Source organism: Saccopteryx leptura, chromosome 4, assembly GCF_036850995.1.
Source record: "Saccopteryx leptura isolate mSacLep1 chromosome 4, mSacLep1_pri_phased_curated, whole genome shotgun sequence".
Taxonomy (NCBI): Eukaryota; Metazoa; Chordata; class Mammalia; order Chiroptera; family Emballonuridae; genus Saccopteryx; species Saccopteryx leptura.
This window is the reverse complement of record NC_089506.1, coordinates 126,653,019-127,229,734: the sequence shown is the minus strand read 5'-3', so window position 1 is coordinate 127,229,734 and position 576,716 is coordinate 126,653,019. Positions and strand designations below refer to the sequence as shown.

The 576,716-nt window shown below is 46.8% G+C and overlaps 5 protein-coding genes, 1 non-coding gene and 2 pseudogenes across 19 annotated transcripts; 3 read left to right on the top strand and 5 right to left on the bottom strand.

Moving 5' to 3' along the window:
- Positions 1-68,771: 68,771 nt before the first annotated feature.
- On the bottom strand, positions 68,772-112,264 carry METRNL (meteorin like, glial cell differentiation regulator). Of its 5 annotated transcripts, none has more exons than XM_066381661.1 (6): positions 111,867-112,264; positions 106,230-106,615; positions 98,666-98,725; positions 97,647-97,823; positions 77,062-77,261; positions 68,772-69,372 (listed from the first exon to the last, which is right to left on the bottom strand). In XM_066381661.1, the coding sequence occupies exons 1-5, from the start codon at positions 112,082-112,084 to the stop codon at positions 77,104-77,106; spliced, it is 999 nt and encodes a 332-aa protein (XP_066237758.1). In that variant the 5' UTR covers positions 112,085-112,264; the 3' UTR covers positions 68,772-69,372; positions 77,062-77,103. The 5 variants fall into 5 exon arrangements, 4 of the variants coding, with proteins under 4 accessions (XP_066237758.1, XP_066237761.1, XP_066237760.1 ...); XR_010751115.1 differs by lacking the exon at positions 68,772-69,372 and adding an exon at positions 85,906-86,003 and having other exon boundaries at positions 77,173-77,261; XM_066381664.1 differs by lacking the exons at positions 68,772-69,372; positions 77,062-77,261 and adding an exon at positions 84,040-86,003.
- Positions 112,265-124,970: 12,706 nt separating this feature from the next.
- Positions 124,971-177,891, top strand: B3GNTL1 (UDP-GlcNAc:betaGal beta-1,3-N-acetylglucosaminyltransferase like 1). Of its 3 annotated transcripts, none has more exons than XM_066381677.1 (13): positions 124,971-125,024; positions 126,190-126,306; positions 126,406-126,505; positions 137,594-137,658; positions 140,802-140,867; positions 146,623-146,718; positions 155,760-155,855; positions 161,837-161,961; positions 168,230-168,365; positions 168,457-168,525; positions 168,959-169,033; positions 175,052-175,198; positions 176,915-177,891. In XM_066381677.1, the coding sequence occupies exons 1-12, from the start codon at positions 125,010-125,012 to the stop codon at positions 175,130-175,132; spliced, it is 1,041 nt and encodes a 346-aa protein (XP_066237774.1). In that variant the 5' UTR covers positions 124,971-125,009; the 3' UTR covers positions 175,133-175,198; positions 176,915-177,891. The 3 variants fall into 3 exon arrangements, with proteins under 3 accessions (XP_066237774.1, XP_066237773.1, XP_066237775.1); XM_066381676.1 differs by having other exon boundaries at positions 161,837-162,000; XM_066381678.1 differs by lacking the exon at positions 168,959-169,033 and having other exon boundaries at positions 161,837-162,000.
- A 145-nt stretch (positions 177,892-178,036) lies between these two features.
- TBCD (tubulin folding cofactor D) lies at positions 178,037-372,156 on the bottom strand. 4 transcript variants are annotated; one of them, XM_066381665.1, is made up of 40 exons: positions 371,854-372,156; positions 369,529-369,579; positions 362,805-362,902; positions 361,352-361,453; positions 359,229-359,375; positions 354,999-355,054; positions 344,781-344,913; positions 330,847-330,892; positions 328,897-329,029; positions 323,265-323,401; positions 321,780-321,840; positions 320,241-320,315; positions 316,743-316,837; positions 273,311-273,415; positions 261,621-261,777; positions 247,915-247,972; positions 242,385-242,414; positions 240,084-240,169; positions 232,679-232,759; positions 230,053-230,126; positions 227,859-227,976; positions 225,605-225,665; positions 224,239-224,261; positions 216,805-216,836; positions 210,382-210,444; positions 209,424-209,500; positions 206,715-206,796; positions 203,191-203,309; positions 201,398-201,489; positions 200,215-200,355; positions 198,279-198,362; positions 197,580-197,729; positions 197,372-197,510; positions 195,509-195,630; positions 192,910-192,987; positions 185,065-185,154; positions 184,645-184,732; positions 183,583-183,692; positions 180,960-181,044; positions 178,037-178,300 (listed from the first exon to the last, which is right to left on the bottom strand). In XM_066381665.1, exons 1-40 carry the CDS (start codon positions 372,056-372,058, stop codon positions 178,286-178,288), a joined length of 3,699 nt encoding a protein of 1,232 aa, XP_066237762.1. In that variant the 5' UTR covers positions 372,059-372,156; the 3' UTR covers positions 178,037-178,285. The 4 variants fall into 4 exon arrangements, with proteins under 4 accessions (XP_066237762.1, XP_066237763.1, XP_066237764.1 ...); XM_066381666.1 differs by lacking the exon at positions 273,311-273,415; XM_066381667.1 differs by lacking the exon at positions 359,229-359,375.
- ZNF750 (zinc finger protein 750) lies at positions 299,894-317,872 on the top strand. Of its 3 annotated transcripts, none has more exons than XM_066381671.1 (4): positions 299,894-300,237; positions 306,169-307,800; positions 307,944-308,598; positions 317,628-317,872. In XM_066381671.1, the coding sequence occupies exons 2-4, from the start codon at positions 306,362-306,364 to the stop codon at positions 317,739-317,741; spliced, it is 2,208 nt and encodes a 735-aa protein (XP_066237768.1). In that variant the 5' UTR covers positions 299,894-300,237; positions 306,169-306,361; the 3' UTR covers positions 317,742-317,872. The 3 variants fall into 3 exon arrangements, with proteins under 3 accessions (XP_066237768.1, XP_066237766.1, XP_066237769.1); XM_066381669.1 differs by lacking the exon at positions 317,628-317,872 and adding an exon at positions 317,409-317,576; XM_066381672.1 differs by lacking the exons at positions 306,169-307,800; positions 317,628-317,872 and adding an exon at positions 317,409-317,576.
- A 75,154-nt stretch (positions 372,157-447,310) lies between the features above and the next one.
- On the bottom strand, positions 447,311-460,633 carry LOC136403160 (ketosamine-3-kinase). Of its 3 annotated transcripts, none has more exons than XM_066381659.1 (7): positions 460,417-460,633; positions 456,126-456,277; positions 455,642-455,733; positions 450,771-450,853; positions 448,965-449,087; positions 448,338-448,672; positions 447,311-447,581 (listed from the first exon to the last, which is right to left on the bottom strand). In XM_066381659.1, exons 1-7 carry the CDS (start codon positions 460,555-460,557, stop codon positions 447,545-447,547), a joined length of 963 nt encoding a protein of 320 aa, XP_066237756.1. In that variant the 5' UTR covers positions 460,558-460,633; the 3' UTR covers positions 447,311-447,544. The 3 variants fall into 3 exon arrangements, with proteins under 3 accessions (XP_066237756.1, XP_066237755.1, XP_066237757.1); XM_066381658.1 differs by having other exon boundaries at positions 447,312-447,513; XM_066381660.1 differs by lacking the exon at positions 447,311-447,581 and having other exon boundaries at positions 447,669-448,672; positions 460,417-460,632.
- A 2,100-nt stretch (positions 460,634-462,733) lies between these two features.
- On the top strand, positions 462,734-575,918 carry LOC136403316 (c-Myc-binding protein pseudogene; annotated as a pseudogene).
- On the bottom strand, positions 478,934-479,014 carry LOC136404549 (U2 spliceosomal RNA; annotated as a pseudogene).
- Positions 548,843-548,918, bottom strand: TRNAA-GGC (transfer RNA alanine (anticodon GGC)). Its single transcript has one exon. It is a non-coding gene; the product is annotated as a tRNA-Ala (tRNA).
- Positions 575,919-576,716: the final 798 nt, after the last annotated feature.

Below are 576,716 nucleotides of genomic sequence, written 5' to 3'. Positions count from 1 at the left end.
GAGTTTTAGACAAAGTTTTATGGCCAAGAGAAAAAGAAAAAAAAAAAAAAAAAAAAAAACCTGCGCAGGGGTGAGCTCAGGTGGCAGTCATCAGAGTCACACTGAGCGCCTACAGTCTAGGGGTTTTTATAGCATAGCAAGCAAGCGGTTCATACAGAAGCTGATGTGGCTGTTAGTCATTGGCTAGGGAGGTCGTGCGCAGTTACGGGGGGAGGGGTATTACTCAGTGGAGAATTTCAAACATAAACTTCTGATAAGGGTCTCTGACTCAATGCAGGATGTTGCTGAACTCTTTGTTCTCAGCATCACAGGGACCTTGTACACTCTTGGCAGCCTCAGCATGTCAGTACTCCCTGAATCTAACATTCCCCCATCTCTTTTGGGCATAAATCAAATCCTTGATTCTTCATCAGTGGGGAGAATGGTATAAGGCTGGGGTTCATGAGAATTTTCTACTTTAGCTGTAGCTATAAGCTAATTAGGTCAGGGGTCCTCCCTAGTATGTGCTGGCATGCTGATAGTGTGCCCTTAGTACTACAAGCTTTACAGACTAATTTCTTTCTGCCTTGCATTTTTCTTCTCTGTACTAACTTCTTACAACTTGCACAAACCTTCTGCAACTTACACTAACCTTCTGCAACTTACACAAACTTTCAACTTTTATGCACTTTGTTATCCAGGAATAACTGGCCTTCATAACAACTTGCTTTTTCTTTTCTTTTCAAAAGTACCTCTATACCTTATACCTTCTATTATCAAAACCATACAATTCCTTTCTAATTTATCAGAATTCTTAATTCCTAAAAACCTTAACCTTCAGCAAAGACTAAGTTAGTACTAAGTAATCCTCTTTTAAAGATTGCTTTTGGAGGTGTCCTTTTCATAAGTAGCCTATTGGACATATGACCAATATTCACAGATTATTCTATAGTGGTAGCTATGAGCACATACATAATTTTCATTTACCTTATAGCTTCTCTCTCAGCCAAGGGACTTACATCCCCTTTCTGTATGACTCATAGTAGTACATGCATCAAACCTTAAGATGACTTGCTTGGCTTTCCTTTACCTTAGTTTCCCTCCCTCCCCAAGGTCTCCATGCGTGGACCAGTTAACTTCTGGTTTGTGGCTGAAGCAGGGCATGCGGTCCTTCTCAGGGTCAGCTTACAAGGGTTGGCAGGGTCAGTCTTCGCTGTCCACAAAGGTGTCTCTGCTGGGACTGCAAGCTTCAGCCGGCTGCGGTGGACCCAGGCGGGTATGCCTTCTACCTTGGCAGTAGTGGGAGTTGTCAGGATCATGGTGTCTGGACCCGTCTAGGTGGGAGTCAGTCCTTGGGTGGTGTACTGCTAGAAGTGCCTCTTGGACAGTCTTTGAACAGTTTGCTGAGTAACCTATAAAACCTGTAAGTACTTAGGGAAAGGGTGTTACATTTCTACACTTTGCAGTTAGAGTTTAAGTCCTACTGACCACTGCTTCTAGCTGGAATTAGCAGCAGGTCCCAGCCTATAATAGGCATGGGGCATTGAGATAAGAGAAATAAAGGAGATACTAAACATTAAATAAAACCAGACTGTCAATACCCACAGTAGAGATCTTTGAGGGATAAATAAAACTTAAATATTCAAGCAAGGCATAGTAGATGCCCCTTGTGTTATTAGCTTATCTGCTACTTGGAAGAAATACCTTAGGCTCGTGAACGATGTTCTTAGGCCTTCAGTGGCAATTCCCAGCACGCTGGGCAAGGTCAGGTCACAGGTAGCTGGAGCAGGGCTAGAAGAGACTGAACCCTCCCTCCATGGAGCAAGGGGGCAGCTTACCTTCTCATGTCCCTCTTTCCACAGCACAGACATGTCAACCGGTGGGGCCCGGAAGCCTGGCAGACTTCAGTTCAATGACCTTTCTTTCCACTCTGGAGCAGGGCCTTGATGAAATGCTATGAAGCAAGCCCCTTAGGGCACTGGAGCCAAAAGTTGGTATTTCCTGACTTCCTTTGGGCCTTATTTGCCTTTTCTGTTACTTCCTTGGTCATTATAGACCTTAAAAGCCATGCTCAGAAGATCTCACTGAGGGGCTTGACTAAGAGAACAAAATTGGGAATCTCTAGAGTTCTCCTTTCTACCTATTATGTTAAGAATTCTTCTATTAAGCCAATCAATAGTAATATTTATTACTCTGGGTTTTGTGACCTAACTTTGAACAATTAACAATTACTGAATTATTATATATCCCCTAATATTTAAACTAAAATTTTAACATCACAGGCTATGAAATAGCAAATGAAAAGGAGAATTGACAAAAGACTGTTGAAATAACATACACATTTCTAACATAGAAAATGTTTTTTACAACAACAGATCCTTAGTACAAAAAGGAAGTCTTTGTATTTGACAGACTATACAATTCTATTATGGCTAAAGCAGTGGTTTTAGAAGGGGCCGTATTCCCTAAATCTTCTCCTTGGGTCTAGCTCCAGATAGGAGGCGGGGATTCCCCGGAGCCAAAGCAGAGGAGGGCAGGGGCTGTAGCAAAGTGATGATAACCTCTAGCTTACTGTACTGTTATCTTTTGCCTGACTAAGCAGTGGCACAGCCCTTGAGCCGGTGCCCAAGGGGGAGGGGCAAGTGCCTGAAACTGTGAGGGGAGCCTGCCACTTCTCCTGCAGCCAGCTGCAGCCTGGCTGCCTTTTCTTTCTCTACCTCTGCTGCTATACTGGGCTGCATACTGACTGTGCCACCTGCCTGCAGGTGGGTGCTGGTGATAGTACGCTAGACTCTCTATGTTTTCTAATAGTTCACTCCTATTCTTTCCCTCAAATCCTTCTATTTTCTGGAGCTTCTTTCTAATGTATGGGGCTGCCTGAGTGACAAAGGTTATGTTTATTAGCCTCCAATTTTCCTCTGCCTCAGGATCAATAGGGGTATAAACCCGGTAGGCCTCCATTAGCCGCTCTAAATATGCAGCAGGGGACTCATCCCTACCCTGAATTACCTCACCTACTTTACTAAAGTTGGTTGGTTTCTTAGAAGCTGCCTTTATTCCCCTTAATAGAGCCCGGCGATATTGGGTAAGCGATTCCCTATCCCTGATATTGTTTGGATCCCAACTGGGGGGGCTCCTGGGGAGCATCCTCTCTAGTTCCCTTTCAGTGCCCCCATCTTCCTTAAATACTTTTTCAGCTTCTTGGCCAATGCGGGTTCTTTCTTCCGTTGTGAACAGAGTGTGCAAAAGCTGCTGACAATCATCCCAAGTTGGTTGATGGGTCCTGAAAACAGTCTCAAGCAAAGAAATTAACCCCTGGGGTTTCTCTGAAAACGATGGGGTCTGCTGTTTCCAATTATAAAGGTCACTAGTAGAGAAAGGAATATAAATCATTTGGGACGGTGCATGTGGTCCTTCATCTAGTGGGGGCAGCACCTCCCTAAGAGGTAACATTGGGGCACTTCCAGCAAAGGGAGGTTGAGCATAAGGGGTTCCCCCCGAGTGTGGGGAGGACTCTGGACATTCTCGGGCACAGTTGAATCCGGCTTCCTGGGCTTCTGATAAGGAGGAGGATAATTTACAGGGTCTACTATATCCTCAGTAATGTCAGGAAGGACCGGATATGATTTGGGAGGCTCTTTTTCAGGTGCAGGTGGAGCGGAGGGAGGGCGAGGCTTAATGTCTGCTGCGCTCACACAAATAGCTCTCTTAACCTTTTGATTAGCTTTTATGCACCTCTTAATGTACCCAGGTTTTTCTGTAGCTATATCTATCCAAATATCTATATACACATATTGATCTGGATGAGGCACCTGATATATAATGGCTCTTACTGCAAAAACTATGGGCAGATCAAAGGTTCCTTCAGATGGCCATCCAACCTTAAGAGATGGCCACTCCACTTGGCTTAAGGTCCGGAGAGTTTCTCGATCAGGTGGAGGTCCCCCATAACCCTGAGCTCTCTTCTGAAAATCAGAGAAGTTACTTAAAATGCAATCAAGAGGGGATTTAAGTGTAGATTCTTGCTGTCCCATCTCGCGGTACTTGTTCTTCTTAGCCAGGTATGCTTCTAGTCCTACAAAGACAACACACAGGATTCCCCACCCTATAAGCAGGGTGATCCAGATAGATGAACATTGATCACACTGTACTGGCAAACAAATTAACACCAAACACAACAGTGCAGCAAATCCCAGGAGGGCAATACACAAAATTTCCCACACAGTCATTCAGGCTAAACAAACAACCAGACAGCAGCGCGGCGCGGCGCGAGTGAGCTCACTACTTCAAAACGATCGATCAATTTCAGACAGAAACAGAAACCTCGGCCGGCAGCATCCTGCCCTTGGCCCGAGTGTCTGGGTGGGTCACTGGCAGCGTCCTGTCTGCCACCACAGACTGCAAATGCTCCAAAGCCAGATTACAGAAACAAGGAATTCCACAACAAAATACTCACCAGCTCGAGCTGTTCCGCCTGTCCCCAGCCAAAATTCCCGTAATGGGAATCCCGGACGAGCCCCCATAAATGTTGCACTCGCCGGGTAAAACAAACACTGGAGACGTTTGGAGAGTTTTAGACAAAGTTTTATGGCCAAGAGAAAAAGAAAAAGAAAAAAAAAATAACAAACCTGCGCAGGGGTGAGCTCAGGTGGCAGTCACCAGAGTCACACCGAGCGCGTACAGTCTAGGGGTTTTTATAGCGTAGCAAGCAAGTGGTTCATACAGAAGCTGATGTGGCTGTTAGTCATTGGCTAGGGAGGTCGTGCGCAGTTACGGGGGTGGGGTATTACTCAGTGGAGAATTTCAAACATAAACTTCTGATAAGGGTCTCTGACTCAATGCAGGATGTTGCTGAACTCTTTGTTCTCAGCATCACAGGGACCTTGTACAGTCTTGGCAGCCTCAGCATGTCAGTACTCCCTGAATCTAATATGGATTTTTCTTGATTTTGAGAGGTTAACTTCTTCCTTTTTCTTTTCTCTCCCTCTTCCTGGTCGGTGACTCTGTACCCCAGACTCTGCCCCTGTGTCACACTTAGGTAGGGATTTGTAGTTGATGGGATTCTATGGCAAAGTCATATAATTGGCTTTAGTCTCGCTGGTAGTCAAGGCTTGTTGGCGTTTGCAGGGTCCAACAATGAGAGAGTTTGCTTTCCTGGAGTCTCTCTCCTAGTCTCCCCTTCCTGAATTAGCAGCCTGGTGATCCAGCTATGAGGCTGCCACTGCTTCTGTCTGGGGAGTAAGAGGCTCAAAGAGCTGGGAAATCCCCACTCTATCCCCACTCAGCGCAAGGCTCTGGGTAAGGCTCTGGCAGTCAGAGCCTCCAGCGTAATCAGGCGGAGCTGGGAGTCAATTGTTGTCAAGGTGACTATTCAGTGCCTAGCATTCAGTTGGACCACTCAACCCAGGCTTTCCACACTTTGTAGCCTGTTTTGGCTGGGAAGAAGAGGCACTAGTCGCTGCTTGCTGTATAGATCTTAATATATGCCAAGTCCCTCTTGTTAGCGTATATCCCTGAATATGGAGGCTCTGTTAATCAGAAGTTGCCCCCGCCCCTTTAGCGAGAGGCACTAAAAAATATCACGCTTCTTGTCTTGGATCACTGAACTGAGAGAGATCTTATCAATTAGAGCCCTGTGGGTGCACAGATTTCGTGGGTTAAGCTAATTTCAGTGATTGGATCCACAGCTGTGCTCCAGAAAGTATTTCAGGCTGCCCGCGCGCCCCTCCCCCAATGCTTGATTGTTACCTTGAATGGCTGGGTGAGGTGCCCCGCCCACGGAGAGAATCTCCCAAGTAGGGAAGACAGCCTTGGCGCCCCTCCCGCTCGCCTTGCCGCTGGCGGCTGGGGTGCACTGGGCGTGCGGGAGAATGGGGCACCCTGGGTGTGCGGGCAAGTAGGGTGCTCTGGGCATGTGGGCGAGCAAATGGGGTGCTCTGGGCATCAGTGGCTGGGGACTCTCACTCGCAGTGCGCGGGCCACTGGGGACGCTGGCGGTGCAAGGGAGCTCGCTCTGCGACTGGACTGCATCACGGGGCACTCGCGCAGTTTCTCACAGCACACCTGCGGCTGCTCGCAGCGCCCAGGTTGCCGCTCCCCGAGTGTGGGCAGGCAGTTGCACACGTGGGTTGACTCACCACAGGCGTACTCCCTCCTCAGCTTGAATGAACGTCCGTGTGGTAGTTAGCTTCCTCCACACCATCAGCTCTGATCCGTCTCTCAGATTCAAGTGATAACAGTCCTTTCACTTTCAGTGTGTGTGGAACTAACTCCAGAAAGCTCCGAGGATAAATTTTTCTGTTTCTAGTTGATAAATTTGTTGAGATTTTGAAGAGATCTATCAGATGCGCTGCTCACGGCTCCATTTCCGTCGACATGTGAAACTTCAGAGGATTGAAATGATATCAAGTATATCTACTGCTTTTAGTACAGTTAACGTTGAAACAAGTAGCAAACAGTAACTAGAAATTCCTTATATTTACAAATTATAAAAGTATCTTTTAAATAGTCTTGGTTTCAACATGGGTCGATAACCCAGAGTACCCAACTTTTCTATTTTTCCAGGTGAACTGATCTGAGCTGTTATTCCCAAGGTGCACACAAGGTGGCAGCAGGGAAGCGCACTTGGAAAACATTGTTCTTCAAGCAAGTTTCAACTACCTTTAACCTTTGAAATGATATAAAGCATGTTTCTTGTTGTCATTACACTTACTCTAGAAATCAGAAATAAAAACTTACAAAAACCCTTCCTTTTTTAAGTTAAGAAATTCACTCCTAAATAACCCCCACTCAAAATCAAAATTCAAGTTACAAAATACTTTAAGTTTAATGGAAATAAAAACTACATAAGAAAACCTATGGAAAAAATGTGATGAATGCATTTTAGTGGGAAAAAAAAAACCTTAAAATACACAGCCTTTGCAATGATACTATGAAACAGGATACTAGACAAAGTCCAGAGAAAGTAAAAGAAAAAAATTTTCACACACTGAGCAGGCGGTGGCGCAGTGGATAGAGTATTTGACTGGAATGCGGAGGACCCAGGTTTGAGATCCCAAGGTCACCAGCTTGAGCGTGGGCTTATCTGGTTTTAGCAAAGCTCACCAGCTTTAGCCCAATGGGCTCACGGGCTCAAGCAAGGGGTCACTCGGTCAGCTATAGTTTCCTGGTCAAGGCACAATGGGAGAGCAGTCAATGAACAACTAAGGTGTCCCAACGAAAAACTGATCATTGATCTGTGACCTGGCACATAATAAAAAATTCTCTCCATTCCTGTCTGTCTGTCCCTATCTATCCCTCTCTCTATGTCTCTGTAAAAAAGAAAGAAAAAGAAAGAAAGAAATGTTCACGGAGACATTTGGAGGTTCTATCCATATTTTACTATGAATAAATAAAACTCATCATTTTGAAAAATGTGGGGTTTGAAAACTGGGTGCGTCTTATACAGTGGTTGTTGTAATTTTACTTGCATTTCCTGTTTATTCGCATTTGTTATCATTTTCCCAAATTTTGTGCCCCAATATTACGGTGCTTCTTATACAGGGAGGTTACTTATACATGGGGAAATTTGGTACTTTACAACCATACCACTTATTTCCTCTTGGGGTGAGATTTTGAAAAAAATAATTCGTTCCTCTAAGCAATTTAAGCTGCAAAAAGTACAAAAGAAAGCCATTGTCATTTTTATTTTATTTAGTTATTAATGTTAGAGGGAGGAAGAGAAAGAAAACAGACAGACAGATAGTCAGAAACATCAATGTGTTTCTGTATGTGCCTAGACCCAAGACCAAACCTATGACATTAGTGTATGGGTGTGATGCTCTATCTACTGAGCTCTCTGGTGAAAGCAAGCCATTGTCTTTAGGGGCAAAAAAATTACTAGAGAAATACTGAGGTTATTAAAAATTAAAACAATAATCTAGTCTGCTATGATGACAACACCAGAAGACTTTTCTTGCTCTTGAGAGTCAGGGGCATAAACAATATTTCTGATTGTTTACCACGATGTGACCACTTTCCAAACATGCACTTTTTTCTTGTGCTGTTGCAGCAGTCCAGACTGAGAGACCTCCTAAGCTTTGGACATCAGAATTTATCTGAGCCAGGGTCACCACTAACAAGCTAGGTTCTTTTGGTCACAGAACACCTCCCAGGGTCTTTGTTTCAGCACTTGAGAATTTTCTCAGTTTTATAGCTGAGAACACGCATTGCTGATGAACTGAGACTTATGACTCAGCTCTGCCTATCGAGAAACTGATATACCGAATGTTGCCATGACCAATAAAAACTGGGAAAAACACATTGCATTACCATATCCAGTGCTTGTCATAACATAATTATTTTATTTATGTATATTTTTTCTTCCACTGTCTACAGCATGACAGTGTATTAATATTGACATAAAGTGAGTCTGTCTCTTTCACTCTAGGCAACCAGTGTCAAGCACAGTGCCTGGCACATAATAGAATTACAATAAGTGTTTAACGAATGAAAGAGTAAATACTAATTTGCATACATACACAGGTATCCACACACAATAGACAATGTGGACACAGAGAGATATGCTCATGTGCAATGCACATCTATGCACACAGATGTATGCACCCGAATGTACCTTAATACATATAGATATGCCAGGGTCCAGCCCCGGGGGGGAATCCAGGGGTCCCACAGGAGGAGACAACGTTGGCAAAATCGAGTGAGAGAGCCGAATTCTTTTCTTTCTCTTTATTCTCTAGTTAGCATTTACTGCCAGGCATCTCTGCCAAATGCTAGTATAGCTCCCTTTTTATACACACACACTGAGTTACAATTACATAGTGTTAATTATTGCTTTTGTTTCACTATGTTTACATGTTTCCGGATAACAGTTAATTTATATCTATAAATCACAAACCAGGTAGCAAATCATTCAAAATACAAAATAACTTGAATAGCGATAACAACATTGGTAAAAGCTTTTAAGGTATTAGTACTAATAGTTAACTAACTTTACTGCTGTTGTGAGTCAAGGGGCAGAGAGAGATTAGCAGACAAAATCATTAAGGACTAACAATGGACCACCGCTTGCTCAGGTAAATGGCTTTGAGTTTATGCAGTGTCCTACTTTTTCTCACAAGATTCTAAAAGGCTTGCCTATAAAGAAATTGACATAACATTAAGAATAGCTTTCACCCAAATATATACAGAGTGCACTTGCAAGATAGCCTAGTAGCAATATAATTTCAGAAGACATTAACTGTTATTACTTCTATGGATTCCCCTACATTTCTCTCATTATCAAAGAATCTTGGAAAGTATGTAAATCTCATGAGAATATCTCATTGAGAAAGCCTAGCAATTGCCTTTAGTTAAAAGACAATTCTCTTAGTAAAACATTCTTTTCTTGCTGACTGTGCTCTCATCCTAGGCCACACAATGGACCATTCTACTATACCTTACATAAGATACTATTGTCTAGTCAAATATTACTTATTTATTATATTTAAACACTAGTTAAGTTCTAATTCTATTCTTCTCAGAGTGTACCACTATCTGCAGATCAAATAAGCAAGAAGAAAGGAATGTTTCTCTACTCTATCACATGAAAAGGCTAGGGAGGAAAAATGTTGAATTAAGTGAAGGCCGAAAGGTGCTCTGTGCACAGCCACTGCTTCCTACCCATTCACAAGTCACAATCTATTCTTTCTTACATGATTAAGAAGAAATTCTCCTACAAACTTAACCCTTTACGAGGGATATCATAGCCAGCCTTTTATGTCTATGAGCCCAGCTCAAAGGGCTTACAGGCTTTTCTGTGGAACTCACATCCTCTGTCTCATTTCCAAAGGAATTACTACGAATCTACAGGGAAAGCACGGTACTATTATCCCTGTGCCATAAATAATAGCACACACCCAGAAAAGGGGGGATATAAGGCCAGATTAATTCAAAAAGTCAAAGGGGGAAGTATCGTTGTGTCTCTCCTTTGGGTGACTTCGTCAACCCGCAGCCATTGGTCTTCTCTGCTGTGACTTTGTCAATCAGCGGTTGTGGGTCTTCTCCTGCTGTGACCTTGTCAGCCAGCAGTTGTGGGTCTTCTTCTGCTGTGACCATGTCAGCCAGCAGTTGTGGGTCTTCTCCTGATGTGACCTTGTCAGCCAGCAGTTGTTGATTGGCTCCTGACATAGATAGAGAAATATAATAGGTACACTAAGAATATGGAAAGATAATGTCATAATATTAACTGTAGTTATCTCTGTATGAAAATTTGTTGTTTTGTTTTCTTATCATATTTTCTTGCACTTCTGCAATAAGAATACAGTTTTTATAATAAAAAAGCAGTTAAATTCAACATACTTGTCAAATCAAAGGACATCCTATTTTACAATACTTTAAGAAGATTTAAATAAAGGAGTTCAAAACACAGAAGTAAAAATAGTAGATTCAAAAAACTTTGAGTGCAGCAACTACTGATGCAGATCCTAGCACTGTGCCTGGTACATGATGGGAACACTCAAAGGCTTTATGAAAGCATTGCTGGAAAAAAAACCAGAAAAAGAAAATGAACAGGTAGATTCCCAGAAATCAAATTACTAAGAATACACAAAAACTTTACAGAAACGGCAAATTGGAATCAACGTTTGTAGACAATTCTCTCTACCATTCCTTTCCTTTGGATCTGTACTGAGGATGATTCCCAAAATGCACACGAGGTGGCAGCAGAGAAGCACATGTAACAGAGACATTTGCTATGCAGCAAGTTTCAGCAAACTTCAGAGGATTGAAATGAAATCAAGTACGTCTACTGCTTTCACTACAGTTAACGTTGAAACAAGTAGCAAACAGTAACTAGACTTTCCTTATATTTACAAGTTATAAAAGTATCTTCTAAATAGTCTTGGTTTCAACATTGGTCGATAACGCACAGCACCCAACTTTTCTATTTTTCCAGGTGAACTGCTCTGAGCTGTTATTCCCAAGCTGCACACGAGGTGGCAGCAGAGAAGCGCACTTGGAAAACATTTTCTACAGACAATCCTGTATTTTCTTTCAAGCAAGTTTCAACTACCTCAAACCATTGAAATGATATAAAGCATGTTTCTTGTTGTCATTACACTTACTCTAGAAATCAGTAATAAAAACTAACTAAAAAACACTTCCTTTTTTAAGTTAAGAAATTCACTCCTAAATAACCCCACTCAAAATCAAAATTCAAGTTACAAAATACTTTAAATTTCATGGAAATAAAAACTATATAAAAAATCCTATGTAAAATGTTGTGATGAATACATTTTAGTGGGAAAAAAAACCTTAAAATGCACAGCCTTTCCAATCATACTATGAAACAAGATACTAGACAAAGTCCAGAGAAAGTAAAAAAAAAAAAATTTCTCTGACTCAACAGGCTGTGGTGCAGTGGATAGAGCATTTGACTGGAATGCGGAGGACCCAGGTTTGAGATCCCAAGGTCACCAGCTTGAGCATGGGCTTATCTGGTTTTAGCAAAGCTCACCAGCTTTAGCCCAATGGGCTCACTGGCTCAAGCAAGGGGTCACTCGGTCAGCTGTAGTTTCCTGGTCAAGGCACAATGAGAGAGCAGTCAATGAACAACTAAGGTGTCACAACAAAAAACTGATGATTGATCTGTGACCTGGCACATAATAAAAAAAAAATCTTTACATTCTTGTCTGTGTGTTTCTATCTATCCCTCTGTCTGACTCTCTCCCTGTCTCTGTTAAAACAAAAGAAATGAAGAGAAATAAATAAATAAAAGGTTCAGAGACATTCGTCGGGTGTATACCATATTTCCCCTCATTTAAGACTCATCTTTTTTGAAAAATGTGGGGTTTGAAAACTGGGTGCATCTTGTACAGTGGTTGTAGTATTTTTTTACTTGCATTTCCTGTTTCTTCACATTTGTTATCATTTTCTCAAATTTTGTGCCCAAAAATGAAAGTGCGTCTTCTACAGGGAGGCATATTATGCATGGGGAAATATGGTACTTTACAACCTTCCTACCTAGTTCCTCTTGTAATGAGATTTTGAAAAACATAATTCATTCCTCAATGCAATTTAAGCTGCAAAAACAACAAAAAAATAGCCATTGTCATTTTTTCTTTTATTTAATTATTAATGTTAGAGGGAGGAAGTGGGGGGGGAAAGACAGACAGATAGTCAGAAACATCAATCTTTTTCTGCATGTACCTTGAACCAGGACCAAATCTATGACATTACTGTAGAGGAGTGACGCTCTAACTACTGAGCTCTCTGGTGTAAGCAAGCCATTGTCTCTTGGGGAACAAAATTACTAGAGAAAACCTGAGGCAATTAAAAAATGAAATAATAATCTAGTCCGCAGTGGTGACAACACCAGAAGAATTTTCTAAGCTCTTGACAGTCAGGGGCACAAACAGTATTTCTGATTGTTGAGCAGGAATTGACACCTTTTCTAACATGCACTTTTTCTTGTGTTGTGACAGCAGTCCAGACTGAGAAACCTCCTAAGTTTTGCTTTTCAGATTTTATCTGAGCCTGGGTCAGCACTTACAAGTTAGGTTCTTTTGGTCACAGAACACCTCCCAGGTTCTTTGTTTCATCACTTGTAAGTTTTCTGAGTTTTATAGCTGAGATCACGCATTACTGAAGAACCGAGACTCTGCCTTCTGAGAAAGTGATATACTTAACCTTGCCACGATCAATCACAACTGGGACCAAAGATATTGCACTACCAAATCCAGTGTTTGTCACAACTTATAATTTTTTATGTATACTTTTCTTCCTCTGTCTACTCCATGACAGTGTAATATCCATAAAGACAGAAAGTGAGTCTGTCACATTCAATATAGGCAACCAGTGTTGAGCGTAGCGCCTGGCATCATATAATAAAAATACAATAAGTTTTTACTGAAAGGGTGAATAAATAGTCATTTGCATACATACACATATATCCACAAATGACAGACTATTGAAACAGAGAGGTATGCTCATATGCAATGCACATCTATGCACACAGATGTACATCACCCAATGTACCTGAGTACATATACATAGAGAGATATAATTGGTACACAAAGAATATGGAAAGAAAATGGCATAAATTAACATTTGATATCTATGTATGAAAATTTGTTGTTTTCTTTCTCTTATTTTTTTTGCACTTCTGCAATAAGAATACCATTTTTATAATAAAAGGGCTGTTAAAATTCAATATACTTGTCAAATCACTGCACATCATATTTTATAATACATTAAGTAGATTTAAATGAAAGAAGTTCCATAGACAGATGTAAAAATAGTAGAATGGGAAGTGACTGAGTGCAGGGACATGAGTTCTTAGCACAGTGCCTGGTATATGATGGGCACTTTCAAAGGCTTTCTGGAAGAATGGCTGTAAGGAAAGAAGAAAAACAAGATGAAGCGAGAGATTCCCAGAAAACACACCACTAAGGATACACAAAATCTTCACAAAATCAGCTAATTGGAATCAATGGTGGTAGACAATCTTATCTACCAAACCTTTCCTTTGGACCTGTACTGAAGCGTGATTCCCAAGATGCACACGAGGTGGCAGCAGAGAAGCACATGTAACAGAGACCATTATTCTATGTGCTAAGGAGCAAGTTCTAGCGAGCTTCAGAGGATTGAAATGATATCAAGTATATCTCTTGCTTACACAAGAGTTAATGTTGAAACAGGTAGCAAACTGTAAGTAGAACATCCTTATATTTACAAGTTATAAAAGTATCTGCTAGATAATGTGGGATTCAACATTGATAGATAACACCCAACAGCCAACTGCTGGATTTTTCCAGGTGAACTGCTCTGAGCTGGTATTCCCAAGGTGCACACGAGGTGGCAGCAGAGCAGCGCACTTGGAAAACATTTACCACACACATTCCTGTATGCTCATTCAGGCAAGTTTCAACTACCTCAAACCTTTGAAATCATATAAAGCATGTTTCTTGTTTATACTTAATCTAGTAATCATTCATAGAAACTAACTAAGAAGCCCTTTCTTTTTTAAGTTAAGAAATTCACTCCTAAATAACCCCCCTCTAACTCACAATTCAAGTTACGAAATACTTTTAAATTAATGAAAATAAAGATTACATAAAAATATCTATAGAAACATGTTGTGATGAATACAATTCAGGAGAAAAACTTTAAAATACACAGCCTTTCCACCCATACTATGAACCAGGATACTAAATAAAATCCAGAAAATGTAAAAGAAAAACCATGTTCACAGACTGACAAGGCAGTGGCACAGTGGGTAGAGCATTTGACTGGAATGCACAGTACCCAAATTTGAGATCCCAAGGTCACGAGCTTGAGTGTGGGCTCATTTTGTTTTAGCAAAGCTCATCAGCTTGAGCCCAAGGTCGCTGGCTTGAGCAAGGGGTCACTTGGTCAGCTGTAGCCCCCTGCACAAGGCACATATGAGAGAGCAGACAATGAACAACTAAGGTGTCCCAACGAAAAACTGATGATTGATCTGTGACCTGGAACATAATAAAAAATTCTCTCCATTCCTGTCTGTCTGTCCCTATCTATCCCTCTCTCTATGTCTCTGTAAAAAAGAAAAAAAAAAGAAAGAAAGAAATGTTCACAGAGACATTTGGAGGTTCTATCCATATTTTCCTATGAATAAATAAAACATCATTTTGAAAAATGTGGGGTTTGAAAACTGGGTGCGTCTTATACAGTGGTTGTTGTAATTTTACTTGCATTTCCTGTTTATTTGCATTTGTTATCATTTTCCCAAATTTTGTGCCCCAATATTATGGTGCTTCTTATACAGGGAGACTACTTATACATGGGGAAATTTGGTACTTTACAACCATACCACTTATTTCCTCTTGGGGTGAGATTTTGAAAAAAATAATTCGTTCCTCTAAGCAATTTAAGCTGCAAAAAGAACAAAAGAAAGCCATTGTCATTTTTCTTTTATTTAGTTATTAATGTTAGAGTGAGGAAGAGAAAGAAAACAGACAGACAGATAGTCAGAAACATCAATGTGTTTCTGTATGTGCCTAGACCCAAGACCAAACCTATGACATTAGTGTATGGGTGTGATGCTCTATCTACTTAGCTCTCTGGTGAGAGAAAGCCATTGATTTTAGGGGCAAAAAAATTACTAGAGAAAAACTGAGGTTTTTAAAAATTAAAACAATAATCTAGTCTGCTGTGGTGACAACACCAAAAGACTTTTCTTTGCTCTTGAGAGTCAGGGGCATATACAATATTTCTGATTGTTTACCACGATGTGACCCTTTTCCTAACATGCACTTTTTTCTTATGCTGTTGCAGCAGTCCAGACTGAGAGACCTCCTAAGTTTTGGACATCAGAATTTTTCTGAGCCAGGGTCACCACTAACAAGCTAGGTTCTTTTGGTCACAGAACACCTCCCAGGGTCTTTGTTTCAGCACTTGAGAATTTTCTCAGTTTTATAGGTGAGAACACGCATTGCTGGTGAACTGAGACCTATGACTCAGCTCTGCCTATCGAGAAACTGATATATTGAACGTCGCCACGACCAATAAAAACTGGGAAAAACACATTGCACTACCATATCCTGTGCTTGTCATAACATAATTATTTTATTTATGTATATTTTTTCTTCTTTCTACAGCATGACAGTGTATTATTCATAAAGACAGAAGGTGAGTCTGTCTCTTTCACTGTAGGCAACCAGTGTCAAGCACAGTGCCTGGCACATAATAGAATTACAATAAGTGTTTAACGAATGAATGAATAAATACTAATTTGCATACATACACAGGTATCCACACATGATAGACAATGTGGACACAGAGAGATATGTTCATGTGCAATGCACATCTATGCACACAGATGTATGCACACCCAATGTACCTTAATACATATAGATAGAGAAATATAATAGGTACACTAAGAATATGGAAAGATAATGTCATAATATTAACAGTAGTTATCTCTGTATGAAAATTTGTTGTTTTGTTTTCTTATCATATTTTCTTGCACTTCTTCAATAAGAATACAATTTTTATAATAAGAAAGCAGTTAAATTCAACATACTTGTCAGATCAAAGGACATCCTATTTTACAATACTTTAAGAAGATTTAAATAAAGGAGTTCAAAACACAGAAGTAAAAATAGTAGATTCGGAAAACTTTGATGCAGCAACTACTCATGCAGTTCCTAGCACAGTGCCTGGTACATGATGGGAACATTCAGAGGCTTTATGAAAGCATTGCTGAAAAAAAAGAAGAATAACAAGATGAACCGGTAGATTCCCAGAAATCAAATCACTAAGAATACACAAAAACTTTACAGAAATGGCAAATTGGAATCAATGTTTGTAGACAATCCTCTCTACCATTCCTTTCCTTTGTATCTGTACTGAGGTGGGATTCCCAAGATGCACACAAGGTAGCAGCAGAGAAGCACATGTAACAGAGACATATGCTTTGCAGCAAGTTTCAGCAAACTTCAGAGGATGGAAATGATATCAAGTATGTCTACTGCTTTCACTACAGTTAACGTTGAAGCAAGTAGTAAACAGTAACTAGAAATTCCTTATATTTACAAGTTATAAAAGTATCTTTTAAATAGTCTTGGTTTCAACATTGGTCGATAACGCACAGCACCCAACTTTTCTATTATTCCTGGTGAACTGCTCTGAGCTGTTATTCCCAAGGTGCACAAGAGGTGGCAGCAGAGAAGCACACTTGGAAAACATTTCCCACAGAAAATCCTGTATTTTCTTGCAAGCAAGTTTCAACTACCTCAGACCATTGAAATGATATGTTTCTTGTTGTCATTACACTTACTCTAGAAATCAGTAATAAAAACTAACTAAAAAACCTTTCCTTTTTTAAGTTAAGACATTCACTCCTAAATAACCCCCACTCAAAATCAAAATTCAAGTTACAAAATACTTTAAATTTAATGGAAATAAAAACTACATAAGAAAACCTACGGGAAAATGTTGTGATGAATACATTTTAGTGGAAAAACAACCTTAAAATACACAGCCTTTCCAATCATATTATGAAACAGGATACTAGACAAAGTCCAGAGAATGTAAAAGAAAAAAATTTTCACAGACTGAGCAGGTGGTGGCGCAGTGGATAGAGCATTTGACTGGAATGTAGAGGACCCAAGTTTGAGATCCCAAGGTCACCGGCTTGAGCGTAGCCTTATCTGGTTTTAGCAATGCTCACCAGCTTTAGCCCAATGGGCTCACTGGCTGAAGCAAGGGGTCAGTCGGTCAGCTGTAGTTTCCTGGTCAAGGCACAATGGGAGAGCAGTCAATGAACAACTAAGGTGTCAGAACAAAAAACTGATGATTGATCTGTGATCTGGCACATAATAAAAAAAAATATTTACATTCCTGTCTGTGTGTCCGTATCTATTCCTCTGTCTGACTCTCTCCCTGTCTCTGTTAAAACAAAAGAAAAGAAGAGAAAGAAATAAATATAAGGTTCACAGAGACATTCGGTGGGTGCATACCATATTGCCCCTCGTTTAAGACTCATCTTTTTTGAAAAATGAGGGGTTTGAAAACTGGGTGAGTCTTATACAGTGGTTGTAGTATTTTTTACTTGCATTTCATATTTCTTCACATTTGTTATCATTTTCTCAAATTTTGTGCCTGAAATTGAAGGTGCGTTTTCTACACGGAGGTATATTATGCATGGGGAAATATGGTACTTTACAACCTTCCTACCTATATCCTCTTGTATTGAGATTTTGAAAAATATAATTCATTCCTCTATGAAATTTAAGCTGCAAAATCAATAAAAAATAGCCATTGTCATTTTTTTCTTTTATTTAATTATTAATGTTAGAGGTAGGAAGTGGGGGGAAAAAGACAGACAGATAGTCAGAAACATCAATCTTTTTCTGCAAGTGCCTTGAACCAGGACCAAACCTTTGACTTTAGTGTATGGGTGTGATGATCTATCTACTGAGCTCTCTGGTGAGAGCAAGCCATTGTCTCTTAGGGAACAAAATTACTAGAGAAAACCTGAGGCAATTAAAAAATAAAATAATAATCTAGTCCACAGTGGTGACAGCACCAACAACACCAGAAGACTTTTCTATGCTCTTGACAGTCAGGGGCACAAACAGTATTTCTGATTGTTGAGCAGGAATTGACACCTTTCCTAACATGCACTTTTTCTTGTGTCGTGGCAGCAGTCCAGACTGAGAAACCTCCTAAGCTTTGCTTTTCAGATTTTATCTGAGCCTGGGTCAGCACTTACAAGTTAGGTTCTTTCGGTCACAGAACACCTCCCAGGTTCTTTGTTTTATCACATGTAAATTTTCTCAGTTTTATAGCTGAGATCACACATTGCTGAAGAACCGAGACTTATGTCTCAGCTCTGCCTTCTGAGAAACTGATATACTTAACCTTACCACAATCAATCACAACTGGGACCAAAGATATTGCACTACCAAATCCAGTGTTTGTCATAACTTATGATTTTTATGTATATTTTTCCTTCCTCTATCTACTCCATGACAGTGTAATATCCATAAACACAGAAAGTGAGTCTGTCTCATTCAATATAGGCAACCAGTGTCGAGCATAGTGCCTGGCATCATATATTAAAAATACAATAAGTTTTTACTGAATGAGTGAATAAATTGTCATTTGCATACATACACATATATCCACAAATGACAGACACTATTGAAACAGAGAGGTATGCTCATGTGCAGTGCACATCTATGCACACAGATGTACATGCACCCAATGTACCTGAGTACATATACATAGAGATATATAATTGGTACACAAAGAATATGGAAAGAAAATGGCATAAATTAATAGTTGATATCTATGTATGAAAATTTGTTGTTTTCTTTCTCTTATCATTTTTTTGCACTCTGCAATAAGAATACCGTTTTTATAATAAAAGGGCTGTTAAAATTCAATATACTGCCTGACCAGGTGGTGGCGCAGTGGATAGAGTGTCGGACTGGGATGCAGAGGACCCAGGTTCGAGACCCCAAGGTCGCCAGCCTGAGCGCGGGCTCATCTGGTGTGAACAAAAGCTCACCAGCTTGAACCTAAGGTCGCTGGCTCCAGCAAGGGGTTACTCGGTCTGCTGAAGGCCCGCGGTCAAGGCACATATGAAAAAGCAATCAATGAACAACTAAGGTTTTGCAACGCGCAATGAAAAACTAATGATTGATTCTTCTCATCTCTCTTCGTTCCTGTCTGTCTGTCCCTATCTATCCCTCTCTCTGATTCACTCTCTGTCTCTGTAAAAAATGAATAAATAAAATTTAAAAAAAATTCAATATACTTGTCAAATCAATGCACATTATATTTTATAATACATTAAGTAGATTTAAATGAAAGAAGTTCCAAAGACAGATGTTAAAATAGTAGAATGGGAAGTGACTGAGTGCAGGGACATAAGTTCTTAGCACAGTGCCTGGTATATGATGGGCACTTTCAAAGGCTTTATGAAAGCATGGCTGTAAGGAAAGAAGAAAAACAAGATGAAATGATAGATTCCCAGAAAACACACCACTAAGGATACACAATATCTTCACAGAACCAGCTAATTGGAATCAACGGTGGTAGACAATCTTATCTACCAAACCTTTCCTTTGGACCTGTACTGAAGCGTGATTCCCAAGATACACACGAGGTGGCAGCAGAGAAGCACATGTAACAGAGACCATTATTCTATGTGCTGTGGAGCAAGTTCCAGCAAACTTCAGATGATTGAAATGATATCAAGTATATCTCTTGCTTAAACTAGAGTTCATGTTAAAACAGGTAGCAAACTCTAAGTAGAACATCCGTATATTTACAAGTTATAAAAGTATCTTCTAGATAGCCTGGGATTCAACATTGATAGATAACGCCCAACAGCCAACTGCTGGATTTTTCCAGGTGAACTGCTCTGAGCTGGTATTTCCAAAGTGCACACGAGGTGGCAGCAGAGACGCGCACTTGGAAAACATTTACCACACACATTCCTGTATGCTCACTCAGGCAAGTTTCAACTACCTCAAACCTTTGAAATCATATAAAGCATGTTTCTTGTTGTCATTATACTTACTCTAGTAATCATTCATAGAAACTAAGAAGCCCTTTCTTTTTTAAGTTAAGAAATTCACTCCTAAATAACCCCCCCTCAAACTCACAATTCAAGTTACAAAATACTTTAAAATTAATGAAAATAAATATTACATAAAAAAAATTTATGGAAACAAGTTGTGATGAATACATTTTAGGAGAAAAACCTTAAAATACACAGCCTTTCCACCCATACTATGAACCAGGATACTAAATAAAATCCAGAGAATGTAAAAGAAAAACAATGTTCACAGACTGACAAGGCAGTGGCACAGTGGGTAGAGCATTTGACTGGAATGCACAGTACCCAAATTTGAGATCCCAAGGTCACGAGCTTGAGTGTGGGCTCATTTTGTTTTAGCAAAGCTCATCAGCTTGAGCCCAAGGTCGCTGGCTTGAGCAAGGGGTCACTTGGTCAGCTGTAGCCCCCTGCACAAGGCACATATGAGAGAGCTGTCAATGAACAACTAAGGTGTCCCAACGAAAAAGGCACATATGAGAGAGCTGTCAATGAACAACTAAGGTGTCCCAACGAAAAACTGATCATTGATCTGTGACCTGGCACATAATAAAAAATTCTCTCCATTCTTGTCTGTCCCTATCTATCCCTCTCTCTGACTCTCTCTATGTCTCTCTAAAAAAGAAAGAAAAAGAAAGAAAGAAATGTTCACAGAGACATTTGGAGGTTCTATCCATATTTTCCTATGAATAAATAAAACTCATCATTTTGAAAAATGTGGGGTTTGAAAACTGGGTGCGTCTTATAGAGTGGTTGTTGTAATTTTACTTGCATTTCTGGTTTATTCGTATTTGTTATCATTTTCCCAAATTTTGTGCCCCAAAATTACAGTGCTTCTTATACAGGGAGGCTACTTTTACATGGGGAAATGTGGTACTTTATAACCGTACCACTTATTTCCTCTTGGGGTGAGATTTTGAAAAAAATAATTCGTTCCCCTAAGCAATTTCAACTGCAAAAAGAACAAAAGAAAGCCATTGTCATTTTTCTTTTATTTAGTCATTAATGTTAGAGGGAGGAAGAGAAAGAAAACAGACAGACAGATAGTCAGAAACATCAATGTGTTTCTGTATGTGCCCAGACCCAAGACCAAACCTATGACATTAGTGTATGGGTGTGATGCTCTATCTACTGAGCTCTCTGGTGATAGAAGCCATTGTCTTTAGGGGAAAAAAATTACTAGAGAAAATCTGAGGTAATTAAAAAGTAAAACAATAATCTAGTCTGCTGACGGCTTGAATTGGAATGAATGCTGGAGATGAGGGTTGACCTCTCTCAAGAGCTGCAGTGTGAGACCTAGGCTGAGCACCAAAGGTGCCTGGAACTGGGCTGTTCCCTACGAGTGCACATGCTGAGCTGCCTCCCCACTCCTTCACACCACCAAGCACACCAGCTGCCCAGGAGCAGGGTCCTGTCACTCCCCTTTATCACTGGGCGCTGGGTATGCAACTAACTCCAGACTCCTCTGCAAACCAGTCCTTGCAGCGTGACCATGGCAACCCAGCAGGGAGAGAAGGATGTCCCGCATTGTAGAGAGCACACCTTCACCTGAGGCCTGGACATCTCTTCCGTCCCCACGTGGTGTTGGGACTCCCAGCACCATGCTTAGGCCACTCGTTACCAGGCAAGTGAAGGAGTTCTGGGAACACACCCCTACACAGCTGTCCAGGCAGCTGACACTGGCCCTCATCATCCCAGCCCCAGCCCTCCCCCGACCACACTTCTGCAAGTCACTGTGCCACTGAGACCCTTGACCCTCACTCCAGTTCCCACCGTCTGGGTGGGTGGGCACACCTTCGGCCCCGGGAATAATGACAAGGCAGGAGGAGGTTCTCTTGGCAGCCCACAGAAAACAGCAGCGGCGGAATAAAATAGATGGCAGAGGAGCTTGTGGGAGTGCGCCCAGGCACCTAGGGTGCAAAGCAGTGAGACCTGAAGGCCAGGCGTTTCTTGGGCCACCGGAGATGGCTGTCAGGTCTCTACAGCCATACCACCCTGAACGTGCCGGATGTCATCTGATCTTGGAAGCATAGCAGGATCAGGGACTGGATAGTACCTGGATGGGAGACCACCTGGGAATACCAGGTGCTGTAGGCTTTTGCCTCCCCCCACCCCCCCTCTTTTTTTCTGCTTGGCCACAGGGTTGCGTACCCCACACACGCCTGGCGCACAGCACTTCGAGGCGGCCCTGGCCACTCCGCGGAGCCTGGCAGTGCACTCAGGTGTTTGCTGGTCGCCCCCCACCCCCCGAGCGCCGGGCCTGAGCTCCTTCCTCCCCATCGTGCACACTAGCCGCCCAGGAGCCGGGTCCTGCCAATGCCCTCTCTCCCTGTGCAGCTAACTCTAGGCTCCTCTTCAAACCAGTCCAGTCCCTGAGGTGGCAACCTCAGCCGCTCAAGGGAAGCTGGGGCAGAGGGAAGAAACCAGTGCCATGCAGAGCTTGTGCAAGTGCGAACGACACAGGTGGCCTAGACATGCCCAATCACATGAGGTGCAGAGCAGTGAGGAGACCTGGAGGCCAGGTGTTTCTTCTTGGGCCACTGGGAGGCAGCTGTCAGGGGTCTGCGGTCATACCGCCCTGAACACGCCTGATCTAGCATGATTTCGTGAAGGTACTCAGGGGTGGGCCCCGTTAGTGCCTGGACGGGAGACCTCCTGGGAATATGGGGCATTGTGGGCTTTTGCCTCCACCCATCTTTTCTTTCTTTCTGGTTTTTTTTTTGGGGGGGGGTTGCCTTGGTCACAGGGTCGCACATGGAGAGAGCCACTGCATCCACATGCATCCAGCCTACCTGCAGCTGAGAACCAAGGAGGGGGAGTGCCAGGTCACTTACTGAAACAACTGAAAGGCTGTTCCTGGCATTGACCCCAAAAGCAGGGTCAGCATGGACACAGCAGATAGAGCAGGGGTCGAGAACTTATGGCTTGTGAGCCAGATGTGGCTCTTTTGATGGCTACATCTGGCTCGTAGAAAAATCTTTAATAAAAAAATAACATTAAAAATATAAAACATTCTCATGTATTACAATCCATTCATTTCCTACCACTCATGTTCATGGCTGCAGGTGGCTGGAGCCAATCACAGCTGTCCTCCTGGACAACACCAAATTTTTATTGGATAATGCATAATGTACATGGGTCGTTGTATGGCTCTCATGAAATTACATTTTAAAATATGTGGCGTTCATGGCTCTCTTAGCCAAAAAGTTTCCCGACCCCTGCTATAGATAAACATTGTAAGAAAGTTTGTTTCACTGCTTTGTTTTACTGCTATGTTTTCTCCCCTCCCCATTCTTCAATCAGTATGTAATTCTCCCTATAAAACCTAACCCCAAACTGTGTTCAGCGCCACATTGATTTGAATGACTTAGGTTTCAATGCAGTCCACATAGCCGGCTAATTAAAGACTTCTAATTTCTTAATTTGGCTAATTGATTGATTGTGTGGCAAGATGTCTTATCATGTTATCTTGCTATTCTATCATAACACTGTTAGTGCTGCGCTCCTTGACCCTCTGTCTCACTCCCTCCCATTCCTCACCTAGCGGCATCCTAGTCACTTCCTTCTCTTGAGGTTCTCAGTTGGATAGGAATATTGCCACACCCTCCCTTCATCCTTCCTTTCAAGACCTTCTGGCCTGGACCCTGTCCAGAATGACACCCCTACCAACTGCCTCAGTACACCACTGCCATGTTGGATTTATCCACACTGTGCTTGTCAAGCTCCTGCACTGGGAAGGAAAAAGAGGAGATAGGTGGGCAAAAGGTAAGGAGAGGCTGTGATCTGAGAAGTGCCTCTGGCCCTGGCCAGCTGGTGGTGACTTCAAGGCCACAGTGAGGCCTGAGCTGAGCAGCTATGCTAGTTAAGGGCTGCCTGGAAGCAACATGGCAGAACTTCACCCAGCTTAAGTGTACTCTTTATGCCAAAAATCCCCACTACCTCTCACACGTTGTCTGGACTGAGATGAAGTCACTTCCAGGTCTTTCCTTGTCCTTGACCTTAGGATGCTCTCTGCCCATCACATACTTGCTGAACCCAGGAAGAAAAAATTGGCCCCAGGTTTCTCCTCACCTGTGTCTGGAGGCACCAACTGCCCACAAGATGCTGAGCTGGGGTCAGGAGAGACAATTCGCCTCTGGGTTTCTCCTGACCCCTTCCTGAAGAAACCCTTTTTACCTATTGTGCAGGCTAAACCAGGGATGGAAAACTCAGCTCCAGACACCCTTTTCACTGCACAAGCTGCTAGAGCTGGGATGCAGAATCCTGTTCAAGATCTTTCCTGGCCAGTGAACCAAAGATCCACTGTGCTTTTCACACCCTGGCTCAGGCAAGGAGGGAGAATTTCCCTGCAGATCTCTCCTTGCCCATTTTCCCATGACACCCTCCAAAAGCTGCATGGAGAGGGGATAAATAATTTGTTTCCAGGTCTCTCCTCACTCTTTGCCAGGGTCCTGCCCCAGGGTGGATCCAGGGGTCCCACAGGAATGGACAGCATTGGCACAAAGTGAGTGAGAGAGCCGAATTCTTTTTAGCTCATCTCCAGGCATCTCTGCCAAGGACTAGTATAGCTTTATTTTTATACATTAAGTTACAATCACATGGTATGCAGAATACATTGATTAATAATTATTTTTGCTTCAATATGGGTAAATATTTCAGGCAACAGTTAGTACATTTCTATAAGCTATAAATCAGGTGGTAAGCCATTCCAAGTACAGTTATACAATAACTTGAACAGCAACAATATTGACATAAGCTTCTAAAAGGTCAGTATTAATTAATAACTCTACCTTACCTTATGGGCTATTAAAATACAGTCTAGTAAAACTGTATTTGTCTACTATATTCATATACTAGTTAAGTTCTAACTTCATTTTTCTTAGAGTCTTTCACTACCTGAAGGTCAGGTATGTAAGAGGAACAGAAAGTTTTTCTATTCTTCTATAATATGAAAAGACTAGGGAGGTAAAGTAATGGATTAGGTGAAGGCTGAAAGGTGCTTTTGTGTATAGCTACTGTTTCCTACCTATTCATAAGTCACAATCTATTTTTTCCTAATATGATTTATAGGAGGGAGTTTTTCCACAGACTTAGCCCCTTTCGGGGATATCATAGCCAGCCTCCTATGTCTATGGGCCTAGGCAAGGGGGTTTATAGGCTTTTCTGTGGAATTCATACCTTCTGTCTCATTTCCAGAGAAATTATTGCGAATCTTCAGGGAAAGCACAGTGCTATTACCCCTGTGCCATAAATGATAGCACACACACCCAGATGGGGGCGGGGGAGGGGGAAGAAAATTCAAATAAATCCAAGAAATTAGGGGGAAAGTGTCGTTGCGCCTCTTCTTCATTACTGTGACTGTGTCAACCAGCAAGCCTTTTCTTCTTTGCTGTCTGTGTCAACCAGCAACTGTTGATTTTCTTTGCTTTGACTATGTCAACCAGCAGCTATTGATCAGCTTCTGACATTTCCTTAGCTGGAAAGACCAAAGAGGCCACTTACCGATCGAAGTTTCAGGAGTGGGTGGACACGATATATGAGAGTTTCCTACGAGATATCCAGGTGCTGAGTCTGCTGTGGAAGCAGCTGGAGCTGAAAGGAGGGCTTTGTGTGAGGACAGCACCAAGTCTGGGGGGAGAGAGCACCCAAGGAGTGAGCCTGGGGGCACCCCAACATCCATAGTGGGGCTGTAGGTACCATCAGCATTGGGGACTGAGGAAGTCTTGTGACCACACAAAAAAGTGTTGACAGGCTAGTCCTGGGCCATTCAGCTCAAGTCACAGAGATTTGTTAGTTCTTCCTCCTCTGATCTGCCCCTGACCACCCGATGTCCCTGCCCCCAACAGCTTCCCCAAATGGTACTACCTTGGGTCTCCTGTTTCCCTTCTCCCTCTTTCCCTGTCTGGCATATTGGGTTTCCAGCTTTCTCCTGGGGCGCCCAAACATGACAAACTGGGAAAACTGGCCTGGTCCTGAGAACATGGTGCAGCTTTGCTTCTGGGCCTTGAGAAGGGGTTTTAAAGGCCATCCTCTGGGGGGATTTTTCTATGGAAGGGTACAGTTTCAGCTGTGGCCTCCAGGAAACTGTCCCCCACCATTATCTGACAGCCTCTGTCTACCATGGCAGAGACACCTGGTGGGGCTCAGCCTCCTCCTGGAACACGCTCCTCTCAGGCTACCTGTGGAAAGATTCAAGCAGGGACAAATTATTTGCGTTGTTTGGATTTTTTTTAAAAGAAAGAAGATAGATAAAGCATAGTACTCATCACTTTTAAAAACAGGCAGATGGGAAGTAAGTGTGTACTACAATGTCACAAACGTTACCCACAGTGCTGTTCTGGGCTCAGAACAGAGTGGGACTTAGGCCAGAGTCTGTGGTGGAAGAGAAAAGGGAGGTGGACAGAGAATGCAAGTTGGTAGCTCATACCTCCCAGAAGAGCAGAGCGGAGACCAGTGGGAGGAACAGTGAGAGAGTAAGAAACAGGGCTGAGTACAGGGAAATGACAGCAGAGGCACAGATGGAGAAGACACAGCTCTTCCTGAGAGTTAAAGTCTCGGACTCTGGGTTGGTCCCTGGTGTTGGATGCATCCTTGCCCTGTCTGAACCTGCAATTTATTACCTATAAAATGGGCCATTGTGAGGATGGCAAAGACTATCCCAGACCAAAAACTAGTTGGCTCCTTTGAGCCCTCTTCTCAACTATCCCTCATCCTTGGCCTTCTGAGCCCAATTTTGAAAAAAAAAAAAATCCCATCTTGATACCAGGTCACTCTTGGCCATTTTTCATTCTCAGACTCTCAAACCTGCCAGGGGCTGTAGTCCCTGCTCTTCCCTGCTGCACTGGGAGCTGAATTCAGTCTCTCTCCACCATCACAGTAGTTTTTAATGAAGTCTTTCTTGCACTTTATAACAAGTGTCTGCTGAATTATTTCTCCTTCAGGGGTAGTCAGTCTTTCTATAAAAAGCGCCCACTGCCTGACCAGGCGGTGGCGCAGTGGATAGAGCATCAGACTGGGATGTGGAAGACCCAGGTTCGAGACCCTGAGGTCGCCAGCTTGAGCATGGGCTCATCTGGTTTGAGCAAAAGCTCACCAGCTTGAGCCCAAGGTCATTGGCTCCAGCAACGGGTTAGTCTGCTGAAGGCCCGTGGTCAAGGCACCTATGAGAAAGCAATCAATGAACAATTAAGGCGTTGCAATGCACAACGAAAAACTAATGATTGATTTTTCTCATTTCTCCATTCCTGTCTGTCTGTCTCTGTCTATCCCTCTCTCTGACTCTCTCTGTCTCTGTAAAAAAAGGAAAACAAAAAAGAAAGAAAAACCGCCCACTTTTGCAGTGCTGGTCAACCTGATCCCTACCGTCCACTAGTGGGCGTTCCAGCTTTCATGGTGGGCCAATCACGGCGCCATTGGTTGCTCTGCTACTGCCCACCATGGAAAGCTGAAACGCCCACTAGTGGGTGGTAGGGACCAGGTTGACCAGCACTACAAAAGTGGGCAGTTTTTATAAAAAGTTTGACTACCCCTGCTTGTTCTGAGAGACAATGCCTGTGAGTGCCCAGGAGTGGCCTGGTGAGAACAAGTGTGGGGCCTCTTGGCTCTATAGCTAACTTGTGCTCCCTTCAGAGCATGAGTCCCTTCACTTCAGTGATGCCGGGCTCTAGCTGTTTGGCCTAGAGAGGGCCACAAATACATGGATGAATCTGGAAACAAAGGGCCTACACTGGCGGTGACACCTTTGGGAGAACATCAGTGACAAATGTCTGTAGGGCTACAGCAGTGAAGACTCTGGATGCTAGGTGTGTTGTTTGGAGATGTTTTTAGATTTTTTTTTTTTGTAAAGTTAGAAGTGGGGAGGCAGTCAGACAGACTCCTGATGCACCCAACCGGGATCCACCCCGCATGCCCACCAGGGGGACGATGCTCTGCCCAGCTGGGGTGTTGCTCCATTGCTGCTGGAGCCATTCTAGTGCCTGAGAGGCCATGGAGCCATCCTCAGAGCCCAGGCCAACTTTGCTCCAATGGAGCCTTGGCTGTGGAAGGGGAAGAGAGAGACAGAGAGAAAGTAGAGGGGAAAGGTTGGAGAAGCAGATGGGTGCTTCTCCTGTGTGCCCTGACCGGGAATTGAACCTGGTACTTCCACATGCCGACCAACGCTCTACCGCTGAGCCAACCAGCCAGGGCTAGGTGTGTTTTTTTTATAATTCACAAATGTGGAAATATCACCTCTCCATTCAAGTCTTGTGGACCAGGAAAAATTAAATGGAAAGTCTTTTATAGAAATAAGAAGCTCTTGGAAACGAAGGAGTGGTAAGGAAAAACACTGCTCTCCTCTTGAGGCCTGCTTAGCGTCAAGAAGAGAGCAGTGTTTTGTTAGGTTTCATTCTGAACGTCCCAAGCCACTCATCTCTGGCCCTGCAGCCTGCACCCCAATCATGGCCTGAGTTTATCCAGGGTCTAATGGCGGCTCTGGCCTGGCGTCGGTGCGCACGGGGGCTCTGTGCAGCCAGCAGGCGGCGCTGCAGGAACGCTTGTGATGCCGCAGCCTCGGCTTTCCGCAGTGAGACCCCTGCTCTCTGCAGCAGCCCTCGCTGCTGCCCTCACCGGCTGTGGGTGAGCCGAGCCGGGGTTAATGTGTGAACAGGGAGGGCGTGCGGTGGGTGGTGTCCGCAGGCAGAGCCCTGCACCTCTTCCCCAGGCTCTCTTTTCCTCCGTGCGCAGCCCGTGGTTCCACTTAAGCAACTGTATTTGCCCTGGACACCTGTTTCGTGGAAGAAAATGGAGAGGCTGGGGCGGGGCCGGCTCGGAGGACCCTGTACAAGGGGCTCCTCCATTTCCTCACCCATCTTGTGGCTCTCGATCCCCAGCCTGTCCAGCGCACGAAAGGTGTGAGTAGGGCAAGGGTGTGTCAATGTGTGTGGGTGAACACAGGTGCAAGATATGGATGCATTATCTCTGTGCGCGTGTGTGTATGATGTGGGTGTGAGTGCGTGTGTGGTGTGTCGGAGTGTGTCTCCGGGCACCGTATGCTGGTGCAGAGCATGCATGTCTGACATCTGAGTGTGTGTATGGTTTCTGTGTCAGTCCGAGTCTGTAAGCTTCATCTCTTTCTCATTCTAAGATATTCACCCAAGTTGTCATACAAATGTGTTCCCCTCCTCATGAGGAGCACCAGTGTCTGCAGACACTTCTCACTCTAAGACCCTTGATTCCATCCCGCTGACCCTGGAGGTGCCTGAGTGATGGTGACCATTCTTGAAAGCGGATGCTCTGTGAAACTTATCAACTCCCCTTTGCTCATTATCCAGTGCTGACTTTGCTCACATTCAGCAGAAAGACCAGGTTGGCTCAGTTTGGAGGTCATGTGGCCAGGTTTCTTGGAGCCACAGTGTGACAGCTCCAGAAGGCTCCAGGGTGTACCCCACCCACTCATGGTACCCAAAGGCCAGCCACATTGCTCCTCTGCCCATGCTGCAGGCATGCCCAGACCAGCTCATGGTTCTGTTCCCTGGCTGCCTTGCCCAACCTCCTTGAGACACCACATCACCCACTACCCCTGCCAGGGTGCCCCGAGCACCTCATAGCCATGACGGACATCCATCCCATAGAGGAAACCTTTGGTGAACTCACTCTTCACATCCTAAATTCTATTCCCCATGTGCATTAGCAGTGGGAACAGAAATAGCCAGAAATGTGTTAATCTACCTGGTGAAGGTTCTGAACCTTAAATTATGAATTTGGGGGCTTAGATTCACACAGAAGCCCTGGAAAATAGTAAGCGGTCAACCTGGTATGGGCAGTCGTGGGTAGATGGCAAGGGAGGAGAGTAGTGTGGACAGGCTGGGTGGAGGATCAGTACCTTGGCTAAGTTTGTCACCAAAACCTCAGAATGAAAGCCAGGACCATGCCCAGCTCTCTCTTGTGGCTGCATAGCCTGGAGTCTGATTTTATCAATCACAGCTTTGTTGCATGAAGACCCTCTTCCAGCAGTACGAGGGACAGGGGTCTGAGCTGCAGGGAACCGGCCATGTGGGGTCAAGATTCAGGCCCACAGAGCCATCCTGACCAGAGCGCTGGCCTCTGGATGAAGTAGGAGCTGGAAGCTGAAAACCGGGGAAGCATTTTACAGTTGGTATCTGTGCTTAGATGCTGAACTTTGCCCTTTAAACTTTCTTTAAAAAGTTAACCTTTCAGCCCTGGCCGGTTGGCTCAGCGGTAGAGCGTCGGCCTAGCGTGCGGAGGACCCGGGTTAGATTCCCGGACAGGGCACATAGGAGAAGCGCTCATTTGCTTCTCCACCCCTCCGCCGCGCCTTCCTCTCTGTCTCTCTCTTCCCCTCCCGCAGCCAGGCTCCATTGGAGCAAAGATGGCCCGGGCGCTGGGGATGGCTCTGTGGCCTCTGCCCCAGGCGCTAGAGTGGCTCTGGTCGCAACATGGCGACGCCCAGGATGGTCGCAACATGGCGACGCCCAGGATGGTCGCAACATGGCGACACCCAGGATGGGCAGAGCATCGCCCCCTGGTGGGCAGAGCGTCGCCCCATGGTGGGCGTGCCGGGTGGATCCCGGTCGGGCGCATGCGGGAGTCTGTCTGGCTGTCTCTCCCTGTTTCCAGCTTCAGAAAAGAAAATGAAAAAAAAAAAAAAAAAAGTTAACCTTTCAACTACTTACTATATGGTGAAGTCAATGGCCAGAAAGGACAGCAGGGACAAGCAAGGACTGGGCCTGCGAGATGGAGAGATGGAGGGCTGGGCAGCACTGTGAGGCACCCAGGCAGGACTGCACAATGCTCACACACTTCAATCTGTAAAGCTCCACATGCACTCCCCACATGATGAGACCTGAGAAGAATGAGGCCTTTTGTTAATGAGCTCAAACACATGTTCCCACTGCAGGTCAGGGAGGGCAGGGCAGGCTCTTGCCTGAGACCAGGCACAGGAAGGGCCATACAGGTGAGAATGGGGAGGGCTGACCAGGAGCAGATTCCAGCACCTGCCCTGCCTGACACCATTCAACATGAGGGATGGGAGGAGAAGTCAGTGGCTCTGTAGCCAGCTACAGACGCAAAGGGGCCCCAGCGCCATACAAACACTGGCCAACCAGGGCACTGCCCTCAGTTGGCCAAACCCTGTGTGTGTGTACCCCATAGCTCTTCCTCACCCACAATCTCGGCCTAGATCCAGGTACCTGGACTTGGAGTATTTAAGGGTAGTCGCATCCCTGAAAATGACCTCTATGACTGGCAGCCAGGCACAGATGCCCTCCCCAAAGTTCAGACCATTCACGATGTTTGGATTCAGAAGCCTGGGGGAGAGTAAGGAAGGCAAGGGCAAGAAACTAAGCATCCACATCCAATCCAGTGAATGTATCAACAACCGTAGTAGGGAAAGCACCTTGCAGCACAAGGAATAATAGACCAGAAACCCAGTCCTGGCCTGGAGACAAGGTAGAGGAGGGTCTGATTTAATCAAAAGCAGGTGCTTGCTGAAGGACACACCCAGCCTGTATGGTGACTCTGAACTATGCAGAGGACAGGGAGGGGCAGGTGGGGTGGAACAGGTGACAGGACCAAGGGGACACGAAGAACACAGGTCTGCTCCTCCCTGGGATACACAGCTAAACCTCCACATCCTGGGAACTCTCTGAATCTCAGCTGCCCACTTGGTTCATGAGAGTGCCTGGCATAGCCAAGGCAGGCTACAGCCCTCTGAGCCCACCCCTCCAAGCCCACCCCTCCAGCCCAGCTATTGAGAACCACTGTCTCTAGGCCTGTGGCACACAGGTCTCAGTGCCTGCCCCTCTGTCTTGCACTCACCCATGTGGCCAATAGCCAGTGAGTACCTGTTGAGTCTCAGGAGAGGTGAGGGGGTTAGAGACATAGAGAAGAACAAGACCTTCCCCTGGCTTCCTGATACCACACATGTGCATGTATGCATGCATCCATGTGCACATGTGTGCAATAGGTAGATGTGTATCTTTACCTACATCCATGTGCCCACCCATAGATGTGCACAAGAGTGTGCACTTATGAGAAGATATGTACATGGGTGTGTGAGCACATGGGTATGTGTGTGCATATGCACACATTCATGAGCATCAGTGTGCTCATATGTGAATGTGTGTACACGTGTGTTTGTGATGAGGGCAGGGGCTGGACTCCTGTTTCTCCTACTCCAGTTTCAAGCTGGCCAAGAGAACCAGGGCAGGCTGTCCTCTCCCTCTGAAGGCCTCTCACCAGGAGGGCAGGGCTGGAACCTCCTGGATTTAGCCATCATACCCTGCAGGTCACAGCACAGGGTCTGCAAGTTTTTAAGAACCTATGAAATACTTTTTTTAGCTCCAAAATATGAAAAGAAACTGCTTTTAAACTTCTGAGCTACTCTTTAGGGACACCCTACAGGTGTCTGTTTTGGGGATTTCCTGGGAGGGACATGTTTCCAAACATGCCTCTTCCCCAGCCAAGCTTCCTCTGCCCCCTGACCTTCAGAGGGCCCCACCAGACAGCAGATGACATCCCTGATTGAGGCGGGGCCCAGGCTGGCCCAGATGTGTGGGGGACCAAACTTGGGATGTCCTGGACTTCACCCACCTCCACAGCCAGTGCCCAGGAGGGGCCCATGAGAAGCCCCGTCCTTCAAGTTCAAGCTCAGGAAGGAGGTCCCACCCAGCACAGGCTCCATGGGAAATGTTTCAACCCTGGGAATGGCAGTGGCCAACCTGGTTCACATGTCCCCTTGGGGAACTTCCAGTAACCTCTCGCTTCACATCAACACTGACTTAAACTCACAAGGAGATGATTTGCCACCAGGTCTGCAGCTAACTGGCTAGTGTTGGTCGCCCTCCCCTCCACCCACCACTCCATCAGTGGGAGACTGTGGCCAGTGAGTGTCAAGTGTCCTCAAGCTCATATTGTGGAAACACTTACCAGACCTCATCCCCCAAAGTGACCTGAGGTCCCTGGTCCCCTTCTTGTAACCTGTGTCAGAGCCAGAGCCTTTCTCTCTGAAGACTGTGTGACAGCTAAAGGCCATGCTCATGGCTGCTAGGCTCTGGGGCTCATGGCCTCACTCCTCTCCTGATGGAAGAACCATAGCAGCTACTGTCGATGAAGCTAGGCTTTGAGGGTGCGTCATCGTCAGCCATGCTGACACCCAGGGCCTCCGGTGACTGTATAGAGTGGGTGTGACATTTTTGTTATTGTCTGTGTGAGCACATAGTTCTTATTCATCACAAGTAAACCAGAGGCCTTGTTGTAACCAGGCACTTGGGGCAATGACCAATGCCTCCCTACCAGAGTGAAGGCATGGGTGGCCCACCAGGCCAACCAAGCTGAAAAACCACCAGCTGTACTCTGACCTGGAACAAGTGTCCCTGGGCCAGGATGACCAGGGATGTCCTTGCCTGTGTACATGAGGCCAGCTCCTGTGGTTGGGAAGAAGGTCTGAACCAGGAAACAAACACCCAGCAAGTAGCTCCAGAGTCCAAGGTTTCACTTCTGAGAGATGAGGTCAGAGGGACCGGCCTGACCTGAGCCCTGGGGAGGAGCCAGAAGACTGTGGACACTGTTTCCACCTTCCTGTTAGTGGATTGAGCCTGATCCATGTGTTTTCTATGACAGCCACGACATCATCATATCCACTCTGAGAACTATTTTTAACTAATTTATGTATTTTTATATGAGGAAGACATTCACTTCTGTTTTAATCTGTCTTACAGGAAAGTATTGGAACAATGCTCAGCTCAGCAACATTAATTACCCTTCTCAGCTCCAAAGTCCCACAAAAATTAATAAAGAGAAATGGGAGGCAGGTTTGGGTGGCACTCATGTTGAAGAGAAGGAAATGCAGTTATGCATTATCTCCTTCTGTAGAATTCCACACGCTGGTTGGAGAAAGAATGTGCTTGTCTTTGCATTCTTGCTGCACATTCCCGGGATCTCCACAGCTGTTGCTGACCTCCCAGCGCCGGCCACCTCAGGTGGTTCCTGCTCCAGTCCTTCCACCGTGAGGACACACAGGGTTTCCAGGGGACCTACGGGGCACTCACCTGCAGCATCCAACCTGAAAAGGAGTGCCTTAAGGACACTATTGGTGGCCAGCACATCCCCTCCTCTGCGGGAGGCACCCGTGGCTGCTGCCCCCTGACCGAGTCCGATGCCCTTGGTGGTTGACCTGGTAACTCCATGGGTTGAAGTGACCAGGAGGGTCCAGACTCAGTCCCCACAGCTCACCACCCACAGCTCCCACTCACATGTTCCTTAACCTCTCCCCTTACACGTTGACCCAGATGAGCAGCCGGGGTCCCTGATCGTCATCCTTAAGCGAGCACCAGGTTGAGAGTGGCTGTTGAATGGCAGAGGATGCAGCAGAAAGAAGAGGGGTCACACACCCAGGGGCTACGTGCAGGGTCAGGGTTGGGGGACGGCCTGAAGCAGCCCCAACAGGCCAAAGTGAGGGGTAGAAGGAAGGAAGGGTCAGGCTAGACTGAGATGGAATTCCTCAGGAGGACATGCTTTCAGCCGCCAAGGCCCAGCCCCTAGAGCCCAGCCCCCAGAGCTCTCCACTGGCCTGTGGGGAAGGTCTCCCTTTCAGCACAGGCAGTTGGTACCTGTCCACCTTTCACAGGTGAAATGCTGAAACCCCCAGACATGGGTCCAAACCACCTGAGAATCCCTGCCTCTGACCCCAGATCTGAGCTCCCTCCTCAGCTGAAGCACAACCTGAGGTCTACTTCTAGCTTTTGGGGTGGCTCTGGGTTTATCTAGCCTGGCTGGGCATGACCTCATGCAGCTGTTTCCTCCTCAGAAGCCTCAGTAGCCTGGTGAAGTCATCGCTGTCCCGAGGTCTCCAGGGTGAGGAGGACCTTGCCAAGCACAAGTATTAGTCTCACTCTAGCCAAGTCACCTGGAGGCTGTGGAGTTCCCTCTCCTCCCATCCCTACCCTCACACCGTCTTCTAGGAGAAGCAGGAAGAGGTGAAGGCCTCAGCGTCTGGGAATTGCTTGGAGGCTGAGAGAACCCAGTACTTGCACAGGCTCTGTCAGACCATCAGGTTCACTCTCGTGCACTTCACACAGTGGTGCTCATTTAATCCATACAAGACCCTTTTGGAGAAGAAGAAACTGAGGCTTGTGTAGGCTCAGCAATTGGCCAGCACCCAGTCATGAAAGGCAGGGCCTGGATGAAGCCCAGGAAGCCAGGCTCCAGAGCCTGTGCTCCAAGCCCCTATGCTATAATTTGTGTCCTCTGGGGCTCGTGATAGCTAAGATTTGATGTGGGAAAACGGTTCCACTCTGTCTCACCCCACACCCCAAAATAAACCCAAATAGATTAAAGACAGAAGCATAATTATGAAAGCACTGAGGGAACAACAAGAGCATATGTGCACACCCTCCGGCAGACAGACAGGATGCAGATTCAAAGCCTTAAAGAAGACAGTTGACAACTTTGGTTACATAAAATTTCAGGGCTTCTGTGTGAACGCTATTAGAAAGGTAAAATGTTTATCAACATCTTGGAAACCAGCCCTTGCAAGGTAAACAAACACAAGCATGGTTATTCATGACATAAAAAGAACCCCCACAGTTCAGTAAGAATAAAACCGACAACCCCATAGAAAGTGGCAAAGGAGAACAGAAAAATAAATGTTTCAGCACCTTACTGAACGCAACAGAACATTCGATCTCTATATTATTCATAGAACTGAGAAGTTGAAAATATTTGCTCACACAATCCAGTGCTGGTTAGAACAGTGTTTTGGGAGGTGATTGATGTGTGAGTGGGCATGCCCTGAGACCCAGCCTTCTGGAACAATGTCTGTACCAGGAACAGCAAAGCCTTGAGAACAGCCCCTTAGGTCCCACTACTTGAGCTTTCATTTGTTAGGGGAAACCACGTCATGGAGAACTTAGACCTAAGGGCCACCAGGTTCAAGTCCCTGGAGGGGAGGCCAGTGGGTGGACCTGGAGGCAGGGAAGCTGTTTCTACCTGCAGACCTTGTGTCAGGCTGCCCTGGTTCCCCACTGTCTCCTCTCTCCAGACTTCTAGTGGTCAAAGCCCAGGTCACTGTGTGTCCCCTGTCCCCAGTGTCCTGGACCTTCCTAGAGAGCTGTCTTCCCCTCACAGTCCCAGCTGGGGCTTCCGGGCAGTCTCTGCTGGGTTCTCACAAGGAACCAAGGGAGAAATGGGGGCCTGAAGATGATGACAGACTCACGGAGGTCACAGCCATGCCTGCTTGGCCACAAGGACAGCATACACTTAGGGGCTGGCTCAGAGGTGCTCTGCAGGAGGTCCCCATCCTAACATACTCTGGCCCCTTTGAGGTGTGCCAGCCCCTCTGCCCACTCCCCTCCAGGGCAGGGCTGTGTGTGAGTGGCTCTGGCCCTTCCCTCTTGGAGACGTTGAGTCTCAGGGAGCCACAGCCCTGCTGTGTGCATCACTCTGGAATGAGTGAGTGCTGATGACTGCCTTCCAGAGCAGTCGGTCTCTGATTTACAGGCACTATCAGCCCATTATTTGATCCAGATGCCTGTGAAGTGCTCTTTGCAGTGGAAACATCCTGCATGGGGCAGGCAGGGTTCCCAGCTCATAAATCAGGGAGTAGGGTCTGAGGAGGGCACAACCCCTTTCCCAGAAAACACAGGACATGTTCCAGGTGCTTTTCCCACCCCTGCAGCACCACACAGGGCCCCAGAGGGAGCAAGGTTGGGGGACGGATGGGGTGCAGTGGGAGCTGAGGGCACAGGAGTAAGGACACCTCTCTAGTCTTCCTTTTGAACCCAAAAACACAGGTTCCTCACCTGTAAATGAAGGAACACCCATCCTTCCTCCCTCACCTGAGGACCAGCATAACTGACCAGCCCACAGGGATGGCAAGGCCGAGTGTTCTGTGGTGGCCCAATGTAGGGTGGCCCAATACAGGGTGGCCCTGGAGGCACTTGGGGACTTGGTCACCTCTGACCCTTGAGCTCCCCTGTAGTGTAACATGATTCAGTGAGAACAAATTCCACTCCTGGTCCTCTGTCCATCTTCAACCTGGACCTCAGGACATTTCCAGAAGTCGCCCCTTCCCATGACCCTAACCTGCATCTCTCTCCTGGCTGCTGCCCCCCAAGTCTTCTCTATGGAGCAGCCATAGAACAGGGATGCAGGGTACACTGGCCAGGTGGCATCTCCTCTGCTGGTTACCTCACTTAGAGTTTTGCCATAATCCCCATGGCACAGGGACCTGCAGGACTCCCCCTCCCCCATGGCCTACACTATTGCTGGTCTACACTGGCAGGGCCTGGCCTTCACTGCACAGCTGGGTTCACTGCAGACTATTTGCTCAGATTGTCCCAGAGGCTGACCCCAAACACCATGGGGGCACTACTGGTTAGTGGGTTGAGGACACTCAACCTGCACTCACTGGCTAGTGTGTGTGGATCATCCTTGGGGGCCAGGGAGTCAGGAAGGGACACCAAATGGTGAGGACATGGGGAGTATTTGTCACCCATACCCCACCCTGGCCCTACCCAACAGAGGGCACATTCCTCCAGGGTGACTCTGGGTCCCAGTCCTTTGGCCAACCAGCCAGGGTGAGGAGGTGCCCTTAAGTCAGGTCACCCAGGTTACCTCACTCAGATGTTCTCAAGATGAGCCCAAGTTTCAGAATTACCAAAGGCAGACAGTATTTGGCTTGGCTTCAAATTTGACTCTGGAATTTTAGGAACAAAACACTAGTTAGGTTAACATGGACCAGAGCCCATTTCCCACCCCAGACCAAGGTCTAGTGGGACCTGGGATCTCTCATCCTCACTAGGGTGTGTCTGCAAAGAATACAACAAACTGGTGTCATGTTCAAAAGGCCAGGACCCCAGTTTCCTCCAGTTAGAGACTGTAGGACCTGGGGGAGGTCTTCGGTTGATGTTAGGGGCACACCCCAACAGGGGGCCAAGGATAGGGTGCAGCAGGGGCTCTGGGGAAACCAGGGAGGGTCCTGTTGGGAGCAAAGTGAAGTCTAGGTCTCTGAGGACCCCAGAGGCAAGATCCCACCCCCCAGCTCCAAGCAGGCTTCCTTCCTCAGGGCTCTAGGTGGGTGTGGAGCTTAGGCCAGCTCTGCACTGCAGAAGGAGCCACACTTGCACCCCTGCCTGGCCAGGCAATGGTGTGGCTGACACTAGACCATGGTCCTGAATTCCATCAAAGAACAACACACTGACATCCAAACCAGCTGAATCCAAACCAGCCTGAGTTCCACCCTGCAACCCATATCACATTCCCTGTGGAAGAATGGAAGGTGGAAGGTACCCACTTTCTCCAGGCCTAAGTGAGACCTCTGCCCCAAGGCCACACCCTGCCTCTACCCAGGCTCCCTCTGCCCCTCTCATCCTCCTCACTATCCTCCAGGCTGCAGGACCCACAACCCAGCAAGTTCCTGAGTAACCCTAATACAGCTTAAAATGGGGCTAGGGTCCCAAACTGCCATACCCAGCCTAGGAAGAAGGTCATACCCTCACTCACCATTCTTCTGTACCTTGCTCCTCATGCCCAAGGTGAGTAACTCCCACAATTCTTAGAGTGTTTCTGGGTCCTGACCCCAGCAGGTCAAACTCCCTCCCACCCTGACCTGAACCCCACTAATCTCTGCATCTCCTGCCCCACCCCAGCAGGCCTGCTTCCCCCAGTCAGATCCTCTGCCCTCATCAATGGTGCTTTCCCTTGTAAGATGCTCAGGCTCAGAAGAGGACAGGCTCTTGGGTAGTGTCCACCCAGGACGCTCTAGGACTGTTGATGCCTTCATGCTTGTCACTGAGTTGAGTGAGGGCAGATGGTAGGCTTGGCCAACATTGGCAACAGGCTGTGTGGCTCCTCTACTATGTAATCATCCTTCCTCATGGTCTAGATGGGACATGGGGCCCCCAGGATCTCCTCCTGAGCTGTGCAAGGACAGGCCTACCCAGGGCCCAGGGACAGTAGTGATGCCAGAATAGGTGTCCTTCCTCACATGGCAGCCCTGTAAAGTGTGGAGACTGAGAATTCATGAGAACCAGGCAGAGCCAGTTCTCCACCCCCACCCCCACCTCATAACTTCAGCCCTGTCTCATAGTCTGTGGACTCTGTTCTACATGGGCCACTCATGTCCACCCTTCATCGGCTCCTGGGCCCCCTGAAAGTCTCTGTGCAGCCCCAGCCTCCTTAGCCTCTGCTCTATCCTGGACTCTGAAGATCCCAGCTTCCTCCTAGGTCCTTTTCCAGGCAGAAACTTATGCTACCAAGAAATTTTAGGATGGTTTTAGGACATGCACAGGCTGAGCTCACATGGGCACAAAGCAAGACCTGCCTGACTCCCAAGAACTGGCTGGGAGAGAATGCTGATTTCGGCCACTAGAAGAGTGTCCACCTCAGGACTTCCCTGGAGCAATGAGGGCTTCTGTTGAAACGCTTCAACCTTTGACTTGCACAGTGCCAGGTCCCCTGGATCCTAGAGTACCCCCTGCAGAGGTCCAGAGAAGGACTGGGAGGAAGGGGTAAGCCTGGGGGCCTGAGCATGTCATAGGAAAGACTTCACCTCAAAGCGGGATGACAGCCTGGCCGGGCGGTAGCGCAGTGGATAGAGCGTCGGACAGGGATGCGGAGGACCCAGGTTCGATATCCCGAGGCCGCCAGCTTGAGCGTGGGTTCATCTGGTTTGAGCAGAGCTCACCAGCTTGGACCCAAGGTCCCTGGCTCGAGCAAGGGGTTCCTCGGTCTGCTGAAGGCCCGTGGTCAAGGCATGTATGAAAAAGCAATCAATGAACAACTAAGGTTTTGCAACGAAAAACTAATAATTGATGCTTCTCATCTCTCTGTGTTCCTGTCTGTCTATCCCTATCTATCCCTCTCTCTCTGACTCTCTCTCTCTGTCTCTGTAAAAAAAAGAAAAAATTAGCGGGATGACAAAGGATGGAGGTGTCCATCCTTGGTCTGTGGACACATCCCTGTGCAGGGACTGCTGGGGGAAGACAGGACCCCAAGGCCAGGGAAGTATCCCACATCTCCAGGACAAGAAGCAGGGAGAGGGTTTTGATCCTAACAAACCTGCTCAGTCTCATGGGGAGTTAAGTATTTTATTTCAGGATATTCACATGTGTTAAAACAGGAAATAAAGTATGTGAGAAAGAGCACCCCCCATATACTGCTGCCCCCATACACTCCTGGGGCAGCAGGCTCTTCCTGCACGTCAGAGCCACCCACCCCACACACAGTCCCAGCAGGGACCCCAGCACAGCCCAGGTCCCCTCCAACCCATGTGCTCCTGGACTGCTTTTTCTTTGAAGCATTTTATTATATGCACATCCACACATATGCACACACACGTGCACACATGCACAGGGTTGGGCTCACTGGCACTGTGCATACTCATGAAGCACATGGTCCAAGGAGGCATTTGGAGTCTAGTTCTGATGGATTCTGACCACAGCATGTACACAGAGCATCAAATCATCCCAAGCAGGAACCTCACACAGCAATCCCATCCCAATGTACAGACAGGGCCCGAAGTCTGCCCAGGGCCCCACCTGGCATGGGGACCATGTTCCAGAAGGTTCCAGCTCCCATAGATCCATTCAGCCTTGGACATGACTGTATAATCAAGGTTGGTCACAAATGATTGAAAGTTGATGTCATCCTGCTCCTGTGGAGTTGACACTGTTAGTCTCACCTCCCCTTCTGCTTGGAAACTTCATCAGGAGTTCCAGGTGCCCCATTCTAGGGTCATGGTCTCAAAATGGCATTGACCATGGCATCCATCCCAAGGAGGAGCCTGACCTCTCCCTGACAGCCCGAAGAGCCAATGACCTGGTGGGCTGCGGTCCTACAGACCCCAGAAGGAAATGCTTAGGCCTCCCATTCCAATTGCAGCTGGAACATCCTGTAAGTTCTGCTGCCTTTGCCCCTTCCTACAGGCTCCTGACCATCCTATCTGTGGTAGGGTTGCCCAGGCCATGCATTGGTACCACAACACGATCTTCACTCAGCCATTGCAGGCCTCTGGTACGCAGCTTTTGTGGACTCGGCTCCCTGCCAGGCCCCAGGAGGGGAAGCCAATGTCCCCCAACACCTGTTTTACCCCCACTGCACACAGCCCTGGCCCTATGAAAGTGCCCCACAGCTGGCTTACAGCCCAGCGATGGCCTGCCCAGGGCCAGTCCCTGTGTCTCCCCCCAACCTGTGCCTCAGTGCCTGGATATCTACATCCCTCGGCAGGATAGGAGTGTAAGAAGAGTGGACCAGAAAGGGGACATTCCTCAGCTGCCTGGCTCCCTGCCTGCACTCTAAGCCCACTTCTGAGGGCTTTGCAGAGAGACACGCTTTGTGGGCAGCTGTCAGCGTAGGCTGGAGTAAGGAAGAGGGGTAGGGGAACTCCACCAGACCAGAAACTCATCTAAAGGCCAGAACATCAAAAGAAATTACTTTACTTTTGCTCTGCACCAGAAAAGTGAAGGTACCTTCTTTCCAGGAATGAGGCTGACTTCAGGTGTTTATTATAACCTAAAGATGGGACTAAAGCCATGTGTCTATGTTTTAATTCATCTAAAGGAGCCACCCACCCATCGCCATCCTCAGCAATCCCGTCTCCACCCGGACTCTCGGCCAGGATCCAGGACCTGGAACATGGCCTACATGTTCATCCTGAAAGGTCTAGCCCAGCCAGGCTGACGGAATTCCCTCCCAGCCTCGTCCCTTAGTGTGGGCATAAAATGAGAAGTGACGGGTCTCCTCGCTTCAGTGACTGTAACTCTGCTTCCCTGCTGATGGACATCCACCTCTAGCGGGGTTGCAGAGGGGTTGCTCAGGTTGGTACATTTTACATGGCTTAGAGTTGATGATCTTTTTGATGTTAAAAGGTAGGAAATAGGAACCTAGGCGAAGTTCTTTCACAGGGAGACCCTAATTCTGTTGGTAGGCAGCAGGGCCAGCAGGGAAGGAACACCATCCTGAGAGCTGGCAGGGAGCTCTTCCCAGGGCAGCAAGACAGGGGCAGGTGCAGCCAAGGTGTGTGCTGGAGCAAATACAGGGGCGAGTGAGGCTTGGGGCCAGGCAGATGCAATACATGCAAGGACTAAAGGGTGTTTGTGTTCATCTCTCGTTGGGTAGATAAGTGAATAGATAGATGATGGACTGGCTGGCTGGCTGCTGGCTGGAAGATAGATAGATGATGATAGATAGATAGATAGATAGATAGATAGATAGATAGATAGATAGATAGATAGATAGATAGATAGATATTGTGCATAGATAGACAAATGGAGACACAGAAGGACAGATGGGTAGTAGAGACAGATGTGTGTGGGTATGTGCTATGTGTGTTAGGACTCCAGAAGCTCAAAGAAGGCAGTATCCATACTGATTGAAAAAAATGGGTTTTGAAACCCACGAGACCTGAGTTAAAGTGTCAAGCCTACCAGTTATGGGATATATTACTATGAACATTCATCCAGACTTAGTTTCCTTATTTCCAAAGTGACCATCTGTGTAGTGTATATGTGTATTTGTATAATACTATGGCCATGTATAGAGGGGCATAGTGAGCATGGGACAACCTATGTGGTGCACAGTGAGAGGCTACGATCTGTTATCTGGCTTCTTACCGTTATCTGACTGGGGGCCGGATATTGTTTGGAGGCTTGGGACAAACCCATAAGAAATGGGCACAGACCCCTGCCCAGAAAGTTCCCTATAAGCAAAAAAGCACAGAGAGCAACATGGTCAAAAAGCTGTTTACAGGTATGGGTGATGAATTTGAAACATGTGGCCTCACAGAGAAAGGACTTGACTGAGAAACGTGTCCTGGTTCCCACCAGGGAAAGGGTGGCTTCAGAGGACAAGCACACGGGCCAGAAGGCACAGGGTCAAGACGTTCATCAAGACCAGGAACGATGTCTCCCCAAGTGGCTGAGATTCACGTTTCTACCATCCCAAGAAAATGCGACTCCAAGTTGGCCTTAGCTTGATTAAAAAAAAAACAGAAAGCTGTGACCATGTGCCTGCTGGAGATGTGCAGAGTCCTGGGGGACAGGGGCTTCGTTCTGAAGGGAGAGCACAAACATACACATGCCTGTCCTACACAGGACAACAGGAGCAGAGTCACTGAGGGTTCCCCAAAACTCATGTTTTTCTGGGTTCTGCTGATGTGTCTCAGAAGGGCTGAACCACACACCTAGTGGCTGACGGGTGTTGCCCCACTTGAAGCACAGTATGAAATATTCATCACGAACACTTTTAAAAACAATGCAATGGCAACTTCCATGGGCTGTGACCAAAGCCATTCCAAACTTATTTTCCACAAGCACCAACAGATGCTTAAAACTGGGGCAGAGTCTCTAAGACAGATGCTCCTCAATCAGGGGCCCTGGAGCACATCCAGGGGGCTCATACCTAGGCCCCTACTGTGCTGGGCTCTCCTTTGCTCAGCAAGAATGTCACAGCTGCCCTCAGTGCCAGAGCCCCAGGGCAGACAGCCCTCTCCAGCAGCACACAGGCTCTGTGTTTGTCTCATTTAAAACAAATTAGTGGGTGCTGTCATATTTCTCCAATCAAGCTGCATTTGTGAGCGTTACTGTTCTGGACTGCGGGGGAGGCATGAGATCCTGAGCCTGCTCAGCACATTATGCAAGTGAAAGAGAGACCGTTGTTTCCTGTTTCACTAAGAAGGTTGAGGCAATCAGGAAAGAACTTCCCTGTCACTGCAGCCTACCTGCCCAGCACTCCTGCCCCAGTGTACTCTGTCCTGCCAAGGTCACGGCCCCAGAATTCTCCCAGACCTAGTTTCAAGGACTGTTCCCTTTGACTAGGTCAGGTCCAACAGGACTCAAGCTGCCCCACCCCTGCAGGCCCAGGGCAAACTGGCTGCTGCTGGGCTGCTGCCATCTTTCTGCTGTTTTTCTCTGCTGAAAAGAAACGGAAGCGCCTTGTGTTGAAACCCATGGTACACCAGGCAAGAACCACCTCTGTCTCTGGTGGCCTCAGGCCCAGGCTGATCTCTGGGCTCCCTGCCGGGCCTTTGCACTTCTGCCAAGGTCCCTCTCAGTGACCAGACAGGTGAGGACTTGGTGTCCCTGGCCAGAAGCAGAGCTGCTGGGGAGGCCCAGCCTCCAGATAAATGTGCGGAGGAGAGAATTCTAATCAACTCTGCACCAAGGAGTTCCCAGCATGGGCACTCCATAGCAAGGCGCAGTGTGGAGCACGCTTCCTCTGCAGTTCTGCAGTGATTCCAGCTCCTTCACGACAGGCGGACTTCCAGCCCCTCTCTCAGAGAGCTTCACTTTGATCTGTTGCTTCAGTCCAAGCACAGGCACTGGAAGAAGGCTGGGTTCTGCTTCACCACTTGGCCAGTGCCCCAGGCAAATTATCTAAACTCTGGACCTCCATTTCTCCATCTGTAAAATGGGCATCAAATGTCTACCACAAAGGTATTTATAGGATTAATAAAATGGCATATCAGTGTCCTGTGGCGGCCATACCAAATCACCACAAACTGGAGGCTTAAGAAAATAGAAATTTCTTCTCTTAAAGTCTGGAAGCCAGAAGTCCAAGATCAAGGTCTTGGCATAGGCTGCAAGATCTTGATGGCTCTCAAGGAGGGACATTCCTACCTCTTACAGCTCTGGGGGTTCCAGGCATCCCTGGCTTATAGCTACAGCCCTCCACCTCTGCCTCTATCTCAACATGGCTTCACCTCTGTGTCTGCGTCTTCTCTCGTCTGAAATCTCCTCCTGCCTTCCTCTTACAAGGATACTTGTCATTGGATTTAGGGTCTGCCAGATAATCCATGATGATCTCACCTTGACACCTGAGATAACATCTGCAAAGACCATTTTCTAAAGGAGGTTTCATTTACAGGCTGTGGGAATTAGGACACAAACATGATTTGGGACCATAATCAGCCTTTTGCAGACAGTGTGTCCAACATGAAGCCACATGAAGCCAGGGTGGTAACGGTGGCCCAGGAGTTGTCACGAATGTTGTGGGACTGTTCTAGACCCTTCAAGCTCTGCGGGCAGGGACATCTCATCGTCTGCCATCACTGAGATCCTCATCCTGATCTGACTGAAGATGGCGAGGGAGGCTTCTCTATGCTCAAGATTTAGTCCAGTTCTCTGTGATTGGGTGCCTTAGGCCTCAGCCTGTACCTGCTCCTCTGCTGCCCACATCCAGCTTCTCCCTTGAGATGTGAGCTTCACGATAGGGAACCACACTGGACTTGGTGCCTCTCTGGCAGTTCAGACAGAAGGAAGACAAAGCCTTAAGAAGTATGTCTGTCATCATATCTCACAAAGCAGGAATTTTGCAGACAGATACTGTTTGTCTCCAAGCAGAGCCCTCACCACACTTCACAGCAGGAAGAGCTGCAATTTGGGGATGCTGGGGAGTGGCCTGCTGGGTCACTCTGTAAGGACTCGAAGGTGGCAGCGCCAGGCTGGCCTAGCCCTGAGCTCCCACCTCACAGCAGCGGATCTGGACAGGAGGTAGCTTGGAGCCCATGTCTCTGCAAAAGCTTGTCTTGTGTTAACTTTGCCTAAATCCTTTCACCAATCCTGTGGCTGATAGCTCCCAATTCTTCCTTCCTTCCCTGCCCTGGTGCTATAGCTTGGCATGTGACTTGCTATGACCAGCAGAATGTTGGCTGAAGGGACAGTGGGACAGTTCTGAGCAGAAGTCTCAGAGGCATGACAGGAAAAAAATACCCAGGAGCTGCTGCCTCGCTCACATGGGTCCTGGAGTGAGAGGACAGGCTGACCAGAACCCCTGCAGCCTAAGAAGTGCCTATGTCTGACACCACAAACTGCTGAGGGAGCGATAACAAACAGTGGTGTCCCTGAACCACTGGAACTGATGGGGTCATTTGTTATGCAGTATTGTTGTAGCAAATGCTGACACAGAGAGTCTGGTGCCAAAAGTAGTGTGTTGTTGTCATGAAACCTAAAATACATGCCAGTGCCCGAGAGACTGGGTGGTGGTGAAACTGTTGTAGAAAGTTGGGAAACGGGGAGAGACAAGATGGCGCTGGAGTAGGCAGACGTACCAACATCTACCTCCCAGAACCGAAGTGGATTACAAACTAATTTTAAGAACTATCATCTGAAAAAACCAACTTTGGACTAAACTAAGAGGACTCTTCAACCAAGAAATACTGAAGAAGCCACACCGAGACTGGTAGGAAAAGTGGAAACGCGGAGAGGGCTGCCCAGTTCCCCTGAGCAAACGGCAGCAGGGAGAGACTCGCGTGGCAGGAAGTGAGTTTAGCAGAGGGGGAAGGGTCCTGAGCCCCAGGAACAAAGCCCCAGCCTGCAGCCCCAGGGCCCAGAAGAGGCGTAAGAACAGTATTTAGCTGGAAACAAGTCAGGATACTGTTTGTGAGAAAGAGTCTGATTTCTCAGACCCAGGATCCTTCTTAAAGGGACCACACAGAACATCTCTCTCACAACCACTCACCCGGGGCTCCTGGGGACGGGGAGAGAGGAGAGGACCAGAGTAACAGGAAGAGAGTGTAATCTAGGAGGCACAGGGAGAAACATTTTGGGAGATAGCCACCCTAAACCCCAGGACGAGTCACTCCCCAAAGCTGAAGTGAATATTTCCCCCGGAAACAGCAATACCAGCAAAGGGAAGCAGGAGAGCAGCCAAACAAGCTCCCCCGCGGCACTCAGAGCAGAGTTGCATAGAAGGAGGGAGCTTTTGGGTCTACAGTAGTGAGTCTTAGGGTCCGAGCTGTGGTACCCGCACCCACGCGGCTGAGGGTTCGCCGGAGGGTGGGCAGCAGCGGGAGACAAAAGCGCAGTTCTGCTGGCAGGGGCGGAAGCCAGCTGGCCACCACTGGGCTCAGGTGTGAGCTCAATCTTGCCCGGCTGGGGAGAAGGGGGCGTGCAAAAGCAGTCAAGCTCAGTTGCCAGCAGCCTGTAATCCAGCCTGCAGGAGAAGGGTGGGAACCCTGGAAAGGGTGGAGACCAGCCCCTGAGCAAGGGCACAGGAGCACAGCCTTGCCCCGCCCATGCAACCCAGGCTTGCGGTCTGACTTGGTAGCCGGCTCCTCCCACGGGGGTGGAGCCAAAAGCCCAGAAGAGGCGGAGTTCCACTACTGAGCTGAGCTTGGGCGCGCAGTCCTGCCTGGCGGTAGAGCCAAGGCTAGCAGCCGTTCCTCGAGTGGGCTCCTCCTGCAAGGGCCGGAAACAGGCAGAGACCCACAGCTGAGCAAAGGTGCTCGCCAGTGCCCTCAGGACCGAGCATAGCGTCACACACGGGGACAGGGCAAAGGCTAAGGCCACCAACGCTTGTGCACCAGAGCGCGTGATCACAGCCACTCCCGTGAAGAGAAAATGCGGAGGCAGAGAAATACAACACAAATAAACCAAGAGAAATCCCCAGAAAAGGACCTAAGTGAATCAGATATAACCAAATTACCAGATGCAGAGTTTATAATAACAATTGTCAGGATGCTCAAAGACATTAGAACAACCATAGATGGCCATTACGAAAACCTAAATAAAGAGATAACAAATATAAAAAAGGACATTGAAATAATAAAAAAAGAATCAGTCAGAAATGACAATTACAATATCTGAAATAAAGAATACAATGGAAGGAATTAAAAGCAGGATGGATGAAGCAGAGAATAGAATCAGCGAGTTAGAGGACACGATAAATAAAGGCACGGAAGCAGGGAAGAAAAAAGAAAAGAGACTCAAAAAGTCTGAGGAAACTCTAAGAGAGCTCTGTGATAACATGAAGAGAAATAACATCCGCATCATAGGGGTTCCTGAAGAAGAAGAGAAAGAACAAGGGATAGAGACTTTGTTCAAACATATTATAGCAGAAAACTTCCCCCAATTAAGGCAGGAAAACATTTCACATGTTCAGGAAGCACAGAGAACTCCATTAAGGAGAAACCCAAAGAAACCAACACCAAGACACATCACAATTAAAATACCAAAGCTAAATGATAAAGAGAAAATATTAAAAGCTGCTAGAGAAAAAAAGACTATCACCTACAAAGGAGCCCCCATAAGGATGACTTCTGACTTCTCAACAGAAACACTTGAGGCCAGAAGGGAATGGCAAGAAATATTCAAAGTAATGCAGAACAAGAACCTACAACCAAGACTACTTTATCCAGCAAGGCTATCATTTAAAATTGAAGGAGAAATAAAAAGCTTTACAGACAAAAAAAACCCTCAAGGAATTCACTGCAACCAAACCAAGGCTGCAAGAAATGCTAAGGGACCTGTTGTGAACAGATCAAAGGTAAATAAGAATATAGCAAAAGAGGAATACAGTTTTAAAGAAAAAAATGGCAATAAACAATTACATATCAGTAATAACCTTAAATGTTAATGGATTAAATGATCCGATCAAGAGACATAGGGTAACTGCGTGGATAAGAAAACAGGACCCATACATATGCTGTCTACAAGAGACACACCTTAAATCAAAAGATGCACACAGACTGAAGATAAAAGGATGGAAAAAAATATTTCACGCAAATGGAAATAAAAAAAAGCTGGGGTAGCAATACTTATATCAGACAAAATGGACTTTAAAACAAAGACCATAGTTAGAGATAAAGAAGGTCACTACATAATGATAAAAGGAGCAATCCAAAAGGAAGATATAACTATTATAAATATCTACACACCTAATATAGGAGCACCTAAATATATAAAGCAGACTTTGATGGACTTAAAGGGCGAGATCAACAGCAATACTATAATAGTAGGGGATTTCAATACCCCATTAACATCATTAGATAGATCCTCAAGAAAGAAAATTAACAAAGAAACAGCAGACTTAAAGGACATATTAGATCAACTCGATTTAATAGATATCTTCAGAACCTTTCACCCTAAAACAGCAGAATATACATTCTTTTCAAGCGCTCATGGTACATTCTCTTTTATTTTTTTACTTTATTTTTTTATTTATTCATTTTAGAGAGGAGAGGGAGAGACAGAGAGAGAGAGAGAGAGAAGAGACAGAGAGAGAGAAGGGGGGAGGAGCTGGAAGCATCAACTCCCATATGTGCCTTGACCAGGCAAGCCCAGGGTTTCGAACCGGCGACCTCAGTTGGTACATTCTCTAGAATAGACCACATGTTAGGGCACAAAAGCGGTCTCAACAAATTTAAGAAGATTGAAATCATATCGAGCACTTTCTCTGATCACAATGGCATTAAACTAGAAATCAACCAAAATAGAAAAATTGAAAAACACTCAAACACTTGGAAACTAAATAGCATGTTATTAAATAATGAATGGGTTAACATTGAGATCAAAGAAGAAATTAAAAAATTCCTAGAAACAAATGATAATGAGCATACATCAACTCAAAATTTATGGGACATAGCAAAAGCAGTCCTGAGAGGAAAGTTTATGGCTCTACAGGCATACCTCAAGAAGCTAGAAAAAGCTCTAATAAACAACTTAACCCTGCATCTAAAAGAACTAGAAAAAGAAGAGCAAGTAAAGCCCAGAGCTAGTAGAAGAAAGGAAATAATAAAGATCAGAGCAGAAATAAATGACATAGAGGCTAAAGAAACAATACAGAAGATCAATGAAACCAGGAGCTGGTTCTTTGAAAAGGTAAACAAGATTGATGAACCTTTAACGAGACTCACCAAGAAAAAAAGAGGGAAGACTCAAATAAATAAAATTAGAAACGAGAGTGGAGAAATAACAACTGACAAACAGAAATACAAAATATTGTAAGAAAATACTATGAAGAACTGTACACCAAAAAACTAGACAACCTAGATGAAATGGACAAATTCCTTGAATCATATAATCTTCCAAAAATCAATCTGGAAGAATCAGAAAACCTAAACAGACCAATTACAACAAATGAGATTGAAACAGCTATCAAAAAACTCCCAAAAAAGAAAAGTCTTGGGCCTGATGGCTTCACAAGTGAATTCTACCAAATATTCAAAGAAGAACTAACTCCTATCCTTCTTGAGCTATTTCAAAAAATTCAAGAGGAAGGAAGACTTCCAAACTCCTTTTATGAGGCGAGCATAATTCTGATTCCAAAACCAGGCAAAGACAACACAAAAAAAGAAAATTATAGCCCAGTATCCCTGATGAACTTAGATGCAAAAATCCTCAACAAAATATTAGCAAACCAGATCCAGCAATATATGAAAAAAATCATACACCATGATCAGGTGGGATTTATTCTGGGGAGGCAAGGCTGGTACAATATTCACAAATCAATCAATGTGATTCATCACATAAACAAAAGAAAGGAGAAAAACCACATGATAATTTCAATAGATGCAGAAAAAGCATTTGATAAAATCCAGCACCCATTCATGATCAAAACTCTCAGCAAAGTGAGAATACAGGGAACATACCTCAACATGATAAAGGCAATCTATGACAAACCCACAGCCAACATCATACTCAATGGGCAAAAATTAAAAGCAATCCCCTTAAGATCAGGAACAAGGCAGGAGTGCCCCCTTTCACCACTCTTATTCAACATAGTTCTGGAAGTCCTAGCCACTGCAATCAGACAAGAAAAAGAAATAAAAGGCATCCAAATTGGAAAAGAAGAAGTAAAACTATCATTATTTGCAGATGATAAGATATTGTATATAGAAAACCCTAAAGTCTCAATCAAAAAACTACTAGACCTGATAAATGAATTCGGCAAGGTGGCACGATATAAAATCAATAGTCAGAAATCAGAGGCATTTTTATACACTAATAATGAACTGTCAGAAAGAGGAATCAAGGAATCGATCCCTTTTACCATTGCAACCAAAAAAATAAAGTACCTAGGAATAAATCTAACCAAGGAGATTAAAGACTTGTACTCAGAAAATTATAAAACATTGATAAAAGAAATCAGGGAAGATACGAGTAAGTGGAAGCATATACCATGCTCATGGTTAGAAAGAATAAACATCATTAAAATGTCTATATTACCCAAAGCAATTTATAAATTCAATGCAATACCAATTAAAATACCAATGACTTACTTCAAAGATATAGAACACATATTCCAAAAATTTATATGGAACCAAAAGAGAACACGAATAGCCTCAGCAATCTTGAAAAGGAAGAATAAAGCGGGAGGGATCACACTTCCGGATATCAAGTTATATTATAAGGCCATTGTACTCAAAACAGCATGGTACTGGCATAAGAACAGGCATATAGATCAATGGAACAGAACAGACAACCCAGAAATAAACCCCCAGCTCTATGGACAACTGATATTTGACAAAGGAGGTAAGGAAATACAATAGAGTAAAGACAGCCTCTTCAACAAATGGTGTTGGGAAAATTGGACAGCTACCTGCAAAAAAATTAAACTAGACCACCAACTTACACCACTCACAAAAATAAACTCAAAATGGATAAAAGACTTAAATGTAAGCCGTGAAACCATAAGCATCTTAGAAGAAAACATAGGCAGTAAGCTCTCTGACATCTATCGCAGCAATATATTTGCTGATTTATCTCCACAGGCAAGTGAAATAAAAGACAGGATAAACAAATGGGACTTTATCAAACTAAAAAGCTTCTGCACAGCTAAAGACAATAATAACAGAATAAAAAGACAAACTACACAATGGGAGAACATATTTGACAATACGTCTGATAAGGGGTTAATAACCAAAATTTATAAAGAACTTGTAAAACTTAATACCAGGAAGACAAACAATCCAATCCAAAAATGGGCAAAAGAAATGAATAGACACTTCTCCAAAGAGGACACACAGATGGCCAATAGGCATATGAAAAAATGTTCAACATCACTAATGATTAGAGAAATGCAAATTAAAACCACAATGAGATATCACCTCACACCAGTCAGAATGGTGCTCATCAATAAAACAACACAGAATAAGTGCTGGCGAGGATGTGGAGAAAAGGGAACCCTCCTGCACTGCTGGTGGGAATGCAGACTGGTGCAGCCACTGTGGAAAACAGTATGGAGATTCCTCAAGAAATTAAACATCGAACTGCCTTTTGACCCAGCTATACCACTGTTAGGAATATACCCCAAGAACACCATAGCACTGTTTGAAAAGAAGAAATGCACCTCCATGTTTATGGCAGCATTGTTCACAATAGCAAAGATATGGAAACAGCCCAAGTGTCCATCAGAGGACGAGTGGATTAAAAAGCTTTGGTATATACATACTATGGAATACTACTCAGCCATAAGAAATGATGACATGGGATCTTTTACAACAACATGGATGGGCCTTGATAACATTATACTGAGCGAAAGAAGTAAATCAGAAAAAACTAAGAACTATATGATTCCATACATAGGTGGGACATAAAGATGAGACTCAGAGACATGGACAACAGTGTCGGGGTTACAGGGTGGGGGGAGGAGAAGGAGGGGGTTGAGGGAGGGGAGGGGCACAAAGATCATGGCTTTTCAGCATTTGCCATATTCCCCCTTTAATGTATAGACAGACAGCAAATATTTACTTATGGTGTTTCCACTATAAAGACTGCTGTCTTAGGGACAAATGCTGATTTACTATTTCAGCAGTTCCTCCTTCTTCAAAGACTTATATGTCAACATAGAGCTCCATGTTTCATAGGACATACTCAAGCTCACTCCATGCTTCCTGGAGCTTTAGCACAAGGGAATGCCCTTTTTTTTCTTTTCTTTTCTTTTTTTTTTCCCTGTTTTCTTTTCTTTCTTTTTTGTTGTTGTTGTTGTTGTTGTTGTATTTTTCCTTTTATTTATTTATTTTTTGTATTTTTCTGAAGATGGAAATGGGGAGGCAGTCAGACAGACTCCCACATGCGCCTGACCGGGATCCACCTGGCATGCCTACCAGGGGGGAATGCTCTGCCCATCTGGGGTGTTGCTCTGTTACAACCAGAGCCATTCTAGCGACTGAGGCAGAGGCCATGGGGCCATCCTTAGTGCCCGGGGTGGCTTTGCTCCAGTGGAGCCTTGGCTGCGGGAGGGGAAGAGAGAGACAGAGAGGAAGGAGAGGGGGAGGGGTGGAGAAGTAGATGAGCACTTCTTCTGTGTGCTCTGACTGGGAATCGAACCTGGGAATCCTGCACACCAGGCCAATGCTCTACCACTGAGCCAACCGGCCAGGGCCTAGGAATGCCCTTGTTGATCAAACTACCCAAAAGAAAATTATATGGAGCAACCATGACAGACTGAGCAAGTCAGCCTCATACTATTCATCACCAGAACGCTGCAGCCCGGTGTAAACAGTTTCAACTTTCTCGGGAAGCAGCACGGCAGATTGGGAAATCCTGTCCAAGGGGTCCTATACTGCCCCTTCATTTAGAGTTAACCCTCAAGAACCCCTACCAGGACAACTTTGGCAGATGGATGTTACTCATATACCTTCATTTGGCAAACAGTTGTATGTCCACATTACAGTGGATACATATTCCGGATCTATAGTAACCTCTGTCAGAACAGGAGAGGCTGCTAAGCATGTTATAGTTCATTGTCTGTATGCATTGTTCTATTACTGGATTTCCTAAACTGGCTAAACTGAAAATCCTCCTGCATATGGACCAAAAGCATTTACTGTATTTTGTCATGTTTACAATCTTTAAAGTTAAGGTATTATTAAAGTGTACTCAGCAAACATTTTAAGGTCAATTTAAAAAAAAAAAATTTTTAAAGGGGGTAGTCATATCCTGGAACTCCTACAGGTCTACCATATCATGCTTTTTACTTAAAAAAAATTTACATCTCTTTTGAATGCTGATGAACAGGAGACACCAAATCTTTTTCGCCTGCATACTACTACCCTCTTTATTAGATCCAGCTAATAACACTGTTTTGTCTTTTTCCAAATAGCTCCAGATATATGGAAAAGATTTATATAGGTGGATGGGGATCCTCAAACCCCTCAGCGAGATCTTCTGAGCATGGCTTTTAAGATACCTAGAGGCAGAAAAAGCCCAATAGAGATCAGGGGAACTACCAGCTTTTAGGATACGCCCTTAAAGGCTCCAACGCCCCGAAGGGGTCTCATAGGATGCCATCTGGGTCTTGCTTCAATAGTGGAAAGGAAGGTCATTGAGCTAAAGCCTGCCAGGCTTACATGCCTCTGCTGTGAGGAAACAGGGACACTGGAAGGTAGGCTTCCCCCTCGCTCCTCTAAGGGAGGGTTCAGTCTCTTCCAACCCTGCTCCAGCCACCTATGACCTAACCTTGCCCAGAAAGCTGGGGTTTGCCACTGAAGGCTTGAAGGTGCCCAGGGCCGTCAGCCCCATCTACGACACTGTGGACGAGCCTAGAGTATTTCTTCCAAGGAGCAGGTAAACTGATCTCATTTGCACAAGGGCCACTTAACTATGTTTTGCCTGAATAGTCAGGTTTTTTATTCTTCCCTCAAAGATCTCTGTTGTGGATGTTGATAGTCCTATTTTTTGCTGCTTTGTTTAATATACAGTGTTTCCTTTATTCCTCCTACCTCAATGCCCCACTCATATTTCAGGCTGGGACCTACTCCTAAATTAGAGCTCTCTTTCCCCCTTTTGCCAACTTCTATTATGAATCTACCTTTGCCACCCAGCTTAGTGTATCCCAAGGTTCTCTTTACCATGCCACAGTCGCAGAGCTCCAGGGAAAAGCAACCTGGTCTCATCTCGCCAGGCAGAGGAGAACAGAAGCTCCATATCCATGCATGCTGCAAATGACTTTTCCAGTCTACCTGAATCATTACCAGCTAGAAGCAGCGGTCATTGGGACTTGGACATGAGCTGCAAAGTATAGAATGGTGACAACAATTCCAGTGCCATGCAGACTTTTCCTGGATGTGGACTTTTCCTGGACTCCTGCTCCCTGTGACAGCTCCTAACAGACTGAACTGTGGTTGGGTTGCATTTTTCAGGGATTTGGCATGGTGATGGGGCCAACTTGGACTTGGTGAACATGTTAAGGGCACTACTCTTTTATGGATTCTTGCTGTATTGGCCAAGAGTTTGCTTATAGGCTTTTAATCACTGTAAAAAAAAATAGAAGACTGGATAAAGAAGACAGGGGACATATACACCATGGTATACTATTCAGCTAGAAGAAATGATGACATCAGATCACTTATAGCAGAATGGTGGAACCTTGATAACATTATGCAGAGTGAAATAAGTGAATCAGAAAAAAAAAACAAGAACTGCAGGATTCCATACATTGGTGGGACATAAAAGCGAGATTAAGAGACATGGACAGGAGTGTGGTGGTTATGGGGGGGTGGGGGGAGGGAAGGAGGGAGAGGGGGAGGGGGAGGGGGAGGGGTACAAAGAAAACTGGATAGAGGGTGACGGAGGTCGATCTCTCTTTGGGTGATGGGTATGCAATAGAACTAAATGACAAGATAACCTGGAAATGTTTTCTTTGAATATATGTACCCTGATTTATTGATGTCACCCCATTAAAATAAAATTTTATTTAAAAAAAAAAGTTGGGAAATGGCAAGTTGTGTTACATAATGGGGAAAAAAAATAACTAAAATGGGTTCCTGCAGTAACCTAGGAAACAGGAAACAGAACTACTGTGATCTGGCTTGGGTGAAAAGCTTTCCAAGCAAAATATCACTGGAGTGAATGAGCAGTTCCCTGCATTGATAACACCCCTTGAGAAAAAAGATAAGCTCAGAGCAGAATCAAGAGGGATGCAGAAAGCCCAGAAATACTAGCACCTACAAGACAGAAAACTGAGACTGTTTGCTCAACCAATAATGAGTACAATTGAGGACAGCCTTGAGAATCAGTCTGCTCGGGATGGCATTTCTGAATGACTGCTGGTTGCCACCATGGTGATTAAAAACAGGGAGACACAGCTCTTAAGGATGTGGACGCTCCCAGAGGTGGGTGCCTCTTTGAAGACTCAGGATTTCTGTCGTCAGTGTGCTGTCTGTGTTTTCAGAAACTGAAACAGCGTTCAACAGCCGCAGTGTCTGTCATCCTGTTATGAAGGAAACATGCTGAGGGAAAAGGAGTGTGAGCTCACGCAAAGACAATAAACAGCAGTGTGCCAGCAGGAAGCACACCATGCAGGGAGGTGAAAGCTGGTGCCCGCAGACACCAGCCTCTCTGCCCTGAGCTCACCCTCACCTGTCTCTGCTCTCTGCCAACGGGTTATTTCAAACTCGCCCTTGTCAGGTTGGAGGGTGGGACACAGGGTCCTTTGCCCTATACTCTTGTATGGAGGCCTTCCTTGGCCTCAGCCCCTAGACTTGTGCCAGGACCTTGATGTTGCCCACATTTGCCTGACCTGCCCGTGAACAGGGCTCATCCTGGGGAGGGAGGCACTTTTGGAAGCTGTGGTCCTGCCTTTAGCCTGAGAACAGCTGCATGGCTATTAGAAGAAAGTCTGGGGTTTGGAGTGAATACGGTTCACTGGCTCTTTCACTTCATAGCTGTGTGGCCCTGAGCAACTTACCTAACCTCTCTGAGTCTCGGTGTCCACATACATGAACCAGAGCTACTGCCATGGCTAATCTCAAAATGCTATGGCAGGAGTGGAGAAAGTGTGTGCCTGTGCTCTAGGCTATGCCTGAGCAACAGTAGTTTGAGAAAAGCCTCACTGGTGGGACCAGAGGCGAATTAAGTTCAGTTGAGGGCCCGGCGCAAAAGAAAAAATTGGGCCCCTTAAAAGAAAAGAGAGAGTCAGGGAAAATAAAAATACATGTTAACCATATTTTTAAATAAATAAAAAATATTATGTACTATTAATGACACCAAACTTGGTGTCATTAGAAAAAAGTGTAAAGTTGGGGTTTTGCGGGTCCCTTCAGAAGTCGGGGCCCAGGGCGCGTGCCCAGTGCGCCCACAATTAAATCCACCTCTGAGTTAGAGGGTGGAAGCAGAGAAGGAGACTGACAGTGAAGACATAACAGAACCTCTGCTCTGTCAACCTCCATGACACCGTGGCTGGAAGTACATCGCCCTAGGTCAGTGTTCTGGGAAGTCCTGACACACAACTTTGGTGTTTTCGCAGAGATGTATTGTGCTAGAAAAAAGCGGACACCTTGGAAACTGGTGATACCTTGGCTGGACCCAAGGTCAAAGCCAAGCAAGGGGTGAACCAGGACTACTTGGGACCAAATAGGAGAAGAGGCCTAAGGTCAACTGCATTGTCAGCAATTGTCTGTAGGAAAAGACATGAAACTTTTTCTGAGCATCACTGTGGTCATGGTAGAGCCAACAGCTTTCTTTGTTTGAAAAACCAAAAAATCAGTTTTGATGTCAGCAATGCAAACTATTTTATCACTTATATTTTGTGTAGCAATTCTATGCCTCTGCTTCTCATAGTCAAAGCAAAAGAAACTCCTTTCCAATATTTCGCAAATCCCAGTGGAAGCAGATAGGATTTATAATTAGATTTTTCTTTTCCCGGGGTTCTCATCTCCAAATGGTGAGTGAATGCTGCTCACCCCACCCTCCTGTGCCTTCCCTCTGGGCTCACACCCCCAGAGATGCATCAGGTGTTAAGCACACCCCACAGGAACAGAAAGCCAGGCCCATTCTCTCACCCAGGATAAACTTTCTCAGCACTGGCTAGCTCCTGAAGTATCTGTTTGTCTTCAAAGGCCTCTGCAGAGTAAGTGGCCTCTGCCGTTGGAATGCCTAGAAACTCTTTCTAGAAGGTTAGCTTGTCCGGGATGGAGAGGCCCCACTGCCTGGGATGGTGGGAGCCTGAGTGGGTGTGTATCTCCCCTGTGGGGCAGGCCACACCTGGACCTACGGAGATGGATACTTGGCATCTTGGCTGGGGAGTCTGGGCAAAGCCCACAAACCTCAGTGTGACAAGGGAGGAGAGAGGACATGTGACATGATAGAAGTCCCACAGCTGTCAAGACAAGACCAGGGGACTCCCCAAGCTTTAGGATATGCACTGGCCCAGTTCCCCTGTTCAGAGCTCTGGCTGTGTTGAGTTGCATCCAGTCCTCCCAGGCTTGAGATGGTGGGTCCTGCCTTCCCCAACCCCTAACCCTAACCCTAACCCAATGTCACCTTGTTTGCTATGGTCCTGGGCGGGGTGGAGGCTCTGATTTGCCTAGAATTCCTTTGCCTGCCTGGTCATGGTGCCAGGTGCTCAGGGTCAGGGCTGTGACCTTCCAACCATCACAGCTGCTCAGCACAGGTTTGGAAGACACAAGTTCACTTTACACTTGACCACAGAGAAGCACAGGGCAGGTTTGTCATAATCCTTTCCTCTGAGGTGTTGCCTACAGTGGGTTTTGGACACTCAGGTCCCATGACCATCAAACATAGGACCTTTGTCACCTCAGCTCTATCTGAATGTCTCTTGGCCAGCAGGAACATGCTTTTGCCGAGAGGACAGGCTGGACCGGGTTGGCAGGGACACTTGGAAAGCATCTCTGAGGACAAGACCCACTCTGCTCCTCTGGCTAACTGGAGTATAAGTGACTCAGAAACACGTGGATTTCATTGCTTGGAGGCACGTGAGTTCACATGGGGCTGGGAAGGTGAAAAGGATTTTGGCCAAAGGAATCGGCCGAAGAAACTTGGGTTTGGCCTGAGTCACAAATGTGAGAGAGGTATAGAGACAAATTTTCTAAGCATATTCAGGCCTGTGCACGACTGATGAGCAAGAACACCTGCCTGGGTAGGGCTACTGCAAGGGGGATGTGGGGTGTCTCTGCTGCATAAACCACGGTGGGCGGTTTCACAAAAGGACTTTGCAGCATCGTCTCTTTTAGTCCAAAGCAGCTCTGCGAGTTCAGCTTCTGGGGACAAGACTTACTCAACATCTCTGGGAGCCTCAGTGAAGTTGGGGGCACCAGGGTCTCCAGGCCCACTTTCCTGACCTCTTCCCAGCCTTTCTTTCTGTGCTCTGGGTGCGGTAGCTCTGAGAGATGTTGTCCAGAGGTGACATCGTGCCTGTGTGTTATGCAGGGACCTGTCAATGCCTGTCATAGGCTGGTGTCCAGTAGGTGCTCAGCTGCCTGTCCAACAGCTGTGTAGACCTTGTGAGCTCCTCAGGCCTTGAAAGCCAAAAGCCATTCTCCTTCTTTGTCCCTCAGGATCTGGTGTAGGAGTAGGTCCTGCCTTGGTCGCTATGGGTGGCACCGTCAGAGGCACCGTGGAACCAGCCAGACAGGTGGAGCATTGATTGACCCACAGGCACAGCGAATCTGCCCACAGGTCCAGGCTGATTTGTGGTGCAGATATTGAGTCTGCCACTCCACCTGTTCATGCCTCTCAGAAATTGGTGGGATTCCATGAGTAGATGTAACACGCTCATGTGGCACCTGGTGCACAGTAAGTCATCTGTATCAATATTTCCTGTAACCATATTTCACCGGTGCTTCCAGATGGGATTATGTCTGGAATGACGGGATGGAATGGGGGCCTGGACTGGTGCCTGGTTCTCAGTAACACTCCTGTGGCTAGTCACCCCAACAACATTCATAGCCTCAGGCTCCCCCAGGCCATAGATTATGACCACCTATAACCCAATCACAGCAGAAGATAGGGAGGACCCAACCCATGATTCAGCATCGGCCTTTTCTTTGCAGTATCATAGCTTCTTGTCCAGCAGGCAGGTGGACAGCACCAGAGAAGGCCAAGGAGTACTGTCAGTCCTCAGGGCTGAGGCTGTGCTGCCCAGCTCCAGACTTTCTGGTGGGGAAGGCTGGGAGGGTGCAGGCTTGGAGCTGGGAGCTATGCAGAGGCTGCAGGACGCCCACCTCTCAGCTGTGTGCTGTCCTCGAGATGGAGCTCCCTGCCAGACACGCTCATGCCACACAGGCTGCCGGGTTTTATTCCTAGTTCCCTTGTCTCTCACTGTTCTCGACATGAATGAGGATAAATGAGGTTGAGTTTTCCTAACTTCCTCTTGGTGCATCTCTTCTCTTTCTTGGAAGATGTTTTATTTATTTATTATTATTATTATTATTATTGTTATTATTATTATTATTATCAGGCTGGCAAACATGCCACACAAGCTATGTCTGGCACCTGTGCTGGCCTGGTCCTGCTGTCCATGAGGGCTCTCCAGCTTTCTCATATGCGTCTTGACCTGAGGGCTCCAGTTGAGCCAGGGACCTCTTGCTCAAGCCAGTGACCTTGGGCTCAAGCTGGTGACCTTTGGGTTTAAGCCAACAACCATGGGGTCATGTCTATAATCTCACATTCAAGCTGGTGAACCTACGCTCAAGCCAGCGACTTCAGGGTTTTGAAACTGGGTCCTCAGTGTCCCAGGCCGATGCTCTATCCACTGCACCACCACCTGGTCAAGCTGGCTTTTTTTCTTTCTGATTGTACACAATACTATGAGAACTTATTGGTAATAAATACTTGTGTGCTTTGGTTTTCTTGGGGATGGCTTATCAAGAATAGAAAGAACAGGTCCAAAGGCAGCACTTTCTCAAGGACTCTGTCTGATTTCTTCCCAGAAAGTGGTGTCATGTCCACCAACACAAGGAATACAGACAAGGAACTTCTTCTGCTTTGCATTTCTTTGATTACTGGTGAGACAATTTTTTTTCATATATCTATTAGTCTTTTAAATTTTCATAGCTCTGAACTACCCACTTGTAACCTTTTCCCACTTACTTATTGGGGAAATATTGTGCTCTAGGGGAAGGTACCTGCAGTCCTCTGGAAAGGAGGTTCTTCTGGGGTTGTACCCTCCAAAAGCAGAGCAATGTCACCTGCTAAACCAGCTCCAGACCAGCACGGGCTTCCTGCATCTTTCCCAATGCCTCTGAATAGCTCCCCAGTTTAATGCTGAGGTAACATCACATGGCTCTATGTCTCAGGGACCAACCACAGAGAATATTTTTACTACAGTGGAGACCTTGAGCACAAAGCAGAGACTTATACAAACTTGCTGTCAGTATGATGGTGCAATCCTGAGAGCCTCACTTGTTTTTAAACTGCAAGTCCAAAATTTGGATGCTAGAACTGGCTCCCACTTGTAAGCTGACCACTGTCAGGTGGAAACTGCTGGATGATGGACTATCAGCAGCTAAAAAGACAGACCCTCACAGCGCACAGAGTTGCCAATCAATTGCAGAATCTACATGTTTAATAAACAGACAATGAGTCAGGATGTGGACAGAAAGAAGGAGCAGGGAGGACCTCATGGAGCTGGCGACAGTGGCAGACACCGGACACCCGCAGGCTCCATCCAGCACTGCACCAACCCACCCACCCCTGACCAAAGCCGCACTGTGGGCAGCGGATGGTTTTGCCCTCCCACATTCCCCTTTCTCTGCCCCTGAGCCCAAGACGACATTAGAGTAGATCCCTCTGGGCATGGCACGCAGTGGCTCTTACTGATGTTAGCACACAGGATGGGGTCGAGAGCATTGGGGCCAGAACCGGAGGCTGGAACCTGGGTGCCATCCTCAGGAACCCCCCCCCCAGTGGATCCTCCTAGGCCCCAGGGCTCTGTGTCCAGGGTAGGGTAGCATGTCCCTGGGTGAGTAAGGATGCACAGAGGAGGGAGAGGCCACAGGGAAGGTGACCAGAGCTGCCGGTGAGCACCAGGACAAGGGAACGGAGGGGTCACAGCCATCTAACTGTGGGAGAAAACTGAGAGCTGGGGATGAGGGTACCTCTGCTGTGGGGATGGGGCTCTGGACAGGGATAAGGGGAGGGTGACTGAGAGTGCAAATATACCTGCAGGAGTCTAGATCAGTGGTCGGCAAACTCATTAGTCAGCAGAGCCAAATATCAACAGTACAACGATTGAAATTTCTTTTGAGAGCCAAAATTTTTAAACTTAAACTATTATATAGGTAGGTACATTCTTACTGAGGTAGCACCCGCACGTGGTATTTTGTGGAACAGCCACACTCAAGGGGCCAAAGAGCCGCATGTGGCTCATGAGCCGCAGTTTGCCTAGATGAAATGCTGAGAAGAGAAATACCTTTTTGTTGCTCTGTTACAACCATTCCATTTAAATTGTGCCTCCACCCCCATTACTCTCAATTCCCCTTGTTCTCTATCCCATATAACCCTGTGTCACCAGGTCTACAGTTCCTTACTCCCCCTATCCAATCCCTACAAACCCATTGGAATGTAGGCTTAAGGAAGGCAGATGCCTTATGGATGACAGGTCCTAGAACCAGGATACTTCTTGACCATTTTATCCTCACCATAGAAGGTGCACAGTAAACACTTGTGAGTGAGTGAGGAACAGAAAGACTCCCTTGACACCAAGGGATGAAGTGGGTGCTATTGGCCAACATGGACAGCAGGAAGCCCTGGAACATGGCAGAGCTGAAAAGCAGACCGATACTCAGTTGGAGGGAGCTGGTTCTGCTTATGAAAAAGTGAAATCAGATTCCTATCCTAAACCAAACACACAATGATTGCTTCCAGATGGGTAGACACTGGTATGTGAAAAGCACTTGATAGGAAAAGCTAAGGGAGAGTAACATTAGCACTCAGGGCTGAGAAGGGTTTGCTAAGATATAAAAGTGGAAAGGCTGACAAATCTCACCATGCCCAAATTAAGAAATTCTTCAAAATACAAATGATTGAGTGAAAATGCCAGTCAGAGAAAGCACAGGGCTGTAGGTTGGGACAAAAAGACAGCAGTCCTTAAAGGTGGTTGAAGCATGGACATAGGGTGCTTGTGTGGCCAGCAACCTATAAGAGATGACAGTTTCATTAGAAATCAGGGAAATGCCAAATAAACCCCAGTGAGAGACCATTTTATCCTCACCAGGAGCAGTGCCACCAAAGGCTCTGAAGGATATGGAGGGGCATGATGGCCCTGGTCATGCTGCCATGCAGCCTTCCCTCACCACTCCAGTCATCTTTAAATTCTACATATGTGTTTGAATATTCTATTTTTTCTTATTTGACAACATTTTATGTAAATAGAAAATTCCATCCTCCTGATTAGAGGAAAATGCTTTTAAAATAGTGTTCAGATCTTCAATCTCTAGATTTTAGGAATTATATGACCTTTTGCTTTTCCTTAAAGATGAAGTTTTAGATTGTTTTGTTTTGTTTTGTTTTCAAGAAAGAGAGAGGAACAGACAAACAGGAAGAAAGAGAGATGAGAATCATCAATTCATTGTTGCGGCTCCTTAGTTGCTCATTGATTGCTTTCTCATGTGTGCCTTGACCTGGGGGCTCCAGTCGAGCCAGTGACCCCTTGCTCAAGCCAGCAACCTTGAGCTCAAGCCAGCGACAATGTGGTCATGTCTGTGAGTCCACACATAAGCTGGCAACCTCAGGGTTTCAAACCTGGGTCCTCAGTGTCCCAGGCTGATGCTCTACCTACTGTGCCACTGCCTGGTCAGGCTGAAGATTATGTCTTATTTAGACTTTTATTCTCAGTACTTGCCACATATTAGGTGCTAAATAAACAATGAGAAGCACTAAAAAGAATGAAGAGTAGTTCCCAAAGGCTGAGTCCCCAGGACCCTGCAACTCTTTAAGGTGTGGGTGAGTTGAAGAGACATAGATGAGGGTTGAATGAGGGTATGATTGAGTGGGTAAAAATTAGTACAACAATGATCATCTATGCATAGATATTCTTTTTTAAAAGCTTCCAATACAAATCATCTTCTACTACAAAGGTTTCTTGTTAGTTATACTTAATTATTTAAAGGAAGAATTTATAGAACTAGTTTATATATCTATAATATCTTAATATCTATAAGAAACACGGTTAGTCTGACCAGGCGGTGGCGCAGTGGATAGAGCATCGGACTGGGATGCGGAGGATCCAGGTTCGAGACCCCGAGGTCACCAGCTTGAGCGTGGGCTCATCTGGTTTGAGCAAAAGCTCATCAGCTTAGACCCAAGGTCACTGGCTCAAGCAAGGGGTTACTCGGTCTACTGAAGGCCCGCGGTCAAGGCACATATGAGAAGGCAATCAATGAACAACTAAGGTGTCACAATGAGCAATGAAAAACTAATGATTGATGCTTCTCATCTCTCCGTTCCTGTCTGTCTGTCCCTGTCTATCCCTCACTCTGACTCTGTAAAAAAATAAAATAAATAAATAAATAAATAAATAAATAAATAAATAAATAAATAAAACATGGTTATCTGAAATCTCAGGTAAGACCCACCCAGGACCCCTAGGGCCCCCAGGGCTGAACTTGGGCCTGAGCTGAGGCAAAGCCGAGTGTCAAAAATAGATCTGGCCTAAAACAGGGGCCACTTACCAAAAATCACTCAGAGGGTGGGACATACCCCTGAGGGGGCCACAGCCTGCGTGGACTAGAGGCAGGGACCCAACAGTCATTCGGGTTCTGGAGGCCTCTAACACAAGGGCAATCTGGGCACCTGGACCCTTGTAATATGGACGCTTCTGGGGGTTATGGGGATTCTGCAGGGACAGAACTGTTTTGTTTTGTGTTTTTCTTTTTAAGATGGAGGGTTAAGTGGGGAGATAACAGAACCACAGGGACAGGCCAGCAAGGTGAAAAACCTGGATTCCTCCTTGCAGATCAAGGAGGGGAGAAGGGAGATGTTCAAACCCACCCCACCCCCACAGTGCAGAAGGCATCATGACCCATGGTATCCAATGTTCTCGTTGCTCCCAGCAGAGGGACAGAAGCCAGGGACTTTAGTCAGTGATTCCTGAGGAGTCGGGAATGGGCCCCAAAGTCCCCTTCCTGCTTCCAAAATCCTGGATTCCCAACAAAAAGGGTGCACAAGACCCATTCCCACCCTGCTGCATCTGCCTCTCCCACTTTGGGGAGCAAAGGCAGACATAGCCAGCAAAGCATGCCATTCATTGAAGACCCACTAAGGGGTACACAGACTCTCTTAGTCTACACTGGAGGAAGGCAGTGCTGGGCCATGATTGCAAGACCGATAGGGGCACCCAGGCAGGAGACTGACAGCACCAGCATTTCAGCTTTGCTTCCCATGAGCATGACCTTGCTCTGGGCCCAGCGGGCAGTAGCCCCGATAGCCACAAACCTGTCTGGGTGAGATGACCAGGGAAGCAGGCTGGACAAGCAAGGGAGCCTCTATGCCATGGGGAGGGCTGAGGGTGTCAAACAGACAACATGCCTCCCCCACCTCACTGCCCACTGAGCTTCCACAAGATGCACCTGCTGATAGGTGAAGGGCTGTGACCTCAGAGTCCCTCATATCTTCCCTCTCACCAGAGGGGTGAGGACAGGAGTGCAGGTCTCCCCCAATAACTTCCCTGCAGGCGTCACCCAGGCACCAAGGGCCAGCAGCTCTCACACATACTTTTGAAATGAGGTATTTAATAATTTAAAAATGTGCCTGGGAGGACACAGTCAAATCAAGGGCATGACGAGGGGGTAAAAGAAAGAAGCAAGCCCCAACTTAACAAGAAGTGGTGAGGAGCCTGACCAGGCGGTGGCGCAGTGGCTAGAGAATCAAACTGGAACACAGAGGACCCAGGTTCAAAACCCTAAAGTTGCCGGCTTGAGCACAGGCTCATCAGGCTTGAGCGCAGAGTTGCTGGCTTGAGCAAGGGGTCACTCACTCTGCTGGAGCTCCCCAATCAAGGCACATATGAGAAAGCAATCAATGAATTGATGCTACATATGAGAAAGCAATCAGTGAATTGATGCTTCTCATCTCTCCCCCTTCCTGTCTGTCTGTCCCTTTCTCTGTCTCTGTCTCTCTCTCTCTGTCTCTGTCACACACAAAAATAAAATGAAATACGCAACAGAGAAACTGGGAGTGGCCCAGACACTCATGTTTCCAATCAGCCCACTGTGGCAACACTTTTGGGAAAGTGATGGTGATGAGTGTGATTTGGCTGGAAAGGACCCAGCAGGGTCCCAGCAAAGTGTGTCTTATAAATACAGTGATTTGTTTAAAACATTTTTTAAAAATCTCTTCTTTTAAGTCACAATTGGGAAAAAGTCTCTTTGATAGTATCCAGTGTGATGGTGTTGGGGGACATGAGGACAGAGCTCTCCCAGGCCTGTTGAGTGATGGTGGTAGTGGGGGGACTCCCCAGGGTGAAGCCCTTGGCTCTAGGTTGACATCCTAGAGGCCAGCAGCGGGGCCTCACATGCTGGTTGACCAAGTTCTGAGCTGACTTCCTGGTCACTGCCTCTTAGCACACGGTTCCCGTGGTAGGAAGTGAAGCTGTCCAAGTTGAGGCTTTCCTTGCCAGATGCTGAGTGTCTCCTCATTTGGCTGTCAGCCTTTGCCCCATACTCAGCCCATAGGTGCCTCCCTCACCTTGACCTGATCCCCTGCTGTGGCTAGGGCCACACTCCCCACCTGGAGCCCCAGGAACACTGGCTCACTTCCCAAGTTGGAGCCAAACCTGACAGAGAAAGAAAGTTTCTTGGGTTCTGACCCCTCCCTATCTGGGGTTGAGTCCTGCCCTGAACTCTGCGCCTCCATCAGCCCCTCTCTGCTATGTGCAGGTGGGTCTCCTCTCCCTTTCTGGCCAGAGTCTGCTCTTTAGTAACCTGCCATGAATCTCAGCAACCTATAAAAACTGTGCAGATGACTAGGTCAGACATTGGGGTGCAGGAAAACCCAGCAGCACCACAGCATGGACCACCTCCATATTCTCACCTGTAGCCTCTCATCCTGCAAACAGTGCCCCAGCATGCTGGCCCCTCTCACTCACACCTTCCCCTCAGGCCCTCCATCTGAGACCTCTTTACTCAACAACACTGAAGACCAGCACAAAGTGTGTCCCTATCCCCAGACCAGAAGGACATGGGACCAGCTGAGCTTACCAAGTCCTGAACCTCCTGCATCCCCAGTTTGTGCCCATGAGTAGGGGACAGTGAACTGATGCCTTGGGATGTCCACAGTAAAAAGCTGTGGACAGGTCTGTCAGCCCTCCAGGTCACCCTGCCAACACCTCCCCTTGACCCTCCAATGCCCAGCCCAGCATGGGTGGCGGGGTGCCATCGTCTCCAAGGTCAATGTAAGTCTCTCCACTCTGCTGTAGGAAGTCCCCATGTTTCCCCATCAAAGACTGCTGGTGGCTGCATCCACAGTGGGGGAGAGTGTTTGAACTTCATGTTGGTCTCTGCTCCACAGTTCTTAACAATTTAAAGAATGTTGGAGGTCTGGGCTCAGAATGTAAATAAGGCATCTCAGAATCAGAAGGACAATGACCTCACCATGAACTGTAGGATATCCCTGACACTTTGGATGACCATTTGTGTCTGGTCTCATGATAACACAACCTCTCAACTCTCACAAACGCAGAGTCTGAGTCTTGAGACAATAGCTTTTAAGCCCTAGAAAAATTGCCTCATTATTTTTCTCTTATCTTTTCTCATCTTAGGCATACAGCTTGGTGAGCAGCCTGACAGGGACCATTTCAGCTCTGTAACCTTAGTAGTGACTTCCTTCCCTGCTTGCCTGGACCACTGTCTGCCCCAGAGAGAGCTACGCTGGGTGACCTTGGCCCCAGAGGCAGGAAGAGACGATGTGAAGGGGGCCTCAGGAGCCCAGCGATGAAAAGGCATTGTAATGTCAGGGGCGGATAAAGAAGCAGGTTTGTAGGGAGTCATTTCCCAGGAAGAAAGTGGGGATTGTTTGAGATCTGAAGATTCTGCTACAGAAAACAGAAACTCTGATAGAAAAATATATACATGAGGACGTGTGGATGCCACACTGAGGATGGTGACAGGGCAGAACTTTCAAATGATCAAGCTTCTATGTTCTTAGCACGATGATCTATCTGTTCATAGGAAAAAGTAACACATAAAGGCAGCAATGTGTGCAGGAAGGACAGAGACTGTGTGAAAGTGGGGACGTGATAGGGCAGTTTGTCACCTCTGCAGATGGTGACACTGGGTGGAGACACAGTGCCACCTCAGACATCTCCACACCTCAGACCCTGAGGCCTCCAGAGCAGCAGTGTCCACACCACCTTTTTGGGGGTCAGGGGCTCAGCTGTGGCAACCAATCTCCCAGGCAATATTTGGGTGACCCAGCCTTCTTTCCTGTCCACCCCTCTCCTGCTGAAGGCATAGGAGGCTTTCACAGCCATGGCCCAGGTTCACTTTCCTGTCCCACCATGCTGATCCCAAATCCAGCCACTGCTAGGGACCCTCTCCTCTACCAAGTGTCCAGCAAACTTCCTGGAGCTTCTCATAGTACCTGGGGTTTATTTCAAGCCCAGGGCTGTCTTGGGTAACCATGTCAGCTGATTTGAGTGGACAGGCCACGACTTAAATCGCTATTGTCTCAAAACTCAAGGCATTGGCCTTGGGACCCTCAGTGAGAAGGGAGTGAAGTTCTCAGTCATCAGAGGAAGGATAAGAGAATGATTCCCATGTAAGCTTCATGGGGTTGCCTAGGGCAAGGCACATAGGACGCTTTTTTACTCACAGACTGATCTCTCTCATTTGTCTGGATCTGACTCAGACATTCTCAGGGTAAAACACCCACAGAGCATCCTTTGCCCAGGAAATTCATCCTTGTTCAAGTGTAACATCCACCCTCCAACTTCCCTTTAATTCCCTGACATTTCAACATAGAAATAACAGAAAGGGAAGTGAGAGTGAGGGACGGGCACAGGGTGGGGCTTCCTGCTGTGGTTCGAGCAACCCTGGGCAGACCCTGCCCTCCCTCCACCAAGGACAAGTGCCCACTCTGTTGTCATGACCAAAACCCCACAAGCACAGATAGAAACTTCCGGAACTTATGCTTGTTTTGTTTTGTTTTTTATGTAATTTTTTATCAGTTGCTACACCATGTGGAATGGCATTTTGACATTTAACTCCTTAATAAGGCAAACAATAAGACAAAAGCAGTTGTCTTATTAAAGCAAGTAACACTGCAGCTTGTGTTAGGCCTCAGGTCCCAGCTGCCTTGCACTTTGTGTCTTCTCAAAGCCCCTGTGAAACCACACATGGATGTGCCATTCTGGTAGATCACAAGGCGACCCTCTAACTGCTTATTAAGCATGTGTTCCATGGGAATGACCATGTTTCTGGAGAGAGCCTGTCTCCACACTGCATGTGAGAACTACCACTTGTGCTGGGATATGGCGCCATCCAGGCTCTGCAGCCCATGGACTCCATTCTGTGCCTTAGCTTAGAAATCCACAGAGTTTCTCCTGAGGGCTTTTGGGATGGGTCAATGAGGATGGCCTTCGTGAAGTAACAGGCTTACTCTCACTGGCTTGGAGGACCCAGGCCCCCAGCATCTTCAGTAGACCTTCACAGTCCCAAACACCATGGGCAAACTGCACATAGCAGGGGGGTAGTTTGTCTGGGCTGTGGCTTGAGGATAGCATGCTTGTGGCCATCATGGGACCCCGGAGTATGCAGGGGCATGGGCTTGCTCTGCCCCATCTGCATCTTCTTCATCAGAGCAGTCTGAGTTGGGAGGTGGAGGTGCCAACACTGCGTACCCCATAACTCCTTCCTAACATGAGGAAGAAAGAAGAAACACTCTTAGCTCTAAGTCACTGACACAGCTGAGGGATTAACTGACCATGAGATGGGGAAAGGGGAGAAAGGAGACTCTGAGAGGTACGAGGGAGAAAAAGAGGGACTTTGGAGAAGATAGCCAGCTTCACCTGGACAGGCCCTTGTGAGCAGGGTGTGGGAGAATAGGGACATGAGAGTTTATGTGACAGAAGCCATAGTCTGTGACCAGCACACCTTTGACAGGCACATAAGTCAGACTCACAGAGAAACAAAATCAGGTACTGGGGACACGATGCCACCATTGCCTGATTTAGAAATTAAATGAAGTTGTACACGCTTACCACTTATCCCGAACCAAAATGAATATTGGAAATTCAGGAGTTATTCTAAAATCCACGTGGCCCTTGATTCATTTGCGCAGCCCTGGGACCCTGGGACCCTGCGAAGCAAACCCAGACCTGCCTTCCAGGTGGCAGAGCTCGGTTGGGCAGAAAAGGACTCGCAGATGCTTCCTCGCAGTCAGTGACAGCCACTGGAGGAGGCAGAGTGGTTAGGATGATCTCATACAGAATGACCCCTAAGCAGGTAATATGTACTCTGGAGCTGCGGTGGAGTGTGAGGAAGAATCAGGAGACGGTCCCAACCTGAACTTCATCCTCAGGTCAAAGAGGGACCTGTGAAAACCCTAACAGAAAATGTGTTTCTCTCCAAGATAAGTATAGCAACTAGTCGTATCACATGGTACCCCTGAGAGCCCCAGATAAGCTGGTAGCTTTTAAGACCAGAGCACACAGATAAATAACTCAGACATTTTGTCTTCTAGTCATTCCTGTGTCACTTATCCAGTTGAAAAAGAAACAGATGCGGGAGGAGTTGTGGGCTGAGCTCTCAGCCTCGGGACCTTGGGGAAGAGCGGACCCTGTGCAGCGATGTTCCAGCTACAGAATGGAGATGTCAAAGGACCTACATCCCGGGACACGTTGAGCCAGACTGACAGGCAGAGTGTAGTCCAGAAAACAGTTGGATACACACAGGATCATGGTGTGTAGGAAAAGGGGCGCCTCAATGCCATTGTGGAAAGTCAGACTTTTCATTGGTGATACTCAAGCAGCTAGAAATCACCTTAAACTAAATATACACCTCTTACCTGACACCAACATAATTCTAGAAGAGTCAGAAGTATAAGTATTAGGAGTAAAACCCTAATAGCTGCTAGGAGAAAATATAGGAAAAGTCTTTTATAACCTAACTATCCAGAAGCCATAAAAAAGATGAAAAAATTTTTTTTCTTTTTACTTAGAGACAGAGAGGTAGAGAGACAGATTTCCACATGCACTCCAACCAGGATCCACCAGGCAAGCCCAACTACTGGGCGATGCTCTGACCATCTGGGGTCACTGCTCCATTGCTCAGAAACTGAGCTACTTCAGTGCCAGAGGTGAGGCCATGGAGCCAACCTCGGCGCCGGGGCCAACTTGCTTGAATTGAACCATGGCTGTGGGAGAAGAAGAGAGAGAGAAAATAAAAGAGAGAGGGGAGAGGGGTGGAGAAGCAGATGGTCACTTCTCCTTTGTGCCCTGACCAGAAATCAAACCTGGGACTTCCACACATCGGGCCAACATTATTGCTGAGCCAACCCATAAGGCCCCAAAATTTTTATTTAAAATTATTTTTCCTGGTCAAAACAACTATAGTACAGGCCCTGGCTGGCGGCTCAGTGGATAAACTGTCGGCCCAGAATATGGATATTCTGGGTTTGATCCCTGATCAGGGCACATAGGAGAAGCGACCATCTGCTTCTTTCCCTCCCTCTCCCCTTTCTCTTCCTCTTCCCCTCCCACAGCCAGTGGCTTTATTGGTTTGAGCTCTGGGCACTGAGGATAACTTGGTACTCAAGCATCGGGCCCAGATGAGGTTGCTAGTTGGATCCCAGTCAGGGCACATGCGGGACTGTGTCTCACTATCTTCCCTCTTCTCACTTAAAAAACAATAAAACAAACAAACAAAAAAAGCTATAGTAAAGTTGAAAAGACAAACAACACACAAACTATTCATATAACAGATAAAGGGCTAATCTTTCCATAAAAGAGTGGTTACAGACTGATCAACAAATAGTTCAGCAAAAAAATAAATACAAAAGGCACTAAACATGTGAGATGCTCAAATTTATTCCTATTATGAGCATAAATGTCAAAACTATACTGAGAAAGCATTTTTTATAGATCCAATTAGCAAAAGCCAGGAGTTTGACAATACACTGGTGGGCAGAACCATGCACTCTCAAATGCTGCTGGTGGATATATAAAATGGAACTAAAAATGTACAAAATCCATGTAAAAAAGAGTGTATAAAAATATGTATGTTCAATGTTATTTCTATCCTAACTGCATATTGAGGGAAAAAACTGGTCAAATTAATTATGGCAAGTACACACAATGGAATATTATGCAGGTATGGAAAGAGAGTACAAAGCTCTTTGTATCAATATGAAAAAAACCCTGAAAAACAACATTAAATTAAAACGTGTACACCCCTAAGTTAGACTGTGCGTGGTGAGTTCCTCCCCAAGAGAACAGGATGGAAGAGGGGCAAGCATCGCTCTGCAGGGGAGACCTGGCTTCCACTTGCTGAGGACCCTGCTTCTGAGCAGAGGCCTGTGGGGATTTGCTCTATCCAGGGGGCTTCAGAGGGCCCAGCAGTCATCTGAAATGCTAGTAGCCCCATGCTACTGCTCCAATTCCTTTCAATGACCAGGTGCCAGAGCCCAGCATGTGGTGAGCCGGGTCAGGAAGCCGGACACGAGTAGCTGAGTGGAATGGAGGGCAATAGGCACAACACACAGTCACAATGTGCACAGATCCAGAAAACCCACAGCCAACAGCACAGGGACTTGTGGCCATGTCCCACCTGCTGAGAAGGACCCACAACAGCTCTCTGGCTTCCAGTCCAGGCCCAGGAATATGTCAGTGAAAAGACAATTTCAAATCTAAATGACTACAGTCAGACAATTCACTGGCAGATTAATCCCCTGGCCCTTGATGCATCACTCCTAAAAGACTTTCCTGCCACACCCCTGTGTTCTGGCAAGGCCAGGCCCTTGGAGAACTGAGATTCTAGTTCTACCTCCGTGCCTCTGGAGGCATTAGCTAGAAATTTGCTGAGAGAATAAATTGCAACATAAGGAGAGAGATGGGCTGTGTGTGCATATTTTCACCATGTGCTTGGTGCTGTGCAGGCATCGGATTAAAGCAGAAATGTGCTGGCATCAGCAGGAAACATCTGCTGGGGCAGGTGGCCGAGGCCACCAGGAAGGACACGCCCACACTGCACCAGTAGACATGTTTGCGTGATCCTCAAATCTATGTAGCAGGTGGAGCCTAGCCTGACTCCAGCTCTAAAGGAGCAGGGGACACTGGTGACCTGCCCAAGTCCCATCATTCAAGTTAGGCTCCTGCAGAAAGTTGCGTGTCTCTGGAAGTACAGGAAGCGGGGATACATTGTACCCTGTGGGTAACTGAACAAGGCACTTCTAGGTCTTCTATGATTGTATCACTCACTCACTCATTTATTCACACAAAAAGCACTCTGTGTGTACGGCTCCATGCCCCAGGCTCTAGTGGGAGCCGCTGGAGACCAAGGCAGCTCTAGACAGTGGCTGTGCTGGGCAGTCAGGCTTGGGCAGTGCAGCCAAGGCAGGGCTGCCTCTCACAACAGCCCCTTGACCCCACTTCACAAAAAAGGAAACCGAGGGTGAGATGCAGGAGTGACTGATGTGGCTGGGGCCACTCAGGGTTCCATGGGTCAGCTAAACTTGAACCTGTATCTGACCCCAGGTTCCTAGGAATCGAATGGCTGTCTAACTTCATGGATGTCCCCTTTATCCATAACCCTTGCTGTAGACAGTCACTGAGAACTTATGTCACCTCCAGGAGCTCAGAGCAGGTGGCACAGTATGGGGTCAGAGGTCAAGACCAGACATAATTGTAACCTACCCTACACCAGCTGGCTTGGGTTTGGTTGTTCACATGAAGGAAGAGGCTCATCCCAGTTCATCACCAGGGCAAGTCACAGTGAGATTTACCATTTAGGGTGTTTGTAAAGAAAGTAGAGAGTCTGGTCTCTTGGTGGGGGGGGTAGCCAGCTTCCTTTATGTAACACTGCCCTGTACATTCTGATAAATGCCTGGGCATCTATTTCTATGGCATAGCCTGTTGTTTCTGGTTTTCAAATATTTATATTGTTGGTTTATAAAGTTGGTCTGCTTCTCAGGTACACAATGAGTTCCACTCCTTGAGGGAGACAGCTTCAACCAGAAATCCAGCTCTTTGGCTCCGAATTTCATGGTCCAGTTAGGTATCCCCTGAACTCTCAGGACTGATTTAAGGTTTTTCTTCCCACCTCCAGAAAATTAAAAATAAAATAAGCAACTGCAAACATCACCACTGTCCTCACTTCTGAAAAGTGGACAGAATGAGAGAGGAGGAAGTCTCAGAATAAAGGGTGCTGTTCACTGAGACAGCACCCAATGGCACAGACACTCAGGACGCTGATCACTTCCCTGGCCAGGCTTCCAGTGTGTGTGGCTCGCCCAGGGCCTATTCAGTGCATAGCCCACTACTGGCCTCAAGGCCCCTTTCAGACTCTGTGACCTCAGGGTGCTGAAGGGCCTAAGGAAAGAACTCTGCACTCCAAGAGATGATCTTTGCCCTTCCTGAGAAGCCATGTGCCCGCTCTCTCCCAGGCAGGAGTATGGTCACTCCTGTCACTTGTCACTCTCTTTGATGCCTACTCAGGAGCCTTCTCCCCAAAGCTGCTCTGTGGCATGCCATGGCCTGTCCACTCTCCTGTGGGATGTGTGGGAGTTTGGCCTCTCTCTTTGGTAGAGAAGCTCCCATTCCTGCAAGGTAAAGTCACAAAGGCCCCTGCCCTTCTCTCAGAGGGAGATCCTTCCCCCTGAAGCCCATGTGGGGCAGTGGTTGGCCTGGTAACTCCTAAGTGTGGCCCCATACTCAGCCCCTCCAGGGTGACAGAACTACTTTGTGAAACATGCTCTTTTAACCCATTTTTGTTGAGTTCTTACTCTTACTGCTAAGACAACAACAAAAAAAACCCAAGACCATGCTGACTGAACATGTGGATATGGAACTGAACCACCCAACGACCAGCTTCAGTGTTTGCTGTTTAAATCTCTGCCAAGATCACGACTCCTCTTGTTAACCTATCATTGCCATTGAGCAAGGCCATCAAGGCTTTCTGATTCCACAACAACCTCTGAGCTGCACTGCCTTTATTTACTGACTGTTGGAAAGAGCTCTGGCCTATCCTCCATGCTTGGCCATCTTTCCATCCCTCCCAGCAAAGCAAGCAGCACCAGGTTAAGGCAGGCCACCTGCCTTAACTTAACAGTATAGCCTACTGCTATACTGTTTATGTCGAGTGTTCCTGTTTCAATTGCCATCCACCTCTTCTGCTTCCCCCAACACCTGCCTCTCTCTCTCCTTTGTCAAACAGCTTCATTGAGAACAAACTTACACAACATAAAATCACCCATTTAAGAGCATGAATCACAGTGTTTAGTGCATTCACAGGCTGTGCAATCATCACTTAATTTACAATTACACTGAAAGGGTCACTCCCCAGCCCCTCCATCCTTGGAACCACTGACATACTCTTCGTCTCTGTGGACATTTCATATAAATGGAATCTTACCATACGTGGTCTTCTGTGACTTATTCTTCACAAAGAATTATATTTTTAGGGCTCACCAGCGTCGTAGCTGTGTCAGCACTTCATTCCTTGTGTGGTTAGACCACATTCAACAGTGAAGTAATATTTGGCTATTGTGACTAATGGCATGTACAGCTCCTTCTGCACATACAAAGATTTCAGGCAACGGGGGCTCCTTTTATCATCTGGCCCTGGCCCTGCCCACACGAAACCTCATCTCCAGCCCCAATGGGATAAACCTTCAATTCTTCTCAGGGTGACATCTCAGAATCAACTCTCAGGGATGGCTGTGATGACCAGAGAGAGTGGCCATGACACTGTCCTGCCTGAAACATGATGAATGGTGGGATTTGATGCTGGTGGGAGGGGATACAGGCCTTCCTCCCAGGAAGGCCATTTGGCGCTGGTGTGGGACCCTCCAGGTTACAGAGCAGACAGTGCCCACCCCAGAGTGCCATTTTTGGCCAATTCTCTCCCTTTGGGTGTGGGAAGCCCCCTCCAAGGGCCAGCTGGAAGCTGGGTCAGTGCTCTAGCAGTGCTTGCCCTTCTTAGGCATTTCTCAGTCTGGACGCCACCTTTTCTCAGTTTGGTAAACAACCCTCTGCTCCCAGCCCAATTTTCTCATGTTTGCCCACTGGGACTGTTGTCAGCTGCCAGAGGACCAACAAAGTCGTGAAACCACAATTGTCCAGGGCCCTGGCTGGCGCCCACACCACATAGTCATTTTTCACCCGCCTTAATTTACTTCTGACACAGGGAGTCTAAAGTCTCCGGTCACTACACCCTGTGGGTCCAGCTTCACAGCAACCCCAAATAGGTCCCTCAGACTAATGAAAACTCTGGAGTGGCCTCAGGAGGGCAAGAGCCGTGGAGACAGCCTACGTTGCCCAGTTACCACGGCACCAGCAGAGTCCTGGCAGTGGCAGCAGGAGGTTTGCCTCATCTAGGAATAGTCCACTTGTCACAGTAGGTCTTGTTCACAAAGAAGCTCTGAACTGAGCCCCTTACCTGTCGCTACAGCCACCAAGGCCTCCAGGGCCAGCTTCCATACAGCCCCACCAGATAACCCCTGAGCAACCCATTGGACTCAGCTGTGTCTAGTCTCTCCCCAGTTTATTGCTGAGCCAGAACAGAGCATGGGAGCCATGCCAGGGTGTTTTCACCCCTGAACTTCTAGCAAGTCCATAACACAGCTCGTGATCCTGCAAGCTGTCCTCACCATTGGAAAGAATAGAATTTCCAAAGCTGAAAAAAATTTCTCCACTATTTTCAAACAGCTTATGACTTTTAATATTGCTACACACAAAATGGACATGGTTCTCACTAGGCTTTGAATTAGCAAGCTCAGAAAAAAGGTTCAGACTCTTCCTGGGTGTCTGGCCTGCTGCTGGGCCTGGCTGTGTGGCTCAAACAGCCAGGGCTTCCAAAGGTAAGGACCATGTGGTAAACCATCCCCTACAAGGAAGCTCTTTGCCTCAACTCCCAAAGGAAAACTGTTCCCTTTGGTTTGTAAGGTAGCTGGGGCCTTTCATGCCCTGAGTTATCCCTGGGTTTGAAGTAACTTAGCTCCACATGGTCCTCTCCCCTTTCCAAGCCTGACTACATTCCCCACTCCTTGAAAGACTTTGGCTGCAGCCTGGTCCACCTCACCCTCCCAAGAATCCCATCCTACACCCTTGAGATTTAATCATGTCCCAAAAGGTACACCGTCTGAATTATTCGTTGGACTGCCACTTAACTCATAGCACTTTCAGTTCTGCATGGGCCTTGCACAACCAGGCAGCCTGGGATGAGATACAGCACTGGCAGGGGAAGTGAATGCGTATGAATGAACATGCTTTAGTTATTCTTAAATGCAGCTATTTATGACAATAGCACAACATAAGCCTTTAGAAATAAAACACATCACCTTAAACCTAGTAAATTTTACAAAAAGGCACTAATCACCACTCCATACCTGTTTCACTGTCTTGGCTCTTCTTTTCTGGCTCCACTTTCTTTAACATTGGCTCCACCTCCTCTCAAGAACCCAGTATTGAAGGGTCAGTACCAGAGGGAAGGGGCAGTTCCGATGTGACACCGACATCTGCCTTCTCTCAAGTGTCCAGGACACAAAGGGGAGATATGCAGCCCTCGGGGGCTTTGGGGTTCTGGCCTCTGCAAACAGATTTTTCTTTGTTAGGTAAAATCCACACATAAAATGAACTACTTTAACCATTCTAAAGTGTACAATTCAGTGACATTTAGTTTATTCACAACATTATGCAACCATCACCTTCGTTTTGTTTCAAAATAGCATCATCACTCCTCAGGAAAGCCTGTGCCTATTAGCAGGCACTCCTAGTCCCCCTGCTCCTGGCTCCAGCACTGCCTGCTCTGGTCACTTCACATCAACAGGATCATGTGCTGTGTGGCCTTCTGTGTCTGGCTTCTTTCGCTGAGTATCTTTTCTCCAGGCTCATTGTGCTCTGGCTGGTGCTGGTGCCCATTCCATCGTAGGGCCCAGCAGCGGTCCATTGTATAGAAGTACTGTGTTTTGTTTTGTTTATGGGAGCAGCTGGTTTCACCTCAGACGTGGACATGGCCCACCTGCTCAGCTCTGGCCAGTAAACTGCCCCAAAAGGAGTGTCTGGAGGGGTCCACGTGAGCCGGAGCAGGCATTAGTGATTGGACCTGGGAGGCACGTGATTCATCTCGAGAAAGTAGAGCTGGTGCTGGTTCTCACGCCCGATGTCATGGAAATCATTCATGCTCAGGAGAATGGATAAGACTCGCCTTTGCTCAGTTCTTGGTCCACTAATAGATGAACTGGCAGAAATCGTACATTTAGTTTGTCTACACAGGAAAAAAAATCAGAGCAAACCCGTCCTACAATAAGCACAGAAGCACTAACACTTTCAGGAAAAAACAAGGCCCTTCTAGACAGGCTGGGGGTTTCTAAATGTGATTGTGTTTCACAGGCAAATGGGAAGAGGGGGGCATGGACACACACGAGGTCACACTCCTTCCTGGTGCCCAGCTGGATGGCCCATGCAGGGAGACGTCACCTCCTCCCTGAAAGCCCCCAGAGTCTCCTGGGCCTTACGGGATGAACGCCAGCCTGGACCAGCCCCTCTGGAGAAGCAGAGGCTGCTCCTCATAAAGAATGAATGTCCAGTTTTGTTGTGTTTTTTTCTGAAATGAGAAGCAGGGAGGAAGAGACAGACTCCTACATGCGCCTGACCTGGATCCACCCAGCAAGCCTGCTAGGAGGCGATGCTCTGCCTGTCTGGGCTGTTGCTCTCGTTGCAACCGGAGCCATTCTAGTGCCTGAGGTGGAGGCCATGGAGCCATCCTCAGTGCCTGGGCCAACTTTGCTCCAATGGAGCCTTGGTTGAGGGAGGGGAAAAGAGAGATAGAGAGAGAGGAAAGGGGGAAGGATGGAGAAACAGATGGGCACTTCTCCTGTGTGCCCTGGCCAGGAATCAAACCTGGGACTTCCACACGCCAGGCTGATGCTCTACCACTGAGCCAACTGGCCAGGGATTTGAATATCCATTTGTTTAACCTCAACCAGCCTCTTCCTCCACGCCAAACTTGGATTTAGCAGGCAGCCTTGGGGAGGGGGGAAGGAGTGAGGGGAAGACATGCCACCCACATGGGGGGGTTGCATTTGAAGTTTCCTTGATCCACATGAATAAGCTTTTTATGGTCTCCCTACACTGGGCTCAGCCAGAATGTCAAATGGTAATTAGTAGCAGATCTGCTCTGTCCCTGACGATATTATCATCAGACTTCTTGAGTTTCAAAGTGAGCAGCCGACATGAAACAGTGGACAGACTGGCCTCCAAGTTAGGCCTGGTGGGGCCCAGGATGCCCAGGACCACGGAAGCAGGAGGGGGCCACCCCTCAGTGTGGAGCGGGCTGGGCTGAGGATCTGGATGGACAGTGGCCAGTGACTGTCATCAAGGGGGCTGGAACCTGGGCCCTGGGCCTGGTTATTACCACAGCCCTCACCCCACACCCCTGGGTTCCTGTCACACAGCCCCCCACCTCAGTTTTCAACCCTGAAGTCACAAAGATCACTCATTATGGCCTCAGGTTAGCCAATGAGGTAGGACCTGTGTATATTCCATGATTTTAGTTTTCTTTGTATTAAGATTGAGGTATTGGGGGCAGGGAATAGGCTTGTGTCCATAATAACACCAACGTCATGGTCATGACATGTACAGGCCTTTGGCAGAGGGCTGAGCTTATGTGGGAGGTGAGAGGACATGTGACTGCGGTCACATCCTCACCCCGTCCCCTCATGTCCCTTCCACGGACTAGGAGATGGTTTTGCTTCTGAGATGCTGCCAAGCTGCCAGGTGGAATCTACCATAGCAACAAGTTCCTGTCTGTGTCCCTCTCACTTGGGCACCGGTGTCTGCCTCTCTAAACCCTGAGTCAGCCTTTCCGGGAAAGGTGCTCACTGGGCATTATTTACTATTGCAGGAGAAACTGTATTCAGAGTGCATCCTAGGTAACCATTAGCCTTCATTCATGGTCATGGAAATCTGTCTGCATGCCCTTAAGTTTTAAAATTCAAGCCAGAAAATAGTAGATCTAACATAATCCCAATTTTGAAAAGCCTGAAAACATACCCTTATCTAGGTAAGTGGAGAAATGATTTACACAGATTAGACAGATCCTCCCGGGTCGCAAACAATGGGGACTTTCACTTTTATTTTTACAAGAGGAGAACAATAGTCAGTTTGTGATTTTAAAAAATAAGTTCTTCAAAATTTGTTCTCAAAAGTGTGTTAAGAAGGAGTCCCACATTCCCTAGTTCTGGGTGCGCCATGGCACACATCCTGGAGAATCAGCATTATCACTACAGGAGAGTCATACGCCTGCTCCTGGCCTGCACACGTATGCACACACCCACTCATACTTGCACACATGCACACAGTTGCACAAGTCTATTTACGCATGCTCACATGCACATGCCCAAACACGCCCACATGTCTGCTCATGCCTGCACATGCCTGAACACACATGCACACACCTATGATGCTAGAACCAGGTTGTATAGCATCTCAAAGGGTTAGGGAGAGGATCCTCTCTGAGGGTCCACACAGGCTCTTCCAGGGCACCTCTCCGGTGGCTCTCAGGATGTTGGGCCCTGTGCAAGGCTCTAGACTCCAGGATCCTCCTCCCCTAGTCGTATCAAGTACCACCCCAGGTGCAGACCCCCTGGACCTCTCCTCAAAGCCCCTCCTGCCAACTATCTCCTGTCCAGCTCCTTAGCACCTGTACTTTCTCCAGTGAGTTAGACTTTGGGAACTTTTGTTGCTGCCTGGCTATGACCACTTCAAAGTTCTGCCTGGTCACAGTCCTTTCAATAAGAAAAGACACTGGAGAAACAAAAGTGGAGCATGTGGACAAGCCACCAGGAGGCTCCTCCTAGGAGTCAGGGTCAGGAATCCTGCCCTTCTTGTCCCCAAGGTCTCAGCACAACACCAAGCCTTCCCGTCTTCTTGTCCAACAGAGACGTCAGAGGAGGAGAGAAAAACCCCAGGACCCCTCACTCCGTTATATGTGTCTTAGGCAGAGAGTACATGAGGGCAGAGATGGCCTCCTTCCCCCCGAGGGGCCGGGTTTGCAAGCCCAGACAGCCCTCTGCCTTGTGAGAGAGCAGCACCCTGAGAGAGAGCACTGATTTGCTCACTTGTTTGTTGTGGGAAAAGAGAACTGGACTTGCTGGACTTGGGATGAGGAGGCTAGAGAGACCCGGCCCAGCCCAGGCTAGAAGCATGCTCCAGCTCCAAATCCCCAAGTCCACGGTCCATTCTGGAAGAGTGTAAATGTGTGTTGTTTTTGTAATAGGCAGTTAAGACATGAGCAGAATAGGAACCATAGGCCAGGTGCAGAGGGTCATCAAGGCAGAGAGCCTCAGATGCCTAGCACCAGGCAAAACTACAAGCGCTTGCATGTCCACACCCTTAAGCATTTAGCCCTGGAAGATGACATCTAGACTTCAGCTGTGATTCAGATCCAGGCCCAGAGAAGCGGCAAAATCAGACAAATGATGACATGGCTGACATCAGGACCAGCTACACTGACTAATGATCCCTGGCGCTGATCAATCAGTGCAGACCATGACCCTGAGGAGACTCACTGGGAAAGCTGATGATCTATTAAGATTTCCCCGCCCCAGGCCTTCAGATAAAAGCCCTCAGGACATAGGACCCTGCACAGCTCTCTCCACAGAGTAGCCATGCCTTTCCCCACCCCCTTTCTTCCCCAGGGTGTGCTCACTCTGGTGAGATCTCTCTCCCTCTCCCTACCCCCTTTTCCAGAGCACACCCATGCCTCTCCTCCCTCTTCTGTCCCTCAAGGCAGGTATCTCACTCTCCTTTTTTTCCCCTATACTCCAAGGGCCTTTCTACTACCTCTCTAACTCTCTAAATAAACTTTCCCTTATGCTTTGAGCTCCTTCGCTCTGAACTCTTTTGTGCCTAACTTAAGTACTGAGGTTGCTGAACTGAGGTCGGGATTCACTCGCCATTAGTGCCTGGTGCTGGTTTTTTTGCCACTAACATTTTGTTTTGAACAGTATTTGCATAGCCTGTTCATGGCAGCATTACTCACAATCACCAAAATGTAGAAATAGCCCAAGAGTCCATGGACAGACAAACGGATAAATAAATGTGGTCCATCTACATGAAGGAATGTTATGCAGACTTAAAAACGAAGAAAATTCTGAGATGTCACAATATGGACAAAACTTGAGGACATTATGCTGAGTAAAAGAAGCCAGACACAAAAGGACAAATATTACTTTTGTGGGGTCCTAGCATAGGAAAAATTATAGAGATAGATAAAAGGAGGTGGTTGCCAGGGGCTGAACTGGGGGTCAGTTCATGTTTAGTGGGGACAGAGTTTCAGTTGAGGGCAATGAAAAGGGTTCTGGAATGCTGGTGTCAAGGGTTTCACAACAATGTGGATATCCTAATGCCACCGAGTTGTGCACCTAAGCACAAGTAAGATGGTACATTTTGTTATGTATACTTTACCATATACAAAAACTGTAATGTATACATGCCCCAGTTGTGTGAGTGCACACACATGAGCACATAATCAGAAACACATCTTAAGCAATCCTGAAAGAAATTCTCCAAAAGGTTAATGAGTTAGCTGTGGTGGTGAGTTCATGCTGTTTTCTGTGCTTGGTGCTGGGATGTGATTTCCAAGTTTTCTAAAAGGGGCAGGCACCACTTTCACAGCAATCAGAAGTTATGAAACTGGCCGGCTCTGCTGGCCTCTTGCTCCACACAATGGGCTCATTCAGATCTTCTGCCCACATCTACACACAAGCAGGCGCTGGGTCTACCCCCACACACCAACCCAGGCTGAGTGCCACCCGCACCCGTGGCCTCCCAGCTATAGCAGCTTCCACAGCTCACCCACACCCATGCATCCTCCCCCTCACCACCCACACCTAGTTCCCTGGAAGATGGTGGTGGGCACCAGCCAGTCTCTGTCGCCTGAAGGGAGAGCTGCTCTCCCCGCTATGGCACTTTGCTGTTGCCTCAGGTCTCAGTAAAATAAGCAGAACTGGTGGCATCCACCCGGTTTATTACATGCATTCCCCAAATGCATAATTATCTTTCTACGAGGCATATTCTTGGTACACCGCCATGCCTCAGTGCCAGGACCCCAGACTGTCTTCCTGCATTCCTGGGCTGTGACGCCACCATGCCGTGGCCTGCTGTGCTCAGCCAGAGGTGTGCAGAGCTGCCCAAGGCGCCTGGCCCAGCTTAGGATAGGACAGACACTGTAGGCAGGAACTGAGGCTTAGGGGCAAGGGGCTGTCCAAGTGCACCACCCATCAGAGGTCCCAGAGTATGGCCTTGACATTTCCAGCTTGTAGCAGGACCCAGCCCCATGATGGTCATTGTCCCCACAGTCCTGTTTTCTGTTCTGCAGAGGAGAGGCCCTGCTGGGTCTGAGGTCCTATGGCAGCCAGCAGGACTGAGGAGGACCCTTCCTCGTGACCCAGTGTGAGTGGTCTGCTCCAGTTTATAAGTCAGAGACCTTGGCGCCAAGAGGCTGTCGGGACCAGCTAGAAAGGAATGACTTAACCTGACAAGCACATGGGGGGCCAGCCAGCCACGACAGCCCCACCCAGGAGGATGGTCATCACCCCAGGATGCCCCTGGAATAGCCCATCCCTAGGGCCTGGTGGGCTAAAGCCATTTTCCTCTGAGCAGCCAAGGAACATGGGAGAGGAAAGGCTTCTCACCCTAAATTCGCTGAGGGGCCATAGAATGATCATTAAAGGTCCAGGATCCACCACATCCATTACGCATAGTTGTTCCAAATGCTGGGTGAGAACTCTCAGCTACAACCTCAACTGTGTGGCCTTGGACAAGTGGCTTACCCTCTCTGTGCTGTGGCTGCTTCACTTTGAAAATGAGGATAACCTCATTGGGTGATTGTGCTACCCATAAAATGCGGGTCACCAGTTCATGCTAGGCACTAGGCATTTCAGTCCTCATAGAAATCTGTTTGCACAAATGATGTTCTGGGGTTGAGGGATCCGTTCTGTCTGTCAGGGCAGGCGGGGACTGCAGCCCTCCAAGCCCCTGCTTCTTGGGACATGCAGCCCAGGCTGGCATCCCCCACCAGCTCTCATTCATCTTCCATCTTCCAGCAGCTTGGTCATTTGGCTCCCTGTCCAGAGCCATCCAATGAAGTGAGAGAGGGTCCCATCACCTGGTGCCCAACAGGGTGCAACCAGGTACAGCTCCAACATCCTCAGGGTTGACCTCGCTGATGCAATGATAGCTCATTTTTCTTTCTTTTTATTTTTTACTTTTCTGACCTTTCTGACTTTACTTTCACAACAGACATTTCATGTTTGTTTGAGATTATAAAGCCCTACTGTTAAAAAAAAAAAAAAAAAAAAGCCTTCTTCTCTGCTCTGGTCAGCCAGCCCAGAACCCCCCCACCCTGGTTCAGACCACCGCAGCTCAATGAGAAAGTAGCTACCATCCAGCCCTCCGACCTGTCGCCTGATTCTCCCCAGCCACTTCTCCTTCCATCTGGGGGCATCCCCTGCACAGCTAAGCCTACCTGAAACATTCCTCATTCTCCCCGGAACTCCCTGGAGAAACAACAGGTGACAATAAAGGAAGAGAACTAGGGCTGGTGAGAAATTCCATTCCATACTCCTTTGGCCTCCCCTTCTCCATGACTTGGAAGTCCTGTATCACCAGTTACTGGGGCCTGAGTCCTCTACCGAGCACCCAGGAGGAGCCCCAGAGGAGCCCCCCAGGCTGGGCAAGAGATTGGAGGGTGGGGCATCTGATGAGCACTTGTGTCCCGACAGACCAGGTGCCCCCATGAGGGGAGAAGCAGACAGAAGGGGGGGGGGTGTCTTCTACCTCCTCCTTCTGTGTGGATCCCTCTCAGTGTCTCCACACACACATACTCACACTGTCCCCAGACCTCACCAGGCCATGTCCTTGCTCCCTGGTCCTGAACAGACAGAAACACTGTGGTGGCCCCTTGACCATACCCTGCACATGTTTGGGGCTAACCTTGGCCTCTCAAAGTTGTACTGAAGTCTCAGTTGCCACCAAGGCTGTGGGAAGCAGCAGGTTCACTGTCGACCCTCCCACAGACCCCTGGTCTGGACTGGACTGACCAGCACAGAGATATGGAATGTGAGATGTCTGGCCCACCTCCTGAGGTACCCTCACCTCTCAGTGAACAGGCCTCAGCCGTAACTGTCCCCAGTCCACTGTGACCCCCCTCTCCCTGACCCTGTCCATTTGAGGGGATACGGATGCTCGGGACCTTCCTGGTTCTTCCACAGCCATGTTTGCACAGGCTTCTCAACCCTGCAGCCCCAGCACAGACTGTCTTCATCCTCTGCCCCGTGGGGCTTGGGGACGCCCACAATTGTAGATGGTACTCAGCTCAGGGACTCTGGACAGTAACCAGACCCCACTGTCACATGTCCCCATGTCCACACCCTTTGGACGGCCCACAACCAGACCACCTACAGTGGCCCAGTGGCCACTATTTGTTTCCCCAAAGGATTCAGGAATTTTGTTTCAATCGCTCTGATTTTCTTTTTATTTTCTTGATGAGGTCATTTAAATTCCAAAGACCACCTGACAAAGGCCAAGAAAGGGCATCCTGACAGGAGATGCTTGGCGTCCCCAAGCCAGAGGGGTTGAGAAGGACCAAGTAACTAGAACTCAGTCCTCACATCTGACGACAAGGACCCATTGTTTTGAACCTGAAAGGCCACAAAGGCTTCTGTCGTCTGTAACTGAGCCACATCCCCTGGTGTTACCTGGGAGACACATGTTAGGAAGCTGTTTCCATCTATCCACAGTCAGAGCTCAGACTAGGTGGCCTCATGGCCAGGGATGTACTAGGAGCTGACCTCCAGACAGGTGGGGTGGGCAGTGAGGCAGGGCTCCAGCCCAAGGACCACTAACTGCACTATGACTCCACAGACAGAGTGAGAAAAGGCAGAGGAGGTGGCCACCAAGACCCCACCTGGCTCCCTAGTGAAGGACTCATCCTTCAGCCATTTGAGTTTTGGCCAACTTTCCTAGGACACCGCTCCCCCCATGGAAGCCATCACTCATGCTCTTGCCCTGTGCAGTTTGTCAGGTGCCCCCACAAGGGCAATGTGTCCTGTGCCTTGTCCCCAAAGTGTCTCATGCTTGGTCTCGGGTGTCACCACTCAGATGAGGGACAGGGAGGCCATGCCTCCTGCTGGCCAGCAGACCTGGGGCATATGGGGACTCACCCTTACCTCCTCTGCCCCATCTGCCTGGACTGTCTGCTCCCCATGACCTGCAGCCAGCACATGTGGAGGCCCCTTGAGGGCAGAGAGCAGTTGTCAGCATCAAGCTGCCAAGAACAAGAAAGACAGTGTGTTCAGTCCCTAGCTCTCCTAGACCTTCCTGAGATGGCTGGCATGCTCATGTCAGACAGGAAGCAGCACATCTGAGAGCTGGACCTGCTCATGTGTCTCACTTCAACATGCCTGCGATCTCATCAGGAAACACCACGATTAGCCTTCTCTACGTGAGGAGAAGCAGAAGCGCATCTCCCCAAGCCCTGGGTAGAAGTGCTTCCACCTGTGGACTCAGGAGGTGGCGCAGGAGAGGTACCCACCCGCCTCCGCTCAGATGCTGATGGTTTGCACATGTGTAGCCAGCCTGCATCCTGCCTTTTCCCTTTGATTTGGGATCAAATGCTGGTGTAGGTGGGCATTTGATGGCTGTAAGTGGGGGCTGGTGAGGGACAGTGATTTTCTCACACCTATGGGGGTAGAGGGGCAGAGACCACATTGCTTACATAAAGCCTTTGTGTGGGCACTGGGGCAGTGGAGGGGGTCACTTGGACCTCTCCATGTTTTCTTTCACAAAAGGCTGCCCTCCTAGCACCCTTAGTCCTTGGAGCCTCAGAGACTTGTAGGTAGGCCACTGTAGGGTGGGCAGGTCTGGGTCCAGAACTTGTGGAGCCTAGACCAGCCTCTGGATTTGGCTCCCAGCCCTCGAGAAACCCCCAAACAGGCTGTAGGCACCACATACACCCCCACCTCTCTGAACCTGAGCTGCAGTGACCAGCACACATCTACATTGAAAAGAGGAGGGATATAGCTATCAGGATGGGGGGATTTCATCAGCCCCCCATGGAGCCACAGCTGCTGTGCACATATCCCCTTAGCACCCCGGCCCTCTGTGGCCTGAATGGTGTAGCTATGGAGTAGGCCCAAAGCCACACGCCTGGTACTTCCTTAGTCATATCAGAAGTGGGTCCCCCCTAGGGTTGGTCCTGACTTGTGCTGCTGCCCCAATCCACCCACACACCCCCACTGCTACCCAGTATTTCGGGCAAAGGCCATGTCACATGACTGTCATCTTGGGCGCCAGCTCAGGGGCTGCAGCCGTCATTGTACAAGCAAGAACTGTCATATTACTGGGCCACTGTCCATTTATCCAGTCCCAAAGCTCCCTTCTATTTTGCTCTGGCTGCCCTGCTGGGTAAACATCCACCGTCCACTGTTTGGAGTCCCTGAGCTAGCCTGGAGTGAAGGCTGGACCTGAACCTGTGATCACATGAGAGAACCTTAACAGAAATCCAGCAGGAAGGATTTCTCCTGAGGTCACACTAGCAGAAGAGATACATAGACATGAAGAATGCTTCCCACCCCTGCCCAAAGCAGACACATGGGTCTTTCCTCACTGCAGTTTTTTACTGGGTGGTGGTGACAGTGTCTGCCGGCAGGAGAGAAAGACTCTCAAAGAACCAGCCACCCTGTGCCCCCCCCCATGGGTTTGCTGTTCAACTCACTGTTACTCACATGCAGATGTGGGTGTCTATGAGAATTTAATTGTGCAGAGGTGGTTCTCATGGCCTCCTGAGGGAGTGGAGTCATCTGTGCTGTGGGGTTTCGCTTGCTCCCTGCATTGTTGGGCCCTGGCCTATATTGGCAGGACTAGCCCATCATGTGCTTCAGTGACATCAGCATCCTAATTGGAGCCTGGAGGTTGCACCAGCACTATCTCAACCTTTTGGCCTTCCCACAGGGTCACAGGGCCAGGCTCTGGGTGAGACACATAACAGGATGGGAGAGGGATGCGGGGGTGCTACCCGAAGCTTCTGTCTAGACCTCTTGTGAGCACAACTCCGCTTCATGAGTCTTAGCTCCTTGGGTCCTGCACATGTACACACACACACAGTACACACAAACACACATACACACACATACAGACTCAGATAGTCTCACATTTCCACACATACACACGGACTCCCATACACATTCACATATACATATACAGAGACACACACTCACACTGACAAACATACTTTCACACAACTCACATATACACACCATGCCACAACTTGGGTCAGTCTTCTTCCCACAGACCCCTGTGGGCCATAGACATTGTTGCAGTGACCAGGCAGAGCAGCAGGAACAGGGTGCCACATGGCCTTGGTTGGGCCCACCAACTTGTGGCCAGACAGTGATCACCTAGGATCAAGAATATTCCCAGACTATTTTTTATGCTACCTGCATTTTCTTTAGTTCCCTCCATTTTTAGTAGAGCTCCTTGTTGGTCATTTTGGTCCAGTCAGCAGTGCTAAAAGAAAGGTCAGGGTGTCTGCTTTTTCTGGGCTGGACCCAGGCAGAGGGCCCTGTGCTCTGTGCCAGGTAGGGTGGGACATGGGGGCCACCACATCCTCCTGCCCCAGTGTTCCAGCCTGATCTATAAGCCACTGAGGTTGGGGGAGGGGGGACTGTAAGAGGGCACAGGCCTCCCCAACTCTGCTACTCCAGGGGTTGGCTTGGAGCCTGGAGGCCCCTGTGGGTTCAGGTATGGGAGGCAACACCCTTCACACAGAGATACAGTGGTTCCCTGATGTCCACCCACCTCCTTGGCACAGATCAGATCTTGTTTCTCTGCTCTCCCCTCCCACCGCCTTGCATGAAGTCCTAAGGGGTTTTGTTCTTTGTTTCTTTAGCATTTTTTTCTTCTTGCCCTTGATCAGCTGAACACTAGAAAGTACATGGCTTGTAAGCAAAAGTTTTCTAAAGATGAAATTCCAAAGCCCTGGTCAGTTGTGGCGACCTTGCCACATGCAAAACACACCAAACTTCAGACTCCACCGCACATGACTCCTGCATGGGTGCAATTCCTGAGGCCATGTCACAAACCAGTGACACACAGACCCTGTCTGCTCCCCCGCCTGGGCCCTTGGGGAAAACACACCTGCAATTGAACATGAGAGGACAGGACAGACCCCAGGTAGCTATAGACTCAGGGATGCTGATGACTGCCCAGGGGCTCCTCAGGAGAAGAGCTGCCCTGGGAACCAAGGGCAACTCTCCTCCAAAGCTCAGGCCTCCCTGGGGGACGCAGACCAGTCTATAGGGCTGACATCCTGGGGGGAAGGTGCCTGAGGGAAGGGAGGACTGGGGGAGCAGGGGTGTTGTTCGAAGTGCTCAGGACTTTGACGTGTGTCCCTCCTGGGGGCTCTTCAGCACCCCTCAGTGCTACTGCTCTTGACCTCTGCAAAGTTGAAGCCCCTCCCCATCTACTGTTCTTCACAGCTGTCTTGAGGGCAATCTCTTGGATGTACCCGCACACAGTAGATCAGTTCACAGCTCACTGGGGCCTCACCAACTACTGCCACAAGAAGCAGCTATAAGAAGGGGCCCTGGGAGAGGGCAGGCGATGTGACTGGTCTCACAGATGACCAGTGATTACCAGAACCACTGCCTATGTGGGAAGCTGCCCCAGTTCTCTACAGAGGAAAGGAAAGAGCCTGGCCAGCCAGTTCCCAGCACATAGGCCTGAACTGAACAGTTTAATCAGTTAGTGAGATGGACACCTCAGTGGTCATGCAGCGCTAATGAGGAGCTCCTGCCCCCACCTGTGGAACATGCTGGCCTCCTCCTGGGACCCCATCCTCCCCAGGATGGCACAGCCCCAGGACTGAGAACCTTGTCCTGCAGTCCCAGTCAGATGCTGAGCCACGTGGTGTCAGGTCCTCCTTGCAGCCAACTTTCCTGCCAGGACCCAGTGGCAGAGCCAGGAAGGACTGAGGGCTGACACAACTGTCTCCATTTGTGGACAAGGACACTGGAGGAAAGGGAGTTGGAGGGACTGAGGTTGCAGGGACCATGGATAGGTGAGCCAAGACCCGATCCTTCCCCAGTATCTCTCAGCTTTGTACATGCATTCATACCCACAGATATACACACACATGGACAAACATATAACTTCATGCACAGACACCCACACTGCAATTTCTCTCTAGATGGGGGCCCATTCATTCCCAAAGCACTGGCATGGGTGGCATGGCCAGGGTCAAGGACCGTCCTGTAGAGACTCAGATCTAGAACCTCTTCCTACTCTAAGGGGAGGCCCAAGGTCAGGGTCAGTATGAGTGCATGTGTGCCTGTGTATGTACATGTGTGTGAGTACATGTGCATTGTGAACATATATGTACAAATGTACATGCACGTGCATGCGAGCACATTTGTATGAGCGCTGTGTACATGTGTATGCATGCACATGTGTGAGCACACACGCCTGTGAGTACATGCAAATACATGTACATATGAGCATACATGTACGTGTGTTGGCACAAAGTGCATGTGTGTGTACATGTGTCCATCTGTAGGTGCATGTGTGAACACTGATGTGTGTGCATGTATGTGTACATGCATGCATTTCTATTTCCGCCTCCCATTACCTCTCTGTTTCACAATGTGAGTGACCAGCTTCCCTGCTGCCATATCTAAGTGGGTTTGGGCACTGACCACACTAGCTGTATATGTCCTCTGACCATCATCACAGCCAACACTTCCCAGCGTACTTGAAGATAAATGCCCTTCTTCACAGCATGAGGAGAGCCACCCCTTGTGACAGTTAGAAAGTTGCTCAGCCTGACTTGTGGTGGTACAGTGGATAAAATGTCAACCTGGAACACTGAGGTCACCAATTTGAAACCCTGGTGTTTGCCCAATCAAAGCATATACAGGAAGTAACTACTATGAGTTGATGCTTCCTGCTTCTACCCCCCCTTTCTCTCTCTCCCTCTCTCTAAAAATCAATAAATAAAATCTAAATAAATAAATAAAAATAAAATATTAGAAAGTTGCTCAATTATTACCCTGGCCAAATAGGTCAGTTGGTTAGACAATTGTTCTGAAGCACCGAGGTTATCAGTTCAATCCCCAGTCAAGACACATACAGAAACGGATTGATGTTCCTGTCTCTCTCTCCTTCTTCCTCTCTCTCTAAAATTAAAAAATAAAAACTTTTAAAAAAGAAAAGAAAGTTGCTCACTTACTGACAACCAGAAGGCTGAGCATCTCGAAGCCTGGCTTTGTAGCAAACTTTAGCCCAGGTCAATGACCCCTGACCTCCTTTCTGAAAAGGAGACTGCAGGCCACTGGTCTTGCACACTGACCCCATAGTAATCTGATATAAAATTACTCCAGCACTGACCTGTTCTGGAATGAAAATCTGCCAATGGGCCATGAGCATGGCATCAAAGCATTGAGCTCATTCATAAGCACCAACATCCCCTGACCCAGCAGGGAGATCTACACCATGACCCATGGCCACCAGGCCACCAGACCCTGGGATGCAAGGGAGCCAGTTCTGGAAAAGGCCACATAAGCAGAATAAGCTTCACTCCCTGAGGGGCTGAGACAGAAGGACACGAAAATTAGGGACTCAGGTGACACTGTAGGCGCCACTCTCTCCAGGACGTCCCATCTCCACACACTGCTCTTAATCTATGAAGGTGCTGCCTGCTCAGGTGGGTGGTGGTCCCAATCGGGGGTCTGCCCTCAGAAGTGCTGAGGGCCATGGGGCCAGGCTGCAGAGAGAGCTTCACCCCTCCTGGGTGAGCACAGCAGATGGTGGGCTAGTCTCAGTGCAGGGAATCATTTCCTTCTTCTAATGGGAGCAGGGAACGAAGGGCTGAGGGCCTCCTAGGAGGGCCTTGGTTTTGGAAAAGTCTCAGCAGCATATGGAGCATGTTGATGGGTCTCTTGGGAGGGTGAGAAAATGCTTTGTTTGGTGGGGAAAGTCCCAGGCTGAGCTCCATCTCAATGTGGGGCCACCCCAGGGGCAAAGCTGGCTGAGATCACAGCAAAAACTATCCTTTGTGAGTGGGACCCTCAGTGAGTCCAGGCTGGTCAGGTCCCTGCCCCCACCCTCTCCTGCCATGTCTGTATCAAGTGTGCAGATGAGTGGAGTCTCCAGCAGGCTGGGTGTGGCCAAAACACAAGGCTGGGACACCTCCAGGTGACAGATAAGACCTTGATATCCATAAAAGAAGTGGTGCTGGGGTAATGGGGCCACAGACTTAAAAGGAGTCTTGGGAACAAGAGAGACTGACGGAGAAGACTAAGGAGTGCTTTACCACATGCAGGACCCATGAGGGGCTGCCCACGAGGAAAAAGGTCCAGGGCACAGGGCAGAGAGGGACCCACAGTTGGGTCTAGTGAGGGGGTCGCTGATGTGGGTGGGCATTTACTAGACGGGTGAATGCCAGAGGAGTTCCCTCCCACCTGATGTTGAGTCAGGACAGGTAAGCCCAGGTGTGGGCGGTGTCTCACCCAGCAGTTCCAAAAACCACACCTGGAAGGAGGTGGCTGCAGTGAGCTCAAAGGCAGCAGGTTACAATATAACTTCGGTCAGCACAGAAAAGAGGGAAATGTATGGTGGGGGCGGGGAACACAAAGAGGGACACAGAAAGAGACAGAGGGAGGGACAGAGGCAGGTAGGGAGAGACACAGAGGTAGGTGAGGAGAGAGCTCAATTCCTTATAAATCGATGAGAAAAGCCACACTCGCCCTGTAGTCCCCACCTATATAAATGGAGTCATGTTCCTGTAAGATTCTGATAAAAGTTATGAGCCTCTTTCTAAAAATGCACATATACATATAACAGCATTTTACCTACCTTAGGGGAATTCACCAGCACCCAGTGCCTCCCAAGGACCCTGCTGAACCCCTCGACACCAGGTAAGTAGGTAAATGGTGTGTTATTTCCCACAGACTCACTGTGGCTGAAACAGCAGTTGGTTGTATGAGGCTCTCCAGGTCTGAAGTCTGACAGTCACACTGGCCTGAAACCAAGGTGCTCCAGGGCCCTTCCCTCTGGAGGCTCCTAGAGAAACTGCTTCCTGTCTTTTCAGCTCCTGGAGGCCAGGACCCTTGGCTCAGGACCCCTCCCTCTACCAGCACAGCAAGTAGCCTCAGTCCAAGTCCTTCTCAGCTGCCCCTCTCTGGTTCTCCCTGTCCTGCCTCCTGCTTTTATTTCTAAGGACCCCTGTGATGACATTAGGCCACCAGATGATTCAGAAAAATCTCCCCATCGATTAGCAACTTTCATTTCCCTCTGCCATGTGAGGTGATGTCACAGATTCCCGGGTCAGGACAAAGACATCTCTGGGGCCATTGTGTCATTCATGGTGGACACAGGATGGTATCAGATGACAGATACGGACCACATATATGGAAACATAACCCACTGAGCAAGAATCACAGAAATGCAGGTTATCAACAGGAGAGCCTGTCCCTCAGTACCTCGGCCATGGGCCTGGCAATTGTCTCAGTGCTGATAGGAGCAGCCAGAGAGAGCCAGGCTGATTCTGCACGTTTCCCTGGCCCTCCATGCCTCCCCTCAGGCCTGGAAGGCATGTCTGCTCCTCCCAGAAACCAGTCCTGAGCTCGTCCTCAAGGCTCAGATCACACCTTCCACCCAACCACACTCTCCACCCGGGCCCACCTCCACCGGGGTGATTCATACCTGTGGGTTCACATGCTCACGGGGCCCAGCTCCCCAAGAGTCCAGGGCTGGGGCTGGAGGATGATCCCATGAGAGTCTGACTCAAGGCCCCACTTTTCCCCAGCAAATAAGTAGGGCTCCCAGCTGAAAGGGTGCCCATTGGGGGGTGGGCCTGGCCTGGGCCTGATGGGAGACCTCTCCTAGGGACCACCTCGCTACCAGAGACCAGTACAGGGATACCCACACAGTCTTGAGGTTCCTCTGGGTCCCATTAGACATGTGTTCATCTGGGCACAGGCCCCAGCCAGACCCAATCTGAGCATGTGTACCCCACAACTGTGGTCTGTTCCACCCCAGCTCCTCCAGGCAGGAACCACGATGCTATGCCAGAAACAAGGCCCATGGATGAGGAGATGCCCCCAGCTAGAGGCCACAGGGTGAGCCTGACCCCTCAGGTGGTCAGGCCAGGGTGAGGGGGTTGGGAGGAGAGGTGGTTGCCCCTGAGCATCATGGTGCAGGGGCCTGAGCTCTTGGGGCACCCAGACCAGCAAGAGAAAGCCAAGGCCCCTCCCCACATTTCCACAGGGGGAGCAGAGAGTGGAAAATAAGAGAGAGCACCCAGGCTGCACTCCTCCCAGCTCAGGAGAGCAGTCATTAAACAGGAGGGGGCTGCCCATGGGTGTCACAGGCTCATAATGAAGAAGGAAGAAACAAGAAGAATGCAAGAGAAAGGAGCCTGCAGGGGCAACTGAGTCAGCCAGTTACAGATTAACTGCTTCCTGTAGTTCTCTGAAAGGATGGCTGGGGCCACTTGCTGCACAGAGCAAAGAAGACAGAACTTATCGGAAAACCCTTTCCCCTTTTCTTTTCTCAAAAGCTTTTACGAAACAATGTTTACCTACCTTAATTAAAAATTTCCAACACTTATCCTCTGAACCCACCTGAACTCACCCTCCCATCCTGAAGTCATGAGAATGATGTATACCTCTAGACAAAGGTTCCATGAGCCTATTGCATGAAAATCTGTATTCTGTAAAGGTCTATAAGATGTAAGAAATCTAACTACAAGGAGCACACGTTTGGTTCCCTCTTTTGGGGTCACGCTGCTCTGCTGGCTAAATAAATCCTACTTCCTTCATCAAGTTGTCTGGGCGTTTTTGTCCTCCTTTGATTCCTGCAAGAATAAAGTGTGTTTTCCCTAATTTTTATGTCATTAGACAGGCTCAAACTGAGGCTCTTCCCACCAGCATGTTAGGAACAGGGTCTCCAGTGCCAATGAGGCCAGGAGAATAAGGACATCCCTTAGAACTTACCAGATGGAGGGGTGTCAGGGATTGTACTGGGCCTTGCCCCACCCCATGCCATGTGTGGGACCAGCAGTGAGCTGGGCAAACACACAGAGATGAGATCAGTGAGGTCTCACTCCCCACAAGTCTAGCAATGAAGAAGCAGGGAAACTGCCCTGCTGGAGAGGGCTGGGCTTGTTGCTCACAGCAGGAGGGACACAAGGAGGTGGGGGGAGGGATAGGACCATGGGGGTGTAGCTGGGCAGGAGAAGGTGGGATCGGGACCACACTGGCCAGGATTTGGGGGCTCCTACACACATCCCCTTCAACCTCTGGACAGAGCCACAGAAGGGTCCATTCTGAACAGTGACTGAGCTGGCCAGAAACAAGCCTGCAAAGCAGAGCCATTGGCCAGCAGAAGGACCGCCTGGAGACCCAGGTCCTTGAGGGCTCCATAGCATTTGGGCTTCCTCAAGGATGGTCATGGGAGGGCTAGGGTGTGCAGTGGTCTCAGATGCCCACATGAGGCTCTGGGCATCAGGAGAACATGGGCATAAGGGTAAGAGCTCTATGTTTCCTCAGAAATAGGGACCCTGCCAGCCCTGCCCCAAACTGAGCAGCCTCGGGCCACACGGATTCAGGGTGGTGGTGGTGGTGTTGTGCTAGGTACTAAGCTCACAGGCCATGGGAAACAATACTCCTGTGTGCCAGCATCCACCTGCAGGGCTGGACCTCAGTGCTAAGTCCTACCCTCCCCCTAGCCCAGGAAAAGGCAGACACTTCCTCAGCTGTCTCCCTGCAGACTGTTTCCCATGGAGTGAATGCTGCTGTCCCCTTGACATTAGTCACCCCAGTTTCTCCTGGGCAGATCCCAGTGGTCCCTGCACTCATGTCAGGTGGAACACCAGCCTGAAATCAAAACCCAACATCCTAGTTCTGCAGCTTCTGCTGCCCTGCAGGCCTCTGGTGTCAAGAGTCAGTGGGGGGAAGGGGATGATAGGATGGTATAAACCTGAAAGGAAGTGGGGAGGGCGCTGTAGGGAGGGGGGCAAGAGAGATGTTGAGGGGAATAGGGGGGAGGGGGGATGCATTCAGGGTGACCTAGAATCTACGTAAACACAATTAATTAAATTTAAAAAAAAAGAGTCAGTGGGGTAGAGCCAGCGCAGAACACCTCAGGACACGGCCCAGGAGCAGGCCAGGCCAGGCACACCTGCTGCCTGCTGCTGTCACACTCCTCCCAGCATGACCCATCAGTTACTAGCCACAGAAGGACAGGTTCCTATCACCTACCAGTTGCTTCATGTCATCGCCCTGCTTCTTGTGATACAGGTGCCAAGCACTTGCTTCTTGTTATGACCCACAGGAGCTCACAGACCTGTGCCAGCACACACCCAAGCCAGGGCACACCTGTGTGGTTCACACCTGACCAGGGCACACCTGTAAGGACACATGTGAGCCAATGCACAACTGTGTTGGCTCACATCTGAGCCAGCACACCAGAGCTGGCACCCAACACTGGCCTGTGGCCACTTGGTATGCCTGCGTCTTCCGTGAAGCTGACATAATGCTCAGCGACCATTGTGGCCTCTCCCAGGTTGTCCTTCGGTCTCAGCAGCTGCTGAGAAATCACCTGAATCATAGCTAAGGGTGCAGGCTTAGGTCTGATTATTGACACCTCAGTCACCCTGGACTGGGGCTAACAGTGTCCCTCAAATTTCATGTCTATCCAGAAACTGAATATGAATTTATCTGGAAATGGAGTTTAGCAGATGTAACCAAGTTGAGGTCACTGGGGTAGACCCTTAGCCAATGACTGCTGTCCTTCTAAGAGGAAGAAAATTTGGACATAGGACACAGAGGAGAAAAGGACCTATGACAATGGAGGCAAGTTTGGAAAGATGTGTCCACAGCCCAAGGAACACCAAGGGTTGCTGGCTGTCATTAGGAGCTGGAAGAGACAGGTAGACTCCTCCGCTAGAGCCTCTAGAAGGAAGGAGGGAGGGCGGGCCTCCGTGGTATCAGAGAACGGCTTGTTGAAGACCCCAGGGTTGTAGGATATGAGGTCACTGATCCCAGTGCTGACCAGACCCTGAGCATCCAGAGACTTGTTGTGGGCTCAGGCCTTTGGGGGAAATTGAGATCAAATGGCAGGATCTAGGTTAAAAGGAAGGAGGAAGGGGCATCTGGCTAAGGCCAGAGGGTCTCCTAGAGTGTAGGGGCAACAGGGCACTTAGAGGGCCTGTTTGAAGCCCTGATTCCAGGGCTATGGGCAACCTGCACCCCAGGAGAGGCCCCGTGGTGCCCAGACCAGCAGGGCGCACACCGCAGGGCACAGACACCTTATCATCCCATCAGGTGCTGCTCTCTACTCCCTGGAAGGAGGCGGCCTCCAGCCCCAAACAAGCAGTGTGGGCAAAGCACATCCTTTAAAAAGCGAACAGCAAAACAAAACAAAAAAGCAGGTATTTGGCTCCATAAATCTCCATCACGAGAAACAACTTCGAATGGTACCCAAGCTTTGCACAAAGCTTGGTGTTGGGGGTTTACTGTGGGTAATGACCAGTGTCACACCCAAACACCAGCCAAATGCAACGACTTCTAGTGTTTTCAAAAAACAGCATGAAATGGCACAGAAAAGCATGGGAGCTTGCTTCCTAAGGACATTTCTTTTTTTAAAAAAATATAATAACTTAGTTTGCATTTTACAGCAATGCCAATCAATCAGATTGGGAACTTCTCCACTGGGACCTCTTGCACCAGACTGTGTGAACACTGCATGTCCAATCTGATTTGGTCACCCCATGGTCACTCTATGTCCATCTCGCATGGGTTCAGCCCCCTCTCCTCAGCGTCCCTGTACATCCTCTGGAAGTCCTCAAGGCGCGGGGCGCAGCCAAGCCGGGCCTCCCCAAAGTGCATGTGTCCGGTGAAGAGGAACTCACCGCGCCCAGGCCTCACACCACACTCTAGCAGGGTGGTGATGCGCCCCCACCAGCCACCCTCAGGAGCTGGCCAGAAGACCCTGCTCTTCTGCCGGTAGATCCAGCTCACATGCAGGTGTATGACTGACTCTTGCCGCTTGGGTTCGTGGGTAACATCCTGAATGGCACCTCGGACCACTGTAGAGGGAAGGAGACAGATCAGCAAGGTCAGCAGGAATGCCCACTGAACAAACCACACGTGTCCGCTGGCAGTGAACAGGGGTTGGAAAGGGAGCTAACCCTGATCTCTGCATTCCATAAATTCTCATTAAAAAGTACAATTAAAAAAAAAAGTACAATTCATGTGCAAGAGGCTGCCTAGGATGTGAGGGAGGGGGAGAGTCCTGCTACTCTCGGGCTTTGTGAAGGGTCAGCCACACAAGTGGCGAACAGAGAAGAAATAAACCATTTTGTGCATCAGCTTTTCAAGTTAGGGCAAGAAAAGTAACCACAGTTAATATACAAGATCTGTATCAAGATCAGAGACCTGGTGCAGCTCAGGGGAGGAAGGTGATAAGAAAGACAGGGCAGAGCAGAGGTGCTTAAACAGGGTCCACCCTCATGGGCCCAGAGAGAAGCATGCACTTCCACACAACTGCCCTCAGAGCTCAGGGCATCCAGTTGTGACAGCTGCCATCCTTTGCTCAAGCCTGACCTCAGCCAGGGGCGCTCTAGGATCCAGAACTCCCACTGTGGCACCTATGGGGGACTCTGCAGAGGATGAGGCTTCCAGAGCCATGACCTCATATGCAAAGTGGGATAATGCTCAGAGATCACCTTCCATAGCAATTCCCACCCTGGACAGGAATTCCCAGCTCTCTCCCTGCTGTGAGCTCAGGTCCCTTGTCTGGAACTGGAGTCGTGCTGATGCAGCCCTATGACCACTGGAGAGGGGCACCAAGCCCAGTGTCTTCAGAGCCTCCTCGCCGCAGGGGTCAGTGCCAGCACCATAAGGTTCTCCGGGTCAATGTGGCACTCACCAAAGTCGCTGGTGCAGACTGCCAAGAGCACCTCTGTGTCACTGCAGGGGCGGCATGGGGCTGCAGGATAGAACAGGGAGGGGCAGCGTCAGGCAGGGCCGTGATGTGCACAGACACAGACTTGCCCCACGGTGTGGGCACCTTCACATTGAACAACACCCTGTAGGTACTCTGACTTCTAGCAGCAGGTGTCTGCCCTGAACCTCTGCGAACCAGCACTAGTGAGACAACATGACCTCGGTGTGTGGGATGGGAGCTAACTGCAGGGGTCCCCAGGCCACTGCACAGTACAGAACGGGCCTGTGTCCCCTAGCTCATCAGTGCAGCTGTGCCCCGTGAGCAGCTACTGGACTCATGTGAAATTGCTCTTCCTTGCCCATCACCAACGTAAACCAGCCCGAGCTGAGTGAAGCCCCATCCCTTATACCAGCCCAGCCCAGACCAGAGCCATCGTCACTCCATCTCCACATCCATACCCCAATATGTCAGGGTTGCCCATTCACAAACTGCCTGCTTCCTTGGGTCCCACCTGCCACCTCGATTCCACAGGGGGTCAAGGCTTTGCCTAGAAGGACCCACAAGGCCACAACTCTGAAAGCATCGGTGACTAACAAGGGGTGCATTCACCTGCTGTGGCCCTGAGTCCCTCCTAAGCCCCTGCCCCAGACTCCACCTGTCCTTGGGACCAGGTAACTGCCTCTAAAACACATCCAAATGCCTTTCAGAGCAATCCCAGTTATAGAATCCCCTCTGAGACCCCTTAACCTGGGTGGGGCTGACTTTCTCCTGCCAGGCTAGACTCACAAAAAGCCCTGCTCCCTTAGCCCTTCTCCCTCCTGTGCAGGTGGGCACAAGGGCCCAAAAAAGGGGGGAGCAGAAACCTGGGGTTCTGGCAATTCCCCCATGAACCATCCATTCCTTTACTAGGCAGTGAATTTGGGAAAATACAATGTATTATGTGACTCTTATATTGCACATTTCAAGGCCTCTCCCTCACCTATTTCAAGTTTCTAAGTTTTGTCGAAAGTTCTCCTAACTCCATAGAAACTTTACATATGAAATTTTACAGGGACAAGGCTCCCCTTGACCCTTTCATGTTCTAAAGGCCCTGGAACGTCCCTGGCCTTGGCATTCACATGTCCTGGATGAAGCTCGTCCTGGATGAAGCTCATCCTGTCCATATGCCTGGCTAGCTTCTCCCAAAGCCCCTGAACTGAGCTGAGCAGTCACCTGCCCAAAGGCTGCCAGACCCCTACAGGAGCAGCAGTGACTTGTGGGCCTGGCAGGGGGCTGCCAAGCACAAACAAGTAGCAACACAGATAGGCCTCCAGGATCTGCAGTGTGTGTGGACCATGCGGCCCAGCACACAGGGTCTCTGCGGTGATGCCTGGAGGTGGACGTGAGTAACTGGAGCACTGGTGTCTTCATCCTGCCCCTAGACAGGGTGGATATGGCACCCCAGTCCAGCTCAGTGAGACCTGACTCACTGGCCCACTCACCACTTGGGCTCCTATTAAACTATCAGGAGAAGCAGCAGCTGCAGAACAAGACAGCCTGTTGGGCCCATTGGAAGCCCAGTCCATCCCATCTACAGAGCAGGCACTGTCTTACCCAGCTCCAAGTCCCAAGTCCTCTGCCCACCTGTGGCCTCCGTTTACACAGGTGGAGCCCTATCTAGTCTCAAGGCCTCTCTTTAAAAAAGAGGATAGCCAACTGGGAGTCTGCCATCCTTCTCACCCACTGGGGCTCGGCTGTGGACAGCAGAAATGAGGACAAAGGGGAGCACGGCACTGCCGGCATCCGAGGGGCTCATGTTCCACTGATTTATTCTGGCCTCTGAGCATGCAACGCAGAGCAGAGGCGACTGCGTGTCCTGGCCAGCACACCCAGTGCCCATAGGATCAGAGGGCCCAGCCAGGAGTCTCTATGCCCACGGCCAGGGTGGCCATGGCAGCTGTCCCCTCAAGAAGGCAGGTCAGTGAGCCAAGCGCATGATGACCACAGCCCACCTTCAGGCTTCCCTCAGGGCCAGGTATGCAGTGCACCGAGTACAGGTGGGCGGGGTGAGAGAGGGTCTGCACAATCTCTCCAGAAGCATGTCTCCAGTTCCAAGCCAGCTGAGATAGGACAGGGCACCTCCAAAGGCAGTAAGCAGTCAGGGGCTAACAGGCCCAGGCACACACTGAAATCAGACCCCAAGCTTAGGGGTGTGTGACCCAGCCTAGGGCCATGTCCTCTCCAAGGGTCATGGATCCTGGGACCTCAGCTGATGGCTGAGAACAGAGGTAGACACCAGCTGTCATAGGCATCCACCCTGGCCCACTCCTAGCCCCACTGCAGAAGGGATAGGGACAGGAGGTGGATTAAGGTCAGTTGAGGCCCCAGGCGCAGAAGAAAATATTGGGCCCCTTAAAAAAAGACAGGAAAAATAAAAATACATGTTAACCATATTTTTTAAATAAATAAAAAATATTATGCACTATTAATGTTAAAATTGCACCTATTAAACCAGACATGTGTCATTAGAGAAAAGTGTAAAGTTGGGGTTTTGCGGGGCTCTCGGAAGTCAGGTCCCAGGGCACGCGTCTGGTGTGCCTGCCATTAAATCCACCTCTGATGGGGACCTGGGTAGCCCTGGGGGAAGGCAGTCAGCAGCCTGCAGACCCTCCTAACAGAAGCTTCAATGAGCTGATACCATCGACAGCTGAGCTAATAAAGCGCCACCCTGGAGACTCCGCTCTATACTTCTGAGCTTTACAAAGCGTAGGTCGCCTTTGTGGAAAATTTAGTCTGTGGACACCAAGAGAAGCAATCTGGAAACAATTATTAATTGGAGTTGGGTTTATAAAGGATATGGAATGCGCCGGATTCAGACGTATCCAATCTCGTTTTCTTACAGAGAGACGGGAGGAGCGGCCAACCTGCTGGTTAGAATTCTGACCCATGTCTTGTGGAAAGGGGAGGGCTGGGGTGTGGATGTCCCAGGAAGATTCCTCTGGAATGTGCATTAAATGAACTGAATGAAGAAGAAAAGAACATGGAGGGAGAAGGGCCAGGGGCCACATGGGGACCCAGGTGAGGTCGGCAGGTACAGGCAGGTGGGAGAACAGAACCTCGGCACCCAAGTGCTTTGTAGATGGTCAGACAGATCTGATCCCAACTGCCCACATAGGGACAACCATTTCTGAAGAGAAAGCCATGTGTGAGGACACCCACCAGGTTAGCAGGTAACTGGTAGTAGATGCAGAGTTTTAACACGGAGTGAAGAGAAGGAAGAAACCAGAATGTTGTGAGCATGGCTGGAATGTGGCCAGTGTTAGCTGAGACCTAGCTGGAGCCACCAGTGAAGGCTCTGGAGCTGCTTCCAATGACCACAACCACCTCCGCACTCACGCAGACTCCAGGCTGCAGATGACCCTGCCTGGACCTGTCCCGCTGGTCACCAGCTTCTCCTCCTGTCCTGCTGCCCTCTCAACCTCTTTCTCACCAGGAAGGCCACACCCAAAATGGGTAAGGCAAAAAAATAATTATACTATAATTACAGAGGCCAGAGAAGCCGCTGCAAATGATCCCTGTAAAAAAAAATAAAGTTCTCACTTTTTTTGTTTCCAAGAAAGAATGAGGTTTCATTTCACTGCTTCTGACTTGCTGCTCACACCACATGGCCATCAAGGCCCCTCAGTGAGGAGCTCTGCACCCACAGGGCCCACCCTGGGGATCATTTGCCCTCACCTCATTAAGCGGAATGAATTTATTAAAGGGGATGGGCGACGAAGGCCATCAGACATGTGGGATAGAGACTGCCTACCACCTCAGGTGCCCCTCAAGCCTGTGATGGGAGTGATTTCTGTGTGTTTGTAGCCAGCACAAGGACCATGTCCTTCTGGGTGCCCCCTCCACCTTCAGCCATGAATCTAAACTTTGGCTATCTTCTCCCCTTGCCTGCTCACAGGGGTGTGCTATAGGTGAGCACTGCATGGAGCCCACAGTGTGGATGTGCCCAAGCCGGTGAGTCCCTGCTACTTGGCCCCCAAGTACTAAAAGAACAAACTGGAACCGAACCCAACTGAGCTGCCCCAAGCAAAATGAGGACGCAGAGTCCGTCTCTGCACCCCAGGCCCAGACAGAGCAACCCCCAAATGTCCACCAGCCCACTGGGTGATGGGGGACCTGGTGATACTCGTTTCCCTGAGTGTGCTGGGACCCCGGGGAGGACAGCTCCCAAAAGCCAGGCCAAGCTCCACCATGGGACCCCAGCACTTGTGCCAGGTGTGGCCTGGAGCTTCTCCCATTACCGAAATGCATTTGGCTGCTCACCCCTTCCATGTCCTGCCAGATTTCGTCTCAGTGCCATGGAGGAGCAGCATGCTATTTACGTGCCCTGGTGAGACCCACAGAGGAGACAGGAGGACGTAGGGAGTAGGTCCTGCCCTTTTTGCTGTGTGGCAGCCAAATCCCAGCCTCTGTGAGCAGGGGTCACCTCCACCACCCGCCTGCCCTGCAGTCTGTGCCTATCAAGGAGCTGCAGCCTCTCCATTCTTGACTATTGTGCATCTCAGTTTATCAAGGCAGCTGATTACGCAACCCAAGTGGACATGAGGCCAACACGCTTGTGCAGCTCCCACTCACCTCCTACCAGGACTCCAGCCAGGGAGCCTCTTTCTCTCAAGTCAGAACAAATGAGCACTTGTGAGTCGCCAGTGGGGCAAAGATGGGTGCGCACCTCCAAGTCACAACAGTGGGCTCCAGCTTACTGAGGCCTCTGGCAGTGGCAGCCAGGGCCCGAACAAGAGAGAGCCAGAACTACTCTGTCTTCTGAGAGCCAGCCTGGCCCAGGGACATCACAGCCATGATGGCTAGCGCCAACATTCCACATTTTGCACCCATTTCTCTGGCATTAAAAGCTTAGGGGCCCACACCCTGATGAAAGGCAAACTCCCCAGGAGGCGGGATGCACTGACCTTCCCAGATCCCACTGTCCCTCATCACCCTCAGGATGGGGAGGTGGTGGGCCCTTTCTGGTCCTAGCTCTCCAAGCCCTTTGTGCCTCTGGGTCCCTGTCCCAGATCCTGGCCAATGGGTAGATAGATGTTTGCCCCTCCCCAATCTGTGGGATGCAGCTAGATTTAAGCTGACAGCCCAAGGTCAGATGGGCTGATGTCTGGTGACAAGGGAGGCCCAACACTTCCCTTAACAGAAAGCCAGCCAGTTCGATGTCCAGCCTCAGCTCCTCGGCCAGTGTGGGAGGTGCAGGGGCAGCAAGCACAGGTGGTGTGACTGCATCACCCACCTGTCACTTGGGCCCTCCTCCCTGGAACCCCACAGGAACCCAGGGCACCTCAGTCACCAACCCCACAGGCCTCCCCCAAGCTCACTCACTGTCCTGGCCTGGAAACATGAACCAGGGCCCTGGGGGACACAAGCTCTGTCCCCAAGAAGGAGAAGACAACCTGAGCACTGACCCTGGGCTTGGAGTCATCCCAGGTTGTGACCAGAAATGCCAGCCTGTGCAAAAAGAGGCAGCAGTTAAACCCCCACCCACAGGAATCACAGCATGAAGGCAGAACAAGGCTCCAGCCAACAGAGAATATGTGACCAGCAGCCAAAAACCTTTAAGACCAATCACCATTTAGTCAATAAAGGGAATGTTAACAAGTTCCTAACATCTGTTCAAGTCAGCAGGCTACCACCACAGTCAGAAACGTCAAATTTGGAGACAGGATTTTTCCAGATTTTGTTTCCATTTAGATTTTACCTCTAGGGCCCCCAGAGCAACGCTGGGGTCCCCTCCACACTTTCCCACCAACATCCACACTGTGATCAAGACAAAGGCTTGTGGTAGTGGAAGTCTGACTCGGGCCCTGGACTTCACAGCTGCTTTCAGGACCCCATTCCCACCTTGGCAGTCAGGCTCTCCACCACTTGTTCCCACTGAAGCTCCGTGACAGAGCAGTTTGGTTTGAGAGAGCTTTAAAATAATGAAAATTGATCACAGCCAAGAACACAGTACAATAAAATGTGGATTCCCATTCAGGAGGAGACTATGCATTCAAATTCTAGCAGGTCTGGTTTTCCCCAACCAAATCTAAAATGAGGAAATTACACTATTCTTGGAGATGGCCCAATCCTCAAACCAGGTGTTTCCACTGGGCCTGGCAAACACTTCGAGCCAAGCCATTACTGTGCAGGGTATCCTGCGCTAATACTTGGGACCATGTTACCCCCCCCTTTGGGGGCATCTATCACTATGGAGTGTTAACAGTATCCCTGCAGGGCCCCCACCCAGCAATGCCGCAGCACCCCACCTGATCATCATCCCAGCTGGCCACCAGGACAACAGCCCTCAGGTAGCTGCTCCTAGGACAACCCACGCTCCTATGCCCAACCCCAGAAAGCATCTCGCTCCCCATGAGCTTCAGAAATGACACAGATGGTGTACTAGAGGCCAGGTTGCCCACCGCACACAGTGGCCCTGCACATTCAGACACTGTTGTCACTAGTGCCTTGGCTCAAGTGCGAGAGCGGGGCTGGGCCTAGGGAGACCCTGGGCTCGCTCAGAGCAGAAAGGGTGAGACCTGCCCTATGTGAACACTTAGAGCCACGGGCTCGTCCTCAGCCTCTGCCCACGAAACCTGCCAAGGGCAACTCTGCCTCCACCCCAGGCCCTGAGAAGCTGTCTGCTTTCCTCCAAGGAGGAATGGAAATCGAAAGCCAGCTCACCACCTTCATATGTGCAAACACAGCCTCGGCTGCACACAGACCCCTCCAGATCCCTCCCCCACACTCCCAGATTATCATAGCAGGGTATCCTCCCTTCCCAGGAGGACCCAGCAGCAGGAGAGCTGCTGCCCTGCCTGGTGCCCACTGCAGTCCCTCTTCTGACACACTGAGGAATCTCCATGCCAGAGGAGGACTTACTGACACCACTCCCAAAATGTCTCCAGAACGTGGACCGGCCCCAGATTCAAGACATTATGGCTTTGCACCTGGGATGTGGATCAGCCTTAGTTCCCACCTAAAACTCGTCATTCCCAGGGCTGCAGCCAGTGCCAGAAACACTCAGCCAGTTCATGTGTCAGAAGAAATGCTGGGACAGATTGAATGGTAACAACCCCCACTTCAAATTAGTCATAACTAGTCCGTGGAGGATGAACGCATCAGGGAGGGAGCACCTGCTATGGGTCGGACTTATGGCCATTCTCAGGGATGCTTGTTACCCTCCACAAATTCACTTCTAGGGGATGAATGTTTTGTAAAGTCCAAACAAGAGCTTTCCAGGACGTTAACAATACACCTTACATCCAACACCCGCTATGCCACACCGCCGTGTCCCTAGGAGGGCCTGTCTGCTGGCACCATGGTCCCCTTCAGCCACCCATAGGCACAACCTGGACAGTCCCACCAGGTCTGAAGCACATACCTGAGGAGCTTTCACAGAGACTGCACTGAGGAGGGTGGGAGGAAATCAAAGAAGTCTGGAGAATGAGTAGGACCAGGGCTGCAGAACAGGAGCAGCCAGAGCAACCAGGGAGCCCCCCACCCTCCATCCCTGAGCACCACTCACCCGACAGAGCCTGCAGTTCAGACCCGGCGGGCCTGCTGCTCAGCTCATAATGGAAGCCCGTAGTCCTTCTGCTGATGTCCTGCTGGGGCGTCGCCTCCACGAACAGGCCAACCTGCTCGAAACCAAAGCAGCGCACCTGGCCAGGCCCGTAGTCCCCATCCCGCAACAGCAGTTTCAGTGCTCCAGTTTTTTCCAAATAAATATTGGCCCCGGAGGAGTCCCTGAGAGGCTTGATGCACAGAGTCAGGTGTTGGGAGGGCGAGAAGGTGTTGGGCCGCAGGTTGACACTGAGAGCCCCAGTCGGGTACATCCACTCCACAGTGCCCGCGGAGCAGCGCAGGTACACCTGCTCCACCTCCTTCCTGTGGGCCTCGTGTGTCAGTCCGCTGTGGAGGGGAGACAGTGTCAGCCAGGACCCCACTCACTAATGGAGGGGGGGTGCAGGCCAGCACCACCTCCGCCCTGCAGCACTGGCTGCTCCCAGGAAGGGGCAGCCAGCGCTCTGATAAGTTCAGCTCACATTTGGCTCCCAGACCCTCCCCACACCTGGAAGCTCAGTGTCTGCTGGCCTGCAAAGCTGCAGCAGCAGGTATCCAAGTCTCAGATTTCCCTCATTGGGGAGGTGATGGGTACAGTAGAGGTGAGAACTAAGGAAAGGATGGATCTTCCAAAATACAATCAAGGAAACACCAGGAGGACTTTGGCACCACCCAAAGTTCCAGATGACCAAGCGAGGGCTGGGAGATGATTGTGGTTCCCACTGAGTGTGAATGACAGGAACAGGCTCGGATGACAGGAGGTACCAGGGACACATATGCATAAGTAACTTGCAGAGTATATATCCTATGAACCAATGAGGAATGTTAACGATTTGGAAGCTGGAGGCTGTAGCTGAGTTTTCTTTTAACGCCTCACTGTTGGGCATAAGTGTTTATATTTTCCTTATGGTGATGATTTGACTGCTTCTTCATTCATTTGTAAACCTGAAGACCCTCCATTGATCATCATATTGTTTTACGTAAACTCAAATGTCATCAAAGATATGAAAGTAAGGTAAAGGTTTTCCCCAGGAGACAAGACACAGGAGGGAAAGTGCAGAGAAGCCAAATGTTAGCAGACACCTCGTCTTCTCAGTGGAAATTTCATTCCTAATAACCACTAAATAGGAAAAATAAAATGTGCTGCACTTTCAGTGAGCCAGGTCTTGAGCAAAGTCATTACATTATGTTTTCAAGAAACTGAAACCATCAAAAATGTTCAAGTTTCTTTCCCTATTCCAAATTTTAATGTCAATGTCAGCTTGCGCAAAAGGTTATGTCATAACCACCAGCCTTGGAAGTCAATCAATGACTTCAACTAAGAGTTTTATTACATGAAATTTGGTTCCGATCAGATCTCAGACAGGTTCAACAACATTCTTAGGAGTTTTACATGGAATAAACAAACCCACTCTCAGAGCCCTGGCCTGGGTGTGTCACCAGAAACCCTTTCTGCAGAGGAGAAAATAGAAAACATATGATTTGCATTTACTGTTGGTGACTCATGCTCTAGGTCCCCCAAAAACCTCACTTTTCATACAACAACCAGCTGCAGGCTGGGACTGCACAGTCATCCTGAAGACCACATCAGACAGAGGTGTCAAGAGATGAACCCCTCCTAACCTAGCTCTCCACCCCACATGCCCTGGGTCATGAGCAACCAGACTGGCCTCAGATGCTTACCAGGGTTGCACATCCAGAACAGACTTACAAATTATAGTCAAGTGAAACACACAAGCTCATCTGACACATATGTGGGTATAGGCATAATTATAGTGCTGTGTGAAAAATTAGACTAGATGGTGAGTGGTTGCCATAGATGGTTATAATCAGCTCTGCTCTTATGCAGCCAAAACAAACTTTTTCATGGTGGCCTTCCTTTCCAGTCTTCAGCATCAAGGAGCAGTTGGACACTTGCCCCATGCCCAGGCACCAATCCTCAATTCTCTCTCCCACAAAAACCATTCTGTCCAAGGCTTCACTTCTCTCTCAGTGGGGCAGGGAGGACCCTGGGAGTCAAGGGAGTGATGAACCCACACCAGAGGTTTTGGACCTCTCAATAAATCACCTTAATCTGAACAGTGGAGGGGGAAATGGGTAGGCCCACCCTCTACCTACATCTCAGGCAGGAGCAGAGGAAACCCTCGTGGGGCTGGCTGCTCAGGGAGAAGTGGATCTGAGTCTGGAGGCTGCTGTGGTGCATTTTATGTGGTACACTTAGCTCTAGTTATTCATAAGTCACTCAACTAAAAGAGAACTAGAAACAAAATGAAGGTACATACAAGAAATAAGGGTCCCCATTATTTCACCCTTTAATTAACATCCTCACTGGTCCACAGAAGGGGGTCTGTGCCTACTGCTGGACATGCAGGGCTCTGTCCCGCTTCCTAAAGCATCAAGATCACCAGGAATCCAAGAGGCACTCAATGCAGAGTGTTTACACCAATGTCAGTCAACGTGGCACACAAGACCCCACAAGGACAAACACCTACTCAGTCCACTGGTCTCTCAGCCTGGGACCTGCTGGCCCTTTGAAAGAGGTTGAGGATTCCTGGCCTGTCTGGTTCCACATCACTCACCTTTGTGCAAAATGGCTGGAGGTGCAAAAATGCATCATGTCTGGTCACTGATGGTGGCATGTTACAATATTCACATAACATGTAAGTGACATGATAACCAGGCCAAAAAGTAAACTAATAAAAGCAACGGTTTTCTGATGTGATGAAGTTGCAGGATGCAGAGAAAACTGGTTCTGTTCCACCTTAGGGAATGAGAAGACTAGTTTGATCTTAGATCATTTAACTACCATATTTCCCCATGTATAAGACGCTCCCATGTAAAAGACGTACCATAATTTTGGGGCTGGAAATTTGGAAAAAAAAATGTATGATATAAAGTTATTGAACTCAACTTTTATTCATCATAAAATTCATACAACTCCTCATCACTATCAAAACTTCCACCCATTAGCTTGTCCTCATCTGTGTCTGATGATGAATCACTGTCTTCATATATTGCCTCATCCTCAGTTCCATCTATGCCATTTTTCATAGTTCCATCTATATAAGATAGAACATGTATAAACCACAACCACTACATAAGATGCATCCAGTTTTTAGACCCCAAATTTTTCGGGAAAAGTTGCATCTTATATATGGGGAAATATGGTAAGCTAATGAATTTTTCTTTTTTTAAAAAAAAGGGTGGCAAGTGTCATTGCCCAGATGGACATACCTGTGGACCACTTTTATGGAAAAGACAGTAGGTCCCAAGTTGACACGGGACTTTCCAACTTTCCAAAGGGGGTCAGTCTGTGTGGTGGCAGCACTCACCACCACAGCCTGGCTCAAACCCTGAGTCACCACAAGGAAATTACAGTCTCTTGTTTACTTAAGTCAGGAGGAGCATCAGAACAAGCCTAAAGCAGAAGAGACAGCCCAGGTGTGAGGTACCTGCAGTGCCCTGCCCTGAGCAGTGGTCCATCTTTATGACCACTGCCCAATAAAGATGGTGCGATGTCCTGCCCATGAACAAGGACAATGGACTTCAAAACCGCCTACTTAGCTGTTTGGAAACACCCAGAAACACATTTCAGCCTGTCAACTGTGAGTGGCCAGAGTCATAAAGAGCAACTCCCTCTTTGTCAGGAGATCAGAATCCACCTGCCTATCAGGTGCACCACCTGTAAAAGTCATAAAGGCTACAATCAGCAGGCAAACCAGCACACCCAGGCTACACATCAAGTAGCATATTGATCACCAGGGTTAGCAATCACAGCTCTACAGGGGGTTATACTTCAGGAATGCAGCCTAGCCAGCTCCTCTCCAGATCCTCCCAATGGCTCTTTGGGGTCTCTGCTTAGTGGAGGAACTGGGAGAAGTCAGTAACAGGCCACATTAGCAATGATAGAGGGAAAAGGGCTGCAGGGAAGTGCCCTGCTTCTGCTGACAGAGATAGGAAGATGCACAGGGATGGGAAGGTGAAGGGACTCCACCTCCCACTGCAAACACCTGCTGGGTCCAGGAGCTGATTAGCTCTTGATCAGCTCTTAATCACAGCCACCCCTGGGTTCAGTCCCCTCCAGGCATACAGTCTTCTGAGAACCTAGAAATGGTGTTAGATTCTCCTCTGAAAACACAGGCTCACATATGGGACTGCATTACAGCTTTTGACCTGCTGAAGCAGGACACTCCAAGGACTCAGTCTGGGGGTGCACTGATTCATTCAGCAGAGGTTGCAAAGCAGGGGGTTTAATTACTAGCACGGGAAAAAGGGCAGCCCCAGAAGAGGGTGTCAGAGTCAGAGGCTCCCAGCCAGTCCTGTGCTGGCACCAGCATTCTCCAGACCAATCCTCCCCCAAAGCGCCGACCTACCCCTCCGCTCTGGTTCAGGCCCAGCTCCTCCAACCCTTCTCTGCTGTGAGGGCGCGTGCAGGACCCGAACCTCGGAGCCCAGGACCTTCACTCTAGAAGGGGTGCGAAGAGGGGGGAAAGGAGCTGGGCAGTTGCCAGTGTCCACAGAGAAACGGTCTGTAAGCTCCAGGGTGACCAGCGGCTACCCTGCTGACGCAGAGCCCAGCGCACCCGCACAGCTCCAACCTTCTCGGAAAACCATCTTCACTCAAAATAATCGTGTGACGTTCCCGCCCCCCACCACAAGCTGTCTGCAACGAGGTCTTCCCAACAGACAAGGCCAGGGCTTGTCTGGGGACCCTGCTCCCGGACACCCCGACACCCGAATCCAGGGCTGCCCAGCCGACAGCGTGTTGAGAGGAGACGCACATTTTCCGGAGCAAACTCTTGAATCGGCAACTTCCGCGGCGCAGGGCGGGTTTCACCAACCGTGGGCTGCCAGCGCGGCCGAGAGCGCCTGAGGACGGTAGTTTCTAATCCTGAATAACTGTGCCCTCAGGCACCCCGCCCGCGCTCACTTGTGACTTGCACTCCTTTCTGCTGTCACACTTCAGTTTTTTTAAAAGTCCTCGGCTGCCACAGCGGAGGGGCGTGAAGGGGGGGTCGCCCAACCCAGCGCGCGCCCTGCCAAGGGCGGCCTGACCTTCACCGGGCGAGGGCGGGGGGCTAGAACAGGTCCGCACTAGGCCCAGCGCACAGGTCTCCGCCCGCACAGACGTAGTCAGCGCTGCCGTCAGCGCCAGGGACCCGCTGCGTCCACCCGAGCCGCCACCTCCTCCCGCGGACCCGGCCGTCCCTTCCCGCTCTCCATGAGCTCAGGCCCAGATGCTCCGGGCCCGCGGTACGCACCTTATCGCGTTGGGCAGGGGCAGGAAAGGTCCAGAGGACCGATCCCCACCCGCAGGGTCTGCGGTCAAGGCCTCGGGACCCAAATGGGGACCTGCGCGACCGGGTGCTAGGCGAGCGGGCTGCCTGGCTGGGAAGAACCCGCAGGGCAGCAGACGCGCCTTCCCCGGGCGTCCTTCGAGCTGGGGAACCGGGACGCCACGGGCTCTTTTGTTCTAGTACCGGGGGCGGAGGCGGTGGGGACGGAGCTCGGCCTGGAAAGAGGACCCCCGAGCCTCCGCAGGAGGGGAGATGGGGAAAGGGCATGGACCCAGGGCCAGGGTCGCGCCGCGCGGGCTCACCTCCCTTTCCAGCTGCACAGGTCGCTTGAGTACTGCGCGCCCGCGCAGCCCAGCAAAACTACCAGCAGCACGGCAAACAGCAGCAGCGGCAGCGGTGGAGAACCAGGGCCCGGGAAGGGGGGCTGTGGCCACAGCCGCGCTGCGCGCTCCCCGGCCGCCCGCGCCGCGCCCCACATGCTCTGGCTCCCGCTCGGCGCCGGCTCTGCGTTGACGCCCATAGAGCAGATCCTCGACCGGCGCGGCCGGGCTTCGAGTGCAGGCGGGTCACGTCGCTCGCTCCCCGCGCAGCCGGCGCGGACGCCCGCCCATCCCGGCCGCCGGAGCCGCCAGAATCTCTGGAGCAGCGTGCAGTACTGTAACCGCCACCGCCGCCGGAGCTCTGAAGTCCGCGCGTCAGCAGCCCCGGTCTGGCTAGCTGGGGGGCGGTGCCCGCCGGGCCGCTCCGCCCCGCCTGCGGTCCAGCGCCGGAACCCCGCCCCGCGAGCCGCTGGTTGCTCGGTGTCCAGGGCCCGGCCCAGTGCGCTTCGGACGGGCGCGGCGGAAAGCGGATGGGATACGCATCGGGGGTATCCAGCGCCGGGGGCTTGTAGACCCTGGTGGGACCATTTGGGGCACCACAGAGAGCAGGGGCACGCGGGATGGAAGAAGGGTCCGAGAGAGAAAACCCGAGCTGCAAAACATTCCGAGCGAGAGGACGGGGCGGCGGCGCGTTGGTGAACTGTGCGAAGCGGGGGCGGGGTAGAAATCCGAGACCCCAAGTGTGTGCAGACCGCCGTCCAGCTCCTAGCCCGCGGTGGTCACGCATTGGCGGTGCCACGACCCTATCGTGCATACTGAGCCCAGAATGGCCGCTGGGCTATGGTAGGGGCTCTTGGTCGTGGCATAAAAGCTACCAGCCTGTGCCTATCAGGGGTGTTCCTGGCACCTGAACCCTCCGCATTACTTTAGTGTACTTTGTAGAGGTTCAGACTCCATCCCATTCTGGGGCCCATGGGGAAGGGTGGCTGTAGCATGCCACTACTGAGTTGAGCATGCCTGCTGAGCATGCGGTGGGCTCTGGAGCACCCACTCCACAGAAAGTCTCTGGGTTTGCTGGCCCCGAGGCCACAGCTCCTGTGCGTCACAGAGGTGCACTGTCCTCTGGCCACCACTGTCTCCACTCATTGGTAAGGTACCTGCTTCACAAAACTCCCACGTGATTCTTGGGGGGGGGGGGGGGTAGCTCCTGTGCATTGTAGGGTTTTGCAGCGTTTTGGCTCCTATACGATAGATCAGCGATTTTCATCCTTTTTCATGGCACACATAAACTAATTAATAAAATTCTGCAGCAAACCAAAAATGCGTTTTTTGCTGATCTGACCAAAAAAAAAAAAAAAAGTATAATTTTGATTCATTAACACTGGATGGCTATTGTGTTGGCTACTGTCACTTTTTTATTTGCCAATCTAAGGGAGAAGAGGTCAGTGTCTCTAACTAACTAGTCAGGTATTGCATGTTTTATAAATTCTTATGGCACACGGGTTGAAATTTTCTGCTGTAAATGTCAGTAGCAGTCCCCAGCACCACCACCCCAGGTTTGGAAAAACGCAAGGCTGTCTCCAGATATTGTCAAATCTCCCCACCACCCCCGTGCAAAGTCTCCCACTGAGAACTCTGTTCTAGAAGGACCCAGCATGGTAAGTACAGCATGATGAGAACAGATTCCTTCCCCAGGCAGTCACTGGGGCCACCATATGCCTGACATCTAGAGGGAAAGACAGCAGGACACAGCAAACCCAGCGCTTACAGGAAGGCTGATGCCAGGAAGCTGGGCTGTCCTGGGTGTGGACCTCCATGGCCTCTGGAAGGATAATGAGGGTCTACCAGGCAAAGGGAGGGAGCCTGGCCCTCCAGGCAACCATCCCTGTGTTCTGAAAAACAGGCTTTTCTGCTTCCTCAGCCTCTCTGGTGTTAATCTGGGCTCCAGAGCCTCCAGCAGCATCAAATGGTGGAGAAACCTGACCTTGTTTTAGCATTTCTTTTCCAGTCAAGATACATTTCAGGAGGAATTTCACTGGGGGGTGCAGGGCAGGGGTGACTTCCTGTCCCTGATGATTTGCAAAGCTCACCTTTGTCCTGTGGTTAGGGGTTTGAAGTCTGAGTGGGTTGGAGTGATCAGACTGGAAAGACTTGAGTCTGCAGGCCCAAACAGCTGGGACAGGGAGACAGCACTCTCAGGAGAGCTACAACAAGGGGGAAGGGCCATCCTCAAAGGTGGTTACACGTAAAGGATTGGTTTGGAGCAGCCCTGGAACTGAGCAGGTCAGCCCACCCAGCTAAAGCCTGAGATGACACTGCCCAATCACAAACAGTGATGTCTGCCTGAGACCCAAGGTCAGTTTTGAGGCTGGGCTCAGGGGTCCGCTGTACCCCTCGCTGTACCCATGTGGGATGTGGGCTCCCTGCTCCCATTAGTGCAGGTGCCAGAGTGCAGAAGTGCTTCAAAAAAGGGACACAGTAAGACCACCACCCAGGCCACTGAGGAAAGGAGTCTGCTGGCTGAGACTGGGACCTGCAGCTACCTCTGTGCCCCAAAACAGTGTCAGCTTAGCACAGCAGTGCTTCTGGACCTGCACACCATCTCCCTCACAAGCAGCACCCCAGGCCAGGCTGCTCTGAGGGCCTGTGGCTTCACACAGAGAAAGGGGTGGAGGCAGCTTTAGGAATCCCCCTTCCATGTTACACATGCAGAGACTGAGTGCTACTGGCCTAAGTGACCTGCTCAGGATTCCAGCAACCTGGATAGCTCTTGGGGGTATTATGCTAACTAAAGTGCAAAAACCTTATGACTGCACTCTTATGTGGAATATAAAACAAAAAAGTAACAAACTAATAAAACATACTCATAGACACAGACAACAAACAGGATGGTGGTTACCAGAGGGGAAGGGGGTGAATTGGGTGAAGTGTCAAAATAATATGGTGACAGGAGGAAACTAGATGGTGGTGAGCATGCAGTAAATACACAGATGTTGAGTTATGATGTTGCACACCTGAAATCTATATAATGTTATGAACCAATGTTACCTCAATAAGTTTAATTTTTAAAAACACCCAGAGACTGAGGGACCAAAGGGGACTGTGGGGTGACACAGAACTGGTTCCCATCAGAGGCTCAGGACTGTGTGACCAAACCATCTGTGCCCAAGTCCCTAAAGCTAGGACAGCATAATGGTGCTGTAGCACGAGCATTTGTCACAACCCATGGAACGTACCACACAAGAATGAACCTACAGCCTTTGGTTAATAATGGATCAATATTTGCTCACTGACTATAATAAAGATCTTAGTATGGAGAGTCTGGGCAGGAGAAGAGGAAGGGTATAAGGAAACTCTTGTATGCTGCTCAGTCTTTCTGTAAGCCCAAAAATTAAGTCTAGAAAGCTAGCCCTGGTCGGCAAACTGCGGCTCACGAGCCACATGTGGCTCTTTGGCCCCTTGAGTGTGGCTGTTCCACAAAATACCACGTGCGGGCGCTACCTCAATAAGGAATGTACCTACCTATATAGTGTAAGTTTAAAATATTTGGCTCTCTCAAGGCTCCATTGGAGCAAAGATGGCCCGGGCGCTGGGGATGGCTCCTTGGCCTCTGCCCCAGGCGCTAGAGTGGCTCTGGTCGCAGCAGAGCGACGCCCCGGAGGGGCAGAGCATCGCCCCCTGGTGGGCAGAGCATCGCCCCTGGTGGGCGGGCCGGGTGGATCCCGGTCGGTCGGGCGCATGTGGGAGTCTGTCTGACTGTCTCTCCCCGTTTCCAGCTTCAGAAAAAAAAAAAAATTGGCTCTCAAAAGAAATTTCAATCGTTGTACTGTTGATATTTGGCTCTGTTGACTAATGAATTTGCCAACCACCTTATTAAGGTAACCTGTTTGTCTGGCAGTATTCTTGGCAGAACTCAGTAGGATCTTAGGAGAGGGCTTGGCCTTGCTGCTCTCAGCCATAAGTCTGCCATGGCCCTCCCTTCTGGGGACACAGTCTCCTCTGGACTCCTGGAGGGTCCTGAAGCAGGAATTTCCAGATTACCCTCCACTTGACAAGCTGCCTACTGCAGGGTTGTGGCAACAGCAGTAGAACTGGTTCCACTAGTGTCACTCAGCTCCTGGAGAGGCCTCTCTGCATCTGCTGTGGGCCACCTGTGCTCCCACAAGGTGGGGGCTGCCGACCCGCTCCTGGCCCTGTAAAGCCACCTGCAGGATGAAATGGTCGTGGTTGTCTGAGGCTGCCTGGAGACCATCTGCCCCCCCCCCCCTTAGGGCCTGTGCAGGAACAAAGAGACCCTGCAGGATCCATTAGAAACTGAAAGGGCCCTTACCAGATAGAGCTGGGGTCTTCCCAGGTGTTAAGAGAAGCTGGGGTGTGTTCAGGAATAGAGGGGGCTGGAGGTGGGGTGGGTCTTCCCAGTGTGACTTTCTCCTGGTTAAACTAGGAAGGGCACTGCCCTCACCCCCACCTGTGGGGGTACCCTTGCCCAGTCCTCGGCATGCTCCCCACAGTGTGAGTTCTTTGAGCCACTGACCACAGCCCAACCACTGTTAACACTGGTATTTTATGCCCCATCTTGAGATTTTCAAATGTGTAATGATGGTCATTATGTTGTTCAATGGCCAGTCACCTGAACCTAATGGTTGAAGAATCAGCTTCCTCCCCTAGAACCTAGACACTTTCCCAAAAAGTGTTAAAGGTTTTTCCTAAACATGTCCAGAAAATTTTCTGTTTTAACATTTGAAAAACACTTCAGGACACTTGCCAATCATTTCTGCTTTGCTTCCCTGTCACTGACATGGAAATACCCCCGCCGCCCAGGACTGGTCCCACTAACCCCCAACCTCCCAGTTCATTTCTGCCTCACATATTCCCCTCTGAGGTCATTTTTGTTGACTTTCTCATAGGGACATAATTATCGTAATTGTGGCCCAATGACGTATCACAAGCAAACACTTGTAATTGAACATTTAGCAACTACAGGCAGCGGCATATAATTATGTGGTTGACAGCACAGGGTGCTGGCGGCCTCATCCAGACACCCTTCACCTAAGTGCGGCCAAACCTAATTTGCTGGAGAGTTTGGTTGTCTGTGCCCCAGAGAAAAATGGGCAGCCAGCTGGGGTGGGTGCTAAGGGGCTCCGGCCAATTGGCCAGGGGGCCACGTGCTGGGCATGGGCTTTGAGCACAGACCGACTGGCCCAGTGTTTGCCCTGGGTGGTGCCCATTGGGGGCTCAGAGTGAAGCACAGCTCCTGTGGTAGATGGTAAGATTACCTCTGCACTATTGTCACTGTTGTTGGCAACAGCTGCCTTGGCCTTGGCAGCATCTCACTCTGCTTGGCTGTGAACAGGCCACGGGCCCCAGGGTGGTGAGCTGTAACATCTGGGCACTTGGTTCACTGGGGGCAGCGCCCCATAAGGAAGCAGGCCCCCAGCCTGAGGGAGTACCTGACCGGGAAGCAGAGCCTGACTCAGTCAGATCTGGGTGCCCCTGCTACTGTCCTCTAGTAGCTGACAGACCCTGGGGCTGCAACTAGAACCAGAAACTGGATTCTTCACTGGGCCAAGAGAAGGTATGGAGAAGGAGTAGCCAAGCACAGGCTGAAACTGAGGAGCTAGGACGTGCCCAACCCTCCCACAGACACAGGGCCCCAGAGAAGCGGGGTCATCCCAGTGTGCCCTGCAGGGACCTGGATGATGACTTGGGTCTGATGGCTCCTGGCTCTGCCTTGAAGGAGGGTGGCATTCAGGGCCCCCCAGCCCACCTGCATACTTCAGCTCAGCCTTCTGTACCCCAGGCTATATCTTCTGAGCCACAGACAGATCCAGGCCTGAGCAGAAGGCCACCTCCTTCTCCAGGATGCTGGTGTCCCCCTCCTTGGTAAGCCTGATCCCAGGTAGGAAGACAGGAGGGACAGTCCTGGACAATCCCATACCACAAACCCCCCCCCATCACATATTCGGGGAGTGAATGCTGCCAACAGCTTAACACCCCTCCCTCACCAGGCTCTAACCTCACAACTCTTTCCCTGGGCCCCCAATAGGTGCAAGTTTCTGCCATCCTGCAGCTGCACACAGCCTGTCACCAAGGCTCTCCACGCTGGGCTGGAATAATCCTCAGGCTCAGAGGCTCTAGGGTGGTGACAATGGGAAGACAGTCGTGGCTGCCAGGGGCCAGGCCCAGAGACCCGACTTCTGTGGAAAGGTGCAAGTCTCACCTTCCACACCCTCATCCTCCACCAGGCTCACTGCTCCCAGGCCTGCTTCCCAGACGATGTAGGGCACCATCATGGTACCATCAGCATAGTGTGAACCCTCCCAGAGATACCAGATCCCTCAATACAGTGAAGTTCATATTTGTATTTTCTCAGTTGTCCCCAAATGTCTCATATAAACAACATGGTCCCCACTGGAGCTGGGCCTAATGGGAGCCTTTTTGGGCCCTAACCTGGCCCAGGTCTCTGGGCACTCACTGCTAAGCACAGCACTGGAGCTCACCATCCTGGTTAGATGGCCCTGGGGATGCTGAGCTGCCTGCCCCATTAACACATTAATTACCAGCCAGACCTGCTGGCTGCTGGATACCATGTGAAGGGGACCTGTCTGGCCTGCTGTGTCCAAACACAGAGGCCCATCAACATCAGTTTGTCCAAGAATCTGGGTATCTAGAGTAAAAACAGAGACAAGAGGATTTCTGGGCCTTGAAGTGAACAAGGTGTGAAATCCCTTCCCCACCCCTTGCCCCCAACTAAAGGGGAAGGCAGGTCCTATTCAGGCTCTGGGGGCTGAGTGGCTAAGCCCCAGGCTGCCTGAGCTCTCCCCTCCCAGGCCCCAAGGGAAGCTGCATACGCCATGGATGTGGGTGGGGATAAAGTGGACAGTGCAGTTGCTTCCTGGGAACAGCCCAGCTGGTAAGATCGTCCCTGCAAGGCCCCAGCTATGAGCCCCAGAAACACTCAGGCCCTCCCTGGGTCAATTTTGACCATGCTTCAGTGACTCAGCCAAGGCAGCAGGCAGAGTGGCTATAAAACAACCTGGTCCAGAGCCTGTCAGGTGGGGCCTGGTCCCTCCCATGCAGTTAGCTTTCTGTCTGCCTGGTCCAACCCCAGGAAAAGGCCACATTGGATGGGGGCAAGGCTGTCCCCTGCTGGACGGGCTGAGAATAGGCCTGTGAGCCTGGAGTGTGGCAAGTGAGGTGATACCAGGAGACCATGGAGAAGGCCAGAAGTCATCGCTGCTGCCAAAGGCCATCATCCACTTACCCTGAAGATTCCATTGGATGGAGAAGTGGGCTGTGGAGCATGGGTGGGAGGCCACCTTCTCCATGAAGGTGGGAAATCTGGTGAGCTGAGAAGGTCTTAGCTTCCCCAGACACAGGGCTCAGGGAAGGGTGCTTATAGGTGGGAACCCCACACAGGCTGGCTGTGGAGTGGGGCCTGGGGAGGATCCAGAGGGGTGATCACAGGTGCTTGGCAAACCATGGAAGCAGTGTTGATGGGACACAGGCAGGGGTCAGGGAAGAGATAGGTGTTGGAACTCTATGTGAGGGTGCAGTGGTGGGATTCAGCCAGTTCGCAACGGTTCAGCAGAACCGATACCTAATTTTTTGTTGAGTTCGGTGGACCAGTTGTTAAAATGACATTTGTAAATTAGGGTTCTCTCTAAGGTGGGTGCTTGGGTAGCCACCCAATATGGAAATCACAAATTTATATTCCTTAATCTTTTTTAACATTCATCTGTGCAACCGTGTATTCTAAGAGCCCGTAGTAATGTTTACTCCGTCCCCAAACAGTGAAACCAATAGGAAGCCAGGATAAAAACGAAGAAAATTGCAATCAAGAAGCAATATGGAAATATCTTAAATGACAATTTTATTGGTTTTTGTCAGGTATTATTTAATATTTTTTCATTAGTATTTTAAAACTCTTTCTTATAACATAATCTCATTTTGTGTACCTCTTTTATTGTTCTTACTTAAGTATTAAATGCATGAAATAATAAACTAACTTTCGGTGTATGGTTATTTTATACTTAAAATAGTCATTAGGACAGGTTGTTAAAGTAGTCATTAGGACTGGTTGTTAAATTATTTGAATCCCAACACTGGTGGGCGGATAGTGTAAGGAGGGGGAGAATCAGGTTTCCAGTGTAACATCAGGACATTGACACCTCAGGTCACTAACTTGGATAAATGAAAGGTCAATTACCCAAGGGACTCTATGTCATCACAAACTCCTTCTTCTAGCCTGAGAAGTCAGTGTGATATGTGTTCCCCTTAAATAAGTTAGAGGAAACATTTATTCCAGAAACCGGAGATGGGCAGGGAGAGCAAGGCCAGAGTGATGACTTTGCTTCAAGTGAATGAGAAGCTATGAGTGGGAAGACCCAGTGTCCACAGCTCTACCCCTCCCCATCTGAGGAGTAGCCAGGCATTGACTGAAGAATGGCTCCTCTGATCTGGAGCAGCTGCCAAGTAAGACCAGACTGAGTCTCCTCACGACCCTCAGGTAATGCCAACTCTCCAGCCCTGTGTCATAATTTAGTCCGCAGACATCTTGATCACTATTCTTCCACGATATATCACACCAGTCCCCTAAATACACAGATGCATCTTATGGAATGAAAATGCTGAGTAGTAACACAACTGTTCTGAGCTCACTGGTGACATTTGCATCTCATAGGGTGGTAAACAAATACAATTACAGTGTACGTACCTGTAAGACTAAGGGGGGCTTTCACCTGACCAGGTGATAGCACAGTAGATAGAACATCGCCCCAGGACACTGAGGACTTAGGTTCAAAACCTCGAGGTCAAAACCCTGAGGGCACCAGCTTGAGGGCAGGATCATAGACATGACCCCATGGTCATTGGCTTGAGCCCAAGGTTTCTGGCTTGAGCAAGAGGTTGCTGGCTCAGCTGGAGCCCCCACTTCCCGTCATATGAGAAAGAAATCAATGAAAAACTGAGGTGCTGCAACTACGAGTTGATGCTTCTCATCTCTCTTCCTTCCTGTCTGTCTGTGTCTCTCTCTAAAATTAAAAAACAAACAAACAAACAAAAAAACTAAGGGGCTTCCTACGTCTGTGAAACTCCCAGGGGTCCAGTGATTCATCCCTCTTTTTGGGTGTACTATTTCAACCCATTTACTCAGTGATCTGAAGAGCCGCTGGTTTTGAGTGTGGTCCAGACAGGGGAAGCTGGACAGCAGGTGCAGGCTGTATGTGTGTGGGCTGCTCTGCCTCATGGTCACGGGATCCCACAGATTCAATGCTGCTTGAACATTCATTACAGCACTACACCTGCACTACAGCAATGGTTTTCAACCATCAGTCCATGGACTAGTGCTAGGGAGTCTCTTCATACAACATCAGGGTGGTTTTATAATCTTCATACAACAGCAGGGTGGTTACCTCTTTCATAGACCAGTACCAGTCTGCAGACAAGTGGTTTAAAACCACTGCTCTATAGAACTTGAAGTCCTTAAAGGGTTCTGGTTCCATCAGTTTAGGTGAAGGCCCCCATGTGATTAGAGATGTCCTCGGGAACAGCATGTGTATAGCGTCCCCTTGGCCATGGGTGTTTGCTCATCACGGTCCACGCTTGAGCCATGTGGGACCACATTCTGCAGACTATCCATCCCCCCATTCTATGCACAGTCTCCCTGGAGCATCAACCCAGTCACCAGACCCATATGGCCCAACTTCCTGTCTTGAAGCAGAAGCAAGAAGCATAGCAGGTGAACAAGGGCCAGGAGGCGAGAGAGAGAGAATGAAGCTCATCCAGCCTGGTTCTGGTCAGAGCCCCAGGGCAAATGCCAGTTTTACAGGAGGGATGGAAGCACAGTCCACGCAGTGTCCAGCACCTTCTGAGGAAGGACCTGCTCTTTTGTCCCTGCTGCAGAGCTGCAGATGGCTGGTGGGCAGGGCCAGCTCACAACTCACTTCCAAGTTCCCAGCCCCGCCCTTGGGCAGCCCCAGGAACCCCCAGGATTGGTGGTATACAGAACTGCTCTCTTATTTTGTTTTGTTTTCCATTTTCTTGCTCACAAATGTGATTTCCATGGATCCGAAGCACCTCAGCGAGTAGTTTTCAATCTTTTTACACTTGGTGATCTGTGAAAATAGGAGAATTATTTCAGGGGCCACTAAGGCAGAAACCATCCGGAGTATAGGCAAATTCAATTAAGATCATTGAGTGTGTAATCTTCAAAGAACATCAGGGTGGTTAACTCTTTTGCATACCGGCACAAAATTTCTAGCGGACTGGCACTTGACCTTGGACCTGCATTTAAAAAACACTGCCATAGATCATTTCCTGGAAAACCCCCATTTTGGAGAACTGCAAGCATCTTTTCCTTCTGAAAAGGTGATGTTGGGGAGGATCATCGAGCTTTCTAGCAAGGCGGCAGTGCCTGCCAGGTCCAGGCTTTAGCTCTCCATCACCCACGTGAAAAGTGCCCTCATGCCAGGTGGAAAGGGAGCTTTCAGAGGCACTTTCCTTTAGTTAAACCCACATGCATTTCTTGTACTTCCAAAAGCATCTGATCAGGAAGTACTAAACCTCAAAAAGCAAAAATAACTGCGTCTTTCCCCAAATGACCCTCTCTTTCAGCCACAGAGCACGTCTTTGACACCCACACCTGTAGGTTCTGGGTTACCACCAGCTGCCCTAACCTAACCCCACCTTGTTCCCAGAAGGACTAAAGTTATGCTTTTCTTGGCTAAGAGGCCTTTTATCTGTGGCTTGTCTCTCTGAGTGGATTTGAAGGATCGACCTGAAGACCTTCTGGGCAACCAGACCAAATGCAACTTGAAATTAGTGGATCCCTGGTCTGTGTGCAGTGAAGTGGGGGCTTTGAGCAAGCCCCCTCACCTTTACAAACCTGAGACTGAGAGTGACTGGAAGTCAGGACACTTAGTACCTGACCAGTGCTCACAGGGTCCATGGGGTGGGATGGGATGGGCAGAGGATGCTGAGTGAGTCCTGACCTGGGTATTCTCAGGTGCGCCCTGTGTCAAGAGTAACAGACACTTCCTGCCAACCTGCATTATGACTTTTGTTGTCACATTTCTTCATTTTAGTGGCTGATTGGAAGCCACGGCAACATTCTGTGAGGCATAACAGGTGAACAGGCCAGAACTCAGTCAGTCACCCTTTCCTGGCAGCCCACGGGTTTATGTGCCTCCACCCTCACCTCCATTCACAGTCAAGAAGCAGGCTCTGCAAGTTTCAGTCACTTGGGGCAGGTGAGCAAAAGTCCCACCAGTGAGAGACTGTGCGTGCAAACTCTTCACCTGTCCATAGCTCCATGGTTCGTGTCCCACTCGGCTCCATAGGGTCTCATGCTGCTTCCTCCACTCTGCGGATGACGTGACTCTGCAGCTAACACGTAGACCTTGTGACCAGGAACCTGAACGTCCCAGAGCACCTGCATGAAGCTTATCACCAACACCTCTAATTTCAATTAACAGATCCATAATTTATAGATCTCTGCAAATTTGTAAATATTCTCAGCTAGTCTGCTGTGGGCAGGCATGGAACAGAAAAAAATCTCGACAACTGATCCAACCTTGTGCTTTGTTGAATGTCTGCATGGGGCCCAAATCCAGACAGCAATGGGCCGGCCAGAGCCTCTTTAGGGGCAAACCCAGTAATGTCCAGTGTTGCCATTATTAGTTCTTATTTTTCTGTATCCTTAGTTAAGGAAGCACAGCAGTCATGTCAACAGGCGTGATGGACAGTGGTAGAAATACCAGACTTGTCCTCAAAGGTAAGAGTATTTTAGAACATTTCTTTTGACATGTTTGCAAAAAGCAGATCTAACCAAATTTTTATTAAGGAGAACATAGTGTAAAGAAAATTTCTAGGAAAAAAAGAAAAGCAGATATATAGGAAGCCAGACACAGGCAGCCAAGCCCAAGTCCGATGCATGTGATGTGGGGGTCCTGGACACCATCCCTCTGTGTTTTCCTCCCACTGATAACTGGGCCCTAGTTCTGAAGCCAACCCCATATTTTGGTAGCTACAATGTGACTTTTCACCAAGTCCTTTAAAATGAAACTATTCCTAATCCTGGAGAACATTAGGTACTGGAAACAAATTTTCAAATAGCTGTGTTTTACTGTAGATAAAAGGCTGTTCACCTAAGAGTTTCAACTTGTACAACAGGCTTCAAAAATAGTGATGCAGTTTGAGGAAAAATTACATTTAAAGGGATGGATGCCTAAAACAGAAGTTTTGGCTTTGTTATAATTGTTCATTTGTAGAATGATTTGGATTGAATCTTATTTTGGAGCAGTAAAGGATTTGTCCTGGCAGCGATGGCTATAAACTTGCTTATTAATTTAGATGAGTTGGGACAAACCCTGAGTATGTGCTGGCACCACAGTGCTTGTCACAGCAGGTCACATTTATCTCACTTCTACATATGCTGGCACTAGACCACCTGGCTTATGCCCAGAGCCCTGTCCACTGTGAGAGGCATAAGTTGATCACGAGGCCTCCAAGACCCGGAGCACAGGACAGTAGGTGGGTCACGGGTGTTGGGTCCCTGCTGAGCAGAGAGAGAAGGTGTTTTAACAGAGAGCACTGCGTCCATGCCACCCAAGGCGCCTTCCTGGGTCCTACCTCCCCAACACCCTTACTGGGTCAAACAGGTGCCCTCCCTTGGGTCAGATAGTGCAGATGGCATGTCACCTGCCTCCTTTACACATACAACCTTTTTCAAAAAGCTACCACCCCCAATTCCTTGAAGGTTTAGATTTTAGGTCGTACCCATGCGCACACGTGGCACCCTCCCCACCACCCATGTGCTTTTGTGACACTAGACTTTAAGAAATTTGGAATTGATGAACTCTCTCAGGTGAGGGCTTCCGGAGGCCAACGAGAGGACAAGAGATGACACCCGGAACATAGAGGCCCTAACGTCGAGAGCCAACGCCGCGGCTGCGCTCTGGGTGTGTGGTTCGCAGTCATTCCTGCGGCTTTCGCCTCCGCTGGATCGACGTCTCTCTGCGCCAATCGGAAACGGCCTGGCCGCCCCGCCTCCCGCGCAAGCTCTTTGGGTCAAGGTGGGCGGGGCGGTCGTGGTTCGGAGGGCGGAGCGTCCGGAGGAGCGTGGCCATGCGGACCCAAGTGGTAGGTGGGCGGCTAAGGGCCGCGACCCCAAGTCCCCATCCCCATGCCCTTCCCCTCCCCTTCTGTGCCCTCGCCCCTGCCTCTGCCCTCTGGGTCTGCATTCCCGCCTCTGGGCTCGCCTAGGAGAGTCGCCGCCGGAAGCCACCGGAGCCGGCCCAAGTGCGGACAGGGATGAATCTAGGCCCATCTGTGACAAACACGTATCGTAGATCTTGAGTAGACATATTTCTCCTTTTTCTTTAAAAAGTAATTCCAAAGTGAAGTGGGCAGAACTACTCTGGTGACACGCGGTGGGCCGGAGCCTCGGGGAGAACATGACAGGAATGTGTTTTGTAGTTGTGGCTTTCTCAGCTCCGCATAGGCGGTTCCGCACAGAGGAATTTTTCATGTAGCACAGCTGTACATGTGTGCGTATTTGCAGGTGTCTGCACCTCGTGCGCGTGCACACTCCTGGCGACCTGCACGGCCAGCACGTGCATTCCTGGGCGGTCTGTATTGTTTAACGGGCGACGTGCACAATTAGCCAACCATTCCCGCAGTCGATTGTTTTGTGGGCAGTCAGGTTTCACTGGTTTACTCCGTACACTTCATGAATTCTTGTTTTACCTGGGCAGTCGGAGAAAAGGACACGACAAACTACTGAACTGCAGTCCCAGCACCCGTCCCCAATAAAGCCTGTGGACAGGGTTCTTAAAAGGGTTTCTTTGTTGTGGTTTCTCCAACTTCGTGGTTTACTGAAAATGCGTAACCCACCAAGGAAAAGACCAATCAGTTATCTTCATGACTAGGTTTGAAGATGGACAGATATGTGTTTCAACCCGAATGATGGTGTTTCTGACCGTTGATTGAAAAACATGAATTTGCCCCTGAATTGGGAACATTTTTTATACCTTTCAAATTGGTTTCCTTTTCAAAGTATCCCAAAGACTAATTCAGGGAAATGTTAACACATACTAAATCTTCTGGAGCCAAAGACAGTAAAGAGCTTGGGGAGAAGGCATAATACAAGTTGTGTTTTTGCACATACTTTCCCTGGAAGCCTGATTCTGGGTTATCCAGTAACTCAGGCCTGGCCCTGTGGGAAATGAGCATGTGCCATGGCAGAGAGCAGTGGAGGTTGAGAATTCAGTCTTCACACTGTATTTAACATTTCTTTGAATTCCAGTCTGTGATCCTTCCCATCCACAATGCTGAACCCTGGTTGGAGGAGTGCTTGAAGTCTGTTTTGCAGCAGGACTTTGAAGGTTCCATGGAGCTCTCTGTTTTTAATGATGCCAGTAAGGTACTTATGAACTTCTTGTTGGTGATTTCACCCATGTAAGTCACGTTTGACTGCTCTGAAGGGAGCTTCCTGACCTGCCAATGCCCCTCTTGCTTTCAGGACAAGTCTATGGCTATCGTTGAAAAATGGAAAATGAAGCTAGAAGGTTCTGGTATACCAGTGGTCATTGGAGGACACAATTCTCCTTCTCCCCGAGGAGGTCAGTTACCATGCTTAGCTTATTCAGCTATAATGAACAATTTTTATCAACTTGTGTACTTATGTAGTTTCATGTTGTTCAAATCCTGGTGAAAAGCATCCTGAGTAACACTTGAGTTGGCCACTTACAAAGGACCTCTCAGACCTGAATTTCTCACTCTTTAGTAAGGTGCATATAATACTATTATGGTTCTTATTCTTTACTTAGCCTAACAAAAAGCCTTGGGTGTTTTTAATTCTGGTGCAATTGATTATTATTGGCCACCTCTACTTCTTAAAATTCTTTTCTTGTGATATTAGATGTAGTTTTGTCCAATTTTAAAGAATCTTCTTAAAGAATGGACTTTTGGTCATATTGATATTCTGTATTGCCTATCTTTTCTGTATTGTCTGTTTTCAGTTTCCACTCTAGTATTATTTTTTTTTTTCTGTTTGCTTTGGGTTTAATTTGTTTTTTTTTCCATTCTTAAGGTGGAAACTGAGGTTGTTAATTTGATACCTTTCTTCTTTTCTAATACAGGTATTTAGTGACATAAATTCCCATTTAACTATTGCTGTTGCAACATCCCACAAATTACGATGTTTTTATTTTTGTTCAGTTTCCAAATACCCTCTAATTTCCTTTATGATTTCTTTGATTTATAGGTTATTTAGAAGTATGTTATTTAGTTTCCAAATGTTTGAGGGATTTTCAGGATATCTTTCTATTATTGACTCTAATTTAATTCCTTTGTAGTAACAGAACATACTTTGTTTGCCTTGAATCTTTTAAATTGAGTAAGATTTACTTCATGGCCCAGGATATGACCTTTCCTGGCAGATGTTCTATGTGCACTTGAGGAGGCTGTATATCTGCTGGTGTTGGGTATTGCCTTCTGTGAATGTGAATCAGATTGAGTTAAGGACCTTTTCAAAATCAATATCCTTGTTGATTCTGGATCTACATGGCCTGTCAATTACTGAGAGAGGTATTGTCATCTCTGACTCTAGATTTGTCTATTCCTCCATCTAGTTGTCAGTTTTTGCTTCTTGTGTTTTGAAACTCTGTTAACTTTAAGATTCTTAAGAAGAATTGACACCTTCATCATTATGAAATAACCCTCTTAATCTCTGGTTATATTTTTCTCTGAAATCTTTGTTTCATGTTAATATAACTGCTTGGGCTTTAGTATAGTATATCTTTTAGCTTAGTGTATCTTTTCCATGTTTTTTAGTTTTAGTCCATTTGTATCTTCATATTTAAAGGGTAACCCCTCCATTGTAGATTCTTATAGACAACATATGGATCTTGCTCTCTTATCTAATCTGATAATCTCTGCCTTTTATTTTATTTTATTTATTTTTTTTTTTTTTTCTGAAGCTGGAAACGGGGAGAGACAGTCAGACAGACTCCCGCATGCGCCCGACCGGGATCCACCCGGCACGCCCACCAGGGGCGACGCTCTGCCCACCAGGGGGCGATGCTCTGCCCCTCCGGGGCGTCGCTCTGCCGCGACCAGAGCCACTCTAGCGCCTGGGGCAGAGGCCAAGGAGCCATCCCCAGCGCCCAGGCCATCCTTGCTCCAATGGAGCCCCGGCTGCTGGAGGGGAAGAGAGAGACAGAGAGGAAGGGGGGGGGGAGTGGAGAAGCAAATGGGTGCCTCTCCTATGTGCCCTGGCCGGGAATCGAACCCGGGTCCCCCGCACGCCAGGCCGACACTCCACCGCTGAGCCAACCGGCCAGGGCCAATCTCTGCCTTTTAATTGGAATGTTTACACTGGTTACATTTAATGTAATTTTTTTAAATTTTATTTTATTTTTTGTGTGTGACAGGGACAGAGAGAGGGACAGATAGGGACAGACAGACTGGAAGGGAGAGAGATGAGAAGCATCAATTCTTAAGCGGCACCTTAGTTGTTCATTGATTGCTTTCTCATATGTACCTTGACTGGGGGGCTACAGCAGACCAAGTGACACCTTGCTCAAGTTAGCGACCTTGGGTGCAAGTTGGTGAGCCTTGCTCAAACCAGATGAGCCCACACTCATGCTGGCGACCTCGAGGTTTAGAACCTGGGTCCTCCTTATCCCAGTCTGACGCTCCATCCACAATGCCACCTCCTAGTCAGGCTAATGTGATTACTGATATGTTTAGGTTTGTGTCCATCTTCTTGGTATCAGTTTTATATCAGTTGTTTTGTTCTTTATTTCATTTTCCTCTTTATGTCCTTTTTTTTGGATTAATCAAATATTTTTATGGCAGCTTTATTGAGATATAATTTACTTACCATACAGTTCACCCATTATAGTACACAGTAGAGTGGTTTTTAGTATATTCATAGATGGATGCAGCCTCTACCACAGTCAATTTTAGAAATTTTTATCAACTCAGAAAGGAACTCTGGATTCATATAACTGTCCATGCCCCATGACCCCCCGCCGTACACAACCATATATCAATATTTGCTGTAACAGTAGCATTAAAAACATTATATGAAATAAAAAAAGCCAGTCATAAAAGAGCATATATTATATGATTCCATTTATATAAAATATCTTCCAAAATAGGCAAATCTACAGGCAGAAGTGGTTTCATACTGTGGTTTTGATTTGCATTTCCCTGCTGACTGATGGTATTGAGCCTCTTTTCCCGTACTTATTGGCCATTTATAGATTTTCTTTGGAGAAATGTCTATTCATGTTCTTTGTCCTTTATGTGTGTGTGTGTGTGTGTGTTTGTGTATTTTTCTGAAGTGAGAAGCGAGGAGGCAGAGAGACAGACTCCTGCATGCGCCCTACTGGGATCCACCCAGCATGCCCACTAGGGGGTGATACTGTACCCATCTGGGGCTTTGCTCCGTTGCAACCAGAGTCATTCTAGTGCCTGAGGCAGAGGCCATGGAGGCATCCTCAGCACCCAGGCCAACTTTTGCTCCAATGGAGCCTTGGCTGTGGGAGGGAAGAGAGAGATAGAAAGTAGAGGGAGAAGGGTGGAGAAGCAGATGGGTGCTTCTCCTGTGTACCTTGGCCGGGAATCAAACATGGGACTTCCACACATCAGGTCCACGCTCTACTGCTGAGCTAGTTGGCCAGGGTTGTTCTTTTTTTTTTTTAATTTAATGAGAAGAGGGGAGGCAGAGACAGACTTCCCACATGCGCCCCAACTGGGATCCACCAGCAAGCCCACTAGGGAGTGATGCTCTGTCCACCTGGGACCCTTGCTCAGTTGCAACCAGAGCCATTTTCTAGTGACTGAGGTGGATGCCATTGAGCCATTCTCAGTGCCTGGGGCCAACTTGCTCTAATCAAGCCATGGCAGCAGGAGGGGAGGAGGGGAGAGAGAGAGAGAAATGAGTGGGGGAGGGATGGAGAAGCAGATGGGTGCTTCTCCTGTCTGTCCTGACTGGGAATCAAACCTAGGACTTCCACACACCGGGCTAACATTCTACCACTGAGCTAACCGGCCAGGGCTGTCCATTTTTTAATTGGGTTGTTTGTTCTTTTTGTTATTGATTTGTAGGAGCTTTTTATACATTCTGGATGCTACACCCTTGTCAGATACATGATTTGCAAATAATTTCTACCAATCTGTGTATTGTCTCTTCACTGTATAAATTATAATTTTGATGAAATCCAATTTACTTTTTCTTTTGTTGCATGTCCTTTTGGTGTCACATCTAAGAAACTTTTTCCAAATCAAGGTCATGAAGATTTTTAACAAAATTTTTAAAAATTTATTTATTTATTTATTTGTTTGTTTATATACTTTTTACAGAGACAGAGAGTGAGTCAGAGGGATAGACAGGGACAGACAGACAGGAACAGAGAGAGATGAGAAGCATCAATCATTAGTTTTTCGTTGCGACACCTTAGTTGTTCATTGATTGCTTTCTAATATGTGCCTTGACCGCAGGCCTTCAGCAGACTGAATAACCCCTTGTTGGACCCAGAGACCTTGGGTTCAAGCTGGTAGGCTTTTGCTCAAACCAGATGAGCCCGCGCTGAAGCTGGCGACCTCGGGGTGTCGAACCTGGGTCCTCTGCATCCCAGTCTGACGCTCTATCCATTGTGCCACGGCCTGGTCAGGCAAGGTCATGAATATTTAACCTTATGTTTTCTTCTAAGAGTCTTGCTGTTTGAGCTCTTATATTTAGATCTCTGATCCATTTTGAGTTACTTTTTGTATACATTGTCCCAAAACCTTTTGTTTAAGATTCTGTTTTTTTTCTCATTGATAGTCTTGGTACCCTTATTGAAAATTATTGATTGTCAGTGTGTAGTCTCATTTCTATAATTTTTTTCTTATGCCAGTACCACACTGTTCTGATTACTGTATCTATTCCTTGTGTTAAGTTTTAATATTGGGAAATGTGATTCTTCCAACTTTTTTTTTTCAAGATTCTTTTTTTAGCAGTTTAGAGTCCTTTGCAATTTCATATGAATTTTAGAATCAGCTTTTCCTTTTTTTTTTTTTTTTCTGAAGCTGGAAACAGGGAGGCAGTCAGACAGACTCCTGCATGCACCCGACCAGGATCCACCCGGCATGCCCACCAGGGGGTGATGCTCTGTTGCAACCAGAGCCATTCTAACGCCTGAGGCAGAGGCCACAGAGCCATCCTCAGCACCCGGGCCAACTTTGCTCCAATGGAGCCTTGGCTGCAGGAGGGGAAGAGAGAGACAGAGAGGAAGGAGAGGGGGAGGGGTGGAAAAGCAGATGGGCGCTTCTCCTGTGTGCCCTGGCCGGGAATCAAACCCGGGACTCCCGCACGCCAGGCCGACGCTCTACCACTGAGCCAACCGGCCAGGGCCTCAGTTTTTCCATTTTTGCAAGAAGACCGTTGGGATTTTGATAGGGGTTTCGTGGAACCTGTAGATCAATTTGAGGAGTATTGTTATTTTAATGATACTAAGTTTTCGAATCCATGAAAACAGAATGTCTTTCCATTGACTTAGGTCTTTAATTTCTTTCATCAATGTTTTATAATTTAAAAAGTTTCTTATGCCTGACCAGGCAGTGGTGTAGTGGATAGAGCATTGGACTGGGACGTGGAGAACGCAGGTTTGAAACCCCAAGGTTGCTGCTTGAGTGCAAACTCTCTAGCTTGAGCACGGGGTTGCTGGCTTGAACGTGGATCATAGACATGACCCCGTGGTTGCTGGCTTGAGCCCAACGGTTGCTGGCTTGAACCCAAGGTTGCTGGCTTGAGCAAGGAGTCACTTGCTCTACTGCAGCCCCTGGTCAAGGCACATATGAGAAAGCAATCAATGAACAACTAAGGAGCTGCAACGAAGAATTGATGCTCCTCCTCTCTCCCTTCCTGTCTGTGTGTCCCTATCTGTCCCTCTCTCTGTCTCTCTATGTCTCTCTATCTCTGTCTCTGTCACACACAAAAAAATTTATAACCAGTTACTGTAAAATATCTATATTAAGTTGCTTCCAAAATGTATATAAACAGATTGTGGTTTTTAAAAACGAGTATGAGCATTGTTAAAATATTCTTTAATTAAGATGTTTTGCACCTTCCATAGTTGAATGAAAATACGAGGGTATTTTGATGACTGTTGTGATTGATGTCTAATCTCCATTTTAAAAATAACTTTTGTCTTTCATAGAATACTTTTTATGGATTAGCTATAACTTGAGCCATATCACACGTGTATGTGTTCTATTAATAACAAAAAGCGGTTGTAATATTGTGAGGAAATGGAGTCATCCTGCTGCCTTTTTGAAGTTGGGTAAGGTAGATTCATGGGACTCCTGTATCATACACTAATAAAATGGAATTAATTTGATTATATCTGAAAGGACATGTTCCTATAACAATATATTCTTAAATAGGAAATGTTGGATAATAGAGATCCAAAGTATCATTTTCAGGAGTGCTGGGTTATTTCAGTTGGATTAAGATTCATTTAGTATTATGATTTCCTATCATCATAGAGCAAAAGATTTCTTAATAATATGGTCACTTCACAAAATCAAAATAAAAAAACACAATCTCATCCTCTCCTCTCCAGGAGTGAGGAATGTTGATGCTGCACTGTGGCCTGAGTTTTTATTGCTGTGACCATGACAACCAGCTGCTCTTCACAAAGGGTTGGGCCTCCCCAAACATCAAGCCCTGGCACAAACATTTGACTTTCTTAAAGGCAATAATATTAAAGCAAATTCCTTGTCTTTGCCAAATAGAAGATTCATTGTGGGAAACTTTTAGCTTCCTTAGTGAGCAACATTTTCCTTCATTACCCAAATTCTTGAGTTCAATATTTCCCTAACACCCCACTCTAATAAACAATTTTTTAAACATTTAAACTAATTTAAATGTGATTATGAAAAATCTCTTCCTATTTTTCATTTTCAACGTGCTGCTCTTTGGTTGTTGTTTTTTTTTTAATTTATTATGTTTACATAGATTCTAGTATCCAAATGCATCCTCTCCTCCCCCATGTTCCCCACAACATCGCCCTTTCCCCACTCCCCGCAACACCCTCCACCATTCCCTCCAGGATTTGCTTTTCTGCTCTCTATATATAACGTTGTGTTATGTGTGTATAATTTCACCAATCTCTTTCCCTTCTCTGATCCCTTCCTATCATCACATTTCCCTCTGACCACTTTCCTTCTGGACCCTTTGATCCCTCCTCTGTCTATTTCGTTCCTCAGTTCATATTGTTCATTGGATTCCTCAAATGAGTGAGGTCATATGATATTTTTCTTTCTCTGTCTGGCTTATTTCACTTAACATAATAGTTTCCAGGTCCATCCCTGTTGTCGCAAAAGGTAAGATTTCCTTCTTTTTCATGGCCCCCTAGTATTCCACTGTGTATATGTACCACTGCTTTTTAATCCACTCGTCCACTGACGGGCACTTGGGCTGTTTCCAGATTTGGCTATTGTAAACAATGCTGCCATAAACATGAGGGTGCATTTCTTCTTTTGAATCATTGATACGGTGTTTCCCCAAACATATATTCCTAAAAGTGGGATGGCTGGGTCAAAAGGCAGTTCCATTTTTAATTTTTTGAGAAATCTCCATACCGTTTTCCACAGTGGCTGCACCAGTCTGCATTCCCACCAGCAGTGCAGGAGGGTTCCCTTTTCTCCACATCTTCGACAGCACTTATTCTGTGTTGTTTTGTGCACCATTCTGACAGGTGTGAGGTGATATCTCATTGTGGTTTTAATTTACATTTCTCTAATGACTAGTGATGTTGAACATTTTTTCATATGCCTATTGGTCATCTGCATGTCCTCTTTGGAGAATTGTCTATTCATTTCTTTTGCCCATTTTTTGATTGGACTATTTATCTTCCTGGTGTTGAGTTTTACAAGTTCTTTATAAATTTTGGTTATTAATCCATTATCAGACATATTGTTGAATATGTTCTCCCATTGTGTGGTTTGTCTTTTTATTTTGTTCATGTTGTCTTTAGCTGTGCAAAAGCTTTTTAGTTTGATATAGTCCCATTTATTTATCCTGTCTTTTATTTTACTCCACAGAGATAAATCAGCAAATATATTGCATGAGAGATGTCGGAGAGCTTCATGCCTATGTTTTCTTCTAGGATGCTTATGGTTTCACGACTTATATTTAAGTCTTTTATCCATTTTGAGTTTCTTTTTGTGAATAGTGTAAGTTGGTGGTCTAGTTTCATTTCTTTGCAGGTTGCTGACCAATTTTCCCGACACCATTTGTTGAAGAGACTTTCTTTACCTCATTGTATGCTATCACTACCCTTGTCAAATATCAATTGTCCATATAGGTGCAGGTTTATTTCTGGGTTCTCTGTTCTGTTCCATTGATCTATATGCCTGTTCTTATGCCAGTACCAAGCTGTTTTGAGTACAATGGCCTTGTAGTATAACTTGATATCCGGAAGTATGATACCACCCACTTTATTCCTCTTTTTCAAGATTACTGAGGCTATTTATGTTCTTTTGTGGTTCCATATTAATTTTTGGAATATTTGTTCTATATCTTTGAAGTATGTCATTGGTATTTTAATAGGAATTGCATTGAATTTATAAATTGCTTTGGGTAATATAGACATTTTAATGATGTTTATTCTTCCTAATCATGAACACAGTATATGCTTTCACTTGTTTGTATCTTCCTTGATTTCTTTTATCAATGTTTTATAATTTTAGAAGTAGAAGTCTTTAACCTCTTTGGTTAAATTTACTCCTAGGTACTTTATTTTTTGTTGTTGCAATAGTGAAGGGGATTGTTTCCTTAATTTCTCTTTCAGACAGATCATTGTTGATATATAAAAGTGCCTCTGATTTCTGAATATTAATTTTATATCCTACCACCTTGCTGAATTCATTTATCAGGTCCAGTCTTTGGTTTTGATTCCCATGCATCTTTCCCTGGGCTCACCTTGCTCCACGGTGATGATGGAGATTTAGCTGCAGCTGTGCCAATGATGGCTGCTCATACATTCCCCGGGGTTGGGAGCCTGGGACTCTGCCTGCCTCTGTGCGTGCTCTTCTCCGTCTTGCTATACATGTAGTTTGTTAAAATCTGGGACTGTTCCACTAACTGGCCTGGCTTGGCTAACTCTAGGATTAATGCTAGAGATTAAGCTGCTACCTTTTGTGAAAACAGCACTGCTCTAGATCATCCTTTGATCACTCTAGTGAGGGTGATGACTGTTAATTGTCCTGACTTCTCTATCACAGTGTGGCTGACTTTGGTGCTGCAGCTCCTGATAGCATTAAACCAGGAAGTACAACAGCTTGAAACACTTTGCTAGTGTCCCTGGGGACCTACCACTTTCTCGGTTGTCCTGGTTTTGAGGACCAGAGGGATTTGCTGTGTTGACGCTGCACATGTCTGTATTTTGCTTTGGGTGACTTTTCTTGGTGGCACCATATCTGTAACTGACTGGTTAACACAATTAAGGTGTCAGCAACCTCTTCTCTAGGGAAAGTGGTCATTGTGCCCCTTGAAGTCCCCTCAACCTCTTCTTTTGGGGCTAAATACCTCCCCCAATCTGCCCTCCCCTCAGCACCCAGACCAAGCGCATTTAGTGTTAGTTTCTGCACATCGTTTCTTGTTCAGAAACCTCTCCGGGCTGGTCCTGTCTCCTCAGCCCAACAACAGTTCCTACAGAAGCTAGCCCGTACTTTTTTGTCCTTGGCAGCCTGGTGCTCCCACACTCTGCCCTTTGCCCTCTCGCATCACCCAGAATGTGTGTGCGCTGTACCGTTTTCTCTTTATTTATAGTCTAGTAGCCTCAAGTCTGTCTCTGTTCCATGGTTGCATCTTCTCTTCTTAAGGCCCTGAAGTAGTTTTCATTTGGTGTTTCAATGGGTTATTGTTTAACTCTTTTCTCCTACTCCATTGTAATTTCTTTGAAGTCAAGGCTTTCTTTTTTCTTTTTTGTAACAGAGAGAGGGACAGATAGGGACAGACAGACAGGAAGGGAGAAATGAGAAGCATCAGTTCTTCATTACAGCACCTCAGTTGTTCATTGTTTGCTTTCTCATATGTGTCTTGACTGGAGGCCTGCAACAGAGCAAGTGACCCCTTGCTCAAGCCAGCAACCTTGGGCTTAAGCTGATGACCTTGGGCTTCAAGCCAGCGACCTTTGAGCTCAAGCCAGCAACCATGGGGTCATGTCAATGACCCCACACTCAAGGCAGTGACCCCTTGCTCAAGCTGGTGAGCCTGCACTCAAGCTGAATGAGCCTGCATACAAGCCAGCGACATTGGGAGTTTCGAACCTGGGTCCTCTGCGTCCCAGTCTAATGCTCTATCCACTGCACCACTGCCTGGTTAGGCAAGGCTTTCTTAAGACAATTAAAATACAATGTCTATACAGAAAAGTGCATTTGTCAGAATTGTACAGCTCAATTAATTCTCACAAACTGAACACAGTGTGTAACCAGCACCTGACGAAGAGCTGACTTTACCAGCTCCCAGGAATTCCCTGAGCCCCTTATGGTTACCCCTTCCCCCAGGGTTGCCCACTCTCCTGATTCTTAACAGCACAGGTGAATCTGCTGCCCTTGTACTCCATGTGTCTGCTGCTGTGATGGGTTCCTTTGCTCAGCATTTGTATGAGCATCACCTACAATGTGTGCAGCTCAGAACCGGTCATTCCCACCGTGGTGTATTTACAGCTTTCCATCCTTCGTTGGAGTTCTTACCAAGTCGTGTCTATTTTTTTTTCTTTTTTTTTTTCTTTTTTGTATTTTTCTGAAGCTGGAAACGGGGAGAGACAGTCAGACAGACTCCCCCCGGCATGCCCACCAGGGCGACGCTCTGCCCCTCCGGGGCGTCGCTCTGCTGTGACCAGAGCCACTCTAGCGCCTGGGGCAGAGGCCAAGGAGCCATCCCCAGTGCCCAGGCCATCTTTGCTCCAATGGAGCCTCGGCTGCGGGAGGGGAAGAGAGAGACAGAGAGGAAGGAGAGGGGAGGGGTGGAGAAGCAAATGGGCGCTTCTCCTGTGTGCCCTGGCCAGGAATCGAACCCGGGACTTCTGCACGCCAGGCCAACGCTCTACCGCTGAGCCAACCGGCCAGGGCCCAAGTCATGTCTTGATGAATGTGTGGATGTGTTCTGTTGGGTCCGTGCCTAGCAGTGGAGCTGCTGGGTCACAGGACATGCACATGTTCAGACATAGACACTGCAGTAACTATACCTTATGACTGAAATATGCTCAGATAACTGCCCCAAAGGTCAGTGAATGCTTACCAACCAGTTACAGGTGTAGATGTTATCCCTTCCACCTGGTAATCACATCATGACTTCTGTCAGCAGAGATGTTGCAGAAGGCATTCCTGCTAGTATCTCCACAAGCACTTCCATTCAGGGACATTTTTTGTTTTTTAAAAAACATTCCCCAGGGCTTACCTGAGTGCTGTGCTCAATAAAGGTTTGCCAAATTTGTTTTCCTCCAGTGAATGTACCCTACTTTAATATATCAGCCACTGAACAGAGTGTTGTTTTTTCCCTTCGTTCCTCCGAAAATTTGGACCTGACTTTCTACTTTGTAGTGCAAAATGTTCCCAGCTCTCCTGCAGTATATGCTACACAAATTTTATGACGGAGAATACCATTGAAATTGAATTATAAGAGAGCTTTTGTTTTTCTTTTTAAACAGTTGGATATTCTAAAAATCAAGCAATAGCACAGAGCTCGGGATCTTACCTTTGCTTTTTGGATTCGGTAAGTAACTTGTTTTATTTTAAATATATATATGTTGGCTGGATAGTTAAACTTACATTTTAGTCTGGTTCTTGAAAATCATTATTCTAACATATTACAATCAGACTTAAAAGTTAAGGTTGATAGGTTTTTGCTGTTTAATTATCGTTGCACTTATGAATTAATTAATTTTTAATAGGATTACATAAAACAAAATTGCATAGCAGAGAACCATATAAACAGACATGAGGATAAACTGGGAAGATCTTGACAAATATAATACTTAAAAGATTAATAGCCTTAATAAATAATTCATGCAAGTTGATAAGCAGACACAGAGAAAAATGGGTGGTGATAAATAAGAAAAGACATGAATGGGGACTTTATGAAAGTATATGTGCAAATGACAAACTTAAAAAAAATTTAAATCATTTGCTATTAGTGAAATTAGTGAGGTCCTACTTTTAAAAACGAAATTAACGAAGTGTTTAAAAATTGTAGATACTCTGGCCTGACCTGTGGTGGCGCAGTGGATAAAGCATTGACCTGGAAATGCTGAGGTCGCTGGTTCGAAACCTTGGGCTTGCCTGGTCAAGACACATATGAGAGTTGATGCTTCCAGCTCCTCCCCCCTTCTCTCTCTCTGTCTCTCTCTCTCTCCCTCTCTCGCTCTTCTCTAAAAATGAATAAATTGGCCCTGGCCGGTTGGCTCAGCGGTAGAGCGTCGGCCTAGCGTGAGGAGGACCCGGGTTCGATTCCCGGCCAGGGCACACAGGAGAAGCACCCATTTGCTTCTCCACCCCTCCGCCGCGCTTTCCTCTCTGTCTCTCTCTTCCCCTCCCGCGGCCGAGGCTCCATTGGAGCAAAGATGGCCCGGGCGCTGGGGATGGCTCTGTGGCCTCTGCCTCAGGCGCTAGAGTGGCTCTGGTCGCAACATGGCGACGCCCAGGATGGGCAGAGCATCGCCCCCTGGTGGGCAGAGCGTCGCCCCATGGTGAGCGTGCCGGGTGGATCCCGATCGGGCGCATGCGGGAGTCTGTCTGACTGTCTCTCCCTGTTTCCAGCTTCATAAAAATGAAAAAAAAAATTTTTTTTTAAATAAATAAATAAAATAAAAATGAATAAATTAAAAAAAAGAAAAAGAATTGTAGATACTCAGTATTTAGAAAGTGAATTGGTACTGTTGGCAACATCATTTTGTGTTTTGTATCAAGAGCTTTAAAATTGCTTATGCCCTTGACACCTAAGTTTCACTTCTACATATCTGAAATTCTGAAAGAGGTTTATATACCAGAAGCCTTGGTGTCCTTTCTTAGGACGGAAAATAAGAAATAAGATAGTACAGGTTAGTAGAGTACCAGTGACGTAAATTGTGGCAGATTCGTTTGAGGGAGTTACTATGCCTTTTATAAGAAAATTTTAATGACATGAGAAATGATTATGATCAGTGAATCAAGAATACATGATTTCATGATTTCATGTACTATACTCATTGATGGTTTTTCTCACTACTTACCTTAAAGCACATTTGAAGAACACTTATCTGTACTCATTGTTCCCTTGGGCCCCTTCCTCTGGGTCTGGGGTACAGAGCTCCCACTCTTCTGTGCATTCCTGGGGGGACACTGTCTTCCATTTCAAGATCAGTGCTGGCTTGTACTGAGTTACTTCAGACAGCAACCTTTTTTTCGTCTCATACTGACTGAGCCTGTTCCTTGATTACCAGCACCCTGTACAGAGGTCTCAGTACATGTGGAAGTCTGGGGAGCCTCTGTGCAAGTTGAGCAAACAATGTGAAATTGCCTATTCAACAACCCTGCTCTTGAAACAAAACCCCCAGCAGGGGCTGTGGTTTCCTGTTCTGTGGCTTGAGTCTCTTTCATCTCTTCTTTTCTTAGACGAAAACTCCTCAGGTTTTCCGTTCTATGGTCAGGTACATCAGCCATCCCTAGTGTTCTGTCATCTCCTTTCAGCTCCTACTCTGGGCCTGTTTTCAAACTCAGATGGTCCATCCAACATTTTCATAAACAAAGACACTTTCCAACAAAGACCACTTTGCCTGCCACATTGAAAATTGTGCTTTTTATGGCCTTTGAGTGAAAAGATATGGTAAATTTCTTTTTTTCTTTTAAATTTTATTTTATTTATTCATTTTTTTTTTTTTTAGAGAGGAGAGAGAGAGAGGGAGAGAGAGGAGAGAGATACAGAGAGAGAGAAGTGGGGAGGAGCTGGAAGCATCAACTCCCATATGTGCCTTGACCAGGCAAGCCCAGGGTTTCCAACCGGCGACCTCAGCATTTCCAGGTCGACCCTTTATCCACTGCGCCACCACAGGTCAGGCCTCTTTTTTTCTTTTTAATATTGCTCTTTCTGTAATATTTTACAATGACCATGTATTTCTAATGACAATAATAACATCATTGAGTTTGTGATGCTAGATTAGTGCTTGATTGGAACATCCCCACCTTTGTAGTATCTTACAATCTCCCCAGTGTGGAGATCCCAGCTTGAAGAATTTACCATATTTCCCCATATATAAGACTCACCTTAATTTGGGGGCTCAAAAATGTATCACATAAAGTTATGGAACTCAAGTTTTATTCATCATAAAATTCATACAAATTCTTATTACTGTCAAAACTCCCATCCATTAGCTTGTCCTCACCTGTCTGATGACGAATCACTGTCTTCAACAATGAGTACAAACATAAGTGCAAAAAAGCAGGAAATGCAAGTAAAAAAAATTTACAACCACTGTGTAAGATGCACCCAGTTTTTAGACCCCAAACTTTTCAAAAAAATGGGCATCCTATACATGGGGAAATATGATAGTTTCCATATTGGCAGAAGAAGAGAAATGCTCAAGTCACCCTCTCCTCTTCATGGTCCCTACTGTAATTTTTTTTTGATGTTCGCTGAAGGGAAGGAAAAAAGACACAGTAGAGATGTATGAAGTCCAAGTGGAAGTGCTGGAAAATGTGGGGCCTAGATTAGAATGGTGAGAATCTCCAACTCAGGAGTTACCCAGATACAGCTGGTGATGGGAATCAGCACCGTCACCACCAGCCAGTCACCAGACCACTATTTTGCCATCGGGCTGTCTGCTTTTTCCTTTCATGCCTGTGTGTTGCTTCCCGTGAGTGACCATGGGCTCCTCCCTGCAGGATGACGTGATGATGCCACAGAGGGTGAGGCTGCAGCTGGACGCCGCCACTCTGCACCCCACAAGTGTAAGTGCTGACGCCAGGTTCTGTGTGCTCACTGTCTCTGATAACGCGGTCATTACAGCATTATAAATCCAGGTTCTTCACTAGGGTGGGGAGAGGTGGTTCAGGTAAGATGCCCAGTCAGGGGACCGTCTGGCAGACACATCTGTAAACACCCCAGATGTATACCTTTGAAGGAGGACATGCCTCTCACTGGGGTGTTGCTTATTACTGTCAAATGGGCACAAAGAGTTTCTTGGTTTCATTCTGTTTTGTTTTAATCAGCATTTTAGAAGCTGTGCACCTTGGACTTGAAAACATGGGCTGAGAGCTGTAGTGGGTTGACTATAGGTTTTAAAAAATTACTCCTGCCACCTGGATGACCTCAGTGTGTTTTCATCCTTAGAACAGCTCCCCAGTGGGCCGCAGAGCCAGGTCTCTCCAGGACCTGTCCTTCTGAGATCTTGCTGAGGGCACCCTTCTCAGCAGCCATGTGGGTTCATCTCCCGTAGGAGCCCCGTGTAGGGAGGCAGGTGCAGGGCCCTCTGTTCTATGGAGCACTCCCTCCTGTGCTCCTGACTGGGTCTGCCCAGTCCTCCCAATGTTGAGTGCATCTGACTGGGGATTGACACGCCCTCCCCTGACATGCCCTCCCTAAGCTCCAGTGTAACAGGTCACTGAAAGCCATCATTGGCCAGCTGGTGCCCACTGTCTGGGCCTCACATCCTGCTCTACCCTTGGGCTCTGTGGAGATACATGTTTCTTCACAGCTTGGAGTTATTGCTGTCACAGCTCTGGTCCTATGTGATCCAGTGGCCCCGTTCTGCTTGGAGGCCTGGGCTTGGCCTATGAGACATGGTCCCAAGTCATCCCTACTCACCACCTGTGGTCCCCCTGTCCCTGGAGGGTTCAGTGCCTGTACTCCACTCTTCCAGCCCTGGGTGTGCTGTGCCATTCAAGGCCCACCCGTTGGACAGGGAATTTCTGGGATCACGAATCCTATCTTCGTCATTTTTTTATCTCAAATGAAATACTTGTATCTAGTCACTGCTTGGTTGTTAGTTGTGTACTCAGGAAACAGTTTTCAAGTGAAGGTAATGTAAACGTGACGGGGGGTAGGAGGAGGAGAGAACCAGCAATCACATGGGGGTACTGCCCTGAGAGCCCAGGCTGGGGCTCAGATATGCTCACAGCAGCCTATCCAGTGCTAGGTGTGGTGTCGTTGTTGCAGAGGTTGGCCCTTGGGTGGTAGACAGGCAGCCATGGAATCTCTGCAGTCACAGCTTCCTTATGGGACGTCCACCTGATGGATTCAGCCTCTCTCGCCCAGAGTTAGCGGTCATGAGCTCTAGTCGTATCTGTAAAACCCGTTCCCAGCAGCACACAAATGAGTGTTTGAATAACTGTTAAAAGCAGCCTCCCATGTGGACAGCCTCTGACCGTGACAGAGCAGAGGCTGCATGTGGCCAGTGTCTCCAGGTCAGAGCTGGAGCCCAGAGCATGAGAGGAAGGTGGGAGGCAGCACTGGGAGGCACGTCACCGAGAGAGTGTGAGCCAAGGGGACACAAGAGGACCCTTTGTAGGAGCTGCAGGCACCTGGATGTGGCTCTGTGGCTTTCACCAGATTCTGAAAAGGTCATGAACCAGCAAAGTCTGAGAACCACAGTGTATGCAGAGATGGACATTAAGCATTAAGATTCCACAAGTTGGTTTTTTTAGATTTTACAGTTATTGATGATTTAATTTTTTACCCCTTCCTAGTTGGGAAAGATGTCAGAACACATGCTCAGACACAACGTTGGGCAGTTAGCTGCTTCTCCTGGGAACCACATGGGAACATTGTCCAGCTCTGGGCAGTGGGCTTAATCTTGAATCTCCCGGATCCCTGTCATCAGCCATCACTGGATTCTTCCATTAGGGTCAATAAACTGGCTTCCAGAGATGTTGATGGGATTTCTCAGTGGCATGAAAGGAGAAATTAGATGTATAACAAGATTTCCTAGTGTGCTTCCTTGGTTGGGAAGAGAAAAAAGGAGTGGGAAGAAGTCCTGGATGGATTTCTGCTCACAGGTCATGTCTACAAGGGAAGTACACAGATTTGCAGACATTCCTCTACTGGCTCTGACAGGTGTGACGATATTGCAGGTGTAGGATCCCAGAGGAGCAACCCAGTTTTTCAAAAGATTAAATTGCAGTTGATGGTTAAGCTAACTGCCTGAACCAGTGGTCTTTGCTTTTACCTGGCCCTGTTAACCATGTAATCCTGTGAAATAAAGTTGAAAGAAAATACAACTCCAACCCCACAAGGAGGACAGTGTATGTTTGAGCAGTTGGGGAAGCCATCCTAGTGTGAGATGCTGCATCTTCATTCACAGTGACTGTCACACAGCAGTTTCCAAGCATTAAAATATATTCCACATTGAAACTGCTAAAGCACTGTTATCAGTGTTCACATTTGAGAGAATGAGACACTTTTAGATATGTTGTTTTCCACCCTTCTCATTTTCATACTGCAAAAATTAAAGACGGTTGCCTTGTTAATGAAATTGTTTTGGGCCTGACCTGTGGTGATGCAGTGCATAAAGCGTTGACCTGGAACGCTGAGGTCCAAAACCCTGGGCTTGCCTGTTCAAGGCACATATGGGAGTTGATGCTTCCTGCTCTTCCCCATCTTCTCTCTCTCTCTCTCTCTCCTCTCTCTATAAAAATGAGTAAATAAAATCTAAAAAAAATTGTTTTGGACAGTTCTACATGCATAGACTCAAATGGACCACAATATCAAGGGATACACAAAGAAATTGGGGAAAAAAAGCAGACGGTGTCCATTTGTCATAATCTCAATTAAAACTACCTTGTTTTGCATTTTTATAAAGTTCTAGGTTAACACTTGTCTTGCTGAACTTCTAATTGAATTTTCATTCAGGAGAATGCCTGCCTTGTGTGTGGTCTCCTCCTGACTGGGCAGGTTGATGCGTTGCAGGTCCTGCGTTGCTGGTTTTCTGCAGAGGCCAGGGATATCCTCACAGTCTGGTCACATCAGAACAAAGTGGCTCTCAAGAGCTTGTGTTACTGTGGGATTGGATCTTTTCTTTTTTTTAATCACAGCCTACAAAAATCTTAATTTGCAGTTGCTGGTTGTGGTTTTATCAATTATATTGTATATTTAGTTCAGAAAGAATGAAATGAACGCTAAGTGTATGCTTGCCCATGGTGACTATTTTTGTAAAGCCAGTTACAAGAAAACCATTTAACAGTGAAGGAAGGGCCCCTGGTAGCAGCTTCCATAAACAGTGCAGCTGATATTCCCTGCAGAACTCTTGGATGTCACTAGGCAGCTCTCACTGTGGCATTTGTCCACCTATGTACTGAACCTTCATAAGTGGAGACCAGCTGTGGGACAGGAGCTAGGGTGGAGCGAGGGGCACCTTGCCAAGGTGTGTGACATCCTGGAGCATTTCCAGCACATGCTGACAGCTTCTCTGCTGCAGCCTTGGGACAGGTGGACCCTGTATTTAACATCCCTGACATCAGTGAGTCCGCAGGGATCTATGTATTAGCAACAAGGTTGTGAACATCCTGCCAGGTGTACCCCGAGTTGAGGCGACACTGGGTGATGACAGCTGAACCTCCATCTTTGCAGCACCATGTAGAGCAGAAGCATGGATGGCACCACTGTGGGCTGCGAACGAGGCCAGCACCACCTGTGATTCACTCAGCCGTTTACTGAGCTCTGATTGTGTACAAGGCACAGGGTTAGGCCTGGTGAACACAGCGGCCTCTGCCCTAGAGCATCTGAAGTCCCCCATGGTGTGAAATATTTGATGTGTTGTCCCCCATGTGCCATCATGAGAGGACACCAGCTGCCTTGTGTGCACTGGGCCATTAGCGGGACAGGACACCATGTGGGCAGCACGGGAAACACACTTGCTGTCACACAGCAGGTGCTGCTTTAGGAAGTAAAGGTCCATATGGTTGTCCTGTGTCTGCCCCGTGGTCCAGGCCAGCATTGCTTTAGGAAACTTAAGGTGAACAAAACTTCCTCCGTTAGCGTGCGGAGGACCCGGGTTCGATTCCCGGCCAGGGCACACAGGAGAAGCGCCCATTTGCTTCTCCACCCCCGCCGCGCTTTCCTCTCTGTCTCTCTCTTCCCCTCCCGCAGCCAAGGCTCCATTGGAGCAAAGATGGCCCGGGCGCTGGGGATGGCTCTGTGGCCTCTGCCTCAGGCGCTAGAGTGGCTCTGGTCGCGACAGAGCGACGCCCCGGAGGGGCAGAGCATTACCCCCTGGTGGGCAGAGCGTCGCCCCGTAGTGGGCGTGACGGGTGGATCCCGGTCGGGCGCATGCGGGAGTCTGTCTGACTGTCTCTCCCCGTTTCCAGCTTCAGAGAAATACAAAAAAAAAAATAAATAAATAAAAAAAAATTACCATTGTGTAGTAGGAGAACACATTTCAGACTCAGTTTAGAGCTGTCAAGAAATAGCCGCCATTCTGTTGGACTGTAAGTGGTAACACCTAGCTGGCTGAGAAGACTACTGATATCATGACAGTAAACAAAGTATTTGTCTTTGGGAAAAAAGTCCTCAAAAATTTGTTCACGCTTCCTGAAATGGGATACTTTAGCTGACTGGTGAAGTACATTCTTTTCTTAAGCCTGGAGGCTAATAACTCAGCTGCTTTCTTTGATAGGCCCAAATCTCTTATTAAGTCATTCAATTCCGGTTGGCTAAACTGCTGAGGGGTTAATGACTACTTGGCATCAGAAGAAGACCCTTCAGATTCTACAACCATTTCCTCATGCATCTTATCAAAATACACTTGATAGCCATGTTCACTTTCTTCATCCTTAGAAGAAATAAAATCATTGAAAACTGGAAGCTGGAGTGTCTCAGAGTGTGGGATAGGTCATATTGCTGAAGGAATATTAGGATATGCGATCATATGCCATTTTTTCTTGCTGATACCCTTTGTATGGATCAGACAGAAATAACAGTCACTGCTGTGGTCCTTAGGTTCACGCCAAACCATGGGAATACCAAAAGGCATTCCTATGCATTTTCCTTTTGTCCAGTCATGAAGCATTTTCTCATAATTAGGACACACAATATGAGGGTCCCAATTCTTGTCTTGATCGCCAAGGGGAACTTGAAAATAGGCAATATATGCACGTATCACAAGTGATGAAATATTGCGCCTCTGACGTTGAAGTGTCTAACAGCCACATATATATAACAGAAGGTGTCAGGACTATTCTTACTTACATTTACGCCTACTCGAAGAAGCCATGATTCAATCTTAAAATAAGAGTGTTTTTATCAGATAATAATTTTTTACATTTAAAAACAACTATAATTATGTAAAAGTGATGTTTGTAAAACATTAATTGCCTTGTGGTTATGTTCAATCCAAGAGTCCTTACCCTTTAACTGCAATTTAAAAACCAATGCATATCATTAACTGTAACAAAAAGAAATTAAAATTGCATAAAAACTAGAGCGTGCACCAAATAATGGATTTCAGATTTTGAATCAGCGATGCAGAAATAAATAGAAACAGTTCTAAACCCTCATACAACAGAAAATGGAAAAAAAATTGTTCCCCAGTGTTATCAGTGATGAGTAAGACATGCACTGCTCAGGGCCTTCCAGTATGGGGTCCATTACCTTAACCCTGCCTGTCCCTCTTCCCCTTTACCTAAACCAGTGCCAGCTAATGCCATGTGAGATGCAAACATACAGGTATGTGTGCGCATAACCTTACAGTGACAGGCTTCTGTTTCACAGATCATAGGTTGCCAAGTGAGGAGAGAGCCCCCTAATTCCATGGAACGATACACACGTTGGATCAACCAGCTGGAGCCTGACCAGCTTCTCACCCAGGTATGTGGTGCCTGTCTAGGAGTTGGCTGAGGCCTCTCCCCTGGAGAGGGTGCATCTTATGTTGGAAGTTAGGGCTTGCTTCATCCTTCTAGCACTTGGTTTCCCTACCCCTGCGTGCAAGGCACTCACTGGGACAGGGGACAGCGGTTCAGAGGAGCCTGATCCAGAGGGCTGGAAACTAGGGACAGGGTAAGATGGAGCTAGAGGTGAATGGGTGGGAGGACAGGTGGTGCAGCTTGGCAGGTCCCAGCTCTCAGGAACTGGAGGGCAGTGTCTGAGATGGGTCACACTGTGGGGAGCTGGGTCTGGAAAGCTGAGAGGCACTGTCTGGGTAGGGCTGTCCTGCAGGCAGTCAGGAGCTGGCCCTGAGCTGCAAGGTGGTATGGGCTGAACTCAAACTGGAAACCAGCTGTGAGGGGTGGGTGGGGGCAGCACAGATGGTGGGGAAGGGGGGAGCTACCCAACCCCAGCTACCCTAACCCAGCCAGCATGTGGCTCCAGAAGCCTGGAAAGGCACCCTGGCCCTATAAGGTGCAGGGCTGGTATAATACAGAGGTGTCCCACACAGCGATGCTTGTGATACTGCCATATAAAGAACTGCTTTTTCTAAATGGAATTTTCAAAATTGAAATTTGGTATCCTTCAAGCTCAATGGTTTTTACCTAATTCTCATCAACCAGCATTCATGAAATTTAAAATCTGACATATTTTAACAGATTAAGCTGTACCATTTTTCTTCATTTTCTTATTTAAAGGGAGTATCATAAAGTGATATCTGTGGTATAGGTCCATATAAACTAGCAACTTTTAGCATGGTAGAATAGTGGGTACTTACTTTCCCTAACACGTTGTTAAGAAAGGAAACTTTTTATTAATGTCTGTGTCTTTGTTAAATCCAGAAGCCATAGGTTTTGGATTTCACATCAAAGTTTATTCTTGTTGCTATGTGAGTATTAGAATGTCAGAATACTGGAAAACTTGTTATCTGTCTAAAGATAGTCAGCAAATTAAAATTTAGAAAAAAAAGGATAATAAGCCACAAGAATCTGGAAATGAGTCATATAAACTGCTCTTTTTCTGTAAGAATCATATCACTTCCTGCTGAGATACAGCTAATGAGGTCCATTAATTTTCTCTAAATGCTTCATATTCTTTCTCTAACTACAAGGCTTCTCTTTCTGAAGAGCTCATTTTAAGTCTATAATCCTTTCTCTTCTTTTTAAGTACTGAAAGCATTTAAAAGTGCCCGTCCATATCCACACATCTTTCCTGCTCCTTTCTTAAGAACCAAAGACAGGTCTGCCGGTGGCTCATGGAATTTGTTTCAGTGTGTTCTGTATCTGAGATCATTGGGATAGACTGTTAACATCTGTGAGCTACGTACAATTCATTTTTGCAAAGTGCACTTTCTGTTGGTGCGAAACAAGAGGAGAGCCCCAAACTCCCAGGCCCCCAGAACAGCAGCCTGGGCCTACAAGGCTTCGCTGGGGAACCCTTCCTTTAGACAAAATTTTAAGAAACTGGGTTGTCTGATTTTTTTCAGTTGCTGACACAAGCAGGGAGTGACAGCTTGAGAGTGAAGAAGAGACAAAAATTGATGTAAATAGTGCTTCCCATTCCTGCTTGCGGCCCCGAGCACCCTTTGCTGGACCGGGAAGAGCTTGAGTCCTCTTCAGCAGGTTCAATTACCCGTAATTTACCTAAACATTTAAGAATGCAAAAAATCACAGTGAAAGCATTTATGCCTCTTGGGATAGTTCATTTGGGTTCTAAGAATTCTGAGTTCACTGGGGGCTGTCTCCACATTTTCTGCACCTCATTTACGCACAAACCCCAGCAATGGGGGAGACAGGAGTGGGGACACAGGCCTGTTCCAAGCTCAGCAGTCAAGAAGCTGTTTTCATTTTTTTTTTTTTTCTCAAAGCTGGAAACGGGAAGGCAGTCAGACAAACTCCCGCATGGGCCCGACCGGGATCCACCTGGCATGCCCACCAGGGGCTGATGCTCTGCCCATCTGGGGGGTTGCTCTGCTGCAACCAGAACCATTCTAGTGCCTGAGGCAGAGGCCATGGCGCCATCCTCAGCGCCCAGGCCAACTTTGCACCAATAGAGCCTTGGCTGCGGGAGGGGAAGAGAGAGACAGACAGGAAGGAGAGGGGGAGGGGTGGAGAAGCAGATGGGCACCTCTCCTGTGTGCCCTGGCCGGGAATCGAACCCGGGACTCCTGCACGCCAGGCCGACGCTCTACCACTGAGCAAACTGGCCAGGGCCGAAGCTGTATTCATTTAAATTGAAGCCAAACCTCCACTCCTTACCAGTTAGACCAGTGTGCATAATTGTTTTGCAAATAGTTTTATTGGCACATAGTCAGGCCACTCATGTCCACAGTGTCCAGGACTGCACTGCACAGTGAGGGCAGAGCTGACTGCCTGTGAGGCAAACGACAGTGCTGTTAATGTGCCAGCATCTGACTGACTCCAGAGAGGGGTCTGCGTCACTGACAGACCCTTGTGCCTCTGGGGAAACCAGAGCCTGGCAGTGAGGGTGGAGTTGGGTGTGAAGGCATCTGCTCTTCCCATTTGCTTACTTTTACATTAACCTTCACATAACTTTTTGGAAGTTTTCCGATATGTGTCATTTGTGCAAAGCACCCTATCTCACAATGGAGCAGGCAGAGCAGACTGGGTGGGTGGTTTAAATCTCCTCTCTTCCTCCCCCAGTGTAGCTCAGTCACCTGAGCAGAGGCTCTGCCCCACAGAGCCTTTCACAGGCAGCCGGGGCTGAGTGGTGGCCAAGGTAACCTACCTAACATGTCCCCAGGGGCCAGGCCTTGAGAACCACAAAGGATGGGGTAGCACAGGAGTCATTACCGGAGTCATAACCTGCATTTGATCCCCTGCAGTCCTTGCCGTTTGGATTCTGGCCTTTGGAATCACTGAGAGCCTCATGCAGTCACCTGTGACTTTGTGTGCAAGGTGTATGGCAAACTTAAATGGCAATATTTCCTAAGAAAACTTTTTTTTTTGAAATTTCATAAGTGCATAACCTCCTCCCACCCCTCACTTGCGACACATACGCTTTTAAAAAGAAACAAGTTTATCCAACAAAGGTGTTTCTCCTTCATGCACTCTCACTTACGTGGTTTTGATGATGTGCCAGCTGCGTGCACGGGTCAGCAGATCGCTGCTGCTGGTGCAGTCCTGGCCTCTGGCCTCTGACATGGCAAAAGCTGTGGCTAATCCAGTACATTGAGTAATCCTATGATTGTACAACAGCAGTCCCAGTGCAAAAGAAAACCACAGCAGGGGTGTATTGTGTGACTCATTTAAATGTGACCAAGCCAGCCTTCTGCCTGGGAATATGCAGGTGATCAGGGAGAGGAAGCCACCAGTGTGAACGCCCTTTGGAAGAGAAACGTACCAATTAGAATGTGCTGGCCCTGGCCCTAGCCGGTTGGCTCAGTGGTAGGGTGTTGGCCCGGTGTGTGGATGTCCCGAGTTCAATTTCTGGTCAGGACACACAGGAGAAGTGACCATCTGCTTCTCCACCCCTACGCCTCTCACTTTGCTCTCTCTACACCCCCTGCCCCCGCAGCCATGTCTCCAGTGGAGTGAGTTGGCCCTGGGCACTGAGAATGGCTCCCTGCCCTCTGCCTCAGGCACTAAGAATAACTTGGTTGCTGAACAACAGAGCATCGCCCCATAGGCAGATTGTCAGGTGAATCCTGGTTGGGGTGCATGCGAGAGTCTGTCTCTGCCTCCCCTTCTCTCACTAAATAAATTTTTAAAAATATGCTGGCCCTGTGAGTTTGTGTTGTTCATTCTAATCCTGGCCTTTGCGTCAAAAGGCCATTTTCTTGGGTATCTGCTGTGTGTTGTTGAATGGCCATTTCCTTTTTGTGATGTAGGAGAGGTAAGGCGTGAACATAAACTGTTTCATTTAGAGTAAGACGTCATCCAGTCTGTAGAATCATGGCTGGCAGGATTCTTGAAATAAGTGGGGAAGTTCTCATAACAAGTGTTTGCTGTTGCTCAGGTCTGCTGCAGAGCTGACTCCTGTGTGCTCAGCTATACCTGAGCATTAACGTGGACTTTAGAGCTAAAAATAACACGCCTCTTGGAGGGAGACTTGACAAATAATGACTGTTGAAAGCAAGAACACAGAAGATTTTGAAGGAAACCATCAGGACTAGCCAATTTGTCCTTGTGCTGATGGAACTAAAAGAAATTGCCCCCAAACTTGTGCTTACTTTGCTTTTTTGTTCCATTTTAATTCTTTCGTTTCCCATCACTCTTAAGATAACATATGGTATGGAGACAATCTTGCATCAGGTGGTGCTGGGTGTATGTGCTGAGCCTGAATGTGGGTGCTGGTGCCTTTCTGTGCTTCCCACTGCGCCTCCCTCTGTGGACATAAGCATCCCTCCCAAATCCCCCACCCAGGTGAGGCCTCCGTGGTCACAACAAAGCAGATCTGGTTGTCCCTCAGGCAGTCCTGCCTGTTGTTCCCCAGGTCCCCATGTGCCTGTATGTTGTGGATTTGCATCCCTCAGACCTAGAAGAGCCTCACAGACACCTGTGCAGCCAGCGGGCAAGGATTCATCTCATTGTTTACTTGCTAATACTTCCTTCCTTCACCCCTCAGCGTCCAGACTGTGTGACGTGACACAGAAATGCCCCCTAACTCCAACCATGCTGAGTCCTGCTGAGTGTTTTTTTTTTTTAATTATATAATTTATCATCTTACAGTTCTGAGGTCAGATATCTGACCCGGGTCTTACTGGGCCAATATCAAGGTGCTGCAGGACTGGTTCCTCTGGAGCCTCCGGGAGAGCCTGTTTCCTGCGTTTTCAGCTTCTAGAGGTGCATGTCCCTTAGCTTGTGGCCACATCACTCTGACCTCTCCTTTTGTGGTAACAAAGGTTACCATTTCAGACACTGAATAACTCAGTGACACTGTACAGTCAGCCACATTGTTGGGCAACCATTTCATTGTCTACTTCCAGGACTTCCTCGTCTTCCCTACCAGAAGCCCTGCACCCCAAGACACTAGCTCCCATCTCCCATCCCCCAGCCCCTGGTGCCCTCTAACTGCTTTGTGTCTATGAATTTACTCTTATGGACAATTCATGTAAGTGGAGTCAAACAGTGTTTGTCCTTCTTGTTTGACTTCGTTTTCAGAGTTCATCCAGGTTTTAACACTTGTTGGCTACTGTGAACAATGCTGCTGTGAACATCACCATGCCCTGTCTCATTTTCAGTTCTCTTGCAAATGCCCAGAAGTGGAACTGCTGGGTCCCATGATATCTATGTGTTTAGCATGTGAGGAGCTGCCATGCTGTTTCCATAGCAGCTGTACCATCTTGAAGTTCCTGCATATCTTGTAAACACTTAGACTGTTTTCTGGTTTTGTTTTTGTTTTGGGGGGGTTTTACAGTAGCATTCTAATAAATGTGAGGTAGTAACTCAGTTTTGATTTGCATTTCCCTGATGATTAGTGATGTTGAGCATCTTTTTATGTTCTTATTGGCTATTTGTATATCTTCTTTGGGAAGTGTGTATTCAAGTCCTTTGCCCATTAAAGTTGGGTTGTCTTTTTGAAGAATTCTAGACACTCTTGATTCATTCTGGATACTAGACCCGTGTTGGATATACTTTGGAAATACTTTCTCTCATCCTGTGAGGTATCTTTTTACTCTTTGTATGGCATCCTTTGAGGTACAAAACATTTTAATTTTAATAAAATCCAATTTATATATTTTTTTCTTTGGTTACTTATGCTTTTGGTATCATATCTAAGAAACCATTGCCTAAATCCAAAGTCACAAAATGCTTCCTTCTAAGAGTTTTATAGTTGCAGCTCTTACATTTGAATCTTTAATTCATTTCAAGTTAATTTTTATATATGATGTTAGGTGAGGGCCCAACTTCACTCTTTTCATGTGGACGTCCAGTTTTCTCAGCACTATTTGTTAGAAAGACGTTCTTTCCTCACTGAGTGGTCTTAGCCCCTTGGTGAAAATCAGCTGACCACATGTGAAGGTATATTTTTTTCCTCTCTCCTGTATTCTTTTGATCTGTGTCTTTATGCCAGATCCACACTTTTGATTACTGTAGCTTTGAGTTTTGAAACTCTTTGACTTTAAGGGAAATGAGTCCTCCAACCCTCTGCTTGTTTTTCATGATTATTTTGGCTATCTAGGTTCCCTTGAAATTCCATGACTTTAGGCTGGGTGTTTTCTTTTCTGGGTCACTTTGGGTAGTATCATCATCACTCCAGACACCTGACCCCCTGCTATGTCCCAGGCTTTGGTTCCAGTGTGTGCATACATGAACTCCTGGGGTCTAGCACACCATGAGTAGGGTTTTGAAGGTCTTTGTTGGACATGTTTGAGTTAAAGAGTCAAGTTTTTGCCTGACTAGGTGGTGGTGCAGTGTATAGAGCGTTGCACTGGGATGCAGAGGACCCAAGTTCGAAACCCCAAGGTTGCCGGTTTGTGCATGAGCTTATCCTGCTTGAGCATGGGATTACCAGCTTGAGTGTGGGGTCGCTGGCTTGAGTGTGGGATCATAGACATGACCCCATGGTCATTGGCTTGAGCCCCAGTTTGCTGTCTTAAACAAGGGGTCATCGCTCTGCTGTAGCCCCCTTGGTCAAGGCACATATGAGAAAATAATCAATGAACAACTAAGGAGCCGCAACGAAGAATTGATGTTTCTCATCTCTTTCCCTTCCTGTCTGTCCCAATCTGACACTCTCTCTCTCTCTCTCTCTCTCTCTCTCTCTCTGTCACAAAAAAAAAGTCAATTTTTCTCTAGGAAAAAATATGAAATAGAAGTCTTTGTGGAAATATGGTACTATATAATACTTAATAAGATGATACATATTTACATGCCTTTCTGTCTTCAGCTTCCTGCCCTCACTCAAGGGCTGGTAGGATCAGCATGGTGAGTCTTGGTTGGTGTGGGCACCTTAGACCATGCTGCCTACAGAGCAGGGAGACCTACCTGGTCCCAGGCACCTGTTGAGTCCCAGCCCTGCTCCTGGTCAGGCTGTCTCTCTGGTTCCGCTCAGCCACTCAGATTCGTAGAGAACATGAAATTTTTGGAAGGCTGGGGCAGGGCCGCACATTGTTGTGTCCCTGTCCTCACAGACCCCGGCCTCACTGTTAACCTGCTCTTCACTCCCCGAGGTGCCGTGGGTGCTCTCCTCCTGAGCACAGGCTGAGGGCACAGACCAGTGCGGCTCCAGAGCACTCACTGCTTTTGTTATACTCCTGATGGGCAAAGTCCCAGTTTTTTCCCCTAATAACTAGCTTTTGGGGATTATTGTAATTTATACTACTTGAATCAAATATATGTTAATTTAAAAGACAATATTTCATGATTTAGGATAAATATTTTACATGAAAACAGTCATGGCTTATTAAAGGCTGCATCTTCTGCACATCCTGTCATTTTAGGGAAGGTGTTTTATCAGGTTTTTCTTGTTTTCTACTTTGACTGATTTTTTAAATCTCCAATCCTGAGAAATTCATCATAAAAAGTTTTTGCTTAAGAATTGCATTTGGTTTCACTTGATTGGAGAAGAAAGAGAGGAAACAAACAGCTACAGATGGCCTCCCTGCTTCTGGGGAGGCAAGAATGGGTCCCCAAGTCCCACATCCCATGTGCTGGGCTCAGAGCAGAGGCTGTGACGACCAGGGAACCCCCGAACAACTATGAGGTCATCTGAGGCTTTTTCTGTTGAAGCTATAGTTGCGGCCCTCCAAAATCACCCCAGATTTGGCTCAGAGTTAATTTAGGGTGTGTTTATTGGAGGAGATGCCAGTCCATCTGAGAGGCAAGAAAGACAGTAAGTGCCTTGAGTTCCCCAGCACCCCCACCCCAGAAGCTTAGTGAGAAGCAGGATAGTCCAGAAATGCTCTGAAACACAAATTATCTCTTTGTACTCTTTTGAGAAAACATCACGAAATGCTTTGGAAACTGTCCTGTCTTGTTCAAATAGGATTTGGGGGTGGGGGGTCAATAAGACTTGAGTGTGGTGCTCTAAGAAATGTCTGGGAAGAAGCAGCCCTGAAAAATTATAGGCGTTATGCTCTGGGCGATTAGGTATAATTTGAATGATTCCATGTGAATTAAGTGTTAAGGAAACCTGAATCACTGGAGGGCTGTAGACATGTGAGACCAGTGAAATTTGCTTTGATCCTGCTTTGTTGTTGCACTTTCAGAAAAAAAAAATCTTCCCTCTCTTCTCCCTCATTCCCCCCCTCCCCCAAAGGGAAGCTGAAAAGATGGGTTTGGAGATGAAAGCACAGAGAGGAGAAAATCTCCTCAATAAGAGCCACCGTGAGCATGTAGGGGCCTTGGACTCAGCCTCCCAATCTCTTATCCTTTTCTCTGGTCAATGTGCACAGTGGTGGGAAGACAGCCAGGTGGACTTGGGCCAGGCAGCCCCCGGCAGGACCCCCAGCTGCAGGGAAGTCAGTGGGAGCTACAGGGCCCAACTCCTGAAGGTCGAGAGGACCAGCTGCTCTGCTGGGAGTGAAAGCCAGACAAGGGGCGACACTGTGCATGGCAGATGCAGCCGCTGTGGCCTGGGCACTTCTTGCTCTGGTGCAAGGGTGCCCAGTCCAGCTTGCATGGGTGGAGTGGGAGAAAACTGGTGGCATTGGAGACCGTGTCATTGTCACCACAACTTACTCTGACTGTTCCCAGTGCTGTAAGGAGGAAACAGGACTCAGGTGGTGAAGGCCCAGTGGGGGTGCCATGGTCCAGTGTCCCATGCTGGGAGTGACCTCCTCCTTCAAGCTCAATGAATCCAGGGAAAGCCACAATTTTGCTGCTACCTCCCTGCCCTCTCCAGCCCCCATGCAGGGTGTTGGAGAGACCCTATCCTCCACCAGCAACTCCATTTATGAACTGTGTCTCTATCCAGGACTCCCTCACTGTCTTCCTGTGCTGCCTGGAAGCCTAGAGATGACTTGGGTCGGGTCTCCTGCTCTCTCTTAATTTAATTTTGCCAATGTTCATTGCTTCTAGGTTTTTACCTCCAACGGCCCAACTGTGATCATGCCTACCTGGTTCTGCTCTCGAGCGTGGTTTTCTCACGTGGGCCCATTCAGTGAGGGTGGGCGGGTAAGTGCGGGTCCCCTTGTGGAATCCTCCTCTGGGGTTGGGGGAGGTGCTGTCATTCCTGAGAGTGGGTCCCCCTCACCTTTGCCCTACCGACTGGTAGATGTCATGACCTAGTCCAGGAATTAGGAAATCACCTTCTGTAAAGGTCTCCCAGCACTTCCCCTGCCGTACATTGCTGTGTCCCAGTTGTCAGCTGGTCCCAGGGCACTGTGTTTGTTTTGTCAAAAGCAGTGGATTGCTGTGTGAAGGCTGTGGGCTCTTGGGGCACCTGCCTAACTCATACCTGCCCTGGCTCCGGCCCCAGCTTACCTCATCCTAGTTTAAAAGCTGCTTGAGGGGGAGCTTAGTATATGGACAACGAGAGAGGAGCAGCCTGTCCCTGTCCCACCCCCTCACCCCCAGTGGGAGGCGACCCCTGTACATTCATATCCAAACTGGGCAGGAGCTCAGCTCACACTGGTTTGTGGCCTCTGACCTAGACATGGAGACCTGGCTGCTGACCTACTCACTGTTCCCTACACTGCTACACCCAATTAAAAAGCAAAACTTGGCCCTGGCTGTTTTGCTCAGTGGTAGAGCGTCAGCCTGACATGTGAATGTCCCAGGTTTGATTCTCAGGGCACACAGAAGCGATTATCTACTTCTTCACCCCTCCTTCTCTCTCTCTTCTCTCTCCTCTCTCTCTCTTTCTCTCTTCCTCCCTCCCTCCCTCCCTTCCCCTCCTGCAGCCATGATTCTATTGATTCGAGCACATAGGCTCCAGGCGCTAAGTATGGTTCTGTGGAGCCTCTGCTTCAGGCACTAAAAAATAGCTTGGTTGCGAGCAGAGGCAGATTTAACTGCAGGCGTGTGCCCTAGGCCCTGACTTCTGAAGGGCCCTCCAAAACCCCAACTTTAAACATTTTTCTAATGACACCAAGTTTAATTTCATATGTGCAATTTTAATATAGTACATAATGTTTTTGGTTTGTTTTTTTGTATTTTTCTGAAGTGAGAAGCAAAGAAGCAGAGAGACGCCTGCATGTGCCCAACCTGGAGCCACCTGGCGCGCCTACCAGGGGATGATGCTCTGCCCATCTGGGGCATTGCTCCGCTGCAACTGGAGCCATTCTAGCGCCTGAGGCAAAGTCCATGGAGCCGTCCTCAGCACCCTGGCCAACTTAGCTCCAATGGAGCCTTGGAGGGGAAGAGAGAGAGAGAGAGAGAAAGGAGAGGGGGAAGGGGGAAGAAGCAAGTGGGCGCTTCTCCTGTGTGCCCTGGCCAGGAATCGAACCTGGAACTTCCACATGCTGGGCCAACGCTCTACCGCTGAGCCAACTGGCCAGGGCTTTATTTATTTAAAAATCTGGTTAAGCCCTGGCCGGTTGGCTCAGTGGTAGAGCGTCGGCCTGGCGTGCGGAAGTCCCGGGTTCAATTCCCGGCCAGGGCACACAGGAGAGGCGCCCATCTGCTTCTCCACCCCTCCCCCTCTCCTTCCTCTCTGTCTCTCTCTTCCCCTCCCACAGCCAAGGCTCCATTGGAGCAAAAGATGGCCCGGGTGCTGGGGATGGCTCTTTGGCCTCTGCCCCAGGAGCTAGAGTGGCTCTGGTCACGACAGAGCGACGCCCCGGATGGGCAGAGCATCGCCCCCTGGTGGGCATGCCGGGTGGATCCCAGTCGGGCACATGCAGGAGTCTGTCTGACTGCCTCCCTGTTTCCAGCTTCAGAAAAATACAAAAAAAAAAAAAAAAAAAAAAGGCAGCAAAGAATGGAACATTGAAAATAATAAGAGAATGTAATTTAAAAAACAAAAATAAATTAAAAGTTAAAAATCTGGTTAACATGTATGTTCATTTTGCTTGTCTCTCTCTTTTTCTAAGAGGCCCAATATTTTCTTCTGCGCCCAGGGCCTCAACCAACCTTAATCCACCTCTGGTTGCGAGCATGGCCCCAGATGGGCAGAACATTGACCCCAGACAGGGGTTGCCGGGTGTATCCCAGTTTGGGTGCATGTGAGAGTCTGTCTTTGTATCTCCCCTCCTCTCACTTAAAAAAAAAAAGAGGCCCTGGCTGGTTGGCTCAGTGGTAGAGCGTCGACCTGGCGTGCAGAAGTCCCGGGTTCGATTCCCGGCCAGGGCACACAGGAGAAGCTCCCATCTGCTTCTCCACCCCTCCCCCTCTCCTTCCTCTCTGTCTCTCTCTTCCCCTCCCGCAGCGAGGCTCCATTGGAGCAAAAGATGGCCCGGGCGCTGGGGATGGCTCCTTGGCCTCTGCCCCAGGTGCTACAGTGGCTCTGGTCGCAACAGAGCGACGCCCCGGAGGGGCAGAGCATTGCCCCCTAGTGGGCAGAGCGTCGCCCCCTGGTGGGCGTGCCGGGTGGATCACGGTCAGGCGCATGCGGGAGTCTGTCTGACTGTCTCTCCCCATTTCCAGCTTCAGAAAATACAAAAAAAAAAAAAAAAGAGCAAACCTTAAGGTTAGTATATTTTCCCTTAATCCCCTTAACTTGGCTTTGAGAACATGAGGTCTAGTTTCCACGGTTGGAAGCGGGAGACCAGATGTGTCAAGGCCCACCTCTCCTGCCTTGTTTTGACCTTTGTAATACCCCACCCCTTGTACTACTGGGGTTGGTGTCAAGACGGAGCCAGGATGCAGAGGCTGGCAAGGGGTCTAGGGACAGGGTTCCTGAGGGTCTGGGGAATCTAGACCAGAAGTGAGGACAGTGACTCTAGCCAGACTCTACCATCTATCCTGGAACCTTGGCCATAGTCTTTCTGGCTTTGAGTGTATGGTTCACTGACTGCACAGGGGCCACGTGGACTGAACCCTACCTAATCCCGCCCAGCCCTCTGCCTGCTGCTTGCAGAAGCCTCATTTTGAAGGAAGGCACCTGACTCCTCTGCTGCCCCCTTCCCCTGCTGCACCTTGGCCAGACCATCCTTCATGGCCACCCAAACATATCCTGCATGAGCAGGGCTGTTCTCGGGTTTACAAGCCAGAGCCCCAGTGCTGCACTGGAGTATAAACCAGGGGCTGCCTCAGCCTGTACCTCCCGCCACATCAGGCTGCCACCAGCAAGGCTGCCCAACCCTTGTGTCCCCAGGATCAGCCCCACTGTGCTCATTCTGTTGTGGAGGCATGCCAGTTATGATTCTCAGTTATTGGGCACCATCCCTGTGTTCCTGTTTCTCCCCCAAATTCATGAGTGGAGAGACCTTGTGCACATGCTGCAGTGCCCTACAGGGACTAAGGCAGGAGAGGCTGCTAAGCTGTCTTCTAGGGGACAACCTCTCAGCCAGTAGGTTCTCCCTAAAATTAAACCCCAGGTGGGCAAGGGGATTTTCTGTGAGTATCCTTGCTGCAAACATCCATAGCTCTCACTGGAACTGAATCCAAGCCCCTGCTGTTCACAGTCACAGACAACAACACAGAAATGCTCACCAGGAGACTTTGCATGGAAACAACAAATTTAAGTCTGATGCATCCTGAGATCATGGCTGTAAGCAGTCTCAGGATCTGGAAGTGCATCAGGCCTCTTAGCTTGAGGTAATTCTGCCTAGAGAAGAAGCTCTTAGAGAAAAAAGAAGCCCATTCCTCCTGTTGTGCTAAGACTCAGGGCCCAGGGTCAGAGATCCAGGACTAGGGACTGGGACCATGGCTGTGTTGGGGTTGTGGCTGGAGCAAATGAAGAATATGGGAAGTGAGCAGGCAGGTCAGAGATAGAAGTGAAGCCACCACCAGGACAATGAGGACATAGAATGTCATGGTTCCTTTAGGCCATCCGCAGTAACAAGGTTGAGTTGAGCTGATGAGTTTTTCCATGGAGTGCCCTCTGCAGGGAACACAGGTACCCCGAGCACCAGATATGGAGAATGATCCTCACATAGTTCTCCCCCACCTTAGTAAGGAGGTGAGTCCATATGGGGCCAGTGGCAGAAGCAACAGGGCCCACTGAGGTACAGACAGGAAGACAGCGAGACGTGGGGCCTTGGCACAGGACATTCCAGCTGCCAGCTGAGGAATCTGGATGTTCCCATAGACAACATTTCAGGCCCTTAAAGGAGAAGAAAAGTACCAAAAATGGCATTTGTTGGTGTAGAACCAACAACTTGCCCTCTTGAGGGCAGGTCTGGCCTGGTTGGGTATGGCCTAGAGAAGGCTTGTCATGGCCACTGAAGGGACTGCTTGCTCAGGAAGACTACTGCCCAGCACCACTTTCCAGATCTGCTTTGTATCTGTTGGAAAGATACTCATGCCTGGCTTACTGTGGGAGAGGAAAGAGGGGACCTTTCTCTGCAGGGTGAGTGCCCCACCACAGCTGGGAGCTCCTGTTCTGCAGGCTCCTTGCCAGCTGGTGTCAGCCTTGGTAGTGCCACTGTCCTGGTCAGGTTCCATGGTTTCTCACTGTGTCTTAATTTGCGTTTCTGAGATGACTGAGAAGGTCGAATGGTTTTCCATGCACTGACTGGCTAATTATGTTATTTTATGAAGTATCCAAATCTTTTCCCTTTTTTTCACTGGGTTGTCACTTTATTGTTAAATTGTTGGTGCTCTGTGTCAGATACTGGCTTGTGGGTATTTTCTCCCATTTATGGTCTCTGCACTCTGGGATTTCCCTTCACATGCCCTGATTATGCTTATCCCAAATTCTGTCCTAAGGATTTCAGAGCAATAAGACTGACCTTCACTCTGTTTTGTGAAATGACCAATGTGGACAGACTGGGTGCTAACCATAGCATTTCAGTGCTGACTTTTGGCATGAGATCTGAGCAAGGAAATGCAGTGAGTAGGCTGGCTTACAGGTGTGGCACTCACCCCTTTTGAGCAGTGTGCAGGCCTGGGCAGCAGCAGAGAGGTGTGTTGGTGTGTCACTGACTCCACTCAGGCCGGTGCATATGGGCTCAGGCTGGTGATACACTTGGCCAAGGAGCTGGTATGGAGCTGAAAGTTTCCTCTTCCCTGAGGGTGACAGCTACCCTGTTGGATCTTTCTGTTGGTACATTGAGACTTCAGGGGCCAGCTGGGCTGCCTTCCTCTTAGGGAGGTGGAGGAGCTGGATGGCAGGCTGAAGGCTCTGGAGAGGCCAAGGTTACTTACGTAGCCACAGGCTTATTGGGAGCAGTCAGCATGGCCATGGGCTGGCACTGCCTTGGCTGAATCAGGCTCAGATTTTAAGAGCCAGCCAAGGAAGCAGGACAGGCTGGAGTTGGTGAGAAATGGCTGCTGGACTGTCAGGAAACCAGCCTTTGCCTAGAGCCATGTGTCTCGGCACTGTCTCCAGGCTGTCATTGGGCTTCACTCTGGATGCATCCTGTCTGGATGCACCTTTGCTGACCTGCTGTTAGGAACCAGGATACAAGCCCCTCCACTTCCCTGATTTTCACTTTTGAACTTGAAAACAAGGAAGGGGACCAACTTGGAATCCCTTATCAGCCCTGAGGTTGCCAGCCGCAGACTAACCAGCAGGGGGCCACAGACCCCTATGCCCAGGTTCTGATCTGAGCCCTGGTGAGCAGATGGCAGGGCTGCCCCTTCCTCATCTTGTCCAGACTGGGGTAGGGAGGGGACCTGAGTTCTCACAAGATGGAAAAACACTGTGGAAAACCCTGCAGAACCTGTCAGAACACAGTGCCGTTAGGGGGAAAGGGTGTCTCAGTGGACCAGCAACAAAGATTACCAGGGTTCAAGTTAGAGGCTGTGTGAGGGTGACGCTGGGGAGCTGTTGTCTACCCCGCTGGCCGGGCCCACCACACCTCTTTTCCAGCACCTTCTTGTCTCAAAGAGCTTTGTGTGGTCGCTCTTGCCTGGTGACGTCCACACACTGGGCAGCTGGTGTATTGTTAACAGGCTGTAACTTCAAGGATCAAGGGGGGCCAAGTGGCCTGTGACCCTGGGCAGGAGCCCCATCTCCAGTTGCCTGAATGAATGCAAACACAGAAAGTATTCGACACAGGCATGTTGTGCGTGTGCGCAGAGCAAACACATTCTCCTCCACCCTGCAGGGCGTGCCTGAGGACCTGCTGTTCTTCTATGAGCACCTCAGAAAGGGCGGCGGGGTCTTCCGGGTGGACCAGAGCCTCCTCCTGTACCGCTACCACCCCAGCGCAGCCACACACTACATCCTCGAGTATGCGGGTCCCCAGGACGAGGGTAGGATGGGGCGGGGGTGCTGTGGACTTCAAGGGGCTGGCCAAGGCCCAGGGTCCACTGTGAGGTTAACTTGAGATAGAATTCATGTGTATGAAGTGAGGCCTATATGCCTCTGACATGACTGCAGGAGGGTTAGGGGACACCCTCTTCCTCCGACCCCAACAGAGGGAATGGCTTAGTGGACAGCGGCTGGGCCACACCCCTGCTTGGGGCATCACAGGGAGGTGAGCCCAATCCCTCTTTCCCTTCTCTTCCATGAGGCATGGCTCACATCTCCCACAGGCTCCAAGGCCACCAGCCTGAGCCGCTGCGGCAGGTGTACACTGGAGGCTGACTGCGAGGGGTGGGTCAGGAGCGTGCGGGACATGCAGGTAGGCTGGAAAAAGGAAGGTGTGTCTTTGTTTCTTCGGTTGGAACTGTCTGCTGCGTGTGTGTGCACATGGATGTGTGCATGTTACATTTTTCTCACAGGTGTATGTCCCTCAATTCCTCCATCATAATGCTGTTCACTTTTGGGACATGAAGGAATGGACTCTTCAAACGGGTCTGTTGTCAAGGGCGTCCTTTGAATGTAAAGAGTTTCAGGCAGGGATGTGCACTGGTGGCTCTGGAAGTCAAGTTGATCCTGTTCTTTCCCTGGAAGGTGTGAGACTTGTCAGAAGTTTGTGGCTTCTCAACTGGGAATACTCTGTCCTGAGAGGTCTAATATCCACTGTCACAGTGATGTGTGACACTAATTTGTGTGTGTCTTGTGTGGGGATCCCAGATTGCAGCATCTATACTGACTTGGGAGGTACCTGAACTTTTGCATATGAGCTATTCAAAAATAAAACTTGGTTTATTTTGTACAGCTTTAAGCAAAAGAACTTGATTTCTCATCTTTGTGAAATCTGAATTTTGATATCATAGCTATAGTGAAGCATCGTTTGGGAGTTTGCTATCATGAACCTGACTCAATACAAGTGCACACATGCAGAAAAAGTCCTTTCATAGAACATAGCAGTTATAAACATGCATTTTCCTATCGCAGAGTTCCAAGATACAAGAAGGAAAAACTGATAGAAATAAAGGGAGAAGTAGACAAATCCACAATTATAGCTGGAATTTTTAACACTCTTATCTCATAAATTAATAGGATAGGGGAAATTTTGTAAGGATGAAATAGATTTGAAAACCTCTCAACAAACTTGATCTAATTGACATTTATGCAGCACTAGACTGAACTACAGAAGACATTCTTTTAAAGTGCAAGACACGACCAGGTGGTGGCACAGTGGATAAAGTGCAAGACAGATAATACTTTGGACTAATAATTTGAATCAATATCAGATGACTGAAATCATACAGGTTATGTTTCATGTCCACACAGAATTCAATTAGAAATTATTAAGTCATTTTGAAAATCCAAAGTACTCTATGCCTGACCTTTGGTGGCACAGTGGATAAAGCCTCAACCTGGAATGCTGAGATCGCTGGCTCAAAACACTGGGCTTGCCTAGTCAAGGCACCTATGGGACTTGATACTTTTTGCTCCCCCCCCCCTCTAAAATAAAATTTAAAAAATGAAAGAAAATTCAAAATATTTGAAAATGAAGCAATCACGAAGAAAAAAATCAAGAAATTAGAAATTTTTCAGTGTGATGAAAATTTAAGTATGCCAGAATTTGTGGAATTTAGCTAAAGCAGAGTTTATAGTAAAATTTTATGGCTTTTAAAGCTTATATTAGAAGAAACTAAGCAATTATCTAAGTCTCCACCTTTAAAAGTTACTAAAGTAATAGCAAAGTAAACTCAAAGTCAACAGAAGAAAATAAATTAACAGTGGAAGAAGGTGAAATTTAAAATGGACAGTCAAGACCAAAATATCAGCAAAACCAAGAATTGTTTGAAATAAAATGAATAAAATTGACAAACCTCTAGTAAGATTGATTTTTCTTTTGACAGAGAGTTAGAAAGAGGGACAGATAGGAAGGGAAAGAGATGAGAAGCATCAGTTCTTCATTGCAGCTCCTTAGTTGTTCAATGATTGCTTTCCATGTGTGCCTTGACCGGGGGAGGGGGCTACAAAAGAGAGAGTGACCCCTAGCTCAAGCCAGCGACTTTGGGCTTCAACCCAGCAACCTTTTGGCTCAAGCTGGCAACCACGGGGTCATGTCTATGATCCCATGATCAAGTCAGCAACCCCATGCTCAAGCTGGTGAGCCCACGCTCAAGCCAGATGAGCCTGCGCTCAAGCCAGTGACCTTGGGATTTCAAACCTGGGTCCTCCACATGCCAGTCTTAAGCTCTATCTACTGTGCCATCGCCTGGTCAGGCTAGCAAGCTTGATTTTTAAAAGAAAGTATGGATTACCGATATATTTGGAATGAAAGAGGAGACATCCCTACAGATCCAACAGGTATTTAAAGTGTAAATAATAATTAAAAATTAGATTCGTTCCTAACCTGTGGTGGCACAGTGGATAAAGCGTTGACCTAGAATACTGAGATCGCCTGTTCAAAACCGTGGGCTTGCTCGGTCAAGGCACATGCAGGAAGTAACTATGAGTTGATGTTTTCCACTTCTCTCTCTCTCTCTCTCTTTCTACCTCCCCCCCTCCTCTTTAAAATGAATAAATAAAATCTAAAAAAAAAAATTAAATTTGTAACTTTAAAACTTTCCATGAAGAAAAGGCCAAGCCAGATGGGTTTATTAATATATTGTATCAAAGAGTTAAGGAAGAAATAATTCCCTTTAAGATCCATGCACTTCACTCTGTCTAAATTATATTTTCCTTAAAATTTAAAAAATATCTGAGAAGTATTTTCTTAAGGAAGTAATCCTGCCCTACGCCCCCCCAAACACATAAATAGAAACCTCAGGTGAGTGAGGTACTAAGGTGGCTGCCTAGGCACAAATCTGCAGAGCTGTGAAATGTGTGTTCCCTTGAGGTCTTGTGGTGTGAAAGTGAAGAGATCTTTGTGTGCAACTGGTGGTGACCACAGTGCTGTCTGGCCCATGGTGTGAGCTGTGCCTGCATATCTAGGAAGGACTGGGCAGCAGGCCAGAGCATTTTGGCCACACACTTTCTCATCCTCATCCTGTTTGCATGCAATACATGTCTTTCATGTTGGGATCTCCCCCCCCCCCCCCACCTTATTCTGAATGAAGCATGAGGCTTTGCCACCTACAACACAAAAGAAGTGATCTCATGTTAGTTTCTGTAATGGATTAAAGTCTTTGAGCTGTGAGTGGAAAAACCTCACAGAATAATGAGCTTAATTATACCCTGAGGTTGTCAAGAATTGAATTCCTTCTAATTCTTTCCCCAAAAGCCCTCCATTTGAGCGTGCTCCAATTCTTGTCCTTTTTATTATAAATTGAGAATGATCAGCCTTTATATCATTTGATGATTTTCACTGAAATACATCAGATATCAAAAAGCATAAAGGAAAGTCTTAAAATAAAACATGACTCACCCTGTCAACCTCCTGCTCTCCCCCAGGTTCCTGCTCCTGCCAAGTGCATAGTCACTGCTCTCCTGAGCCTGGCATTTACCATTTCAACAGTTCTTTATACTTACACTATGTGTAATTTCTTTCTAAACAGTCAGTACCCTTTACCTCTTTAAGCGTTAGGTGAATTTCTGCTGCTCCTGTCCCCACCGTCCTGCAGACTGCGTTCTCCTGCTGGTGCTGATGCCTCCTGCTGGCCAAGGCGCTCCTACCACCTCTGTTCTGACCTCCAGGCCTGTGGCTGCCCAGTGCAGGGCTGTGTCCATGACACTGCTGCTCCTCCCCAGGAAGTTCCAGAAATGCCCATCTGCGGGTTGGGGAAGCCTGTGCATTGTTCCCTGCACTGCCCCCACTGCGCAAACCTCACCACTGCGTCCACCCGCAGGTAGGGAGGGGTGTGAAAGACACTAATAGTGTGCTCTCCCTAATTAAAAAAGAGCTTAATAAAAACAACAATGAAAACGGGACTTCTGAAGAGGAATTTAACCAAAGCAGATATCTTCATGGCAGTTTCATGATTTTCCTGGCCCATGCTGTGTGGTACTTTCACATGGGAGCCCCTAAGAAGATTTGCAAGGCACAGGGAATTCATTTAAATGCCCACATCCCTCTGAGCCTTGTTTTCCTTCCACATTGAGACCCACAGTTGGAAGCCATGCCATGAGCAGTATGACATAGGGGTCAGATTTGTTCCTCCCCACAGGACTGTTTACAGGACATCTTCCCTGCTCCAACCCAGTCCACTGTCTCTGGGTCTGGTGGCCATCTCTGCGTGGGCCCCACACTGACCTAATTCCTGAGGCTCTAAGCCAGGGGTCCCCAAACTTTTTACACAGGGCGCCAGTTCACTGTCCCTCAGACCATTGGAGGGCCGCCACATACAGTGCTCCTCTCACTGACCACCAATGAAAGAGGTGCCCCTTCCAGGTGTATGGGGGGGGGGGGTGTATAAATGGCCTCAGGGGGCCGCATGCAGCCCGTGGGCCATAGTTTGGGGATGCCTGCTCTAAGCTGTCTGGTTGGCAGCTCTGATATGCTCAAAGGTCTGTTCTGGGCCATTTTATACTGTTATAAATGTCCACAGAAACCACGGGGCACTTTGATGGGAGTTTCATTCAATCTCTACCTCAAATTGAAGAAAATTGGTTAAAAACAAGTCGCCTGACCAGGCGGTGGTGCAGTGAATAGAGCGTCAGACTGGGATGCCGAAACCCCAGGTTCGAAACCCCGAGGTGGCCAGCTTGTGCGTGGGCTCATCTGGTTTGAGCAAAAGCTCACCAGCTTGGACCCAAGGTCTCTGGCTCGAGCAAGAGGTTACTCAGTCTGCTGAAGGCCCGTGGTCAAGGCACATATGAGAAAGCAATCAATGAACAACTGAGGTGTTGCAATGCACAACGAAAAACTAATGATTGATGCTTCTCATCTCTCTGTTCCTGTCTGTCTGTCCCCGTCTATCCCTCTCTCTGACTCTGTAAAAAAAGAAAAAGAAAAAGAAAAACATTAAAAAACAATTCAAGTCACAGAAGTGTCTGGACCCTGTTCTAAACAGAAGTTGAGACTGCATAGGCCTCATGTCTATAGCTCCTTCTCACCTGCTTACCCTGTGGAGGAAGACAAGTGTACTAGGCATGTCACCCTACCCACCCCCCCAATACCCATGGCAGGGACCCTAGGACCTCTCCCATTTCTGCCCAGCCCAGACACCGTGAACTAGCAGACCTCACGCAGTGCCTCCCAACACTGGGCTGTCCCACCCATGTTCTCTGTTTAAAAGGAGAGAAGCATTAACGTGACTATCTGAAACTGCTCTCTTCTTTGCTTAGGGTTTCATAAATTTGCTAGAACTCACTAGCATGAAGTTCAATGAAATTCACTGTTCTTTTGTTCTTAGAAACTTTGTTCTCTTGGATGTTGACAAAGCCACAGGTTGCGTGGCTGGGCGTGCATGGTGTGTGATTGGCTTGGGGTGTGTATGGTGTAGTTAGTGTGTTTCTTTTGAAGATGAAGTGCTAAGTGGCCACGACTAAGAAATTAGCATCTTTAAGAGCTCTAGCCATAGCCACACAACACAACTGTGAAACATTTTACTTTAAAGTGCAAGGTGGGTAGACAAGGCCACAGGAAATGCCCAACAGTTGGAACCTGTCTAACAGAAAGACTGACACTATGTTAAGTCACTCGCATAGCACCAGTTTTGTTAAAACATAGCAAACTAGGACAGCTGCACATGGTCTCCCCACCCACTTGGGGTTACGGCAGTGGCATACCCCATGGCCAGGCTGGACTTCCAGGTCTGCGTGGAGCAGGAGGCTGATGAAGGCTTTCTGCCTGTAGAAGACAGCCCAGCCCTCTGGGCAGCCTCCATGGAACACTGAGCCATGTGGTGGCTTGAAGGGTGTGTCCAGATCACTTTTCTTGACTTTACTATGGTCATAGGTACCTAACATTGGGGTAGCCTAGATCTCCCTTTGGCTCCCAAGGACATATGCCTGGGTCTGCCACACTTCCTGAGTGTGTGGACATGAGAATAGTGCATCCTAGGGTCCCTGAGGGGCCATGAGGGCAGGCGCAGCCATTGAACCTGGCATGTCATTCTGGGTTCACAAGTGCACGAGGTGGGGGGCTGCCCCAGGTGACAAAGATAAGGGGATGTAGACCAAGAGGAACTGCCAGACTGGGCTGAGGGGTGGAGAGAACGTGGGGCTGGGGCTGGAGGCCCCACCCACCTGGATCACTGCCTTCCATCCATAGGAACACTATCTGGACCCACCGTGTCCGCTTCCTGGAAGAAAGGGTTTTGCCACACTGGGCGACCTTCACCATCTGGAATGCAGGCAGACAGGGCCGCAGGCTCTACCGCAGCCTGACGGCAGGGGCACGGAGAAAGGTAGGCTCATCCCTCCCCTTGCTCCACTCCCTCCCACAACCCCATATCCAGCAGCACTGTCCCTGACACTGGCATCCTGTGTCCTCCCCAGGTAGTCGCCTTCTGCGATGTGGATGAGAACAAGATAAAGAAGGGTTTTTACTGTTACGAGGACTCTCAGGTGTGTGGGGACCCCAAGAGCCCCAAGGCCTCTGGGGGTGGGGCTTGATCATGCACCAGGGTCGCCCACACCATGCCTGGTCTGCCTGTAGGATGCCATCCTGAGTCTTTTGAGTAGACACCCTGGGAAAGGCCACCTGGGCCCAGAGAGCTGCCAGGCCCAGCTGACACAGCCCCCAGAGTGACCTGCACCCACCCTCATTTTCTTCTGGAGAACCCTGCTCATGTCTGGGTCTCCCTGTCACCCACCTTGGATTGGTTCTGTGGTGGCTGTAAGGTGGCTGGGTGGGGGGTGATGGATGCCGGGTCCAGCCCTGCAAGTTCACTTGTAAGTGCAGGGGCGCAAGCAATATGCCCCGTGTGGCAGAAGCTGCCCAGTGCAGAAGACGCTGGAGGAACATGGAGCAGAACCCACAGCCTGTTTCATCTCTCAGGAAAGGCCCAAGCCCCGAGTGCCCATCCTGCACTTCCGAGCTGCCCAGCCTCCCTTTGTCATCTGCGTGAAGCTGGTAAATGTTGCGCTGTGGATATGGGGCACAAGGACCATGTGCTTGGGACAAGCCCTGGGTTATGAGGTGGTGGACGTGTGACGCAGCCATGGGCACCCACCCTGTCTTAGGCCAGCTCTGGTCTTGTGCCACAGGAGGCCATGGGCTAGGATGGGAGGTGGTGACTGCTGCTTTGGGGCGCCAGAAGGGTGACCTGCATGGGGTATAGGGGACAGAATAATAGTCACCTCTAGCCAGGCTTGGGGCATCCAGGGTGTCAGGGAGGCCATGGCTATGGTGCCTTCGTAAAATGGGCCACATTTCTGTAAAACCAGTATCTCTGTATGGTCACAGGGACATGGTGCCTACACAGTTGTGCCTGCTTCTCAGCTCCGGGCTTTACTTTGGGGTCCCAGCGAGAGACCAGAACACACTTCTCACTCACATGTGTGGCTGGGTCATTGAAATCACTCATTCTCTGAGTCATGTGCCACCGTCAAGTGTCCCACATGATAAAACCTGTCAGTGGACTCTGGGTTGCTTAAAGCCTAGAAATGAGGTCAGGGCAGTTGTGACCTTTTTTTGTGTGTGTTTTTCTGAAGTTGGAAATGGGGAGGCAGTCAGACTCCCGCATGTGCCCGACCGGGATCCACCTGGCATGCCTACCAGGGAGCGATGCTCTGCCCATCTGGGGCATCGCTCTGTTGTGACCAGAGCCAGTCTAGCACCTGAGGCAGAGGCCACAGTCGGCCACAGAGCCGGCCACAGAGCCATCCACAGCACCCGGGCCAACTCTGCCCCAATGGAGCCTCGGCTGCGGGAGGGGAAGAGAGACACAGAGAGGAAGGAGAGGGGGAGGGGTGGAGAAGCAGATGGGCGCCTCTCCTATGTGCCCTGGCCGGGAATCGAACCCGGGACTCCAGCACGCCAGGCCGGTGCTCTACCACTGAGCCAACTGGCCAGGGCCTTCTTGAGACTCTGGAGCAGACATGAATCGTCTTTCTGGCCCTCAGCAGGTCTTGGAAGATGCCCTGCCTCAAACACAGTAGGTGACACGGTCATGCTCCTCAATCTGTTTTGTTGGTTTTGGGGGGCTCCTTTGTTGGTGGCAAGCATTTTCTTTCTATTGTGACTTTTTTCACAGGTCCATCCTAGAAAGTAACTTGAATGCAGTGGCATTTACAAACTTTCTCATTTAGGAAGTTCTTCCCCACAGTCACAAAGACATTCTCATTCACATAGATTTGCATACATGTGTGGCAGGTACCATCTTTCACTTTTGAGTCCTTAACTCACTCCACTGTGGGGGCCCAGGTTGGCTAAGGTGTGGCAGGGCTGTGCACCAAAGGGTCCCCAAGAGGGCATGATGGCTGATAAGTAGAGCCCTGTGCTATGCCATTGGGGGTCATGGGAGGGTACAAAGATAAGGACACAGGCCACTGCTTCCAGCAGCTTCCAACCTATGAAAGAGATTGCACTGGAACTTCATTAATCAGTGTGCACTGACAGAGGCCTTCCTGGAGACGGTGGTTTCTGCACAAGGGATTCTTCCAGTTAGACAACAGCAGAGAAGAGACCAATAAGATATGCCTTTGTGACCCCACTTCGAGTGAAGATGCAGGACAAGCCCTAGGCTCAGGAACCCTGCAGCCCCTGCACATCTGCACAGCAAAGCTCTGTCTACTCCACTGGCCAGGACCTTCAGTGACTTTCTGTGTGGACCAGGGCTCACATGTGTCCACGGAGCACGGCAGAGAAGGGGAGCATCTTGCTTTGTTGGTGGTTTGTTTAGGTCCCAACCCCCACTGGCATTGACTGGAATTTACTCAGAGCTTCTAATTGCCATTTACAGTGCAGTCCAGGCACTTCTGCAGAGGCCAAGCTGGGGCCCAGCCAGGTGGGTCTAGGTGTGGCTGGTGGGCCAGGGACTTGTGTCCTGATGAAGGATGACGCTTCCCCTGGGCCTGAGCTGAGACACTTGAGGACAGTGGACATCTTCAGCTGTGTTGGGCAAGCTCAGGCTCTGAGGTGTCAGATTCTGCCCTGTGCTCCAGGTGCCACTTTGGAGAAGTCGCCCTACTGGGAGGAAAGTGGCTGTGAGAGCAGGCTGACCTTGAGGAGCCTCTCCCTTGGAGAGCCTCAGGGCTCCACGTGCTCCTCATGCGTGACCAGAACTGGTCCAGCGTTCTAGCCCCACAGAAACTGTGAGGTAAAAGTGTGGTGTTTTAGGCTGCTAAATTACACAGCAACAGATAATACAGGCCCACATTGGCTGAACAGTCAAAAAACAGAATACAACCTCATGGCCATGCCTTTTTGGCAACTGGAACTACGCTATGAACATTCACATATAGACTTTTGCATGGACATGTCTTTATTCGTGTACCCAGGAGTCAGATTGCTGCATCAGGTGGCAGCCCAAATTCTGTGAGGACCTGTCACATTTTCCACAGCTGCACCATTTACACTCCCACCAGCAACATAAGGATTTCCGACATCCCCGTCTGCCACACTGTTTGTTCTATATGGCGTAGGTGTGAGGTGGTCTCTCATTGGGGTTTTGATTTGCCTTTCCGTGACGTGATGATGTTGAGCATCTCATCATGGGCTTGTTGGCTACTTGTAGATCTTTGGATAAATGTCTACTCAAGTTTTTTGCCCATTTTTAATTAGGTTCTTATGATGAGTCACAAGAGTTGTTTATAGTTGCAAATACCCAGGAATAGTTGCGTTTTCTCCTCTTCTGTGGATTGTCTCTTCATTCTCTGTCCTTTGATCTACAAGTGTTTAATTTTAACGAAGTCTAGTTAATTTTTTAATTTGGTTGCTTGTGGTTTTGTTGTCATAGATAAGAATCCATTGTCAAATGCAGGGTTTCCTTGGGTTCTGTTGTTTAATGTGTATTTCCTACAGGAAAGTGGGAGGTTCAGACAAGTGTTGGACCTTGAGGCCATTTTTACTGTTTATTATTAAAAATAGTGCAGCAGCGAATATCTTTACCTACACATAATTTTGTTTAGGTGGCTACATATGTGTGATAAACTTCTAAAAGCTGCTGGTCAAAGAGTCTCCTGTTGGTTTTGACCCCCCCCCCCCCCCCCCCCGCCGTTTATGTCCCTGGAGGCTGTGCCAGTTTATGCTGCCACCAGAGAGCCTTCTTCAGCAGTGAGCGCAAATCTACCATCTTCAGAAATTGCAGGTGAAGACAGGAAGGTTGTAGCTCCAGTCAGCAGTGTCATGTTGTGAGTAAGGAGGGCATCTATTTACATATTTATAAGCATTATTATTTCCCTTTTGGTAAGTTATTCTTTTAATTAGCCTACTTTCTATTAGTCTTTCATGTTTCTTTAAAAAAAACAAACCTCTGTGATAAGTGTGAGTTTTTGTGTCATTTAACTAAATTTATATTTTTGCTATTTAGAAATTTAATTATCAAATTAGTCCATTTTTAATGGATTTGGGGGCTTTCTCATTCTAAGACAGTAATTCCTCATTGTGAAATTTAAAAAAAAATTCATGTACGATTTGATACGATTAGAATTTATTATTACAAAGATTAAAGTAGGAATCCATATTTTTCTTTCCATCTGGATACTCAATTGTCCAAAGATCATTGGGTGAATAATTTATTTCTTTTCCAGTAATGAAAGGCCTTCTTTGTGTGCTGGATATGAATATACATGTGGGTCCACTTTGGGCTCTTGGTCTGTCCAGTCATGTCCCAGCACCACTACTCAGTTTTACAATGGTTACCATTCAGTAAAGCTAGTCTTTTTTCATTGTTCTTTTCCAGAATTATTGTTTTCTTCCTTGATTAAAAGTTTTTTTAGCCCTGGTCAGTGTGGAAAGCACATTGGTCCAGCGTGTGGACGTCCCGGGTTTGATTCCCAGTCAGGGCATACAGGAGAAGAGACCATCTGCTTCCCTTCCTCTTCTCTCTTTCTTCCCCTCTTGGAGCCAGTGACTCACTTGGTTTGAGCATCGGCCTTAGGCACGAGGATAGCTCGCTTGAAAAAAAATAAACTTTATTATGAACTATTAACTACCTTCAGAAATTGGCCTAAACATGGCCATTTTGTCATGCTTTTTTGAATAAAATTTTATTAGAACAGAGGACATATCACCGCAAACTGGATGAATAAATGGCCTCACAGGAGCTGCGGTATCTGGGTCAACAAACCCACCCCAGGTACAGCAATGCTCACCAGTGCTGTCCATACATGAAATTTCTTCACTAGTCCTCACAGGGCCATGGACGAATGACTGCACCCCCACACCATACGGTTTAATTTTGCCTGGTTTTGTAGCTCATGTGAATGAAATCCACTTTTGTATATCCTCTGGGGGCTGGTCTCTCCACTGTCCATTCTGGTTGGTGTTTCAGCATTCAGCTGGTAAACGTCTCATTGACTCAGCCTTTGGGAGCTGGTTTCCAGGGCCTTTGCTCTGAAGATAATGATGCTCACCTGCCATTTCTCCAGGCAAGTCCTGGAAGTAGAAGTGCAGGTCGTGGGGTGGCCGTATCTTCTACTTCACTAGATGATGCCCCAAAGTGGCCAGGCCAGAGGGAATCCAGAGGCAGGATGGGATCCCAGGCCAGAGGCTCGACTACACTGGAGCCAGTTCCCCAGTCGGGGGTGTGGGGTGTGGCACTCTGTGGTTTAGTGTTAAGATGCAGGTAAAGCAGAGCACCTTCCTATATCTACTGGGCATGTGGATTTCCCCTTTTGTGACATTTCTAAACAGGTCTCTCCCATTTATCTATGGGATTGTATGCCTCTGACAGCTGTAGAAGTTACCTAACATACCTGCTGGGTTATAATCCTTTGTTGATTTGTCTGGCCTTTTTATTCTCTTAATGGGCTATGCCAATTTATAGAAGCATCTAACTGTAATGCTATCTTGTTAAGGAGACCCTTCTAGGTCTGGAACAGGCCTTCCTTCCCATTGGGCCCCTCTGCAAGCCCAGAGCTGCAGGCCTTTGTCAACAATCTCTGGGCCAAACTCCAGGCTGATCTCAGCAGTGGTGTTTCCTTTGAAATCTCAGGAACAAAGAGAAAATAGGAAGAGAAAAAGGGGTTTGAGAATGGACAGCAGCTAGAGGACAGAATCTGGAAATTTCAGATGTAGTTTTAAATACTTGTAGCAACAACCAGTAGAAACAGCAGTAGGAGCAGTGATGGCCCAGGGTGTGCAGAGCCAGGAAGACTCTCTGCATTGGGCCGGACAGATGATACCCAAGAACACATGCTGCCCAAGGCCAAGGACTCTACAGTATGCTGGTTGTGTCTTTCGGAGCTATGTTATTGAGGCAGTAGGAGCATGGGATGAGGGTTGGGGCTGGGGGCTGGGAGCTGGGAGCCAATGGCTGCAGGAAGGCTAGGGTGTAGAAGTCAGGGCCGGGGCCTAGGATTGGGGTTAGGTGGCCTGGCCAAAGCCAGAACCGATGCACAGATGAAACTAAAGCATTTAGGGACCTGCCCACCAAGTCCTGCGCCTACCCTGAGGTCACCTCAGGGACCTTGTAGGATCACATGTAAGGTCTGGACAGAGCCTGCCTCCTGCACCCTGACCCTCCTCACAGGATCATAACTCTCTTTCCACTGAAGGCACAGCAGGTAGAAGGGGAGGAAGGGAGGGGTCCATCAGCAGTGTAGAGTGGCAGTTTCTGTCCCCAGGGATAGCCTACTTGTGGCCTCTGCAGAGGGGAGGGGATATCCAGGATCAGTCCGGAGGAGGGAAACTGGGTCTTCCCTGACACAGGAGTGAAAAGGAACTGTCCATAAATTCCACTTCCTTCCCCAAGTCCCTGTAGTGGGGGTCAGCTGCCTTCTTCCGGAAGGGGCTGAACAAGGATGGGTAGGGCACCTCATAAAACCCCTATCTCCCAGTAGCTACTGTGGCCAACTGCTTGCAGTTTCCTGTTCTGGCCCCTCCTAACAGGTAGCGACAGGAAACCACAAGCCCCAGTGGGAGGCTCTGTGGGGACTCTGCAGGCTGGGGGAGGCCAGGATTGAGCCAGATCTGTTGCTCTCATAGGACCTTACAGGAGGCGCGTTTGAGGACAATCTGAGGTCGCTGCACCTACAGGAGGGCCGCAACTTCCTTCACTTCAGCTGACAGACCTGGGCAGTCCTGCGAGGGCAAGTCGGAAGGACAGCCCTGTGTCCCCATGTGGGAACCCAGGTGAGAAGTAGTGGCTGATGCATGGTGAATACTGTGTGTGAGGGGCTGGTGTTGTGTATTTTTGGTGGGGTGCAATCTACACTTTCATTGTGCATCTGACATGTGTACACACTCATGTACATACACCACAGACCAAGACACAGCACAGAGCCTCTGTTTCTGTTATCCAGAGGGCTTTGGGGCGCACCACATCCTCTTAGAACTGTCACTGCGCAGAGTGATGGTAGCAGCGCTGGTTGGTTCACTGTCCTGGACGCCTGCACTGTCTGCACTGCCGTCTGGTCTCAGGCTGGGTGGACACGAGCTCATCTGTTGTCAGCGATCACCCAAGGTTGCAGTTATGGCACCTGGCTTCAGTAGATGTGTGGGATGAGAGCAGAGTTGTGTGTGCAGAGCTTATGTGGTAGGGAGTCAGGCAGCAGAGGGACCTATGATGGGGCCAGGGCGGTTAGGGAAGCATATCTGGCTTTTTCTAGTTGGTCCTCAGTTGGAAATGGGGCAAGAATTAAGGAAGCTGGCAGTTACCACGTCTTGGGCACTTCAGGCTGGCTGGTTTCCTAGACTGGCTGCTGCAGGCATTGGGCACTTCTGATTTATACCTGGTTTGGCATTGTCTGCATTTAGCCCCTGAGCTCCGGGACCCCAATGGCCCAACCTAGGACAGGAAAACAAATCTGAAAGAGCTTTTCCCTATTTCACTGATGGCTTTCTGCCAGGTTAGTGAAGGTCTCCTTATGGCTGGGGGGTACACTGCACCAGCACTTCCCAGGCGCAACAAGGCAGTACTGGGGTGAGGGCTTGTGGTGGAGCTCCCAACTGGGTTGCAGTTTCCAGTGCTAACTTATTAACTCCTGACCGAATCACTGCAGACAGAGCCTCAGCGTATTAAGTGTTGGTCTGAGGCCAGAGGGCAGGTGCTGTGGCCACGGCACTCCACTTTGTTTTTACACTGTATACTCATGCTCCACTGTTGTCCATTTAAAAAATCCTACATAGTCTGACCAGGCGGTGGTGCAGTGGATAGAGCTTCGAACCGGGATGCGGAGGACTCAGGTTCAAAACCCCAAGGTCACTGGCTTGAGTGTAGGACCAAAGACGTGACCCCATTGTCACTGGCTTGAGCCCAAGGTCGCTGGCTTGAGCAAAAGGTCACTTGCTCTGCTGCACCCATCAGGCACATATGAGAAAGCAATCAATGAACAACAAAGAATTGATGCTTCTCATCTCTCTCCCTTCCCGTTTGCCCCTATCTGTCCCTCTGTCTGTCACAAAATAAAAATTAAAAATCCTACATGCTTTTTGTTTTAGTCATTACTTACTGTTTTCTCTACTCATATTCCTCCTTGCATCTGAGACCCCTCCCACTCAGATCCTTTTTTTTTGCTGAAGTTCATCCACAAGAGAGGTGGCCCCCAGAAGATATCTTGTCATATCTGCAGGCACTGTCTCCCTTCCCCACATCTGCTGTGAGCCCTCAAATCTGGTGAATAGGAGGGTGGGATCACCAGCGTGATCTAAGGCTGGTGATCTAGGACCTCTCACCAAGTGGCCCCTGTCAGTGAATGCACCTTCTAGCTAGGCTTTCATCTAAAATAGAGAACTCTACTAATTTTCAAGAGGGAGGCATGTTTTTAAGGCTTGAATGAAATAAAAGTTAATCTTAATCTACAAAGTTAAAAAAAATCACATAAATGTAATAAATGCTTTCTCTTTCAGGAAGTTAAAGATTATCTGCCACCAGGCCAAGCATGTGGACAGTAGATGTTTCCAGCAAGCCCCATGGCTTAGCCCAAGCAAGAAAAAAATCAACTAATGGAGGCAGCAGCAGTGACATGCATGGCTGTGTCATGGTAGCGTCACACCAGTGCCCACCACAGCCTCCACCCCATACACTTGCTGTCACACATGTCCTACAAGGGCAGAATGTTGCTGGCCCAGGTACAGTCACAGTCCTGGGCATGTGACCCCAAAGACAGCACATTCGACACCCTCTCCTCAGAGGTGGACGAGAGCTCCTGCATTCTGCACTATCTGCTCCATCTCTCCTACACCCAGACTTGAACCTGTGACAGTGAGATGGGAGGGGCTGGGGGTAGTGGGAACCTGAGCTGCCTGAAATCCCCAGAGGCAGTCCCCACCCCTCAGAGTTCTCAGCACTTAGGTGGCAAACCTTTTACACATGGCAGCCTTACTGGCTTTTCAGATGTTCAGGGTGAGCTCACACTGGACAAATATGAAAAAGGCACTTTTCCAAAAACACACGTGCACCATGGCACTTCCCACATTTCACCAAAGGATATCATAGGACACATGCTGAGTTCAGTTTATCCCCTTGAAGCAGAGAGCTGTAAGGCTGCCAGCCACATGCCTCTCTCTGTCAGAGGGTCTGGAGCTATCATCACTGGTCCCCCCGGAATGGCTGGAGCTGGTCGTAGGCAGGAATCTAAAAACACAGTGATGGCTTTTCCTGGCTGCTAGAACAGGGTGTGGGGGGCAGGTAGCCACCCCACCCTGCCAGATGGAACAGGAAGAGGTGCCACCAAGGCTCAGCAGTGTCTCTGACCCTTGTAGCATCTCACAGAGCGACTCACCAGCTAAGCAAGACCTGTGGTGGACACTGTCTTGGCTTTAGCACACAGGAGGCTGCAGTAGCCTGTTCTAGGCCTGGTCCCTACCCAGAGCCACCCTCTCCAAGTGGGCAGGCAGAACAGGAGGGAGCCTATGATCCCCTCAAGCCACCAGTTTACTGCCCCCATTAGGTTGTTCCCTGCTCTGTCCCCAGGTCAGTTGGCTCCATGACTTACCCTTGCTCTCAACAGTGTCAGACACAAACATACATAGACTGTTCAGCACATGATTTTATTAAGGCTTGAGCTCATTTTTAAGTAAAGACAAAAGCATAGACACCCCAGGTCATCGGAGTACAGGACGTGTGTAAGAAAAAGCCACCTCCAAGCTGACAAACTCCAAGTCCTCAGCAAATGTACCAGCTGATGGCCAAGGCACTACAGCCAGGTGTTCTGTGCTGGCCAACATCTGGCTGCTCCCCACTAGATGCGCACAAGGGCTCAGCTGCCAGTACTGGACTCAGCGGGAAACATGCTGCAGAGGACACAGGACAGGGTCAGGCAGTCAGTACATCTCCCCGCCTTTTCTGGCCCTATTTCCTGCAGGAAACTGCTCTTCTGCCCATCCCTGGATGTCCCAGGAGCCCTTTAGCCACCATCTCTGGGTAACAGATGGGGAGGTTCCTATACTGTTCTCCCTGACTTCACCCACCAGTGTGCAGAATTTTCCTAATAAAAATGTAAAAGCCCATTTACTTGTGAAGCTGATGTTGCAGCTGGCCTATAAATAAGGAGATAGGAGCATCACAATGTTCAGCCTGCCACCTCCACCCCCCACCCCAGTGTGATCTGGGGTTGACCAGATCAGCACCTGCCCTGCACCTGGGGCGAGGGGTTTCTGCAGGGGCCACAAGAGAAGGGCTAACACAACAGACACGAGTACAGCACCAGGAGGGTAGGCAAGGAAACAACAGGTGCCCAAGGGAGAGCAGACTAACAGGACACATGCACAGGGAAGTCTCACAGGATAATGAGGAAAGAACGGGCTGAGCAGAAGGCAGGTCAGGAATGTCCCCGGGCCCAGCCACCTGCTCTGAGACAGGCTCTCGGGAAGGTGAGGCATCCCAGAGACCCTCACCTAGCACCACCCCTCCTTCAGACTGCAGGATGTCAGGAAGGGATATTATTGCCTCTCAAATTGAAATACAAAGAGAAAAATATGGAAAAAGAAAATAGCGAAGAACTCTCTAGAACAACTACAAAAAGGCATGTAACAGCTCTACTCCAAAAACTATAGAACACTGAGAGTGCCTAAATATGGTCAGAAGACTCAGTCTCAGATGTCAGTTCTCACCAAATCAACCTATAGGCTCCCAGCAACCTCAGCCAAACTGCCAGGTTTTACTGTGCAAACTGGCAAGTCGATTGGAGTCAAGACAATCTTGAACACAGAACTGGAGGACAGAAAACTGAGTTACTGTGATCTAACACAAGACCCAGGACCCACATCTGTTATCTCGGAAGGCCTACACCTATGTGAGAGCGTGGTGCTGGCTTACTGATGGACCAAAAAAAATCCATGGAGAGCAGAGAATCCAGGGAAAGCCACACATGTAGGCTCTGACTGAGGACAATGAATGATGCACTGTAGCCAGAATGGAATGGAGAAAAACATCTACTGACCTCTCCCCCTCACACCATATGCAGAACCCAATACTAGACAGGGTGTGAATCTAAATGTAAGAGGCAGAATATTAGACTATACACATAATGTTAGAGTAAAGGTATTTTACACAGGATCCATAAAACAAAATAAAGAGGGACAGCATGGTAAGTTGAATCTAAGGACAAGAAGGCAACCCCTAGAGAAGGAGATATCTGCAGTATCCAGAAAAAAGAACCCCTACAAATACAGTATAAGACTGGCAACCCAGAGGAGACCTGAAAAGATCTGAACAGGCCATGAAAGACAATGTCCAAAGGGCCAATGATCAAATGCTCAGCCTTACCCAGGATAACGCAAGCCAGACCACCACCCAAACAGCCACTGCAGCCCCTGAGCAGACGCTAACAGATCAGCAGTCACTCTGGAATCTGCTTGTCAGCACTTCCAACAGCAAACTGTCTGCTCCGGGACCCTCCCTACATGTGAATGTGCACTCCCGCAGCTCCAAGGTGCACATCAGGCTGGTGAGGCCTGGCCATGGGGCAGCTCCACTGTTGACGTGGGTATTGGTTATACAGGTATGCAGAGACCTTGGAACCACACTGGGCATGACCAGCACCTGTGTCTGCATGGACAGTCTTCCTCAATGTAAAGCTCAAAAACATTCTCTCCAGAGCTAGGGTTTAAGTCCAAAGGAGCAACAGGCAGGGGCACGGATGAGGAATGGGGTGGGCAGAGAGCTGCTGAATCCCAACCATCCCCTGTTAGCACCACTGACTGACAAGCTGAAAAGACACTGAGCATGATTTTCTGCCAGGTGCACACACAATAGTCAAATCTCCCCACAGCCACACAGGACCTGCAAGAACAGCTTAGGGCCTGAGACCTCAGAAAGCTGAAAGGACACTGCACACACGCCAGGGCTGTGGACGGTGGCAGCCTCAGTAGACAGCAGCAGGCCCTGGAGACCCTGGGGGGTGACAGAGTCATGGGAGGTGGTGATGATGGAAACACAGAGGCAGAGACCAGGCTCTTCCCTACACAAGGGAAGGCTACACCTGGAAAGAGCTTGGTCAATGCCAGCTCTTCTGAGGGCCAGAAAGACTGGACGGCCACCCACCTGCAGAGGGCCTGTTCTGGGTACAAAAGCTCCACAGGACACCCCCAGACACGGCGACTGGAGCAGAACACCCATGCTCTCCCAGTGTTCAGCACTCGCCTGTGCACTACAGCTCTTCAGCTGTCATTTAAGGGGCTGGCCACAGGCATGGGCCTGCCTCACGGGTGGGGATGACACACCCACTGGTCAAGCAGGAGGAGCCTGGTGTAGAGCTCAGGCACTGGCCTCAGCTCTGCTCCCATCCAACAGTCCTGAGGGTGCTGCTGTATCCCACAAAGGTACCAAAGCCATGTGGACCCAGAATGTTCTGGACTCTGGACTCAGGACAGTAGTTCCTTGGAGTTTGAAGGCTTAGTGTAGAAAGGGCCCCAGGAGTCTGTGGTGTAGGCTGAGGGGACATGTGCTTACCTTGGGGACCAGATGAGGTCTGGGTACTCCAAGGAGGTCACACAGACGGTTCCGCTGGCCTCTCACGAGTGGGAGCTCTGCGTCCCTGAGGAGGAGAGGGCAGATGGGCTTCAGCCACAAGGAAGGCCTACTGCTTGTAGTCAGACCTGCCACAAACTTTAAACTTTCAGTACACTTCTTATAAGTGTACAGAAACCTCAAGACGTCGCAGACGAGTAGATCAGGGAATGACAACCACCCCATAACCCACGCCCCTTCCTCAGACAGGAATCTGCATAGGCTCTGCTCCTGAACCCTTTCCTCAGGAAACTGCAAGAGGACTCAGCCCCCCGATGCAGGGAGGAAGCAGGCAAAGGAAGAGAGCTGCCTGGTGGGGGCACAGGGGAGGGGCAGAGAGGCACGGATTTTTATCACGTGGGCTTGTTTAAAGTTTTACTTGACTTTAAGAGCTGTTTATTCATTAAAGATAAAAATTACCCTGGCCAGGTGGCTAAGTGGATAAAGCACTGACCGGGCATGCCAAAGATTGTGGGGGTACGGGTTTGACCCATGGTCAGGGCCAAACCATGAGAAGCAACCAATGAGTGCACAACTAAATGGATCGACTAAGTAGAATGAATTGATACCTCTCTTTCCTGCTTTCTTGCACTCTTAAATCAATGGAAAAGTTTAAAAAAAAAAAAAATAAGAAAACTTCACAACTATAGAGAAATACTTTAAGTTCTTCTAAAATCCTCTGGAATTTTGATAGAAAGGAATTAAATGATAGGAAAAGAGCGAGCCCCCCTCTGCACAACACTGAGAGGAAGAGGCAGAAAGGGTCAAGGAGGAGCCAGAGACACCCTGGATGCTGGTGGTTTTGGGCCACTAGTCTCTTACCTGCCCTTTCTCAAGTTGAATATGTAGAATCTGACTTAGAACCTGCCCCTCAGCATTGTTACAACTTTGACAACACAATAGAAAAATGAGTTATCAGTGCAGCAGACTGCCACTCTCTCCAAAGATGTTTAGAAGGATCTGAGCACGGGTTCAGGTCATGGTCCCAGCTGATGACAGAGAAGAGACACCCACATCTCCTGAGACCACATTTTTGTTCTGAAGCATGTTTGTGAGGCTCTACAAAGATGTTCACTAGATTAAATGTCTCCATAGAAAACCTTAATGAAGCTCTAAAACGAGAAGAACTTTCTGTCCTTCTAGGCCACAGTGGCACATCATGTCCAAGCAGGGAAGCTGGCGACCCCTGTAGAAAGCTCAGGCGTGTGGGAACATCACTGTTTTGAGGGAAACGCATGTGAACATACTATACATGTCTGTAGCAGAATGTGCTGCCCCTAATAGACCCAGGTACTGTTGGATTGTGATCAACACAAAGGCCTTGGTCATCGGTGCCCAAACAGACTGTTGCCTGACCTCTCCAAGCTTCAGTCACACCTCCACACAGGGTGAGGAAAGAGGTTAGCTTGTTGGGGCCTGGGAGTGTATGCTAGTGCGTGAGTATGTATACAGGTGTGTGAGCATGTGCATGTGTGAGTGCACAGGCCAGTGTGTGCAGTGCCTGGAAGTAAGGCGCCTCGCTCACACGTCTGCTACCACACTATGCGTGTTGAACCCACACATCTGGCTGCATCTTTCCTACTTCTGGCCACCATCCTTCAAGCCTGCTGCCAGAATCATCAAGAGTCAAGAAGCCAACAGAGATAGCAGGATATTGTGCCTAAAATAAACTTTGATACCCAACCCTTGAGGGACCCATGAGAAGCTAATGGCCCTGCCACACATGGGAGGGAACCAGGTATTTGAGGAGAGAAAGGAAACCCTGTCCTTCCTGTTTCCTCTGTCATTTCTGATTTAACATATCTGTGTGTGGCCTTTCCCACCAAGACCGAGCAGATGCCCATGGACCCCCCTCCTTCTAAGGCAGCGGTTCTCAACCTGTGGATCGCGACCCCAGCAGGGGTCAAACGACCGAAACACAGGGGTCGCCTAAAGCCATCGGAAAATACCGCTGCTCTAAGGCGAGTCCAGATACAGCAGCCTCTTCTACAGTGATGCAAGATGAACACACAGTACATCCTCATGTAAGGATGAGCTGCCTCCTGCACTGCACACTCCACTGTGCTTCTGACAATGCAGCTTGGACTGGGCTGCCAATCCCCAGAGTGACCTACACCCAATATAGGAGACATGGGCGCACCAGTTCCCATCAGCGCCCAGAGCCTGCGACATGATTCGTTCATGAAAAAGCCCACAGAGAAATAAAAACTTAGCCCATCTTTTTTTGTATTACCAAAAACCGCATTGGGAGAAAAATCGTTTCACTTTGAAAACATTCCCCATAAGCCACCCCATCCCCGCTCCCCGTGTGCAGCCTACCCAGCCCCTCTGTGGTGCAAGGGAGAGAGCCTGAGTTTCAGAAACACGAACAAGGAGTGAGAAGATTCCATTACAACAACCACCACTGCCTCAAAAATCTAAAGCAAAGGCCATCGAGGGCTGGGAGATTTGCTTTTCCTGTTCACTTCAGAGTTTTGGGGAAAGACTGTGGGGACTGGGAGGGAAGTTAATCCCCGCTCACTGCGATGTGCATGTGTCCCAGAGAACGGGAGGGGCCCGCACTCACCAGGCCGTGCCACTGAGCACAGCCATGACCTCTTCCAGAACGTCCACGCCCACCACGTCACTGTAGGTGAGCACCATCTCGTACACCTGGCTGGCTGTGGTCTTGCGGATCTGGACAGGACAGGGCGCATTAGTGGGAGGGGGACCAAGACACACAAAGCAGAGATGACACCCAGAGTCTGACTGCAACCTGAAAGATATGCTGACCTTGGATCCTAACTCAGGAGACCTGGCCACGACCACATGTGTCCCCGGGACAGGATGAGGCCACCTGGTTCCCCTACAGAACTGCTGGTTTCTCCAGCAGCCTCATCAGGAAGGAACCAGATGCCTTCTAACAGGCCAGGACACTGTACCTACTGAAACACCTCATTAAAAACCTGCCCCTGATCAAGGACACAATCTCACCTGTCTCTTTCCTAACTGTCCCCTGGTGGTAACATCTTTCATGGAGCAGGTAGGCTCCAATCCCCTAAGTTGCTAAGTCAACAGGTCAGGTAGTCTGAGAACCTGCATTTCTGATGGGGGGTTGCTTTAAGGTGAGGGCTACTTTTACCTTTTGGAAAATGTCACATTTGGATTGCCTGAAGAGCATTTTGTTTTTCAGTGAAAGGGAAGAATTTCTAGGAAGCCTGACCCTGTAGTGGGCAGTTCCGGGTGAAGGCGTCACTCAGGTGTGGGTTTTGAACCAATTCTGCTGGAGGTCTTACAGGACTTGCCACTGAGTCCCTGCCCAGAGCCCTTACAGGGTGGACAGCACAGGGCAGAATGTGAGCAACACCCTCGCCCCCAGGAAGGCATGTAAAAAGTCACACTGCATTTACTGCTCTCTCCAGACCCAAATGTCCACATAGCAGAGAACACCCCACCCACACTGGTGCCCTGGCTGTGTCCCAAGAGGCAGAGAAAGGCCACACCCACACCCAGATCCCGGTCCACTCTGGCTGTTCGCCCAAGCACCAGTGAACCCCAGTCCCAGTGTGCAGAACCCACCCCATGTTACCATGGGAAAACCCAAGGGTGGGCTGCTGGCCACAGCAGTCAAGGAGGAGCAGACACTCACCACGGGGAATGGGTGGCAGAGAAGGAGCAGCAGCTGCAGCAAGACCTTCTTCCTTACACTGCCGGGGAACTGTGCCATCCCACAGAACCTGAAGGGGCAGCACACAGGTGAGAGGACCTCGTCACCAGAGCTGTGGAGACCTCAGGTCTCAGGGTGGTGCCCTGGTTCAGCATTCACAATTACTCTGCAGATGAGGCATCCAGACCACGTATCCAATTCTGTCAAGCTCTCCAGAGTGTCAGGACACCCGCCTCCCCTCAGGCCAAGGTTGCATGTGGTCAGGGCTGGGGACACTGTGATGGCTTCACTCTTGTCCTCAGGACCTCACATGGTCTCAAGGCCACAATGACTGCTTCCTGCCTCCTCCTCTCACTAACCCCACCCCCAGCCAGCCTGTGTCAACAGGTACTTGGGACTCACACTGCAATGCTGGACCGCAGTTTCTGGACATCCTTGGACTTGCTGATTTCTGCCTTACAGAGCGCGAGCAGCTTCACACAGAAGGGATGGCTGCAGGAAAGCATAGGGTGCCGGACATGAGCTGCCAGCGAGCTACCTGTGCTGTGCTGTGTGGCAGCTCACAACCAGAGGGCCCCATCCTCAGAGGACGCCACACCCAGTTACCTTAACTGGTTCCTCTACAGGTGCAGCAGGGGACAGACACTGTTTGCCCCATGTGTCTGGCAGCCTCATCCCACCCCCATCCTCACAGCCATCAACAGGAGGGCAGGCAGACATGGTCAGTCCCCATCAGGCAGCTGCAAGCGCTTGGCCCAGTGTGTGTTGTGACCCAGCCAGGCTCCTCCAGAATCAGAGGACGGGCAGGGCGCACTCAGGGAGCAGGAGGATCAAGGCATAACTGGAGGGAGGCGTACGGGTCCCCCAGCTCTGCACACCAAGCCAAGTGATCAGACTGAGGATGTCAGGCCAGGGTCCCTGTGAGATGGACAAGCTCCTCTCTGGTGCCATGCCAGGGGCAGTTTTGGACACAACATGGGCTGAGGCATGTCAGCCCCAGTGGTCTGTGCTCCCACCTCCCCACGCACGGACTAGAGGCTGGCCCAGGCAACCTTGGATATGGTCAGGCGGCAAATGCCATTTCAGGGCCTGTGACAGCAGCTCCTCGACTGAGAAAAGCCCCAGGGAAACCCTCCTGTCCTGTGAGATATTGTGGACCTCAGCCTCTCTCCCCTCACTGTCATCACCGTCCCCCCACCAGGCCTTCCTCATTGCCATCCACCCCCTCCAGGTCCTCACTGTCACTCAGAGCTGTCCCTGTGTCTCCAGCCCCCACCCTGCCCTGAACCTAACTCCTTCCAGCTTCTCCTCATAGCTCATTGACTCACTTGTCAGGGTCCAAGTGACCATCACGTTGCTGAGAACTCAACGGTTACTCCCATCCTCTGCCCCTGTGGCTGTTTGGCACATATGATAGATGGCCGCCCTGTAATAGACTCTTCCAACTGGGCCCACTTCCTCGTGGCACCACTGTCACCTCTGCTCCCTGTCCTCCTAACAATGAGGTCGTTCTTAGTCTATCCCCCCATCCTCTGGTCACCTCATGGGCTCACATATCACCCATGCTCAGGACTTGCCACTGAGCTCCAGTCTTGAAAACCTGTCTCCTCAGGATGGGATCCAATAAGCAACTCAAACGAAGCACCTCTGCTCTGAACTGTTTGTGCCCCCCGCATCCATGTGCTGGAGTCCTAACTCCACTGTTGGGATTGAGGAGGTGCAGTCTTGGGAGGACCCCACAGTGGGAGGAATGCCCTGATAAGAGAAACTCGACATAGCAGGGACCCATCACCCACAACCAGGATCTGCACTGGCCGGCCCCTGATCTTGGATGTCCAGCCTTCAGAACTGTGAGGGGTAACTGCTGTGTACTTTTGAATGGCAGCCGGAACTGGCTATGACATTCTTTTATCTGGGCCTCCAGACACCTCAGGTCCACACCTGCTCCGCACAGCTTTGCAGCTCCAGAGAACAACTATACCCTTCCTCCAGCTGTGGGTCAAGGGGCCTGTCACCTCAGTTGCCTCACTCCCCCTTACCCATGTCTGACTGGCCAGCAGACCCGTTGGGTCACATCAGCATGTAAACCAAGTCCACTATGCTATCTCTTCCCTGGACCCATGGCTTGTCCAGGAGAAGAACAAGATATCCACAGTCACCACTGCTGCCCGCCTCCCTCAGGTCCACAAAATGAGCCTAGCACTCAGAGGGACTGCAGATTTGGGAAGACGTGCTAACTCTCTAGAGGAAGCAGAGCCTCCAGTAGTGACAAGACCCCAAGCTGGGTCCTGACAAAGGTAACAATCCAACAAACTGGGAAGGCTGCATCCAGAAGACAGAGGTGACGAGGTGTGCACCAACCTCTCATGGGCTGTGGCCACCTCTCAGTACCTAGATAGACAGTCCAGAGACCCTTCCCAATAGCTACCACCTCCCTCAGTGTCTGCCAGGATTGTCACCTATAATCAGACAAATGAGAAAACTGCAGAAAATGCAGATGGAACCCCCCCCCCCATGAGGACTGCAGCCCCGAGCCCCACGGAAGACAGCGGGGTGGTAGAGAGTGCAGCACGGCAGTGACTGGAGGGAAGGACCTGGGACCCTACAGATTTGGAAACAAACCAAATAAAGTCAGCATCTGAAAAAGTACATAAACCAAAAATAAGAACTGCACAAACAAACGAGGCAGAGATGGAAGGCAGGGCAGAAGTGATGGAGCAAAGGGACAACGTGCAGATGTAGCTGCTAGAGCAGGCTCAGGGCGAGTCCCAGGGAACTAGGAGCAAAGCGCCACTGGGAGAAATCCCACACAGAAGCGACAGCTAAGAATCTCTTAGAACAAATGAAAACAAACGAAAACACAGATCCAAGTTTAACAAATTCCCAGTTAGATACATACATATAAAAAATGACTAGATACTACAGGAAAATGAAGGAGGAAATCTTAAAAGGAGGCAGTAAACACCCAGACTGTTTCCAAAGGTACAAGCATCTAGACCAGGGGTAGTCAACCTTTTTATACCTACCGCCCACCGGTTCCACAGTAATGGTGATTTATAAAGTAGGGAAGTAACTTTACTTTATAAAATTTATAAAGCAGAGTTACAGCAAGTTAAAGCATATAATAATAATTACTTACCAAGTCAATTATGTCGATTTTTGCTGTTTGGCAGAATAAACCTTTATAAAACAACTTACTAGAGTTAAATCTATCTTTTTATTTATATTTCCAAGTAGCAGATAAACTGATCTCATTTCTTGTCAACACAAGGGCCATCTACTATGCCTTGCCTGAATATTTGAGTTTTATTTATCCCTCAAAGATCTCTACTGTGGGTATTGACAGTCTGATTTTGTTGTTTTATTTAATGTATAATATCTCCTTTATTCCTCTTGTCTCGATGCTCCATGCCTATTGTAGGTTGGGACCTGCTGCTAATTCCAGCGAGAAGCAGTGGTCAATAGGACTTAAACTCTAACTGCAAAGTGTAGAAATGTAATCACCCTTTCCCTAAGTACTCGCAGGATTTACAGGTTACTCAGCAAACTGTTCAAAGACTGTCCAAGAGGCACTTCCAGCAGTACATCACCCAAGGACTGACTTTCATATGGACAGGTCCACACACCATGATCCTGACAACTCCCACTGCTGCTAAAGTAGAAAAACGGCATGCCTTACTCCAACCACAAACCTGAAGCTGGTTGGTCTACGTATGGTAAATATGTGAAAAAACTAAGGACTCCTTTAATCAGACTTTGGGAAAAGGAAAACTAGGGTAAAAAGAAAGTCAACTTAATTGTCACTAAAGGTTAAAGATTTTTAAATCAAGAATTCTGATTAGAAAGGAATTGTATGGTTTTGATAATAGAAGGTATAAGGTATAAAAATATTTTTGAAGGAAAAAGGAAAAAGCAAGTTGTTAGGAAAGCCATTTATTTCTGGATAAGAAAGTTCATGAAAGCTGAGGGTTTATGTAAGTTGTAGAAGGTTTGTGCAGGTTGTAGGAGGTTTGTACAGAGAAAAAAGAATTTGGTCAGAAAACTGGTTTTCAAAGAATGTTTAATTAGTCACCCTAGCTAAAATCCTCTACTCTCCCCACTTATTGGGATGACTCTTTCCTCCACCCTGACCATCTGGAGCTCAGAAACAGAGAAACAAAACCGACCCCTTGTCCTTCTATTCTCTATTCACCTCTCAGCCTGCCCCACCCAATCAGGGGCTTTCTACTTGTGTGGGACCAACACCTATATGTGTCTCCCTAATAATTAGACAGAAACCTGTACCCTAATCTATCAACCTAATCCCACCCCATGAGCCTCTTCCAATTCCTAGTACACTACCCGTCAATCTAAAGACCAAATGAGCTATACAGGTAATTCCCCTTCTTGTCGCTTTAAAAATTTCTATAAAATAGGTCTAGGGGCAGGGGGATTGGCCACTGCCCTGTCTTAGTCAGTCTCTCTCTCTCTCTTTCTCTCTCTCTCTCTCTCTCTCTCTGAAGCCCAGCGAATCCGTAAACATGGGATCAGTGGTTTCACACAAACTGGGTATCTTGATTACACTCACTCTATTTTTCTCACTTGTGAACCCTGCCTCTTATGTTTGTTTACTAGTTTCTTACAGAACTGCATGCAGACCTTCACCAATCAGAAAATTGGAAAAATCTACCTAACCTTACACACCAACCCTAAAACCTGCCCTTGCAAAACAGAAAAATCTGGAACCCTATAAATACACCCCTACCCGACAAGAAGCCATCACTGCATCTCTCTACCCCTCAGAGAGTGATCCTTAGAGAGGCTATAACCCCTCACCACCCCTACTCAGCAGGAAGAAGTTACAGAAGATGATGATCTCCGTCCCTTTTCCTTGAGGCCTCTCTAGGAACCACCTCTTTCCTTTTTTTATATATCAAATAGTCAGGAATCTTAGGTTTCATTTCTTTAACCCTGCTAGTAAATGACTTTTGTATCATGCTCCCCCTCCTTTCCCCCCCAACCAGGATGTGATCATGTCTATACAACCAACCTCAGGACTATAATCAAGGCTGCATGATTTGGGTTAGCTATATATACCCCGTGTAAGTCATATGTAGATGGCTTATTAATAAATCTCCTAAAATTTCTTCTCTATCCCATCTTTGTGTCTCTATGTAATTCGCAGATTAAAGTACAACATTGACTGTACAATCTTATTTTCTCTCGACTGGCTAGTTTAAATGGCCACGCCAAGGTGAAAGGGAGAGATGAGGATATCATTAACCAGGTAAGGGGGTTGAAGAATGGTTGGTGAATAAACCCCCGATAACCAGACAAAGGGGAGCTGGGAGATTGGTAAACAAGTTAGTTATTTCTCATTCTACTCCCTGGTCAGAGGAGCCAGAATGAGGAGGGTTGGGAATTAGTTGAAAAGAACATGAGTTAAACATTTCTTTCAGGCAGACAACATGACTCCAGAGAGATGCCAGGAGCAATGAAGGACAAAGAAAGCAGTAATGCTGTGAATAATAAACAACACACAGAACAGCAAAAAATGTAAATGGACCTAACATGTTCTAAGTCAGGGGTCCCCAAACTATGGCCGCATGCGGCCCCGTGAGGCCATTTATCCTGTCCCACCGCACTTCCGGAAGGGGCACCTCTAGCAGTGACAAATATGGAACCGGACATTGACCAGTTCATTAGCCAAAAACAGGCCCATAGTTCCCATTGGTCAGTTTGTTGATTTAAATTTACTTGTTCTTTATTTTAAATATTGTATTTGTTCCCATTTTGGTTTACTTTAAAATAAGATATGTGCAGGGATTTGTTCATAGTTATTTTATAGTCCAGCCCTCCAATGGTCTGAGGGACAGTGAACTGGCCCCCTGTGTAAAAAGTTTGGGGACCCCTGTTCTAAGTACTTGGAATTGTCCAAGAAGAGGGAACATACTGAAAATTAACTTTGATAGGGTGACCATGAAGAAAATACAAAAGAGTAATATATCCCAAATAAATGTGAAAGAAAAATGGAAAGAGGACAGTTATATTATTAATCAAAAAAAAATTTTTTTTTTCATTTTTCTGAAGCTGGAAACGGGGAGGCAGTCAGACAGACTCCCGCATGCGCCCGACCAGGATCCACCTGGCATGCCCACCAGGGGGCGATGCTCTGCCCCTCTGGGGCGTCGCTCTGTTGCATCCAGAGCCATTCTAGCACCTGAGGCAGAGGCCACAGAGCCATCCTCAGTGCCCGGGCCAACTTCGCTCCAGTGGAGCCTCTGCTGCAGGAGGGGAAGAGAGAGACAGAGAGGAAGGAGAGGGGGAGGGGTGGAGAAGCAGATGGGTGCTTCTCCTGTGTGCCCTGGCCGGGAATTGAACCCGGGACTCCTGCACGCCAGGCCAACGCTCTACCGCTAAGCCAACCGGCCAGGGCCTAATCAATTTTTTTTAAAAGGGGAGGAAGGGAAATGTGGAAACACCCTAAGATACAGACTTAAGAACAAGTGATAAGATTAAATAATCCAGTGAAGACAGACTGAATTTTTACAAAACTATCTACTGCTAATAAGAGACATACCAAAAACAGCCTGACCAGGCGGTCGTTCAGTGGATAGAGTGACGGATTGGACGCAGAGGACCCAGGTTCAAAACCCCAAGGTCACTGGCTTGAGGGATGGGATCACAGACATGACCCCGTGGTCACTGGCTTGAGCAAGGGGTCACTTGCTCTGCTATAGGCCTCCCCACCATCAAGGCACATATGAGAAAGCAACTGATGAACAACTAAGGTATTGCAACAAAGAATTGATGCTTCTCATCTCTCTCCCTTCCTGTCTGTCTCTATCTGTCCTTCTCTATCTCTGTCTCTGTCACATACACATACACATACATACACACACACACACACACACACACACACACACACACACACACACGAGACATACCAAAAGCAAATGTGAAAATACTGCAAGTGAAGTGAAAGAACGGGAAAAAGTATACAGTTCAAAGTTGAAAGAAGCTGGACAGCCACATTGATAATACAGGACCAAACAATGTCACCCAAATGAAAAGGGTCATCTAATATTAAGACTTAATCCTAAATTTGTATGTACCAAAATTCTGTATAAGACCTTAAAATACATAAAGCAAAAATAGACAAAACTATAGAAAATTAAAGAGCTACATTTATAACAGGTGCTTTCTCTTACTATTTTATGAAAACCAGAAAAATATGTTAAGATCTTAAGCAAAATACTTAGCAAGGATGCTATCAGCTTGGCAATTCTGTGAATGCGGGAGCTGCTCTCAAAAAAGAGACCATTTGAGAGTCCCAGCAGTCATCGAGAAACGGACCAGATGCCCCCACCCCAGACCTGAAACAACTAAAAACCAAACAAAATTTATGGGATAGCAGTTTGCAAAGGACAGGGTGCACAGAGGTGTGGGAAGGAGGTGAGCCTGTAACTGCTCACACAGACATGGAGAGGACCCATCCACCCTGAGCCATGTACAAGGATGAGTGCCAGAGTGGAGGGGGCTTCCCAGGACCCTTAAGGATTTGCCTGAGTCTACTCAGCACTTGAGTGCAACGTCCTGACCACGCTGGAGCAAGGACCACTCAGATGATGACAGGACACTATCTATATACTGCCACCACCAGACAGGACACAATGTAGTGATCAGACCTCAAAAGTAGAAGAAAATCAACGCTGTTCAGGAGCCACCTGACACTTTCAAAGCTGTTTCTAAGTCACTGAAACACCTCCAACAGGAAGTTCAAATCCATAGGACACAAGAGGATCCAGCCCCAGGAGCCAAACCCACAAGGTCTGAGATCCAGTGGGATCATCAGCAAAGCAGCAAGAAACTGTGGCCCCTGACAACCCAGGAATGCAGAGCTCACAGACAAGGGGCGGACTTAGTAAGTGGCTGCAACAGGTCCCTGTGGTCGGGCAGTGGAGGAACCCTAGCACAGCAGAGGTGGGAGACGCCCTGGACCTAGTCCTGTGCCCAGCCAGCCAGCCTCCCGCTCTGTCCACTGCAACAAGCACAGGCCCCTATCACCTGCTCCTTCCGCCAGCCATCTAATGCCAGCCTCATATTGGGGCATTTATGGGGCATGTAAAAACTAATCCTGAACACATGGAAAAATTATCCCTAGAATTCTGATCCCTGGACCCAATCACTGTTTTTTTTAACAGGTGAATGAACTACAAGGCTTAAGCAGGAAGGTGACACAGGCGAGGGAAGAAAATGAACACTCACTCTTCCTCCGTGGTGAAGATGTCAAAGCACCCGTTGGCCAGCATCTGGTCCAGCATCTTGAGCAGCGGCACAGACACCCTGAGGAAAGAGGGCATGCTGTGAGACCCCAGGTGCCAAAACATGGGAGGAAGCAAAGGCATGTGGACAGCAGGAATCTCCACTGTGACGATTCCAGCATCCTGCAAGGGCCCAGTCAAATCATTGGCAGGGTGTTTTGTCAAAAATGGGAAGCCCTTTCTGAGCTTCATATAGAAACGCAAAAGAGAGAGAAACCCCACCACCATGGTAAGATAAGACAGGAGGGCTAACACTGCTCAACTTCAAATGTTATGGTAACGTTCAGGTTGTAAAGGTGAGTCAAGTGGTCAGGAACAGAGGGTCCTAGCGAGCTCCTATATCCAGTTTCCACTGAAAGCGCAAGAACCAAGCAGTGACTTGATTGCCTCCAACACCTCGTGCAGGAACACCTGACACCCAACGTGTGGGCAGGGACTGCCCCGCATCACACAGAACTCACCCCAGACAGACTTCAAGTCAGAACATAACGCCTAAAACTATAAAACTTCCACAAGAAAACATGAGAGAAAACCTTTGCACCCTTGAGTCAGGCAAAGATTTCCTAGATGTGACATGAGAAACACAATCCTGAAAGAACAAACGGATAAACTGAGTTTATCAGAACATGAAGCCCTTGCTGTGGGAGACTGCTGAGAGAGAATGACAAGCTGCAGCCATACATCTGGCAGACACTGGTCCAGGACCTAAGAGAAAACCCAAAACTCACAAGAGAAAAAAAACAGGCAAAAGATCTGAGCAGGCACGTCACTCTAGATGGCTGACAAACTCCGAGAAGGTCTCCACATCTCTGCCAGGAGGGAAGCGTGTGCTGAAGCCAGGACGCGTCACCACAGCGGTCAGGACAGCTACAGGGAGAGTACAGACCGCGGGGTGCTGCACTCTGGGTGACAATAGGAGCACTGGTAATGTGCAGATGGTATCTGCAGGAATCTAAGCGGCACAATCACTCTGGACAACAGTTGGCAGTTTTTTAAGAAGTTTAATACTCGCCAACCACATGACCCAGCCAGTCCGGCCCTGGGCCCTTATCCAGAAGAAAATGAGAGAGACGTCCACAAGACTTGTTCGTGAATGTTCATCGCAGTGTCCCCTTGTAACGGCCTCAAATGGAAATGACCCAAATGCCTGTCCCAGGTGAAAAGAGAGACTGAGTGTAACCACCCAAAAGGACAAAAGTCAGCACTATAAAGGGTGACTAAATAACTGTGCTGGACCCAAGAAGCCAGACATACAGAGGGTGCATACTGCATGAATCCACTTAAAATTCTGGAAAACGCTAACTACACTATGGTGACAGAAGGCATCAGTTGTTGCCTTCTAGCGAGGGAGGTGGAAAGTAGAGGGTTAGGAAGCACCTAGTATGTGGGTGCTGTGTCTTGACCATGGTGATAGTTTTGTAAATGGTGACATGAGTCCAAACTGCATGTTTTTGCCTGACCTGTGGTAGCGCAGTGGAGGAAGCGTTGACTGGGATTGCTGAGGTCACTGGTTCAAAACCTCAGGTTTGCTTGGCCAAGACACAATCAAGAAGCAACTGCTGTCAGTTGATGATTCCCATTCCGTCCCCACCCCCCACTTATCTCTCTACTCTAAAACCAATAAATAAAATCTTAAAAAACCCCACAAAACACTGGCCCTGGCCACCTGGCTCAGTGGATAGAGCATAAGTCCAGCATATGAATGTCCTAGGTTTGATCCCCAGTCAGGGCACACAGGAGAAGCAACCATCTGCTTCTCTCCACCTCCTACCCTCCTGCAGCCAGTGGCTTGATTGGTCTGAGCATCAGCCTCAGGCACTAAAAAGAGCTTGGTTGTTTCAAGCATCAGCCCAAGACGAGGTTACCAAGTGGATTCTGGTTGGGGCACATGCGGGACTCTATCTCCCTTCTTCTTGCTTAAAAAAAATAAAAGAAAAGAAAAAATACTCCCTGTTCTATATCCACTTCATCAGAGCTCCTGCTACGAGCTGCGTCCGTGCTTCCCACAGACAGGACAGATGAGCAAGATGGGCTGCTGAGGATCCAGGGAGACTTTCAACCACACTGCTCTGACAGGGGCCCAGCTGCCCCAGGAACATTGAGAACGAAGTCCAGCAACAACCCTCTTGGAGGGCTGAGCTCAGGGCCCGCAGAGTCTACACTCTGCCTTTGTGGGAAAGCAGTTAGCAAAACACTGGAGTAAAATGTTTAGCGAAAAGGTCCTATTTCTCACAATGACAGCACAGTCCTGGCTGACCAAGCTCGCTGCTGCTCAGATGTCACGTTCATGTGCGGTATTTTACCACGTGGGCTGGGAAACATGACCTAGAAAGCACCATAGGCACATTGTATTGTCATCTTTATTTGCAACATGTACAAAAACCCTAATCCCAATGGCCCAAAGTGCAGGTTGCAAGGGGCCCCAGAGAGGTGACAGGGTGGCACAGAAATGACCTGGCTGGCTATGTTCATGTCCCTCACCTATGCCTGCCCCACCCCACCCTTAAAACCCAGGGGGTCTGAGAAATAGTACCACCACTTACCTGTAGTTCAGAAGGTTATCCTCAAAGACCTGCAGCAGGGTCCCACTGAAGCCCTCCAGGGCCTGTGGGTCGTTCTGAATCCCTTTCATGTGAGCGAACAGACTCTGTGTAGAGTACCTGACCTGAAACACAGGGGCATGTTCCTGTACCACATGAGACTGCCCACCTCCTTGTCCCCCGCCTGCCCCTGGGGTGGCCGCAGCAACAGACTCAACGTGTTCAGGATCAGAGGAGACTGAGGTACAGAGGGCGAAGATCAATGCTGGTGAGACTAGAGTGATAGCAGAGCCACGGGGCACATGCCTGAACTAGAAATGCTTCCCTCGAGGTGGCAGCACAGACTAACCCTCACATGCTATAACTCAGTGCCCAGAACAACCCCTAAGTTGTCCACAGTGGAGATGGTCAAGGGTCTACAGCAGAAACAGGTCAGGATACCAGAGCCTGGCATCATGAGTGGCCAGACACTCTGAAACCTTCTCACTCCAAACTCATACCACAGACCCCTGAGGCACTGCTAGGCTCAGAGACCCTCCTCATAGGCACCACACCCAATGTGGGAGCGGGGCCTGGCAGACAGAAAAGGGGAGAGGGCGTGACCCCTTGCACAGCAAGCAGTGGAGGTAGTGAGACAGTAACATCAGACAACCAGGGTGTCCCTGATGCTGGATGCTAGCAGTTACCAGCTGACAGGGAAGAGAAGTGCTGAGAGCAGACTGCAGCTCACCCAGCCCGGCAGTGTGCCCAGCAGTCTGGAGGCTGCCCATAGCTGGTGCGTGTAGGCAACTTCCCTCTGACTACCAAACAGAGAGGGCAGGTCACACAAGTGAGTTAGCAGAAGTAGAAAGCAGATCTCGACCTGCCCCAGGCTGCCGGCTCTGTGCTTAAAAGACACAGAACAGAGAAGAATGCTACAAATTGACTTATAAAGAAAATTGCAATTATGAAAATGAGCCTATGATGAAAAAGCATGAGAAACAGATTTAACAAAGTGAATAATTGGTAATAAAAAACCAGTAATCATTGAAACCAAAATGTCACAGGGAGAGAGAAACAGCAGCCTTCAGAATGCGAAAGAGAAGTGTAGAACCTGGAGGAGATTAGTGAACAGCAGAGGATGGACATGGACAGAACGCAAGAACAGGAGCACAGTGGGGGGTGGGAGGGCAGGTCCGGGGCTGAGACTTTCCCCAAAGTGCCAAGAACTCTGAACCCACCAACTCAGAAAACAATGAATTCCCACAGGACCTATCGCAATAGAACCACAGGCTGGCACAAACCACGCAGAGGGGACAGCAGCCTCCGTAGCTGCGCCAGAGGAAGCATAGGGATGGGCACTGGGGTAGCAGGGGCTCTGCAGTCAAACTGACACCTTTAAAGGTCAGGGAGCATACGAACACCGAGCCAGCAAAGACATGACAACGGAAAATTAAAAGAGACTTCTCCAAAAGACAGCGCACAGAAGAAAAGGAAACCAGCAGCAGTGGGCACCTGGCATCACATGTGGCCAGCACAGGATGCGCATGCCGTGCACCTCGTGACAGCGGAACAAGACCTCAGGGTCAGCAGCACAGACAGGAGTTCACAGCAACAGGCCTAATCCCCGAGTACCCCTCATCAGAGGTGATGGCTCTCTAAGCAGCCCTGGGGACCCTTCCCTAGGAGCACAAGGCCAGGGGAAGGAGCTGCACAGATGGCCTGGCTTCCCCAGGTGAACACCCCACAGGAAGAGGAAGAGCACAGCACCTGGAGCACATAGCCCAGCCCCTGGCTCCTGCTCAGGAAAGTGCCACCCCAGCTCCAGGACAGACGCCCACCCAAAGTCACTTTTCTGAGAAGAGGGCAGGCCATACATGTCCTCACCGTGGACTCCGTGAGGCCACCCACAGACACTGCCAGCCCCAGCAGCACATGGTATCGGTAGGTGGGCAGCCCCAGCAGCTGGGTGATGCAAGGGAAGGCCTGGGATGGTGCAGTCCAGTTGACAGAGACCACGTCAGACCTGCAAGAGAGTCACAAGCTGGAGGGGCCTGCCACCCCACCAGGAATGGGGCACCCGGTCCCTCAGTACCTGGGAAAGAGCTTTTCTAGTTCTTCCCGATGGGGTACATTAGGGACGGCAGAGTGTAACAGTGTCATGAACACATGGGCGGCGTGCGCGCGGAAGTGGTCGATCTTCTCACTTGCCTGCTGGGCCAGGCAGCACATGACCCGCTGGCAGCTGCAAACCAAGAGCCCAGTGTTAGCACAGCTCCCAAATGAAGGCGACGACAGGGCAGGGTCCCACTACAGCTGATCTGATACCCCAAAGCCTAAAGCCTAAATACAAGGTCTTGGATAGAAGTAATGAAGACACACAGGGCTCCAGTAGGTGGTGATGCAGCACAGGCTGAGGAGGCACAAAAGGACGAGAAGTGGGACACAGGGAAGCATGGGGTGAGTGGAGGGAAGGGCTCAGGAAACAGGACCACCATAGACACAGCAGCTCAGCAGAAGGGCATGAAGACTCCACAAGTGAGGTGCCCAGGGGCAGCCCCATGTCCTGGGAACTGAAAGTAGAGGGGACAGCCAGGCTCCCAGCTGGAGCAGGCACTAAGGTACAAGGGCCCAAAGCTGAGAAGTGGACCCTGACTCAGCCTCGCCCAGAATGGCTGTCCTCCAACAGGCCTGAGCCTCAATGAAGGGGGAGGCCTGGGCATGAGCCGTGGGGTCAGGAGACAAACAGAGAACAGACTCTCCAGGCACAGATCGGGGCAGGGAGAACATTCACATGGGAGCCTCGATCAGCTCTGGTTGGTCCCTCCCCAGGAGAAGCGTCAGGTCCATCAGACTGGTCATGGCGGCCTCACGAACCCTGTAGGGACAAAGAAGGGATGAAGAGATCACTTGCCAGTTTGAGGTGACCATCAGCCACACATGGCCAGGGGGACTCTGATGCCTTCAGCCAGGGTGAGTTTCAGAGACTGAACTCCACATGTCAGGGGAAGCATCTACAAAACAGCATAGGCAGCTGACTGCCCTTCCTCTAGGGAAGCTTTCTCCCATGACGGGCCCAACACAGTATGTTCCTCAGACAACCTGGTCCAAGCGAACTATCACGAGTGCTCACACAAGAACAGCATCAATTTTCTTAACTTTTAAATGCAAAACACACCCAACTCTACACAGCTTCTTTTTCCCAGCAGAAAACTTTGAGGGCTTTCTAGCTTTTCCGGGGGTAGAGGTACACAGAGCGGCTCGTGTTTCTGCTACCTAAGGGTCTTCCAGATCAGAAGGACTCTTGTCTCCTCTGAAGAAACTTGTCCACAGCAGCTCCCATGAAAGGAAACAAACTTACACAATTTGAAAAGCTGAGCCCACAATGGATGGCCAAACTCCAGAGTGAAAGCAGTGTTTTAAAACTGGGATAACATACATTCAACCCACGGGTGGGAAACAGGGATCACAGACACAATGGCCTGGTTTCTTCAGGGCCAGCAGTTCCCACAGGCCTGGGGCACCCACCCTCCCACCAGGGAGGGTGCCACACATCAGGGAGATGGCCTGTGCTGCTAGGATCAATGAGTGGTGACACGAACATACACCTACGCCCGTGGGAGGACTGGTGAGTGAGGCGTTGAGTGCAGGCACAGGGGTGCTCAGAGGTGCAACAGGACACAGGTTAGAGGCTGACACAAGTTGGATGGGCTCAGATACCAGATGTGGCCTCCAACCAGCTGCTGCTCAGGACAGATGACCTCTGGAGGCGCCAGGAAGAGGCAGAGCATGGGAGGAGGGAGGACAGAGTGCTCCTTTGTGGACTCCCGTCTCTGTGAACAAATCACTCACAAGGAAAGGCTGGGGGAAGAACACTGGGGTCCCAAACCTGCACACACCACTCAGGCCCTGGCAGACTCCTAACTGGTCAAGCACAAGGTGAGAGCCCCAAATCCTGGAAGCCAGCAGCTGGGAGGACTCATGTGCAGAAAGAAGAACCTGGAGTCTGAGGCCCCTCAGTCAGGGCTGTGGGCACAGGCACACCTTGGGGTTTGCACCCGAGTTAAGGGCCAGCAAAACCCCAGCCCTGAGGGCAGTCGGTGACCTGACTACACAACACAAGCCTGACATAAGGAAACCTAACACTTGCTCAAAGGAAATTACACAGATCAAAGCCTCTACAATTATGAACTTATGGTTTCTTAGTTAAAAATGAAATGTAAAAAAAAAAAAACACAAAAAACAAACGCTAAAGTAGTAAGAGAAATAGACCCACAACAGAAATAGACCCACACGCGACAAATATTAGAATAAATGGGTAGAATCTTTAAAATAAACCATTAGAAACATGTTGGAAGAAAAAAGAGAAAAAGGTAGAAAAAATAATAAAAGACTTTCTACAGAGAATGGGAATCTCTGAAAAAGGACCAAACACCACAGAACTCAGACCTGCTCCTGGAATTAACAATGCACAGACTCTACACCAGGACGAGGTTGTCCCCATCACCAGCACAGTCAGCATGCCTGGGCCTCTGGGGCTGACAGGACACTGGAGTGGGAGAACCTCGGAGGAGTGTGTGTGACCCTGAATGGATTCCTCCCTATTTTTTGCTCTGAGGGCAGCCATAGCAGTAGCTGAAATACTGTACCAATGAAGACCCACCATCCTTCTGTCTTGACCTGTGAGAAGTCTGGAACAATCTGGAACACCTAAAGGCAGGCTGCCTTACCACGCGCCCACGTCCCCACGGCTGTCAGTGGTGTAGTCGCTCAGACAGTCCAGCAGCGTACAGTACACCTGGGAAGCATTCTCCCTGCACACGACCTCATCTGGGGACCCTTCTGCTCTCGCACCGACAGTCTGGCAGACCCTGGAATCAGAAGCATGAGATAGCCCGTCTGTGCGTCTCGTCCAGCCTTTCTGCCTGGCCTGACGTGACCCTCCTCACAGGACACACTTAGAACAGAGTGCTCTCCTCCAGAATCACGTTTTCTAGTGTCCGCAGCTTAAAAGGGGCAGAGTGAGGTCAGTTGTGACCAGACTCCACAACCCTCCATCTGGGCAGAAAGGGGACAATGTGACATTAGTGCACAAGACCATGTGTGGGCTCCACACAGCTGGTCCTCTGATGAGCTTGTAGGAAGAAAGGACAGCACGTCAGATGGGTGCACATTTGTGACCAAGGACTGGAGATCAATCTGCATGCGTCCTTTCCTCCTCCCTCAAGGTTGCCAATCTTTGAAGTGGTCTAGTTTCCTAAAGTGAAGAAGTGATCACACTACGAATTTAATGTTCCTTACAGGGTGTGGCAAAAGTAGGTTTACAGCTGTGGATACTGGAAAGTTTATTCTTGTATTAATGATTTGTTGGGGTTTTTTCGTGAGATAAAAGACAGACAGGCAGACAGGAAGGGAGAGAGATGAGAAACATCTACTTGTATTTGCAGCATTTTAGTTGTTCATTGATTGCTTCTCATACGTGGCTTGACCAGGAGGCTCCAGTCGAGCCAGTGACCCCTTGCTCAAGCCAGTAACCATGGGATCATGTCAATGATCCCACGCTCAAGCCGGTGACTCCATGTTCAAGCTGGCAACCTCGGGGTTTCAAACCTGGGTGCTCAGCATCCCAGATCGATGCTGTATCACTGCACAACCACCAGACAAGCAAATATATATTAATTATTACATATATTTTGTTCCATTCTGTATAATTAAGACAAATTGTTAATAAACCTCTCAGTTGGAAATGTTCTTTGACAATCCTCTGAAAACAGAAGAAACTAGAAAATAAAAAATAACATTTTCCTCTAAGCAGATTTGTCACCTGAGACCAGGCTCCTAACAAACCAGCTATGAACAGCACTCAGGGTTGCTGACCTGAGAGTGACTGGGGAGGAGGAGCTGCTGACTCACCTGGCAATTGCCTTCAAGGCATCCCGCCTGGACTCCGCAAAGCTCATATCCTTGGGAGAAATGTGGGTGACAGAGCTTAACCCTTCTAGAACCTGAAAAGCAATGACCAGTCATCAACAAACCATTGAACATAAGTGTACTTTTCATGCAAGTGCAGACGTGGCCCTAGTGTTGCACTCCCCCAGAAAGAGCACCATGAGTCTGCCGCGGCCACCTCCAGCTTCTCCCTCTGCGGGGCCTAGGGCCCAGCTGACCTCTGCAGGCCTTGCCTCAACCTGGGCAAGAACCTGCCCCAGTCTGTCCCAGTGCCTGGAGCCAGAAATGCAGCAGCTCCTGTAACTTGATCTGTGGCTGTTCAATGGGACGGTCAGTTCTAAGTCAGGTGTTTTAGATGGATAAGCTCCAGTGTGAGAGCTTTAGACAGTCTATCCCTGTCTCATTAGCATGTAAATCCATCTGGTGCACTGGATCCCAAGGTATATTGGGCTAGGGGAAGATGACAGGTGAGGGACATGTACCTAGGCAACTGGAAGCATGGGCATTTGGGTTATGGGCAGCAGGACCGTGACCAATGTTTCAGTTGAGGGGAAGGGGACATAGGAGTTTGGTGACTGAGGCCTGTAGGGATCTGCAGTTTCTGGCTGGATGTGCCCAACCAGTGGCCACAGGCACATACTCTTGCAGGATGCTTAGGACCAAATTGGGTGACAGGCAATGGCTGACCCCAATGGGGACAGGCCAAGGCTACAGAACTCACGGCACACACTTCAGGGCAAACCCGAGGAGGCTGGTCAACCAGAAAAAGGGAGGTGGGGAGGAGAACACAGGGCACCTGTTCCCAGGGGTGAGGGCTGTGAGTGGCCTTAGGTACAGGAAATGGATCAAGAGACACAGCCTAGTTCTCAGTGAGGCTGAAACAAGCCTCCGCCTTCCCTGCTCACAGCTTTCAAATGGAGCTGGTGACAGAAGAAACACCTTTAGCCCTTCATAGTCACGGACAATGGAAACTACATGGATGCTGAGGCAAAGCTTAAGTCAGCAGGACCAGCTCCATGCCCCAAGTGACCCTGTCTCCAGTGTACTCCGCAGTATACAAGGTTCATCCAAGTTCTGTGCAACCAGGCGAGGTGTTTCTGCCCAGAGCAGTGCTCTGCCCCCTTCTCTCTGTCCCAAACCACCACCACCACCACCACCACCACCACCTGACAAGTTGTCTGTCTTTCCAAGAGCAAGCAGAGACCTCCCCATGAATCCTGAGAAGCAGGGACCTCCTCCTCAGGCTGAGAACACAGAGCTGTTCCAAGAAACCTGGGCCCTGGTGCTAGGCCCTTTGACAACTCCTCTCAGAGATCAGATATGCTTCAGAGGAGGAATTCCTGGCATAGGAGGGACATTTGGAGCAAGGACACTGAACCAGACCCTGCACCCTTCAATCATGGCTACAGGAGCGAGCAGCCACTTCCAGATGCGGTAGGAATGGTTTCTACACCAAACAATAGCTTCCCCTCCTAAAAATTGGAGTTTAGCTTCCCGCCCCAGTCTTCCCTTTCACATGAGTGTTACCAGCCTCTAAAACATCATCAGTGTCATTCCCTGTCCCCTCTTCTCACAGACACAGGGGCTGGTTTTGCTTCAGATTATCTAGGTGGCACTATTTCCCAACCACAAACACCATGGATTTTCTAATAGGTGGCCACGTCCCAGGGCTCATGTGTATGGTCTCACACACACTGCCTAAACTTAAGCCACACCATCTCACATGGACGCCCCTTCCACACTCAGCCCAGACTCACCCGCTGGAGCCTGCCTCTCAGGAGGAAGCGTGGAAGGGCACCCAGTGCCAGCGAAAAGCCACAGCGTGTCATCTCCTCTGGGCTCTGAAGTTCGCTGAGATATTGCTCGATCAGTCCCTCTAAAAAGAAGCACAAGGTGAGCCACTGCTATCCAAGCTTTCCTCACACTCCTGGCATTTCAGAAAGAAGGGAGAAGCTACTTCAGAGTTTGAAAGCAGGTGTGTTTTCAAAGTGGTATAAATCAAATTCAACAAATGATTTCACTCAGAAAAACAAATCCAAGATGTTTAAGCATGGTCCACACAGTCATAGTTCTCATTGCCATTCACTAAGAACACAAAGGCTTACTGTAGAAAGGATGCCCTCCTCATAAGTGAGAGAAAACCCTGTGCCAAAGAGGACACAGTGCAGTGTAATGGGCCCCACGGACACCCTCCATGTTGCGGTCAAGTAGAGTGCAAGCAGCAACCAAGCCTACATCTCCCAGGACAGGAAAAGCCTGTCATCAGAACTGGGTGACTAACTGGACAGAGGTTTGAGAGGGAGAAACGAGAAAGGGCACCAGGAGCTCAGGGCGGGATTAAACATTCTAGAAGGGACATGAACAACCAGACCTGTTCTTCAGAAGGGCAGCTCGGAAGGTGAAGGGAGGTAGACACTTACTTTGTCCTATTTTTTATAACCAGAGATTCCTGCTGTCACTGCTTCAATTTCAACAATGCATGACATTTGGAACATGCGTAAACAAAACCCTCAGTAATGGGTTCCTTACATCTCCACAGACTAGGATAGACAAAAATAAAGCTGCAACCCTATCTGTACATGCACTAAACTGACATCTTTGGTGGAACTTAACAAAATACACATCAGTAACAGCATGAGAAAAAGACGTCGCCCTTCCTTTTCACAATTCACATGAGTTTCAAAGGTTAACTTCAGAATATAATTTCTTTCTCTATTCAGAATGAGTGATATGGTACCCTTTTCTTAGGCAAAAAGCAAAATATGGCCTAATCATCCAAATTTTAAAAAATAGACTATATACAAAATAACATTATCATCTCTTTAAGAAAAACTGTCTGTAATAAAGGGATATAGTAAAACATTACTAATTTGGAAAGTCTGTCAGAATACCAAATTATGAAAACGTACATGTCTGAATAAAAGCACAGAAAGTCAACTAATGCACACACTATTTTTATACACTTAAAACAACCTAACATAGGGCCACCTAGATATCTGAAGCAAACGTGATGCACGTTCTAGAACAGGATAGGAGTGCCACAGGGAACACAGCATGTGAGCACAAGCCTTTCCAATATAAAAATAACACTGTGAACAAGATCCTGGGCAGCAGCATGGAGAGTTCTGGGAAACACACAGGGGTTGGACCATGGTGAAGCAGCAACACGCATGCTGTCCCACGGAGAGGAGAAGAGCACGTTTCACACAGCAAGAACATGCACCAGAAAGATGCAGCCACAGTGCAAATGAAAATTCTAAAAGCACATTTTACCATAAAATATAAAAGCAGTGCTTATGAATAAGAACAAAGACGAAGAAGAAAGCATGGCATCAGGAGGCCTGGGAGGACAAGTTGAAGCAGACAGTTCTGAGCTAAGAGATCTAGAAAACAAGCAGCAGAAAAAGTCACCACAATAATGAAAGTGGAGGTGCTAAAGAACAAGCAACAGAAAACAGAGGAAAATGGACAGAAATATGAGAAGGACCAATTACATTGGGAAAAACAGGTATACAAAGAAGACAGGTAAGGAGCTCCTCCTACACATAATTAGAACCTCCAGAGCACAAAGCGGGGAAGAGCTCACTTAAAAATGTAATTTAGCCTGACACAGAGGGCCCAGGTTCGAAACCCTGAGGTCACCAGCTTGAGTGTGGGCTCATTCAGCTTGAGCACGGACTCACCAGCTTAATCGAGGGGTTGCCGGCTTGAGTGTGGGATCATAGACATGACCCCATGATCACTGGCTTGAGCCCAAAGGTCACTGGCTTGAAGCCCAAGGTCACTGGCTTGAGCAAGGGGTCACTCACTCTGCTGTAGCTCCCTCCCGGTCAAGGAACATATGAGAAAGCAATCACTGAACAAATAAGGAGCTGCAGTGAAGAATTGATGCTTCTTATTCTCTACCTTCCTGTCTGTCTGTCCCTATCTGTCCTTCTCTCTGTCAAAAAAAAAAGGTCATTTAATGCCCTGGCTCTGTGCCAGAGCCTCAACCCAGCGTGTGGATGTCCCAGGTTTGATTCCCAGCCAGGGCACACAGGATAAGCGCCCATCTGCTTCTCTATGCCTCCCCCTCTCACTTCTCTCGCTCTCTCTCTTCTCCTCCCCTCCTATAGCCAAGGCTCGATTAGAGCAAGTTGGCCCCTGGGCACTGAGAATGGCTCCATGGCCTCTGCCTCAGGCACTAAAAATATATATACATAGCTCCAGTTGCAATGGAACAAGGGCCCTGGATAGGCAGAGCATCTCCCCTAGTGGGCTTGCCTGGTGGATCCTGGTCGGGGCGCATGCAGGAGTCTGTCTCTGCCTCCCCTCTTCTCACTAAAAAAATTTTTTTTAAATGTAATTTAGCCCTGGCCAGTTGGCTCAGTGGTAGAGTGTCAACCCAGTCCATGGATGTCCCAGGTTCGATCCCCGGTCAGGGCACACAGGAGAAGCAACCAGCTGCTTCTACTCTACTCCTTCCCCTTTTCTCTCTTCTCTCTCTCTCTTCCCCTCCCGAAGCCATGGATCAACTGGTTTGAGCACATAGGCTCCAGGCGCTGAGGATGGCTCTGTGGAGCCTTTGCCGCAGGCACTAAAAATAGCTCCATTGCAAGTGGCCCCAGATGCAGTTGCCAGGTGGATCCCGGTCAGGGCGCATGAGGGAGTCTGTCTCAGTATCTCCTCCTCTCATTAAAAAAAAAAAAAAAAAGTGCCTGACCTGTGGTGGCGCAGTGGATAAAGCGGCGACCTGGAACAGTGAGGTCGCCAGTTCAAGGCCCTGGGCTTGCCTGGTCAAGGCACATGGGAGAAACATCTACTCTCGCTTCTCTCTTCCCCTTCTATCTCCTCTCTCTAAAAATTAATAAATAAAAACAAAAAAATAAGAAAATAAATAAAATAAACTTTCCTTTAAAAAAAAATAATTTAAGTAAGTACTGCTGATATACGTACTAGCTGATTCTATACATTAAAGAGTAACACTGTGTTCCAGGAAAAGTTCACATGGTAAAGCCAACATCAAGACACACAGGAGAAGCTACTAGTTCAGAGTGGAAGAGACATTCCTCTGGGTAGTGGTACCAAACTGGTGGACTGGAGAGTGGGGCAGGTCCAGGAGAAATCGTGTCCCTTTAGCCAAAGCCTCTTTCCCCTTACAGTGTCCAGTGCCCATCACATCCCTGCTAACAGCCTGGCTCAGGCCTGCACTCACACTACAGTGGGAGTGAGCCAAACCAAGACCCAAGGCTACCCCTATGCCCCCGGAGGATTTGATGGTCAAGCACAGTGGCCCACTCACCATGTCCAATGGAGTTTACCTCCCCAGGATCCTCAGTGTAGTACTCGCTGCAGAGAGCGGCCAGGGCTGAGATAGCTGCTTCCTAAAACAAAGTGGGACATGAGAGGTCCTGCAGTCTCCTGGCACCACAGGAGCAGCTGGGTTGTTCCACAGTTGGGCCAGCAATTTTTTTTTTTTTTTTGGTATTTTTCTGAAGTTGGAAACGGAGGCAGTCATACAGACTCCTGCATGCACCCGACCGAGATCCACCCAGCACGCCCACCAGGGGGCGATGCTCCGCCCATCTGGGATGTTGCTCCTCTGCAACCAGGGCCATTCTAGCACCTGAGGCAGAGGCCATGGAGCCATCCTCAGTGCCCAGGACAACTCTGCTCTAATGGAGCCTTGGCTGCAGGAGGAGAAGAGAGAGACAGAGAGGAAGGAGAGGGGGAGGGGTGGAGAAGCAGATGGGCACTTCTCCTGTGTGCCCTGGATGGGAATCGAACCCGGGACTCCTGCACATCAGGCTGAAGCTCTACCACTGAGCCAACCGGCCAGGGCCATGGGCCAGCAATTAAAAAAACAAACAGATTTTTAAAAAAGCAGAAACCAAATTACATCATTCATTCTGGCACATTTGTCTGTTGTCATCTGTCAGATATAACTTTAATATTCTTTGCCAATAATAAACTGAATAGAAAACTTGATTATTTCTTCCATGCAATGAAAATTACGTGCCTCTTATGTGAAGTTAATAATAAGATGGGCACCTCTCCTTCCCTGCAGAGGTAATAAAGGAGAAGGTATGTTTAATACATCCAGCAGTGACATGAGTAAGGACTCTGGGCAGGACATGTAGGGCCTCATTTAGAGAAGAGTCAGAGTGTCCAGGAGCCCTGGGAATAGGAAGGGGCTCCTTAGTACCAACCCCAGGAAGAGCCACATAAAGCAGGATGGAGGACAGAGCACAGGAGGTGACAGGGACTCACAGTTCCTCTCCTTAAACACCCACAGTTATAGAGGAGGAGCCTGAACTCAGGAAGCCTACTGTGATCAGATAGCAAAGAACAAACATAGGAGTCATATGTTGTCTCCACTCCCCCAGACTGAGGGTAAGGGCATCAGAGCAGCCTGAGAGGGAGCTGCTGGGGCTGGGCAGGAGGGGCCGTGAATATCGGGAGGTACCCCAGGACAAGTATCACACAGAGTTGTTGTTTGTACCAATCAGTACAGTGGGCTACACTGTGATCGCTGCTGGTATGAATCAATCACAATGTGTTTTAAAAGGAAAGTTTGCAACACTGAGGAATTCAAATTCATCTAGTAACACTGTGGTTAAATTCTACAAAATGACAAAGTTACCTTTTAAAAAAGGACTCCAAGGCCTAACCAGCCAGTGGCACAGTGGATAGAGCATTGGACTGGGACACAGAGGACCCAGGTTTGAAACCCCGAGGTTGCAGGCTTGAGTGCATGCTCACCAGCTTGAGCACAGGGTCGCTGGCTTGAGCATGGGATCATAGATATGACCTCATGGTCGCTGGCTTGAGCCTAAAGGTCGCTGGCTTGAGCAACAGGTCACCAGCTCAGGCTGTAGCCCCTCAATCAAGGCATATGAGAAAGCAATGAACAACTAAGGTGCCGCAACAAAGAAATATGATGCTTGTCATCTCTCTCCCTTCCTGTCTGTCTGTCCCTGTTTCTCTATCACTAAAAGTAATAATAAAAATAAAAAATAAAAAAAAGGACATTGAGGAAGCATTCTAATAACCCAGTAGAAATGCTAAGATACACAGGAGGCTGGAGAATCACACTCTCCTTTCTTGGGGAAACCTGCTAAGCCAACATTCACGTGTCCTGGGATAGAACACCTGTGGCACTTGCCCACTGGGACACATCACACTCTCCTGAAATGACCAACACAATGTGTGTGGTGGTGACTCTGGGCTGCAGCTTTTTCATCTGTGCACATCACATGCACAGCTTCCAACCCTAAAATTCTGTAACTCGACAGGATGCAGAATTCAGCTACAGCAGCTGTTCTCAACCTGTGACCCACAGGTTGAGAACCGCTGAGCTACAGAAACAGTTACTATTGGCCCTGGCTGATTGGCTCAGCGGTAGAGCAGCAGCCCGGCATGTGCAAGTCCCAGATTCGATTCCCGGCCAGGGCACACAGGAGAAGCGCCCATCTGCTTCTCCACCCTTCTCCTTCTCCTTCCTCTCTTCCCCTCCCGCAGCCAAGGCTCCATTGGAGCAAAGATGGCCCGGGCGCTGAGGATGGCTCCATGGCCTCTGCCTCAGGCACTAGAATGGCTCTGGTTGCAACAGAGCAATGGCCCAAATGGGCAGAGCATCGCCCCCTGGTGGGCATGCCGGGTGGATCCAGAGGGCTATCTCTCTGCCTCCCCGCTTCTCATTTCAGAAAAATATTATAAAAAGAAACAGTTACTATTGATGTGCAAGAAAACTACTTGGAAGAAGAATAAAATAAAACCAGAAACAGGAATTTAAAAACTTACATATTCTGGTCACCAATAGCTGAATTAGTTTTCATGATCATAAATTACATAGACCATAAGATTGAGAAGTCCAAATAAAATTACAGCATTTGTCAATTATCACATCCTTGTATAAAAGGGACTCCTAATGCACAGTCATGAACCAAACACTGAAAATAATGTCACTTTCGATACAATGCAGCAATTGGAAAAATCTTGCTTATCACACCTTAATCTGCTGTCTAGAATGACTTGAAATAAGATGGAGATTTCTCAAAGTGTCATTTATCAGCCACTGCCAACCATCTGTCAAAGAAACAAAGAAAATCATTTATCTGATTAAGAAACTTTAGATGAAATTAAAGTCAACAACAAATAGATCTTCTACCTCTTAAATCAAAGTAGATGGTAAACACTAAGAGGAGTTCGGAGAAAATCTAAAGTGAACATTCTCCGGGCTGTACAAATTCCAAAGGTCCTCAGTTTAAAGGGGAAAAGTCATTTGGCTGCTGAAATGTTAAAACTTTCAACAGGAAAATTTTTATTCTTTTACTATACCTGTAAGCCTCAAGTGGCTTTTCCCTGTACTTCTTCCTCAAATGATGTCCCCAAACTCTCACCAATAAAAACCCAGTCAGCTCAATCAGATTCAACACCTGGTAACGAATGCTGAATCAATGCAGTTCTTTAGAGGGTGCAGAGCAAAGGCAGCATGGCACTGGGGACCCGACGTCCCTCACTGCCCCTCTGCGGGCAAGTGCCCGCCTGCTGAGAGCTGCGTCTGCTTCCCATGGATAGGATGGGTTGCTGAGGGCACCGGACCTGCACAGGGGCCTGGCCACCACCACAAGAGCAGGTCTCACATATCCTGACTGAGCAGCCTTGGCACTTGCTGCTACATCCCCTGGTTTGGTGAGGGCCTATGCCACAAACGGCCAGTGCTAGGTGTAGCTGTGAAAGGCAGGGCTTTGAGGACAGAGCCTGAACTCTGAGAGGTGAGAAGGGTCTGGTTTTCTTGAGAGGAGTATGTGGCATATGCTTGTCATTTACAACAGGTTCTGGCAGCAATTCAAAACCAGGTATTCCAATATCGTGTAACCACCCTAACAGCTTCATTTTAACTTTTCAATCTGAAGTAGTTCTGGAAAAAAATACTAAAATGTGAATCACTGAAGAAAAGCACTTACCAATTACAGTGTCACCTCTGAAGGGCATTTTGGAAAGGGACAAGTTTTCTATTAAAACGCACACTAGGAAGAAAAAGGATAAATGTAATGTCATTCCTCTGAAAGCAGCCACTGCAAGGCCTACCCTGCTGTACCTGCACCCTGCGCCTCAAGGTGGGGACCAGGACACGGTCATACCCACTATCAGGATGGTGCCTTGCCGATCCACTCAGGGATCTGCCTTCTACCCGCCCCACTGCCCATGGTCCTAGGACAGGACCAGTTGCTCCTAGCACACCATGGCCCCCCGAAGTGACACTGCATAAGCGCGCCTCGTATTGACACACAAAAGGGGGAGGCCTCTGCACCCGCCATTTGTCACACTATAATGAAAATAGCTTTAGAGGTTTATCTCTTGATCATAAATTCTTATTTCCTGAGAAAATTCTACTACAAAAAATATATGATGGAAAAGACTGCTAGTGTCACTGTGGTGGCAGCTGGCCATCCTTGAACACCCTGTGTCACGAGTGTAACCTACCTCTATACTTTCACAGAAATGACACAGCATGCTGCTCTCGTAGACCCCTCCCTTTTAGGTTCTCTACTCCCACACTTTGTAACTGAATTCCTTCTGGATCCGATAGTGAGGGCACCTGAGTGTGAGCTCTCTCACCTTCCTCCAGCTCAGAGAGCACATGACCAGAGTCCTCGGGCCAGTCAGGCTGGGCAGGATCTGTTGCAGTGACAAAATCCTCCAGGTCTCATCAATTACAACAAAGGCTTCTCCCCTGTTCATATCATATGTCCAATCATCAGCTGAAATGCTTCCAGGCCAGAGGAAAGTGACAAAGCTCAGAAGAATTTGGTGCAAACACGGAGTGCTCCTGATGAAAAGTGATATCCTCTCCTTCTCACAGCTCCTCACTCACACCATCTCTGACCAGAAATGTGGTCCTACACTCAGATAGTAACCAGAACCACCACAAACACATATTTCTGTAGTAACCTCCCTACTTTTCTTTTTTTAATTTTTAAACTTACTTGTTGATTTTAGAGAAAGAGAGGAAGGCAGAAAGAGACAAGTATCTACCTGTTCCTGTATGTGCCCTAACTGGGGATAGTACTGACAACCTTTGTGTATAGGGATGACCTTCAAACCAACTGAGCCATTCTTTTATTTTAACACAGTATAATCAACTGCTAAAGACCTCATACACTCTTAATAGGTGGGTAACATTCCATACTACAAATGTAAAACAGTCCATTCAGTTTCTCCTGACAGAAAGCAGGTAAGACAAAAAGGCAGCTGTGAAACTTGAAAGGGGTGACTTTGGAGAAATAAAATTTGAGATTGGGGGTGTAGGGTGCTGAGACCACTGACAAATAGGAAAGTAAACTATTTCATTTTTTGACATACTAAAAAATAAACCTGTAGGAAAATAACTTGCTATGAAGGAAATAAAAAACAAGCATGAGTGTAAACCAAGGGTCAGCAGGAATCACCATAGAATCAGTGCCTTCAGGGTGACCTCCAGAGGGTGAAGGTACAATGCAGGAGGGCAAGAAGAATGGGCTGCCTGCTGGAGGCTGTGGCCTTGGTGGGGGGACTGCAGGCAGATGAAGCCAGGTCAGTCTACTCCTGACCTCACTTTCCTCCTCTCCAAGTGGCACACCAGGGGCTCCCACTGAGCAGACAGTGTGAAAGCCAGTGTGCCTGAGAGCAGCAAATGCCCTGCCCCGCTTTCCCCCCACTGCACTCCTCCCACAGCAGAGAGCAGGTGAGGAAGAGAAGCAGGTGTCTGAGGGAAGAATGTGTGGAAAGCATCCCACATGTGGCACCCGAACCCTCCCCCCCAAAAATAAAACACAGAGCAAAACCTCCAAGAATTAGGGGGGGGGTAAAAAATGGCAAAGTAGAAGTAAGGGTGCTTTTCCTTTCATCTTTGGACCAAACATAGCAGTTTTTCTGTCACAATACATGGGCACAGGCAGTGGGTACAGCAGGTAACTGAGGATGAGTGGAAATGGCCTGGCATCTCCAACTGATACAACCAAGAAGCAGCTGATAAGAGGGCAACTCCAGCTCCCCTGTCTACCCATGTGGCAAATGCACCCTGGTTGAGCCCTACATGCTGTCCAGAACCGTCACCTGCTACACCCTCAGAAAGCACCTCGGCAGCAACCAAAATAACACTCAGAAACATGGTCATTTCCTGTCTAGAGAAGATATTTCTCCTGAGTCCCTGACAACTGTGATGGGTGGACAGAGACGTCTGCACAGAAACAGCCTGGTAAAGCGTCACAGCAGTCGTTGCAGCTGTGAAAAGGCTGAAGGGCCTGACCTGCGAGTGTAGGAAGCTGCTACCAGTATCTTAAGCAGGCAGAGCCTACCACATGATTCCAACTTCATAAGACACAATTCTGTAGGAACAGAACAGTGACCATGAAGAAATCCCTGAAATATCACCAGTGGGTGTACAATCTTCCTATCCCCTCCTTCCATAGTGAGCAATGACATCTGTGCAAACTTACTGCTCAACACAAGGAGCACATCCCCAGTTGTAGGGGAGCATGCCAAGGTTGTAGGACCACTCTGGCCACCTGCCCTGTGGCTGGTGCTGCTATAGTTCCAATTGGGGGCCAGAGAATGGATCCCTGTTTCCCACTCCATGCCTAGACAGACCCTAAATCCAGAAATGGTCTCTAGATGACACTGGAGCAGCAATTCAGAGTCCTCTGAGTGATTCTGTACCTAAGGGGAAGTGATCATGTCTACATCCCAAATCCACATGCTGATCTTGGCGACAAGTGGGCAGCGGGCAGGAATGAATTAGTTTTTGCTTTCAGAATCTCCTTTCCCGCCACGTCGTCCAAACCACGAGAACACCAACCTAACACTAAAGAGATACACTTTTCTTCTCAGCCAAGTAGTCCCCAAAGGATGCACAGGTCCCGTAGGTGGTGGTGGGGGTGGGTAGTGGCAGAACCCAGAGGTCAGTTCAGTCCACGTCTCAGATATAGCACCCAGAATATGTGTCTGCCCCCTCAGAGAACCAAGCATACCTCGACAGAAATTGGTATGTCACGCCATCATGAGCAGCCCATCCGTGGGTGAGATGAGCCCCTTGCTGGGGTTGAGGCTGGCAGGGAATTCATGAGAGAGAACCCCACCCTCTAGATCAGGGGTCTCAAACTCAACTCAGCATGTGGGCCGCAGAGCAAGATCACAGCCGTTCGGCGGGCCGCACTAGGTCTACAAAAGGCAACTGTTCCGCAACACTTTTCAGTGTCACAAAACGACCAGAAACTGTAGTTCGTGGATTAGTCTGCAGGCCGCGAGTTTGAGACCCCTGCTCTAGATCCTTAAGACAGCCGGTCCCATTAGGAATTCTATCAGGAGCTGAAGTCAGGCTTTCCTGGTGATGATATGTGCAGCTGCCTACAGCAAGCACGTCTGTGCTTCTCTCCTTACATTTATAAAAAGAATCAACGAAAATGAAACCACCGGCCCTAGCCATTGACTCAGTGGATAGAGCATCAGCCCAGCATATGGATGTCCTGGGTTTGATTCCCAGCAGGACACACAGGAGAAGCAACAATCTGCTTCTCTCCCCTCTTTATCCTCCTTCTCCCTCCTTTTCCCCTTCTACAGCCAGTGGCTCGATTGGTTTGGGTGTCAGCCCTGGGGCACTGAAGACAGCTTTGGTCCTAATGCCAGACTCAGGTGCTAAAAATAACTTGATTGAGAATTGGCCCCAGAGGTTCTAGTCAGGGCACATGTCTGTCAGTCTCCCCTCCTCTCACTTAAAAATAAAGAAATAAAACCACTTACCATATTTCCCCATGTATAAGATGCACCTTTCCTCAAGAAATTTGGGGTCTAAAAACTGAGTGCATGTTATACAGTGGTTGTGGCATTTCAAATGCCACAGATGGAACTGAGGATGAGGCAATATATAAAGACAGCGACTCATCATCAGATACAGATGAGGACAAACTAATGGATGGGAGTTTTGATAGTGATGGGGAGTTGTATGAATTTTATGATGAATAAAACTTGAGTTCACTAACTTTATGCAATCCTTTTTTTTTTCTTCAAATTTCAGGCCCCAAAATTAAGGTATGTCTTATACATGGGAGTGTCTTATACAGGTGGAAATACGGTACTTGGAAAAAGTCTTAGGGAACCCTGTACCTGTGTCAGAAACTGCATGGGATATGGGAACCCCAGCCAGCCATCAAAGACAGAATCTGAGGCACAGCTTTTCCAATGGACTTGGATTTGCAAGGAACTCTTTTTGGCTTTTCTCCTGTTCCCTCCAGTTTGAGTTCCTTCTGCCCCACCCCAAAGTGGCTCTGGCTCTGTGCATCAGGGAGTTCCATGGAAAAGGTCTGGGACTATTCTGGAGACCATGCACAGTGGGTCCTCAACACTCACGATTAATCTACCAACACAGGCCTCACTGCAGTCGTCCCAGCTTCTCAGCCCAGTGTCTCTACCTCATCTACTCTGCCCTGTGCTGCTACCCTGAGACGTCCCCATGGCCAGTAGCTTCACAGGCAGTCATTTCTGGCTTTGCTTCCCTCTCACTGATTGGCAGAGTGCCACTGGGGTTTACCCTGGTTCCCCACAGCTATTTTTATCACCTTTTGCTATTGTTTCTTCCCTGCACTCTACGCAGGCAGGCGTGTGTGTGGCCTTTTTCAGTGTGGGAGACATACTCATGGGGTGTCCCTCCCATCAGGTCTGGGCAGCACAGGTGATTGGCACATGGAACTGGACTGGCCTATCAATGATGAGGTAATCCAAACTGACCCAGGAGCCCATGATTTCTTCCTGCTTTCAGGTCAAGAGGTGCTCTCAGAGATGTCAGGAAATCCTGGGGGACAGCCCCCACCTGGCCACTGAGCCAGCACAATTCAAAACCTTGTTGCGATCAGCCGTGGCCCAGGTGCTGCTGCTCTCACACCTTCAGTGCACCCTACACTCCTCCTGCCCACTGCACTGCCCGAGGAACCACCATGTCCCCCTAGAGCCCAGCACATGTCAACCTGGTGACAGCCTGGAAATCCCAGATGCCCTCCCACTGGCTAGGACTGTCCCCTTTCCTAGCATACTATTCGCCACGAGGCTTCTCCTCTGACAGAGGAATGACATGCCAGACTTGCATGACATCACTGCTGCCATCTGGGCCCAGGGAACTGAGTGGGGACAGGCTGGGCATAAAGATCAAGAGCAGTGGAGCAGGGCTGATGCTGCAGGGCTGCTGCGGGTCAGAACCTGGCCTGGAGCTGCTTCCGATCTGCAGACCAGCTTTCAGGTCTGAGCACAGAGAGTGTTCTGGAAGCCTAGTGAGACTGACTCTGCAGCTGTTCCGAGGATCTGCACATTCTCTCTACTTCTTAAACAACTGGAGACTCCCAACCAAACAAGAACCAAAACAGACAAAGGAAAAAACAGTGCTTTGTGATAAAGAGAATCTGGGGCAAATGACAGCAGTAAGGGCCCCTGCAACCTCTTCTCAAACCAGGTGGCTGCTGAGTGATGCATACATTCTCAGAGGGGCAGAAGGAACTGGGACAGTCCTGGGAGGACTTGGGTAGGGCAGGGGCGCATAGGAAAATCACAAGGAGCATACCAAAGAGTCTGGAAGGTGAGGCTGCACAGAGCACTCACAAGTTCTGGTTGATCTCAACAAATACTTCAGCTGAGAGGAAGGGGGCAGGCGGGTACAGTAAGGGTCGCCCCAAGCACAGCCTTCCCACATACTGACCAACCCCATCCCTGGTCAAGTGCATGATTACTGTCGTCAATCCCCCAGTATACAGGGCACATCGGTCATATCAGAACCTATATAAGCCCACACACAGCCTGCTCTCCTCCCTGGGTGAGGGGCTCCCCTGGACCTGAGCTGGGCACACGGCCAGGACTAACTGGACACCTACTAAAGTCCACTAGACAAGAAGATGAGTCCTAGATTTTCTAGGTTTAGCTGAAGGTGCATCAGAAAATCTAGATATTTGCATGTTGGCATTATCTGAGTTCCTGGCAAACATTTAAAAAGAATCTGAAAATTTCTTTGCTCTGGAATTCATTTAAATGTTGTTGAAGAGCCTAAGGTAGCAATGCTTGATGCTTAACTGTAACCTCCCTTCACATGAAAAACACATGCACCTCTGCTCACCTACCATCCCTGCTGCTGCCAATCCTGCAGCTATTAAACTACAGCAAAGCCCATGGTGAACACAAGGGCAGCCAGGCCCCAGTGGTCATGGTGACAGAAAAACACCAGCTACCTGCTAATGTGAAAAGGACATCTCAGCACACTCCACAGGATTAAGGGAAATGAAGTCAACATCCTTAGGACTGTTTTCTTCCCTCCACGGTGGAAATAAGAGATTGCAACCCACAACTTAAAGTCTTCCATTGCTCAGACCTACCTGCTTGTCTCATGAGCTCTCCTCCTAGACCCCTGAAAATTAAAAAAAAAAAAAAAATGTTCAGAGTTAAAATCTCTTATTGTACAAAACAACATAAAATATCCTCACTAATTGAACAGATATAACTCAGACTCCAAAAATTATTAAGAGCATTTGTTATTGCAAGTAGAAACTACTTTTGGTGGGACGCACTTATAAAGTTTTTAATATGCCAGCAACTGTTCAATGTTTGTTTACATACTTTATTTCACTTATGTTTTTACACGAAACCTTATTTATTGAATAGGCTTTCCTGTAACTCTTAGCCTCATGTTGTTTAGCAAGACCTACTATAGAGAAAGTGATCTTCTTTATTTCTAATTTAATCTTTTTCAATTACATTAGTTTTGGCTAAGAAAACTACCTTTTTGTAGGAAAAAATGAAAAAAATGTCCTGTGACTATCTCTCAGATATTCCAAATTCTAACTGGGGTTACTCTGATTTTCAGTTTTCACTGCACACTATATCCTTACTCATATTAATAGTATCTAACAATTACACAGAACAAATTCCAAGCACCATTTAACTTTACTTTTGTAAAAACTAAAGGAATTAAGACACCAGGGAAGACGCCATTATATAGCCCAAGGAAGCATCCACTTCTGTTCCATTGTGAAAAAAACCAGGCAGAAGAAATACTGCCTATTTAGCCTGTTCTCACAGTTATACCTAATTAATACTTGACACTGAAACAGGAAATTAGTGAACATGAATATAAAAAACACTTGATGAAAAGACAGAAAACTAACGATGAGACTTTGGCTTCTGGCCCAGATTAAGTAACAAGATCCAGATTTGCCCTCCCTGCCTTAAATAATTTAAAAAATTGAATGGACAGATGCAAGTTTCAGAGGCTGGAAAACAGAGGTCCTGTTTAAAGGGAAGCAGGTGGTCAGGATTCAGCAGGTGCCCAGGACACTTTAGGGGCAGAGCTGAGCATGGAGGCAGAACAAGCTGGGGAGGCTGAGGCAGCTAGAACCAGAGGGCTGGGAGCTCTGCAGAGGTCACCTCCAGCTAGGGCTAAGGGGCTAATCGTGAGCAGCACATGCAAGAAAAGAAATTACTTGAACTTGAGTGGAAAGAAATGCCTGGAAGGAGAAGGCAGGACACTTCCAGGAACCCACACAGTCTGGGAAGAGCCGCCATGGGCCAGAGCGGCAGGATCTGGTCACGCAAGAGGCAGCAGCAGCACCCTCTGCCAGGATTGGCTGGCAGTGGCAAGCTTGAAATCAACCAGCCACAGGCCTTGAAAGGGTCAAACTGATCCCAACCAATCAATCTAATTCCCACCAGAAAGCAGCAGCTAGTACTGTTTAAAAAAAAAGAAAAAGGGAACAAAACCCAGTCCCCAGCAGGGGAAATCTCACAAAGCTTGGCATCCAACTGAAAATTGCCAGGAAACTGCAAGAAAACTAATCAATACAACCAGAGCCAGAAACACCCAAACCAGCGGTGTTAGCGTGTAAGGTCATTAGAGAGGCTTCAGCTCCTCCCAGGTCCAAGGTGAGGGAAACCTGAGCAAGGGGAGGAGACACTGATGGCATAAAGACAAATGCAACCTCAAAAAATAACAAACACAAATCTGAAAAGAACTACATTGAATGCAACAGAAGTGTGCGTGGCAGGGGGTGGGGGGACCAAAATAATAAAAGGGAGAGGTTTAAAAAGAATCTCACTACAAAAAAATTCTCAAACACTAGGATATCATGCAAAAGTGAGAGGAGTTGATTCAAAGTCTCCTGCAAAGCGAATGTGGGACAATTTGAACAAGAGTAACACTGATGTTACTAGATTACAACACCCTGGGGAGGAAAAGGACCCTGGAGGCCACACTGACAAGTTAGAAAGAGCAGGGTGGAGAAAGAAGGTAAAGTTTTCTTTCCACACAAATCCAAGATAATGAATGTGCAAAGAATGAGGGACTCAGAGTCCAGAATGACCACTGATTGAGGCAAGGAGGGAGGCATTGGAAAACAGGGACACACATATCTTGAAGCCAGCCCACCTCCAGGTCACTCCTAGCTGTGATGGACACGCCTCAGACTAGCACACTGGACCTTGTATAGGTTGTTTCTGAACCCAGGAATCAAACTCGTCGTCTCTGTTGGGGACACCACACTGGCAGGCCTCCTTTGTAGGACAACACAAGCGGCCAGGCCACAGATAAGTAAGATGAAACCATGGAGCAACCCAGCAGACCCAGAATGTGGGACATTATTCAAAACAACTGCCCTGAACTCTGAAAAACTGAGTCGTTAAAAACGAAAGGGAAGGGGACTGAATAATATCAAACACAATATGTGAACTTGAGCAGCTCCTGACTAGAGGTGAAGGCGACAAAGAACATGTGAGGACAACCCAAGGAAACCTGAGCTCACACCGACTCTCGTGGGTGACACCATGCTTGTGAAGAGTGGGGGCACATGGTTACTTACACAGGAGGGAGCCCTGCTCCTCAGCAATGCATTCTCAAGTTCTACAGATGAAACACCAGGACTATAACTCACCTTCTCAAAGGAAATCAAATAGTATACGAATAGACATACTAGTGACTATATAGCAAATGATCAAACTGTTAGTTATGATGAAGCTGGGGGGTGGTATGCAGCCACTCACTGCACTTCTGTTGCAACCTGTTTAGGCCCACAATTCTTCAGGGTAAGATAGTGAGGGTTAGACAAGAGCAGGAAGACGTTTCTGAGCATAGGATGCCAAAGAGAATACAGTTCCCAACATCACTCAGATCAGCAAGAAAGCAAAGAACACACCCACACAGCCAATGGCTCCCAGGACACCTCAGCCTCACGGGACAGCCCTCACAGGAAAACACAGGCAAGAGCTTCCCATGGGCTCCAGCCCATGGCTTTACTCACAAGAAGAACAAGTGTGGATTCCCTGACCCCAAAGCACAGAACAGGGCTGGGGCTATTTCCATGTGTACATCCCAAATGCATCATGCATGTCCCATCCCAAGACCCAGGTCCATGGTCACTTGACTGCATGACCTGCCATTTTCATTTGCCCATAGTTCATGTTTTTTAAAGACTTCTGTGCTTCTGCTCTGCAAACATGGCCTGTCACTGCTCCTGTAGGAGGACCTGGCACTGCTGAGTGACATGCTGGGACTGGGAAGTGGCCACAAGTTCTGGTGCTACTATGCACTCTAGTGTCACAGGATAGTCAACCAAGGGCTTCACAGTATATAGGCCCCACTGACAGAAAGAACTTGTCCTCAGAGCTGCCAGGTTGTTGGATCCAGGTGTTTCTGACGCTACTGTACACCGTGTATGTCCACAAACACTCCAGCCTGGCTGGGACCCCCAGCAGGGCACTTTCCTTTCCTTCAACCCCGCTGGGCACAGAAAGTGCTCAGAGCTCCCACTGCACCATGGCCTCCTGGCATAACCCCACATAGTGGACAGCACTGACAACCCCAAGATGTCATGGGACACCCCTCCTTAACTTGTCAGAACCCACAGGTGCTCTACCCCATTTCCTTCTGCGCACAGGGGACACAGGGCTCTCCTACTAGGCAGAATCCAAGGGGTCTCTCTGAGAAAGGGGAGATGTATCCCCTTAGTGAGGGCCACTTCCCAGACAAGATCAGGGCCAAGGGAGAAAAGGTCTGTTTTGTCCCAACTGTGGGAGGACATTTGAGTCCCCAGAATGCCTTGCCTGACAAGGGTTCTCTGTTTGCCTAGCTTGGGCCCCAAGGGATGATCTAGGCTGGCAGTACCATTTATGGAAGGGCCTTAAGCCTCATAGTATCAGCTCAATGCAATAAAAACCCTGGGTACCCAAGCTCGGTGGGCCTCCCTAAGTGGCAACAGCCACGTCACAAGTGGACACTGGGAGAATTCAGGGCTGCCCATGTGACTCCACTGGGAAAGGACAACAGGAAGCTGTGCCTGGTGTCCCCTGGACTCTGCCCTAGGGTCTTTTCTGATTTTCATCTGTGTCCTTTGCTTCAATAAGCCACACTGTGAGTGGCACGGCAAGTCACTGAGCTGAGAAGATGCCCAACTCACAATAGGAAAACAATAATCAAAGGAAATAATAGGGTTAACGTGAACATGATGGCTCCGAAATGACTGCATGCAGGCATAAAACCCTCGCATTCAGTTCAACAGGAACCTTCAAGCCTGGTCCTGCAGAAGCAGTGTGACCTTGTGGCTGTGGTCACTGCTGAGCTGTGAGGTGAGTCCCACACTGGAAATAATGCCGCAGAGGCACCCAGACCAGGTTGCCACCAGCGAGGGTAGCCACACACTTACCTTTCTACAATGAAGGGTGTTATTTTCTATTTATTCTTGAGAGTCATCACTAAGAAAGCTTAGAAACAAAGCACTGGTGCACATTTAGAATTTGTGAGAGGCCAATGGGCATCCTCAGATGCCTTTGCACCCCAGTAAAGCTGTGCACAGTGCTCCATGGGCAGTCTGTACCGCACCTCGTCAGTCCAGAGTTCAAGCCTTTTCACCAGAAAGAAATGAACACGGCTTTTATACAAGGGTAACTGAGTTGCTCCTTTTCTGTTAGGATGGATGAAAAGCTACCAGTATCCACAGGACGAACTGGAGTAGCCTGCCAAGGAGCCTACCCACAGGGTCCCCCATGGGAACTGTGGCTATAGAACCCGCACCATGCCTGCCAAGGTACAGACCCTCCTCATGAGCCAGGAAAAGCCTGAACCTATTAGAGATACTTTCACACCAACAGGCAGTCACTCCCTCCTTCCAGCCACAGGAGTCCTGTCCAGGGCCATGCAAGGCTTCAACAGCTACTTGTGGAGAGAGGTTCCATTGTCACACACTTAGAAAGAAAACCACCGTGTGTCACTCAGGAAACACTACATCCACAGGATACACAAGCCTTGCCCCAACCATGGAAACCAGAGACCACTAGGGTCCCAGACCCAACTGCATCCTAGAGGTGCTGGCAGGACCCTGTTCAACCCTACGCACAGAGCAATGTGAGGGGGCAGGTCTGACCATTACTGGGAACGAAGGCTGCATCTGAAATCTCACCATGGACGGACCTGTCCAGGAAAGGACATTCTATGACAGGCGCAAACTTTAAGAAGATCACTATCGGCCCTGGCCAATTTGCTCAATGGTATAGTGTCAGCCCAGCATATGGATGTCTAGGGTTCAATTCCTGGTCAGGGCACACAGGAGAAGCAAGCATCTGCTTCTCCACCCCTCTCCCTCCTTCTTTCTCTCTTTCTCTCTCTCTTTCTCTCTCTCTCTTCCCCTCCTGCAGCCATGGCTCGATTGGTTTGGGAGCATCAGCCCAGGCACTGAGGATGGCTCTGTGGAGCCTCCACCTTAGGTGCTAAAAAATAGCTCGGTTGTGAGCATGGCCCTAGATGGGCAGAGTATCAGCTCCCGATGGGGGTTGCAAGGTAGAGGTAGAGGGTGGATCCTGGCCAGGGCACATGCGGGAGTCTATCTATCTTCCCTCCTCTCACTTGGGGAAAAAAAGAAAAAGAAAACTTTTTAAAAACAATCACCGTCAAGTACAAGCACCGACTGAAAATATCTCCCAAACAGCAGAGTGTAATACCAGCTCTGGAAGAAGGTTCCCAGTGTGGACAAAAAGGGTCCACGTAGTAAATCTGACAAGCTTAAGGAGTCCTTGCAAACTCAGAGACCGAACGTAACCACACTGAATGGTCTGAACATAAAAATTCCTAACTAAAAGTGGTCACAGTGGGTAGTCGTGCCCTAGGGCTGTAGTTTCCTTCACAAATGTCAATCTTTACCTCAAGTGAGCCTGGCTATGGTCTTTGTGCATCTAAGATAACATATCTTTGAAATTCTCTACTGGCTTGTGCATCTAGGGTAGCATACCTTTGAAATGTCAGTGATCTCCTTTCCAGCTCCCGCTGGGCACACCCAGAGCACAAGAGCACAGAACTCTTTATTATCATCTTTCTGCCCACATACCATCTCAATGTGTTGTAAAGGCTATTAACCATCCTGCATCCACCAATGTGAACAAAGTACATGTCTCTCTGTTTTACTTTTTATCCAATTCCAGAGATTTCCCCACTTTGCTTTTCCCATCCCCTTAAATTACCACCTATGGATTTCATGTACCTCTATTACGTCTCCTCTTCCTTTGATTCTAATGCACAAAATAAGCTGCAAAACTGCCATTCTCCAGAGCATTTTCTCAATCCATTCAGATTTTGCTTCACAGCATTGTCAGTTTGGCTCAAATAAACCCATAAAAATTCTCTACAGGTTTAGATGTTTCTTACATGAACACCAGCATGAGCAGTAGCCCTGGTCTGAGCCCCTGAATAGGCCCAGGCTTTCAGGAAAGCTGGAGGTGGAAAGAGACCAATAGGAGACATCAGGAACAAAGGAGAAGAGGCTGACGTAAACGACCCCAGTTACATTAAAAAGCTACTAAGAAAAATGAAAAGGCAAAGCAGACAGGGAGAAAATTCTGGCAAATAGTATGTCTGCAAAGAGCTTGTATCCAGAACAAATGAAGACACTGATGGTTCAGTAAGACAATGACAGATCATGAGTTATTTTTAAATGAGCAAAACATCTCAACAGTCACTATACAAAAAAAAAAAAAAGAGAGAGATGTAAAGTCCACTTGGTCATACAGGAAATGCACACCCACAGGAATGGGTCCAGTGTAAGGCAGCCGAGTGTTGATAAGGACATGGAGAAAAATGTCACAGCCATTTCTGAAAGGTGTAAGTGTCTTAAAAGCAGAAAGGAACCATGTGACCGAGCAAAACCACTCCTAGGTATCCCCCCAAATAAAATGAGAACACGTCTGCACCAAGGCCTTTGTGTCACAGTTTACAGCAGCTTCATCGCAGACATCCAAAAGCTGGAGCAGCCCCAATGCTCTTTACCTGGAGAGCAGGTAAACATACAAGCACATGCACAGCCCTGAACACACAGCAATACACAGGAACACCCACACATCTCAGAGACCTCACACTCACAGAAAAATTACCAGACCTGGACTCCACACAACAACCATCTATGTGAAATTCAGAAAAGACAGCATTCAGTGCCAGAGAGCAGATCACAGGCCGTGGGGCCGGGAGGGCACAGAGAAGTGTCAGGGCAACACAGCTGCCTTGTTGGGGCTGCAGCCACACGAGCCTCTGTGATCCCGAAACCTATCAGACCACACTTCAACCAGCAAGCAGTACTATGCACCAAGTAAACCTCCATAAGTTTAAGAGACCAACAAGGTTAGACCTCTCATTTCTTGATGAGAAGTGATTATGACACTCATTCAGATAAAATAAGCACAGGACAACAGGAGCCTCCCTCTATCCTGAGACGTGTTAGCAGACTAGCCAGGCGCTTTTCTCAATAAGACATAAAATGTGACTTTGGGTTTGTAAAGCTTACCTGTATAACTGACCATCATAAAGCTAAAAATAAAAATTGAAAGTTATTTAGTTATATGAATTACTTGGATTTTTCAAATAAGTATGTAGTATTAACAGTGAGAATTCAGAGCCAGTGAATGTTTCTCAGGCTGGCCTGGCCTCAGGGACGAAGCCCACTTTGCTCCCTGTGAGCACCTCACTAAGCCCCCCATGTGCACTATCTCATCTAATCCTCATGAGAGCCTAACTTGGAAGGGAAACCAAGGCACAAGGGTCACCAGCCAGGGGATGGGGGGGGGGGGGGCTGACCAGGATGTAAGAATCCCTAAAGACAGCCTCTTGGGTTGAAAACTAATCACATCAACCAGGGATTCTGATGCTTGCTCTTCCAAAGAACTCAGAAGCCCTACATCATCACCACCACAGCTAAAATGAATGTTCACACTCTTCTTTAATTCTCCCAAAAACTCCAGAAAGTAGGTTGTTACCACCCACGCTTTATGGGAAAAGGAAGCTGCGGCAGCTGCGTGGCCACTATCCCAAACCTCTGCATTGCCCCCAGCACCCCCCGCTTACACGCCATCACACTGTCCTGACAGCCAGAGGTGAATAGGCCAGAATTCGTTGTAAAGCGAGAAATGGAAGTCAAGAGACTATAGCTTAGCCAAAATCATAAAGCGAATTCATGGCACAAACAGCTAAAAGCCTGAGATCACATGTACATTATTACTACATAAAGAATACAAAAGTCTACCTGGGACAACAAACAGTGAAGACATTTAATGCCTCTTCATGACTCTGCTGCTGTCCTATAAACACTGAAAAGACCTGAAGCTCACAGGTCTTCTCTTTTGAATCACAGGAGCCTCTGAGAAGCTGAAGAACCCAAGGCACACAGCTTTTCCCCCCAGAGCAGTGTGCACATAGATTCAGTGATAATTTCAGACTCAGGATTCCCACTATGAAGGCACAGCTGGGAATCCAAGCCCTCCATACCCACCCATGTCTCCATGAGAACAGGCTGCGACTGTAGCAGGAGATGGAAGGCAAGGCCCAAACACGGATCTCCCTGAGGGTGGAGCACAACAGGCTGTTTGGAGGATGATATGAGAGGCTGAGCTGTCTGCACCAGCCACCTGACAGCCTTGTGTCCTGCCCCAGGGACACCGGCCACATGAAAAGAGATGCTACTTCCACCCTACACAAACCCTGAGGAGCTGGCCTACGGAGAACAGAGAACTGCTCACAGCTAATGGAGCCCAGGTCTGCCCACTGCTCAAGGACTGCCCCTCTGCGGGGAGCTTCTGGTCATCAGACCCCAGCCTTCGAACGGGGCTGAGGGTGGAGAGAACCTAAGGTCAGGTGGACACCCCCAGACACATGACCTGCTGGTGAATCTGCTTCAGGCCCTGCACCACTGTCTTGTCCAGGTAATCTGCGATGGGCCTGCAAAAGTTCAAACAAAGCACATTAGACCCTGAGCACCATGGAAGCCCAGGCTCAGAAAGATCTGCATTATGTCCACCTAGTCCTGTAAACAGCTGCAGAAGGTAAGCAGCACCCACTCAAAGGGCTGGCCATAGGGATCAAGTAGGTAAAGCTGGGACCTGTGTATAGTTTGCTGACAACAGAAACAGTTCCCGCCATGGAAGAGGAGCAGCAGGCTCACAACAGCCAGTGTGATGCTTGGAAAAGAGACTCAACCAGCTGAGGAGAGAGCTCATGTGCCGTCTCACTGCCATCCTAAATAGGCTGCTTGTGAAGCTGGCATCCAGAACTTCAGTTTTGGGGAGGGTTCCCATCATTCTCTAATGGCTAATGGTGACTGTGCCCAAACTGTACAAGCCACATGCTTTAGGCTGAAACCTGGCTATCTTCTCAAAGTCTGGAATTTTGATGTGTACAGGTGGAAAATACCCACATGACTGACCCCAACAGAAACCTGGGCATGCCTCTCAGACCCTCCCAGGTGGACGACCCCCCCTACGCTCTTATAGTTGATGCTAGAAGATTAGGTGTCCTGTGCGGCTGCAGTGGGAGAGGTTCAGGGTTCTGGCTGGAGACTGGTCTGCCCTTCACCGCTTCACCGACTACCTTCCCTCATCCCATGGGCACCAGTTGTCCCATACAGACACACCTCATGAAACTGTGGTTGTGAGCCCCAGCTGTGCGGGAAAAGACCACCAACTCTCTCCAGGGTTCACAGGTCAGGAGACAGTCAACTTAGGCCTCTCTCTACCATTCTGCCCCCAGGAAACAGCCTACTGCCATGGCACAACTTAAAACAGTTTTTCTTAAACTGGAGTATAAGAACCAGGTTACAGCCAGTCCAGTATGTAATAGGTTTTTACTTCTGAGAAAAGCTGGTTGGAAAGAAAGTTAAAATAATCAGGTGGGTGCTCCCCAGCATTCCCATGTGGGATCTGCTCAAAGGATCCCACATTGCCTGTTTCCTCACTGTCACACCCACTTTCGAATTGAAAAAGTTCTCCGTGGAAACTTTTAAATCTATGCTCTGTTATTTTAAATTACTATATTAAAAGTTACAAATTATAAAAAAAATACTTGATATATGAGCTACTCAAACCATCTCTGAAAATGCCTGTTCTTTTATAACTTAGCCCCTGCCTTAAAAAAGGTGACAGGAGGACAGAGAACAAGCATACCCACTTACCTGAAGACACGTATCCATCAACATCTAAACCGAACCTCCACCTGCAAGATTATGACTTGCAGAAGGCTCTGACAGTGGTTGGCATTTCCAGCACTAAAGTATTTTCATACCAAGGTACGGATACTGTTTGGATATGATATCACTGCACATTCAGTAGTCCACAGCAGTGGTTTTCAACCTGTTTATGCTTGGGGACCGGTAAGGGAGGGGTGTGTGTGTGTAAAAGAGACAGAGAGAGTGATAGACAGGGACAGACAGTCAAAAAGGGAGAGATGAGAAGCACCAATTCTTCGTTGCAGCTCCTTAGTTGTTAACTAATTGCTTTCTCATATGTGCCTTGATGGGGGGACTACAATAGAGCAAGTGACCCCTTGCTCAAGCCAGCAACCTTTGGGCTCAAGCCAGTGACCATGGGGTCATGTCTATGATCCCAAGCTCAAGCTAGCAACTCCATGCTCAAGCTGGTGAGCCTGTGCTCAAGCTGGCAACCTCAGGGTTTCAAACCTAGGTCCTCTGAATTCCAGTCTGATGCTCTATCCACTGTGCGACCGCCTGGTCAGGCGAGAATAAGAGAATTATTTCAGGAACTGCTAAATAGTTAAAAAACACTAGTCTGCAGTATAGAGCAAACAGAACTGCTACATGCACAAGAAAACCCAGACATCATGGGACTTGCTTTACTATGATACTCACTATACAGCGATGGTCTGGAACCAAGATCCATGGTCGGTCTTTATATAACACTCATGGCCATCAGTGGCCTCCTTCTGGCCACATGCTTGCTGACTCCCTAAAGGGGTGGTGGCCCATCAAAGGCCACAACTCAAGGGAGAGGGATCACTGACAAATTTCATCAAATACAACGTAGTGAAGAATGCCCCACCGGCATAAGTAAACAAAAATGAAAGTGATGGTGCCAGTGCTAGACCACAGAGGTTTGGCAGGAGGGTGAGGGCTTCTCCTACCTGTCCTCCTGCACCGCCAGTCTGCACAGGCTGTGGGCAACCTCCGCACAGGCAAGCACAGCCCCGTGCCGTGTGTGCAGGTCTGGACTCCGCGTCATCAACAGCAGACGTGGGAAAACTGCAAAGGACCAGACAGGAGAAGACATCGCATCAGCATACACAGGGTGACTTTTGATTCAGTGATTCAGGATCCAAAGGGAGAAATGCACCTGCTGCAAGTTCTCTGTGACAACACCCAGCACTTAATCTGAAACCTGATGTCTCCAACAGGCCAGACTCCCTGGCACCCAGACAAGTGAGCAGAAATGTGATGGAGGGTGCCTCTTGCTCCCCAAACAACACACATTCCCCAGACACAAGGTGGGTGACACAGGGTGAGGTCTTTCCTGTGGTTAAGTGGCTGACAGGTGATATGCCTAGAGCAGAGCAGGACAGTGCAACTCAGCTCAGCAGCTTCCTCAGAGAAAAGGAAACCTTTAAGTCTTTTATACTCTGGGGACAGAGAGCAGAGTCACAGAATCCTTCCACAGGGTGGAGAGTGCAGATGAGAAGCCACATCCACACCACCGCTACCTCACCAGCCTGGGGATACCACAGCCACTTTTAGCCTCAGCTTCCCTAAATGCACAAGTGTAGCTGTGTGGATGCTTTAAAAGCAGACAACGTCACACATGGCAGCTGACAGTGTCAGGAAAACACCTTATCCTAGAGCTCCTGCACTGGGAAGAAAGGACAACGCTGACCCTCCGTTCAGGCAGCACAGATCATCGATTACAGGTCAGGAGGCACTGCACAAGATTCCTGACATGGGCTTAACTGACAGACCATGAAGCTGAAAGGGCCAGAGTGTGTTACATGCACATGTAAGTAAAATCAGTAACTGCACATAAAGAACCAAGGTTCTATTCAGTCTAATCAATGTCCATGGGAATACATGTAATTTCAAGAAATATGTGTATGGCTCCCGAAACTGAAATCAGTTGTTTCCTTATTCCCAGTAGAGAAGACAAGCTGGAACAATGACAGTGTAGTGTGATCACTACACCATTCCGGGGCAGGACAGCCCAGAGGCGGGCTCTACCACCTTTGAGAGGTCAGCAACATAACACACAAGGCCATGAGCCACTCAGGAACCAGCTCATTTTTCAGTTTAGTACATGAAGAATTATCATATTTCCCCATGTATAAGACGCTTCCATGTATAAGATGTACCTTAATTTGGGGGCCCAAATTTGAAAAAAAAATGTATTATATAAAGTTATTGAACTCAAGTTTTATTCATCATAAAATTCATACAACGCCTGACCTGTGGTGGCGCAGTGGATAAAGCGTCGACCTGGAAATGCTGAGGTCGCCGGTTCGAAACCCTGGGCTTGCCTGGTCAAGGCACATATGGGAGTTGATGCTTCCAGCTCCTCCCCCCTTCTCTCTCTGTCTCTCTCTCTCCTCTCTCTCTCCCTCTCTGTCTCTCTCTCTCTCCCTTTCTCTCTCTTCTCTAAAATGAATTAAAAAAAATTAAAAATAAAATAAAATAAAATTCATACAACTCCTCATCATTGTTAAAACTCCCATCCATTGGCTTGTCCTCATCTGTGTCTGATGACGAATCCCTGTCTTCATATATTGTCTCATCCTCATTTCCATCTATGGCATTTAAAATGCCACACTTCTTAAATGACTTGACAATCACTGTATAAGACACACTCAGTTTTTAGACCTCAAATTTTTTTCGGGAAAGGGGGTGTCTTATACATGGGGGAATACAGTGTTTAACTTTTTTTGGAAGGTATTTCTGAAATATGCATTAATTCCCGGATGCATTTTTCCCTCTGGATCCTGAATCACTGAGTTGAAAGTCACCCTGTGTGCACTCATGCGATGTCTTTCCCTGTCCAATAATTCCCAGCTGTGACTGGCACCACCCCAGAGGCACAGCTGGGGCTCTTGGGGAACACAAACTACAGCATTCACAGAATCTGTCCTTGTAGACCATAGCAATTGGTTTGTGTTCCATCTCCTGATTCTCAGCAGGAGAGAAACACATTACTTTCAGCTCCTTCAAACCTTGAAACCAGCAGGGTGGCCTGTACTCAGCTTCATGTTTATGGTGCACATGTGTGTATGCATGCACGTCTCTGGCACACACATTTGTTTATGGGTATAAGGTACCCACAGGACAATGGAGCACCCCTACCTTGAGTAGCACTGTACTCAGGTGCCCGCTGGACCAGGTTATGCAACGCCTTCACTGACAGCTCTCTGATGACCCTGGAGAGGGGGGATTTTTAGTTCCTTCATTTTGATGGTTCTAGCATTATTCAATTCATGAAGACAGTCTACATGAGACAACTGGTCACTGAGTCTAAACCACTATTAAAAATAAACAAACACACAAACAAGTGAGAACCTCTGACTGTAAAAAATTAGAAAGAGAATTAATTGAATAAGCACTGAAACACAGGCCCATCGCAGGGCACAGCTGCCACCTCTGAGGTGCTGGGTGGCAAAGCATCTCTATTTCCCACACCCCCAAGGGACTAAAAAAATGGGAGTGCTGGGAAGAACCATGAGAGGGCCAGAAACTATGAACTCTCAGAAGGAAACAGAGGAGAAAGCATGACATTAGATTTCTTGGATAGGACAACCAGAAGCACAGGCAACAAAAGTAAAAATAGGCAAGGTAATAATAATAAACTGGATTACATTCAAGATAAGAGTTGACATCTAGAATATAAAAAGAACTCATAGGCCCCAGCCAGTGGCTCAGTGGTAGAGCATTGGCCAATGTATAGATGTCCTGGGTTCGATTCCCAGTCAGGGCACACAAAAGAAGCGACCGTGTGCTTCTCTCTCACCCTCTCCCCCTTCTCTCTCTTTTTCCCTCCCTAGCCAGTGACTCCATTGACTCAAGCATGGCCTTGGGCAATGAGGACAGCTCCCTTCAAGCGCTAAAAATAGCTAGGTACTCAAGCAGCCCAAACTGGGTTGCCAGGTGAATCCTGGTTGGGGCGCATGCAGGAGTCTGTCTGACTATCTCCCATCCTCTCACGAAAGGAAGGACGGGAGGGGAGGGGAGGGGAAGGGAGGGAAGGGGAAGGGGGGGAAGGGGAGGAGAAAATATGAAAAAATATTCAATATCAATAATCATTAGGTAAATGCAAACCAAAAACTACATTAAATACCACTTAACACCCATTAAGACAAAAAATAACTAAAGGACTGGTGAGGGTTTGGAGAAATTGACATCGCTGTGCATTGCTGGTGGGAATGTGAAATGGCACAGCCACTAGGAAAAGCGATGTTTTTTCGGATTCCAAAAAACATAAAAAATAGAATTACCATATGATACAGCAATTCTACTGCTGGGTATACACCCAAAATAATTGAAAGCAAGGACTAAAAAAAGTATTTGGCCACCCCTGTTCATAGCAGCATGATTTACAATAGCCAAGAAACAAAAGCAACTTAAGGGCCCACCGACGAATGAATGAATAAATATGTAGTATGTCCAACAATGTATTATTATTCAGCCTTAAAAAGGAAGAAAATTCTGACATCTGCTACAACATGGATGGACCTTGAGGACATTATGAAATCAGCCAGTCACAAAAGGACAAATACTGTGTGATTTTACTTATATGAGGTCCACAGGCGTCAGATTCATAGAAACAGAAAGTAGATGGGTGCCAGGGGCTGAGGGAAGGAGAAAGGAAGAGTCAGTCTAGGGACAGAATTTCAATTTTGTGAGACGAAAAGTTCTAGAGACTGTCTGCACAACAAGGTGAATGTGCTTTACACTACTGAACTGGACACTAAAAATGATTATGGTAATACTATAATTGTGTATTTTACCACAATCAAAACCTTTTAAATCACATTTAGCTTAATACAGAAATTATCTGAAACAAGTATGTATAAGTAGCAGAAAACCTTTAAAAAGAAATCCAGCAGGCACATGCGGGAGTCTGTCTCACTATCTCCCTTCCCCCCTCTCTCTTTTAACATATTTTACTTTTTTATTTTGTTTTTTAAAAATATTTATCTACTGACTCCAGTGAAAGAGGAAGGGAGAGAGAGAGACAGGAACATCAATCTGTTCTTGTATGTGCCCTGAACGGGGATCGAACCAGCAACCTCTGTACTTCAAGATGATGCTCTAACCAATTAAGCTATTGGCCAAGGCTACCCTCCTCTCGCTTAAAAAAAAAAAGAAGAAGAAAGAAATATAACACAATAGAGCAATACTCCTTAAAAATATATGCTATTAAAGGTATAACAGAATACCTATACTAATAAAGGTAAACGACTAAAGACTGTATATAGAATTCTGTACGGGTCAAATCACTATGAAACACTTGAGCCGAATATAATATTATATGTCAGCTACACTTCATTAAAGAAATAAAGTATGGTTTAAAAAAAAAGAATTCTGTAAGCTCCCCATTACATAAATACAAAAATATAAAACCGCCTGACCAGACAGTGGCACAGTGGATAGAGGTTCAAAACCCAGAGGTTGCAGGTTTGAGCGCAGGCTCACCAGCTTGAGCACAGGGTTGCTGTCTTGAGCGTGGGATCTTAAACATGACCCCTGGTAGCTGGCTTGAAGCCCAAGGTTGCAGGCTTGAGCAAGAGGTCACTCACACTCTGCTATAGGCCCCCAACCCCCGTCAAAGTACATGAGAAAGCAATCAATGAACAACTAAGGTGCTGCAACAAAGAATTGATGCTTCTCGTCTCTCTCCCTTCCTGTCTGTCTGTCTGTCCCTATCTGTTCCTCTCTCTCTCTGTATCTGTCAAAAAATAAAAATAAAACTTACCCATCCCAATGGTTGATCTTCATGGTAAGCAGGTGATCTATCATTGGCTGTGTGTACTCAGGAAAGCCAGCAATAAACATGCTGAAAAAGAACATTCAGAGAGTATGAAGGTGTGGAGGAACCAGAACATACACACACTGCTTGGGAGAATGTAAAATAGTGAACAGTTTTCTATAAAGATAAATACATAGCCTGACCAGGTGGTGGTGCAGTGAATAAATAGAGCATTGGACTGGGATGCTAAGAACCCAGGTTCAAAATCCCAAGGTCACCATCTTGAGTGCGGGCTCATCTGGTTTGAGCAAAGTTCACCAGCTTAAGCCCAAGGTTGCTGGCTTAAGCAAGGGGTCACTAGGTCTGCTGTAGCCCCCCAGTCAAGGCACAAATGAGAAAGCAACCAATGAACAACTGAGGTGCCGCAAAAAAGAACTGATGCTTCTCATCTCTCTCCCTTCTGGTCTGTCTGCCCCTATCTGTCCCTCTCTCTGTCTCTGTCACAAAAAAGATAAAGACACAGAAATCCCCAGCCCTGGCCAGTAGCTCAGTGGATAGAGCATCAGCCTGGAGTATAGATGTTCCAGGTTCAATACCTTGTCAGGGCACAGAGAAGCAATCATCTGCTTCCTCTCCCACCCCCCCTTCCTCTCCCACAGCCAGTGGCCTGATTGGTTCAAGTGTGGCCCTGGGCACCAATGATAGTTCAGTTGGTCCAAGCATGTTGGCCTTAGGCACTAAAGATAGCTCGGTATTGGAGCATCAGCCCCAGACGGGGTGGATCCTAGTCAGGGAGCATGCAAGAATCTGCCTATCTCCCCTCCTCTCACCTTAAAAAAAAGACAAAAAAACAGAAATCCCCTTGTAAGTATTTACCCAAGGAAATGATGAGAACTATACACAAAAATATTCACTTTACATCATTTATAACAGCAAACACTGAGAGAAGCCAGCGGCCCGGATGGTAAGACTGCAGACCACAGTGTGAGCAGACAAGGACTGCTCTCAGGATGCAGGATGGACCATGCTACACCAGCACGGCAGCACAGAGAGCTGAACATTACCACCCAACCACCCTCAGTGGACGAGCACCGCAGTTATTGCAACCTTGTAAAATTTATACCATGCACTTGTATCACCTTTCCCCCAAAAGGCACTTTCACAGTTCCTGCCTCTCAAACAGCCAATTGCTTACACAGTGTCTGAACTTGCCACATCACCCACATAGCCCACCATGGATTTGGCCATTACCCACAGGTGTGCCATGGCAGCTGAGAGACAAACCAATGGCTCAGAAAACCAAGAAGGGGAACTATGGTTTCACACCGTTCCTGTGTGGACAAACATGTCCTTGTACACAGGATGAGCACAGGTGCCAGGAGGGCATACTTGTGCTACAGGTGTGAAATCGAGGAGATCTGCTCTGGAGGCTAGAGAAAGGAGAGCAAAGGCTCCTTCAGAAGTGGGTGAGCTGAGACACCTCCGGCAGGGATGAAACAGCTTCAAGAGAGTCAGAAGGAAAAAAAATCAGGACAGCGGACAAGCGGTTGTAAACAGAACTGATCCTTGACCCCTGGGGTCCCACATCACCTAAGGATCCCCGGCACCACCCAAACAGACAGGCCCACTCCAGGCCAGAGTCCAGAGGCTGGCACAATTCCAGAAGCAAAGGAAGAGGACTGACCTCCTACCTCATAGGAGGAGCAGATGGAGGCCTGCACCTGAGTGCTGTCCGAGCTCTGGCACTAACTAGTGGTTGACCTCGGAGAGATGCCCTGTTGAGTCACCAGCCCAGGCAGCACCCAGAACTTACTGAGCACTCAGCATCTGCACTGGAGGCCAAGTGCAAATCGAGGGTGACAGAGAGGAGCCTGAGGGGATAGCAGGCTGGTGTGACCAGAAACAAGCTGCCCCCAACCAGCACTTGAGACAGTGGCCAGAGGAAGGGATTGATGGCAGGCTCTTCAAGTGGCCAGGACAGCACGAGCTGGATAAAGGCGACAGCTAAGCAGAAAACAAAATAGAGTATTTGAGGGCCATCAGGGATGCAAAATTGACAGAACCAGGTCACCAACTGGATGTTGGGAGTGAGGAGAAGCAAAAACGAGCTGACTGCACTGAGTTGGATCTACAGAGGGAAGCGCCTCACACTGCTTCCTTGGTTTAAAAAACTCGACAGGAGTGTGCAAAACTGCTAGAAAACAAAATATGACAAAATGCATTTCACGAAGGACGCACAGGACCGCAGATGTCAGAAATCTGTTAAGGAAACTGACAACAGCAAGAATCAAACCAACCAAGTGCCAACGAATGCAAGTTACATCACAGCAGAAAAGAGCCTGTGTTCCCACACCCAGGACCACAGTGGAGACCAGATATGGGAGATGGGGGACTGAGTGGCTGATTCACTCAGGGACACAAGCAAATCAATGACGTGAGGCTAAAGGAGCCAATGCACACCTCAGAAGCCCATTTACATGCATTCTAGACAAGATGAACTCAGGGCTGGGCATAGGGACCTCTGGAGTGATAGAATGCACCCCACACCAACTGCCATGCTGGTTACACGTGAGCCAAAACCACATTTTAAATTAGCAAATTTTCATTTATGTAAATTATGAAATAAAAAAGGTGTGCAAAAATAAAGCTAATTTTCTTTAAAAAGGTTTTGTCTTAGAAATATAGAAGATACTAAATAAGCCACAGACTAGGAAAATATCTTCAGACCATGAATCTGGAAAAGGACCTATATTCAGAATACATGAGGAATTCTCAAATTCTCAGCAAGAAGAACACAACCCACCAATAAATAAACAGGCAACAGATCTGTCAAACCCATAAAAGTTGCTCACTGTCATTAGTCCTTGAGTAGACAAATTAATGCCCTTATCCTGCACATATGCTAAAATAGCTAAATCATAAAGGCTGACCAGCAAGGGTTGGCAAGGACAGAGAGGAAACAGAACTTACTGCATCTGGTAGGTATGACTGGGGACTCAGCCATTTCCCTCCTGAGCACTTAACCCAGAGGAGTCCCAAACTGGAAACACCCCGATGTCCCTCACCAGGTGAGAAGGAAATATCTAATGCACAAAACAGCCCAGCCCTAAAGGAAGTCTGCTCGCTGAGTGAGAGGAGCCAGAGCCAATGAGAGGAGTAGCCACTGCTCGATCCATTCATGTCACTTCAGGTCAGGATGGCCTGGAGCAGGGGCACAGGTACCATGGTGGTGACGGTGGCACATGCCACACATCTGCAGTTTTCTGTGCCACGGGCCCTTTGTGAAAGCTGTTGAAATAAAACTATAGGTAGGACTGACCCCATTCACATGGCCCAGGGGCTTCTACTCAGAAACTCTACTCTCCAAATCGTCTGCACATGGATGGTGCCGCCACTGAGCCATGCCATGAGCCCTTCAAAGTCAGGGTGCAAAGCTGAGCACCTGACCTTCCCCAAACCCACAGGCACTTTCCCCTCGCAGGTGCACCCTGCAGCATGTGACCCCAAGGCAACCCTGACAGCTTGGTTCTTGAAACCCCTCCAACCACCTGACAACACCCACTCAACTCCAGCAGACACGCCTCCCATCCCCAGAATGTCTGCCATCTTGTAGGGCCCTGAGCGCCCCCTGACCATCCCCTATCCAGTAGGGTCCTAACCATCTCCTTGCTTCTCGTTATCAAAACACAGCCATAGTCATGTGTTTAAAATGCAGATCTGCCCATCCAACCATGTTCCATGGCCTCAGGACAATCCAAACTCCTTGCTTTGGCTCAGAAGTCTTCCCACCCCAGGTTGTACCCCCCACACCAGGCCCTCCTGCCACGCATGCCCTCCCCTCCACCACAGTCCCGGCTGACGCCCGGATCCCAGCATCTGCCCTGCTGTGGTCAAGGGGCAGCCCTGAGTGTCTTGGGATCACGGGGTGCAGCCACAGACCCTGGTTCCCATGACCACTGGACCCTGTCCTCACAGACCACCCTCCTGTGCACAGGAAGCATGCAAAACACAGTGAGAGGCCCTGGCCGGTTGGCTCAGCGATAGAGCGTCGGCCTGGCGTGCGGGGGACCCGGGTTCGATTCCCGGCCAGGGCACATAGGAGAAGCGCCCCTTTGCTTCTCCACCCCCACCCCCTCCTTCCTCTCTGTCTCTCTCTTCCCCTCCTGCAGCGAGGCTCCATTGGAGCAAAGATGGCCCGGGCACTGGGGATGGCTCCTTGGCCTCTGCCCCAGGCGCTAGAGTGGCTCTGGTCACGGCAGAGCGACGCCCCGGAGGGGCAGAGCATCGCACCCTGGTGGGCAGAGCGACGCCCCATGGTGGGCGTGCCGGGTGGATCCCGGTCGGGCGCATGCGGGAGTCTGTCTGACTGTCTCTCCCCGTTTCCAGCTTCAGAAAAATAAAAAAAACAAAAAACACACAGTGAGAAAACACCCTGTGCAAGGTCAGGCTCTCCAAACGTCTCCACAGAATGCAGATAATGGATCACATGTGAGCCAGAAACCTCAGCAACAAGAAAAACATGCCAAGGCCCTGGCCGGTTGGCTCAGTGGTAGAGCACTGGCCCGGCATGTGGAAGTCCCAGTTTGATTCCTAGTCAGGGCACACAGGAGAAGTGCCCCTTTCGCTTCTCTCTCTTTCTTCTCCTCCCAACCTGCAGCCAAGGCTCCATTGGAGCAAGTTGGCCCCAGGTGCTGAGGATGGCTCCATGGCCTCCTCCTCAGGCACTAAAAAATAGCTCCAGTTGTAACAGAGCAAAGGCCCCAGATGGGCAGAGCACTGGCCCCTAGTGAGCTTGCCAGATGGATCCCAGTCAGGGCACATACGGGAGTCTGTCTCTGCCTCTCCTCCTCTCACTAAAATAAAAATAAAAATAAAAATAAAAAAAGAAACCATGCCAAGGCTAACCACAGCTGGTTCTTCTACCCATGGAACACAGGCAAAGGTGATAAACTCTCCACATAAAATAAATGTTCAGATGTTAACAACCAAAGAAAATATAACAACACAGGAAAACTGCTGAGAGACAGGAGGTTGTGAAGGTCAGGGAGAGGCAGAAAGGATGCTAAAAAGGAGACTTGATCAGTCACAGAGTCCTTCTGGGAAAAAGGTGAAACATGACATTTTTAAAAAAATAGTCTGACCAGTGGTGGCACAGTGGAGAGAGCATGAACCCAGGCCAGTGGTCAGCAAACTCGTTAGTCAACAGAGTCAAATATCAACAGTACAACGATTGAAATTTCTTTTGAGAGCCAAATTTTTTAAACTTAAACTATATAGGTAGATACAGTCCTTATCAAGGTAGCGCCCACACATGGTATTTTGTGGAAGAGCCATACTCAAGGGGCCAAAGAGCCACATGTGGCTTGAGAGCCGCAGTTTGCCGACCAAGGACCTAGGACACAGATAATTCAGGTTCAAAAACCTGAGGTCGCCGACTTGAGAGCAGGCTCACCCAATTGAGCACGGGGCTGCCCATTTGCATGTGTGCTCATCAACATGATCCTATGGTCGCTGGTTTGAGCAAGGGGTCACTGGCTCACCTGGAGCCCCTGGTCAAGGCACATATAAAAAGCAATCAATGAACAACTCAATTGCCACAACTATGAGTTGATGTTTCTCATCTCTCTCTCCATCCCTCTCTGTCTCTCTCTCTCTCAAAAGAAAAGGTTATGAAGAAATGTAGCTTCTGCGTAATCTGCACAGCATGTGAGGGATCTGTCCTTGGGCTACATGATAGTTAATTTTTTTTTAGATTTATTGATTTTTGGAGAAAGGGAGGAGAGAGGGAGGGGGAGAGAGGGAGAGAGAGAGAGAGGAAAAGAGAAGGGGGGGAGGGAAAAGCAGGAAACACCTATTCATTATAGTTGCTTCCTGTATGTGCCTTGACCGGGCAAGCCCAGGGTTTTGAACCAGCGATGTCAGCGTTCCAGGTCAATGCTTTATCCACTGCACCACCTCAGGTCAGGTGATGGTTAATGATTTTTAAAATACAATGGTTTCTCCCAATTAAAGGCAAACATATCACATGCCTCAGCAGGTGAACTAAGATGTGGAAGCTGTTTCCTAAATCCTTGGTTACTAACTAAAAATTTTGCTGTAACTTTTACAAAATGCACTCAGGGATGTTAAATATTTATTCCTTGACCTGATTCCTCAAGTACCCTTCCTTACTGAGCTCATAAACAACCTGGACAACTTCAACCTGGAAAACACTATTTTACTGATGCAAAAAAAGAAACAGCATCACTCTCAATCCAAGATCTCATTTTGAGAAACTCAATACACATGACATTCAGGAGGACAGTTGTCACACAGCAGACAGGTCACAGTTTGGCTTACGGCCATTCTGTGAAAGGCCAAGGCCTTGACAAAAACAGCACTAATCAAACAGGACAATTAAAAGAAAATGATTACCAGAGAGTGGGTTCATTTCCAGTTAGCTCCTGAAACTGGTAACACCTCTTTAAAAAGTGAGCCAATTTCTTTCCATTGGACCCCACACCCCTCCCCAGGCCACCCGGATCCACTACTGCCCCTGTGGACTTATCTAAAATTTTTAATGTCCCTGTGCATTTTCTCAAGTTTTACATAGTTGGAACTATATAGTATATACTCATGCAATCAATAAGAAAGAAAAGATTTCATAATTGTTTCCAGTTTCACCTTTAACTTTCTTTCTAAAGAGTAGCATAGTGGATAAAGCATTTATCTGGAATGCTGAGATTGCTGGTTCAAAACCCCAGGCTTGCCTGATCAAGGCACATACGAAAAGCAATAATAGCGAGTTGATGTTTCCAGCTCCTCCCCCATACTTTTTCCTCTTTCTCTCTCTAAAAGAAATCAATAAGTAAAATCTTTAGTCATTTTTAAGTTTTTTTCTTTTATTGGTTAATTTGAGAGAGAGAGAGAGAGAGCGAGCATATTCATTTGTTGTTCTACTTAGGCATTCATTGCTTGCTTCCCACATGCATGTGCATTGATCAGGGACGGAACCTGCAACTGTGGCACCTCAGAACGTTGATCTGACCAACTGAGCTAAACCAGCCAGAACACCCCCTTTTAACTTCCACATATAAATTCCATTGTTTAATGGGCTTTCCAGGACAAAGAAAGAAAATGGCGGAAACTGATTTTAGACATCTAAGTCAAAAAGGTGTTTTATTGATATTTTGGGTTGTTTTGTTCATATGTTTTTTATGTTAGATTTTATTTATTTATTAATTATTTTTTAGAGAGGAAAGAGAGAGAAGGGGGGGAGGAGCAGGAAACATCAACTCCCATATGTGCCTTGACCAGACAAGCCCAGAGTTTTGAACTGGCAACCTCAGTGTTCCAGGTCGATGCTTTATCCACTGCGCCACTTCAGGTTAGGCCAGGATGTTATATTTTGTGATTATTATTAAAAACTTACCTTATAACCAGGAAACAGTTAGCTCTGTTACCAACAGCAAAATAGTCAGCTGTGGTCAAAATATCAATTCCATGTGGGAAAGTACCCTAAGGAAAAATCAGAGTAAAAAAAAAGTGAAAATAATTTGAATGAGTAAAGATGCCTCCACAAGTCCAATAACATTTACACACTTTATATTTACAAAGAGGAGGGACAGACACTGATAGCCAAATTGCACACTACTTAAATTGCTCATCTACAAACTTTCAAATCAAGTCCACCCTGGCTGGACAGTGCTAAAAGTATTTGAACCACTTAAAAAAATTTTTTTTCAAACAACTCGAACATTTCAACTTTAAAATGCTATAGGCCTTCCTTTAACCACACACCATAAAAAGGCACCTGTATCAACAACATCCAACCTATGCTCTTGTCTGAGCAGAAGGACCCCATCCTGTGCTCTCTCATGGGGTCCTGAGAAACCTGGACAGGAGCCCAGAACCCACAGCCTTGGAGGATGAGAGAGATGAGGGCTCAACAGCCATCACCTAGTAGCAGTCTCTGACACAGCGAAGTTGAGAGGCACTACACCCACATCACTCACCCAGCCAGCCCCAAAGTCTGTGTGTGATTACTGATCCACTTTCTGGTGATAGCATTTGAAAATCTAAACACAAAACAGTTTTCTAAAAAGAGTTAAGTGACAAACTTTTGGCCATGGGCCACAGGTGGGAGGTAACATGCCATCCTTTGCCCCTGCTCTTACAGAGTTTTTCCCACTTCCCAAAAGTGACAAGAAGGAGCCAGCATGTCACAGGATATGAAAAGCAGGGGTAGCTGCACCCTGTCACTGAGGATCACAAGTGCTTAGATAGCCAGCTCCAAAGTGACACATGTATTAAACTTGGGACTGGACTCCAGACCATGACAAGGAACTCTGGGTACCCGTCACCATGCAAACTGTCACAAATGTGGACTTAGTTCACAAGCAACATGTAAAAGCCAATTCGCTTCATGACACACAGCTAAACGCAGAGCAGGGGATACACTCTGCCATTGGAGGAGCAGCTAGGACACCTGGTCTAACTGCAACTATCTTCATGCTGTCTCCAGTGTACTCCTGACTGGCCCGAAGATGGTTGGAGAAAGGCCACCATAGCTCCTGGGTGGTGTCTCCCCCTCCAGGCAGTAATCGCCATACTTCCTGTCCTGGAACCATCCACTAACTCCCACATCTGTGCAGCAACACTGTGCAAAAGCATTACTACCCAAAGGACTCTGAGCAGCCCAGGAATGGCAACTAACGCTGGGAGGCCGTGGACCACGTGCAAAACATGGGCCCCAGGTCAGGACAGCAAACCTGGTTCTGCTGTAAGGTCCCTGATCCTGCTTTTTCTACCCAAAACTCCAGGCACTAAGTCTTAGAATTTTGGTGTTTTATCCACAGCATCCCTCTCTCAAGTGCCGCTTCTCCTCCCCATTTCTCTCCCTGTCCTCTTCTTCCCTCAGGTCCTGCAGCCCAACTTCTGCCCCCAAGCTCACAAGTCCATCAATGCTTATCCCCCAATATTACCTACCAATTCTCTCACCCATAACACACTCACCTTCAAGCCCAAACGTCTCTCCTGGGACGCTCACTTCTTACCCCTACTAACCAGAACTCAGCTCAGAGTCTCCCAAACATCACCTGCCTCTGGCCTATTCTCCACCTGGCCAGCCAGATGCCCCAGGGTTGTCATCATCACCCACCATGTGAATAACTCATGGATAAAGGTCACACCTCCCAGCCAAGGCCAACCAGTGATGAGAGAGGTTCAAGAGGTTCAGGGCTAGGGGTGTTGATGACTTCAGGAAGCTGAATGGCACTGAGAGGGGACTGAGGTCTATGGCTTCTGGAAACTGGTTCGCGCCACACACAGGATAGGCAGGGGTTACATCACTCCCTGTGAAGCCAGCTTCTCTGCCCACACCCTTAAGAACCCATGGGCAAGTGGTAACATCTGGTAGCCCTCAGCAATGCATAAGGCACTGATTTCTGACATGTGAGTGTGTGTGTGTGTGTGTGTGTGTGTGTGTGTGTAAAATTACTTACACATTCAAGTTTCCCATAAAACACAACTAATTGTTTAAAACTTGTATCAACACTCTCCTCGATCACATCATGAGTGAATCTGTGATCAGAACTGTGTTAAGAGTTTATTCTAGGTAAACTCATTATCTATACCTAACAATGCAAGAGGTACTCAGTTTGTAGTTTTCAGTCTTTCTACCTCTAAAGCTACAGGAAGTTGTAGGAATTGAAGAGTTAAAAAGCAGCCATACCTGTCTTCCCACATTCTCCTGGAAAGCAGCCTAAGGAATAGAAAGAACAAATAGCACAGTGAGCAAGCCTTGCACTTTGCTAAACATCAGGAGATAAATTCACAACAAATGACTCATGGCTTTATTATTATTTTTTTTTTTTTTCATAAATGTCCTCATTGGTGGCTGATCAGAGCCTCCAGGTGGGTCTGCCATTCTGTCCTTAAGTCCTGGACTCTTTAAAACCACAATTTAATGTTTCAAATTTATAAAATCAGACAACACATCCTGAAAAGTGGCCTATAGCTACTAATGCTGGGCTTACAACAATGCTGGATTCAAGGACCTAGATATAAAAATAGGAACAGAGACAAATCATTTGGTTAAATAAAAGCCCAACAGCCAAATCCAGTGATGAGAGAAATGACAGCTCAGAACCTTTCGCTGTGCCCACCAACAGAAGAAGAGACCCTGTGGTCTCTGTGTGGGGTCCCCATCCTGGCAGGGGGCCTCAGCAACCATCACCCCATGAGCAGGGGCACCCACGGCAGAGAAAGCATGGAACATGGACACAAAGAGGAGCCAAAGTCGCCAGAGCACATCTCTATCTGAGGAAGCAGCTTCATGGAAAGAAATTTTATCACCAATAAAATTTTTCCATTGATTTTGAGAGAGGGGAGGGTAGGGGGGAGAAGGGGAAAGAAGGGGAGGGAAAGAGGAAGAGGGGGAAAGAGAAGGAGGAGAGGATAAGTGAGAGGGGAAGGGGGAAGAGGGGGAGAGAGAGGAAAAAGAAGGGGTCAAGGGGAGAGGGAGAGAAGGGGGACAGGGGGAAGAAGAGGGGCAGGGATGGGAAGGGGAGAAGGAGAGAGAAGCATAAACTCATTGTTCTACTCACTTGTTCCATCTAGTCATATACTCAATGGTTGTTTCTCATATGTGTTCTGACCTGGGATCGAACCCATAGCCTTGGCGCACTGGAACACAAAGCTCTATCCACTGAAAAAAACCTGGCCAGGGCCTCAAGCCCCACCTTCTCAAATGAGCTTCACACAAATGCACTACCTTTCATTGTTTTAATTTTGCATCTGCTAGATAAACAAGGGTACAACTTAAATGTTCAGTATAAAGACTTTCTCAAATTTTTTAAATTATGATTTTTATTTTGAAAAAAAAGGAAAAAAGGTTTCTATCATTTTATTTCATCTCTTCCTCAAGGTTCATTAAAAGTATCAGTGCTTTGCCCTGGCCGGTTGGCTCAGCGGTAGAGCGTAGGCCTGGCGTGCGGGGGACCCGGGTTCGATTCCCGGCCAGGGCGTGTGGGAGTAGGTGCCCATTTGCTTCTCCACCCCCCCCTCCTTCCTCTCTGTCTCTCTCTTCCCCTCCCGCAGCCGGGGCTCCGTTGGAGCGGGGATGGCCCAGGCGCTGGGGATGGCTCCTTGGCCTCTGCCCCAGGCACTGGAGTGGCTCTGGTCACGGCGGAGCGACGCCCGAGCGTAGCCCCTGGTGGGCGTGCCGGGTGGATCCCGGTCGGGCGCATGCGGGAGTCTGTCTCTCCCCATTTCTAGCTTCAGAAAAATACAAAAAAAAAAAAAGTATCAGTGCTTTGATTGTATTACTGCTTCCCATAAAAATGTTATAGTAAAAAAAAGAAAATCTAAAAGTTAACTTTTAAGTAGACTTAACAAAAGATTCTTACTGTATTTCAGTCTTACAATTACTATGTGTACATAAAGATCAGGACAAAGATGTGAAGACTTCTCAAGAAAACACTACAATTTCCACAGATAGGTAAGACCCAAGAAACTGCAGAACACAGAAGAGGTTCTAAGCTTCCCCGGCAAACTTCCTCTTGAAACAGGGAAGGTTTAAAGGTCCTGAGGCCAGTACAACCTAGGTCTTGCCTATGAAGACTACAGAGGGCAGGTGGGCCATTAGAAGGTGCAAACAACATGGCACCTTGTAACCAAGCCCTGCATTTGAGAGAGGATGCCAGTGCTTCTCAACACCATCCCAGTAACAAAGGGTACAGCTGCAGAGCTCATTCCTGGCCCCACACTCATCATTCATAAAGCAGCTAACTGCTGAGCACCCACCGCATGCGGACCCCCATGACAAGCAAGACAGGATGAGGAAGGAATGGAGGGCTGGGATCAGGCACCGAGTGAACACTGAAACCAGGTAGAGGACAAGGTAAGAATCAAGCAGGAAACACTTTGTGCTGGTATGTAATAGAAAAAACAGGACCAGAAGTGGCAGATGGGCGTCCTATAACTTTGTACAGCTGTAGTGACAACTTAGATAAAATAGAGGAAAAAACCAGAAAAGCTGAACAGACCTCCAGCAAATAAAGCAATTAAATAATTTAAAATCTTTCGAAAGACACAGAAAACAAAACTGGCTCAGATGGGTTTGTTGGTGATTTCTACCAAACATTTAAAGTAGAAACAAAATAATATCAATCTTTTAAAATCTGTTCATTAAAACAGAGAAGGAAATACTCCCACTCTCTTTCATGGGGCCAGATTACACTAAATCCAAAGCCAGACAAAAAAAATTACAACAAATTAACACTGCAGACCAATATCCCTTTTTCATAGACTCAAAAATTCTAAGAAAATTTTGGCAAAGTGAATGTGACAACATATAAAAATGGTTTATACCATAATGTGGGAATTATCCTAGAAATGTAAGGTTGATTTAATATCTGAAAATCAATACAATATGCCACGTTAATAGAATGAAGAACAAAAACCATGTAACCATCTCAAAATCTAATCTCCAGCGAACTAGCAGAACTTCCTCAACCTGCTCAACGGTGTTTACGTAAAACCTACAGCCACTGTCATACACGGAAGACAACATTTTCCCCAAGTGCGGAAGAAAGACAAGGATGACCACTCTCACCCTTTCTCCCTGGCACTGTCCTGGCAGCTCCTATGACCAATGCAGTTAGGCAAGGACACAAAAGGCATTAAGATTGAAAAGGAAAGGGTAAACTCTTTATTCACAGATGACAAGACCCTGTATATGGAGAACACCCACCACCACCAGACCGATAACAACTTCAAACAAAGAGTAGGGCATGGGGTAGGCCCTTCCTGTTTCTATGTTCTCCTAACAGTCTGACTGTGTTGTGTGGCTGGCCATCCCCACTACAGGGCCACCACTGCATGACCCTGTCACATGGAAATCCACGTCCCACAGCCATGTTCAGTGCTGAGAGCTCTAGGAAGTATGCAAAGTGGGGATGACTCAGCACTGGGCAGGCTCCTCAGGCCCAAGGACAGCAATGAAGGAACATTGAACTGAGACCACAGCATTGCCACCCATGATCCAGACGCACCTGCCCAGCTTTGTTCACGTGAAAAAGAGAAACCCTCCTGGGCACAGAAGCTTTTGTTGGGATTTCTGTAGAAGCAACAGGATCCACTATAGATGCGTAGGAGGTACTGCTCCATTCAAGTGACAAGTCACATGGGCACCTCTCTGAGATGGCCAGGCCAGTACCCCTCACCTGCACTCTCCCACCTACACTAGGTCTTCCATGGCCTCTCTAGGCACTCTAACCCACACTATCAGCTTTCACCTCCAGATTTGAAGGCCCTGAGCTTGACTGCAACACTAATGATCCCAAAATGATCCCAAAATGTGTCACATGTGGGCCTGGCTGTCTCCTGAGGGCACAGGTACAATCCCCAGCATGACACTATTCTCCCTAACCTCCCTTTCACAACAGTGCCTCCAATGCAGAGGAGGTGTGATACAACTGTGTTCTTTCATCAATTCCTATTTCTTTTATATTTCTTTTTTTGTATTTTTGTTAAGTGAGAAGCGAGGAAGCAGAGACTCCCGCGTGTGCCCAACCGGGATCCACCTGGCATGCCCACTAGGCGGTGATGCTCTGCCCATCTGGGGCGTTGCTCAGTTGCAACCTGAGCCATTCTAGCACCTGAGGCGAGTCCATGGAGCCAATCTCAGTGCAGGGGGCCAACTTGCTCCAATGGAGCCTTGGCTGTGGGAGGGGAAGAGAGAGAGAAGGGAAAGGGGAGAAGGGTGGGGAAGCAGATGGGCGCTTCTCCTGTGTGCCTTGACTGGGAATCGATCCTGGGACATCCAGACGCTGAGCCCACACTCTTCCACTGAGCCAACCAGCCAGGGCCGATTCCTATTTCTTATCCCATCTTTATTTTTTAAAGATTTTATTTATTCATTTTAGAGAAGACAGAGATAGAGAGAGAGATAAAGGGGAGGAGCAGGAAGCATCAACTCCCATATGTGCCTTGACCAGGCAAGCCCAGGGTTTTGAACCCATGACCTCAGCATTCCAGGTCGACGCTTTATCCACTGCACCACCACAGGTCAGGCCTTATCCCATCTTTGATCAAGCAAACAATGTCAGCCTGACCAGGCAGTGGCACAGAGGATAGATCGTTGAACTGGAACCTGGAGGACCCAGATTCAAAACCCCAAGGTGGGAGGCTTGAGCGCAGGGTCGCTGGCTTGAGCATAGGATCATAGACATGACTCCAGGGTCACTGGCTTGAGCTCAAAGGTCGCTGGTTAGAAGCCCAAGGTCGCTGGCTTAAGCAAGTGGTCACTTGCTCTGCTGGAGCCCCCTGGTCAAGGCACATATGAAAAAGCAATCAATGGACAACTAAGGAGTCACAATGAAGAACTGATGCTTCTCATCTCTCTCCCTTCCTGTCTGTCCATCTGTCCCTCTCTCTCTGTCACACACACACACAAAAAAGCAAACAATGTCTCTTCACAAAACTGTTACCGCTTCAGGATCTCCTCCACAAGTGTCCTTTTCCTTTAATTTCTTTAAAACTTCACAGAAAGCGCATAAATCATAAATGCATAGCTCAACCACTGACCACAAACTGATGATTTTTCAGTTTCTTCCATGGAGACACCTCATTCTTGTCTGTCCCACAAATTCACACCACCTGCAGTAGGACCTCCAAGCCCTGGGGAACACAGCTGCCTCATTCACCCTACCACCACACCCCTAAAAACATGTGTCCACTCCTCTCCTGGCATCTAAAAACCTGCATTTAGCTTCTAAATCTGAGGGCACAATGTCCCTGCACAAAGCCCGCCTCACTTGCTTGCCAGTCCAGTTGGGGCTTGATCACTCCCAACATGGGAGTACCTACCTGCTGTGAACTGTGGGCCCCCAGGCGAGGAAGGGCAGCTCACTCTTTCCCAGGTTGGCCTTTGATCTCGCCACCTGGGCACCCTCTTCATCCTTCAGTCCACCACCCACAGAACAACCCACATCACACCAAACAAAATCTACCCCCCGCCCCAACAGCCTCATCTCTGATAACACCAAAAGCTTGTAGTCAATTCTCCCAGGTGACAGCACCCCAGCCTGCCTCTGGGTCCAGCCTTTCCTCTCACCAGTCTCTTGGTCTGACAGCCACATGGGGCTCCCAACCCTCAGTGCAGAGACGGGAGCCATGGACATCGCCAACCACACTGGCCTCATGGAGTTGCATGGGCCAGAGCCCCACACCCGCAGGAAAAGGAATGACAAGAAACTTACAGAGGCGGCCCTCCTGCAGTTCACGTTTCGGTCGAACACTGTGGCAATGACCAGAGCACTACAGAAAAAGAAAAGCAAGTCATTAGAAGGAAGCATGCAGAGACATAGACCTCATGACACTGACTAGGAACCCTGGTCTTTCATCTGCTTGCTCACAACTCACTCACCACAGCTGCCGAAATGCAAACACATACTATTAGAGGGCAGCACTGAGGATGCACACCTGAGCACAAGCCACAGTTGTACAGGCCTAAGGGGCAATGAGGGAAGCAGGGTTCCCAAAGGATGAAAACCGGTGGCACTGCCTGACCTGTAGTGGTGCAATGGGATAAAGCGTTGACCTGGAACACTGAGGCCACCGGTTCAAAACCCTGGGCTTGCCAGGTCAGGGCACATATGGTAGCTGATGCTTTCTGCTCCTCCCCTTTCTCTCTCTCTCTCTTTCTCTCTCTCCTTTCTGAAAAAAAAATAGGATAAAGCCTTTAAAAAGAAATTATTAAAAAAAAAAGAAATGAAAAGAAAGCCGGTAGCACTGGGAAAAATGGGGGTATGGGTGTGGCTCACAATGACACACAGGAAAAGGTACAGGCAGCTGGCAGAGCCCAGAGAGGCCTGTGGGAGCAACGACCCTCACACCATCCCAGAATGGTGTGACCAAAGACAGAAAACAGTCATTAGATGTCACTCAAGTCCTAGAGATGGCCAAGTTTCCCCCAGCCCCCAAGCCAAACCACAGCACGTTCAGAGAACAGAAGACCTTTCCAAGCTCAAATACTTGGGCTTCACTTAAATTTCTCTTCATTAGGTCATCACATATATGGTCTACCGGAAAGTTCAGTCCGTTTTTGGAATAAAACAAAATACAAATTTTTCTTACCGTCAATAAACTTTATTAAATAATATAATTGCCATTATTATTAATGATTTCTTGCCAGAGTGAGGGCAATTTGTATATCCCATTTTTGAAAAATGTTTTATCTTTTGATGCGAAAAATTAAATCAGTGCTTGTTTGATATCTTCTTCATTTTTGAATTTTTTGCCCTTCAAAAAATTTTGTAAGGACAAAAAACAAGTGATAGTCCGGGTGCTAAGTCCGGGAAGTATGGTGGATGCGACAGAATTTCCCAGCCTAGTTCTGCAATTTTTTGACGAGTCCCCAAAGCAGCATGTGGCCTGGCATTATCAGGATGCAGTATGATGTTCTTCCTATTGAACATCGCCAGCCTCTTTTCTTGGACTGCTGTCTTTAAATTATCCAGTTGCTGACAATACTCCTCCGAACTGAGCTTTTTCATTCGGTTTTAAAAGCTCATAATGTATTGGTCCTCAAATGTCCCACCATATACACATTCTCTTATTCAGAGTCAAATTTGGTTTAGAGGTGGAAGGGCTAGGTTTTCCAGGTTCACAATATGCCCTCTTCCTTACGATGTTTTCGTAGGTAATCCACTTTTCATCCCCAGTTATCATCAGGTTCAAGAAGGGCTCGATTTTGTTCCGAGCAAGCAGAGATGTGCATATGACGACTCGATCATCCAAATTCTTCTGACTTAATTCATGTGGCACTCATCTTGAATATTTCCACACCAATCCTATCTTCCGAATATGGTCCGAAATGGTTTGCTGAGCTGAATTAAGCCTTTCTGCGATCTCCGATGTTGTCAGAAAAGGATCTTGCTCCAACATGGTCTTAACATCGTCATCGATCAAAGATGGTTACCCAGAACGTGGCTTATCAGAAAGGTCGAAATCACCTGTTTGGAATTTTTTCGAACCATCTTCTGCATGTCCTATCAGAAACTGTACTTTCACCAAACACTTTCAATAAATTTCCACATGCTTTTGTAGCATTTCTTCCTTGTTGAAATTTGTAAAAATTACAATGGCGTAAATGAACTTTATCAGTAGCCATGGATACACTATCGCTTCACACATAAGACTAACATGAATCAACTTTTAGTTAATTTGCTACATCAGTATGTATACATTAAGAGATAAAAGTAGAGAGGCACATATGCGCCAAATAAACAAGTGCTTAATTGTTGAAACTTGTTGTGATAGAAATGAACAGAACTTTCCAGTAGACCTGATATAATTGTTACAGATAAACCAGGACTCATTTTAGTAACAGCAGAAAATAAAGTGATTTAGGGCAGGCTGCAGACAAAGTGTTGTTTCTAAGTATGACTTGAAAATTGGTATCTTATACCAGCCTACAGAGAAAATATTTTTAAAAACGGTATTTCAGACACAGGCAGTCCCCTACAACAGTAGTCCCCAACCTTTTTTGGGCCACAAACTGGTATAATGTCAGAAAATATTTTCACAGACCGGCCTTTAGGATGAGGCGGATAAATGTATCATGTGACCGAGACCAGCGTCAAGAGTGAGTCTTCTTTTTTTTTTTTGTATTTTTTTCTGAAGCTGGAAACAGGGAGAGACAGTCAGACAGACTCCCGCATGCGCCCAACCGGGATCCACCCAGCAAGCCCACCAGGGGCGACGCTCTGCCCACCAGGGGGCGATGCTCTGCCCCTCTGGGGCGTCGCTCTGCCGCGACCAGAGCCACTCTAGCACCTGGGGCAGAGGCCAAGGAGCCATCCCCAGTGCCCGAGCCATCTTTGCTCCAATGGAGCCTTGGCTGCGGGAGGGGAAGAGAGAGACAGAGAGGAAGGAGGGGGTGGGGGTGGAGAAGCAAATGGGCGCTTCTCCTATGTGCCCTGGCCGGGAATCAAACCCGGGTCCCCCGCACGCCAGGCCGACGCTCTACCGCTGAGCCAACCGGCCAGGGCCAAGAGTGAGTCTTAAACAGATGTAACAAAGGGAATCTGGTCGTTTTTTTAAAAATAAAACATCGTTCAGACTTAAATATAAATAAAACAGAAATAATGTAAGTTATTTATTCTTTCTCTGCGGTCCAGTACCAAATGGCCCAAGGACCAGTACCGGTCCACGGCCCAGGGGATTGGGGACAACTGCCCTACAGAGATGTCGCCTGTGGGCTAGCTGGGGCCTCATACCACTCAAATTCCCTTTCTGTACCTTGAATCTCTTCCAGCTCCCTGGGACGTTCCACTGGCATGTCCACATTTTCCAGTCTTTCTAGCCCAAGCAGCAGCTTCCTGAATCCGAGGTACCCCTGTAGCCAGTCAACCCCTGAGTCAGGCGGGCCAATGTCCCTCCTAAAGATGTCAGGGAAAACCCATTACCTGGGAAAGGGGAGTTAAAACTGCAGATGCAATTAAGTTTGCTAATCAGCTGACCTTAGATAGGGACTCCCTTGGCAGGCCTGTGTCATCAGATGTCCCAAGAAATGAAAACAGGCCTGACCAGGCGGTGGCGCAGTGGATAGAGCATCGGACTGGGATGCAGAGGACCCAGGTTCGAGACCCCGAGGTCGCCAGCTTGAGCGTGGGCTCATCTGGTTTGAGCAAAAGTCTACCAGCTTGAACCCAAGGTCGCTGGGTCCAACAAGGGGTTACTCAGTCTGCTGAAGGCCCGCGGTCAAGGCACATATGAGAAAGCAATCAATGAACAACTAAGGTGTTGCAAGCGCAATGAAAAACTAATAATTGATGCTTCTCATCTCTCTCCGTTCCTGTCTGTCTGTCCCTGTCTATCCCTCGCTCTGACTCACTCTCTGTCTCTGAAATAAATAAATAAATAAAAATAAAGACTTAAAACAAAAAAAAGAAAGAAAAAAGAAATGAAAACAGGAGGCAGGACAGGGAGAACCAGAGGGTTTCAGTAGGAGAGAGATGCAGCCTGAGGCTACTGGCTGTGAAAGTAGAAGGAGGGTAATGAGCCTAAGGTTGTGGTGCCTCCGGAGTGGAAACAACTGGAGCAGAAATGACAGGAGCGACTCTCCCCGGGAGCCACCAGAGGAACCAGGCCTTAAGCACCTTGGTCTATCCCAGTGAGACCTGGGTCAAACTTCTGACCTCTCCTAGGTTTTGTGTTTTTGTTTGTTTGTTTTTTTGTAAAGTGAAAGAAGAATCAGAACTCTGTGTTATATATTTCCACTTACAAGGCATTCCAAAAATGGCAACACTACCGAAACCAAAACCAGACTGGAGGTGGCCATGGGTTGGGGGTGGCTGACTACAAAGGGCAGAGGGCACAAGTGAATTTTAATCTACCTGAAAGCAAGGGCTCTAGACAGGCTTGAGTGATTGAGGGGCACACGCATTGGAACTCTCTCTGGGTGTTGGCCGTGTCTCCCACAGGGTGTGGTTGAGCAATTGTGAAACTATTGTACATGGAACTGCAGTCGAACATGAGAAAACACACTGTAAACACTAAGGACCGGGTGTGAAGAAGTCACAGCAAGGTCAGAGGCCAAAAGACCAGGGAACAGAGCACAGCTTAATGCCAGGTGTCCATGAGAATGCATGGCCTTCTAGGGTGGACGTGCACCTGGATACAGGAGGGAACCTGGGTCTCATACTCAAAATGCTATTCTCCACTAAGAGGAACACAGACTCCTGAAATACTCGATCCCAGGGACAGGGAGAAGAAAAAAAGATAAGCCTGGAACATCAGTCATGCTAGAAAGTACAGTATTCAAAAAATAAGGCCTGACCTGTGGTGGCGCAGTAGATAAAGCGTCAACCTGGAAATGCTGAGGTCACCGGTTCGAAACCCTGGGCTTGCCTGGTCAAGGCACATATGGGAGTTGATGCTTCCAGCTCCTCCCCCCTTTTCTCTCTCTCTCTCTCTCTCTCTCTCTCTCTCTCTCCTTCTCTCTCTCCTCTCTAAAAATGAATAAATAAAAAAAAAAAGTGTGGGTCCTATAGGGAGGACACAGCCTGCCAACCTGAAACAGACCCAATGGCCAAGGTGGAACAACCAAGCAATAAAATGAGCAGCAGCATTAAATGAAAACCCCAGAAATCCAAGAACTGCCAGAACATCCTCACTGACAAAAAAAAACAAACGATTAAATGAATAAAAGGAGGCAGGGGACACCTTTTCCTTATGGAAGAATGCGGTACCTCATATGGGCAGGACCACCAATGGGCATGAAAATGGGTAAAGTTTATGGAGAAACAGCAGTTATGTAGAGTCAAAGTGTCCCCCTAAGACATTTATTATTTATAAAGGAAACAATATGGTAACTACAGATCCCACCTTAACTGGGATCAAGGCCAGCATCCCCCACGGTTAGTCTGCAATGTGCCCCAAACGTGAAAGTGCAGGTGTACCACCAAGGGCAGCCACAGTTCAGCTAACAGTGGTGACACAGGGCTCCATCTCTGGTTTTGCTAGTGAGGTGTTAACATTGGGGAAGTTGGCAAAGGACTTACGGGAAACATTGATTTTTTTTTATACTTTTTCTGTTTAAAGTTAGTTTGAAATTAAAAGTTGTTTTGAGGCCTGGATCAGTTGGCTCAGTGGTAGAGCGTCGGCCCAGGGTGTGAAAGTCCTGGGTTTGATTCCCAGCCAGGGCACACAGGAGAAGCGTCCATCTGCTTCTTCATCCTTCCTTCTCTCCTTTCTCTCTCTCTCTTCCCCTCCCGCAGCCAAGGCTCCATGGGAGCAAAGATGGCCTGGGCGCTGAGGATGGCTCCGTGGCCTCTGCCTCAGGCGCTACAATGGCTCTAGTTGCAACAGAGCGGCGCCCCAGATGGGCAGAACATCGCCTCCTGGTGGGCGTGCCGGGTGGATGCCAGTTGGGTGCATGCGGGAGTCTGTCTCTCTGCCTCCTCGCTTCTCACTTCAGAAAAATACAAAAAAAAATAAAGAAAAAAAAAAAGTTGTTTTGGAAAGAAACTAAATATCTGAAGATTATAAAGCTCCAGTGTTAGTGCCTTGGGTCCTTTCTGTTATCACTCCTTTTACTAGTTGAAGTGGAAATAATTCCAGCAAAACTCTTCTAACAGAAAGTTACTCCCTTTTCCTCTTTAAATTCTTTATTACAAAATATAGCTAAAGTGAGATTTTAAAAAATACTGGGCTTAAGACTAAAGGGAATTCATCTTACTATATAGCAAGAACAGTTTAAGGTCAATCAATTCTATTTCAAGATCACAATAGTTACTGTTAATGAAATTTTTTAAATCATTAAGCTGAGTAAGACATGTATTAATGAGATCTTTCAATAACTAAAAATTATATAACTACCTCTGTTCTTAACAAAAAACATTTGGTATTTTAATCTAAATATATTCTCAATCAATGGAAATTTAAGTACTACATTTACATATTAACAAGAACTTCTTTTAACCCATAACAACCTAAATATTCTAGGAAATATATTAACCAGCATTTCTGCTATTCTTTAATATCTGACACAAGAAAAATGTGGACTTACATTTTTATTGACTCTGGGTGTATCCAATATATAAAAGTTCACATTTTACCCTACCTTGAAATTTCCTTCAATCTTAGATTACAATTTTTAAATGATGGAATACTGATTACTGACAAGAGAAGGGAACCAATATAAAGAAGAACATAAAGTCAATTGCCATCCTGTGAGCCTGTGAAGGTTACTGGCTAAGTTATGCATCAGTTTAGAAAATTACTCTAAGGCAGCCAGACCAGGAGCACCCATTCAACCCATTCAACCCCCAGACCACTGTCTGTGGACACTCTGGCCCTGCCCAGGGCAGGTTGAGTCCAATTTCCATCAAGCTTTACTTGGTGCAGCCAAGGCCACTGAGAAAGGTCACCAGATTTGTGCTGTGCCATCCCCTGTCCATCACAGTGCAGCAACTGAGTTGTCCAGTGAGCCCACCCTGGGGGACAGCCTACTCTGCAGAATGGAAGATACTTAGCATTAAGCTTTTAAGTTTATGTTGCAATTGAATCAAAACATTAATGAAAGATGGTTCTTTCTCATTTTGTCGTGTGTGTATTCCCTCCTTCCAGTCCCGTCCCTAAAAAAACCACAACTGGCCACCCCAGAGAAAGGTCTTTACCTTCCTCTCTCTCACACTTCATGCGCTCACCCGTGGGGACCTTCTCAGTAAGAACAGCATCAATCATGTCCACAGCAACCTCAGGCTTCTCTGCTCTATGCTCAACTTCAGGTGGGTTCCCTAGGCGGGTCCTTTGCCTAAGCAAAGCCCACGCTCAGTGTTTGTGGCCCCAGGACAATGATGCTCGAAGAGACTATGTGGTGAGAGTCCAGAAGGTGCTCACTTCTGAAGAACCCCCAAAGAAACAACTGTGAACAATGCAGACACACTGACCAGAGCTCCCACAGACTCGGGGACCAGCGGGGGAGGTTGCACAACACAGACACCACTCAGGCATCACTCCCCAGGCCCACTCCTGAGGGGACTGCAGGGCACGACAGAGGGTCTCACCCATTCTAACCAAGACAGCTTCTTTTTTTTTTTTTAATAAGGTATCTTTTTTCTTTTCTTTTTTTTTAATATTTTCTTTTTTTAAATTTATTCACTTTTTTTAGAGAGGAGAGAGAGAGACAGAGAGAGAGAGAGAGAGAGAAGAGACAGAGAGAGAGAAGGGGGGGAGGAGCTGGAAGCATCAACTCCCATATGTGCCTTGACCAGGCAAGCCCAGGGTTTCAAACCAGCGACCTCAGCATTTCCAGGTCGACGCTTTATCCACTGTGCCACCACAGGTCAGGCTAACCAAGACAGCTTTTATATTCACAAGTAAATGGCTTAAAATAGTTAATGCTTTATTCCTATATTAAGCAAACTTCAGAAACGTAGTAGGATAAATATAACAAAAAATACCCTTTTACAAACAACAGCTTTTAATCAAGTATAGTTGATCAAGTTAAATCAACAAATCAACTGCGTATATACCTATGAATGTGACAGGTTTTTAATACTGTTTTTGAGTTGGACTAAATTTAGAAAACTACTCAGTTCACTTTGAACAAAACTTGCTTATCTAGAAATACTAGTTAAGTTTCAAATAAAAACAGGTATGACAATCTTCGTTAAATATGAATATAAAAGCCCTCATGGGCCCCCTTGTTTCCTGTGCACCTCTAAAAGTCATCCTCAGCAAGATGGGCCAAAGGTGAGTCACATGCCTTTATCTCATGTTTTGGAGGGCCATGAGGAGCAACACTAAAAGCCAGCAGCGCACATGTCCGCCAGGGCTAGTACGTGTCACAGGTATATATTTTCACCTGTTTGCTTTCACTGCAGAAGTTTGGGCGATACTTCACCTGGATTTCCCAACACAGAGAAATGATCTATCAAATTGAAAGGGACTTTCTTTCTTGTCCAAGTCAGGGGTTCCGCCTAGACCTGCCCCGAGTCCCGGGTACCTGGTTTTTATTAGCAGGTACAGCAAGGAGCAGATCTCACCTCAAAGTCAATCTTTGTTAGTTTATATGTTTTATAGCAATAAAAAGAAAAATACACTTGTTATCTTGAGTAATAAAAATTCTATCATTTCAAGATTTAAAAAAATTTAGATATCAAACTAATTTATTAGCTATTCATATTATTTGAAAGCTGCAAATCAAGTTAGAACATCAGATCTGTCTATGGTGGAGTTCTCTTCTCCTTCCCTAGTAAGAATTAGAACTCACAACACAAGATTTCTCAAAGGACTTCAAATCACGGCAGAGCTAAAACAAAGGCCACGAGCAGATTTACCAGGTTGGTGAGGGGGTGCTGTGATCTGTAATCAGCATTAAATTTCTTGAAAAACAAAAGGGTTATCTTCCCTCTGAAAGCCGGCCATTAAGAAGGTCGCAGTGAGAACAAGACATAGCTTTGAGCAACACATGCCATTTCCTGATTTTTCAGGACAAGCTTGCCCTCGAGGAAGAGATCTGTGAGCCAATCCCCAGGCACTGCGGCCCCAGCACAGGAGGGGCGGGCAGCCTGCTGTCAACAGCGCTCAGTTTACAAGAGTTTCAGATGAGGAAATCATTGGAAGGTGACAACCAAGTAGCTTACAGGCAGCAGTGGGGCTCATTTTTTCTTTTTCCTTCTTGCAAATTAGCTTTCTGATTTTTGGTGAGAAGGTATTTTCTAGATAAGCACAACCATCCTGTACTATTTTAACTTCATGTGTTTCATTGTTCCTAAATTACACTTGACTTTTCAGGAAGCCCTATTTACTTTCCCACAAAAAAAAAAAATGGTTTCATATCTTAATTCACTATCTATAATCTCAGGAAATACAGGTTTTTCCAAACTGGCCAACACTAATTTGAAACAATTAAATTTGCCTAAAAACTTTCTTTTCAATATCAACAGAAATGGTCAGTGTACATTCACAGATGGGTTCCTCCAAGCTCCTTAGAAAGTGGGCAGCTGAGCCCTGAACCCACCCCTCACACAAGACTGTGAGGAGAGGGCCTGGCACAGCCTGGCCTCTGACCACTCACAATGTGGGTGCCCCGCGGTCAAGTCCTGCTGCCTCATTTGTCACACTTGATTCTTTCTACCAGAGGCTCACTTACAGAGTGACATTCTGATCTCTGCTAACTGTTGCAGGACCCACTGAAGAGTCTGTGAAAGTATAAAGACACCAACATTTTATCAAGTGCCAAGACTAATGGGCTTAAAAGCTGACAATTAAAACGTCATCACTTATTATAAACCAAAGGAAGCAGATCTTGAAAGACACACCCCAACCGATACTCCTGGGACAGGGAGGTGCAGGCCAGCAGCGTCCTCCAGACTCACCTGGCACAGTGACTCACCTGCCAGCCCACCCTCCCCACCCGCCCCACGCCTGCAGTCTAGATGGACCAGGAAGGGCTGGAGCACAGGCTCACTCAGAACTTGTCAAACTGGACTGGAAAACTTGCCGGGCGCAGCTCCAAAGGGCATTTGCTGATCCAATCCTGGGATGGGCACAGGGAAAGGGGATGAGAGGGGCCTTGTCAGGCAGAAACTCCACGCAGCCACTAACTCCCATATTAATTAAGAGAAACTAGAAAGGCTGAGCAGGAGTCTGGGGCGCCCTTGCCAGCCAGCAGGTGGTTTCTGTGTGTGACATTGTGTAAACTCATCAGCAACGCCTTGGGCATGCCCAGAAAGTCGAGAAAAAGTAACCTCCCCTGAGATCAAAGGGCTCAAGTGCAACCACTTGAGTTTCTGCAGAAGACGCTGGCCACCATCACAGTGAATGTTCTCTGGTCCCTCATATGTAGTAAAGGTCTTAAAATAAATACCAGCTCAGAAAGGTGAGTGTTCTGAACACCCAGCTCCACACCCTCCCATCACAGTCCAGACATGGCGGTAGTGGGTTCTGTGGGGCTCATCTGGAGAACCCGCAGGGCCCCACAGGACAGGCCTGGCTCCATCGTCCCAGCTACATCAGATCTGCAGTCGCTTTCACTGACGTGAGCAGACCAACGCTAGCTGTATACGTGGCCCACACAGACCAGTCACTGGGTTCTTCACAGCCCACTCCCAACACAGGCTACTCCCAGAAAACTAAGCACATGGCAGTTTAGCACTCGCCCAGTTGTGTGTCCAAAGACCACAGGGCACAGATCCACCCACGCCAGAATCCCCAGAACTGAGCCAATAACAACAACTCTTACACCCATGCCATGCTCAGGCCAGAATTAACACAGCAAGTCTTTTCAAAGACTGATATTTCACTTTATAAAATTTTAGCTGCTGAGATTAGTGTTTCCACAAATTCCAATGCTGCAGAAAGCAGAAATCACTTGCTTGTGGATAAAAGAGCCTCCTTTCCAAAAGCCAGGGACCTGGATGAGAAGAGAACCCTGCCTGACTGTCCCACAGACATCAGGGGGGATGTGAGGGGTTAGGACCATTTGCCAGTATCACTGCTCTCCACATGGAGACTGAGGTGCACTAGGTAAGAAGCTTTCACCGTAAGCAAAGAAGCATGTGTATGATGACTACCCGCCCTCTGTGCCCTCACCTTCTGCTGTCCCCAGCAAGTGCAGCCACACTGCATTCCAATTTTCTCTGCTGACTGATCTTCAGTCTTCAGACCTGCTCCTCCAAAAGGTCCCCATAGAAAAAGGAGGCACAGATTCCTACCAAGTTTACTTACTGCTCTGACAAATGTCAAACTGACAAAGAAGCGCTGGATTGTTATCACTCTGAAACGAAATGATTCCTTTAGGAGCCAGAGAGGTGTCAGCATCTCAGCACTTGGCAGCAGCCCAACTCTGGACAGATATCCTTGGTGTTGTGAGAATGACCACGGTACCTACCCACCCACAGCACTGGACACTCAGTGGTACAGTGTCACCTAGAGAAACATGACAGTACTGTGACAGCTGAAGCAAAAGGAAAACACTTGTTTATACCTTCATTTTCTAGTTACACAAGCCACTTCCAAACGGTGAGCAGCAGGACCAGAAGCAGCAGGAAGTGCCTTCCTTGAAGCCTTGCTAACACCAAAGCTCCTGTTCACAGAGCAATGGGATCACCGAGCTATTGACTGAGGAGCAGCCAAGGCTCTCAGGGATGAGAGATGAGGGACCAGGGATGAGGGATGAGGGACCAGGGAAAGATGAGGAGCAGGCAGCAGACTGGCTTCTGCCACGCTACCACAGGCCAGCGGTTACCCAGGACCACAGCTCCCTAAGACTATTGCCCTGTCACTCTGCCCTTCCCTTTGAGGGAGGGCAAGAGAGGAGGATCAGATATCTTTATGACTTCCAGGAAGCACTCAACTCCTTTGACTTTATCAGACTCCCCAGGCTGCTCTGTAGGCTTTGCTTTGGTATAAGTCAAGATCGAGAGATACTGGCCAGAGGCACTTCCTAGGTAGTAAACAGACCTGTGGTCCCTCTCCTGACCCCAGAAATGGTGAGAACAGAACGACCTCCAGTCCCCATAGACCAGGGGTCTCAAACTCAACTCAGCATGTGGGCCGCAGAGCAAGATCACAGCCGTTCGGCGGGCCGCACTAGGTCTACAAAAGGCAACTGTTACGCAACACTTTTCTCACTGCAGTTGAAAACAAAAAAAAATCAGTACAACAAGCACAATAGTACATGCAGTTTACTCAGTGTCACAAAACGACCAGAAACTGTAGTTCGCATCACAACTACTGTTAACTAAGCTAATATCTAGCTAGGATGCTAGAGAAATGAAAAATACAAGTAGGCCCCTAGGCTTACTTAATTTTATCCAAAATATTTTGAACTTCGTGGATTAGTCTGCGGGCTGCACAAAATTGTTTCGCGGGCTGCATGCGGCCCGCGAGTTTGCGACCCCTGCCATAGACTGTGAGCCACACTGACGGAGCTGAGGGGTCGCGAGAAGCCAGGGCTTCCAGAGCAGCCAGGCCCTGCGGCTGGTAGGATTTGCAAGTTCTCATCGCTCTCTTTGGGCATCACACACAGATCTCAGGGGGCATCTCCTAAACAGCTGTGGGAGGATAATTTGAAATCCATTTCCTAGTAAAAGTCATCAGGTGAGTGTTATGCTCTGTAACTAACGCAGAGACTGCCACCCTGCTTGGCACCCCTTCTTTGGCTACTTAATAAACATCGAGAAATAAAGGCCTGACTTCTTCAAGTCCAAAAATACAGTAACAAGTCAGAGTATAAAAATTAACTTCAAAATTCACTATACTGGGAACACATTTGTTTTGTATTTTTCCCAAACAAAAAAAAACAAAAACAGATCTTAAAAGTGGGGTACAACAGCAGTGGTACCCAGTTGCCTTGAGGGGCTCAGCTGGAGACACAAAACTAGAACCCAGGGCCACAGCTGCCACAAGGTCTGGTGGGGGGACCACCGGCCTGCTAGTTTCAGGTCTTTCTCCAAGAAGCCAGAGAAAGTATTTTTCCTGTCTCACAAAAGCTGTTCTTAAGAGTGGTTTTTGTTCCAAAGGTGTGAATGACAAACTTGTTAGTAAATGCTATGACTAACAAATATTCAAGTGCTAGTCCATAAAAATTAGAAAATGAGGCTCTGGCCGGTTGGCTCAGCGGTAGAGTGTCGGCCTGGAGTGCGGGAGACCGGGGTTCGATTCCCGGCCAGGGCACATAGGAGAAGAGCCCATTTGCTTCTCCACCCCCACCCCTCCTTCCTCTCTGTCTCTCTCTTCCCCTCCCGCAGCCAAGGCTCCATTGGAGCAAAGATGGCCCGGGCGCTGGGGATGGCTCCTTGGCCTCTGCCCCAGGCGCTGGAGTGGCTCTGGTCACGGCAGAGCGACGCCCCCTGGAGGGCAGAGCTTTGCCCCTGGTGGGCGTGCCGGGTGGATCCCGGTCGGGCGCATGCGGGAGTCTGTCTGACTGTCTCTCCCCGTTTCCAGCTTCAGAAAAGTACAAAAAAAAAAAAAAAAATTAGAAAATGAAGGCAAGACAAAACCTACGGCGGCTGTCACCTGAAGGCTTCCTTGTGTTCCCAAGGAACTCCTTCCAAGGTAAAAGGTGATAGCTGAATTTCCAAAATTTCTCTCAATAGAACACACAGACACTTAGAGCCCAGCTCCCCTGATCAGATGTCCCCTGCTTGTTTCCTCCACACAATCCCAGACACAGATTCCCTTCATCTAAGAATCTGCTAACACAGGCCAGCTGAAGCTTCCAGAATACTCCTCCTGAACACTTCTGGTCTGAGCTGCTCACCCATGAAAAAGGATCTTGAGCTGCTTCTTTTTAATGATCACCCTGCATCATTAGCTCATGAGCACCTGCCTCCTGCACACGGAAATCCATCATGCTGGCTGCTCCTCACACACACTATTAAGAGAGCATGATCCCAGCAACAACAGCAGAGGCAGATTTAATCTCGCCATGACTCCAGGCTTTACCTACCTTGAAATCTTGGCCACAAAGGGCTTCAGCTCCTGAGGCTCATAGGCACGTGCGAAGGCCCAGCACACATAGCAGGCGGCATCCCTGACGTTGGCACCCACACTGCAGGCACCCCGCTTCTCCTCGTAGGTCAGTGCTTTCAGGATCACAGCAACCACTGGGCAGAGGAGACAAAGACTGAATGGAGATTGCATATGTAGTTTTAAAGAAACAGCATTTATTATAGTCACACAACTGTCAGCACTCAGCAGAAGTTGGTAGAACTGATATGAGTAGTCTACCCTAAGGTCATTCTGTAAATGTGGAAGGAAAACAAAAACCCAGCAGTTCAAATCAGTTGAAAAAGTTCTTTAAAGTTGCCCAAAAGTACATGAAGAGCCCTGGCCGGTTGGCTCAGCGGTAGAGCGTCGGCCTAGCGTGCGGAGGACCTGGGTTCGATTCCCGGCCAGGGCACATAGGAGAAGCGCCCATTTGCTTCTCCACCCCTCCGCCGCGCCTTCCTCTCTGTCTCTCTCCTCCCCTCCCGCAGCCAAGGCTCCATTGGAGCAAAAATGGCCCGGGCGCTGGGGATGGCTCTGTGGCCTCTGCCTCAGGCGCTAGAGGGCTCTGGTCGCAACATGGCGACGCCCAGGATGGGCAGAGCATCGCCCCCTGGTGGGCAGAGCGTCGCCCCATGGTGGGCGTGCCGGGTGGATCCCGGTCGGGTGCATGCGGGAGTCTGTCTGACTATCTCTCCCTGTTTCCAGCTTCAGAAAAAAAAAAAAAAAATACATGAAGAAGTGCAAGTTTCTATGAAGAGGCACGGGACTACCTGTGAGCCCCCAAAGGGCTGATGCCAAGCCCAGGAGACTGGGAAGAGCAGACCCGCCAGGCAGCGAGGACGGGGCTCCAAGTGCAGTGAGGGTGGGAGGAGAGCCAGTAATATCACTGGGGGTACCAACCCTGCGGTCTCGTTGTCACAGAGACCATAAAAGATAGACTGGCTTCCAATTCTGGCCCAAAGTAGTTACTTGATTAGCAAACCTGGGGGGAGAAGAGAACCCCAGTCACACAGGTCTGCCTTAACTCTGCTCAGACGGTGTTTGTCACCTGGGGAATTTCAGAATTGGGAACTAAATTGTTAACAGCAATTAATTCATAGTGACTTCCCATGCTTCTATGTTAACTTCAGGAATAATCTACAGATAATTTAATTATCTGCAGTGTCTGTAGTATTTACAGTAATTTGAAATACATATCAGATTATCCTGGTTCCATATAAAACATCTAATTGAGCCTGATCTGTGGTGGTACACTAGATAAAGCATCAACCTAGAATGCTGCGGTCGCCAGTTCAAAACCCCAGGCTTGCCCGGTCAAGGCACAAAAGAGAAGCATCTACTATAAATTGAAGCTTTCCTTGCCCCCCTTTTCTTTCTCTCTCTCCTTCCTCTAAAATCAATAAATAAAATCTTAAAAAAAAAAAGTTCTAATTGAGTAATTTAATATTATATAAGTGGCTTTGATACAAAGATATACAATTTTAAGATATATGGTGATATAAATTGAATGTTTAAAGGAGCTAAAATTTTACCCTTTTGTGTTAAACTTACCTGGAAAGGTTTTGCTTAATAGAGACATGTAAATTACTTTAAAAAAAAGATAATCACATTCATGCATAGGGCTTAAAAAGTATAAGAAAATGTAATTATTTTTTTTTTATATTTAATTTACTGTGTTGACATGGTTTCAGGTGTCCCACTCAATATAACTCCCTCTACACACTACAATGTGCCCCCATGCCCCATGCAAAGTCTCTTTCCACCTCCCACTTCCCCCTTTGCTCACCCCCCCGCCGCACCTTCACCCTCCCACACTTTCCCTCTGACCATTGCTACCCTATTGTCTGTATGTCTGTGTTATGTACATGTGATTCTGGCTATTCCTTTCACCTTCTTTGATCCTGTCCCCTCATGCCCCTTCCCTCTGACAGCTGTCCATCTGTTCCATGTGACCCTGACTGTTTCTATTTTGTCCCTCAGTTTACTGTGTTCATTAAATTCCACATATAAGTGAGATCATGATAAATTTCTTTGCCTGGCTAATGTCACTTAGTATAATAATCTCCAGGTCCATCCATGCTGTCGCAAAAGGTAAGATTCCCTTTTATGGCCATCTAGTACAGTGGTACCCTGAGATATGAGCAGACCAACATACGAATTTTTTAAGATACGAGCTGCGACTCTGTCCATAATTTTGTTTCAAGATCCAAGCAAAATTCTGAGATATGAGTCGTGATTCAGGAAGCTGCCGCTAGTTGGCACGTTGGAGCACGGGTCCAGTATCATCAGCACAACACCAGCATCTCGTTCTTTCTCACATTACCCGCAGAATCAAGTTGAATCTCATGTGCTGTACTCGTTCCTGCATCATTTTTGCATTTTTTACTAACTTTTTTTGTGTGCTATCATGGGGCCAAAGAAAGTGGTGAGAAGAAGAGAATGTCGATAGAAGTAAAGCAAGAAATAAAAGAAAAACATGAGTGTGGTGTATGAGTGATTGAACTGGCAAGGCTGTACAACTGCAATACATCTACAATTTGTACCATCCTTAAACAAAAGGATGCCATAAAAAAAAAAAAAAAAAAGATGCCATCAAAAGTGCAAATCCAGCAAAAGAAACTACAATTCTGTCTCAATTAAGGACAAATATCCATGAAGAAATAAAGAAGCTTCTGCTGGTGTGGGTGAGAGAGAAAAAATCTGGCAGGAGATATAGTGACAGAGACTGTAATATGCAAAAAGGCAAGTATTATTTACAGAGACTTGAAGAAGAAAGAATCATCAACCTCAAAAGAGGCAGAAGATACGTTTGTGCAGACGTTGAGGCAGCTGAGGAGGACATCGCACGTTTTGCTGTGCTCATCGCAAAGGAAGGCTACATTCCCCAACAAGTGTTCAACTGTGACGAAACAGGATTATTTTAGAAAAAAAATGCCCCGGAGAACTTTCATCACCGTAGAGAAGCTGCCAGGCCATAAACCCAGGAAGGACCTTCTGACCCTTGCATTGTGTGCAAATGCTAGGGGTGACTATAAAGTAAAGCCACTGCTAGTGTATCATTCCAAAAATTCTAGAGCCTTTAAGACTCACAAGATTCTTCAAGAAAAACTGCAGGTTATGTGGCACGCCAATGCTTGGGCATGGGTTACACAGCAGTTTTTATTGAATGGGTAAATCTCGTCTTTGGTCCTGCAGTGAAGAAATATCTTCAAGAAAATAAACTCCTGATGAAAGCATTACTAATCCTTGAAAATGCTCCAGTCCACCCACCTGGTCTTGAAGATGACATTCTCAATGAGTTCAAATTCGTGAAAGTCCTCTACCTCCCACCCAACACTTCAATCTTGCAACCTATGGATCAGCAGGTCATTTCCAACTTTAAAAAGCTTTACACAGGCCTGACCTGTAGTGGCGCAGTGGGAAAAAGCGTTGACCTGGAACAATGAGGTTGCCGGTTCGAAAGCTTGGGCTTGCCTGGTCAAGGCACATATGGGAGTTGATGCTTCCTGCTCCTCCCCCTTCTCTCTCTCTCTCTCTCTCTCTCTCTCCCCTCTCTCTAAAAATCAATAAATAAAATATTTTTTTTAATTAAAAAAAAAGCTTTGCACAGCCCTGGCTGGTTGGCTCAGTGGTAGAGCGTCAGCCTGGCATGCAGGAGTCCCAGGTTCGATTCCCGGCCAGGGCACACAGGAGAGACGCCCATCTGCTTCTCCACCCCTCCCCCTCTCCTTCCTCTCTGTCTCTCTCTTCCCCTCCCACAGCCAAGGCTCCATTGGAGAAAAGTTGGCCTGGGCGCTGAGGATGGCTCTGTGGCCTCTGCCTCAGGCACTAGAATGGCTCTGGTTGCAACAGAGCAACGCCCCAGATGGGCAGAGTATCGCCCCCTGGTGGGCATGCCGGGTGGATCCCGGTGGAGCACATGCGGGAGTCTGTCTGACTGCCTCCCCGTTTCCAACTTCAGGAGGAGAAAAAAAAAAGCTTTACACAAAGCACTTGTTCCGCCGCTGCTTTGAGGTGACTGAGAATACAAATCTAACCCTTCGAGAGTTTTGGAAAGATCACTACATCGTGATGTTTACTCATTATAGACTTGGCATGGCAAGAGGTTACAAGAAGAACCTTGAAATCGGCATGGAAAAAGTTATGGCCTGATGTTGTTGCAGACAGGGACTTCAAAGGATTCGAACCAGAGACCGAGACCAAGACCAAGACCGAGGTAGAAGCGTTGGAGGAGATTGTGTCCCTCAGAAAGTCGATGGGTCTGGAGGTAGATGAGGGTGATGTAAACGAGCTCGTCGAGGAGAAACTCTCAACTGAGGAGTTGAAGGAGCTACAGATGATGCAACATACAGAGCTTCTGCAGATTAGTAGTGAGGAGGAGGTAGAGTCCGAGGAAGTGATTTCTACAAGTGAAATTAAAGACATGCTGGCAATGTGGGAGAAACTTTCAAGTTTCATTGAAAAGAAACAAAATTTTAATTGGTAGTGCTTCAGCACTTTTTAATGACACTTGCTTGTCACATTTTTGCAACTTTTTTTTTTTTTTTTTTTTTTTCTGAAGCTGGAAACGGGGGGGAGAGAGTCAGACAGACTCCCGCATGCACCCAACCAGGATCCACCTGGCACGCCCACCAGGGGGCGACGCTCTGCTCACCAGGGGGCGTTACTCTGCCCCGACCAGAGCCACTCTAGCGCCTGGGGCAGAGGCCAAGGAGCCATCCCCAGTGCCCGGGCCATCTTTGCTCCAATGGAGCCTCGCTGCGGGAGGGGAAGAGAGACAGAGAGGAAGAGGAGTGGGAGGGGTGGAGAAGCAGATGGGCACTTCTCTTGTGTGCCCTGGCCGGGGATTGAACCCGGGACCCCTTGCACTCCAGGCCGACGCTCTACCACTGAGCCAACCGGCCAGGGCACATTTTTGTAACATTTTAAAAGACAGGCAAAAGCAAACCTCTTTGGATAGATTTTTATTCAAAAGTCCTGCAAGTTAAAGTGCCGAAAGTGCAGTTAAAAAGGCAAAAACAGCTGATGATTAAATGAAAAATATGTAATGTTAAGCTTAGGTTAAGTTTAAAGTTAAGAAAGTGTATTTTTTTACAATTAAGTTTTTGTGGTTTCATTTTAAGTAAAGAAAGTGCAGTTTTAGTTTTGTTTAAAGTAAAGAAAATGCGGTTTTAGTTTACATTTAGTGTTAAGAAAGTGTAGTTTTAGTTTACGTGTCTACAGTGCCTGCATCCCTTTCTCCCTCCCTCCTCCTCCGCCATTCACTTCCATTAGCCGCACTCATCTGTCTCCAAGGTAAGAATACAGTACTAAATAACACTTTTTTCTTTTATTTCATATATTTTGTTATGCATTGGTAAAGTATATATGTGTGTTTCTTAATTAAAAACATGCCTTTTTCATAATTTAGGATGGTTTGGGGATGTTTTATGGGGCTAGAACGAATTAAATCTATTTCAGTTATTTTATTTATTTATTTAGTATTTTTCTGAAGCTGGAAACGGGGAGAGACAGTCAGACAGACTCCTGCATGCGCCCGACCGGGATCCACCCGGCACGCCCACCAGGGGCGACGTTCTGCCCCCTATGGGGCGTTGCTCTGCCGCGACCAGAGCCACTCTAGCGCCTGGGGCAGAGGCCAAGGAGCCATCCCCAGCACCCGGGCCATCTTTGCTCCAATGGAGCCTTGGCTGCGGGAGGGGAAGAGAGAGACAGAGAGGAAGGAGAGGGGGTGGAGAGCAAATGGGCGCTTCTCCTATGTGCCCTGGCCGGGAATCGAACCCGGGTCAGCCGCACACCAGGCCGACGCTCTACCACTGAGCCAACCGGCCAGGGCCTATTTCAGTTATTTTAAATGGGAGAAATTTGTTTGATATACGAACTGAATGACTTACGAACTCGGTTACAGAACGAATTAAACTCGTATCTCAAGGTACCATTGTATTCCACTGTGTATATGTACCACAGCTTTTTTATCCATCCATCCACTGATGGTCACTTGGATTGTTTCCAGATCTTGGCTATTGCAAACAATGCTGCAATGAATATGGCAGTGTATATCTTCTTTTGAATTAGCGTTTTGAGATTCTTAGGCTATATCATTAGAATTGGGATAGCTGAGGCATAAGGCAGTTCCGTTTTTAATTTTTTGAGGAAACACCATCTGATTTCCATAGTAGCTCCATGAATCTGCATTCCCACCAACAGTACAGAAGGACTCCCTTCTCTTCACAATCTAGCCAGCACTTGTTGTTTGTTGATTTGTTCATGAAAGCCATTCTGGCAAGAGTGAGGTGGTAACTCACTGTGGTTTTAATTTTTTTTAAATTTTTTTATTTTACAGGTACAGAAAGAGAGAGAGAAAGATAGACAGGAATGGAGAGAAATGAGAAGCATCAATCATCATATTTTCGTTGTGACACCTTAGCTATTCATTGATTGCTTTCTCCTATGTGCCTTGACTGTGGGGCTACAGCAGACCGAGTAATTCCTTGCTCATGCCTGCGACCTTGGGTTCAAGCTGGTGAGCTTTCCGCTCAAGCCAGATAAGCCCGCGCTCAAGCTGGCGACCTCGGGGTCTTGAACCTGGGTCCTTCTGCATCCCAGTCCAGCGCTCCATCCACTACGCAACCACCTGGTCAGGCTGTGGTTTTCATTTTAATTTCTCTGATGATTAGTGATGTAGAGCATACGTGTATTGGCCATCTGTATGTCCTCAGTAATTAATTTTATAAATAAACCAAATAATTTTTTAAACCTTTAAAAATAAGTATAATTTTAAAATGTAATAGAAAAGCTTAAAGAAAAAAATTTTAATTTAAAAATCAAGGACAACTGTTTTTAAATCACACTAAATAAAATTTTCTGAAAGACCACACTGAAAATCTCAAAACAGACAAACACTGCCACAAAGCACACTGGGGAGGCTGCAGGTGCCTGGAGTGCAGTTGTCACATGTGAACTGGGATGAGAGGGTGACAGTCCCAGCACAAGATGGTGAGGGTGGCCAACCACTGAACAAAGAAAACTAAGATGCAGCTTTACAGCCAATGCTGAGATCCATGGAATCATAAGAAGCAGCAAGTCACCCAAAAACAGGACAGAAGGCCCTGGACAGTTAGCTCAGCGGCAGAACGTCAATTCGGTGTATGGAAGTCCCAGGTTCAATTTCCGGCCAGGGCACACAGAAGTGCTCATCTGCTTCTCCACCCTTTCCCCTCTCCTTTCTCTCTGTCTCTCTCTTCCCCTCCTACAGCCAAGGCTCCACTGGAGAAAAACTGGCCCTGGTACTGAGGATGGCTCTGTGGCCTCCACCTCAGGCGCCCAAATGGCTCCAGTTGCAACAGAGCAACAGCCCACATGGACAGAGCATCACCCCTCTAGTGGACATGCCAGGTGGATCCCAGTCGGGTGCATGCGGGAGCCTGTCTCTCTGCCTCCCTGCTTCTCACTTTAGAAAAATTAAAACAAAAAAATAGCAGGGCAGGAGACCAGCTCTTCCAGCCACACTACCCTTCAATCACCCTCCATCTGCCTACCTTATGCCCTCTAATCTTAACAAGGCACTTCCTAACTGGTGGTGGTACAGTGAATAGAGCATAAACCTGGGATGTTGAGGTCCCAGGTTTGAAACCCCAAGGTCACCAGCTTGAGCTCAGGGTCGCCGCCCTGAGTGTGGAATCATTAGCATGATCCCATGGTGGCTTGAAACCAAAGGTCACTGTCTCAGCTGGAAACTCTGGTCAAGGAACATTTGAGAAACAATCAATGAACAACTAAGGTACCGCAACTATGAGTTGATGTTTCTCATCTCTCTCCCCTTCTGTCTTTGTCTCACTAAAAGAAAAAAAAAAGAAAGAAAGAAAAAAAGAGGTTTCAAGTATTTACACATGCACCTATCATCACAAAAATTATCTTCCAGGAAAACGTACCCAGAAAGTCTTCTGTAGAAAAAAATAGAAAAAAACAAATGCAGGACTATAAATATTATACACAAATTTCCTTTTCGCCTTTCTATATCCAAGGATATTTGATTCTATATAAACAACAACAAAAAATGGACTTGGTTCTGTACCATTTATTTATACATATAGTTTTTTTTTCCAAGCGAGAGAGGGACAGAGAGAGACAGAGAGAGGGACAGATGGACAGACAGACAGGAAAGGAGAGATGAGAAGCATCAATTCTTCATTGCAGCTCCTTAATTGTTCACTGATTGCTTTCTCATATGTGCCTTGACCAAGAGGCTACAGCAGAGCAAGTGACCCCTTGCTCAAGCCAGAGACCTTGGGCTCAAGCGAGCTCATACACATGACCTCATGCTCAAGCCAGATGAGCCCATGCTCAAGCCGGGCAACCTTAGGGATTTGAACCTGGGTCCTCTGAGTCCCAGTCCAACACTCTATCCACTGCGCCACCGCCGGGTCAGGCGTGATAATTATTTTTAATAAGACTAAAATCACATAAATGTACTTTAAATTATATAAATGTACTCCAAAACAAAAAGCTCAAAGACACCCGTGTCATCAAGTACACCCACCTCAACCAGGAGTGAGGAATTCAGGAAACGTTATCTGCTCAAAGGATCAGCAGCAACTTAAAGGCACCTGCATTCAAAGGTCTGACAAAGGACAGGACACTTCAGGGCATCCAAACATGGACTGAGTTCATCCAAGCCTAGAGCTGTCTTCACTCCATAGCTGTATGTCCTAAGGATCTCAAACATGGAGCCCACTTTCTTGCCAAGTTGGCATTTCCTCAACCCAACTACAGCAGGACACCCCACCCTACTTGAGATGTGCCAAATGTCCCACAAATTCCAGAACATCTGAAACTAAGCCCATCTCCCCTCATGCCCTACTTTAGCCAGATGCCACAACACCTTCTGGGCACAGCTCAGAGAATGGTGGTCACCCCAAGGCCACCTGCCCCTGCCTGCTTCCCCAAGTCCAGCCCCAACCACAGCCCCCGTGCCTCTGTCAAGGACCCCATTACACCCCACCCCAGCACTTCTCCCATGGCCCTATCACTACTGGACCAACATAGCTCTCAGCCTTGGTCTGTCCACTCACTTCACAGAAAAGCAGGCTACACAAGCTGGTTCCCATGTCTCCCTCTCGTGAGTCCTCCCAGCACTCCAACCAATTCCCCACTGGCCTCACATCTCTCTTGGCCACAGCCATGTATGTGCTGCCTCCCACCTACACAGCAACTCAGAACAAGGCAAACCTTGCTGGGCAGAAGCCACTGAAGCAAAAGAAGGTCTTTCTCCACTGGGCAACAACACTATGCGCCACTTTCTGAAAGAATACCTATCTCTCCTTGTTAGTGTCTGCTTACTTTTTAAAAGTGAAGCTTACAATTAAGACTCGTGAAGCACATGTAAATGCCAAACCAGACAAGAGAGCATTACCATAGCTGTCATAGGTACAGTGCTTACATCTAATTAGTGATTTTTAAATGACTGTCTCTATTTGAACTATACCAAATCAGTAATGCTTAAAATTGGTTTTCAGTAGTTTCACCTAGAAAAATTCTAGTTTAGTTGGAATGACTCCTAGTTTTCCAGTACTCACTTTCTGTGCTAACAGGATAGCCTAGTTGTCGGCAAACCACAGCTCGCGAGTCACATGCAGCTCAATCAGATTGAGGACATTTTTAGCAAAGGCCAGCTTAGGAGTACCCTAATTAAGTTAATAACAATGTACCTACCTATATAGTTTAAGTTTAAAAAATTTGGCTCTCAAAAGAAATTTCAATCGTTGTATTGTTGATATTTGGCTCTGTAGACTGATGAGTTTGCCGACCACTGGGATAGCCCACTCGTGGCCCAATGAATGTGAAAACTAATAGACTCTAGCACCTTTAGGAGAAAAACTTAACATAAAATGTGGTGTCACTGACACACCAGAATCCCTCAGACCGTCACTTGAACATAGCCACCCAGACAGTTCTGGGTAAGACCATCCAGCATTGCTATAGCCAGAGGGAAATCTGGATGCTAACTGCTGAATCCCAGTTTATTGGTCCATTGGACAAAATCAATTTCAAAACAGATGGCTATGAATGACAGTAGTACCTCAATGTCTACTTCATACCGACATCCCATCCAACTACTACACTTAGAAATGCTCAATGCCACTTGGGAGAAGCCCAGCTCGGTGTGGACACAGCTCCCACTCCTCACTTGCTCACTACCCTGAGATTACTAAGCTGCTGAGGGCACCACTGCCGTCACACCCCAGAGCCTGACCACTAGTGGGGAGCCTAAGTATCTGACCCCAAGCCAAAGTGAGATGGTTTCTTAACGTGTCATTTTTGTTGGGTGGGAAGGTTGATCAGCAATGAGGAAATTGCTGACTTATATTCCACTAATGGACAACTGCTTCAACACATACAGAAGCCTTCGCAGTTTGGCATTTACTTTTGGGAAAATCAATAGCCTGTTAAGTCTAACCATAAGTCTAACGGGCCTACTCCTTGGTCTCAAGTTGTGAGAAAAGTTCAGTGCTGATAGAGCTGGGAGCTGTATGTTGGTACCAGGGCTCCACCTGACATGAGACAGACCAGTGGGGATGTGGGCTGTGCTTTCAGTGTGGCCAGGTGACCACTGACTTTGGCCCTAGCACTCAAACATGCCTATGTGCTATCCTCAGGCAGTTGCCCCACGCACTGACAAGATGAAGGTGCTGTATTTCTCTGTGACCTCCCACAGAGCTGAGTCAGACAAATAAAGACCCAAGTCCTCCTGGCCTCATGGGCCTCAATGCCAGCACCACCCACCCATCTACCTAGCAGAGCCCCACCTGCCTGCATTTCACCCTATCTTTGGCACCTTCATCATCTTTATCCTGTCATCTCTTGCTCAGAAACCTCTGATGGCCCTTCCATAACACCTGCAATAAAAATTAGTGGCTGACACTCAAGTGCAGGAGAAGAAGTGGCTGCCAGCAACCTCCAAAGGCTGCGTGTCTAGACGGGTACCCCAGAGAGGAACTGAGCACAGTGACAGGGAGAATGCTTTTCTCAAGGGTCACTGGAAAGGAATCTGATTTGCCAGAGTAAAACAGCTGAGAAGAAGAGAAAGTGGCCCTGGCCAATTGGCTCAGTGGTAGAGTGTTGACTGGCATGTGGAAGTCCCGGGTTCGATTCCCGGCCAGGGCACACAGGAGAAGTGCCCATCTGCTTCTCCACCCTTCCCCCTCTCCTTTCACTCTGTCTCTCTCTCCTCCTCCCACAGCCAAGGCTCCTTTAGAGAAAAAGTTGGCCCAGGTGCGGAGGATGGCTCCACGGCCTCCACCGCAAGCACTAGAATGGCTCCAGTTGCAACGGAGCAATGCCCCAGATGGGCAGAGAGCATCGTCCCCTAGTGGGCATGCCAGGTGTATCCCAGTTGAGTGCATATGGGAGTCTGTCTCTCTGCCTGCCCGCTTCTCACTTCAGAAAAATACAAAAAAAGAAAAAGAAAAAAAGAAGAGAAAGTGAATTAGACTTCTTTAACAAGAAAATTAAAAAGGAGCCCACTAGCTCTAATTCGTCCCAAGAGAGTGGTTGGTAATAGGTATGACCTGGGGGGAAGGGGGGAGGTGAAAAGATGGGGTCCACCTGCTTCTCCTATCCCCATCCCAGGACCCAGGGCTGCCAGCTGACCCCTCAGGCCTTCTCCACACTCTTCTGTGTAAAAGGATACTCTGGGCTTCCAGCTCTGACATCCAGGAATCCAGAGGACAAATAGCAGACCCCTCCGTAGACCGGCTTCAGGGGAAAAGAGGTAGTATATGAAATAGGAACAGTCTTTGCCCTAAACTTCGAAAAGAAGTAATTATCAGAGAAAAAAATTCAAACGCAACTCTTTCCAGATTCAACAGGTTTAAAATAAAGAAACTCTTCAATAGCTTTGAATAAAAACCTTTCTCATGGTTCCAATTACACACTGCGAGTGCATGTCAAATATATAAGATTCCCCAGAGGGCTTCCTTTTGGCAACCCAGAGTCTAGCAATATAATTTAAACACCCTACTTTCTAGACAGAATGTCATTTGTCTATCAAATGCCTAAAGACACAGCAGCCTCTAGGTGAGAGAAACAACACTCAGAGTGCCACAGTCCTACTGCAGGGCTTACAGAGTATGCACTCCAGGGAACAGGAAGAATCCAGGCATTCTTTGCAGGTGTACAAATAACATGTCCATGCCATGGCTGGAAAGCTCAGATGGTTGGAGTGTCGTCTGGAAGCATGGAGGTTGCCAGTTCAATCCCCAGTCAGGACACATACAGGAACACATCTATGTTCCTGTCTCTCTCTCCCTGCCTCTCTAAAACCATAATAAAAATAATAATTAGCCTGACCAGGCGGTGGTGCAGTGGATAGAGTGTCAGACTGGGATGTGAAAGAAGACCCAGGTTCGAGATCCCAAGGTCCCCAGCTTGAGCACGGGCTCATCTGGCTTGAGCAAAAAGCTCACCGGCTTGGACCCAAGGTCGCTGGCTCGAGCAAGGGGTTACTCGGTCTGCTGAAGGCCTGCAGTCAAGGCACATGTGAGAAAGTAATCAATAAACAACTAAGGTCTCACAATGAAAAACTAATGATTGATGCTTCTCATCTCTCTCCGTTCCTGTCTTTCCCTATCTATCCCTCTCTGACTCTCTGTCCCTGAAAAAAAATTTTTTTTAATTTGTCCATAAAAAATCATCACATATGATTCAACATACGTAAAACGGTTAACGTAATACACCATATGAACAAAACGAAGAACAAAAACCACATGATCTTATCAATAGATGCAGAAAAGGCATTCGATAAAATACAACACAATTTTATGTTTAAGACTCTCAACAAAATGGGTATAGAAGGATAAATATCTCAACATGATAAAGGCCATATATGATAAACCATCAGCTAACATCATATTAAATGGCACTAAACTGAAGGCTTTCCCCCTTAAATCAGGAACAAGACAGGGTTGTCCACTCTCGCCACTCTTATTTAATGTGGTGCTAGAGGTTCTAGCCAGAGCAATCAGACAAGACAAAGAAATAAAAGGCATCCATATCGGAAAAGAAGAAGTAAAGGTATCACTTTTTGCAGATGATATGATCCTATACAGTATACACCGAAAACCCCAAAGAATCTACAAAAAGACTACTAGAAACAATAAGCCAATATAGTAAGGTCGCAGGATACAAAATTAACATACAAGAGTCCATAGCCTTTCTATATGCAAACAATAAAACATTTGAGAATGAACTCAAAAAAATAATCCCCTTCACAATTGCAACAAAAAAAATAAAATACCTAGGAATAAACATAACAAAGAATGTAAAGGACTTATATAATGAAAACTACAAACCATTGTTAAGGGAAATCAAAAAAGATACAATGAGATGGAAGAATATTCCTTGCTCTTCCTATCGGAAGAATAAATATAATCAAGATGGCCATATTACCCAAAGCAATATACAAATTTAATGCAATTCCCATCAAAATTCTAATGGCATTTTTTAAAGAAATGGAACAAAAAAATCATCAGATTTATATGGAACTATAAAAAAACCCCGAATAGCCAAAGCAATCCTAAAGAAAAAGAATGAAGCTGGGGGTATTACAATACCTGACTTCAAACTATATTATAGAGCCACAACAATCAAAACAGCATGGTATTGGCAGAAAAATAGACACTCAGACCAATGGAACAGAATAGAAAGTCCAGAAATAAAACCACATATATATATGGTCAAATAATTTTTGATAAAGGGGCCAACAACACACAATGGAGAAAAGAAAGCCTCTTCAACAAATGATGCTGGGAAAAATAGAGAGCCACATGCAAAAGAATGAAACTCGACTACAGTTTGTCCCCTTCTACTAAAATTAATTCAAAATGGATCAAAGACCTAAATATAAGACCTGAAACAATAAAGTACATAGAAGAAGACATAGGTTCTACACTCATGGACCTTGGTTTTAAAGAGCATTTTATGAATTTGACTCCAAAGGCAAGAGAAGTGAAGGCAAAAATAAATGAATGGGACTACATCAGACTAAGAAGATTTTGCTCAGCAAGAGAAACTGACAACAAAATAAACAGACAGCCAACTAAATGGGAAATGATATTTTCAAACAACAGCTCAGATAAGGGCCTAATATCCAAAATATACAAAGGACTCATAAAACTCAACAACAAACAATCAATCCAATAAAAAAATGGGAAGAGGACATGAACAGACACTTCTCCCAGGAAGAAATACAAATGGCCAACAGATATATGAAAACATGCTCATCTTCATTAGTTATTAGAGAAATGCAAATCAAAACTACAATGAGATACCACCTCATACCTGTTAGATTAGCTATTATTAGCAATACAGGTAATAGCAAATGTTGGAGAGGCTGTGGAGAAAAAAGGAACCCTCAATTCACTGTTGGGAATGTAAAGTAGTACAACCATTATTGAAGAAAGTATGGTGGTTCTTCCAAAAACTGAAAATAGAACTACCTTATGACCCAGCAATCCTTCTACTGGGTATATAACCCCAAAACTCAGAAACATTGATACATATAGACACATGCAGCCCCATGTTCATTGCAGCATTGTTCACATTGGCCAAGACATGGAAACAACCAAAAAGCCCTTCAATAGAAGACTGGATAAAGAAGATATGTGGCACATATACACTATGGAATACTACTCAGCCATAAGAAATGATGACATCGGATCATTTATAACAATATGGTGGGATCTTGATAACATTATACAAAGTGAAATAAGTAAATCAGAAAAAAACAAGAACTGCATTATTCCATACGTAGGTGGGACATAAAAATGAGACTAAAAGACGTTGATATGAGTGTGTGGTTGGGGGTAGGGGGAGGAAAAGGGGGAGGGGGAGAGGCACAAAGAAAACTAGATAGAAGGTGACGGAGGACAATCTGACTTTGGATGACGGGTATGCAACATAATTGATTGACAAGATAACCTGGACATGTTTTCTTTGAACATATGTACCCTGATTTATTGATGTCACCCTAGTAAAATTAATAAAAAAATAAAAAATAAAGTAAAATAAAAAAATAAATTTTTTAAAAAGGTTAAAAAAAAAATCATCACATAGCCAGCACAAAGTTATGCCTTGATAAGTCAAAATCATACTAATTTAATAAACATACCTGACCAGGTGGGTGGTGCAGTAGATAAAGTATTGACCTGGGGCACTGAGGACCTAGGTTCAAAACCCCAAGGTCGCCTGACCTGTAGTGGCGCAGTGGATCAAGTGTTGACCTGGAACACTGAGTTCGCCGGTTCAAAAAAAAAACCCTGGGCTTGTCTGGTCAAGGCACATATGGGAGTTGATGCTTCCTGCTCCTTCCCCCTTCTCTCTCTCCCCTCTCTCTAAAAATGAATAAATAAAAAAAATTTAAAAAAACACAAAAAGGCCCTGGCAGGTTGGCTCAGCGGTAGAGCATCAGCCTGGCGTGCGGGGGACCTGGGTTCGATTCCCGGCCAGGGCACACAGGAGAAGCGCCCATTTGCTTCTCCACCCCCACCCCTCCTTCCTCTCTGTCTCTCTCTTCCCCTCCCGCAGCCAAGGCTCCATTGGAGCAAAGATGGCGCGGGCGCTGGGGATGGCTCCTTGGCCTCTGCCCCAAGCGCTAGAGTGGCTCTGGTCGCAGCAGAGCAACACCCCGGAGGAGCAGAGCATCGCCCCTTGGTGGGCAGAGCATCGCCCCTGGTGGGCGTGCCGGGTGGATCCCGGTCGGGCGCATGCGGGAGTCTGTCTGACTGTCTCTCCCCGTTTCCAGCTTCAGGAAAAAAAAAAAAAAACTCACAAAAAACCTGAGGTCACCAGCTTGAGCACTGGCTCATCTGGCTTGAGCGTGGGACCACAGACACGACCCCATGGTCACTGGCTTGAGCCCCCCCCCAATCAATACACATATGAGGAGCAATCAATGAACAGCTGAAGTGTTACAATTATGAACTGATGCTTCTTATCTCCCTTCCTTCCTTCCTGTCTATCTGTTTTTCTCTCTCTCTCTCTCTCTCTCTCTCTCTCTAAAAAAAAATTAAAAAAAAAAAAACAAAACAAAAAACTTATAACTTGAGGCATCCACTGCACTGGTCATATCTTCTAGGCTACACAGGGTGATTGCCCCAGGATGCATTAGGACACATTAGAATGATACCTCTCAGGGTACACTGAGACAGTATCTGCCAGCATGCACTAGGATAGTGGTAGGCAAACTCATTAGACAACAGAGCCAAATATCAACAGTACAACAATTGAAATTTCTTTTGAGAGCCAAATTTTTTAAACTTAAACTATATAGGTAGGTACATTCCTTGTCGAGGCAGCACCCACACGTGGTATTTTGTGGAAGAGCCACACTCAAGGGGCCAAAGAGCCGCGTATGGCTCATGAGCCACAGTTTGCCGACCACGGCACCAGGATGACATCTCCTAGGATGCACAGAGCCCATGTCCCCTTGGAAGCCTTTGAGCCAGGAGAGCCCTGAGCTGCCTCAATACTCAGACCCACAAGCCCGCCTGCGCAGACGGAGCCCAAGAAAGCACCAGGTTCCAAGAAGCAGGTATGGCCATCACCACAGAACTTCTGTTTCAGCCACCAGTACAAATAGCGATCATACCTTCCTTAAAAAATGTAGTCCAACTCGCTCAGAAAAAAAAGCCAGTGTTGAAACTGCTAGGAGACAAGAGGAAATGACGGACAGAATATCTGATTCCATAGACATCTGGTTTTCAGTTCCCACAGGAGAAACCATCCCAAAGGCCCTCTACTACATGCATGGGTGCAGATTGTGAACTTGCCCTTGGAGGGCGAGGGGCCCCAGCCCACCGACTCTGTGCTGCCTTGGCCAGGCCTGTATCCATCGCCCTGTGCTGCTGGTGTGAGCCCTGGCCAGTGCCTCACCTGTCTGTGCAGTTAAGTCTCACAGTCGGGCTGTGCCAGGAGACCTGCCCAATAGGCAATAACTGAGAGTCGAGGCTCAATGTTCAAGGGGCCAGAACGGGAACTCCACCACAGGTACTCTGAAGATCCTGACTTCCACTGACGTGTGGCACATGGTACAGGCTCAGTGGGCAATGCCACAGTCACAATACACAACAGATCAGCCACATTACCCACAGGCCCTCACAGGAGAACAGGAAGTCACTGTTTCAGGACAGAAGCCACAGACCTACCTGGGGCAGGGCCTTCTGAAATTAATATAAAGCACAGCTGAGGTAAAGGACAAGAAGCACCACTCTTCTTTGTGATCATGCTCCAGCCCCTTGGTGTTGAGGGCCATTCCCACCACACTACCTGCCCAACTCTCCAACCCCAGAGCCAGAATCGCAACTGAGCCTGAACCACAGGAGGAGCTGGACTTGCCCTCTGGATGGTTCACCAGCTTCTCCTGGAAACAATGACAAGGAAATAAGTTCATTAAACTTTTTCAGGAAGATGGCACCAGAAACAAAGAAGGAAGCCTCTGCCCCTCCCAAAGCCGAAGTCAAAGCAAAGGCTTTGAAGGCAAAGGAAGCTGCTGAAAGGCATCCAAAGTCACAATAAAAAAGAAGATCCGGCCTGACCAGGCGGTGGAGCAGTGGACAGAGCATCGCACTGGGACACGGAGGGCCCAGGTTCAAAACATCAAGGTCGCTGGCTTGAGCATGGGCTCATCCAACTTGAGCACAGGCTCACCAGATTGAGCGCAGGGTCGCTGGTTTGAACGTTGGGGTCACAGACGTGACCCCATGGTTGCTAGCATAAGCCCAAAGTTTGCTAGCATAAGCCCAAAGGTTGCTGGCTTGAAGCCCAAGGTCAGTGGCTTGAGCAAGGGGTCACGCATTCTACTGTAGCCCCTCAGTCAAGGCACATATGAGAAAGGAATCAAATAATGAAGATGCTGCAATGAAGAATTGATGCTTCTCATCTCTCTCCCTTACTGTCTGTCCCTATCTATCCCTCTCTCTGTCTCTGCCAAAAAAAAAAAAAAAAAACGATCCGCACATCATACACCTTCCCATGGTGAAAACACTGCAGATCTGAAAGCAGCCTAAATGTCCTTGAGCACCCCCAGGAAAAACAAACTTGACCACCATGCCATCAAATTTCACCTGACTACTGAGTCAGCCATGAAGAAGATAAAACAACAACACACTTGTATTTAATTTACTGTGGATGTCAAGGCCAACAAAAGCACCAGATCACACATGCTGTGAAGACGCTCTATGACATTAACATGGCCAAGGTCAACATCTTGCTCAGGCTTGATGGAGGGAAGAAGGCATATGTTCAACTGGCTTCCGACTATGATGCTTTGGATGCTGCCAACAAAACTGGGATCATCTAAACTGAGTCCAGCTGGTTAATTCAAATATAAAATTTTTACACTGTAAAAAAAAAGAGAGAGAAATAAAATAACAAATCCACTTACTGTCCCAAATAGCTAGAGATTCAGGCTGAATCTATGTAACACGTAGTAAAAAATTTGGGACACCAGGGCTGCCTTCAAACTCCCAGGACACCACCTGCTAACAAGGTTCAGAATATCTGTCCCAAAACCATCCAGCCGTCCACAAAACTGTTCCTCACAAACATGGCAATAATGTTTTCTGAGTTAATCTTTCAAAATAACTTGTCTGAAAATATTAAAACAAAGTATTTTGTTTCTTAGCCGTTTTAATGTCTCTTTATCTGTTCTATTAAAATAAACTGCAAAACCAGACTATGTGACACAGCAATTGCACTCTTCAGCATCTGTCCTAGAGAAATGAAGACTTATTTCCACACAAATACTCAAAGCAGCTTTAATCACAATTGCCAAAGCCCCGAAACTATGCAGATGTCTTTCTGGGGTAAATGTTTAAACACATTGGCACATCCCCACCACAGACACTACCCAGTAATGCCAGGAACAAACTACTGACCCACGTGACAACCTGGATGAATCTCAAGGAAATTGTGGTGCTGACTGGAAAAGGCCAGTCTCAAACGAGGTATACTCCACAATTTCATTTATGTGACACTGATGAACCAACAAACAGAAAGAGAACAATCTGGCAGTTGCGGGAGGTGATGGGCACATGCAGGTCGGAGGTGAAGCTGCGCTGGGCTCAAGGAGACATCAGGACACCGGGTAAATGTACAGCTGTCAGTGCCTTTGCCTGTACTACAGCAACACCTGTGCAGAAAATGTAACCAACACCCCACTTGCAAGAACAACAAAGCAATACCTGAAATATCTAAGAAAAAATATCTAAAAACTGGAAAAACTACTCAAGACAACACAGCATCTTCTGGCTGGAAGACCTAGTACCTGTTCTGCACAAATAATGATGGTGCGGGATCGTGCGGGAAGGGGTGCTGAGTGGGGGGGGGGGGTGCACAGACAAGTAGTTAGGAAGCTAACAGAGTAAAAAAAACGGTCAGTTCAAATCACAAAAGTCTGACAAGGACGGCAGTAAAGCAGTACTTTTGGCAAAGCTGTGACAAAGCCACATGGGCAAGAACTGGGAGTCGGAGCACAGCTGACACAACTCGAGAGCAGAACACTGGAGTGGAGCTCTTTAGCTGTCGAGAGTTGGGCCCCCCTTGCCTAAGCTGAGTCCACCCACACGCTCCCACTGCCTCATCACATCTAGTTAATCCTCTGTCCCCTGCTAGCTGTGCTCCGCCAGTGTGCACCAGACACAGGACTCACTAGCGAACAAAACTCACAAAATAAACCAAAGAATTAAAAATCCTGATAATGCTTTTAAAATATTATAAAATGACTAGAAGAAAAAAAGCAGGCTTGTCTGTTTAACATGGGGACATTTATTTTTTTGAAGTTGGAACACAAAAGCTTTTATTAGTTCACTGTAGTCCAGTCAAAATTTTATTACTATAGAAGACTAAATGAGTAGATATTTTGAGACAACAATCCAATGAAGTAATTTTTTAAAAACAAAAACAAAAATAACACCAAGTTACTTCCATACTTAAAACATTGCATGGCTTTCTATTTCACTCTATTATACAAACCTGTTCATTTTATTAGAATTTATTAAAAGTTGTAACTATGGCCTGACCTGTGGTGGCGCAGTGGATAAAGCGTCAACCTGGAAACACTAAGGTTGCCGGTTCAAAACCCTGGCTTGCCTGGTCAAGGCACATATGGGAGTTGATGCTTCCTGCTCCTCCCCCTTCTCTCTCTCTCTCTCTCTCTCTCTCTCTCTGTATCTCCCCCCCTCCTCTCTAAAATAAATAAATAAATAAATAAATAAATTTTTAAAAAAAAGTTGTAATTATGGCCTTGGCCAATGGCTCAGGAGATAGAGTGTCAGCCTGGCTTATGGATATTCTGAGGTTGATTCCCGAACAGGGCACACAGGAAAAGCGACCATCTGCTTCTCTCCTCCTTCCTCTGCCCCTTCTCTCCCTCTTTTTCTCCCGCAGCCAGTGGCTCGATTGGTTTGAGCACTGGCCCCAGGCACTGAGGGTAGCTCGGTTGGTCTTAGCCAGGGGTCCCCAAACTACGGCCCACGGGCCCCTGAGGCCATTTATCCAGCCCCCGCCGCACTTCCGGAAGGGGCACCTCTTTCATTGGTGGTCAGTGAGAGGAGCATAGTTCCCATTGAAATACTGGTCAGTTTGTTGATTTAAATTTACTTGTTCTTTATTTTAAATATTGTATTTGTTCCTGGGTTTTTTTTGTTTTTTTTTACTTTAAAATAAGATATGTGCAGTGTGCATAGGAATTTGTTCATAGTTTTTTTTATAATTCGGCCCTCCAATGGTCTGAGGGACAGTGAACTGGCCCCCTGTGTAAAAAGTTTGGGGACCCCTGGTCTTAGCACTTCAGCCTCAGCTACTAAAAATAGCTGGGTACTCAAGCATCAGCCATAGACAGAGTTGCTGGGTAGATCCCAACTGGGCACATGTGGGAGTCTGCCTCACTATCTCCCCCTGCTCTCACTTTAGGAAAAAAAAAAAGTTATATATTTACTCACTTTTCTTTTTATTTATTTATATTTAATTCATTGAATTGACATAGTCCATCAAACAACACAGGTTTCAAGTGCACGACACAACATAGCACCATGTACATACCACATCATGCCCCTCCCACCCCAAGCAAAAAGTCTCTTTCTACCCCCATTTACCCCCTCTTTGCCCTCCTCTCCCTACCTCCTCTCCCCACTTTCCCTCTGGCTATTACCACTCTGTTGTCTGTATCTATGTGTTATGTGTATGTTTTTTGGCTAACACCTTCACCTTCTTGGATCTAGTCAAGATGGGGACATTTTTCAGGAACAGAGGAAATCCAACGGAACTGACTAACAGATAACACTGCACACAGTAGTGCAAACTACAGTAGACCAGCACACTGAAGAAAGTTTATTTGAACAATAAACAAGATAAGTATTAACATGATGCATAAAGATGTGATGGCAGTTACATGCAAAGGGCTTATGTATATGAAAAACGATAGCTCCCCAACAGAAGATGACACAGGGATGAGTCAGTCTGAAAACACACAGATGTTGAAAACAAGGATGAGTGACCGCTTCGGAAGGTCCTGAGGCAGAAACCGATTTTCAACAACAATCCTTGGATGTGCCATCGATGCAGCAAGCAGTAGCTACGAATTTGTGTCCTGTCCCAGTGCTGGGGGCAAAAGAGCTACATACTGACCCTGAACAGGCTGCTGGACATTTGTCCCTGAATGTGGTGCAGGCTCAGGTCTGTGTACAAGGCCATTTACCATGGAATCAGGGGAGTGGGTGACAAAGTGCTGAGAGCAGCAGGAGCTAAAGCATCTCTTTACTTCAGTGCAACAACCTTCCAGAGTGTGTAGCTGCTGCTTCCTGCCAGTCTGGTCCTGCCAGCAAGGTGGCTGTAGCAGACATTTTCCCTCCCCCGTCCCCTTTCCCCCCCAGGATGGTGGGTACAGTCTGTCTCAGACACCTCAGCCACCCCTTCAGCAGGCAACAAGCTGCCACTATGGGTCAGGTCAAGCCAGGAAGTTCAGAAGGGTACACAGGTGCTAAGACTGAGCTGAAGAGCCCTGGAGTACAGGCTGTGTGCTCCCTCGATGCCAGGCCATCTCTCTCCAATGTCTTCCCCGTCTGCCTTCACATTCACTTCCTACTCATGCTCTGAGATTTGGACAGGAAATGACATGTCCCGAGAGGCTCCCTCCCCATCTTGTCTGTGTCACCCAATGCCCTGCAGGGTCACAAGGTCTGGCCTTCTCCCCAAAGACACTGGGCCACTGTAAGCAGCCTGGATCACAGGCAGTCTGCCCTCCTCAGCAGGCTGAGAGGTGAAAGGGTTATGTCCCCCACTTGCACAACATTCTGCAGAGGGTCAACAGCTCAAAAACGAACCACATAGTATTAAAATATATATATATGAAAGCTGCTCTCAGATTATTAAAAATTAAATAACCAAAAATCAGGAAAGAGCCTTACTCTTCATAATGAAAAGATCCTTTCAAATATCTTGAAAGGCGAATGTGATGGTTGAGAAGACACATTTGCTCACCACTGCTGTACACCCTGCCACAGATCTACACACAGATGTAAATGCATGCAGTACACTGTCTGAGTCACAAATGTCACTCTGGGACCAGTCTGAGCACAGTCCAGGCAGGCAGGGCTGTGCTGGGATCGGTCTGGGTGACCAAGCAGCCCACCCACAAGTTTCTAACCCCTTAAACCACAAGACTGTCAGGGTCTCTGCCCACCGCTCCTCAGTGCCCACTTGAGGCCTCCTCTTTAAGGCTGAATGTCTCTGCTGCGCACTCAGGTCCCCATCGTGCTTACAGAATTATTAGAAAGACCATGAAGTGTGCCTGTGGTAAGAGGTGCCACATATCTGGTTGATGAGCAGCAGCAAGGACGTCTCTGGTTCAGAGGTCAACGTATTACCAGAAGGTTTTATACTTTGTGCACAAACTGTATTTCTTAATGAAATAAGAAGTAAGACCCCTCCACAGAGGCCTGGGAGGGCACAGGACAGCTCTCGCCCTCTACCCACTCTGTCAAGTAGAGGCCACACTAAGAAGGTTCTACGGGGAAGAAGAGTGACATCTATATGGCATCTGCTTCATTTAAGACTGCTCCTGCCTGATCTGTGGTGGCGCAGTGGATAAAGCATTGACCTAAAATGCTGAGGCTGCCGGTTCGGAACCCTGGGCTTGCCTGGTCAAGGCACATGTGGGAGTTGATGCTTCCTGTTCCTCCCCCTTCTCTCTCTCTCTCCTCTCTAAAATGAATAAAGTCTTAAAAATAAATAAATAAATGTTTAAAAAATATATAACAAAACCAAGCATATTAAAATTGTTGGTATTTAAAAAAATAAGACTGCTCCCAAGAACAGATTTATTAAGAATGTCCAAAGATTGTGAACTATGAAAGCCATACACAATGAAAATGTTCCTGGGTTTTTATCCTGACGACCTTACAGTTTAATACGTGCGATTCAGCACCTTTGCCAAGCAAGAAAGCTGACAGCTGACTCAGGTAACCTGGTGTCCCCCACCTCACCCACCTCCAGCATTAGGAAGCTCCACCCATTCTTCCCAAGATCCTCATCAATCCCACTCTTGAAACAGGACCCAACATGGCTGTGTTCAGATGGCCACATGCTGCTTCCTAGGGGCAGCAACAGAGAGCAAGCTCAATGTTACCCTGCTGCCCTAAAAGTAAAACACTATTTCTTAGAAATAATCCTCAAATGGAAAATGTAACATTCAACCTGTATGCTTCCTTTTTAGTTTTTTTCAATTCTGAAAACAACTTCTAGACGTTTTCTTTAAGATCTAAACATTCTACTCCTTATAAGTCTCCTGTCAGGACAAAGTGGCAGCTGCACCTGTGACCAGGCTTCCAGCAGGAGAGCCGGCAACTTGCCATTTCGTCCCACCAGGACATAGATAGCACCCACAGGGGCTGAGCACACTCTTTCGCTGAGTCAGGACTGTGCCTGAGCAACTGTCACTTCATCATCAGCAGGTGACAAGTCGCACCACCGTTACTGGAGTGATGCCACCAAACAGCCCCACTCTCAACACACGGACCATGGTTCATTAAATTCAAACAAGACGCCACTGGTACCCACCCTGAGGGAAGCTGTCACATGAAAATTCACAGGCATGATCCTTCCGTGAGAGTCTACCCATCCCATGATGTCACCGACACCTTGTCCAGGTGCCCAGGTTCAAGGACATACCCACCACACATGTCAGAGCTAAGGCACTCAGAGACCCAACAGTCTCCGTAAAAGACAAAGGAACGCAGGAGACAGTAGTGCCTATGGAGACCCCGCAGCACCTGACAACTGCTCCAGCCCTTCCCAGTACCCTCAAAGCCAGTGGAACCCCTGGCTCTCGGTTGTCACACTGGGGTTCTGGCTTCCCAGCAAGGCCAGCCTGGCCTGAGCCCATGTCTGTTAGTTCTAAGTAATCAGTCTCTGCAAATTAGATGCTCTGTGATCCCTCAAGGACCCTTCTCTTCAATGAGAGAGAGGTAACAAAATCTCTCCCTCCCTCCCTCCCTCCCTCCCTCCCTCCCTCCCTCCCTCTCTCTCTCTCTCTCTCTCTGCCGTCCCAACTAGTAGACCACACAAGTACCAGCGGCTGTCCACCCTGTCCCTTGTCAAAAGCCAATAAAGGGGGAAAGGAATTGAGTGTAGTGAGGTGAGGGCGCACTCCGCCCTGCTCTGCTCATCACCAGACTGCTGGCATAGGAACCGCCCACAGCTGATGACAGAGTGAGCCAAGTATAACAACTTGAAAGAAGCAAAAACAAGCGTTCAGGAGAATTAAAGGCTTAACCAGGAAGTCAGGGACCAGTTCTACAATGATTCACAGCCTTGGATTCCCAACCGCAGTGCCCAGAATGCCACTGGCCCCAAGAGTGTCTACATACACAGTTTCAGAACTGGTGGGACTCGAGGATAGTCCTGTTCAAAACCCCACTTCACCAAGCAGACAGTCTTTGGCCCTGACCTACAGAATGCACAAAGCCCAAGAGGGGACACTGTCCAAGGTCAGAGGGTCAGCAGAAGAAAGCACCAATTTGCAGGTGACAGGCCACTGGTGTTTGGTAATGACAAGCCTGCCACAGTGTTTAGTCAAGTTATCAGTACCTGCTTATGAATCTCTCCTGGTCCCTGGAGAGATGGCCCATGGACAGCCAGGGCAGGTGAGGATGGACAGCTCTCTTCTGATCACATACAGAGCCTGTCATAGCCACACTGCCTGCAGTCAAGCCTCATCCACTGCCTGACCTCCCCACAGCTTGTGACCTTGCATTCCAACTTGGTCATGCCTGACAGGGTCCCACTTGGAGAGAGCAGAGCCTGACCTCTTCCATCCTCTGTCCAAAAAAACAGCAAGCCCCTACCCCATACCTATGGCCCTTCTCATACCCCCAGATCAGCTCACCCCCACTTCATCCCTACTGCAGTCCCTGAATCAGCCCTGCACCCCTACAGACTCAAACCCACCTCAGGCTTACACTTGGTTCTTTACAGTGCCCAAACCACAGTGCCGTTTCCTAGCCCAAAACAACAGTCTTGTTTGCTCAGACAGAAATCAAAGTCTGTGTTTTCTCACAGGGCAAATGTTGAGGTCACTTCTCAGGACCCTACCACAGGCTCACTTCCCAGAAAGCTAGTGAGCCAGTGCTCACAGAGTGACCTCTGCCACTCATGGCTTTCACAGGATGTGAGTGACGCTTCCCACGGATCCCATGGACACCGAGACAGAAACATAACCTGCACCCCAGACAGCTAGCCTGACCCACAGGAGGCTGTCTCTACACACAGCATATCCGTGCTGAGTAGCCTTCCTCCAGAAAGAACAGAAGCATGAAAACAGGTACAAAGAAACCATGGCCATCTCAGCACAGGCACATAAAAAAAACAACCCAAACCATGCCTGCATCCATATGACACACCTGACCAACCAGATGGTCCTCAGGGCAGTGTCTCCGGGAGAAATGATCATGTACTTATACAAGCAAACCTGAAATTCAAGTACAATGGGGTTCCCTGGCTGCCTTACCTTTAGAACTCCCCAATCAAGTCAGCCAACCTGCACTAGATTTTATACCCCAACTGGCATTCTGCTAGCAAGACAGACAACAAAACTGGAAAAATATGGAAATAAACTTAGTAGGTAAAGGATCTCTTTCATGTAGCAAGATTTCTCGTTAAAAGATTTGCCACTGAAATAGCATAAATATTAATAAAGTGTCTAAAGTAATAGAATTAAGGGGATAGACATTACTTCCTAAGCATACGATATATAACACACACAACTATATCACTAAACTCACAAGTGTCACAATCAGTTTTGACCCAAACTATGAATTTCATCTCTTAAAAATAATAGATAAGTCTGACCTGTGGTGGCACAGTGGATAAAGCTTCAACTTGGAATGCTGAGGTCACTGGTTTGAAACTCTGGGCTTACCTGGCCAAGGTATGTGCAGGAAACAACTATATACAAGGTGATAATTCCCACTCCTCCCCCACTGCCTTTCTCTCTTTTTCATTTCTCTAAAATAAAAAAATATTAAAAAAAATAAAACAAAACTATGACACAGGTTTTACATGGCTTCCATACATGCATGTGCAGTATAAACTCTAAGCACATATCCCATTGACATGCTTTGTTTTTTTTTTTCACTCAACTATAAATTCTTTCATAAAAAATTCCAATTCTAATTAAGGAAGCATCAAACACTTAAAAGAATTAGATATCTCTTGAAAATCCATCTACTGCACATGTATATACACATGTGCTCCTACCCAAAAAAAGTTGCACACACAAAAAAAGAGCAAAAAAGTAGAAATTACTAGAAATGACAATACAAAGATACTATCAAGAGAATAGAAAGTAAACCCACAGAATGCGAGAAAATATTTGCAAATATTCTGGATTCTGAATACAGCTCAACAACAAAAGACAAACTCAAGTTTTAAATGGGCAGAGGACTTGAATAGATATTTCCCCAAAGACATTTACAAATGGCCAACAAGCACACAGAAACATACTCAATATTATTATGAAAATAAATGCATATCAATGCCATAATGAAGCACCCACTAAGGCTGCTTACAATCAAGAAAATGAAAAATAACAGGTGTCAGTGAGAATGTGGAAACACTGGAGCCGCTGGTGGGACGTGGGATAGGGCAGCACTGTGGAAACAGTGTGGCGGCTCCCCACACATTAGTTACCATGTGCCCCAGCAGTTCTACTCCAAGACACAGGCCCAGAAGAGATGAAAACAGATGATCCAACACTAAGCTATTGTAGAATGCTAATAGAAGCTCTACTCAATAACCAAATTGTGGAAACAACCCAACTGTCCATCAACTAGTGAGTGAGGGAAAAAAGTGGTCTATCCATACAGTGGAAAATTATTTAGGCACAAAAAAGGAATGAATTTCTGATATTATGCTCAGTGAAAGAAGTCAGACACAAAAAGGCCATATGTTATATGATCCTATTTATATAAAACATCCAGAAGAAGTAACTAATCCATAAACACATAATGTAGATGAGTGACTGTCAGGTTGGGAGGGATAATGGGACTGACTGGGAATGGGTACCAGGTTCTTCTTTGGGATGACGATGTTTTGGAACTGCACAAAGCGATGGAGTGCTACTTACTCTGTGAATGTACTAAATGCTCCTGAACTGTTCACATTAAAATAGTCAGGGGTTAACTTTATGATGTGAATTTTACCTCGAAAAACAACAAAAAAAGTGACTTTTTATTTTTTAAAATTATTTCCATTGATATGAGCAAGGGAAGGGGTGAGGGAAAAGGAGAGAGGAAAGGGGAAAGGGAGAGAGGGGGGAAAGAAGATAGAGGAAAGGGGGAGTGAGGGGGAAGGGGAAGGGAGGAGAAGGGTGAGAAAGGTGAGAAGGGAGAGAAAGGTGGGAAGGGAGCAGGGGTAGGGGAGAGGAAAAAGGGGAGAGGGGGAAAGAAAGAGGGAGAGGGGGAGGGGAGAAGGGGAAGGGAGGAGGAGAGGAAAGGGGAGAGGGAGAGGAAGGGGGAGGAAGAAAGGAGGAGGAGGGGAGGAAGGGAGAAGGGGAGGGGAGAGAAGCGTCAACTTGTTTCACTTAGTTGTTCCATTTAGTTGTATACACTCATTGGTTGCTTTTCATGTGTGCCCTTGACTGAGGGTCAAACCTGTGACCTCTGGCACACCAGGTCGATGCATTATCCACTGAGGCACCTGGCCAAGACAATAAGAAATAACTTTTTTTTTTTCCTTTTAGGTGAGAAGATGGGAGATGGTAAAGCAGACTACCACATGCACCCTGACTGGGATCCACCTAGCAATCCCTATCTGGGACCGATGCTCGAGCATGAGCTATCCTCAGCACCTGAGGCTGACAGGCTTGAACCAACTGAGCCATCCTCAGCATCTGGGGCCATGCTTGAACCAATCAAGCCACCGGCTGTGGGAGAGGAAGAGGGAGAGAAGTGGGGGGAGAGGCAGATGGTGTGTCCTGACCGGGAATTGAACCTGGGACATCCATACACTGGGCTGGCGCTCTATCCACTGAGCCAAGCATGGTGGAGAGTGTCCACATAGTGTGTGGCCTGGCAGGCAGTGTCAGGAAAAAAAAAATCATCTGATTTAAAAGAGAAGGAGCTTAGATATTTGACCTTTCAGGTTAATAGTGTTATAAAATTCTACAAGAAATGTTTAATAAAATATGAAAAATGAACCACAAATATAAAAAATGACCAGGTGGGGCCCTGGCCAGTTGGCTCAGTGGTAAAGCGCTGGCCTGGCACATAGAAGTCCCAGGTTCGATTCCCAGCCAGGGCACACAGGAGAAGAGTCCATCTGCTTCTCCACCCTTCTCCCTCTCTTTTCTCTCTCTCTCTTCCCCTCCTGCAGCCAAGGCTCCTTTGGAGCAAGGTTGGCCAGGTGCACAGGATGGCTCCATGGCCTCTGCCTCAGACACTAGAATGGCTCCAGTTGCAATGGAGCAACGCCCCAGATGGGCAAAGCATCACCCCCTGGTGGGCATGCCGGGTGGTTCCTGGTCAGGCGCATGCAGGAGTCTGTCTCTCTGCCTCCCTGCTTCTCACTTCAGAAAAATACAAACAAACAAAAAAAATGACCAGGCGGTCCTAGCCAGTGGATAGACCATCATCCAGGCGCATAGAGGTCGTGGGTTTGACCGTCAGTCAAGGCATGTATGAAAAGCAACAAATGAGTGCACAACTAAACTGAACAATTAAATGAAAGGAGTTGATGCTTTCTCTCTTTCCCTCCCTTCTCACCCCTCTTTCTCTCTCAAATCAATGGAAAAATTTTAAAAAGAAAAAAATTAAACATTCATCATACAAGTCTCAAGATTATCATTAAAGAAGAGAAATGACTTCTAAGCTGATAGAGGAATGGAATGGGGACAGGGAAGATGCAAGAGAAATCACAATATTAAAAACAGCAAAAACAGATTTTTTTTTTTTTAATTAAGTAAAAGGTGGGAAGGCAGACAGACATGGTCCCGCATGCACTGGCACCAACCAGGATCCACCCTGGCAAGCTCCCTACCAGGCGACACTCTGTCCATCTGGGGCTGCTACTGCTACTCAGTTGCTCTGAAACCCAAAGCTATTTTAGCACCTGAGGTGAGGCCATGGAGCCATCCTCAGTGGCCGGAGCCATCCTCAGTGGCCGGGTCCAACCTGCTCTAACCAATCAAGACATGGCTGCAGGAGGGAAGAGAGAGAGAAGGGGGAGGAGTGCAGAAGCAGATGGTCGCTTCTCCTGTGTGCTCCAACCGGGAATCGAACCCGGGCTTCCACACTCTGGGTTGATGCTCTACCACTGAGCCAACTGGCCAGGGCCAAAAAAAGATTTTTTTTTAAGTATAGGAAAAGCAATACAGAAGAGAGCTGATTCAAATCTCAGCAGCAGTACATAAAGTAAAGCAACTATGAGTTGATGCTTCTCATTCCTCCCCCCCTCTCTTCTCTCTGTAAAATCAATAAATAAAATCTTAAAGAAAAAAAATCAAGTACATTTTTATTCTGGCATGTCTAAATTGTAAGAATGTGAAAAAGATTAAAAGACAGAAAAGATACCCTGAGAAAACATTAACCAGAGAATGCTGGGGAGCTACATCCACATCAGGCTAAAACACACATGATAAATGATGACATGACCACCTTCGACAGAATTCACTCCATGCCAAACACCAAGCATTGCTCTAAGCTCTGGACCTGTATTCATTTCTTGATCTTTAAAAGGGGCCCATGTTCCATTCCCAGGTCTTGTCCAAGAGAAATGAAAACACAGACACTTGCACAGGACTGTTCACAACAGCCAAAGGCAGAAACAATGCAAATGTCCATCAGATGATATGTGGTAAACAAGATGTAGTCTCTTTCTATGCAATGTGGGCTGAATAGTATTAAATTCATGTTGGAGTCCTAACCTCCAGACCCTTACAGTATGGCTATATTTATAAACTGGGCCTTTAAAGAGATGATTAGGGTAAAATGCGGTCCATTCACTGTTGGTGGGGATGTAAATTACGGAAGAAAGTATGATGGTTCCTCAAAAAATTAAGAATAAGGCCCTGGCCGGTTGGCTCAGCGGTAGAGCGTCGGCCTGGCATGCAGGAGTCCTGGATTCGATTCCCGGCCAGGGCACACAGGCGAAGCGCCCATCTGCTTCTCCACCCCTCCCCCTCTCCTTCCTCTCTGTCTCTCTCTTCCCCTCCCGCAGCCGAGGCTCCATTGGAGCAAAGATGGTCCGGGCGCTGGGGATGGCTCTGTGGCCTTTGCCTCAGGCGCTAGAATGGCTCTGGATGCAACAGAGCGATGCCCCAGAGGGGAAGAACATCGCCCCCTGGTGGGCATGCCGGGTGGATCCCGGTTGGGCGCATGCAGGAGTCTGTCTGACTGCCTCCCTATTTCCAGCTTTGGAAAAATGGAAAAAAAAAAAAATTAAGAATAAAATTACCATATGACCCAACAATCCCTCTACTGGGTATATACCCACAAAACTTGAAACACTGGTACGTAAAGACACATGCAGCCCCATGTTCATTGCAGCATTGTTCATGGTGGCCAAGACATGGAAACAGCCAAAATGCCCTTCAATAGAGGATTAGATAAAGTTGTGGTACATATATATTATGGAATACTACTCAGCCATAGGAAATGATGACAACATTATACTGAGTGAAATAAGTAAATCAGAGAAAGCTAAGAACTGTATGATTCCAGACATAGGTGGGACACCAAATTGAGGCTCATGGACATAGATAAAAGTGCAGTGGTGACCAGGGGGTAGGGAAGGGAGTAGAGGGAGGGGGAGGGGGGAAAAGGCGGGGCTTAAAGAGAAACAGAATATAGGGTGACAGAAGATGATTTGACTTTGGGTGATGGGTATACAGCATAATAGACTGTCCAAAGGATGTGGAGATGTTTTCTCTAAATCTATGTACTCTGGCTGACCAATGTCACCCTGTTAAATTTAATTGTCTAAATAAAAAATAAGTAAATAAATAAAGGTAAAATGAGGTCACTAAGGTGGCCCCAATCCAATTTGTTGTCCTTATAAGAAGAGATTAGTACACAGACAGATCAAGGGGTGACCAGGTGAGGACACAGGGAGAAGGTAGCCATGTGCAAGCTGAGGGGACAGGTCTCAGGAGACACCAACCCTGCCAGCATCTTATCTTAAGACCTCAAGCTGCCCAATTGAGAAAATAAATTTGTTTAAACCACATGTCCCTCACCTGACTCTTGTCTGTTCACATCTATCTTTTTTTATTATTTTTCACTGATGTTATTTGTAACATGAGGAGAAAAAAGAAATGTTAATTTTTTTAGCTGTTCCACTGAACTGAGTGACTTCTGCGTAGCTGTGAACATGTCCAGCAATCGACATGTGAAGGGCACCTTTTAGCAGAAACTGAGTGAAGAGGACAGAGCCACAGGGCCTTCTCCTGGAAAACTGTAGGGGCCTGAGGGAGAGAAACTGAGCAGGGACACCTCACAGTGGGGTGGGACCGGAGGGGAGGGCAGGGAAACTGGGAACCCTCAAAACTTGGCCCCTTTTCCAACCCTGAATCACTTTCCCAACCAAAGACAAAGCAAGGTTTCAAGTTTCACTTGAGCCGCAGAAGCCACAGCCCAATCACACTAGGAGAACTGAGGGGGCAGAGAGAGACCAAGTCAGAACATCTCACCTGCTGACTGCCCTGCTGTGTCCCCCAACCCAGAATGTAAGGATTTCTTTTCCCCTGCTCCTTGCTCCACACACTCCTTGGGGGCAGGTGTCACAGGGAGGAGCCAGGGGCTGTGTGCCAAGCACAGAGCTGCCTGCAGGCCACACACCCTGAACCTGTCACCCGCCCTGCACAATACCAGGGGGACAGCTCCCCAGGTAAGGACACGTCCCACCAGACAGACTAAATAAAGCAGATCTAGTTCCACAAAAATTGAAATAGTGGCATTATTGGAATAATAAGCCAATAAAAATTCAAGCAGTATGCTACACATTTCATGCTTCAAGTTACAAAGAAAGCTCTTCCCGTTACTCTCCTGACCCCGAGGAAATTGAATGTCCAAACACACTCACACACTTTGGCTGACCTCACCAGATGGCCAAGCTAACACTACTTTTATTTCTATTATTCAACTGTTTGATAAGGTAACAATCTACTGATGATCTTAGGATTTTTTCTGAAGCAAGAAACCAAGTGCATCACCTCCAACAGAAGAGCTCAGAGCGAGCCCCAGCTTCCCTTTCAGGCACACACGCTGGCTCCTCTGTCAGTGCTCTGGGAAGAGGTGGAGGGTCCAGGCCCAGCTGGTAGCCTTTGAGTTTAGAAGGGCAGGGCCTGGAGTCCTCCTGCAGACTGACAGACTTGCAAGGCTCCCAGGGAGTCCAGGAGAGTTGCAGATGCTCAGGAACAGAGCCCTGCCCTCGTCCATAGAAAAAGCACCTTAAAAGCAAGACACCAAGTCAAGTAACAGCTGTAGAACTTAGTGCCGCAGGGAAGACTTTCCTTGTAAAAGGGGGGAAATGTGGAAACAATGGAGTCCCAAGGCCTGGCTGAGTAGCTCAGTTGGTTGGAGCGTCATCTTAACACGCCAAGGTTGCAGGTTTGATCCCCAGTCAAGGCACATGAGACTCATCAACCAATTAATGGATAAATAAATGGAACAACAAATTGATGCTGTGCACTCTTTCCCTCTCTCCTTCTTCCTAAACTCAATTAAAAAATATATATATAGAGTCCCACAGAGAGAACACCAACTGGGAAGGCAAGTGCCACAGGTACAACAGGGACAGATCAGAAACAGAAGGCCCCAAGGGACACAAATAAGATTCAGGAAACCCTGACAACAACATTTACCAAAGAGCGCACAGAGCTGAGGTACATGCACTGAAACAGAGGATCCTGGGGCCAGATTTAGCACAAAAGGCGGGGACGGTGCAGGGGCCACTCTTGCAAAAGATAGTACCAGAACATAGAGCCAGGGCTCACCTTCAGCTCTGTCATCTCAGCAAGTGCTTAGTGAGTAGTGTGTGCGTGCATGTGTGTGAGTGCGCGCGTGTGTAAGCTGACATAAAACACTGAAGGTGCCCTGCCCTCCAGAAAGCTAGAGGCTGACGAAAGGGACCTCATTATCCCACGACTGTGCTCCTGGGGAAGCAGCATCTGGCCTGCATCCTGCCCCACTAACCGGAGCCCCCCACACACACACGGCTCCCAAGGGGTCCTAAGATACAGCCTGGGCAGTGAGGTACCCCGTAGCCCTAGAAATCACCCCCAGGGCTGGGTCATGAAGACTGGACCTCACTGAGCATGTTAACCTTGAGAACAGAACAAATGCCATCTCAGCAGCTGGTTAGGGCTCGCATCCTCTAACAACCCAAGTTAGAGAAACTGAAATTATGCCTCTCAATTTTCTGTTGTTTTCATTTCCTTTCTCCTCTCCTCTGGAGGAAGCATTCCAAAAGGAGAGCAAACAATTAAAATAAGAACTATCTTGTTTCCTTGTGAGGTCAGAAGGTAAGTGATCTGTTTCCTATAAAGGTGTTCTGCTGTGATCCATGCCACTCCCACCACGCCAGCATGGGGCCCAGAAGGAAATTCACAAGTGGATACCCCAGTGTACCTCCTATAGAAGGCCAGGCTGCAGCCACCCTGAGTCATAGAGGAGCAAAAAGCAGACCTCAGACTTAATTCAAGCTGCCTGGCCACTGAGCACAAGCATGAGGATGGTGCTGCCAAAAGGATAGAACAGGAGGTCAGGGTCAGTGACAGAGATGGTCACAAAGATGAGAGATAGGGAGGGGATAAGCTGCCCAGAGCTGTGAAGCAAAGGACCAAGCGGAGGAGCTGAGCCCCTCCTCACCAGGCCTCATGTTAAAAGCAGGAAAGGTGACCCTGGATGGCCTTTCAGGACCACACACCACGAGGATGGCAGTGTCACATTACAGCAAAGATCTAATGCTGTGGCTGGGCCCTGCAGCACCAACCCCCCAGCAGGCCGTGCTGCTGGGTCAACCATTCCTCCTCACACCCAGACCCATCAAGGCCCAACACACAGGAGCTCAAACAAAATTCTGAGCATGTCAGACCCTGGTCCAGCTCACAGTTGTCAGCACTTCACAGGGCAGCATTTCCTGCTACTGGGCAACCCCTGCTCTGTCCCTTCAGACTGGGTTACTCTCTCAGTACTATTTGACTCTGCAAACCAGGCTCACAACAGCTAGTATTTCATAGAGCTGCAGTGATCGGATGGTTGAAGGAAGAACAGTCCTCAGAACTGGGCCCCACACAATGTTTATGAAGTGCCAACACCATCTTACCACTCTTCCTAAGACTTGACCTTGGTCAGAAACTTAGTCACTGATTTCTGAGTAACAGAGTGGATAGACATACATAAGAGAGGGCTGCATACCACCAGCAATGACATGGGAGGACTCTTCTTTATTAATATATAAGCTACAGGATCAGGGAGGTCAGGCGAGGTGATGCAAGAACCACATTTGGGAGGATGCAGAGCACCGACGAGCCTGAGAGACCCATGGAAGCCAGGTCTGAGCAGAAATGAGCAAACAGATCTCCCCCGCACCCCTCACCACCTACAGGGAAAATTCCTGAAAAGCTCAAGGTCTGTGGCTCCAGATAACTTGGGGGATGTCTAAAATATAGAGCTCTAGAAATGTCAAGAAGAAGCAACCCCCAAGAGCCCCCCATCCTACCAGAGTTAACTCACTGCAGCTGTGAGCAGGGGCATCTGCTTCCCAAAAATGATTAAAACCCTCAGAAAAATAAAAGAAGCCATTGCAACTAGTATATAATAACATGCTAATAAAATGGAACACTCAGAACAAAAAACTCTCCTGGAAACCAAAACAACAGCAAAAAAGAAGTAACAAAAGGGTTGGGAGAGATAGTCAAGAAAACTGAGAATATGAAGGATAATGAAAAGAACCTATAGCAGGGAAACAATCCCACCCACAGACTCAGGAATCACCATTTATAAAAAATTCTAGAGTAGCCTGACCTGCGGTGGCGCAGTGGGTAAAAGCATCGACCTGGAACACTGAGGTCGCCGGTTCAAAACCCCGGGCTTTCTTGGGAGTTGATGCTTTCTGCTCCTCCCTCCCTTCTTTCTCTGTCTCTCTCTGTCTCTCTCTGTCTCTCTCTGTCTCCTCTCTCTAAAATAAATAAATAAAACTAAAAAAAAAATAAAAATAAAAACTCAAAGGGTTGCCTGACCAGGAGGTGGTGCAGTGGATAGTGTTGGACTGGGATGCGGAAGGACCCAGGTTCAAGACCCCGAGGTCGCCAGCTTGAGCGGGGCTCATCTGGTGTGAGCAAAAAAAAAAAAAAGCTCACCAGCTTGGACCCAAGGTCACGAGCAAGGGGTTGCTCAGTCTGCTGAAGGCCTATGGTCAAGGCACATATGAGAAAGCAATCAATGAACAACTAAGGTGTTGCAACGAAAAACTGATGACTGATGCTTCTCATCTCTTTCCGTTCCTGTCTGTCTGTCCCTATCTCTCTCTCTGACTCTCCCTCTGTCTCTGAAATAAATTAATTAATTAATTAATTAATTAATTAAAAAAATAATAAAAATTCTAGAGTAAGTAAAACTAATCCATGATGAAAAAAAATCCACCCAGTGGGTGCCTCAGTCTGGGGCAGGGTCATCACAACGCTCCATGTCACAACAGGAATATGCTTCTACCAAAATCAGTGCATGGAACTCCTAAGCAAGGAGAACTGTAAAACCCAATAACATGCCTCCTGAAGTGTTCAGGGCCAAGTGCAGGGGAAGCTAATCTGCAAGTGACTGTGAAATGGATGGACAAGTGGAAATGGGCAGGCAATGTGGAGCTGGGCACTAAAGCAAGAATACAACCTTCACTGTAGAGTCCAGTATTGAATGACCACTCACCAATGAATTTTGATCACTTACTTGTGTGTTTGAAATGTTTCATATTAAAATGCTGGAGGGAAAAAAATCAGGTGTCAGAATGGCATCAAACTTCAACAGCAGTGCTGCAGGCTAGACGCCACTTTCAAACCCTGCAGGTGAGTGACTCCTGCCCGGGACTCTCCCTGGGTCAGACTATCAACCAGGCAACAGGTAGAACAAAGACACTTTCAATCAGTCATGCTCCCAAACTCGCCTCTTGTGCCCTTTTTCTCAGGAGCCCACAAACAAGATGCACTACGCATTAAAATAAAGGATCCACCTACAAGAGACAGCATAGGGTCCAGGAAGCATGGATTTCAATGTAGGCAAGAGGCAGAGAAAATCCAGGAGGATGGGGAAGGCAGATGAGGAGGCAGAGAAGCCAGAGCAAAACTTATTTTCCATAAAGGAAAGTCAAGAGATAATACCCAAAACTGAGAGCAGCAAGTGGGTAGAGGGAAAGGAAATAGTCACAAATAATGTTATTTGCAATCAAGGCGGTAAAATACCACAGTACTCAGCCAAGAGAAAGTCCCAAGTGGTGCCCTGGGTAGAGAGACTGGGAGAGAAGCAGCCTCCCTCTGAGAAGTAGGCCAGCACCCTCCCCTCAAATCTGGGCAAGTAAAGTATGGCCTGGCCTTTCTAAGGACTTTTAGCTTCAACTTTGCTCTCCCGGTGTCCTAAGCCAAGTAAGACTGAAGGCCTCTGAAGTGAGACTAAATGGGAAGAGAGGGCTCAGCTGCATCCTCCAGGACACAAGGCAGGTAAGTGAAGCCATCCTGGGCCCCCCAGACCAAAGTACCTTCAGCTCAATATCACCAGCGCCTTCAATGCCCACAGAGCACAAGATTTGCCCAGATTCCCGACTCCCAACCCACATCATGATGAGACATGATGAAATGGAGGCTAGGTCACCAAGTTTCAGTGTGGCTTGTTTCCCAGCAGTAGGCAAGGGGAACAGCGAGGACCTGCTCCTTTTTGTGACAAGACTGTCAGAACCATTTTTCTCTCTTTAAAATTACATAATGTCTAATTTGAATAAAAGTAACTAAAAACATTTTTAAAGAATTCAACACAATGGTAATGCCAAGTAAAATCTCAAGCCTTAAATGTTTTAAACAAACAAACAAAAACAACCACCAGTGTGTGGCCTGGGAAGCCCGAACCCGCACCAGCAGCTTCATACGTAGCCTGGGGTCTAACCTAGCTCACACGTCTCCTCTCCCATCCCCAAATTGCCACACATTCCAGCTGCACTAACAATGAAGACACAGCTTCCAATTAAAAGCAAGCAGTTTAAGTGGGTAGGGAGATAAATGGGTTCAAAAATTAAGTGTCTTAGTTATGTTTTAAAGAAAGGGCAGAAAAGGTGTGCATAACCAATTCCCAGATTCCCACTGCACCCGTCGGAACCCTGTGCTGGTCCCTCCCTGGCGGTGCTGGCCCAGGGCGTGTGCCAGCAGGCCCCTGCAGCAAGGCGAGGAGAGGCGAGGTGAGCACTGGGGCTGTCTCCCTTCCTCCCACCCAGCTCTCTAGGAGGAGGACAGAGGACAAAGACTGCCAGGCACAGGGTAAAGGGCGAAAGGCAACAGATAAAAGATTCCTTCAGATGGTGTTTACCTGCTGCTCCCTACTGCACTTGAGCCGCTAAAGGAAGGCCTCACGTGCCGTCTTTATTACAACATCACATATTTATTGGAGTCTGACCTACACCCTATTCATCTGTTTTCTAACCGTGAACACATCTGAATCCCCTGGGCTTGAATGAGTAGCTGGCACTAACAGGGCATTCTCGAGCAGAAGTAGGAGCTTCCGGAAGGCACAGAGTGGTGCTCGGCTTGGCCCATGGGTGATGAGGAGGCAGCTTGGTGGGTGCAAACACGTGGGAGCAAACACATGAATCGTAGCTGCGGGCAGGAGGAATATCAGGTGCATCTCCAGGCCCCGAGGGCTCAACTCCTCCACTTAAACCCCTCCCACTGGGGAGGCAGCTCAGTTTCAGAGAGCAGCCGGCTGAGACAGTCCTGCTCCTGGGCACTGTCCGAACCTCCTGCGACCTCCTGCTCCCTGCACTGCCTGCCTCTGGTAAGTCCCTAGCATTTTTTCTCAAATTCACCTTTTCCTTCAAAACTACTCTCAGCTGGATCTTAAACTATCTGGCTCAGTGAATCATTTGCTGCTTTGCTCTGTTCTCCAAGGACCCAGCAGGTGCACTGCTGGAGTACAGACCATGATTACAGAACTTTTAATAAGGTTACACTTTATTCTCAGCCTGTGAACAAGCTTACTTGGAAACTAAGTCCTCGTTTCTATCAAAAAATACATAAAGTTTAAAATGAAACTTAAATTTATATTATTACTTATCTGTTCCTCACCTTAAACTGTAATGTTTCAACATCAAAAATTATATATATATATATATATGTGATTACACAGTTGCTGATTTTACTTTACAGTTTAACTTAAAAAACTTTAAAGCTTAATATGAGTACTGTTTTAATATAAGGTTAAAAAAACTTAACAAAAGATCTTTGTTATATACAAAAGGAGTTTTTTCCTTCATAAAGTTTTTCATAAATCTGTGTAAGAACAATTACTGACCAAATTATTAGCCAAGTGTGAGCCAAGGGGACTCCTCATTTAAGCAAAATCTGTCTACATTTGCTGCCCCGATTTTTATTGTGCGTGAACAAGGTCTTCCAATGCTTTCAATTGGTTATGTTACGTTTTCTTTTGTGAGGATAAAAGAGGCAGGCAGGCACACTGAGCCTCTTGGCCCTAGTGACAAACCAGCGAAAGTTAAAGCTGTGCATTTACTGTTCAGAGGTCTGTCTGTAACGCAGGACCTCAGGCTGAAACTAGTGAGAGACCCTGGTTGTTCTTGAGGCCCAGTCTTCCAAACCCTACACAGGAAGCTGACTTTCTCCCTCGGTCATGGTTGTCCTGAAGGCTACCCTGCACTTTAAAGAACCAGAAGTCTAGGAGGGAGTGGCGGTTAATCACTGGAAAAGCTCAATTGGAGTAAAACTCACAAATCTTGTTCTTGCGACACTCCAGTGGGTAGGCGACAATGGCGTGTCCCTGAGTTATGCAATAACGCCACCTCACAATATTGTAATTACAGCATGCCCTTCAGAATGTTCCACCTAACAAGGCCCTCTGCCAGACAGCTGGACACACTGAAAGGAGTCTTGCAGCATGATTTCAGTGCACAGGTTCATATGCATGACCGGCATAGCTACCCAGCCCGGCCCAGCAATGTCCCATGAAGTTAAGCTATAATTATTTCTATTATGTTCTATCAAACTTTTTGTGTTTTTTTTTTAAAGGATCTCCTTCTCTGGTCTATCTCAGAGTTCAAGCTCCTTAGAAACTTTTTAAACTTGCCAGTTAACTCACTATTATCCTAACAATTGGCAGCTACATTAACTGTCCATAGTTAGGAAGCCATCAAAAGACAGAGCACTGGCAATTTAGTACTTCAAAAGCAAGCAAACAAAGCCCTGTAGCCAACTGAAACCACATGTAGGCAGTTGGGCCCGGACATAGGCCCAGCGGGGTGAGCTGGCCAACAGGGGAAGAAACACAGCATCCAGAGATGTCCTGCTCCTGGCTCTTCCCACAGGCAAAAAAGCCAATCAGCTTAGCATGAGCAGATGTTTAAAATGCTTGAAAAGTCATGAAAAAGGACACTTTTAAATGAAGTAGGAAAACCTCCGTGAGGGTTCACGGACCCTGTGCGTGTCTTCAAGCCACTGCATCCCACTGTCATTTTCCCTCATTGTGGACACTATGGTACCAGCTGCTTAGTCTGAAATGATTCTGAGATAGGGTGCTAGGCATGTAGAGGCTCTTACTTTCAGAGAGAAGGTAGGTGTATTCAAGAGCAGGCACCATGTAACCAGCTCCTCTCCGAGGCAGAGATAGCCAAGTGGGAGCACAGAAGAATAATACCCACCATCACATAAACCTTTCGGAACAGGCTAACATGAATTTGCAAAGATGCTGATACTGAAAGCCAAGTCACAGGATCCTGCTTTATTAATGTCTCACTAGGCAGCTCTCCAAAGAATTATTAACTAAGAAACACACGTCCCCCCAAAAAAGATAGCAAAACTCCTCTCCTGTCCCCTAGAAAAACTTCCTCTGATTGCAAATACACTTATTACAAACAGTTAAAGCTCTGGACTATATTGTTTTGACAACAATGCCCTTTTTGGGGGCACATTTGTCACCAGCAGTTTTAGTTTTAGTTCCATCATCCTGTAAACCTTACTAGGCAAGAGAACTCAGACATTCTATAGGCTGTCCCGTCGAAAGTCTACAAAAATTTTACCCCACTTGTCTGACATTACTGCACTTTTATAGCCAAGTGAACTATACCCATCTCCAATGCAGACGCTATGCTCCTTGTCTTAATTAGCAATTGTGCAACCAACCCTGAGAAGTCAGTTTACCCAGAGTTAATGCCACTGCTACACCTGTGACTGCAGGGCAGGCTGTCCTTCCAACAACAAAACCCTGGAGAACATGGGCAACCAAGGGGACCATCCCCTGAAAGCCTGTTTTCTGTACTTGTGTGCCAACCGACCCAACAACAAAAACTCTAGATACAACGTGAGTAAAAAAAAGTACACAGTAACATAAAAGTAGTTATTCTCCTTAGTATTCTTTTAGGTAATACTATGATAACTTACATTTAACTTGCCTTCTATAAACTTTGAGAAACCTTAACCAATGTCGGTTTACTTATATTTTTGCCTAAAACTGTCAGCAATGTTAAATAAGATGCTTCTAAAAAACCTGACATCATCATCTTAAATCTCGAGGGAACTTTCTGCTCAGCTGGGCTCGGTGTTTTAATGCTGGAAGGGATGGACCTGAGCCCTCTCTTGGTATCACCAGGACTGGGTTCACACCTGATAAACGTTTTGCAAGTGTCATCACTGGGATGGTGCTGCTTAAAGCTAGTGATGAAATCACCAGTTTTCAGATCTCTGCCATAACACATCCTATACAGTCCTGGGAAGCTGACTTGCAGAGGTTCTCACGCCTCCAGAACCGGAGAGCATAAAGAGGCGTGCCAGCACATGCCCCTGACTTATCTGGCTGGCCCAGCACTGGCTGGAGTCGCTAGGAAATTGTGCTTTTATCACCCAGAGCATATCTGCCCCTGAAGGTGTGGACTAAACTCATAAAAAATTATTTCACATTTTTTCCTATAATAAGAGGGGAAATTAAGCGAAAAGCTATGATTATGAGTGTAATTTGCTGGCTTTGACATGGCCTTGCAGCTACTATAGCCACAGGGGTTGGGAGAAGAGAAGAGGTGACCAGGAGAGGGCAGAGCCATTGATGAGCACCCCAAAAGGGAGGGCCAAGGGACCTTCTCCCCAGTTGGTGTGGAGCAGCCAGAAATCTCCTTTCTCACACAGAATGCATGCCTCAGTCCCCTGCTCTGCAGAAACTCTCAGAAGGCTTAGGCAGCAGCAAAGCCTCTTTCCACCCAAACCACCTAAGTGAACAAACAGGTCTTTGAAAAGAACTGGGTGATAAAATAGTTCCACAGAGGCAGTCTGTTGGTGGGAGAGTAGTTCTTTGTATTTTTAAGAAATATTAATAAATAATCTGAGAAATCGGTTGCTGAGAATAAAATCAGCTTATAATTTACGGTATCCAAGTGAAAATTAAAGATCTACCCCTCCCACTTTCACCCTCCTCCAGCAAAAGGCCCATTACCTCATCTCTTGTGTGTGGGACCCACGGAGAGATGCAGCTGAGGTAACTACCTCATGCTGTGAAAGCAAATCTCTTAGATCTCCCACATGGAATTCTGTTTCCTGGTGAATGTCTCCCCACTGTGTAGAAAAGCTGATGAAATCCAACCATACTTGCTCAGGCCCTAAAGCAAAACTGCAGCTGAAAAGTTCTGTTAAATCATTTCCTTTGAATTTTATTTTTAAACTGCTTGAAAACATGTAGAAACCAAAGACCTTTTCCTTTTCACATTTTTATGCAAATGAAAGTGTTGGGCCTTGACTCCTCACACCTCCAGGCAGCCTTCCCCACCCACACATTTCTCTTGGACAGTCATTCCAGGGCTGGTCCTCCAAGATTTCCCGTCTCTTCTCTGAACTTTAGCATGAGGCAGAGTGAGAGCCTCAGGTATGCTGAGCAGCCTCTAAAGCAGGGGTCCCCAAACTTTTTACACAGGGGGCCAGTTCACTGTCCCTCAGACTGTTGGAGGGCCGGACTATAAAAAAAAAAACTATGAACAAATCCCTATGCACACTGCACATACCTTATTTTAAAGTAAAAAAACAAAACGAGAACAAATACAATATTTAAAATAAAAGAACAAGTAAATTTCAATCAACAAACTGATCAATATTTCAATGAGAACTAGGCTCCTCTCACTGACCACCAATGAAACAGGTGCCCCTTCCGGAAGTGCGGCAGGGGTCGGATAAATGGCCTCAGGGGGCCACATGTGGCCCGCGAGCCGTAGTTTGGGGACCCCTGCTCTAAAGGAAACCAATACTGAGACCTACTGTTAAGCCAGGGGGTGGTAGATAGGGAAAGAAGGACCCTTGGGGATAGTAACCTGAGGGCCAGACACACCAGCAGCCCGCTAGGACCCAGGACCCTGGGAGGACAAGGGGTGAGGGGCTTACTAAGGATCAGAGTGGGTGTGGTCTGAAGCATGGAGGGCCTATGGCCCATTTCCTAATGGTTAGAGACTGAGGTGGCTTCCTACCATGATCCAACATAGGCACCCCTCACTCTACTTCCACCTTGACAATAAGGGCTGCAAAGTTCTGGTTCTGCCATTCAGAGTAAGGCCAGGAGAGCAAGGCAAGCACCCCAAACTGGCCACACTCTTGGCCACCCACACACATTTATGTCTGCTGGCCAGGCAGGGACAGGGTGTGTGGGTGAATCTACTTCACACTACTCACCAGTTGGGCATTGCTCACACACTCACCTTGAAAGCACCTCAAAACCATGTGAGTTTATGGAGTCCACTTCATCTGTACTTCAGAGAACATAGCTGCCCTTGCATCTGTGATGTTGGCAGCATTAGGGTAGGACCCCATTTCTAAATGCATTATTATTATTATTATTATTATTATTATTCGAGAGAGAGAGAGGAGAGAGATGAGAAACATCCCCTTTCAGTTGTTTCACTTTAGTTAATGAATGCTTCTCATACATGCCTTGAACAGGGAATCAAGCCGAGCGGTTTTAAGTCAGCAACCTTGGGCTTCAAGCCAGAGACTTTTGGGCTCAAGCCAGCAACCTTGAGATCACATTGATGATCCCACACTCAAGCTGACAAGCCCACGCTCAAGCTGGCAATCTCGGGGTTTCAAACGGGGGCCCTCAAAGTCCTGGATTAACACTCTATCCAATGCACGCACCACCACCACCACCAGTCAGGCTCTCGATGTATTTTTAATGCCTGCACAGAGAATACAATGCAATTAAACAGGACAGCCTGTCATGGTGCATTTCCTGAATGTTATAATTATACGTTCGTTGTTCTAGGTGAACACAAACACAGGTCTAGGCCTCCTGCAGTCACATTTAGCACATTTACACCACATTGTGACACTAGTCAGGCCAGAAACTCCATGGACATGATCCCAACAGTCACTCAGCATCTTTAGTCTATAACCTTCCTGGCATCTGAGGCCTCAGGTGACAGGAAAAAGGCTCCCAAAACTCAAAAGAATGGCAAGGATTCTCAGAATTGACACCAAACACTTCACACACCACACTCCTCTTGGCCCCAAGGCAATTCAGGTCAGATCTGAGAAAACAAATGTGGTAGGGAATTGGCAGCTGATTCTGAGTAGGAGCAGCCCATCCTGCCTGCACCCACGAGGGTGGTTTCATCTCCTGTATCTCCAGATGCCTCTGCCTCCACCCCCCAGTGATCACTGTGAAAACAGGTTTTCCCCGTTGGCCCTTAGGCCAGGGTGCTGTCACTAAGGCTCTGCTCCTCCATTGCAGCTCCCGGTCCCCAAATGAGAGAGACTTTCCTCATCAGACGTGCAGCAAGTAGAACTGACTTCAAATAAAAGCAGTGGAAAGAAAAGCACAAACAATTGGTGGCACTCCTTTACAACCACCACGTGTGAATCAAACAGGAGCTAACGGTGAGTGGACCCCTGGGAAGACCAGAGCCTGAACCATAAAAAGGAAAATGAGTCTTCTCAAAGAGCGGAAACCAAAAAAGCCACATTATATCCCAAGGCCTCCGGGAAAGCCCTTCAAGTATAAGTGTTTCCAGTGTCCATTTACCTGCAATGAAAAGTCACATCTTTTTAATCACATGAAGTATGGTCTCTGTAAAAACTCCATCACTTTAGTATCAGAGCAAGATCGTGTCCCCAAGTGCCCGAAATCTAATTCTCTAGACCCTAAGCAAACACACCAGCCAGACCCCACAGTGAAGCCCACCTCCTCCAAGTCTGTCACAAACAGGCTCCACCATTTGGACACCAAGCCACTCGGCCTTGCCAAAGATGACTCTAAGGAAAATTTGGAAATGCAGGTGTGTGGACCCCACAAGGGCCCCGGACTGAAGTCGTCTCTCCACAAGGAAGCAATGTGCCCAGGTCCAGCACCAGAAGCCGTCATGGGCACTCAGCCTGCTCTGGAAGGTGTTGTGAGGCCATCAGCCTTTGTTCCCATTGGAGAGCACAGACTCAAAGGGCCAGAACACACCAAGGCTCCCGACACCCTGGCACTGCCCAGCCCCACCACCAAGGCCACTGCTTTTCATGCCAAGTCTGCATTCCACACCCCTGCCTACCCATGGAAAACCAGCTCGCCTTTCCTCCCACCTGAGTTTCCACATAAAATCCCAACCACAAAGGGGTTCAGTGCCCTTTCCCCTTATGTGCACCCCACACTCCCCGAGTACCCACCTCACTTTTACACAGAGCATGGACTGGCCACCATCTACTCACCCTACCGGCTGGCTGGGAACTCACCTGAGTGTGACACCCCCCTGCTGTCAGTCTATAGGGCCCAAGACCAAAGACATTTCCTGCCTCACCCTGGGCCAGTGCCTAAGCACTTGAACATATCTCCCTCAACATATGATCATTACAGGTTATTCCAGCAGTACCACCCCAATATGCCAATTCCTTATGGATTTTACAGACCAGAGTCTGCATTTTCCTCATATGGTCTCAGAGTCCCACCTATCACTGGTATTTCACAAGACCAAAGCTCTCACCTACTGGAAGAAGCCACCCTGGTCTACTCGGCTTCAAGTCCATCCAAGTTAAACCCTTCCAACTCCCACCAAAAACACACAGATTTTGAGAAAGACAGTCCAACTCTTGAGGCTGAAGACACTTCCAAACACGGGCAGAGGGACGCAGAAGGAACCAAGATGAGCCCACGTGCAGGAAGTGCAGCCACTGGTTCCCCAGGAAGGCCAAGTCCCACCAACTTCACACAGACAAGCCAGCCTTGCGCTGGGCTGGGTGAAGCCTCAGACAAGCCTGCCTCAAGTGCCCAGGGGAGGCTCCAGCAGACAGAACAGAGTCTCACAGCCTGCAAGCCCATCAAGAAAAGCACAGAGCACCCATATTCCCAGGCTCCAGAAGACAGAGATGACTCTTCAAAAAGGTAAGAACATTTCATTTTCAAAACCTCCAAAGTCATGTCTCTGGTTGTGCTTAGTTACCAAGCTTAGACTCACAAAAAGCTTCACACAGTGGCTTTTCTAAGCAAGGTCCCTACTAAGCCTTCTTTCTCTCTGCCTCTTCCAGCCTCGATGCTGTGGACGTCGATGCTCGGGCTCAAACAGGAAATACTTCTCATGGGACGAAGGTCATGCCATCCAACCCAGAGGATGGCTCCAGGATAGCCCCGCTGAACCTCTCCAAGAAACCAGAAGCCAAACTGATAGCTGCTCACGACTCCGTGTACAAAGACTTCACACAGCTGCAAGATGTGCCTCTGAATCTCTCAGTGAAGGACCCCTGCAATGCCCTGACTCCGAGGCCTTCCTTCCACAGCATGCCACGAGAGGCAGAACCTGCTGCAGCTGCTCAGAAGGCTAAGATGGAAGGTTCCAGAGATGGGCCAGACTACAATGAGACGAATCAAAATGGTGTTGGCTCTGATGAGGTTCCAGTGATCTCCCCCACTGGGAAGGCCCAGGATGCACGGTCCGTGGACAGCAGTGATGAGCAGAAGCAGACAGCAGCCGTTGCCCTCTGCCAACTGGCGGCCTACAGTCCAGGCACTGTCCGGGTGGGCAGTGGGGAGCCCGTGGCCCAGGACTCCACCTGCCAACAAGACACATCCGGTCTCAGTGCCACAGTGAGCCAGGAACCTCAGAATGACCCCAGACCCAAAGGGCAGAAGAGAACAAGCCCACGGGATACAGTGAAGTCCCAGCAAGGATCTAAGAAGACAAAGGTAAGCGACACAGCCAGAGTGTTCACTCTCCGGAAAAGAACTCGAGTGTCTTAGTGATGGCTCACCCAGATGCGAAGAGTTGGGGCCACAGCACCTTTGAAAACAGGTTGCAGAGCAGCAAATTTTTCATAGCGCCTTCATTTTTTTACCTGGTCAATTTTACAAGGCAGCTTTTTTCCCCTCAAAATAAGCTGAATTCAGTTCACTTTTTGTAAATATTAAGTATGTCCACTTGGAGTTGTAAAAATATTTGAATGACTCATACTCTAAGACTGATAAGTTAGACAATGGCTTTTATTTTTGTAAAATATCAAATGAAATAGGACTAAGAAGTAAATTTTAGGTGTAAGTCATCTCATAGGATATTCTCTAAAAATAGTTTTCTTATAAATATCTTAGCACCAGAACAAACTGTCATAACTGTATTATTAAACCTACTGTGTGGTTTTAAGTAAATAACAATTACTGGAAATGCCAGAAAAAATATTTTCAGGTCAGTGCTGTATGTAAAAACATTGTGCTTTATTATGACTGAATAATACACAAACATCAAGAGGCTATTTATACAAATAACTTATCTCCAAAAGGGAAAAGTCTATTACTGATGAAGTTATTATCAATATGTTCTAGTCCATACGTTACAGCGAATTTCATGACTCATTCAGCCTCATTTTCCACTTCCTAAAATGATGTATATATTGCTAATTTTCCAATAAACTCAAAGATGAACTTCAAGGATACACAAAATGAAGACAAACATGAACTCTGTGTTATATTTTAGAGTATTTTGACATAATAAACTCAGTGACTAGAGAGTAGAGCTGAGGCAGCAATTAAAATAGTGTGTGAAGTGTGTGTGTGTGTGTGTGTGTCCCCACATATGTGAGTGTGCAAATATACATGCAGACCAGTGGCCATCAAGCTTGGGCATGTGTAGCAACCTGGGGCTCCTCTGAGACTTACCATGGGGCCCTCAGGGTCCTGTAGGAAAATGAGTTTCCAGAGCCTCAGCTCCCTAAAACCACTTCTTGAGAAAAGGTCAGCAGGTGTCCTGAGCTCCCCATCCTCAACCCTCTTCAAAACAGCCCTCTCTCCCACTCTCCACCCACACCACCTGGCATGTCAACAAAGGGTCCCTGGAAATGTATATGGTGCTGAGGGTAGGAATCAGTCCAGTAATGGCGGCGGGGGGGGGGGGGGGGGGGGGGGGGTCCTCAACAAGGCAGGTAGTTTTCACCAAAATGCATGTCCAGTGACATCCGACAGCAGTGCTAAAAGTAAGAAAGCCACTCCCAGCTACCTCTGCAGGTAACAAGGCTTCTTAGTACAGAGCTTAAAAGTAAAAATTTAATATAAAAATAAGATATTGCGGCCCTGGATGGTTGACTCAACAGTAGAGCGTCGGCCCAGATGTGGATGTTCCAGGTTCAATTCCCAGTCAAGGCACAGAGGGGAAGTGGCCAACTGCTTCTCCACCTCTCCTTCTCTCTCTCTCTCTCTCTCTCCCTCTCCCTCTCTCTCCTCCTCCTTCTTCTTCTTCTTTCACAGGCATGGCTCAGTTGATTCGAGTGCATCAGCCCAGATGCTAAAAGATAGCTTCATAGAGCCTCCACTTCAGGCATTAGAAATAGCTTGCCTGCAAGCGGCCCCCAATGGGCAAAGCATTAGCCCCAGACAGGGGCTGCCAGGTGGATCCCGGTTGGGGTGCATACAGGCATCTGTCTCTGTATCCCCCCTACTCTCACTTAAAAAATTAATAAAATAAAATAAAATAAAATATTGATACAGCCCTTACCACCTCATCCTATGTATAAGTACTACTCACCAAAAAACCTGAAATAGCCTGGCCAGGTGGTGGCACACTGGATAGAGCATTGGACTGGGACCTGGAGGACCCAGGTTTGAAACCCCGAGGTCACTGGCTTGAGTGTGGGCTCATCCGGCTTGAGCGCGGGGTCACCAGCTTGAATGCGGGGTCATAGACATGACCCTATGGTCACTAGATTGAGCTCCAAGGTTGCTGGCTTGAGCCCAAGGTCACTCGCTCTGCTGGACACGGACACACACACATACACACCCCGTCAAGGCATATATGAGAAAACAATCAATGAACTAAGGTGCCACAACAAAGAATTGATGCTTCTCATCTCTCCCTTGCTATGTGTGTCCCTATCTGTCCCCTTCTCTTACTCTCTCTCTGTCAAAAAAAAATAAGTCTGAACTAAAAATTCATCTTGTTCAGAGCTGCAATGCAATAAATTATTATTTGCTATTGTTTGGATCAACTCAGTGCTAATAACTGTATTCTGTAAAAACTCGATCAAGAAAAATTTTTAAATGCTGAGCACCTTGTGGGCCTAGGAAATGTAGCAGCTAGTGCCCACTCAGATATCTGCTGCTAGAGATTCACGAGAAGGAGGTGGCAACACCCGCACAGCAGGAAACACTGTTTGGGAAAGTAAGTGGAGATGAAGAATTTAAGGAGACTAAAGAATAAAACCCCTGAAGGAGCAGCATCTGTGCATTTCCAATGGATGACAGCAGGAGTGAAAGTATCATGATGCCTCAACCCACTGTATTTATAATTTGAAAAGTTTGTGATCATTGCATTTTAAAATGACAGTATTCAGGACAGCAAATAACATGTTTTGCAATACATTAAATTGATATAAAACCACTGGTATCACCTCAGAGAAAGGCAGAGCTTGTCACAATGCTTTTCCACATACATGAGACCACTGATACAAAGTGCCCTAAAGCATCAAAAACACCATGGAGCGCCTTCAGACGACCACACAAACCCAAAACTTAGCTGTCATGATCCAAACTGAGGGGCACACATGCGACTCCACTGGCATGTGGGGCTCTTCTGTTTCTGACACCAGAATGTTTGACACAAAAGTAGGACACCCCTGCTCTCTCAAAAGTCAACACCCTAGCCTGACCTGTGGTGGCGCAGTGGATAAAGTGTCAACCTGGAAACGCTGAGGTTGCCGGTTCGAAACCCTGGGCTTGCCTGGTCAAGGCACATATGGGAGTTGATGCTTCCAGCTCCTCCCCCCCTTCTCTCTCTCTGTCTCTCTCTCTCTCCTCTCTAATGAATAAATAAAAAAATCTTTAAAAATAATTTAAAAAAAAAAAAAAAGAAACCCTTAAAAAAAAAAAGTCAACACCCTAGCCTGACCTGTGGTGGTGCAGTGGATAAAGCGTCGACCTGGAAATGCTGAAGTCACTGGTTCGAAACCCTGGGCTTGCCTGGTCAAGGCACATATGGGAGTTGATGCTTCCAGCTCCTCCCCCCCTTCTCTCTCTCTGTCTCTCCTCTCTCTCTCTCTCTCTCTGTCTCTCCCTCTCCTCTCTAAAATGAATAAATTTTAAAAAAGTGTTTAAAAAAAAAAAAGTCAACACCCTGTAGGAAGTAGAACCACAGGCTCCAGGCTCACAACCCAAAGCCTCACCCTGCAAGCTATCACTTCATACCTGACACATGCAAGAACACAGACCTGCTGTACCAAAGGCCTAAAGATTCTGAAGACACTTTTACAGCTCATCCCCAAGTGCCAGGCATCTTTAAGTGACAAGAAGAGAAACCAGGAAGTTACTGACTATCCAGGCCTCCTGCTACAGTGTAGACAGGGAGCTACCTTACCACTAAGGAGATGCTCACCCCAGCTCTAAGAGGCACAACCTGCCTGCAGGTGTCAATGGTGGGACTGTGATTGTGGCATTAAAACAGAGCCCACTCATCCTCCCGACACAATTCTTCCAGGTCAGGTGTGACAAACACAACACAGGAAGCAGGCAGGCCCCTTTGTATCTACCTAAAAGCACACCAGAGTCCTAGGTCTTTATATTACTGATCTGTTAACTATATTACCTTTTTGCATCCATGTATGACTGGACATAAAAGGTGTAAAACGTCTAACCTTTACATGCAAGAAGTAATAAACCCTCAGAAAATTAAATTTAGAGCTCTCCTACTAGGTATATACCTAAAAGAAATGAAAGCAAGGATACTAACAGATATGTGTGAGCTGATATTCAAAAGATGGAAACAGACCCCAGCCATGTGACTCAGTGGATAAAGAAAGCATCATCCCGGTGTACAAGGTCATAGATTCAACCCCTGGTCACCTTGTATGAGAAGCAATCAATGAGTACACAAATAAATCAAACAACAAAGTGGAACGAGTTGATGCTTCTCTCTCTCTCTCTCTCTCTCTCCCTCCTCCCCCTTCCTCTCTCTATGGGGAAAAAAAGATGGAAATAACCCATGCCCACTGACAGAATTTCTGGCAGACCAGCACCAGTCTGTAGACTGGTGGTTGAAAATCACTGCTTTGTAATACTCAAAATGTCAAGTTTTTAACAAAAAACTACAAGGCACAAAGAAACAAAAATCGGAAAAAGAAATGGGCAGAACATATCCCTGAGGAAGCCCAGACATTGTACTTACAAGACAAAGACTAAATCAACTGTCTCAAAAACGCTCCAAGAAAAGAAAATGCTCAAACAGCTACAGGAAACAAAGAGAACAGTATCAGAACAAATATGGAATGTCAATAAAAAAACAGAAACTATAAAGAGAGACCAGACAAATTCTGGAACTGAAAGTACAATAAGTGTTATGAAAAATTCAAAGAGTACAACAGCTGACATGAATCAGCAGAAGAATCAGTGAACCCGAAGACAGGGAAACTAAAATTACCCCATCTGAGGTGAAGAAAAAACAAAAAAATGAACAATAAATGTTAGCCCCTGTGGCCTCCACTACCTGCACTAGGATAAGATCACTGTCACCCAGTCTGGCACAATCCTTCCCAAACAGAAGACAGCAAAGCTTTCTCCACATCCCACCAGGCAAGAAGGGGCCAGACACCCAAGTGAATATCATGGGCCAACGTATAATACATTATGTCCACAGTTTTATTTATTTACTTTTTTTTTTTTTAATTTACTGACTTTAATGAGAGAAGAAGGAAGAGAGAAGAGAGAGACAGGAACATTGATCTGTTCCTACATGTGCCCTGACTGGGGATCAAACCAGCAACCTCTGTGTTTCTGGTCGATGCTCTAACCAACCAAGCTATCCAGCCAGGGTTTTGTTGCTGGTTTTTTTTAATTATTGATTTTAGCAAGAGAGGAAGGGAGAGAGAAAGACAGGAACATCAATCTGTTCCTGTATGTGCCCTGACCAGGGATGGAACTGGCAGCCTCTGTGCTTCTGTACGATGCTCAAGCCAGTTGAGCTATCTCGCCAGGGCTATGTTCCACAATTTTAAAGCAAGAGCTGGACACTGTTTATGACACAAACACCCACATACTCCGTCTGTTCGTGATCAGCAAACACTGATCACACCAGCCACACACACAAGTTGCATCAGGCAATGAGGAATAAAAAGAGAAGGCTCTAGTCTCCTTCAAGTTGAACTGCAGCTGGCACCACAGATGGGACTTCATCTTGATCCATGACACTCACATGCCAACACACTCTCACATACTACCCCTCACACCATCTATTTTCACAAATAAATGTGTCACTTAGGACAGAATAAAATATTAAAATCACAGAAGTGAATCTGTCACCTTGGGATACGCAGTGATTTCTTAGATATGACACAAGCAATAAAAAAGACGAGGGCCCTCACCAGGTGGTGGCGCCATGGATAGAGCATCGAACTGGGATGCAGAGGACCCAAGTTCGAGACCCCGAGGTCGCCAGCTTAAGCACGGGCTTATCTGGTTTGAGCAAAGCTCACCGGCTTGGACCCAAGGTCACTGACTCAAGCAAGGGGCTACTCGGTCTGCTGAAGGGCCACGGTCAAGGCACATAGGAGAAAGCAATCAATGAACAACTAAGGTGTCGCAACGAAAAACTAATGATTGATGCTTCTCATCTCTCTCCGTTCCTGTCTGTCTGTCCCTGTCTATCCCTCTCTCTGACTTTCTCTCTCTGTTAAAAAAAAAAAAAAAAGAGTGGGACCTAACAAAAATTTAAAACTTTGATGTATCAAATGATACCATGAAGAAAGTAAAAAGACTACTACAGAATGGGAGAAAATATTTGCAAGTCATATATCTAATAAGAGATTTACATTCAAAATACATAGAGAACTCTTACAACAATAAAAATGACCCAATTTTTTTTTTTTTTTTCATTTTTCTGAAGCTGGAAACGGGGAGAGACAGTCAGACAGACTCCCGCATGCGCCCCACCGGGATCCACCCGGCACGCCCACCAGGGGCGACGCTCTGCCCACCAGGGGGCGATGCTCTGCCCATCCTGGGTGTCGCCATGTTGGGACCAGAGCCACTCTAGCGCCTGAGGCAGAGGCCACAGAGCCATCCCCAGCACCTGGGCCATCTTTGCTCCAATGGAGCCTTGGCTGCGGGAGGGGAAGAGAGAGACAGAGAGGAAAGCGTGGCGGAGGGGTGGAGAAGCAAATGGGCGCTTCTCCTGTGTGCCCGGGCCGGGAATCGAACCCGGGTCCTCCGCACGCTAGGCCGACGCTCTACCGCTAAGCCAACCGGCCAGGGCAAGATGACCCAATTTTTTAAATGAGCAAAAGGATTTGAATAGATGTTTCTCCTACAAAGATACCCAAATGAACAGTAGCAATGTGAAAAAATGCTCAACATCATTAGAAGAGCACAAATCAAAACCACAATGAGATACCATGTCACACCCACTGGGATGGCTATTATCCAAAAAAGAAAGAAAAAAGAGAATGTAGAGAAACTGTAATACTCAAAATGCTGATGAGAATTTAACAGTTTCATAGTTCCTGAAAAAGTCAAAGTTGCCATGTAACCCAGCAATCCACTTCTAGGTCTATACTCAAGAGAACTGAAATCACATTCCACACAAGTATTCACAGCATTGTTATTCACAATGACCACATGTCCATGGAGGGAGAGAAGGATAAAGAAATACTCTTCAGTGAATAAAGGGAACCAAGCAGGACTGCTACAAACTACAATGTGGGTGAACATTAAAAACATTCCTCTAAGTGAGAGAAGCTGGGCACAGAGACCCCTGCTGTCATTCCCATTTCTATGAAACATCCAGAAAAGGCAGACTGCAGAGATGGATCAGTGGCTGCCCAGGGCTGGGCGTGCTGAGAGGAAGGGGAGTGATTGCTCCTAAGCATCTGGTCTCTTTGTAGGGCAATGAAAATATCCTGAAGTTAGAAATGACAATGGCTGCACAACTGTAAATCTATAAAACACTGAATTGTACACTTTAAATGAGTAAACTTTATGGTATATATATATTATATCTCAATAAAGCTGCTCCAAAAATGAGCAGAGATTAAAAAGTAAACAGAAACTATGGGGTCCAAAAGCTTTCCTGTGCTCCAAGATGCCAGCAGAGTACTCAGCCAGCACTTCCAACACCCCCACAGCTCGGGTGTTGGGCAGTAAGAGGCAGGGCCAGACCTGTCTCCGCACAGAAGTCACCTCCCTGGCTGTGTGGCACCTGTAGTGACCCATTCTAGGAGGGGGCCCTCTCCATCCTTCGCAGCTATCCTTTCTTTCTGTCCAGAGGCACCAGTGGTCACATCCAGGGATGGTCCCCACCAACCACAGACAGGGCTTCATGTGACCACAGCCCCATACTCCACCCCCGTGTGGCCAGACCTGGCAGCTGGGACACGCAGGCCTGGGGCTCAGTGGTCCCTCTGCACCGACCACACTGTGCCCCTGAGCCCCTGCTAAAGCCCTCCAACCCCAACACTTGCTGGGGTAAGCCTTGTTCCCGGTAGACCATGAAGTCCCCCCAGGTGATAAACACAGCTGCATTACACACATTCAAACCAGTCATAGTACCCCACAACAGTGAAAACTGGTTCTGTGGGGGAGGGGTTTCAGATGTTATAGTGGTTCATGGACCCCAAATCCAGGTATGCGTTGTATCTGTGGTATTAAAACTGCACAGCAAGGAGAAGCAACAATTAAGAAATGAAAAAGGTCCACATAATAAGGAAGGCTGAGCACCTTCTCGCCTACAAACACTGTCAGTCAGTGAGGATACAGGTGTGGTGTAGGCTCACACAGGCCATACTGGAGAGAAGGGGAGAGACGAAGCACCCATATCTACAACAGTCCTGACAACGCAAAGCAAACACAGAGCAGGTACTCACCATCTGCAAGTCGGAGAGGGAGCAGCAGGCCTCTTCTGCCCAGTTCTGCTAGCGCCAGACACCCACCATGCCAGGCGTTGTCTGTCTCCTGGAAACTGAGAGCATACAGGACGCCTGAGACCACAGTGCTCTCCTTCAAATCCAGACCCCATGCCTATAAGCCTCACCAGAACCTTTCTGTGAGTTGCAAAACATCAGTTGGCTCAGGAAGTACAATTCTCCCAATTTAACTGGAGATCACTGTCCAGTGCAATCCTACTCCTCAGATACCCCACAATGAGTCGAGTCCTGGGTCGGCCCCAGATCCAGTATACTCCAGCGACTGCACAACCAGCAACTTATGCCATGAGAGAAATCAAACCAGTGATGACAGTCTGCAAGACACTGTCTCCAGAGTCCTGCGCAGGGGTAACACTGCAGGGCCAGCAAGGGGGCTAAATCAATGTTTTCTAAGTGATGGGACTGTGGGAGCCGTGGGAACTGACAGTCAGGAGCTGGGACACAGGGAGGGGGCAGCAACCAGTTGGAGGCTCCCAGTAAAGCCCCCTTGGGGACTCAGGAAGTTCCACACCACAGGGCCTGGCCTGGAAACAGCAGGGAATGCAGTCAGCCTGGGATGTGTGTTTGAGTTCATGGAACTGATGTCCTGTTTCTGACCTATTTCAGAAAAGACTGAGCTCACTACACGTCCCAGGAAGACACAGAAGGAGGATGAGATTAGAGCAGCAGCTGTGCCCATGCCCAGTGCCCGCTGGCCCTGGCACCCCGCCACCTTACACTCCCTCCTCCCAGCTGGCCCCTGACTCTCCACATCTCTAAATGCCCTGATCTGTGGTTAACTTCTTTGTATGCCAAGTTCATGTATCTCATGCCCATGTTATGCAGGTGGCACCAAGGAGAGGCAATGAAACTGATGCACTCAGGTTGCTGCCCTGGGAATCACAAGCAGAAAGACATTTCCACCCTCCATTGCCCAGCTACAAAATCAGAGTTCATTAAAATGACAAAATAAAGGAAAAGAAGTGTTTGGACATTAAACTAATGAAGACAAAAGAAACTAGACTGAGACTGCAGGGCTGGAGAAAGGCCCACACACCAAACCAGAGACGTGTCTTCTGTGACAAAAGATGTTCAATACGTCGAGTGAGACTTTGAAAGGGAAGCAGTGGAGTGCAGTGGTGAAGCAGAGGGACTGACTGAGGAGGCGGGTGGAGTCTGTACAAAATAGCTTTAGCTGAGCATAGGGAAGAAGCAGAAAAAAGAAAGACCTGGAGGCAGATAGCCGTCTTTGTTGAAGAGGCCAGAGTAAAAGGCTCCCAAATCCCATCTCAGAGCTCTATCCCAAAAGCGGACACTCTATGCCATGCCCATGGACACTCCCTCAGTGGCCATGTGGGGATGCCCAGCTCTGCACCCAGCAGGACGTCAGCACCATCAATACGCCACCAGAAAAGAACTCCGGGAAGATGCCCACAACAATCTGGCAGAACCACCACGTAGATGGGAGCCAGCACTGGCTTGTTCCTCATCCACAGTCCTGCACAGCCTGACAAATACATATTTCTGCAGAAAGTGAGGCGTTTCCATGAGACAACACACTGGTCAAACACGCACCATTATTCTGAAAAAGGTGACCCACATTTGACATTGTTTCCTGCTCTCCTTAAACTGTCACCGAGCAGGCTCGAGGTGAAGTGCAAGAAGAAACCTGCTCAGAAGGAGCATGGGCTGTGTGGGATGCTCATGGAGCTGCCTCAGTGACAAACACATACACAAGCCCCAGAAGTGCTGACAGCACACCTTCCACACACAGTGGCAATCCTAGAAGAAAAGCCACCAGCTAATGAGGGCAGGTGTGCAACCAGTGGCCTAGTAAACAGCATCCATCCTCCAATCATCTCCTTCTGAAACCAGGAAAGACACATGCATTAAGAAATCCAGGGAAAAAAAAAAAGAAAGAAAGAAACCCAGGAGGCCTGACTTGTGGTGGTGCAGTGGACTGGAGTACTGACCTGGAATGGTGAGGTCGTCAGTTCAAAACTCTAGGTTTACTGGGTCAAGGCACATGCAAGAAGCAACTACTATGAGTTGATGTTTCCTGCTCCTATCCCCTGGTTCTCTTTCTCTCTCAAATAATAAATAAAACCTTTAAAAACAAAATAAAATAAAATAAAACCCAAGAGTACATGCTCACTCAACCTGCCACAGACGCATGCCTGGGAGCACCGGTGCTGCCTGGGGCGCAGCCCTGTCCCCTGACCTGTAGGGCTCACCCAGGCTCACACCCAAAACCTGCCGTCTGCACATCCTAGCCCACACCCATGTGGCCAGCAGGCCATCTGTAACCAGACTTCTCTGAAAATCTGGGACAGATACAGCACCAGCACCACGTGTGGCTGTTTAAATTTAAATCCAATAAATTAATCTTCCAATTCAGACCTCAGATATACTAGCCTCTTTTTAAGTCTCAACAGCCACAGGTGGCTCATGGCTGCCCTACAGGCAGATCCAGAACATTCCATACTCACAGAACATTCCCTGAAAGAGTACAGACCACACAGATTCTAAGAATACCTATATGTGAGTATGTTTGAGATTAATGGCCCTGGCCAGTTGGCTCAGTGGTAGAGTGTCGGCCTGGTGTGCAGGAGTCCCGGGTTCGATTCCCGGCTAGGGCACACAGGAGAAGCGCCCATCTGCTTCTCCACCCCTCCCCCTCCTTCCTCTCTGTCTCTCTCTTCCCCTCCCGCAGCTGAGGCTCCACTGGAGCAAAAAGATGGCCCAGGCGCTGGGGATGGCTCCTTGGCCTCTGCCCCGGTCGCTGGAGTGGCTCTGGTTGCCACAGAGTGACGCCCCGGATGGGCGGAGCATTGCCCCCTGGTGGGCGTGCCGGGTGGATCCCAGTCGGGCACATGCGGGAGTCTGACTGCCTCCCCGTTTCCAGCTTCAGAAAATTAAAAAAAAAAAAAAAAGATTAATTTTCCTTAAGGTTTTTAAAGTAATGAAATCTAAACTAATAAAATAAATATACCAGCAATTACTAGAGTTCTCAAATTCACTTCAAACGGGGGGGAAAATAACAACTCTGGGGCTCAGACAAAAAGCTCAGTTAAAGAAAATATTAGCCTGACCAGGTGGTGGCGCAATGTATTAGAGCATTGGCCTGGTATGCTGAGGACCCAGGTTCAAAATTCCAAGGTCACCAGCTTGAGCATGGGATCACAGACATGACTCCATGGTCTCTGGCCTGAACCCCAATGTCGCTGGCTTGAGCAAGGGGCTCACTGGCTCAGCTGAAGCCCCCAGTCAAGGTAAATATGAGAAAGCAATCAATGAACTAAGGTGCCACTACTATAAGTTGATGCTTTTCATCTCTCTCCCTTCCTTTCTGTCTGTCCCTGTTTCTCTCTCTTTCTCAAAAGAAAAAAAAAATATTAAAGGATGGAGAAGAGAAAAGCTACCACTTCCAGCCAGGTCTCCCTCTCCCCCCACACGCACCTGAAACAGTCCAGCACTGACCCCACCACGTCATCTGCCAGCTCTTGAGGAAGCCTTCCAGCCACCCTTCCAATTCTGAAAAAGAAGGACACCATCTATCAGCACTACCAGACCATCAGACCGTCATGGGGGTACACGCTAGACCAAGAACCATCCCAGCCATTTCCCTCCCCCCAGAGAAGGGAAAGCAGAGACTGACTCAAAGCAAGCTAACACACACTCCACTCCACAGGTCACCTGTCCCACCAGGGTGCTCTACCAGGTTCACATAAACAAATGTCTGTGTGCCTCAGAGGACTGATACAAAGGGGGAGGGTGCACAGCACTCAATGATGGTCACGCACCCACCACCTCCAGACCCTCTCACCTGGCAGGAGACCCCACTTCCACATTAGACACCAACTGCTGGATACCATCAGATCACTTGACATGGGACCCGCATCCCGACAGCTGTGCCAGGATAGGAGGTGCCGCTCGAAGGCCCCTTACTCCCAGCTCACACTACTCCAACCACATGTGACTCTGTAAGCAGAGGTTGTCCTGTGTATCCCTGTAGCCTGAGCACTCATGTAGCTGGCTGGATCAGCATAAAAGCCCAGGGAAACCTCTGCTGGGGGAGGAGCCCCCATCCCCTGCACCTTCATCCCATTGTACTTTTCTCCACAACAGAGGGCTCATCGACATCTTCAACCTCTATTCTGTATTTTGTCCCCCAGCGCCCCTCACCCCCCACTGGTGGTCTGTGCCTAGTCTTGCTGGGTGGGCACCTTCTCTGTAAGCCATCCCCTTAAGCATAACAGAAGGTGATGCTCAGTCCCCCTCTGGTGTTTCCAAGATTAAATGAGGCCTCAAATGTCTATGAAGGGTGGGGCTGTGTTGATCAGGATGTGAAAGATGAAGGAGGAACACTGGTAGTTAAGAAAGGCACGTTGGAGCCCTGGCCGGTTGGCTCAGCGATAGAGCGTCGGCCTGGCGTTCGGGGGACCCGGGTTCTAATCCCGGCCAGGGCACATAGGAGAAGCGCCCATTTGCTTCTCCACCCCTCCCCCTCCTTCCTCTCTGTCTCTCTCTTCCCCTCCCGCAGCCGGGGCTCCATTGGAGCAAAGATGGCCCGGGAGCTGGGGATGGCTCCTTGGCCTCTGCCCCAGGCGCTAGAGTGGCTCTGGTCACGGCAGAGCATCGCCCCCTGGTGGGCAGAGCATCGCCCCTGGTGGGCGTGCCGGGTGGATCCCGGTGGGGCGCATGCGGGAGTCTGTCTGACTGTCTCTCCCGGTTTCCAGCTTCAGAAAAATACAAAAAAAAAAAAAAGAAAGGCACGTTGGCATGCTCCTAATCCGCCCATTCTAGACAGAAAGGCAAGAAAAAGGAGCCTCAAGTCAATCTCAGTGATCTTTAAAATTGGAACAGAAAACAGTAAATGTAAATTAGAGTAAGTCCACAGCTTGAATGACTCAAGGCTCAGAAAACCCACATGGTCATGTTTGTAAGTCATCAGACCCCAGGCCCAGCTCCCCGCTCAGCCATACAGCAGGCACCTACCCTTTGGCTGCAGACCATCGCACGACTGTATCTTTGTCCTTCAGCCCGACCAGCAGCTGCTCTGGAAGAACACAGGAAGGCAGATCCGTGAGCTCCTGAGTCACTGCCTCAACTCTCAGCTTCAGACACCCATCCTGTACTTCACTGAGAGTACCATAGGGGAAATTACATTAAAAATCTTAATTCCAGGCCCTGGACGGGTAGTTCAGTGGACAGAGTGTCATCTTGGCATGCCGAGGTCACAGGTTCAATCCCCGGTCAGGGTACATATGAGAAGCAACCAACGAGTATACAACTAAATGGTACAACTGAGTGGAATTACAAGTTGATGCTTCTCTCTCTCTCTCTCTCTATCTCTCTCTCTCTCTCTCTCCCCTTCTCTCCCTTCCCCCTCTCTCCTTCTCCCTCTTCAATAGAAAAATTATTTTTAAACATATTAATTCTAGTTACAAGAAAAAATATTTCCTTCTCTATGGTTTTAAATCATTTGAAGCAAATTTTTGCCATTGTTCCTAAGAAGCAGATCTAATCATCACAGTAACCAAGAGCAGAAAGTAACAGAGAGGCTGGAGTTAATGGTGACCTCACTCAGGTGAGGAAGCCTTCCCAAAAAACACAAGAGAAGCCCTATCAGGATGGGGTCTTGGGGATGGGTCAGATCTTAGGAAAAGTCACGCAAAGGCCCAAAGTTGGGATGGCACCACATAAAGGCTTTGCAAGACCAGTGGGTGGAAACCTTGACAAAGGGCACCAGTCCACTTGGGAAGGCCTGACCTGGAGGAGAAACAGGAGCCTATCCATGCAGATGAGTTTTCTGTGACAGGCAGTCTGGGGCTCCAGGAGGTGGGGAACAGCAGGTGTGGACAACTCCACCAAGAAACCTACTGTGACAAGGAAGAGGCGGCAAGTGCTGTCCTTCACCACAGGGAGCCCAGCGCAGTGTATGCCATAGCATGAGCCCACAGGTAGGAATGGGAGACCGCAATTAAGAGTTAGGTAGAGGCTGGCCCTATGGGTGGCACCTGGTCCACAAGGCAGGGGTAGGGGATCAGGCTCTACTGATGACTCTGCCCCTGTGTGCAGCACAAGCTGCCACCTGGGGTGAGAGTGGGGCCAGTGAAGAGCTCTGCGGGGTGAGTGTGGGCAGCTGCAGCCAGGGAAGCACTTGGAGTTCCCGTTGAGGCCTGCGGGAAGGACACTGGGAGGACTGAAATGCACAGTGAGGTGAAAATGGAGGGCCACCAGTGGGAGACTCTTGGGCTCCAACAGCCATAGGCATGGATGTTCTCGTCAGGCCAGGACTGGACTGCAGGCCAGTGGCCATGTGTTCAACAAATAGCAAGGAAGGTCACATGACACCAGCACAAAAGGGAATAAGGCAGTGTAGTCAACTGAACGACCTCAAAGCCACCACTGAAGCGCCATGGAGAGCAAGCAAGGCAAAAGCCTGCTTGCCAAGACAGCCACTCCAGGCAGGTCACGCACCTATCACGCTCTCCACCTCCTCAGGGATGTCGTAGCCCTCCTCACTGTCAGGAGTCTCAGCGTGCGTCCAGGGCTCCCTCTGACTCTGGGTGCAGACCTGCAGGTTAGCAGCCAAGGAGCGGCAGCCACGCTGGTACCTGCAGGGACCACATGTGACCTCAAACCCAATGTCATAGCTCGTTGTCTAGCAAACAACCTTGATGACTAAAATCGACAATTGAGTATCTTAACCTGTGGAAAATCCATGTGTTTACAAAGACACAATGGAAGTAAGAAAACAGTATCCACTGTCATCAGCCAAGATTGCCAGAAAAAGATAACAGCCTAACCTTAGCCACAGAACACAGACCCATCAGAAATCCTCATGTGCCGTCACGTCTGTCACGTCTTCAGGGTGGAAAGGCAAGTGCTAAAGCAGCAGGGTGGCATTCAAACGCCCACGGGCCTCATACTGTCATCACCCAGGTGCTCCAGCTCTTCCACTGCCAGCTCCACCATCCACAACCCTCTTCTTCACCCGCCAGCACAGGCTGGCTCAGCTGTATGATTCCACACAGCTCCTGACACCCTCACTGCCTCAGTTTTCCCACCTGTGAAATGATGTCCTACACAGAGGGCAACAAGAACAGACGAGAGGATGTCCATAAGGCACTCAGACCAGGGCCTCTTCTTCTGGAAGGTGGAGAGCACAGACTTGATTCAGGGGTAGCCAGGATGGGCTTGGGGCATTAAAGGTGCCCAAGTGGAGTTACAGTAAATGCTGGGGACCACAGCCTGAGGGCAACTCCAGAACCCAGGACGCAAACACCAGCTCACACACTTAATCCCCTACTGGGGTGCAGCCAGACCCAGTGACTGGCTTTTACAGGACATGCCTCTGAGATGAGCCTTAAAAAGACTCTGGCTTGTGTCTCCTGCTCCTTGCTGCCCTTTGGAAAGGCGGAATTGAGGGGTGGGGGTCCTGAGACAATGACAGGAGCTCGCCTGGATGCTAGGTCTACAGAGTCTTGAGATGGCAGAAGCCCAGCGACACCTTCAGGAAGCCTTGTGACAGCCCCTGGCCAGATGGCCCAGCATAGGCACACCCAAATCCCTGACTCACAGAAAAGGTGGCATTAAAAATGCATTGTTTCAAGCTTCTAAATCTTGGGATACTATTACATAGATGTGATATTGTGATTTATAATAAATATACAGGGTGGGCATGAGGAGGTTTACAGTTGTGTGTTAAATAGTTTGTTCTTGAATTATCAATTATTATATTCTCCATATGAACAACTGTAAACCTACTTTTGCCCCACCCTGTATATCTGGTCTCAGTCTATTCCTAGATTAAGTCTTTTGTTATGCTAATGAAGTGACTTTTGGATACCACCTAAGGAAGGGAGCTGGTTGCCAGTAAAACCACACATGTGGCTGGAGGGTTAGGGAGGAGAGAGGGGCAAGAGGTTGAATCAATCAGCAATGGTCAATGATTTAATCAATCACTTCAGTGTAATAAAACCTCCATAAAAACAGGGCTTGGAACGAGGTTTGGAAAGCTCCAGAGATAGGGAACACGGGGAGGAGCTGGGAGGGTGGTCCTGGCAAGGGCATGGAAGCTCCACCCCTTCCCACACTTGCCCTGTACATCCTTTTATCTGGCTGTACCTGTCTTAAGCCCTTTTATAATAAACTGTGATCTTGTTAAGTTCATGTTTCTCTGAGTATTATGAGCCACACTAGCAAATCAATCACACTCAAGGAAGGGGGGTTATGGGAACCTCTGATCTACAGCCAGTGGGTCAGAAGCACAGGTAACAACCTAAACTTGAGATTAGCATCTGAAGGGAGTGTGGGGCAATCTTGTGGGACTGAACCCTTAACCCAGTGATTCTCAAAGTGTGTGCCTTAGAAGATTTCCAGGTGCGCCCTATGGTATTCCAGAGAAATATGTGCCTGTTGGAGACCAAAAAACCAACAGGATTTTTGGAGTTTAGATTTTTGGGGGACGGAAGTGTGGGGAATTGGCTGCAAGCTAACAGTCTGCCCAACCCCCCACCTTACTTGCCTAATTAGGTAGCAAAAAGGCTGTTAAGCTGTGGTGCTGGATTGTTTACACTATTCCCCATGTTCCCGGAAAGACTGGAGGTGAGTTTCTTCTATCCTTTGTTTGGTGTAAAGTTAAGATGATATGTATGGTGGGGGTTTTCTGCACTCAACACAATTAAGAGTAAAAAGAGAGGAATTCTTCAATGTACTGACAAGGAAATGAGAGCTTGCCTTTCAAATATACGCCCAAACATTGAAGAAATCGTTAGGACACATCAGGCTCATGTTTCTCATCAACACAGGAATGAAAAAACTTAACACATTTATGCTAGGACCTGCTGAATTTATTACATCTTACTAAGAATGTTTCTCTCTCTCTCTTTCTCTCTCTCTCTCTCTCTCTCTATATATATATATATAAAGATAACGTTTTTGTCATTTTTTTATTTAACCCCCATTTTTTACAAATTCTAAAAAGCATAACAAAAAATGTAACATAAAAATGTTTTTTAATGTCAGAATAAATTTAGTTTTGTCATATTTCTTTCGTTTAATTACCATAAAAGCACGCTTGGACTTTTTTTTTTTTAATTTAATATTTGACTTAGCCTGACCAGGCAGTGGCGCAGTGGATAGAGTGTTAGACTGGGATGCGGAGGACCCAGGTTCGAGACCCTAAGGTCACCAGCTTGAGCGCAGGCTCATCTGGTTTGAGCAAAGCTCACCAGTTTGGACCCAAGGTCACTGGCTTGAGCAAGGGGTTACTCGGTCTGCTGTAGCCCCATGGTCAAGGCATATATGAAAAAGCAATCAATGAACAACTAAGGTGTCGCAACGAAAAACTAATGATTGATGCTTCTCATCTCTCTCTGTTCCTGTCTGTCCCTATCTGTCCTTCTCTCTGACTCTTTGTCTCTGTTAAAAAAAAATTTTTTTTTGACTTAATTATAACATTTCTCAGAAATTTGTATATAGGGCGCCTACAATTATTTGTAGAATTTTAAATGTGCCCCGACTTCAAAAAGTTTGAGAACCACTGCCTTAACCTGTGCCATCTGAAGCTATCTCCAGGTAGATGGTGTCAGAATTGAGTTAAATTGCAGGACACCCAGCTGGAGTCACAGAATTGCTTGGTATGAGGGGAAAAAACATCATAGCTGGTGTCAGAATCAGGGTAGCAACAGATACCTAGTAAGGGAGAATATTACCAGCCATCACAAGACTGTCATCAAGGTCACAAGGCAGTCAACACAATGCCTCATGAGCAACAGGCATGCACACAAGGGCTGTCATCTTCTATTCTCAAATGAGTACATACATCAACTACTTCACAGGAAGAGCACTCACCTCAATATTCAGAAACCAGAAAGCAGACGGAACTACAAAGATGACTGACTTAAGGCTGTCATCAGCCTTACCTTTGGCTGTAAATAACTACTACACCTGGACAAGGTAAATAAACTGACCACTGGCAGGGACAAGGTGACAACCAAGGCAGGGCTACAATCCCTCAGAGCAGAGAGCTCCATGTGCACCCCATCCCAGCTTCACCTCTGCTTCTTCCTAAAAGGTACTTCCTGTTAGAGCCAAAGAAGAGAGCAGCAGTCTTGCCAAGTAGAAGAAAACATTCATGACTACTGAGATGGCTTGTATTTAGGAACAGATGAGAAGGAACCTCAATATTCTGCATAAAGATCTCACTGGACCTTGGTGACCCTATGATGTGCTACTGCAAAGCCAAACCCAGAGCACTGCTAGAGAGCAGCTGGAGTGAGCAGAGTTTAGAGGTGATACGATGCTCAGGAGTCACTGAGACGTGGACCCAGCAGAAGGGACTGCCATGTAAGCACCAAAAGTGAGGAGCATACCGCAGGAGTGCTCCAGGAGAAAAGAAGTGAAATAAACTCACCCTAACAGGCCCACATGGAGACCAGACAGGAGGAAGCAGCAGCAGTGAAGGACTAGCCTGCCAGACAAACTGCTCCCATAAGGGGAAAATAACCAATAAGAGAATGATGATGCTCAAAGATGTAACAAAAATCTAACATTTAAAAAAGTACAAAAGGAAGAAAAGATAGAAGAGAGAAAAACAGTGAGATGACACATAAACCCAACCATGTTAATAATTACATTAAATGTGCATAAAAAATAGAATAAAACACAATGATGCTGACTAAATTTTTAACAAACAAAAAAAATTATGCTAAATAATTTTTCTTCTCCTATTTCTGGCTAATTTTATGTGTCAACCTGACTGACTCAGATTCCCAGACATTTGGTCAAACATTATTCTGGCTGTGTCTATAAGGGTGTTTTTAAGATTTTATTTATTGATTTTAAAGAAGAGAGAGGGAAAAATGGGCGGGGGGGGGGGAGCATCAATTCATAGTAGTTGCTTTTCAAATTTGCCTTGACCAGGCAAGCCCAGGGTTTTAAACCAGTGACCTCAGCATTCCAGGTCGCCATTTTATCCACTGCACCACCATAGGTCAGGCTGAGGGTGTTTTTGAATGAGATTAACATTTAAATTGGTAGACTGGGTAAACCAGATTGCCTTCCATAGTATGGGTGGGACTCAATCAGTTGACAGCTTGAAGAGTTCAAACAGGCTGATCCTCCCACAAGTCAGAGGGAATTCTACCTGCCTTAAGATTCTAAGTGAAACATCAGCTCCTCTTGATGTAGAGCCTGCCAGCCTTCAGACTGGAACCACATTATCAGCTCTCCTAGGCCTCCAGCTACCCAACTCACCTGCAGATCTAGGGACTTGCCAAGCCTCCATAATCACATGAGCCAATTCCTTCTAAGAAGTCTCTTGACACATACCTATTGTTTGTTTCTCTGGAGAACCCTAATTCAGCACTGAACATTAACTTTCTACAGCATTTTGGAAACTAACATTTAGTCTCATAAGCTTCTGAAAGATGAAGCTGTATGCAGAACACCCAAAAGGCATTTCAGCAAAATATCACTAAGACACAGTACACATCTTGCCACAACTGGAGACAAAAACTGATGTACTTAAGTCAAATATCTCCACCCAAACCATGCAAAATAATACTTAAATAAAACTGAAAACTGTTAAAAACACAGGACCCCAGCATAGTAGAAAAGCCTATTTCCGGGGGAGCCACTAATTCAAAAGCCATCCATTAATTGCAACAGGCGACCTACAGACATTTAAGACACTGTTTCCATCAATAGGCTTTCTGAATAAACCTTAAGGAATGAGCTTGTTTTCTTTGAAAGAAGCCTAAGATTCAGACTTATCACTAATCAAAATAGAGCTTTCCCCACAGCAAGCCCAAATCAGTGAAGCTATACTGCACACTGAATGTCACATCAAGTGCAAAAATAAGCTTTTCTTGACATCACTGCAGCTTCAGCGATTCTAACCGAAAAATGTAGAATCAGGAAAAAACCAGAATGAACACTGTTCCTTTCAAAATAAGAAACATCAGGGAAAAATGAAAGCAGAAGACACTCTAGCAAGTCAGTCTACTTCACCGTGGCCACCAAACACACGGGACACAGGCAGTCACATCAGCCTCACTGCTGACAGATGCTCAGGCCACACAGGTTTAAACCTTGGTCTACCAACCTCCATTTCGCCATCCTGGGTTTCAGGAAGGTCAGGCCAAGCCGCTGCACAAGCTTCACCCCAAGTTTCCGGAGCAGGGTCTGGTTGCTGTCAGAGAGCCTGCAGCGGTCCAGGCACCCAAGTACAGTGGCAGCTGCAAACAACAGCACATGTGACTCAGTTTGGTGGAAGAATTTATAAGCGCCCTCAAAGTACACCATCTATATTTGACATCTACAACATTAAAACCAAACGTTACCACAGGCCTCTCCCACAAATGCAGTGATGGCCTAAATTTACACCAAAACCCCAGAGCCCTGCTTCACGAAGACCCCTCTGTCCCAGGTCCTTGACCATATGCAGCAAGAGTGCAACATGCTCAACTTCCTCCCTGAAGCAGCAGACTGGAGGTTAGAAGAGTGGAGAGAAGTAGCTCTTGGTGAAGACAACTCGACACATATGGCTCTCAGGTCTTCATGCTGTTTGCTGTTGTTTTACAGGGGAGCCCAGCATCAGGCAGGGGGGGTAACAGCAGCAGGTGTGAAGCTGCCTTCCAGGAGGAGTCTCCATGGGCAAGGAAATGCTGCCAGGCCATTTGGGGGTAAGGTGGGTATTGGGGAAGCCAAAGCCAGGACAGCACATGGGATGGCATTTCATGTGACAGACAAGGAAAGCAGGGTTTCAAGACAATTATAATAGCATCTGAGTAGTTTCCTAAAAGACTCAAACAGTGTGAAATGACTAACCAGGTATAACTGACTGTAACTCAAAATAGATGCATGTTCTATGTGCATAAGTCCACAGGGGACAATATGTGAAGATGGTGGGTGATTACTGCTTCTTTTCTCAGGTGTGATAACGATACCAAGGTTATGTCTTTAAAAAGAGTCCCTAACTATTAGAGATACACATTGAAATAGACAAAGAGGAATGCAGGTGTCTGGTGGATGAAAAGGAGCAGGATGAACAAGAATGCCATAAACTAAAATCAGAAGTCTGGGAGTTCACTGTACCATCATTCTCTCTGCCTTTATACATGCTACAAATTTTCCATAATGAAGACTTTTATTTTTAGGAAATAACACTACTGTTCAGCCCTGGCTGGGTATCCCAGTAGTTAGAGCATTGTCCCCATACACCAAGGTTCTGGGTTAGATCCCTGGTCAGGGTGCATACAGGAACCAACCAATGTATATATAAGCAGAACAACAAATTGATGTTTCTTTCTCTCCCCCCCACTTCCTCTCCCTAAAAATCAATAAATTTTTAAATTAAAAAAAGATATGCTACATTCAAATCTGACTTATATATACATACATACACACACACACACACACACATGCTCAAGCCAGCAACCTTGGCTTCAAGCCAGCGACCATGGAGTCATGTCTAGGATCCCATGCTAAGATGGCAACCCCACTCAAGCTGGTGAGCCCATGTTCAAACCGGAAGAGCCTGCGCTCAAACTGGCAAACTCCGGGTTTCGAGCCTGGGTCCTCAGCATCCCAGACCCATGCTCTATCCACTGCACCACTGTCTAGTCAGACTGAATCATATATATTCTAAAATAGAAATTCCTCTAGGTGTAGGTAGTGAACCTCTCTGCAGCAAGAATCGTGTACTTATTTCTATAAATTGAGGCTGAATCTAAAAATTAAGAGAATGAGGTATAGGACAAAAGATGTGGCTACTGATATTGTAAGAATACAGCCTAAACTGACTCAGGAAGTGAGCCAGAGACTCCAGGCTCTGTCTACATCACCAGATCCTCAGAACTCAGACCTCCCATACAAAGTCCAAGTGTTTGATTATTAAAATACACACACACGCAACAAAAAGAACTACAGAACTATGACAGTTTACAAATACAGTAAGTTACAGATTTCTGCATCTGTGAATAAAATGGTAAGGAGACATAATCATTTGTGAACAAACTCACATCACAAACACCCTTTTACAAATAAACCTTACCATAGGGTACACAGTCTTCACGTTTTCCATGCTTAAATATCTGTGCCTTAAAAAAAAAGAGGTTTTATTAAAATATTGCAGATTCATACAATTTTAAAACATCAGACCAATCTTTGCATTTTCAGGAATTTTTCTTCTAAACACTCACCACTGAATAACAAGTTTCTGCCTGACCTGTGGTGGCGCAGTGGATAAATCGTCGACCTGGAAATGCTGAGGTCGCCGGTTCGAAACCCTGGGCTTGCCTGGTCAAGGCACATATGGGAGTTGATGCTTCCAGCTCCTCCCCCCTTCTCTCTCTCTGTCTCTCCTCTCTCTCTCTCTCTCGCTGTCTCTGTCTCTCTCTCCTCTCTAAAATGAATAAATAAAAAATTTTAAAAAAAAAAGAATAACAAGTTTCTGTACATGATAAAAGAAGGAATTACAGAAATGAGAAGAAACCCTCCTAAAGGGCATCATAAATAAAGGCACACTAACTTACTGGGGGAGGAGATTAAGGGCACAACCTTATCAAGAAAGAGAATAAAGGCATCTTACTAGATTTTTTCAATTACCTGTGCATAAAGAAAGATATCCAAGTCTAAAAGCTGCAGGCCAAAGTGTCTCACACAAAGGGAAGACCCAAGTTGTTCCTGAAGTCTCACCCATTCTCAGTTGACAAAGAAGGGCCTTCCTATTTCTCGAACACATTTGCCTCTTCCTGCGCTGCCAACACATCCCACTCAGCAGCAGTAGTCACCTGAGCCCATGGGACAGACGCCCACAGGGGTCCCTAGCCTAACATCTCCAGCTTACATCCCCTATAACCAGGGAACACCTCCAAACTCACAGACCTTTCAACCCCCTGAATTCTCAACCTGAAATTTTACCTTCTGCTTTTGAGTCTAAAGACAAATGGGACAATTCACACAAGCATCCAAACCCCTGAAGCACAGAATCCTGGAGCTGAGCACCTCTGAAACACGCTCATCAGATTCTTCTCCTTCAAAAACAGTATTTAACTGGCAAGGTGGGAAATGCTTCAGTTTCAGACCATCTGAAAGTATGTGACCCATTTGCACGTAACTCCCTGTCCCAACACCAGGTCCTAACTGTCAAGGAGCTGCTCAGCCAAGGAAAAGAAGACTTTCTTAATATCCAGGTCAATAGTATATCACACAGAGACTATCCCCACCCCACCAGACCTGGGCCCGTGCAACCATGGATGCTGAACCTGCACTAGAGAGAACAGGCTACAGGGCTCAGTTGTCTCTTGGAAGCGGCTCAACTGCCTCACCCAGCACACAAACAGCAGACTCCTCTCCTCCACTCCCTTCCTGGACCTGGGGCACTCTATAAGATATTCTACAAAGCCCCTCAACAGAAGTTATGCTTTCTTCCACTCTTTCTACCAGTATGTCTCCATCAACTCAACCCCAAAACCCTGAACCATCCAGAGTAGAAAGTTCTGTGCATGCCAACAACTCTGTGACCTGTACACTATAAACACAGAGGATCCAGCCCTGGCCGGTTGGCTCAGCGGTAGAGCGTCGGCCTGGCGTACGGGGGACCGGGTTCGATTCCTGGCCAGGGCACATAGGAGAAGCGCCCATTTGCTTCTCCACCCCTCCCCCTCCTTCCTCTCTGTCTCTCTCTTCCCCTCCCGCAGCCGGGGCTCCATTGGAGCAAAGATGGCCCGGGAGCTGGGGATGGCTCCTTGGCCTTTGCCCCAGGCGCTAGAGTGGCTCTGGTCGAGGCAGAGTGATGCCCCGGAGGGGCAGAGCATGGCCCCCTGGTGGGCAGAGCATCGCCCCTGGTGGGCGTGCCGGGTGGATCCCGGTCGGGCGCATGCGGGAGTCTGTCTGACTGTCTCTCTCCGTTTCCAGCTTCAGAAAAATACAAAAAAAAAAAAAATTAAAAAAAAAACAAAACAGAGGATCCATCTCTACAATGTGCTGGGAGCTAATAAAAGGCAGGGCAGGACCCTGGACTTCCACGGGCCTCATCTGTAATGCATTTGTAACTTGATAAACCATTTGTATTATGACAAGGGGAGAGTTACCTGGATCCCTAAACTTTTTCCCAGTGAATTTTTAAAGGAGTCAGGAAGGTGGTTCAGCTGTATTAATCTATGCATGAGTGAAATCACCCAGGGTAAAACGCCCATGGCTCTACCAGAAAGTCAAAACCGTACAAATTACAACCTGTATTTAAATCAAACAACAATAGGGCAGGATCTTGATCAATGGACTATCAGGAAAAGAATCTGCACAATATCCCTTCATAAGGGCACTAGGACTGCAGAGCAGAAGATGAAAGGCCTCCAACAGGCAACATTATTCATAACAAAGTGAATACTGTTGATCCTGAAAGATGCAAACCAATGACTCTTGATCAACATGGGGTTAAGGGCACCAATTACCCGGGAGTCAAATATCTGCATACAACTTAAGTTGGCCTTCTGCACACAAGGACTCCCAACTTACGACCAAAAAACAGAGTCGACATTTGAACAGATGTTTAAAATCCACATGTAAGTGGGCCCACACAGTTCAAATCCATGTTAAGGGTCAACTATCATTGTAAAGACAAAACCTAAGATATGAGTCAGCGTACAGAACATAACAACAACGTCCAAGTGCAGGCACAACTGGCCAAGGCGGAAGTAGCAGCGGGCAAGGAGGTAGTGGGGACAGGAGAGCAGTGGGGGTAGGGTCAGGAGACCTCACAGAAAAAAGGTGGCAGAGGAAAAGGAGGTCCAGTCAGGTGTTATGGCCACAAAAGTAACCAACCAAGGCAACCAACACTGGGAGAGGGCAAGAGTGGCACAAGCCAAGTTGGCAAATGATAGCTTGGGGGCTCATGTCATCCTCAGAACTAGCGAGTGCCAAGGGGAGGCCTGTACTGACGGAAAAGGGGGGTCCTCACACTCTACCTGCCAAGTCTGCTAAACTCAGAAGTAGCTGGGGAGCGCTCAACTGTGGGGCCAGTCAGACACCACCTGTGAACAGGCAGGAAGCTGCCTTCTCTGAACTTGTTTCCTCAGTATATAAACTGGGGCAATGACAGTACATACTTCATTGAGCCACTTTGAGAATAAAATGCAAATTAATGTCAAATGTATCCACCAAAGAGATCAAAAACAAATTCCTACCAAGTAAATATACATATATTCCATTGTTTGCCTGAAAAGTATTTTCTTTTAATTTTAAGAACTCTTTCCTAGGTTTATGTGAAATACAAAATTACACTTAATTTACTCCGTGTAAATTCAAACATGTCCAGTTTAATGTACTTTAAACATAAGTCTTGCATTTATAGAATACTTAATGAGCAGAAACACTGGATTCCTTCCTATCAGGGACTTACAGTAGGACAAGAGCCATAAAGCACCTGAACACTGCCTACAATTCCATGGGGTAGTTGGTGCACATAACGTGCAATGAGACACCCAGTCATGCCAGGCAAGGGGTCAACAGACTCTACTGTGCAGGCAGCTTCACTGCAGAAGCAAGGTCACTGCAGCCAGCTCTCACGGGAGGAACAGGAGTTGCCAGACAGGCGATCCATGTGGACAAGGTAGGACACGAATGGACATAAACGTGCAGCTGGACATAAATATGGAGCACCAGGTCTGAGGAGAAAGCAGGAGATGCCAGACAGCACCCTGAGGCCCATGCAGAAAGGGCATTGACTCAGGGCAAATGTGCACCCCACTCAGTTCAGGCAAGCCCAGATGATGCTGGTACGCTGGCTTCATAATAAACGAGGCCTCCCTTTTATTCTCAAATATGTTTAAATGTTACATGATCACCTCCTGTGGCAAATTCTCTGACACACTCCTCCACATGAACTGGGATACATGGGGTCTTTGTTCATCACCCCTAACCACGGGCTTCCATCTGCTTCATAAACAAGAGCCAGGCAGAAATGACACTGTGACATTAGAGCCCCTGCACCCTGTGCTGAGGTCTCTTGGCCACTTGCTCTCCAGCTGCTACAATGAGAATCCAGCCACATGCAGAGATACCACAAAGGCACCATATTTGACAGGCACAGCAGAGCCCAGCCCTGCAAGTCATCCCCACGGCACCCTCCTCAGCCCAGGCCCTCAAGACAAGCTACTCCTGGGGCCCTGGTCTCCCAAACCCACAGAACCCAACAAATAACAGCTGTTATTTTAAGCCACAGGCTTTGGGGCAGGCTGTCACACAAGAGAAAATGAACTCGTTACTTAGGGACTAAAATTTTACCTTGCAGGCAAGGGGACTACTACATAATCCTGCATGCTGTGACACAATTAGATTCTAAATGGACAGATGTGACAATGGTAGCAGTACGGAGGACACATGGAGGGGAAGAAAGCAAAAATGAGGCCTTTCCAGGTAAGCTAACAAGAAGACCCAAATTAGGGCCAAAAGTGTGCAGGAAAGGACGGACACCAAACAGGAAAGAACTGACAGTGCTGACCACTAGCGAAAGTGCCCTCTGGCTTCACTACTGAAGTTTAAATGTTCTAAACTGCAAACATGCTCTCACATGTGAACATTATTTGCCAAACTTCTGACAGACCAGAAGGGCAGAAGGGGTGAAAAAAGGAACAAAATTCAATTAAGATAGGACTTTCTGTTTATGGGTGTTTTTAACCTAAAAATGGGGCCATCGTCACTGCCCTTCACAGGAGAGCACAGGGAGAACAGTGAGTCTGAGCACCAGGAGAAAGTGACTGGACAGCAGCACCAGCCTCCCAACAGCCTGGAGCATTCACCATCAGCATCACAACATAGGAGGTGTGCTCACCTTTTCATGGAAGTACGAGACACAAGTCAAATGAGCCACCTGTGGAAAGTACATCCATTACAAAGGCCAATGGCACCAAGCAGCTGAGAAACGCCCACATCTGTTATATTCAGAAACCAGCACAGCTCAGGGTGCAAAGAACATGAGTTTCTGGATGATCATTCTAAACAACCACCCGTTTCAATTGCTACCCTTCCAAGCTTGCTTTTCTGCAACATGCAAATCTGCTCTCCCCCCCCCCCCCCCAGGTATGTTCACCCAGCCTGTGATTCACAGAGTCAGCGGCTCAAGAGCAGGTCCACGGCTGCCAAGCAGGAGCTGCTGGTCCAAGGCTCCCCGAAGCACCATCAAGTCAAGGTCAAAAAAGCAGTTCCATCCCAGGCCCAGCAAGAAAGGGCCCCAACAGCACATGAGCTCATGGTGCCTGTAATTCTCCCATGAAATGGTACACATTGGACCCCACTGGGCACCTCGCTACCCTGCCTCTGGTCCCTCAGGAAGACACAAAGACAGGCAGGACAGAGCTCAGGAAGAGCAGGCTGTACCATTCTGTGCTCCTAAGTCTTATCCCAAGATCGAGACGTGGTACCATGTTCTGTCATAACACACAAAGGGGATGAAACTAACAGGAAGGACTGTCAGCACGGATAACAACCAGTTCCACGCTGGATGCTTTTTCGAGTTTGGCCCAGGGTACCTCACCTGTGCAAAGAGCCCAACCAGGGCCACATCTTCCAGAGGGCAGAAAGGCTGAACTGGGGCTTCATCCTTTATGTAACAGCCAAATCACTTTTTTTTTTTTTTTAATTTTTTATGGAAACGGGGAGAGACAGTCAGACAGACTCTGGCATGCGCCCGACCAGGATCCACCCAGCACGCCCACCAGGGGCGAAGTTCTGCCCACCAGGGGGCGATGCTCTGCCCCTCCGGGGGCGTCGCTCTACCGCGACCAGAGCCACTCCAGTGCCTGGGGCAGAGGCCAAGGAGCCATCCCCAGCGCCCGGGCCATCACCGCTTCAATGGAGCCCTGGCTGTGGGAGGGGAAGAGAGAGACAGAGAGGAAGGAGGGGGGAGGGGTGGAGAAGCAAATGGGCGCCTCTCCTATGTGCCCTGGCCGGGAATCGAACCTGGGTCCCCCGCACGCCAGGCCAACGCTCCACCGCTGAGCCAACTGGCCAGGGCCAGCCAAATCACTTTACACAGAAACTCCCAGCACTCCCACCTGAGGCCCCACTTCCAGCAGCTCCAGGAGAGAATTCTCTCAGTGCTGACAGCAGCTTGGTCCCTGCTAGCTTGAAAAATGAAAATGAGGGGCATCTCAAAGGACCCCACCAACTCCACAAGAAATAACAGCAGACTCACACTGGATGGACAGTACAGAGCCATACAGAACTGAACTGTCCTGCATTCAGTGCCAGAGCTGGGCTCCAGGATCAGGCCCCAGACTGGGGTCCCAAGATGCTCTAAGAAAGTCAAGCCAGCCAGATCCAGGCACTTCCAACCCCAGGAAAACCAAGACAGCTTCTCTCCCCCCCTCCCTCCCCCCAAGGACGCCTGGTTTGGTTTCTCAGCACTACATACATCAAGGGCAGAAAAAATAAACTTCCAAAATGTGGAAATTTTAATTATTGAAAATAAGGTTTCAATGGCTGGGACAGACGGCTAATTAGAATCATGTGGGCTAATTAGATAAGATGGCTAGTTAGAACCCAGAATGAAAAAAATATATGATTATCTGATAAAATAAGTTGTGTCAGCCTGACTAGGCGGTGGCACAATGGATAGAGCATCAGCCTGGGACACTGAGGACCCAGGTTTGACCGTCCAAGTTCGCAGGCTCATCCGGCTTGAGTGCAGGCTCATCCGGCTTGAGCACGGGGTCCTCGGCTTGAACATAGGATCATAGACATGACCCCATGGTTGCTGGCTTGAGCCCAAAGGTCACTGGCTTGGCAGGAGCCCCCAAGGCACGTATGAGAAAGCAATCAGTGTACTAAAGTGCCACAACTATGAGTTGATACTTTTCATCTCTCTCTTCCTGTGTGCCCCTCTAAAAAAAAAAAAAAAAGTTTGTGTCCAATTACAAAGAATTTAAGTATACAAATGTGTAACTAAAACTGACTTTACAGGCCTTGGCCAGCTGGCTCCGCAGTATAGCATCGGCCCAGCATGTGGAAGTCCCGGGTTCAATTCCCAGCCAGGGCACACAGAAAAAGCATCCATCTGCTTCTCCACCCTTCCTTCTCTCCTTTCTCTCTCTTGCCCTCCCACAGCCAAGGCTCCACTGGAGCAAAGTTGGCCCGGGCACTGAGGATGGCTCTGTGGCCTCTGCCTCAGGCACTAGAATGGCCCCCATGGCAACGGAGCAACGCCCCAGATGGGCAGAGCATCGCCCCCTGGTGGGCACGCCGGGTGGATCCCGGTTAGGCGTATGCATGAGTCTGTCTCTCTGCCTCCCAGCTTCTTCACTACAAAAAAAAAAAAAAAAATTGACTTTACAAAGAAATATTTTAGTGATAAAAATAATCACATCCAGTCTTTATCTAACCTTTGAGTGAACGGTAACCTCAAACTGAAGCCCCAGCACAACACACACCTTCACGGGGGACAAGTGGGCATGCTGCATCATTGACCCAAATCTGGTGTCCTGTCTGTGAGATGAGGAAGCACAAGATCGAACCCAGAAGATACCGATCACTGTGACTTCCTGTCTTCATCTTTGCCAAGCACACTTTTATGTAATTTAGTCAAATAACATGTTCTATCTTATTCACCCAGCTCTTTCAAATGCTCTAAACAGCCCACATAATAACCACAAGCCCTGTAGCAAGTGGCACTGAGACATTGTTTAAATGGCCATTCCCCAAATCCTGAGCTCAGCAAAGGGCCTGGGCTTCCCTGTGTGCAGGAAAGTGCATACTGTAGCAGAGTCCAGCAGTGAGACTTCCCACCCCTCCATGCGTAAGACAACAGGAGACACTCAGAGGAAGAGGGGGGAAGAGTGGGTACCCCTGTCCCAGGGACTAGAAAGGCACATATCTGAGCCACTGACAGGCTTCAACAGCAAGGAACTGCCTGCACATGAACCACCAAGAACAGCCTGGGCCCAAGCTCTGCCACTTCCGGCCTACACCTCCCTGTACACCCTTCTCCTGGTGCCAACACAGAACTCAGCACCCTGGGCTTACAGAGGTGGGGCTGGGGAACCAACATGACCACCCTTCCTTGTCCTGACCACCCAGCGCACAACAATGCTGAAAACCATCTCTATCCGCAAGTTCCTCCTGTCCCTGGGTCCCTTCAATACCTGGTTCTCTATAGAGTGGTGCCACTGAAGAAGACAGGGCAAGGCTGCAGCCGAGGCACCAAGAGGCTGAGTCTAGCTCCTGTCTGGAGGGAACACTGCTCTAGACCAAGGGCCCTGGGAACAGGGATGGGCCACTAAGGGGGCAGCCAGGTGAGCACAAAACCTGGAAAGGAGGACCAGAGCATCCTCCACACAGCCCAGTCCGCTCCAGCACATCTGCACCAAGTACCCTCCTCATGTGTTAAAGGGGCCAGTGGAGGAAGGAGAAGCAAAAGGAAACATGCAACTCTGAACATAATATGGGGTGTAAAGCAGAGAGGGGCACAAGACCAAGGAGAGAAACCAGGAACTGAAGGTAAAGGCTGAATCAGGGGAGAAATGTCAGCCACCCTCGGACAGAGCCTGAGAGCCACCTATATTAGAGGAAAGAGCAAGGTCTGCAGGAACCACACCCCTAAGAGTGCAGCCACAGACTGGTAGGAGCAGCCTGCAGCTCCCAGAAGCTTCCACACCAGCTTGTACACAGTTCTCTGTGTGCTCCTCCATCAGAGACGGGGAGAGAGCCTATAACCCACAAGGCCCCTTGCCTTTCAAGCGTGGGTCCAGCCAGGCTGCCTGCGAGCACACACCTGTCTAACAGGACACGTCACCTCGTCACATAGCAGGTGTACAAGCTTGGCCTGCCAGTGAATTAAAGGTATGCCACACAGCACACAGGTTTCAACAGGACTCATGCCATCCCCATGCTGCCTACCCCACATAAAATGCTGAGTTACATGAAATTAAAAGTGTCAGAGTTAGCTGCTCGGTATTAATCCTACAAGGAAACTGAAAGTGCCTCATTTCATCCAATTTCTATGCTTGTACATATTCAAATGGTTATAACCCACATTCTCCTTCACCCAGAACCCTGCCCCAGGCGAGTCCTGTGACCAAGAAGCCCAATTTGGACAACCTGTCCTCTGGCCAAACTGAACCTTAAAGAAAACCATTGGGTGCTATTCTCCAAGGAATCCTGAAAGAAATCAAAGCCCAACATGAGAACTGTTTTGGATAATCAAGTGGCTTTTCATCTTCAAAGAGCAGGACATACACTAATTAGCCATCACACCTCCCTCTGACGTAAGAGGTTTGTTATTTCCCTTCTACAGGTGGGGTATGGAGCAAGGCTCTCTCTGCCTGGGGTCACAGGTGTTGCTAGTGTCCCCAGGCTCAGGACTGGCCCACTTACATCAGCCTCCATGGGGCAGTCAAATGCCCAGGGTAGAACCACCCTGACATCTGGAGTTGGGAAGTTCGGGTGCTGGGGCAGCTGCTCCCACCTGGGCAGAGGCTCTTGGCACTGGCCCTCAGTGCGCTAGGCACTAAGCAAGGCTGCAGGCACTTGCAGCCTGCTGTTTACCTGGTTTCATATGTGGTTGTTAGCAACTATTTCTCCTTTAACAAGGTGTAGCCTCTTGTCAAAGATAAAATAAACTTGTGATGGGGAAATGCAACCCTAACAGCTAGTAAAAAAGAGCAGTTTACAACCACCATGGTGGCAGCCGCACTTTTACCCCAGAAGACCTTGGCTTTTAGTAATAAATGTTTCCACCCACCTCCCAGCCCTTGGAGAATGCAGAATCTCCCAGCAATAAAAGCCAAGATGGCACCACCATCACTAAGTGAGCAGGGCTACAGCAGAGTCAGGTGACAGCCATTCTCAAGTTTAATGTTTTCCTTTCTTGAATTTCCTCATTGGCATTAATCCTACTGCTTCAAGTGGGACTAAACCAAAAGAGTGTTTTAAAGGCTAGAGCAAAGGGGTCTTCCAGTGCAATGAGGTTGCCAAACACTTGTTTCCCTCACACAGGAGTTAAAATCCATCGCTGCAAGAGGCATGTGCTTAAAGGGAAATAAAAAGCAACTGCTGGTTTCGATGGTACTTGTTACGAGTTCACCTGTTTCACCTAGCCCACACTAATGAACAGGTGGATAAAAACGAAGCCAAGTGCATCAAAGGAAATTCTAAAGCACAACATGCCTGCAAGTTTCATCATGCACAGCAGACGCCCAGCCTCTGCTGTTCAGGTCTGATGCGCTCATGGTGAAATCGCTCCACTCGCCCAGGAGAGCTCAGCACCCAGCTCAGATTCCTTCTGCCAGGGGTGGCAACAGCAATTACAACAAACTGCTCCTTCAAATAAAGAAAAGGAAACAGGATGCAAAACTCCAGAAAGACTCTAGGCTTTCTCGGGGTAGAGGGATGCTCCTGGCCCTGCAGGCCACTGCTTCCCAGTATATTCATGTGTTCACTTCCCAGGGATCCCGGCTGCTTCATGAGGCAATTGTTCATTCTCGCTGAAGGCACGTCTCTCAGATTGCTGAGGTGCGGCTCACAAATTGCCCAGTACCCTGCCAGGGAAGGGGGCATGCCTTCCTCATCCTTTGCCCTCATCCCTATGAGGGCTTGGCTTCCTTAAGCCTTGGGGAAATCTTTTTATTCCTCAAGAAGAAAAACAAAAATAATTTCCCTCCTAAGTATGGCGCTTGGGAAACATCCAAATAAAGGGCAATCCAGACCCCAGGCTGATTGGTGCCACTGGATGAAACACCATCCCCTCCCACCTGGCAGCAGGCTTGCCCACTGGAACACCAGGTGTTGCTGTCTAATCCATGTACCTGACACTTGGGAAGAAAAAGATGTAGGAACACTCTTGAGACAGCAGAACAATGATCAAAAATGTAAGGAAAGAGAAACCTGTGGGCAAAGCAACTGCAGAACTGGACAGAGTGGCCCAGGACCTTCTTAAGCCAAGGAATAGGCTTCAAGAAAAATAAAAATCAACTCCTGTTTCCATGGTGCTTATTACATGTTCACCTGGTTCATCTAAACCACACTGATGATCAGGTGGATAAAAAAGCTGGAGCCTGAGGACAGGGAAACCATCAGGGCACTCTCACAGGTGGCCTGAGCATACAGGCCCCTTGCTGCCTAGTACAGAGAACCAGCCTTCTGGGCACAGCCCGGGCTGGGGCCACACAGCTGGCCCTGCCAATAGGAGTCTCGGACAGTCATAGCTGGCTCCAGTTCAGTAGCATATGCTGCCCCTGCAATAGTGCCACTCTCTCCCCTGCAGGTCACCGTGGATTGACAGGCTCCGGCTACATTCTGTCCGATCTACCATGGCATCTCCATGACCTAAGACTTCTCAATGTGACTCATGGCAAAAAAAATTAGTAATCTACTTATACCCAAACCTTCAAATAAACCATCTCAACCCATCCACTCATATCCTTCACCAGAATTACCTAAAACATAAATGCTTCCTCCCAGGATCCATGTCACGATGGCCCAGAGGGCACACACCATGATCTGTGCCACCCCAACCCTGCACTCCACACTGGGCAGCCTCCCAGGGCAGCCTCACCCTGGCTGACTTTCATCACAGCAATTAAATTGAAAATCCCAGTAAAATTCTAAGTGCCACTCCCCCACACACAGCTGTAATGAGAGCCACCTGAGGGCACAGGCTATGCACCTGTTCATACAGATACCCCATTTTCATCAATATGACAGATGTTCACACACACAAAAATTTTTAAGATCCTGTAAACAAAGATATTTAACTTATTAATTTTAAAAAAAAACTATTGTTATGTACCCAAGGGAAATGAATATACATGCTCAAACAAAAACTTATACACTGAGTTCAGATTAGCACTATCCACCATAGATGATACCTATAAATGAACTATTATTTGGGCATAAACAAAGACAAAAGCACTGACAACATGGAAGCCTTAAAAAAAAAATCACACTAAATGAGAGAACTCAGACACAAAGGACACATTGTATGATTCCATTTGTATGAGACGTCCAGAATAAGCAAATCCACAGATAGGGCTGGGGCAGGGAGAATGGGGAGTGAATACTGATGGGTATGGAATTTCCTTTAGGGGGGATGAGAAAGAACACTCTGAAATTAGATAGTAGTGATGGTCACACAACCCTGCGCACATACAAAATAACCATTGAATTATACAATGGTTTCTTTAAAGTTGAGATAATACATTCCTCACAGAATGAAAGCAAACATGAAAAGAAACATTACTTTAACAGGAAGTCTGGAAATGCTTTTTTTTAGGTTTTAGTTTGGGGGGTTTTTTGAGAGAGACGGAGAGGAAGTCAGAGAGAAGGACAGACAGGAAGGGAGAGATTCGTTGTGACACCTTAGTTGTTCATTGATTGCTTCTCATATGTGCCTTGATAGGGGGGGCCTCCAGCAGTGCAAGTGACCCCTTACTTAAGCCAGAGACCTTGGGCTTCTAGCCAGCAACCTTTGGGCTCAAGCCAGCGACCTCGCACTCAAGCTAGTGAGCCTGTGCTCAAGCTGGCGACCTCAGGATTTCGAACCTGGGTCTTCACTGTCCCAGTCCAACACTCTAACTACTGTGCCACCATCTTGCCAGGCTCCAGGTTTCTTTTTTAAATGTCTCAAATGTTCTCATCATATGAATGGCAATACCTCTTGAAGACACTGGTAACATGAATGAAAAGCAAATGCCAAGAACATTTCTGAAAGAAAGACCAGGTGGTCAACTCCCTCAGGGCCCAGAGGCCTTTTTCCTTGAGGGGCCACAGCACACCTAGCCATCACCATCTGGCCTCCCACATACCATGCCCAGTGCCCTGGGTTACCACACCATCACCCCATTTTCTACCAGCCCTCCAGCCTCCTACCCCTCATCAGAACCAGGAACAGCCAATGACAGCAATACCCAAGAAGATGACATCACAATGAGTCATGGGCCCAAACACCTCCATTTAAATGCTGGCCAGCTCTGGCCAGGCGGTGGCGCAGTGGTTAGAGTGTCAAACTGGGACACAGAGGAGCCAGGTTCAAAACCCTAAGGTCGCCAGCTTGAGCGCAGGCTCACCAGCTTGAGCACGGGATCATAGATACAATCCTTTATGGTCGCTGGCTTGAGCCCAAAAGTCGCTGGCTTGAGCAAGGGATCACTCACTCTGCTGTAGCAGCCCCTCCCGGCCCATCAAGGCACATATGAGAAAGCAATTAATTAACAACTAAGGAGCTGCAATGAAGAATTGATGCTTCTCGTCTTTGTCCCTTCCTGTCTGTCTGTGACTTTCTCTCTCTGTTACAAAAATAAATAAATGCTGTCCAAAGTGTCCTATTCTCCCAAAAGAGGACCGACGCCCTCTACAACCTCACAGACAAGGGCAAGATCAACTTCTCCCCATGGCAATGAAAGAGTAGGAGGTGGCGGCTGCAGAAAGCTGTTCACACCCCTGGAAAGGCAAGCCACTGGAGAGCTTAACGGCATGGGCAGCCACTCCTCTTCTGTGAAACTTGAACTAGATCTTTCCTTGCTACCACTTAGAAGAGATAACACCACAGAAGAGCAAAGCAGGACAGCCAGGAAAGAGTGGGTGTTGGGTCTGTGTTTAACCCAGTTGTTACAAACCTTGAGTATCTACATAAAATTAAAATTCAAATCACCTGCCTGATTTCATTAGAGCCAATTCTAATAATTATACTCAACAATACAGGTAAGCAGCAGGAAACCAGAGAAGGATGCATCCCTGCCTGCCTGCCCCAGCTCCACAGGCACCACTGCCCCCTGGTGGTGACACACAGGTCAGTTCAGCCCATCTCCACTAGAGCAGAAAGCCCTCACTGACAAACCACCACGAGCCCTGGGCTGCCCTAAGGTACAGTCCAAAACAGTGGAAAAGACATCTGGTTCACTATCCTGTCAGGTTGAATACCTTCCTGATCCGCCGCTTGGGCAGCTAGCTACAAGAGCTGACCTGACAGTCCCCCTCCACCAGATCAGGGCTTACCAGGGCCTGCAACATCCCGTCCATGGCAATGACCCCCTCAATGATCTTGAAGGAGGAGCAGGCCAAAGTGCACAGACTCCAGTCCAGGAAATCCGCCATTTTCTTCTGTTTGACATCAGGCCGTGTGACAAACCTGCCAGAAGCAAGCACAGGCAGGTGACAGCTCAACACAGGCCCAACTGAGCACTCATACTGCAAACCCACCACATCCTCTGTCCTCTGTTGTATGGATTACATCCTCCTCCTAACATAGACACCCTACAACACCCCCAGTGTAAGAAATGAAGATGCTGCCGAGCCCCCATGCAAGGCCTGGCCTAGCATCAGGCCCCGCTCTCTCCATGAAGCTGCCAGGGGTCACCCTTCCCCATGCAGAGCTCCAGCTGGTGTCCGTGGCACACCTCCCAGGCATCTACTCAGCTCTACGGCCCCCCCAAAGCTCAGATGGGTGTACCAGCTCTCACCCACCCTCTCATATACCTGGTCTGGGCTGGCAGCCATTCTCCAGCTCCCACACCAAGTCTGGTGCTTTATTTCCTCCCCAGCCCATCCACATGCCAATCCCCCAGCTCTGACTCAGTGGCTCAGGCTGAGCCCATGCCTCCTGGATGGTAGAAACACAGGAAAGAAACAAATAACATCCCTAGCCAGTGAGTTCAGTAGTAGAGTGTTGGCCTGGTGTGTGAATGTCCCAGGTTTGATTCCCAGTCAGGGCACACAGCAGAAGTGACCATTGGCTTCTCCATACCTCCGCCTCCCTCTTCTTGCTCTTTCTGTCTCTCTTCCCCTCCCACAGCCATGGCTCGATTGGTTCGAGTGCATCGGCCTTGGTGCTGAGGATGGCTCCATGGAGCCTCTGCCACAGGTGCTAAAAATAGCTCGGTTGCAAGCATAGCCCCAGATGGGCAAAGCATCGCCCCCAAACTGGGGCTGCTGGGTGAATCCAGGTTGGGGCGCATGTGGGAGTCTATCTCCCCTCCTCTCACTTGGAAAAAAATAAAGACACAAATAACATGAAGGAAACTGCTAAGTAAAAAGAGAGTAGGAAACAGGACTGCCTTTGAGAGGCACAGGAATGATTTCCCAAGGGGAGGTGTAACTAGAGAGCATCAGGAAGAAGTTCTGAATATAAACTGTCACAAAGTTCTCATAAACTGTAAGGACCTCACACTCCCCTCAGCAGTCCCTACAGATGACAATGAGGGAGAGTCAGCCTTGGAAACAAACCCCTATTTCAAGACATTGGCTGCTTTGTCTTCCTCAGGTCCACACCCAGCCAGCTGCCCTGGGTGAGCAAAACGTGGTTCCAACACCCACCCTCCTCAACATTCCTGCAGGAACCTCCTGTCCTGTCACAGCCCGGCGCCCACTGCAGAAGCCTAGCCTTTGGTCAGGAAACTGCGGAAAAAGGGTAAGGTCTCTAACTCAAGAGAAAAAGGAGCTGAGCAAAGTCTCCAAGATTGTATTCCTGCCCCTCTTCTAGGTTAGGGTGCACACCTGAAGATTGTCAATCACTAAGGATTTTTATCAAACTTCAGGATGCTGGTGACAAAGGCAAATTCATATGCCCAGCCCAGTTCTGGAAGGGTGTCCAGGCATTTCCACCACAATCTGCACCTCTGCCAACTGGGTGACTGGTATGTAGACCCTATCTCAATTTCCTCAGCCCTGCTTACAACCCCATGATCACAGGGGCCACATAATGAGAGCCATGCCACAGCAACCTATTCCCCCACCTACCTCCACCTTGGCCCACAGGCTGGAGACATGATAGCATGGCCCAGGCCCAGTGCCCACAGAGGGTTGCCCCCTGGACAGGAGAAGGCCCAGAGCTGAGCTGGCAGACTAGTCCCAGCACCAGACACTCAGACCACTTGCCCCTCCAGAGAACCCTACACACCCTAACAATGTTACTGGGACCTTCACCAGAGGTCAAGCCCACCTCTCTGCACCATAGCACCCGGCTGGGGAGTTCAACCTTCTGTGTGCTGCATATCAGGGGACATCCACTTGAACAAAATCACACAAGATGAGTTCCCAATTTAAGGTAAAAAACCTAAGGCTCCTTTGAAAGATTTAGTATGTTACTATTTAACATAAAGATTTAGTATGTTATTATTTTTCTTGTAAGAAAAAAAAAATAGCTTGACCAGGCAGTGGCGCAGTGGATAGAGGGTTGGACTGGGATGTGGAGGACCCAGGTTCGAGACCCTCAGGTCGCCAGCTTGAGCGCCGGCTCATCTGGTTTGAGCAGAAGCTCACCAGCTTGGAACCAAGGTCCCTGGCTCGAGCAAGGGGTTACTCGGTCTGCTGTAGGCCCATGGTCAAGGCACGTATAAGAAAGCAATCAATGAACAACTAAGGTGTCACAACGAAAAACTAATGATTGATGCTTCTCATCTCTCTCTGTTCCTGTCTGTCTATCCCTGTCTATTCCTCTCTCTGATTCTGTCTCTGTAAAAAAAAAAAAAAGAAAAGAAAGAAATATGTTTATGGGTTAAGTTTAAAAATACAGAAAGCAAAAACAGAAAAGACATCTAAACCATAGATAAAACATACACATTGCCTGACCTGTGGCGGCATAGTGGATAAGGTATTGACCTGGAATGTTGAGGTCGCTGGTTTGAGACCCTGGGTTTGCCCAGTCAGGGAACATGTGAGAAGCAACTGCGAGTTGAAGCTTCCCACTCCTCCTTTCCCCCGCCTTTCTCTCTCTCTCTCCTCTTAAAATCAATAAATATTTTTTTTAAAAGTACACATTTATAGCCTGACCTGTGGTGGTGCAGTGCATAAAGCAGTGACCTGGAACGCTAAAGTTGCCGGTTCGAAACCCTGGGCTTCCCTGGTCAAGGCACATATGGGAGTTAATGCTTCCTGCTCCTCCCTCCCCCCTTCTCTCTCTCTCATTCTCTCTCCTCTCTAAAAATTAATTTAAAAAAAGAAAAAAAAAGTACATATTTATAGAAACAGGACCCTTCTACACAATCAAAGATCTTTGAATCCTCCACTTCCTTCCCTTTCAGGAGAAATTACATCACAGGCCCCATTTCCTTCACAGACTGAGCTCAGTTAACATGCACAGGTATTTTAAAGATAAGCCCCACAAGAATGACTAAGACAATTATCAGCAAAACCTTAATGACAGAACTAGACAGAAGGACAAAGAATGCCCAGGCAAAACATTCATGGGACAGATGGCTACTCAGTACCATCATCACTACTGTTACCACATGCTAATTAACTCAGTAACTTGGTCTAAGAGAGAAACAGCATAGGTGAGGTGACAAACCCTCCTCTGCACAAAAACTTCCTGTTTTTAAAAAGTATCACAAATTAATGGAAAAGTCAAATACTAGAACAACTATGTTTTCTCTGAACATATATGTACCCTGATTTATTAATGTCACCCCATTAAAATTAAAAAAAAAAAAAGAACTACTTACCTGTGAGAGGAGGAAGATCTAGTGTATAATCCTACACCATAAGAAATTCCAGATGAGTTAATAATTACATATTAAACAACATAACGGTAGAAAACTTTAAACTATTTGTAAAATCTCTTACTAGAGTAAGACTTTAAACTTAAAAGTAAATATCTAAATAAAGGGAAAAAATTACAGGTTTTGCCTGACTGGTGGTGGTGCAGTGGATAAAGTGTCTACCTGAGATACTGAGGTCCCATGTTTGAAACCCAAAAGTCTCCGGCTTGAGTGTGGGATCATCAACATGATCCCATTGTCACTGGCTTCGGGCCCAAAGATCCTGGCTTGAGCAAGGGGTCACTGGCTCGGCCTAAGTCCCTTGGTCAAGGCACTTAAAAGAAGTAATCAATGAACAACTAAAGTGATGCAACTACAAGTTGATGCTTCTCATTTCTCTTCCTTCCTCCCTCCCTATCTCTAAAAAAATAAAATAAAAACTTTGAAATTACAGTTTTGACATTAAAACTTTAGTCCAAAGAAAAAAGTAAAAGGCCACCAACCACCTGGGGGAAATAATCTACCCTATAGTTGCAGGAAGCTCATATTAGGCAAAGAAATTGCACCAACAAACCCACAGACATTAGAAGGCAGGTCACAAAAGGGGATAGATAATGCCTAAAACAAGACTGAAGTCTTGTCGGTACCTAAAACCACTATCAGTACCTAAAAACAGGACATATAACAGAGCCATTTAATCAGTTGTAATGTGAAATTACAAAGCAGGATGCTAACTCAATGAGATTGTACTGTGTGTTGTCAATGTAATAGCAGTACAGAGAAAGATAAAAGAAATACAACACACGTATTGTGTATTAGAACTACAAATATGGGTTTTTTCTAATTTTCTTTCTTTTTTTATTGATTGACTTTAGAGATAGGAAGGAAGGGGTGGGGGAAGGAGGAGGAAGAGAGGGAGAGAGGCCTGACAGCGGATCGAACTGGCAACCTCTGCACTTCAGAACACTCCAACTGAGCTATCTGGCCAGAGCTCTAATTTTCTATGTCCCAAAATTTCCAACTTTTCTGCATGGAGCACAGCCTGCCTTTATAATTAAACAGAAATATGTGCTTTTAAAATTAACATAACTGGGCCCTGGCCGGTTGGCTCAGCGGTAGAGCGTCCGCCTGGCGTACGGGGGACCCGGGTTCGATTCTCGGCCAGGGCACATAGGAGAAGCGCCCATTTGCTTCTCCACCCCCCCCCTCCTTCCTCTCTGTCTCTCTCTTCCCCTCCCGCAGCCAAGGCTCCATTGGAGCAAAGATGGCCCGGGCGCTGGGGATGGCTCCTTGGCCTCTGCCCCAGGCGCTAGAGTGGCTCTGGTCGCGGCAGAGCGACGCCCCGGAGAGGCAGAGCATCGCCCCCTGGTGGGCAGAGCTTCGCCCCTAGTGGGCGTGCCGGGTGGATCCCGGTGGGGCGCATACGGGAGTCTGTCTGACTGTCTCTCCCCGTTTCCAGCTTCAGAAAAATACAAAAATATATATATATATTTAAAATTAACATAACTGCATGGTCTGTGGTGGCGCAGTGGTAGAGTGCCAACCTAGATGCTGAGGTCGCCAGTTCAAAACCCTGAGCTTGCCTGGTCAAAACAAATACAAGCAACCAATGAAAAGCTAGAGTGAAGCAACTACTTCTCATCCCCCCCTCAACCTCCTCTCTGTAAAATTAATAAATAAAATCATTAAAATTGACATACCAATTAGAATAAAAGTATGTTTTTCTACTGCAAAGTTTCTATAAAGAAACATTCTCATCTAAATGTCTTGGCATCAATATACTGTCAACTTAGGCCCTGGCCTGGTAGCTCGCAGGGGTAGTCAACCTTTTTATACCTACCGCCTACTTTTGTATCTCTGTTAGTAGTTAAATTTTCTAACCGCCCACTGGTTCCACAGTAATGGTGATTTATAAAGTAGGTAAGTAACTTTACTTTATAAAATTTATAAAGCAGAGTTACAGCAAGTTAAAGCATATAATAATAATTGCTTACCAAGTACTTTGTCGGATTTTCGCTAAGTTCGGCAGAATAAATCTTTATAAAACAACTTACTATAGGCCCTGGCCGGTTGGCTCAGCGGTAGAGCGTCGGCCTGGCGTGCGGGGGACCCGGGTTCGATTCCCGGCCAGGGCACATAGGAGAGGCACCCATTTGCTTCTCCACCCCCCCTCCCTTCCTCTCTGTCTCTCTCTTCCCCTCCCGCAGCCAAGGCTCCATTGGAGCAAAGATGGCCCGGGTGCTGGGGATGGCTCCTTGGCCTCTGCCCCAGGCGCTAGAGTGGCTCTGGTCGCGGCAGAGCGACACCCCGGAGGGGCAGGGCATCACCCCCTGGTGGGCAGAGCTTCGACACTGGTGGGCGTGCCGGGTGGATCCCAGTCGGGAACATGCGGGAGTCTGTCTGACTGTCTATCCCCGTTTCCAGCTTCAGAAAAATACAGAGAAAAAGAAGAAAAAAAAAGAACTTACTATAGTTAAATCTATCTTTTTATTTATACTTTGGTTGCTCCGCTACTGCCCACCTTAAAAGCTGGAATGTCCACTAGTGGGCGGTAGGGACCAGGTTGACTACCACTGGATTAGAACACCATCCTGACATGCCAAGGTTGCAGGTTTAATCCCTGATCAGGGCACATACAAGGATCAACCAATGAATGCATAAATAAACGGAACAACAAACCAATGTTTCTCTCTGTAAATATTAATTTTTTTTTAATATACATAACACCAAGTTACATAAAACAGCCAATATTTCAAGTTCTGTTAATAAAGGGAAACAGGCAGCTCCAGAACCTCAAATACTGAAGGGAAAGCATTTAAGCCGATCAGATTAGGTTATACAAGCAACTCCTCCATGAAACACCAGAAACAGGAAGGCAGAGGACAAAAGCCATATATGACCTGCCCTGCACACCCATGACCTTACTGTAATAACCGTCCAAAAAAAGACTGGAAAACATGTGAATCACAACCAGCCTGGAGCATGTGATGAGGTGGTGTAACCTAGGGTAGCTCTAAGACCTCGGCCAGTGATCACTCTCACTCTTTCCAAGACCCTTGAGAGTACTGGGCTGCCCCGCAGCCTGGCAAACTGGCAGGAGCACTCTTGATGAGCTGAAAACCGATCACAAGGAATATTTGCTCATGCTGACCACCAGATGGCAAGGGGAGTTCCACTAGAGGCTAAACCTGTCCCCAAGCCATGACTGGAGGCCCCAGTTGTCATCTTTCCTAGAGGCCACCAGGAAAGAACTAGAGGTTTAAGGTTTCACCTCATCCACCCCACAGATGTGAAGCTAAGTAAGACTAAGCATAAATCTACCAAATCCGCCTGACCAGGCTGTGGCGCAGTGGATAGAGCATCAGACTGGGATGCAGAGGACCCAGGTTCGAGACCGCAAGGTTGCCAACTTGAGTGTGGGCTCATCTGGTTTGAGCAAAGCTCACCAGCTTAGACCCAAGGTCTCTGGCTCGAGCAAGGGGTTACTCAGTCTGCTGAAGGCCCACGGTCAAGGCACATATGAGAAAGCAATCAATGAACAACTAAGGTGTCGCAACAGGCAATGAAAAACTAATGATTGATGCTTCTCATCTCTCCGTTCCTGTCTGTCTGTCCCTGTCTATCCCTCTCTCTGACTCTCTGTCTCTGTAAAAAAAAATAATAAAAAATAAAAAAAATAAATCTACCAAATCCTCAGTATTGCTGGTAATAAGTTAAAATTTTTTCATTCATAAGGTCACACAGTTTTGGTAAATATGGGAAAACGTGACTTTTGACTTGTTCAACCTCCCCAAGTAATCTCTTTGAAAACCTCTAAAATGTTTATTCCAATTCTAAGAACTCATGCCCAAGAATCAATCACAATGGTACAAAGTTTTATGTATAATGTTCGTGACAGAATATTACTAATCAATTGGCAGAACAGCAGTCTACATGTCCAACAAGAAATTGGAGGAAAAACACATTCACACCATAATCGTGTGGAAAGAAGACTGAAGAAAGCTCCAGGCCTGTCAGAACCTGGTATAGACAAGTATGGGCACCAACACACCTGCAGACAAATGCCCCTCACAGTAGCAGGACAAAGGATAAAAGCAGTTACATCTCTGGGGGATGAAAGTACACGTGAGTTTTATTTTGTACTTCATACTTTAGTTATCTAAAATGCACATGATTACTTTTACAATTAGAAAAGAACCCAAATAAGCCAGGCAGAGAAAGACAAATATCGTATGATCTCAGTTATATGTGGAATCTAAGGAACAATGTGAACTGAGAAGCGAAATAGAGGCAGAGGCAGGGTCACAGGGACCAGAGGGACAGCTGTCAGAGGGAAGGGGAATGAGAGGATGGAATCAGAGAAGGTGAAGGGATTAGTGAAATTGTAACATACATAACACAGAGATACAGATAACAGGATAGCAAATCCCAGAGGAAAGAGGGGAGTTGGGGGACAGGGGGCAAAAGGGGTGTAGATGGGGACACAGGGGTTGAGGATGAGGGTGTTATATTCACTGGGATACTTTAATCCATGTTAACACAATAAATTTAAATAAAAAATAAAAATTTAGCCCCTGGCCAGTTGGCTGAGCAGTAGAGCATTGGCCCAGTGTGTGGAAGTCTCAAGGTCGATTCCCAGCCAGGGCACACAGGAGAAGCGCCCATCTGCCTCTCCACTCCTCCCCCTCTCCTTCCTCTCTGTCTTTCTCTTCCCCTCCTGCAGCCCAGGGCCCATTGGAGCAAAGTTGGCCCAGGCGCTGGGGATGGCTCCATGGCCTCCGCCTCAGGCACTAGAATGGCTCCAGCTGCAACAAAGCAATGACCCAGATGGGCAGAGCATCGTCCCCTGGTGGGCATGCCGGGTGGATCCAGGTCAGGCGCATGCAGGAGTCTGTCTGACTACCTCCCCGCTTCTAACTTCAGAAAAATACAAAAAGATAAATAAAAATTAAAAAAAAAAACCCACACTGCTTTTCAGTCCTTGTCAAAACCATGAGGGGCCTCTCCTGGCAAGTGTCTCAGGCGGCTCACATTTCCCTTCATGCTCCTAAAATCAGCTTCTTACATGCAGGGTCTGCCCTGTGGTTCAACAAGTGCCTCCACAAACATCTAAACCAATCCTCCCAAGTACCCTATAAATTAAGGGTTTCACTTGCCACTTTGTGTAAGGTCATGTCAACACAACTAAGTATAAGGTGACCCTGAATCCCTGAATGAGATGTGGCCCATTTCCCAATCACAACATCAAGATTTTGGATTCAATTTCCAACTTTCACAAATGTAGAAGGAACAAAAAAACTAAGCTTTCTCCTTTACTTATTCTACATACACATTTTAAACCACGTCATACAAAAGATTATTTTAGAAAAACTGCTACCTTCCATTCTCCCATTTCATGAATCAAGCTTACTCAGCTCTTACGTGTCTTTGGCCCACCACCTGAGCTGTCTCACACAGCTCACAGACCCATCCTTACCTGTTTAAGACACAGTCTGTCTTTAGTTAATAAGAATGTTTAAGCCCGACCAGGTGGTGGTGCAGTGGATAGAGCATCGGACTGGGATGCAGAGAACCCAGGTTCAAGACCCTGAGGTCACCAGCTTGAGCATGGCTCATCTGGTTTGAGCAAAGGCCCACCAGCTTGAACCCAAGGTCACTGGCTCCAGCAAGGGGTTACTCGGTCTGCTGAAGGCGCGCGGTCAAGGCACATATGAGAAAGCAATCAATGAACAACTAAGGTGTTGCAACACGCAATGAAAAACTAATGATTGATGCTTCTCATTTCTCTCCGTTCCTGTCTGTCTGTCCCTGTCTATCCCTCTCTCTGACTCACTCTCTGTCTCTGTAAAAAAAAATTAATTTTTTTTAATAAAAGAATGTTTAAGAATTTTTACCATTTTTACCACAAGCCACAATAATACGATCACAGCTCATGACCTGCACGAGCCACAGCATAAACTGCTTTCTTGACTTTCAAATGCTCATATGATTACCACCACCCCAGAGGTGAGCTCATGCCCCAGATATAACTGCTACACCTATTCTAAATCTGCCCTCTGCTTATTTGATGGGCCTGTTAGGTGGTCTCCTTGAACCTATAACCCAGTGTCAGGACTTCTGTGAGCCCCTAACCCAGTGTTAAGTAACCTGAGAGCCCCTAACCCAAGTTAAGTAACCTCTATAAGCCCTTAACGCAGCATCAAATAACTTGTGAGCACCCAGCACAGTATCAAGTGACTTGTGAGCTCATAACCCAGAGAAAAGTGACCTCTATGAGCTCCCAGTACAGCAAAAGGTGAACTTGAGCCCCTAACCTAGCCATTAGGTGACCTATGAATCCGCAATCCAGAATCAGGTGACCTATGAGCCCCCGGCCCAATAACAGGTGATCTGTGAGCCTCCAGCCTAGAGTCAAGTGACCTCTGCAAGTCCTAAGCCCAGCATCAAGTGACCTGGGAGCCCCTAACCCAGCATCAGGTGATCTATGAACCCCTAACAGGCACTGTCTATGGTCACATAGGTTCAGAGATCTCCTCCACTGAAACAGAGCTGGTGCTCCCTCAAAGAAAGGTACACCATACTGAGGAGTAAAAACTACTTCCCAAGGCCTGCCAACCCAGTGTCCTTTTCTGTGTAAAACAGAGACATGGGCAACAGAGAGTATGTAAGAAAACTCTCTCAAAATGTAACAGTCATACATTAACCAACTGGGCCACAGGAAGGCCAACTGAGTACTTACTTGGACACAAGAACAGCAGCTGCGTCTCGGGCCTTGTCGCTGACTACCAAGTAGGACTACAAAAAAGGAGAAATGACAGGCACCATTACACACAGGTTGAATCAAGGGCCCGCCCAGCCAGCCAGTCCCACACTTAGGAGCTTCCCAAGAGCCCAAGCTCACAAAGCTTACAGGTAGAGGCCAAATGCCAAAGCTGCACAAACCACTCCTGAGCCTGTACTAACAGCTGCAGGTGCCAACATGCTCACCCTCAGATAGGTGCCAAATCCACACAAAGCTTGTCACACTCCTTGATACACATTTAAAAAAACAGCAGAAAAATAAAACCAGTGTGTGTTACCCAACTATAACAATCACAGACTGTCCATGGAGCACACTTGTATAATGAGCATTTAGTATCAGAATAGTTAGGAGGCCCTGCTCAAATGGAAGGGCACCTGGGTTGAATACAAATGGCTAACTTTTCTTCTTTTTTTTTATTTTATTTTACTGAGAGGGGAGGCAGAGAGACTCCCACATGCACCCCAACCAGGATCCAACAGGCAAGCCTACTAGGGGGCGATGCTCTGACCATCTGGGGCGTTGCTCCACTGCAACCAGAGTCATTTTTTAGTGCCAGAGGAGGAGGACATGGAGCCATCCTAGGTGCCTGGGGCCAACTCACCTGAGCCAATCAAGCCATGGCTACAGAAGGGGGAGAGAGTGAGAGAGAGAGAGAGAGAGAGAAAAGAGAAGGGTGGAGCAGATGGTCACTTCTCCTGTGTGCCCTGACTGGAATTGAACCTGGGACATCCACACGCTGGGGCAACACTCTATCCACTGAGCCAACCAGCCAGAGCCATGACTAGCTTTTCTTAAGAGGCCCACCTTAAAAGGTTTCCAATTCTTGTCTCAACTTTTTATTTATTTATTTTTTTGGACAGAGAGACAGAAAGAGAGTCAGAGAGAGGGACAGATAGGGACAAACAAGAAGGGAGAGAGATGAGAAGCATCAACTCTTCGTTGCAGCTCCTTAGTTGTTCAGAGAATTGCTTTTTCATATGTGCCCTGACCAGGGTGCTACAGCAGAGCAAGTGACCCCTTGCTCAAGCCAGCAATGTCTGGGCTCGTACCAACGACCATGGGGTCATGTCTATGATCCCAGGCTCAAGCCAGCAACCCCTCACTCAAGCTGGTGAGCCCGCACACAAGCCAGATGAGCCTGCGCTCAAGCCAGCAACCTTGGAGTTTCAAACCTGGGTCCTCCGCATCCTAGTCCGACACTCTATACACTGCGCCATCAGCTGGTCAAGCTCAAGGTTTTTCAAATAATGCTTTTATAAGAGCTTTGCTCTGGGGTAGGCTTTCTGGACAACAACCACATATAGATGCCAAATCGTTAGAAATATAACACCCCTCACCTGGCAACCTGCCTAGGAGGTAAGCACCCAGGGACATCAAGGTGCTCATCACCACACTGCTGCTAATAGAACACACTTAGAAACAAAATTTCCATCTGTAAGAGATTTTTAAATTATGGTACAATCAATGCCTGACCTATGGTGGCGCAGTGGCTAAAGCGTCAACCTGGAAATGCTGAGGTCGCCGGTTCAAAACCCTGGGCTTGCCTGGTCAAGGCACATATGGGAGTTGATGCTTCCAGCTCCTCCCCCTTCTCTCTCTCTGTCTCTCTCTCCCTCTCTGTCTCTCTTTCCTCTCTAAAAATAAATAAGTAAAATTTAAAAAAAAAAAAAAAAATTATGGTACAATGGAGCACCTTTTCCCTTAAAGGTTATAAGGGAAAGAGCTGACATAAGACATTCAGAATATGTTGCCAAGAGTCACAGACCTGCAGAAAATCAGAAGCCTCTGTGCAAGTGGGCAGTGAGGAGCACCATAAAAAAAACACAGGCTCAGGAGCCAAACTGCCTGGTTAGAAATCTGGATCCATTTATGAGGATATGAACCAGCTAAGTTACTTGTTTTTATGCCTACTGTCTCCTCAGCAAAATGAAGATTAAAACAATGAACCAACTCATTAAGAAGGATTTAGCCTGGCCAGGTGGTGGCACAGTGGATAGAGCATCAGACTGGGATGCAGAGGACCCAGGTTCAAGATCCCGAGGTCGCCAGCTTGAGCGCAGGCTCATCTGGTTTGAGCAAAGAAAAGCTCACCAGCTTGGACCCAAGGTCACTGGCTCGAGCAAAGGGTCACTCGGTCTGCTGTAGCCCCCCAGTCAAGGCACATATGAGAAAGCAATCAATGAACAACTAAGGTGTCACAACGAAAAACTGATGATTGATGCTTCTCGTCTCTCTCCATTCCTGTCTGTCTATCCCTGTCTATCCCTCTCTCTGTCTATGTTTAAAAAAAAAAAAAAAAGGATTTAGTGAGTTAATAAGTGAAAAGCAATTAAGTCTGTACACAGCAGGAGCTCAATGAATGTTTGGTATAAAAGTATGGCAGGCAGACACTAAGGTGGCCCCTGGTCCTGCCTATGGGCACTTGCACCCTGTGTAATAATCCCTCTCGTATAGGCTGGACATAATTATTTGCTTCTAACCAAAAGAATGTGTGTGTTTGGAGGGGCATCACTTTCATAATCTGGTAACACATTACTTTGCTGTCTACTTTGCCAGCAGACAATACAGCTTGCTGGCTTTGATAGAATTAGCTGCCACGTTAGGGGGCTCATGTGGTAAGGATCAACCAACAAAGAATTGAAGTCCTTGGTCTAACAACCACGAAAGCTTAGAAGCAGACCCTGTTCTGGGGAGTCTTGACTGCAACTTGGGGAGACCACTATGCAAAGGGATGAGCAAAGCCACGCCTGGATTCCTTACCTACTGATTCTGAGACAATAAAACATGTGTTAAACTACTCAGTTTACGGTAATTTTAAAGCAACAATAGGTAACTTTAAAAATCTACATCTCGCCTGACCAGGCGGTGGCGCAGTGGATAGAGCGTCGGACTGGGATGCAGAGGACCCAGGTTCGAGCTCATCTGGTTTGAGCAAAGCTCACCAGCTTGGACCCAAGGTCGCTGGCTTGAGCAAGGGGTTACAAGGTCTGCTATAGCCCCACGGTCAAGGCACATATGAGAAAGCAATCAATGAACAACTAAAGTGCCACAACGAAAAATTGAGGCTTCTCATCTGTCTCTGTTCCTGTCTGTCCCTATCTATCCCTCTCTGATTCTCACTCTGTCTCTGTAAAATAAATAAATAAATAAATAAATAAATAAATAAATAAATAGAAATCTACATCTCGCCTGACCAGGCAGTGGTACAGTGAATAAAGAGCATCAGCCTGGAATACTGAGGACCCAGGTTTGGAACCCCAAGGTCTCTGGCTTGAGCGCAGGCTCATCTGGCTTGAGTTCAAAGGTCACTGGCTTAAAGCCCAAGGCCGCTGGCTTGAGCAACGGGTCATTGGCTCAGGTGTAGCCCCTGGGTCCCTGGTCAGCAAACTGTGGCTCCCAAGCCACATGCGGCTCTTAGGCCCCTTGAGTGTGGCTCTTCCACAAAATACCTCGTGCGGGTGCTACCTCGATAAGGAATGTACCTACCTATATAGTTTAAGTTTAAAAAATTTGGCTCTCAAAAGAAATTTCAATCGTTTTACTGTTGATATTTGGCTCTGTTAACTAATGAGTTTGCCAACCACTGGCCTATGAGAAAGCAATCAATGAACAACTAAGGTGCTACAACTATGACATGATGCTGCTCATCTCTCTCTTCCTCTCCATCTGTCCCTGTCTGTCCGTGTCTCTCTCGCTAAAAAATGAAAAATAATAAAATAACAAAAAAATAATAGCAGCAGTTGAAATATAAAGGTGTCAAAAATATACCTACTTAAACTCTAATATCAAAATGCATGTCTGACCAGGCAGTGGCACAGTGTATAAAGCATTTACCTGGGACACTGAGGACCCAGGTTTGACCCCAAGGTTACCAGCTTAAGCATGGGCTCATCTGGCTTGAGCATGGGATCACAGACATGACTCCATGGTTGCTGGCTTGAGCCCAAAGGTCCCTGGCTAAAGTGAAGCCCTGGGTCAAGGCACATATGAGAAGCAATCAATAAACAACTAAACTGCTACAACTAAGAGTTAATACTTCTTATCTCTCTCCCTCCTTGTCGTTCTTTCTCTTTCCCCTCTCTCTCGCTAAAAAAAAAAAAAAAAAAAGCTTCATGAACACAAAACTGAACACAAACTAGTGGTAACTATTAGCATGACCACACACACCTGTGCTATTTGGAGAATACGATCCATTATGGACATTCGCGTTTGGCCAGGTTGAGTGAGGAGGTTCCCATCAAGGCGTGAAAAATCAAAAGGGATCAGGCAGGTTACAGAGAGCCACAGTAGAAGCATGTAGCGGGTCTCCCAAGTCTAAGAAGTTAAGCCAAAGTAAAGTTATTTGGTTTAAAGGACAGAGACAACCCACAAGCCCCTCAAAGTCTGGGTGCCCTCCCTGCCTACCACAGGCCCTTCAAATGCCATCGACCTCAGAGCCTAAGGTACAGACCATCCTTTCTCCCCCGAACCCAACCTAACACACATCCTCTGTCATACGGACTTAGCTACTGCAGCAGACCCAAAGCAACAGCAAAGTGAACAAAAAATAGTATCAGTATGACAGCTTTTCTTCACTGGCTCCTTTCAGCAGACAATTAGCCTTTTGAGAAAACAGAAAGCAGATTATTTAAAAAGGTAAAAACAGAAGACTTAAAAAAATTCTCAACTTCTGATCAAAGACAAGTGCTCTTCTTTTCATCAGTCAATAAAACAAGATTCGGCTTTTGTCCTGGAATCACCATGAGGACACAAAAAGCAGAGAGTGAGAAGGCCTCACCCGTGTCAACTAAAATCAGGCACATTCATATTAAGACCATTCACTGTCCACTATTCCTTGTTTAATATTGGATGTATGTAACTGTTTTACTGCACAGTATTGGATTGGTGTTCTTTGCACAGTTAGCAGTAAATAAAAATTAGCATTTAAAATTGCTAAAAAAAAAAAAAAAAGACCATTCACTGAGCTGTAGTTATAAACCATGGGCTCTTCTGAATGCAACATGCAGAAGAATGCTCCCACCTAGGGTCTGTCTGCTCTCCACAGAAAGGCCTGCTTATGAGTAACCATCAGGGGCACCTGGGAACTTGGGATTTCACGACAGTTCCCATTATTCCCTGACAAGGACGACTCTGTGCCTAAACTGTTTGTAGAAACCATGACGTTTATGCTGAACACCTGCTTTCCTCTTGGGCATCTGAAGTTTTAGTATGTGCTCAGCAGAGAGTACCCACATGACCAGTCCCCATAGAAACCCCTGGCTCTAGTCTCCACAAACTTCCGTGGGGGACACTTCTCATGTGTTCTCCTAACTCAGTGCTAGGGAATTATAAGTGTTCTATGGGAGAAAACTCTGGGAGCTTCCTGCTGGTTTCTCCAGACTTGACCCATGTGCCTTTCCCTTTGCTGATTGTGCTGTAATAAATAATGGCCACAGAAGAAGTATATGCTGACTCCTGCATGTGGTCCTAGGAAGTCATCAAACTTGAGAGTGGTCTTGGTGACCCTCAACATAAGTAATTTTAATTTTTATTTTTCAACTACAGTTTACTTTCAATATTTTGAATTAGTTTCAAGTGTATAGCAGAGTGGTGATAATGTCGTATTTTACAAAGTGGTCCCCCTGTTATTTCCAGTACCCAACTACTAACAATATCCCCTATGCTATAATTTACATCCCTGTGACTATTCTGTCACTAACCAATCTGTACTTTCTTTTTTTTTTTTTTTTTGTATTTTTCTGAAGTTGGAAACGGGGAGGCAGTCAGACAGACTCCCGCATGCGCCCGGTCGGGATCCACCCAGCACGCCCACCAGGGGGCGATGCTCTGCCCATCTGGGGTGTTTGCTCTGTTGCAACCAGAGCCACTCTAGTGCCTGGGGCAGAGGCCAAGGAGCCATCCCCAGCGCCCGGGCCATCTTTGCTCCAATGGAGCCTTGGCTGCGGGAGGGGAAGAGAGAGACAGAGAGGAAGGGGGGGGGGGGGTGGAGAAGCAAATGGGCGCTTTTCCTGTGTGCCCTGGCCGGGAATCGAACCCGGGTCCCCCGCACACCAGGCCGACGCTCTACCGCTGAGCCAACCGGCCAGGGCGATAGTTTTTTCTTTACAGAGGGAAAGTATCATGTAAAAAAAAAAGAAAACCAAGAATAAAAGAAATGAAAGTGATACAAAACAGCCTAACATAAGACTGAAAGAAACAGGCAGATGGCACTCCAGAATAGGGGTGCAGCAAATAAGGGAAGAAAGAGGAGGGAGCAAGCTGGAAGCAAAAAGGAGAAAAGGGACACTCACTTCATGATCTTTAGGATTCTGATTTGTAAACATATTTAAAACAGGCTGTACATCAGCTACTTCATGAGGAAATAAATGAAGAACTGTTTTATATCCTCGAACCTAACAAATAAAAAAGGAAGTGAATTATTATATTAGAAAACATATAGTGGCAAAATTATCTTTTTTTCAAAAATCACCACCTATGCCACCCAATGATCAAAGAGAATTGTATATTACAGTGATACAACTTAGTATACTAAAGAAGATTACCCATGCTTCCTAAGTCATTTCATAGATATATGTTCAGTCCCCATTTGTCTAACACATCTTACATATGATTCATCAGAAACGTATATGTTACAAAGTAAAGTTTTGCTTCAACCTTGTTTATGTGACTACCCTGTGAAATTTATAAAAAATAAGTCCTGGAGAACCTCAAAGGTCCCCAAGCTCATTAAGACTTCCATAAGCCTGACTAGGTGGTGGTGCACTGGATAGAGTCGGACTGGGACATGGAGGACCCAGGTTCAAAACCCTGAGGTCACTGGCTTGAGTGAGGGCTCACCAGCTTGAGCGCGGGGTCACTGGCTTGAGTGTGGGATCATAGACATGAACCCATGGTCGCTGGTACAAACTCAAAGGTCGCTGGCTTGAAGCCCAAGGTCCCTGGCTTGAGCAAGGGGTCACTCTTTCTGCTGGAATCCCCAGTCAATGCATATGTGAAAAAGTAGTCAATAAACAACTGAAGGAGCTGCAATGAAGAACTAATGTTTCTCATCTCTCTCCATTCCTGCCTGTCTGTCTCTATCTGTCCCTCTCTCTGATTCTATCTCTGTTTCTCACACACACACACACACACACACACACACACACACACACACACAAAGACTTCCATAAAATGCTGCAGCTTACCACCTTCAGGAAAGACCCTGCACTGGACCAACCAAGCTGCACAGAAGTGTGCACTCTTACTGACCAATGGCCTCTCTCTACCACAGAGCAGGCACTATTGCAACATGTAGCCCCCTAGAACCACAAACCCCACCCTGAGATGACTAAGTCACTCCCATGGTAAAAACTGCAAACACTATGTGCAGGCCAACCATGGATATTACTTGAGAGCTTGTAGGATGCAGAGTATCAGGCCCAACCCCAGACATACTAACTTTATTATAACAAGGTCTCCAGGAGATTCATCTGCACATTAAAGTTTGAGAAGCACTTCCATTTCCACAAAGTTTGCTTTATCCTTGTAAAAACCTTAAGTCATCTGTGTCTCTCTTCCTTTCTAGTTAGGTGGTACTTGATGTATTCAAATGCAAAATGCTAAATACCTTGAACATTATTGCAGCCAAAGGATCCACTGTTACTAATACTGAATCCCAAAAATATGGTAAAAAAATAATAAAACCCACAACTTATGTATGCAAAACAACTCCCCCCCCCAAAAAAAAGTGCTTATAAATGTTACCTTGGTGATGATGTAAAGAAACTTAAAAGCCAGATGTACAAGGTCAGCTGGAGAGGTCCCATCTTGCACTATTTCCAACAGTAAGGTCATCATCCATTCTAGAGAAAAAAGACATACAAAACATTTGCTATAGTATTAATCAACAAGACATTAAAACAAAATGCCAGCCTGACTAGGCTGTGGCGCAGAGGACAGAGCGTCACCCTGGGAAGCTAAAGACCCAGGTTCAAAATCCCAAGGTCACTGGCTTGAGTGCAGGCTCACCAGCTTGAAAGCGGGGTCGCAGCTTGAGTGTGGGATCATAGATATGACCCCACAGTTGCTGTCTTGAGCCCAAGGTCACTGCCTTGAGTCCAAAGGGCAGTGGCTTGAACAATGGGTCATTAGCTCAGCTGGATCTCCCCCCCCCCTCGCCGTCAAGGCACATATAAGAAAGCAATCAATGTACAACTAAGTCGCCACAACTACAAAGTTGATGCTTCTCATCTCTTTCCTTCTGTCTGTCTCTCATGAAGAAAAAAGATTTAGACAAATTACAGAGCTTCAAAATAAAGCAAAAACTGAGAACTGAAAGGAGAAAGACAAATCTGTAACTACAGTTGAATATTTCTATACTCCTCTCCAGATTTGACAGAATGAGTGAAAAGAAAATCAGTAAGGATAGGCCCTGGCCGGTTGGCTCAGCGGTAGAGCCTCGGCCTAGCATGCGGAGGACCCGGGTTCGATTCCCGGCCAGGGCACACAGGAGAAGTGCCCATTTGCTTCTCCACCCCTCCACCGCGCTTTCCTCTCTCTCTCTCTCTTCCCCTCCCGCAGCCAAGGTTCCATTGGAGCAAAGATGGCCCGGGCGCTGGGGATGGCTCTGTGGCCTCTGCCTCAGGCGCTAGAGTGGCTCTGGTCGCAACATGGTGACGCCCAGGATGGGCAGAGCATCGCCCCCTGGTGGGCAGAGCATCGCCCCTGGTGGGCGTGCCGGGTGGATCCCGGTCGGGCGCATGCGGGAGTCTGTCTGACTGTCTCTCCCTGTTTCCAGCTTCAGAAAAATGAAAAAAAAAAAAAAGAAAATCAGTAAGGATATAAAAATCACATGATTGTCTCAAAATATCAAAAAAATAAAAACAAAATGCATCCAAACTGGAAGAGTAAAACTCTCACTCTTTGTAGATGACATAGTATATAGAGAGAACCCTAAAGTCTCCACAAAAAAAATACTAGAACAAGCGACTTCAGTAAAATTTTAGGATACAGAATCAATGTAAGAGCACTCAGAAAGTAAAAACTGTCAGAATAAATTCAGAGTCATCTTCCATGTGCAAAACAAAAAGCAGAACTAGGAGGGAAAAGCTAAGGGAGCCAGAGGATCACTCCTGGAAATTCAACATCCAATTCAAAGGTGCACCAGAAAAAGCAGAAGCAGAGAAGTGACTAAAAACATACCAGAAACAAAGTTTCCTGTGCTGAAAGATGCAAGTGTTCAGTCTACAACTGCCTTGGATAAGAAAAGAAGGCCCAGAGCACATCACACCCTCATGAAACATCAGGTTTTAGAAATTATCAGAGGCAAAAAAGGTCCTGGAAAAGAAACTCATACACGGGGCCTGGCATTAGTGAATGAGGGTTCCGACTCCACCAGCTGAGCTATCAGCTATCAGCCAAGGTTTATTCTGCCTGAGACAGGAGAAAGCTTACCTTCTATAAAACCTGTTGGTTACTTAGAACAACAACACGCACCAGCCCGCTTTTTAGAATTGCACTTGTGCACAGTAAAGCTAAACCTTCCTGTCTACATCTTTAAATCTCAACAACCCTATCAGGCAGGTAGTGCTGATAACCCAGTTTTACTGGGAGGAAACTCAACCACAGAGCAGCAAAGTGGTGGGAGTAAAATGTAAATCCAAGTGGTCTGGCTTCAGGGCTCACATGCCCACCCTCCATCTTTCAACTTCAATTATTCCTACTACCGTATTCCTTTCCAAGTTCACTGCCAGAAGCATTGTTACTTTATGCAGAAAGAAAATAACTGCTGCCTGAGATGAGTTGGCGCAGTGGATAAAGCATCAACCTGGAGGTCACAGGTTCCAAACCCTGGGGCTGGCCTTGCCTGGTCAAGGCACATGTAGGAGTTGATGCTTTCTACTCCTCACCCTGTGCCCCCCCATCTGTCTGTCTATCTGTCTGTCTCTCTCTGCTCTCTCCCCTCCCCTAAAATAAATACAAATAAAATCTTGAAAACAAAAAAGCCCTGGCTGTGGTTGGTTGAGAGCATCCACCTGAAGCACGGAGGTTGCCGGTTTAATCCCTAGTCAAGACACATACAAGAAACAAATTGATATTCCTGTCTCTCTGTCTCTCTCTCTCCCTACCTCTCTCACTAAAATCAATAAATTAAAAAAAAAATTTTTAAGAAAAATAAGATAATTGCTATCAGTATGAATTGTTCAAATTTTTTTTTTTTTTTTACAAAGACAGAGAGAGAGTCAGAGAGAGGGATAGACAGGGACAGACAGACAGGAACGGAGAGAGATGAGAAGCATCAATCATTAGTTTTTCGTTGCGACACCTTAGTTGTTCATTGATTGCTTTCTCATATGTGCCTTTAGCGCGGGCCTTCAGCAGACTGAGTGACTCCTTGTTCGAGCCAGCGACCTTGGGCTCAGGCCGGTGAGCTTTTGCTCAAACCAGATGAGCCCATGCTCAAGCTGGCGACCTCGGGGTCTCGAACCTGGGTCCTTCCGCATCCCAGCCCGAGGCTCTATCCACTGCGCCACCGCCTGGTCAGGCCAAAAATAATTTTTTTTTAAAAAAAGGTCAAAAAATCCTGTCCAAGGTGTCCTATACTACAATCTGTCCCTTCATTTGGAGTTAACCCTCAAGGACTCCTACCAGGACAACTTTGGCAAATGGAGGTTACTCATATACCTTAATTTGGCAAACAGTCCTATGTCCACATTACAGTGGATACTTACTCTGGATTTATATACATAGTAACCTTTGCCAGAACAGGAGAGGCTGCTAAGCAGGTTATACCTCATTGTCTGTATGCATTTTTCTATATTGTATTTCCTAAACTGGTTAAAACTGACATTGCTACCTGACCTGTGGATAAAGCATAGACCTGGAAATGCTGAGGTTGCCGGTTCGAAACCCTAGGCTTGCCTGGTCAAGGCACATATGGAGTTGATGCCTCCTGCTCCTCCCCCCTTCTCTCTCTCTCTCTCTCCTCTCTCTCTCTCGCTCTCTCCTTTCTAAAATTAATAAATAAAATAAAAAATAAAAAAACTGACAATGCTCCTGCATATGTAGCAAAAGCATTTACTGTATTCTGAAAAAACCTTTCGAATTATGGGTATTTCTTACAATCTTTAAAGTCAAGGTATTATTAAAGTATACCCAGCAAATATTTTAAGGTCAATTTAAAAAAAATTTAAAAGGGGGGAGTCATAGCCTGGAACTCCTACAGGTCTACCATATCATGCTAATTTTACTTAAAAATTTTAAAATTTCTTTGGAATGCTGATGAATAGGAGACGTCAAATCTTCTCCTGCAAACTTCTACCTTCTTTTATTTGATCCAGCTAATAACAGTTCTGTCTTTTTCCAAATAGCTCCAGATATACAGAAAAGGTTTATATAGGCGAATGGGGATCCTCAAACTCCTAAGCGAGATCTTCTGAGCATGGCTTTTAAGGTACCAAGAGGCAGAAAAAGCCCAATAGAGATCAGGTGAAATACCAGCTTTTAGGATATGCCCTTAAAGGCTCCAATGCCTCAAAGGGGTCTCATAGGAATCCATCTGGGTCCTGCTTCAATAGTGAAAAGGAAGGTCATTGAGCTAAAGCCTGCCAGACCTACATGCCTTTGCTGTGAGGAAAAAGGGACACTGGAAGGTAGGCTTCCCCCTCGCTCCTCTAAGGGAGGGTTCAGTCTCTTCCAGCCCTGCTCCAGCCACCTCTGACCTAACCTTGCCCAGAATGCTGGGGTTTGCCACTGAAGGCTGAAGGTGCCCAGGGCCGTTGGCCCCATCTACGACACTGTGGATGAGCCTAGGATATTTATTCCAAGAAGCAGGTAAAGTGATCTCATTTGCACAAGGGCCACTTAACTATGTCTTGCCTGAATAGTCAGGTTTTTTATTCTTCCTTCAAAGATCTCTGTTGTGGGTGTTGATAGTCCTATTTTCTGCTGCTTCGTTCAATATATAGTGTTTCCTTTATTCCTCCTACCTCAATGCCCCACTCATATTTCAGGCTGGGATCTACTCCTAATTTAGAGCTCTCTCTCCCCCTTTTGCCAACTTTTATTATGAATCTACCTTTGCCACCCAGCTTAGTGTATCCCAAGGTTCTCTTTACCATGCCACAGTCGCAGAGCTCCAGGGAAAAGCACCCTGGTCTCATCTCTCCAGGCAGGGGAGAACACAGAAGCTCCATCTCCACACATGCTGCAGATGGCTTTTCCAGTCTACCTGAATCATTACCAGCTAGAAGCAGCGGTCACTGGGACTTGGATGTGAGCTGCAAAGTATAGAATTGTGACAATTCCAGTGCCATGCGGACTTTTCCTGGATGTGGACTTTTTCTGGACTCCTGCTCCTTGTGATAGCTCCTAATGGACTGAACTGGGGTAGGGTTGCATTTGCAGGGATTTGGAATGGTGTTGGTGCCAACTTGGACTTGGTGAACATGTTAAGGACACTACTCTTTTATGGATTCTTGTTGTATTGGCCAAGAGTTTGCTTAAAGGCTTTAATCACTGTAAAAAAAATATATATAGATAAAGAAGATGTGGCACAGATACACTATGGTATACTACTCAGCCATAAGAAATGATGACATCGGATCATTTACAACAAAATGGTTGGATCTTGATAACATTATACGAAGTGAAATAAGTAAATCAGAAAAAAACAAGAACTGCAGGATTCCATACATTGGTAGAACATAAAAATGACACTAAGAGACATGGACAAGAGTGTGGTGGTTACGGGGTGCGGGGGGAGGGAAGGAGGGGGAGGGGGAGGGGGAGGGGGAGGAGAGGGGGAGGGGCACAAAGAAAACTAGATAAAAGGTGACTGGAGGACAATCTGACTTTGGGTGATGGGTATGCAACATAATTGAATGACAAGATAACCTGGACATGTTTTCTTTGAATATATGTACCCTGATTTATTGATGTCACCCCATTAAAATTAATAAAAATTTATTTTAAAAAAAAAAGGTCAAAAAATCAATACAAGAAACAAAAGAAATGAACAAAGAAAATCATTCCCACCTGACCAGGTGGTGGTACAGTGGACAGAGCATAGGGATGCAGAGGACCTGAGGTCGCAGGCTTGAGCGCGAGCTCATCTGTTTTGAGCAAAGCTCACCAGCTTGAGCCCAAGATCAATGGCTTAAGCAAGGAGTCACTCAGTCTGCTGTAGCCCGGTCAAGGAACATATGAGAAAGTAATCAACAAACAACTAAAATGCTGTAACAAAGAATTGGTGTGGCCCTGGCAGGTTGGCTCAGTGGTAGAGCGTTGGCCTGGCATGCAGAAGTCCCGGGTTCGATTCCCGGCCAGGGCACACAGGAGAAGCGCCCATCTGCTTCTCCACCCCTCTCCCTCTCCTTCCTCTCTGTCTCTCTCTTCCCCTCCCACAGCCTAGGCTCCATTGGAGCAAAGATGGCCCGGGCACTGGGGATGGCTACTCGGCCTCTGCCCCAGGCGCTAGAGTGGCTCTGGTCACAACAGAGCGAAGCCCCGGAGGGGCAGAGTGTCGCCCCCTGGTGAGCGTGCTGGGCGGATCCCGGTCGGGCGCATGCGGGAGTCTGTCTGACTGTCTCTTCCCTGTTTCCAGCTTTAGAAAAATACAGAAAAAAAAAAAAGAATTGGTGCTTCTCATCTCTCTCCCTTCTGTCCCTATCTGTCCCTCTCTCTGTCTCCATCACAGAAAAAAATCATTCCCCTCATTAAATTAAAGGAAACTCAAGCCTCACTGTCTCCATCTATAAATGGAGACACACATGGGAGTGTGCTCCTTCGATTCTGCAAGGACTAAAAAAAGCACTTGCTCCTGTGCAACACAGACTCCAAGGCAAACAGATTAAAACATACATTAACAAAAGATGTATTTTTAAAATAGCATTGAGGAAGAAGGCAAATCACATCCACTCCCCAAGGAACACATCAAGGAACACTTGGAACTCATGCCACTACCAGAGCTCTGTTAAAACAGCCCAGCTCCAGCCTGACCAGGCGGTGGTGCAGTGGACAGGCCGTCAGACTGGGATGCAGAGGACCAGGTTCAAGACCCCGAGGTCGCCAGCTTGAGCACGGGCTCATCTGGTTTAAGCAAAAAGCCCACCAGCTTGAACCCAAGATCGCTGGCTCCAGCAAGGGGTTACTCGGTGACCCGCGGTGAAGGCACATATGAGAAAGCAATCAATGAACAACTAAGATATTGCAACGCACAATGAAAAACTAATGATTGATGCTTCTCATCTCTCTCCGTTCCTGTCTATCCCTCTCTCTGACTCACTCTCTGTCTCTGTAAAAAATAAATAAATTTAAAAAATAAATAAAATAAAAATAAAACAGCCCAGCTCCGCTAACAAGTAAGACCCAGGCACTTTCCTCCTGGCAAACATGCAAACACGCAAACACACACACACACACAGGCTTTTGTGATTATCTGTAATTGCAGTAAATTACTAAAATCAAAGTCATCAGCCTCTATTCTTACCAAGGTGTGGATCCAACAGATGAGGCTGCTCCTGGTATTTGTCCATTATTACTAAGAAGAAAAATGAGAATAAATATCACTAAGGTAAACATGCACAGGAGCCTCAGAAATCTTTTGAGTTTTCCCTCGCTGACTCCACGGTCAGCTCCTCTTCAGCACCAGCACATGCAGCTCCCAAGAGCAGGGGCCAACCGGGGTGAGCCCCTCGGTGCCACCATATCCTGGCCTCCTTCTCTTGGCTTGCTTTGCACAACTTCCTTTTGGGTCCTCATCTAACTTCTCAGAACCCTTCCTCCTCCTTTTTCCCTCTCCATTTCACAGATATGCTTCCATTCTCCCTTTCATTGACACACACCTTCCACTCCTTTAGTTTCCCCTCTAACATATCCCAACAATGCCTTCACAGCAGGACTCCCTTAAACCCACATGCCCTCAAGCCCCCTACCAACCCCTCCCAGCAGGACCTCCTTAACCCCAGGCAGCCTGGTTTCAACTCCCAGCAGCTACAACTGCTACTATCAGATCCAAGGACCACCTCACCAACGGCAGTTTTTACCACGTGACCACTGCCCAGGAATGGGGAAAACAGGCTTTCACAAGCCCTTGGATATTCAACTCACTCACCAGATAGTTCTGTGCACAAGGTATTGTTAGTCCTGACCCCCAATGACAGCCACAGAAACAGACTGAGCAACCAGCCCAAGTGACAGAGCAATGATAAATCCAAAAACCAACTGCCAAAGCTGGTCTGCTCAGCTGGCCACTGTGTGTGCTCACCCCTTGTCCCCCCTCCTCACAGCTGTCTGGAGGACGGGTGCTATGCCTTTTCCACTCAGTTGGCCCTGTGAACTCAGGGCTGTCATTACAGACCCAGGAAAACAAAGCTGACCTGACTAGTGGTGACACAGTGACTAGAGGGGTCAACCTAGGACGCTGAGGTCCCAGGTTCAAAAACCTGAGGTCGCCGCTTCAGCGCAGGCTCACCAGCTTGATCAAGAGGTCACTGGTTCGGCTGGACAGTCAAAGCATGTACGAGAAGCAATCAATGAACAACTAAAGTGGCACAACTATGAGTTGATACTTCTCAACTCCCTATGTCTCTTTCACTTTAAAAAAATGAAAGAAAGAGAAAGATCACTGCAAAAATTGGCCCTGGACAGGTAGGTCAGTGCAGCAGCATCCCGCACACCAAGGTTGCAGCTTCAACCCCCGCTCAGAGCACATACAAGATGCAACCAATTAATGCACAACTAAATGGAACTAAGTGGCACAGTGAGTTGATACTTCTCTTTCTCCTGCCTTCCTCCCCCCACCCCAAGTCAACGGAAAAATTTTAAAATGTATAGAAATTTCTTTAGCTAAAGGGTCTACAAACTTGGTTTACTGAATTAAAGAACCCTACTTAATTAAGTAGCTATGGGATCCTTAGGAATCGTTTAATTATTGATTAGGAGACATCTGCAGACCCTGAGCGCTTACACCAATCCCTTACCTAGCACAAGGCTGCCCACCATCCGACCATCGCACCCTCCCGAAGCGGGGCCCCGTTCGCCGCTGGCCTGTCCGCTGCTCACACACTCCAAGGGCGGACCCGGAGCGGCAAGGCTATACACGCCCCTGCCCTGCTCTAGGCGGCCTGGGCTGCAGCTGCTGTGACAGGAGCTATTCCGCGCTGTCCTAAGTTCCAGCGTGCGAAGTGTGGAAGAACACGAGAAGTTAGTCGACTGCGGCTGCAACCCGCGAACCACTGAGGACCCTCCTGCACGTGTGCTCAAACCCCGAATTAGCTTCAAAGAACCACTCTCACCCGGAGGACGGCCAAGTCGCCGAGCAGGGCCCCCGCACCTTGAACTTCCCAGGCTGCAGCTCCGCAGGGACCAGGCGCCGACCGCCGCAGCAGTCCGCACAGCCCTTTGCTCCCTCAACCAGCAACTAAAGGACGCCTGCAGTAGCACGCACCGCAACTCCAGGAGACTGGGCTGCACGCGCCAGACCTGGTCCCACGGCGCTGCTCAGTAACTCCCCTCCGGAGCGCCTTCAGCGGTGAGGGTTTCTGTTCAGCACCTGCCTCACCCCACTCTCACCGCTCTCGGGAGAACCTGTGCTCCGCCGTGTTCTTAAGACTGGAAGTTAGACCACCCAGGTCCGCACAGCCACCCTCACCGTCCAGGCGCGGCATGCGCCCACACCACATGGTCTCACTCAGGCAGGCGCCGAGTTTGAGACCGGCGCCTGCTAGTGGCCTACGCAGTCACATGAGAAAGGAAACGAAGGGCAGCATCAGGGCCCGCAAAGCCTCTTCCCGCCCTCCGGCCTAGCACGCACCTCGGAACCGCTGCAGGGTGCTCTCCCAGGCCGTGCGGTCCTTGAACACCGCCTGCAAGCGGCCCAGGAGAGCGCGAGTCTCTGCGCTGTCGTTGAAAGCCTCGAGGGCCCCGCCGCGAGCCAGTGCTCCGTCCTCAGGCCCATCCTCCAGCCCGTCCTTCTGCGCACCCGCAGGAAGCTCCTCGCTCAGGTCCATTCTCAGCATCGGGACGCGGGACACAGGTTCAACTTTGGCGAAAGCACACAAGGAAGCAGCAAACGGAGCGAACGATGCTAGCCCCGCCTCGCGACCTCCGACCTCACACGCAGGCCCCTCTACGGCGCGCGCAAGTCATCAAAAAGGAGCGCATGAAGGCGGAGCCACGCTCGGAAGGGGCGCGGGCCCGAAGAACCGAGCCCAGTTGGCGTAAAGCCCGGGCAATGTTGGGGGTGGAGTCCGAGCGGAGTCTGAGGCGGGGTCAGGGGAAGTTTGGGCCCGTGGGGGGGGGGGGGGGGGGAGACGAAGTCGGGGGGCGTGTCTAAGCTAGTGAGCGGGGGCAGGGGCTTCTGAACCTGTTGGGATGGTAGTGGCATTTTGGGCAATCGGGCGGTGGCTGGGATGCGGTCCTTGCTGGGGATTGGAGGAAGACACCCTAGGCCCGGAACCACCGGCCCCCTATGCCATTTCCGGAGCTTTCCTAGCGCCGTAGGTCTGGTAGCAGCGCAGCTGCCCTGGCAGCCTCTGCGCTCGTCAGCTCCAGACAGCATCGGGCAGACTTGGGTTCTACCCATGATGGCAGTTTGTGTTTGAGATCGTCAGATGTTTGTAAGGAAGCGTTTAGGATGGACTTCTTTTTAGGAAGTCTTCAACAGGCCCAACAGGCTCATATGTCTATGTTGGGAACCAATTCCACTAGACAACAGCACTTTACAGAAAAGAGAAACATGGGTCCTCATACTGCCACTAATTAAAGGGACTGGTAATCCGTAGTCTCCTGACTGTAGAGACATATACGTGGACGGCCTCGATGCCCCGGGAGACTCTACTAGGCACTGCTTGTCCCCAGGCAGATGCCTTCAACAGTGACAGCCCCAATGTCCTGAACAAAGAGCCCACCGTGGACATCCCAACCACCCTGTACACCACAGACATCCCAGTTGTGGGGCACACCCCACTGCCTAAGGCTCTCTCCCTGCCTTCACCCTCTTTTTTATCCAGCGGAAAACACACCTGCCGGGGTCCTGCCCTGGGGGGAATCCAGGGGTCCCAGAGGAATGGATGGCGTCGGCACAAAACGAGTGAGAGAGCCGAATTCATTTAGCTCATCTGCCAGACATCTCTGCCAATGGCTAGTCTAGCTTTATTTTTATACACTAAATTATAATCACATGGTATGCAGAATACATTGAAGTTATAATCACATGGTATGCAAAATACAGTTGTTTTTGCTTTAATATGAGTAAATATTCCAGGAAAGGGTTAGTACATTTCTTTAAGCTATAAATCAGGTGGTAAGCCATTAAGTACAGTTATACAATAACTTGAGCAGCAGCAACAATATTGGCACAAGCTTCTAAAATAACTCTATTGATTCCATCTTACTTAGCAGCCTATTGTCTAATAAAAATTATATTTGTCTACTATTTTCATCTACTAGTTAAGTTCTATTTTTCCCAGAACGTTCCACTACCTAAAGGCTAGCTATGTGAGAGGAATGGAAAGTTTTTCTATTCTTCTATAACGCGGGTCAGGAACCTTTTTGGCTGAGAGAGCCATGAACGCCACATATTTTAAAATGTAATTCTGTGAGAGCCATACAAAGACCCATGTATGTTACGCATTATCCAATAAAAATTTGGTGTTGTGCCGGAAGACAGCTGTGATTGGCTCCAGCCACCCGCAACCATGAACATGAGTGGTAGGAAATGAATGGATTGTAATATATGAGAATGTTTTATATTTTTAACATTTTTTTTTTTTAAAGATTTGTCTGTGAGCCAGATGCAGCCATCAAAAGAGCCACATCTAGCTCATGAGCCATAGATTCCCAACCCCTGTTCTATAATGTGAAAAGGCTAAGGTAGTAAGCAATAGATTGGGTAAAGGCTGAAAGATGCTTTTGTGTTTAGTTTCTGTTTCCTATCCACTCATAAATTACTATCTAGATTTCCCTAATAGGATTTTTAGGAGAGAGATTTCCTACAGACCTAGCCCCTTAAGGGAGATATTCAGGCTTGTTGGGCAGATAAAATGTATTATGCTCACTTTGTTAAAGATAACACAAGGAGGCCGTCGCCCAGGTGGTATTAATGTGTGTTGGGTGGGCTAAAGGCAGGCAGAATCCTTGTAGCCTGGGGCTTGGTTTTGGGATTAAGCCTTTCCCACCCTTTTTGATGTGGGGTGGTACAATCCAATCATGCCTCAGAGAAGTGACTTTGTATTAGAGACTTCCCTATTTTGTATATTGGATTAGAGGTTGTGAAGCTACAATATAAAATGGGGACAGAGCGGGAAGTTGCGCTCTTGGTTCCTGGGATGATTAGAGGAGAATAAGGCTGGTGAGCTAGAAACCTTTGATTCTAGGAAACTCAGATAAGTCAGTGGCTTTGTGAGCACTGAACGTGACTGGGTTTTGGAGCCCAGTGTATGTTTTTACTTGCCCACCGGGTGCAAGCTAGGATTAAAGACTATGGCCCACCAGTTTGTGGCTCCGTTGTTTCTTTACCGACTGTCCGAATCCAATGCGAACCTGCATGGGCTGGGCTGCTGTGATGGTGGCCCTAGCCCTGGCTCCTGGTTTTACAAGGCTCCAATGTCTACAAGCCTAGGCAAGAGGGTATATAGTCTTTTCTGTGGAATTCACACCTTCTGTTTCATTTCCAGAGAAATTACTGCAAATCTGCAGTGAAAGCAATCTGCAGGGAAAGCATGGTGTTATTATCCCTGTGCCATAAATGATAGCACACACACCCAGATAAAGGGGGAAAAGAAAATTCAGATAAATCCAAGAAATTAGAGGGAAAGTGTCATTGCGCCTCTTCTTCATTGCTGTGACTGTGTCAAGCAGCAGCTGTTTATCGGCTCCCGACACACACTCACTCAAAACTGTGGAGAGGAGAGGGGCTGGGCAGTGCTGCAGCCCAAATGCCAGCCCTTCCTTGCATCTGTCCCACCTCAAGGGCTCCCACCCCACTCAGTCCCAGAGGTGCTGCTTAAGAAGTGGGGAACTCACCCTGGCCTGTTAGCTCAGTGGTAGAGCGTCGGCCTGGCGTGCAGGAATCCCAGGTTCGATTCCTGGCCAGGGCACACAGGAGAAGCGCCCATCTGCTTCTCCACCCCTCCCCCTCTCCTTGCTCTCTGTCTCTCTCTTCCCCTCCCGCATCCAAGGCTCCATGGGAGCAAAGTTGGCCTGGGCACTAAGGATGGCTCTGTGGCCTCTGCCTCAGGCGCTAGAATGGCTCTGATTGCGCCAGAGCGACGCCCCAAGATGGGCAGAGCATCGCCCCCTGATGGGCATGCCGGGTGGATCCTGGTCAGGCGCATGCGGGAGTCTGTCTGACTGCCTCCCGGTTTCCAACTTCGGAAAAATACAAAAAAAAAAAAAAAAGTGGGGAACTCTTGGTTTCCAGCTGTGCCTGGGCTAAAAGAAGAGCCCCATGTTGACAGGGCGATGGACACCATCTTCTGCCTAAGCAAACCCCAAATTTGTGTCAATTTGTATGTAATCATCATGAAAATATCTAAATTTCAAATATCCCCCAGACTCTGGTATGTAATGAATCTGTTGGAGACCTTTCAGGTGGCCTGGGTAAACTATACTGCTCACCAAAATTAGGTAATATTTCAAAATGAATATGAAGCAGTAAAAAAAAAAGATTTTTTTATTAAACAAGAATATCAGAAAAGCAAACAAGTCAAAGAAAGTTTGATTATGCTAATGAGATGCAAACTCAATGATCATGATTGAGTAGCAAGTGACATATTGGTGGGTGATAGATACATGAATTCATTAGAACTTCCAACTGCCCTTTTGCCGTTCCATTGTCTATCGGACCCCACCCTTGCTTACTTACTATCACTCCTGAAGCAAAAAAGTTCTAGGGAGGTGGTCAGCTGCCCCGAGGAAAAGCATTCCAGGAAGCTGAAATCGTAGGACTGCAGAAGGGAGCATACCAGAATTGTTGACTCAATGCACACTTGCTCAAAGCTCTCCCCACCTTAATAAATGTTTGCCTCAGAGTCTGTTTCAGTGCTCTTCTCCCGGAGGAGTGCCCTGGCAGGTCTTTCTCCTCTAATAAAGCCTGCACACCTGGTGTAACAGTGCTGTCTCATTCTTACAGTGGGGTGAACAGAAGCATGTCAAACTGGACCAGAGTGCCACACACTGACAGTGATGGGGCATGAAGATGATCAGACTGTCCAGCAGTTCCTGTGGGATCCTCTGCCACTCTTGCTCCAGGGCAACTTCCAACTCAAGAAGTGTTGTGGGGGCCCTGGCCGGTTGGCTCAGTGGTAGAGCATCGGCCTGGAGTGCAGGAGTCCCGGGTTCGATTCCCAGCCAGGGCACACAGGAGAAGCGCCCATCTGCTTCTCCACCCCTTCCCCTCTCCTTCCTCTGTCTCTCTCTTCCCCTCCAGCAGCCAAGGCTCCATTGGAGCAAAGTTTGCCCGGGCGCTGAAGATGGCTCTGTAGCCTCTGCCTCAGGCACTAGAATGGCTCTGATTGCGGCAGAGCGACGTCCCAAGATGGGCAAAACATCACCCCCTGGTGGGCATGCCGGGTGGATCCCGGTCGGGCGCATGCGGGAGTCTGTCTGACTGCCTCCCTGCTTCCAGCTTTGGAAAAATACAAAAAAAAAGAAGTGTTGTGGGAGGCATTGGACAATTTGCCAGACATCTTCCCAGTGTATAACAAGCATGTTCAATGGGATTCAGGTCTGGAGAACATGAAGGCCAGTTCATGCGTTCGATTCCTGCCTCCTTTAGCATATTGTTGACAAAATGCACACAGTGGGGCCTTGCAGTATTGTCCATAAAAAGAAAGTTGTTTCCAACTGCTCCAGCATAGGGTACCACTGTAAGATGTAGGACCTCATCTTGATATCTGACAGCAGTCAGCGATCCATTTCTTGCCGTGGACCAGCACAGCTCCTAATAATGGTGCGGTATTAAGGAAACACACATCAAAAAACAATGGGGGCCTGACCTGTGGTGGCGCAGTGGATAAAGCATCGACCTGGAAATGCTGAGGTTGCCAGTTCGAAACCCTGGGCTTGCCTGGTCAAGGCACATATGGGAGTTGATGCTTCTAGCTCCTCCCCCCTTCTCTCTCTCTGTCTCTCCTCTCTCTCTGTCTCTCCCTCTCCTGTCTAAAAAATGAATAAAGAAAAAATAAAAATAAAAAAAACAAACAATGGGACCTGGAGGACTCTTCAAAATGCCTGGCAGTTGCCTGACCAGGCGGTGGCGCAGTGGATACAGAGTCAGACTGGGATGCGGAGGATCCAGGTTCGAGACCCCGAGGTCACCAGCTTGAGCACAGGCTCATCTGGTTTGAGCGAAGCTCATAGCTTGGACCCAAGGTCGAGCAAGGGGTTACTCGGTCTGCTGTAGCCCCATGGTCAAGGTGTTGCAACGAAAAACTGATGATTGATGCTTCTCATCTCTCTCCGTTCCTGGTTCCTGTCTGTCTGTCCCTATCTACCCCTCTCTCTGACTCTCTCTGTCTCTGTATAAAAAAAAAAAAAAAAATGCCTGGCAGTATCTGAGTCCCCATAGCCTCAGTTTGCTTTATTATATAGCCATATGCAAATCAAGGACCTTGATACAAAGTTGCACATCCAAGGCTAAGACAGGAACTCTCCCAAGGCAAAAACAGGATACATTAGTGAAATCTACCAACATCTGAAAACAAACAGAGTCAGAAGAAGGGCATGTAAATTGCTTCCAGCAACCTAAGGAAGCAAGTGAAGTGGGTGCAAATACTCAGCATCATAGCCAATATGGAGGTGAAGGGGGGAGAACTTAGCCTTTTGCTAAGCCTCAAATCTACAAAGGCTTTTTGTCATTTATGGCTCACAACATATCCCCCTTTTCTTTTTTATTCTTAATTTGTGAGCTGAGAATTGCACTCATCTGATTTCCTAGTTTCCCAGATTCTAATTTGGAGGCAGACTGAAAAAATACAGAATAAACACAAAATTAGGATAGCCAATACTAACAGATACCCAAATATTTGAAAACATTATAGTGATTAAAGCCTTTAAGCAAATTCTTAGCCAATATAACAAGAATGTATGAAAGAGTAATGTCCTTAACGTGTTCAACAAGTCCAAGTTGGCACCAACACCATTCCAAATCTCTGCAAATGCAACCCAACCCCAATTCAGTCCATCAAAAGCTGTCACAGGAGCAGGAGTCCAGGAAAAGTCCACATTCAGGAAAAATCCGCACAGCACTGAAATTGTTGTCAAATTTTTATACTTTGCAGCTAGCGTCCAAGTCCCAATGACTGCTGCTCCTAGCTGGTAATGATTCAGGTAGACTGGAAAAGCCATCTGCAGCATGTGTGGAGACTGAGCTTTTGTTTTCTTTAAACTGGAAAGATGAACCCAGGGGGTCTTATACTGGAGCTTTACAGCCATGGGGTGGTGAGGAGAACCTTGGGATACACTAAGCTGGGTGGCAGAGGTAAATTTGTAAGTTGGCAAAAAAGGAAAAAAGGAGCTCTCTATTAGGAGTAGGTCCTAGACTAAAATATGAGTGGGGCATTGAGGCAGGAGGAATAAAGGAAATACTATATATTAAACAAAGCAGCAGAAAATAGGACTATCAACACCCACAACAGAGATCTTCAAGGGAAGAATAAAAAACCTGAATATTCAGGCAAGAAATAGTTAAGTGGCCCTTGTGTAAATGAGATCAGTTTACCTGCTACTTGGAAGAAAAACCCTAGGCTCATCCACAGTGTCGTAGATGGGGCCAACGGCCCTGGGCACCTTCAGCCTTCAGTGGCAAACCCCAGCATTCTGGGCAAGGTTAGGTCAGAGGTGGCTGGAGCAGGGCTGGAAGAGACTGAACCCTCCCTTAGAGGAGCGAGGGGGCAGCTTACTTCCCTTTTTCCTCACAGCAAAGGCATGTAAGTCTGGCAGGCTTAGGTTCAATGACCTTCCTTTCCACTATTGAAGCAGGGCCCAGATGGAGTTCTATGAGACCCTGTTGGGGCGTTGGAGCCTTTAAGGGCGTATCCCAAGAGCTGGTATTTCACCTGATCTCTATTGGGCTTTTTCTGCCTTTTGGTACCTTAAAAGCCATGCTCAGAAGATCTCGCTGAGGGGTTTGAAGATCCCCATCCACCTATATAAACCTTTTCAGTATATCTGGAGCTATTTGGAAAAAGACAAAGCAGCGTTATTAGCTGAATCAAATAAAAGAGGGTAGAAATTTGCAGGAGGAAAAGATTTGGCATCTCCTGTTCATCGGCATTCAAAAGAATTTTTTTTTCTTTTGCACTTTTCCGAAGCTGGAAACGGGGAAGCAGTCAGACAGACTCCCGCATGCGCCCGACCGGGATCCACCCAGCATGCCCACCATAGGGCGATGCTCTGCCCCTCTGGGGCGTAGCTCTGTTGCATCCAGAGCCATTCAAGCGCCTGAGGCAGAGGCCACAGAGCCATCCTCAGTGCCTGGGCAAACTCTGCTCCAATGGAGCCTCGGCTGCGGGAGGGGAAGAGAGAGACAGAGAGGAAGGAGAGGGGGAGGGGTGGAGAAGCAGATGGGCGCTTCTCTTGTGTGCCCTGGCCGGGAATCAAACCTGGGACTCCTGCACGCCAGGCCGACGCTCTACCACTGAGCCAACTGGCAAGGGCCTCAAAAGAAATTTTTTTAAAGATAAGGTAGACTTGCAGGAATTCCAGGATATGACTCCCCCTTTTATATATTTTTTTTAAATTGACCTTAAATATTTGCTGGGTACACTTTAATAATACCTTGACTTTAAAGATTTTAAGAAATATCCGTAATTTGAAAGGTTTACAAAATATAGTAAATGCTTTTGCTACATATGCAGGAAGATTGTCAGTTTTAATCACATCAAGAAGTCCAATAATAGAAAATGCATACAGACAATGAGCTATAACATGCTTAGCAGCCTCTCCTGTCCTGGCAGATGCTACCATAAATCCAGAATAAGTATCTACTGTAATGTGGACATAGGACTGTTTGTCAAATGAAGGTATTGAGTAACATCCATTTGCCAAAGTTGTCCTGGTAGGATTAACTCCAAATGAAGGGACAGATTGTAGTATAGGACCTCTTGGACAAGATTTAACAATCTGCCGTGCTGCTTCCCGAGAAAGTTGAAACTGTTTACACAGGGCTGCAGCGTTCTGGTTATGAACAGTATGAGACTGAATTGCTTGATTTGTCTAGGTTGCTCCAATAATTTTCTTTTGGGTAGTTTGATCAACAAGGGCATTCCCTTTTGCTAAAGCTCCAGGGAGCATGGAGTGAGCTCAAATATGTCCTATAAAACATGGAGCTCGCCTGACCTGTGGTGGTGCAGTGGATAAAGCCTTGACCTGGAATGCTGAGGTTGCCAGTTTGAAACCCTGGGCTTGCCTGGTCAAGGCACTTATGGGAGTTGATGCTTCCTGCTCCTCCCCACCTTCTCTCTCTCTCTTCTCTGAAATGACTAAATAAAATAAAAATAATTAAAAAAAACACCATGGAGCTATATGTTGATGTACAAGTCTTTGAAGAAGGAGAAACTGCTGAATTAGTTCCTCATCAGCAGTTGTCCCTAAGACAGCAGTCTCTACAGTGAAAACCGTAAGTAAATATTTGCTGTCTGGATACAGATTAAAGGAGGAATATGGCAAATGCTAAAAAGCCATGATAATGGCATGTAATTCTACTCTTTGAGCTGATTTTAAGGTGACTATTTCAGTATAAAGTTGTCTATTGATTATTAAGCCTGCTATTCCTGAGCTGGACCCATTAGTAAAGACTGCAGGTGCTTCAGGAATGGGCTCATTAACAATTGTTTTAGGAAATACAAATGTTACTATTTTATCAGCTGGGTAGTGAGAATCAATTTGGCTTGTAAAATTTGCAAAAGCAATATGCCATTTAGTGGAAGTTTCCCAGAGCCATTGTTGTTGATCCTTTGAAAAAGGAACAACAATAATTTGAGGCTCAAAACCTATAAGCTGTAAGAGTTGCCTACACCCCTTGATAATCAAGGAGGCAACAAGATCAAAATATGAAGATAAAACTTTTTTAGAAGTAACAGCCAAATGAGTCTATTCGATAGGACCTGAAACTTGCCACAATAGTCCCGTTGGAGTGTAACTCGAGGGACAAATTAGTAAGGCAATTGATTCTTCAGGATTTATGTGTTTTAATTGTGCTTGCTGCAAGGCCTTTTCTACAAGCTTTAAAACTTGTTGTCCTGCAGCTGTAAGTAGCCGAGGAGAAGCTGGTTCAGCTGAGCCTCTAAAAATATCAAAAAGTGGCTTCAGTTCTCCAGTAGTTAATTTCAAGGAAGGTCTAAGCCAATAAATGTCTCCTAACAGTTTCTGAAAATCATTTAAAGTTCGCAAATGATGTGTCCTGATTTCTATTTTCTGTGGGCGAATTTGTTGTCCCTCAATAATTTGTCCTAAATAAGAAAAAGATAAAGATTGCTGCTGTACCTTGCCTGACCAGGTGGTGGCGCAGTGGATAGAGCACTGGACTGGGATGTGGAAGGACCCAGGTTCGAGACTCCGAGGTCGCCAGCTTGAGCACGGGCTCATCTGGCTTGAGCAAAAAGCTCACCAGCCTGAACCCAGGGTCGCTGGCTCCAGCAAGGGGTTACTCGGTCTGCTGAAGGCCCGCAGTCAAGGCACATATGAGAAGGCAATCAATGAACAACTAAGAAGTCACAATGCACAACGAAAAACTGATTGATGCTTCTTATCTCTCCGTTCCTGTCTGTCTATCCCTCTCTCTGACTCTCTCTGTCTCTGTAAATAAATAAATTTACTTGATCTTTATAAAAAAAAAAAAAAAAAAAAAAGATTGCTGTACCTTTTCAGGAGCTATATAAAGTCCTGATTCTTTCAAAGAATATTCTAGGCCTGACCTGTGGTGGCGCAGTGGATAAAGTGTCGACCTGGAAATGCTGAGATCACCGGTTCGAAACCCTGGGCTTGCCCGGTCAAGGCACATATGGGAGTTGATGCTTCCAGCTCTTCCCCCCTGTCTCTCTCTTCTCTCTCTCTCTCTCTCTCTCTCTCTCTCTCTCTCTCTCTCCCTCTTTCTCTCCTCTCTAAAATGAATAAATAAAATAAAAAAAAAAAAAAAAAAAAAAAAAAAAAGAATATTCTAGTTGTTGCAAAATGGTCAACACAGTGACTTTATCTGAATGAGTAATAAGAATAGGCCCTGGCCGGTTGGCTCAGCGGTAGAGCGTCGGCCTAGCGTGCGGAGGACCCGGGTTCGATTCCCGGCCAGGGCACATAGGAGAAGCGCCCATTTGCTTCTCCACCCCTCCGCCGCGCTTTCCTCTCTGTCTCTCTCTTCCCCTCCCGCAGCCAAGGCTCCATTGGAGCAAAGATGGCCCGGGCGCTGGGCATGGCTCTGTGGCCTCTGCCTCAGGCGCTAGAGTGGCTCTGGTCGCAATATGGCGACGCCCAGGATGGGCAGAGCATCGCCCCCTGGGGGGCAGAGCATCGCCCCTGGTGGGCGTGCCGGGTGGATCCCGGTCGGGGGCATGCGGGAGTCTGTCTGACTGTCTATCCCCGTTTCCAGCTTCAGAAAAATGAAAAAAAAAAACAAAAAAAAAAAAAAAAAAAAAAAAAAAAAAAAAAAAAAGAATATTATCAGCCCTGGCTGGTTGGCTCAGTGTTAGAGTGCCGGCCTGGTGTGCGGAAGTCCTGGGTTCGATTCCCGCCCAGGGCACACAGGAGAAGCGCCCATCTGCTTCTCCACCCCTCCCCCCCCTTCCTCTCTGTCTCTCTCTTCCCCTCCCACAGCCAAGGCTCTATTGGAGCAAAGATGGCTCGGGCGCTGGGGATGGCCCCATGGCCTCCACCTCAGGTGCTAGAATGGCTCTGGTCGCAACAGAGCGACGCCCCGGATGGGCAGAGCGTCGCCCCATGGTGGGCGTGCTGAGTGGAACCCGGTCAGGCGCATGCGGGAGTCTGTCTGACTGCCTCCCGGTTTCCAGCTTCAGAAAATACAAAAGAAAAAAAAAATATTATCCATATAATTAATTATGTACATCATAGGGTGCTGCCTTCATACTGGAGAGATAGCTTGAGAAACATATTTTTGGCACAAGGTAGGACTGTTAGCCATACTTTGAGGCAAAACTCTCCACTAGTATTGCTCCATTGGAGCCTGAAAATTAAGTGAAGGAACACTGAATGCAAAATGCTTGCAATCATGAGGGCTTAAAGGAATAGTAAAAAAGCAATCCTTCAAGTCAATAATTACAAGGTGAAAATTCCATGGAATGGCAGTAGAAAAAGGAAGTTCTAGCTGGAAAGGGCCCATAATTTCCATAGTCTTATTTATTGCTCTCAAATCTTGTAATAGCCTCCAGTTTCCTGATTTCTTTTTAATAACAAATATAGGCATATTCCATGGACTATTAGATGGTTCAATGTGCCCAAGCTGTAGCTGCTCTTGTACCAATTGAGCAGCTGCCCTAAGTTTCTCCTGTGAAAGGGGCCATTGGTCTACCCATACAGGATTATCTGATTTCCAAGTAATTGGGTCTGCACAATGCATTATTGGGGTAGTAGGAGATACCAAGGCCCCTATGCTAAATTTTGATATCCTAATCCACGCCTTCTGGTATTGGGTGCCACTTCAATGAGAGTGAGAATTCCCCGCTGTTCTTTTCCCTAGACCCTTAAGTGAGCAAAAATCCTGATTGAGCATTTGAGTATTGACTAAACTATTAGAACTGACAAGCAACGCTCCCATATTTTTCAAAACATCTCTACCCCACAAATTAACTGGCAATCCAGGGAGCACATAGGCTCAAAAAATCCAGAATGACCTTCTTTATCTTCCCATTGTAAAAACTAGAGCTTTGTTGAGGGGATTTACTCTGCCTTATACCTTGTAATTCTGTGGCTGCTGCATGAATGGGCCAGAAAGGAGGCCAATGTAGCTTAGCAATAACAGATACATCAGCTCAAGTATCTAAAAGCCCTTTAAATTTACCTTGTATTGTTAGTTCCATTTCAGGGCATTCCTGACCTATTTTTTTTTAATCCAGTTGGCAAAATCAGAGAAGCCAAATCACCAATTTCCTTGGGGTCCCTTTTGCAGGATGTGGCCTGAGAAGCAGAATTAGCATCTTTATACTATTCTTCTAACTGCCTGAATTAGCCGTGAGACAAATTCTTAAAATGACTTTTTAGGGCCCTGCTTAATTTTGCTCAATTCCTTTTGCCTAACTGAGTATAACCTTACACATAAACATGACAATTTAAAAACAAAGTAATACTCTGGTTTCTCTTCAGATCGCATAAATCTTTCGCCTTTTAAACACAAAGTATATTATAACCTATAACTTTGATCAGTCCTAATACTTAAATTGCTATTTGCCTGGTAACTCTGAACACACCTCACAATGCACTAACCAAATCAGTAAGTCTTAAGGATCTACATTCTATTCTATTTAAATTTAAATGAGCACTCCTTACAAGTTCTAAAAACATTTTATGTTTTCTAAATATTAGAGCCAGCATTTCCAATTTTTACATGCAAAAAACCCTTAATTCAGGCCTTAAAAACAGACACATATTAGACAACATTAAACAAAGACTAAACAGAAACAGGAATTAGATGAACCAGACAAACCAGAGAGAAACCCAGGATTTCAGAGCACATCCAGATTAGAAAGATGCCTGCCTGACATTAATAAGGGCATTTTCAGACAGAGGAACTGAAGGATGTGACTAAGCAAAATCTCCCCGAGAAAATTTGCTCGCGGCAGCTGCTGGGATATTTTCTATAGTCAGATTCAACACAGGTCCCCTGCCTCAATTTCCAGGCAAAGAATAAGAAAGAAACAAAATGATAGTTCAGAAGATCATAGTTAAAACATTAAAGAAAATCAGATCATGAAAGGAAAAGCTGTAATATTCCTAATACCTGAGTCTCCTATCCATACTCAAGAAAGTCCAACTTCCACAGCAAATAATCACCCCCGGAGAGACAAGCACAAGCAATTGCCTTCCAGTCATTTGGGGGAAGAGCCTTTGCACTAATAGTATCTGATAAACCAAGTGAAAAAGGGGCAGTAGGCCCAAACTGAACACAAGCGAGTTTAAGCTCTTTCAGACTTCTAAAAGGTACAGGTTCATGTTCTTGCACTAGTCTCCCTGTATCATCCTGTCTTTCTACAACAGGAAAATGGGTAAAGCCATTATTTATTGTTTCCCCTACATTTTGAACCTGGTCAATAGATTGTTGGAGAGGGAATTTCCCAGATTTTGAGCTATAGACTCCGGAATCAGCTCGATAAGGGAGCCGAGGAGCAGAGGGTTGAATGTAGGAAGGAGCTGAGGGCAGCGGAGACCCCGTGGCTAAGGCAGCCATGGCCGCGAATTTTTTATCCCCTGAGTCATCCTTAGACTCCAAGTTATCCTCGTTTTCACGAGGATAACTTGTCTCCAGCTCACCCTGATACTCTTCAGACAATGATTTGTCTTCATACGGAAACATTTCTACATAAAGGTCCCTTATTTTTTACCCTATCTGTCCCATAATCTTTTACTCCCGACTATATTTTCCCCCAAAACTTTCTTTACTCATTGTGTGCACTTCACTTTGGGGAGTTCCGTCACCTTCCTTCAGTTTTACTTTCCTCATACTCAAGTCGTCTGTTCGGGCGCCACTTGTGCCACTTGCCGAGGACCGGTGCGTCTCCTAATAACGGTGCGCAATTAAGGAAACACACTTATCAAAACAAAAACATGGAACCGGGAGGACTCTTCAAAATGCCTGGCAGTATCCGAGTCTCCAGAGCCCCAGTTTGCTTTATTATATAGCCATATGCAAATCAAGGACCTTGATACAAAGTTGCACATCCAAGGCTAAGACAGGAACTCTCCCAAGGCAAAAACATGATACATTAGTGAAATCTACCAACATCTGAAAACAAACAAAGAGTCAGAGGAAGGGGATGTAAATTGCTTCCAGCAACCTAAGGAAGCAAGTGAAGTGGGTGCAAATACTCAGCATCATAGCCAAATGTGGAGATGAAGGGAGGGGGGAACTTAGCCTTTTTTTGCTAAGCCTTGAATCTACAATGGGTTTTTTTGTTTGTTTGTTTTAGAGAGAGGGGAGAGAGAGAGAGAGAAGGGGGAGGAGCAGGAAGCATCAACTCCCATATGTGCCTTGACCAGGCAAACCCAAGGTTTCGAATCAGCAACCTCAGTGTTCCAGGTCGACGCTTTATCCCACTGCGCCACCACAGGTCAGGCCTACAATGGCTTTTTGTCATTTATGGTCCACAACAATTTCTAATAACATGGAGGTCAGTACGACCACCAATGCTGATGCCAGCCCACACCATGATTCCACCACCACGGAAGGAGTCCCTTTCTCACATGAAACATGGATTCTCCCATGTCTCGTTCACGCCAGATCAGGACACGATGATTGTCAGGCTGAAGACTGAACAATAACCCATCAGAGAAGAGGACAGTTGACCACTCATCATGGGTCCAATGACAATGCTCATGAGCCCACCTTCTATGGGTTCTACGGTGTTCAGCAGATAACGGAATGCATACCATTGGTTGCCAGGCATGCAGCCTGACACAATGGACCCAACTTTGTATGGTCTGGGTACATATCTGTCATCTAGTGGCAGCAAGAAACTGTCCCCACAGCTCTGTTGCATTGCTGCGCCTGTTCCTTCTTGTCAATAAGGTCAAGTAGCAGTCATCTCTTGCTATTATGGCAGATGGGCAATCCCACCCTCGTCTTCTTTGTACTGTGCCAGCCTCTTGAAAGTGACTCCACAGTCTGTTAATTATTAGGTTCAAGGAAGTGTGCTGTGGCTGCCAGAGTCTAACTCTTAGAAAAACAGGAACAGGGAAGTGCTGACAAGGTCCCTGTGAGGCCGAGAACAAACAGTTCAGCACAAAGTTGGGTGAACATCCTGCATTCTATGAGTCAGAGACCCTTATCAGAAGTTTATATTTGAAATTCTCCACTGAGCTATACCCTTCCCCTGTTGCTATGCTTCGCGCAACCTCCCTAGCGAATAGCTAACTGCCACATCTGCTTCTGTACAATGCTTGCTCTCTTAGGATATATAAGGACCTAGTTGTAAGTACCAGACATGACTCTCGTTTGCAGCCCCTTGTGGGTACGGTGTCTCCGGACACCTTGAGAGTTCGTCCCTGCGCAGGTTAAACTTGGCCAATAAAGTAAGATCTAAACCCCTGAAAGTCTCCGACGTTTGTTCTCGCGCTTGGTGGATGCAACACTAATCACGCTTTGGGATGTTCCAAGTGCTGTTGCCACTGTCGTCTTTGTTTGACCAGCTTCAAGAAAGCCTATGGCACCTGAACAGGCAGTGGTGCAGTGGATAAAGCTTCAGACTGGGATGCGGAGGACCCAGGTTTGAGACCCCAAGATCGCCAGCTTGAGCGCGGGCTCATTTGGTTTGAGCAAAGCTCACCAGCTTGGACCCAAGGTCGCTGGCTCAAGCAAGGAGTTACTCGGTCTGCTGAAGACCCACAGTCAAGGCACATATGAGAAAGCAATCAATAAACAAGTAAGGTGTCGCAACAAAAAACTGATGATTGATGCTTCTCATCTCTCTCTGTTCCTGTCTGTCTGTCCTTATCTATCCCTCTCTCTCTCTCTCTCGTGTCTCTGTAAAAAAAAAAAAAAAAAGATGTCCTATGGCTCCCCTGGCTTCTCATTCAGGCAAATCATGTTGCAGGGGCATTGCAAGGGCTGGGAAATTGCAGGATGTGCACTTTTAAGATCAGGTAACATGCAGATACTCCAGTACTTTCAGCCTTTTGTATAGTGCAGTTTCTTTCTTTTTTTTTTTTCTTAAGTTGGAAACGGGGAGGCAGTCAGACAGACTCCCGCATGCGCCTGACCAGGATCCACCTGGCATGCCCACCAGGGGGCGATGCTCTGCCCATCTGGGGCGTCGTTCTGCCGCAATCAGAGCCATTCTAGCGCCTGAGGCAGAAGCCACAGAGCCATCCTCAGCGCCTGGGCAAACTTTGCTCCAATGGAGCCTCAGCTGCGAGAGGGGAAGAGAGAGACAGAGAGGAAGGAGAGGGGGAAGGGTGGAGAAGTAGATGGGCGCATCTCCTGTGTGCCCTGGCCGGGAATCGAACCCGGGACTCCCGCATGCCAGGCTGATGCTCTACCACTGAGCCAACCGGCCAGGGCCGTATAGTGCAGTTTCACCAATAAAATAAGTTAGTTTTACATCTCATTTGCATAATTGGACAACTTTCCTTGGCTTGTCGTTTGCTTTTCTGATGTTCTTACTTAATAAAAAAAATCAAATGCTTCCTTTTTTATCACTTCATATTCATTTTGAAATATACCCTAATGTTTGTGAGCAGTATAGCTCAGGTGCATGGAGAATGGAGGCACAGATAAAAGTAAGACATAAGCAGTTCCCTCCCCAAAGCACCATTGGCTTTATTAGGCCCCGCAGCTGCCTCTGCTGTTGTTGCCCCTAGGTATTTGCTAAGCAGGCAGGGACACAGGCTACTATTTAAGAAGCTTTCTCATGGTGCTCAGGGATAGGCTCCTGCATTTCCTCCAAGTTCCAGTGGTTCAGGTAAAGAGCTGGTAGAGCAGCTGCCGCTTGTCGAATCCTGGAGCCTTGGGGATCTTTCAGTGGTAAGCAGTAAATAAATTTCTGGGAAAGCCACCAAACATCAAGGCAATTGCCACTTTAAATTAAGAATGGCCATAGAAGGAAGCCAGGTCATAAATAATGGGCCCCAAGTCATCCACAGCCACATTCCCTAACCAGAGATCCCCGTGAAAAGGGTGGGGACAATCTCTAGGCCACAAAACAGATCCAGGATCTTCATCTAAAAAATAATTATTGGAAACATGGTCATCATGAGGCTATGAGCCACAGACTCCTCAACTAATACATGGAACTAAGGCAAAGAAAACCTTGTGTTTGTTCACGGTCCAAGCAAAACCAGAGATAAGAATCCTCTGACCTCCCAGGGAAATGTAACTTCGTCTTTTTCTTTTTATCTTAATTTTTTATTGATAATTTTAGAGAGAGAGGAAGAAAGAGACCCAGAAACATCAACCTCTTTCTGTATATGCCCTGATCAGGGATCAAATCTGATTTTTACCAGGAATTCCAAATTGGCCTCTTAATGTTCTGCTTATCTGTCAGACTTCACCTTTACTGGACTATCACCCCTGAGACAAGAAGCTGGCAAGCTGCCCCAAGGAGAAGCATTCCGGACATACTAGGACTTTTTTTTTTATTTTTTTTTAATCATTTTAGAGAGGAGAGAGAGAGAGAGAGAGAGAGACAGAAAGGAGGAGCAGGAAGCGTCAACTCCCATATGTGCCTTGACCAGGCAAGCCCAGGGTTTTGAACCGGCAACCTCAGTGTTTTCATGTCAACACTTTATCCACTGCGCCACCACAGGTCAGGCCGGACATACGAGGACTTTTAATTCAACACACACATGCTCGAAATTCTTCCTTGCCCTATAAATTCACCCCTAATCTGTAACCGGTGCTCTTCTCCCCCGAGAAGTGCCCAGCAGAGTTCCTTTCTGTTGGATTCCATGAGAGTCCGAAAGACCAGAGTAACAGGCTTTATTGAAAGGAAGAAAGGAACCCTGCCGGGCACTTCTCCTGGAGGAGAAGAGCACCGGTTACAGACTAGGGGTGAGTTATGTAGTGTTTGGGAGAGCCTGAGGGGATACTGAGGCAAAAGTCCTGGTATGTCCGGAATGCTCCTCCTTGGGGGGCTTCGAGCATGTGGGTGTTGAATCAAAAGTCCTGGTGTGTCCGGAGCCCCTCCTTGGGGCGGCTTCTCAGCTTTTTGGAATTCCTCTGTCTCAGGGTCAATAGTCCAGTAAGGGTGAGGTCTGACAGATAAGCGGAACATCAAGAGGGCAGTTTGGAATTCACGTATCTATCATTTCTCGACTCTGTGGTTACATATAAAAGAAAGGCAGTTATTAATTTTATAATATATGGTGAGGGGTGATGAGGAGAAAGAGGAGAAAAAATTGGAAAATTATTGCTTCTTCTGGAGAGAACTCAAGAAGGGAACCTTGCCAAGCCAAGTCCCTCATCCAGTTAAGGAGGTCATCAATTTCCATGCTGTGAGGTCTGAACCAGGTGATGTCTCTGAAAACCTGAGTGAGGAAGTAAAAAAATTTTGCGGGGTAATAATTGTCAGTTGCTTGCTGTGAGTGCCAAGTGGACAGAGTGACATGGTGATACATGGTCTCCTGGATGAGCCTCATGAGACGTGCTTGTCTGGTTCCTCTCAAATGAGAGGACATGTGGAGATTTTAAGAGACAGGGAACCTGTTGATGTAAATTTTTAGAAGAACTGAATATGTGTGGTTAAAAAGGAAAAGGGTTTGGAGAACATTCAGGAGGGAACTTCTTGGGCTGAGGGGCGGCTTCTTCCTGCTGTCATCCCTACCTATTTGATATTTCCCTCATGAAGTTCTCCTTGGGGTACTGGGGAATAGGAGTGTAGGAGCATTTGATTGTAGGTAATCCTAGAGATTTCTCTCATCCCAGCCTGTAGGAACTTAATAAAGAAAGAGGCAGGTATTTGGAGATTAGCAATGCAGAGATAAGGAGGGTTGTATAGGAGTGTGTGTGTGAAAGTTTTTCCATGGTATAGTTAGAGATATTTTTTTCGGGCAGACCTGGAGAGAGCAGTTAGCTTGAGTTAAAAGAAATGTTTCATGTCCATTTGTAGGCTCCAAGAAGACCCAGTGATCTTGTCCTTTTACTATGTGAAGGGAAAAAGACTGAGAAGCTTTAAGAGGTGTTGCTATTTATTCTCCTAGTTCTTCAGGAATATTCCCATATTAGGGTTAGGGGACCTGTAAGAGTTGAAAGATAGGATTTAGGAGGTTTGCTGATATAGGGTTTCAGATATTTCTGTTTTGCGAGGGCAGGTTTCAGGGTTGATGTGTAGGGTTAGGTAGATTTTTCCAGTTTTCTGATTGGCGAAGGTCTGCATGCGGTTCTGTAAGAAACTAGTAAACAAATATAAGAGGCAGGGTTTAAAAGTTAGAAAAGTAAATAGGAGGGTGTGTGGACCAATGAAAGGCACTAGTAAGATGCCCAGTTTGTGTGAAACCACTGATTCCATGTTTATGAATTTGCTGGGATTCAGAGAGAGAGAGAGAGAGAGAGAGAGAGAGAGTAAATAGGAATAAGACAGGGCAGTGTGCCTAGTCCCCCTGTCCCTAAATCTACTTTTGTAGAGATTTCTAAAGCAATAAGAGGAGAAATTACCTATATAGCTTGTTTGGTCCTTACATTGATGGATAGTGTATTAGGAACTGGAAGAGGCTCATGGGGTGGGATTAGGTTGATATTTAGGGTGAGATAGATTAGGATACAGATTTTTGTCTAATTAGTATGGAGACACAGATAGGTGTTGGTCCCACACAAGTAGAAAGTTCCTGATTTGGTGAGGCAGGCTGAAAGGTGCAGTGGGAGTGAGTTGTCAGGATTACGGTGTGTGGACCTGTCCATGTGAAAGTCAGTCCTTGGATGATGTAATGCTGGAAGTGCCTCTTGGACAATGTTTGAACAGTTTGCTGAGTGACCTATTGTAAAGCCAGCAGCCAAGGCCAGGGCCACCATCACAGCAGCCTTCTGGCCTATGCAGGTTCGCATTGGATTCGGACAGTCGGTAAAGAAACCATGGAGCCAAAAACTGATGGGCCATAGCCTTTAATCCTACCTTGCACCCGGCGGGCAAGTAAAAATACACACTGGGCTCCAAAACCAAGTCACACTCAGTGCTTACAAAGCCACTGACTTATCCGAGTTTCCTAGAATCAAAGGTTTCTAGCTCACCAGCCTTCTTCTCCTCAGTTCCCTATCTCCTTCCTTATCCCAGATACAAACTCTACACAAACTGGCATCTCACTCAGCACTCCGCCATCTTGGCTGCTTTTCCTGGCCTCCTCCACGTGGTCTCCTTTAGCTGCGGGCTCTACTCTCTCCGCTCTCTCATGCTAACCTCAGGAACCAAGAAGCAAGCTTCCCGTTCTACCCCTATTTTATAGTGTAGATTCAAAACCCCTAATCCAATATACAAAACAGGGAAGTCTCTAATACAAAGTACAAAATAGGGTAGTCTCTAATACAAAGTCACTTCTCCGAGGCATGACTGGATTGCACCGCCCCACAGCAAAAAGGGTGGGAAAGGCTTAATCCCAAAACCAAGCCCCAGGCTACAACCATCTCCAACACACATTAATATCACCTGGGCGACTGTCTCCTCGTGTTATCTTTAACAAAGTGAGCATAATACATTTTATCCGCCCAACACCTATAAAACCTGCAAGTACTTAGGGAAAGGGCGTTACATTTCTACACTTTGCAGTTAGAGTTTAAGTCCTAGTGACCACTGCTTCTAGCTGGAATTACCAGCAGGTCCCAGCCTATAATAGGCATGGGGCATTGAGATAGGAGGAACAAAGGAGATACTAAACATTAAATAAAGCAATAAAATCAGACTGTCAATACCCACAGTAGAGATCTTTGAGGGATAAATAAAACTTAAATATTCAAGCAAGGCATAGTAGATGGCCCTTGTGTTACCAGAAATGAGATTAGCTTATCTGCTACTTGGAAGAAATACCTTAGAATCATGAATGATGTCCTTGGGCCTTCAGTGGCAATTCCCAGCACTCTGGGCAAGGTCAGGTCACAGGTAGCTGGAGCAGGGCTAGAAGAGACTGAACCCTCCCTCCATGGAGCAAGGGGGCAGCTTACCTTCTCATGTCCCTCTTTCCACAGCACAGGTGTGTCAACCGGTGGGGCCAGGAAGCCTGGCAGACTTCAGTTCAATGACCTTTCTTTCCACTCTGGAGCAGGGCCTTGATAGAATGCTATGAAACCCCTTAGGGTGCTGGAGCCAAAAGTTGGTATTTCCTGACTTCTTTTGGGCCTTATTTGCCTTTTCTGTTACTTCCTTGGTCATTATAGACCTTAAAAGCCATGCTCAGAAGATCTCACTGAGGGGCTTGACTAAGAGAGCAAAATTGGGAATTCAGTATTTAAAGAAGCCTATTAGACTGAGGAAAGAAAATATTTGATCTGTTGTGGTAGGTGGTTGGAGACTGTGGAGGGTCTGAGTTTGAGTTAGGGTGAGACTTCAGGTGGTGGGGATTAAAGTAATGCCTAGATAGATTAGGGACTGAGAATAAAGTTGAGCCTTAGCAGAGAAGACAGGAAAACACTTCATAGTGAGGAAGTTAAGAAGGGTGGTGGTGAGTCTCCTTGAGGCAGGCAGGGAGGGGCTGCAGAGGAGTAGGTTATCTACATATTGTAAGAGAGTAGTAGTTTTGAGATTGCATGCTTCTAAATCCTGAGCTAGTGCCTGCCTAAACAGGTGTGGGCTGTTTCTGATCCCTTGGGGTAAGACAATCCAGGTAAACTGCTGGGCTGCATTAGTGTCCAGGTAAAGGCAAACAGAAAGTAAGAGTCAAGTTGTAGAGGAAAGGTAAAAGAAGGCATTTTTGAGGGCTAGGATTGTGAATGAGTGGTGTTTGAGAAAATGTGTGACAGTAATTTACAGAGATTAGGGACTACTGGATGGAGGGGAATTACTGCCTCATTGATTAGGTGTAAGGCTTGTATGAGGTGATAAACTCCTGAAGGTTTTCAAACAGGAAGGATGGGGGTATTGCAGGGAGATTCCATGGGGATGAGTAAACCTGGTTTATGAGGTGGGTAATTACTGGTTTAAGGCCTTAGAAACAGACACAGTTACACGTTAAACAAAGACTTCACATATTATGAATTAAGAAATTTAAATGAGCGCGCTTTACTTGTTTCAATTCAAATTATACTAGAGATATTTTCTGACAAAGAGACAAGACGGATTACTTACATAGCTTAATATAATTCTGCTTTTTAAGTTTTTCGAGATGGCAGGGAGTTGCCAGCATAGAGGAGGAAGAGAGAAAGCAGACGGATGGACAGTGTGAGCAGCTGGATGGAAAGAAGGAGAGTCAGATTCTGCAGGAGGAGAGAAGGAGGTTAAAGTATTGGTGTGGCGCCACGTGGTCAGAGGAGTCAAAAATATTTAGAGCTCTGAGGAGAGAGGAGAGGGTGAGGAGGAAAGAGGCACGTCACAGTTTGTAAGGAAGGAGGAGGGGTCGGAGAGGAGACAGAACTGCAGTTTGTAAAGGAGGGAAGAGAGGTCAGAGATGAGACAGGCACAGCTTCTAAGGAGGGGGGAGGGGACGAAGAACACAGTGGAGAAGGGAGAGGCCCCTGGCCAGCAGGGGAGGAGAAAGAGAGACTGATGAATGAGAAAACAGGATTTAGTGAAGGAAAGAGGCTTTCTGGAGGGAAGAGACTCCAGCAAAAAAGATTTGCTGAGAGACTAGAGAGGGGTCCCGAGAGAGGGGTGCCCCGGGGGTCAGGCAGGAGAAGGAGAGAGTTTGGGAGTCCGCGGAGAAGGAAAGATTAGGAGCAGAGGTTTTAGGTGAGGTTTCTTTGGCCAAAAACGGCCTGCGTGTAGAACAGAAAGTACAGAAATTAAGGACAGGAGAGAAGAGAGAAGAAAGCCTGCATGTAAGGAACTTCTGATGCCCTCCCCGTCCGGTGGCAGAAATTGTCAAGATTTTTTTTTTTTTTAATTTATTCATTTTAGAGAGGAGAGGGAGAGACAGAGAGAGAGAGAGAGAGAGAGAGAGAGAGAGAGGAGAGAGAGAGAGAGAGAAGGGGGGAGGAGCTGGAAGCATCAACTCCCATATGTGCCTTGACCAGGCAAGCCCAGGGTTTCGAACCGGCGACCTCAGCATTTCCAGGTCGACGCTTTATCCACTGCGCCACCACGGGTCAGGCCAAGATTTTTTAGGATATTATAATCGAATGTCCTGTTTTCAGGCCAATGGGAGTCATTGTTTAGTCTGTACTGAGGCCATGCCGTGTTACAGAAGAAAATTAATTTCTTCGGTTTGAGGTCTGAGAGACCGAGTTTGGTGAGGTTTTTTATGAGACATCCTAGCGTGTCCGGTCGGAAGACTTAGACTCTGAAGAGCCCAAAGTGGAGACAGGGTGAGCAAGAGGGGGCGTCCCCGCCTTTTGTCACTGTCTCAAGAGGAGAGAATCTTTGTGTGGGGGAGTCGTCCCTGATAGAGGTCGTCACCACTTGTCAGGGAGCTCCGAGGACGAGAAGTCCGAGAGAGTGGAGAGGTTTGGCTAGGCGCCTAGTCTTCCGTGCAGTCCACTGAGACTGAGTCAAACCCCTCAAAACGTGAGGCGTATTAGAGAAAACCATCCGACCAGAAAGGGGTGTTTTAAGACAAATTGAGAGGCCAACCGGGGAAGGGGAAGGGAGAAACTCCTTACCTTCTGGTCCAGCAGGGGTTCAGGACAGGGTTAGACTGCCGGCCAATCAACCCACAATTACACATCCAAACAGAATCAGGGAGTAAGCCCGGGACGAGCTGCCGCTGCCCATTGCTTTTCTGGTTGTAAGTTTGAACAGCAAAGAGGGATCATCCAGGCAGTTAGTACCCTGTCCCGGGTTTCAACACCAAATGTTGGAATCCATGGGAGTCCGAAAGACCAGAGAAACAGGCTTTATTGAAAGGAAGAAAGGAACCCTGCCGGGCACTCCTCCTGGGGGAGAAGAGCACCAGTTACAGACTAGGGGCAAGTTATATAGTGTTTGGGAGAGCCTGAGGGGATACTGAGGCAAAAGTCCTGGTATGTCTGGAATGCTCCTCCTTGGGGGGCTTCGAGCATGTGGGTGTTGAATCAAAAGTCCTGGTGTGTCCGGAGCCCCTCCTTGGGGCGGCTTCTCAGCTTTTTGGAATTCCTCTGTCTCAGGGTCAATAGTCCAGTAAGGGTGAGGTCTGACAGATAAGCGGAACATCAAGAGGGCAGTTTGGAATTCACGTATCTATCACTTTCTTCCTTTCAATAAAGCCTGTTACTCTGGTGGGACTCCCATGGATTGCAACAAAATCCACAACCGTTGTGTACCAGGATGATGCTATAACCAATGGAATAACCAGTCAGGGCACTTTGTCTTTCTATTGCCTACAGACTGAGGCCCAGAAGCTCTACAACACTAATGATTTCCATACAGTATTGGATCTCGGAGGTTAGGGTTTTATTGCCCTGTGGAATACTGTTGGGCAGATAAAATATATTATGCTCACTTTGTTAAAGATGGTGCTGCCCATGTGGAGGCCATTGCCCAGGTGATATTAATGTGTGTCACTGTGGGCTGTGGGCAGGCAAGATCCTTGTATCCTGGGGCTTGGTTTTAGGATTAAGCCTTTCCCACCCTTTTTGATGTGGGGTGGTACAATCCCATCATGCCCCAGATAAGTGACTTTTATTAGAGACTTCCCTGTTTTGTATATTGAATTAAAGGTTATGAATCTACAGTATAAAATGAGGGCAGAGCCTGACCTGTGGTGGCGCAGTGGATAAAGAGTCGACCTGGAAATGCTGAGGTGGCCGGTTCGAAACCCTGAGCTTGCCTGGTCAAGGCACATATGGGAGTTGATGCTTCCAGCTCCTCCCCCCCTTCTCTCTCTCTGTCTCTCTCTCTCCTCTCTAAAATGAATAAATAAATTTAAAAAAATAAATAAATAAAATAAAATGAGGGCAGAATGGGAGCTTGCTCTCTTGGTTCCTGAGATTAACATTAGAGGAGACAGCAGAGAGGAGAGCAGAGAAAGGCCATGTGGAGGAGGCCAGGAGAGGCAGCCAAGATGGCGGAGTGTTGAGTGAGAAGCCAGTTAGTGCAGAGTTTGTGCAGGGAGAAGGAAGAAGATGGGGAACAGAGGTGAATAAGTCTGGTGAGCTAGAAACCTTTGATTCTAGAAAACTCAGATAAGTCAGTAGTTTTGTGAGCACTGAATATGAGTGGGTTTTGGAGTCCAGTGTGTGTTTTTACTTGCCCGCCGGGTGCAAGCTAGGATTAAAGGTGATGGCCCATCAGTTCTTGGCTCCGTTGTTTCTTTACCGACTGTCCGAATCCAATGCGAATCTGCATGGGCCACGTGGCTGTTATGATGGTGACCCTGGCCACTGGCTTTACAAATACAAACCATGCAACCAGAGTGGAGTTTTATTTTAATCTAACTTAGCAAATTTTACCCACTATTTTTTTATTTCATGGCACACGTTGTTGTCAAGTACTCGTACCTCAATTCCGCAGGTTCACGGAGAGACACCAAGTCCAGTTGAATTTTGAAGAGTTTTATTAAAGGAGGAGATTTATTAAATATACCAGCCACATATGGCAGATACAGCCAGCAGACCCAAATCATGTACCTCCCTGTAAAGCCAGAAGCCACTGCCAGGGCCACCATGACAGCAGCCTGGCCCATGCAGGTTCGCATTGGATTCGGACAGTCGGTAAAGAAACAATGAAGCCACAAACTGGTGAGCCATAGTCTTTAATCCTAGCTTGCACCCGGCAGGCAAGTAAAAACATACACTGGGCTCCCAAACCCACTCATATTCAGTGCTCACAAAGCCACTGACTTATCTGAGTTTCCTAGAATCAAAGGTTTCTAGCTCACCAGCCTTATTCTTCTTAGTTCCCCATCTCCTTCCTTATCCCAGATACAAACTCTGCACAAACTGGCCTCTCACTCAACACTCTGCCATTTTGGCTGCTTCTCCTGGCCTACTCCACGTGGCCTCTTTCTACTCTCTGCTCTGCTCTCTCCTCTAATGATAATCTCAGGAACCAAGAGAACAAACTCTGTTCTGCCCCCATTTTATATTGTAGCTTCACAACCTCTAATCCAATATACAAAATAGGGAAGTCTCTAATACAAAGTCACTTCTCTGAGGCATGATTGGATTGTACCACCCCACATCAAAAAGGGTGGGAAAGGCTTAATCCCAAAACCAAGCCCCAGGCTACAAGGATTCTGCCTGCCTTTAGCCCACCCCAACACACATTAATACCACCTGGGCGACGGCCTCCTCGTGTTATCTTTAACAAAGTGAGCATAATACATTTTATCTGCCCAACAATCCACCCCTATGCTCACTTTACTACCCACAATCTACATCACCGGCATCCCAGTGCAAGGAAATTAGGCACATTACACAAATTACAACAGCAAAAACCATATAGTTTCAACAATTACAAAGGTACATTTCACCAATCTCTGAGCACTTTGCCCAAAGCGCAAAATGTCCTCGGCCTACTACGGGAAAACCTTCCCGGGGCAGAGGAGTGCTTCCAGCAAAGCCACCCCCCACCCCCCACCCCCATCAGGTATTTCACATTGTCCAAAATCCATAATCCGTAAGTCCATCCAACAAAGGAGCCAATGCCCACTCTGGTCATAGTCCAGGAAATCAGTCCACGCACGTGGGTCATCAGCCACCCCCTTCATTCCTGCCGTCCTGGCAGGTCTTACACTGTCCCAAAGAGGGGCATGTGGCAAAGGCAGTCAGCATTTCCATCTTGGCTCTGGAGAGCATGATAGCGACCATCCTATGTCCCCAAAATAGCAGACCTACCAGGGCTGTAGTAGGTGCTCCTTCCAGCTGGGCTCCCATCTTATGGAGACTGCAGATCACAACTCCAGCTCGATTCTCCTCATCTTCCAAAGAGGAACTGAAAACACCAGCTCCCACTGCAGGGCTCGAGTCCTGGGTTGCCGCAGCCTTCTGCTCCGCAGACCTTGCAGCTCCGGACCTGGCCTCAGCCTCAGCCTCAGCCCCGGCCTCCTGCCGCTGCTGGCTCTCCACAACATCCAGGGCAAGCTGCAACTCACGAACCTGTGAATCCTCCTCCATCAGTTGATCCATTTCCAGGTGAATCTCGCAAACCTGGTCGGCCTCCTCCTCCAGTGCTTCCTCCAGCTCCAGGGTCACCATCGGTTTCTCCTGCATTTGCTCCAGCTCCTTCCACTGCTCGGTTTGCAGGTCCCAGGCAGCCTCTTCCACAGAGCTCTCAGTTTCCCCACACAAGGCTGTAAAAGTCAGCCAGCCTACGGTCCCCAAAAGGACAGCCATGGGGAACCATAACACCAGCCAGTCCTCTACTCCACCACTCAAAGGCTCCTTGCCGATCTGTGTCGAATCCTGCCGAGTACGCCAAATGTAAAGCCAGAAGCCACTGCCAGGGCCACCATGACAGCAGCCTGGCCCATGCAGGTTCGCATTGGATTCGGACAGTCAGTAAAGAAACAACGGAGCCACAAACTGGTGGGCCATAGCCTTCAATCCTAGCTTGCACCCGGCAGGCAAGTAAAAACATACACTGGGCTCTCAAACCCACTCACATTCAGTGCTCACAAAGCCACTGACTTATCCGAGTTTCCTAGAATCAAAGGTTTCTAGCTCACCAGTCTTATTCTCCTCTAATCATCCCAGGAACCAAGAGCGCAACCTCCTGCTCTGTCCCCATTTTATATTGTAGCTTCACAACCTCTAATCCAATATACAAAATAGGGAAGTCTCTAATACAAAGTCACTTCTCTGAGGCATGATTGGATTGTACCACCCCACATCAAAAAGGGTGGGAAAGGCTTAATCCCAAAACCAAGCCCCAGGCTACAAGGATTCTGCCTGCCTTTAGCCAACCCCAACACACATTAATATCACCTGGGCGATGGCCTCCTCGTGTTATCTTTAACAAAGTGAGCATAATACATTTTATCTGCCCAACACTCCCAAAAATATCTCAGGGGCTATTTATATACCCTTAATACCACATGGGCCAGGGAGAGTGTAACATCCACCGGGTACAAGAACAAACGTCGGAGACTTTCAGGAGTTAAGATGTTACTTTATTGGCCAGTTTAACCTGCGCAGGGGCAAATTCCCGAGGTGTCCAGAGACACTGTACTCACAAGGAGCTGCAGATGGGAATCGCACCTAGCGCTCACAGCTAAATCTTTTTATAAGCTAAGCAAGCAAGCCTAACACAGCAGCAGATGTGGCGGTAACTGATAGATACGTGAATTCCAAACTGCCCTCTTGATGTTCCGCTTATCTGTCAGACCTCACCCTTACTGGACTATTGACCCTGAGACAGAGGAATTCCAAAAAGTTGACAACACGCCCCAAGGAGGGGCTCCGGACATACCAGGAATTTTGGTTCAACACCCACATGCTCGAAGCCCCCCAAGGAGGAGCATTCCGGACATACCAGGACTTTTGCCTCAGTATCCCTTCAGGCTCTCCCAAACACTATATAACTGGCCCCTAGTCTGTAACCGGTGCTCTTCTCCCCCAGGAGGAGTGCCCGGCAGGGTTCCTTTCTTCCTTTCAATAAAGCCTGTTACTCTGGTCTTTCGGACTCCCATGGATTCCAACATTTGGTGCCGAAACCCGGGACAGGGTACTAACTGCCTGGACAATCCCTCTTTGCCATTCAAACTTACAACCAGGGAAGCAATGGGCAGCGGCAGCTCGTCCCGGGCTTACTCCCTGATTCTGTTTGGACGTGTAATTGTGGGTTGATTGGCCGGCAGTCTAACCCTGTCCTGAACCCCTGCTGGACCATAAGGTAAGGAGTTTCTCCCTTCCCCTTCCCCGGTTGGCCTCTAAATTTCTCTCTAAAAACACCCCTTTCTGGTCGGACGGTTTTCTCTGACACGCCTCACGTTTTGAGGGGTTTGACTTTCAGTCTCAGTGGACTGCACGGAAGACTAGGCGCCTAGCCAAACCTCTCCACTCTCTCGGACTTCTCGTCCTCGGAGCTCCCTGACAGGTGGTGACGACCTCTATCAGGGACGACTCCCCCACACGGAGATTCTCTCCTCTTGAGACAGTGACAAAAGGCGGGGACGCCCCCTCTTGCTCACCTGTCTCCACTCTGGGCTCTTCAGGGTCTAAGCCTTCCGACCAGACCCCTCTAGGATGTCTCATAAAAATCCTCACCAAATTCGGTCTCTCAGACCTCAAACCAAAGAAATTAATCTTCTTCTGTGTTGGGCGGATAAAATGTATTATGCTCACTTTGTTAAAGATAACACGAGGAGGCAGTCGCCCAGGTGATATTAATGTGTGTTGGGGTGGGCTAGGGGCAAGCAGAATCCTTGTAGCCTTGGTTTTGGGATTAAGCCTGTCCCACCCTTTTTGGTGTGAGGTGGTACAATCCTATCATGCCTCAGAGAAGTGACTTTGTATTAGAGACTTCCCTGTTATGTATATTGGATTAAGGGTTTGGATTTCTACACTATAAAATGGGGACGGAACGAGAGTTTGCGCTCTTGGTTCCTGAGGTTAGCATGAGAGAGCGGAGAGAGTAGAGCCAGCAGCTAAAGGAGGCCACGTGGAGGAGGCCAGGAGAAGCAGCCAAGATGGCGGAGTGCTGAGTGAGATGCCAGTTTGTGTAGAGTTTGTATCTGGGATAAGGAAGGAGATGGGGAACTGAGGAGAAGAAGGCTGGTGAGCTAGAAACCTTTGATTCTAGGAAACTCGGATAAGTCAGTGGCTTTGTGAGCACTGAGTGTGACTGGGTTTTGGAGCCCAGTGTATGTTTTTACTTGCCCGCCGGGTGCAAGGTAGGATTAAAGGCTATGGCCCATCAGTTTTTGGCTCCGCTGTTTCTTTACCGACTGTCCGAATCCAATGCGAACCTGCATGGGCCGGGCTGCTGTGATAGTGGCCCCGGCCCTGCCTGCTGGCTTTACATTCTGTAACACAGCATGGCCTCAGTACAGACTAGACAATGACTCCCATTGGCCTGAAAACAGGACATTCGATTATAATATCCTAAGAGATCTTGACAATTTCTGCCACCGGACGGGGAGGGCATCAGAAGTTCCTTACGTGCAGGCTTTCTTCTCCTTTCTCTCCTGTCCTTAATTTCTGTACTTTCTGTTCTACACGCAGGCCGGTTTTGGCCAAAGAAACCTCACCTAAAACCTCTGCTCCTAATCTTTCCTTCCCGCGGACTCCCAACTCTCTTCTCCTGCCTGACCCCCGGGGCACCCCTCTCTCAGGACCCCTCTCTAGTCTCTTAGCAAATCTTTTTTGCTGGAGTCTCTTCCCTCCAGAAAGCCTCTTCCCTTCACTAAATCCTGTTTTCTCATTTCACCAGTCTCTCTTTCTCCTCCCCTGCTGGCCAGGGGCCTCTCCCTTCTCCACTGTGTTCTTCGTCCTCTCCCCCCTCCTTAGAAGCTGTGCCTGTCTCAGCTCTGACCTCTCTTCCCTCCTTACAAACTGCAGTTCTGTCTGTCTCCTCTCCGACCCCTCCTCCTTCCTTACAAACTGTGACTGTGCCTCTTTCCTCCTCGCCCTCTCCTCTCTCCTCAGCTCTAAATCCTTTTGACTCCTCTGACCACGTGGCCTCCACACCAATACTTTAACCTCCTTCTCTCCTCCTGCAGATTCTGACTTTCCTTCTTTCCATCCAGCTGCTCACACTGTCCATCCGTCTGCTTTCTCTCTTCCTTCCCTCTTTGCTGGCAACTCCCTGCCATCTCGAAAAACTTAAAAAACAGAATTGTATATTAAGCTATATGAATAAGTAATCTGTCTTGTCTCATTGTTTGTCAGAAACTATTTCTAGTGAATTGAAACAACTAAAGCGTGCTCATTTAAATTTCTTAATTCATAATATGTGAAGTCTTTGTTTAATGTGTAACTGTGTCTGTTTCTAAGGCCTTAAACCAGTAATTACCCACCTCATAAACCAGGTTTACTCATCCCCATGGAATCTCCCTGCAATACCCCCATCTTTCCTGTTTGAAAACCTTCAGGAGCTTATCACCTCATACAAGCCTTACACCTAATCAATGAGGCAGTAATTCCCCTCCATCCAGTAGTCCCTAATCTCTACAAATTACTGTCACACATTTTCTCAAACACCACTCATTCACAATCCTAGCCCTCAAGAATGCCTTCTTTTACCATTCCTCTACACCCTGACTCTTACTTTCTGTTTGCCTTTACCCAGACACTAATGCAGCCCAGCAATTTACCTGGATTATCTTACCCCAGGGGAATCAGAAATAGCCCACATCTGTTTCAGCAGGCACTAGCTCAGGATTTAGCAGCATGCAATCTCAAAACTAGTACTCTTACAATATGTAGATAACCTACTCCTCTGCAGCCCCTCCCTGCCTGCCTCAAGGAGACTCACCACCACCCTTCTTAGCTTCCTCGCTATGAAGTGTTATCCTGTCTTCTCTGCTAAGGCTCAACTTTATTCTCAGTCCCTAGTCTATCTAGGCATTACTTTAACCCCCACCACCTGAAGTCTCACCCTAGATCAAACTCAGACCCTCCACAGTCTCCAACCACCTACCACAACAGATCAAATCTTTTCTTTCCTCAGTCTAACAGGCTTCTTGAAACACTGAATTCCCAATTTTGCTCTCTTAGTCAAGCCCCTCAGTGAGATCTTCTGAGCATGGCTTTTAAGGTCTATAATGACCAAGGAAGTAACAGAAAAGGCAAATAAGGTCCAAAAGAAGTCAGGAAATACCAACTTTTGGCTCCAGCGCCCTAAGGGGTTTCATAGCATTCTATCAAGGCCCTGCTCCAGAGTGGAAAGAAAGGTCATTGAACTGAAGCCTGCCAGGCTTCCCGGCCCCACCGGTGACACACCTGTGCTGTGGAAAGAGGGACATGAGAAGGTAAGCTGCCCCCTTTCTCCATGGAAGGAGGGTTCAGTCTCTCCTAGCCCTGCTCCAGCTACCTGTGACCTGACCTTGCCCAGCGTGCTGGGAATTGCCACTGAAGGCCCAAGGACATCGTTCACAAGCCTAAGGTATTTCTTCCAAAAGCAGATAAGCTAATATCATTTCTTGTAAACACAAGGGCCATCTACTATGTCTTGCCTGAATATTTAAGTTCTATTTATCCCTCAAAGATCTCTACTGTGGGTATTGACAGTCTGATTTTATTGCTTTATTTAATGTTTAGTATCTCCTTTGTTCCTCCTATCTCAATGCCCCATGCCTATTATAGGCTGGGACCTGCTGGTAATTCCAGCTAGAAGCAGTGGTCACTAGGACTTAAACTCTAACTACAAAGTGTAGAAATGTAACACCCTTTCCCTAAGTACTTGCAGGTTTTATAGGTCACTCAGCAAACTGTTCAAAGACTGTCCAAGAGGCATTTCCAGCATTACATCATCCAAGGACTGACTTTTACATGGACAGGTCCACACACCGTAATCCTGACAACTCACTCCCACTGCACCTTTCAACATACCTCACCAAATCAGGAACTTTCTACTCGTGTGGGAACAACACCTATCTGCGTCTCCATACTAATTAGACAAAAACCTGTACCCTAATCTATCTCACCCTAAATATCAACCTAATCCCACCCCATGAGCCTCTTCCAGTTCCTAATACACTATCCATCAATGTAAGGACCAAACAAGCTATACAGGTAATTTCTCTTCTTATTGCTTTAGAAATCTCTACAAAAGTAGATCTAGGGACAGGGGGACTGGCCACTTCCCTGTCTTATTCCTACTTTCTCTCTCTCTGAAGCCCAGCGGATTTGTATACATGGAATCAGTGGTTTTGTGCAACCTGGGCATCTTACTATTGCCTTTCATTAGTTCACTCACTCTCCTATTTACTTTTCTAACTTTTAAACCCTGCCTCTTACATTTGTTTACTAGTTTCTTACAGAACTGCATGCAGACCTTCGCCAATCAGACCACTGGAAAAATCTACCTAACCCTACACATCAACCCTGAAACCTGCCCTCATGAAACAGTAAAATCTGAAACCCTATATCAGCAAACCTCCTATATTCTATCTTTCAACCTCTACAGGTCCCCAAACCCTAAAGCTCTCCCGTATCCCTGAAGAACTAGGAGAATGAATAGCATTCACTTCTTAATGCTTTTCAGTCTTTTTCCCTTCACATAGTAAAAGGACAAGATCACTGGTTCTTCTTGGAGCCTACAAACAGACATGAAACATTTCTTTTAACTCAAACTAACTGCTCTCTCCAGGTCTGCCAGGAAAAAATATCTCTAACTTTACCATGGAAGAACTTTCACACACACACCCCTATACAACCCTCCTTATCTCTGCATTGCTAATCTCCAAATACCTGCCTCTTTCTTTATTAAATTCCTACAGGCCAGGATGAGAGAAATCTCTAGAATTACCTACAATCAAATGCTCCTACACTCCTATTCCCCAGTACCCCAAGGAGAACTTCACGAGGGAAATATCAAATAGGTAGGGATGACAGCAGGAAGAAGCCGCCCCTCAGCCCAAGAAGTTCCCTCCTGAATGTTCTCCAAACTCCCTTCCTTTTAAACCACACATATTCAAACCTTCTAAAAAACTTACACACTGGCCCTGGCCGGTTGGCTCAGCGGTAGAGTGTCGGCCTAGCGTGCAGAGGACCCGGGTTCGATTCCCGGCCAGGGCACACAGGAGAAGCGCCCATTTGCTTCTCCACCCCTCCGCCGCGCTTTCCTCTCTGTCTCTCTCTTCCCCTCCCGCAGCCAAGGCTCCATTGGAGCAAAGATGGCCCGGGCGCTGGGGATGGCTCTGTGGCCGCTGCCTCAGGCGCTAGAGTGGCTCTGGTCGCAACATGGCGACGCCCAGGATGGGCAGAGCATCGCCCCCTGGTGGGCAGAGCGTCACCCCTGGTGGGCGTGCCGGGTGGATCCCGGTCAGGCGCATGCGGGAGTCTGTCTGACTGTCTCTCCCTGTTTCCAGCTTCAGAAAAATGAAAAAACAAACAAACAAAAAAAAACAACTTATACCAACAAGTGTCCTGTCTCTTAAAATCTCCACATGTCCTCTCATTCGAGAGGAACCAGACCAGCATGTCTCATGAGGCTCATCCAGGAGACCATGCATCACCATGTCACTCTGTCCACTTGGCACTCGCAGCAAGCAACTGACAATTATTACCCCGCAAAATTTTTTTTTACTTCTTCACTCAGGTTTTCAGAGACATCACCTGGTTCAGACCTTACAGCATGGAAATTGATGACCTCCTTAACTGGATGAGGGACTTGGCTTGGCAAGATTCCCTTCCTGAGTTCTCTCCAGAAGAAGAAATAATTTTCCAACTTTTTCTCCTCTTTCTCCTCATCAACCTTCACCATATATTATAAAATTATTAACTGCCTTTCTTTTATATGTAACCACAGAGGCGAGAAATGATAGATACGTGAATTCCAAACTGCCCTCTTGATGTTCCGCTTATCTGTCAGACCTCACCCTTACTGGACTATTGACCCTGAGACAGAGGAATTCCAAAAAGTTGACAACCCGCCCCAAGGAGGGGCTCCGGACATACCAGGACTTTTGGTTCAACACCCACATGCTCGAAGCCCCCCAAGGAGGAGCATTCCGGACATACCAGGACTTTTGCCTCAGTATCCCCTCAGGCTCTCCCAAACACTATATAACTGGCCCCCTAGTCTGTAACCGGTGCTCTTCTCCCCCAGGAGGAGTGCCCGGCAGGGTTCCTTTCTTTCTTTCAATAAAGCCTGTTACTCTGGTCTTTCGGACTCCCATGGATTCCAACAGTAACCTATTAGCTAAGGGGGCTGCACATAGCATAGCAACAGGGGCTGGGGTCTAGCTCATTGGTGAATTCCAAACCTAAACTTCTGATAAGGGTCTTTTAACCAATAGAATGCAAACGCTTGTCTCTTTTTCTTTTTCTTTTTCTCTCTCTCAGCCTCCCAGAGTCCCTATCTGTCTCTGCTTCTTGAACGAACTTGGGCATGTTATTCCTAACAGAACAGGAGCAGGACCTGCCTGTAACCCTTAAGTTCCCTGTTCCATTAGTGCCCTGCTTATTTTCTGATCTTCTCTTGGTCCTTACAGAGAGCATGACTGTAAAGCCAGAAGGCATGGCCAGGGCTACCATCACAGCCGCCCGGCTCATGCAGGTTCGCATTGGATTCGGACAGTCGGTAAAGAAACAATGGAGCCAAAAACTGGTGGGCCATAGTCTTTAATCCTAGCTTGCACCTGGCGGGCAAGTAAAAATACACACTAGGCTCCAAAACCCAGTCACATTCAGTGCTCACAAAGCCACTGACTTATCCGAGTTTCCTAGAATCAAAGGTTTCTAGCTCACCAGCCTTATTCTCCTCAGTTCCCCATCTCCTTCCTTATCCCAGATACAAACTCTACACAAACTGGCCTCTCACTCAGTACTCCGCCATCTTAGCTGCTTCTCCTGGCCTACTCCACGTGGCCTCCTCCCGCTGCTGGCTCTACTCTCTCTGCTCTCTCATGCTAACCTCAGGAACCCAGAGCACAAACTCCCGCTCCGTCCCTATTTTATAGTGTAGAAATCCAAACCCTTAATCGAATATACAAAATAGGGAAGTCTCTAATACAAAGTCACTTTCTGAGGCATGATTGGATTGTACCACCCCACATCAAAAAGGGTAGGAAAGGCTTAATCCCAAAACCAAGCCCCAGGCTACAAGGATTCTGCCTGCCTTTAGCCCACCCCAACACACATTAATATCACCTGGGCAACGGCATCTTTAACAAAGTGAGCATAATACATTTTATCTGCCCAACAATGACATCATGGCACAAGCTGACATTTGTTTAGGGGATATACAGAAACATTAAAACTTTCAAGGTAACACAATCAAAGATGTTTACAAATCTTTTAGGCTTCATCTTCCCTCACTAGCCTAGAGGTATTTTACCCTCAAGATTCCAGGAAGGGGGAGGAACTACAATCAATGCAAGGTGGTATGTAAATTATGCCTTCTATTGAAAGAGAAGTTTCTCAGTTAACCTTTATTTTAGATTTAAAACTAAATGACCCATTGTTCTTGCAAGCTAGAAATTTCTACATTCTTCTCCCTCCCCTCCCCAAAGAAAGGATGGGACAGGAAAGCCTGACCTTTCCTCCTGGAATATCAATATTAATTTTGCAGCTTTTTGGTTCCTTATGTTGGAATCCATGGGAGTCTGAAAGACCAGAGTAACAGGCTTTATTGAAAGGAGGAAAGGAACTCTGCTGGGCATTTCTCCTGGGGGAGAAGAGCTAAGGTTACAGACTAGGGGCAAGTTATATAGAGTTTGGGGGAGCCTGAGGGGATACTGAGGCAAAAGTCCTGGTATGTCCAGAATGCTCCTCCTTGGGGGCTTGGAGCATGTGGGTGTTGAATCAAAAGTCCTGGTATGGCCTGTGGTGGGGCAGTGGTTAACGCATCGACCTGGAAATGCTGAGGTCCCTGGTTTAAAACCCTGGGCTTGCCCGGTCAAGGCACATATGGGAGTTGATGCTTCCAGCTCCTCCCCCCTTCTCTCTCTCTGTCTCTCTCTCCCTCTCTCTCCTCTCTAAAAATGAATAAAGAAAAAAAGAAAAAAAAAAAGTCCTGGTATGTCCGGAGCCCCTCCTTGAGGCGGTTTGTCAGCTTTTGGAATTCCTGTCTCAGGGTCAATAGTCCAGTAAGGGTGAGGTCTGACAGATAAGCGGAACATCAAGAGGGCAGTTTGGAATTTACATATTTATCATTTCTCAACTCTGTGGTTACATATAAAAGAAAGGCAGGAAAAAAAAAAAGAAAGGCAATTATTAATTTTATAATATATGGTAAGGGGTTGTAAAGCCAGGAGCCATGGCCAGGGCCACCATCATAGCAGCCCAGCTCATGCAGGTTCGCATTAGATTCGGACAGTCGGTAAAGAAACAGCGGAGCCAAAAACTGATGGGCCATAGTCTTTAATTCTAGCTTGCACCCGGCGGGCAAGTAAAAATACACACTGGGCTCCAAAACCCAGTCACATTCAGTGCTCACAAAGCCACTGACTTATCCGAGTTTCCTAGAATCAAAGATTTCTAGCTCACCAGACTTATTCTCCTCAGTTCCCCATCTCCTTCCTTATCCCAAATACAAACTCTACACAAACTGGCATCTCACTCAGCACTCCACCATCTTGGCTGCTTCTCCTGGCCTCCTCCACGTGGCCTTTCTATGCTCTCCTCTGCTCTCTCATGCTAATCTCAGGAACCAAGAGTGCACTCTCTCGTGTAGTCTACCCCCATTTTATATTGTAGCTTCACAACCTCTAATCCAATATACAAAATAGGGAAGTCTCTAATACAAAGTCACTTCTCTGAGGCATGATTGGATTGTACCACCCCACATCAAAAGGGGTGGGAAAGGCTTAATCCCAAAACCAAGCCCCAGGCTACAAGGATTCTCAACACACATTAATGTCACCTGGGCAACGGCCTCCACGTGGGCAACGTCATCTCCCACAAAGTGAGCATAATACATTTCATCTGCCCAACAGGGGTAATGAGGAAAAAGAGGAAAAAAAATTGGAAAATTATTGCTTCTTCTGGAAAGAACTCAAGAAGGGAATCTTGCCAAGCCAAGTTCCTCATCCAGTTAAGAAGGTCATCAATTTCCGTGCTGTAAGGTCTGAACCTGGCGATGTCTCCGAAAACCGAGTGAGGAAGTAAAAAAATTTTGCGAGGTAATGGTTGTTAGTTGCTTGCTGTGTGCCAAGTGAACAGAGTGACATGGTGATACATGGTCTCCTGGATGAGCCTCATGAGATGTGCTGGCCTGGTTCCTCTCGAATGGGAGGACATGTGGAGATTTTAAGATACAGGAAATGTGTTGGTGTAAATTTTTTAGAAGGATTGAATATGTGTGGTTAAAAGGAAGGGGGTTTGGAGAACATTCAGGAGGGAACTTCTCGGGCTGAGGGGCGGATTCTTCCTGCTGTCATCCCTACCTATTTGATATTTCCCTCATGAAGTTCTCCTTGGGGTACTGGGGAATAGGAGTGTAGGAGCATTTTTTTTTTAAAGCTCTTTTTTTTCCTTTTATTTTTTTGTGACAGATACAGAGAGAGAGAGTCAGATAGGGACAAACAGACAGGAATGGAGAAAGATGAGAAGCATCAATTCTTCCTTGTGGCACCTTAGTTGTTCATTGACCGCCCTCTCAATATGTGCCTTGATGGGGGGGGGGGCTACAGCAGACTGAGTGACGCCTTGCTTGATCCAGATGAGCCTGTGCTCAAGCTGGCGACCTCAGGGTCACGAACCTGGGTCCTCTGCATCCCACTCCAATGCTCTATCCACTGCGCCACCGCCTGGTCAGGCGGAGCATTTGATTATAGGTAATCCTAGATGGTTTCCCTCATCCAGGCCTGTAGGAATTTGATTTTAAAAAAAGGCAAGTATTTGGAGATTAGAAATGCAGAGATAAGGAGGGTTGTATAGCAGGGGGTGAAAGTTCTTCCATGGTAAAATTAGAGATATTTTTTCCTGGCAGCCCTGAAGAGAGAAGTTAGCTTGAGCTAAAAGAAATGTTTCATGTCCGTTTGTAGGCTCTTCTTCAGTCAAGAAGACCCAGCAGTCTTGTCCCCTTACTATGTGAAGGGTAAAAAGGCTGAAAAGCATTAAGAGGTGAATGCTATTCATTCTCCTAGTTCTTCAGGGATACGGGAGAGCTTTAGGGTTAGGGGAACTGTAGGGGTTGAAAGATAGGATTTAGGAGGTTTGCTGATACAGGGTTTCAGATTTTTCTGTTTCGTGAGGGCAGGTTTCAGGGTTGGTGTGTAGGGTTAGGTAGATTTTTCCTATTTTCTGATTGGCACAGGTCTGCATGTGGTTCTGTAAGAAACTAGTGAACAAACCTAAGAGGCAGGGTCCAAAAGTTAGAAAAATAAATAGGAGAGTGAGTGGACTAATAAAAAGCAATAGTCAGATGCCCAGTTTGTGTGAAACCACTGATTCCATGTATACAAATTTGCTTGGCTTCCTAAAGCAACAAGAAGAGAAATTACCTGTATAGCTCGTTTGGTCCTTAGATTGACGGGTAGTGTATTAGGAACTGGAAGAGGCTCATTGGGTGGGATTAGGTTGATATTTGGGGTGGATAGATTAGGGTACAGGTTTCTGTACAATTAGTAAGGAGACACATACAGGTGTTGGTCTCTTACAAGTAGAAAGCCCCTGATTGGGTGAGGTAGGCTGAGAGGTGAATAGAGAATAGAAGGACAAGGGGTCGTTTTCGTTTTTCTGTTTCTGAGCTCCAGATGGTCAGGGTGGAGGAAAGAGTCATCCCAATAAGTGGGGAGAGTAGAGGATTGTTAGCTAGGGTGACTGATTAAACATTCTTCGAAAACCAATTTTCTGACTGTACTAATTCTTTTTTCTCTGTACAAACTTCCTACAATCTGCACAAACCTTCTACAATTTACATAAACCTTCTGCTTTCATGCACTTTCTTATCCAGAAATAACTGGCCTTCATAACAACTTGCTTTTCCTTTTTCTTTCAAAAGTATTTCCATACCTTATACCTTCTATTATCAAAACCATACAATTCCTTTCTTTTTTTTTTTTTCTTCATACAATTCCTTTCTACTCAGAATTCTTGATTTAAAAATCTTTAACCTTTAGTGATAATTAAGTTGACTTTCTTTTTATCCTAGTTTCCCTTTTCCGAAAGTCTGATTAAAAGAGCCCTTGGGCCCTGGCCGGTTGGCTCAGCGGTAGAGCGTCGGCCTAGTGTGCGGAGGACCCGGGTTCGATTCCTGGCCAGGGCACACAGGAGAAGCGCCCATCTGCTTCTCCACCCCTCCGCCGCGCTTTCCTCTCTGTCTCTCTCTTCCCCTCCCGCAGCCAAGGCTCCACTGGAGCAAAACATGGCCCGGGCGCTGGGGATGGCTCCTTGGCCTCTGCCCCAGGCACTAGAGTGGCTCTGGTCGCAACATGGCGACGCCCAGGATGGGCAGAGCATCGCCCCCTGGTGGGCAGAGCGTCGCCCCATGGTGGGCGTGCCGGGTGGATCCCGGTCGGGCGCATGCGGGAGTCTGTCTGACTGTCTCTCCCTGTTTCCAGCTTCAGAAAAATGAAAAAAAAAAAAAAAAAAAAAAGAACCCTTGGATTCTTCATATATTATTTATACGTAGACCAACCAGCTTCCAGTATGTGGTTGGAGTAAGGCATGCCGTTTTTCTATTTTAGCAGCAGTGGGAGTTGTCAGGATCACGATGTGTGGACCTGTCCATGTGAAAGTCAGTCCTTGGGTTATGTACTGCTGGAAGTGACTCTTGGACAGTCTTTGAACAGTTTGCTGAGTAACCTATAAAACCTGCAAGTACTTAGGAAAAGGGTGGTTACATTTGTACACTTTGCAGTTAGAGTTTAAGTCCTATTGACCACTGCTTCTAGCTGGAATTAGGAGCAGGTCCCAGCCTATAATAGGCATGGGGCATTGAGACAAGAGGAACAAAGGAAATACTAAACATTAAATAAAGCAATAAAATCAGACTGTCAATACCCACAGTAGAGATCTTTGAGGGATAAATAAAACTTAAATATTCAAGCAAGGCATAGTAAATGGCCTTTGTGTTTACAATAAATGAGATTAGCCTGACCTGTGGTGGCGCAGTGGATAAAGCATTGACCTGGAAAGCTGAGGTCGCCGGTTCAAATCCCTGGGCTTGCCTGGTCAAGGCACATATGGGAGTTGATGCTTCCTGCTCCTCCCTCCCCCTTCTCTCTCTCTCTCATTCTCTCTCCTCTCTAACAATTAATAAAAGTAAAAAAAATTTTTTTTAAATAAAAAAGAAATGAGATTAGCTTATTTGCTACTTGGAAGAAATACCTTAGGCTCTTGAACGATGTCCTTGGGCCTTCAGTGGCAATTCCCAGCACGCTGGGCAAGGTCAGGTCACAGGTAGCTGGAGCAGGGCTAGAAGAGACTGAACCCTCCCTCCATGGAGCAAGGGGGCAGCTTACCTTCTCGTGTCCCTCTTTCTACAGCACAGGTGTGTCAACTGGTGGGGCCAGGAAGCCTGGCAGGCTTTAGTTCAATGACTTTTCTTTCCACTCTTGAAGTAGGGCCCTGATAGAATCCTCTGAACCCCTTTAGGGCACTGGAGCCAAAAGCTGGTATTTCCTGACTTCTTTTGGGCCTTATTTGCCTTTTCTGTTACTTCCTTGGTCATTATAGACCTTAAAAGCCATGCTCAGAAGATCTCACTGAGGGGCTTGACTAAGAGAGCAAAATTGGGAATTCAGTGTTTAAAGAAGCTTATTAGACTGAGGAAAGAAAGGATTTGATCTGTGGTGGTAGGTGGTTGGAGACTGTGGAGGGTCTGAGGTTGATCTAGGGCAGGGGTCCCCAAACTTTTTACACAGGGGGCCAGTTCACTGTCCCTCAGACCGTTGGAGGGCCGGACTATAAAAAAACTATGAACAAATCCCTATGCACACTGCACATATCTTATTTTAAAGTAAAAAAACAAAATGGGAACAAATACAATATTTAAAATAAAGAACAAGTAAATTTAAATCAACAAACTGACCATATTTCAATGGGAACTATGCTCCTCTCACTGACCACCAATGAAAGAGGTGCCCCTTCTGGAAATGCGGCGGGGGGCCGGATAAATGGCCTCAGGGGGCCGCATGGCCCACGGGCCGTTGTTTGGGGACCCCTGATCTAGGGTGAGACTTCAGGTGGTGGGGGTTAAGGTGATGCCTAGATAGACTAGGGACTGAGAATGAAGTTGAGCCTTAGCAGAGAGGACATGATATCACTTCACAGTGAGGAAGTTAAGAAGGATGGTAATGTGTCTCCTTGAGGCAGGCAGGGAGGGGCTTCAGAGGAGTAGATCATTTACATATTGTAAGAGAGTACTAGTTTTGAGATTGCATGCTGTTAAATCCTGAGCTAGTGCCTGCTGAAACAGGTGTGGGCTGTTTCTGATCCCCTGGGGTAAAATAGTCCATGTAAATGGCTGGGCTGCATTAGTGTCCAGGTAAAGGCAAACAGAAAGTAAGAGTTAGGGTGTAGAGCAGGGGTCCCCAAACTACGGTCCGTGGGCCGCATGCGGCCCCCTGAGGCCATTTATCCGGCCCCCCGCCGCACACCCGGAAGGGGCACCTCTTTCATTGGTGGTCAGTGAGAGGAGTATAGTTCCCATTGAAATACTGGTCAGTTTGTTGATTTAAATTTACTTGTTCTCTATTTTAAATATTGTATTCGTTCCCATTTTGTTTTTTTACTTTAAAATAAGATATGTGTAGTGTGCACAGGGATTTGTTCATAGTTTTTTTATAGTCCGGCCCTCCAACGGTCTGAGGGACAGTGAACTGGCCCCCTGTGTAAAAAGTTTGGGGACCCCTGGTGTAGAGGAAAGGTAAAGGAGGCATTCTTGAGGTCTAGGATTGTGAAGTGAGTAGTGTTTGAGGGAATGTGTGACAGTAACTTGTAGAGATTAGGGACCACTGGATGGAGGGGAATTACTGCCTCATTGATTAGGTGTAAGGCTTGTATAAGGCAATAAGCCTCCGAAGGTTTTTGAACAAGAAGGGTGGGGGTATTTCAGGGAGAGTCCGTGGGGATGAGTAAACCTGGTTTAAGAGGTGGGTAATTATTGGTTTAAGGCCTTGGAAACAGACACTGTTACACATTAAACTTGTTTCAATTAAAATTATACTAGAGATATTTTCTGACCAAAAAAGAGACAAAATGAATTACTTACTCACATAGCTTAATATACAATTCTGCTTTTTTTAAAGTTTTTTGAGATGGCAGGGAGTTGCCAGCAAAGAGGGGAGGAAGAGAGAAAGCAGATGGATGGACAGGGTGAGCAGCTGGATGGAAAAGGAGGGTCAGAATCTGCAGGAGGAGGAGAAGGAGGTTAAAGTATTGGTGTGGCACCACATGGTCAGAGGAGTCTAAAGGATTTAGAGCTTTGAGGAGAGTGGAGGGGCGGGAAGGAAAGAAGCACTGTCACAGTTTGTAAGGAGAGAGGAGGGGTCGGAGAGGAGACAGACAGAACTGCAGTTTGTAAGGAGGGAAGAGAGGTCAGAGATGAGACAGGCACCGCAGCCAGAGCCACAGCTTCTAAGGAGGGGGGAGGGGACGGAGAACACAGTGGAGAAGGGAGAGGCCCCGGCCAGCAGGGGAGGAGAAAGAGAGACTGGTGAATGAGAAAACAGGATTTAGTGAAGGGAAGAGGTTTTCTGGAGGGAAGAGACTTCAGCAAAAAGATTTGCTGAGGGAGTAGAGAGGGGTCCCGAGACAGGGGTCAGGCAGGAGAAGGAGAAACTTGGGAGTTCGCAGAGAATGAAAGATTAGGAGCAGAGATTTTAGGTGAGGTTTCTTTGGCCAAAAATTGCCTGCGTGTAGAACAGAAAGTACAGAAATTAAGGACAGGAGAGAAGGGAGAAGAAAAGCCTTCATGTAAGAAATTTCTGATGCCTTCCATGTTCAGTGGCAAAAATTGTCAAGATCTCTTAGGATATTGTAATTGAATGTCCCATTTTCAGGCCAATGGGAGTCATTGACTAGTCTGTACTGAGGCCATGCCATGTTACAGAAGAAGATTAATTTCTTCGGTTTGAGGTCTGAGAGACCGAGTTTGGTGAGGTTTTTTATGAGACATCTTAGAGGGGTCTGGTTGGAAGGCTTAGACTCTGAAGAGCCCATAGTGGAGACAGGTGAGCAAGAGGGGGCATCCCCACCATTTGTCACTGTCCCAAGAGGAGAGAATCTCCGTGTGGGGGAGTCGTCCCTGATAGAGGTCGTCACCACCTGTCAGGGAGCTCCGAGGATGGGAAGTCCGAGAGAGAGGAGAGGTTTGGCTAGGCGCCCAGTCTTACGTGCAGTCCAATGAGACTGAAAGTCAAACCTCTCAGAATATGAGGTGTGTCAGAGAAAACCGTCCGACCAGGAAGGGGTGTTTTTAAAGAGAAATTTGGAGGCCAACCTGGGAAGGGGAAGGGAGAAACTCCTTACCTTTCTGGTCCAGCAGGGGTTCAGGACAGGGTTAGACTGCCGGCCAATTAACCTACAATTACACGTCCAAACAGAATCAGGGAGTAAGCCCAGAATGAACTGCCGCTGCCCATTGCTTCCCCGGTTGTAAGTTTGGATGGCAAAGAGGGATCGTCCAGGCAGTTAGTACCCTGTCCCGGGTTTCAGCCCCAAATGTTGGAATCCATGGGAGTCCGAAAGACCAGAGTAACAGGCTTTATTGAAAGGAAGAAAGGAACCTGTCGGGGGCTGATCAACAACTGCTGACTGACAAGGTCACAGCAGGAGAAGACCCACAACTGCTGGCTGACAAGGTCACAGCAGAAGAAGATCAAAAACTGCTAATTGACAAAGTCACAGCAGAGAAGACCAATGGCTGCGGGTTGACGAAGTCACCCAAAGGAGAGACACAACGATACTTTCCTCTTTGACTTTTTGAATTAATCTGGCCTTATATCCCCCCTTTTCTGGGTGTGTGCTATTATTTATGGCACAGGGATAATAGTACCGTGCTTTCCCTGTAGATTCGTAGTGATTTCTTTGGAAATGAGACAGAGGGTGTGAGTTCCACAGAAAAGCCTGTAAGCCCCTTGAACTGGGCTCTTAGACATAAGAGGCTGGCTATGATATCCCTCGTAAAGGGTTAAGTTTGTAGGAGAATTTCTTCTTAATCATGTTAGAAAGAATAGATTGTGACTTGTGAATGGGTAGGAGGCAGTGGCTGTGCACAGAGCACCTTTCGGCCTTCACTTAATTCAACATTTTTCCTCCCTAGCCTTTTCATGTGATAGAGTAGAGAAACATTCCTTTCTTCTTGCTTATTTGATCTGCAAATAGTGGTACACTCTGAGAAGAATAGAGTTAGAACTTAACTAGTGTTTAAATATAATAAATAAGTAATATTTGACTAGACAATAGTATCTTAGGTAAGGTGTAATAGAATGGCCCATTGTGTGGCCTAGGATGAGAGCGCAGTTGGCAATAAAAGAATGTTTTACTAAGAGAATTGTCTTTTAACTAAAGGCAATTGCTAGGCTTTCTCAATAAGATGTTCTCATGAGATTTACATACTTTACAAAATTCTTTGATAATGAGAGGAATGTAGGGGAATCCATAGAAGTAATAACAGTTAATGTCTTCTGAAATTATGTTGCTACTAGGCTATCTTGCAAGTGCACTCTGTATATCTTTGGGTGAAAGCTATTCTTAATGTTATGTCAATTTCTTTATAGGCTAGCCTTTTAGAATCTTGTGAAAAAAAGTAGGACACTGCATGAACTCAAAGCCATTTACCTGAGCAAGCGGTGGTCCATTGTTAGTCCTTAATGATTTCGTCTGCTAATCTCTCTCTGCTACTTAACTCACAACAGCAGTAAAGTTAGTTAACTATTAGTACTAATACTTTAAAAGCTTTTACCGCTATTCAAGTTATTTTGTATTTTGAATGATTTGCTACCTGGTTTGTGATTTATAGATATAAATTAATTGTTATCTGGAAACATGTAAACATAGTGAAACAAAAGCAATAATTAACACCATGTAATTGTAACTCGGTGTGTGTATAAAAAGGGACCTATACTAGCATTTGAAAGAGATGCCTGGCAGTAAATGCTAACCAGAGAATAAAGAGAAAGAAAAGAATCCAGCTCTCTCACTCGATTTCGCCGATGCCGTCTCCTCCTGTGGGACCCCTGGATCCCCCCTGGGGCTGGACCCCGGCAGGAACCCTGCTGGGTACTTCTCCCGGGGAGAAGAGCACTGGTTACAGACTAGGGGCGAGTTATATCGAGTTTGGGGGAGCCTGAGGGGATACTGAGGCAAAAGTTCTGGTATGTCCGGAATGCTCCTCCTTGGGGGCTTGGAGCATGTGGGTGTTGAATCAAAAGTTCTGGTATGTCCAGAGCCCCTCCTTGGGGCAGCTTCTCAGCTTTTGGAATTCCTCTGTCTCAGGATAGTCCAGTAAGGGTGAGGTCTGACAGATAAGCGGAACATCAAGAGGGCAGTTTGGAATTTACATATCTATCACCTTACAACAATGTAAGTGTACCTCTTTTGTTTCCAACCTTTCCAACCACTTCATTAAAGAGTTAAATAGCCCTGGCCTGGTAGATCAGTTGGTTACAGCATCGTCCTGATACAGCAAGGTTGCAGGTTCAATCCCCAATCAGGGCATATACAAGAACCAATCAATGAATGAAACAACAAATCAGTGTTTCTCTCTTTCTCTCTTCCCTTTCCTCTCTCTCTAAAATCAATTATTTTTTAAGAGTTAAACAACATTTTATGCCTGGCCTGTGGTGGAACAGTGGATAGAGTGCCAACATGGAATGCTGAGGTCACTAGTTTGAAACCCTAGGCTTGCCCGGTCAAGGCACGTACAAGCAACCAATGAACAGCTAAAGTGAAGCAACTACTTGTTCTACCTGCCCTCTGTAAAATGAGTAGATAAAATCTTTTTTTTATTAAATTATTTTTATTTATTTATTCATTTTAGAGGAGAGAGAGAGAGATTGAGAGAGAGAGAGAGAGAGAGAGAGAGAGAAGGGGGGAGGAGCAGGAAGCTTCAACTCCCATATGTGCCCTGACCAGGCAAGCCCAGGGTTTTGAACCGGCAACCTCAGCATTCCCAGGTCAACGCTTTATCCACTGCGCCACCACAGGTCAGGCCGATAAAATCTTTAACATAATATTTTAAAAATATTTTTAAACATTTATTTATTGATTTTAGCAAGAGAGAAAGGGAGATAGAGAAAGAGAGAAAGAGAGAGAAAGAGAGAGAGGGGGGAACATCGATCTGTTCCTGTAGGTGCCCTGACCAGGGACTAAACTGGCAACCTCTTGCGCTTTGTCCAGCCAGGGGAAAAAAATATTTTGTTGATGTATGCTCACTCTGGATTGATATACGAGTTCTGTTTTTAACATTTTGGGTGTTGATTTTAAACCAGTCCCTCAGGCATCACCTGCTCACATCTGCTCTAAGAAGTGAGACACTCATGCTTTGGCAGAAAAGGAAAAACAGGATAAAAGTGGATAAGAAGGTAATAGTAAACACCACCATTTATGATACAGGTACTTGTGTTTCACATGAGCAAGGTCTGAGGTTTAAGAACCTAGTGACCTAGCCCTGGCCAGATAGCTTGGTTAGTTAGAGAATCTTCCCGAAGTGTAGAGATTGCTGATTCAATCCCTGGTCAGGGCACATACAGGAATAGATCAATGTTCCTATCTCCCCCTACCTCTCTACCTAAAATAAAATAAATATTTTTTTAAAAAAGAACCTAGTGGCCTGACCAGGTGGTGGCGCAGTGGATAGAGCATTGGACTGGGATGCGGAGGACCCAGGTTCGAGACCCTGAGGTCGCCAGCTTAAGCGCGGGCTCATCTTGTTTGAGCAAGGCTCACCAGCTTGAGCCCAAGGTTGCTGGCTCAAGCAAGGGGTTACTCGGTCTGCTGAAGGCCCGCGGTCAAGGCACATATGAGAAAGCAATCAATGAACAACTAAGGTGTCCCAATGGAAGAACTGATGTTTCTCATCTCTCTCCCTTCCTGTCTGTCTGTCCCTATCTGTCCCTCTCTTTGACTCTCCTGTCTCTGCTACACACACACACACACACACACACACACACACACACACACACACACACAAAGAACCTAGTGACTATGGGGCAACTGTGTTAGGCTTGTGCATCTGTTTACCAGCTGCAAGCACTTTGCTTGATTAGTGCATTGGCACATGTGCATAGCCTATATATAAGGCTGTGAGTTCTTCCCCTAGGCTGCGATTCTCCCAGATTGCTCTCCCACCACCATGAGGTGCAGTTTTCCTTGCTCCCCTGCCCTTACTGCAAATAGCATATTTTCCTTTGTTTACTAGCTTTATTAGCTTTTTCACTTTTGTTGTTTGCTCGCCTGTCTTTGCAAGTCTCCAATAAATGTGTATGGCCTGATACTTTCTGGCTCTATCGTTTCTCTACCGTCTGCCCTAAACCAATATGAACCTGCCTGGCCTCAGCCACCAGCATTACAAGATGGAATTATTAATAACAGTTAATCCAAAAGAGAGCAGATAACGAGGAAAATGGAACAAAGAATAGATCAGACATATAAAAAATAGCAAGATGACAGGTCCAACCTAACCATATGAGAAAGCACATTAAATATGAATTTCTAGATACCCTAGTTAAATGACAAACAGGTTTAAAAAATGAAGCAAGACCTGATTAGCCTAACTGGTGGTGGCACAGTAAATAGAGCATCAACCAGAGGCCCTGAAGTTCCAGGTTCAAAACCCTGGATTGAGTGTAGGCTCATCTGGCTTAAGTGTGGGATCATCAGCATGATCTCATAGTCACTGGCTTGAGCCCAAAAGTCACTGATTTTTATTTTATTTTATTTTTTCAAAAGTCACTGATTTGAAGCCCAAGGTTGCTGGCTTGAGGAAGGGGGTTACTGGCTCAGCTTAAGCCCCTTGGTCAAAGCACATATAAGAAGTAATCAGCCTGACCAGGTGGTGGCGCAGTGGATAGAGCGTCAGACTGGGATGAGGAAGACCCAGGCTCGAGACCCCGAGGTCGCCAGCTTGAGCGCGGGCTTATCTGGTTTAAGCAAAAGCTCACCAGCTTGAGCCCAAGGTCACTGGCTCGAGCAAGGGGTTACTCAATCTGCTGAAAGTCCGCAGTCAAGGCACATATGAGAGAGCAATCAATGAACAACTAAGGTGTTGCAACGCGCAACGAAAAACTAATGATTGATGCTTCTCATCTCTCCATTCCTGTCTGTCTGTCCTGTCTATTCCTCCCTCTGACTCTCTCTCACTGTCTCTGAAAAAAAAAAAAAGAAGTAATCAATGAACAACTAAAAGTGACGCAATTACAAGTTGATCCTTCTCATTTCTCTTCCTTGCTGTCTGTCTTGCAAAAAAAACAAACAAAAAAACCCAATGACAAGCTGTGTACAAGAAATGCACTTTATATATATAAAAACAAATGTGTTAAAAAGATAGAATAGATATACCATGCTGACACTAGTCAAAAGAAAGCTGGAGGGGCTATATTAATATCAGCTAGCCTGACCTGTGGTGGCGCAGTGGATAAAGTGTCGACCTGGAAATGCTGAGGTCACCGGTTCGAAACCCTGGGCTTGCCTGGTCAAGGCACATATGGGAGTTGATGCTTCCAGCTCCTCCCCCCTTCTCTCTCTCTGTCTCTCTCTCTCTCCCTCTCTCTGTCTTCTCTAAAAATGAATAAATAAAATAAAAAAAATAAAAATATCAGCTAAAGTAGATTTCAGAGCAAAAAATATCACCAAATATGGAAAATAAAGTCATTTCACAATGGAAGAAGGTCAATTGATGAAGAGAACAAAATAATCCTGAATGTTTATACCCCTAATAAATGGCAAATAAGTATATGAATAGATGCTCTAAATCAGGGGTCCCCAAACTAGTCCCTGCGGGGCTGCATGCGGCCCCCTGAGGCCATTTATCCGGCCCCCTGCCACACTTCTGGAAGGGTCACCTCTTCTGTTGGTAGTCAGTGAGAGGAGCACTGTATGTGGCGGCCCTCCTACAGTCTGAGGGACAGTGAACTGGCCCCCTGTGTAAAAAGTTTGGGGACCCCTGTTCTAAATCATTACTCTTCAGGGACAAGAGAGCTTCAGTGAGATTACCACTTTACATTCACTAGAATGGCGATAATGTTTTGTTTTGTTTGTTTTAAGTGAGAGGAGGAGAGACAGAGAAACAGACTCCTGCATGTGCCTGAGATCCAGCTGGCAAGTCCCCTACAGGAAATGATCTGTGCATGTAAGGCCATTGCTTGGCAACCAAGCTATTTTAAGCACCTAAAGAGAGGCTCCAGGGAGCCATCCTCAGCCCTGGGGCCAATTTCCTCGAACCAATCAAGCCATGTTTACAGGAGAGGAAGAGAAACAGAAAGAGAGAGAAGGGAGGTAGAGAAGCAGATGGGTGCTTCTCCTGTGTGCCCTGACTGGGAATCGAACCTGAAACATCCACATGCCAGGCCAACACACTACCAATGAGCCAACCAGCCAGGACCAAGAATGGCTATAATTTTAAAAATAGAAAATACCAAGAGTGGTGAGGACATGGGGAAACTGGAACCTTCATACACTGCTGGTAGAAAACTAAATCACAATCACTTTAAAAATATTTTAGAAGTTTCTTAAAAAGTTAAATATGAACCTACCATATGATATATTGATTGCCATCTAGCATTTGTCTGTACAAACTCTTGTACACAAAACTTCACAGCAGCTTTATTTGTGAAAGTGAAACCTGGAAGCAACCCAGATGTCCATCAACAGGTAAATAGATAAAACAGACTGGTTTGCCTGACCAGGCAGTGGCACAGTGGATAGAGCCTTGGGACATGAAGGACCCAGTTTAAAACCCTGACGTTACTGGCTTGAGCACGGGCTGACGAGCTTGAGCGCAGGGTTGCTGGCTTGAGTGCGGGATCATATGAGGTCACTGGCTTGAGCCCAAAGATCGCTGGTTAGAAGCCCAAGGTCACTAGCTTGAGCAAGAGGTCACTCAGTCTGCTATAGCTCCCTGGTGAAGGCACATATAAGAAAGCAATCAATGAACAACTAAGGTGATGCAATGAAAAATGGATGCTTCTCATCTCTCTCCCTTCCTGCCTGTCACTGTCTGTCCCTTTCTCTCTCTCTCACTTAAAAAAAAAAAAAAAAAAAAAAAAAAAGACCGTGGTATCTATACAGGGCAACAGACTTTTTTTTTTTTTTTTTTTTTTTTTACAGAGACAGAGAGAGTCAGAGAGAGGGCTGGACAGGGACAGATAGACAGGGACGGAGAGATGAGAAGCATCAATCATTAGTTTTTTGTTGCGCATTGCGACACCTTAGTTGTTCATTGATTGCTTTCTCACATGTGCCTTGACCGCGGGCCTTCAGCCGACCGAGTAACCCCTTGCTCGAGCCAGTGACCTTGGGTTCAAGCTGGCTAGCTTTGCTCAAACCAGATGAGCCCATGCTCAAGCTGGCAACCTGAGGGTCTCGAAACTGGGTCCTCCGCATCCCAGTCTGACGCTCTAACCACTGCGCCACCACCTGGTCAGGTGGGAACAGACTTTTGACACATGCAACAACATGGATGAATGTCAAAATGATTATGCTGTGTGAAAAGCCAGACCAAAAAGACCAGAGTACCTACTGAATGATTCCATTTATATTAAATTCCACATAATGCAAACATATCTGTAGTGACAGAAAGCAGATCAGTGGTTGTCAGGAGCAAGGAAGGATAGGAGGGAGGGATTAAAAAAGGACACTATTTTTTTTTTTTTCAGAAGTCGGAAACGGGGAGAGACAGTCAGACAGACTCCCGCATGCACCCAACCGGGATCCATCTGGCACGCCCACCAGGGGGCGATGCTCTGTTGCGACCAGAGCCACTCCAGCGCCTGGGGCAGAGGCCAAGGAGCCATCCCCAGCGCCCGGGCCATCTTTGCTCCAATGGAGCCTTGGCTGCGGGAGGGGAAGAGAGAGACAGAGAGGAAGGGGGGGGGTGGAGAAGCAAATGGGCGCTTCTCCTATGTGCCCTGGCCGGGAATCGAACCCGGGACTTCTGCACGCCAGGCCGACGCTCTACCACTGAGCCCACCGGCCAGGGCTGACACTTTTTTTTTAAGAATTTTTTTTTTTTTTTTTTGGTATTTTTCTGAAGCTGGAAACGGGGAGAGACAGACAGACTCCCGCATGCGCCTGACCGGGATCCACCTGGCACGCCCACCAGGGGCGAAGCTCTGCCCACCAGGGGGCGATGCTCTGCCCCTCCGGGGGTCACTCTGCCGCAACCAGAGCCACTCTAGCGCCTGGGGCAGAGGCCAAGGAGCCATCCCCAGTGCCCGGGCCATCTTTGCTCCAATGGAGCCTTGGCTGCGGGAGGGGAAGAGAGAGACAGAGAGGAAGGAGGGGGGGGTGGAGAAGCAAATGGGCGCTTCTCCTATGTGCCCTGGCCGGGAATCGAACCCGGGTCCCCCACATGCCAGGCCGACGCTCTACCGCTGAGCCAACCGGCCAGGGCCTTTTTTAAGATTTTATTTATTCATTATAGAAAGGGGAGAGAGAGAGAGAGAGATAGAAGGGGGGAGGAGCAGGAAGCATCAACTCCCATATGTGCCTTGACCAGGCAAGCCCAGGGTTTTGAACTGGCAATTTCAGCATTTCCAGGTTGACTCTTTATCCACTGCACCACCACAGGTCAGGCTCAAAAAAGGACACTTTTGAGGGTGATGGATATACTCATCATCCTAACTGTGATGAAGCATTAATGGGTGTATATACACGTCAAAACTTACTAAATTGGCCAGACCAGGTGGTGGCGCAGTGGATAGTGTCAGACTGGGATGTGGAAGGACCCAGGTTCAAGATCCCGAGGTCGCCAACTTGAGCAAAAAGCTCACCAGCTTAGACCCGAGGTCACTGGCTCGAGCAAGGGGTTACTCGGTCTGCTGAAGGCCTGCCGTCAAGACACATATGAGAAAGCAATCAATGAACAACTATGATGTCGCAACGAAAAACTAATGATTGATGCTTCTCATCTCTCTCCGTTCCTGTCTGTCTATCCCTCTCTCTGTCCCTGTAAAAACTTACTAAATTGTATACTTTCAGTAGGTGAAGTTTATTTTGTGTCAATTTTATCTTAATAGAGTTATTTTTTTAAAAGACACAAAGGGTTACTTGTGAAACTCTTTAGGGAAGGAATTTTTCAGAAAGCAGAACTGATCTATCTGGTCAGCTTTGGAGACACTGTGTGCTGGGTGCTGTGGTCACTTAGCCCTTGGGTTCACCTCCTTGCTGCTGGGTGCACCTAGAGAGCAGGGAGGAGAGGTCCTTCTCCAAACAGCCTGAGGCAAACAAGGTGGCCTCCCCTCATTCCCTACCTGCCAGCCTAAGCCCCAGTGTCCGAGGCTCTGTGTTCCTCCTGGATGACCAGATCATGAAGATAAAGACTGAGTGTTGGAAGTTGGAGATCAGCATTGGCTAGCCCAGTCCATCCACCTGGATAGAGGGGCCACGATCCCCTCACAGGAAGACACGACCTTCCTCTAAGCAACTAAATGTAGGGTCACCTGGATGCACAGTAGGTGGAGGGACCATCCTTCACCTTGACAGAGGTGCAGGCTAGTGTGGCAGTTGCTAGTGAAGCAAGACTATGGGTTAAATACTGAATCCTGTACTTCCTAACTCCATGACCTCGGGATCATCACTTGGCTCCTCTGTGCATCAGTTTCCTCGTCTATAACATAGGTCAATGACATCACCTGCCCTATAGGGTTACTACTGCAAGCGGGTGAGTTGAACCTGATAAAGCACTTAGAATGGTGTTTCGGGGGCAGCATGTCAGTCCAGCAACTGAGCCAGTGGTCCCACCGGGACTCAGCACACCAGGTCTTTGACAAGCTTGCCACTACCACTCAGGGTCACCTCTCTAATGGCCACAGCCCCCCAACGAGTAGGGAGCTTTCTAAAACTTGGGGCTAATCCTAAGGCCATCTTGTCAGCACAAAGAGATGGGTCAATTTGTCCTCCCATCCCTCACTCCTTCCTGGACAGGCTGCAGTTGACCTAAGTTGGCTCACAGATCCTAGAGTTTGAAGAGGCACTCAGGAACTACCTGTGACCCTCATGGATCAGCCCTTCTCCCCTGCTTCAGATATTGGGGTTCTGTGTAGGATTTCATTCCTCAGTTCTTAAAAAGCCACTAAGTGAGGTCAACCAAGTATTTATTTATTTATTTTTTAATTTTATTTATTCATTTTAGAGAGGAGAGACAGAGAGAGAGAAGGGGGGGGGGGAGGAGCTGGATGAATCAACTCCCATATGTGCCTTGACCAGGCAAGCCCAGGGTTTCGAACCGGCGACCTCAGCATTTCCAGGTCGACGCTTTATCCACTGCGCCACCACAGGTCAGGCATCAACCAAGTATTTAAAGATCATGCAGCTCTTAAACTTAGCATCTGACAAGCCACACTCAGCCATGCTTGCCAGGGACTGCTATGACTGTGTCAGTAGTCACTAGCTCAAGAGGTATGTACTCCCCAGTAAGCCAGCTTCTGCAGAGATTTAGGGGTCCTAACAATCCCCACATGTGAGGACTGCCCCTTGGCTGGGATACCTAAATCTGCCTCAGACTTGTCCCTGTGACCTCAACCTGGAACACCGCCCTCCGCCCACACCACAGAGAGACACACACAAAAGGCTGGCTATCCCACTTCTGACACCAAAAAAAAAAAAAAAGGCTGGCTATTGTGCGACTTCACACACATGAAATTTTCTGAATAAGCAAATCCACAGAGACAGAAAGAGATAAGCGGTTATCACAAGTTGGGGCAGGGGGAATGGAGAGTGACCACTAAAAAGTATGGAGCTTTTTTAGGGGTTAATGAAAAAGTTCTGGAATTAGATGGTTGCACAACATTGTGATTCTACTAAAAACCATTGAATTGTACACTTTAAAATAGTGAAGTTTCTGTCATGTGAATGATATCTCAATAGTACCATTAACCTTTTTTTAAGTTATTTATTTTTTAAATTTTATTTATTCATTTTAGAGAGGAGAGAGAAGAGAGAGAGAGAGAGAGAGAGAGAGGGAGGGAGGGAGGGAGAGAGGGAGAGAGAGGACAGAGAGACAGAGAGAGAAGGTAGGGAGGAGCTGGAAGCATCAACTCCCATATGTGCCTTGACCAGGCAGGCCCAGGGTTTCGAACCGGCGACCTCAGCATTTCCAGGTCGATGCTTTATCCACTGCGCCACCACAGGTCAGGCAGTACCACTAACTTTTTAAAGGCCCCAGAATAGTGACTGAGTGACCGAGACTAAATCTCTGACCTCACGTGCTGCTTCAGTCCCCTCTTAGCCCCCCATTCATCATATGCCCCCCTGAAATATGGCCTTTGCACCTGCTGTTTCCTATGCTTGGAATGCCCTTCCACTTGCCCCACAGCTTCCTACCCTGTTCCCAGCTCAAATCCCCAAACCCAGGTATCACAGCTCACCCTCTGCTTTCAGATAGTAGGTAGTCAATCTTCCTGGTGCCCAGGGACTGGCACACTGTCACATACAAGGGTTGGGGTTCCAGCCTTAGGTTATTGGGAATGGCCATCAGCTAAGCAGACATATCCTAATCCCAGCACTCACCTGTGGGATGAAGCCACAGCACGTCACCATGTGGAAGCCAAACTTAGTCACATGCTTAGGCTCAGTACTCTCATCCCTCTGGCCCATCAACAAGAAGAGATGTCTTTCTCTTAAATGTCAGATCCCGCCTGACCTGTGGTGGCGCAGTGGATCAAGTGTTGACCTGGGAACACTGAGGTCGCCGGTTCAAAACCCTGGGCTTGCCTGGCCAAGGCACATATGAGAGTTAATGCTTTCTGCTCCTCTCCCTTCTCTCTCTCTCTCTGTTTCTCTAAAAAAAACTGAATAAAGTTAAAAATTAAAAATAAAAAATAAATTTAAAAAAATTAAAAAAAAAAAAAGTCAGATCCCTGCAGAACATCAGCAAGGCACTGCTGCACTGCTGGAATGTGGGTAGTCTGAGGGTGTAACACCCAGCTAGCAGTTAGGCAGCACACTTGGACTTGGCACACTGAACAGCAATACTGGGTATAAAAGTGGACAGGAGCCTGACCAGGCAGTGGCGCAGTGGATAGAGTGTTAGATTCAGGGAGGTGTGCTGTGGCTGCCAGAGTGTAACTATTGAAGGAGCAGGAACAGGGAGGTGCTGATAGGGCCCCTGTAAGGCTGAGAACTAAGAAGATCAGCACAACAAACATCCTGCATTCTATTGGTCAGAAACCTTTATCAGAAGTTTATGTTTGAAATTCGTCAGTAAGCTAAACCCTGCCCCTGTTGCTATGCTACATGCGACCTCCCTAGCGAATAGCTAACTGCCACATCTGCTTCTGTATAATGCTTGCTCACTTAGGATATATAAGGACCTAGTTGTAAGTGCCAGGCGCGACTCTCATTTGCAGCTCCTTGTGAGTACGGTGTCTCCGGACATCTTGGGAGTTCGCCCCTGCGCAGGTTAAACTTGGCCAATAAAGTACGATCTAATCTCCTGAAAGTCTCCAACGTTTGTTCTTGTACCCGGTGGATGCAACATTTTTGGGGGCTCGTCCGGGATTCTCCCTCGGCGGAGTTTTGGATCAGAGACCAGAGGGACAGCACGAGCTGAGTAAGTATTCACTGAGGATTCTCATTTGGTTTGGCTTTTGGGCTCCAGAGTGCACAATCCTGAGGTAGTAGGTGAGATGCCGCCGGTAACCTACCCAGGGCTTTCAGAAGCGGGACGCCGCTCTCTGAAATTTGGATATTTGGATTTGTTAACTTTAGGAGTGACCGGTCACATTAGGAATCCTTTTTGCGCTGCACTATGCTGCGTTTTGTCTGAGCTCAAATGACTGAGTTGAGTGTGAGAGAGACAAGTGTGTTCCTTGTGTTAATAGTGTGTGTTGCCTGTATCCTACCCTTTCTCATTATTCCTGAGTCATCCAGGATGGGACAACAGGAGTCTGTGCCGGGATCCCCGCTCGAGTGCCTGTTGAAGAATTTTTCTGATTTCCAGAAGAAAGGCTCAGGGGTACAGAGGTCCGCCGCCGAGTCCAAGTTTACTCCGGACCTTGAGCCAGCTGGAATGGCCTACATTTAATGGGGGATGGCCCACAGAGGGCACTTTTGACCTCCCAACTTTATTTGCTGTCAGAGTCACAGTTTATAGGGCACCCCACCCAGACCAATACCTGTATATAGATGTGTGGGTAGATATAGCCAGTGAGCAGACTGGGTACATCAGAAAGTGTCTGAAGGACAGCCAGCGAGGAAGGTGAGCGGTTTGTCTTGCTACAGGGAATGGGAAAGTTGGGAGGGTCAAAGAAAAGGAAAAGAAAGAAGCCCATTCCCAGACATGGCCTGGTGAACCGTCCAGAGTTTACCCTGTTTTGCCTGGACCGCCGGAGGACCACCTAGACCCAGTGAATTCCCCTCCACCCTATCAGCGACAGGAGGAACCAGATTCCTCGTGGCAGGACGTGAGCGGGCTCTCGAGCCTGCCCCACACCCGAGGAGGGGCGGTCTATGGTGTGGGAAGCACAGCCATTTTGCCTCCTTCGGCGGGAGGCGCAGCCATTTTGCCCCTCCGGGAGGTGCCACCAGCACCAGATGCTGGCCCACGGGCACCTCCTCACCTCATCTATGTGCCTTTTTCCACTAGTGATTTATACAATTGGAAACATCAGAATCCCCCATTTTCCGAGAAACCTCAGGGACTAATATCTCTCCTTGAGACCATTTTTAGGACCCATCAGCCCACATGGGATGATTGTCAGATTTTACAAACCCTCTTCACTTCTGAAGAAAGGGACAGAATAATGAAAGAAGCTGCTAAGGCGGTATTGGGAGAAGAAAGGGAAACTCGGGAGGGAAGAAGGGAAATAGAAGATGTTCTCCCGTCTCAACCTCCTACCTGGGACCCTAATACCGCTGGGGGAAGGGACGTGCTCCTCCAGTATCACCGGGCTCTGTTGAGGGGGCTCAAGGCAGCAGCTAGAAAGCCAACCAACTTTAGCAAGGTAAGTGAGGTCATCCAGGGAAGAGAGGAATCCCCAGAAGCCTTCCTAGAGAGACTCATGGAGACATATAGAGTGTACACCCCCTTAGACCCAGAAGCGGAAGAAAACAAGAGGCTAATAAACATAGCCTTTGTGACTCAAGCTGCTTCTGATATAAGAAAAAAGCTTCAGAAGATTGAGGGGTTTGAGGGAGAGAATAGGAGTAAGCTATTAGAAATGGCCCAGAAAGTATATATCAACAGGATGACCCGGAGGTTGGCAGAGCAAAGCAGGTAGCCAAGATCCTGATTGCTGCTCAGAAACCTCCCCCCAAAGGAAAAGGGAGACAGAGGAAGGGCCAAGGACAGCGAATAGACAAGGATCAATGCGCTAATTGCAAGGAGAAAGGTCACTGGAAGAGAGAGTGCCCAAGGTTGAGGGCCGAAGGCCAGAGGCCAAAACAAGCCCCAGAGGTCTTGCTCCAAACCTTAGACTGACGGGGCCAGGGCTCTATTCCCGTCGGCTCCCAGGAGCCCATGGTCACCTTAACAGTCAAAGGAAAGCCAATAGACTTCCTAGTCGACACGGGAGCCACCTATTCAGTCATAAAGAAACCACAGGGCCAGATGCAGAAGGCAACTACTAAGATAATAGGGGCAATGGACAAAGCAGAAGCCTACCCATGGGCCATCGCAAGAATTACTGACTTAGGTCAAGGCACCATCACCCACTCTTTCCTAGTCATTCCAGACTGCCCTTACCCACTACTTGGAAGGGACTTATTGCAGAAACTTCAGGCCACCATAACCTTCCGACGGAAGGAAAGCCCTATGGGGAACAAAGAGGCAGAGGTCAGCATGGAATTGTCCCACTGTCTGAAGAACACTTACTTGCCACCGTCCTAGAAGGTAAGGAGGCCGAGGAAGGCGTTCCAGATGCCCTGCGTGCCTGGGTACCTGAGGTTTGGGCAGAAACCAACCCCCCAGGTTTGGCTGCCCACCAACCGCCTGTCCTGGTGCAACTGCTTAGCATTGCTAGACCGGTTAGGATCAGGCAGTACCCGGTCCCAGCCCGAGCTAGACAGGGAGTCGCCCGGCACTTGCAATGCCTGCTGGAGGAAGGCATCCTCCAAAGGTGCCAATCAGCCTGGAACACCCCGCTGCTTCCCATCCAGAAACCGGGGAGCCAAGACTATCGTCCGGTCCAGGACTTGCGGGAAGTGAATGCGCAAGTAGAGACTATTCATCCCACGGTGCCCAACCCATATACCTTACTGAGCTCATTGCCCCCAACCCATACCTATTATTCTGTCCTGGATTTGAAGGATGCTTTCTTTTGTATTCCCCTGGCACCTCAGAGCCAAGGGATCTTTGCCTTTGAATGGAATGACCCAGATAATGGACTGGTGGGGCAGTTCACTTGGACCAGACTACCACAAGGGTTTAAGAATTCCCCCACCATTTTTAATGAGGCCCTCAACAAAGATCTGCAGGCTTTCCTCTCCTCCCATCCGTCGATTGTACTGCTCCAGTATGTGGATGACATCCTCATAGCTGCCAAGGACGAAGGAGAGTGTGAGGAAGCTACCTCGGACCTGCTACAAGATCTCGGGCAAATGGGGTATCGAGTCTCCGCCAAGAAGGCCCAGATTGTGATGCAAACTGTAAGTTATTTGGGGTATAACTTACAGAAAGGGCAAAGGACATTGTCCAGCCAGCAAATTCAGACGGTCTTGCAGATCCCTGAGCCTACTAATGAGAGGCAGGTACGAGAATTCCTGGGTGCAGTAGGATAATGCCGACTGTGGATATTAGGCTTTGCAGAACTAGCTGAACCCCTGCACGAACTGACCAGGGGTAAGGAAGAGCAGTTCACATGGACAGATAAGGAGAAGCAAGCGTTCCAAGCGCTTAAGGAGGCCCTGGTGGCTGCCCCAGCTTTGGCCCTGCCAGATCTGGCCAAATCCTTTCAGCTATTTATAGCAGAAAAGGGAGGGGTAGCTTTAGGGGTACTGAGCCAGGAACTTGGGCCGTGGAAGAGGCCTGTCGCCTATCTGTCCAAGAAACTTGATCCTGTAGCCTCAGGATGGCCAACATGTCTGACGGCACTTGCTGCCACCTCCATACTAGTCAAGGAGGCTAGTAAATTGACTTTAGGGCAGGACATCAAAGTCATTGAGGAACACTACGTAGAGCAAGTGCTGCGAGCACCTCCTGACAGGTGGCTATCTAATGTGCGGCTAATGCAGTATCAGGCTCAGCTGCTGAACCCTCCATCTGTTCAGTTCCTCAAAACTGCTGCCCTGAACCCAGCGACTCCACTTTGGTCCACAGTTGCAAACAAATCCTTGACACAGTGACTGGCTCCCGCCCGGACTTAAGGGATCAAGCATAGGGAAAGGCAGACCTGACCCTCTTTACTGACGGGAGCAGTTTTGTCAAGGATGGACAGCGACATGCAGGGGCAGCAGTGACCACGGGAGATAAGGTCCTGTGGCAGAAAGCGCTGCCCGCAGGGACATCTGCACAGAGGGAATAGCTGATAGGACTAACCAGGGCCTTACAGATAGCGGAGGGAAAAGTTGCCAACATCTACACTGACAGCCAATATGCATTCGCCACTGCCCATGTCCACGGAGCCATATACAAGGAGAGAGGCTTACTGACAGCAGGGGGAAAGACATTAAAAATCACAATGAAATTCTTGCCCTCCTAAACGCCATTTGGCTACCTACCAAAGTTGCCATCATCCACTGCAAAGGACACCAGAGAGGGGACTCTCCTATTGTAAAGGGTAACAACCTAGCAGACTCAGCTGCAAGCCACTGGGCCACAAGAAAGCCTTCTGCCATTGCTGCCTAAGCCAACGCTACCTCCGGATCCTAGATATTCCCCAGAAGAAGAGCAGGAAGGGATGCAGTTGAAAGGGAAGAAAAATCAGCAGGGATAGATAGAGCTTCCAGACTCCCGGCTCTATTTACCCCAGAGAATAGTAAGAGAAATAGTAGGAGATAGTCATACTAGTACCCATCTAGGACAAAACAAGCTAGAACAACTTATCAGGAAGTATTATGTAGGGCTCAACATCGGGGATATTGTCCACTCCATTGTCTTGGGGTGCAGCATCTGTGCCAGAGTAAATGCACAGAATAAGAAGCTACCCCCCTTTGTGAGATATCGGGGGAAAGCTCCAGGAGAACTGTGGGAAATAGATTTCACAGAGATGACCCCTGGGAAGTAAGGTTATAAGTATCTATTAGTATTATTAGACACCTTCTCAGGATAGGTGGAAGCATTCCCCACATGAGGAGAGGCTGCTTCCACAGTCTGCAAAGTCTTATTAAGGGAAATCATACCTAAATATGGCAATCCCCTAGCCCTAGGATCAGACAATGGACCTGCATTCATATCCAGGATATCTCAAGAATTAGCCACTAAGTTAGGTATTAATTAGAAATTGCATTGCATTTATAGGCCCCAAAGTTCAGGACAGGTAGAAAGAATGAACAGGACTCTGAAGGAAACTATAATTAAGCTGAGAGGGGAGACCGGTGAAAACTAGGTTGAGCTCCTCCCTTTTGCCCTTTTTAGAACCAGATGTACCCCCTATCTCAATAAATGGACCCCTTATGAAATCTTATTTGGGCAACCTGTGCCCCTTGTACCTCGATTGACCAGAGGGGAACTAGAGATTTCTAATCATAATTTCCTCAAGTCCTTGCAGCCCCTGCAGCACATCAGAAGCGAGGTGCAGGCCCTCCAGAGATCAGCCCAATCAAATGCGAAACACAGCTCCGGACTACCGGAGCCACCGGAGCATGGACAGTAGGTGTGGATTCTCAACCACAGACAGGGCAACCTTGAGCCGCGGTGGAATGGATCGTTCCAGGTGATCCTTAGTACACCCACAGCTATTAAGGTAGCTGAAAAGCCCTACTAGATCCACCTCTCCCACGTGAAGCTGGCCCAACCACCCGACGAAGGATCTCGGAGATGGCGAGTCAAGCAGACCCCTGGAGAGCCTCTAAAGCTCACCTTCTCCTCCACTTAGGACTGATGACTTTTTATTGTTTACCCAGTAAGGGACTAGAGTTGCAGGAATAGGTTTTAATCAGGACAGCAGATGGCACAGTTATAGCACAGAATAACACCTGGGATAATAGCAACCCCATAACTCTCCAAGTTGACTTATCAAAGTTCTTTAAAGACAAGTTCTGTGATTCACCAGCAGCCTGGAGACATTCTGATTCAGCCAGGAGCCCTCTCGCTGATGATTTGCCTAGCTCATACACCATTCTCCCCACTGATGAAGAATCAAGGGTTTGATTTATGCCCAAAAGAGATGGGGGAATGTTAGATTCGGGGAGGTGTGCTGTGGCTGCCAGAGTGTAACTATTGAAGGAGCAGGAACAGGGAGGTGCTGATAGGGCCCCTGTGAGGCTGAGAACTAAGATCAACACAAAGGAGGACAAACATCCTGCATTCTATTGGTCAGAAACCCTTATCAGAAGTTTGTTTGAAATTCGCCAGTAAGCTAAACCCTGCCCCTGTTGCTATGCTACGTGCGACCTCCCTAGCGAATAGCTAACTGCCACATCTGCTTCTGTATAATGCTTGCTCACTTAGGATATATAAGGACCTAGTTGTAAGCGCCAGGCACGACTCTCATTTGCAGCTCCTTGTGAGTACGGTGTCTCCAGACATCTTGGGAGTTCACCCCTGCACAGGTTAAACTTGGCCAATAAAGTACGATCTAATCTTCTGAAAGTCTCCGACGTTTGTTCTTGTATCCGGTGGATGCAACATAGAGCATCAGACTGGGATGCCGAGGACCCAGGTTCAAGACCCCAAGGTCACCAGCTTGAGCACACGCTCATCTGGTTTGAGGAAAAAACAAACAAACAAACAAAAAACTCACCAGCTTGGACCCAAGGTTGCTGGCTCAAGCAAGGGGTTACTCGGTCTGCTGAAGGCCCGCAATCAAGGCACATATGAGAAAGCAATCAATGAACAACTAAGGTGTCGCAATGCGCAACGAAAGACTGATGATTGATGCTTCTCATCTCTCCGTTCCTGTCTGTCTGTCCCTGTCTATCCCTGTCTTAGACTCTTTGTCTCTGTAAAAAAACAAAACAAAACAAAAAAACAAAAACAAAAACAAAAAAAACAAAAAAAGTGGACAGGAACCAATTCTATTTGCTTATCAGCTCCATCAAAATTCCTACTTAACAATCTCATTTTCACACTGAGCTCACTGAACATAGAGGGAGATGGTGTGCAGTCCAACCAGTTACTAAAGTGTCACCCTGAGCACCATTCCAGGGTGGATGCACCTGGGTCAAGGGTACAGAGGTGACCTGAACACACCCACTGTGTTTGCTTCCTCTCTCAACTTGTCCCTGAGCTTCTGGTTATAAAGGGGCAAATCTGCCACCTGGTCTCCAAGTTTGGATGCCTGGCTGATGAAAAAAGAAATGCAGCCCATTAGGGTAAGAAATACCAACAACTAGCAAGCACCTCCCTTTTCAGAAATGTTTAAAGACCTCAAACACTACTCTCCTTGCTATAAAAAGTAGAAAAACAAACAGCAGGCACTGACCCTTTCCAAAAAAGGATCACCAAGAGGGGGGAAGCAGGTAGGCACCAAGGAAGTACTGAGGATTACATGATAAATGGTCAAAAAGTAATGTTAAGTTAAAAACCATTTCCCGGCCTGGCCTGTGGTGGCGTAGTGGATAAACCTTCAGCCTGGAATGCCAAGGTTGCTGGTTCGAAACCCTGGGCTTCCCTGGTCAAGGCACATACAACAAGCAAACAATGAACAACTAACATGAAGCAACTATGAGTTGATACTTCCCATTCCATGCTCCCCTTTCTCTCCTGTCTCTGTAAAACCAATAAATAAAGTATTAAAAAAAACAACAAAACAAACCATCTCCCGCCTGACCGGGCGGTGGCACAATGGATAGAGCATCGGACTGGGATGCGGAAGACCCAGGCTCGATACCCTGAGGTCGCCAGCTTGAGCGTGGGCTCATCTGGTTTGAGCAAAAGCTCACCAGCTTGAGCCCAAGGTCGCTGGCTCCAGTAAGGGGTTACTTGGTCTGCTGAAGGCCCGTGGTCAAGGCACGTATGAGAAGGCAATCAATGAACAATTAAGGTGTTGCAATGCGCAACGAAAAACTAATGATTGATGCTTCTCATCTCCCCGTCCTGTCTGTCTGTCCCTGTCTATCCCTCTCTCTATGTAAAAAAAAAAAATTTAATAAAAATATATCTAAATTTAAAATTTAAAAAACCAGGCCCTGGCCTGTTGGCTCAGCGGTAGAGCGTCGGCCTGGCGTGCGGGGGACCCGGGTTCGATTCCCGGCCAGGGCACACAGGAGAAGCGCCCATTTGCTTCTCCACCCCCACCCCCTCCTTCCTCTCTGTCTCTCTCTTCCCCTCCCGCAGCCAAGGCTCCATTGGAGCAAAGATGGCCCGGGCGCTGGGGATGGCTCCTTGGCCTCTGCCCCAGGCACTAGAGTGGCTCTGGTCATGGCAGAGTGACGCCCCGGAGGGGCAGAGCATCGCCCCCTGGTGAGCGTGCCAGGCGGATCCCGGTCGGGTGCATGCGGGAGTCTGTCTGTCTCTCCCCGTTTCCAGCTTCAGAAAAATACAAAACCAAAAAACAAACAAACAAAAATAATTTAAAAATCTATCTCCCAACTTTTGTAAAAGTGAACATAAATCAAATATAAGTAAAAGACCAGACCACAGGGGAAGAGAGTTTGGGGCAGAAGAGAGTAAAGAGATGGTCAAATACAAGGTAACAGAAAAAGACTTGACTTGGGGTGGTGAGCACACAGTGGAGTGTACAAGTGTTGTATCATAAGGTTGTATACCTGAAACTTATATAATGTTATTAACCAATATCATTCCAATAAATTTAATTAAAAAAAAATTTTTAAAGACCAGGATGATGATAATACATCAGAATGCCAGTGGCAGCCTGACCAGGCGGTGATGCAGTGGATAGAGCATCGGACTGGGATGCAGAGGACCCAGGTTTGAGACCCGAGGTCGCCAGCTTGAGCGCGGGCTGATCTGGTTTGAGCAAAGCTCACCAGCTTGGACCCAAGGCCCCTGGCTTAAGCAAGGGGTCACTCAGTCTGCTGTAGCCCCACAGTCAAGGCACATATGAGAAAGTAATCAATGAACAACTAAAGTGCCACAACGAAAAACTGATGATTGATGCTTCTCATCTCTCTCCGTTCCTATCTGTCTGTCCCTAGCTATCCCTCTCTGACTCTCTCTGTAAAAAAAAAAAAAAAAAAAAAAAAAAAAAAAAAAAGCCAGTAGTGGCAGCTGGAGCCTACTGATGGAATTATAGGTGGCTTTATGTCTTTTTTACATGAATTTGTATTTTCTACCTTGCTTTATATATGTGTATATATAGATATATAAAGAATATGCATAGCCTGACCTGTGGTGGCGCAGTGGATAAAGCGTTAACCTGGAAATGCTGAGGTTGCCAGTTCAAAACCCTGGGCTTGCCTGGTCAAGGCACATATGGGAGTTGATGCTTCCTGCTCCTCCCCTTCTCTCTCTCTCTCTCTCTCTCTCTCTCCCCTCTCTATAATGAATAAATAAAATCTTAAAAAAAAAAGAATATGCATAACTTTAATAATTAAAAAAATTTTAAGGACCTCAGAAAATTACTAGATCAGACTTCAGTCTGCTCAAATTGAGCTGGTATGAGAGCCCTCCACAACACAGGTAAGGGATGGTTTCAATACATTTTTATCTGATGAAACTTCATTGGGACTACACTAATCTACACCAGTCCCACACAAGAAAGCAAGAATTCCTTGTTACCCTTAAGGGTGTGGAATCCCTGCCTCTGGTAACTAGACCAAATCATGTAGGCAGCTCAGAAAGGGGCTGCTCCCTCTCCCCACCACACACATACTCACCTGCTCAAGCTCCTCATCTTCAGATGCTCCATCACAAGGGCAGCCCCACCTCCAGGCAGGTCGATCACCTTAAGGGGCCAAGGTGCCCGTACTAGGCCTATGCTTCGGATGGCCTCCAGGTTTGCCACCTCCCCCTCAAACATCTGCCAGGCCTGCGTCCAGAACACGGCCATGAGCTCCCACTCCAACAGGGACCTCTGCCGCCACCTTGTGACTTACAGCCCTGGACAGAAGCCATCACATGGGACCACAAGCACCCAGGACCATCAGTTACTAAAAACTGACTAAGGAGTAAGGCATCAGCCCTCCAGAGTGGGGTGCAACATGGCCCCCTTTGGATAGGAAAGGGCTACAAGGGTTGAGGTGGGGCTAGGGGGGTGGGCAGGATGTTGTCACTCCTACAGAGATCACTTGCTCTGAGACATGAAGAAGCACAGGCCATGGGAGAGGTTCCAACAGTGATGGGGGTTCCAAGGGGTGCTACATGATGCCACGGGATGCCAGGGGCTACCAGTGGAGTGCCTGAGAGAGCAGGTTAGTGGAGGGTCTGCGGCTGGGCCTCGGTTCCCTTCCCAGCTGCGCACCGCTCACATCATGCAATCACAGCAAAGGGAGGAGTGGCATAGGGTGGCATGCAGTAGTTACTAGGGCAAAGGGAGATGAGGGCTGGGAGGTCCAGCTGGGCCTTAGGTCCAGGGCTCCCAGAGATGAACATCCAGCAGAGTCTGGGAACTAGAAAGGAGCCATGCACCCCATCCTGGCAAAAGATAGGCCACCCCCCAAAGTTGAGGACCCATCACTTAGATACACTCTGCCTCAGTTAAAAACGTGCTTATTGTGGTTTGTGAGCACCTCTGACTATAGAATCAAACCTTGTGGATGAGATCACATCTATTTCCACAAAGCGAAAGCATTCATCCTTTAATTCAAAATGCCTGAGGGGAAAATGGGGTGAGGCTTCCTCCTGTCAACCTTCATCTGGAATTATGGAGACCGGTGACCAGTGCCCCAAGGGCTGCAGCTGTCACCTACTCTCATGCATTCATTGAGCCCACAATGAGGGTGGCAAGGGTGAATGGTGGGGTTCCACCCTAGAGGAGCTTTCAGGGTCCAGCTGTGGAGCTTCCAGAGCCAGCATGAACCCTGAACCCAAAGCTGCTTTCCTGTGGGTGGGCTTATTCTGAGGGATTTGGGTTCTGAAATCAGACTCCTCAACAGTTCCAGGTGCCCACAGAGGGATGCTGGACCAGTCCCCAACCCTTGTCCATCCCAGAAGTGGACAGTGCTGCGGGGGAATGGAAGGGGTCTCTCTGGATTTCCTCCTGCCCACAGCCTGCACCCCCACCTTTGCCAGGCCCAAAAGAGGTCAGGACTGCTCTCCACACCTGGGTGCACACACAGTGGCTAACTCTCTCCACTTGTAAAGTGTCATATTTTCCAGAGATATTTAACAGAAATAGTGTAAGCAGGAGATGGACAACAGCTCCAAACACAAGCAGGACGCCGGGGACCAGCACAGCTCCTAATAACAGTGCAGAATTAAGGAAACATACTCATTAAGAAAAAATGGGACTGGGAGGACTCTTCAAATGCTGATGGCAATATCTGAGTGCCCCATAGCCCCAGTTTGCTTTATTATATAGCCATATGCAAATCAAGGAAGTCCTTGATACAAAGTTACACATCTGAGGCTAAAGCAGGAACTCTCCCAAGGCAAAAACAGGATGCATTAGTGAAATCTACCAATATCCGAAAACAAAAAGAGTCAGAAGAAGGGCATGTAAATTGCTTCCAGCAACTCAAGGAAGCAAGTAAAGTGGATGCAAATAATAGCCAAATATGGAGGTGAAGGGGGGGAGAATTCAGCCTTTTGCTAAGCCTCGAATCTACAATGGCTTTCTGCCACTTATGGTCCACAACAGTAGGACTTGTGAGTAGAAGGCCCTTGGGATCCCTGGGGGTCCTAGCCTTTCTGCCTCTTCACATTTACTGAGGAGGACAGCCCAGAGCTGGGGCAGAAGGGCTTAAGTAGCCCAAGACCCTAAGCCTCACGTCCCCAGTACTTCATGGTTACAGAAATTAAACCAAACAACCAAAAATTCTCGCTCTCCAGGTAAAAAGATGAGAATTAATACTGCAGCAGATGAAGCCCTGGGGATCCCACAGAAAATGCTTGAGCCCTGCTAGCCTGCAGATATCAGCACCAAGGCTGCAGGTTGACGCCGGGACAGTGACTCCAGGCCTGACCCAGAAAGGGGCCACCTTTGGCCCGCACCCCCTGCCCTGTGTCCTCTTCCCCGCACCCCAATCCCCTTTGTCCAACCCTTCCCCTCTAATCACCCTTCCCTTCAACCTCCCCCTCTTCTCTTTTCACCGTCTCCACTCCCCCCCCCCCCCAACCTCTCCCTCTTCTCCAATCCCCGCACCTGTGCCCTGACGTTGACCTTAACAAACACAGGCCCCACATCTGTGTCATAGGCTGGCCCCTTGCTGAAGCAACCCTCGCCATGGCTCACGAAGGCGTGCAGGGTCACAGTGCTTAGTTCGGTACACAGCAGCTGCTCCTTCAGGGCAGGGGACACACGGGAGACACACAGGGACAAGGTGAACGAGAGCAGGGACCACCAATGGTGCAGACTGCCCAGCCCAGGAGGCAAGCTTACCGCAGACCAGGCCCCAGGCCGATGTGGGGGGGGGGGGAGGGGAGGGGAAGGTGACTCCTTCCTGGGGCCAGCTGGCTCTAAACGCCCTGGGGTGTTCTTCCTTCCCTCCTGCTAGGCCCCATCTCCTCAGGCAGGGTGTGCAGAAAAGACCCTGCCCCCAAGGAGGAAAGAAGGAAGAGGGAGGAGGAGGAGGAAGGAGAAGGGAAGAGGAAGGAGGAGGAAGGAGAAAAGAAGAGGGAGGAGGTGAGAGTGGGGAGGGAAATGTGGACGTCTCCCATAGGGGGACAAAATGGGAGTGGTGCCCTACCTGTGTAATTGCATAGTGTGTCTGAACTGTCGGGGTAGGGTTCACCCAGTGGGTGCACTCACAGGGCCCTATATGTACCCTTCCATCCTGCAGAGAGGTTCCATGAGCCCTCACAGCATACCTTCCCACTTAGCAGGACACAGGACACAGCCCAGGGGAGACCCAGATGTCCCTGGGCTACAGGTCATAGGTCTAGCTAGTTCTCATACTTACAAGGCTGGAAGTCTCAGTCACATCCTGCCAGACCCAGACAGTGCCTAGTGACACCCACTGCTGGCCTTGGGTTTACTCAGCATGAAACCTGGTGCCTATTAGCGATAAAGGCAGCTCTGGAGTTTCTGATAATAGGCCAGGCAGCTGACCCCACCTCGCAAACAGGACTCCTGATTACAGGGACTGCTGGCCTGGGAAGGAAATTTCAAAACACACACATACTCATGTGCACAGAGGCGCACACACACACATGAACACGTGTGCTCAAGGTCACTGCTGAGGAACAGGTGAGAGGGGATTAATCTGTTCCTGTATGTGCCTTAACCTGGGATCGAACCCAAAATCTTTGCGTACCGGGATGATGCTCTAACCCAGTGGTCCCCAATTCCCGGACTGGTACTGGTCCGTGGGCCAATTTGGTACCTACCGGTCCGCAGAGAAAGAATAAATAACTTACATTATTTCCGTTTTATTTATATTTAAGTCTGAACGATGTTTTATTTTTAAAAAACGACCAGATTCCCTCTGTTACATCCGTCTAAGACTCACTCTTAACGCTTGTCTCGTAAGTTCAACAATTGTAAGTTCAACAATTATATTTAAAAATACCAGTTTTAATGCTGGTCGCATAATTTTATTTTGTGCATTTATCCGCCCCACCCTAAAGGTCGGTCCGTGAAAATATTTTCTGACATTAAACCAGTCTGTGGCCCCAAAAAGGTTGGGGACCACTGGCTTAAAACACAAGCTAAGACAACTGAAAGAGAGCTCTTGAGCCTGGGTGGGTGCCCAAAATATAAAAAGCCAAGGTTTTGAGAAGGCCATGTGCAGCTGTGCTCAGCCCCCATGATGGGTGCCGGTGGCTGTGAGGGCCTCACTCTGCTGTGAGTCTGATGTCTGTCTGCAGGGTGGTATAGAAGGGACACCTGGAAACGGTCAAGGCAGGTGAGACTCTTATAGGATGGTATTTGGCATACTTTGGAATTCAGAGGGACTCTCCCTTGGACTTGGTGCAAGAATCAAAATGGCTTTGAACTACTCAACCCCAAAAGAGCTAGAAAGTGGTAGAAAAGACCAAAAATAAAGACATTTGTTCCCTGGCTGGATAGCTCAGTTGGTTAGAGCAGTGGTCCCCAACCTTTTTTGGGCCACGGACCGGTTTAATGTCAGAAAATATTTTCACGGACCGGCCTTTAGGGTGGGACGAATAAACGTATCACATGACCGAGACAAGCGTCAAGAGTAAGTCTTAGACGGAATCTGGTCATTTTAAAAAAATAAAACATCATTCAGACTTAAATATAAATAAAACGGAAATAATGTAAGTTATTTATTCTTTCTCTGCGGACCGGTACCAAATGGCCCACGGACCGGTATTGGTCCGCGGCCCGGGGTTTGGGGACCTCTGCGTTACATGATTTCCTAGCATTTCAGAAGCAGTAAGTTAGATCTAAAGGAGGGAAGAGAGCAGGATTTGGGTACAAAGGGAAATGAATAATTAAGACAAAAGGGCAAGTCTCGCCTGACCAGGCAGGCGGTGGCGCAGTGGATAGAGCGTCGGACTGGGATTCAGAGGGCCCGGGTTTGAGACCCCGAGGTCGCCAGCTTGAGTGCGGGATCATCTGGTTTGAGGAAAAGCCCACCAGCTTGAACCCAAGGTCGCTGGCTCCAGCAAGGGTTTACTCAGTCTGCTGAAGGCCTGCTGTCAAGGCACATATGAGAAAGCAATCAATGAACAAGTAAGGTGTTGCAATGCGCAATGAAAAACTGATGATTGATGCTTCTCATCTCTCTCCGTTCCTGTCTGTCTGTCCCTGTCTATTCCTCTCTCTGACACACTCTCTGTCTCTGTAAAAAAAAAATAATTAATTAATTAATAATAATAAAAAAAAGGGCAAGTCTCACATTAAATTTTAATTTAACAGTGATGTGCCATACACTGAAAAGAAGGATCACTTTGTCCCCCTGCACCCATGAAGGACAAAAACTGGGTGGGTAGCAATGCTATGCTAAATGCAGTGTGGTGACTCTAATCATAAAGGTATTAAACACTTGGCCTATGGTGGCGCAGTAAATGGAGTGTTAACCTGGAACACTGAGGTTGCCAGTTAGAAACCCTGGGCTTGCCCGGTCAAGGCACATACAGAAAGCAAGCAATGAACAACTCAAGTAAGCAACTGTGAGTTGATGCTTCTGATTACCCCTCACTCACCTCTGTAAAATCAAGAAATAAAATCTTTAAAGGTATTGAAGTACATTAGTGTGTCTGTTTAAGGTAAAAAAGCCTATATATCAGGCTCACAGCTTTGGGGTGGAAAGCTAAACTTCAGTAATCTAAAATACTTCTGTGGAAAGGCTGATGTCCTAATCATAGCAAATAATGAGGTATTTTGATACAACAGTCCCATTTTCAGTTAGAAATAAATACAACTGTCCCAGCAATGAGACCTGAGGGACCTGGATGGGCACTTGGGGCAATGGTTATCTCCCTGGATCTCCACTGCCTCTGAGGCCTCCTATGACACTCATGGCTGCCCCAAAGGACATGAACCTCTCCTGGCCCTTCTCCCTGACCTAGGAGCTGTAGCCACTGCCCATCCCCATGTGTCTAGCCAAATCTCCCCATTGTTACAGATTCAGCAGGATGCTCTGCAAGGGTAGAGGCAGACTTCTGTCAAACAACTCTCCCTTGAAATTATGCCTCTGAATCAAAACCTAATCCCCCTCCCTCATTTGTGCCAAGTTAGCCAGCCCAGAAACCAAGAAAACAGAACCTCATCCTCAGTTGAAATGTGCACATGGGGTGCTTTCACTGAAAGAGTAACTCAGGGTGGGTCCAGGGGCTTTCGGGTCTGAGGCATATACTATCTTGTTATGAATATAAAATTAGGTACAAAAGTAAATATTTAAGAATGAATGCCTGATCTGTGGTGGTGCAGTGGATAAAGAGTCAAGCTGAACTGTTGTGGTCACTGGTTCAAAACCCCAGGTTTGCCCAATCAAGGCACATACAACCAACTCCTTCAAGTTGATGCTTCACACTCCTCGCCCCCCACTTCTCTCTCCTCTCTCAAAAATCAATAAAAATCTTGTTAAAAAAAAAAAAAGAATGAGCAAGCGCAACAAATTGCAAAGTTTAAAAAGCTGACAAGTACTATACCATCACAAAAGCCAGGAAGCAGCCCTGGCAACGGTTGGCTCAGTGGTAGAGCATCAACCTGGCATGTAGATGTTCCAGGTTCAATTCCCAGTCAGGGCACACAGAAGAGCCCATCTGCTTCTCCACCCCTCCCCATATCATCTTTCTCTCTTCTCCTCCCTTCCTACAGCCAAGGTTCCATTGGAGCAAGTTTGCCCTGGGCACTGAGGATAGCTCCATGGCCTCCTCTTCAGGGACTAAAAAATGGCTCCAGTTGCAACGGAGCAAGGGCCCTAGGTGGGCAGAGCATTGTCCCTTAGTGGGCTTGCTGGGTGGATCCTAGTTGGGGCACATGCAGGAGTCTGCGCCTGCCTCCCCTCCTCTCATTGAAAAAATAAGTAAATAAATTTTAAAAAAATAAATAAAGCCAGAAAGCCCCATAGCTTCATTTATCAGTCCTGCCCTGGCTCTGTGACACCTCTCCTCCATCTCTCCACTGGCTGAGGGACCAGCAGCCTCCTGAGCTGCAGCGCTATAATGTGTGTCTCCTTCTGGAAGACTGAAGTGCTCTTGTTAACCATTTGGGAAAGCTCAGGCCCCAGCTGTCACTCCTGGTAATGCTGTCCTGCCTAGAAGTCAGGGGTCTGAGGAGGCTGCTTTAGGGCAGAATCAGCCATTCTCAGCACTTGGCACAGCACCCCAGAGAATTTTCTCAGGACAGGGTCTGGGTCATCCTCTTGGTCTGACAGTCCAGTGGCATTTTGCTTCCTGCAGTGACCAGCTACTAGGGGAGACTGCCTCCCCTACCTTAGCCTCTCAGAACCCAAAGGAGCCTGCGAGCAACTCTGTCAGGAGCCAGAAGGCATCCCTTCCTCTTGCCAATGACTCATGGTTCCCAAAACGCCAGTTTGGGCACGGCACTCACCTACTCAATGGTTCCCATAAATTACAGGAATGTGAAATGCAGGCTCTTCTTTTTTTATCATATTCCATGTAGCATCTGCCTACTGACCTGTCTGCTCCTACCTGATTACCACAGAAGAGAAGGAAGAGCCCTAAGCAGTACCACCAAAATGGTTTCAGTTGCCAGATAATTAACTCTGTAGAAGACCTCAGGTCTGGGCACCCCTAAAGCCAAACTGTCCTCGCAAGTAGGTTTGTGTTAAAAATACAACAACACCCATACCATCATAATGAAGCTCACTCATGGCATCTTTTCCCTCAGAAAGTTATTAGCTTCCCCAGGATCGGAAAATAAGCTAAAACCTTGGCATACAGTAGTCTAGGAATTACTAGGTTTGGAAGTCCAACAACCACAAGCTCTTACAAGTCACCGTCCTCTCCGTTCCCACAAACACCAGAACTCTGAAGGCATCATTCTGCTCCTGAATTACATTGAAAGCTCCAACCTGTACACAGGAACAAAAAGCAGACGAGAGAATAAATGAATCCATCCTCTCCAACGCAACTCAGGGACACCACTGGTGTCCTAACACTGGTGTGCTCCTAGCCCTACCCCAAGACTAGTTGCTGGCTACAAATTGGCTTCCTCCCCAAAGTGTAATTCAACAATTTCTTCAACATCCCTTCACTTTGTTGGGGACCGAAAAGCCAACAGGGTTTTTGCAGGTTAGATTTCTGGGGGACAGAGGAACTGGCTGTAAACTGACAGTCTGCCCAACCCCCCACCTCACTTGTCCTGTGAAGTTGCCAAAGGCTATTCTGCTATGGTGTTGGATTGTTTATACTCATCCTGCCCCGCATGTTCCCTGGAAAGAGTGGAGGCAAGTTTCTTCTATCCTTTGTCTTGTGTGAAGTTAAGATGTTATGTATGGTGGGAATTTTCTGCACTTGGTAAAATTCCTGGATTGCCTTGGAAATATGATCAGAGATCTCACTGATTTGCTAATGAGATCTCATCACTTTGCCCTATAAATAAAGCAAGAAACAGGCATGGAGTGCACTCTCTTGCCAGCAGCAATTGCAGAAACCTCCCGAACCCATCCTTTTATTCTTTTTTTTTTTTTTTTTTTTACAGAGACAGAGAGAGTCAGGGATAGACAGACAGGAACGGAGAGATGAGAAGCATCAATCATTAGTTTTTCGTTGCGCGTTGCAACACCTTAATTGTTCACTGATTGCATTGCAACACCTTAGTTGTTCATTGATTGCTTTCTCATACGTGCCTTGACCGCGGGCCTTCAGCAGACCAAGTAACCCCTTGCTTGAGCCAGCGACCTTGGGTCCAAGCTGGTGAGCTTTTGCTCAAACCAGATGAGCCCTGGCTCAAGCTGGTGACCTCGAGGTCTTGAACCCGAGTCTTCCGCATCCCAGTCCGATGCTCTATCCACTGTGCCACCACCTGGTCAGGCCTCATCCTTTTATTCTGTAAGTATATTTTCTTTTTTTTTTTTTCTTTTCATTTTTCTGAAGCTGGAAACAGGGAGAGACAGTCAGACAGACTGCCGCATGCGCCCGACCAGGATCCACCCGGCATACCCACCAGGGGCGACGCTCTGCCCACCAGGGGGCGATGCTCTGCCCATCCTGGGCGTCGCCATGTTGCGACCAGAGCCACTCTAGCGCCTGAGGCAGAGGCCACAGAGCCATCCCCAGCACCCGGGCCATCTTTGCTCCAATGGAGCCTTGGCTGCGGGAGGGGAAGAGAGAGACAAAGAGGAAAGCACGGCGGAGGGGTGGAGAAGCAAATGGGCGCTTCTCCTGTGTGCCCTGGCCGGGAATCGAACCCGGGTCCTCCGCACGCTAGGCCGACGCTCTACTGCTGAGCCAACCGGCCAGGGTATTTTCTTAATTCCATGCCGTTCCCACTCAGGACCTGGAATTACTAGCAGCGTTGGTTCACGACTATTCACCAAATATCGCAGGGTGACTAAGAACAGCAGTTAAACTGCATCCAACTCAAACATTAGAAAGTCCTCAGGCTACACCTGCCTTATTTTGAAGCTCTTCTCTTATTAAACAAAGTCAAGGGAAAGTTTGCTCTTTTAGGAAACCTGACCAGGAAGTGGCACAGTGGATAGAGCGTAGGACTGGAATGCGGAGGACCCAGGTTCGAGACCCCGAGGTCACCAGCTTGAGCGTGGGCTAATCTGGTTTGAGCAAAAAGCTCACCAGCTTGGACCCAAGGTTGCTGGCTCGAACAAGGGGTTACTTGGTGCTGAAAGCCTGCGGTCAAGGCACATATGAGAAAGCAATCAATGAACAACTAAGGTCTTGCAATGAAAAACTGATGATTGATGCTTCTCATCTCTCTCCGTCCCTGTCTATCCCTCTCTCTGACTCTCTGTCTCAAAAAAAAAAGAAACAATTTATTAGCCTGGCCTGGTGGTGCAGTGGATAGTGTCAACCTGGAATACTGAGGTCACTGGTTTGAAAACCTGGGCTTGCCCAGTCAAGGCATATATGATAAGCAACAAGCTAGCAATGAACAACTAAAGTGAAGCAATATGAGTTGATACTTCTCACTCACCCCCTCTGCAAAATCAATAAATAAAAATTTTAAAATAAGAAAGAACAATTTATTATAACACATCACAAAGGTTTCATGGCAAGCAGCCAAGGAAAACATGATTATGATTTTTTAAAATTTTTATTTTTTAAATTTTTAAAAAAATTCATTTTAGAGAAGAGAGACAGAGAAACAGGAAGCATCAATTCCCATATGTCTTGACCTGGTAAGCCCAGGGTTTTGAACTGGCAACCTCAGCATTCCAAGGTGGTCCTCAGCAGTCCAGTTCCAAGGTCATCGCTTTATCCACTGCGCTACCACAGGTCAGGCTTGATTATGATTTAAATGAGGGCAATAATCTCTTGCATCATTGAAACCACTGAAAGTTTATGCAAAAGGATTTATTAACATCAATGCCATTCATCAATGTTCCTCATCACTGTAAGACTGAAGGAGACAAAAATGAGGACTTAGTGCTGGTTTTATCTGATACAAAGGAATGACAATTCAGTAAGCTGAAAAAGCAGACAAGATAGGATGGTAAGAGGAGCAATTCAATGGCTCCTAAATTTATTGAGGACAACCTAAAGCTGGCAGTTTGGTCACTCCCAAAATCATTTCCAGACCTGCTAAGAATGCAGCTTGTCCAAAGGTCAAACAGAAAGCAAAGTGAATGTGCTAAATTTTGAACTGGTCATTATAATATGGTCCTAGTAAGACAGTTTTGTGCCTAGACCCAAGGCTTAACTAACAAGAAGCAGCATCCTAACTTCAGAATCATTCCTGGAGATGAAACAGGAAGGAATGGTAGAAAGGTGCCCTTAGAAGAGGTGTGTGGTACACTGGCCACTTCCCTTCTCTACCTTTGGGGCAGCTGTGTGGTTCGACTTGGCCCATGCTCCACAGGTCCCATTGGTCACATTATATTGCTAGTGTGGTTTATCCAGCTATGAAGGCTAATGAAGTATACAACTTTATGATGCCAATACCTTTCTTCTGAAATATTATGTACTTACTAAGGTTTGGAAAGTTGGTCTGAAGCTACTCCAGGTGTGTGAAGAAACAGGCAAGAACCCTTAATAAAGAGAACTATAGAGGGGCTGGCCACAGCCATCTGGTTAGGATCTGGTACACCTGAACTTGAGTCCCTCCCCCGCCCCAGACTCTTGGCATAGGCCTCCCTCCAGAGGAAATTGAGCTCACTTGATGAGATTCCTCATGATGTTGAGAGAGGACCCTCTATACCCTGATCCAAAATGATTCCAGTGGTTCAAATAGTGAAAAAGCTGATACAACTTCAGACGTTTCTCAAATCCAGGGGCCTTGGGGATCTTGTTGTGGTAGGCAGAGTAAAAGGAGCTACTAAAGCCCCCAAACATTCCGGCTATTGCCAGCTCATACTCTGAGTGGCCATAGAAAGAAGCTGGGTCAAAAATGATGGGCCCAGAGGAATCCTCTGCTACATTTCCTCCCCAAAGATCTCCATGGAGCAGGGCTGGGACGATGTCCAGATCAAGGAACAGGTCAGGGATCTTCAACTGCAGGGAGGAAATGAAACCTCAGCAAAACAAGCAATGCATGTGGCAGGGCTGTAGATGCTCCTCCAAGTGTGTCTCTAAGCGTGCCTCCAAGCTGAGCATGGTATGCAGATGCTCGCTGCCATGCATGGCTCAGGTAGAATGCAGGGACACCAACAGCTATCCCACTGACCAACCCCACCCACACCTATCCACATCCACACCCAGAGTAGTGGCCACACCTGCCTTAGTATCTTCCCCTGTTGGAGCTACAGGGCACAGTGGGTACAGGGTACAGTGGTACTCCACTTACCTGCATAGCAGACCAGAGCTCAAGGGCCTCCCTGTCCCCAGACCCTTTTTCCACCATGTCCATTTGGGGCTGAATGCGCTGCTGGGCATAGAATGAGACCCAGTCTTTCTGCCAGTCATTCACCTGCACAGGCGAAAGGAGAAAACAGAGTTCAGAGGGACATGCCAGACCTAAAGGAACTGAACAAAATACCCCAAAGTAGAGAGAGCTGGTTGTTAGAGGTACTGCTCCAGGGACAGGTATGGAAGGGGTAGGAGCTAATGGAGCAGCATGAGGCTTCAAGGCCATGGTAGGACCTTATAGCCTGTCCCAGGAGCAGAGGGAAACAAGAGAACCCTCCTCAGTGCAGACAGGGTCTATTCTGAAGAGCTCTAAGATGTTTTCTTTCAATCTATACTCACACAGGAGAAGATGCCAGAGTTGGCTGGCCTTCTTTGACCCTGTGACATTCAGGCCATAGTGCTGACCATCCAGGAGGGAAGCAAGACAGACATACATAAGAGTAAAGTAGCAGAGGAAGCAGTATGTGACACCAAATGACAGAATATCATGTGCATATATGTGCACTCTCACAACGTACACATATACTCTCACATATGTGCACATGTAAACACACTTGTACTGTCACACAAATGCATCCTCACACACATACATATTAGTACACACACAGAAAGCAAGTTATAGGCGGGAGAGAAAGGAGCAGAGCCAGCTGAAACAACCCCAGAGCAGCATGGAACAGGAGGTATAGCTGTCAGCCACTCGCCACCCCAAGCAGATTTCCAGACAACCTCTGAAATATTTCAAAATTGGAATAGTGTCCAGTACACCCCAGTGCCCACCAGGAAATACCCAAAAGTTTTCAGTAGTTCTCAGTAGTCCTCCTTCCAAGAAGTCACCTGCCTTTCCTCTGAGAGCACAGTGACCATCCTAACCACTCTGTATTTGCCAGGTGTCAAACAGAACTCCCCAGGCTAAAATTCCTAGGGGAGCCAATCAGAAAACTAAAATTACAATCCCTTTTCATTATGCTATCTTTGAGACCTTACTCTTTAAAACATTTTTTTAATTTCTAATTTCTACCCACCTTGAAATTCAGCATCCTAACTTGCTAGCCTTCTGTTTCTCTGAGCTCACCTAGCATATGAGATTGTTAAACCTCATGTTAACCTCTTAAAAATCAGCAAACAGCCTGACCTGCGGTGACACAAGCTGATAAAGGATATACCTGAAATGCTGAGGTTGCTAGTTTGAAACCCCAGACTTGCCTGGTCAAGGCACATACAAGAAACAACTATGAGTTGATGCTTCCTGCTCCCCCCTACACTGCCTTTCTTTCTCTTTCTCTCTCTCTTTCTGTCTTTCCTCTCTCTAAAATCAATAAATAGTATCTTTAACCTGACTGGTGGTGGTGCAGTGGATAGAGCGTCAACTTGGAAGACTGAGGGCCCAGGTTCGAAACTCCAAAGTAGCTCACATGCTTGTTGGCTTGAGCGTGGGATCATCAACAGGATCCCAAGATCACTGGCTTGAGCCCGTGGTCACTGGCTCAGCTAGAGTCCCCCGGTCAAGGCACATATGATAAGCAATCAATAAACAACTAAAGTGACAGAGCTACAAGTTGATGCTTCTCATCTCTCTCCCTTCCCATCTCTCTAAAAAAAATAATATATATATTTAAAAATCAGCAAACAAAGGAAGCAAAGACTTACTAAATTTCATCAAAAAAGGAGAGGATATGCTTTCCCCAGTTGTTTCTGAACAGCGATCCTGACTGGGAAATATAGGCAAAATGCTAGTGTGGCTCACCTGAGGAAGATATCCACAGCACGTCACCACGTCAAACCCAAACTGGTCTATAAAAGGCCGTTCCACCTGTCCACCTCCTCTCCCTTGAAAGCAAAACAAAACAGATGACAAGTTGCTTTGTTCCCTTGGGCCCTGCTCTTAGAGCTCACAGTAGCTTGAGACATGATGTCAGAATGCCCTTCTCCACCTCAAGTCCCCACCCAGAAACAAACAAAGACCCAGGACCAGAACCTGGTCCGTCACATTTAACAATCAAGGACACCCACTAATTTGCAGGAGAGACACCAGAGGACGCTCAGAAAAGAATGGCTTGCAGTGGCCAGCTCAGCTTTGCTATTTGTAAAAGACAAACTGCTACGCTTTGAAATGGACTCCTCCTTTGTAGCTCCCAAAACTCAAGGCAAAACCAAACCAGTACCTGTGCTTTGGAACATAGCAGGTTGACTAACAGGATCTATCTGTCTCCCACGTAGATTCTCACAGGACTGAAGTGTGATAGGATCTGCCTATCTAGAGTAGATTCTCACAGGTCATAAGTCTGACAGGATTTGTCTCCCACGTATAGTCTCAAAGGTTAGAAATCTGACAGGATCTGTCTGTCTTGAGCAGATTCTCACAGAACAGGAGTATGATAGATATCTGTCTAGAGTAGATATTCACAGAACAGTAGATAATCATAAGATAGGAGTCTGAAGGGATCCGTATCTTAAAGTAGATCTGCACAGGACAGGAGCCTGAGGGGATCTATCTCTCTAGGATAGATTCTCATAGGACAATAGTCTGACAGGATCTGTCTGTCTACAGCAGTAGATTACCACAGGACAGGAGTCTTATGTGATCTGTCTGAAGCAAATCCTCAAAAACAGATGTCAAACAGAATTGGTCCCTCAGAGTGTATTCTCAAAGAACTAGAGTCTGACCATTTCTATATGTCTCCCACAGTGGATTCTCACAGGATAGGAGTCTGAGGATCTATTATCTCTCACAGTGGACTCCAAAATGACACGAGTCTGCTAGGACAGTGGTTTTCAACAGCAGGTATGTGAACCAGTGACAGACTGTGAAAGAGTTAACCACTTTGTATGAAGATTATAGACCCAGTGATCATAGTCAAATTCACTTATGCTCAGGATGATTTCTGCCTTAGTGGTATCCAAAATAATTCTTTTATTTTCACTGTTCCCCAAGTGTAAAAGGGTTGAAAACCACTGGTCTAGAGCACATTCTCACAAAATAAGTGTCTCTGACAGGATCTGTCTCCTATAGTGGATTCTCACAAAACAAAAGTCTGAGAGGATTTGTCTGTCTAGAGAAGATTCCCACAGGTCAGAACTCTTTTTTTTTTTTTTTTCATTTTTCTGAAGCTGGAAACAGGGAGAGACAGTCAGACAGACTCCCGCATGCGCCCGACCGGGATCCACCCGGCACGCCCACCAGGGGCGACGCTCTGCCCACCAGGGGGCGATGCTCTGCCCATCCTGGGCGTCGCCATGTTGCGACCAGAGCCACTCTAGCGCCTGAGGCAGAGGCCACAGAGCCATCCCCAGCGCCCGGGCCATCTTTGCTCCAATGGAGCCTTGGCTGCGGGAGGGGAAGAGAGAGACAGAGAGGAAAGCGCGGCGGAGGGGTGGAGAAGCAAATGGGCGCTTCTCCTGTGTGCCCTGGCCGGGAATCGAACCCGGGTCCTCCGCACGCTAGGCCGACGCTCTACCGCTGAGCCAACCGGCCAGGGCAGGTCAGAACTCTTGACAAAATCTGTCTCCCACAGTGAAATCTCATAGTGCAGGAGTATAATAGGATCTGCTGTCTCCTCTACTAGATTATATTACAGAACAGAAATCTAACAAAATCTGTCTGTCTAGAGCAGGGGTCCCCAAACTTTTTACACAGGGGGCCAGTTCACTGTCCCTCAGATCGTTGGAGGGCCAAACTATAAAAAAAACTATGAACAAATCCCTATGCATACTGCACATATCTTATTTTAAAGTAAAAACACAAAACGGGAACAAATACAATATTTAAAATAAAGAACAAGTAAATTTAAATCAACAAACTGTCCAGTATTTCAATGGGAACTATGCTCCTCTCACTGACCACCAATGAAAGCGGTGCCCCTTCTGGAAGTGTGGCGGGGGCCGGATAAATGGCCTCAGGGGGCCACATGCGGCCCGCGGGCCGTAGTTTGGGGACCCCGGGTCTAGAGCATATTCTCACAAAACAGAAGTCTTATATAGGATCTGTCTCCCATAACAGATTCTTGCCGGACAGAAGTCTGACAGGAACTGTTTATCTAGAGCAGATTCTCACAGAACAGAAATCTAACAGGATCTGTCTAGAGCACATTCTCACAGGACAGGAGTCTGACAGGATTTGTCTCCCATTGTGGATTATCAAAGAACTAGAGTTTGACAGGATCTGTCTATCTACAACAGTGTATTCTCACAATACAGGAGTCTGAGAGGATCTGTATCAAGCATATTCTCACATGTACAAAATCTGACAGGATCTGTCTCCCATAATGGATTCTCACAGGACAGGAGTCTAAGGATCTGTCCAATGTAGATTCTCACAAGTCAGAAATCTGGATCTGTCTGTCTAGAGCACATTCTCACAGGATAAAAGTCTTATAGGAGTCATCTCCCACAGTATTCTCACAGCACTGAAGTCTGACAGGATCTGTCTCCCACAACAGATTCTCACAGGAGAGGACTGTGCCAAGATCTGTGTATATACCACAGTGGATTATCACAGGGAAAAAGTATTATAGGATCTGCTATTTCACACACTGGATTCTCACAGGACAGGAATCTGATAGGCTCTGTCTAGAGCAGTGTCTTTCAACAGCCAGTCCGTGGACTGGTTCGCCAGAAACTCCATGCCAGTCCATGAAAGAGTTAATCACCTTGATGTATGAAGATTATAGACCCAATGATCTTAGTCAAATTCACCTATGTTCAGAGTGATTTCTACCTTAATGGTCCCTGAAATAATTCTACTTTTACCAGTCCCCAAGTGTAAAAAGGCTGAAAACCACTGGTCTACATTACATTCTCACAAGACACAAGTCTGACAAGATCTGTCTATTTACAGCATATGCTCACAGGATCTGTTTCTTTTTCTTTTCTTTTTTTTTTTTTTTTTTGCATTTTTCTGAAGCTGGAAACGGGGAGAGACAGTCAGACAGACTCCCGCATGCGCCCGACCGGCATCCACCTGGCATGCCCACCAGGGGTGATGCTCTGCCCACCGGGGGCGTCGCTCTGCCGTGACCAGAGCCACTCTAGCGCCTGGGGCAGAGGCCAAGGAACCATCCCCAGCGCCCGGGCCATCTTTGCTCCAATGGAGCCTTGGCTGCGGGAGGGGAAGAGAAAGACAGAGAGGAAGGAGTGGGGAGGGTGGAGAAGCAAATGGGCGCTTCTCCTATGTGCCCTGGCTGGGAATTGAACCCGGGTCCCCCACACGCCAGGCCGACACTCTACCGCTGAGCCAACCCGCCAGGGCCAGGATCTGTTTCTAACAGTGAATATTCACAGGACTGCAATCTACTGAGCAATAACTGTCTAGACAGATTCTCACAGGACAGGAGTCTGACAGGATTTGTCTATCTAGGGCAGATTCTCACAAGATAGAACACTGACAGAATCTGTTTTCCATAGTGGATTCTCAAAGGAGTTTTCGGGGAGCTGTCTGCCTATAATAGATAATCATAATACAGGAGTCTGACAGGGTCTGTATCATACAGTATATCATCAAAGGATAGGAGTCTGACAGGACCTATCTGTCTATAGAAAATTCTCACAAAACAAATGTCTGACAGAATTTCTCTCCCACAATAGATTCTTTTTTTTTTTCTGACAGAGACAGGGGCAGATAGGGACAGACAGTGAGGAAGGAAGAGAGATGAGAAGCATCAATTATCAGTTTTTCGTTGTGACACCTTAGTTGCTCATTGATTGCTTTCTCATAGGTGCCTTGACCGAAGGGGCTACTGCAGACTGAATGACCCCTTGCTCAAGCCAGTGACCTTGGCTGGGCTCAAGCGGTGAGCCTTGCTCCAACCAGATGAGCCCACGCTCAAGTCATCGACCTCGGGGTTTTGAATCTGGGTCCTTCGCGTCCCAGTCCGACACTCTATCCACTGAGCCACTGCCTGGTCAGGCCCCACAATGGATTCTTGCAGAACTAGAGTGTGACAATACATGTGTATTCTTACAGGACAAGACTATGACAGGATATGTCTATCTAAAGCATTAGATTCTCACAGGACAGAAGTCTTATACCTGTCTGTCTAGCACAGCAGATTTCCATAGCACTGGTGTTGACAGGATCTGTTTATTTAGCAGAGTAGATCCTCAGCCATCTGTTTCTGGTGTTAGCTATTCTGCTTAGCAGAGTTACCATATGGGCTACACATATGGATTATCAAATGTCAATGGATGAAAATACTGGAAGATACTCACAATGCGAACAGCACACCCAGCCCTAAAAAGGTTAGATGTGAGGGCTGTCATTGTGAGCCTCATGTACGATTTGTCTTAGGAGAAAAGGCACTATGTAGAAAGCCAGAGAAAATTTGATAGACTTACTTTTGGGTAATGAGAGGTAAAAGAAACCATAATATAATAGGGTTTTGAGTCCAAGAAGTATTTCCTGTTTTCCAAATGCATTTGTGGTATTGTACACTAATTGCAAATGCATTGACTGTGTTCACTGCACCTAAAATATGCATCTTAAAGTTGACAATCCTTCCCTTTGGTATCAAGTCTGACCCTCACTCATATGGGCTGTGGCATAACCTCATCCAGACACCCATAAGATCAGAATGTCCTCCTTCTCCAGACAAGTCCTTCTTGGCCCATAATATGTCATACCCACGATGCTGGACTCCTTCTGTAGCACCTCTCCAAGTCTCCTGTTCTCTAGGTGCAGATCTGCTAGCTGAGCTCCAAGCTTTGCAGCATGACTGTGAAACCAAAAGGCAACAACTAAATGCAAGATACAATGCAGGAATACAGACAACCGAAAGGTCTCAAGCCATATAAAGTAGGTCAGACATTTTGAGGTTATAAAGTTTCTTTTGGTGATGCAAGAGGGAAGGTGATGGGCCCTCATTATTTGATAGTCTTTTCTAACCTCATCTGAGCTTGCAGCTAAGTCCTTTGTTAGCATCTTACCCTGAGAGATTTTGCTCCTGTTTGCCTTTGGCTTATAGAGTACATGCTATTCATTCTGTGTGGGGTCACAGGTTCCTTATATTGCATCCCTAAAAGTTATACCCCAATACAAGCTTCAGGTATAAAGGAACCACTCAGAAGAAAAACAAAGCCAACCAGAGGGGAAGGTGCCAGGACGTACCTGCTCAGATACTTCATGTCCAAATGTTCCATCACTAGCATACTGCCACCTCCTGGGGCATCAAGAACCTTGATGGGTTGGGGCACTTTCACTGTGCCTGTTTTCAGGATGGCAGTTAAACTTGCCATCTCACCTTCAAACATTCTTTTAGCCTGTCAGAAAAAATAATGAAAGAGGGTAAAGAGGAGAGTGGGATCACTTCTGTAAAGGTGATCCCACCTTTACAGACTATGTTGACTGCTATGTGGTCCTAAGAGCCTAAACCTACAAATACCGGTATTGTACAGCTGAGTCAACCAAAAATTTTAAAAAATGAAATAAAATAAAAGCTTAACCAAAGTAAAAGCAAGCATCAGTGGGGCTAGTGCTACAAAAAAAAAGTATAATAAATAAATAAAATCTAGAGCTTAAAGGAGGAATATGAAAGAAAACCAATTACACGAGTATACAAAGGAAAGATAAAGAATAATTAACAGATAAAAACAATTTAGACAAGGTTCAAGTCAAGCAGGGGTGAGAAGAATAGCAAAAGAACAACCAAGAAGTCTTTTCTAAGAAGTCTAGAAGAAGACCTTTACACTTCCTATAAGGTAAAAAAATAAAGTCCTATTTTCCTGCCTGACCAGGTGGTGGTGCAGTGGATAGAGCACCGGACTGGGACGCAGAGAACCCAGGTTCGAAACCCTGAGGTCGCTGGCTTGAGTCCAAAGGTCGCTGGCTTAAAGCCCAAGGTCGCTGGCTTGAGCAAGGGTCACTCACTCTGCTGAAGCCCACCACCCCATCAAGGCACATATGAAAAAGCAATCAATGAACTAAGGAGCCACAACAAAGAACTGATGTTTCACATCTCTCTCCCTTCCTGTCTGTCTGTCCCTATATACCCCTCTCTGTCTCTGTCTGTCACAAACAACAACAAAAAAGTCCTATTTTCCATATAACCAGCTGTTTATGTTATGACATTTGTATAACACATACAATATATGCCAAAGCTAACTAGAACCATATTTGGATCTATCAAACGATTGCAAAAAAATTAGCAAAAAAATTCTAAAAAAGCAAAGTACCAAGAAAATGGACTTTGATGACAAAATAAAAAGAACCTGAAGAAATAGCAGAAGAGCAGTATTTAAAAAGCATCAGTAAATGGTTTCATCATAACAGAAAATATTCACTTCCCCTGTAATCCATATCAAGTTTTGCCCTGGCTGGATAGCTTGGTTGGTTAGAGCATCATCTCAAAGCACAGAGGTTGGAGTTCATTCCCCGGTCAGGGCACACACAGGAACAGATCAATATTCTTGTCTCGGCCCTGGCCGGTTGGCTCAGTGGTAGAGCATTGGCCTGGCGTGCGGAAGTCCCAAGTTCAATTCCCGGCCAGGGCACACAGGGGAAGCGCCCATCTGCTTCTCCGCCCCTCCCTCTCTCCTTCCTCTCTCTCTCTTCCCCTCCCGCAGCCAAGGCTCCATTGGAGCAAAGATGGCCGGGCGCTGGGGATGGCTCCATGGCCTCTGCCTCAGGCGCTAGAGTGGCTCTGGTCGCAACAGAGCTACGCCCCAGATGGGCAGAGCATCGCCCCCTGGTGGGCGTGCTGGGTGGATCCTGGTTGGGCGCATGCGGGAGTCTGTCTGACTGCCTCCCCATTTCCAGCTTCAGAAAAATACAAAAAAATAAAAATACAAAAAATAAAAATAAAGTACTTAGAAAAATATTCTTGTCTCTCTCTCCCCCTTCCTCTCTTGCTAAAATCAATAAATAAAATGTTTTTAAAAATACAAAGTTTTGACTTATTACAAATGCCAGTGAAGGTGGAAATACAAACACGAAAAGGATGGATGCCACACAAGAGGAAAAATACCCATAGAAGCCCTGTAGTTGAAAGTAAGGAAAAAATGCCACTGCTACATTAGAACTGCTCACGGTAAATAAAAAAAAAGAGTAACTTCAAGGACAAATAGTTGACAAGTTCCTACAAAAGGGATGTGTACAGGATGACACCTAGCTGATTTCTGAAGAAAAAAGTGTTGAAGGTTTGTCTTGAAAGAATTACAGCATTTCAGAGAGGTCATCCTACATCGTGGAAGGTAGAATTTTTGTTAAGAAAATGAAAATGAGTCTGATCAGGTGGCGGTGCAGTGGATAGAGCAATGGACTGGGACATAGAGGACCCAGGTTCGAAACCCCAAGGTTGCTGGCTTGAGTGCGGGCTCATCTGGCCTGAGCATGGGGTTGCTGGCTTGAACCATGGGATCATAGACATGACCCCTGGTCACTGGCTTGAGCCCAAAGGTTGTTGCCTTAAAGCCCAAGGTTGCTGGCGTGAGCCCAAGGTCCCTGGCTTGAGCAAGGGGTCACTTGCTCTGCTGTAGCTCCTCCCCCCCAAGACACATATGACAAAGCAATCAATGAACAACTAAGGTGCTGCAATGAAGAATTGATGCTTCTCATCTCTCCCTTCCTATCTGTCTGTCCCTCTCACTGTCTCTCTATCACACACACAAAAAAATGATGACTGCAAGAATGATTTCTAAGGAAAGGATAAAAGCACCACCATTGTGTGTGACACCTGGGACTGGGGCTGGGATAAAAGCCTCAGCTTCACTTGAAACAAGACACAGCCCAATCCTGCTCATTGCCTACTGGAGCCAGGCTGGGTCTTACAGATAACAGTAAATGGAGTGACCCACCTAAAATGGGCAAAGTGACACCAACAAATAGAAGTAACAACTTTCAGTGAGGCTCACCTCTTTTCTACAGGGCTCTTGAGAACAAAGTTCAAGTACAAACAGAATGGAGTGGGTGGCTGCAATGAACTGAATGCTTCTACAGCCCCCAAATTTCTTTTTTGTGTGTATGTAACAGAGACAGAGAGAAGGTCAGAGACAGCAAGGGAGAGAGACGAGAAACATCAATTCTTCATTGTGGCACTTCAGTTGTTCATTGATTGTTTTCTCATATGTGCCTTGACCAGGGGGCTATAGCAAAACAAGTGACCCCTTGCTCAAACCATGACCTTAGGCTCAAGCCTGCAACCTTTGGGCTCAAGTCAGTGACCATGGGGTCATGTCTATGATCCCAAACTCAAGCAGGGGACCTTGGGGTTTCGAACCTGGGTCTTCTGTGTCCAGTCAGATGCTCTATTCACTGCACCAGTGCCTGGTCAGGTTACAGCCTCCAAATTTCAAAGTGGAAACCTAACCCCTTATGTGATAGGGTTAGGAGGTGGAGTCTTCAGGGATGATTAGGTTATAGGGGTGAAGCCCTCATGATGGGATTGGTGCCCTTCTAAAAGACACCTAGCCTGACCAGGCAGTGGAGCAGTAGATAGAGCGACGGGTTGGAACATGGAGGACCCAGGTTCAAAACCTCAAGGTAACCAGCTTGAGGTTTGAGCAAGGCTCACAAGCTTGAGCCCAAGGTCACTGGCTTGAACAAGGGGTCACTTGGTCTGCTGTAGCTCCCCCCATCAAGGCACATATGAGAAAGCAATCAATGAACTAAAGTGCCGCAATGAAAAACTGATGCTTCTCATCTCTCCCTTCCTATCTGTCCCTATCTATCCCTCTCTCTGTCTCTGTCACACACACATACACACAAAATTTTTAACCTAAAAAAATTAAAGAGGCCCAGAGTGTTCCTTGGCTCTTTCCCTCAAGTGAGGACAACCATCATTAGTGGCCTCTGCATTATGCAAGGGGTCTCTCACCAGACCCTGAATCTGCCAGCGCCTTGAGTTTGGGCTTCCAGACTCCTAATTTTGAGAAATAAATGTTTGTTGTTTATGTCGCCCAGTCTGTGGTATGGTTATAGCAGCCCAAACTGACTAAGGCAGTGGCTAAAATTATTTTCAATAATTTAGAAACGGTTTTGATCTCTAAAAGTTCAAATAAACTCCAGGACATGAGGCTTCTGTTACCTGTCCGTGTTCAAAACCTAACATTCATTCCCTCACAGTAGCGGCCATATCAATCACGAAAAAAACCAAAATATCCACAGCATTCACCGTCCACACCCGCACAGGGAAGGCTCGCTGGGACGACAAACTCCCTGGGGCTTAAGGAGCAACACAGGGCTGAATCTGCACCGCTCACCTCAAAAACGCCCACGCTCAGCCTGACGGTAAGGACCGGGTCACCGAGTGCTACTGCCCTGCGGCCACGGAATGTGACGGCCCCCGCCCCAGCCCTCATACAAGAACCCGGGCCCTCAAGCTTCCCACCCCTTCCCCCAGGCCCCTAATCCCGTACCCTGCCCTCAGCCCTCTCGGCCCTCCCCGGCTTGCAGCAGCCCTGACCTCCGCCTTGGGGTTCACTTTCACAAACACTCGTCCTCTCTCCGTGTCGTAACTCTGGCCCTGGCTAATGCACCCGCCCCCCGAGTGACCCGTGGCCTTCACGGAGCTTGTGCCCAGTTCCCGCCTCAGCAGCTCCTCCATGTTCCCTGCGAGCCTCTGCAGATACGCCACAGGATGAACAAAGACGCCAGCGGCAGCGTGGAGACGTCCCGGACTGGAAGAGGCGCGCGGTACTTCACGTAGGGGCGGGGCGGGGCTGACGCGCAGGGATTGGGTGAGGAGCGGGTGACGCAAGGCGGGGGCGGGGCCGCACTGCCGGCCCACAGGGGTCTCTAGGCTTGGTGGCTTTTTCTGCCTTCTGGCCCTGCTCCTGACTTTGCCTTTGACCTGTCTTTGACCTGGTTTGGCCTTTGCCTTGTCCTGACCGTTTTCTTTCCCTGACTCTAGTGTTGTTCTGTCCCTGACCCTGCCCACTGGCCTTCTCTTGCCCTGGTTTGCATACCATGCTCCAGCTCAGTGTTCTGGGTTCTTTTTCTGCCCCAGCTGACATAGTCACACCTCTTGGGAGGTTTCCCTGACCTGGGCGACTCCTGCAATGCCCTAGGCTAGGGGACGGAATCTAACCACTTTTTCTTTTCTTTTCTTTTTTTGAACATAATTATGCATCTGTTTTTCCAACTAGACTTTAGCAATTTGAGGGCAGAATAAAGTCTGCTTTGCTCTCTGCATTAGCATTCTCCAGAGAAACAGAACAAACAGAATGTGTATGCATATAGAATGATTTATTTTAAAGAATCAGCTTACACAGCTGTGGAAGTGCAAGAGCAAAATCTGAAGGGTAGACCAGCAAGCTGAAGACCCAAAGAAGAGATATTTGGCAGAATCTCCTCTCCTTTGGGTGAGGTCAGTGTTTGTTCTATTCAGGTCTTCACTGAGTGAATGAGGCCCACCCACACTATGAAGGTTAATTGGTTTTATTCAAAGTCCACCAATTTAGATAGTGATCTCATCTAAAACATAGCTTCACAGAAACACCCAGAATAATGTTTGATCAAATACCTGGACACAGTGCCCCACATTCACCATTGCTTCCCAATGTTTAGCATGTTGCACAATGCTGTAGTCATTCAATAAGAATTTGCTAAAACAATAAACTAAAGCATAATAACTGAGCCTGACCTGTGGTGGCACCGTGGATAAAGCATCTACATGGAGCACTGAGGTTGACAGTTCAAAACCCTGGGCTTGCCTGGTCAAGGAACATATGGGAGATGACAATTCTTGATTCTCCCCCCTTCTCTCTCTCTTTCTTTCTCCCCTCTCTAAAATAAGTAGAAATAAAATCTTACCAAAAAAAATAGTAATTGAGCCTGAACAGGCAATGGCACAGTGGATAGAGCATCAGACTGGGAGGCAGAGGGCTCAGGTTTGAAACCCTGAGGTTGACAGCTAAGCGTGGCTTCATCTCACTCTTCTGTAGACCCTCGGTAAAGTCACATATAAGAAAACAAACAGCCCTGGCCGGTTAGCTCAGTGGTAGAGCGTCGGCCTGGCGTGCGGGAGTCCCAGGTTCGATTCCCAGCCAGGGCACACAGGAGAAGCGCCCATCTGCTTCTCCACCCCTCCCCCTCTCCTTCTTCTCTGTCTCTCTCTTCCCCTCCCGCAGCCAAGGCTCCATTGGAGCAAAGTTGGCCCGGGTGCTGAGGATGGCTCTGGTTGCAACAGAGCGATGCCCCAGATGGGCAGAGTATCGCCCCCTGGTGGGCGTGCTGGGTGGATCCCGGTCGGGCGCATGCGGGAGTCTGTGTGACTGCCTCCTCGTTTCCAACTTCAGAAAAATACAGAAAAAAAAAAAAAGAAAAAAGAAAAAGAAAACAATCAATGAACAACTAAGGAGCCTCAACAAAGAATTGATGTTTCTCATCTCTCTCCTTTCCTGTCTGTCCTATCTGTCCCTCTCTCTGTCTCTTTCTCTGTTTCTGTCACACACACAAAAATAATAATAATTGAGGACCTGAAAGTTGAAGAATTAAGATATAAGAGCAGATTAAAAGGAGTTTTGTGGGCCTGACCTGTGGTGGCACAGTGGATAAAGCATCGACCTGGAACGCTGAGGTTGCCGGTTCAAAACCTTGGGCTTGCCCGGTCAAGGCACATATGGGAGTCAAAGCTGCTTCCTGCTCCTCCCCCTTCTCTCTCTCTCTCTCTCTCAAATGAATAAATAAATAAAAATAATTTAAAAAAAAATAAATAAAAAGGAGTTTTGCTCCCAGATTATTTGGACCAATATTCCTGCTGAAAACAACTAGAGGTCACAATGGCCCATTGGGCCGCTGACTCAAAGCACGAGCAGTCTGGAGGTACTTGAAGGAGTCAGGAGTGCTAGAAACACTGACCAAAGTATTGGTAGCTTTATGTGAAGAACCAGAGATACCTAATAGTGTTATATCGGAACAGCAAGAAACAAACGTCTTACCATACAATCAATCAATTAGCCAAATTAAGAAATTTAGGAGTCTTGCCTGACCAGGCAGTGGCACAGTGGATAGAGCGTCGGACTGGGATGCAGAGGATCCATGTTCAAGACTCCGAGGTCGCCAGCTTGAGCGTGGGCTCATCTGGTTTGAGCAAAGCTCACCAGCTTGGACCTGGGGTCGCTGGCTTGAGCAAGGGGTTACTCGGCCTGCTGTGGCCCCACAGTCAAAGCACATATGAGAAAGCAATCAACGAACAACTAGGGTGTTGCAACGAAAAACTAATGATTGATGCTTCTCATCTCTCTCCATTCCTGTCTATCTGTCTGTCCCTATCTATCCCTCTCTCTGACTCTCTCTCTGTCTCTGTCTCTGTAAAAAAAAAACAAAAAGAAAGAAAGAAAAAAAATTTAGGAGTCTTTTAATTAGCCGGCTGTGCGGACCACATGGAGATCTAAGTCGTTCAAATCAATGTGGCAGTGAACACAGTTTGGGGCTGACATTTATAGGGAAAATTACATACTGACTGAGAAATGGGGAGGGGAGAAAGCATAGCAGTAAAACAAAGCAGTGAAACAAGCTTTCTTACAATGTTTATCTATAGCAGTGGTTCTCAAAGTGTGCGCCAGGGTGCACTGGTGTGCCCTAGAAGATTTCCAGGTGTGCCCTATGGTATTCCAGAGAAATATGTGCCTGTTGGGCAGTGATTTTCAACCTTTTTTGAGACGCAGCACATTTTTTACATTTACAAAATCCTGGGGCACACCACCTACCAAAATGACACAAAATGACACTCTAACACAGTACATATTATACATATAGTTAATAATATAGTTCCTAAATGTATTTATACTCACACCTGACCATGTCTCACGGCACACTAGTGTGCCGCAGCACATTGGTAGAAAAACACTGCAGGACCAAAAAAACCAACAGGGTTTTTGGAGTTTAGATTTTTAGGGAACAGAGGTGTGGGGAATTGGCTGTAAGCTGACAGTCTGCCCAATCCCCCACCTCACTTGCCTGATTAGGTTGCAAAAGGCTGTTAAGCTGTGGTGCTGGATTGTTTACACTATCCCCCATGTTCCCCGGAAATACTGGAGGCGAGTTTCTTCTATCCTTTGTTTGGTGTAAAGTTAAGATGATATATATGGTGGGGATTTTCTGCACTCAACACAATTAAGAGTACAAAGAGAGGAATTCCTCAATGTATTGATGAGGAAATGAGAGTTTGCCTTTCAAATATATGCCCAAACATTGAAGAAATCACTAGGACACATCAGGCTTATGTTTCTCATAAACACAAGAATGATAAAACAACACATTTGTGCTGGGACCTGCTGAATTTACTAAAACTTACTAAGAACATATCTATATATATAAAAAGATAACTTTTTTGTCATTTTTTAATTTTTTAACCCTTCTCTTTTATGAATTCTAAAAAGCATAACTCAAAAAATGTAACGTGCCTGACCAGGCGGTGCGCAGTGGATAGAGCATCGGACTGGGATGTGGAAGACCCAGGTTCGAGACCCTGAGGTTGCCAGATTGAGTGTGGGCTCATCTGGTTTGAGCAAAAAAGCTCACCAGCTTGAACCCAAGGTTGCTGGCTCCAGCAAGGGGTTACTTGGTCTGCTGAAGGCCCGCAGTCAAGGCACGTATGAGAAAGCAATCAATGAACAACTCAGGTGTTGCAATACGCAACGAAAAACTAATGATTGATGCTTCTCATCTCTTCGTTCCTGTCTGTCTATCCCTGTCTATCCCTCTCTCTGACTGTAAAAAAAAAAAAAAAAAAGTAACGTAAAAATGTTTTCTAATGTCAATAAATTTTATTTTGTCATATTTATTTTGTTTAATTAATATAAAAGCATCCTTGGACCTTATATATATTTTTATTTATTTATTATTATTATTTTTTTGTATTTTTCTGAAGCTGGAAACAGGGAGGCAGTCAGACAGACTCCCGCATGCGCCCGAGCGGGATCCACCCAGCACGCCCACCAGGGGGCGATGCTCTGCCCATCCGGGGCATCACTCTGTTGAGACCAGAGCCATTCTAGTGCCTGAGGCAGAGGCCATGGAGCCATCCCCAGTGCCTGGGCCATCTTTGCTCCAATGGAGCCTTGGATGCAGGAGGGGAAGAGAGAGACAGAGAGGAAGGAGAGGGGGAGGGGTGGAGAAGCAGATGGGCGCTTCTCCTGTGTGCTCTGGTCGGGAATCGAACCCGGGACGTCCGCACACCAGGCCGACGCTCTACCATTGAGCCAACCGGCCAGGGCCTTGGACCTTATATATATTTTTAAATATTTGACTTAATTATTAAAACATATTTCTCAGAAATTTGTATAAAGTGTGCCTACAATTATTTGTAGGATTTTAAATGTGCCCCAACTTCAAAAAGTTTGAGAACCCCTGATCTATAGGGTTAATACAGAGAGAAACATTCTGAGAACACCTGCAACTTTGCAAAGCTAGCCCAAGGCCACAGTCTGGGAAACCAGCCTCAAGGCCAAGAATAGGCAGTCTTTTCAGAAAAAGATAGTTCTGCTTATCTCTTTGTTTTAGAGAAAGTAAGTTTTGCCAAAAATTATTCATGTTAAGAGCCTTTCTTTTCTACACTTCATTCCCTAATGGTTTTAATTAAATTTTAATCAAATCATTGATTCGTTTTTGTTTTTGTTGTTTTTCTTTTGTATTGGTGTGTATTGATTTCTGATTACTATTAATTTGATAGAGTTTATTCTCTCTTGAACAAACCTTGTTATAAAATTAATTAAACATGGTCCTACTATCAAATAAGTTAAAATTAAAGTGAGAGTGTAGGAGATAACTCTGCACCAATATAAATGGCAGTTAACTGCAGAGCAAGGGTTAAGTGGAAACAGGAGATCTTGGAGTGTGTTGGCCATGGAGGGACGATGACCAGGGTTACTTAAATACATGTAAGCAGAATTCTTGGAGAAATGCCTCCAAGAACCAGATGCCCTTTATGATTTATAAGCTCTGAGGCTCTGACTCTTCTTGTGTCCTTGTTCATGAAAAGAAACAGTAGACGTGCAGGGTTGGGGATGAAACGGATGGAAAAAAGGCTTGAAAACTTTCTAGTTTTATTTGCTGAGCTATGGCTTTTGGAACTCAATAAATATGCAATGATGCTGTTTCTCAGAGCTGAATCTGCCTAAGAGTTTCAGCCCTCTGCCCAGTTCTTTGAATCTGGTATGTCTTTTGCTTCGCGAGTCCAAACCATAAAGAAATTCATAACATAAGAGGACCAATTTCAGCAGACGACACCTATAGTGACAAATTAAACATTCTTTGGAACTAATTCTCTGACCTTTCAAATTCTTTTCTTCTTTTTTGTATGTTTTCTCTAACTAAAGATAGGCTTTCTTTAATTACACTAGAATTATTAGCATAGAAACAACAAGTTTCCTTTCATGCATAAGCTACCTTGTTTAAGGAAAAGTAAATCTAAGCCTCTTCTGTTTTGTAAAACTATTTCCTTTATACAAGTAAATTTGAGGCACAACATTTGCTAGAATATATAATAGAGGTTTATTCTGTTCCTTAAATCTGTTTTTTTTTACAAACTACTTACAACATGCAACCCCTTCTGCAACTTAATGTAAACCCTTAGCTTTCACAAACTTTCTTATCTGTTTAGAAATAACTAGCTATTATAACAACTTACTTTTTCTCTTTTCCTTTCTTAGAGGTACATTTATACTTTATACCTTCTATTTTTTTTTCAGAGACAGAGAGTGAGTCAGAGAGAGGGATAGACAGGGACAGACAGACAGGAATGGAGAGATGAGAAGCATCAATCATTAGTTTTTTGTTGTGCATTGTGACACCTTAGTTGTTCATTGATTGCTTTTTTTCTTTTTTTTCTTTTTTTTTTGTATTTTTCTGAAGCTGGAAACGGGGAGAGACAGTCAGACAGACTCCCACATGCACCCGACCGGGATCCACCCGGCATGCCCACCAGGGGCGATGCTCTGCCCACCAGGGGGCGATGCTCTGCCCCTCCGGGCCTCGCTCTGCCGCGACCAGAGCCACTCTAGCGCCTGGGGCAGAGGCCAAGGAGCCATCGCCAGCGCCCAGGCCATCTTTGCTCCAATGGAGCCTTGGCTGCGGGAGGGGAAGAGAGAGACAGAGAGGAAGGAGGGGCAAGGGGTAGAGAAGCAAATGGGCGCTTCTCCTGTGTGCCCTGGCCGGGAATCGAACCCGGGTCCCCCGCATGCCAGGCTGATGCTCTACCGCTGAGCCAACCGGCCAGGGCTGATTGCTTTCTCATATGTGCCATGACCGTGGGTCTTCAGCAGACCGAGTAACCCCTTGCTCGAGCCAGCGACCTTGGGTCCAAGCTGGTGAGCTTTTGCTCAAACCAGATGAGCCCGCACTTAAGCTGGTGACCTCAGGGTCTCGAACTTGGGTCCTTGGGCATCCCAGTCTGACGCTTTATCTACTGCGCCACCGCCTGGTCAGGCTAATCATACTTCTTAATTTTAAAGATCTTAACCTTCAGTGACAACTTAAGTTAGTAATACACAATTTTCTTTTAAAATACTTCTTTTTGGAGGTGTCCTCCTTCTAAGTAGCTTGTCGGGCACATGATTAATATTTATAGATTACTTTATAGGGGTAGCTGTGAGTACATATATTTTTCATTTACCTTGTAGCTTTTTTCCTCTTTAATTAATTAATCAATTAATTTTAATTTATTGTGTTTACATAGATTCAAGTGTCCCACCAAGTACTTCCCCCCCAACCCCGTGTTCCCCTCAACCTCCACCTTGCTCCTGTCCCCCCATGCCCTCCCACCTTCCCTCCAGGATTTCCTTTCCTGCTCTCTATAACGCTGTGTTATGTGTATATAATTTCACCAATCTTCTTTCCTTCTCTGATCCTATCCTCTTATTCCCTTTCCCTCTGTCCCCTTTCCCTCTGGTCCCTTTGATCCTGCATCTGTCTCTATTCTGCTCCTCAGTTTACATTGTTCATTGGATTCCTCAAATGAGTGAGAATATGATATTTTTCTTTCTCTGTCTGGCTTATTTCACTGAGCATAAAAGTTTCCAGGTCCATCCATGTTGTCACAAAAGGTAAGATTTCCTTCTTTTTCACAGTCGCATAGTATTCCATCGCGTATATGTACCACTGCTTTTTAATCCATTCATCCACTGATGGATACTTGGTCTGTTTCCAGATCTTGGCTATTGAAAACAATACTGCAATAAACATGGGGGTGCATTTCTTCTTTTGAATCAGTGATTTGATATTCTTAGGATACCAAATCTTATTCTTAGGATACTAAAAGTGGGATGGCTGGGTCAAAAGGCAATTCCGTTTTTTATTTTTTGAGGAATCTTTATACTATTTTCCACAGTGGCTGCACCAGTCTGCATTCCCACCAGCAGTGCAGGAAGGTTCCCTTTTCTCCTCATCCTCACCAGCACTTATTACATGTTCTTTTGTTAATGAGTGCCATTCTGACTGGCGTGAGATGGTATCTCATTGTGGTTTTAATTTGCATTTCTCTAATGATTAGTGCTGTTAAACATTTTTTCATCTACCTATTGGCCATCTGTATATCCTCTTTGGAGAGGTGTCTATTCATTTCTTGTGCCCATTTTTTTATTGGATTGTTTATCTTCCTGGTGTTGAGTTTTACAAGTTCTTTATAAATTTTGGTTATTAACCCCTTATCAGACATATTGTCAAATATGTTCTCCCATTATGTGCTTTGTCTTTTTATTTTGTTCACATTGTCTGTAGCTGTGTAAAAGCTTTTTAGTTTGATATAGTCCCATTTGCTCATCCTGTCCTTTATTTCCCTTGCCCATGGAGATAAATCAGCAAATATATTGCACAAGAGATGTTGGAGAGCTTAATGCCTATGTTTTCTTCTAGGATGCTTATGGTTTCATGACTTACATTTAAGTCTTTTGTCCATTTTGAGTTTATTTTTGTGAATGGTGTAAGTTGGTGGTCCAGTTTCATTTTTTTTGTAGGTAGCTGTTTAATTTCCCCAACACCATTTGTTAAAGAGACTGTTTTTACTCCATTGTATGCTCTTACCTCCTTTGTCAAATATCAATTGTCAATAAAGGTGTGAGTTTATTTCTGGGTTTTCTGTTCTGTTCCATTGATCTATATGCCTGTTCTTATGCCAGTACCAAGCTGCTTTGAGTATGATGGCCTTGTAGTATAACTTGATATCAGAAAGCGTGATACCCCACTTTATTCTTCTTTTTCAAGATTGCTGAGGCTATTCGTGTTCTTTTTTGGTTCCATATAAATTTTTGGAATATGTGTTCTATATCTTTGAAGTATGTCATTGGTATTTTAATAGGGATTGCATTGAATTTATAAATTGCTTTAGGTAATATAGACATTTTAATGATGTTTATTCTTCCTATCCATGAACACGGTATATACTTCCACTTGTTTGTATCTTCCTTGATTTCTTTCATCAATGTTCTATAATTTTTTTTTCTTAAGTTGGAAATGGGGAGGCAGTCAGACAGACTCCCGCATGTACCTGACCGGGATCCACCCGGCATGCCCACCAGGGGGCGATGCTCTGCCCATCTGGGGCATTGCACTGCTGTAATCAGAGCCATTCTAGCATCTGAAGCAGAGGCCACAGAGCCATCCTCAGCGCCTGGGCAAACTTTGCTCCAATGGAGCCTCGGCTGTGGGAGGGGAAGAGAGAGACAGAGAGGAAAGAGAGGGGGAGGGGTGGAGAAGCAGATGGGCGCTTCTCCTGTGTGCACTGGCCGGGAATCGAACCCGGGACTCCCGCATGCCAGGCCAACGCTCTACCTCTGAGCCAACCAGCCAGAGCAATGTTTTATAATTTTATGAGTACAAGTCTTAAACCTTCTTGGTTAAATTTACTCTTAGGTACTTTATTTTTTGTTGTTGCAATAGTGAAGGGGGTTGTTTTCTTAATTTCTCTTTCAGACAGTTTATTGTTGGTGTATAAAAATGCCTCTGATTTCTGAATATTAATTTTATATCCTGTCACCTTGCTGAATTCATTTATCAGGTCCAGTAGTTTTTGGACTGAGACTTTAGGGTTTTCTATGTACAGTATCATATCATCAGCAAATAATTATAGTTTTACTTCTTTTCCAATTTGCCTTTTATTTCTTCTTCTCTGATTGCTGTGGTTAGGACTTCCAGAACTATATTGAATAAGAGTGGTGAAAGGGGGCACCCCTGCCTTGTTCCTGATCTTAAGGGGATTGCTTTTTATTTTTGCCCATTGATTATGATATTGGCTGTGGGCCTGTCATAGATGGCCTTTATCATGTTGAGGTATGTTCCCTGTATTCCTACTTTGCTGAGAGTTTTGATCCTAAATGGGTGCTGGATTTTATTGAATGCTTTTTCTGCATCTATTGATGTTATCATGTGATTTTTCTCCTTCCTTTTGTTTATATGATGAATCACATTGATTGATTTGTAAATATTGTACCAGCCTTGCCTCCCCAGAATAAATCCCACTAGATCATGATGTATGACTTTTTTCATGTATTGCTGGATCCAGTTTGCTGAGAATTTTAGCATCTAAATTCATCAGGGATATTGGCCTATAGTTTTCTTTCTTTGTATTATCTTTGCCTGGTTTTAGAATAAGGATTATGCTCACCTCATAAAAGGAGCTTAGAAGTCTTTCCTCCTCTTGAATTTTTTGAAATAGCTTGAGAAGGATAGGAGTTAGTTCTTCTTTACACATTTGGTAGAATTCGCCTGTGAAGCCATCTGGCCCAGGGCTTTTGGTTTGTTGAGTGTGCTTTACTTTTTTTCTTTTACAGAGACAGAGAGAGAAAGAGTCAGAAAGAGGGATAGATAGGGACAGACAGACAGGAATGGAGAAAGATGAGAAGCATCAATCATCAGTTTTTTGTTGTGGCACTTTAGTTCATCGATTGCTTTCTCATATGTGCCTTGACCATGGGGCTACAGCAGACCGAGTAACCCTTTGCTCAAGCCAGCGACCTTGGGTTCAAGCTGGAGAGCTTTTGGCTAAAACCAGATGAGCCCACGCTCAAGCTGGTGACCTCAGGGTCTTGAATCTGGGTCCTCCACATCCCAGTCCAATGCTCTATCCACTGTTTGGGAGTGTTTTGATAACTGTTTTGATCTCATTTGTTGTAATTGGTTTGTTTAGGTTTTCTGTTTCTTCCAGATTGATATTTTTTTCTCTTTTCTTTTTTTTGTATTTTTCTGAAGTTGGAAACGGGGAGGCAGTCAGACAGACTCCCACATGCGCCCGACCGGGATCCACCCAACATGCCCACCAGGGGGCGATTCTCTGCCCATCTTGGGCGTCACTCTGTTGCAACCAGAGCCATTCTAGCACCTGAGGGAGAGGCCACAGAGTTATCCTCAGCACCCGGGCCAACATTGCTCCAATGGAGCCTCGGCTGCGGGAGGGGAAGAGAGAGACAGAGAGGAAGGAGAGGCAAGGGGTGGAGAAGCAGATGGGTGCTTCTCCTGTGTGCCCTGACCAGGAATTGAACCTGGGACTCCTGCACACCAGGCCAATGCTCTACCACTGAGCCAATCAGCCAGGGCCTTAGATTGATTTTTGAAAAATTATATGTTTCAAGAAATTTGGCCTGACCAGGCGGTGGTGCAGTGGATAGAGCATCAGACTGGGAGGCAGAGGACCCAGGTTCGAGACCCTGAGGTCGCCAGCTTGAGCTCAGGCTCATCTGGTTTGAGCAAAAAGCCCACCAGCTTGAGTCCAAGGTGGCTGGCTCCAGAAAGGGGTTACTCGGTCTGCTGAAAGCCCGCGGTCAAGGCACATATGAGAAAGCAATCCATGAACAACTAAGGTGTTGCAACGCGCAATGAAAAACTAATAATTGATGCTTCTCATCTCTCTCCTTTCTTGTCTGTCTGTCCCTGTCTATTCCTCTCTCTGACTCACTCTCTGTCTCTGTAAAAAATAAATAAATTAAAAAAAAAAGAAATTTGTCTATTTCACCTAGGTTGTCTAATTTTATGGCATACAGTTATTCATAGTATTTTCTTACAATTCTTTGTATTTCTGCTGTGTCCATTGTTACTTCTCCACTCTCATTTCTAATTTTATTTATTTGAGTCTTCCCTCTTTTTTTCTTGGTGAGTCTGGTTAAAGATTCATCAATCTTGTTTACCTTTTCAAAGAACCAGCTCTTGGTTTCATTGATCTTCTGTATTGTTTTTTTAGCCTCTATGTCATTTTCACTCTGATCTTTATTATTTCCTTTCTTGTTAGAGGAAAGCCAAAGCACCAAGTGACTTTCTGTTCCCATCCTGAGACAGTGAAGGTTGAGACCAAGCACACATGACTGAAGGCAGTCACACCCAGAGAAGGCTCAAGGGAACAATGCTTGGCCCTGCTGGAGCTTTCTGCAGGTCAGGAATCAGACAGCAGATGGTGTGGTGCTACGTCTCAGAAAGGGCAAGAGCAATCTAATCAGTTTTGAAAAACTAAATACCTGTAATAAAATTGTACACTGTATACTGCTTGTTAGTTTTTTATGCAAGATGATATATTTCTGCTTAGTAAATTAGATAGCTGATTTCTCCAAGGCACCTCAATCCTAGAGAGATTGGGGTCCTCCACTTGTAGTATTGTTGCTATCTCATTCCTTTGTGGCTCCTCTTCATGAGACCTTGAATACAACAATGAGTGGCACCTGAACAGGGGATGTGAGGAGGAAATAAGTCTTCGAGACTGCTTTTGGTTTTTAGCCCAGAGGAACCAGAGGGATTCGAGCAGATGGGTAAGTCTCTACTCTGGGATCGTGGAGCAATGGGGAATTCCCCATCAAGTAACTACAAAGCTTATTCACAGTTGCTTAAGACCTTGTTACATAGTTCTAGAGTCAAAGTTAAGAAACTTTAGCCTGACCTGTGGTGGCGCAGTGGGATAAAGCGTTGACCTGGAACACTGAGGTTGCCGGTTCAAAACCTTGGGCTTGCCTGGTTTTGAACCGGCATATGGGAGTTGATGCTTCCTGCTCCTCCCCCCTTCCCTCTCTCTCTCTCTCTCTCTCCCCTCTCTCTAAAAATCAATAAATAAAATATTTTTAAAAACTTTAGATGAACTATGGTATTTAGTGAGAAAGTATTGTTATTGGTTTATTCCCACAGGAAAAAATTTACTTAATTTTCGACAATGGAGATAGGTAATAAAGTCTCTTCGGAGAGCTCATCAGAGTGGAGAAATTATTCTTTAAAAGTCTGGTCCTCTGGACCTGCTCCCTTCCGTCCTTTGGATGTAGTGATGACATTGGTAGCTTGGTGTGAAAGTGCAAGCCCAAACAGGGATAGCACAGAGGAGCCTGTGTCTGACCCAGCGGCCTGCTGTTTTTATAACACGGCAATTGAATTGAACACAGTGTAATAACTGATCTCCCCCTTTCCCGGATGGGTGAGGGATGCTGGGACAGGGAGGCTGTGTCCTGGGCATGCCTGAGTGGGCCGAGGTGGGCTGCTGCTGCTGCTGTCTGAAACGATGCTGTGTTTTGGTTGTGGCCTGGAGCTTTGACGTGTGCGTGGCTCCTGTCTCCCATGGAGCGCTGACCATGCAGACGCAGCTAACCAGGGCGAGTCTTGCCTGCCTCCACTTGGCCATCTTTGTATGAACCCATGTGGTGTGTGGTGGAGTTTTTGGTTTTTTTGGGAGGGGGTGTTTTATTTTGGTCTTTTTTTTTTTTTTTAAGACTAAGCCTTTTCCACTCTTTTTTTTTTTTTTTTTTTACAGAGACAGAGAGAGAGTCAGAGAGAGGGATAGACAGGGACAGACAGACAGGAACGGAGAGATGAGAAGCATCAATCATTAATTTTTCATTGTGCATTGCAACACCTTAATTGTTCATTGATTGCCTTCTCATACGTGCCTTGACCACGGGCCTTCAGCAGATCGAGTAACCCCTTGCTCGAGCCAGTGACCTTGGGCTCAAGTTGGTGAGCTTTTGCTCTCGAACCTGAGTCTTCTGCATCCCAGTCCGACACTCTATCCATTGTGCCACCGCCTGGTCAGGCGATTTTGGTATTTTTTAAACGGTTTTTAGCTGATACTCATGAAGAGTAGTGAGTACCTAGAACTGTGTCATTGAGGAAAGGAAGCCTGTCCAAGAAGGTGCGTTTCTTAGCTGAGCTGCAATTCTGCCCTGTGAGTCCCCTGCTGGAGAAACAAAATCAAGTCTCAATAACACCTTTGTAATCATGCCCTCTAGTATTGTAGATGTAAGACTGTGTCATACCTCTGTGAATGTAAAATACCTGTACCTGCTTCAGACACGTAGTAGTGACCGTGCTTTTCAGAGCTGTCTTTAATGACGTTATTCTAGAATGTTTTCTTTGCAAATGATGATGGAGAAGCTAATTTAAACAAATTATGCCAGGTACCACAACAGTAACAGAGCTTTGCTGTTTTCTGACAATTTGTTTTTTACCCACTTTTTTTTTTGATGGAGTGTGCTGAATGTGTCCTGTAATTTTGTTTAGATAACCACAGAACCTGGAAAAGCTGCTGCTGCTATTGATGCATAACATAATGCTATTGGTCTTTTTATATAAATAAATATATATACATATATAATATATATAATTTAAATTTTTGGAAACTTTAGCTGTGCTGTCAACTTTGGAAAAACTATCCCAGTTGTACCATATTGGGTTGACATTATACAGAAATTAACAGCCATATTGGTATAGAAATGTTCAACATAATTTTTTCCAATTGTACAGGGGTAACCACTGTATGAAATATGTAAGGTCTTAATTTACATGGGTTTGATTACAAAAACTAATAAAGTATTCTCTAAATAATGAAAGAAAAAAAAGCCTGGTCCTGTTGGGCAGATAAAATATATTATGCTCAATTTGTTAAAGATGGCACTGCCACTAGGGCATCTTCTTTCCAGCCAAAACAGGTTACAAAGTGAGAAAAGCCTGGGAGAGTGGTCCCACAGAGTGCTAGGCGTGCTGAACAGGCCTGGAGGCTCATAGAAAGTCACCTTGAGGGCAATTGGCTCCCAGCCCGACCTGATTATGCTGGCGGCTCTGACTGCCAGTGCCTTACCCAGAGCCCTGCGTTGAGTGGGGATTTGCCAGCTCTTTGAGCCTCTTACTCCCCAGGCAGAGGCAGCGGCAGCCTCATAGCTGAATCATCAGGCTGCTAACTCAGGAAGGAGAGACTAGGAGAGAGTCTCCGGGAAAACGGACTCCTTAATAGTCAGAGCCTGCAAACGCTAACAAGCCTTGACTACCAACGAGACTGAAGCCTAATATATGACATCGCCATAGAGTCTCAGCAACTGCAAATCTCTACTTAAGCATGCCACAGGGGCAGAGCCTGGGGTACAGAGTCACCAACCAGGAAGAGGGAGAGAAAAGAAAAAGGAAGAAGTTAACCTCTCAAAATCAAGAAAAATCCACACGCTTTATAACTTGTTCCACTATTATTTTGTTTCTTTCATCTTACTTTTATTATTATTATTTCTATTTCTTCCACCTTGGTCCTTTTATTCTCTGCCCATCTTATTCTGTCCTCTTCTTGAACTACACTACCCATAAGTGTTACATTTTATTTCTTTTCTTCTTCCTTACTCTCCATGAGGGTTACACTCCAAAACCCTTAACTCTCTCTCTCTCCCTCTTTTTGTTTTTTTCTTTTTTTCCTTTTCCCCTTTTCTTATTTCTCCCTCTCTATTAGTTTCTTCTTTTCTCCTTTTACTTTTCCTCTCATTCAATCCTCAATCACGAACAAATTATTTAATTTGGGACTCAACTTTTCTTGTGTGGCATTTTGGGTGCTTTTTACCTCACTTTTTAACTCATTAGCATTCCTCCGAACCCAGGATCTCCATTCTATTTAGTTTTTGCTCCACTTAATACAGTAGTTATTTTTTTTCCTTTTTCCCTTTCATTATATCTCTTAGTCGACCATCACTTACAAGCAAATCATTTTATACTTGACCCAAATTTTTTCCTTTTTTGCATTTTATGGGTCCCTGCTTCCTTTTTTGCCCCTTGAACATTTCCCCCCAACTCAAGCCCTCCATTATAGGCAGTTTTTGTTCCATTTAGCATAATATAATTCACAGTTCATCATAATATTTTCCTAAGCAGGAGGGGAGAGAAGGGGAAGAGAAGAAAAGAAAAGGGGGAAATAATAAATTATTATTGGGTTTTTTTGTGTGTTTTTTTCCAAAATTTTTTACTTTTTTTTACTTTTTTATTTTTTATTAATTTTCATTAGTGCTATTAACAAGACCACCCTCAGATGCCATTAAGAAAAAGAAAATCGAATATCATGGATACAAAAGATAGAGAAGTAGCACAGATAGATGTGGAAAAATCTATGAAGAAAAAATTTAATATTGGAAACCTTGGAGCTAAATGACAGAGAATTTAAAATAGAAATCCTAAAAATACTCAGAGATATACAAGAAAACACAGAAAGGCAATTTAGAGAGCTCAGAAAACAACTCAACGAACACAAAGAATATATTACCAAGGAAATTGAAACTATAAAAACAAATCAAACAGAGATGAAAAACTCAATTCATGAACTGAAAAACGAGGTAACAAGCTTAGCTAATAGAACAGGCCAGATAGAAGGTAGGATTAGTGACATATAAGACAAGTAACTTCAGGCACAACAGAGAGAAGAAGAGAGAGAATCAAAAATTAAAAAAAAATGAGAAAGACCTACAGGAATTGTCTGACTCCATCAAAAAGAATAACAAGAATAATAGGTATATCAGTGGGAGAAGAGAGAGAAAATGGAATGGAGAATGTATTCAAACAAATAATAGAGGAGAACTTCCCAAGCCTGTGGAAAAAACTAAAGCCTCAAATTCAAGAAGCAAACAGGCCCTGGCCGGTTGGCTCAGCGGTAGAGCGTCGGCCTGGCATGCAGGGGACCCGGGTTCGATTCCCGGCCAGGGCACATAGGAGAAGCACCCATTTGCTTCTCCACCCCCACCCCCTCCTTCCTCTCTGTCTCTCTCTTCCCCTCCCGCAGCCAAGGCTCCATTGGAGTAAAGATGGCCCGGGTGCTGGGGATGGCTCTGTGGCCTCTGCCCCAGGCGCTAGAGTGGCTCTGGTCGCGGCACAGCGACGCCCCGGAGGGGCAGAGCATCGCCCCCTGGTGGGCAGAGCGTCACCCCCTGGTGGGCGTGCCGGGTGGATCCCGGTCGGGCGCATGCGGCAGTCTGTCTGACTGTCTCTCCCCGTTTCCAGCTTCAGAAAAATACAAAAAAATAGAGAAGCAAACAGAACACTGAGTTTTCTTAATCACAACAAACCTACTCCAAGGCACATCATAATGAAAATGGTACAAACCAACGACAAAGAAAAAATTCTCAAGGCAGCCAGGGAAAAGAAGAATACAACATATAAAGTAAAGCCTATTAGATTATCCAGCAGAAACTGTACAAGCTAGAAGAGAGTGGACTCCAATATTTAAAGCCCTGAAAGAGAGGAACTTTCAGCCAAGAATAATATACCCATCAAAGCTATCCTTCAAATACGAAGGAGAAATAAAAACATTCACAAATACAGAAGAGATGAGGGAATTTATCATCAGAAAACCCCCACTCCAGGAAATACTAAAGGAGGTTTTCCAACCAGATTCAAAGAACAAAACAAAACAAAACCACAAGTAAAAGCTCCACCAAGAACACAATAAAACCAAATTTAAACTGTGACAACAAAAGCAAAAAAAAAGGGGAGGGGATGGAGATTAACAGTAGCAAAGGATGATGAAGTGCAGAAACACTCATAAGATAGGGTACTACAATAAATATGGTAACTTAATGGTAACCACCCTTTTCATTACTTAATGGTAACCACCCTTGAAAAAACCACCACAGAAGCACATGACTTCAAAAAGGTAGCAACAGAGGAAAGAAGTATGAAATACAAACAAACAAAAACAAATAATAGAGAAACAAAAGAGAAGAATCAAACAAGATACAAAACTAACAGAAAGCAATTTATAAAATGGCGGTAGGGAACCCACAAGTGTCAATAAGTACACTAAATGTAAATGGATTAAACTCACCAATAAAAAGACAGAGTAGCAGAATGGATTAAAAAAGAAAATCCAATTGTATGCTGCCTACAAGAATCACATCTAAGGAGCAAGGATAAAAACAAATTCAAAGTGAAAGGCTGCAAAACAATACTCCAAGCAAAAACCATCCAAAAAAAGGCAGGTGTAGCAATACTCATATCTAATAATGCTGACTACAGGACAGAAAAAGTACTTAGAGACAAAAATGGTCATTTCATAATGATTAAGGGGATATTGAATCAAGAAGACATAACAATCCTTAATATATATGCACTAAACCAAGGAGCACCAAAATATATAAGACAGCTACTTATTGACCTAAAAAAAAAAAACTGACAAAAATACAATCATACTTGGAGACCTCAATACACCGCTGATGGCTCTAGATCATTCATCCAAACAGAAAATCAATAAATATATATTGGCCTTAAACGAAACACTAGAGCACCTGGATATGGTAGATATCTACAGGACATTTCATCTCAAAGCGACAGAGTATACATTTTTCTCTAGTGTACATGGAACATTCTCAAGAATTGACCATATGTTGGGCCACAAAAATAACATCAGCAAATTCAGAAAAATTGAAGTTGTACCAAGCATATTTTCTGATCATAAAGCCTTGAAACTAGAATTCAACTGCAAAAAAGAGGGAAAAAAACCCACAAAAATGTGGAAACTAAACAACATACTTTTAAAAAATGAATGGGTCAAAGAAGAAATAAGCGCAGAGATCAAAAGACATATACAGACAAATGAAAATGACAATACGACATATCAGAATCTATGGGATGCAGCAAAAGCAGTGATAAGAGGGAAGTTCATATCACTTCAGCCTATATGAACAAACAAGAGAGAGCTCAAGTGAACCACTTAACTTCACACCTTAAGGAACTAGAAAAAGAAGAACAAAGACAACCCAAAACCAGCTGAAGAAAAAAAATAATAAAAATCAGCAGAAATAAATGAAATAGAGAACAGAAAAACTATACTACACTTGATCTTAGCCAAAAGGCCAAGAAGCAATAGAACAGAAAAACTGTAGAAAAAAATTAATAAAACAAGGAGCTCATTCATTGAAAAGATCAACAAAATTGGCAAACCCTTGGCAATACTCACCAAGGAAAAAAAAGAAAGGACTCATATAAACAAAATCCAAAATGAAAAAGGAGAAATCACCACAGACATCATAGATATACAAAGAATAATTGTAGAATACTACGAAAAACTATATGCCACCAAATTCAACAATCTAGAAGAAATGGATAAATTCCTAGAACAATACAACCTTCCTAGACTGAGTCATGAAGAAGCAGAAAGCCTAAACAGACCAATTAGCAGGGAGGAAATAGAAAAAACTATTAAAAACCTCCCCCTAAATAAAAGTCCAGGCCCAGATGGTTATACTAGTGAATTCTATCAAACATTCAAAGAAGACTTCGTTCCTATTCTACTCAAAGTCTTCCAAAAAATTGAAGAAGAAGCAATACTACCAAACACATTTTATGAGGCAAACATAACCCTCATATGGAAACCTGGCAAGGACGGCCAAAAAAAAAAAAAAAAAAAAAAAAAATACAGACCAATATCGCTAATGAATACAGATGCTAAAATACTAAACAAAATACTGGCAAATTGAATACAACAACATATTAAAATAATAGTACATGATAATCAAGTAGGATTTATCCCAGAATCTCAAGGATGGTTCAACATACGTAAAACAGTTAACGTAATACACCACATCAACAAAACAAAGAACAAAAACCACATGATCTTATCAATAGATGCAGAAAAGGCATTCAATAAAATACAACACAACTTTATGTTTAAGACACTCAACAAAATGGGTATAGAAGGAAAATATCTCAACATGATAAAGGCCATATATGATAAACCATCAGCCAACATCATATTAAACGGCATAAAACTGAGGACTTTCCACATTAAATCAGGAACAAGATAGGGTTGTCCTCTCTCTCCACTCTTATTTAATGTGGTGCTAGAAGTTCTGGCCAGAGCACTCAGACAAGAGAAAGAAATAAAAGGCATCCATATTAGAAAAGAAGAAGTAAAGGTATCACTTTTTGCAGATGATATAATCCTATACATCAAAAACCCCAAAGACTCCACAAAAAGATTACTAGAAACAATAAACCAATACAGTAAGGAAACAATAAACCAATACAGTTAGGTCGCAGGATACAAAATTAACATACAATAGTCCATAGCCTTTCTATATGCCAACAATGAAATATTAGAAAACAAACTTTACAATTGCAACAAAAAATATAAAGTACCTAGGAATAAACATAACAAAGAATGTAAAGGACCTATATAATGAAAACTACAAAGCATTGTTAAAGGAAATCGAAAAAGATACAATGAGATGGAAAAATATTCCTTGTTCTTGGATAGGAAGAATAAATATAATCAAAATGGCCATATTACTCAACGCAATTTATAAATTTAATGCAATTCCCATAAAAATTCCTATGACATTTTTTAAAGAATTGGAACAAAAAATCATCAGATTTATATGAAACTATAAAAAACCCTGAATAGCCAAAGCAATCCTAAGGAAAAACAATGAAGCTGGGGGCATTACAATACCTGACTTCAAACTATATTATAGAGCCACAACAATAAAAACAGCATGGTATTGGCAGAAAAATAGACACTCAGACCAATGAAACAGAATAGAAAGTCCAGAAATAAAACCACATATATATGGTCAAATAATTTTCTATAAAGGGGCCAACAACACACAATGGAGAAAAGAAAGTCTCTTCAACAAATGGTGCTGGGAAAACTGGAAAGCCACATGCAAAAGAATGAAACTCTACTACAGCTTGTCCCCTTGTATGAAAATTAATTCAAAATGGATCAAAGACCTAAATATAAGACCTGAAACAATAAAGTACATAGAAGAAGACATAGGTACTACACTCATGGACCTAGGTTTTAAAGAGCATTTTATGAATTTGACTCCAAAGGCAAGAGAAGTGAAGGCAAAAATAAATGAATGGGACTACATCAGACTAAAAAGTTTTTGCTCAGCAAGAGAAACTGACAACAAAATAAACAGACAGCCAACTAAATGGGAAATGATATTTTCAAACAACAGCTCAGATAAGGGCCTAATATCCAAAATATACAAAGAACTCATAAAACTCAACAACAAACAAAGAAACAATCCAATAAAAAAATGGGAAGAGGACATGAACAGACACTTCTCCCAGAAAGAAATACAAATGGCCAACAGATATATGAAAAGATGCTCATCTTCATTAGTTATAGGAGAAATGCAAATCAAAACTACAATGAGATACCACCTCACACCTGTTAGATTAGCTATTATTAACAAGACAGGTAATAGCAAATGCTGGAGAGGCTGTGGAGAAAAAGGAACCCTCATTCACTGTTGGTGGGAATGTAAAGTAGTACAACCATTATGGAAGAAAGTATGGTGGTTCCTCAAAAAACTGAAAATAGAACTATTTTATGACCCAGCAATCCCTCTACTGGGTATATACCCCCAAAACTCAGAAACATTGATATGTAAAGACACATGCAGCCCCATGTTCATTGCAGCATTGTTCACAGTGGCCAAGACATGGAAACAACCAAAAAGCCCTTCAATAGAATACTGGATAAAGAAGATGTGGCACATATACACTATGGAATACTACTCAGCCATAAGAAATGATGACATAGGATCATTTACAACAAAATGGTGGGATCTTGATAACATTATACCTAGTGAAATAAGTAAATCAGAAAAAAACAAGAACTACATGATTCCATATATTGGTGGGACATAAAAACGAGACTAAGAGACATGGACAAGAGTATGGTGGTTACCGGGGGTGGGGGGAGGGGGGCACGGGAGAGAAAGAGGGAGAGGGGAACGGGGAGGGGGAGGGGCACAAAGAAAACTAGATAGAGGGTGACGGAGGACAATCTGATTTTTGGGTGATGGGTATGCAACATAATTGATTGACAAGATAACCTGGACATGTTTTCTTTGAATATATGTACCCTGATTTATTGATGTCACCCCATTAACATTAATAAAAATTTATTTATATAATAAAGAATAAACCAAAGTTGAAAACTCAAAAAAAAAAAAAAAAAAAAAGATGGCGCTGCCCACGTGGAAGCCTGTTGCCCAGGTGATATTAATGTGTGTTGGGGACAAGCTGTGGGCAGGCAGGATTCTTGTAGACTGGGGCTTGGTTTTAGGACTAAGCCTTTCCCACTCTTTTTTTTTCCCCCCACTCTTTTTGATGTGGGTTGGTACAATCCCATCATGCTTCAGATAAGTGACTTTGTATTAGAGACTTTCCTATTTTGTATATTAGATTAAAGGTTTTGATTTTTGCACTATAAAGTGGGGCAGACCGGGAGCTTGCTCTCTCTCATTTCCTGAGATCAGCATTAGAGAGGAGAGCAGAGAAAGGCCACGTGGAGGAGGCCAGGAGAAGCAGCCAAGATGGTGGAGTGGTGAAGGAAAAGCCAGTTTGTGCAGAGTTTGTGCAGGGAGAAGGAAGGAGATAGGGAACAGAAGTGAATAAGTCTGGTGAGCTAGAAACCTTTGATTCTAGGAAAGTCGGATAAGTCAGTAGCTTTGTGAGCACTGAATAAGTGGGTTTTGGAGCCCAGTGTGTGTTTTTACTTGTCCACCGGGTGCAAGCTAGGATTAAAGATGATGGCCCATCAGCTTTTGGCTCCATTGTTTCTTTACCGATTGTCCAAATCCAATGTGAACCTACTTGGGCTGGGTGGCTGTGATGGTGGCCGTGGATACTGGCTTTACAGGTACCTATGTACTTTAATTGAAATGGCCCTGAAACCTTTACAGTCAGGTTCAGGGGAAGGTGAAAATCCTTTAAGTTCTTGTGAAATGCCTAGACCTCTGTCCGATGATGAAGGTCATTTGGCCTCTGATGAAGAAGAATATTTATCTTCTAAACAATTAAATGAGCAACTCTTTGAATTACAGTCTAAACCAGTGTTTCCCAACCTTTTTTGTGCCATGCCCCACCTTAACCTTTCTAAAATTTTTATGTCCTCCCCAATATAACATACATAATTTTTAACATTAAAAAATTGATTTGTTCGCTTAATAAACATAAATGATAGGTTCTAGGAAGAAATCACTATGAAATTGTTAACAAAACACAGTAAGTAAAATTTCAAAACATATAATGAAAAACAGAAATTTAAATTCCAAATAATTTTAATACAGATTTTTCTATATTAATGTATTATTTTAATTTAGTGTGATCCTTGCGCTTGATGCTTGCTGCACAGAGATTTTATATTAGGTTCCAATTTGGTTAACTTTAGTCTCAAGTCTCCACGTTGTGTTATGATAGATACATAAATTTCAAACTGCCCTCTTGATGTTCCACTTATCTGTCAGACCTCGCCCTTACTGGACTAATGACCCTGAGACAGGAATTCCAAAAAAGATGAGAAGCCGCCCCAAGGAGGGGCTCCGGACATACCAGGACTATTGATTCAACACCCACATGCTCGAAGCCCCCCAAGGAGAAGCATCCCGGACATACCAGGACTTTTGCCTCAGTATCCCCTCAGGCTCTCCCAAACACTACATAACTCACCCCTAGTCTGTAACTGGTGCTCTTCTCCCCCAGGAGGAGTGCCCGGCAGGGTTCCTTTCTTCCTTTCAATAAAGCCTGTTACTCTGGTCTTTCGGACTCCCATGGATTCCAACATTTGGTGCCGAAACCCGGGACAGGGTATAACTGCCTGGACGATCCCTCTTTGCCGTCCAAACTTTCAACCAGGGAAGCAATGCGCAGCGGCAGCTCATCCCGGGCTTACTCCCTGATTCTGTTTGGACATGTAATTGTAGGTCGATTGGCCGGCAGTCTAACCCTGTCCTGAACCCCTGCTGGACCAGAAGGTAAGGAGTTTCTCCCTTCCCCTTCCCCTGTTGGCCTCTAAATTTCTCTCTAAAAACACCCCTTTATGGCCGGACGGTTTTCTCTGATACGCCTCACGTTTTGAGGGGTTTGACTCAGTCTCAGTGGACTGCACGGAAGACTAGGCGCCTAGCCAAACCTCCCCACTCTCTCAGACTTCTTCCTCGGAACTCCCTGACAGGTGGTGACGACCTCTATCAGGGATGACTCCCCCACACGGAGATTCTCTCCTCTTGAGACAGTGACAAAAGGCGAGGACGCCCCTTCTTGCTCACCTGTCTCCACTATGGGCTCTTCAGAGTCTAAGCCTTCTGACCAGACCCTTCTAGGATGTCTCATAAAAATCCTTGCCAAATTCGGTCTCTCAGACCTCAAACCAAAGAAATTAATCTTCTTCTCTAACACAGCATGGCCTCAGTACAGACTAGACAATGACTCCCATTGTCCTGAAAACAGGACATTCGATTATAATATCCTAAGAGATCTTGACAATTTCTGCCACCAGACGGGGAGGGCATCAGAAATTCCTTACGTGCAGGCTTTCTTCTCCTTTCTCTCCTGTCCTTAATTTCTGTACTTTCTGTTCTACACTCAGGCCGGTTTTGGCCAAAGAAACCTCACCTAAAACCTCTGCTCCTAATCTTTCCTTCTCCGCGGACTCCCAAACTCTCTCCTTTTCCTGCCTGACCCCCAGGGCACCCCTCTCTCGGGACCCCTCTCTACTCCCTCAGCAAATCTTTTTTGCTGGAGTCTCTTCCCTCCAGAAAGCCTCTTTCCTTTACTAAATCCTGTTTTCTCATTCACCAGTCTCTCTTTCTCCTCCCCTGCTGGCCAGGGGCCTCCCCCTTCTCCACTGTGTTCTTTGTCCCCTCCCCCTCCTCAGAAGCTGTGGCTCTGGCTGCGGTGCCTGTCTCTTCTCTGACCTCTCTTCCCTCCTTCAAAACTGCAGTTCTGTCGCCTCTCTGACCCCTCCTCCTTCCTTACAAACTGTGACTGTGCCTCTTTCCTCCTTGCCCTCTCCTCTCTCCTCAGAGCTCTAAATCCTTTTGACTCCTCTGACCATGTGGCACCACACCAATACTTTAACCTCCTCCTCCTCCACCTCCTGCAGATTCTGACCCTCCTTCTTTCCATCCAGCTGCTCACACTGTCTGTAAAGCCAGCAGCCAGGGCCAGGGCCACTATCACAGCCGCCTGTCCCATGCAGGTTCGCATTGGATTCGGACAGTCAGTAAAGAAACAGCGGAGCCAAAAGCTGGTGGGCCATAGTCTTTAATCCTAGTTTGCACCCGGCGGACAAGTAAAAATACACACTGGGCTCCAAAACCCAATCACATTCAGTGCTCACAAAGCTACTGATTTATCTGAGTTTCCTAGAATCAAAGGTTTCTAGCTCACCAACCTTATTCTCCTCAGTTCCCCATCTCCTTCCTTATCCCAGATACAAACTCTGTACAAACTGGCATCTCACTCAGCACTCCGCCATCTTGGCTGCTTTTCCTGGCCTTCTCCACGTGGCCTCCTCCCGCTGCTGGCTCTATTCTCTCTGCTCTCTCATGCTAACCTCAGGAACCAAGAGCCCAAACTCTCGTTCCATCCCCATTTTATAGTGTAGAAATCCAAACCCTTAATCCAATATACATAATAGGGAAGTCTCTAATACAAAATCACTTCTCTGAGGCATGATAGGATTGTACCACCTTACATTAAGAAGGGTAGGAAAGGCTTAATCCCAAAACCAAGCCCCAGGCTACAAGGATTCTGCCTGCCTTTTAGCCCACCCCAACACACATTAATACCACCTGGGCAACGGCCTCTTTAACAAAGTGAGCATAATACATTTTATCTGCCCAACACTGTCCATCAGTCTTTCTCTCTTCCTCCCCTCTTTGCTGGCAACTCCCTGCCATCTCGAAAAACTTAAAAAACAGAATTGTATATTAAGCTATGTGAGTAAGTAATCTGTCTTGTCTCATTGTTTGTCAGAAAATATTTCTAGTGAATTGAAACAAGTAAAGCGCGCTCATTTAAATTTCTTTATTCATAATATGCGAAGTCTTTGTTTAATGTGTAACTGTGTCTGTTTCTAAGGCCTTAAACCAGTAATTACCCACCTCTTAAACCAGGTTTACTCATCCCCATGGACTCTCCCTGCAATACACCCACCCTTCCTGTTTGAAAACCTTCAGGGGCTTATTGCCTTATACAAGCCTTATAACTAATCAATGAGGCAGTAATTCCCCTCCATCCAGTAGTCCCTAATCTCTGTAAATTACTGTCACACATTTTCTCAAACACCACTCATTCACAATCCTAGACCTCAAAAATGCCTTCTTTACCATTCCTCTACACCCTGACTCTTACTTTCTGTTTGCCTTTACCCAGACACTAATGCAGCCCAGCAATTTACCTGGATTGTCTTACCCCAGGGGATCAGAAACAGCCCACACCTGTTTCGGCAGGCACTAGCTCAGGATTTAGCAGCACGCAATCTCAAAACTAGTACTCTCTTACAATATGTAGATAACCTACTCCTCTGCAGCCCCTCCCTGCCTGCCTCAAGGAGACTCACCACCACCCTTCTTAACTTCCTCGCTATGAAGTGTTATCCTGTATTCTCTGCTAAGGCTCAACTTTATTCTCAGTCCCTAGTCTATCTAGGCATTACTTTAACCCCCACCGCCTGAAGTCTCACCCTCCACAGTCTCCAACCACCTACCACCACAGATCAAATCTTTTCTTTCCTCGGTCTAATAGGCTTCTTTAAACACTGAATTCCCAATTTTGCTCTCTTAGTCAAACCCCTCAGTGAGATCTTCTGAGCATGACCAAGGAAGTAACAGAAAAGGCAAATAAAGCCCAAAAGAAGTCAGGAAATACCAGCTTTTGGCTCCAGTGCCCTAAAGGGTTTCATAGCATTCTATCAAGGCCCTCCTCCAGAGTGGAAAGAAAGGTCATTGAACTGAAGCCTGCCAGGCTTCCCGGCCCCACTGGTGACACACCTGTGCTGTGGAAAGAGGGACACGAGAAGGTAAGCTGCCTCCTTGCTCCATGAGGGAGGGTTCAGTCTCTTCTAGCCCTGCTCCAGCTACCTGTGACCTGACCTTGCCCAGCGTACTGGGAATTGCCAGTGAAGGCCCAAGGACATCGTTCGTTCATGAGCCTAAGGTATTTCTTCCAAGTAGCAGATAAGCTAATCTCATTTCTTGTAAACACAAGGGCCATCTACTATGCCTTGCTTGAATATTTAAGTTTTATTTATCCCTCAAAGATCTCTACTGTGGGTATTGACAGTCTGATTTTATTGCTTTATTTAATGTTTAGTATCTCCTTTGTTCCTCTTATCTCAATGCCCCATGCCTATTATAGGCTGGGACCTGCTGGTAATTCCAGCTAGAAGCAGTGGTCACTAGGATTTAAACTCTAACTGCAAAGTGTAGAAATGTAACACCCTTTCCCTAAGTACTTGCAAGTTTTATAGGTTACTCAGCAAACTGTTCAAACACTGTCTAAGAGGCACTTCCAGCATTACATCACCCAAGGACTGACTTTCACATGGACAGGTCCACACACCATGATCCTGACAACTCCCACTGCTGCTAAAATAGAAAAACGAAATGCCTTACTCCAATCACAAACCTGAAGCTGGTTGGTCTACGTATAGCAAATATATGAAAAAACTAAGGACTCTTTTAGTCAGGCTTTGGGAAAAGGGAAACTAGGATAAAAAAAAGTCAACTTGATTGTCACTAGAGGTTAAAATATTTTATTTTATTTTATTTTATTTTTTTGTTTATTTTATTTTATTTTTTTACAGAGACAGAGAGAGTCAGAGTGAGGGAGAGACAGGGACAGACAGGAACGGAGAGATGAGAAGCATCAATCAGTTTTTCGTTGCGCGTTGCGACACCTTACTTGTTCATTGACTGCTTTCTTATATGTGCCTTGACCATGGGCCTTCAGCAGACTGAGTAATCCCTTGCTTGAGTCAGCGACCTTGGGTCTAAGCTGGTGAATTTTTGCTCAAACCAGATGAGCCCATGCTCAAGCTGGCGACCTCGGGGTCTCGAACCTGGGTCTTCTGCATCCCAGTCCGACGCTCTATCCACTACGCCACCGCCTGGTCAGACGAGGTTAAAATATTTTAAATCAAGAGTTCTGACTAGAAAGGAATTGTATGGTTTTGATAATAGAAGGTATAAGGTATGGAAATACTTTTGAAAGGAAAAGGAAAAGCAAGTTGTTATGAAGGCCAGTTATTTCTGGATAAGAAAGTGCATGAAAGTTGAAGGTTTATGTAAGTTGTAGAAGGTTTGTGTAGGTTGTAGGAGATTTGTACCGAGAAAAAAGAATTTGTACAGTCAGAAAACTGTTTTTCAAAGAATGTTTAATCAGTCACCCTAGCTAACAATCCTCTACCCTCCCCACTTATTAGGATGACTCTTTCCTCCACCCTGACCATCTGGAGCTCAGAAACAGAGAAACAAAACTGACCCCTTGTCCTTCTATTCTCTATTCACCTCTCAGCCTGCCTCACCAAATCAGGAACTTTCTACTTGTGTGGGACCAACACCTATCTGTGTCTCCATACTAATTAGACAAAAATCTGTATCCTAATCTATCTCACCCTAAATATCAACCTAATCCCACCCCATGAGCCTCTTCCAGTTCCTAATACACTATCCATCAATGTAAGGACCAAACAAGCTATACAGGTAATTTCTCTTCTTATTGCTTTAAAAATCTCTACAAAAGTAGATCTAGGGACAGGGGGACTAGCCACACTGCCCTGTCTTATTCCTATTTGCTCTCTCTCTCTCTCTCTCTGAAGCCCAGCGAATTCGTAAACATGGAATCAGTGGTTTCACACAAACTGGGCGTCTTGACTATTACCTTTCATTGCTCCACTCACTCTCCTATTTATTTTTCTAACTTTTAGACCCTGCCTCTTACGTTTGTTCACTAGTTTCTTACAGAACTGCATGCAGACCTTCACCAATCAGACAACTGGAAAATCTACCTAACCCTACACACCAACCCTGAAACCTGCCCTCGCGAAATAGAAATATCTGAAACCCTGTATCAGCAAACCTCCTAAATCCTATCTTTCAACCTCTACAGGTCCCCTAACCCTAAAGCTCTCCCATATTCCTGAAGAACTAGGAGAATAAATAGCAACACCTCTTAACGCTTCTCAGTCTTTTTACCCTTCACATAGTAAAAGGACAAGATCACTGGGTCTTCTTGGAGCCTACAAATGGACATGAAACATTTCTTTTAACTCAAGCTAACTGCTCTCTCCAGGTCTGCCAGGAAAAAATATCTCTAACTTTACCATGGAAGAACTTTCACACACACACCCCTATACAACCCTCCTTATCTCTGCATTGCTAATCTCCAAATACTTGCCTCTTTCTTTATTAAGTTTCTACAGGCCAGGATGAGAGAAATCTCTAGAATTACCTACAATCAAATGCTCCTACACTCCTATTCCCCAGTACCCCAAGGAGAACTTCACGAGGGAAATATCAAATAGGTAGGGATGACAGCAGGAAGAAGCCGCCCCTCAGCCCAAGAAGTTCCCTCCTGAATGTTCTCCAAACCTTCTTCCTTTTTAACCACACATATTCAATCCTTCTAAAAAAACTTACACCAACAAGTTTCCTGTCTCTTAAAATCTCCACATGTCCTCTCATTCAAGAGGAACCAGACCAGCACATCTCATGAGGCTCATCCAGGAGACTATGTATCACCATGTCACCCGGTTCAATCAGCACTCACAGCAAGCAACTAACAATTATTACCTCGCAAAATTTTTTTACTTCCTCACTTAGTTTTTCGAGGACATCACCTGGTTCAGACCTCACAGCATGGAAATTGAAGACCTTCTTAACTGGATGGGGGACTTGGCTTGGCAAGATTTCCTTCTTGAGTTCTCTCCAGAAGAAGCAATAATTTTCCAATTTTTCTCCTCTTTCTCCTCATCGCCCCTCACCATATATTATAAAATTAATAACTGCTTTTCTTTTATATGTAACCACAGAGTTGATACATGATAGATACGTAAATTCCAAACTGCCCTCTTGATGTTCCGCTTATCTGTCAGACCTCGCCCTTACTGGACTAATGACCCTGAGACAGGAATTCCAAAAAAGCTGAGAAGCCGCCCCAAGGAGGGGCTCCGGACATACCAGGACTATTGATTCAACACCCACATGCTCGAAGCCCCCCAAGGAGAAGCATTCCGGACATACCAAGACTTTTGCCTCAGTATCCCCTCAGGCTCTCCCAAACACTACATAACTCGCCCCTAGTCTGTAACCGGTGCTCTTCTCCCCCAGAAGTGCCCAGCAGGGTTCCTTTCTTCCTTTCAATAAAGCCTGTTACTCTGGTCTTTTGGACTCCCATGGATTCCAACATGTTATATCCAACCGATTTCTTTTTTTTACCAGTAAATCATTTACAGCACTAAATCCACATTCAGCTAAAAATGAAGATGGAAACGGTTTTCTTGTACATTTGGTTGAATTTGGGTATTTGATTTCTGTTTCCTCACAAAGCCATGCCATCACTCCTTTGATATTAAATAAAGCTTTAACTGACTCATCAGTTTGCAATTCTGTGAGTTCTTGATGTAACAGTAAAAATAGAAAATTCCATCTGACCTTTGCTCGACTAATCTTGGCTTGCAGAACAGGAACTGGCCTGCCTCGCCTCGATGTAATCATAGGTGTTTGCTCAAGCTTCTCTGAAAAACCGCAAGCACCTGGGGCAATCACCCTGAGAGCTGTTGCAACTTTCCTATCTCATGACTCCTGAATTCCTGGGTGTCTCCTCCCCTCCCTGAAATAATGTATAAAACTTGCTTGCTGAAGTTGTTCGAGGCTCTTGGCTACCTCCTTGCCTTGAGCCTGCTCGCGAGTGTAATAAACTTTTTCTTCTATTTTACCCACACACTTGGGTCTAGAGACTTAGTGGTGCGCCCTCGGTCAACATTTGGAGGTTCCACTGAGATCCCGCTTCCTCGCAGACCACGAGACGCACGCCTGACGCTTGGTGAGTGAAACTGGCGGTGGCTGTCAGGCAGGGACGTGAGTCCCTCCTGGCTGCGACTGACAGACGTGTCAGGGGGTCGCAGGCCACGACTCCGGGGGACACCCTGGAGTGTGAGGACGACCAAGGACGCTTGGAAGTCCATCTGCTGTCTCAGACAGAATCTGTAGATTTGTTGCCAGTTTCCAACCGAGCTCATTGGTCCGGACCGCTAGATTTATTTTTAGTTTCATTTTTGCCGTTCACGGCGCAGCCGGCTTAGTCTATTCGTCTTTGTGATTGTCCTGGTTATTGTCTTATTTGTGTGTTATTGTCTTTTTGGGTTTGAAATGGGACAGAAAACTTCCACCCCACTGTCCCTGACTTTGTCTCATTGGTCTGAGGTTGATGCCCGAGCCCATAATCTGTCTCTTCTTGTTAAGAAGCGCAAGTGGCAGACTTTCTGTGCCTCCGAGTGGCCCACCTTCGGAGTAGGTTGGCCGACCACTGGGAGGACCTGGCCGACGACCCTCCTCCTTGGGTCCGACCTTTCCTTCCTCCCCCTACACCCTCCCTTCCAATAACCCTCTCCACCACTCCGGGCCCTCCCAGACCTGCTCTAACTCATCCAGACATCTGTTCTCTGCTTCCACTCAAACCTCCGGAGCCAACGGCGCCTGCTTCATCCCTGTATCCTCCCCTTCCCTCCTCTGTTCTCCCTGAATCTCAAACTGACCTTATTCTTTTTGATTCGGGACTCCCACCTCCCTATCCCAGGGATGTCCCTGCCCCGCTGCTGGGGAGGGATTTGCTTACCAAGTTGGGGGAGAGTATTGATTTCAAACCTCAGGGACCAGAAGTAAGATTCAGTAACCCTCTTGTCAGTCAGCCTGTTGTTACCATGCTGACCTTGTCTGCTGAAGATGAGTATAAACTGTATGAGACCCCTGCCCCCGGACCCCATTCAACAGAGGACAGGTGGCTTCAGAGCTTCCCAGAGGCCTGGGCAGAAATGGCAGGGCCAGGATTGGCAGTACAAAGGCCTCCGGTGGTAGTATACTTAAAGCCCTCCGCCACCCCCATAAGGGTCAAACAATACTACATGAGTAAAGAGGCCCGGGAAGGCATTAGACCTCACATCCAGAGGCTGCTAGGACAAGGGATCCTGAGGCCTTGTCAATCAGGGTGGAACACCCCCCTGCTACCAGTGAAGAAACCAGGGACAGGGGACTATAGACCAGTCCAGGATTTGAGAGAGGTTAACAGTCGGGTAATGGACATACATCCAATGGTCCCAAACCCTTACAACCTCCTCAGTACCCTCAGTCCTGACAGGAAGTGGTATACAGTACTGGACCTGAAAGATGCCTTCTTCTGCTTGCGCCTGCATGAGGACAGCCAACCCCTGTTTGCTTTTGAATGGACTGACCCTGAGAACGGACTCAGCGGACAGCTCACCTGGACGCGGCTACCCCAGGGCTTCAAGAACTCTCCCACCATCTTTGACGAAGCGCTGCACCAGGACTTGAGTGCCTACCGAGCCTCCACCCCTGAGGTAACTCTGTTGCAGTATGTTGATGATCTGTTACTTGCAGCCGCCACCATAGAGCAATGCAAACAGGGAACTGAGGAACTGCTTGTCGAACTGGCCAAACTGGGATACTGGGCATCTGCCAAAAAGGCCCAGATCTGCCAACCCGAAGTCACCTTCCTGGGCTACTCTCTCCAAGACGGTAAGAGATGGCTAACTGAGGCCAGGAAAAAGACTATTACTCAAATTCCGCCTCTGAAAAATCGGAAGGGCCTCAGGGAGTTCTTGGGCACAGCAGGTTTTTGCAGACTATGGATACCCGGCTTTGCCGCACTAGCCGCCCCTCTGTACCCCTTGTTAAAGGATGGAACTGAGTATACCTGGGGAGATGAACAGCAAAAAGCCTTTGACCAAATCAAGAGGGCACTGTTGTCAGCCCCGGCCTTAGCACTCCCCAACATAGAGAAGCCATTCACTCTCTATGTAGACAAGAAGGAAGGGATAGCTAAAGGAGTATTGACTCAGTCTCTGGGACCCTGGAAATGGCCGGTGGCTTATCTCTCTAAGAGGTTGGACGCAGTCGCAAAAGGGTGGCCGGGGTGCCTACGGGTGATCGCCGCTGTGGCCCTCCTGGTCAAAGATGCCGACAAACTGACTCTGGGCCAGAAATTGACTGTTGTCGCCCCCCATGCCCTGGAAAACATAATCAGACAACCTCCAGACCGCTGGCTAACCAATGCCCGCATTACTCATTACCAAAGCCTCCTGTTAGATAAAGACAGGATCACCTTTGGCTCTCCAACTGTTTTGAACCCAGTCACTCTGCTACCCAGGAAAGAGGGGGGAACTGTCCACCATCAGTGCAGGGATATCCTAGCCAAGGAGGCCGGGATCCGGAAAGACTTACGGGACACACCATTGCCACAATCTGACTTAATTTGGTACACTGATGGAAGCAGTTTTCTGTATGAAGGAGAACGCCGAGCTGGGGCTGCAGTGGTAGACAAGGAAAAAGTAATCTGGTCAGAGAGACTTGCCCCAGGAACCTCAGCCCAAAAGGCAGAACTAATAGCTCTAACAAAGGCCTTAGAACTGGCTAGTGGTAAACGGGCCACCGTCTACACAGACAGCAGGTATGCATTTGCCACTGCACATGTGCATGGGGCAATTTACAAAGAAAGGGGCCTGCTCACATCAGCAGGTAAAGACATTAAGCACAAACAAGAAATCCTAGCCCTCTTAGATGCTGTCATGCTCCCATGGGAGCTGGCCATAGTCCATTGCCCTGGGCACCAGAAAGGGCAAGACCCAGTAGCCAAAGGCAACAGGAGGGCAGATGAGGAGGCTCAAGCAGTAGCCATGAGGACTGCCTCCAACATCCTCACTATAGAAGCAGAGCTATCCCCCACCCTGACCCACTTAAAGGAACCTGAGGATACTCGGACGTTCCTCCAGATGGCCCACCGTCTCACCCACCTTGGGACTGACAAACTGGTACAACTGCTTCAGGATGATAAAACATTGACTACCCCCGAGAAGAGGCAAATGGCAAAGGAAGTAGTTAGTCAAAGCTTGTAAGGCCTGCCAGATGGTAAATGCCTACCCAGCCAAAGGAACCAGAGGAACCCGTCTCCGAGGCACCAGACCAGGCCAATATTGGGAAGTAGACTTCACTGAGGTAAAACCTGCCAAGTATGGACTAAGGTATCTCTTAGTTTTTGTAGACACCTTTTCAGGATGGGTAGAAGCCTTCCCTACCAAACATGAGACGGCGGCGGTGGTAATTAAGAAGATTATGGAAGAAATCTTTCCTAGATTTGGCCTTCCAAAGGTAATAGCGTCTGATAACGGACCGGCGTTTGTGGCCCAGGTAAGCCAGGGGGTAGCCAAAATATTGGGAATTAATTGGAAACTACATTGTGCTTATAGACCCCAAAGTTCAGGACAGGTAGAGAGAATGAATAGAACAATTAAAGAGACCTTAACTAAATTAGTCATAGAGACTGGCCATAGAGATTGGGTAATGCTCCTACCATACGCTCTTTTCCGGGCTCGGAATACCCCTTCCGCTAAAACTAACCTAACTCCCTTTGAAATACTTTTTGGAACCCCTCCGCCTATTTGGGATTTATCCCCCTCTGACATAAATATCCCGAATACCCCCTTGTCTGTTAGGTTACAGGCCCTGGCCAGAGTGCAACATTGCCTATGGAAGCAGTTGTCTGACCTTTACCAGCCGGCAGGAGACGGGACCCCGCATCGCTACCAGGTTGGGGACTTGGTCTACGTCTGGAGACACCAACACCGGACACTCGAACCCCGCTGGAAGGGACCCTACCAGGTCCTCCTCATCACACCCACTGCTGTAAAGGTTGATGGCATCGCCGCTTAGATCCATACTTCACACCTCAAGCCTGCTCCTGCTCCTGATGACCAGTGGACAGTGGAGAAAACAGATAATCCCCTCAAGCTGCGTGTCCGCCGCCGCAACAAATCCCCACCAACCGACCCGGCAGACATGGCAGGTGATATCGGGGACCAGTGATATAGTATGGGAAGTGACTTCCAATGACCATCCCCCCTGGACTTGGTGGCCGTCCCTGTATCCAGACCTCTGTCAGCTTGTGGCAGGGCTGGAGACTTGGGACATCCCGACCACGGACCCTGCTAGACCCCTTCCTTGTAATTCTGGGACATGCGCCTGCCCGACTGGTGGGATAGGGGGCTGGGGCTATGGGTGCTCCCACCCACAGCTCCGCGCAGAACTCAGAGCATCTGACTTTTATGTCTGCCCCCGGGACGGTTGTGATAGGGACATGGCTTGGAGATGCGGGGGACTGGAAGTCTTCTACTGTAAGGTTTGGGGTTGTGAGACTACCGGGACAACTTACTGGAGGCCCACATCCTCCTGGGATTGGATCAGGGTAACGCGAGTAGCCTGGGAGGGGGCAGGAATTCGGGACTCCCGCTGCTCTGGGAATGAGGCCTCTGGCTTCTCTGCATGGAGGCCAGGGACCTGGACTGGTAGTGGGCCATGTACAAATTTCACCTGTAACCCACTGAATATTACCTTTACCCACCATGGAAGAAGGCAGGATAATGCATGGCTAAAAGGCAGGCAGTGGGGCTTAAGAATGTATGTGTCAGGATCTGATGCTGGATTGACGTTTAAAATTAGGCTCCAGATAGGTATCGCTGGAGGCAGCCCATTAGGACCTAACAAAGTACTGGCTGACCAAAGGGCCCCGAGGCCTAGCAAGCCCCTTCCAGCCCCGGTGCAAGCTACTCCATCCCCGAGAGATACAGCTAGCAGCCCAGCCAGTGGTACACCCCTGTCACGAACCCCGTCAGGTCCAACCACGGGGCAGCGATTACTGGATTTAATAGATGAGGCTTAGACTTGTTATTTTTGAAAGAGGGTGGTTTGTGTGCTGCCTTGAAAGAAGAATGCTGTTTCTATGCCGACCACACTGGAGTAGTTAGGGACTCCATGAGCAAACTAAAAGAAAGGCTGAAGGCTAGAGAAAAGAGACTACAAGATCAGCAGGGATGGTTTGAAGGGTGGTATGCCAAATCACCCTGGTTGACTACCCTCATCTCCACCTTGGCAGGACCCCTTATAGTACTACTCCTAGTTGTCACTATTGGACCTTGTGTCCTGAATAGACTCACCACCTTCCTGCAGGGGCAGATAGGAGCAGTAAAACTTATGATTATGAGACAGCATTATGAGAAGTTAAACCAAGACTCAGATCTCTAGGATTAGAGATATGCAGAAGAAAGAGGGGGAAATGTAACAGTAAAAATAGAAAATTCCATCTGACCTTTGCTTGACTAATCTTGGCTTGCAGAACAGGAACTGGCCCGCCTCGCCCCGATGTAATCATAGGTGTTTGCTCAAGCTTCTCGGAAAAACCACAAGCACCTGGGGCAATCACCCTGAGAGCCGTTGCAACTTCCCTATCTCATGACTCCTGAATTCCTGGGTGTCTCTTCCCCTCCCTGAAATAATGTATAAAACTTGCTTGCTGAAGTTGTTCGGGGCTCTTGGCTACCTCCTTGCCTTGAGCCTGCTCGCGAGTGTAATAAACTTTTTCTTCTGTTTTACCCACACACTTGGGTCTAGAGTCTTAGTGGTGTGCCCTCGGTCAACACTTGATACTGCATATTTGATATATTAGACAAATCCACTAACATTGGCTGCATCATCCATGTTGGGAAATCAATTTGTTTTTTTTGTTGTTGTTGTTTTTTTTACAGAGGCAGAGATAGACAGGGACAGACAGACAGAAACAGAGAGAGATGAGAAGCATCAATCATTAGTTTTTCGTTGCGTGTTGCAACTTCTTAGTTGTTCATTGATTGCTTTCTCATATGTGCCTTGACCACGGGCCTTCAGCAGACCGAGTAACCCCTTGCTGGAGCCAGCGACCTTGGGTCCAAGCTGGTGAGCTTTTTGCTCAAGCCAGATGAACCCGCGCTCAAGCTGGTGACCTCGGGGTCTCGAACCTGGGTCCTTCTGCATCCCAGTCCGATGCTCTATCCACTGTGCCACCACCTGGCCAGGCAGAAATCAATTTGTTTTAAATCAGAAAATCTTTCTTTTAAATCAGCCAATAGAATATTCAAATGATTGACAATAACAAGTAAAGCGGTATCAGTTACTTCACATTTTTGGAGCCAATGGAACTGTTTAAAGTTTTTGTTGTTAATATGTTTCTGACATAACTCAATATTGGTAATGAAACCAAATATCTTTGCTTTTGCTTTGACAAGAGTTTTATTTGTTCCTTGAAGTTGCTTATTTAATATATTTAGTTTTTCAAAGATATCGGCTAAATAACTCACAAATGCTTTACCATCTATTGTTAACAGATACTTCATTTCAGGTTTGTCGCTTAAAAAATTACTAAGAGTATCAAACAGTTCCATAAATCTTTTCAAACAGTTTCCTTTAGATAGCCATCTTCCTTCAGTATGAAGTAAAAGTCTCACATGGTCTTCATTTTGTTCTTCACAAAATAGCTTGAAAAGACGCTCACATTTGGCACTAGCTTTAATAACATTAACACACTTTATTACTGTATGTAATACTTCATTCAGAACAGGCAAGATGTTTTTAGCTACCAAGTTTTCCCTATGAATAACACAAGGCACAAGAATCATTTCTGGATTCGCATCTTTCATCAATTTTAAGCAGCCATTTTTCTTGCCCATCATATTGGGAGCACCATCTGCAGCATAAGATGTTATATTTTTCATTGGTATATCATTGACATCTAAGTAGTTTTTTAGCTTATTATATATATCTTTGGAGGTAGTGGTGCTTTCTAATCTTTTACAGAACAACATTTCTTCAGCAAAATGTCCTTTATCAATATATCTTACGTAAGTTATCAATACTGCCTCACTGTCTCTTAAAGTTGGTTCATCCATTTGCAAGGAGAATTTTCTTGTTTTCAGCTTTTCAATAAGTTGTTTTTCAATATCCTCACTCATTTCGTCTATTCTTCTGCTAACAGAATTGTTACTGAGTGGCATAGCTTTTACATCTTTGTCATCTTTTTCAAGAACCGTTTTAAGAAGTGCTGATATTGATGGTTTTATTAAATTCTCTCCTATAGTGTGATTTTCTCCAGTTTTAGCGATGAATAAAGAAATTTGATAACTGCCTCAAGAACACAATTATTAGTTGAAGTATGAGCAGTAAATAGAGACTTTAATGTTGTTCTTTTTTCAAAATTTTTCTTTAAAGTTTTAAAGTAACTCAAATCTAAATTAATATGAGCACTATGTTTCGCCTTCAAATGCGCCTCAAGATGACCTCGTTTCATTGATTCGTTGGTCAAGCATTGCTGGCATAAAAGACAAAAAGGAATCTGCTCATCGTGAACAGCGGGTATGAACCCAAATTTTAAATATTCCTCTGAATATTGACGAGTTTCTTTCTTGCTTGCACCACTCATTTTACTATGGGCTATAATAAAAATAAGATCAATTAAAAACTAATATTAAAATATGTGTTAAAATATATTCAATGTGACATAGAGTAAACGTATACTAAAAATTCATATTTATTTAAATGTATATAACACATTTACTACACTATCACCGCAAATCAAAAGGTATCTATATTTTTTCCACTTGACAAAATTTTCTGGAAAGTTATGCTTCTAAAATTAAAATTGTCGTGCATGCACTATTATAGCCCCAATAATATTTATAAAATATTAGTGCTTTCTAGCCCCGATGCAAGAAGTACTTAACAAAGAGTTTAATATTGATAAAAATAAAATCAAATACTTACCAATTATATCTATACAATATATATGTATATTTATTAAATCAACGAGCTTTTTTTTTAATTTTTATTTTATTTATTCATTTTAGAGAGGAGAGAGAGGGGGAGAGAGAGTGAGAGAGAGAGACAGAGAGAGAGGAGAGAGATAGGGGGGAGGAGGTGGAAGCATCAACTCCCATATGTGCCTTGACCAGGCAAGCCCAGGGTTTCAAACCGGCGACTCAGCATTTCCAGGTCGATGCTTTATCCACTGCGCCACCACAGGTCAGGCAAATCAACGAGCTTTTACAACAGTTTTGACTGACACTTATTTCAAATTAACACCAACTGAATGATGTGAAACACTACAGAAGTTGCGATGGGCCAATTAGGTGAGAATAACTGCATTGTTTAGCAAGTTTTTAAAATGTCCGGGGTTCCCCGTGGCAGACGGCACGCTCCACGGTGAACCCAGGACGAAGTTTACTTGAGGACACCAATCACCCAGTTGATATTTTGGTCTCGTCAAACGAAATTATACTTAATAATTATTTACCGCAATTATTTAAGAATTGCATTTTTTGTTAAATTTGGCACCGATATCTAGCATTGCATTTAAATGGCCCGGGGCGAAAGAGTTAAAGTCGTGTCGAGTCCATTTTCAAATTGCCCCCCTTAACTATCAAATTGCCCCCCTGTGAGGCGTGGGCCCCACATTGGGAAACACCGGTCTAAACCTTCTGACATGGAGGTTCAACATAGTACTAACCCTTTCAAAACTGACCAAGATAATTGGCCTCCGCCCCCTCCTTCTGTTGCTCCCTCTGCTCCACGACCACCGTTTTCCTTATATCCAGCCCTACCCACAGAAGCCCCCTCTGCTATTTCGTTTGTAGATTTAGTACCTATTGTTGTAACTAAAAAACAAGCAAAGGGACCTATTCTTACACCTCTTATGAAAGGGATAATGCAGGCTAGACAAGAAGGGGATTTAAAATTCATAAGTCCTGCATTAGAAGCTTTTCCTGTCACACTCACTCCATTTATACCTAATCCACAATTCCTCCAAGGAGGTTTTTATGTTCAACATGAACAAATCCCTGTCAAAACTCTTAAAGAGTTAAAAATGGCTTGCTCACAGTTTGGAACTAACTCTCCTTATATGCAGGGATTGCTATTCTCCTTCACAAACTCTGAACGTTTGATCCCAAAAGATTGAGAGTTGTTAGCTCGGACTGTTTTTTCAAAAGTGGAATATTTACTGTTGTAAGGTAACAAAAGCTAAAAATTAATATTTAATATTTTGGGAGGAAAGGTCAGGCTTTCTTATCAGGCTTTCCTGTCCTGTCCTTTCTTTAAGGAGGGGAGGGAGAAGAATGTAGAAGTTTCTGGCTTGCAAAAACAATAGGTCATTCAGTTTTAAATCTAAAATAAAGGTTAACCTAAAAACTTCTTCTCTTTCAATAGGAGGCAGACTTTACATACCACCTTGAATTGATTGTAGTTCCTCCCCCTTCCTGGAATCCTGAGGGTAAAATATCTCCAGGCTAGAGAGGGAAGATGAACCCTAAAAGATTTGTAAACATCTTTGATTGTGTTACCTTAAAGGTCTTAATGTTTTTGTGTATCACAAATGTTGCCAGCTCGTACCATGATGTCATGCTCTCCCCTGCATGTGTGTGAGCAAGGGTATATAAACAGCCCCTGACCTATTTTTGGGACTGCACGATTAGGGCTTACAGATGCCCCGCGTCAGCCATATGCGGCCAGCATATTAAAATTTCTTCCTCTAATAAAACTCTTCAAGGCCCTGGCCGGTTGGCTCAGCGGTAGAGTGTCAACCTGGCGTGCGGGGGACCCGGGTTCAATTCCCAGACAGGGCACATAGGAGAAGTGCCCATTTGCTTCTCCACCCTCACCCCCCTCCTTCCTCTCTGTCTCTCTCTTCCCTTCCCGCAGCCAAGGCTCCATTGGAGCAAAGATGGCCCGAGTGCTGGAGATGGCTCCTTGGCCTCTGCCCCAGGCGCTAGAGTGGCTCTGGTCGCGGCAGAGCGACGCCCCGGAGGGGCAGAGCATCGCCCCTGGTGGGCATTCTGGGTGGATCCCGGTGGTTGGGCGCATGCGGGAGTCTGTCTGACTGTCTCTCCCCATTTCTAGCTTCAGAAAAATACAAAAAAAACCCACAAAAAAAACTCTTCAAAATTCATCTGGACTGGGTGTCTGTATGTGAACTCGATGAAATGAGGTACACTGCCTTTTAGAATCTAAGATACGGTACTTTATAACATTTACAATTTCTGACTTGGTGGGAGGATTAAGCTCGTATTCAAGCTAATTGGGATGCTAACACTAACCCTCCTGTTAATATTACACAAGATGAGTGTTGAAATCCATGGGAGTCCAAAAAGACCAGAGTGACAGGCTTTATTGAAAGGAAGAAAGAAACCCTGATGGATACTTCTCTGGGGCAGAAGGGCACCGGTTACAGACTAGGGGCAAATTTTATAGGGTTTGGGAGATGCTTACGGGATACTGAGTCAAAAGTTCTTGATGTTCTCTTATACGATTTTATGATTTCAGATTTCTGAAATTTTTCTGCCTCAGGGGCAATTGGCCAGTAAGTAGGGTAAGGTTAGGCAGTCAGGCAGAACAACCAAAAGGCAGTTGAAATTTCTGGTAAATTCATATATCTATCATTTCTCAACTCTGTGGTATGATAAAAAAGGAAAAGAGGTGGAGGGGAAAAAAGGGTATGGGGTTCATGAAGGAAGTTTGTCTCGGACCAGCCATTTTCTGGAGCTACCTCCTGCTGTTATTCCTATTGGGGATCTGCTTTGTGAGCCCCCCCCCCCCTTGCGGTAGTTGGAGTAGGGGTTGTAAAAGCATTTGATTGTAGGTAATCCTGGAGATTTCTCTCATTTGAGCCTGCAGGAACTTGATAAAAAAAGAGGCAAGCATTAAAAGTAGGTACAAAATTAGAATTGGTCCTGTAATTGGTGCTAGCACCATGAATAAGGAGTTTTTCCACCGTTGTTCGGAGTAGGGGTGTATTTATAGGGTTCCAGATTTTTCTGTTTCACGAGGGCAGGTTTCAGGCTTGGTGTGTAGGCTTAGGTAGATTTTTCCAATTTTCTGATTGGTGAAGTTCTGCATGTGGTTCTGTAAGAAACTAGTGAACAAACGTAAGAGGCCGGGTCCAAAAGTTAGAAAAATAAATAGGAGAGTGAGTGGACCAATGAAAGTTAATAGTCAAGACACCCAGTTTGTGTGAAACCACTGATTCCATGATTACAAATTCGTTGGGCTTCAGAGAGAGAGAAAGAGAGAGTGGGAATAAGACAGGGCAGTGGCCAGTCCTCCTGCCCCTAGACTTCCTTCTGTAGAGATTTCTAAAGCAATAAGAAGAGGGATTACTTGTACAGCTCGTTTGGTCCTTAGATTGACGGGTAGTGTACTACGAACTGGAAGAGGCTCATGGGGTGGGATTAGGTTGATATTTGGGATGAGATAGATTAAGGTACAGGTTTCTGACCAATTAGTAAGAAGACACATATAAGTGTTGGTCCCACACAAGTAGAAAGCCTTTGATTGGATGAGGCAGGTTGAGAGGTGAATAGAGAATAGAAGGACAAGTGGTTGGTTTTGTTTCTCTGTTTCTGAGCTCCAGATGGTCAGGGTGGAGAAAAGAATTGCCCTCATAAGTGGGGTGAGTAGAAAATTGTTAGCCAGGGTGACTAATCAAACATTCTTCGAAAACCAATTTTTTGACTGTTCAAATTCTTTTTTATTTATTTATTTATTTATTTATTTATTTATTTATTTATTTATTTATTTTTTCCTGCATTTTTCTGAAGCTGGAATTGGGGAGAGACAGTCAGACAGACTCCCGCATGCGCCCGACCAGGATCCACCCGGCACGCCCACCAGGGGCGAAGCTCAGCCCTCCAGGGGGCGATGCTCTGCCCCTCCGGGGCGTCGCTCTGCCGCGACCAGAGCCACTCCAGTGCCTGGGGCAGAGGCCAAGGAGCCATCCCCAGCGCCCGGGCCATCTTTGCTCCAATGGAGCCTTGGCTGCGGGAGGGGAAGAGAGAGCCAGAGAGGAAGGAGGGGGGTGGGGGTGGAGAAGCAAATGGGTGCCTCTCCTATGTGCCCAAGCCGGGAATCGAACCTGGGTCCCCCGCACACCAGGCCGACGCTCTACCGCTGAGCCAACCAGCCAGGGCCTGTTCAAATTCTTTTTTCTCTGTATAAACTTCCTACAATGTGCACAAACCTTTTACAGTTTAAATAAACCCTCAGCTTTTATGCACTTTCTTATCTGGAAATAACTGGCCTTCATAACAACTTGCTTTTCCTTTTTCTTTCAAAAGTATTTTCATACCTTATACCTTCTATTATCAAAACCATACAATTTCTTTCTAGTCAGAACTCTTGATTTAAAAACCTTTAACTTGGCCCTGGCCGGTTGGCTCAGCGGTAGAGCGTCGGCCTGGTGTGCGGGGGACCCGGGTTCGATTCCCGGCCAGGGCACATAGAAGAAGCGCCCATTTGCTTCTCCTCCCCTCCTTCCTCTCTGTCTCTCTCTTCCCCTCCCGCAGCCAAGGCTCCATTGAAGCAAAGATGGCCCGGGCGCTGGGGATGGCTCCTTGGCCTCTGCCCCAGGCGCTAGAGTGGCTCTGGTCGCGGCAGAGCGACACCCTGGAGGGGTAGAGCATCGCCCCCTGGTGGGCAGAGCGTCGCCCCCTGGTGGGCGTGCCGGGTGGATCCTGGTCGGGCGCATGCGGGAGTCTGTCTGACTGTCTCTCCCCGTTTCCAGCTTCAGAAAAAAAAAAAAAAATCTTTAACTTTTACCCTGGCCGGTTGGCTCAGTGGTAGAGCGTTGGCCTGGCGTGCAGAAGTCCTGGGTTTGATTCTTGGCCAGGGCACACAGGAGAAGCGCCCATCTGCTTCTCCACCCCTCCCCCTCTCCTTCCTCTCTGTCTCTCTCTTCCCCTCCCGCAGCTGAGGCTCCATTGGAGCAAAAGATGGCCCGGGCGCTGGGGATGGCTCCTTGACCTCTGCCCCAGGCGCTAGAGTGGCTCTGGTCGCAACAGAGCGACACCCCGTAGGGGCAGAGCATCGCCCCCTGGTGGGCAGAACGTCGCCCCCTGGTGGGCGTGCCGAGTGGATCCCGGTCGGGCGCATGCGGGAGTCTGTATGGCTTTCTCTCCCCATTTCCAGCTTCAGAAAAAAAAAAAATCTTTAACTTTTAGTGACAATTAAGTTAACTTTCTTTTTACCCTAGTTTCCCTTTTCCAAAAATCTGATTAAAAGAGTCCTTGGATTCTTCATATATTATTTATACATAGACCAACCAGCTTCCGGTGTGTGGTTTTAATAAGGCATGCCGTTTTTCTACTTTAGCAACAGTGGGAGTTGTCGGGATTATGGTGTGTGGACCTGTCCAAGTGAAAGTCAGTCCTTGGGTGATGTACTGCTGGAAGCACCTCTTGGACAGTCTTTGATGAGTTTGCTGAGTAACCTGTAAATCTTGCAAGTACTTAGGGAAAAGGTGGTTAGATTTTTACTCTTTGTAGCTAGAGTTTAAGTCCTAGTGATCACTGCATCTAGCTGGAATTAGCAGCAGGTCCCAGCCTACAATAGGCATGGGGCATTGAGACAAGAGGAATAAAGGAGATATTATACATTAAATAAAGCAACAAAATTAGACTGTCAATACCCACAGTAGAGATCTTCAAGGGATAAATAAAATTCAAATATTCAGGCAAGGCATAGTAGATGGCCCTTGTGTTTACAATGAGATCAGTTTATCTGCTAATTGGAAGAAATATCTTAGGCTTGTGAATGATGTCCTTGGGCCTTCAGTGGCAATTCCTAGCATGCTGGGCAAGGTCAGGTCACAGGTAGCTGGACCAGGGCTAGCAGAGTCTGAACCTTCCCTCCATGGAATAAGGGGGCAGCTTACCTTCTCATGTCCCTCTTTCCACAGCACAGACGTGTCAACTGGTGGGGTCAGGAAGCCTGGAAGGCTTCAGTTCAGTGACCTTTCTTTCCACTCTGGAGCAGGGCCCTGATGGAATCCTATGAAGCCGTTTAGGGTGCTAGAGCCTTTAAGAGCATATGCCAAAAGCTGGTATTTCCTAACTTCTTTTGGGCCTTATTTGCCTTTTCTGTTACTTCCTTGGCCATTGTAGACCTTAAAAGCCATGCTCAGAAGATCTCACTGAGGGGCTTGAATAAGAGAGCAAAATTGGGAATCCAGTGTCTAAAGAAGCCTATTAGTGATAGATACATGAATTTACCAGGAATTGCAACTGCTCTTTTGATGTTCCGCTTATCTGTCAGACCTCACCCTTACTTACTGGACTATCGCTCCTGAGACAGAGAAATTCCCAAGAAGTTGGCAAGCTGCCACAATGAGGAGCATTCTGGACATACCAGGACTTTTGATTCAACATCCATTTGCTCAAGATTTTCTTTTACCCTATAAAATTTGTCCCCTAACTTATACTGGTGCCCTTCTCCCCAGAGAAGTGCCCGGCAGGGTTCCTTTCTTCCTTTCAATAAAACCTGTTACTCTGGTCTTTTCGGACTCCCATGGATTTCAACATTTGGTGCCAAAACCAGGAACAGGGTACTAACTGCCTGGATGATCCCTCTTTGCTGTCCAAACTTACAACCAGGGAAGCAATGGGCAGCAGCAGCTTGTCCCGGGCTTACTACTTGATTCTGTTTGGATGTGTAATTGTAGGTTGATTGGCTGGCAGTCTAACCCTGTCCTGAACCCCTGCCAGACCAGAAAGATAAGGAGTTTCTCCCTTCCCTTCCCCAGTTGGCTTCTCTTTTCCACAAACATTTTCACTGGTCGATGGTTTCACTGACAGGCCTCAGCTTTTTTTTTTTTTTTTTTTTTTTTAATATTTTATTTATTGATTTTACAGAAACAGGAGAGAAAGGGGAGCATGGATTGGGAAGTATCAACTCATAGGTGCTTCATGTTAGTTGTTCATTGCTTGCTTGTTGTATATGCCTTGGCCAGGGCAGCCCAGGGTTTTGAACCGGCAACCTTGGCATTCCAGGCCGAAGGTTTATCCACTGCACCACCACAGGCCAGGCAGGCCTCAGCTTTTGAGGGGGTTGACTTTCAGTCTCAGTAGACTGCACGGAAGACTAGGCGCCTAGTCAAACCTCTCCACTCTCTCTCTCTTGGAGCTCCCTGACAGGTCGTGATGACCTCTATCAGGGACGACTCCCCCACATGGAGATTTTCTCCTCTTGGGACAGTGACAAAAGGCGGGGATGCCCCCTTCTTGCTCACATGTCTCCACGGCTCTTCAGAGTCTAAGCCTTCTGACCAGACCCCACTAAGTTGGGCCTCTCTCACTTTAAGCCAAAAAACCTCATTTTCTTCTGTAACACGGCGTGGCACCAATACAATTAGGCAATGACTCCCATTGTCCTGAAAACAGGACATTCAACTACAAAATCCTAAAAGATCTTGACAATCTTTGCCACTGGACGGGAAAGGCTTCTGAAATTCCTTACGTGCAGGCTTCTTTTTACTTTCGCTCCTGTCCTTAATTTTTGTGCCGCTTGGTCTACACGCAGGTCATTTTTGGCCAAAAAAACCTTACCAAAAACATCCGCTCCTAATCTTTCCTTCTCTGCGTACTCCCAACTCTCTTCCCCTCCTGCCTGACCCCCAGGGGCACCCCTTTCTCGGGACCCCTCTCTGGTCCCTCAGCAAATCTCTACCACTTGAGTCTCTTCCCTCCAGAAAGCCCCCTCCCTTCGCAAAATTCTGTTTCTCATTCACCTGCAAATACCATTCTCTCTTAATCCTCCCCTGCTGGACAGAAGCCCCTCCCTTCTCCACTGTGTTCTTAAACCCCTCCTCCCTCATTACAAACTGCAGGATCTGCCTTTCTTCTGTTCACTCCAAACCCCTCCTCACAGACTACAGCTATGCCCTTCTCCACCTTATCCTCTCCTCTCTCTTCAAAACTCCAAATCTTTTTGACTGCTCTAACCACATGGCACCACCACTAGCACCTCAACCTCCACCTCCTCCTGCAGATTCTGAAGCTCCTTCTTTCCATCCAGCTGCTCACATTGTCCGTCTGCTTTCTCTTTCTCCCCTCTATACTGGCAACTCCCTGTCATCTTGAAAAACTAAAAACAAAAGCGGAATTGTATATGTGAGTAAGTAATCTGTCTTATCTTTTTGTTTTTCAAGAAATATCTCTAATATAATTTTTTTTTGTATTTTTCTGAAGCTGGAAACAGGGAGGCAGTCAGACAGACTCCTGCATGCGCCCGACCAGGATCCACCCGGCACACCCACCAGGGGGCGATGCTCTGCCCATTCGGGGCGTCGCTCTGTTGCGACCAGAGCTACTCTAGCGCCTGGGGCAGAGGCCAAGGAGCCATCCCCAGCGCCCGGGCCATCTTTTGCTCCAATGGAGCCTCAGCTGCGGGAGGGGAAGAGAGAGACAGAGAGGAAGGAGAGGGGGAGGGGTGGAGAAGCAGATGGGCGCCTCTCCTGTGTGCCCTGGCCGGGAATCGAACCCAGGACTTCTGCACGCCAGGCCGACGCTCTACCACTGAGCCAACTGGCCAGGGCTCTAATATAATTTAAATTGAGACAAGTAAAGCGTGCTCATTTAAATTCCTTAATTCATAATTTATATATAAAGTCTTTGTTTAATGTGTAACTGTGTCTGTTCTAAGGCCTTAAACCAATAATTAACCACCTCATAAATCAAGGTTTACTCATCCCATGAACTCTCCCTGCAATACCCCCATCCTTTTTGTACAAAAACCTTCAGGGGCTTATCGCCTCGTACAAGCCTTACACCTAATCAATGAGGCAGTAGTTCCCCTCCATCCAGTAGCTCCTAATCCCTACACATTACTATCACACATTCCCTCAAACACCTCTCACTTCACAATCCTAGACCTCAAGAATGCCTTCTTTACCATTCCTCTACACCCTGACTCTTACTTTCTGTTTGCCTTTACCTGGACACTAATGCAGCCCAGCAACGTATGTGGACTGTCTTACCTGAGGGGATCAAAAACAGCCCACACCTGTTTGGGCAGACACTAGCTTAAGATTTAGCAGCATGCAATCTCGAAACTAGTACTCTCTTATAATATGTAGATGACCTACTTCTCTGCAGCCCCTCCCTGCCTGCCTCAAGGAGACACACCTTCACCCTTCTTAACTTCCTTGCTATGAAGTGATATCATGTCTTCTCTGCTAAGGCTCAACTTCACTCTTACTTTGTATTCTATATACACATCACCTTAACCTCCACCACCTGAGGTTCTCACCCTAGATCGAACTCAGACCCTCCGCAGTCTCCAACCACCTACCACCGCAAATCAAATCCTTTCTTTCCTCAGTCTAACAGACTTCTTTAGACACTGGATTCCCAATTTTGCTCTCTTAGTCAAGACCCTCAGTGAGATGTTCTGAGCATGGCTTTTAAGGTCTATAATGACCAAGGAAGTAACAGAAAAGGCAAATAAGGCCCAAAAGAAGTCAGAAAATACCAGCTTTTGGCATATGCTCTTCAAGGCTCCATTGACCTAAAGGGTTTCATAGAATTCCATCAGGGCCCTGCTCCAGAGCGGAAAGAAAGGTCATTGAAATAAAGCCTGTGAAGCTTCTCAGCCCCATCAAGACACAGATCATTGTTGTGGAAATAGGGACACGACAAGGTAAACTGCCCCCTTGCTCCATGGAGGGAGGGTTCCATCTCTTCTAGCCCTGCTCCAGCTACCTGTGACCTGACCTTGCCCAGCATGCTAGGAATTGCCACTGAAGGCCCAACGACATCATTCATGAGCCTAAGGTATTTCTTCCATGTAGCAGGTTAACTGATCTCATTTCTTGTAAACACAAGGGCCACCGACTATGCCTTGCCTGAATATTTGAATTTTATTTATCCCTCAAAGATCTCTATTGTGGGTATTGACAGTCTGAATTTGTTGCTTTATTTAATGTATAGTATCTCCTTTATTCCTCTTGTATCTGTGTCAGGTAAGACAGTCCACGTACGTTGCTGGGCTGCATTAGTGTCCGGGTAAAGGCAAACAGAAAGTAAGAGTCAGGGTGTAGAGCAGGGGTCTCAAACTCACGGCCCGCGGGCTGCATGCGGTCCGCCGAACAATTTTGTGCAGCCCGCAGACTAATCCACGAAGTTCAAAATATTTTGGATAAAATTAAGTAAGCCTAGGGGCCTACTTGTATTTTTCATTTCTCTAGCATCCTAGCTAGATATTAGCTTAGTTAACAGCAGTTGTGATGCGAACTACAGTTTCTGGTCGTTTTGTGACACTGAGTAAACTGCATGTACGATTGTGCTTGTTGTACTGATTTTTTTTTGTTTTCAACTGCAGTGAGAAAAGTGTTGCGTAACAGTTGCCTTTTGTAGACCTAGTGCGGCCCGCCAAACGGCTGTGATCTTGCTCTGCGGCCCACATGCTGAGTTGAGTTTGAGACCCCTGGTGAGGAGGAATGGTAAAGAAGGCATTCTTGAGGTCTAGGATTGTGAAGTGAGAGGTGTTTGAGGGAATGTGTGATAGTAATGTGTAGGGATTAGGAGCTACTGAATGGAGGGGAACTACTGCCTCATTGATTAGGTGTAAGGCTTGTATGAGGCAATAAGCCCCTGAAGGTTTTTGTACAAAAAGGATGGGGGTATTGTAGGGAGAGTTCATAGGATGAGGTTCATGCCTATTGTAGGCTGGGACCTGCTGCTAATTCCAGCTAGAAGCAGTGGTCACTAGAACTTAAACTCTAGCTGCAAAGTGTAGAAATGTAACCATCCTTTTCTAAGTACTTGCAGGACTTACAGGTTACTCAGCAAACTGATCAAAGACTGTCCAAGAGGTGCTTCCAGCAGTAAATCACACAAGAACTGACTTTCACATGGACAGGTCCACACCATGATCCTGAAAACTCCCGCAGCTGCTAAAGTAGAAAAACGGCATAACATCTATATGTGTCTCCCTACTAATTAAACAGAAACCCGTGTCCTAATCTATCTCACACCAAATATCAACCTAATCCCACCCCATGAGCCTCTTTCAATTCCTAGTACACTACCCATCAATATAAGGACCAAACGATCTGTACAGGTAATTCCTCTTCTTGTTACTTTAAGAGTTTCTATAAAAATAGGTTGAGGGGCAGGAGGACTGGCCACTGCCCTGTTTTATTCTCTCTCTCTCTCTCTCTCTCTCTGAAGCCCAGCGAATTTGTAAACATGGAATCAGTGGTTTCACACAAACTGGGTGTTTTGACTATTGACTTTCATTTGTCCACTCACTCTCCTATTTATTTTTCTAACTTTTGAACCCTGCCTCTTCCATTTGTTCACAAGTTTCTTACAGAACCGCATGCAGAACTTCACCAATCAGAAAATTGGAAAAATCTACCTAAGCCTACACACCAAGCCTGAAACCTGCCTTCGTGAAACAGAAAAATCTGGAACCCTATAAATACACCCCTATTCCAAACAATGGTGGAAAAACCCCTTGTTCTCCATGCTAGCACCAATTATGGGACTAACCCTAATTCTGTGCCTAATTTTAATGCTTGCCTCTTTCTTTATCAAATTCCTACAGGCCCGAATGAGAGAAATCTCTAGAATTACCTATAATCAAATGCTTTTACAACCCCTACTCCAACTGCCCCAGGGAGAGGTTCACAAAGCAGATCCCCAATAGGAATAACAGCAGGAAGTAGCTTTAGAAAATGGCTGGTCCGAGACAAACCTCCTTCGTGAACCCCATACCCTTTCTTCCCCCCCCACCTCTTTTCCTTTTTATCATACCACAGAGTTGAGAAATGATAGATACTTGATTTTACCAGGAATTCCTACTGCCCTTTTGATGTTTCACTTATCTGTCAGACATCACCCTTACTTACTGGACTATCACCCCTGAGACAGAGGAATTCCAAGAAGCTGGTAAGCCACCCCAAGGAGGAGCATCCCGGACATATCAGGACTTTTGATTCAATACCCACTTGCTCAAGATTCTCCTTTACCCTATAAAATTCCTCCCCTAGCTTGTACTGGTGCCCTTCTCCCTGAGAAGTGCCCAGCAGGTTCCCTTCTTCCTTTCAATAAAGCCTGTTACTCTGGTCTTTTCGGACTCCCATGGATTCCAACAATTAGACCAAGGAAAGAAAGGATTTGATTTGCGGTGGTAGGTGGTTGGAGACTGTGGAGGTTCTGAGTTTGATCTAGGGTGAGACTTCAGGTGGTGGGGGTTAAGGCAATGCCTAGATAGATTACGGAGTAAGACTGAAGTTGAGCCTTAGCAGAGAAGACACGATATCCCTTCATGGCGGGGAAGTTAAGAAGGGTGGTGGTGTGTCTCCTTGAGCCAGGCAGGGAGGGGTGTAGAGGAGTAGGTTATTTACATATTGTGAGAGAGTACTAGTTTTGAGATTGCATGCTGCTAAGTCCTGCCCAAACAGGTGTGGGCTGTTTTTGATCCCCTGGGGTAAGACAGTCCACATAAGTTGCTGGGCTGCATTAGTGTTGGTAAAGGCAAACAGAAAGTAAGAGTCAGGGTGTAGATGAATGGTAAAGAAGGCATCCTTGAGGTCTAGGACTGTAAAGTGAGTGGTGTTTGAGGGAATGTGTGACAGTATCTGGTAGAGATTAGGGACTACTGGATGGAGGGGAATTACCACCTCATTGATTAGGTGTAAGGTTTGTATGAGGTGATAAGCCCCTGAAGGTTTTTGAACAGGAAGGATGGGGATATTGCAGGAAGAGTTTATGGGGATGAGTAAGCCTGGGTGGGTAATTATTTGTTTAAGGCCGTAGAAACAGACACAGTTATACATTAAACAAAGATTTTACATACAAATTATGAATTAAGAAATTTAAATGAGCATACTCTACTTGTTTCAATTCAAATTATACTAGAGATATTTTCTGACAAACAAAGAGACAAAACAGATTACTTACTAGACAACTGCTTTTTTAAAAGTTTTTTGAGATGGCAGGGAGTTGTCAGCATAGAGGGGAGGAAGAGAGAAGGCAGATGGATGGACAGTGTGAGCAGCTGGATGAAAAGAAGGAGGGTCAGAATCTGCAGGATGAGGAGGAGGAGGTTAAAGTGCTGGTGGTGGCGTGCCATGTGGTTAGAGGAATTAAAAAGATTTAGAGCTCTGAGGAGAGTGAAGAGGATGATGGGGAGAAGCGCATAGCTGTAGCCTGTAAGGAGGGGGGTTGGGGCGAAGAGAAGAAAGGCAGAGCCTGAATTTTTTAAGAAGGGAGGAGGGGTCTAAGAACACAGTGGAGAAGGGAGGGGCTTCTCCCCAGCAGAGGAGGAGAAAGAGAGACTGGTATTTGCAGGTAAATGAGAAAGATGATTCAGTGAAAAAAAGGGGAGGGGGCTTTCTGGAGGGAAGACTCAAGTGGTAGAGATTTGCAGGGGGACCAGAGAAAGGTCCCAAGAAAGGGGTGCCCCCAGGGGTCAGGCAGGAGGGGAAGAGAGTTGGGAGTCCTCAGAGAAGGAAAGATTATAAGCGGAGGTTTTAGGTGAGGTTTCTCTGGCCAAAAATGGCCTGCGTGTAGAACAAGCGATACAGAAATTAAGGACAGGAGTGAAAGTAAAAGGAAGCCTGCACGTAAGGAATTTCAGAAGCCTTTCCCATCTGGTGGCAAAGATTATCTAGATCAGGGGTCCCCAAACTATGGCCCACGGGCCACATGTGGCCCCCTGAGGCCATTTATCAGGCCCCCACCACACTTCCAGAAGGGGCACCTCTTTCACTGGTGGTCGGTGAGAGGAGCACAAGATGTGGCGGCGCCGCAAAGCTTGGCAGCAGCACTTATGTACAGTACTACTTCCAGTGACGTGGGACGCCTTGTTATGGCTAGCAGTGACAAATATGGAACCGGACACTGACCATCTCATTAGCCAAAAGCAGGCCCATAGTTCCCATTGAAATACTGGTTAGTTTGTTGATTTAAATTTACTTGTTCTTTATTTTAAATATTGTATCTGTTCCCGTTTTGTTTTTTTACTTTAAAATAAGATATGCACACTGCACATAGGGATTTGTTCATAGTTTTTTTTATAGTCCAGCCCTCTGACGGCCTGAGAGACAGTGAACTGACCCCCTGTGTAAAAAGTTTGGGGACCCCTGATCTAGATCTCTCAGTATGTTGAAGTCAAAGGTCCCATTTTCAGGCCAATGGGAGTCATTGTCAAGCCTATATTGAGGCCAGGCTGTGTTGCAAAGAAAAATGAGTTTCTTGGCTTAAGGTCAGAGTGACCTAATTTAGTAAGATTTTTTAGAAGACAGCCCAACAGGGTTTGGTCAGACGGCTTTGACTCTAAAGAGCCCAATGTGGAGATTAGTGATTTAGAGAGGACGTCCCTGCCTCCAATCACAATCTCAAAGGAGAAAGGTCTCCTGGGAATGGGGAGTTATCCTCCTTAGGGGTCATCAAAGCCCACGGAGGAGCTCAAAGAGAATGTGGAGGGATTTGGCTAAGCACTTAGAACTTTGGAATGTGCTGTCTCCTGAGACCGAAAAATGGCAAACCCCTCAAAATGTGACCAGAGAAAGTTGTACGGTGATGGATTAGGGACTAATGGGTTGAATTAAAGCCAACCAGGAGAGGGAAGGGAGAAACTCCTTACCTTTCTGGTCTGGCAGGGGTTCAGGACAGGGACAAATCACCGGCCAATCAACCTACAATTACACGTCTAAACAGAATCAGGGAGTAAGCCCGGGATGAGCTGACACTGCCCATTGCTTCCTTGGTTGTAAGTTTGGATGGCAAAGAGGGATCATCCAGGCAACCAGTACCCTGTCCTGGGTTTCGGCACCAAATGTTGGAATCCATGGGAATCCAAAAAGACCAGAGTAACAGGCTTTATTGAAAGGAAGAAAGGAACCCTGCCGGGTACTTCTCCGGGGAAGAAGGGCCCCAGTTACAGACTAGGGGCAAATTTTATAGGGTTTGGGAGATCCTAGGGGGGGCGTACTGTGTCAAAAGTTCTGGTATGTTCCCTTTTACGGTTTTACGATTTCAGCTTTCTGGCATTATTCTGCCTCAGGAGCGATTGTCCAGTAAGTAAGGGTAAGGTTAGGCAGACAGGCGGAACAACGAAAGGGCAGTTGGAATTTTTAGTAAATTCATATATCTATCAATGAGCTTTTTGGACAGGGATGATTTGCTGATTTACAACAGCAATGTGGAATCAGTGATCATGTTGTGTAACAAGTTAAATTATGCTGTAAAAATGCTTGTCAGAAAATAGCTACCCTAGGGGAGGTGACGCCTTCCTTTGTTAATGTTAAACAAGGAGTCTCTGAGCCTTATGTTGATTTTCTTGCAAGACTTCGTGATGTGTTAGCTAAAATCATCCTACAAGTGGGACTCAGAGATATATTACTTCCAGTAGTTGCTTTTGACAATGCTAATGCCAAATGTCAGAGGGCCTTACATTCCCATTCGTGCCAATGGTGGAAATATAGCAGACTATGTTAAGGCTTGTGCTGATATTGGCACAACTTTATATAACATGAATCTTTTGGCCACAGCAATTAAGGGAGTAAGTCCCTATACCAGGGGTCAGGAAACTTTTTGGCTGAGAGAGTCATGAATGCCACATATTTTAAAATGTAATTCCGTGAGAGCCATACAACGACCCATGTACGTTATGCATTATCCAATAAAAATTTGGTGTTGTCCCGGAGGACAGCTGTGATTGGCTCCAGCCACTCACAACCATGAACATGAGTGGTAGGAAATGAATGGATTGTAATACATGAGAATGTTCTATATTTTTAACATTTTTTTTCTATTAAAGATTTGTCCGGCCCTGGCCGGTTGGCTCAGCGGTACAGCGTCGGTCTGGCGTGCGGGGGACCCGGGTTTGATTCCCGGCCAGGGCACATAGGAGAAGCACCCATTTGCTTCTCCACCCCCCCTCCTTCCTCTCTGTCTCTCTCTTCCCCTCCCGCAGCCAAGGCTCCATTGGAGCCAAGATGGCCCAGGCGCTGGGGATGGCTCCTTGGCCTCTGCCCCAGGCGCTAGAGTGGCTCTGGTCTCGGCAGAGCGATGCCCCGGAGGGGCAGAGCGTCGCCCCCTGGTGGGCGTGCCGGGTGGATCCCGGTCGGGCGCATACGGAAGTCTGTCTGACTGTCTCTCCCCGTTTCCAGCTTCAGAAAAATACAAAAAAAAAAAAAAAAAAAAAAGATTTGTCCGCTAGCCAGATGCAGCCAACAAAAGAGCCACATCTGGCTCATGAGCCATAGGTTCCCAACCCCTGCCCTATAGTGTAGTAAGGTACCAAAAAGCTGCAAAATTAATAGTGATATTCTAGGAGGAAAGGTCAGGCTTTCCTGTCCTCTACTTCCTTTGGGGAGGGGAAGGAGAAGAGTTTAGAAGTTTCTGGCTTGCAAGGAAAATGGGTCATTTAGTTCTAACTATAGAATAAAGGTTAACTGAGGAACTTCTTTTAACTTTCAATAAGAGACAGAATTTATATACCTCCCTTCCTGGAATCTTGCGAGTAACATACGTCTAGGCAAAGGAGGGAAGATGAACCCTGAAAGATTGTAAAGTCTTTGATTGTGTTACCTTGAAAGTCTTAATGTTTTTGTGTATCCCCTAAACAAATGTTATAAGCTTGTGCCATGATGTCATGCTCTCCCCAGCCTGTGTGATCAAGGGTATATAACCAGCCCCTGAGATGTATTTGGGGCACATGATTTGGGTCTGCAAATGCCTCATGTCAGCCATGTGCAGCCGGCATATTTAATAAATCTCCTCCTTTAATAAAATCCCTCAAAATTCATCTGAAATTGGTGTCTCTACGTAAACCCGCAGAAGTGAGGTACAGTACTTTTCAGCATCTGGGGTACGGTACAGTACTTTACAACATTTGGCACCCAACGCAAAGCTTTGGTGTGTTGTGTCACCAGGTAGAGACACCCCGAATTGGCTGGTCTCTCTGGGGAGCTGCCCAACCCTGCTTGAATCTCCAGGAGAAGCACCACCTGAGACATTCCAGGGCTTCCGGTTTTTCTGTGGGTCCAGACAGTTCTTCAGCAGATGCCTCCCAGTTTCCAAATTCGAGAATTTGGACAATTCGACAGAGAAATCAAGGAGGAAGGTAAAGCAACTCTTTGCTTTACTGAATTCTGGCTTTCCTCTGAATTCTTGCTTTACTGAATTCTGTTTGGGATTAGTGCTGGTCAATCTGATTGCGACTAGGTTGTAAGTAGGGTAGATTTATAGCTTGCTTAGTTGTAATTTTGTAAATTTGTAGGTAAAGCAAATCCTTTGCTTTACTGAGTTGAAACTGCAGAGGTAGGGCCAATCTTCTGCTTTGCTGAGTTGAAACTAGTCTGTCTGTCTGGATCTGCTGCATAGAGGACCAGAGGCGGTCATACTCTTGCAATAGACTTTCCAAGGCCGAGATGTTGATGGAGAGTTTTTGGTTCTGCCTCAGGCTCCCCTGGGAGACGTCTGGTTGTACTCTGGAAGGACAATTAGTGGGAATTAGGTCCTGCCTCGGACTCACAGAGATATCTTCCCTTACTCTAGGAGGGCATTAGTGGGAACTGAGCTAACCAGGTTAGTCAGTTCTGCCTCAGACCTCCAGAGGTCTGTTTCTCTAGGGAAACAGTGGGGACTACATCCTGCCCAGAACTTCCAGAGACATCTAGTAGTGCTCTCAGAGGGAGACATTAGTGGGGACATTTGGTGGTGCCACATTTGGGGTGCTCTCGGGAAGAGACCTGAGTAGGGACTGAGTTGATACTGAGCTGATCAGTTTCATCTCAGGACTTCCAGGGACACACTCTGCAAACACCTGAAAGGCCACTAGAGGGAAACCTTCCCTCATCTATTGAACTTTGTCTTTGTCAGGAAAAATACCCGGCATAATTTTAATTGAAATAAATTTCTTGATATGTGATTTGTGTATGTGAAGTCTTGTTTAATGTTTAAATGTGTCTGATTTTAAGGCCTTGCTTGAGTTTTTGTGTCAAAAATTGGAGGTTTCTGGCTTAAAACTAGAAAGCAATCTTAAACAGTGAATTGTTTGTACTGTAAAATCTCTGTGTTCTTGAATCCAAGACCTTTGGCTTCTGGGCGCTCTGTTAGACTTCTCCCCTGAAGAAATTATTCTCTTCTGTTGGTTCCTAATTCTTGTCTTGTGTCCTCTATAGTCAAACATCCTTTATTCTGGGTGCTAGTTATTGTCTGTCTTATCTTTCTTGTCTTTTATTGGTGTGATAAATTCCTGCCTTCTCCTGACAGCTTCAATTTTATAAATCAGTGCCCCATACATTAAATATGGGGGAAAGGCCAATGAGGTAGAAACCTTTGATTCTAGGAAACTCAGATAAGTGATTGGTTTTGGGAGCCCTGAATGGAAAGGTGTAAGGCCAGGAGCCATTGCTGTCACTATCAAAGCAGCTGCCTGGCCCATGCAGGTTCCCATTGGATTCGGGCAGATGATAAAGAAATGGCGGAGTCGGAGGATGGTGGGCCATCCTATTTATTGGTGTCTCACCAAGACAGGCAAACCACAAAAGAAGACAAGGGAAAAGCAGAAAACCAGCTTTTCCCATGAAGGGCAAGGGATCAGGGAAGCCCCTGCAATTGTGATAGCAGGAACTGAGTGTGCAAGCTCCTGGTCTGTCCCACTTTATAGTGTAGAAAACCAAAATCCCTTAATCCAATATACAAACAAGGAAGTCTCCGATACAAAGTCACCTATCCAAGGCATAATTGGATTCCTCATGAGAGTGCACCACCCAGATCACACAATTAGTCAAGGGTGTGGGGAAAAGCTCAGTCCCAAAACCAAACCTTAGGCTACAATGACCTGGCCTGCCTACAGCCTGTCTCCCACACCCAATACAAGTCACAAGCGAGCAAACATATATATCATATTTACAAACTTATTTGACCAACAAAAGGGAAGTGTTTCTCCAGCTTCTAGGGGTGAAGGGCTGGAAAGTAAGCAGTTTGAGTGAGAGAAAAGCAGAAGGCAGGGCTGGGACATGCTGTGTGTGGAGCAGTGGGGGGAAGAGCACTAGAGTAAGGGTGAGGTAACTAGAGGAAGTGTAGAGTAGAAACTAGTTTCAGATATCCACCTACTGACCAAAAGAGGTTTTGCCCATGGAAAATACAGGGTACGAATAGCATTATAAATTAGAACTTTGCTTTAGAAAAATTTTAGAAAAATGGAATCATAAATAATAGGATTATAGGAATGTAAAGTCAGTAGCCACGGCCACCATCACAGCCATCTGGCCAATGCAGATTTGCATTAGATTCGGACAGTTGGCAAAGAAATAATGGAGCCAAAAACTGGTGGGCCATCAGCTTTAATCCTAGCTTGCACCCAGAGGGCAAGAAATACACACAGTGGAAAAACACTTCCCTTTCCATTCAGGGCTCCCAAAGCCACTGACTTATTCAAGTTTCCTAGAATCAAAGGTATCTATATCACCAGCCTTATTCACCTCTGTTTCTCATCTCCTCCCTACACAAACTCTGCACAAACTGGCTTCTCCCTCAGCACTCCACCATCTCCTGGCCTCCTCCACATGGCCTTTCTCTGCTCTCCTCTCTAATCTCAGGAACTGAGAGAGAGCAAGCTCCCAGTCTGCCCCACTTTATAGTATAGAAATCAAAACCTTTAATCCAATATACAAACAAGGAAGTCTCTGATACAAAGTCACTTATTTGAGGCATAATGGGATTCCTCATAAGAGTGCACCACCCTACATCAAAAAGGGTAGGAAAGGCTTAGTTTTGAAACTAAGCCATTAGCTATAAGAATCCTGCCTGCATACAGTCTGTCCCCCCTACATCCAATGCAAACTATAAGCGAGCAAACATATATATCATTATTTATAAACTTATTTGACCAACAAGAAAATAAAAATTATCAAAGACAGGGCCCCTGGCTGTCTCTCCCCTTCCCCTCCTTAGGACATAGGGGTCACATGAGCCCTCCATGGATTAGTGTGGTGGCTTGTGGCCCCCCACTGGTGTAAAAAACTTGTATAAAAATTCCGACTCTCTCCTGTGGGGCCAAGGCGGGTGTTGGGTCCCCTCCAAGTTTCCCCTACAGTTCTCCAATTTCTTCATGTGGCATGATTGTTGTCTGGCGTTAGAGGCATGGAATTCACGGGGGAGATCCACTGCTTTAGTGATAATAGTAAAAATTGTAAGAAGAATTTTCAGGGAATTATGGGGAAATTAAAAACCTCAAGTAGGCTAAAGCAGCCCACTATTGGGAAAGTAATTTTGTAAAATTTGTATTTTTAATTAGCTGCTCAAAGCAAGGCAGTTAGTTGCAGGTGGCAGATTGGATTAAAATTTCTGTTTAGGAGAAACCATTGTCTTGCTAATGAGCTTGACTGCAGAGAAAAAGAAACAGCAGAAAAGAAAAAAATAAATAAAAGCAGCAAGCTCTTCTCCCAGTTCCTGGAGTCTGCTTCCGCATTGGATACCCCAACCCTCATATTGACTTAATACTGTAAATTACTGTGGGTCAAAAGAGGATTATTATCTCTTTGCCAGCTGGGTAGTTTGTACCAAGGATCCCTTATTGTGTAAAAAGTATTTTCCCTGTTAGGAGTGTATGTTATTTCAAAGGCCTTTTGTTAATTCTCCTTTTTATTTGCTGTTTTATAGCCCTGTGATATTGAAATCTTGATTTCTAAATCTTGATTTAGAAATTAGGAGAGTGTAAAATTGTTAATAATGTCTTTTTATGTCATGATTAGTTTATTATCATTTTGAAACAGTATTGTTAAAAATTTCTTTTGAATACTAATGTACTGAGTTATTCAGCAGTGGAAAGACTCTGGAATTCTAAAGAAGATGAAAAAACTGTTTCTCTTGCAAACTTCTACCCTCTTTTATTTGATCCAGCTAATAACACTGTTTCTGTTTTTCTCTAATCATTTCAAGATATACGGAAAAACTTTATATAGACAGAAAAAGGCCCTCAAGCCCCTCAGTGAGATCTTCTGAGCATACCCTTTAAGGTCTATAATGAGCAAGAAAGGAACAGAAAAGGCAAATAGAGCCCAAAAGAGATCAGGAAATTACCAGCTCTTGGCATACACCCTTAAAGGCTCCAGCTTCCCAAAGTGGCTTCATAGGATTCCATCAGGGCCCTGCTTCAAGAGTGGAAAGAAAGGTCATTAAGCTAAAAGCCTGCCAGGCTTCTCAGCTCCTACCAGGGACATGCCTTTGCTGTGGGAAAAAGGGACATGAGAAGGTAAGCTGCCCCCTCACTCTTCTAAGGGAGGGTTCAATCTCTTCTAGCCCTGCTCCAGCTACCTGTGACCTGACCTTGCCCAGCATGCTGGGAATTGCCACAGAAGGCCCAAAGACATCATTCATGAGCTTATGGTATTTCTTCCAAGTAGCAAATAAGCTAGTCTCATTTCTTGTAAACACAAGGGTCATCTACTATGCCTCGCTTAAATATTTGAGTTTTATTTATCCCTCAAAGATCTCTACTGTGGGTATTGACAGTCTGATTTTGCTGCTTTATTTAATATATAGTATCTCCTTTATTCTTCTTGTCTCAGTGCCCCATTCCTATTGGAGGCTGGGACCTGCTGCTAATTTCAGCTACAAGCAGTGGTCACTAGAACTTAAACTCTAACTGAAAAGTGTAGAAATGTAACCACCCTTTCCCTAAGTACTTGCAGGATTTACAGGTTACTCAAAAAACTGTTCAAAGACTGTCCAAGAGGCACTTCCAGCAGTACATCACCCAAGGACTGACATTCACGTGGACAGGTCCACACACTGTGATCCTGACCACCCCCACTGCTGCTAAAATAGAAAGATGGCATGCCTTACTCCAACCACAAACTTGAAACTGGTTGGTCTACGTATGGCAAATATATGAAAAACTAAGGACTCTTTTATCAGACTTTGGGAAAAGGAAAACTAGAGGAAAAGAAAATCAACTTAATTGCCACTAAAAGTTAAAGATTTTTAAATCAAGAGTTCTGACTAGAAAAAAATTGTATGGTTTTGATAATAGAAGGTATAAGGTATGAAAATATTTTTGAGTGAAAAAGGAAAAAGCAAGTTGTTATGAAAGCCAGTTATTTCTAGATAAGAAAGTACATGAAAGCTGAAGGTTTATGTAAGTTGTAGAAGGTTTATGCAGTTTGTACCGAGAAAAAAAATTTGAACAATCAGAAAACGAGTTTTCAAAGAATGTTTAATTAGTCACCCTAACTAACAATCCTTTACTTTCCCCACTTATTGAGATGACTCTTTCCTTTACCCTGACCATCTGGAGCTCAGAAACAGAGAAACAAAACCATCTACTTGTCCTTCTATTCTCTATTCACCTCTTAACCTGCCTCACCCAATCAAGGGCTTTCTACTTGTGTTGGACCAACACCTATATGTGTCTCCCTACTAATTGAACAAAAACCTATACCCTAATCTATGTCACCCCAAATATCAACCTAATCCCACCCCATGAGCCTCTTCCAGTTCTTAGTACTATACCCGTCAATCTAAGGACCAAATGAGCTGTACAAGTAATCCCTCTTCTTATTGCTTTAGAAATCTCTACAGAAGTAGGTCTAGGGGAAGGGGGACTGGCCACTTCCCTGTCTTATTCCTACTGTCTCTCTTTCTCTCTCTCTCTCTCTCTCTCAAGCCCAGCAAATTCATAAACATGGAATCAGTGGTTTCACACAACCTAGGTGTCTTGACTAATGCCTTTCAGTGGTCCACTCACTCTCCTATTTATTTTTCTAATTTTTGACCCTGCCTCTTATGTTTGTTCACTAGTTTCTTACAGAACTGCATGCAGACCTTCACCAATCAGAAAATTGGAAAAATCTACACACCAACCCTGAAACCTGCCCTTGCGAAACAGAAAAATCTGAAACCCTATTGATATAGGGTTGGTGTGGGGACCCCTACAGGTCCCCTAACCCTAAAGCTCTCCCATATCCCTGAAGAAGTAAGAGAATGAATAGCATTCACCTCTTAATGCTTCTCAGTCTTTTTACCCTTCACATAGTAAGGGGACAAGATCGCTGGGTCTTCTTGGCTGAATAAGAGCCTACAAACAAACGTGAAACATTATTTTTAGCTCAAACTAACTGCTCTCTCCAAGGTTGCCAGGAAAAAACATCTCTAACTTTACCATGGATGAACTTTCACACCCCCCCCCCGTTATACAACCCTCTTTATCCAAATACTTGCCCCCTTTTTTATCAAGTTCCTAAAGGCCTAGATGAGAGAAATCTCTAGAATTATCTACAATCAAATGCTCCTACACTCCTATTCCCTAATAACCCAAGGAGAACTTCACAAGGGAAATATCAAATAGGTAGGGATGACAGCAGGAAGAAGCTGCCCCTGAGCCCAAGAAGTTCCCTCCTGAATGTTTTCCAACCCCCTTCCTTTTAAACCACACATATTCAGTCCTTTTAAAAACTTACACCAACAGGTTCACTGTCTCTAAAAATCTCCACATATCCTCCCATTCGAGAGGAACCAGACCAGCACGTCTCATGAGGCTCAACCAGGAGACCATGTATCACCATGTCACCCTGTCCACTTGGCACTTGCAGCAAGCAATTCACAATTATTACCTCACAAAATTTTTTTACTTCTTCACTCAGTTTTTCGAAGACATAGCCTAGTTCAGACCTCATAGCATGAAAATAGACAACCTCCTTAACTGAATGGGAGCTTGGCTTGTCAAGGTTCTTGTAAAGCCAGAAGCCACGGCCACCATCGGAGCCGCCCAGCCAGTGCAGGTTCGCATTGGATTCGGACAGTCGGTAAAGAAACAACGGAGCCAAAAACTGATAGGTCATTTTCTTTAATTCTAGCTTGCACCCGGTGGGCAAGTAAAAACACACACTGGGCTCCAAAACCCACTCACATTCAGTGCTCACAAAGCCACTGACTTATCTGAGTTTCCTAGAATCAAAGGTTTCTAGCTCACCAGCCTTATTCTCCTCAGTTCCCCATCTCCTTCCTTATCCCAGATACAAACTCTACACAAACTGGCATCTCACTCAGCACTCTGCCATCTTAGCTGCTTCTCCTGGCCTACTCCATGTGGCCTTCTTCTGCTCTCTGCTCTGTTCTCTCCTCTGATAATCTCAGGAACCAAGAGCGCAAGGTCCCGTTCTGCCCCCATTTTTATAGTGTAGCTTCACAACCTTTAATTCAATATACAAAATAGGGAAGTCTCTAATACAAAGTCACTTCTCTGAGGCATGATTGGATTGTACCACCCCACATCAAAAAGGTTGGGAAAGGCTTAATCCCAAAACCAAGCCCCAGGCTACAAGGATTCTCAACATACATTAATATCACCTGGGTGACGGCCTCCATCTTTAACAAAGTGAGCATAATACATTTTATCTGCCCAACAGTTCTTTTCTTGAGTTCTCTCCAGAAGAAGTAATAATTTTTCCATTTTTTTCTCCTCTTTCTCCTTGTCACCCCTCACTGTATATTATAAAATTAATAACTGTCTTTCTTTCATATGTAACCACATAGTTGAGAAATGATAGATATGTGAATTCCAAACTGCCCTTTTGCTGTTCAGCTTGGCTGCCTGACCCCACCCTTAATTATGGCACAATTGCCCCTGGGACAAAGGAATTCCAGGAAGCTGGTCAATCACTCCAAAGAGGAGTATGCCAGAAGCTGAATAGACCAGCACACCCTTGCTCGAGGCTATCCCCAACCCTATAAAGTTTTACCTCAGTCTGTTTTGGGGGCCCTTCCCAGAGAAGTGCCTAGCAGGTCTTTCTCCTCTAATAAAGCCTGCACATCTGGTGTTCGAGTGCTGTCTCATTCTTATAAGAACATTATGAGTAATATGGGATATAATCCCTATACTGAACTTGGAAAAAACAACTCCAATCCCACTGAAATTATTCAGGCAGAACCAAAATTAGATCAAACTGGGATTGGGTTTTCAAATTTAGATTAGTGGCCACAAGGAGAAGCCTCCTCCGAATATGCAGTGCCCTTAAAGTGGTTAACAGACAAGCCAGTGTGGTTAGAGCAGTGGCCTTTATCTAAAGAAAAATTGGAGGCACTTAAACAACTGACTGTGACATTCGAATAAAAGCCATAAAATACATTAATGGGCTTTAGAAATAACTTCAAAGAAACTAGTCCAGTAAACAGATGAGCCCAGACTCCCAGGATGGCTAGGAGCTGAGGAGTCCTTAAGATAAGGAAGTCGTTAGACTCCCAGGATGGCTAGGAGCTGAGGAGTCCTTGAAATAAGGAAGTCGTAAAAACTCCTAAGATAGTAAATGTAACCACATCCTAGGGGATAGATAGGGACATTTCCAGCTGGGGCTTTCAACTGTATGACTGGTTACTAAGGCACATGACTAAAATTTAATTTGGGGGAGCCAATTGCTAAACGCCAAATTCGCTTCTGTATGAACAGCTTGCTTGCTACGCTATAAAAACCCCTAGACTGTAGGCGCTCGGTGTGGCTCTTGTGACTACCACCTGAGCTCACCCCTGCCAGGTTTGTTTTGCTTTGTTTTGTTTTCTTTTTCTCTTGGCCATAAAACTTTGTCTGAAACTCTCCAAACGTCTCCAGTGTTTGTTTTACCCGGCGAGTGCAACATTTTATGGGGGCTCGTCCGGGATTGCCCATTACGGGAATCTTGACTGGGGACAGGTGGAACAGCTGTTTGAGCTGGTGAGTATTTTGTTGTAGAATTTCTTGTTTTTGTAATCTGGCTCCAGAGCACTTACAGTCTGTGGTGGCAGACAGGACGCTGTCAGTGACCCGCCCAGACACTCGGGCCAAAGGGCAGGATGCTGCCGGCCGAGGTTTCTGTTTCTGTCTGAAATCAATCGATCGTTTCAAAGTAGTGAGCTCACTCGCGCCGCACCGCGCTGCTGTCTGGTTGTTTGTTTAGCCTGAATGACTGTGTGGGAAATTTTGTGTATTGCCCTCCTGGGATTTGCTGCACTGTTGTGTTTGGTGTTAATTTGTTTGCCAGTACAGTGTGATCAACGCTCATCTATCTGGATCACCCTGCTTATAGGGTGGGGAATCCTGTGTGTTGTCTTTGTAGGACTAGAAGCATACCTGGCTGAGAAGAACAAGTACCGTGAGATGGGACAGCAAGAATCTACTCTTAAATCCCCTCTTGATTGCATTTTAAGTAACTTCTCTGATTTTCAGAAGAGAGCTCAGGGTTATGGGGGACCTCCACCCGATCGAGAAACTCTCCAGACCTTAAGCCAAGTGGAGTGGCCATCTCTTAAGGTTGGATGGCCATCTGAAGGAACCTTTGATCTGCCCATAGTTTTTGCAGTAAGAGCCATTATATATCAGGTGCCTCACCCAGACCAATATGTGTATATAGATGTTTGGATAGATATAGCTACAGACAAACCTGGGTACATTAAGAGGTGCATAAAAGCAAATCAAAAGGTTAAGAGAGCTATTTGTGTGAGCGCAGCGGACATTAAGCCTCGCCCTCCCTCTGCTCCACCTGCACCTGAAAGAGAGCCTCCCAAATCGTATCCGGTCCTTTCTGATGTTACTGAGGATATAGTAGACCCTGTAAATTATCCTCCTCCTTATCAGAAGCCCAGGGAGCCAGATTCAACTGTGCCCGAGAATGTCCAGAGTCCTCCCCACACCCAGGGGGGAACCCCTTATGCTCAACCTTCCTTTGCTGGAGGTACCCCAATGTTACCTCTTAGGGAGGTGCTGCCCCCACTAGATGAAGGACCACATGCACCGTCCCGAATGATTTATATTCCTTTTTCTACTAGTGACCTTTATAATTGGAAACATCAGACCCCGTCGTTTTCAAAGAAACCTCAGGGGTTAATTTCTTTGCTTAAGACTGTTTTCAGGACCCATCAACCAACTTGGGATGATTGTCAGCAGCTTTTGCACACCCTGTTCACAACGGAAGAAAGAACCCGCATCAGCCAAGAAGCTGAAAAAGTATTTAGGGAAGAGGGGGGCACTGAAAGGGAACTAGAGAGGACGCTCCCCAGGAGCCCCCCCAGTTGGGATCCAAACAATGTCAGGGATAGGGAATCGCTTACCCAATATTGCCGGGCTCTATTAAGGGGAATAAAGGCAGCTGCTAAGAAACCAACCAACTTTAGTAAGGTAGGTGAGGTAACTCAGGGGAAGGATGAGTCCCCTGCTGCATATTTAGAGCGGCTAATGGAGGCCTACCGGGTTTATACCCCTATTGATCCTGAGGCAGAGGAAAATCGCAGGCTAATAAACATAACCTTCGTCACTCAGGCAGCCCCAGACATTAGAAAGAAGCTCCAGAAAATAGAAGGATTTGAGGAAAAGAATAGGAGTGAATTATTAGAAATAGCACAGAGAGTCTATGTCAATCGTGATGACCCTGAGTTAGGGAGAGCAGCTGTAAAACTACTCTTGGCACAGCAATCAAAAGGACCAAAAGGGAAACAGCAGCCCTTTAAGGGAAAGAAGGGAACTTTCCCGCAGAAGCAACTAGATAAAGACCAGTGTGCTTATTGCAAAGAGAAAGGTCATTGGAAGAAGGATTGCCCTAAGCTACAGGCCGTAAATCAGGAACAAAGCTCACAGGTTTTGCTCCAATTAGATTGACGGGGCCAAGGCTCCATTTCTGTTGGCCCCCAGGAGCCTATGGTCACACTGTCAATTGAGGGGAAACCAACTACCTTCCTAGTTGACACGGGGGCCACTTATTCCGTCCTAAAGAGACCACTTGGGACATTACAAAAGGAATCCACAAAGGTAATAGGGGTCACTGGCAAAGCTGTCTCATATCCTCGAGCCACTGCTCGGATTACAGACCTGGCGCGAGGGACTATTACTCATTCATTCCTGATTATTCCAGACTGCCCTTACCCGCTGTTGGGACGAGATTTGTTGCAAAAATTTCAAGCAACAATAACCTTCAACCAGGAGAAGAATGCAGAAGGCAAGGTATTAGTGACTGTGCCAATATCAGAAGAATACCTGATTGCCTCCCTCCCGGAAGGTAAGAGCAGGTTTACGGGCATCCCCAAGGAAGTAAAGCAGCAGGTTCCTGGAGTTTGGGCAGAGAATAATCCTCCGGGATTGGCAGTACATCAGCCGCCTGTAGTAGTGCTGTTGCGGAGCGATGCCAGCCCAGTACGCATCAGACAGTATCCTGTACCTGCTCGGGCTAAACAGGGTATAGCACAGCACTTGAGGTGCTTATTAGAAGCCGGGATTCTCCGGGAATGCCAATCTGCCTGGAACACTCCTCTACTGCCAGTACAAAAGCCTGGAACTCAGGACTATCGCCCAGTGCAGGACCTGCGTGAAGTGAATGCTCAGGTAGAGACCATACATCCTACTGTGCCAAACCCCTATACCCTATTAAGTTCATTGCCACCAACGCATGTTTTCTATTCAGTATTAGATTTGAAAGATGCCTTCTTTTGCATTCCATTAGCAAAGCAAAGTCAGGAAATGTTTGCCTTTGAGTGGAATGATCCTGAGAATGGACTTTCAGGCCAATACACTTGGACCAGGCTCCCTCAGGGTTTTAAGAATTCACCAACCATATTTAATGAGGCTTTGTGCAAAGACTTACAGGAGTTTCGAGCCGGCCACTCTTCAATTGTGCTGCTGCAGTATGTGGACAATCTCCTTATCGCAGCCCCAAACCAGGAGAGTTGCCAAGAAGCTACATTGGAACTACTCCAAGAACTGCAACGGATGGGCTATCGAGTATCTGCTAAGAAGGCCCAAATTGTCACCCAAACCGTGAGTTACTTAGGGTATGACTTGAGGGGAGGACAATGTAGTTTGTCTAGCCAAAGAATTCAGACTATATTACAGATTCCTGAGCCTGTAAGTAAGAGGCAAGTACGAGAATTTTTAGGTGCCGTGGGATATTGCAGACTTTGGATACTGGGATTTGCAGAGCTGGCCAAACCTTTGCATGAGTTAACACGGGGAAAAGAGGAACAATTTGTATGGACAGAGGAGGCACGAGAGTCTTTTCAAAAACTTAAGGAGGCCCTAGTTGCAGCCCCGGCATTAACCCTGCCAGACTTGTCTAAGTCTTTTCAACTATTTGTGACTGAGAAGAAGGGCATTGCCCTAGGGGTCCTCTGTCAAGAACTGGGACCTTGGAAAAGACCAATAGCCTATCTGTCCAGAGGACTAGATCCTGTGTCATCAGGTTGGCCAAATTGTTTGAGAGCACTTGCTGCTACCTCCATCCTTGTTAAGGAGGCCAGTAAACTGACTCTGGGTCAAGACATTCAGGTCATTGGAGAGCACTATTTAGAACAAGTGCTGCGGGCTCCACCGGATAGGTGGATCTCGAATGCCCGACTAACACAGTATCAGGCACAGTTGCTGAACCCCCCCGCAATACAATTTTTGAAAACAACGGCCTTGAATCCTGCTACATTGCTCCCGTTGCCAGACCCTCGGTGATCCATGACTGTAGACAAATATTAGATACCATTACAGGAGCCAGACCAGATCTACGGGATCAGGCCTATGAGAAGGCAGATTTAACTCTGTTTACAGATGGAAGTAGCTATGTTCGGGATGGGCAAAGATATGCTGGAACTGCGGTGACCACTCAAGATACTGTGTTATGGAAAAAGGCACTGCCTAAAGGCACATCTGCACAACGGGCTGAGCTTATCGGACTCACACAGGCCCTTAGAATTGCTGAAGGGAAAAGTGCCAACATCTATACAGACAGTAGATATGCCTTTGCCACGGCCCATGTACATGGCACCATCTACCGGGAGCGTGGATTGTTGACTACTGCAGGAAAAGAAATTAAAAATAAGAATGAAATTTTAGCTCTATTAGAAGCCATTTGGTTGCCTAAAAAGGTGGCAATAATACATTGCAAAGGACATCAAAAGGGGGATTCCCCTATAGTAAAAGGAAACCACTTTGCTGATCGAGCGGCACGGAATGCAGCAGAAGAGGAGGACCACACTAACCAACTGCTACTCATCCCACCCCCTACTTTACAAATAGAACCGAGGTATGAGCCAAAAGAAGAAGAGAAAGGTAAGCAACTAGGGGGTAAGAAAAGTAAACAGGGATGAATAGAATTACCAGACAGCAGAATATACCTACCACAAGGAGTGTTAGACAAATAATTCAAGAAATACATAGCAGCTCCCACTTAGGACAACAAAAACTAGAACATCTAGTAAGAAAATATTATAAGGGAGCGGAAATCAGAGATATCATACACTCTGTTGTGTCTAGGTGTCAGGCCTGCGCCAAAGTAAATGCTGTCAATAAGAAATTACCTCCTCTCATCAGGCACCGAGGAAAAGCTCCTGGAGAACTATGGGAAGTGGACTTTACCGAAATGACTCCAGGGAAATTAGGCTACAAATATTTGCTTGTTCTAATAGACACCTTTACTGGATGGACTAAGGCTTTTCCTACAAAAGGAGAAATTGCTTCAACAGTTTGTAAAATACTTTTAAGAAAATCATTCCACAATATAGCATTCCCATTGCTATAGGGTCAGATAATGGACTTGCTTTTGTGTCCAAGATATCACAGGAATTGGCAAAAAGATTAGGAATCAATTGGAAATTACATTGCATTTATCGGCCTCAAAGTTCAGGGCAAGTCGAGAGGATGAATAGGACCCTTAAAAAGACTATAATTAAGTTAAGAAAAGAGACTGGTGAAAATTGGGTAGAGCTACTCCCTTTTGCATTATATAGGGTTCGAAATACACCTTATACAGGAAAATGGACTCCTTATGAGTTAATGTATGGGCAACCAACTCCTTTGGTTCCACAAATAACGAGGGAAGAAGTTGAGGGTTCTAATCAAAGTTTTCTAAAGTCCTTACAGGCATTACAACTGATACGTGCAGAAGTACGGGCGCTTAGAGACCAGCAGAAGGACCAACTCAAAGGACTTCCACTGCCAACTCCACCGGAGCCAGGACAATGGGTATGGATTCTTAACCACCGTCGCGGGAACCTTGACGCTCGGTGGCAAGGACCGTTCCAGGTACTGTTCAGCACGCCCACGGCTGAGGATAGCTGAAAAACCTTACTGGATTCATGTATCGCATGTAAAGTTAGCTCAAGAACCGAGCTTGAAGGAAGCCAAATGGAGAGTCAAAGCGGATCCCCACAATCCCTTAAAAGTGCGGTTCTTACCCGAATCGCAGCAATAGTTTTCTTTTGTATGTTATCCAGTATTAAACCAGTACCTGCTTTCCAGGAAACCCTGAATCATCCAGAGAATTTATGGGTGGCTTTAGCACGCACCCTAAATGTCTCATCGTTTTGCCTTGAACAGGATAGTCATACTCATTTCATGCTAGGAAAATGTCTACGCCCGGTATGTAAACCGGCAGCTGACATAAGGAATTTAACTTTCTTCTCCAGTATCCCTAATAAGACTGTAACTTATCTAGATTTAGCAAATTGGGGAAAAGCTTCTTATCAGTTGCCAAGCCATGCATTACAGATTCATACTCCCCATAGCATTATTGTACCCAATGATACTTGTGTTCTCTTTGTTAATTGTAATAAAAATTGTAAGACGATCCCTGGTTTTTTACCCTGTAATAATACTATCAAATACCCTTCCATTTATGGCTATGTTACCCTGCCTACTGGATGGTTCTTTACCTGTAACTCTATGACATATAATTATATTCCCCCTAATCTTACTGACACCACTTGTTGTTTATCTAGGATTGCTACTTTCTTTTTTTTTTTTTTTTTTTTTTTTTTTTTTTGTAATTTTTTTTTTTTAATTCATTTTAGAGAGGAGAGAGAGAGACAGAGAGGAGAGAGAGACAGGGGGGAGGAGCTGGAAGCATCAACTCCCATATGTGCCTTGACCAGGCAAGCCCAGGGTTTCAAACCGGCGACCTCAGCATTTCCAGGTCGATGCTTTATCCACTGCACTACCACAGGTCAGGGCGGATTGCTACTTTCTTACCTAACAAGAATGATTTGTTACTTCTTGAGCATAATACCACTCTTCGCAGTAGGCGTGCTGCCTCCATCCCTGTAGGACCTGAATGTCATGATGAAGTACAATTATTGTCAGAAGCTGAAGGATATGCCATAATTTTAAGTGTTGTAGGGAATCTAGTATGGGGTGCTTACAATCATAGACAAATCCAGCATTTAGCTTGTAACTTAGCTAAAAGCATCAACGAAACGTCTCAAGCATTGACTCTTTTAAATCATGAACAGCAGCAATTACGTCAAGCTATTTTAGATAATCGGGCGGCTATTAATTATCTATTATTATTTCACCACCAGGGTTGTAAAAAAGTAAAAGGAATGTGTTGTTTTAATTTAACTAATAACAGCAATGAAATCCAGAATAAAATAAATAAAATAAAACAGTTAGCAGAGCACATTCAGCAAAATAATGACAATTTAGATTGGTTCACCTCTATATTCAAACTGTCACCTTGGCTAACTACATTGATAACTACACTAGTAGGACCATTGTTAGTATTGTTATTGGCCCTCACTATTGGACCCGTAATCCTTAACAAGTTATTTGCTTTTATTAAGGAAAGAATAAAAACAGTTAAAATAATGATTTTATCTCAGCCGTACCAATGCCTTAGTGCAGCCGAAGAATCTCCGTTATAGTTAAGGATTTAACTAGGACAAAAAAGAGAAGGAAATGTGACATTCGAATAAAAGCCATAAAATACATTAATGGGCTTTAGAAATAACTTCAAAGAAACTAGTCCAGTAAACAGATGAGCCCAGACTCCCAGGATGGCTAGGAGCTGAGGAGTCCTTGAAATAAGGAAGTCGTAAAAACTCCTAAGATAGTAAATGTAACCACATCCTAGGGGATAGATAGGGACATTTCCAGCTGGGGCTTTCAACTGTATGACTGGTTACTAAGGCACGTGACTAAAATTTAATTTGGGGGAGCCAATTGCTAAACGCCAAATTCGCTTCTGTATGAACAGCTTGCTTGCTACGCTATAAAAACCCCTAGACTGTAGGCGCTCGGTGTGGCTCTTGTGACTACCACCTGAGCTCACCCCTGCGCAGGTTTGTTTTGCTTTGTTTTGTTTTCTTTTTCTCTTGGCCATAAAACTTTGTCTGAAACTCTCCAAACGTCTCCAGTGTTTGTTTTACCCGGCGAGTGCAACACTGACCAAAAACAGCTAGAAGCAGACCATATAGAACCCTCTACTAGCCCTTGGAACTCTCCTGTTTTTATAAAGAAAAAGCAGGAGAATGGAGAATGCTAATGGATTTAAGAGCTGTTAATAAAGTAATTCAACCTATGGGAGCGTTACAACCTGGATTTCCTGTCCCTTCAGCCATACCTAAAGATTGACCTCTTATTGCAATTGATCTAAAAGATTGCTTTTTTATAATTTTTTACAGCCCCAAGATAGAGAGAAATTTGCCTTTATTATACCTTCTCCCAGTCACCAAACTCCAACAGAAAGATATCAATGGAAAGTACTTCCCCAAGAAATGCTTAATAGCCCTACTATGTGTCAAGCATTTGTAGATTAACCTTTAAAAGAGTTGAGAGAACAGTTTTCATCCTCTATGATAATACATTATATGGATGACATTTTATTTGCTATTTATAAGCAAGGAGAATTATCTCTACTGTTTTTACAAGCTAAAAAGATTTTAAAGGAGTTTGGTTTAATAATTGCAGAAGAAAAAATTCAAAAGACATTTTCTATTTAGTATTTGGGCAATACTATTGACAGAAATGTTATAATTCCTCAGAAAGTTCAAATTCAAAGATTTACATTATCCACATTAAATGATTTTCAGAAACTGTTAGGAGACATTAATTGGCTTCATCCCATGTTAGATACCTCCACTTATCAATTTACTCATTTGATATATTAAAAGGTGAATCTCATTTGAATAGTACACAATTAAGAGCTGAAGCTTTGTGAAAATTACAGTGGATTGAGAAACAAATTTCCCAGTGCTCAATTCAACATATAGATCCTACTTTGCCCATATATTTATTAATCATGCCTGCGCCACATTCTTCTACAGGAATTTTATGGCAAGAAAAGGCAATAATTAAATGGATTTTTTTTTTTTTTGAAGCTGGAAACGGGGAGAGACAGTCAGAGAGACTCCCGCATGCGCCCGACCGGGATCCACCCGGCACGCCCACCAGGGGGCTACGCTCTGCCCACCAGGGGGTGATGCTCTGCCCCTCCGGGGAGTCGCTCTGTCAGGACCAGAGCCACTCTAGCACCTGGGGCAGAGGCCAAGGAGCCATCCCCAGCGCCCGGGCCATCTTTGCTCCAATGGAGCCTTGGCTGTGGGAGGGGAAGAGAGAGACAGAGAGGAAGGAGGGGCGGGGGTGGAGAAGCAAATGGGCGCTTCTCCTATGTGCCCTGGCCGGGAATCGAACCCGGGTCCCCCGCACGCCAGGCCGACGCTCTACCGCTGAGCCAACCGGCCAGGGCCAAATGGATTTTTTTTACCCCATAAAAGTACCAAGTGCCTACAAACTTATTTAGATATAATTTGATAATATTTTGGGGGCATAAACACCTTTGAGAAATTATAGCTCAGGATCCAGCTATTATTGTTGTTTCTCTGAATAATACTCAATTTTAGATGGTTTTTGAACAGAACCTTCAATGGCAATTAGGGTGTTGCTGATTTTGTGGGACAAATTGACAATCATTACCTCAAATCTAAACTCATTGATTTTCTTAAGAGAACAGCTTTTATTCTACCAAAATTGTTAAAGATTCTTTAGTTCAAGGTGACACTTATTTCACTGATGCTAATAAAGATGGCTTTTAAGCTTATTTTGGTCCACAATAGTGACGTTGTTTCTCGGGTTATAAATCCATCCAGAGGCCGAATTGTTTGCCATCCTTATGTTATTGTCAGGTGTAGCAGACCCTATTAATAGAGTTTCTGATTCTCACTACTCTACCAATGCTGTTCTATTTCTTGAAACTATTACCTTATCTAGATCCTCTGTTGATACACTTTTTTCTCTTTTCTCTGACTTACAGAATATTATTCGCACTCGTTCTAATCCTCTATATATTGTTCATATTGTTCTCATTCTAATTTACCAGGTCCTTTAGCTGCAGGTAATAAAATTGTTGATTAATTGCTTATAGGTAATATCTCCTCAGCTACAGAATTTCATGCACTTACTCATCTTAATTCTGCTGGACTTCGCAAAAGGTTTTCTCTTACTAGACAACAGGCTCAAAAGATTGTGAGCCATTGCCCCACCTGTAGTCCTCTTACCATTATACCCTTTTCAGGAGGAGTTAACCCTCGTGGCTTGCATTCTAATCAGGTTTGGCAAATAGATGTGACCCATATTCCTTCATTTGGGAAACTCTCCTATGTTCATGTTTCCACTGACTCTTCCTCAGGATTTTTTTTTTTTCTTTTTTGTGAAGCTGGAAACTGGGAGAGACAGTCAGACAGACTCCCGCATGCGCCCGACCGGGATCCACCTGGCACACCCACCAGGGGCGGACGCTCTGCCCACCAGGGGGCGATGCTCTGCCCCTCTGGGGTGTCGCTCTGCCGCGACCAGAGCCACTCTAGCGCCTGGGGCAGAGGCCAAGGAGCCATCCCCAGCGCCCGGGCCATCTTTGCTCCAATGGAGCCTTGGCTGTGGGAGGGGAAGAGAAGAGACAGAGAGGAAGGAGGGGGTGGGGGTGGAGAAGCAAATGGGCGCTTCTCCTATGTGCCCTGGCTGGGAATTGAACCCGGGTCCCCCGCACGCCAGTCCGACGCTCTACCGCTGAGCCAACCGGCCAGGGCCTCTTCCTCAGGATTTTTATGGGCCACACCTGCTACTGGAGAACAAACACGTCATGTTATACAATACTTTTTAAAAATATTTGTTGTCATGGGCATCCCTTTGAGCGTTAAAACTGACCATGATCCTGCATACACTTCCTCTGTGTTTTTCAGTTTTGTCAACAATGGCAAATTAAACATACAACAGGCATCCCTTATAACCCTCAAGGGCAAGCCACTATTGAAAGAGCTCATTATACATGGAAAGCCATGTTACTTAAACGGAAAAGTGGGAATAAGGGAGAAACCCCCAGTGTGGACAAGTCCTGCCGGGGGTGACAAGTCCTCTGGGGACGAGGTTCAGTGAGGCAGATCCACTTTATTCAGGAAGTAAGCTAGCTCATATACACAGGTTTAGCCTATAGGGTGTTACAGTGTGTCCTTCATAGCCAATGGCTGAAAAGATCAGGGAGCTGTGTGGGTGGCACTGAGTCACTTCCTTATAGTGGGTGAGCTCCCTTCCTGGGTGTGCCCAGGAGGGTTCTGGGAGCTGGAGTATTCTCACAGCATTGCATCAGCCACAGCTGCTAGGAATGCACTCTGTGCTCCACCCACATCTCCCCCTTCTCTCTCTCTCTCTCTTTTTTTTTACAGAGACAGAGTGAATCAGAGAGAGGGATAGACAGACAGGAACAGAAGAGAGATGAGAGGCATCAATCATTAGTTTTTTATTGCGTGTTGCAACACCTTAGTTGTTCATTGATTGCTTTTTCATATGTGCCTTGACCGCAGGCCTTCAGCAGACCGAGTAACCCCTTGCTGGAGCCAGCGACCTTGGGCTCAAGCTCGTGGGCTTTTGCTCAAACCAGATGAGCCCGCGCTCAAGCTAGCAACCTTGGGGTCTCGAACCTGGGTCCTCTGCATCCCAGTCCGACGCTCTATCCACTGCACCACCACCTGGTCAGGCTCCCCCTTCTCTTTTAATTAAGGATAATTGGACTTGATGAATGACAGCTTGCTGTTGCAGCTTCTGAATGCTACACATTATGCAATTGAACCCTAGTAGAGTTCTATACAACTATAATACCTATTATACTATATTCTAATAGATTAGCTGAATTAAACAATGAGGCAAGCTTCTGTAATGTTTGACTAGTTAGGAAATAGAATGAAGGTCTTAAACAGGGAATTCCTCCTAGGGGTCAGGATGTCATTTCCCTTCTAATATGTTACAGAGACCTTCTAGGTGCTGTTAAACACAGTTCCATTTTGATTGTAAAAAATGGACGTAGATCCATGAACGCCCCCTTCTCACAAAGTTCCCAGCGTCCAAACACAAAACGGATGGCTTGCCATGGGCTGCATACTGCATATGGTTGCATTCTGTCTCTCAGCCTCCAATGCCAAACTCCGAGGTTGATGGTCTGTGCATTCGAGCCAGAGGCAATGCAGCAGTCTCTCCAGGGAATTCCTTCTCTTGGGAGTATTCTTAGATGTTCATCATACAGGAACAGGCAAAGAGGCAACCCTGGGAAGGCAAGGTTAGTGGGCGGGCCCAGCTGTTGGTAGCTAGGGGAGGAGGGCTTGTAGGCCAAGTACTGAGCCTTGGTTGGTAGTACTGTTTTCAGCAAAGTCCCCCATAGTATAATTTTGAAGGAGGACCCACCCCTCCGAGGAGACGGTGTTATTAAACAGGGTAGACTTAAGTAGTATTGGGTCACTGAGGTTATCCCATATAGTGCCATTTCACTGTTGGGATTCCCAGCCACTATTGTCAGAAGGGAGACTAAGGGAGCAGTTACTGGAATATACTGCTGGAAATTGTGGGCTATTAACTTCAAAGGCATAATTATGCCAGGGTGGGAAAAAGCAGCCCAGACATGTGGGTCCGCTCGTGTCTGGGAGTCAGTGGTCACTATAGCGCACACAAGCAAGATCAGAGCACCAGGGCCTGGGGTCAATCAGAGGCCATTCTCTGGGCCCGCCCCATCAAAGCCTCCACATCCCCCCAGGTGGAGGAGTGTGCATGTCGGCCACAAGGTCATCTTCTGGAGTGCTGAGGACCTCCTCCCCTCAGGTGTAGTCGGTGTGGAGAAGGCCAGGGCTGTGGCTTTGGACAGGTAAAGACTGAACCACTTAGTGGGTGCCCAAGAAACCCTGTCAAACAGGTCGGGGAGTTCCTGGGATCCAAATTGTCTGAAAAACACAGCATAACCTCTCCCTTGTGTTAGAAGAGGGTGTGATCCCTGCCACTGTGCCGTGGCTGGGTCCTTCCAGCATCATTTCAGAGAGAGGGGAATGGGAGAGAGAGAGTGAGAGATACAGAAAAATAGATAAGACAGACAGACAAATGAGGGGGGAAAAGGAAAAAGACATGGGGGCGTATAGGCTGGCCCATGAGTCTGCAGCAAGAACATGTGTTGGAGTTAAAGCTGGGGTAGAAAATGGCATCTGAGAGGCTGGGGTGGGGTATTGAGCCCCAGCAGGGAATGCGGAAGTAGCGACTTCCTCTACTTCGGGTGGTGGAGCTGATGGCACAGTTTCTAATGTATCTAGTTTCGTTTCTGCATGCTCGGCTGCAAGTCCATCAAACTCGGTGGCCCAACCCTTTTCTACCTCTACAGGGGGAGGCGAATATGGAGGCAGGGGTTCCTCTGAAAGAGGAGTAGCCTGTAGGACTTTAGGAACGTGGAAAGGGTCCTCAGCAGGAGCACTGGTCAGGCAGGCACGTATCGCTAACAGAGCAGGAATGAGGCCGAGAGGGAAGGTTTGTCCCCCATGTACTTCGGCCGAACGGATGTGCTGGAGAGCTTGGGCCCAAGTATCCGGGTCCAAGAGAGGCACATCCCTAATCCAGGGATTGGAACCAGAGAGGGTCTCCCAGTAAGTACAGAGATCCTTTTCACAAACTTTAACTCACCTACTCTGCAATAGGGCACAGAGGGCTCGAGCCTCTGGGGCTTGAGAGTGGGGGAGAAGGTTTCTCATTGCAGATGGTCACTCACCCATCCCTTGGATGCCAGTTAGGTCCCTGTTTGAGGTGCCAGTTTTGGACAAGTCCTGCCGGGGATGAGGACGACGGAGACACAAAGACCCAACTCCAGGAACCAGGTTCAATGATGCAGATCCACTTTATTCAGGAAGTAAGTTAGCTTATATACACAGGTTCAGCCTATAGGGTGTTACAGCATGTTCTCAAAGCCAGTTGCTGAAAAGATCAGGGAGCTGCATGGTTGATGCTGAGTCACTTCCTTATAGCGGGAGAGCTCCCTTCCTGGGTGTGCCCAGGAGGGTTCTGGGAGCTGGAGTATTCTCACAGCATTGCATCAGCCACAGCTGCTAGGAATGTGCTCTGTGCTCCATCCACACCCAGGATACAATTAGCCAGAGCACTTTTCACTTTAAAATTTTTAGACATCAGAAATGATGCCACTGATACAGCTGTAGAAAGGCACCACCTGAAACAGCCTTTAACTGGAAAGATGATAATGGGCAATGGAAAAAGGGGTTAGTTAAAATATAGGGGTAAGGATTTTCTCTTATCTCCACAGATACTAGAGACCAACGGATACCTTCATTGACGGTATCCTTCCAGAAGATTGAAGCCGTGGCATGAGTCAGAAGTGGAAGAGAGGGAGATTTGACATCTTTGAGCCACCAGAAGAAGTGGAGAGACTGAGCCTAGAGCCAAATGTTACCAGAGATGTAAAAGTGAAGACTACTGCGAAACAAAAAGCTGAACCGCCTACTTGGGGGCAACTGAAAAAACTTACCCAGGAGGCAGAAAATGTTTTAATTGGGACTAAGACTCCAAAAACGTCCTCGACCCTGTTTCTGGCAATGTTGGCTGTTGTGTCTGTAACAGTAAGTGGAACTGTTGGGCAGATAAAATGTATTATGCTCACTTTGTTAAATATTACGCCGCCCACGAGGAGGCCATCACCCAGGTGATATTAATGTGTGTTGGGATGGGCTAAAGGCAGGCAGAATCCTTGTAGCCTCGGGCTTGGTTTTGGGATTAAGCCTTTCCTACCCTTTTTTGATGTGGGGTGGTACAATCCAATCATGCCTCAGAGAAGTGACTTTGTATTAGAGACTTCCCTATTTTGTATATTGGATTAAGAGTTTGGATTTCTACAATATAAAATGGGGATGAAGCGGGAGCTTGTGCTCTTGGTTCCTGGGATGATTAGAGGAGAGAGCAGAGCAGAGAGCAGAAAGAGGCCATGTGGCCAGGACAAGCAGCCAAGATGGCGGAGTGCTGAGTGAGATGCCAGTTTGTGCAGAGTTTGTATCTGGGACAAGGAAGGAGATGGGGAACTGAGGAGAATAAGGCTGGTGAGCTAGAAACCTTTGATTCTAGGAAACTCGGATAAGTCAGTGGCTTTGTGAGCACTGAATGTAAGTGGGTTTTGGAGCCCAGTGTGTAGTTTTTTACTTGCCCACCGGGTGCAAGCTAGGATTAAAGATGACAGCCCATCAGTTCTTGGCTCCATTGTTTCTTTACCGACTGTCCGAATCCAATGCGAACCTGCATGGGCCTGGCTGTTGTGATAGTGGTCCTGGCCGTGGCTTCTGGCTTTACAGGAACTAACTATTCTTACTAGTCTTATATTCCTAATCCTTTTTTAAATAGACCTGTTAATTGGAAAGACATCTGTAAAGCCAGGAGCCACAGCCAGGGCCACCATCACAGCAGCCCGGTCCATGCAGGTTCGCATTGGATTCGGACAGTCGGTAAAGAAACAGCGGAGCCAAAAACTGGTGGGCCATTGTCTTTAATTCTAGCTTGCACCCGGCGGGCAAGTAAAAATACACACTGGGCTCCAAAACCCAGTCACATTCAGTGCTCACAAAGCTACTGACTTATCCGAGTTTCCTAGAATCAAAGGTTTCTAGCTCACCAGACTTATTCACCTCTGTTCCCCATCTCCTTCCTTATCCCAGAATCAAACTCTACACAAACTGGCATCTCACTCAGCACTCCACCATCTTGGCTGCTTCTCCTGGCCTCCTCCACGTGGCCTTTCTCTGCTCTCCTCTGCTCTCTCTTCTAATGATAATCTCAGGAACCAAGAGCGCAAACTCTCGTTCCGCCCCCATTTATATTGTAGCTTCACAACCTCTAATCCAATATACAAAATAGGGAAGTCTCCAATACAAAATCACTTCTCTGAGGCATGATTGGATTGTACCACCCCACATCATAAAGGGTGGGAAAGGCTTAATCCCAAAACCAAGCCCCAGGCTACAAGGATTCTGCCTGCCTTTAGCCCACCCCAACACACATTAATATCACCTGGGCGACGGCCTCCTCGTGTTATCTTTAACAAAGTGAGCATAATACATTTTATCTGCCCAACAACATCTCTTTTTCTGTTTATGTTAATGATTCTGTTTGGCTTCCAGGACCATTTGACAGCCGTGGACCCGTAAGGCCTGAAGAAGTGTGGTAAGGTGCCAGAGAACTGTAAAACTTAGTATTGGCGATGCCATTTTAAAGAGGAAAAGTCAGGCTTTCTATCTCGGCCTTTCTTTGGAAAATAAAATGGAGGGAGAAGAATGTGTGATAGATACATTAATTACAACTGCCCTTTTGCTGTTCTGCTTGGCTGCCTGACTCCACCTTTAATTACCAGAAAATCGCCCCTGGGACAAAGAAATTCCAGGAAGCTGGTCAACCTGCCCCAAGAAGGAGCATTCCAGAAAGCTAAAATTCTAAAACGGTAAAAGGGAACATACCAGAACTTTTGCCTCAGTATCCCTTCAGGCTCTCTCAAACACTATATAACCCACCCCTAGTCTGTAATCAGTGCTCTTCTCCCTGGAGAAGTGCCTGGCAGGGTTCCTTTCTTCCTTTCAATAAAGCCTGTTACTCTAGTCTTTTCGAACTCCCATGGATTCTAACAATGTGAAAGTCTCCAGACTTACAAGGACAACTGGATCATTTAATTTTAGTTCTCTGAAAGGATTAAGGTTATCTGAAGAGCTTTCTTTCCCTTTCAATAAGAGACAAAATTTACATACCACCATACACTGATTTTAGCTCTCCCTCCCTTCCTGGAATCCTGAGATTAAATTGTACCTCTAGGCAAAGGAGGAGAGATAGACACTAAAAGGTTTATGAATGTATTTTGATATGTAAAATGACATCACCATTGTGTTACCTTGAAAGTTTTAATGTTTTTTTAAATCTCCTAGACAAATATTATAAGTTTGTTAATGATTGTGTCATGCTGTCATGCTCTCCCCACCTGTATGTGGTCAAAGGATATATAACCAGCCTCTGAGATACATTTGGGGCTGCATGATTTGGGTCTGATATGCCCCATGTCAGTCATATGCGGCTGGCATATTAATAAATCTCCTCTTTTTAATAAAACCCTTCAAAATTCATCTGGACTTGGTGTCTCTACGTAAACCTGCGGAAGTGAGGTATGGTACTTTACAACATTTGGGGGCTCATCCGGGATCCAGTGTTCCATGTCATTGGGTAGAGACACCTGAATCGGCTGGTCTCTCTGGGGGACTGCCTGACCCCTCTGTAATCTCGAAGACAGGCACCACCTGAGAAGTTTTCAGGGCTCCCCATTTTCCTGTAGGGTTCAAACAGTTTTTCGGTAGTGTAAAGCCATTATCCACGGCCACCATCACAGCCACCTGGCCCATGCAGGTTTGCATTGCATTCGGACAGTTGGTAAAGAAACAATGGAGTCAAAAGCTGATGGGCCATCATCTTTAATCCTAGCTTGCACCCGGTGGGCAAGTAAAAGCACACACTGGGCTCCAAAACCCACTTATTCAGTGCTCACAAAGCTACTGACTTATTTAAGTTTCCTAGAATCAAAGGTTTCTAGACTTATTCACCTCTGTTCCCCATCTCCTTCCTTCTCCCTGCACAAACTCTGCACAAACTAGCTTTTCCTTCAGCACTTTGCCATTTTGGCTGCTTCTCCTGGCCTCCTCCATGTGACTTTTCTCTGCTCTCCTCTCTAATGCTAATCTCAGGAACCAAGAGAGAGCAAGCTCCCAGTCTGCTCCACTTCATAGTGCAGAAATAAAAACCTTTAATCCAATATACAAATAAGGAAGTCTCTGACACAAAGTCACTTATCTGAGGCATGATGGGATTCCTCATGAGAGTGCACCACCCCACATCAAAAAGGGTGGGAAAGGCTTAGACCTAAAACCAAGCCCCAGGCTACAAGGATCCTGCCTGCCCACAGCGCACCCCCAACACACATTAATATAATCATGCCCATCCCAAGCAGGAAGAGCAACCAATACCATCACCTGGGTGACGGGCTTCCACGTGGGCAGCGCCATCTTTAACAAAGTGAGCATAATGTATTTTATCTGCCCAATAGGTAGACACCCCCCAATTCCCAAATTTGACAATTTGGACAATATGACAGAGAAATCAAGGATGTAGGTAAAGCAACTCTTTTTCTTTACTAAATTCTAGATTTTCATCTGTTCTGAATTCTTGCTTTGCTGTTTGTGACTCCGGAGATGTGTAGGTAAGGCAAATCTTTTGCTTTGCTGTTTGTGACTTCGGAAGTGAGTAGGTAAAGCAACTCTTTTTCTTTACTGAACTCTAGCTTTCCTCTGAATTTTGGCTTTGCTGTTTGTGACTCTGGAGATATGTAAGTAAGGCAGATCATCTGCTTTACTGTTTGGGACTCTGGAAGTGTGTAGGTAGGGCCAATCTTTTGTCTTGTTGTTTGGGACTAGTCTGTCTGTCTGGATCTACTGTACAGGGATTTGACACAATCTTACTCGCGCAGTGGGCTCTCCAAGACCGAGACCTCAATGGAGAGTTTTGGGTCCTGCCTTAGGCTTATCTGGGACGCATCTGGTTGTACTCTGGAAGAGATGTCCATTTGTGTTTGCACATTTATTCATACTTTAGGAAGACAATTAGTGGGAACTGAGTCAAGCAGGTTGATCAATTCTGCCTTGGGTTTTCAGAGCATCTGTTTGTGTTTGCACATTTTTTCGTGCACTAGGAAGACCATTAGGGGGACTAAGTTAACCCTGAACTTCTGGAGACATCTGGTTGTACTCTCAGAGAAAGACCTGAGTGGGGACATTTGGTGGTACCACATTTGGGGGTGCTCTCAGGAAGAGACCTGAGTAGGGACTGAGTTAACATGGCTGGGCAAGCACCTGAGAGGAGTGATTGGAAACCCCTTGTGCCTGAGCCTAAGTTCTAGAAACATGGCTAGGAGTGCATCTGATGAGTGATTGGTGTGTGAGTGGAAATCTCTAGTGTCTGAGCCTAAGTTCCAGGAATGCAACTAGGACCCCTGTGTGATTGATGTGCGAGTGAAAATATCTGGTACCTAAGCCTAAGCGACTAGGCTAATCGTATTGTTAAGGCTAAGAAGCCATCACCATTGGTGAAGAATTGATCCTTCCAGCCACTAAAGACATTTGTTGTGAACTTCTAGGAGAGGCTGTGGTTAAAAAGATAGCACAGATGCCTCTTTTGGCTACCACCATCACACGGCACGTTGAGGAAATAGCAGAGGACATTGAATCACAATTGTTGGAAAGGATTAATAAATCACTGTGGCATGCTCTCCAGGTTGACAAATCTACAGATATTGACAACAAGGCAATGCTACTTGTTTATGTGAGTTATCTTTATCAAGAGGATGTGCATGAGGATATGTTATGTGCACTATCATTGCCTACCAAAACCACAGCCACAGAACTATTTAAATCACTGGATGACTATATATCAGGAAAACTGAAATGGTCTTTTTGTGTCAGCATATGCACAGATGGAGCTGCTGCCATGACCGGAAGGATGTCTGGTTTAACTACTTGGATTAAGGAGGTTGCACCTGAATGTGAGTCTACGCATTGTCATTCACAGGGAAATGCTGGCTAGCTGAAATATACCACCAGAACTTAACAGCATATTGAATGATGTTGTTAAAGTTATTAACCACATCAAAGCACATGCCTTTCACTCGCGCCTGTTCAAGCAGCTTTGTGAGGAAATGAACACAGAGCACACAGACACCTTCTCTTATACACAGAAATAAGATGGTTATCCCTAGGGAGGTCCCTGGCCAGAGTGTTTGAATTATGAGAGCTGCTGCAGAGATTTCTCTCAGAAAAAAAGTCACCGCTAGCAGCACATTTCAGTGACAAGGAATGGGTCGCAAAACTCGCTTACTTGTGCGACATATTTAACCTCCTCAATGAACTCAATCGGTCACTTCAGGGGAAAATGACAACTGTCTTCAAGTTGGCAGATAAAGTAGCTGCATTTAAAGCCAAACTGGATTTGTGGGGACGACGCGTGAACGGGGGTATATTTGACATGTTTCAAACATTCACAGGAATTTTGGAAGAGACTGAGCTCAAGCCTTCATTGTCCCAGCTGGTGCACGATCACCTGTATTTGCTTTCAAAAGAGTTTGAACACGACTTCCCAACCACAAAAGACCCACGAATTGCCAAGGAATGGATCCGCGATCCATTTGTCAACAAATCAGGTGAATTCAGCGTGTTTTAGGCAAGAAGAGGATCAACTACTGGAGATCGCAAATGACGGCAGCCTTAAAAATATGTTTGAGACTACAACTCTGCCGGTGTTCTGGATTAAAGTCATGGCAGAATACCTTGAGATCGCCACAAAAGCACTAAAAACCCTGATGCCATTTCCAACATTCTATTTGTGTGAAGCAGGATTTTCTGCAGTGACAGCAACCAAAACAAAATTATGGAATAGACTGGACATAAGCAACACACTTCAGGTGTCATTGTCTCCCATTACCCCTAGATGGGACCTTCTTGTTGCAGAGAAACAAGCTCAGGGCTCCCACTGATTTAGCGTTATGGTTATTGAGAGATAGGCTACTATTTCTCATTCTATATAAACATAATAAATAACCCTTAACTTACAATATTTATAACAATGGTGAGTTGTATTTTTCATGCACTTTATATTTGTTTTTGTGTTGTATTTTTAAGGCATGTTTAAACGTTATCATAGCGACTGGAAAGTGTTTGGAGGCAGAAAGGATGTTACTCATGTTATGTTGTTGGTGTGATGTTAAGAGGACACTTCTAATAACGTTGCATATGAGTACACAGTGGATTCATGTTTATTTTTATTGTAGTTTCATGATTGGTAGTGAGCCTGAACCTATCATATTACATATTGATGTCAGACACAAAATGTTGTCAGAATAATAAGTTTACGGTAGAGCGTTGGCCTAGCGTGCGGAGGACCCGGGTTCGATTCCCGGCCAGGGCACACAGGAGAAGCGCCCATTTGCTTCTCCACCCCTCCGCCGCGCTTTCCTCTCTGTCTCTCTCTTCCCCTCCCGCAGCCAGGGCTCCATTGGAGCAAAGATGGCCCGGGCGCTGGGGATGGCTCTGTGGCCTCTGCCTCAGGCGCTAGAGTGGCTCTGGTCGCAACATGGCGACGCCCAGGATGGGCAGAGCATCGCCCCCTGGTGGGCAGAGCTTCGCCCCATGGTGGGCGTGCCGGGTGGATCCCGGCCGGGCGCATGCGGGAGTCTGTCTGACTGTCTCTCCCCGTTTCCAGCTTCAGAAAAATGAAAAAAAAAAAAAAAAAAAAAAAAAAGAATAATAAATTTAAATACAGCCTGAATAATGAGGACATGCTCATTCCTCCTTTAACTTAGCCCAATAAATATCATGTTCGACAATTATATTTAAAAATACCACAGTTTTACGCCAGTTGCATAATTTTATTTTGTGCATTTATCCATCCCACCCTAAAGGCCGGTCTATGAAAATATTTCTGACATTAAACCGGTCTGTGGCCCAAAAATGGTTGGGGACCACTGCCCTAGGGCACCAAGAATCCCAGGTACCCTGACCCTTATATTGACTTAATGGTGTAAAGCACTGTAGGTCAAAAAGAAGATTAGGATCTCATTGCCAGCTGGGTAGTTACAAAATAGTGAGTGCACTTTATTTTTCTCAGTCAATTAATAGTTTATTTAGGGTAGTAGTTTACAATCCTCTTATTGTAAACTGTACTAAAATTATATTAATAATAAGGCATATAGAATTGTATAGGCTGCCAAATCCAAAGACTTCCTTTTTGTACCAAGAATTTCTTGTTGTGTAAAAAAATATTTTTCATGTTAGAGATGTATATGTTATTTCAAAAGCCTTTCATTAATTCTCCATTTTATTTACTGTTTCATAGCTCTGTGATGTTGAAATCTTGGTTTGGGTATTTGGGAATATGTATTGGTTATTAATAATGTCTTTTTATGTAATATTTAGTTTATTATCATTTTTGGAGCAGTATTGTTCAGTGTTAGGTCACCAAACCTAGAGTAAAAAATATTACTATTGATTAGCCTAGACAGTAAAATTACAGCATAAATAAGGTATGTTTTCTTTTTCTTTTCTTTTTTTTTTCACAGAGACAGAGAGAAAGAGAGACAGACAGGAATGGAGAGAGATGAGAAGCATCAATCATCAGTTTTTTGTTGTGACACCTTAGTTGTTCATTGATTGCTTTCTTTTTTTTTTTTTTTTTTTTTTTTTAAGAGAGGAGAGAGAGAGAGACAGGGGGGAGGAGCTGGAAGCATCAACTCCCATATGTGCCTTGACCAGGCAAGCCCAGGGTTTCGAACCGGCGACCTCAGCATTTCCAGGTCGACGCTTTTGATTGCTTTCTTATATGTGCCTTGACTGTGGGGCTACAGCAGACCAAGTAACCCTTTGTTCAAGCCAGCGACTTTGGGTCCAAGCTGGTGAGCTTTTGCTCAAACCAGATGAACCTGCGTTCAAGCTGGCAACTTCGGGGTCTTGAACCAGGGTCCTCTGCATCCCAGTTCAATGCTCTGTCCACTGCGCCATGACCTGATCAGGCAGGTATGTTTTCTTAAAATGTAAAAGGAAACCCTGGCCAGTTGGCTCAGTGGTAGAATGTCGGCCTGGCGTGCAAGGGGTCCCGGGTTCGATTCCCAGCCAGGGCACACAGGAGAAGCGCCCATCTGCTTCTCCACCCCTCCCCCTCTCCTTCCTCTCTGTCTCTCTCTTCCCCTCCCACAGCAAGGCTCCATTGGAGCAAAGATGGCCTGGGCGCTGGGGATGGCTCCTTGGCCTCTGCCCCAGGTGCTAGAGTGGCTCTGGTCGCAACAGAGCGACGCCCCAGAGGGGCAGAGCATCGCCCCCTGGTGGGCAGAGCGTCGCCCCCTGGTGGGCGTGCCGGGTGGATCCCGGTCGGGCGCATGTGAGAGTCTGACTGTCTCTCCCCGTTTCCAGCTTCGGAAAAAAAAAATGTAAAAGGAATTTGTGATTAAGTAAAATATAAAATTTATTGGTCATTCCAATTGGTGCTTGTAACTAAATCATTAGAATGTAAGACATAGCTCCCAAGCAAGTGAGGAAAATTTAGACATTTTTCCCTCAGTTTCTGTTAGCCACAACCAGAAAAGATATTAAGGTAGTCAACTTAGCCTTTACATGGCAATCAGCTCTAGAAATTAAAATATATATTGTAAATTTCAAAAAGGGTTGTGTAAGATATTTTCCCCGCCAAGGAAGGAAGAAGAGTGTAACCACGAAGTGTGGAATAGCAAAAGCTTTATTTAGTAGACCACTTCACAGATGAGGTTCTCTGGTCTGCAAGATGGGCCAGAAAAGTCACGTGGATTCTCCCACGGGGGGGGGGGTAATTTATAGCGTTGGTAGGGTGTTTGGGTTAATATGATGTGGCAAAATTTCATTGGCTGACTGTTGTTCTTTTTCAAAGGGCTCCAGGAGTCTGCTCCCCTGAGATAGTGGCTTTCATCCACTGACCAGGACAGCAAAAGAAGGGAGACTCCCTAAAACTTAAGAAAAACCAGGCAGCTGAAGATGCTACCTAATACCAGTGGGGTTTCTAGGAAATTTTAATAACTTTACTAAGACCCCTGTTGCTAAAGGTTTATTCGCAACCAATAAGAAAAAGATTTTGCCAGCAGGAAAGGAATAATTAAAAAGGCCAGACTTAGAATCTATTACAGAAGGCATAATATCTGAGTGTTTAGTTTATGTCCAAGTAAATACTAAGCAAAGTAAGGAAATTGTGGGAAAAAACAGGGAAAGAGGAACTTTTCCAAGTAAACATTTAAAAATAAACTTTAATAAAATAATTGACAGATAAATAGAAGCTTTTCCTACTGGAAGTGGAGCCACAGTTACAATTGTTAGAAAGTTGCTTTGTAAAATTCTTTCCAGATGTAGCTTGCCCATTCTAATGTTAGGCCTGCATTTATGTCCAAAATCTCACAGCTAGTAGGAAGGGAACCCAATATTAATTAGAAACTAATTTGAAGTTACATTGTGCCTACCAGCCCCAAAAGTTCAGGGCAGGTAGAACACATGAATCAAATCATAATAGAAAAGTAACCACTCCTTCCTTAAGTATTGCAGGGTCCACAAATTACTCAGCAGCCTGTTCAAAGAGTGTCTAAGAGGCACTTCCAGCACCGCCAGGAGATCTGGCACATAATTTTCAGCCTGGGGACTCAGTCCAAGTAAAAAAGTACATCACTTAAGGACTGACTCCCACGCGAATGGGTCCACACACCATGATCCTGACCACTCCCACTGCTGCCAAGGTAAAAGGCATGCCCACCTGGGTCCACCATAACCAGTTGAAACCTGCAGTCCCACCAGAGACACCGTCATGGGCAGTGGAGACTGACCCCACCAACCCTTGTAAGTTAACCCTGAGAAGGATGACATGCCCTGCTCCAGCCACAAACTGGAAGCTGGTTGGTCTATGCATGGTTAATACATGAAGAAACTCACTAAGGACCTCTTTTTATTAGACTTTGAGGAAGAAGGGAAACTGGGGTAAAAGAAAAGCCAGCTTGGTTGTCACTAAAGGTTAAGTTTTTTTTTGTTTTATTTATTTATTTATTTTTGTATTTTTCTGAAGCTGGAAACGGGGAGAGACAGTCAGACAGACTCCTGCATGCACCTGACCGGGATCCACCCGGCACGCCTACCAGGGGGCAACGCTCTGCCCACCAGGGGGCGATGCTCTGCCCCTCCGGGGTGTCGCTCTGTTGTGACCAGAGCCACTCCAGCGCCTGGGGCAGAGGCCAAGGAGCCATCCCCAGCGCCCGGGCCATCTTTGCTCCAATGGAGCCTTGGCTGTGGGAGGGGAAGAGAGAGACAGAGAGGAAGGAGAGGGGGAGGGGTGGAGAAGCAGATGGGTGCTTCTCCTGTGTGCCCTGGCCGGGAATCGAACCCGGGACTTCCGCATGCCAGGCCGACGCTCTACCACTGAGCCAACCGGCCAGGGCCAGGTTAAGTTTTTTTTAAGAGTTCTGACCAAAAGGAATTGTATAGTAATAAAAGATGGGGGATTGTGGATGGTGGATTGCCTGCCCACCACTGGGAGGGGCCATTCTTGCTGTTTGTTTGCCTGAGAAGCAGTTTCCACTGCCTAAGTGCTTGACTGCCATTGTAAGGCTCTACTAAACAGAATGGCTCAACCCTTTCCAGCTCTGCAGTTTCTCTACCATCTGACCGAATCCAATGTGGACCTGCGCCTCAGCCACCAGCATTGCAAGAACTAAAAAGGATTCCCAAACACAAAGATTAAGGTGCTGAGCACAAAGTTCAAGGTGTCAAGTGCAAAGATTAGGTGCCGAGTGCAAAGATCAGGTGCTGAGTGCAAAGATCCTGTTGCAGGTACAAAGATCACATGTCAAGTACAAAGACCAAGGTGCCACGTGCAAAGACCAAGATGGCATTGGGGCATTGGGTGCAAAAAGGACCAAGTGCAACAGAAGAATAGTAACTACACAAGCCTAAAGAATGTAGTTACTCCATGCCATAGCCTGTAATACAGTGGCTCCTCCCGGTCAGGAAGATGGTGCTATTAGAGCTCCACCCAGTCAGGAAGATGGTGCTATTAGAAGGTGAGCTCACCTTCTCCAAACCTTGACCGAAGAATAAAGTTTCTGCTCTGCTTTACAAATAAATAAATAAATAGATGATAGATAGATAGATAGATAGATAGATAGATAGATAGATAGATAGATAGATAGATAGATAGATAAAAAGGTATAGGTGATAGACATATGAAATTCCAACTGCCCTTTTATCGTCCCACCTGGCTGCCTGACCTCACCCTTACTTCCTAGATAATTGCCTCTGAGGCAGAAGAGTTCCAGAAAGCTGATAAACCTGCCCCAAGAAGTAGCATTCCAGAAATCTGAAATCATAAAACCATAAAAGGGAACATACCAGAATTTTTGACTCAGTACCCTCTCAGGCTCTCCCAAACGCTATAAAATTCACCTCATAATTTGTAACCAGTGCTCTTCTCCCTGAGAAGTGCCTGCCAGGGTTCCTTTCTTCCTTTCAATAAAGCCTGTTACTCTGGTCTTTTTGGATGCCCATGGATTCTAACATTTGCTGCCAAAACCCGGGACTGGGTACTAACTGCCTGGACAATCCCTCTTTGCCATCCAAACTTACAACCAGGAAGCAATGGGCAGCAGCAGCTCATCCCAGGCTTACTCCCTGATTCCATTTGGATGAATAATTGTAGGTTGATTGGCCGGCAGTCTAACCCTGTCCTGAACCCCTGCTGGATCAGAAAGGTAAAAAGTTTCTCCCTTCCCTTTCCCCAGTTGGCTTCTCTTTTCCACAAAATTAGCTCTGTTCAGATGGTTTTCTCTGACACACCTCACATTTTGAGGGGTTTGACTTTTAGTCTCAGTGGACTGCACAGAAAACTAGGCGCCTAGACAAACCTCTCCACTCTCTCGAACTTCTCATCCTCAGAGCTCCCTGACAGGTAGTGACGACCTCTATCAGGGACGACTCCCCCACATGAATTTTTCTCCTCTTGGGACAATGGCAAAAGTCAGGGAAGCCCCCTCTTGCTCACCTGTCTCCACGGCTCTTCAGAGTCTAAGCCTTCCTACCAGACCCCTCTAGGATGTCTCATAAAAAACCTCACTAAGTTGGGCCTCTCTGACCTTAAGCCAAAAAACCTCATTTTCTTCTGTAACACTGCATGGCCCCAATACGATTAGGCAATCACTTCCATTGGCCTGAAAACGGGACATTCGATTACAACATACTGAGAGATCTAAATAATCTTTGCCAATGGATGGGAAAGGCTTCTGAAATTCCTTACATGCAGGCTTCCCTTCACTTTTGCTCCTGTCCTTAATTTCTGTATCGCTTGTTCTACATGCAGGTCGTTTTTGGCCAAAGAAACCTCATCTAAAACCTCTGCTCCTAGTCTTTCCTTCTCCATGGACTCCCAACTCTCTCCCCCTCCTGCCTGACCCCTGGAGGCACTCCTCTCTCTGGACCCCTCTCTGGTCCCTCTGCAGATCTTCTCTGCTTGAGTCTCTTCCCTCCAGAAAGCCCCCTCCTTTCACAAAATCCTGTTTCTCATTCACTTGCAAATACTAGTCTCTCTTTCTCCTCCCCTGCTGGCCAGGGGTCCCTCCCTTCTCCACTCTATTCTTAAACTCCTCTTCCCTCCTTACAGACTGGCAGCTCTGTCTCTCTCTCTTTTTTTTTTAATATATTCATTTTAGAGAGGAGAGGGAGAGAGAGAGAGAGAGAGAGAGAGAGAGAGAGAGAAGGGGGAGGAGCTGGAAGCATCAACTCCCATATGTGCCTTGACCAGGCAAGCCCAGAGTTTTGAACTGCCGACCTCAGCATTTCCAGGTTGATGCTTTATCCACTGCACCACCACAGGTCAGGCTGTCTCTTTTTCTTATTTGACCCATCCCCCTACCCCACCTGCTTCTTCTATTGAGCTGTGTGAGTGAGTAATCTGTCTTGTCTCTTTGTCAGAAAATATCTCTAGTATAATTTTAATTGAAACAAGTAAAGCGTGCTCATTTAAATTCCTTAATTCATAATCTGTATGTGAAGTCTTTGTTTAATGTGCAACTATGTCTGTTTCTAAGTCCTTAAACTAATAATTACCCACCTCTTAAACTAGGCTTACTCATCCCCATGGACTCTCCTTGCAATACCCCCATCCTTCCTGTTCAAAAACCTTCAGGGGCTTATTACCTCATACAAGCCTTACACCTAATCAATGAGGCAGTAATTCCCCTCCATCAAGTAGTCCCTAATCTCTACAAGTTACTGTCACACATTCTCTCAAACAGCACTCACTTCATGGTCCTAGACCTCAAGAATGCCTTATTTACCATTCCTCTACACCCTGACACTTACTTTCTGTTTGCATTCACCTGGACTGACCCGGACACTAATGCAGCCCAGCAACTTACACAGACTGTCTTACCCCAGGGGATCAAAATCAGCCCATACTTATTTGGGCAGGCACTAACTCAGGATTTAGCAGCATGCAATCTCAAAACTAGTACTGTCTTATAATATGTAAAAAAACCTAGTCATCTGCAGCCCCTCCCAGCCTGCCTCAAGGAGACATACCGCCACCCTTCTTAACTTCCTCACTATGAAGGGATATCATGTTTTCTATGCTAAGGCTCAATTTCATTCTCAGTCCATAGTCTATCTGGGCATCACCTTAACCCCCACCACCTGAAGTCTCACCCTAGATCGAACTCAGACCCTCTGCAGTCTCCAACCACCTACCACCACAGATCAAATCTTTTCTTTCCTCAGTTTAATAGGCTTCTTTAGACACTGGATTTCCAATTTTGCTCTCTTAGTCAAGCCCCTCAGTGAGATCTTCTGAGTATGGCTTTTAAGGTCTATAATGGCCAAGGGAGTAACAGAAAAGGCAAATAAGGCCCTCAAAAGGTCAGGAAATACCAGCTTTTGGCAAACACACTTAAAGGCTCCAGTGCCCTAAAAGGCGTTATAGAATTCTATCAGAGCCCTGCTCCAGAGTGGAAAGTAAGGTCATTGAACTTGAAGCCTGCCAGGCTTCCCAGTCCCATCAAGGGACACATTATTGTTGTGGAAAGAGAAACATGAGAAGGTAAGCTGCCCCCTTGCTCCTTTAAGAGAGGGTTCAGTCTCTTCTGGCCCTGCTCCAGCTACCTGTGACCTGAGCTTGCCCAGCATGTTGGGAATTGCCACTGAAGGCCAAAGGACATCATTCATGAGCCTAAGGTATTTCTTCCAAGTAGCAGATAAACTAATCTCATTTTTTGTAAATACAAGGGCCATTGACTATGACTTGCTTGAATATTTGAGTTTTATTTATCCCTCAAAGATCTCTACTGTGGGTATTGACTGTCTGATTTTGTTGCTTTATTTATGTATTTATTTTACAGAACAGAGAGAGAGTCAGAGAGAACTATAGACAGGAATAGACAGACAGGAACGAAGAGAGATGAGAAGCATCAATCATCAGGTTTTCGTTGTGGCACGTTAGCTGTTCATTGACTGCTTTCTCATATGTGCCTTGACTGTGGGCCTTCAGCAGACCGAGTAACCCCTTGCTTGAGCCAGCGACCTTGGGTCTAAGCTGGTGAGCTTTTTGCTCAAGTCAGATGAGCCTGCACTCAAGCTGGCTACCTCAGGGTCTCGAACTTGGGTCCTCAGCATCCCAGTCCAACGCTCTATCCACTGCGCCTCCGCCTGGTCAGGCACTGTTGCTTTACTTAATGTATAATATCTTCTTTTTTTTTTTTTAAGTTTTTTTTTAAATTTTATTTATTCATTTTTAGAGAGGAGAGAGAGAGGGAGAGAGAAAGACAGAGAGAGAGAAGGGAGGAGGAGCTGGAAGCATCAACTCCCATATGTGCCTTGACAAGGCAAGCCTAGGATTTCGAACCAGTGACCTCAGCATTTCCAGGTTGACACTTTATCCACTGCGCCACCACAGGTCAGGCTGTATAATATCTTCTTTATTTCTCTTGTCTCAATGCCTCATGCCTATTGTAGGCTGGGACCTGCTGCTAATTCCAGCTAGAAGAAGTGGTCACTTGGACTTAAACTCTAGCTGCAATGTAAAAGAAATGTAAACACCCTTTCCCTAAGTACTTGCAGGTTTTACAGGTTACTCAGCAAACTGTTCAAAGACTGTCCAAGAGGCACTTACAGCAGTACATCACCCAAGGCCTGACTTTTACGTGGACAGATCCACACATCATGATCCTGACAACTCCCACTGCTGCTAAGGGTGACTCTTTCCTCCACCCTGACCATCTGGAGCTCAGAAACAGAGAAACAAAACCGACCCCTTGTCCTTCTATTCTCTATTCACCTCTCAGCCTGCCTCAACCAATCAGGGGCTTTCTACTTGTGTGGGACCAACACCTATATGTGTCTTCCTACTAATTAGACAGAAACCTGTATCCTAATCTATGTCACCCCAAATATCAACCTAATCCCACCCTATGAGCTTTTCTTAATTCCTAGTACACTACCAGTCAATCTAAGGACCAAAAGAGCTGTACAGGTAATTCCTCTTCTTGTTGCTTTAGGAATCTCTACAGAAGTAGGTCTTGGGGCAGGGGGACTGGCCACTTCCTTGTCTTATTCCTACTCTTTCTCCCTCTCTGAAGCCCAGCGAATTCGTAAACATGGAATCAGTTGTTTCCACAAACTGGGTGTCTTGATTATTGCCTTTCATTGGTCCACTCACTCTCCTATTTATTTTTCTAACTTTTGGACTCTGCCTCTTATGTTTGTTCACTAATTTCTTACAGAACCGCATGCAGAACTTCGCCAATCAGAAAATTGGAAAAATCTACCTAAGCCTACACTCGTGAAACAGAAAAACCTGGAATTCTATAAATACACCCCTACTCCAAACAATGGTGGGAAAACCCCTTGTTCTCCATGCTAGCACCAATTATAGGACCAATCCTAATTCTGTGCCTAATTTTTTTTTTCTGTATTTTTCTTTAGCTGGAAATGGGGAGAGACAGTCAGACAGACTCCTGCATGCGCCCGACGACCGGGATCCACCCGGCACGCCCACCAGGGGGCAATGCTCTGCCCCTCCGAGGCGTCGCTCTGTTGCGACCAGAGCCACTCTAGCACCTGGGGCAGAGGCCGAGGAGGCATCCCCAGCGCCTGGGCCATCTTTGCTCCAGTGGAGCCTCGGCTGTGGGAGGGGAAGAGAGAGACAGAGAGGAAGGAGAGGGGGAGGGGTGGAGAAGCAGATGGGCACTTCTCCTGTGTGCCCTGGCTGGGAATCAAACCCGGGACTTCTGTATGCCAGGCCGATGCTCTACCACTGAGCCAACCGGCCAGGACCTCTGTGCCTAATTTTTTTTTTTTTTTGTATTTTTCTGAAGCTGGAAACGGGGAGAGACAGTCAGACAGACTCCCACATGTGTCCGACCAGGATCCACCTGGCACGCCCACCAGGGGGCGACACTCTGCCCTTCCGGGGCATTGCTCTGTGGCAACCAGAGCCACTCTAGGCCTGGGGCAGAGGCCAAGGAGCCATCCCCAGCGCCCAGGCCATCTTTGCTCCAATGGAGCCTCGCTGCGGGAGGGGAAGAGAGAGACAGAGAGGAAGGAGAGGGGGAGGGCTGGAGAAGCAGATGGGCGCTTCTCCTGTGTGCCCTGGCCAGGAATCGAACCTGGGACCTCTACATGCCAGGCCGACGCTCTACCATCTGTGCCTAATTTTAATGCTTGCCTCTTTCTTTATCAAGTTCCTACAGGCTCAAATTAAAGAAATCTTCAGGATTACCTACAATCAAATGCTTTTACAACCCCTATTCCAACTACCCCAAGGGGGGTTCATGAAGGAGGCCCCCAATAGGGATAGCAGCAGGAAGTAGCTCCAGAAGATGGCTGGTCTGAGAGAAACCTCCTTCCTGAACCCCATACCCTCTCTTTTCCCCCACCTTTTTTCCTTTTTTATCATACCACAGAGTTGAGAAGTAATAGATATATGAAATTCCAACTGCCCTTTTGTTGTCCCACCTGGCTGCCTGACCTCACCCTTACTTACTGGATAATCACCCCTGAGGCAGAAGAGTTTCAGAAAGCTGATCAACCACTTCAAGAAGGAGCATTCCAGAAAGCTGAAATCATAAAACCATAAAAGGGAACATACCAGAACTTTTGACTCAGTACCCCCTCAGGTTCTCCCAAATGCTATAAAATTCACCTCATAATTTGTAACCAGTGCTCTTTTCCCTGGGAGAAGTGCCCGGCAGGGTTTCTTTCTTCCTTTCAATAAAGCCTGTTGCTCTGGTCTTTTCGGACTCCTATGGATTCCAACAATAGGGCACAGGAATACTTTTTGAAAGAGAAAGAAGAAAGTAAATTGTTATAAAAGCCAGTTATTGCCTGACCAGGCAGTAGCGCAGTGGATAGAGCGTCGGACTGGGATGTGGAAGGACCCAGGTTCGAGACCTCAAGGTCGCCAGCTTGAGCGCGGGCTCATCTGGTTTGAGCAAGGCTCACCAGCTTGGACCCAAGGTCGCTGGCTCAAGCAAGGGATTACTCAGACTGCTGAAGGCCCGCAGTCATGGCACATATGAGAAAGCAATCAATGAACAACTAAGGTGTCACAAAGCACAAGGAAAAGTTGATTGATGCTTCTCATCTCTCCGTTCCTGTCTGTCTGTCCCTGTCTATCCCTTTCTCTGACTCTCTCTCTGTCTCTGTTAAAAAAAAAAAAAGCCAGTTATTTCTGAATATTTCAGAAAATTTATAAAAATTAAGAATTGCCTCATGCATCTCGTTAAAATGTGTCAAGGATTTGATTCAGGATATAAAACCAGTGGGAATGTGGTAAGGTGCCAGAGAACTGTAAAACTTAGTATTGGCAATGCCATTTTAAAAAGAAAAAGTCAGGCCCTGGCCAGTTGGCTCAGTGGTAGAGCGTCGGCCTGGCGTGCAGAAGTCCCGGGTTTGATTCCCAGCCAGGGCACACCTCTCCCCCTCTCCTTCCTCTCTGTCTCTTTCTTCCCCTCTGTTGGGCAGATAAAATGTATTATGCTCACTTTGTTAAAGATGACACTGCCCACGAGGAGGCCATCCCCAGGTGATATTAATGTGTGTTGGGGGGCAGGCAGGATCATTGTAGCCTGGGGCTTGGTTTTGGGATTAAGCCTTTCCCACCCTTTTTGATGTGGGGTGGTACAATCCCATCATGCCTCAGAGGAGTGACTGTATTAGAGACTTCCCTATTTTGTATATTGGATTAGAGGTTGTGAAGCTACAATATAAAATGGGGGCAGAACGGGACCTTGCTCTCTTGGTTCCTGAGATTATCATTAGAGGAGAGAGCAGAGCAGAGAGCAGAAGGAGGCCATGTGGAGTAGGCCAGGAGAAGCAGCTAAGATGGCGGAGTGTTTAGTGAGAGGCCAGTTTGTGCAGTTTGACGCTGGAGAAGGAAGGAGATAGGGAACAGAGGTGAATAAGTCTGGTGAGCTAGAAACCTTTGATTCTAGGAAACTCGGATAAGTCAGTAGCTTTGTAAGCACTGAATGTGAGTGGGTTTTGGAGCCCAGTGTATGTTTTTTACTTGCCCGCCGGGTGCAAACTAGGATTAAAGACTATGGCCCACCAGTTTGTGGCTCCATTGTTCCTTTACCGACTGTCCGAATCTAATGCGAACCTGCATGGGCCAGGCTGCTTTGATAGTGGCAGCCCTGGCTACTGGCTTTACACCCTCCCGCAGCCGAGGCTCAATTGGAGCAAAAATGGCCTGGACGCTGGGGATGGCTCCTTGGCCTCTGCCCCAGGCGCTAGAGTGGCTCTGGTCACGGCAGAGTGATGCCCCCGGAGGGGCAGAGCATCGCCCCCTGGTGGGCAGAGCATCGCCCCCTGGTGGGCGTGCCGGGTGGATCCCGGTGGGATGCATGCGGGAGTCTAACTGTCTCTCCCCGTTTCTAGCTTCAGAAAAATACAAATAAATAAATAAAAAGAAAAAGTCAGGCTTTTTGTTCCATTTTTTCCTTGGAAAATGGAGGGAGAAGGATATGAAAGACTCCTGACTTACAAGGACAACTGGGTCATTTAGTTTTAAGTTTTCTGAAAGGATTAAGGTTATCTAAAGAACTTCCTTTTTATTTCAATAAGAGACAAAATTTACATACCACCCTACACTGATTTTAGCTCTCCCTCCCTTCCTGGAATCCTGATTAACATGTACCTCTAGGCTAGGAGTGGGAAACCTCGTTGGCTGAGAGAGCCAGGTATGCCACATATTTTAAAATGTAATTTTGTGAGACCAATACAATGACCCGTGTACGTTATGCATTATCCAATAAAAATTGGGTGTTGTCCTGGAGGACAGCTGTGGTTGGCTCCAGCCACCCGCAACCATGAACATGAGCGGTAGAAAATGAATGGATTGTAATACATGAGAATGTTTTATATTTTTAACGTTATTATTTTTTTATTAAAGATTTGTCTGCGAGCCAGATGCAGCCATCAAAAGAGCCACATCTGGCTCACGAGCCATAGGTTCCCGAACCCTACTCTAGGCAAAGAAGGAGAGATAGACACTAAAAGTTTTATCAATGTCTTTGATAGGTAAAATGACATCACCATTTTGTTACCTTGAAAGTTTTGTTTTTTTTAAATCCCCTAGACCAGTGTTCCCCAACCCCTGGGCCGCAGACCAGTAGCTGTCCGTGGCCATTTGGTACCGGTCCGCAGAGAAAGAATAAATAACTTACATTATTTCCATTTTATTTATATTTAAGTCTGAATGATGTTTTATTTTTAAAAAATGACCAGATTCCCTCTGTTACATCCATCTAAGACTCACTCTTGACGCTTGTCTTGGTCACATGATACATTTATCCATCCCACCCTAAAGGCTGGTCTGTGAAAATCTTTTCTGACATTAAACCAGTCCGTGGCCCAAAAACGGTTGGGGACCACTGCCTTAGACAAATGTTATGATCTTGTTAATGATTGTGTCATGCTGTCATGCTCTCCCCAACCTGTGTGTGATCAAAGGGTATATAACCAGCCTCTGAGATACATTTGGGGCTGCACGATTTGGGTCAGATATGCCCTGTGTCAGTCAGATGCGGCCAGCATATTAATAAATGTCCTCCTTTTAATAAAATCCTTCAAAATTCATCTGGACTTGGTGTCTCTACCATGGAAGTGAGGTACAGTACTTTACAACAGAAGGACAGGTTGTATGAAAGTATACTGTGGGCTCATATGTATTACCCATTTTTAAATTTTTATTTTTTTATTAAATTTTTATTTTTTAATTTTTTTACAGGGACAGAGAGAGAGTCATATAGAGGAATAGATAAGGGCAGACAGACAGGAACAGAGAGAGCTGAGAAGCATCAATCATCAGTTTTTTGTTGTGACACCGTAGTTATTCATTGATTGCTTTCTCATATGTGCCATGACCACGGGCCTTCAGCAGACTGAGCAACCCCCCCTTGAGCCAGTGACCTTGGGTCCATGCTAGGGAGCTTTTTGCTCAAGCCAGATGAGCCCACGCTCAAGCTGGCAACCCCAGGGTCTCGAACCTGAGTCCTTCCTCATCTCAGTCCAACGCTCTATCCACTGCACCACCACCTGGTCAGGCTGTATTACCCATTTTATAGGTGAAGGAGGTCATTCCCTAAAGATAAAATCACAGAGTTGGTGATCTATTATACAAAAAAGGTCACATCACCTTATTCTATGTATATTATGAGGGTAGACCTTTCAGAATGAGTCATCTAATGGCACCACTGATAGTGCTCCCAATCTTCCTAATTGTCAACAAAGGTGTGCTAATGGTATAAATCAGGGGTAGTCAACCTTTTTATACCTACCACCCATTTTTGTATCTCTGTTAGTAGTAAAATTTTTTAACTGCCCACTGGTTCCACAGTAATGGTGATTTATAAAGTAGGGAAGTAACTTTACTTTATAAAATTTATAAAGCAAAGTTACAAGTTAAAGCATATAATAATAATTACTACCAAGTACTTTATGTCATATTTTCGCTAAGTTTGGCAGAATAAATCTTTATAAAACAACTTACTATAGTTAAATCTATCTTTTTATTTATACTTTGGTTGCTTCGCTACTGCCCATCATGAAAGCTGGAATGCCCACTAGTGGGCAGTAGGGACCAGGTTGACTACCACTGGTATAGACAGTTGGATAATGTGGGAAACATGTAAAGGAGAAACTGGAAGAGTACTTCTTAATACTTCCTATGGGAGCATCATTGATTAGGCCCAGTTGACTATGCTTGGACCAAATATTTTTTACATACGTTAACCTAGAAAAAAGGGAAGAAGACCATATTTACCAATAGCACTGGAGAGCCTATTGTATGGCACGGTGGAGGAATGATTCCCTCAGCTCTTTACTTTATAGGAGGACCTATACATATAGATTTATGGAAAATTGGAATAGGTTTACATCATATGAATGCATGGAATGGTTCACGTATTTATCAGTGAGGAACCTATTCGTTGACATTTACATGCAATGAAGCTCATAATATACAGGCCTGTGTACGTCTGCCTTATATGTTCATGATTAGTCCTGTGTTCTGGAATGAATCAATTAATCTCATTACTGTGTGTATTGTTCTTTTTACACATGTCTCAATTCCTCTATTAATTATAATCAATCTATTGATTCTGTGTATATACTTAAAGCTAGAACAGGAGTCTGGATTTCTGATCAGATGCATAGATGATGGCAAAAGTCACCTGAAATGTATAAATATTTAATAGATGAGGCTCTAAAGAAGATATTACGCAGAGGAAAATGTTTCATAAGTATGTTAATCACTACCATTATGGGAACTATAGCTATTACACCCACTGCCACAGCAGCAGGAATAGCTCTTCATCAGTCTATGCAAAATACAGAGTTTGTGCAAAACTGGCATGAATACTCTGAAAAATTATGGAATAGCCAAAGGTTGATTGATAATTGTATTGAGAGTCAAATAGTGGATTTACAACAGGCAGTAGTACTACTATTGGGAGATCAAATCAATTGGTAAACTTACAACATCAAATAAAATTTAAATGTGGTTGGAACATTACTGCCTTTTGTGTAACCCCACATCCATATAATGAGACATTTTTCTTGGAATAAAGTTAGAAGACATTTGCTTAATCAAGGTAATATATCTATGAAAATACAATTGCAACAAGATATATATGACACTTTCAGAGAAAAACTGAAAGTGCTTTCTACTGCACCTTTATTAAGTAGTATTGCTGATGGATTATCTGAACTAAACCCTGTTAAACATTTACAATTATTAGAAGTTTCTATAATAAGTGCATTAATTGTCATTGCTGTTTTATGTTTTTGTATTTGCTTAGTCTGGAGAAAGAGCAGAAGCGACCTGCATTGTTCTGAAGGACAAGCCTCCTTGTACACCATAATGTTGCAGAATGAATTAAAGTAAGGGGGGAGAGATGTTGGAGGAAAGCCAAAGCACCAAGTGACTTTCTGTTCCCATCCTGAGAAAGTGAAGGTTGAAACCAAGCGTAAATGACTGAAGGCAGTCACACCCAGAGAAGGCTCAAGGGAACAATGCTTGGCCCTGCTGGAGCTTTCTGCAGGTCAGGATTCAGACAGCAGATGGTGTGATGCTATGTCTCAGAAAGGGTAAGAGTAATCTAATCAGTTTTGTGAAAGTAAATAATAGAATTGTACACTGCTTGTTTCTTTTTTTTTTTTTTTTCCATTTTTCCGAAGCTGGAAACAGGGAGGCAGTCAGACAGAGCCTTGGCTGTGGGAGGGGAAGAGAGAGACAGAGAGGAAGGAGAGGGGGAGGGGTGGAGAAGCAGATGGGCGCTTCTCCTGTGTGCCCTGGCCGGGAATCGAACCTGGGACTCCTGCACGCCAGGCCCATGCTCTACCGCTGAGCCAACTGGCCAGGGCCACTTGTTAGTTTCTTATGCAAGATGACATATTTCTGCTTAATAAATTGGACAGCTGTTCTCTCCAAGGCACCTTAATCTTAGATAGATTGGGGTCCTCCACTTGCAATATTGTTGCTGTCTTATTCTTTTGCAGCTCCTGTTTATGAGACCCTGAATACAACACTTCCTTCTACTTCCTCTGGACTTTACTTGCTGTTCTCTTTCTAGTTCTTTTAGATGCAGGGTTAAGTTGTTTGAGTTTTTTCTTGCTTCTTAAGGTATGCCTATAATGCAATGAACTTCCCTCTCAGGACTGCTATTGCTGTGTTCCATAAATTTTGAGTTGTTGTATGTTCATTTTCATTTGTTTCAAGGAATTTTTTTATTTCTTCCTTGATCTCATTATTAACTCACTCATTATTTAATAACATGCTATTTAGTTTCCAAGTGTTTGAATGTTTTTCAGTTTTTCTATTGTAGTTGATTTCTAGTTTTATGCCATTGTGATCAGAGAAGATGCTTGATATGATTTCAATCTTCTTAAATTTATTCAGACTCATTTTGTGGTCTATCCTAGAGAATGTACCATGAGCACTTTAAAAGAATGTATATTCTGATGCTTTAGGGTGAAAGGTTCTGAAGATATCTATTAAATCCAGTTGATCTAGTGTGTCCTTTAAGGCTGCTGTTTCTTTGTTAATTTTCTATCTTGAGGATCTATCCATTGATGATAGTGGGGTATTGAAATCCCCTACTATTATAATATTGCTGTTGATCTCACCCTTTATGTCATCAAAATCTACTTTATATATTTAAGTGCTCTTATATTAGGCACATAGATATTTATAATGGTTATATCTTCCTGTTGGATTGCTCCCTTTATCATTATGTAGTGACCTTCTTTATCCCTTACTAGAGCCTTTGTTTTAATGGCTATTTTGTCAGATATAAGTATTGTCACCCTAGCTGTTTTTTTCATTTCCATTTGCATGAAATATTTCTTTCCATCCCTTTACTTTCAGTCTATGTGTATCTTTGGTTTTGAGGTGGGTCTCTTGTAGACAGTGTGTGACTGGGTCCTGTTTTCTTATCCACACAGCTACCCTATGTCTTTTTTTTAAGGACTTTATTAATTTTTCAGAGAGGAGAGAGAGAGAGAGAGAGGGAAAGAGTAAGAGAGAGCGAGAGAGAGAAGGGGGAGGAGCAGGAAGCATCAACTCCCATATGTGCCTTGACCAGGCAAGCCCAGGGTTTCGAACCGACGACCTCAGTGTTTCACATCAACGCTTTATCCACTGCATCACCACAGGTCAGACCTACCCTATGTCTTTTGATTCGAGCATTTAATCCATTTACATTTAAGGTTATTATTGATATGTAGTTGTTTATTGCCATTTGTGGACCGTTAATGGCAAAAAGCCATTATAGATTCGAGGCTTGGAAGGGGGCTAAGTTCTACCCCCTCCATCTCTATATTTGGCTTTGATGCTGAGTATTTGCACCCACTCCACTTGCTTCCTTGGGTTGCAGGAAGCAATATACATGCCCTTCCTCTGACTCTTTGTTTGTTTCAGATGTTTGTAAATTTCACTAATGTATCCTGTTTTTGCCTTGGGAGAGTTCCTGTCTTAGCCTTTGATGTGCAACTTTGTATCAGGGTCCTTGATTTGCATAGGTCTATATAATAAAGTGAACTGGAGCTATGAGGCACTCAGATACTGCCCGGCAGTTTGAGGAGTCCTCCCGGTCCCATCGTTTTTGTTTTGACAAAGTGTGTTTCCTTAATTCCACACCATTATTAGGAGCCGCGTCCGCGGCAGCCATTTTATTCTTTTTTTTTTTTTTTTACAGAGACAGAGAGGGAGTCAAAGAGAGGGATAGATAGGGACAGACAGACAGGAACGGAGAGGGATGAGAAGCATCAATCATTAGTTTTTCATTGTGACACCTTAGTTGTTCGTAGATTGCTTTCTCATATGTGCCTTGACTGTGGGGCTACAGCAGACCGAGTAACCCCTTGCTCAAGCCAGTGACCTTGGGTCCAAGCTGGTGAGCTTTGCTCAAACCGGATGAGTTCATGCTAAAGCTGGTGACCTCAGGGTCTCGAACCTGGGTCATCCACATCCCAGTCCAACACCCTATCCACTGGTCAGGCAGCCATTTTATTCTTTAAATTTACATTTCTGTTTTACTAGATTTCCCCCCCCCCCCTTTGTTCTGTTTAAAACAGGCCCCTTAACATTTCTTGCAACATTGGTTTGTTGTAATGAATTCCTTGAGGGTTTTTTTTTTATTTGTTTTGTTTTTTGGTCTGGGAAGCTCTTTATTTCTCTTTCAATTTTAAACAATAGCCTTGCTAGATAAAGAAGTCTTGGTTGTAGGCTCTTGTTTTGCATTACTTTGGATATTTCTTGTCATTCCCTTCTGGCCTCAAGTGTTTCTGTTAAAAAGTCAAATGTCATCCTCATGGGGGTTCCTTTATAGGTGACTGACTGCTTTTCTTTTGGTGTTCTTAGCATTTTTTCTTTATCTCTTAGCTTTGGTATTTTAATTATAATGTGCCTTGGTGTAGGTCTCTTTGGGTTCCTCTTTAATGGGATTCTCTGTGCTTCTTGAACTTGTGTGATTTTTTTCCTTTATCAATTTAGGGAAGTTTTCAGCTATGATTTCTTCAATCAGGTTCTCTATTCGTTGTTCTTTCTCTTCTCCTTCAGGAACCCCTATGATATGATGTTTTTCCATGTTGTCACAGAGCTCTCTTAGAATTTCCTCAGACTTTTTGATTCTCTCTCTCTCTTTTATTTATTTATTTATTTATTTATTTATTTATTTATTTATTTTTGCTGTTCTGCTTCAGTGCTTTCACTTATCTTGTCATTTAAATTGCTAATTTTATCCTCTGCTTCATCCAGCCTGCTTTTAATTCCTTCTGGTGTAGTCTTCATTTCTGATATTGTGTGTGTCATTTCTGTCTAATTCTTTTTTATCATTTCAATGTCCTTTTTGATGCTTACTATCTCTTTGTTTAGGTGCTCATTATGTCCATCTCTTGTTGCTCTAAGATCCTTGAGCATCCTAACAATCATTATTCTAAACTCTGTATCCAGTATCTTGGCTATTTCCATCTCATTCAGTGCTTTTTCTGGGGATTTCTCTTGTTGATTCATTTAAATTGCATTTCTCTGTCTTCCCATTTTGTCTCTGTATAGACTGATCCTTTGGATGTGTTGTTTGTATAGCTAGCTGAGTATATGGTTGGTGTCATCTGCCTCCAGCTTTCAGTTGTGTTGTTTCTAAATCTTTTGGGGCTGGCCTTAGATATTATCTGTAATCCGCTGTGGGCTACTTGTCTGCTGCTACTGCTCTTTTTGTTACTTGTGTCAGTGTTTTCTATGTCTTAGCTGGGTCAGGTGTGTGTGGGTTTTTTTTTTTTTTAAGATACCTCTCTAAATAGGGTTGTTAGGTCCGGAGCTGATGCTCTTTGTATCTGGATGCTGGATGTACAAGCCCTGGACCTCCCTGGCCAGAACCTGGTGCAGACTAGTGGGGGTTACTGCTTACGACTGGCCCTTAGCAACCTTCTTGGAGCTACAGGTCATCCAGAATTTGTGGCTGCCTCTGCTGGGCCCTGATGCCATTGTAAATATTAGCTGAACTCCTAGGCTGGCTTTTATCTACTCTTGGACAGTGTGTGTGGCCTCTCTATTCCCAAGATGTGTTCTTTCCACCAGTCCCCAGCTGCTGGAGCCTCCTCAAGCACTCAGGCACCAACACTGCCAGGCATGCCAGCTTGCAGGCTCGCAGGCTTATGAGCCACAGCTCAAGCTGCCCTGTGGGGCTGCCCAATGGGCACAGGGGACTCCTTGCCTTGCTGGGCTCTGCCCCCCATAGGTGCACAGTCTGCCTCTCCAGTCTCTGCCCCAAGGGCGTGCGCAGGGATTCCTCTCCAGTCTCCCCCCTCGCCATCACTGCACAGGCCACTGGGCTCCATCCCCTGCTGCTGCCACCACACAGGTTGCCCCACTGGGCTCTGACCCCGCCACCATGCTGGCCAAGCACTGGGGCTGCTGCAGCAGCCAGGCCCTCCCACCCTTCAGAGGGTACTCAGCAGTTTGTGGGGGGCAGTGTATGCCAGACCTCAGCACTTAAACCCTGTGTCCCTGATGTGCCTCCTGCTTCTAAGTGTCTCTCTGCACTGACTGGAGCAGGAGAGCCTCTGGTGGGTGGGGTAATTGCTTCCCTTTGCTGGCTTGGTTCTCCCAGGAAAAATGACCACTTTAGGTTTAGGGAGTGACCCAGTACAGGGCGGATGGCTGTTCTACAGTCTCTCCCTGTGCCCCCAAGAATACACTCTCCTCTCGTACCTCCAGTCCTCTCAGTGCTTCCTGCTCCTGGAGCCCCGAGTAAGTGGCTGCGAATGAGGTTTTCTGTGCATTCCCATTAAGGCAAAACCTGGGTCTGAGAGTTCTGTCTCCCTCTCACAAATAGTAACTCAGTTCTTCTTTCAGCTAAATACTGTCCATACACCTTCTCTAGTCTCTGGAGCTCCAGACTGGGGTTCTGGTCCAGTCCTGGGGCTGAGGACCCACAACTCTCCGGACAACCCATCCTGCATGAGAGACCCTCTGGGCCACCTCTCACCACTGGGAGCAGGGCAGTCCTTTCCGCATCTCCACCCTTCCTACCAGTCTCCGTGTGGCTTCTTCGGTGATGCTTGGTTATAGATTCCTCTTAGTTTAGTTCAAAGTTGGTTTTTCAAGATGATTGTTCCTAAATTAAGTTTTAATCCACTTTGGTTCTGAGAGGTGGGAGTTGTAACATCTGCCTACTCTGTCGCATTTTCCCGATCACCCAACAATCCTTGAACCTGGTAACGAAGAGACCTGCACACATGGGGTGCACAGTATACATGTGGTTTTCAGGATGAATGAAAGTTTGGGCCTTAGTTTTTTCAACTTCCTTTCCCTGAAATGACAAACTGCAACAGAAGTAGGAAGACCCAGGCTTCAGTTAACATATTTCTTCTTGATGATTATAATTACAAAGATGTAAGTTACAGGACACTTTTTTTCTTTCTTTTTTTTTTTTTTGCATTTTTCTGAAGCTGGAAACAGGGAGAGACAGTCAGACAGACTCCCGCATGCGCCCGACCGGGATCCACCTGGCACGCCCACCATGGGGCGAAGCTCTGCCCACCAGGGGGCGATGCTCTGCCCATCCTGGGCGTCGCCATGTTGCGACCAGAGCCACTCTAGCGCCTGAGGCAGAGGCCACAGAGCCATCCCCAGCGCCCGGGCCATCTTTGCTCCAATGGAGCCTTGGCTGCGGGAGGGGAAGAGAGAGACAGAGAGGAAGGAGAAGGGGGGGTGGAGAAGCAGATGGGCGCTTCTCCTGTGTGCCCTGGCCAGGAATCGAACCCGGGTCCTCCGCATGCTAGGCCGACGCTCTACCGCTGAGCCAACCGGCCAGGGCAGGACACTTTTTTTCTTAGCAAAGGGACTTATGCCCCCTTCTTTATGACTTATTGCAGCATATGAATTAACTCTTAAGATGACTCGCTCTGGCCTTCCCCTGACTCAAGCTCCCCCCCTTCCCAAAGTTCAATTATATTGAAGTCCCCCAGCGAGGTTCCTCAAGCTTCTGTTGTATGTAGACCAGCCACTTCTGGCTTGTGGCTGGATCAGGACATGTTGTCCTTCTCAGAGTCAACTTACAGGGGTTGGTGGGATCCATTTACACCATCTCCATCTCCGAGGGGGTCTTCATGGGAGCCTAGGGAGTAGGGGCATCACCCTGCCTAATACAATTCTATGTGGGGTGAATTTTTCCCAGTAGGGGGTATATTTAGCTTCAGCAAAACTAGGGGGAGTAAGTCAGTCCAGTCTTCACCCGTTTCTAAAATGAATTTAGTTAGGACTTCAGAGCTTGAAACAAGTTGAAAGAATGAACTGAACTCTGAGACCTGTAAGCACAATGTAATTTCTAATTAATGTTGAGTGCCTTTCCTACCAGCTGTGAGACCTTAGATACAAATGCAGGCCCATTATTGGACCCTATATTAATGGGCAAGCTAAATCTGGAAATAATTTTATATAGTAATTGCTTAACAACTGTTATTGAAGTCTCATTTCTAGCAGAAAAAACCTCTACCTATCCTTAAAAGGTGTCAGTAAAAACTAATAGATACTTATATCCCTTGCTGGCAGCTTTATCTATCTTTTAATGTTTTCCTGGGAAAGTTTCGCTATACCTATTTTTCTTTATAACTTCTCTATATTGTTTAGCGTTTACTTGGGCACAAATTAGACACTTGGACACTATGCTTTCTGAAATAGCTTCTAAGTCTGGTAAGTAGTAATTTTTCTTAAATAATTCTATTAGCTCAGTTTGGTCTTAATGAGTAGCTTGATGTAGCTGACTGATATCCTCTCTGCTCAGGGCTTCAGGTAAGAATGGTTTTTTGTCTGGCAATTCTAACTAACCTTCTGTATTTTTAGGTATTCTTTTTCTTACAGCAGAATCCTCCTCTGGTTGTTTATAAAAAGGCATCTCTAGCAATAAGCATTTTATTAAAGTCACTAAGATTTCTAAAGGCCCTACTGGATTTAAAGTGACTTCATTGGCTGCTTTATCTGCTGCCCAATTTCCTTTTGCCTCTATTGAGTCCTATTTCTGGTGTCCTGGGCAATGAATAAGGGCTACAGTTTCCAGCACCCAAGTAGCTTCTAGTAAAGCTAAAATCTCTTCTTTGTTTTTAATGTCCTTACCAGCAGATGTCAGGAATCCTCTCTCCTTATACATTGCTATATGAACATGGACAGTAGCAAAAGCATACGTACTGTCAGTGTAAATGTTGACCTTCTTTCTTTTGGCCCACTTGGGTGAGAGCGATAAATTCTGCCCACTGAGCTGAGGTCCCATGGGGCAAGGCTTGGGCCCATACGGTCTCATCAGGAGTTACTACAGCCGCTCCAGTATATTGAACTCTCTCTAGGACAAAACTGCTGCTATCAGTGAATAGCTGTATTTTTGCATTAAATGGATGTACATCAGTAAGGTTTGGTTTTGCAGTTTGAACAGTCTAACACTTCAGAGCAATCATTCAAGGGATGCTTGGTTCTTTGTCAGGCATCAGGCTTGCTGGGCTGATAGCCTGCACCTGGACAAACTTAATGCGAGGCTGATCCATGAGCAGGGCTTGATACTGCGTGATCCTAGCCTTAGATATCCATCTTTCTGGAGTTCCTTTAAGCCAAGTCTCTACTGCATGTGGGGTTGTCAGGAACAGTTCTTGCCCCATGGTTAATTTATCTGCCTCCTTCCAGTATGGTAGTGGTTGCTTTGGCTCGGAGACAGTTTGGCCATCTAAATGCAACAGGGTCTGGCCACTTAGACAGATAAGCAATAAGCCTGAGCCATGTCTCTAAAGTTTGGGTCAAAACCCCTTTTGCTATTCCCTTGCTTTCATGAACAAACAGCTGGAAAAGTTTGGTAATCTTTGGCAAAACTAAGGCAGGGGCCTTAGTGAGGGCCTTCTTGAGGGTTTCAAAAGGTTCTTCTTCCTTATCTGTCCAAATTAACTCTTGGGTTCCTGCTGTACAGGAGTAGAAAGGCTTGGCTATCTCTACAAACCTTGGGATCCACAACCTGCAATATCCAATTGTCCTGAGAAATTATCAAACTTGTCTCTTGCTAGTGGGGGTTGGAATTCGAAGGATTGCCTCTATACGACTGGAGGAGAGAGTACGCTTCCCCGCCTCAGTGTGGTAGCCTAGATAGGTCATCTTGGAGGTGTAGAGTTGTGTCTGTTTAGCTGACACTTGGTACCCCAGAGTCTGCAGTGTTTGTAAAAGCCCCTCAGTGGCTGTCCAACAGCTTACCTTCGTTTCCGCAGCTAGAAGCAAATCATCTGTGTACTGCAGCAGCGTGCATCCGGATGTTCCTGGTGGAAGGTTAGTATAATAGATCCTGATGTAATGCCTCACCAAAGAGGGTCGGTGAATTTTTGAAGCCCTGTGGTAATCTGGTCCAGGTTAGTTGTCCTGAGGTGCCTGCCTTTGGGTCATTCTATTGTACTTGAAGGCAAAGATGGGCTGACTTACAGGGGTTAGGCACAGTTGGGTGTATTGTCTCAACCCATTTATTTACCTCCCATAAGTCCTGGACTGGACAATAGTCTTTGGTGCCTGGCTTCTGGACAGGCAGTAAAGAAGTATTCTATTGGGATTGGCAAGGAACAAGAATACCAGCTTCTAACAGTTTCTTAATATGAATACTTGCTTCCCTGAGAGCAGTCCGAGGAGGGCAGTGAGAACAGAGTGAGAAGTCTGCGGGGGTCCAGCCCCGGGGGGAATCCAGGGGTCCCACAGGAAGTGACGGCATAGGCACAAATCAAGTGAGAGAGCCGGATTCCTTTTTCCTTTTTCTCTTTAGCATTTACTGCCAGGCATCTCTGCCAAATGCTGGTCTAGCTTTATTTTTATACACATACACTAAGTTACAATTACATGGTATTTTGAATACATTGATTAATAATTGTTTTTGTTTCACTATGGTTACATATTTCTAGGTAACAGTTAATTCATTTATATAAGCTATAAATCAGGTGGTAAGTCATTCATAGTACAGTTATACAATAACTTGAACAGCAATAACAATATTGGTACAAACTTCTGAAAGGTCAGTACTGATCAATAACTCTACCTTACCTAAGATCCTATTGTCTAGTCAATTTTATTTATCTACTATATTCATACACTAGTTAAGTTCTAACTTTATTTTCCTCAAAGTGTTCCACCACTTGCAGGTCAGGTATGCAAGAAGAAAAGAAAGTTTCTTTACTCTACCACATGAAAAGGTTAGGGAGGTAAATTGATGAATTAAGTGAAGGCTGAAAGGTGCTTCTGTGTATAGTTACTGTTTCCTACCTATTCATAAGTCACAATCTATTTTTCTAACATGATTAATAAGAAGAAATTATCCTACAAATTTAACCCTTTTCGAGGGATATCATAGCCAGCCTCTTATGTCTATGAGCCCAGGCAAAGGGGCTTACAGGCTTTTCTGTGGAACTCACACCCTCTGTCTCATTTCCAAAGGAATTACTATGAATCTACAGGGAAAGCACGGTACTATTATCCCTGTGCCATAAATGATAGCACACACCCAGAAAAGGGGGGATATAAGGCCAAATTAATTCAAAAGGTCAAAGAGGAAAGTATCATTGTACCTTTTCTCTGTGGTGACTTTGTCAACCAGCAGCCATTGATCTTCACTGCAGTGACTTTGTCAACCAGCAGCCATTGGTCTTCTCTGCTGTGATTTTGTCAATCAGCAGTTTTGGATCTTCTCCTGCTGTGACCTTGTCAGCCAGCAGTTGTGGATCTGCTCCTGCTGTGACCTTGTCAGCCAGCAGTTGTGGATCTTCTCCTGCTGTGACCTTGTCAGCCAGCAGTTGTGGATCTTCTTCTGCTGTGACCTTGTCAGCCAGCAGTTGTGGATCTTCTCCTGCTGTGACCTTGTCAGCCAGCAGTCGTTGATTGGCTTCCGACAAAGCTCTAATGCTAGTGAGGAAATCTGCCAGGTATTCTCCTACTTGTAAAGGCTTACAGGTATGGAGACCTGGCTCCATCAGTCTTCTTTTAGATTAAGGATTCTTGGGGTCTGCTGTGACCTTCCTTTCAGCTTTGGACAGTCTTTCTTCCAATGTCCTTCTTCTTTACAATGAGTGCACTGATTTCTCCTTAACTTAGGCTTCCATTTCTTCTTATTCTGCTGTTCTAAAACAGCTACATCTACCTTTGTTATTTTCTTAGTCTGTTTTTCCTCAAGGGTGTCTCTGTTATTATAAGCTTTCCGAGCTATTTCTAACAATTGGGAAATTACTATCACCGGGAAGCTTTCTAATTTTTGTAGCTTCCTCCTGATATCTGGAGTGGACTGTGACACAAAAGCTAAGTTAACTGCCCTAGCATTCTCTGATGCTTCAGGGTCTAGAGGTGTGTAGACCATGTAATCTTCTTGCAGTCTCTCTAAGTAAGCTGAGGGAGTTTCCTGGGGGCCCTGGATAACCTCCGACACCTTAGACCAGGGGTCTCAAACTCAACTCAGCATGTGGGCCACAGAGCAAGATCACAGCTGTTCGGCGGGCCGCACTAGGTCTACAAAAGGCAACTGTTACGCAACACTTTTCTCACTGCAGTTGAAAACAAAAAAAAATCAGTACAACAAGCACAATCGTACATGCAGTTTACTCAGTGTCACAAAACGACCAGAAACTATAGTTCACATCACAACTGCTGTTAACTAAGCTAATATCTAGCTAGGATGCTAGAGAAATGAAAAATACAAGTAGGCCCCTAGGCTTACTTAATTTTATCCAAAATATTTTGAACTTCATGGATTAGTCTGGGGGCCGCACAAAATTGTTCGGTGGGCCACATGCGGCCTGCGGGCCGTGAGTTTGAGACCCCTGCCTTAGACAAATTCATGGGTTTCTTAGCAGCTCCCCTGATCCCTGCTAACCGAAACTGGTGAAAAGTGTTCAAAGCCTTCTGTCCCACAGTAGTGCTAGGGTCCTAATTAGGCTGGACCATGGGGAACACCTTATCAAGGTGATCCCAATTGTCTTCCTCAGAGCCACTTCTCCCCAACATTACAGCTTTTCTAGCCTTTGATTTGATTCTTTCTCTCTCTTCAGTAGTAAACAAAGTAACTAAAAGCTGCTGGCAATCATCCCAGGTGGGTGATGTGTGTACAGCACAGATTCTAACAGTCCTGTTAGAGCCTGAGGCTTCTCTGAGAAAGGGGGATTCTGAGCCTTCCAATTATACAAGTCATTAGAGGAAAAAGGAACGTAGACAAGATAAGGCTTGTCTCTCTCTCTCCCCTCTGCTAATGGCGCTTCTCTTAAGGGTAAGAGGGGCTCTGCTTCCTTTTTTTCTTCTTGCCTCCTAGTCTGTCTAGGTACTGGCTCTGGGCTTTCCAAGCAGGTGGAGCTGATAGAGGAAAAATATATGGAGGGGGCAATCCTGAACCTTCCTAAACAGCTTATAAAACAGGAACATTCTTGTCTGATTTAGGGGCTGTTGCTAACAAAACATGATGACCGTTTTGTTATCAGCCTTTCATCCAGGGAGGGGGGTTCTCTACTAGAGCCCTCCACTGATCTATATATGGAACTGGTCTGGGTGGCCCAGTGGCTTAGCTATTACATTCCATACAGCTCCGACATCTCTAGGATCTAATGAGCCCTGCTTTGGCCACTTTACCTTAAAGGATGGCCATTCCAGTTTACAAAGAGTTCAAAGTCTCCCCTTGCTTAGTTTTACACTATAATCATCAGAAAATCCAATTTTGAAATTCTTAAGCATACACTCAAGAGGAGTTGACTCTTACTTTGCCCTTCCCCCATTGTTACAAACAATATGAGTACAAATGAACTTCCCAAGACCACAAAAGGGATCAAGAACTGAGGTTTGTGCCAATTCTCTAAAATGACCGCTGATGAATCATATCCTGGAGAACCAAAGGACAAAGAACATCCAGACAAAAGGAAAGGGGGTGCCCGTGAAGAGCCAAACACTGGAAACTCAGGCTCAGGTACCTGAGCTCCTTATTCACACAGTCACTCAGGGGTTTTCAACACAGGGACAGAATAGCAAAACAAAAGTGAAGAATGAGAGCTTGGCAGGAGTAAAATCAGAGAGGGACCCTTGAAAAATAAAGGTCTTCTATCCAGAGAAGAATGCAGGAAGGAGATTCTGAAGAGGGACCAAACCAGGAGATGTCTTTTAGGATATCTTGTAAAAATAAACAAAAGTGGCAAAATAAGCAGAAGACAAACATATGAGAGCAAATCCAAACATGTTCTGGGAAGCTTGAGGTGGGACTCAGTCCCATCAACTGTCTTCCCAAGAGCTCACAAATCCCTCTTCCAAATAACCCTCCTCCAATGTCTTGGCACTGGAGAGCCTATTGTGTGAGTTCAGTCACGTCTGACCCTCGATCACAATAGTACAGATGGCTAGCCACAAACAAACAAACCACAGACTGAGCAGATTGCAAATCTGCTTTGCTTACCTCCGGAGGCTTTCTTGATGACTCCAAATGGGTGGATGGGCATGTTGACTGTCTACAGCTGACTGTTGGTCTGGCAGAAAAAAACCAGTGGGGCCCTGGAATGTCTCAGATAGCACCTCCCCTGCTAGATTTCTGCTCCCAAGAATCAGGCCAAGGAGCTAAGCTCCCTGCTTGTGTCGCAAAGACAAAAAGTCAAATGAGTCCAAAGGACTCTTCTCTTGCTCTTATCTCATTGGGGCCTCCATATGTTATAATGGAACAGTGAGAAACAAACGTCTTGCCACACACACAATCAATTAGCCAAATTAAGAAATTTAGGAGTCTACTTTGCTGGCTGCGTGGACCACATGGAGCCCTAAGTCATTCAAATCAATGCGGCTGCAAACAGAGTTTGGGGCTGGCTTTTATAGGGAAAATTACATTCTGACTGAGGAATGGGGAGGGGAGAAAGCATAACAGTAAAACAAAGCAGTGAAACAAGCTTTCTTACAATGTTTATCTATAGCAGGGGTCGGAAACCGTTTTGGCTGAGAGAGCCATGAACGCCACATATATATATTTTTTTTTTCTGCATTTTTCTGAAGCTGGAAACAGGGAGAGACAGTCAGACAGACTCCCGCATGCGCCCGACCGGGATCCACCCGGCACGCCCACCATGGGGCGAAGCTCTGCCCACCAGGGGGCGATGCTCTGCCCATCCTGGGCGTCGCCATGTTGCGACCAGAGCCACTCTAGTGCCTGAGGCAGAGGCCACAGAGCCATCCCCAGCGCCCGGGCCATCTTTGCTCCAATGGAGCCTTGGCTGCGGGAGGGGAAGAGAGAGACAGAGAGGAAGGCGCGGCAGAGGGGTGGAGAAGCAAATGGGCGCTTCTCCTGTGTGCCCTGGCCGGGAATCGAACCCGGGTCCTCCGCACGCTAGGCCGACACTCTACCACTGAGCCAAACAGCCAGGGCGTACGCCACATATTTTTTAATGTAATTCTGTGAGAGCCATACAATGACCCGTGTATGTTACACATTATCCAATAAAAATTTGGTGTTGTCCCGAGGACAGCTGTGACTGGCTCCAGCCACCCCCAACCATGAACATGAGCGGTACAAAATGAATGGATTGTAATACATGAGAATGTTTTATAATTTTTTTTAATTTATTTATTCATTTTTAGAGAGGAGAGAGAGAGGGAGGGAGAGAGAGAGAGACAGAGACAGAGAGAGGAGAGAGAGATGGGGGGGCGAGGGGAGGAGCTGGAAGCATCAACTCCCATATGTGCCTTGACCAGGCAAGCCCAGGGTTTCGAACTGGCGACCTCAGCATTTCCAGGTCGACGCTTTATCCACTGTGCCACCACAGGTCAGGCAAGAATGTTTTATATATATAAATAAAAAAATATATATATAAATAAATATATATATATATATATATATATATACACACACACACACACACACATACATACATACAATATATAGCCTAAGCCAACTGGCCAGGGCTATATATATATTTTTAAGATTTTATTTATTCATTATAGAGAGGGGGGGAGCAGCTTTATTCACTGCACCACCACAGGTCAGGCCAGAGAATGTTTTTTATATATATATATATATTTATTTATTTATTTATTTATTTTTGTATTTTTCTGAAGCTGGAAATGGGGAGAGACAGTCAGACAGACTCCCGCATGGGCCCGACCAGGATCCACCGGGCACGCCCACCAGGGGGCGATGCTCTGCCCCTCCGGGGCATCACTCTGCCGTGACCAGAGCCACTCCAGCGCCTGGGGCAAAGGCCAAGGAGCCATCCCCAGCGCCCGGGCCATCTTTGCTCCAATGGAGCCTTGGCTGCGGGAGGGGAAGAGAGAGACAGAGAGGAAGAAGAGGGGGAGGGGTAGAGAGGCAGTTGGCGCCTCTCCTGTGTGCCCTGGCCGGGAATCGAACCCCGGGCCTCTGCACGCCAGGCCGACGCTCTACCACTGAGCAAACCGGCCAGGGCCTGTTTTATATTTTTAACGTTATTACTTTTTTTTATTAAAGATTTGTCTGCAAGCCAGATGCAGCCATCAAAAGAGTCACATCTGGCTTGTGAGCCATAGGTTCCCGACCCCCGATCTATAGGGTTAATACAGAGAGAAACATTCTGAGAACACCTGCAACTTTGCAAAGCTAGCCCAAGGCCGGAGTCTGGGAAACCAGCATCAAGGGCAAGAATAGGCAGTCTTTTCAGAAAAAGATAGTTCTGCTTATCTCTTTGTTTTAGAGAAAGTAAGTTTTGCCAAAAATTATTCATGTTAAGAGCCTTTCTTTTCTACACTTCAATAGTTCTTTGAATTTTTTAAAGCATTACTTAGGAGCTGCTACCCACAAAATCCAGAAATAGAGATACTTCACCTAGAATTGGCAAAAAATGAAAGAGAGTTGTAGAAGAAAATAAAAAAACTGGAAACAAAGCTTGCTCAGTATGAACCACATTAGGAGAAGCATGCTTCTCAGTTGAAAAGACACTGAAAAATGGTTTTGTAAGACTTGCATAGTTTGTATAGTATATAATCTTTTCTGAACAGATGCTATAGAACTCTTTTGGTGTGTGTATGACAGAGACAGAGAGAGGGGCATATAGGGACAGACAGACAGGAATGGAGAGAGATGAAAAGCACCAGTTCTTCATTGTGATGCCTTAGTTGTTCATTGATTGCTTTCTCATATTTGCCTTGACTGGGGGGACTACAGCAGACTGAGTGACCCCTTGCTCAAGCCAGCGACCTTTGGCTCAAGCTGGTGAGCAGTGCTCAAACCAGATGAGCCTGTGCTTAAGCCAGCAACCTCAGAGTTTTGAACCTGGGTACTCTGCATCTTATTCTGACACTCTATCCACTGTGCCACTGCCTGATCAGGCAAATGCTATAGAATGCTTTTAATATGTTAAATTCACCTATCACGCTTTAACTATTATAAACACATACTAGAATTACTAATAAAAACTCAGTATAACTTTCTTTGGGTCTTAAAAGCAGAAGAATCCAAAGTAAATCTGGAAAAAAGAAATCTAGACACAGCCATCTAATTCATTACCTTAAAAAGCCTGTTTACTAGTCTGAGTAGGAATGATGGTACTGGTTGTATTTTAGCCAAGGAAAGTTAGCATGAAGCTGTTCCTTGGTGTACTTCAGAATATGAGCACAAATAGTCATCCTTTAAAATGAAGATGACACTTTATATTCTCTGTAGGCAGCTGGAGAGATATGTATGACATGAGATACTTTGCATGGGTTC

Bases quoted from the DNA above. Each gene is read 5' to 3' on its own strand.
- METRNL (XM_066381661.1), bottom strand. From the start codon at position 112,084: ATGGGCGTCAACGCAGAGCCGGCGCCGAGCGGGAGCCAGAGCATGTGG. The intron at 97,824-98,665 runs GTGAGTGCCACA...TTCCCTCTACAG, and splicing joins AGTCTGCACCAGCGACTTTG to TGGTCCGAGGTGCCATTCAG. The intron at 77,262-97,646 runs GTGAGTTCCTCT...ATCTGTTTGCAG, and splicing joins TGGTGTGAGGCCTGGGCGCG to AGGCCAGAACCCCAAAGCCC.
- B3GNTL1 (XM_066381676.1), top strand. The intron at 168,526-168,958 runs GTGTGTGGGGAC...TTCATCTCTCAG, and splicing joins ACTGTTACGAGGACTCTCAG to GAAAGGCCCAAGCCCCGAGT. The intron at 169,034-175,051 runs GTAAATGTTGCG...TTGCTCTCATAG, and splicing joins TTGTCATCTGCGTGAAGCTG to GACCTTACAGGAGGCGCGTT.
- ZNF750 (XM_066381669.1), top strand. From the start codon at position 306,362: ATGAGTCTTCTCAAAGAGCGGAAACCAAAAAAGCCACATTATATCCCA. The intron at 307,801-307,943 runs GTAAGAACATTT...TGCCTCTTCCAG, and splicing joins AGAGATGACTCTTCAAAAAG to CCTCGATGCTGTGGACGTCG. The intron at 308,599-317,408 runs GTAAGCGACACA...GACCTATTTCAG, and splicing joins AAGGATCTAAGAAGACAAAG to AAAAGACTGAGCTCACTACA.
- TBCD (XM_066381665.1), bottom strand. From the start codon at position 372,058: ATGCTGAGAATGGACCTGAGCGAGGAGCTTCCTGCGGGTGCGCAGAAG. The intron at 330,893-344,780 runs GTAAGCCCTGAT...TTTTTTTTTAAG, and splicing joins ACGGGATGTTGCAGGCCCTG to GCACAGATATTTAAGCATGG. The intron at 200,356-201,397 runs GTGAGTCAGCAG...TTCTGATTCCAG, and splicing joins GCCTTGAAGGCAATTGCCAG to GGTCTGCCAGACTGTCGGTG.
- LOC136403160 (XM_066381658.1), bottom strand. From the start codon at position 460,557: ATGGAGGAGCTGCTGAGGCGGGAACTGGGCACAAGCTCCGTGAAGGCC. The intron at 449,088-450,770 runs GTGAGCCACACT...TCGCCTGTGCAG, and splicing joins GCTGTGGATATCTTCCTCAG to GTGAATGACTGGCAGAAAGA. The intron at 448,673-448,964 runs GTAAGTGGAGTA...TCCTCCCTGCAG, and splicing joins AGCTCTGGTCTGCTATGCAG to TTGAAGATCCCTGACCTGTT.